General features: G+C 45.1%; 3 protein-coding genes, 3 long non-coding RNA genes and 1 other non-coding gene across 17 annotated transcripts; 2 read left to right on the forward strand and 5 right to left on the reverse strand.

The window, feature by feature from the left end:
• Positions 1-11,133: 11,133 nt before the first annotated feature.
• Positions 11,134-42,590, reverse strand: OTULIN (OTU deubiquitinase with linear linkage specificity). Its single transcript, XM_027606425.2, is given in 10 exon segments — positions 11,134-16,470; positions 18,690-18,959; positions 21,581-21,706; positions 26,637-26,780; positions 29,639-29,733; positions 34,962-35,038; positions 41,997-42,211; positions 42,213-42,328; positions 42,331-42,511; positions 42,513-42,590. Coding segments are annotated over 10 exon segments (1,497 nt in total). The 3' UTR covers positions 11,134-16,275.
• On the forward strand, positions 42,466-79,123 carry LOC113929494. Of its 3 annotated transcripts, none has more exons than XR_003522215.1 (4): positions 42,466-42,595; positions 49,822-49,925; positions 77,196-77,390; positions 77,886-79,123. It is a non-coding gene; the product is annotated as an uncharacterized LOC113929494 (long non-coding RNA). The 3 variants fall into 3 exon arrangements; XR_003522213.2 differs by lacking the exon at positions 42,466-42,595 and adding an exon at positions 43,500-44,389; XR_003522214.2 differs by lacking the exons at positions 42,466-42,595; positions 77,196-77,390 and adding an exon at positions 43,500-44,389.
• On the reverse strand, positions 73,065-73,168 carry LOC113930002. The gene has a single exon (XR_003522388.1). It is a non-coding gene; the product is annotated as a U6 spliceosomal RNA (small nuclear RNA).
• Positions 79,124-79,136: 13 nt separating the features above from the next.
• On the reverse strand, positions 79,137-111,310 carry OTULINL (OTU deubiquitinase with linear linkage specificity like). 2 transcript variants are annotated; one of them, XM_027606426.2, is made up of 8 exons: positions 111,139-111,310; positions 88,875-89,034; positions 88,754-88,785; positions 88,565-88,656; positions 87,646-87,795; positions 85,153-85,281; positions 84,017-84,286; positions 79,137-82,627 (listed from the first exon to the last, which is right to left on the reverse strand). In XM_027606426.2, the coding sequence occupies exons 1-8, from the start codon at positions 111,293-111,295 to the stop codon at positions 82,454-82,456; spliced, it is 1,164 nt and encodes a 387-aa protein (XP_027462227.1). In that variant the 5' UTR covers positions 111,296-111,310; the 3' UTR covers positions 79,137-82,453. The 2 variants fall into 2 exon arrangements, with proteins under 2 accessions (XP_027462227.1, XP_027462228.1); XM_027606427.2 differs by lacking the exon at positions 111,139-111,310 and adding an exon at positions 106,152-106,327.
• Positions 111,311-123,694: 12,384 nt separating this feature from the next.
• On the forward strand, positions 123,695-133,631 carry LOC113929492. Of its 3 annotated transcripts, none has more exons than XR_003522210.2 (4): positions 123,695-124,157; positions 128,906-129,809; positions 130,500-130,754; positions 132,494-133,631. It is a non-coding gene; the product is annotated as an uncharacterized LOC113929492 (long non-coding RNA). The 3 variants fall into 3 exon arrangements; XR_003522212.2 differs by having other exon boundaries at positions 128,906-129,080; XR_003522211.2 differs by having other exon boundaries at positions 128,906-129,029.
• A 16,201-nt stretch (positions 133,632-149,832) lies between these two features.
• On the reverse strand, positions 149,833-372,441 carry TRIO (trio Rho guanine nucleotide exchange factor). Of its 6 annotated transcripts, XM_027606766.2 has the most exons (57): positions 372,318-372,380; positions 362,266-362,380; positions 356,556-356,748; positions 353,543-354,055; positions 351,914-352,036; positions 347,615-347,806; positions 339,834-339,965; positions 329,906-330,136; positions 315,500-315,622; positions 303,929-304,120; positions 287,291-287,460; positions 286,136-286,310; positions 281,656-281,851; positions 280,693-280,859; positions 278,463-278,582; positions 276,621-276,812; positions 275,990-276,139; positions 272,108-272,222; positions 268,203-268,318; positions 264,456-264,578; positions 257,595-257,789; positions 257,380-257,495; positions 256,528-256,594; positions 255,804-255,913; positions 254,803-254,872; positions 254,138-254,227; positions 249,717-249,809; positions 247,182-247,293; positions 245,092-245,282; positions 243,003-243,104; positions 238,412-238,554; positions 237,733-237,832; positions 235,354-235,497; positions 225,839-226,082; positions 191,348-191,640; positions 189,722-189,892; positions 187,086-187,181; positions 181,417-181,565; positions 180,106-180,172; positions 178,637-178,740; positions 176,333-176,402; positions 174,298-174,387; positions 173,668-173,760; positions 172,892-172,942; positions 172,611-172,688; positions 171,478-171,669; positions 169,362-169,539; positions 166,306-167,120; positions 162,018-162,265; positions 160,324-160,462; positions 159,471-159,498; positions 159,106-159,268; positions 158,723-158,844; positions 157,292-157,370; positions 155,344-155,544; positions 152,763-152,901; positions 149,833-152,173 (listed from the first exon to the last, which is right to left on the reverse strand). In XM_027606766.2, the coding sequence occupies exons 1-57, from the start codon at positions 372,370-372,372 to the stop codon at positions 151,625-151,627; spliced, it is 9,285 nt and encodes a 3,094-aa protein (XP_027462567.2). In that variant the 5' UTR covers positions 372,373-372,380; the 3' UTR covers positions 149,833-151,624. The 6 variants fall into 6 exon arrangements, with proteins under 6 accessions (XP_027462567.2, XP_027462568.2, XP_027462570.2 ...); XM_027606767.2 differs by lacking the exon at positions 235,354-235,497 and having other exon boundaries at positions 372,318-372,441; XM_027606769.2 differs by lacking the exon at positions 171,478-171,669.
• A 58,245-nt stretch (positions 372,442-430,686) lies between these two features.
• LOC113929694 lies at positions 430,687-432,739 on the reverse strand. The gene is made up of 3 exons (XR_003522290.1): positions 432,641-432,739; positions 431,055-431,291; positions 430,687-430,848 (listed from the first exon to the last, which is right to left on the reverse strand). It is a non-coding gene; the product is annotated as an uncharacterized LOC113929694 (long non-coding RNA).
• Between the last annotated feature and the right edge of the window lie 53,100 nt (positions 432,740-485,839).

Raw genomic sequence — 485,839 nt, forward strand, 5'->3', positions numbered from 1 at the left:
CTGTTTCACGTATAATCAGCCAGGGTACCTAAGTCTGTGTCAGATCATGCCAGAAACGTGGATAGATGGCAGTCTACCACACGCAGATGGGGCATGTTTTTACACGATACCTCTTTCTAAGGTTATGAAACTTAAGTGCACTTCGCTAACAAGACTTACCACAGTCCGTGCGTGTACACAGAAACGCACAAGAGCTAGGAACCCTTTCTGTGTCCACAAGTAGAAGTGGTCTCCTTAGGCTGGAGAGAGCTGGAGACAGACCAGCCTGTCTGGCTTCGTGGAAATTCAGCGGCATATGGAGATTTGTTGGCCCCAGAAGATTTAGAGGCCGACATTCTCCAGCTATGCACCAGGGACAAGAAATGGTTGCCTTTGGTGTTGGGAAATATCATGGCCAGGTGGACTCTGGTTCCCTGAAGTGTGGGGCCGTGAACACAGGGGACCCACAGTTTGGATGAACCAGCTATCAAGGTGAAGTTCAGACCAGCTTGGTGGAACAAAGGGGGTATAAGGTATCCATCAGCACCAGTCCCCCAGCACCTGCAGCGTGGACCAGTCTCCACAAAGCAGGCAAGTTCCCCCGCAGTGCCGCATCCACGAGGCTCATGGAGGCAAATACACAGCTCCTTGGAGCCAGGCTGTAGTTGGTTTGCTTGGTGATGTATTGAGAGGACAAATAGCTAAAGCTAGGATGACCAAGGAGCTGGTCATAGCACTTCAGAAATCTTGACGGAGCCACCCATGAGATTCTGGGCGACACGGACAAGCCTGTGCTCAGTCATTTAAGGAGAGCTTAAATGGCTGTGGGTCTACAGCCGTGACCTTCAGATCTCTCGCTCCTTTCCCGCCGCACACTGTCACCTGCACGGTGAGAGGCTCAGGCCATTACTGCTAAGTCTCCTTCCGGGACCGACATTCTGTGTACCATCTAGGATTTAGAACACACTACAGGATCCTGTGGTGGAAAGATAAAATTACCTCGTTCTTCATCTCAGATCTGAATGTTAGCGGTGTTCCAGAATGTTTTTTTCTAACAAAGTCTACTGGGAGTCACCCTACACGTGCCAATGATGTCCATTCACCAGCTCTTCAGTTTCACACCAAAACTGTGGGTTTCATGGAAGCCAGTCACGTTAAAACATTTGTGCAGCCTTGGAGGAGAATTGACTGCAGAGGTCAATATAAATTCCATACAGCACTTCAACAAGTGCTGCATACATATTTAATAGATGTAACTTTTGGCATTGTTAAGACCATTTCTATATGCTTTCCTTTTTTGGCTTCTGGGGGGGTGGAGTTCACACTCATGTATTCTCAAATAGTTTTCACACTCTAATTTTACTTTAAGTAAAGCTTAAAGTTTCTTGATTTTCTAAACTCTAACCGTCAGTCTATTTATGCATCCCAAATTGCACGGTTTCCTAATTCTAACTACATTTCCCTTTTCTGTCAAACATACAGGAGGCATTAAAATCTTGCCTTTGCCTTAGTAGCTAAAACCTCTAACCACTGGGTTATTTCTCTAAACCCCCTTATTAAAATATGACCTATTGCTTCAAACTGTATTCTATATGAAAATGAATTTTTACTTCCCATCATTGCAGTAATATTGAAAGTACTTCTCTGAGGCTCAGCTTCTCCCCACCACCCCCGCTTCTTGAATGGTGATACCCAACTTAGACAGGCGTCAGGAAAGTAAGAAGGCCAGAACCCAAAACCCCCTCCTGCCCACATCTAAGAGATTCTTGTTCTGATCGATCACTGTGTGAAAAGCACTACTCTTCTTTAAAAGTGTAATGTCTTAACCTCAAAGAGTGATGGCTCTCATTCTTTGAACCTCCCATGAGAGATTACAGAGAGAAAGGGTTTTTTGGTGTGTGTGTGTGTGTGTGTGTGTGTGTGTGTGTGTGTGTGTGTGTGTGTGTGTGTGTGTGGCTGCCTAGTGGCCTTTATTTTTTTTGTCTTTAAATTTTTTATTGTTATGTTAATCACCATACATTACATCTTTAGTTTTTGATGTGGTGTTCCATGATTCATTGTTTGTGCATAACACCCAGTGCTCCACGCAGAACATGCCCTCTTTAATACCCATCACCAGGCTAACCCATCCCCCCACCCCCCTCCCCTCAGTTTGTTTTTCAGAGTCCATCGTCTTTCATGGTTCATCTACCCCTCCGACTTACCCCCCTTCATTCTTCCCCTCCTGCTATCTTTTTCTTCTTTTTTTTTCTTAACATATACTGCATTATTTGTTTCAGAGGTACAGATCTGTGATTCAACAGTCTTGCACAATTCACAGCACTCACCATAGCACATACCCTCCCCAATGTCTATCACGCAGCCACCCCATCCCTCCCACCCTCCATCACTCCAGCAACACTCAGTTTGTTTCCTGAGATTAAGAATTCCTCATATCAGTGAGGTCATATGATACATCTCTTTCTCTGATTGACTTATTTCACTCAGCATAACACCCTCCAGTTCCATCCATGTCGTTGCAAATGGCAAGATCTCATTCCTTTTGATGGCTGTATAATATTCCATTGTGTATATATACCACCTCTTCTTTATCCATTCATCTATCGATGGACATCTTGGCTCTTTCCACAGTTTGGCTATTGTGGACATTGCTGCTATAAACATCGGGGTGCACGTACCCCTTCGGATCCCTACATTGGTATCTTTGGGGTAAATACCCAGTAGTACAATTACTGGATCGTATGGTAGCTCTATTTTCAACTGTTTGAGGAACCTCCATACTGTTTTCCAGAGCAGTTGCACCAGCTTGCATTCCCACCAACAGTGTAGGAGGGTTCCCCTTTCTCCGCATCCCCGCCAACATCTGTCGTTTCCTGACTTGTTCATTTTAGCAATTCTGACGGGTGTGAGGTGGTATCTCATCGAGGTTTTGATTTGGATTTCCCTGATGCCGAGCGATGTGGAGCACTTTTTCATGTGTCTGTTGGCCATTTGGATGTCTTCTTTGGAAAAATGTCTGCTCATGTCTTCTGCCCATTTCTTGATTGGATTATTTGTTCTTTGGGTGTTGAGTTTGATACGTTCTTTATAGATTTTGGATACTAGCCCTTTATCTGATATGTCATTTGCAAATATCTTCTCCCATTCTGTCGGTTGTCTTTGGGTTTTGTTGACTGCTTCTTTTGCTGTGCAAAAGCTTTTTATCTTGATGAGGTCCCAATAGTTCATTTTGCCCTTGCTTCCCTTGCCTTTGGCGATGTTTCTAGGAAGAAGTTGCTGCGGCTGAGGTCGAAGAGTCGGCTGCCTGTGTTCTCCTTTAGGATTTTGATGGACTCCTGTCTCACGTTTAGGTCTTTCAACCATTTGGAGTCTATTTTTGTGTGTGGTGTAAGGAGATGGTCCAGTTTCATTCTTCTGCATGTGGCTGTCCAATTTTCCCAACACCATTCGTTGAAGAGACTATCTTTTTTCCATTGGACATTCTTTCCTGCCTTGTCAAAGATGAGTTGACCATAGAGTTGAGGGTCCATTTCTGGGCTCTCGATTCTGTTCCGTTGATCGATGTGTCTGTGTTTGTGCCAGTACCGTACTGTCTTGACGATGACAGCTTTGTAATAGAGCTGGAAGTCCGGAATTGTGATGCCACCAGCCTTGCTTTTGTTTTTCAACATTCTTCTGGCTATTCGGGGTCTTTTCTGGTTCCATACAAATTTTAGGATTATTTGTTCCATTTCTTTGAAAAAAGTGGATGGTATTTTGATGGGGATTGCATTGAATGTGTAGATTGCTCTAGGTAGCATTGACATCTTCACAGTATTTGTTCTTCCAATCCATGAGCATGGAACGTTTTTCCATTTCTTTGTGGCTTCCTCAGTTTCTTTCATGAGTATTTTATAGTTTTCTGAGTACAGATCCTTTGCCTCTTTGGTTAGATTTATTCCTAGGTATCTTATGGTTTTGGGTGCAATTGTAAGTGGGATTGACTCCTTCATTTCTCTCTCTTCTGTCTTGTTGCTGGTGTATAGGAAGGCCACTGATTTCTGTGCATTGATTTTATATCCTGCCACTTTACTGAATTCCTGTATAAGTTCTAGCAGTTTTGGGGGGGAGTCTTTTGGGTTTTCCACATAAAGTATCATATCATCTGCAAAGAGTGAGAAATTGACTTCTTCTTTGCCAATTTGGATGCCTTTGAGTTCTTTTTGTTGTCTGATTGCTGTGGCTAGGACTTCTAGTACTATGTTGAATAGCAGTGGTGAGAGTGAACATCCCTGCCGCATTCCTGACCTTAGGGGGAAAGCTCTCAGCTTTTCCCCATTGAGAATGATATTCGCTGTAGGTTTTTCATAGATGGCTTTTGTGATATTGAGGTATGTACCCTCTATCCCTACACTCTGAAGAGTTTTGATCAAGAAAGGATGCTGTACTTTGTCAAATGCTTTTTCTGCATCTATTGAGAGGATCATATGGTTCTTGTTCTTTCTTTTGTTCATGTATTGTATCACGTTGATTGATTTGCAGATGTGGAACCAACCTTGCAGCCCAGGGATAAATCCCACTTGGTCGTGGTGAATCATCCTTTTAATGTACTGTTGGATCCTACTGGATAGTATTTTGGTGAGAATTTTTGCATCCATGTTTATCAAGGATATTGGTCTGTAATTCTCCTTTTTGATGGGGTCTTTGTCTGGTTTGGGGATCAAGGTAATGGTGGCCTCATAAAACGAGTTTGAAAGTTTTCCTTCCATTTCTATTTTTTGGAACAGTTTCAGGAGAATAGGTATTAATTCTTCTTTAAATGTTTGGTAGAATTCCCCTGGAAAGCCATCTGGCCCCGGGCTTTTGTTTGTTGGGAGATTTTTGATGACTGCTGAGAAAGGGTTTTATTACACACCTGTGATTAATAGCGTTGGAAGAATCCCGCTGCCCTGCCTGAAACTGCATCTCCTTTATTACGTCTTCAGGTTAAAGTCCCAGATGTCATGCCTCAACCACGCTTCCCTGCTACCGCCTCTAACACTGCCATGGTTTTGAGTCAAAGAGGTCATCACCTTTCTTGCCATCCATGGCCCGTGGGCTATGGCCTGTCTTCTTGCCTGGCTTGAACGTCAGTGCGTGGCGCTGTGCTGGCCCCAGCATCCTCCGTCTTCCCCATGGGGAGCAGTACTCCCTCGAGATGAAAATCTGCACCCCTCCCATGCTTTCTCCTGACATCCCAGATGAGTCACATTACCATCCACCCAGAAACCTACTCCATGGCACTCCCATCCCATGCCAACAGGGTCTCACTAAGCCCCAGCAGCTCCTCCCTCCTGTCACTCTCTCACTTGTGTCCCTCCTCTGCAGCCTCTTTAGTCCCGCTGGCTTAGCTCAGGTGCTCCGGGTTCCCTAGGGCCAAATGGGACAGGAGGCTTCTCCAAGCTCATCTGTTCCCCTGGACTACGATGTAAACGACACCTCATAGAGTTTTTGCAGTGCACAACCTGCACAACCATTCCCAACAGCCTGCCCACCTTTCCTCACTTTCACTCTATGTCACACATTGCAGAGAACTTTTAGTGTTCATACTTGTCTTCATTTATGATGGCAGAGAGCTTTTAATCCAGAGGCTGTTCAAATAAACCATGAGATGGTTCATGGTTTTCAAACACCTGCCTCTAATCTCTTTGCCTATCTGTAAATTATCCTGAACCACCCACACCCACATGTTACACAATGGTAGCAATATTCCAAAAGGTTTACCCTTGTGATGGGTAGTTTGAATATATTCGTAGGTATGGTCTACTGGGTTTTTGGGGTAATATCATGGAGAAAACTATGTCCTCTTCTGAACTATCCTTTTCAACTCTTTAAGGCTCCACTTGAGGGGGGGGGGGGGCAGGTTGGCTTTGCTTGTTTCTTTAATTTGCCCCATGAGCTCCAAGCTTCTCATCTGGACCACACAGGCCAATAAATAGTGTGCTAATTTCACAGCTCAATACCCGGGTCTTTGCACAAAAAGAAAAGGAAAAAACAAAACACAGGAGCTGTGAATCCTCAGTCTACCTCGGCTGCTGGCTGGCTTTGAGTCAGGCAAGTTCCTGGATGCCTGTGGGTCGGCCTTCTCTGCTCCAGAATGAGCCCTTGTCTGGTTCTGGGCCAGCGTGGCCGCAGGATTTGCAGGGCCCGACAGCAGGTGTTGCGGGCAGACGGAGGGGCACGTGTGTGCTGGGCCCCGGGTGGCGCGCAGCTGGCGCTGTGAAGGCGGCCGCAGCCAGCCCGTCGCCCCTGGCCCCCGGCCCCGGTGAGGACACGTGCTCGCACGTTCGTGCAGCAGACACCTGGGCGTGCTTTCTCCCCACGCCGGGCAAGGCCACGTCCCACCTCAGCCGCTCTGCCTTTGCCCCGGATGCGGCCCTGCTTGGCGATCAGCTCCCCCCCCTCCCCACAGCTGTGGTGGTCAGAGCCGCTAGGAAAGAATGCAAAGGGCCCCCACGCCGCAGGCCTGCTGCCTCCTAAGTTGGGAATCCAGTTCTGCGTGCTGCCGGCTGACCTAATCTGGGCCCGTCTCTAGTTCCAAATACACACTGGTGATCCCCAGGGCAGTTTTTCCAGCCCGGACGTGTTCCTGCATTTCAGACCAGTCAGCTGCCAACCTCTCTGTGAGGGGTCCCACAGGGGCCTAGGCCCTTGCACGCCTCCCTGCACACTTTCTCAACACCCTGCCCCTGCTTCCTCTGGACTTCCGTCTAGATGAGTCACATTAGCACCCACGCAGAGGCCTCCCCCATGCCCCACCCCTCCCTCAATCAAGTCACGAACCCTGGCAGTTCTCTCTCCTGGTAGCTCTCACTTCTGTCCCTCCTTGGCATCCTTAGTCCCTCTGGCTTAGCTCGGGTGCTCCTGGTCGCTGAGGGCAGGACGCTACAGGAGCCTTCAGGCTCATGTGTGCCCCTGGGCTGTGAAGTGAATGACACCTCCTGGAGTTCTGCAGTACACAACCTGCCCAACCACTCCTAGCAGGCTGGCCACCTCCCCCCACTACCTCCTTGCTTTTCCAAGCTGGCCCTTCCTCTCACTCTAGGCGTTGGATTGCTACAAGGAGGACCTCACACTTACCTGGGTGGGCACTAGGCTGAGCTTGGGCTACATGTCATAAACGGGCCCCAACCAGAAAGGAGGATGCTTACACCCAAAGAGAAACAGCATCACAAGATGGGGACCCCTGCAGGAGCCCAGCGTCCTGCTCCAGGTGTCTTCATGCCTGGCCCACTCCAAAACCTGTTCCCTCTCTCATCCTCACCCACCATGAGGGCATAAAAGAACAAAGAGCAGATACTCAAAAAGATAATTTGTAGAGATGGTTTCTTTGCAGTGATACTGAGCCCTTCTCCTGCTCAGGGATGTGTGCACATGTGTGAGTTGGGGAGGGCGGGGGTCCCTTGACACCTTAAGCATAGTGATAGGGCTCTTCAGGAAACACTGCGAGCTTGAAATGGGCCCCTAGTGGTGGGGACTCAGCGTTCTGGGGTCTGACTCCCCTCTCAAATCTGCCAGAAGAGAGAGCCAAGGGAGAGGGGGCATTGGGCTGGCCGGCACGTGCCAAGGTTGGCAAGGCAGAAGTTGCAAAGTCTTCCCCATGAGCCAGACGTGAGCTACACTGATAACAAGCTGACCTGGGGTCGTCTTGAGGTTCTGAGGGAGTGACCAGAGCTTAGAAGAAGGAAGCTGGAGGTATCCCTGGATTCCTAGGAGCTGCGAAGGAGGAGCTGTGGGTAGGAGAGAGGCTTAGCCACATCAAGGGAAGTGCTCATTCAAGGCTGAGCTGGGGGCCAGAGGAGGGGCAGAGGGGTCTCCGGTGATCCTTGCAAGTACCCCACACCACAAGAGGACAAGAATGACGCCCTGGCCAGGCCCAGCAGGGAGGCTGGTTTCGGACAGCGACCATCAAGAGTAAGATCTTTGCTCCCCTGCCCGCCCGCTTGCCTCCTTCCTCCTGCTCCAACTCTGGAGGGCCAGTTGGGGCGATCAGCGCCTACTCATAGCTTCGACTCTTAGACGAGATGGGGTATTCCAACTTCTGAACAGGAATCACACCTGGCAACGTAAAATGACTAAGTTCTTTAAGATTTATTTTAGAGAAAGAGAGAGAGCACAAGAGTGAGCTGGAGTCGGGGGGGGCGGCGCAGAGGGAGGGGGAGAGAGAGAATCTTAAGCAGACTCTGCGCTGAGCACAGAGCCCGACACGGGGCTCGATCTCAGGACCCTGAGATCACAACCGGAGCCGCAATCAAGAGTCAGATGCTTAACCGACTGCGACTGCGCCACCCAGGCGCTCCTGTAACCTTTCTTTATTTTCCAAGGATGCTCAGGAGAGTCATGGATGCCCAGAGTTGAGTTTTCATCCAGGGGCAGGGCAAGTCCCCCTACTGATTATCTCTTGAACAGTGGAAGACAAAACGGCTTTGTGATTCCATCTTTGGAGTCCCGCCATCCAGCTCACCTGTCACAGATGGGTGTGAGCTGTGTGAAGGTTGGAGACAGCTGGAGAGGGTCTCGGAAGGACAGGGAGGGGAAGACTCGGCCAGCTCATCCTTGCATCTGGAGTTTGGCAGGCACTCTTTGGAGAAAAAGAAGGCATTCCCACCCACCTCCCTGGAATATGCTAACCCCAGGATACCTGTGCAGCACTTCCTGAGGGGGTCTCCCCGCCCACAACACCACCTCTTGTTGATGCAGGTCAAGGCCTCCACGAACTAAGATTACCTAAGCCAGCTGTCAACTGCAATCAAAAGGGCTCAACACGGATATGCGATCACCCGTCAGCCTTCCCTTCTCGATGTTTCCTACCCTAAATCTCTTTGTGAAATACTGAAACAAAAACCAAAGATACCCTCACAGATGACAGTCTAGATAGAAAGCACGGCAGATGGGCAAAGGATGTGAGCTCCCAGAAAATGACCCATGAATGGCTTCTACAAACGAAAGCAGGTTCAGCCTCACTCAGTACAGGAACGCAAACTGGATGTCCAACTACCAACTCAGCAAAGATCAAAAACTACAACAGAGCTCAGCGTTGGCAGGGGCCTAAGGAAACTGGCACCCCTAGTCCCCAGTGGAAATGTCCATCAAAGGCACCTCTTGAGCGGACACTTTGGCAAGATGTTTCAAGCCCACCCTCAACTAGGGAGATTAATGTCATTGGGTGAACATGAACAGGCAAAGCAGGAAAGAAATCCAAATGACCGATAAATAGGGAAAATGTCCACCATTACCAGAATCAAAAGCCAATTAAAACTAGGTGTCTCTCTTTCCTTTTCTTTTCTCCTGCTGAATCATCAAAGTTAAAAATGAAATCACACCTAGTATAGTATCACTCAGGGAACAAGGAAGCAGGCCCTCCAGTACCTCCTCATGAGCCTGAAAATTCTTGCAACTTTTTTGGAGGGTAGACTGGAAATAAGTTTCAAGAGCTTTACACATGTTGAATCTAGAAATGCCTAAAAAGATTCATGAATGAGAATGCTTATTATAGCACTACTTATGAAAACTGGAACTATTCAGGAGTGTTGACTGTATGCTTTTAAAAGATATTTTTAAAACCTTAATAGCACACCATGTTCCTCGTGACCTGGCACAATTAGGATGTGATCGTCAGGTACATAAACCAACAATTACCGAGGTGTTGGTTATCTTCAGTGCTCTGAGATTTTCGAAGAGTGCCATCTTCCCAGTGAACAGCACAGCATGTCACGACCTGACCTCATTTCATCTGCCCTAAACTATGCTCTAGTTCTTCTTGATCTGGGGAGATGGCACCAGAAGTATGTGGAAGGCACCGTCCTAAGCTACAATAAATATTCTACATTGTAACAGTGCATGTAAAGTACCATCACCACGGTCACCACCCTGTGACAGCAGAGGGCTGGACTCCCCGGTAGAGGGAAGGGCAGAAAAATCCTCACTCACTCTGGGAAGCTGAGATGGTTGGGTCACTCCGGGCTTTTCCACCCCAAAGGCCAAAATCTGTTCTGCCTCTTCTGGGCCAGAACTCTAGAATCAACCCTCCAGACCCAGGAAGTCAGAAGGTCATTACCAGGCCCCCCACCCTGTGCCCAGGCAAGAGGCTGGGGTAGGAGAGGTGGGAAGGGGAGACAATTTAGAGGGCCTACAGAAAGAATGCCCAGAAGGTCTTGAGCAAGACAGAGAGGTGAAAATGGACTGTATAAATACCCATTAGAACTACACATGACACAGATGGTATTTTATCATTTGATGGGGGTAAAAATACTCCCCAGGTTGTCCCTAGGACCCACAGCCTGCATCCCTGGGTTTTCTCTACACTTGCGGGGTGGTGGGAGGCCATGGAGAAATGCCAGAAACACGGCCCTTAGAACTGAGAACACTGTAACTCAGGCAGGTGGAGGGGAAAGTGTACTTATATCAGACATTTTGTTGATTAACCAACCAAGTGGTGTGGTAGACGAGGGACATGGTTTGTTGTTGCTGTTGACCCCAGGAGGGTCTCCCGCTCCCCACTTCCAGCCTGGTGCTGCTTCCTGACGGGTGCTCACCCCCTAACCCAAGCGTTCTTCAGAAGCGAACAGACTCCCAGACTCGGTTCTTCGTCTCACGGGAAGGCAGGTGTCTGCTGACTCAAACTCCATTCTCTGGCCACAGGAATACTTTGAAAGCCCGGTCTTGCCCATCTTGCGATCACCCCCTTCCTTCAGGGCAGTCTAGCTCACACGCAGTGCGTACGTCGTTCCCACTGTGCAACTTCCGGGTGCGCGTCCGTCGGTGAACACCCAGAACGTCCCAGGCCCCACGGGCCTCTCCTGGGCGAACGCCCGGCAAGGCTGGGCCAGGACTGTGGCTGCGGCCCGGTCCTGCAGGCCCACGGGATCTTCCTCGGAGGCTCTGTCAGTGCGTGCGCCTCACTCCACTGCTACCACGGGCGAGAGGACTGGCTGGTAGTGAATCCAGACCCACGTCCAGAACGAGGCACCTCGTTATTTTGCAGCACTTACTTATAGGTTTGACACCGTAAAGTCATGGGCATCACGGGCCTGTCCGGGGGGGGGGGGGGGGGGGGGGGGCCTAAAAAGTTACAGTATTAGACCCGATTTGCCCAAAGTCCTCAAAGGCAACACAGCAACACAGCCAGGCTTCTGATCTTTTATTTTCTACGTTTATTTTTGGTTATTTATGTGTACAATCCTCAGTGGCCAGGTTTGCTAAAGGGGATCAACAGTGAAGCCCTGAGTCGGCTCAGACTCCACCAGTGAAGACCTGAGTCAACAAGTCACAGGGGGAACCCCCCCCAACCCCAAGCCAGGTACCCCGCCACAGATGTAGGTGGGAAGTACGGCCCCACACGGACTGGAGCCTCAGGAGCACGTTCCTCAGAAAACAGGTTTTTGACAAATGCTGACATTTTACAGTGTAAACAGAGGAGACTTTGCTAAGCAGGCCCAGATGAGTAGGGCCAGGCTCACCCAGCAAGCTGCCGGCCATGCGCCCAGCACAGCCCAGCCCCCGGGGAAGGAAGACTTATCCTCTCCAAATTCACCAAACAGAAAGTCAGAAGCTGCTAAAATGCAGGTAACAATACCAAAACATTCTCAGAAGAACAACGGAAATGAGGAGGGAGCTCATTAAATACATTCGGTTTGGCTTTGTGCCCACATGGAAACACTCCGAAGTGATGGGCGGTCCGCACACTGCGGGAGCTCCTGTAAAGGGTACCACATGTTAGCACCATTTCTAGGCATAGAGATCAAGGCGTTTCTTATTATAGAAAAGCTCTTAAAAACCTAAGTACAAAAAAATGATTTTGAAGTTCACAATTAAGCTCAACCACCCCTGGTTACTAGGAGAATGACCGCCAAGACCACAGATATTCCGAGCCCCGTATCCTTTCCTTCCTTGTATTAACCCTGTTCTGACGATTTCATTCCTGACGCAGACTTACACCCAAGAAATCAAGGTGACTGAAACAAAACTCCAGCTGGGGTTCTCCTCCATGAATAGCCCTGGCTAGTCCTGAGCATTCAAAATATCTAAATACACAGGTGGCCATAGGCCTGGGAACAGAGGCATTATGTGATAAAATGGTTTGCTGATATGGTACTTCAGTGCAATGAACACATCTATAGTTCCGGACTGAACTAACCCATTCCACCGTTCCTAGTAACTATTTCAATTTACCACGGAAACAAGACAAGTGGGACAACCGCCCTCAGGCCCTCCGCAGTGCTGCTGGGCCCAGCAGGGACCGGGGTGCGGACCGCTGATGTGCACCGGCCCCTCCCAGGCAGGGCTGCGGCCACCTTACCCTTACTGCTCCCACCCCTGCTTCACCGTGGCCACAGGCAGCTGGACCACTTTGTTTTGGGCTTTTCCAGGCCTCACGTTATTAACTGAATGGCAAAGGCCTTAATCGTCAGCTGCCTTTGTCTTTTCTCTGCACAACTCAGCACTGGCTCCCTGGTCTCTCTACCTCCCCAGAAGAGATCACCAGGGTTTTCCAGAAGAGTTAAGCACTAAACATTGTACTTCCGTGAAACAGGGAATTTCATACATTTTAGGAAAAGTGATCTGCAGAATCCATACACAGAAGTCCTTCTACTCATTCAGATTTTCATCCACGTATAACATAGGCCAGGAGATCTGTCAGCCATTTGTTTTGTCTTTTTGTCTTATTCTGAAGTAGGCTTAACACCCGGCACAGAGCCCAACGTGGGCAACGACCTGAGCCAAGATCAAGAGTCAGGCGTTTAACCAACTGAGCCACCCAGGCGCCCCTGTTGTTTTAAGTGACATTTTGACTCTAAAATCAGTTCCCTCTTCAATTCACTTCTTACAGTTCCTTGGGCCACTTTTATAAGTTACTTGACACTGTGCCCTGCCTTTTGCTGAATGATATGGGGATTGTATGCCTTTCACGCACTTTTCAGATGCACCTCACACACACTGAGGACCTCCTTTTCATTGTGTTTTAAGTAGTCACAGGCTTTTTTAAAAAAGTCATTTATTTCTATGGAGGCCTACAAACAGGATTCCCTGGAGGTGTAGACTTCTGAAAATACTTCTGGGCTTTCAAGGGGGAGTACCTACAAAGTACTGCTTAATAAAGAGAGAAAATGAAACAATCAAACGTTATTTTAACATCAGAAAGAGTAGACAGCCAGGAAAGTCTACTGGAGTCCGATGCACCTGCAGCAATAGCAAGAGGGCCAGAGAGAGAGAGCACGTAACAGCTGTTCTCCGGGAGACCTTCGGGAAGCGGCCCACAGACACAGAGGTGAGACGGCACCTTGGTGGGAGGGGCGGCAGGGCAGGAGGGAAAACACAGCCTCTTAAAAAAAAAAAAAAAAAGCACATAAAAACCCACAAAAGATGTTTCTTCTGACAGAGGTGTTAAGACTCATGTGGCCTGAGATTTTTACATGCTAAGCCCTACAACTGGAAGGAACCAAATAATGAAAGGATCCCAAGGCAATGCCTGACAACTTGCATCAGACCTTACTTCACTCAATAGCGAACATAAAGTACCAGTGTCAATGGCTCCACAAGGAAAGCAGGGTCAATCCCGTCCGATGCGTCTAAAACATTTTCTGATACGCTGTATTCTAAGGAAGATTCAGATCAAACCCCACCTAGGTCTGGAGCACAAGTGCAAACCCACACTTCGGCCTCTCGTCTTCCCCTGTGGTCATGGCCATCCCACATGCAGGAAGGAGTGAAACCAGTGCGTGCTGTGTATGCAGGAGGAGCTAAGCAGGTGAGGGAGGAGCCGGAAGAGGTCCTGAAGAAGCAATGTTAATTCCAGGGAACTTGCTAGAGGGACAGTCTTCCAGGTTTCAGTGTGCCTTAAATAAGCTCAAAGGTGTTAAGTCATGCCTGCTTAAGGTGGAGATCATCTTTCTGCCAAGACCATAGGGTCCAAATCCCTGAACTCTTGCAATAAGCTCTGGGAATGAAAGTAAGCCCAATGTAGTTACCAGTGCTCTCTCTTTTCTTAGAACACTATCATTTTAGAGAACCCTCTAAGTAGATTATCCTGCATCCATTTTGGTCTCAATGCAATTTCTATCCCCTGCTGCGGCCACCTGACCAGCCCATGACCAGGAATGATTCATGGACTTAAGATTCTGGGCAACTAAAGTTGCATGTTACAATGAAGAAGTGGTATTTTTTAAAGTCGGCCGATCATTTATACTGTTTCTTGAAAGCTCTGCCCTTCTGATGCTCTGATCCCACTAAGTCTGCACGACAGGCAGAGAGCAGAGTCCATAAGGCCTTGGGTCAGAAAGCCACCTAAACACATGCTTTCAAACTTGCATCATTGTGGTGGTGAAGACCACAGTCTCCACACGCCCTAACAATACCACACACAGGAACAAGAAAAAAGTATGCAGGTAAACAATTAAGTTGCCCAAAAGTTCAGTTCAAGTTCACTAAGATTAGAACATTTTCAAAATGTAATGATGGTCATGAATATTATTAAGTTGAATAGTAGGTATGGACCAACAGTCAGACTCAGTGAAACCCCCTGACGACAGAGACCCCCAATGCCTTGTGCCGAAACATTTTAACCGTGCTCTAAAAAGTGTTCCAGAATGAACACTAAGCATTTCCTACTGTACAACTACAAATGCTAAAATGAAACATCAAAGCCAATAAGAAGTCATTATTATTACTTTAATTTGGCTTCTAGGTACCTCCTTATTCGAGGCACCATTACATTTCACAGTGAAAACCACAAAGCCTCTCCAACACATTCACGCACATTCGGAGCAGAACCCAATTCACTCTAAAGAATAAACACCTCCCAAACTGTGGTGAGTACTACTGATGAGGTAATGGGAAAATACTAATGTAACAGTCTGCATAGTTTTTGTTTGTCCTCTGAGTTTTCTTAAAAGAATTTTAAGTATAAAGCAAAACTTATATTTTCTAAAAAGGTTTGCCACTCCCCAAAAACATGTGATAGCTTATTAACTATATTAAATTGAACCAAATAAAGACTTTATTATAAAATAAAGCTTGGTACCTCAGGGTGAGAATACCTTCAGAGAGGCTGAGCCCATGCAGGTGCTGCTGATCCAGCCCTGGAGTGATGTGTCTGGTCCCCGGGGGACAAGACACACAGCCCATGCCCCTTGTGGATGACTCCGGCCCTAACTGTGTTCAACCAGGCCTCTGGGCAGCACTCACTCACTGCCAGGAATACTCCCTCCTCCCTCAGGCTTCCCAAACCAAATCACAGGCCAATGCAGCTCGGCCCCACTTCCGTACTTGGTTTTAGTACTTGCTTCTGCTTCATCTTACTCATGAAAAATCTTAAGACACTTTGCTATGACTCATCCCCCGGCAAGAACACGAATTAGGCAGTGGAAGCACCCTCAAAAACAGCCCATGGAAAGGGCACAGGGAGACCTAGGTCCAGCCCCCCTCCCCCCAGGCCCCCCACCCCTGGAACTCAGATGAGAGTGCATCAGGCCCTGGCTTCCTCCTCTAAAAGAGCAGGGGGATCTTGGCGCTGTTCTGACTATAAAATGGCACATCTATGAAACGGAGAATCAACAGCCCGACGCCAGAGCTCAACTACCAGCAGTGCTCACCCAGCTGACAGTGCAGCACCTGCATGAGGCACCTGACCAGGTGTGGCCATGACCTCAGGCACCTGTCACATTCTGAGTCAGGAGTTCCAGGCGCCGTCACGTCCCTCCGGGGGCTCCTTCTCCAGCCTTTAAGTAACTCCTTTTTGGACCCAGTTTTTAATATTCTATGAGACAATCTGCTTTGAATAGCTTTAATTAATATGTAAATCCAAACCAACGCTCAACAAGACTAGCAGAGGATGTTAGGACTGTGCCTGTAACAGACTCCCTCCCAGAGGAAGGGCACCGTAGAGACCCATCACCGCCGAAATAGACACTTACTATCTTAGAAAAAATGGAGAGCCAGTTTACAATTAAAGAGTTTGATTTTGAGACATAAAGAACACATTCCTCTCCAAAATGAGTCTCCTCTGATACAAAAGACCTGTGTTATGGAGAAGATGTAGTCTGTACCTTCCAAAAGAAGTGCTCTGAAGGCCCCCCTGAAACATACTGCATCAAAGATGAGGGAAAACACTTGGTTAATTCCTATCAAAAGCTGTCTTCAGAACAGCCCAGTCCAGCTTGGCTCACAGGGCCCAGGAGTTCCCCCAGGTCCATCTAAGTAAGAGACCCAGAGACCCAAGGCCCGAGCCAAGGGGCTGCCCGCGGTCCTTGGCCGCGTGGCCAGGCTGTCCGGGCGCGTCCCTCAAAGACTCGTCTCCTCACACACTCTGACAGGGACGTTGTAGTGCCGGTCATCCTCGGCGATCAGCGTCACCACCGGCCAGTCCAGGGGCGGATCGGTGGGGTAGACCGTGATGAACTCTTCAGTGCTGTACTTGGAGAGCCGGTACACCTGAATGGTATGGCGCACAGCGTAAGCGAGAAGGAACATTTCAACCTGGGAAAGAGAGCAAAGAGGTGAGCGGAGGGAAGCCACCCTACCAGACGCAGCTCACCACCACCTGCTCCACACCCAGAGTCCCAGGCGACGCGCCGCAACCTTCCCTCCTCCGCGTGGGCCCGGGCCCCCAGACTTCCCTGCACGACTGTCACAAATAAGCAGATCATCGAAAGTGGGCTACATATCTGAGAAGGGACTTGTATCCAGAATATATAAAGAACTTTTATAACTCAACAATTTAAAAAAATGACCCGTTTAAAAATTGGGCAAAGGATCTGAATAGAACAGACATTAATCCAAAGAGGATATGCAAATGGGCAATGAGCACATGAGAAGTCATCAGAGCAATGCACACCAAAACCACAGTGAGGTTCCCCTTCACACCCACTAGAACAATTATAATCAGATGATAATGAGGCGTGACTACTTAACACGTGCCAAGTTTTCTTTGGGGCGATAACAATGTTTTGGAACTTGATAAATGTACTAAGAACCACTGAGTCATATACTTTAAAATAGTTAATTTTATGTTACATGAACTTCAATTAAAGGAAAAAAGAAGTATATCCCAGGTATCTACCCAAGAGAAATGAAAATATGTGTCCACACAAAAAGCCTGCACGTAAATGTTCAGAACAGGATTATTCATAAGAGCTAAAAGGCAGAAAGACCCCAAACGGCCATCAGCTGACGGATGAACGCGGTCTGTCCATACGCTGGAATATCGTCTGTGACGTGTGCTGCAATATGGTGAGTCTTGAGAACCTGATGCTGAGTGAAAGAAGTGAGTCACAAATGACCACATATTGTACGATTCCACTGCTACGAAATGTCCAGATCAGGCAAATCTACAGAAAGTAGACTGGTGGCTGCCTAGGGCCAGGGGAGGGAGAATTAGTACCAACTGGTCTGGGGTTTCTTTTAGGGGTGATAAAACAGTCTAAAGTTAGACTACAGTGATGGGTGCCCAACTCTGTAAACACACTAAAAACCACTGAGTTGCACACTTCAAAAGGATAAACTTTATGGTATGTAAATTATATCTCAATACAGCTGTTTTGTTTTAAAAACGGGACTCGCCATTACAGTAGATTTCACGAAGACTCACAAGAACTAACTTCGGTCTAACACGCAGACCACACTGCCCCAGGCTCTGTACTGAAGGGACGTGCTGTGGTTCAGGAGACAGAAGGAGCCTACACTCTGAGTGCAGATACTTGTTTGAAGGAGTCCTCTTGAATCTGCCCTGACCTGGCAGTGACCATCAGCCTTTGTCCTTTGCTACACACCACAAAGGTTGCACTTTGGATGGATAGCCTTAAATGCTACTTTAGTAGCCAGCTAGTCCACTAACAAAGACTTAAGCTTTTTAAGATAACACAGTGAGCACCCACTAAAGATAGTGCAGGGTGTGGTGAGTCACGGGACAGCACTGCACTGGGTCTCTGTGCAGAACTCCAAACTTAGCCTATGTGTAAAAGATCCGAGAGCAGGCTGGTCTCTACTGGCTAAGGTGACTCCCATTCTATTTTTAAAGGACACTATCGAATATGGCTACAGCTGCCAAGATTAAATAATAAGACCCTTTGCTTCATTTATTGGTAGCCTGCCAGGCGCAAGGGTACCGATCCCACCCAGCATCCAGCAGAAGCAAGCCCAGGCTGAAATAAACATGGTGGTTACAAAACGGACTCACGATTCTCTTGCCCTCCCCACTTGAAAAGGTGGATGGAACCTAACGCTCTCCCCTTGAGTGTGGGATGGATTCAGCGACTTGTTTTTAACAAACAGACTATGGTGTAAACAACAGTGTGTAACTTCCAAGATGAGATCATAAACACACTGTGGCTTCTTCCTTGCTCTCTTCTTGGATCACTTCACTCTCTGGGAGAAGCCAGCCATCGTGTCCCAAGGACACGCAAGCACTGCTATGGAAGGGCCCATGTGTCAAGAAACTAAACCCTCCTCCTAACTACCCATAAGGCCTCTGCCAACAGCCAGGTGTTGTGCCATGTTAGAAGCGGATCCTCCAGCCCAGTCGAGCCCTCAGATGATTGCAGCCCTGAACAACACAGGACTGCACCCTCCTGAGACCCCAGAGTCAAAACCACACAACTAAGCTGCTCCACAATTCCTGACCTACAAAAGCTGTGAAATAATGTTTAATGATTAAAGCTCCTATTTGGGACTAATACACATCCAAAGGCACAACTCACCTGCTCAAGGCCACCGGTGTGTCCCACCTGGTTTAGATGGTTCCTTAGCAGCTGTCCAGGATCATTCGATGTGTCCCGAGCAAACAGAAGCACAGAGAAAAATGGAACTTCCTTTCCCTTCTCTTTATCATCATATAGTTCAATGGCTCTGTTTAGCATTAGAAATTTTACAGCTTCATAGAGGCTATATTCCTCTTCCTCATTTGTGAACAGTTCATCACAAGCTATCTGCCTTGCTTCAGCAGTTCTTAGTTCCGCCAAGCCTGCCCACTATAACAAGAAAGTTACATAACAATTAAATGTTTGTTCTAAAAACCCCTGGTATGCTTCCATACTAGGAGCACAAAACTATTTTAAAAAGTAGGCGACCACGGGTCATGTACCAATGCTCACAACATTCAAGTTTCTAGCTCAAACAATGGTACTCTTCAGACCACACCAATTCCTTATTCAGTTTTTCCCCCATTAATTTGAAACAAAAGAACAATGCACTAAGGAGAAGCACCGATGCCATGGAATGGAACTGCCAACTCCCCTAACTTCCTAGACGACGAGACTGGACCAATGAGAAATACTTACAGAGGAGCTAACAAGGTGCATGTGTGAGAGCTGTGTGGGAAGCTGTGAGGGGTAACTAAAATTATACCTGCCTTTAAGGGGCTTACAGGAGCACCTACCACCCAGAAACACCAAGCCAACCTGCAAAAATGAAGATGGGCAAGGAAGATTGTGAGGTCTCTTGAATGTTAGCTTACTAAACTCATCCCTCTAACTTCCTAAAAATATACATGGAGTTTCAAATGAACACATCCACCAAGGAAATTTTTATTGACTCCTGCTTAAGAATAAAGCAGAGTACTAGGAATACAGCTAACACAGGCAAACGTTTTAAGTGAACGAGAAAACTCCATAAATATTATGTGCTTTTAAGTTAAAGTGAATGAGGACAAGAGATACCAACATGAACTAGTCCTTATGAATAACCGGTAACTACTGTTCCTCTCAAAAAGAGCCATTAAAATTCTAAATTCAGTAGTAAATTTTAATGGTAATGACTGTACCACAGGATTCTCTTCAATATGTGGTTGAAAGCTGGAGCATCTCCTATTTTCCAGAAATAGACCCAGCTGGCAGTCAAGAGCATGGCTCTAGAGTCACAGAGTCAGGATGGAATGAAGGCCTTGCTACCAAGCAGTTGGTGGCTTTTGCTGGGCATTAACAGACATCTGGGCCTTAATGCCCTCATCTTTAAAATGGGGATAACAACAGCAACAACATCTTGGTACTTATGAGAATTAAATAACACATGAAACATTTAGTGCACAGCCTGGCACACAGGAAGTACTAGTAATGCTGTCTTAGATTATTAATGAATAATTTTAATGTTACTGTAAATAGGAAACACTCAAAACATTCCCCAAAATGAGGATCTATTTACAGCACATACACCTAATACAGCAAAAATTACACTTTCACAAGACCTTAAAACGGATGAAAAAGAAATTGTCACCAGTGGCTGAACTGAAGAGCCTTCCTGTTCACCCACACAGCCAGAGCCCTGCTCTCAGTCCTCACCTAACCTAGATCCTGGGGTCCCCAGCCCCTGCAAACTCCACGCTCTACTCCAAGAGGCAAAGAGAACAGAATCCCTATTTCCTTCTCCTATCACAATTTTTTAATCACTAGACTTTCCATGAAACACTTAACGTTTGTAAATAAAAACTAGGTTCCAGGAGGTTAAGGCCCTCAGTTCATTCACTGAACAATATATTTACCAAATGCCTATTATGTGTCAGGCTTGGTGCTTGACACTGGGTGAAAGGAATGAGCAGGACAGACTCTCATGGAGCTGAAAGTCTAACCGTGTGGCAGACCATACTGGAGGAAACAGATCAACACGTCGGGTAAGTGCTAAAGGACTCTTGAAAGCCGTCTGACGTCTCCTTACCAGTCCCCGGCCCCCGCCTCATCTACAAAGCCTGGAGCAATCAGCAGGCTCTCAACTCAGGGTTCCTGGTGTGAAGAGCTTCCAAGGCAAGCAACCTAGTGGTCCAGGTGGGCCAGTGTACAAGCAGGACCGCCAAAACCCATGGAATACTCCAGAAAGGGAGTATTTTAATAACCAAATCACTGGGAATCAGCTGACCAAGTTCACCCTATAATTCTGTTTCAGAGAAACCCTCAGGAAAGTTTTCAAAAGACAAGTTACTGGGGTGCCTGGGTGGTGCAGTCAGTTAAGCGTCTGACTCTTGGTTTCAGCTCTGAACGTGATGTCAGCGTCATGAGACTGAGCCCCACCCGACTCAGGCTCTATGCTCAGTGCAAGAGTCTGCTTGAGATTCTCTCTCCCTCTCCCTCTGCCCCTCCCACTCATGCTCTCTCTAAAATAAATAAATCTTAAAAAAAAAGTAAAGACAAGTTACTGAATCTAAATAAATAAGGCTTTAGAAAAAATAAAGACAAGTTTCTAACAATCATTCAGAAATGAAAACAAGTCTATTAAAAAGGGACAGAATCTTAAAACATGAACATAACTGGAAAGAATTTAATAAATATGCATTCACATCATTGATAATACTCTAAGAAATAGAGACTAAATACAGACTATCCCTGAAACTTGTCAGTATGACTTATAACAAAGACCACATTTACGAGTTCCTTTTAAGAAAGCTAAACACGATTTCACTAAACACGATAAATGGTGTCGATATTTCTCGATTTTACCAAAGACTTCACAGGAAGAGTTTATGTTCCTTTAAATTATGTTGTCTAAATACCAGCCAGGGGCATTTGGCAATCCACTACGTGAGGACTAAGAAGTGGTCTGCTGGGGCGATCAGGAGTGAGAGTTTTGCACTTATCAGAGCAAAAAAAAACTACAGATTCCAAACCTTCTTCCTTAGCAACGTGAGGGACTCCTTAATTTTATCAACCAGGTCCTCGCTCTTCCCCTCAAATTTCAGTCCAAGTTTCCACTGCTTGATCCAGTTGTATTTGCTTATGAGTTTTTCTGGTAACTGGATTATCAAAAAACAGAGAGATAATAAAGAGGTGTTAACATTCCAAGAAATCCATTACAGGATCCTGTAGAAACCACAAAGCCTACAAAACCTACCTTTGTTTCCAGAATTAATTCCCCGCACATTTGTCTGCTGGAAGGAAATGGTGGTTCTGACTTAGATAACAAAGACACAATCGACATTGCTCAGCTCCGACCACAGCCAGAACATTCCACAGCACTTTGTGAGGGGACATTAAGGCAGTGTCCCCACCGGTGTCTTAACAAACCCACCCAGGTCGCTACTGGGATCACGGACAGCCTCCCTGCCACTCCCTAAAGCCCAACTTAGGAAGGTGCTTCGGGCAGGCGGGCAGGCGAGATGGTCCTGAATCAAGTAAAAACCTGACGCTTTCCTGATTAGGAAAAGAAAGCCTGACTTCCGACATCACCATATATCCTCAACAGCTTTAACAGTCACAAAAACGATGTGTATCTAGCTTAACTGCCTCAACAATACAGTGAGATAAAAAACAGAGTGGAGAAGAAGCCGCGGGGGTTAACAGCTGCAGGGGCAGCTCATTAAAGTGACAGCTGAGCTACTCCTTTGCCTGTCCTTTTTTTTTTTCCTGGAGCGTGTTTTATTTTGTTTTCCCCTAATCATCCACAGAATCTGGAGTCTGCAAGGCAAGCTAGGACACAACGTGACCGATGACAGCATGGGAACTCCGACACTCCCCACGTCCCGGGTGTGTCAGGAGAAAATTCAACACGAGGCCGGGCATGGGCATGTCCCTTCACTGCTGTAACACCCAGACAGGAAAAGAAAGTTCACCAAGTCAAACCATCATTAGAGAAGAATTCGTTCCTACGGCATCCTACGAGGAACGTGAGCTTATCTAACAGTCAAAAATACAGTTTTAAATGAGGCCACATGTGTTCAGTTCCCCGGGAGTCTAAAGCTCTAAACACCCTTTCTTTGTACAAAGGGTGATTCTAGCTCTACCTTCTCAATCTACAGCCATCATGGGAAACAAAGGTGGTTCCATTTCTGCAAACACAACTGCCATGCAGGTGTGTAAATTCCTCTTCAGGTAACGTTACCACAGTGACGGTGATTTACACTCACTCACTAAGTCAGGGAGGGGCTGCATTCTCCCCATCTTATTACCACCACCCCAGCTCCATGCCCACACCACCCAGCATTTCGCCCAGCATTTCAGCAACATGTGGGTGGTTCTGCTGCAAACCTTCAATTCAGGTTCTCGGAGATATCACCAGAACCTAAAATGCCCCCAAGTGGCAATAAGCTGAAATCACAGTTGGGCACAAGACGTGCACGGAGCGGGAAATACGGAATGTAAAGCTGGGAAATGGGGTAGAGAGAAGCCTGGAAGGCCATCAAAGCCTTACGTGACATTGTGCACATACCCCAGCAGCAGTCACAAACACAACTGAATCACCTGGAAGACCCCAAAGTTCTAACCACATACAGGGAAACCCTGAAATAAAAGTCCATCTCCTCATTCCTTCCACACACAGGGCAAACTGTTACTAGTGTAATGACCTAGCTCAGGGTTGTAGGCCTCTGGGAGATGTGGAAATCCTGGAGAGAGTCCGAAAAATGAGGTGTGAGAAAGAAACAATGAGTAAAGAATAATGCATTTGAAATAATTTATTCAAAAGAAAAAAGAAAATCTAACTTTAAATGCTTTCCAGAGTCACAGGGCATAGAAAACACATAAATAACCACTCTTTTCTATGACACACAAAGAGACTGGACTTTTGTCAGAGTAAGAGAGATTTAAGCAAGTAACAAGATTTAAACAAGAAACCATGGGGCGCCTGGTGGCTCAGTCATTAAGCGTCTGCCTTCGGCTCAGGTCATGATCCCAGGGTCCTGGGATCGAGCCCCGCATCTGGTTCCCTGCTCCACGGGAAGCCTGCTTCTCCCTCTCCCCCTCCCCCTGCTTGTGTTCCCTCTCTCGCTGGGTCTCTCTGTGTCAAATAAATAAATAAAATCTTTAAAAAATAAATAAACAAACAAGAAACCATGATTGAAAATATTTCAAAATAAGGTAGGTAATTAACTTAGATGGAATTTCACTTGTGCCTCTACTAAACTTCTTGTTTTCTCCAGCAAGTTGTCTACAATTCTTGACATCATCACCATGATTAAAAGGACTGTGGGGTAACAAAGATGTGTCCGCAAAAATAACTCATAAAAAAAGAGCTTTGGTAAACACTGTCACAGGTACCTCCTGTTCAGAGACATTCTAAAACTTAGTAAACTTGGAAACCAAAGGATCCCTGCCCTGGAGGACACTCCCTCCCTCTCAGGGACCAAGGTGCTGCCCCCAAGTTTAAGAAGAGTCAGACCAAGCCACCTCCAATGCTGGGGTCAGGGTCAGATGATCAACTGCAGTCAAATGTGGAGAGTGGGATCTGGACACAGGGAACCCAAGCAGGGCAGGACGAGAGGGGCAGCGAGGGCAAAGCTCAACCTCCCAGGCTGAGAATGAAGCCAGGCCAGAGGAAACGAGCGTGGGCAGAAAAAGGGTCTCTTTCACTAAGTTCAGATTAAGGGGAGGGTCTCTCAAGTCTAGCTCGCCTCTCTCCTTTTAATGTTCTGAAACCAATGACGTGCTGGGGGAGAGAGAAGGAAGATGGCAAAATGCCACAGAGAACATATTTCAATCTGCAAACAGAAGCAGATCAGCCAGCTGCAGGGTGCCTGTCATTGGTGACAAAACAGGGCTTCTCTGGGCTTGCCCAAATTCTCGATGAGACCAAGAGATGCTCAGCAGTGCCCAGCCTGCAGGCCACTGGCCAAGTCTCGTTCTGAATCCACAGACTCACCACAAACTTAGGTGTCCCGGGGGACCTCCCTGACCACCCACCCCTCCCCCCCAAAAGCGGAAGAGGCGGGTTAACATAGAGCCAGTGCCGTTCGGGAGGCCCTAATACTGCAAAACTAGATTCCCTTCAACCTGCCTACTGAGAGCTGCTTTTCTGTGTCCCCGGAAGTGGTGAGTGCTCCCCACACTTCTAAAAGCCCCGTGGACACACAATAACCACAGGTGCTTGTGCCCTGAACCAACCAGGACAGAGGACTGTCACCGAACACAGGGTGGTGGTCAGAAGAGGCCCTGAGCATTTCCAAAAGATCAAGGATCAGGGTAAATGGAGACAGACCCACTGTCACTGGCTCTGCTCCAAGTGTTTTTCCAATGGCAAGCCCATGCCACCTTTAACACAAAAAATGTAGACCCAGCTCTAAGGGCACACAAGGTTTTGCTTAATCTGACAGGATACGTGTTATTCTGATGTATGAGAAGATGAGTAAGAAATGACTTTCATCCCCCAATTCCTGTAAGACTGTCTCGTTCAGCAGCAATAACGTACCCCTTGATTTGCTCATCTTAAGTGAGTATGTTACTAAGTAAGTATTTTATAGTAAAGAGGTTCCTTACGCAGTCACACAAGGAGTACTGGAGATGCACAGACCCCGCTCCTGCGGCGAGGTGGTCCAGGTGCCCCACCACCATGGGGCGCACTGCTGGCTTCCGCGAGCCACACACCCCTCCACTTGCACGCCTGGTGCTGCCAGTCCTGCTGTGCCACCACTCACTCAATCAGAGAGGCCCCTGTCAGAGCGGGCTTTCTGAGGGAAGACCGGCGGAAGGGCCAGAATGAGAACAAGGGTGCAAGGGCCTCCACGGCCTGTGCCCTTTGAGGCCATGTGATCCCTCGTGTACCTCATCTCTGGCTTATCTGGCAACCAACCTTCTCTAAAAGTCATCTTGATTCCAGGCAAATACCCCGGCTCCTGCAACAGTTCCTGAACAAGATGAATCATCTCAGTCACACTCCCCTCTGTACTGAGGATACAGGCACAAACCCTCAAGATGGGATCTAACCAGCCCAGCTCAAGATGGGACGGTCACTGCCTGTGGTTCAGAAGTGTTCAAGACAAGGCTTCGTTCTCACTGCCGGCCGCAAGTCATGTGGGCTCTGACTGAGCTTGCAATCGACGCATCCTGGTGACCTACAATTTGTAAGCTGCCAATCAATGCATCCTGATGACCTTTGTTAAGCTGCCAATCAGTGCATCCTGATGACCTTTGTAAGCTGCCGTTAAGGCAGATCTCCCACAGCCAGCACTCTTGGGTTTTGTTAGTGTTTGTGTTTTTTGTGGTTTTTTTAAGCACAGGGCTGCCAATTTTCTTCCAATTAATGTCTTATTATCAGTTCTGCCCATTCTTGCCCACCAGACTCTGAGATATTCTATCATCCAACCTATCATGTGACTTCATCTGATGTAGGTCATAGACACAAGTCACACTGACACAACATTCTAGGGGGTCACTACCACACTGCAGATTTAAAACAAAGAAGGCCAGGCACGGGACACATCCCCTGAGCCTCATCTCCCAGGAAGCCTCCCCAGGGGCACACGGGCCATCTACTACACCAGTCCTCTTGACACCATGCAGAAGGTGCTCATGTCTTGAACTGGAGCTAAAACCACAAAACGTGCATTCTAAAACCCCGACAGGTTCTCAGATGGCACAACGGACAGCCCATTTACTACAGACACCAACACTGAAGTCGAACTGCTCCTAAGTGCTTTTTACAGACTACAAACACCAGCTCTCTAATTCAGCAGAAGTGTTCAAATACATTTTACCACGTTTCTCTTCTGGGAAAAACAGCCATTATCCTTGGTCACTTTATTATGCAAAATCATCCCTGCCATACAAACTAGAATGAGGCCACATGCTGGCATCACACGGCAGACAGTCCCAGCACCCGGCACCCAGCACGGTACATGGTACCCGGCACGGCTCGGGGCCGGCACCTGGCACCCGGCACGGGCTGGAAAGGGAGCACTTTCTCACAGAAACGGTCGGAAACATGGCGGACTCAAACCTGCAGCAGCAGCGTACCAGCGTGAGCTCGGGGTCCTGCAGCCAGGGTGGCGGCGCCGCCGGCTGGCTCATCGCCTGGAACAGCGTGGCCCTCAGTGCGCAGTAATTGTCTCCGCGGACGCGCCTGATGGAGGTGAACTTCTGAGACACCTCCTCGTAGCCCTGGGTAAAAGCATCCAAGAGTTCAAAATGGTCATTACTGACTTCAGGCCATAGGATAAGTTTTACTCCTGTGGGAAAAAAACGTGCCCCTGATCCCCAGAAGAATGAACACCAGGCTGGCTGAGTCCCTCACACAAGCCACTCTAAGTTCTTCTCTGACTAGTCAAAAGAAATTACCAAATGTTAATACCGTACAAAACATCAGCATATGTAACCGATACAACACACAGGAACACATAAATGATATACACCAAATATTATGAAAACACTAGCCACCCCCGAGGTTAGGAGTTAGATGTCCCTTTCTAAACAACTGTTGTAACACTCACTTATTGATAACCAACATCCTGAGGGGTTTAATCTGTGTGGAAAGTGACCCTAACTCTAATAAACAGGAAAGAACAGAGAGAGGTACTAAGTTTATACCTCTGAATTTTAAAAAATTAAAAAAAAAAATCCCAAGTTTCCATGATATATTAAAAACAGTCTACATGCTAGGAGATGTCTGGATCATTCTATCAGACTCTTTACAAAGTGGATTTAAGTGTCCATTCGGTCTGGAAGAGAAACAAGGAAATGAAAATGTTCGGTGACATATGTGTTGTCACTCAAAAACAGCCATCCAAAGGGACCATTTTGAAGCATACTCCAAAAACAGCCACCAGAAAATGGTCCACGGGCACCAGGACAACCGGATTTCTCCAGCGGGATGATGCTCGAGCATCAGGATCGACTTCGCGGCCTCCTGCACTTCACTAGCCTCGTCCTGCGGGCCCTTCTGCTCATCTTGCTCATCCGTGACAGTCACTTGAAACTCTGCTTCCTACCCTGCCCCTACACAAAGGAAGGAGCATCGCCCTCGTCGTGGGGTGGGCGCCACGCAGACTCTGCCTAAGCAGTGGACCCTTGTCATTAGTTGTTTTCAAGGTTCAAGTCATAGCATGATGTTCTCAGTGGGCGTGAGTCACGTTTTCACTCAGCGCTCCAATCGCTGCGACATACTAAGGGCCCATCAAGCACCTTTGCCCTTCGGCAGACTCCCAGTTACCCTGGGAATATTCTCGATGGCTGACCCAAATGTAACTGCATCTTTCCAAACGCATAAGTTTCTCATACTATTTCAGAGGTGAATCAAACTTCTAAAATTAAATTTGGGTTTATACACACTTACTTCCAAAAGAATATCCAAAACAAAAATAAACCATAAGATAAATAAGGACAAAAAAAAGAACTGAGATCCAAACTGTTATCGGGCCCCTGAGATGCTCTAATTACTGCCACGGGTCCCAAAGTGACACTGGTCTAACTGATGTGCCTTTGATTATTTGGTCACTGAAAGAGTCTGACTACATGGTCAAATCTTTCCCTCAAACTAAAATCACAGAGAAAGGGTTTTAGCATGAGTTCCAAAATATGGAACATTTGGATAACTTCATAGATACTTTCGAGTTATGGACCCTGTGGTGCCAACTGTTAAGATCCTTTAAAGAGTCTGAGGGTCATAAAATAAAACCGCAAGTCAGGGAAAGCATTTCTGGGAAAGATGAGAAAACATATGTTAGGTATCCAGCCTCCTGGTTATCCAGTCTGATACAGGGCTCAAGTTTGGAAAACCTGTAAGTGGCCAAAATATACACATTCAGCAGATGGCCTCACAAATTTAAACGTTCATAGTCACAGGCACTTCATGATGGAGGTCTCTACCAAGTGCCTGAGACACAAAGAGACTACAGCTCAGGCTGGCAGGGAGCAAGGCTCACACCGGCTCTCAGAGCTTTAAGTAGCAGCTACATTCTGAGGAAGGTCAGCCCATTTCAGGGCATGTGAAAGAGGCACAATGTTTTCTATAAAAACGACCTCTGAGAAAAACAAAAAACAAACAAACAAACAAAAAAACCACCTCTGAGGAAAAGAACAGATATATACAAATATTAAAAAATCTTAAGCCCTAAACAATACAGATCTAAACAACAAGATAGACAGTCCTATCAAATATGACAGGTCAGTATCTCTAATATAAAAGAAGTACGTTCAAATTCACAACATAAATAATCCCAACAGAAAAATGAGCAAAGGATAAACCCAGAGGTTATAAGAGGTGGTGGAAGTTTTAGGTCGAAACTGCCATTTTTGTAGCTCAGAAATGGTCAAAGAGTAGCAATTTCACATCGTTCAACGCACTAAGGAATGCTGGATTCAGGGTACATCGAGGGGAGAACCAACAGGGGACTGCGCTTGACCAGTGTGCAGTGAAAGGGGGCTCCACTCTGACTGAGAGTGGCCCCAGTCACAGGAGGACCACGTCACAGGAAGCCCCAATGTCCCACAGCCTTGGACACTCCCTAAGGGTCGTCAATCTACATGATAGGACCAGGAGGGGCAGCTCTAGGGACACCTTAAACGAAGGGATTAGTTTCAGATCCCTCTGCACATGGAGTGCGGGACAGCCCAGGCCCCTCAGACGGGAGGGCAGGAGACCAGACCCAGGTAGGGACAGCAGTTGGGATGGCATCTGCTGGTCCTGTCCCTAAAGCTTTTACCACACAAGGCCAGAAGGACATTCCCAAATGACCCCAAGAGGACAACCAATGACTGGCCCAACTCTGAACAGCACAGCATTGTTTAGATGTGTTTTTCAAAGAAACAAAGTTACTGAACAACTAAAGCTGGCCCTATATTAATACTGTGACTCGAAACAAGTCCCTTACGTTTGGAGTCTGTTTCCTCTCTAGAATTAGGATACCAATATTTACATGATCTAAAGTAACTACGTCTAAAAATATAAAAGCACATATTACGTAAGTACTGATGACAGACTATTTCAAAGACTTACAACTTCGTGTATCTAGGCATCATACCTTTTTCATACATGTGGCTTTTTGTGTATTTCCCCTCCATTCTTTTTTGCAGTAGTCCATGATGTCCATTTCAGGAGCTACACTCAGTCTGGCTTCTGTTGAAGAATCAGAAAGGGGGGTGGGTGGGTAATGGAACAAAGCATAATCAAAATAACAGTACTGCTTTACTCAGGTTACGTTTTCTCTAACTTCGTTCCAAAAAGATCCAGAATCCCACCACTACCTATCACCACCCCCTCACTCCTAGATAACCCGGAGGTCTTCCAATGGTCTCCAGTGTCACCACACCTTCTTCTCCACATGAAAGCCAGAGTGATGCCTTTAAAACTTCAGTCAGACAACTGCCATCATTCCTGGGTTCTGAGAGCTCCAGAGCCTCCCACTGGAGTGGCATCGATGTCCCCACTTCCTACAACGGTCCCCTGTCCTGCCCCCGCCCAATGTGTCTCTGGCCTCGGCTTCCACACCTCCCCACACTGACTCCATGAGCCCGACCAGCAGCCAGCCTGCCCTGGACCTCTCCCACACACTGTGGGGCTCCAGCACTCCCTGCAGGTCTCTGCTCAAATGTCACCCAACACCTATATATCATAACGTCACACATACATACCTTCACTCTACTCCCCTTACACGGTTTTGTTTTCCTTCTGGGCACTGATCAACACCTGACATATTTCTTTTTCTGCATTTCTCCCTAAACCCCCACTCACACCTACACCCACGAACACAGTAATGCATGAGTTCCTTTGAGGGCAAGGGCTTATTTTGTGTCTCAGCTGTGTCCTTAGCACTCGGAACTTCACTGACACAAGGAGAATATTATTCTAATCAAACCAATCGTGCAGTAGCCTGAACTATGAAAAAATACATCTAGTGATTTTTAAGTAGTTTTTTATATCCACTATACAAAGAGATAACACCTACTATAACAAAAAATATATTTGTCCTTATTTATTTATACTCTGCCCTCAACCCAAAAGGCTATAAGGTATTGATAATAAGCCAGAAACTAATGGAGCTCTCAATGTTAGCTGAGCTACAGACCTCACTTAACTCTTGTAAGGCATTTAAAATACAACTTGCAATCAGACAAATTATATAATAAAAAAACGGGCTTTATATTTTCCTTGTTTAACACATAAGATTTGGGGGCTGATTTTGTGGTATACATGTACGCACGCACATGGGTATGTGTGTTTTAGGAAGAAAGTGAAGTAATTCTCAGGCATATCTTGACTTCCTTTCTAAGTTATTGAAGAAGTAAATGTTAGCAAAGAAATTAAGGTATAAACACAGAAGTACCTTACAATGTATTTACTCCTGAGGAAAGATATAAATTAAAAACACATTCAGCTCAATTCAACACATATTTACTGAATGTCTACTATGTGCTAGGCACTGAGCTAGAAACTGGGGTTACCATGGCAGTGAAGACCCAGATTCTGTCCTGAACGGGTTTAAATGACTACTGAAGAAGAAAAGACTACGGGCATTGACAAGCCAGAGTGTGACAGATGCAGGGATGAGTAAGGAGCACAAAGTCCTTCTTGTGGGTTACAGATAATTCTGTGGCATAAGTTAGGACTGGCTTACAAGTGAAACACACCCTGGAAGCATAATATCCAGAGACCACAAATACCAATGCTGCACAGTCAATCCTAAATACAGACCCATCAGCGTTTAAATTCAAGAAACCTGGAGTGTCTACTCAGCGGAAGGAAGAGTCCCTTGTATCTGTCTTCTCACCCACCTCCCCACAAAGTACAAGTACGAGGAACAGCAAACATCCAGAAGCGATGACACTGATTAGGCCACGTTTTCCCCACCAGGCAGCCCTTTGAACAGAGAGCACATTTCCAGCTCAAGAAGGACCTCACGAGGACAAAGTGCAGCCTCCCTGCTCTCCTGGCCTGCAGTCCTCATTCCTGCCCACACCAAGGTAAGCCCCGGCCCGTGGGCAAGGCGGGCAGGTCCACCGCCTCAAAACTGAGAGGAGGCGTCAGGAGGCCAAGTCCCGAGCCACAAGCCTGTGCTGAATGAGCGGCCTGCGGGAGGCAGTGAGGGTGGGAAGGTGGAGTACCCACATGGCTGCCGGTGCCAGAAGGACACTTGGGGTCCCATCCTGCCGCTGTTCCTTGGGAGGGGGGCTCCAACAGCTCCTGCACGCCCTCCTTTAGGACAGAAGTGGAGGCACAGAACAGGCAGTCCCTGACCTCAAGCAGCTTCGAGTTTAAGACAGTTTGTTTAAGTGCAAACTACACAGACTGTTACTGTTTCCAAGAAAGAACACTACTAATGTCAAAAAAAAAAGAAAAAAAAAAAAAAAAACCCAAAACAAACCCAAAGGAGAAGCTGAAAACTAGAGGGGTAATCAGGAGCTCAAATAACTGGTTCTTAACCACCATATGGCAACAAAGACAAGGATTCAGAACCTGGAAAGACGGTAACTTAAAACTGAACTTGAGAAAGCTGGGCCTCTGGGTCAGAGGGTGGGCCGGGGAGGAGAAGAATCGCACTTTTTCTGTAATGGGCCAGAGAGTAAGTAACATAGGCTCTGAGGGCCATAAGGTTTCCATCACAACTGGTCAACTTTACCATGTGTGAAAGCCACCACAGACAACAGGTAAATAAGAAGTTCCAATAAAACTTTATTTATAAAACCAGGTAGCACACCCAATTTGGCCAGGGAGCCATAGTTTCGCTGACCCTGGGACCCCCTTGTTAGCGAAGAGTGTTTTTTTACTAACAGAGAGCATAAGAAAACTTTCTGCCTTGGCCTGGGCTCTGGCTTGGGAAAGAGAAAGTCTCCCTGAGAATTCATAACCACAGGCCGGCTCTCATACAGGGACAGGACGGGAATTGAGACCAGCCACCAGACCCTGGAAACCCAAATTTAGAAATTAACATAATGTGGCCCAGAGTAGGTGACACAGCGGGTGCCTGGCAAGAATAAGGCTGAACTCTCTCCCACTCAAGCCAGACTACACAAGCCCTACACAGATACGCAAAAGCTGAGTTTACAATTCAAACTTTGAAGAAATAAGAAATAAGCAAAAACAGCAACGGGCATAATTAGACCTGCCAAGATATTCAGAGAATGAAATTATGAGACCCAGAAGAGTATGTTTTAAATACTTAAAGAAATAAAAGGCGTGGGGGCGCCTGGGTGGCTCAGTCGTTAAGCGTCTGCCTTCGGCTCAGGTCATGATCCCAGGGTCCTGGGATCGAGCCCCGCATCGGGCTCCCTGCTCGGCGGGAAGCCTGCTTCTCCCTCTCCCACTCCCACTGCTTGTGTTCCCTCTCTCACTGTGTCTCTCTCTGTTAAATAAATAAGTAAAATCTTTAAAAAAAAAAGAGGGAGAGAGAAATAAAAGGTGTAAGAAACATGAGCAAAAGGCAATAAACTATCAAAAAGAGACCAGGCAAATCTGGGAGAAAACAGCACTTCTCTTTCTTTCTTTTTTAAGATTTTATTTTTAAGTAATCTCTACACCCAATGTGGGGCTTGAACTTACAACCCCGAGATCAAGAGTCACAGGCTCCACTGACTGGGCCAGCCAGAGGCCCCCAGAACTTTTCCAAAAAAGAAAACAAACCTGAAGAAACTGTCCTGAATGGAAAAGAGGCTACAAGATAAAAATATCTATGAAAGGGCATGTCATGAAGAGCCTCAGATGACTGAAGGTGAGCAAACATCTACTTAGAGTTCTGGAAGGAGTAAGTAGAGGGAATAAGATAATGGCTGAGAATTCTCCCAAACTAATGAAAACTAGGCATCGAGGGATTCAAAAAGACCTCAAGCAGTCGTTTTTAAAAGTCCACACTTAAGAGACAGCAGAAAATAACTGCAGAATACTGAAGACAGAGAGAAGACAGAAAAACCTGACATACTATCTACCAAGGATAAGTCTGACCGCAGTACTGTCAACTACCCATCTTCAATAAGATTAAACTGCTCATGTGGAGTTCTTAAAAAAGAAAGATAAGATTAAATTTGCAAGCAAACAGAGCTGCCCACAGTCAGACCCTTACAGAGGCACTTCCAAAGGATCTTACTTCAGCAAGGACAAGAACCCAGAAGGACTGAGATGCAACCTCAGACGAGAGCCGGAAATGACACAGCTCTCTGAGAAGCTAAAACACCTGCGGAGAGAGGGCTTCCCCGGCGGACAGGGCGAACCACAGCAGAGCGCCTGCAGAGTGACAGAGAAAGCAAGAGTCCCTGCAAAGGCAGCGGGGACACACAACGACGGAGGCAGCACTTTCTCCTCAGGACTACGACTAACAAGGACTCCAGTCCAAAGTGAACGGTGTGCAATGGCGGCAGCAGAAACCGAGCATCCTCTGCAGTTCATGGAGGACCGGGACGGGTGGCCCCAGGAACTCGCCTGACGGGACAACTACAGAGAAGCTGGTCTGCTGTGACTACCACAGTAAAGAGTTCCGCCAATTCCTTGTGAGGACGACTCAAGAAAAGACCTGAAAATGATCAAAAACCCCACTTTGTATCATTTGTTCCTAACTACACACACGACAGTATTTTTGTTAACCATAAACCAAACGCAAGCTAGTGCTCAGAACTAACCAGCAGCAGGCCATGAGAGAGAATGCCACTTGCAAGTCACTTATGGCATATTCCCCAAGTGCAGCATCCCCTCAGCTGCAGCCCAAGCTAGCCGGGGAAGTGGGGGGGTTCTTCTCCACAGACAGCCCAGTCGGGCCTGCCCGCAGCACAGGCAGCCAGGGGTCCTGCCTCCCCCTAGCAGCAACGGGCCCCTAGGTACAGGGGTCTGAGGGGTGGGGGCAAAAGAGCAGGCCTGACTGAGCAGAAACATGGACAAAAGGTCATGACATGATGAGAGAATTCGTGCTGATCCCATGATCATTTTTTCTACAAGTCAACCAAATTCACATGGCCATGTGTGTGCAAAGACACAGGGAGGGAGCCAGCTTCCCAAGAAGTCCTTCCATTTGAAGTGAAAAGTGCATTTCAACTCCAAACACTCCCTCTAAGAATACAAAGGAAATCACGGACTGAGAGAGGGTGGTGTCAAGAGAGTGAACAAATCCTCACAGGTGCAAAAATGATGTGAATGTAAAGAACACAAGGAGAATATTTGCATTACAATTTTAAAACCTCAAGAAACAGTATTCCCCAAACATACCTCAGCAAAATGAATAATTAGATGCAGCTAAGACCATATGCATAAGAATGTTTCCTAGGAAGCACATCTCAGCATTTTATGAAAATGGATATATCAACTTACTGCATTTTCTACTGTAAATAGTAAGAACTCTATGAATAAAACAATTCCAAACATACCTGATAACCCTCTTTCATGTGTAAGTAATTCTTTCTCCTTTTCTATTTCATCCGCGTCACGATACATGTCCTCCTCACTGAAATCACACCAAATCAGACATTTCAAAAATTTGTTGAACTGACATTTTCCCTGTTACAATATGCACTTGCTTAAAAAATTTATCAGACACGAAACATTTAACTTTTTTCATATTACACTGATGATGATCTGATATAAATATGGATCTTAAATCTCAGATGCTCATGCTTTTACCATTCCACTTCAGAGCTTCTTAATTTAAGTGAGACACTTTAACATCACTCCACCGGCTACACGGCTCTGAGGCCTCCTTAACTGGAACATCTATTAATGTGGGCTCGACCACACTGGTAAGCATCCTAGCATGTGTCTTATCAATGAAGCCCTGTCACGATCCTATCAAGTTCCAAGAATGGAGACAGTACTAATAAAAGTATTTACACAGGAATGAAGGCCAAGTGCTTTATTATGTCACAAGCAAATTTTACAATCACCGCTTTAAAAACAAGGATAGGAGAATATCAATTATTGTAAGTCCCCAAAGCTCAAAAACCTCCCAAGGCTCCTCCTGCTCCCTGACCCCCTACTCTGAAGTAGCCAGCCACAATCTGTTGAGCAAATCCCTCCCGTCCCACATACTTGAAGTGCTGCCACTCTGACTGACTTCGTTCTTAAGTCTCTAGTCTCATCTAGTGAGTGAACAAGAACCTATGTACCAGAAAGGAAAAAAAGCCCACTGGGTGCTAGACAAGGACTATCGCCTTTACCCCTCAAGATAAGCCACAACCTGACAATGAGGAGAAACAGAAATACCAACCCTATCTTTACTAAAACCACAAGACATGTGAAAGCCCAAACAGTCCAAAAGGGGACAAAGAAACAGTAAATGACCGAGGACAACAGAGCCTCCATGCCAGTGAAGGAACATCTGCTGGATGGTAAGACAGTAAACCCCCAGAGGGGCTCAGGGACTGACAGGGGCCAAGTACTTCTCAGGGTAGAGGAGACCCCCAGAGCTGATAGCGAGGCAACTGGCCGACGTCCACATAAAGTGTAACCAGAGCCCCAATTCCCTATGCTTCCTCCCCATGACAGCACAGCCCAATCTCCACACAAGACAAGAGGCTCCAGGCACAAGGAAACACAGGAAGGCGTTAATAAGGTCAGTAACAAATAAGGAATTAAGCGAATGACCTGAGATACTCCCATCCCCAATTCCCGCGACAGCCCAGCTCCTGGTACACGGCCCAGCGTAGCAGGGGGAAAGAGGAAGAGGTGAGCAGATGAAGGGATACTGTGAGAAGGAGACTGAAGTGGGAAATCTAACATACTCACCTTCCCCCACCTCACTGAAACCCTTTAATTCCCAAATAAGCAGGGAAGTCCCTTATGTGGTGGACCCAACCCACCACACTAGCCTGTATTCCATGATTCCTCTACACACACCCCCGCTTCAGTCCAAACACTTGACCAACACTTAGCCTATGCTTTTACACCTGTGACTGGCTCAATCCATTCCCTCTGCTGGAATGGCTCACTGCCTAAGACATCAGGACACACGTGGTATGGGTGACCCGGCTATAGAGTGTCATGGCTAGAGCAGGGACCCAGAAGTGACAAGGTCAGGTTTTAACCACTCCTCCCTCCAGCCCTCATTAGCCCTGCGTGTGTGACCATGGAATTGAAGTAACTATACCTCTCCGTGCCTAAATTTAACCACTTAAATGTAACCACTGTAAAAAGGAGTGAGAGAACTCACCTCATAAGACTGTTGTGAAAATGGACACACGTAAAATATCAGCTCTCCAAAAAGTTTGCTATTCTTATTCTCATACTACACGACTGGTGCACAGTACTAACAAACAATTCACCCAATGTCATTTCTTATTCCTTTTTTTCCTCTCTAAATAAAGGTAATGGTGTGTGTGCCTATTTTTTGAAATACCGTAGGGCTGAGGGGACATATTAGGAAAAGGTATTTTCCATGTTCCCTGACCCCCATGAGATTCCAAGTAAAAAGTATGGTGTCACCCAGGAAGCCCATGGCCAGGGGTAAAAGCAAACCGGAACCAGATTCACAGGGACTATATAACAAATGCCTAAAATCAAAAGTGACTAAATGTGTTAGTTCTTTTAATAATTTCATCATATCTTTTGGCCTCCTTCCCAGCTTTATCAAATCGGAGAGAAACTCTGAGCCTACAAAACAAGCACTGAAGTGAACTACTTTCTTGACATCATCAGACGCATGTCTTCAGGCAAGCCACTTCCCTAATCTGGGCCATAGTTTTTCTCATCTTCAAAGTGAGAAGAGAGGACAAGATCTGTACGATCCAGACGGTTCCTCTCCCAGGTCTTAAGTCCTACCAGACTATGAATCTACGTGTTGTTAAAGATTGTACTTCAAGTGAATTCTGTGGCTCTGCTACAGGCACATTTGCCTCCCCATTTGCCCTCTTCCTTTGAATCTGCAAAATACCCCAAATGCAATTGCAACACCAGTGCCCAGAGGAAGTTCTCCAAACAAGCATCTCTTGGTACAGCCACACATAAAAATTCCCACAAAGGCCAGGAGGAATGGAACGAAAAGAAATCAACGTGAGAACTAAATGTGGAGGGAAGACAGAGTAGAAAGGAAGATTATTGGAAATAAGCACTGATTCAAGAGATACAAAAGCAGCAAAGCAGAAATGGGTAAATGGGAGGCCAGCACGCAAATTACTTTAACCACAACCAGATTTCATTCAGATCCTGGTGCACAAATGTTTGCTAACTTCCCTGGCCACCAAGGACAAGTATCCAAGGACATTTGCTAGCTTCACTAGGCCACTAAGGAAACTGTAATATGGCCTTTAAAGGCCACCTTAAAAATGATACTAAAGTTCTAATTCCTTGGAGAGAGAATAAATTTTAAGTTCAAGCAATATATTCAATGACTATGGTCAGGAAAGAAGATACTTAACAGCCAAAATAAAACAGTCATCCAACATAAGGACAACCAACCAGAGAGAGAGAGAGAGAGAGAGAGGGAGAGAGATTTGTGAAAACAAGAAAAATAAAAATTTTATTTAAGAAAATAGCTCACTCAATAATCTTTTGCTTTAACCTTTTTAAGTATCAAAATATTAAGGCTGAAAATGACAAAATAAAAGATTTCTATATTACACATATATATTTATATCTTATATTTATATATTATTTGTTTGTTGTATATTTATTATATTTAAACTAGAGGTTTGAATTTTTGTTATGAGAAGGGAAGACAGTGAAATAATGAAAAGAAAAAGGACATTGCATTGTAAGATGAAATCGTCGATGCTGACCAGTTTCAGAAATTTAGTAATCTTTTGTGTTTATATGTCAAGTTGGGGTGGGGATGGGGAGTGCTTACCATTTTGCACTAAAGAGGCCACTGAAACCCAAAGACTCAAATGATCACTATGGCAAAAGGTTTCCTTCTAGAAAACATACAGATAGCTAGAAAGGTAAGACAAAGTCCTAAAAGTGACTCGATTTCTTGGGGACAATGGCATGTGAGTCATGCACAATTACACAACTGAGTTAAATTTTAAAACCAAAATCCTAATAAGTTCTACTGAGAAAATTCTTAGTTTAGCACGTAGTAATTTTAAAGTGTGTATTTTCAAGCTCTGGTTTTCTCTTAAGCTAGAGATGAAATATTTTATTAATATAAAGGCAATATACATGACTGAAGAAATTACATGATTTTGCAGACCAAATTATAACCTCTCTTGCTCTGTTCAAAGACCTGCATAACAATAAATGTTTCAAAATTTAATTAAAAAATGCTTACTACATAGAGACAAAATTATACTATTGCCAAGAACAAAAGCTATCAACTAGAAACACAGAGCTCAGCGAAGCAAGACATTTCTGTAGAGCCAATTTTTCCATTTCTGATACATGTAATATGAAAAAAGTCAATTCTAACATATATGCAAAACTAACAAGACAGCATTGTAATCACTCACCATTATGAACATTTGCATTAAGTCCCCCTTAGTTGTCTAAAAAAGCTAAGTATGGCTTTGTTCAGCTTTCTGAACTTGAACACTGTAGTTCATGCTTAACGTGGCCTACCCTAGAAGACCCACGGCCCAGGCAGTGTTGGTAAGACAGTGTCAACCACTGTGACACCAACGTACCTTCCCACAAAGGCACAGGAAAAGCAAAGACCACTCAACCCAGCCTTTCTCTACCACTTAGCGGTTGTAGAGATGGGTGAACAACACATCAAATGCAGGAAAGTACCGGCACCCAAGCCAAAATTCCATCTCCCTTCTGCAAGTGGACTTTCCATGACTGGCTCATGCTACTCCACGTGACTTCCAGAGGTAGCTGGGGACAACCCAGACATCCTCAACAATGAGGTCTGAAACAGTCTTTACTTCCAGGTGGGAGAAGGGGCAGGAGGGAGTGGCTGGTACCCCATCAAACATATCCCATGGGAGCTAAGGAGTGAGGCGAGTGGGAAAACACTTTCGTACAACAGCACATTTAGCAACACCCAAGAACAATGGTTTAGAAACTCGTTGTTCACAGCCCTTTTGGGAAAATCCATAGCTTTCATCAGAACCTCAGCCCAGAAAAACAAACACACATTAAATTTCACCTTCAATTTCAGAGGGGTTCACGGACATTTGCTCCCCATCACACACAGTCAGCATATGGACCCTAGATTCAAACCATGTCCCCTCATCAGGCAGACAAAGACCGGCCTTGAAGTAGACTTGCTTCTCAATTCCCTAAGCACGTCTAGCCTGGCCACTGACCATGTCTCAGGACCATCTTGGTCCTCAAGGACGGTAGCTTACTTAGCTAAAGGCAAGAACTGGACACAGCCTCAGTTTCAAATGCAGGGGTGGGGTGAGCAGGGGATAGAGCACAGCAGATGTGCTCACAGAAACAGTGAGGAAGCTCCAAGAAAAGTCAACCAAATCTGGTGTGACCTAAGGCTTCTTCAAATCAGACCGTAAGTCACCTTGTGAGCCATCCTTAGGGCTTGTCCAGGGGATGCCAGCCAATGGCAGCTCTCAAGTGAGCTAGAGGAGGGAAGGGGAGAGGTCATTATAAATCATGTTCCTCTGCCTGATTCTGCTGAAAACGCCAGAAAAAGATGGAGGTAGGTTCCCACCAAGGCATCAGGGAACTTGGCCCTGAAACCTACTCCCTGTCTCCCTGGTCAAGAAGCACCTCTGGAATCTGCAACTCAGTTTCCTATGTGTAAATGACAAACCAAGGCTGGGTTTTTTTCTTAGATTCCTTTCAGACTGTCTGTAAATCTACTGACAGCAGTAAGAAGGGGTGTGCCTCAAAATCTTTTCATCAGGAAAGAGTGCTCCTTCCCACCATGGGCCTATTTCCCCAGGTTCTGACTCTGGAAACCACATCCAGCAGAAAAACTTGCCAAGTAACTATGAATACTTTTAGGAACATGGTTCTGGCTTCAGAGTTTCTACATCTCAAAGGGGCATGAGAATGCTCCACTCAAGGCTAAAGTGCAACTTCTGAGGGGGAGGGTCTCTAACCGGGGAGTCACAGCTCTGACCACCAGGGCAAGAGGAAGTCAGCAGCAGTTAGAAACCAGCATGGACTGTGGAGGGGCAGAAGCAGAAGACCACCCCCACACCCCACCCCCTCACTCCCCGCCACTGCCCATCCTACTTTACCCTCTGCAGAGTCTGAGGTCATTCTCTAACCCAGAGAGCAAACCTGCAGCCAGAGACCAACCACATCAGCTCACACATGGGCCTGCACAGTGGTTTCAGTTAAAAAATAAAATGCTACTCTTTAAAAATCAGGATATTTCATTAAAAATTCAGGATATTTGGACTCTTTAAATACAGAAAATCCAGCAAGCAGAGGGTAGAACTTAGTGGACTCTGACCCCAACAGTGATGGACACAGCTCTCCAGAAACCCATGGTCCACACCTGGTCAGCTGCACTGAGGTTACCTGCACAGTCAGGAGTTTGAGACTGCCTACTCCAAAATCTTTCCCAGTAGCCATTAACACATTAAGTGTGGACAATACCATCCCAGAGGACTTAGGTGCTCAATAAATGAGAATGTCAACGCCCATAGTAAAGAACCATGCACATCACCGTTGTAATACACTACCTGCATAGCAGGCCTGCCAAGGACCCCTTTTCAGAAAACGCCAACAACATCACATTTGAACACACCTCACAATTCCACTTGCCAGCCAATTAAGCTATCTGTCAAAATGGTTATGAGTGCTTTCATCAATTTTGGAATTCAAAAGCATTTATATGTGCCTAGGACCTGAAACTGTAGAAAAAGTTTCAGCCTTCAAGTCTATATTCTGCTTCCATCTCACTCCCAGGCCCTTGCTAAAGCTACAAACGCCTGCCTTTATGCTGCCTTCTTTACAATTCACTAAATAATTGACCTAACCAGCGCTGCCTTTCGTATTTAAAAATAAAGGGGGAGGGGACAGCTAGTTAAGCCGTTAATGGGCAAAAGAGAATTCGATCAGACTCCGTCCAAAGTCTGTTCAACAGGTGGGGCGCTCATCAAGCGGCGACTTGCCTTCCAAGAACAAACTTGTCGCATGGTTCAGTTTTCCTCTGGCTGTGATAGAAGCAACCTTACTTCCTTCCCCAACCATGTCGGAGGAAAGATTCACTGGGAGTTAGTTATAACAGTACGCTTTTCCGGTTTGTTTCCCAAGTTCCTGGAGCTTTGTTTTAACTTTAGAGCTATTCAGATGTAAAACCAGGGGGCACTGGGTGACCAGAATTGTGAGACCCCGGGCCCTGCGAAAAAATATTTGTACGGACACTGGATACGAGTGTCTTCGAATTCCTCCCCGTCGCCGACGACCTTACCCAGAACCGAAGATGCGAAGGGCTCTCCGCCGGCTACTCCCCAGCCCAGCCCAGCCCAGCCCAGCCCAGCCCAGCCCACGCCCAGCCTTCCCGAGGGGAACAAGCCCGGCGACCCCGCCCGTCCCCGCTGCGCCCCGCGACTCACTGCTCGGCTGGGCACCGCACCGCGATCCGCGGCTGCCCGCCGGCCGCCGCCTTCCCGCCCTCCCGCGCCGCGGCTCTCGCGGGGCCCGGAGACGCGGCCCCCGCCTCCCGCGCCGGCTTCTCGGCACGGCTTGCGCCCGGCCACGCTCCGGGCTGGGGCATGGTGCCCCGACTCATGGGGCCGCCGGCGGCGGCGGCGACACACCGGTTCGGCCGCCTCCGAGCGATCCAGGGCCCCTCCCGTCGGGGCGCCCGGCCGTGGCCGCCGCCGCTCCACAGCTCGCGGGCTTCCGAAGCTGCGCGGGACGCTTCCGCACGCGTCACGGCCGCCCCGCGGCCTCTGACCCGCGATGAGGGGGTGTGGCCCGCTAGGACGGGGTGGGCGGGGAGCCCTTGGACGCGGCGCCTGCGCAAGCTGCTGCGCCGGCTGAGCCGTGGGCGATTAGGACGGCGTGCAGGGCGCGGACACTGCGCATGCTCCACACAGCTGGTACTTCCGGGAGTTCCCCGCGCGTCTGCCTGGCTTTCCCTGGATGTTGCGGCCCGCCGGGGACGGGAGAGGAACGGAAAACACTGGACGAGCGGAGGAACGCATCCTCGGTGAGGAGGAGGAAGGCCAGCCCAGGGTGTGAAGAGCGCCAACGCTTTTGAGCACATTGCTGTGTCAGCCTGGGCTTCAGAGCTGGGCGGGGTTTCGTCAACCATAAAACGAAGGATGTGGGCAGACTGAGTGATGTGCGGCTTGCCTGGCCTTCCCCGAGTGACAGCTCCGTCACGACCCGCCCCCGAGCCCGGAGAGCTTTGGTCTTGGGTGTGGGGTCAGCTTGTCGCTCCAGGGCTGGGAGTTAGGTCCCTCCCCACTGTGAGGGCGGAAGGGTGAACTTGTTCTACTGTGCAGTTGAGCAAGCTCAGCACAGTGTGGGCTGTATTCTTTAAAGTGAAATTTGGTGTAAGGGGAAAAGGAGCAAAGGGGAAAATGTTAAGAAACCTCAAAGATCAGGAGAGAGCGAAATGTTTTATCTCTGGAAAGAGAATAGAGGAGAAGCCTCTAAAGATGAGGAGCAGTCAGGGGTGCAAGGGGTATTACCAAAGCAGAGTGCAGGACCACGGTATGGAGGAAGGGAACCCATGGGCAGTTCAGAAACCTGCAAGTATTCGGGGACAAAACAGGTAGGTAGCAGGAGATTTTACTGAAAGATGAAACTGGAAGAAGGATGCTGCAGACCAGATGGAGAAAAGCTTCCTTACGCTAGGGAGGGAGCTTGTGCTTGATCCTCGCTAAAAGTTGGAAGGTGGCGACTATTTTATTTTTTTTTAACATTTTATTTATCTGACAGAGAGAGATAGCGAGAGCAGGAACACAAGCAGGGGGCAGTGGGAGAGGGAGAAGCAGGCTTTCCGCGGAGCAGGGAGCCCGATGTGGGGCTCCATGTGGGGCTCCATCCCAGGAACCTGGGATCATGACCTGAGCCGAAGGCAGACGCTTAACGACTGAGCCACGCAGGCGCCCGGTGGCGACTATTTTAAAAGATCACTTTGTTAGAGAAAAGATTGGGGAAACTAGATAGTAGTGGGCATCAAAGGGAGAAACTGGATGGAAAGAATATTTCTTCCTCCAAGAATATTGGAGGAAAGTGGTCAAAAGGCACAAACTTCCAGTTATAAGATAAAGAAGTACTAGGGATGTAATGTACAACGTGATGACTATGTCTAACGCTGTATGATACATAGGAAAGCTGTTAAGAGTAGATCCTAGGAATTCTAATAACAAGATTTTTTTTTCTTGTATCTATATGAGATGATGGTTACTAATAAACCAATTACAGTAATATCACAATATATGTAAATCAAACCATCGTGCTATACACCTTAAATTCATAACAGTGATGTGTATCCATTATTTCTCCAAAAAACTGGGGAAATGGGGGTAAATGTTTGTATTTTGAAGCAAAGAACTATAGGGTGGGTTTTTTCCTTTTTTGAAAAATAAATACACATGCTAAAAATACTCAGAGCATGCAAAAGAATATAGGAGTTATATTTCCAGTGGCTATTAAGGATGTGGGATTATAGTGAGGTGAATAATGTCTCCCAAAATTCATGTCCATTTGGAATCTCAGTGTGACCTATTTGGAAATAGGGTCTTTGTAGATGAGGTTAAGATGAGGTCATAATGGGTGTCCTTATAAGAGGAGAGGATGCAGAAATATATAGTCACAGGAAATAAGGACATATGAAGATGGAGGCAGAGATCGGAGTGTTGTAACAATATGCAGAGAAATGCTGGGGGCCACTAGTATCTAGGAAAAGACAAGGAAAGATGATCCCAAAGAGCCTTCAGAAGAAGCGTGGCCCTGCTAATAACTTGATTTCAGGCAGCTGTCCTCCAGGACCGTAAGAGACTAAATTTCTGGTTTTTTAATCCCTCAGTTTGTGGTACTTTGCTGTAGCAGCCCTAGGAAACTAACAGACTTACAAAATTCTATCAGGCTGAATTTACTGATAAGGGCCCACCAAGCAGATATTCTAGATACAACATGTTATCTCCAAGGGTTAGAAAAAGCTTAACAGTTTGTTTGAATGGTTGCTGAGTATGTCTTTTTCTATTATGCATGTAAATCTGGGAAAACCATCATAAGATGGGTTTAGGGACCCACTGGGCCCACTATGAGAAGCACCTAAGCAAAACCCTATTGATCAGTTGACTTCCATCCTCCCCAAAGTACCTATACTAAATGAAGTGCCAGAACTGCCTAGGATATTATTGAGGAAGGTATCCAAAGGCTTGGGGGCAAGGGGGTTGACATGTTAGTGTGGATTTATCATGTAAGACCTGTTCACCCACCCCAGGAGGGTCCAAAGGACATTACCCTTCATGACTGTGAGAAGTAAATCTATGAGTGAAGCCCCAGCATCTTTGAAGAGATATGCAATTGCTTTTCTGTGTATTCAGATAAATCTTGGAAATTACCACCATCAAACTGGGATTCCTAAATGCAGTGGGGATAATGGGATCCTAGTGGAAACTACCACCATCAAACTGGGATTCCTAAATGCAGTGGGGATAATGGGATCCTAGGTTGGCAGGGACCAAGAGGTGGCATTAATTGTCAAAAACTGGATGGGGGTCGTTACTGTAATAGACAGCTGAACTGAAGCAGTAATCAGAATTGTCTGACTTGCAGAGACCTGTGACATTGGCAGTTGATCATAGTGTCCCTAGGGAAAAAAAGAAATGGACAATCTCCTAAATTCATACTTGGTATTAGCAGAAGGGTTCTAGGTCTAGCAAAAAGAAGTCCTAACTTGCACCACCAGAACAGAGCGTCACAGCCCCTCTATCATTTTCCATACTTGAGCCAGTTTATGCACTCAGAACTCTTTGAATGAAGGAGAGGCCAAGTCCTCTTGGGGCAGTACCTTGCTCCCTTGCTAAAAATGTATATTATTAATTTGTTCCCAGTCTTCCCCAAAGGGCCCTATGGCCATCTACCAGGGTGGTTGCCCACTGCAGGGAAGGAAATAATCAGACTTTGGGAGATTAGTAGACAATGGCTCTAACTTGACACTGATTCGTGGAAACCCACAACATCATTGTGTCTACGAGCCAGAGTAGGGGCTTGTGGAGGTTAAGTGATTAAAGGAGTTCTAGCTCAGGTTCTTCTCACTTTAGGCCCAGTGGGTCTCTGAACACATCCTGTGGTCACTTCCCCAGTTCTAGAATGTGTAATTAAAATAGACATGCCCAGGAACCATTAGAATCCCCACGTTGATCCCCTGAGCTGCAGAGTAAAGGTTGTTATGGTAGAAAAGGCCAAATGGAAGCCGCTAGAATGGTTTCTGCCTATAAAAATGTAAACCAAAAGCAATACCACCTTCTTGGAGGGGTTGCAAAGATTAGCACTACCATCAAGGACTTGACGGTGGGAGGGGCTGTGGTGGCCGCTTCGGCCCTTCCAACTTGCCTGTTTGGCGTGTGCAGAAGACAGATGGATCTGGGAGAATGACAGTGGATTTTCATAAACTGAATTATGTGGTGATTCTCGTTGCACTGCTATTCCAAATGTGGTTCCATTGCTTGGGCAAATCGACACGTTTCCTAATACTTGGTATGTAGCTACTGATCTGGCAAATGCTCTTTCCCTCTATACTTGTTGAAAAAGCCTACCAGAAGGAATTAACTTTCAACTGACAAGGCCAGTGATTCACCTTCACTGTCCCACCACAGGATATATCAGCTCTTCAGCTCTGTGCCATGATTCAATCTGCAAAGACCTCCTTTCCCTTCCATAGAAAATCACACTAGTCCATTATATTGAAAATGATATGTTGATTGGCACTGGTAGGCAGGAAGTAGCGATTACTGTACCCATATTGGTAAGATATTTGCACATCGGAGGATGGAAAATAAATCCTCCAAAATTCAAGGGCCTTCCTGAAATTACTAGGGGTCTGGTGGTATGGGGTATATCAAGATATCACTTCTAAGGTGAAGAAGTTGTTACTAAAGGAAGTAACTACTAAAGGAAGAGGCACAACACCTAGTGAGAAAAGAGAAGTCTCTGCCACAGGTCCAGGCAATTGTGCAAGTTGCTCTGACATTTGGGTCATAGGATCCAGTAGATCCAATGGAGCTTGACGTGGCAGAGGCAGATAGAACCGCTATTTAGAATCTTTGGCAAGCATTTATAAGTGAATCACAAGGCAAATCTTAGGATTTGGGACTAAAGCCCCGCGATCCTCTGTTTTGAGAAACAGCTTTCAGCCTGGTACTGGACTTTACTAGAGAGTGAGTGCTTCTCCATGAGTCACAAGTTACCATGTGACCTGAGCTCATCAATAAATCATGTCAATGGATTGTAACCTTGATAGATGTGATCTGATGAAAATGGCTCTGCACTTCTGTGATCTTCCAAAAACCTGTAACCCCAGTCCAATCATGAGAAAAACACTGGACAAGTTACAATTTCCATTAGAGGGGCAGCCTACAAAATAGTTGACTAGTATTATTCACAACTGTCAAGGTCATCAAAAACAAGAAGCGGCATGCCTGGTTGGCTCAGTTAAGTGTCTGCCTTCAGCTCAGGTCATGATCCCAGGATCCTGGGATCGAGTCCCGCATCAGCTCCTTGCTTAGCAGAGAGCCTGCTTCTCCCTCTCCCTGCTGCTCCCTTTGCTGTGCTCTGTTTCTCTCTCTCTGAAAAATAAGTAAAATCTTAAAAAAGAAGAAGAAGAAGAGTCTGAGATGCTATCACAGTCAAGAGGAGCCTAAGGAGATGGACTGACAACTAAATGTAATGTGGTGTCCTGGATGGGATCCCGGAACAAAAGAAAAAAAAAACAAAACAAACCTTCCTTAAGAGAAGTCGAGTAGGGCGCCTGGGTGGCTCAGATGGTTAAGCGTCTGCCTTCAGCTCAGGTCATGATCCCAGGGTCCTGGGATCGGGTCCCGCATCGGGCTCCCTGCTCAGAGGGGATCCTGCTTCTCCCTCTGCCTCTCTCTCTCTCTCTCTCTCTCTCTCTCTCTCTCATGAATAAATAAAATCTTTAAAAAAAAAGAGAAGTCGAGTAAACTATCACCTTGGTTAATAATAATGTATTGGGGCACCTGGGTGGCTCAGTCAGTTAAGCGTCCAGCTCTTGGTTTCTGCTCAGGTCATGATCTCAGGGTCATGGGATTGAGCCCCAGCTCAGGCTCCACATCAGCACAGAGTCTGCTTGAGATTCTCTCCCTCTCCATCTTCCCCTTATCCCTCTTGTGCTCCCTCTCTCTCTCAAATAAATAAGCTATTCTTTAAAAAAAAATAATGTATCAATGTTGGTTCATTAACTGTAATAAATGTACCATACCAATGTAAGATGTTATCAGGAGGGGAAAATTGGGTGCAGAGTATATAGAAACTCTGTACTATCATCTCCATTCTTCTGTAAATATAAACTATTCCAAAAAATAAAGTCTATTATATAGAAAAAATGAAATCGCCACATCACAAACTGTTAAACCAAGACTTTCCAAAATAATGAAGAATATCTAGTCACATTGTTCTTATTTTGCACTTCAATAGAAAAATTTTAATGTCAATGTTTCATCTTTAACCTTTTTAAACTTCCTTTTGTGTATATGTTTTATAGTGTACATAATAAACAGACGTACACATACATTTTTTAATATATGCACATTGAAGATGTAAATTTTTACTGACATGACATAATATATACAATACACAATAATTACAAATTATTAGAGAGCAACTGTGTTAAACTAAATCATTCAAAAATTAGAGTTTCTTAGAGGAAATAGAAGTAAACCTATGAACTATGATATAATTACAACTAGCCTATTCTTATGTCAAGATGAATAAATAACAAAAATCTATAAGCCTATGTAAAAGCCTATATAGTGACATCACCAGAACAATCCCAATTAGTTTCCGGCTTCCCCTTTGGTTCATTCCTAATTTGATAACTAAAAGTTATATGATGAAATTATAATTTGTAAGTCCTTCGACTTGGTAACATTTTGAATCACCTTGGATTGATGTAACTACCTTTTCAGTTGCCTTGCCTAAAATAGTTAATTCATGAAAGGCTCCGAGTTCCTTTTCTTGGAAAATGCCAGCCCTTATTTGTAATAACTTCACGAGGAACGGGGCCAAAGCATTTAGGGTGTTTCTTAGTTTGCTTAATTCTCTGTTAGGAACTTAGTACAAGTTGGATGCATATCCCCCCATTCAGTAGCACAAACTCACATTTTACAATGAGGTCAAAACACCTCCCATTTTTGCTCTATGGAATTTCCCAATGTCACAACAATAAAAAAATAGATTTCAAGTATATTTGTACATCAATTTCAAAAGTATTCACAGGAAAGGTACTTTTTAGTTTATTCTTGTTTCATAAGTTATATACCTCTCAAGCTTGAAAGGAAATATTGTTAGTTTCACTTAGAAATTAACTATTCTAGGAATAACCAGCTTTTATTTGAAAGACTTTTTTCCAGCATACCCCTTGATTGTGAAATGCTCATTACTTTAAACAGGATTGAGGTGTGCGTGTTGGGGGGTGGGGTGCCTACCGTGTCTTGGCAGTTCTGAAACTCGAAGAACTTTAAATAGAAAAAAAATAGGGGAAATAGTTCATTAGAAAAAATATCTTGCATATGCAAACAATGACTCATGGAACACTACATCAAAAACTAATGATGTATGGTGACTTTAACATAACATAATAAAATAAAATTTAAAAAAAGAAAAAATAAACTTGCAGCAGTATTAATTTACCTGGAAAGCCCCAAAACTGTCCCCAAGAGTTTTTCTTGGGAGAAGTATGGGTCATAGTGAAATTTTTTATCATGAAAATAAAACTTACATAAGGAAATGACAGACAGAATGATGTTATACAAAGACTTGGGATTCTGGAAAATGTTAAACTAGGCATTGGCCTCTAGCTAAACAGAATTTCATCCTACAGAAATCATCCAGGCAGATGATAATCTTAATTTATTTAGAGAGTTTCTGAAATGGAATTCCATATTCTTACATACCTTAATATCTGCTATGGACTGAAATGTATCCCCCATAAATTCATATGTTGAAGCCCTAACCCCCAAAGTAACTATATTTGGTGTTCCAAACTAAACGTTTGTGCTCCACCCTCCTCCCCCATTCACATGTTGAAACCCTACTTCACAATAGGATGGTATTAGGAGGCAGGCCTTTGGGAGGTAATTAAGATGAATTAAATGAGGTCAGGAAGCTGGAGCCCTCCTGCTAGTGCCTTTCTAGGAGTCATGAGAAAGTTTGCTTCCCCTCTCTGCTCTCTGCCAGGTGAGGATACAAGGAAAAGTCAGCAGTATGCAAACGAGAAGACATCGCTCCCCAGAACCTGACCATACTGGCACCCTGATCCTCGACCTCCAGCCGCCAGAACTGTGAGATATAATTTCTGCTGTTTAAGCTGCCCAGTCTATGGGATTTTCTCCTGGCAGCCTATGCAGCCTAAGCCTTAGCCTTAAGCAAACTAGACAGTATCGCAAACTACTTCCTTATACTTGCCTTTTAGGATAAGCATATGGGTTCCTTTGGAAAGGAAGCCCATCCTTCATACTGCACACTGGAACTTTAAAAAAGCCAAAGGGGCAAACTGTAGAGGTTTCCCAAGAAAATTAAGGCAAGGAAGAGATTCTTTGTCACTTCTGTGCCATAACGTAGGATAGCTTCCCCTCCTCAAGTCGTCTGATGTTAGGTTGATGATTCACATATAACCCCATCTTATCTCCATCACATTAAGAGAGGAAAACATCAACCCAACATTACCCAAAACTCTCTACTTGTGATAAGGTAGCTTGTCAACCTTACCCTCAAAACCATACCAGCAAATCCTAACAAAGCAGCAAGGGCTTTCTGGATCTCCTGACTAATATTTTGTCTCGTCAATTTTTCTTTTCACTTGGTCCAGGATTTTAGAAGGATGGTTGACTAGGCCTTCTTCAGAAGATATGAATGTATAATTCCATTATCATTGCATCATGCCCCAAAACTTTGGCCGCTAGAATCTACCTTAAAATGGTCTTCACACTGAGGTACCTCTATTTCCTGGGATATACCAGGGCCCCTTCGTACAGTTATACTGCAAAAGCCCAGGGGCAAAAATACCTTTCAAAGCTATCTGAGGGCACAGAGAGGCTTGTTCTCCTTTCCAGGCACTCCTTCTTGTTCAGCATATTCTTACTTTACAAAAACAGAAGACCTCTCTTATCCATCCCAAATCTTAGTACGGTGTGTGCCTCAAAGGCTGGGCTATCCAATATAGTAGCCACTAGTCCCATGTGGGTATTCAGTACCTGAAATGTATCTGGTCAGCATCAAGGTTTGCTGTCTGTATCAAATACTATAGGATTTTAAGGACTTACAACCAAAAAACAAGAAGAATGTAGAATATCTCATTTTCAATTTTTTATATTACTGTTGAAATGATAGTATTTTGGAAATACAGTTGACCCTTGAACAGCACAGAGGTTAGAGGCACCAACCCCCCCTCCCCCGGCCATGCCGTCAAAAATCCAAGTATACCTTTTGATTCCCTAAAAACTTAACTACTAATAACATACTATTGATCAGAAGCCTCAGTGATAACATAATCAATTAACACATATTTTGTATGTTATGTGTATTGTATTCTATTTTCTTATAATAAAGTAAGCCAGAGAAAAGAAAATACTAAGATCATCATAAGGAAGAGAAAATACATTCACGGTACTGTACTATATTGATCGAAAAAATGCCTCATTTAAGTGTAACTATGCAGTTCAAACCCATGTTATTCAAGGGCCAAATGAATTGCATTATATACATTATTAATTTCACCTGTTTCTTTTTAATTTTTTAATATGTTACTAGGAAATTTTAGATTACATATGAGGCTCACATTATGTTTCTAATGGATGGTGCTATTCTAGAGCATCAAAACAAAGGTACAATTTAAATAATGCTTCTGGACAAGGCTCCCATAGAAGGCACCAAAAACTTGCACTCAGGCTTGGTGTCTTTCCTTTCCTTCTCCAAAGAGTGGGTATTTTGGTATTTCACTGGAATGTTTTGGCCAATATGTTAATTCAGAGTGTAGAGTGGGGTTATTAGGGTGATGATAACTTTGCTCAAAGAAAGCATTGCTCCTAAGGGAGAGTCTCGAGAGACCAAAGCAGAGAGTGTGAGTAAGAAATGTTGGCAGCATCTTATGTCACCCAGGTGACAAACTCATGGCAAGGACGCTGTCTTAGAATGAATGTTTATAAGAGAGCTGGTGCTTCCTAGAAACCAGAAGGGCACGGGCTCTTGTGACTGGATAATGAATCCTTCTGTAATCTAGGTGGTTTCTAGTGGTTTGTTTTGAACAGATTTGAAGAAGAACCTAAAGCTGTTAGCTGATGGTTTAAAATACTTAATGAGGGGCACCTGGCTGGCTGGTCAGTAAAGCATGTGACTCTTGATCTCTGGGTTGTGAGGTCGAGCCCCATGTTTGGTATGGAAACTCCTTAAAAATAAAATCTTTGGGGTGTCTGGGTGGCTCAGTCAGTTAAGCATCTACCTTAGGCTCAGGTCATGATCCCGGGGTCCTGGGATCTAGCACAGCATCAGGCTCCCTGCTCAGCAGGAAGTCTGCTTCCCCTCTGCCCAACCCCCCCCCCCACGCTCATGCTCTCTCTCTATCTCAAATAAACAAATAAAATCTTTAAAAATTTTTTTTAAAAAATCTTTAAAAATAAATAAAATATTCCATGTTCATGGGTTGGAAGAACAAATATTGTTAAAATGTCTATGCTACCCAGAGCAATCTACACATTCAAAGCAATCCCTATCAAAATACCATCAACTTTTTTCACAGAGCTGGAACAAATAATCCTAAAATTTGTATGGAACCAGAAAAGACCCCAAAGAGCCAAAGGAATGTTGAAAAAGAAAACCAAAGCTGGTGGCATCACAATTCTGGACTTTAAGCTATATTACAAAGCTGGAATCATCAAGACAGTATGGTACTGGCACAAAAACAGACACATAGATCAATGGAACAGAATAGAGAACCCAGAAATGGACCTTCAACTCTCTAGTCAACTCATCTTCGACAAAGCAGGAAAGAATATCCAATGGAAAAAAGACAGTCTCTTCAACAAATGGCGTTGGGAAAATTGGACAGCCATATGCAGAAGAATGAAACTGGACCATTTTCTTACACCATACACAAAAATAAACTCAAAATGGATGGAAGACCTAAATGGGAGAAAGGAATCCATCAAAATCCTAGAGGAGAACACAGGCAGCAACCTCTTCGAGTTTGGCTGCAGCAACTTCTCGCTAGACATGTCTCCAAAGGCAAGGGAAACAAAAGCAAAAATGAACTATTGGGTCCTCATCAAGATAAAAAGCTTTTGCACAGCAAAGGAAATAGTCAACAAAACCAAAGACAACCTACTGAATGGGAGAAGATATTTGCAAATATCTTATCAGATAAAGGGCGAGTGTCCAAAACCTATAAAGAACTTATCAAACTGAACATCCAAAAAACAAATAATCCAATCAAGAAATGGGCAGAAGACATGAACAGACATTTCTCCAAAGAAGACATACAAATGGCCAGTAGACACATGAAAAAATGCTCAACATCACTCAGCATCAGTGAAATACAAATCAAAACCACCATGAGATACCACCTCACACCAGTCAGAATAGCTAAGATTAACAAGTCAGGAAATGACAGATGTTGGCGAGGATGCAGAGGAAGAGGAACCCTCTTACACCGCTGGTGGGGATGCAAGCTGGTATGGCCACTCTGGAAAACAGTATGGAGGTTCCTCAAGAAGTTAAAAATAGAGCTACACTACAACCCAGCAATTGCACTACAGGGTATTTACCCCAAAGATACAAATGTAGTGATCCAAAGGGACACCTGCACCCCAGTGTTCACAGCGGCAATGTCCACAATAGCCAAACTGCGGAAAGAGCCCAGATGTCCATCAACAGATGAATGGATAAAGAAGATGTGGTACACACACACACACACACAGGAATATTATGCAGCCATCAAAAAGAATGAAATTTTACCACTTGCAATGACATGGATGGAACTAGAGGGTATTATGCTAAGCAAAATAAGTCAATCAGAGAAAAACAATTATATTATTTCACTCATATATGTAATTTAAGAAACAAAACAGAGGATCATAAGGGAAGGGAGGGAAAATAAGATGAAATCAGAGAGAGAGAGACAAACCATAAGAGACTTAACTGTAGGAAACAAACAGGGTTGCTGGAGGGGAGGAGGGGAGGGGGAATGGGGTAACTGGGTGATGGGCATTAAGGAGGTCACGTGATGTAATCAGCACTGGGTGTTATATACAATTGATGAATCACTGAACTCTACCTCTGAAACTTATGATACACCATATGTTGATTGATTGAATTTAGATTAAAAAATAAATATAAATAAATAAAGTACTTAATGAGAGATTGCTATGATACTTTTGGCATGCAATTCAGAAGCTGAAAGAATTGAATGATTTTGTTATGACAGAAGTCTATTTTCATCTATTTATGAAAACAGTGTTTCTCAGTGCTTATATCTGTAAAATCTGAAAATAGGAATAGAATTGAGATTAAATCCTACCTCTTCCTAGCAATAAATAACATTCACCAATAGATTTTGAAAGGGATAGATCAATAAAATTTGACTAAGTATGTGTAATAATTATCAAACTTTAGAACATATCTTAATCAAATTTTTACTATTAATAATTGTAAGTATAGATACAACTTTCAAATAATTTTAAATAATAAAAGGCTTTCAAACATAAAAATATGCTGCATTAAATAAAGTTCTGGGAAAGGAAAATGGAGTGGAAATGAGATTCCAGTGGGAAAAAGGAATGATGTAAAAGCAGTCTTTTTTTATGAATGATAGTGAATTTCTAATAAATATATTATTTAGATTCCACTGGAAATTTAAGTTGTGTGATGATCTTATTTTAAAACGTCAGTAATCATTTATAATACAGTGAAAATCATGTCCTCTAAAACTAAATTTCTAATGGAAAATTTTAGATATCAACTTTCAAATGTGGAAATGGTTTCACAGTTTTTCAAAACTCTTTTACAGGGATAGGTGGACAAAAAATATTCATATGACTGCCTTAGATGGCAGCTAGTCAAAACTCCTTCATTTAATAAATGCGGCAGATGAGCACCAGAAGTTCTGCTCTTGAACCAGAATCCAAGGCCACCTTCATAGTTTTGTTGTTGTTGTTTTGGGTTTTGTTTTGTTTTGTTTAAAGATTTTTTATTTATTTATTTGAGAGAGAGAGAATGAGAGACAGAGAGCATGAGAGGGAAGAGGGTCAGAGGGAGAAGCAGACCCCCCGCTGAGCAGGGAGCCCGATGTGGGACCCGATCACGGGACTCCAGGATCACGACCTGAGCCGAAGGCAGCCGCCTAACCAACTGAGCCACCCAGGCGCCCCAATGTTTTGTTTTGTTTTTGAAGATTTTATTTATTCATGGACTCAGGGTCCTGGGATCGAGTCCCACATCGGGCTCCCTGCTCAGCGGGAAGCCTGCTTCTCCCTCTCCCACTCGCCCTGCTTGTGTTCCCTCTCTCGCTCTCTGTCAAATAAATAAAAAAAAAAGATTTTATTTATTTATTTGAGAGAGAGAGGGAGTGAGAGAGAGAGAGCACAAGATGGGGAAGGGTCAGAGGGAGAAGCAGACTGCCCGCTAAGCAGGGAGCCCGATGCGGGACTCGATCCAGAGAGTCCGGGATCATAACCTGAGCCAAAGGCAGTTGCTTAACCAACTGAGCCACCCAGGCCCGCCCCAAGACTATCTTCAGTCACTGGCTCCGTCTCCCACTCAGAGAAAGCCCACAGGGTTCTGTGAGAAAGTCACGTTTCTTGGTAATGAGGGGCCTCCAAGCGAGAGATCCTCTCTCTGAAATGTATTTGTCTCAGAAACATATCTGTGGTCGCCTGTCAATGCCATTCCCACCCGTTGTCAGGATTCGCTCTAAGGCACTCATTTAGGAGTATGAAGTAGTCCTACATCTATCACCGGAACTTGGATCATGTTTTATGTAACTACTGAGCTCCATTCGAGGGAAGTAGATTCAATAGTCTTAGTTAGCTTGCGCCGGGCGGCCGTAAAAACACCTGGGGGGCACAGTTGGTTGAATTGCGCTGGGGCGTGGAGCCTTGCTTAAGATTCTCTCTCACCCTCGGCCCCTCTGCCAGCCTCACATACTCACGCTCTCTCTTTCTCTCTAAAAACAAAACAAAACAAAACAAAAAACACAACCATAGACTGAAAAGGCTTAAACAACAGAAATTTATTTTCTCTCAGTCTAGGAGCTGAAAGTCTCAGATCAGCGTGCCAGCCTGGTTAAGTGCTGGGGAGAGCTCTCTTCTGGGCCTGTAGATAACTCCTTCCTCATTGTGCGTGCTCATGGGGCCTGGGTGATGGGGCTGGAAGGTGGTTTGCTCTGGCGTCTCTCCCTCTTCTTATAAGGACACTAAGTGTATTGTATCAGGGCCCTAGTCTTACGACATCATTTATAATCTTAATTACTTTCATAAAAGCCCTCTCTCCAAATATAGTTACATTATAGGGGTTAGGGCTTTAACATATGAATTTTAGTTGGACACAAGCATTCAGTTCATAATGCTCATAAATCTTTATATGCCTTGTTCCTAACCCATTGGATGGTACCAGTGATCACTAACAAATTTTTGTTGAATGAATTTAGTATTAATTCCTTATATCAATATCATAGTGGCAATGTACATAGCAAAGAGAAAACTAGCTATAGGACCTTGAGCAAGTCATTTACCTCACTGAACCTCAGTTTCATTAGATATAAAATCTAGATAGTCATTCTTATAGGTCTCTTACAGGATTAGAAGGGAGGCATGTGGAGGGCCTGGAATAATGCTGGTGAAATAACAGCTCTGTCTAATACTTTTGCTTGGCACTTTACAGTTTGTGAAGCACCTTTGCATACACCATTCCCCCAAGTCAAGACCTGAATGTCTCAGACACCTCTGGCACTAAGCCTAGTGATCTTTTCACTATACCAGGTGATCCAAGACCTTGTGAAAAGTGTTAATTTACAATAACCTTGGATCTCACAGTCATAATTTCTGTTCTGTGGAATGAAGTAGTTCACTGAACTGGTCTAGTCCTCAGGGTAATCAAGAATCCAGGTTAAGAAATCTATCTGGTAGGGAGAAAGAAATATTAGGTGTTTTAACAGCTATTTTCTTGCAAAATTAATCCGTTACTTGCAGTTTCCTAAATAAATTATTTTTAAGAATATTTGTAGCCTCGGGGGATCTGGCTAGTTCAGTCAGTAGAGCATGATGTGACTTCTGATCTCAGGGTAGTGAGTTCAAGCCCCACATAGGGTGTAGGACTACTTAAAAATGGGTATGTATTTATAGCCAAAGCTTTGTGGGTAAGTCCATTCATGGACACTAGGTGGCATTATAAGAACCTCTCCTGGACCAGTTCCTGCCCACTCAATAGCTGGCCACCACCATTTATTTACAGGCTGAACACTTGTAGCAAAGAGTTGGGTGAAGAAAACATAGAGAGATGTTCTTCCTTTTCTAGGTAGAGTCTATACGTTTTCTTTCGAAGGGGTTGAACTCCTACTGTAACTAGTACGTAGAGAAACCAGGTTCTCGCGGAAAACTACAGCTAGCTTGGATCAAGTCAGGACACAATCTGAGTCCCAGTGCTGACACTTAATGGCTGGTTTTCCGGGAGAAGGTCTGCTTCCTGCCCTGTGTGCCTCCCACGGGATTCCTAGGAGGACCATAGGAAGTCATGTATGAGAATTGCCACGTGCTACAATTAAAAACCAAGGTTCTTTCCAGGGAGGCTCCTGCCTTGCATCAGCTCTGGGTCTCTGCTCCCCTGCAGATTCTTTATCAACTCCAAGATCACTCTCAAACATTTATAAAGGACTTTGACACCAGATATCATCATTTCAACATTCCCTCAAACAAAGGACTGAAACTCACAGCTCAGAGTGGCCTCCGCACCAACTGTGTTCAACTTCTCCTTAGCTAGCTTGTCCAATGGCTACACCCTAGACCTTGTCATCATCTGGAAGTAAACCCCCTTAAACTTGTCGACCTCACACTCCCCTGTCAGAAGTCACCTCTCCTTACCCCCGCCCCCTCGCTCATCAATCTCAGTGAGACCTCCAGCTCCTTCATTCCTCCTTCTCTCCCTGTTTATCAGTTCCCCCTTCTCTACCCACAGAGCCCCTTTCTTTTCTTGCCTCTGTGTTAACAGTGAGCAGCTACTCACTCATCAACTCCTACAACCGCCCCCCCCACTCCCCACCCCTCCAGTACCGCCATCCCTGAGGCCGCCCACCTGTACCAGCGTGGCCCTTCCAGGGGGAGCAGAAGCAGAGCACCTAGGGGGGAGAGCACGAAGAACTGAATTACTACTGATGAAGAGCTGTGTAATCCTGAGCACATTATTAATCCCTCTGAGCACCAGAGCTGGGTATATTAAAGGGATGAGAACATCTATTCATAGATTTAAGAGAGGTAACCGGTGAAATGAGATTTTTTTTTGAAATATATTTTCATGCTTTTATCTTTAGCATCTTTTACATCTGTGATCTTTCCCTGTATCCAGAGGTACCTACCCAGAGGGCACATGGATGAACGGGTGGTATTTTACTTCTAAAACAGGTAATTGAGGGTCGCTTCAGTGGCTCAGTCAGTAAAGCGTCTGCCTTCAGCTCAGGTCATGATCCCTGGGTCCTGGGATTGAGCCCCGCGTCAGGCTCTCTGCTCAGTGGGGAGTCTGCTTCTCCCTCTCCCTCTACCCCTCCCCATGCCCCCACTCGTGCTCTCTCTCTCTCAAATAAATAAATAAAATCTTTTTGAAAGTTAAAAAGTAAAATAGACAATTGCGATGCAAACCTGAAGGCTCAAGGAAAGTCGGACTTGGAGATTATGCCAAAATATAGCTTGAGAAGACAATAGGAAAGAGCCGTGTGTACCCGCCCCTTATTCACCCACCATCTGTGAGGAGGAGCCTGAGCAGGGCAAGCCCTCAGAGGAAATGGGCGAGGACAGGAGAGAAGCTGGGTTTGTTGCTTTTCAAGAGCCCGACACTCACCCAAGCAGAAAACCACAAAAGCTAGGTGGAGCTGGGGACCTGGAAGGGAAATCCATAGCATATATTAAGTCCTTTAGTCCTCAACTCAGCTCCACAAAACCATTATTACCCACATGAAAACACCACCACGAGACTATTACTGGCCCCATTTCACAGAACAGGAAAGTAAGTGACAGAGTCAGGATTCTAACCCAGGTCAGCTAACCTCAAAGGCCATACCCTCAACCATTCTACTACACAGCCTTTCAATAAACATCAGTTCCCTACACTCACCCAACCCCTAGTCTGTTAAATGTCAGAGCTAAGAAGCCGTGGGAGAATATTACCATGGGTTTCATGCTATTACTGTTTAAGGTCTAAACTCAACTGGGCCTCAGTTCTGCTCCATCACCTGTTGCCTGTTCTTGGCCCACGTCCTTCCCCATGTCCTGCAGTGGCCCTTAAGCCCTCCCCATTCCCTGCTCTCACCATGTTTAGCAATGAACTTGCCTGTGACTCAGAGAAAACCAGTGCCATTAAAGGCAGACTCTCGGGGCACCTGGGTGGTGCAGTCAGTTAAGCAACCCACTCTTGATTTCAGCTCAGGTCTGATCTCAGGGTTTTGAGATCGAGACCAGGGTTGGGCCCCATATTCAGTGGGGAATCGGCTTGGATTCTCTCTCACTCTGCCCCCTCCTCTCTAAAATAAATAAAATAAATCTTAAAAAAAAAGAGGCAGGCTCTCTAAGGTTCTCTCCTTCACTAACTTATCATCAAGAGCATCTTCTCACCCTCCTCTGCAGCCAGGTTCTGAGGAAGATGTGTCTATCTGTCCTCCTGTCACACACCATTCCCTCCCTTGTCCTTTCAGCTCCTCCAGGATTTCCACCGAGGGTCTCTTTCCAACGTCTCCAACCTCCCCACTCTGCCAGGTTCTTTCTCTCAGCCTGTGAACAAAGTAGGGTCTTCCCTTCATGTCTGCCCATCCATAATTCATCTAGACATCGGGAGCTTCCAGATCTAGTCCTGGAACTCCTTCTAAGTAGTGATGAAATTTCACTAATTTGTGAAAAAAAATGAGAAAAATAAGGATAAAAAGGAGTTTCTCAGTAAGCTAAGGTAATTAATTAAGCAATTTTCTTTTGTTCTGACATTTCGGCCTTTTTTTTTTTTTTTAGTGTTTAGTTATTCTTTGTATGCTGCCTTTCAAAAGTGTAAAGACCGCATGCACAAGAAAAAGAAAAATCCCCTTTACTGTGTTGAGACATTGAGCTTTACAGGGTTCTTTGTTCTTGCACATTACCTAGCCCAGTTCTCAAACGGTTTGTCTTTGAACATCTCTACATTCTTTACACTCTTTAAAACTATTAAGAACAGTGTTGGAGGTGTACAATATAATGATTCAACACTTGTATAACTTACTCAGTGCTCATCAAGATGAGCGTTCTCTTAATCTCCTTTATCTGTTTCACCCATCCCCCACCCACCTCCCCTCTGGCAACCACCAATTTGTTCTCCGTGTTCTTGATGCTGTGGCATCTGAGACCTTGCAGGCCCAGGCTAGTTTAGCTCTAGAGATAACAAGCTACTCAAGTGTGAGCTCACCTTTCACATGCAAACTAGCCAGTCCAAAGTCCATACCTTGCCCCCCACCTTTATCAGGCTTTCATCGGGTTCTTACACTTGGACCAATATGCCCCTGTCCTAATCACCCAGGGCCAGACACAGGACCACACAGGACAGCCCCTAACACCGTAGAGCCTACTGAATTCAACTAACCAATCTTAAACCTGCTTACCTTGACTCACCTGTTCCTTTATGTGATAAAGGAACACAGTGAAGGCTCCCTCCTCAGCTCTCCCCTCCCTCCTGCCCCCTGACTGACTCTGGTGTTTCCCCTGTGGGCTTGTCTGGCAAGGCATGCCTCCGACTCGAGAACAAACTATTCCTTCAATAAGTCATCTCCTGATTTGTTGGCCTCACCCTACCCGAATGATAATAAAACCCACATTTTAAAATAGGACCTCAATGAGCTTTTGTTTATGTAGGTTCTCTATATTGATATTTGTTGTTTTAGATATTAAAATTGATAGATTTTTTTTAAAGATTTTGATTTATTTATTTGAAAGAGAGAGAGACAGCGAGAGAAGGAACACAAGCAGGGGGGTATGAGAAGCAGGCTTCCCGCCGAGCAGGGAGCCCGACACGGAGCTCGATCCCAGGACCCCAGGATCGTGACCTGAGCCAAAAGCAGGCACCCAATGACCCAGCCACCCCCAAATGGATAGATTTTTAAAATATGTACTAATTCTTTTGAAAAATAAACCCATTATACGTTGACATAACATCTAATGAAGAATAACTATATTTTGGGGATGCCTGGGTGGCTCAGTTAGTTAAGCATCTGCCTTCGGCTCAGGTCATGATCCCAGAGTCCTGGGATAGAGCTCCACATCAGGCTCCCTGCTCGGTGGGGAGCCTGCTTCTCCCTCTCCCTCTGCTGCTCTCCCTGCTTGTGCTCTCTCTCCCTCTCTCTCTCTGACAAATAAATAAATAAAATCTTTAAAAAAAAAAGAATAACTATATTTTCAAAAAAAAAAAGTGGTGAGAAGAGTAGCATTGTTTCAATGTTTGCAAATCTCATTAATGTCTGGCTTAATAGAATGGAACTGGATTTTGAGGTCGGCTTCTGTGTTCAAACAGCTACAATACCATACTCTGGAAAACCCCACAAGACACTAATGAGAGATTGAGAACAAAAGAGACAAATGACATTTTGGGATTTAAAAACTGATCTTGAAATTGATATTGACCTCATAGACCCACTGAAAGGGTCCTGGGCCACATTTTGGAAATGCTCATCTAAACAATCTTCATTAACACGGACAAGTGTTTGAGCTCCTGAAATTTGCACACTAAAAGGGAATTTATTAATTAAAAGTTTTAAATTATCCTCTACATTTTTTATGGTCATAGTCTTTTTTATTTTTTATATGGTTTTTTAAAAGATTTATTTATTTTAGAGAGAGAGAGAGAGAGAGCTCATGCAAGGGCACGTCAGGGGAGGGGCAGAGGGAGAGAATCTTCAAGCGGACTCCCTGCTGAGCATGGAGCCTGACATAGGATCCTGCTCAATCTCACAACCCTGAGATCACAACCTGAGCCAAAGACCAAGAACTGGGCATTTAACCGACTGAGCCACCCAGCACCCCTTTAATGATCATAGTCTTTTTTTCTTTTAAAGATTTATTTATTTATTTTAGAGAGAGAGAGAGTGCAGGGGGGAGGGGCAGAGGGAGAGGGAGAGGAGCCTGTTGAGAAGCTCCATCTCATGACCCTGAGATCCCAGCCTGAGCCAAAACCAAGGGTCAGGTGCTTAACCAACTGAGCCACCCAGGCGTCCCTATGGTCATTGTCTTAATGCAGGTCTTCAAGAAAGCAGAACATTATACTTGATTTAGGAGTTGTATTAGTCGGCTGGGCTGCCATAGCAATATACCACAGACTAGGTAGCTCAAATAGTAGAAATTTGTTTTCTCACAGTGAGCCTGGAAGTCCAATATCAAGGTGCTGTCAGGGCTGGTTTCTGGTGAGAGCTCTCTTCCTAGCTGGCAGATGGTGTCTCCTCACTATGCCCTCACATGACCTTTCATCTGCACACATGGAGAGAGAGAGAGAGAGCTCTCTGGTGTCTCTTCCTTATGAGAGGCTACCAGTCCTATTAATTAGGGCCCCACCCTTATAACTTCATTTAACCTTAATTACCTCCATAAAGGCCCCATCTCCAAATTCAGTCACATTGAGGGGGTAAGGCTTCAACCTATAAATTTTGGGGAAAACACAATTCAGTCCATAACAGAAGATGAAGACCCAAAAGAATGAATGTGAGAAAGGAAAAAAATGAGCCAAGGAAGGAGGTGATGCAAAGTGATATAATGTGTTACCATGCTGGCTTCCTCTCCATAAAACACTTTTTTTAAAAAGTCAGTCAATGCTTGCTTGGCACATTGGAGGCCTCCAGAAGGGTGCAAGAAAGAACTGCATCTCAGAGGATTCCATGGGAGGAAGACACTGCCCGCCTGACTCCCCCAAGCCCCACCTCCTATTTCCTCTTCATCAAGATTCGCCCCACAGAAAGCTGACTCACCCACAGCACTGGGTCACATCATCCAGCCCCTCAGTGGCCACCTGGGAGGCTAGAGTCCATTCTGCACAGCATAGCATTTCATCCAAGCCCAGAAGTTGGGGGGTGGGGAGCGATAAAGCATGTTAGACATCAAGCCTTGGCCTTCAACTCAGATTTCAGCCACCCTGACACATACAGCAAAAGTGCTGGAAGGGGCACAGCCTAGGAGGTGAGTGGTGCCTTTAGAGGGAAGAAGGCAGCTGAGGAAGTCAGAGGGTATCTGATAGAGCAATTATTTGACATTTGGGGAAAGTTCAGAACTACTTCTGCTCTAAGCACGGACATGGCCATTCTAAAGTGGCAACATTTCCTGAAAGGACCATAACCCATAGAGGTCATTGGGAAAGTGTATTTTGATGGTCTTATAAACAATGATCCCATCGTAAATGAAATGTAATGACAACATCTAATAAATGAATACTATAATCCATCTAATTTGTACATCGACAGATGAGTCTTAACTTAGAATAGTCTTAGCCTGTAACAAATGTTTGATATTCACCATATCCAACCCCTAATGAGATTTAATACACTGTATGATTCAGATTTGCTTAAAAGCTAGTGGAGTGAATTATACTGTAGTTTATTCTTCTAATGAAATGAGCTATCAAATCACTGTGAGAAGTCTGAGAGCTCAAGATACATTCATAATGGCGGTCAAATCGAGTTATCTTATCACACCCAGGTAATTGTTAACTGAAAGTCACATTGGGAAATACCTTGAGAAGGGAACAGGCATGGGTTACACTTACTACAAAACCATCATGCCCTTGTTATTCTAAAGAACAAAAATATGTGAGCTCTGGTTGACCCTGGATAACAAGAAATGTCATGGCGGCCAGCTGAAGAGTCTTCACTATTGAACTGTGGAACATCTCTATTTCCACTGAATCTTTTTTGAGTTTTCAAATTACTTATTCCTGTGGTATTCATTGTTCATTTCAAGGTTTATCACATGATTCATCAGGGACGTGTGTGTGCGTGTGCACGGGTGTGTGTGTTTTATATTTAGGGAGTAGTTATTTCAAGGGGCTAATGGAAAAGCAGACATGGTCAGCAGACAATATTAAAACTCTCCAAAGGACTGAAAACATATATACATTGTGAACTCTGAAATAAACTAGAGCTAATCACAGAGTAGACAGGGATAGCCAGGCAGCTGTGTATTTGGCACGGCCACAGAACAGCATTCCCAATGGCCTTAGCAGCTGTAAGGTGGGATCTTCAAATCCCGTGTAGAGAGGCAGATGATGAAGATAACAGTTCTGGTGGCCAGAAGTCACACAGAACTCCGAGACCCACACGAAGTATATCATGTCTCCTTATTTAGAAATTCGTTATTTTACTGATACCTAAGCACCCATGACTTCCAAATGTCAATTTCCAGTCCCATCTTCTCTACCAAGTTCCAGACCATGTATTCCCTGTGACACCTCGAAATCCTCATGCTTCACACTGAATCCATTGCAAACCTTCCTTTCCTTCTACATTTCCTATCTTAGTTGATATTGAAATCCACATATTAAGTTAGCCATTTCATTCATCCTACATCACATCTTTCACGGTAGGCACTGGGGATACAACAGTTAATCCAGTGATATCCCTTTCCCTATGAATTTTATATTCCAGTAGTGAAATGAACAATAGCTAATACTTGCATGCATGCACGTGCGCGCGCGCGCGCGTGTGTGTGTGTGTGTGTGTTAGTGGCAAGTTCTATGGGGGGAAAAACAGAGTAAAAGGTCGTGAGTTATAGGATATGCCATTTTACATAGGTTATCAAAAAAGGCCTCATTATATTAAATCCCTCTCTTCTTTCCCTCCTATCTCCAATTAATCCTCTCACTGGTCTCCCTGTCTCTGCATCTCTCCTCCATCTCATCCCATTTGCCATGCTTCAATCGGAGTCATTCCTTTTTTTCTTTTTTTAAGATTTTATATTTCAGTAATCTCTACACCCAGTGTGGGGCTTGAACCCACAACTCCAAGATCAAGAGTCACATGCTCTAAAGACTGAGCCAGCCAGGTGTCCCCCAAATCATTCTTTTAAAATTCAAATGATTGTTCCCCATTGTTTGTTATTGATGTGACGTTCTAAGTTCTTCACAACTTGGCTCACCCTACTTTTTAAACTTCTACCACTCTCCAGTTCCCTGTGAGAATTAATTTCTCCATTTCCATTGGTTCCAAATGTAGATAGGTATAAAATAGCTTTATCAGTATTTGTTTTCCATTAGTCTCTCCATTATAACGTGATCTCCTTGGATAAAGACTGGCCCGGTTCCTGGCACACAGTAAGTAAGAAGTAAATATTTGCTTGGTTCATTTGAAATTAAAAAAATATTTTTCTTGAAATTTAATTTCGTCCTTGTTCCTTTAATGGAAGTTAGCTCTGGTAGCATTTCGGGGTGTCTGATTGTTACTTGGTTAGCCAATGCTCTCTGTTGCTCTTGGAGACATCCCAGCAGAATGACATTCTCTAGACCACCAGGTGATAGGAAATTTGTTCCCCAGGTCTCATAATAATTTCCAGTGAATCCTTCCCAAAATTTGGTTTTGCAAACTTCATCAGCTCTGTGCCTGCTCTGAAATTTTTGACAAATGAGAGGGTGGAGGTTGACAGAGCCCAGGCCTCTAGAATGCTCTCATCTCTCTGATGCTACGTAAATCAGGGTAACGACCCAAGTGGTGACTTGGTTGAGGCAACTCTTAAGTCAGGGCTTTTGTTGTTGACTGTGAATTCCCCATAACCCAGTAGGGAACAGTGTTTAAAAAACCAACCAACCAAAAAAAAAAAAAAAAAAAAAAACCCAATGCAAAACAAAAGAAAAACTCTTGCTTTACTATAATTCTGGTAGTAGCACTAGAGAAAAGTTCAAAGCCGATTTTAGTTAATCATTCGTGCAGCAGCCTCAAAAGATGTAAAATTAAAGCAGTAGTTCACTGTCTTCTAGAAATCACGGTGACATCAAAAATAGAACTCCAGGGGCACCTGGCTGGCTCGGAAGGTGAAGCCTACAACTCTTGATCTGGGGGTGTAAGTTCAAGCCCCATATTGGGTGTAGAGATTACTTAAGAAAAAATATCTTAAAACAAAAACAGAATTCAGGTTTTCTGACTTCCCCTATGTATTTATTTCAAAAAGCAAACCTACACAAGATTTATTTGGGTAAAATATAAATGATCCTAACTGTTATGACTTTGGGATACTAGGGTGAAAGCTATATAAATTAAATGGGAATTTCAGATATTTGTACCTGAAACTACTATATCAGTCTCCTTTCTGTCCAACAAAATAAGCATTTTAAAATAAGTATTAATAAATATAATTTACCCTATGAACAAATTAAGCTTTAAATGTTTGAATGATTTTTCAATTATGTTGATAGCAATTACTGATTTTAGCAGGAGGAAGAAGATTCTCTTAACTTAAGCACATAGTGGAGAACTGCCAATAGAGGGGAGATATATTTTTGGCTCAGGGCTATGAGGGTTAGAAGATATTTTTTCAACTCAATGTTGGTGTTGGATAAATGCTGCATTTAGAACCTTTCAAGGGCATAAATCTGACCTCAGTTAACTTACTAGATCATTTTTCTTATTCTGCTTTCCACTAAGGGGGAAAAATTCTTGCAGAAGATAATATTTTCCAATTAAAAAATAGTTTAATCTCTCTGATTGTGTAAAAGAAATGTATTTTCTTGCCAAAGAACAGAATTTGGAAATAGAGCTTAATATTTGTTAGGATAGAAAACAGTTTTATGTTTCCATTTACTTCTTTTTTGTCTTGGCAAGATTTTCAAGCAGAGTTTGTATTATTAAGAGGAGAGTAGGCTCAGCATAATGAGAAAAGTACAGCATTTGAGGCATGCCTCTTCTCCTGCAGGGAACAGGTGTCATATATTCTGCATCATCCACTTTGACAAACAAGTCTTTTATCAGAGAACCACTAAAAATATTCTTTCATATATTTCCCAACAAGTGTACTGTAAATGAGTTCCCTGCTTCATAATGTGCTATTAAGAGCACAGATATTGGAATTCTTACTACATTCTATTAACAAACCCTTGTAGAGTTGCTGAGGGAAGGTTTGGGAAGAAACAGAGAAGGATCACTGTGTTGAAAATAGTCCTTTACAACATCAAGAAAGTGACAAGACAACCCGTAGAGTTAGAGAAAATATTTGTAAATGGCATATTTGATAAGGGACTCAGATCCAGAATATGTAAAGAACTCTTTCACTTCCACAGTAAAAAAATCACCCAAGTTTTTAAAAATGGGCAAAAGTTTTGAATAGATATTTCTCCAAAGAGGATAACAAATGACTAATAAGTTCATAAAGAGATGTTTAACATCATTAGCCATTAGGGAAATGTGAGCACAAGTAAAAAAAACCGCAGTGAGACACAATTTCACAATTGTGAAATTTCACATCCTACTAGGATGACTAAAATCAAGAAGACAGACAATAACAAATGTTGGCAAGGAATGTGGAGAAAATTGAATATCCATACATGGCTGGTGGGAAATATAAAATAGCGCATCTACTTTGGAAAAGCATTTTGGCAGTTCCTCAAGATATTGAAAAGATCATATAACCCAGCAATTCCACTCCTAGGTACATATCCAAGAGAATTGAAACCATGTTCACACAAAAAATCTTGTACACAGAGGTTCGTAGCAGTATTGTTAAAAAGTAGAAACAATAAATGTAGTATATCCATACAATGGATTATTTTCTGTCAATAAAAAGTAACAAAGTACTGATACATATTAAAACATGGATAATCCTTGAAAACATGATGTTACAGTAAGAAGCCAGTCACAAAAGGTCACACATTGTGTGATTCCATTTATATGAAAACTCCAGAATAGGCAAATCTATAGAGACAGGAAGTAGAATTTCCTTTTGTGGTAATAAAATTTTCTGACATTAGATAGTGATGATAATTTTACATCTTTGTGAATATACTAGAATATGCTGAATTTACACTTTAAAATGTAAATTTACTGTGTAAATAACAAGGTTGTAATCTAAAAAATAGTCTTTAAAATGTTCAAAATGGGAAAATATTTTACAAATATAATTTTTATTAATAGTATTGTCATTGGTGGGGCACCTGGGTGGCTCAGTCAGTTAAGCGTCTGCCTTTGGCTCAGGTCATGATCCCAGGGTCCTGGGATCCAGCCCTCTATCAGGCTCCCTGCTCAGGAGGGAGTCTGCCTCTCCCTCTCCATCTACCTCTCCCCCCAGCTCATGCTCTCTCTCTCTCGTTCGCTCTCGCTTTCTCAAATAAATAAAATCTTTAAAAAAATTGTATTGTCATTGGTAATAGGAACCCAGAAAAAAATATGTACAAAAAATTGGTGAAGGCCTTTCTTTGACCTACTTGCTTTATGGCAGGTTCAGCACCAGGGACAGTTCCCCTGCATAGGCTATGCTTTCAAAGGTACCCTTCAAAAGGCTACCCAGGTCCTAGAGAAGTTTTCTACAAGTGACATCTCTCTTGTGCTTTTCTTCTTTTTAACGCTGTCATATATTATGGCAGACATGATTGCCTTTATGTATACATTTTGTGAGAATTCGAGCAGGAAATGAAATAACTGCTACACTACATTATTAGTCCAGTTAGCAAAATATATTGATTGATTGTTACATGCTGGTGCTCAGTCAGCATGAGCTCCTAGACAAGTCGCTTGCCTCTATTAACTTCATTTCCTTATCCAAAACTTGTCAACAATTACACATGTGATAAACTAAGCCAATATTTGTGAAATAATTCAATATAGCTTGTAATCATGAAAGGTACTTTTATTACTGAATTCTTTAACAAGTCATTCCATTGCATTATCAAACAATTTATTTAATTCGGGGAGCACATAGTCTCCCATGACATTAGAAGCCCAGACACCTGCCTTGGACATGCTCAGGTTATTCTGTCAACAGCCTTCACGGCAAGGACTGTCTTCTTAAGCATGCTTCATATGGGCACAAATTTCTAAGACATAATCTTGGATTTGGCCTGGGAATGGGCCCATTTCTAAGGATGAGGTATAAATGAAAAGGTATGTATCTAATCTTCCACTTTTCTAAACTTAATCCAAAGATTAATTTCAGCACATAACTGCAGATGCATGTCCACTACACATATTTCTCTATGATCCATCCTGTCATATCAGAATTTATCTGTAGGGTGAATGTTAATTTGGACCCCATATAACACTATTATAAAGGAATTTTATCAGATTTAACACTTCAAAATAAGAAATTATATAGAAGAGCTCCACAAATGTTTGAACAGCAAAATTGTGTCTGATCACATAACTTCATGTTTTCATCTGCATTACTACATTGGAGTAGGTGGATAAAATGCTCTACAAAAAATCTAACAAAACGTGTATGGTTCTGTTTCACTGTTTTCCATTCTTACTCAAATGGTTCCATTTTAGTTGCCATTTACCAATCTTACTCATATTTAAATATCAAAATAACTAGCACAGGATGCTTAACTCTGCCAAATTCCATAAAGTCAGATGCAGCTTCCTTAAGAAGAAAAAAATAATTATTGATTTTTAAAGGGAACAGAGTGGAAGGCAGCCATTTGATCTCTCAATGTCCACTCTTTCCTTTGGTCTGGCTTAAGTAAAAATGTTGTGTAAGAGGTCAGAGTACGTTTCTGTAGGAGCCCACAACACAACAGTTGTAAATAACACTTCTCTTCCTGAGGAAAGAAAGGGCATCAATCTGAGTAGGCACAAACAGGAGCCCCTAACACTCTGAGAAGTTGGGAGATGGATCTTGAGTCCAAATATTTCAAAAAGCAAAAGCTTCCCATTTCTGTTCCATGATGATTCTTTAATCCTTACCTGTTCCTTCAGTTGATTATTGCTTTCTTCAACTATAAGCCCATCTGAAAGATAGCTGTTCTTCTCTTGTGGTGCATAGCATCTCAACAGCCTGCTGTTTTCCTTAACAATTCCCCAACTTGCCTGTCTGTCCTTTGCTGTTTTTTCTCTATTCTTCCCATGTGTTCTCTGTTCATCCCCCCCCCCCCCACTTCCTGCTATTGGTTTATTAGCTATACTTCTACATTTTAGTTTTTAGTGGTTGTGCTAATGTTTATAACATATCTCCTTAGCTTACCAAGTCTACTTTAAATAATATTTGAATGCTATGTAATAACTTTATAACAGTATACTTCCATTTTCCCCTTCCATCCTTTATGCTATTGTTGTCATACATTTCGCTTATTTTTGCTTTACATAGTTGAATTTTTTTAACGAAAATAAAATACTTTCATATTTACCCACATATTTACCACTTCTTGTGTGCTTCATTCTCTTGTGTAGATCAAAGTTTTCATCTGGTTTTTTCTTCCGCCTAAAGAATTTCCTTTAACATTATTTCAGTGATATTCAATTACAAAGTCTCTCAGCTTTTATCGTAAAAAGTCTTTATTTCACCTTAAGTTGAACATTTTATTTTATTTCATTTCATTTTAAAGTTTTATTCATTTAAATAATCTCTACACCCCATGTGGGGCTTGAACTCATGACCCCAAGATCAAGAGTTGCATGCTCTTCTGACTGAGCCAGCTAGGTACCCCTTAAGTTAAACATCTTAAAGGAAATTTTTGCTGGATAGAGAACCCTATGTTGACAGATTTTATTTTTTCTTCTCTCTTTTTTTTTTTAAGATTTTATTTATTTGACAGAGAGAGACACAGTGAGAGAGGGAACACAAGCAGGGGGAGTGGGAGAGGGAGAAGCAGGTTCCCTGCTGAGCAGGGAGCCCAATGCAGGGCTCGATCCCAGGACCCTGGGCTCATGACCTGAGCTGAAGGCAGACGCTTAACGACTGAGCCACCCAGGCACCCCCAGATTTTACTTTTTCACTCTGCAATTTAAAGATGCCATACCATTGTCTTCTGACTGGCATCATTTCTGAAAAGAAATCTGCTTTCACTCTTATCTTTGGTCCTCTGTACATCATGTGCCTTGTTTCTCTGATTGATTTTAAGATTTTCTCTTTATCACTGTTTTTCAGCAATTTAATTGTAATGTGCCTTGCTGTGATTTTCTGTGTATGTTTATGCTCCTTGGGATTAATTAAAGTTTGTAGATCTATAGGTTCATAGTTTTTATTAAATTTGGAATTTTTCAGTCATTATTTCTTCAGATATTTTTCTGTCTCCCTCACCTCCCCTCCCACTAAATCACAGTTTTCTGGGATTCCAATTATACATACAATAAACCACTTGATATTATCCCCAGGTCACTGAAGTCTTGTTCATTTTTTTCCATCTTTTTTTCTATGTTTCAGATTGAACTGTTTGTATTGCTACATCTACAAGTTCGCTGGTCTTTTCTTTCCCTATGTCTCAGCTGCAGTTAATCCCATCCAGTGTATTTTTTTTTCATTTCACCAATTTAATTTTTGTCTTTAGAAATTTCATTTGGTTCTTTTTGTATCTTCATTCTCTTTCCATTCTATTCATATTAAAGATTCTTAAATATATTGAGTCTACAGTTGGTTAAGCATCTGTCTTCGGCTCAGGGTCCTGGGATGGAGCCCCACGTCAGGCTCTCTGCTCAGCGGGGAGCCTGCTTCTCCCTCTCCCCTCTGCCTGCCACTCCCCCTGCTTGTGCTCTCTCTCTCTCTGTCAAATAAATAAAATATTTTTTAAAAATATGCTGAGTTTATTTATAATAGATAATTCAAAGTTTTGTGTATTAATTCCACCATCTCTGTCATCGATGGATCTTTTTTTTTTTGGCTATTGCCTCTTTTTTTCTCCTGGTTATGGGTCACGTTTTCCTGATTCCTGGCATGTCTAGGAATTTTTTACTGGATGCTGAATATTGGATGTTAGGTTATTGAGTATCTGAACTTTGCTATCTTTCTTTAAAGAGCGTTAGCTTTGTTCTGGAAGCAGTGAAGCTACTGGAAGATCAGATGGGTTTGATCTTTTCATGGCTTTTAGAAAAACTCTTTAAGAGTAGGTCTGCAGTAGCCTCTGTTCTGAGCTAGTTTAGCTCTACTACTAAGATGTGACCCTCTGGGTTTCTTAAATAGTCAATTTGGAAGGTGATTCTCTTGAAAGCATAATGTTGGAAGAGCCCTGGCTTAACCTTGGGAAGAGATTCAAAAAATTCTCTTTCTACTATGCCTAAAGTTTTAAGACCAAAGAGTTTTTGGGAGGAAACACAGAATGTGAGGTTGGCTGCAGGTGCACTGAAGGACCAAACATATGACTGGATGCTGTGAAACAGGACACTCTTGTAAAGAAAAGTGGCTGTCAGATAGTCAATCATTAATCACAAGGTTAGTAATTCAGTGTGACAATTGATTATCTCTGTATATAAGGATTTAATAGCTTTCTGGCCTGTCACATAGATGATGCTGAACTTCCTGGTCTCTGTTGGTCTACAATGGTACTGAAGATTCTGTTAATCTAACTGTGCATCTCCTTAGGACCATCAATCTACAAATAGGAACTTGGAGGCGGTATTACAATTTTGAAGAGGTTGTCCCTCATCATGTGTCTTTGCTTACATTCCTAAACTTTATAAACCTCTTTAAATGGTTTTATGCAGAGAGATTCTTTTCCAGTTAATATTTGAAAAAGTCTATTTTGTTTCATCCATTTGAACATGCCTTTGGTCAGAACATTTTATCACTGCCTCTCATTCAACATAAAAACTGACATTGAAAGTCTCATTATCTGGAGGTGGTTTAGGAGTACAGTAAGGAAGATGGTTTGGAACCATTGTTAAACTATTTCACCATATTTAGTTACTTATTTTTTTCCTGAGCTGGAGTAAGGAACGCTGGGTAAACAATAAGTAACTATGGGTACAGCACCAGTAATATCCATTTTATATGGTACTTGCTTCTTCCCACATGGATATTCAACTTGATGACTGAGGTCATTGGAATAAAGCTTTAAGTCTGACTGCTTTTATTATTGTGATTTTCATAGCATTGATCAGTATATTTACACATTTCATTAGGTCTTGGTGATCATTAACTTGTAAGAAATATTTCCTCTTCTCTGTATTTATTTAGTTTTTATTATTGGAGTATAGTTGACATACAATGTTATATTAGTTTCAGGTGTACAACATAGTGACTCAACAATTCTACACATTGTTCACCATAGGAAGTGTAGTTACCATCAGTCACCATACAACATTATTACAATATTATTGACTATATAAAAATATGGAACATTTCATGAATTTGCATGTCATCCTCATGCAGGGGCCACTCTAATCGTCTCTGTATTGTTCCAATTTTAATATATGTGCTTGCAGAAACACACGCTTTTTTTAAGCCAAAACTGCCCTTGGCTTAGTTTAGCTGTATCGTTAACCTTTGAAATGCAGATAAGTTTAATGTCTCCAATACATATTGGTCCAGAAATGAATTTAGTGGATTACCCATTTACAATACCAAACTATCTTTCCTGATAGTCACCATGAGGTCCTCCAAAGATTTCCCACTGTTTTCATTTACATAATGGCTAGAAAACCACAAACACAATCTGACCAATGAGAACCATCACCAGATTTATGCTTCTAAGGGTCTGGGTACTCTGTTCCCTGGCCCCAGGCTGTGTCTTAACAAACATAATATCCTATAGAAGTCATAATAGGCATAGGGAAAACAATATTTCATTACAGTAAATATAAAACTAACTTTTGATAAAGCTATTGGGATTCTGTGCATGTGGTTCCAGACAATCAGAGATGAACTTCGGGCTGACACTTAAGAGTGGGGGCGCCAACTTCTACCACCATGGAAATTTACTACCCGAGGCACAAAGAGAACAACAAATTAAGGAAGTCATCATGGAACCTGGAGGAAGGAGACAATGCCAAATCCAACCTTTGCAACCTGAAGTTGAAGTGCTGAGGCAGAATGCTTTACAGAGCTAACCCACTGCAGACTAAAAGTGTTGCTGAAAATGCACCCAGGGAAGGTTTAGAGGACCTGTCATCCTCTTGGCGTCAAAACACTGCAGGAAAGCTCACAGGACTTCCGGTCTGCATTTTTTAAAAGATTTATTTATTTATTTTAGAGAGAGAGAGAGAGAGAGAGAGAGAGTGGTGGGAGTGGGGGAGGGGCAGAGGAAGAGGGAGAGAATCTCAAGCCTACTCCCGGCTGAGCAGAGCCCCACTCAGGGATTGTTCTGAGGATCCGCAAGCTCAAGACCTGAACCAAAATCAAGAGTCAGAGGCCCAACCGACTGAGCCGCCCAGGCGCCCCTGGTCTGCATTTTTAAAATACCACATGCGTATCTTATCAGCTATTTAAAGATCAACAGCAACAAACCTGCACACGAAGGTAATTACTCTGGGCACCTGCAACTTTTTTTCTTTTTATCTTCCACCTGACCACCGAGAAAACTATTTCAGGAGGGCAACTTTGTGTGATGGTTACCCTGCGACATGGGTGCCACCCGGCATTTGTCTTCGCTCATCTCCAGTGAACTCCTTAACATTTTTATCAGTGAGGATGCTCACTGATAAGATTTCTAACCTTAATTATATGGTGCTCTGAACTAGATTCTTCTTCCATCGCGGAAGGTCACTCAGGTGTGCACCTGAGCTGTGAAAATCTCCACATATGATAGATACGGTTCAAGGCACACCGTGCTCACGCCCGCTTCCCAGAAATTTTGAATCGGTGCGGCAGACACTCTGGCCTCTCGCGCTGGCCACAGATGATTGGATGGAGTGGGGCATGTGGTTCAAGGGCCATGTGTGGGCTGAGCCAATCAGATTCTACTTGGGAATTTGAACTGATGAGCTACGATGCAGTTTCCTTCGGGGGTGGGAGCAGCCTTGTGTGCCAGGAGGAAGAAGACTGGGAGACAGAGGTGGAGAGAGACTGAGTGGGACAGGGAGAAAAAGAGAAAACGTGTGCAGTGAGGCAGTGAAATCGTGAGCGATGAGACCATCTCTTTTATGAACCATGAGAGACACAGCTGCAAACCTTAATTCTTGGCTGTCCAAGGCCCAGGCAGCTTCCTGGAACTGGCTGTCCTTCCTGCCCTGTTGCTCTGTGGGATTCTCCCTACCAAACTCACTTACATGGGCTTCTGTCGTCACAACCCACACTGCTGGAACAGAACCCAGACTATGTCAGGAACACCTATATCTTGCATTCCTGACAAGGCTTAGACTCAGGCAATATTTCGCACTAATCATACAACAGCAACTCAAGCTCCTAACCATTTCTCACTCACAATAAAGCCAACACAGGACTGGAATTCATGGATTTGTCCAAAGTTCTTCCTTACTGCAGAAATTTAGTTTGCGCCCCTCTTCAATCCCCCGTATATGAGTCCTGCAAAGGCCAAGGAGAGCAGTGGTCTTTTGGAGCTGGGAAGACCGTCAGGAACCAAGGTATAATGGGTGTATCTGGTTAACACAGTCTGGTGGAAACCCCTGTTACAGAACTGCGCCCTCCCTGTCTCCCTTGCCACTGAAAGGTATTGTCCTCTTGTCTTGGTAGTAAGCTTCTAGGACCTCATTTTTCCTGACTTCAGTTGGGCACCTTGGGTGTGTCCTTCTGCTTCTGACTTTGGTAAATATCTGAGATGTGCTCAAGTGTTCCCGCCATGGGTTGGCAAGTTCAGGCTGCCCATATTCTTGCTTCCCTTCAGCCACACCAGCCTGGCCCTACATCGTGGTCTCCAACCTGGGACCTGCCCCGGAGACTCGGCAGAGTCCAGACTGAGGTCAGGCCTCGTCCACCAGCATGGAACATGGCCCCTGTGTTCCCCGGACATCTTAAGGTTCTGTTCCTTTTTAGAAGTCCATGACATTATATATATATATATATATATATATATATATATATATATGGACTTCTTTTTTTAATATATATTAAAAAAAAAAAAGAAGTCCATGACCCACTTCATAACATTCTTTCAGGAGCCATAATTTATTTAAAAACCTGTTTCTGGGTGAAGTCAGTGTCCTTGGTTAATTTTAACCTCACTAGAGATACAATGTTAGCAAAACTTGGCTTGACATCTAATGTCTACTGTGGCCATTCCATAGGTCACACTGACGTGATGGGTATGCCAGGGCATCATAACTTCAGGAAGCTTCTCTCCCCAGGATGTCTGAAAACTAGCTCTCTTTAAGTCCTGAATCAATAAAAAGAAATTTCAGGAGAAAATACTCACACTATGAGAGTCTTTGCTTCTTTAAGTAGTAACAACTGCACTTAGCTCTCATCAGCTTGGGATTTGGAATTCATTTGATATTTGTATGCGTACTGTTCTCCTCACAATGATACAAGACCCACATCCCTTCCCACAGGAGCTTGAAATCCAGTAAAGAAATAAAGTGTGATGATGAAGATTTTTGTTAGCCCAAGGAACCGAAATCAAAATGAGGTTCTTGCTACTTTCTGCCAAGAGACTGTAGAAACCTAGGAAAGCCTGGAGGGGAGATCCCAGCCCCATTCGCCTCCTCAGTGAGGTGCCCCAAGCAAGGCACACATGGCACCAACTCCATACAGCATCTTGGTTGGACCAGTAACAGCAAAAAATCCCACAAAATGACAACAAAAATGCACTGCCCAAAATCGGGGCAAAATCCCGAACTCCCAGATAAATGGCATCAGAATCTATTGATTCCTGCCTGAAACTCCTGGGTTAGTGCTATTAAAGTGTGCTCTCCAGACCAGCATCACTGTGAACCCTTCGTTGCCAGTCTGCAGTAACACATACAGACATTGACAGGAAGTGCTGAGAAACTTTTATAGCAACCCGATCTCAGTGTAACATTTTTACTATATTTTTACAAAAGTGCCAGTCTGCAAAGCATTGGAAAATTTAAAAACTTGTCCCCTACCATGAATAATTTTAAAAGCACTGCTCTGCCACAATTTTCAAAGGGAAAAAGCCACTTTCCTTCCTGCTCTAAAAAGAGAATTGTGCAGTGTTTCCCTTTCTTGTACAGTACATACAGTATCTTTACATTTGCCTGCACTTGTAAAGACCTACAGGAGGGACAGCCAAAAATACAACTGCTAAATATAACTGGTCTCACAAGCAGATTCAAGTGTTCCATTATTACCTTGTGAAATATAAACCAAGTGGAAACAATTTCTCATTTACCTACCTCTGACTAATGCATTAAATGTAGATCACATATCCACCAGGACTGAGTTTTTCCTTTAACCTATCTAGCAAGTTAAATGATAGCCAAAGGTTGCTTCTGACAAGAGAGATACATTTACCTCTCCTATTTAGCTACAATGATACGAATATTTTTTGACAAACATCATTTTCCCCATTCATCAGCTCATCTCTGCTCCGTTTTTAAGGGAGTCATAAATGTATCTACTTGGAATCACACACTGCAAGTTCCAGGACATTCAAGCAACCTTTCAGGTCTTTGCTCCAGCTGTCGGTCAGTTTTCACCAGCTGCTTCTCTTCACCTGGCCCTGAGGTCCTTTCCACGAAGCTCAGTCCAGCAAAGAAGCCAGCACCCAGAGGAAATTCTTGCACGTACTGACCGGTGCGTGAAGCAGTTCCCGAGCTGTTTCCCAGGTTTTGTCCTTGGGGATGGCAATGATAACAAGAAATGGGGCCAGGACTGTCTCAGGCTTTTGTGTTTGTCCTGATAAATTTGTTGATCGATGGTAAGGTGCAATGGGGTAAAGCTATACGGAGTCCACATAGCATTTTCGCATTGCCGATTTGACCCTCGTTCCACCTTTTTAAACTTTGAGGGTGAACAAAACTGTAAAATGCTACGTTCCCACCTTGTTTTAACCACCGACCTCTATTTGGTTCCATCTAAATCTTCCATGTGAGGCTTTATAAGTTAGGAGCAAAAAAAAAAATTATTTACAAATAAGCGATTTCTATGGGAAAAATATTTCTGTACTTAGGAATGCTTCTTGGGAACATATTCCTGGTTTAAATAAGCTCCTGGTGCAGATGGGTTTTACAGCCCATCTCAACTAAGCTGGAAATACTTAAAGCAAGCATTTTTTTTTTTTAATTTTAGGAACTCCTCTTGAGTAAGCTTTCCAAGATCATCACAAATAAGTGATGGAAGCAAAATGACTTAATTCTGTCTGCACTTGAAGGTCACTTGTACTTACTGAAATTCAAGAACAACCTACGCCCCGATGACGTTGACTGTGAGGACCAATAGATCAATCAGATACGGAAAGTTGGGTTTTGTTTTATTATTTATTTATTTATTTATTTTGTAAGGTAATCTCTATGCCCAACGTGGGGCTTTGAATTCACGACTCTGAGATAGAGAGTCGCATGCTCTACAGACTGAGCCAGCCAGGCACCCCTGCACCCCAAACACACAAAGCTGATCTTTAAACAGAGAACAGTATTTCTCTGTTTAAGAGACACCAGCCAGGATGAAATTTTAAATGCCATGTGTGGTTCACCCACCAGAGCTGGCTTTGCAACACTTGTTCCAACAGAGCTCTCGATTCTGCACATGGTCTGTGACCTTCAAGTGCAGACAGACAGCACACACCTCTGGCTGTTCTGCAGAGCACTTTGGTCCAGGGGCTGTCGGGTAAGGGAGCAAGTGGTTTTCCATTACTTACAACCCACGTTATTAAACATAAACACAATCCAGATAAGCTTTCATTTTCTCAGCCTACAGGATAGGACAGAATTAAAACCAAAGAGAATTAAGGGAAGACCCAATGATTTTGAACAAATAACATAAGTGATTGTGCAGTTTCGACCCACCTAATTTTGTGTCTGACTATAAAAGAATCCTTGTGAAGAAAATAGGATTTGAAGGAAACTGAATGTCTGTGGAGACAAGTGTATCTAAATACAGTCAATACTAAGGTAATGAAACAATAGTCAACTTAATGATAAGTAACCCAGTAGACGGTTTGAGTTTTAGATCTACGAAAATATAGATTGTTATTTTTATGTTTTCCACAGTAACTAGTCTTAAGCAGTGTGAATGAAGCACATTCTTGGGAAAACAATCACACCATCTGAGGAACTTGCTGACACTAATTCTGAATTAGTCGTTTCTGTATTTGTATTTTAATAGGTTTTCACATATCAGTTTAGTTATCAACACAAAAATTTACCTTCTTTAAAGTGGAATTCCCAACATTTCCAGAGTACTCAGAAGTCAGATTTTTTTCCTCCCCAAGATCAGCTTAGACAGAACTAAAATGGTCTTTTTCTTTGATCTCACTAGAATATGAGAAAGCACCTGATATAGAACAGTAATTATTTTCCTACAAAATTCATTTGCAGGCAAATCCTTGGAAAATTAATGTGAATGCCCTGCCCTGACTCGGGCTGCTCTTCTCTCCCGGAGGCTGGGCAGATCCTATGCTGGCTTGGTCTGGGGTCTCCCACACACTAGGGAAGGCCCTGCGGCTGCCCCTGTGGGTGGAAATGACGTGGTTCAAGACTGTGAAAGCCCACATCCAAGAAATGCAAGTCACCAGGGTGGCCCTGAATTAATACAGTTTCTTGGGGACCTTTTAAATGATAGTGTTCCGAGGACGAAACCAGAAGCCACCTGTAATTATTTCTTTACTTTGGAGATGAAGTAGAACAGAATCCGCCTGATCCATCTGGTCACCTAAACCTCCCTCACACTGGACTTCTGCGTGTAAGCCTGGAGAAAACACTGACATGACAAGGCCATGATACAAAGAATGTGAGAAGGAAAAGAAGTCCAAGTACCAGGCAGGGGAATTAAACTTGCCTCCTATCAAAAAAGTCCGTCTCGAAGATAAAAAACGTTCTGAGGATGGATGGTGGTGATAGTAACACAACAGTGTAAATGTCTTTAATATCACTGAACTGTACATTTAAAGAGGATTAAAATAGTAAATTTTATGTTATATACATTTTGCCACAATAAGAAAGTCTTGTACTGGTATTCATCCAACCCCTCGGTATGGCCACATAATGGTCAAAATGTAAGAGAGAAATGTATTCTAAAATCAGAAAGGGACAGGGGTGCCTAGGTGGCTCAGTTGGTTAAGCCTCCAACTCTTGATCTCAGCTGGGTCTTCAACTGAGGATTGTGGGGTTTGAGCCCTGCACTGGACTTAAATTTTTAAACAATCAGAAAGGACAAGGACATATGTTTGCATTTTTGCTATAATTTTCTCATCATTTAAAACATACAAGGTTAGAAAGTCATTAAATGCTGGTATCACACAGGAAATTCACCTCCAAGTTACTGTTGGCCTTTAAAAGTCGTGCTAAACTTATATACACTTCCTTCCAATTAGTTTGTTATTCATTACACAACTGAATTAAAAACAAAACAAGACCAAAAACACCCAGTGCCTCCTCCCTTAAAATTTTGTTTGGATGCCTTCCCAGAACATAGCAACTATTTAAAGGTCTTAATTTTTTACTTTTCCTTGTATCAAACTGTCCTTTTTTTCACAATCTGTTCTCACCCCACCCTGCCCTGCGCCCCCAAACACAAGGTTATGGATAAACATAATTGATTAATATGTCACAGAGCTATAGGCTGCCCATGCCTGGGAAAAGCTCTTCCTCTCAATCCTGGGCTGATGTGGAAATCACTACATTGGGTAAGGAGATGCAAGGTGAGTGGTAATTTACAAATGCCAGGTAGGTGCCTGGACAGCCCAACTGGAAGCATAAGTCTAGAGCAGACAGTCTACGAGTATCACCGTAGCCTGCTGCAGTCTGTCATCACGTCTGCTTGTGAACACAAAGGGTGGAGTTCATTTCTTCTTGGTCCCAGTAATAGATCATGGGGATAACTTTCGACAGGGTCAATGAAATGACAGGAGTTATACAAAATCATAGATGCTTCCAAGCAGGAATGCACTATAAAGATCAAGGAAGAACTCCTATTTCAAAAAAAGAAAAGAGCTCCTATTTCATGGGGCTATCAAGGTAACACAAAGCCCCTTGGTCTGAGCTGATTGCTTTCCAACTCTTCAACCAGAAAACGAAATGACAGCAGGTAGAGTACAACGTACCATTGGACGTACTGATTATCCTCAGTACCAAAGAATCGGGATGTTATTTTTATATACCACAGCATTGAATGTCCCTTATTTTACTTACAGTAGAAACAGTATGAAAATGGGAGAAAACGTTAGCATAAAAAATGTTAAGTAAGTCACTCTTAGAACAGATTTGTCCCTTTGAAGTAGTATACCATTGGCCAGGGTTTTAAAAGTTACTTTGTACTTACTGAAATTCAAAACAGACCAGCAAAATACCTTCAAAATAAAGATTAACAAAATAAACTAGAAAAGTATTTCCAAAGTAAAGATGACCAAAAATTAGTTACCTTGAGTACATTAGTTGTCAGTTGTTGTTCTAACACATTACCAGAAACCTAGTGACTTAAACCACACAGACGCATTATCTTACAGTTCTGTAGGCTAGAGATCTGGCACGGGTTGCCCCGGGCTAAAATCTGGAGGCTCTCGGGAAGACTCTGTTCTCTTGCCTTTTCAGCTTTCAGAGGCCACCCCCATTCCTTCCGTCATGGTTCCTTCCTCCATTTTCAAAGCCAGAAATGTTGTGTCTCTCTCCGTTCTGTATTTTACATTTCCCTTTGGCCCTGACATTCTTCCAATTCCCTCGTCCCCTTTTAGGGGCCCTGGGGATTATACTGGGCCCACCTGGAAAACCCAGAATAACCTACTTCCAGGTCAGATTAGTACCTTAATTCCACCTGCAACCTTATTCGTCTTTGCCACTTAACCCAACATATTCACAGGTCCTGGAGATTATGACATAGGCATGGTAGGGGTTAGGGTGGCATGATCCTAGCTACCACACATTAAATACACATGTAAATAAATACACCACAGTTTAATGTTTTGTAATAGTTCAATAATTGTCATCCGGTTGCCTTCATCTACAGAATTAATCTTTTTTATCCATATAAAACAAATCGGACCAGTCAGATGCAACAGTAATAAAAAAATGTAAAGCAATATAAAACAAACTGTACAACATTACAAGGTAGTGATTATTTGTGTGTATGTGTCCATATGTGTATATATAAAACTATACAATGTATACACATGTGTATATGTGTGTAAACACACACACACAATTTTACAGTTAATCAAGTCGTTCTAGAAAAATCAATATACCAGAAAGATTCCAGGGAAGGTAATGCTTCTAAAATAAGGCCACGCTTATGAAGATCCAAAATCAAAGACAAGGTTCCTAACGAGAACATCGAGGTTAGAGAAAAAGTCTTTCCCGGTTAGTCCTTTCCCCCTTTTTCTCTCGATTTTTTCCTGGTGTTCTACTGCCCAAATTCACTGTCCCTGTGCCCTGAAAGGCCTGCTACCTGTGAAATGACCAGAGCCCACATGAACGAGGTCAAACCACCAACCCACAAATATATTTATTAGTGAGGCTGGTCTGGAGGAAATTGCTGGAAAACAAAGGATATCTGTGCACCCCTGCGTCCAGGGCACCTGCCCCTCCATTGAAGAAGGTCCTGATCCTTTCAGTGGCTGCGATGCTAGCTTTGGTTGTCCAGCCGGACTTTCCTTGAAAGTAGGACCACTGCCATTGGCGAGAGCTGGTACCCAGTCCACACCGGACTCAAAAGATGGGAACGTGGTAGTGGCGGTCATTCTCCGTCAGCAGGGAGATCTCTGGCCACTCCCTGGGCGGCAAGTCTGGGTAGCAGACCTCGAAGTCTCTGGAGTTAAACTTGAACAGTCTGAACACTTTCATCTTTATTTCAAGGGAGTACCCAAGAATAAACATATCGATCTGGAGAAGAGATGAAAAAGAGGTCACAAACCAAACCATGAGAGACGATGGACTCTGAAAAACAAACTGAGGGTTCTAGAGGGGAGGGGGGTGGGGGGATGGGTTAGCCTGGTGATGGGTATTAAAGAGGGCACGTTCTGCGTGGGGCACTGGGCGTTCTGCACAAACAATGAATCATGGAACACTCCATCAAAAACTAATGATGTAATGTATGGTGATTAACATAACAATAAACAATTTTTAAAAAAAAGAGGTCACAAACACACATTTCCAACTCCCTGTCCCCCACCGGAGGAGGGAGCATGTTCTCCTGCAGCTTATGGAGTAATGTGCTTATTTACAGACCCACGCACAAACCACTGAGGGGCTACAGACACGAACAAATGCCCATGACGTGGAAGGCAGGGGAAGGCAGAGGAAACTCTTTGTAGACTAGCATGAAAAATTTACAGGGAAAAGCTGTTTGGGAAAAAAAAAAAAAACCCAACTAATAAAAAATAAAGGAATGCTCAGAATAAAAAAAAATCACACTGTTTTCCAACTAGTTTTATATCCATTTTTTATAAAAATGCCAGGTAATTTTGTGCACTGCCTAAGAGAGCAAAGCCCAACAAAACCTCTTTACTATGGGGATAAAAAAGTATTCTCTGGATTTAAAAAAATTTTTTAAAGATTTTATTCATTTATTTATTTGATAGAGAGAGCATGCATGAGCAGGGAGAGAAGCGCAGAGAGAGAAGCACAGGGAGAGAGGGAGAAGCAGACTCCGTGCGGAGTATGGAGCCTGATGCGGGGCTTGATTTCACAATCCTGAGATCATGACCTGAGCCAGGATCAAGAGTTAGCCGCTTAACTGAATGAGCTACTCAGGCGCCCCTGGATTTTAAAATTTTTCAGTAATTTTTTTTAAGTTAAAGTTCATTTACTGTTTTTAGTCATCTCTACACCAAATCTCTCACGACCCTGAGATCAAGAGTTGCATGCTCTTCCAACTGAGCCTGCCAGGCACCCCTAAAATTTTTCAATAATGTCTATTTATCTTTAGTAAGTAACCAAGTACTTTCCCAAACTTCATCTCATTTTCCAACAGGACTTCCTCCTGGTTCAACTCTGTTGTGGGAGAACCTGCCACCATCTGAGAGGCAGAGTTAAAGGTTAGAAAGGCTTCTCACACTGGGGCCCCCTGGTCACGGGGCTGGGCAGACGCACAGCAAACAGCACGGAGCAGTGAGGTTTCTCGCTCTTTTTTTCCTTCTTTTTAAGGGTTTAAGATAAAACTCTCTTTGCAGTGGGTTTTATCACCGCTGAAAGTAAACTCCAAACACCTGTGTGTTCAAGGACTGCCAATATCATCCTGAATCAAACACAGGATTCTTCTACCCCCATTACCTGCTCTAGTCCACATGTGTCGCCCACAGAATTCAGGTGATTCATCATGAAGCTTAAAGGGTCAGATGATGTTTCCCGGGAAAACAGGAGTTGAAAAAGACTGGGAATGACCTTGTTAGTCTTCATTTGTTCATAAACTTCAGTGACTTGATATAGCATGATAAACTTTAAAGCTTCATACAGTTTATATTCCAGAAGAACATCAGAAAAAAGGATGTTGCACATACTTCCTCTCTTGTGATAATCCTTAATTCCACTAAATTCAGTCCACTAAAAATACAGATGTAAAAGGGAAATTTACAGGGGAAAGGTGAATTCCTATACCATGGCATAATTTTTCAAAGTACTTATAAAAATAAACCAAAGATTAATAGAGGGGAACTTTTCATTTTATAGCTTTTGACCCTGATTTTTTTTAACCACAAGTATGTATTACTTTTACAATCACAAACTAGTTAAAATGAAACACTTTTCAAATAAGCACCACCAACTAGGTAAAATGCCACGCAAGTTAGTTTCCTAAGACATCTTAAGGTAGTTGGGTCACACAGAAGATAATCCAGAGACAAACAGTACTAACTAGCATTCCTTCATACTCACTTACCAAACACAGATTAAAGCACTCACTGAATCCTGACGACGACTATTGACATATCAGTTTTACATGAGACTATGGCACAGAAATGTTATGGTATTTACCATGGAGGATTCATTTCAACAATCCAAAATCTGCGTCTATTAAAAGGCAGGAAAAACTCCCAGTTCAAATTATAGCATCTGTGCTGTGCCCAGGTTATTAATAGGGCACATCCCAGAAGTGCACTTCTGAGTGCGCTGTCTGCACCTTGCACCCCCATCTTTTGAGGGGAAACAGGTACGTGATTGTTAAGGTTTCCCAGAGAGCCCACAAAGGTCTCCTTAACCCATATTGGGCCTAATTGTCATGTACAACATTGCTCGTTCATTACTTGGAAGGCGAACAAAGAATAGGAAAGCCAATCGTCAGTTCCTAGAAGAGACGTTCCTGGCCACATGTCCTCCTTATGTGGCATCAAGTGACATGCCTGACAGAGGAGAGTTGCTATATCTGGGGGGCGCACTTTCATTCCTAGTCTCTTCTTCTCCCAAACACTCACCTGTGTTTTCAATAATTCCACACATTTACGTAATTTTCCAAACACATTGGAACCTGTATACTTCTCAGGACCAAAACTGTATTGCTGGATCCAATTACAACCTTGTGAAAAGAGCAGCTTTTCAGGAAGCTTGAAAAGGAAGTAGATGCCAACCATGATTAGTACCTCAACACTTAGGACACACAATTTAGAGTACGTCATCACGGTGCATGATCTTATCTCACTTAGCAATCTCTGTTTAAAAACACGATAACAACAGTTAAATAAAAGCATATAGTTCCTTTTAGATTTGTGGATTAAGTGATTTGGATCGGACTTTTAATTTACTATTTTACAACTGACAAAAACCTACATGAAGATTATGTCTATGGAAACAATCTTTCTGCATAAAACACTTCCCAAACTGCCTGGGTATATCCCTTTAGAAATGATTTTTACCCAAACAATGCTAGAATACCATAGTACGTCAGGGAGCACGCAGGCTTTAGAATGAAGCACCCTGGGGTCCAACCCTCACTCTGTCACTTACCAGCTGAGAGGCTGCACATTATTTACCCTCTCAGCCTCATCTTCCACCATAAATCAAGGACAATACTATCCATTCTACAGGACCCTTGTTGGGATTTAATGAGATTACGGAATACTCAAGCCTCTGATCTAGTGAAGGGATCTAATCCATTTTCCCGCCCTGCTGAGCTTGGGGAGCCCAGAGGCTCGGTTGTATTCTCTGTCCTCAGCAAGTAGCAGCAGGCCTAGCACAACCCACACACTTGACAAGTACTTGCTAGATAAAATGAAACTTTATATTTACTTGCTCCTCCATCCTTAAACGTACATCCTAGATTAAATATCCTACATTCAAAATAAAAATTCAGGTTGTTCATCAAGAATGTTCTGCCTTAGGGCGCCTGGGTGGCTCAGTCGGTTAAGCGACTGCCTTCGGCTCAGGTCATGATCCTGGAGTCCCAGGATCGAGTCCCGCATCGGGCTCCCTGCTCAGCAGGGAGTCTGCTTCTCCCTCTGACCTTCTTCCCTCTCATGCCTTCTCTCTACCATTCTCTCTCTCTCTCCATAAATAAATAAAAATCTTTAAAAAAAAAAAAGAATGTTCTGCCTTAAAAAAAAGAAGAAGAAAAAGAAAAAAAAGAATGTACTACCTTACACTCTTAAAATGAAAAAAAAAAAAAACAAGGCACAGACCGGGAGAAAATATTTGCAAATCACATATCTGATAAAGCACTTGTACTCGGAATGTATAAAGAACTCTCAAAATTCAGTCAATAATAAAATAAAACAAAAAAATAAAAATAATTTAAAAATAAATAAATAGGGGTGCCTGGGTGGCTCAGTCATTAAGCGTCTGCCTTCGGCCCAGGTCATGATCCCAGGGTCCTGGGATCGAGCCCTGCATCAGGCTCCCTGCTCAGCGGGAAATCTGCTTCTCCCCCTCACTCTCCCCCTGCTTGTGTTCTCTGTCTTGCTGTATCTCTCTCTGTCAAAAAAATAAAATCTTTAATAAATAAATAAATAAATAAATAAAAATGGGCAAAAGACTTGAACAGACACTTCTCTAAGAAGATAACATGGATGGCAAATAAACACATGGAAAGACACTCATCCTTCCACACTAGGGGAATGCCAACTAAAAGCATAGTGATACCAGGGCACATCTATCAGCATGGCTACAAATAACCCCAAATCAATCCTGATTAGAATGTGGAACAACTGGAACTCTTACTCATTACTGGTAGAAATGCAAAATGGTGGAGCCACACTGGAAAACAGATGACCGGTTCTAACCTACACCTACCACATGACCCAACAATCTCATTCCCAGGCATTTGCCCAAAAGGACAAAATCCTGTATGGAAATATTTATAACAGCTTTATTCATACTTGTCAAAAACTGGAAATAATCCAGATGTCCTTCAAGTGACGAACGGATAAACAAACTGCGTCATACTCATGTCAAGGAAGACCACTCAACAATAAAAAGGAATGAACTACCAATTCACAGAACATGGATGAATGGCAATGCATTTTGCTAAATGAAAAAAGTCAGATTCAAAAGGCTACACGCTGGATAGTTCCACGTATTGGACATTCTGGAAAAGGCAAAATGATAGGGATGTAAGACCTATCAATGGTGACCTGGGGCTAGGTGTGAGAGAGGGTTGACTATAAAGGAATTGGGGGGAGTCTCTGGAGCGCTCTATGTGTTTGTCAGAACTCCAGTAAGTGTAGAGTAAAAAAGTGAATTTTAGTAGACCGCCTTGCCTTTGAAGGACAGATGCTCTTCTTGAGAAAAGATGGTGACATTAAAAACAGACAAGACTGAGTAGGACGGCCTCTCTGAGATGGACGGGGTACGTAGGGCCTTTGAAGGCTCCTTCCATCTCAGGACACACAGAGCCGCCCACGGAAGACCCGGCCGTCTGCACGGCAATGCTTGTCAACACGTTGTTCCCCCACGTCTCCAGTGTGTGGACGTACCTTAACAATGTCCTTCTCTTTCATCCAGGATGGAAAGGAGAGGCCCTGGCTGAATATCTGGAACAGCACTGACCTCAGAGCGTCATAGTTATCTCTTTTTACTAGTCGGACACATTTAATGTGATGCCGCCAAAATAGCTCTTCGTAAGCCTGTCCGCACAAAAAGAAGAATTTGGTTTTCAACTCCTCTGGATGAGAGAATAAGCAAAATGAATTCACTGCCCTGCCAGTGAGGCGTGACTCCCAAATCAAGTGGACAACAGAAACGAAAACAATGCTAAATTACGAATGTGACCACAGGCCATTTTAAAGTGACTTCTGTGTGTACTGAGTCCAAGTCCTGCGCTTTCAGTTGATAAATTCCTGGAAGCTCAGGGCCAGGGAATGTCATTTAGGGAAGATGATAGCTACAACTGACCACAGTGGAAAAAAAAAATACCATATACATTTAAGACCATGCTAAAAAGTACTTGAAACAAAACTTTCTCGCTGCTGACAAGGCTGGATAGCACTGCTGGGAATATTTACCAAGACTGGTCCAATGGGCAATTCTAGAAATCCTCGAAATCTTTTACATCCAGGTGCCTAATCCCTCCACGGGCAGAAGTCTCCCCTGCATGTGGAGATGGGCCAGAGGCCTAGCGGGAGGAGCTGAAAAGAGTGCCACCCTCCAATTTCCTGCAATTACAGCCTCATTTACGTCTTTGACCAGGTCCTCAAAGGCCCTCGCTCTATCTAGGTGACAGCCCGAAGCCAGGGTGTGGCAGCTGCTTGGCTTTGCCATGAGAACCACAGCCGTTCCTCACGGCACATCTGGGGTTAGCGGATCTCTGGGCTTCGTAAAGCAGAGTGCAGTGTTTGCTTCCTGATTTTCACACACACGTTCTGCACCATCCGTGACCTGTGTCAGCAGACGCACCTTCCTCATCAGCTTGGCACGTGGCGTCTCTCCTTTCCACTCTCTCGCACAGTAACTGAGCAGATCAACCTCCGCCTCCACGCTGAGGTTCCCTGGACCAAATCAAATAGAAAAGGTACTTAATTTTCCCTTTCCTCACCCTTCTCGAACCCTCTCTGCACCTTAGAAATGACATATGAAAATATTTACTTTTGAATTTTCTCTGCAGATATCCAATCCACCTAAAAGATAAAGGGAAAAATGATATCAAAAATCTACTTTGAACAGCAAGGGTCTCTTGGTGAAACTGGAAGCTGATCTGACCACCTACCATTTCAGCCAGTGCCCGAAATCGCAGTGCATCCTCCTGAAGTAGCAGAGGGCGGCCACCAGACATGAAGCTGCCAACATCACTGACCCCTTTGCTATTCTCCACACGGTACCCAAAGTTTGGCTGGTGACTAGCATCCAGGAGTGAACTTGGTCACTTCCTACAAGAAATTAATAATAAAAAAAAAAAAGGCACATCACAATTACACAAGTCTGCTTTGTTTAAGGGGGAAAAATATATTGGCTAATTTTACCTGCAAAGTGTCTCTCATTGATGACATAAATAGTTTTTATTTTTTATATATTTATTTTTTAAAAGATTTTATTTATGTATTTGTCAGAGAGAGAGAGAGAGTGAGGAGAGCACAAGCAGAGGGGAGAGGCAGGCTCTCCGCTGAGCGAGGAGCCCGATGCAGGACTCGATCCCAGGACCCTGGGATCACGACCAGGGCTGAAGGCAGACGCTTAACCGGCTGAGCCACCCAGGAGTCCCTGATTACATAAACAGTTTTTAAAGCATTCAAAAATTCAATCTGAAAGTTAAAGAAACCCCTGGTTCCCCTATAATCGATGTTCTACGTAAGAATATCTTTGTTCCACAGAATTTACCAGGAATAACCATCAAGAGTATCAGTTCCAGAATCCCTGGGACCCGTTCAAAACCTGCCTCTATCTACTACCCTGGCTGTGTGACCGTGGGAAACCTGACTTCTCTCCTCTGAATTGTCTTGACTGTAATATTGGGGAAAACGCGGACCTCACTGGGGCAAGATGGAATGGGATGATTTCCGAACCAGCACGGTGCGCCCGTGCACTGTGTTGTGTATCTGTTGAAGCCAAGAATGGTTCCAGGAATTCTGCTCGACACCAGGGGGCCTCCAGCAATGCCACCGCCAGGCACTTCTGCCCACTTGGATATTCTTAGATCTTTATGAGCCATAACACATGGCATCACCTTCACACACACAATGAGGGACCCAAACAGCAGGCTTGACATCACTTCCAGGAAGTGGACCCCTCAGAAGAGCAGTGAGGTAGGGACAGGCGTGCTGCGTATGGTATACGTTCCCATACCTGATGTGACCAGGGAGAATGAACGGGCCAGAAACCTCCAACTGTATACCTACAGTATTTTACTATGGGCAGCAGATTCCCAATTGTATTATGCTTGAGCATGTAAAACGCTGAAGTACAAATGAGGAAGAGAACTTTTGAATAGTGGCCAAACCTCCCGGGGTTCATTGTGAAATCATTCCCTCCCTGGCACAAGGTTTAGTAAAATTCCAGTGATTAACTGGAGTAAAAGCCTCAGCAATTCAGGATCTGCAATTGTAGCATTTTTTTTTTTTTTTGAGTCGGCTCCACACCCAACGTGGGGCTTGAACTCACAACCCCAAGATCGAGTCACGTGCTCCACCACCTAAGCCAGCCAGGCACCCCAATTTCAGCATTTTTGACCATATGGATATTTGATATACATTTAAACTCTCATAAGGAAAGAATTTACCAGCAAATAAATTTACCAAAAAAGAAAAGAAGAAATAAAGTTACCAGTAAATAAGAATAGACATACTTACAATGACTTAAAAGGGCATTTTCAAAAACAGGTACTCATCTGTCTAGAACAATTCATTAGCTGTTCATTACATATTTACTCCTGCCTAGCTATTTAGTAAAACTTTTTGGGAGTTGTTTAAAAATGTAAACCTATACTGCCTTTACATCTATAAATAAGATTTTTATTAATTCAGAGTGATTTCCCAACTGTGACAATTCTGACCTATGCAAGTACTTTTAGTAAATCCTTAAACTCAGCAAGAACTAGAATTTTGTCTAGGTGATACATAATTTCTTTTCATGTATTTATAAACATTTTCTAGAAAAATGGAATATTACACATGATTTTGCAGTTTGTTGTTTCTCTTCATACAAAGTAGACATCTTTTCATATCACTACATATAGATCTACATTCTTCGTTTTTTTTTTTTAAAGATTTTATTTATTCATGAGAGACAGAGGAGGAGAGAGAGAGAAGCAGAGAGAGAAGCAGGCTCCCAAGGAGCAGGGAGCCCAATGCGGGACTCGATCCCAGGACCCCGGGATCATGACCTGAGCCGAAGGCAGAAGCTTAACCATCTGAGCCACCCAGGCGCCCTCCATTCTTCTTTTTAAAGAATGCATATTATTTCAGTATAAAGACAGACCATCACATATGTACGTAGTCACTGCCTTACTAATAAACCATTGGGATTGTTTTCCATTTCTCACTCTTAAAAACATTGCTGAGACAGACATTATCCTCCAACGGTCCTTGTGGGCTCAAGGGTAGCTTTTAGGATAATTTCAAGAACAGGAAACTCTGGATCAAAGGGTGTGTACATTTTTAGTTTTGACAGATATTGCCAAAGTGCCTTCCAGAACAAACCATCAATTAACCCCCCCATCACATGTCCCAAGGGCCTGCATTTTCCCTCAATCCCGGCCCTGGGTCCTGGTTGTGATTTCTCTCTGTAGTCTGCATTTCTGTAGGAACACATTCACATTTCTTCTTCCGGGAAGAGACTTATAGAGCGTCTGCCCATTTCCCACTTGGCTGGTGCTCATTTTTGTGTGGACTTGGAGGGCTTGAAGTCACTGAGGTGGGGTCTGGCTGCTGCTCCTCCATGGGGCACCCTGCCCTCATTTGTCCCAGACTCTAACCAACCCCTGGCATCCTTTGAGTTCCTGGCAGGCCCCTTGGGGCACTTGATTTGAGACCCCCTAAACCAGTTGCCTTCTCCTGAGCATGAGCCTCTCTGGCAGCTGCCTGGGGCCTCCACGGGATCCTCTACAGATTATGGCTCACCTGACCCCTCCCCCCCACATACACAACACACTTCCCTGGCCCTACTGCTTTTACCCTGAAATTAAACCCCGCCTCCAACCCAAGAAAGGGAGATAGGATCAACTTATCAGAAAACAAACACACACATGAGGGCTCAGTATGCCTCTCGCGTGCAAACCTAGAAAACAAGTTTACACTCCTGGCCTCCCTCTACCTAACTGGCACAGTTTTTGGTCAAGTGACTTAACCCAACAAGGGCCCGGGGGCATAATCATCGGGGCTGCTGTGGGCGCCAGGGAGCAACCTGGGGGCGGGACCCCAGAAGTCCCACAGGAGCAGCTGCAGCTCATAGACAACTCTGAGGGGGTCATACAAGGTACGCTGACATTCCGAGGAGTGGGGTTTCTTCATCTAAGGAGAGGAAGTGCAGTGCTTTAGTAGGAAGCGTATGGCTTCATTGGTCGCTAAAACACCTACAGTTTGAGTTTTGCTATATGCCAGAGCCATGCTACGTGCTCCATAGGAATTCATTCCCTCATGCACCTGAAGACGTTCCTCCACCCGGGGCCCCAACCCAGCCCTGCTCATGCCCTGGTGACTTCACCTCCCTAAGCTTCTGTTTCTCAGCCTGGGGATGGCAACAGTGCCTGGCACCCACGGAGTGCTGACCGCACGCCAGTTCCCACAGAGTAACGTGGGGGATGGAGCAGGTTCTGCCTCGGGAGCCGTTGTGAGGGGGAGTGGAAATGTTAGAGAAGCGCTGAGCATGCCATCTGGCAAACCCCGAGTCTCCAAGTCCATGTTCGTTATTATTTGTATTGCTATTAGTCCAACCACCCTTCTTTTGCAGATGAGGAAGCCGCACGGGAGAGAAAGATTGAAACATAAGCCGTAAAGCTGAGATTCAAAGCCAGGGCAATGTGGAGCCTGAGCGGCAGGCCCGATCCCTTGGCGCTCCTGCCTGTGAAGTATGCCCCTGAGTCAATCTTCAAATCCAATTTGCTACGGCAAGTGGAATTAAGACCCCTAATAAAGAGACTTAAAATCCATCTCCCCGCCCCCCCCCACGTGTCAATAACTGGATTACAACTCAAAAACACAGCCATAGACGAGAACACCACAAATGAGGTGCCTCGCGGAAAACTCTCATCAGCCCGACTTGGATGATCTCATGAGTCAAATCTCATCTCCCCAAATACAGCAGAGAGGGGATAAAATTTCCCATGTCAGGACCTTCACTAGGGTCCCCCGTCCGCCAGCCCACCGGGAGGATTCAGCAGTGACCCGCCCAGCCTCCCCTCCGCTATCGCTGGGGCGATGCTGACCCTGGCAACCAGCGGGAAAAGATACATAAAGTGGGTCGAGGACAAGGAGAGGCAACATGGGGGGGGGGGGCGGGTTTGGCAACGAAGCCTCTCCTGTCCGAATTATGGAGTTGGTTCTCACCCATGTTCGTCAAGAGAGAAAAAACAAAATTTCATTTTAGTACTTTAGGAATGGACCACTTGGGTGGTGGCTGAAATGGGGCCACCATGCACATCTGTCCTATTGGAAAGTGGATTACCTAGGTCTCACTGCTCCCCACCCCCCAGTCTGCAGCGCGAAGACATGCGAGAGACCCCAGCCCACACAGTCGGAAGAACTCGCACTTAAGTGGCTCGGATGCCCTGGAGGAATGGCACCAGAGCCTCCCGAAGTCAACAAGGCGGCTATCTGAAAGTCAAATCTCATCTGCCACCACTCAAACTATATATGGCAGATAGAGACCAGGACTAGAAGTGAAAAGAAAAAAAAAAGAGAGAGAGAGAGAGAGAGAGAGAGAAAGCCACTTTTTTGCGGTAAAATTCTACTTAGAATTTTTTCCATTCTCTAAAATGTACCAAAGCTGAAAAAATTCAAACAGGAAACCAAAAGGGAAAAAAAACCACAACCCTGAAAACAAAACCAAAAGACACTGCAGGGCCAGAAGCAGGTTGATTATGCAGATGGCAGTCCCACCGGGGAGCCCTGGGCTCCTTCTCGTGGAAACTCCTCAGTGTCTCCTTCGCCCCCAAAACTTCCAGGGGTGTCCCGGGCCCAGAGAGGCCATCCCTTCCTGCCTCTACTTCTCTCCCAACCCCTTCTTCCCACACACGTCTGTCTACACAGCCAGCTGCGTCTGGCTGATGATTTTCTCCTGAAGCAGATTAGGGGATCCCCAGTGGGCCATGGAGGGGGGACATTAGGCCCGAGCCAAAAGCTGTAAAAGGCAATTTAATTCAGATGCCTGAGAGCAGAGGGAGTGTAGAAATATACGCATTAAAATCATCTTGTTAAAATTTAAGGTAAAAGATACTAAATTGAATTTAATGCCTACAACGGCTCTTCCATCTGCGTGCATCCCGTGTTACGGTTACTCGGCAGGACCCGGGAGACAGAGACTTCCGGATGGATCAGGACGCAGAGGGGCCCGTGGGAAAGGTCCCAGGACAGCCGCACACTCTGTGTTGAGGGCAGTGAAGGGCTAGGGGCGGCTGTGACCAAGCGAGGGACACAGCCGTTTCAGAGGTGTTGGTAAGCTTCTCACACTTTTCTGAGCTGAGTCCCAGAACACTGCCCCCTTCGAAAAAGTGAATGTGGCTTTCAGGGTTATTCTCAGCAAGGGCGGGAAATGCTGCAGAGAGGTGCGATCAGAAGCCAAACGGTACAGGAGACACAGGCGGGTCTGGCAAGGCCTTCCTTCCCCCGCCACCAGACCCTCCTCAGTTGTCCTTCCTCCCCCCACGCTAGGCTGGGCGCTGGGCTGGCAGGATGGGAAGCGGAAAGACATCTGCTCTGTCCTCAAGGAGCTGGCGGGCGGGTGGCGGGATGCCCTCCTGTCAGGGAAGGCTACTAGTCGGCTTGTCCAGGCCCACAGTGCTGCAGCCTGCACTCCGCGGGCTCAGCACACCCTGGTGTGTGTGTGGGGGGGGGCGGGGGGTCTCTCTGCAGGGACACAGAATGACGCAAGGCCTGGAGCACCTGGGTGGCTCAGTCACTGAAGGGGATTGCCCTTCTACACGACACCTTTTAAGTCTTTCACGGAATCACAGAATGCTTTGGGTGAAGGGGCTGGAGCTCCTACTTGTTCTCCAAGGTCCAATGCACACCAGCCCCCAGCGAATCCCTCCCCTTGGCGCTCCCTCTGCGCTCCATCCAAGCTGCAGGTCGGTGGGGTGTCTCCATGACCGTGTCCCCTGCCGGCTGGAAGACACCTCTGAGGTGAAAGCTGAATCTTAAGTCACTGTGGACCTGGACACGGGATGGGCTGTCGCCTGCACCCTTCATCTCTGGGATGAAGAACCTGAAGCCCAGGGAATGCGAGTAGAAGTCCGAACTTGAACCAACACGTTCTGACTCAAGGTCAGTGCCCTTTGAATTAACCTCCAAGCTGCCTTCCTGGAGCAGTTCTCTTCCAAGAATTCAAAACAATCAACAAGCACAGACATAAAAGGCAGCCATCATTTGCACTGTGCCTGCTTTTCCCCTAGATTAAACATTCCTGTGGTCTCAACCAGTCCTCATAGGACACAGTCTCGGGGTGGGTGGCGGGGGGTCTCTTCATCGTCAGGGTCACCCTCCTCTGAATCCACTCCACACTTACAGTGAGGCCAGGGGACAGAACCCAATGTCCTGAGTATGACCCACCCAGGAGACGATGCAAACCCTTGACCACTCCTTCATTCTTGGTCAGGCCTCAGCAAGCTTTCTGTATAGGGTCAGAGAGAAAGTATGTTAGGCTTCCCAGCCATCTGGTCTCTGTCCCAAGTTCTCAAATTGGCCCTGACAAAAAGCAACCATGAGACAGTATTCAGCGGGGCTGTGTTCCAAGAAAACTTATTTACAGACACTGAAGTCCTAATTTCATATAGGTTTCACATGTGAGGAAATGGTATTCTTTGGATTTTCTTCCCCCCAACCATCAAAAAGAACGTCAAAACCATTCTTAGGTGGCCGGCCATCTAAACACTGAGTGGCGCCAGATTCAGCCCAGGGACTGTGCTTTGCCAAACCCTGTTCTAGATGATTCACTCAAAGGATGCATACGGCCTGAGACTGTGTTAGTTAGTATTGTATAGCTGCGAAAGAAAAAGCCGTCAGCTCGCATTAAGCCTGCCATCAACTTAAAGCCCTTGAGACCTGTTGCTGGAGTATGTCTCCCCAACCTCTGAAGGGAGAGACACAGACTGGCGCTTTCATCCCAGCCTTCTCAGATTTCCAGCTGGAAGGGCTTTCCTGGAGACTTGGCCCCAGCCCTCTCTCACTTGACTCCTTCCCGAGGGAAAGCGGCTGGTCTGATGGCAGGTTTGGAAGAACCCGCTCAGCTCAGCCTCTCCTCCCTTGCCGGCAGAGAGGTGCCCTTGGGCCTAACCTTTTAGAGGTGAGCTCAGTTCGGGCATTGCTCAGCAAGCCCATCTGGTCACATAACTAGGACGTGTGGGTTTTTTCACTGAGCTGACATTTAAAGTCTCTGACTCTGGGGCACCGGAGTGGTACAGTCAGACGCTCGACTCTTGATTTCAGCTCAGGTGGTGATCTCGGGGTTGTGAGATCAAGCCCCACATGGGGCTCTGTGCTGGGCGTGATGCCTGCTTAAGATTCTCTCTCCCTCTCCCTCTGCCCCTCCTGCTCATGCGAGCTCTCTCTCTCAAATAAATAAATCTTTTAAAAAATTAAAAAAATAAAAATAAAATTCTCTGACTCCTGTGGCTACCTTTCAGGTTGAGAACCTGGGAAGGGAAGCAAGGGGGTCAACATGCGTGCAGGCTCTGTGCTTGAGACCCTGGAGCTGACACGTGTCCCCACTAAACTTCGTGTTCTTGGACCTGGTTCACTGCCCGCCAGGACTTTGGGGGCACGCTCTCAACTCTTAGACCTTTAAAGATTAAGCCTGTCTTCCACCTCCCAATATAAATCATTTATGAAATGTGACCGAGAGAGAACTAAAGGTACACTCAGATGAACCACTCTTCGTTTCTGCCCTGCAGTGATTTTTCCATTAATCAGACCCATTTGGGCTCTGTCCCTAATGGTTACTAATCCTTCTAATTGGCTTCCCTTCCCCAAACCATTTCCCACTCTGATTTACTGGTTAAGGTATTTTTTCTTTGTTTGTTTGGGTTTTTTGTTGTTGTTGTTGTTGTTGTTGCTTTTTTACATTCAATGGGCGTGTCATCTCCTATTTAAAAATCTTTCTGGCTTTTCTTATTATTTTTGGTTTTTTCTTTTTTTTTTTAAGATTTCATTTATTTATTCGACAGAGAGAGCACAGGCAGGGGGAGCGGCAGGCAGAGGGAGAAGCAGGCTCCCTAATGAGTAAGGAGCCCGATGCGGGGCTCCATCCCAGGACCCTAGGGTCATGACCTGGGCGGAAGGCAGATGCTTCACCAACTGAGCCACCCAGGTGCCCCTGGTTTTCTTACTTGTAGGAAAGACTCGAATCCTAGCAGCCAGTGAAGTGGGCTGGAAAAGCCTCTAAACAAGGTGTGAGAGAGGTAATGGTGCCTCACCTACCTATTGCCCCATCCTAGCCAGAAACCACGGAGAGCCGGTTCTTCTGGAACCGGGAACCAGCCGCATCATATAACCCACAACTCCTAGGAACCAACTGAGAAGTCGAGGTGGGCCCACCCCTGATGGCGGCACAAAGCGGAGCCTCCCTGGGCTCCCGGCGTCTTCCACCTCTCTCCTCTCAACGGACCCATGCACCTATGTGGTCCTTTAGCTCTGCTCTCCGGGAAAAGAAACCAGTGGCTTCCAAGACACTCATCAAACACTGCAGACACTGTACTTGAGGTCTCTGGACCAGCAGCATCACTACCGCCCGGGCACTTAGGAATACAGATCCGCGGGCCCCACGGAAGCAGTGTCTGTGTTCTGTAAGATCCCCAGCCACCCACTCGCACGCCCACGCCTGAGGGGCACTGGGATGGAGCCGATCTCCCTTGCCCTGGGTCCACCTGTGCGTTTTCTGATTTACTGGTTAAGTTCCCAGGTGATTCCGATGTACTGGCAGCGCCGAGACAGGCCACCGTGGAGTACGGGCTTCCTCCGCCCCGGGCCCTTTTGTAATCTCAAATAATATACCATCACATGCCAAGTAATTTCCGAAATTCCTCTCAGGAGAAATCATGCCAGCTAAAGTCTCACTGGTCACGCCCTCCAACCACAGTGAGTGTTGCCTGTGTTTTGTGCCTCTTTCCCTTCGGCCAGTAGGAGGGGTGATGTTTACCAGCCAGTGGTGTCCGGCGGCTCAGGGCTATGCCTGTCTAAGAAGGGACTTGGCTGAAGTTCGTATTAAAGGAATCCAAGTATTCCTGTGGCCTCCAGCAAGGGTGACCAAGCAATCCTGGCCTGCCAGGGACTCTCCCAGTTTTAGCACTAAAAGTTCCGTGTCCCGGGACAATCTCGTGCCAGACAGGCCGACGACGACGGTCACCCTCCCTCCAGGGCCCCATGCGGGCTGACCCTAATTCTTCCCTCTTCTCTCCCCGCTGCCTCTTGCTCAAGAGGACTGGCTGTCAGTTCCTCCCTGAGCACCCACGCCGGCCTCCCGCCTGAGCTCTTTCTTCTGCCTGGAACACCCTCCACTCTACTCAGTCTCCAGCTGTCAGCTCCAAGGTCACTTCCTGGGGCAAAGCCTCTGACCCGTTCCCACCACCTCCCCACCCCCAGGCTTGCTCAAGTCCCCATTACTCGCTGGGCACACGGTGTCCCTTCCCTTCACAGCACTTAGCACAGTTTACACAACCATGTTTGTGTTTGATCAGGGTCTGTGTCCCCACGTAGGTAAACATCTTAAGGACTGGGATTGTGTCTGTTTGCGCTCGGCTTCCTTGGTGCCTAGGCACCGAGTGGACGGTTAATAAATATTTGTTGAATAAGTAAAATGAATCCACGTAATCAGGATCCAGGCCTCGTGTCTCCGTAACAGACACTGCCGGCTTCCCTCAGTATCCATTCTCTCTTCTTCCACAGAACTAGAGTCCTGACTTTACCGGGATGCATGGCTACCCAAACAAAGGCTACGTTCCATCCTCCCTAGGTGCTGGGTGGAGCTGCATGAGTGAATTCTGACTAAGCAGCATTATGTGCAATTTTCAGAGCGGGGTGTCTTCCCTGTCCTTCTTCCTCCCTCCTCGCTAGAATGTGAGTGCCGTAACTCATGTCTGGCAGCCATCTTGGACCACGAAGGAGCTAGTCATGGGAGCCACGCATGGTGGACATGAAGTAAGGAGCTGGACCCCTGCCACCATGAAGCCCATCCCAGCCCTGGAGAGCCACCTTTGAGCTGGAACATGAGAGAAATAAACTTGATTCACTTATTTGGGGTTGTTCTGTTATTCTGCCATACGGAATCCTAAGAGCCTCTACCTTGGTGGTCACCCTTCTCACTTGGAACCTATGTCAGAAACAGTGAACCACCAGTGTTTTCTCTTCCCTCAACAACACTCATGTACACACAAAGCAGGAAATGAGAACGTGAAGTGGTCACCTAGTGAGATGGCTTCAAGGTAGAGGAATGAGCCAGCACCAGGGACTCGGGAACCCACAGTCTGGTCCTAGAGAGCTGAGCGACTCTGGACCTCAGCTTCCTCCCCTAGGAACAGACATAAGGAGGCCAGGCCCTCAGCTGCCAGGTCCCTTCCTCCACTAAAGGCCTCTTTACGGTAACTGGTTTCTGTGTTGTGTCGAAGGAATTGTCACACTGAGGCACAAGGCACAGGATTTTAAGTAGTTGTGAAACAACTGAAGTTCAACTACACTTAAAACATTACCCACAACTTGCACCACAGGAAAGATGCCCTGAACACAGGCAGCAGTTACATGAGGCCGTGACAAGTGCCAGCAACCACTCCCGCCGTTAGAAGTCCACGCTCACTTCTACCGATCTCTCACAGCAGGGCTTCCGAGGAGGGCGACCAGCTTCCAAAAACAGCAAGAATTTTTTTTTTTTAAAAAGGGATGGTGGAGGAGCCTAGGAGGGAGGGAGGAGAACTGTACCTTCAGAGGTTACAGACTCCACATTCTGAACTAATCAACCGATGAGGCATACATGGGAGAACACACTGGAATATTTAGAAACCAAAACAGAGGGAGACACCGTGGATAACACTGACCTCATAAACCCTCTCTCAGGTCAAGTGACTTTTCTCTCTACTTCAGACTGCCGGGGAAGGAAACGATATGCCCAAGTCTTACACTGCTGCAGGTGCAGAGCCGAGGGACCCCGAAGTATTATGCTAATACTGCCACGGGCTACAGTTGCTTTTTAAGGTAAGTGGCCAACTGCATCCTTAGCTACAAACTGAACTCCAAGCTCACTTTTAAAATGCCAAGTGAGATGCCACAGAGCTGATCTCTCTGCTGGCATCAGTACCGTCCGGCCCTCTATATCTACAGAGATGGTGGCCGATGACACGTGGCCCATGCCCACACGGGCTTGTCACCTCTTCCGTGTCCCTTTCCTGTCAGCTGTCCTGCTTCCTCTGGGGCATTTCGACCTGCCCCAGTGGCCCAGAACACACGACTTGGAAGACACAGAGCACTCCCTTTTCCTGTCACTCTAGAGACCTCACGGGAAAGGTGAGGTCTTCCTGTCACGGGTCCACAGATGTGGCCATGGTGTACCAGGCGTTATGCGAAGACCTAGGGGACAGGTCTCTCTTTACCAGGCAAGAAGGAATTTAGTTCACTTCTCCTAAATTTGGGGGACTACAGACTCCAGGGCTGAGAGGAGAGACACAAGGTGTTCAAAGACCACTGCCTGATGAGCTCCCACCACCAGCTCCCTTGCCCACCTCCGCTGCGGTTTGTACCCCCTGCAGCTGTCCCAGGCCTGGAGCGAGCAGGGCGCTCAAGTCCGCTGTACCCGGAACAAGAGAGGGCAGTGTGCTTCTCTCCTTTTGACAGTTAACCCTTGATGTGGAATCAGATTCCACCTCTCTCTGGATGGGGGGGAGGGGGGTCTCTTGAGGAACCAACTTCCAATTACATTACTTTTCCCTCTGCTAGAAGTCTAACCCTAATATCCATAAAAGCCACTACAGGGCAAGCAGAGAGAGAGCTAATACAGTATTTTAAATTACCATATATCTACCATCCAACAATCCCACATAGACTCAAAGTCATTGATACCTGGTTAAATCAACAACAAAAGGCTAACTGCTAAATTCTTAATTCGGAGATTCACAGAGCATAGCATTTTATGTGCTACGGTTTCTAAGATTTTTTTTTAAAGATTTTATTTATTTAACCGACAGAGAGAAAAGAGAGAGACAGAGAGAGAGAGAGAGCACAAGCAGGGGGAGCAGCAGAGGGAGAGGGAGAAGCGGGCTCTCTGCTGAGCAGGGAGCCTGAAGCGGGACTCGATCCCAGCACGCTGGGATCATGACCTGAGCCAAAGGCAGACGCTTAACCAACTGACCCACCCAGGTGCCCTGGTTTCTAAGATTTTTGTTTGTTACTTGAGAATCCCAGCAACAGTGCTACCAGACAACAGTCCTTAGTCTCCTAGAAATGAACATAAGCATTTTATCATCCTCTTATTTTAAACATGATGCCGCCTGTCTCTTCTGGGTCCAATGAAATGAGAAAGTAGTAAAATGGGGTGTAACCAGAACAAAAGATTACTGGCAAAAAAGCGCATTAACAAAACCTTTTCTCTGTCGATTTATTGTGAAATAACACTTATCTGTTCTTCCATTAAGTTAACTGCAAATCAATAAACATATAAGAACCTCGATTCTGAGAGCATACTGTTTTAAGTAACTGCACATTTACCAGAGATTTCAAGTGGACAGAAGAAAAAGGTCAAATCCACGGGCCCAATAACTCACTCACTCCTCTCAAGATGACGCAGGGGCTTTCATAGCTAAGAAAAAGCGACCAAGTATGTGGGAAGTTTTAGCTCGATCATGAAGACTTTCTCATAATCTCACTTCTGTCCCCCAGACCTGTGAGTTATGTGGAGCAACAGCAGGGTATTAAAATGATAACCCAACTTTAATTGGGAAGAGCTGAAATGTGGGAAGGGAACCCGGAGACTAGAGTGCTCTCGGGTATAATCCTGAACTGAGTTTCAGGAGACAGAAGAGGTGGACGGTGAAGAATCGGTTTTGGATGGAGCCACGCTGCCAGGCTTGAATCCTGGCCACCACTTACTAGCTGGAAACCTGGAGCAAATTCCGTCAGAGTGGTGGTTGTGAAGATTACCTAAGACTATCCATGGGCTGTGTCTCCGTCGAATGCCCACTGTTTTCCGTGACAAGGACAACTGTGGTGCTAGAGACACAGGAGACAGCACCCACCCACACCAGGAAGCCAGGTGAAAGGTCATTTTCAAGTGCATAACTGTGCCAATCAAGGATTTCTCCTCAGCTAAAGCACCTGCTACTAAACTCACATTGTGTTTGGCATCAAATCCATCTCACAGAAATGTGAAAGTATCAAAGTGGGGCTGGCAAAAAATACCAACTACAGACCATTTGGTTTTAAACATTCTGTTGTGCGTGTTTTTAATTGCAGCGTTGGGGTTTTGCTTATTTGTTTTTGTTCCTAAGCCCTCAAACTATCTTTTAAAGATGGAAAATATTTCTCTTGAAGATTACAACTAGCACACAAAGAACCCCAGCTACTCACTCCTCTCCTCCTTGGCACCCACTGACCACTGCCAGCACCCCCTCCACCCATTGTTCAGGTCCTGGAGAGCAGAGTCTTTGACGGCACTGGTTCTGGAATAAGATCACAATTGGCAGCACCCCTTAGCCGTCCGTGTTGAGGAGGGAATGTATGAGCCTCACAATCCTCACCATTCTTCTTGCCATGGACCAGCTCTCTGGCCCTTCGCCATTCTGATTTGCCCACTCTCCCTTTAAACACAGAGGTGCTCACCAGGTAAACTCACCTGTTTACCCAGTGTGGTACCTAGGACTGCCCAAGGGAACGGGGCAAAGACTGCATTCGGTGGATCAGAAACATCTGCTTTGTACATAAAGTCATCCTTGAACGGCTTTGGAATAATATATTCCATGGTTTTGAGGAACACATCTTTTAATTAGTAGAAAAGTCTACGTGGGAAGTGGGAAACCTTGTACAAGTTGTATGTGACTTGGTAGCAATAAGAGATAAAAATGACAATGACCTCATGGTGTAAGGAAATGATGAATGTCCGCAATAGCCAAACTGTGGAAGGAGCCGAGATGTCCTTCAACAGACGAATGGATAAAGAAGATATGGTCCATAATACAATGGAATATGACTCAGCCACCAGAAAGGATGAATACCCATCATTTGCATCGACATGGATGGGACTGGAGGGGGCTGTGATAAGTGAAACAAGCAGAGAAAGACAGTCATATGGTTTCACTCACGTGTGGAACATGAGCAATAGCACAGAGGACCACAGGGGAACGGAGGGAAAACTGAAGGGGGAACTCAGAGAGGGAGGCAAACCACGAGTGACCATGGAGTCTGGGCAACAAACTGAGGGTTTCAGCGGGGACGGGGCTGGGGTAGGCAGGTGATGGGTACTAAGGACAGCACGTGTTGTGAGGAGCACTGGGTGTTATATGAAACTAATGAATTATTGAACACTACATCAAAAACTAATGATGTACTGCGCGCCTGGGTGGCTCAGTTGGTTAAGGGACTGCCTTCAGCTCAGGTCATGATCCTGGAGTCCCGGGATCGAGTCCCGCACCAGGCTCCCTGCTCAGCAGGGAGTCCGCTTCTCCCTCTGACCCTCCCCCCTCTCATGCTCTCTCTCTTTCTCTCTCTCAAGTAAATAAATAAAATCTTTAAAAAAAAAAAAGAATGATGTACTATATGGTGGCTAACTGAACTAAATAAATTTTTTTCAAAAAAAGGAAATTATGAAGATAATGATAATAATGACTGCTTACTGTGGGCCAGGCATACTTCTAAGCCCTTTCCATGGAATAAAGCCAACAGCAAAATTCCAAAAATATTGGCCATTACCATGATTTCTAAACTTTCTGTTTAGCATTAGACTCTTTTCCCCAAACAAAATCTTACTCAGAACAGCATATAAAACAAGAAAGGAAAGAGAAGTGGGTGGGGGCGGGGGGGGGAGGCAAAAGCAGAGCTGCTCTATGTGTTGCTGGAGGGAGGGGACCTGGCTGCTGGGTCGCCCATTCCAAAGTAGGCATTCCTGCCACCCCCGGCTATTTCCTAGGGACCACCCTGGGGTCCTGCAGCTCCTGAGGACACGGCTGCAAACTTGCAGTCTTTTTGGTGAAGAATCACAGCAGAGTCTGAACTAATTATAACAGTTAATGACCCGGAGGCTGGCCAGAGGCAAGATGAGCCAGGAAGCACATGCCCTCCTCAAGCGCCAGACTGCCAAAGGTATGCTGAGGATTTTGAGTTTCTCCTCCAGTGGGCGGGTCTCCCCTGCTTCCTCTTTCCTCCCCAGTCTTGGGGACTCGGAGCATTGCACCAAATCATCTTGGGTGCCACTTCCCTAATATTCCAATTCTGACAGTGTCTTTCCCATCATACTGTGTACAGATGTTTAGTTCATGATTCTCAATATCCAAACACTTACAAAGAGTAAAAATGGCTACCAGAAAATTCTTTCCATCCCTACCCGCTCTGTGGGCTTCCTCCGGCTGCTGTCCATTTGGTTTTTATTGTCAAGTGTGACTTGTTAGCACTTGCTATTACCTCAGAAGTGAACCTTGGTCTCTCTCTTACCAAAAGAGGGGTAGGTAAAAATAACTTGCCCCCATCCTACCTTTGGCAACTGCTTTAAAACTCCCCCCGCCCAACACCACCTGTAAAGAAGGGAAACTATGCTCCTTAGTCCTCAGAGGTTATGGGTTATGTTTTGGAGGAAAAAAAAAAAAGTTTTCCATAACCTGATCCTTGAATCACATTTTTCCACTGCTGCACACCATCTGCAGTCCCCATAGGCTGGAGCTGAGGAAAGAATTCTCTGGGCTCACAGTGCTGGCACACCTTGAACTTGATGCATTGGAAGGAAAAAATTCCTGGCCATTAGGTTAAGCCCAGAGTAGGTATCTTTCTGCCTCCCAAACCAGCTTTCTCCTGCTCAGGCCTACCTCCATTCCCAGCTTTGCTTTCCCTCCCAAAATAAGGCAAAGAGAGGGGGGTGGGGTGGGGGTGGGAATCACATCATAAAAAGTTCAAATGAATACACCCACAGGAACTATTTGGCGAATTCTATAGTAATTCAAGGTGCAGAAAGGTTGAAAAAATGAGTTCACTTTCCAAACTTGAGATTGGGAGGTAAGTCAATCATAGAATTCTAGACTGGGGGCGGGGGGTGTCTTATGGATCAGCTACCCCAACGTCCTCATCCATGAGAAGTCCAGAGTGACTGTGGCTCCTAGACACACAGTGCTGGGCAGAATGAGGTCGAGAACTCATGTCCTGACTCCCAGAACGGCACTGTTTCCACCACACCCAACAGCTCAGGTGTGAATCAAAAGTTCCTGCTGGGACCAAGAACCCCAATTAATAAGCAGTCCTGGCACCTGCCAACTTCCCATAAACGCTGCAGTACCTCGAGCCCCAGCTCTGTGTTGGTGAACAGGCATGCTCCCCCAAAATCACCAGTAGGCTCACACCCCGGCGGTGGCCACCAGACAAACACGCAACGGGAATGTGCTCAAAACCGAGAAGTTGCTACATCCACCTTCCTCGGAGCTGGGACTGCCAGTTGAAGGCGGGGAAGGAAAACAGCCTTCACCTCTACCCCAGCTACCGACACGGAGAGCGAGACGCCCGCACACGGGGGCGGGGGGACGCCCCCACCTCAGCGCCCATACTTGAGCGCGCGACCCGTGCCATTCTGTGCCGCAGCTCCTATCCTTGGTGACATTCTTGTTCAAAAGCCAGTTTTCTCTGTTGTTCAGCAAGTCTTGACTGCTGCGAAGGTGTGGGCCACATCCTCCACCAGCAAAGTGCGAAACCCGTCAACTTCCCCCCCGCCCCTCAACTCCCCCGACAACAATCGGGTTCTCAGAGGGGACACCGCCTCTCCTCGGCGGCAGGGCCCGGCCCCCCAGCGGCTGCCTGTCCCCCCACCCCGTTCCAGCCCGCAAGACGGGCTCCCTCGTCCCAGGAACCTGCCCTCCCCGCCTCGGCAGGTCGCTCGCAGCCACGACCCAAACAGCTCTGCCTCCCGAGGGCATAGTTCCTATTCAGCTGCGATGCGACCCTCGTCCTCGACTGCAGCTCAAACCCTGCCGGGGGTGTTTGGGGGTGCAGCCCGTTCCCCCCCCCTTGCCCTGGGGCGCCCCCGGACCTTCCAACCCTCAGCGCGCGGGCGTCGCACCCCAAACCCGCGGACTGCGCCGACGGCCAGCGGAGGAGAGCGCGCCCCGGGCTGCCCGCCGGCCCCCGCCCGCTCCGCCCTGCCCCGCCCCGTCCCCCGGCCCGGGGCCCACCTGCGGCGGGAGCGCGAGGACCCTCCCGCTCCCGCGCCCCCGGGGGGCTTCTCCGCGCTGCCATGCCGGCCGCGCGCTGCGGACGGGCGCGGAGCCTCCCCCGTCGGTTAGTCACACGCCGCGGCCGCCCCCCCGCCCCCCGGCGCTGGGGATCGCTTCCCCGCCGCTGGCAAGTTCGCGAGGCGCGGGGTGGGGACGGCGGTCAGCGCTCCCTTCCCGGGAGCCCGGGGGCCGACTGACGCGCTGAGCCGCCAATGAGAGGCCGCGACGGAGGTGGGCGGGGGCCTGGGGCAGAGATGGGCGGGGCCTCCACGCAGCGACGGGGTCCGCCGCGGCTCCGCGTGCAGTGCTTGGGTGTGGGAAGCCGCTCCTCCGGAGACGTGTTGGGAATTCCACCTGGACGGATCCCGCGATCTCCCTAGCACTTTACTTCGAAAGTCCATTGAGTGGGAAGCAAAGAAACCTGGTGGGTGGGATGATGAGGGAGAGGGACCCGTGCCTTTTTCCTCTCCACGGCGAGGGTACGGAAGGATTCCTATCCCTGGCCCGGACATTATCCACCCGCCGCTGGTCGGTCACGGCCATGGGAGGGCGAGGCTGGATCCAGATGTAGCTCCCGGCCCAGGGCCTCTTCCACTAGTTTGGGCAAATTTTTTGATCTTTATTTTCCCCTAGGTCAGCAGAACTGGGTTATGCTTACTCAGAAGTAACTCACAGTTTACTTTTTAGGAGCCGGAATCTGTGCTTTATTGACAAAATTAATCCTCTGATAAAATTGTTTATCAGACGGAAAAAATAAACAGACCAACAATAAAAAGGCCCTCACAACAAGGTTCTTTGGCCCCTGATTTTCTGTTCAGCGGGACCCTTTCTCAGAAAAAAAAAGGGGGGGGTAGAAAACGAAAGGCCTGGCGAACACTTCCTTTTTCTCCAATATACACAGTTCCAGAGAGAAACAGACTTGCATGTGGCAAGTTTGGACCTCTTCTGAAACAAATCCCGTAACTAAAGAAAGATGTGGAAAACACTGGAATTTTAGGAGGCTCCAGTGTAGTTAGGGCAACGTCAAGGGATGGAATCAGCTGCTTTTTTTCTGAATCTCAGAGCAAAGGATCGTAGGTCTTTGGCAACTCCAGTAAAATTCCAACAGCAACAGCAATTAATTTACTGCTGGGCGTTTACTGACAGCTGACATCAGGCCAGGCACTCTGAGAATTCTTTTATGTTTTACTTTACATAATATTTCATTTAATCCTCACACGTGCCCATGATGTAGGCACTGCTACCTATCTCCAGTGTACAGATAAGGAAACTGAGGCTCAGTAAATGCTAATGCAGAAGTTGAAACAAGATCTGATCTCTCCACCACCCCACCACTCTGCAACCCATGATTCACAAAAGATAATAAAAATGTTCCCAAACTCTGCTGCATGTTTAGAAAAAAAATCCCTTTTATCCAAATCATATGTGAACATAGAGGGTAGTTTTCTGCAGCCATAAACCATGACTTGCGTGTATTGAGCCATGTTACTCATACAAAGTAAATGGCTTAAAATTGCTGTGCCTAATTAAACCTAAACAAGGTTATGAGCAGTGATGAGTAAAATTGTCTATTCTGGAAGCTGAAAAGACCAGGACTGATTTCTTGTGGTATGATAAAATAAAATGTACTGAAGTCCTTTAACCACAAAACAAATTAGCCAGTAGCCTTGCCTCCCTCCGACAAGATAGTATTTATGAACACAGCTGTTTGGACTCAGCCTGAAATCCTTTCAAATACTTCATGGTCAGGGTTTTGTGGTTTGCTGTAATGTTCATTGTTACTCCAAAAACTGAGTGGGAGGCCTCTTAAAATGGTACTGTACTTATAGTCCTAGACCTTGGAGCCAGACTGCCTGGCTTGGCTACATACTAGCCACACAATCTTGTACAATTATTTAAACTTTCCATACCTCAGTTTCCTTATCTGTAAAATGGAGCTCCTATGAGTACCTTTCCCATGGGATTGTTGTGGGGATGAAGTGATTAAATATGTCTAAAACCCTTAGAGCAATGCTTGGCACATCATAAACACTATATAAATATTAGTCAAATAAAGGATGTGACTACGTATCGAGATTCGGACTTTTCTGGTCTACCCATGTGTGATTTACTGCAAGTCCTAACACAACAAACCAAAAATGCCCCATAATTATAATCATAACTCCCCATTCTTTCCCTTTCCCGATCCTCAGCTCCTAACAAACATCATTCTACTTTCTGTCTTTGACTACTTTCTGAATTTGACTACACTTGCTACCTCATATAAGTAGAATCGTACGGTATTTGTCTTTTTGTGACTGGCTTATTTCACTTAGCATAATACTGTCTTTACAATTCATCCATGTTGTAGCCCATGTCAGAATTTCCTTCTTTTCAAGGCTGAATTATATTCCATTCCACAGATATATTTAGATCTCACATTTTGTTTTTCCATTCATTGCAATGGACACTTGGGTTGCCCCCAAGTTACGGCTATTGTAAATAATGCTCCTATGAACATAGGTGTACAAATAACTATTTCTGAGTTTCTACTTTCAATTCTTTTGGGTATAAACCTAGAAGTAGAATTGCTGGATCATATGGTAATTCTGTGTTTAACTTTTTGAAGAACAGCCACACTTTTCCACAGCAGAAAACACTCTTGCCAACAGCGCATAGGATTCCAGTTTCTCCACATCCTTGCCAACACATCATTTTCTATTCTTCTAATAATAGCCATCCTAATGGGTGTGAGGTGATTAGGGATGTTGAGTATCTTTTTATGTGCTTATTAGGCATTTGTATATCTTCTTTGGAGAAATGTCATTTAAGTTCTCTGGCTATTCATTGTCATTGCAAACATTACACCATCATTGTTGATATCCATAAAAATTAAAACCTGAGAAACCCTTATCTCTTTCTACTTCCCTTCTGCATTGTATCTGAGCATCTGTTGCTTCTTATTTATATGAAGTCACTGAATTACTACAAATTTTTATTCCAAAATCAAGTAGGGTTAGTTTGTTTTTTTTTTTTTTTAAGATTTTATTTATTTATTTGTCAGAGGGAGAGAGAGAGAGAGCACAAGCTGGGGGAGTGACAGGCAGAGGGAGAAGCAGGCTCCCCCGCTGAGCAGGGATCCTGATGCCGGACTGGATCCCAGGATCCTGAGATCATGACCTGAGCCAAAGGCAGGCGCTTACCTGACTGAGCCACCCAGGTGTCCCATGGGTCAGTATTTTTAACAGAGGAAATGTAAAGAGGTTTCTAGGTGGTCGTGATGGTGATGATGATGATAATGTTAGCAGAGCTTAACTGAGCACTTATGAAGTGCTCTGTTCAGTGCTTTTTGTGTATTAATTAATTCAACCCTTCATTTGAGCTATATACTATTATTATTCCCAATGTACAGAAAAAGGCACTGAGTCACAGAGGGTTTAAAGTATCTAGCACTAGGTCATTCAGTTAGTAAATGGCAGCCTGGCATTTGAACCCAGCCTCCAGGGCCATATGGAAAGTATCCCCTAAAAAAAAAAAAAAAAAAAAAAAAAATCACTTCCCCTGAACTCGGTGATTCCCTGAGAGCCATATCTGATCTTTTTCCTGAATGAGCTGAGCCTAGAACAATGGTCTATCCTGCAACCTGCTACCCTGGGCCCCGGTGAGATGCCCCATGTCCCCCATCACAGCACGAGAGTGAGTAAGCGTGAGGACAGACAGTAGTGTGAGCCAAGGCCCAAGCTGTCACTGCACAACCCGTGCTAAGAAACCCAGACGGCCAAGGCTGGGATAGGGAAGCCGAGGTGTGACGTTTAACCAGGCAGAGAAGCCAGCAGAGTCCTTGAGGGAGGGGCCAACATGGCGGGAGCAGAAGCAGGTCTCAAGAGCCCAGAAGCTGTCCAGGAGTCCTGTGACTCCCTGCCGCTGGGGCCTTTAAGCAGTCCAAGCTGGGGCCTCCTGCTGTTAGTTCGCAAACTGACCCCCTACACAGAAGCCAGGGAGGGACCGAAGGAAGAGGGAGCCACTCCAGCTTGGTAGGTGGCACTTTCAATAGGCAAGGGAACTCACTTATGAGGCTTGTCTTGGGTAGCTGCAAGACGATTAGATCTCCACGCCCCCCTGCCAAATCTTAAAAATGTATAAAGAGGCCTTAATTGGGTTCAGTCACGCATATGATCCAGATGGTATCAACAACACCTTCCTCTCTCCAGGCTATGTCCTTGGAACAGCTCCCACTGTGGGACTGGTGGGCAGAACACACATTCCAAGGACCGGGTGTGGGGTGGTTGAGGAGCCTCCGACTGCCCAGGGCGACCAGCAGTTACATTCTCTTGATGACCTCCTCTAACAAAATGGTACAATTCAACATGTGTCCCTTGGTCTGGGATTTTGTCCACTGTGAAAATAATAGCAATCAACTCAATTACAACACGATCCTATCAGTCATTTACACCTTAGTGTCGGTAAACCTGGGATCTTTTGAAGAGCAGATGTTGAGAAGGAGAGTGCCAAGAGAGCCTAAGAGCTGGCTAATGGGATAAAGGAGGTCAGCTGAGAGCTGTAAAGGGAACTGAAAGATGAGGGGGTGGTGTGCGTGGAAAAGAACTTCATGATTTTGTCTAGGTCCAGAACTTAGCATTTCCTTATTTTATTATTTTTAGCAAATTCGATGGCTTCACTCTTCCCCAAATCTCTGACACCTGTCCTGCTGCAGTTTGTATAGAGCTGTGTTTGCTTACCACCTCTGGCCCTTTACCTAGGTGTTTGCACTACCTGGGTGGGCTTTCTCTCTCCCTTCACTGGGCTGACTGGAGTGGTCTTTCCCAACCCTGCTCCAGCCTGCTCTCAGTTGGGAAGCAATTCCAGACCACCCACAAGGAGTTAGCAACCCGGCTCCACCCTCCTGTGCATTCCTGCTCTTCCCACAGCACCCAGTGTGCTGCAAGCTACTTGTCTGAGTCCTCACCTCTCTCCACACTTGACTGTGAGCGCGCAAGGATGTAGATCCGTGTCCTCTGGGTCTTCTGCTCAGTGTCTGGTGAACATTGAATGAGTGCTTGCAGAATGCAGCATATGGGAATCCTGCCTTTCTTCAAGGGCTCCCCAGCCTCTTGCTGCTTCATCACCAGGCTCACTGAGTCTGCAGCCACGTTCCTTCTCTTCCTCTACAAACAGGCTCTGAGCACTCAGATGTCTTTGTCAATGAATGTGCCTTCCGACCATGGCACTTCCTCCTTTGTGCCTGCTAACTTTTTTAAGATTGCAGGGACAACAGGAGCCTTGCCACATGAAAATACAAATGAAAAAACAAAGTCTCTGTATAATTTGAAGATTAAGTAAAAATACATGGAGAGTCACAATCTCTAAAACTTTTGCATATTTTACTGGGCCTGCAGCTCTCATTAACCAACAAAGCATTTTTTTATATATATATTTAAAGAGGAACAAACAAACTATAGCCTTTGTGGCACTGTCTACCCCAACCTATCCCCATTTTTAGAAGCAAATCAAAGAGTAGGGGGAAAAAATGAGAACGCTCTTTTTCTCGGACTCATTTATTTTTCAAGATACCTGGGCAGACCGACTCCATTAGCTGCTTTTCTAGCCTCATTTTGCTTCAGGGGTGACATCTAAGAGAGAACAGTTAGTGGAAGAGAGTGAATCTTAGAACCATCTAGATCTGGCTCCCCACCATTGATTACTTGAATGATAATGAGTAATCACTTATCCTTTCTGCGTCTCAATTTTCTTTACCGTAAAAGGAATAGAATGTACTGGACGATTTCTCAGACCCCAACTAATCCTATAATTATGATTCTGAGATGAGCATTTCTTCAAACAGGCTGGTTTAAAAATGTGTGGGGCAGGGGTGCCTGGGTGGCTCAGTCCTTAAGCGTCTGCCTTCGGCTCAGGTCATGATCCCAGGGTCCTGGAATCGAGCCCCGCATCGGGCTCCCTGCTCGGCGGGAAGCCTGCCTCTCCCTCTCCCACTCCTCCTGCTTGTGTTCCCTCTTCCTCTGTGTCTCTCTCTGTCAAATAAGTAAAAATAAAATCTTTAAAAAAAAAAGTTAAAAAAAATGTATGGTGCATCTAAATAATTATGTATTGGGCAGCAAATAAAACTCATGGTGTCAAAAATATTGGATGACACTAGAAAGACTCTTATTTGTTTTGGGGGGCAGGGGCGGAGAAATGCTCTTTCCTCCTGGAGGGAGTTTCTGTTATGTGGATTAGAATTACAATGGGAACTTCTGCAGCCTTTATGTCATTATGAGGAAAGCTCTCCTGATACTGAGATGTATATGGAGGAAGTGGAAACAAGAGATGGAGAAAGAGCACTATTACATTAAGCCCTGGATTTAGCCATACCCAAAGCAGTAATACTCCTGTGAGCCAAGAAACTCCTCCTCCTCCCCCCGCCCAGCGTTTTTAGCTTAAGCCTATTTAAGGTAAATGTCCCATCAGTTGCAAGTGAAATAACAGGAAGATAGTGTATGCACCCTAGTTTTAAAGAAAAAAAAATACTTATTCACAGAAAAGTATTGGAAGAATAAACCCCAAAATATTAATAGTTGTTATCATGGGTAATAAGATTATTAAACACTATTCTTATTTTCTTCCACATACTTTTCAGTATCTTCTAAATTTTCCAAAATTATATATTACTGGTATAATTGTTAAACCTTATTTTAACACATGTTCCCTTAAGAAACTGAGACTTTTCTGTATTATAGTGAATCTTGCTCCTCGCTTTGACCCTTTTATCTGGGGTTGAGTTTTGATACACCATTGATGTTTCTTGTGGAATAGGTCACTGCTCACGCCCTGAATTCTGTAATGGGGTGGGCAAACTTTCGGTAAAGGCCAGATAGTAAACATTTGAGGTTTGTGAGCTACAGACTCTTCATGGCAACCGCTCGACTCTGCCATTATGTCATGGAAGCAGCCCTAGATAACTCGTAAATGAATGAGCATGGCTGTGTTCCAATAAAACTTTATTTAGGAACACTGAAATACACATTTTATATGATGTTCACAGGTCACACGATATTATGCTTCTTTTTATTACTTTTCAATCTCTTTTTTTTCTTGAGAGAGAGAGAACAAGCGTAAGCACGCCTGAGCGGGGAGAGGGAGAGGGAGTGAGAATCACAAGTAGACTCCCCGCTGAGCAGGGAGCCCCACACGGGGCTCGACCACGGAACACTGAGATCATGACCTGAGCTGAAGTCAAGAGTCGGAGGCTTAACCAGCTGAGCCACCCAAGTGCCCAGTTTTCAACCATTTATAAATGTAAAAACCACTCTCAACTCAAGACCTTACAAGGACATGTGCCAGGCCACACCTGGTCTGTGGGACGTAGCTTGCTGACTCCCTGCTCAATAATATTGGGATTTCTGTCATCACACGAGCTTTTGCTGCAATTTGAATTTCTGTGACCTTCCGGATTGAGTTTCCATTAGGAATGATAATCCCGCAATGTCTGACATGATTTCTTAGCAAGCCTCATGGGTTTGGGAGTCGATAATGATGTCTGTGTATCGGCAGACATTGGTGTTCTTCTCTTTTGCTGAGATGCTTAGTGGCGTCTTCCTGCTTCCTCATCATATGTTAGAGGCGGCATTCCCAGCCCTCTGCTCAAGGAAGCAGCCAGGTGGGGGTTTTGTGGTTGTCAAGCCCGATTTTGGAATCTGAGCTTGAAGCTGACAGAACTTTAAAGGATTTTTTTGCCGCCACATTGGCTTTCTACCCCATAAAAGCCCCCAAGTGGGAGAAGTTTATGTCAAAGATATTAAGTAACAACCAGCCAACGGCCATTTAAATGTTGAAAAGAATATTCCACTTGGGAACCTTTGTGAAGTTTCGTTTTAAGAAGAAAAGTATAGGGGTTTACGTTGATTGCGATCTTGGTGTGTCAGTTAAGAATGTTTCCAGCTATGACTAACAACAAACTTAAATTACGGTAGGTAAAATGAATAAGAGCGTCAAGTCACAGGAAGTCCAGAAGCAGGCACTGTTGTGTGGTCCTTCCGACGTGAAAGCTGTTGAAGCTCTGAGCATTGTTCAGATTCAGGGAAGGAGGAAAGGGAAGAGGCAGCACCAGCTATATGTATCCTTCCCAGAAGTCCCCAGCAGACAACTGGGGCTTGTGACATTGTTTAGAATGGTGTCAAGCAACCACCCTGAGTGCAGGGGAAGCTGGGAAAGTACGATTTAGCTTTTTCAGCCGCTATGCTATGGAGGTGGGGGCTGAGGGGAAGGATGGCAATAGAGAAGGGAGTTAAGAAGAGCATAACATATGTGTTATGTTGGCATATGTTAATATATGTTAAGATGGCGGAACACGTCTATGGTGCTGAAAATAATTCCCAATGGCAGGCAAAGCTGTTTTACCCTACACTGGTGGAACAGGCCACTCAAGGAAGCATGGACTTCAAGTGTCCCCTGCAATCTGGTATCCCCCGTTCCTAGCACATTGCAATCACTCAGTGGATATTTGCAGAATGAATGAACGAACGAGCCAGTTACAAGAGCTCTTGGAAACTCACTGTTGGTATAATTTATCCTCTCTTGGACCACACACCAACAGAGAATCCTTTGGTTCACTCATGCCCTGCGATCTTCAACCATGGTTTCAAGCTGCACCATCTGATGGAAGGCCCTTGCATGTGGCTCCACCAGCTGTCTCTGCCCATAATTTAAACGCGGATGAAATTCTACCTGTTCACGGACAAAAGTGAGAGGAGGTGCCCTGCTTCTACCATCTTACCCAGTTCAGAATGGAGCTTATGTCTGGCTACCAGAGCCAGAAATCATGAGACGGATTGAGATAAAGAGGGTAAGATAAGGGCAGGGGTGGCACCACAAATCTTTGTTCAGTCCTTCTTCCTGTGCCGCAGACACTATGCTGGGGATTTGACATATGATTATTCACACTTTATTGATGAGTAAGAGAAAGCTCACACAATTAAGTGGAAGCTTTTGAGAAACATCGTGGGTTAAATAAAACAAGACTTAAAGAAAAAGAAAAAAATTAAATTACCAAAACCCAAAAACTCACAGACAGTGGTTAACAGTGGCAGATTGCCTGAGCGCATCAACACTTCTACTCTAAAGTGACCAGAGGAATTAAAAAGAAGGACACAGAAAATCAAAACAGAAATACCAGTAGGCAAAAAATTGCATCACATTTTTGGGTGAGAGAAGGTAGATGAAGTAGTGATAACTGGACAGAGAAAGGTTCCCCCTAAATGCCCGTTATAGAGAAAACCAACAAGAAGAATAGCTAATAATAATCTTGATAATATGTATCGATTGATTATTATTTTTCTGCCACTTCTTGGTGCTTTATGTGCATCATCTCATTTAATCCTCACCAAACCCTCACAAAGTAGGTGAGATTTTTATCCCTCTTTTACAGATGAGGAATCTCATCACAGAGATAACAAGATGCTTTGAAATTGGATCAATCAGAGAAGAAGAAAGAATTCTTGGAAATTAAAAATGTGATAATCCAAAGAAAATATTCAACAATGCCTGGCGCATAGTAAAAATTTAATAAATGTTTAATTATTGTTTTGGGCCATTTGCTTTCTGGTTTCCGTTATTGTTTTGTGATCTACACCTAGGTCCAAGCCAGAGCACCCTTTATAATATATGCTCTTATTGGACAGAGGGTAGGATTTCAGAACCTTGGATTACACCACAAACTCTAATCTAGATCTCTCCTTTGAAGGGAATGGACGCTGAAGTGGAGAGAGGCAAATCAATTTTCCTTAGGTCATATACTCAGTAGGGACAGCCAAGAATGGAGCTCTATTCCTCTGGCTCCCAAGTTAATGGCCCTCTCTCTGCTTTTTCTTGGCTCAGCACTACAGTGGATACTGGGGTGGGTAGGCTGAGCTCCTTTTTTCAGGAATGTCCACCTCTCCCCTGCTCCATGTTGTCTTAAACAAGACACCCATCACAAAGGCAATTAGAGCACCCGCATCTCTTCTGGTCGAGAAGGGGCCAATGACCCACACAAAGCCAATGGAAGCCTTCCTTGGGTTTGGAATATGGACATTAGAATAAAGGAGCCAGGGGGTGGAAATCTTTTTCCTTCACTTGTCTTATGTTCTCTAGCTGGGGTCCTGTAAATTGGACAGGCAAAAGGCAGATTAACATGAGAAAAAAACGAACCCATTTATTCACATACGCATTGCAAGCACACATGGGAGCACCCAGTGATAAGTAACCCAGGTGGAATTTGGGCTTATATACCATCTGAGGCTAAACAAAGGGAAAGGGGTTTGGGGCTTCTGGCCAAAGGAGGCAAGTTATGGAAAGGTGACCAGGAAAAGTATGGCAAAAAAGAGTGGTTTGGTAAGGTTTGTTAGGCAGATTTAAGTTGGTGCCTTCTTCACTGTTAGAGTTAAGATCCACTTCCTCCAGGTACAGGAGAGGGATACATCCTGACAAATAGAAATTTCCCTTATAAATGTAAATTTCCTTTACAAAAGGATAACTTGTGCCCTGTTTTTAGAGCTTCTCCTACATCTGCTGACTCTCAAAGGTCTTTAGCTCAAAATAATCCATATGCCAAAGAGGCATATTTTGGGGTGGCATATTCTGGTACCTTCATTTTAGGTTAGGACCTGTGGCAAGGGTGGCCTTATCCAGCCATCCTTCTGTAGGAAGCCTGACGCCAGGCCAACCGGGGCGATGGAAAGAGAGACCGAGAGCCTTGATAACATCAAGGGAAGTCCCCAGATTACAGCTATGCTGCTGGTCTAGAGATCGATCCGTTTAGTGGGGACAGGAAGCCAGGGGATTCCGGAAGGGAGGGCTTCAGGGAGAAAAAAGGGATTGGTTATATATGAGCGCATTTGAGCAACTGGAAAATAATATGGTAGGCACCTGGCAGAGCTGACGGCACACTTGGCAACAAATGACATATGGCACGTAGTCAAGCAAATAAAGTAAGGCAGTGAACGCCAGGAAGAACAAACAGGTGTACGGGAAGGGAAGCATCCCTCACCGTCACACTTCTTGGCTCCGCAATGAACAATACTGACATAGTCATAGTGAGGTTGAAAAAAATTGTGACATACCATACTGGTGGGATGGGAGGAGATAAAAATGTGGGAAAGAGTAACAGAAATTTTCATCTATGGTAACAGGAAGTCAAAAGATAGTGTCTAAAATGATAAACAGCAGAAGAGGCATCTTAACTTAGAAATGTGAAAAGAAATACCACAAGCACTAGGATAAGCGTTGCAATTTTAGAACAAGAAGCTTGGGAGTTCCGCTGTTGTTACAGGCTTTTAAAAACGATGTGGTCTTTAAAACCATACGTGCTCACTGTTAATATATATATGGTACGTGGTATAGTATAATATGTACATAGCGAATACACATATTGTGTTAAAATGAAAATCATAGACCCAAAGTGGAGTCACTTGTGTTAGGCCATGTCATGAAGCTGGGGCTTAATACCTAATTACAGTTTCAACCTTCCCCAGAAATGTAGTTTTCACTGGTCAGTCAGGAATTCTCTGGTCAGCACCTTAATAAGCCAACCTGTCACCTGGGCCCTCTCCATGCCCCGAAGGAAGATGAGGTCATCCATGTAATAAGACCCTTTGGTTCCCCAAAGGAAGGTGACCTCACCCAAAATAATCTTTTTTTCTCTTTACAACGTACGTGTCCTCCCTTTCCCTTTCCGTAGCCCTTTGGAGCTACTTGCTAGATAGGATGCTGCCTGATTCAGGAAATGGAAATAAAGTCCTTACGTCTTCAAATTTACTCAGTTAACTTTGTTTTTTTAACAGAAAAAAATGTATATTTATATATACCATATGTACTACTATTTTATATATGTAGGAAATATATATAGATGTATTTTTATTAGAAATACAAGTTTCAGAGGCTCCTGGCTGGCTCAGTTGGTAGAGCATGCAACTCTTGATCTCAGGGTCATGAGTTCAAGCTCCAAGTTGGGTGCGGAGCCTAGTTAAAAAAAATTTAAAAATAAATAAAAATAAGTAAATAAGTAAATAAACATATATTTAATATAAGCCTACATAAAAATATGTGTGTGTGTATATTTGTGTGTATACATATATACGTACATTTGAAAAATTATGTATTTTGTAAAAATATAACATAGTCAGTAGTCTCTGAGAAACCAGTACTGTGGGTTGTATCATGACCTTCAAAATAAATCAATTATCTTATTGTCTTTAAAATGAGTCAGCACATAAACTCAAGAAACAAAATACATATGCCTCCTTCAAACATTAGTCTCCATGAATATAGAGAAAGTTAACGCTATAGAAGGAAGAAAAGGCAAGAAAAAAGAGTTTTTATTAAAAGCAACCTCTTTGCAACAGTACAGTGCAAGGGGAGGTCTTTATCCTGATAGTGGGGCTAAAGGGGAGGCAGCCCATGAGCTGGCAGGACCCAGGCTCTGGCCCCAAGCCCTTTAGCACATCATGTTCAAGGGCAGGGCTGAGATCTCAGCACATAACATTTTAAACATCTTAAAAATAATAGCTACGAATACGTGTGCATGAATTTGTGCCAGGGAAAAACAAAGAGTTTCCATTTTTCAGGAACTGGATATTCTCAGGCCTTCTTCTCTTGCTGCATGCAATCTTGGGACTGACTCCCAAACCCTTTCTCTTTGATCTCAGCCCTCCACAGTCCTGCCAATGATGCATGGGGTGTCTGTGATGTTATCAGTTCCGCCTGAAGGCCAAGAAAATATTCCTGAGTTGTGTGAACCACCAGAAAGGATCGCTGCTTGCCTTTCTGCCCAGGCTGAACTTCAGAACCATGAAGGGGAAAATCTGGGAACCCTCTGGTCTAGATCACCATCTCTAACTACACCCGGGAGACCATGTGAGGACAAAAGATCTGGACGAGAAAGGTGGACCCACACCAGGCAGTGTTGCCTGTCCTCTAGAGTATCAGTCAGGACCTTGTGGTTGGGGGGGGGGCGGAATTCCAATCAGAACTAGCATGTGTTAAAAATGGAACTTATTCCCTCCATTAAGTGGGAGGCCCAAGGGATAGCTCTGGATCCAAGCATAACTGTTTCCCAACATTCAGACAGTGTCATGTCATTATTCTCTGTCTCTGTCTGTCTGTCTCTCCACATCCAGCCTCATGTGATCTTTAGCACACACAGTCAAAAAAGAAGAGTCTCTCTTTCCCAGAAGCCACAGAAATCCTAGAGAACGGGTTGTGGTCCCACAGGAGACACCACACACACGCAGGGACACACACACTCTCCTGAGACAGTCACTGCATGCATCACTGCCTGGGGCCATCCTAGATCATGAGCCCAGGGGAGAGATGGTGGGGGCTCTGGATTTATCAGCCCCACCAGGTGGGAGAGCAACAGTTCCCAATGTGGACAGGCCCATCTGTTACCAGAGAAGGAGCAAGGAATCATGGACAGGCAAAACCTACAAAAATACCTGTTCCTAAAAACAACATATGTATATATATATATACATATATATATATCTAACTTAACTATGACTTAAGCATAATTAGATATTTAATAGAGTGTTATGCTTGTATTAAGTAATGATCACTGCTTACCAGGGCATCTGTGAAATCCATTGCCAGGAACAAGCCTCTACCTTGAGCTCCTCAAATTTTCCCCTTTTGTCATTCTAATCGTGCAGGCTTCACTAATGTCCTGTTCATTCTCATGAAAGTACATTCCTGGCCATCCACTGAGCTCTCTGTTCCTAATACTGTGGCCCGAGATTTCTCAGTCCCTCAGCCTGCGGTTACTTAAAGCACATAGTTTGGCTTCATTAACTGCATTTCCTTAGCTCTTGCTCTGTCTATTCTCGTGAGCTTTCACGGAGGAACCAGCAAATGCTGGGATATAGGAAAAGCCGGCTTTTCTTCAAAGATTTTATTTTTATTTATTCATTTATTTTGGGTCGTGAGGTCATTGGTTTTCTTCTAAGGCAAGTCGATCCTGTGATTTCCCCTTTCTGTTCTTGGACCCGTTATGGCAGATTTCCAGCGGTGGCCGCATAGCGCCGCCCCTCCCCCGCCAGGGCCATTCCTCAATGCCACCCTTCCATGATGAGGCGGTGTCTTAGCCTTCTTCTTGAATCTGAGTGGCTTGTGACTTTGTTGACAACCCACCACTCAGTGCTGTGGGAGTGATGCAGTGTGACTTCCTAGGTTGTCATGAAAGGTGACGCATGCGGCTTGCCCCTCGTTCTCTGGAATATTCGCACCTGGATGGCCGAGCCACCCTGTTAGCGGTCCGAGCAGCTGTGCAGTCACGCCGGGAGGAATCCTGTTACACGCAGAGCCCCCTGTGAGCCCTCTGGTCCGCAGGCCTCCGTCCGTGCTGCTCCCCAGCCCGTGCCACATTCCAGAATGAATGTGCCTTGAGATGCCATCAGCTCCCAGCTGCCAAGCCACCTCCACCTGTGAGCCTTCTCGACTGAGGCCTCATACGTCATCATCGTGGAGCAGAGAAAGGTCCCTGCTGTGCCTTTTCCAAATTCCTGGCTCACGAAATCCATGAACATAATAAAATGGTGGAGTTTTCAAATCACCAAGTTTGGGGTCGTATGTTAGGCAGCAGTGGTAACTGGACCACCGGGCAAACCCTCTAAGGGCAGACCAAGAACCAATAGCACCACAAAACTGTCCCGTGGCTCTGCCACATCCACAAGGAATCCTTGTGGAGAGTTACCAGAGACACGACTTGTGAATGCCTGGGACGCCAGGGCGCGGGGCTCTGGAAGTCATCTCATTTTACACGCCAAGTAGCCGGGGCTGCGTCAAACGACAACTTTTCTTTAGGGCTACATGGTGTAGCCTAGTCGTCTAAATAAGATGTCAGTCCAGGTCGGCTGGAATAGTGTAGAGGCAGCTGTGCATTTCACCAATGCCTTCATCAAAGGACAACTAGAAAGTTCGTGAACGATCTCTGTCCATGCTTCTGTTCTAGTATGTTCAAGAGCCACGTTAGGTAATGCTTTATGCCTTGGGCAACCTGGGCCAGAGTCACGAGTTGGCTCTTTGTGCAGGCCGTTTGAATTCATGGGGCCCGAGATGAGAAATACAACGCATACACTACAGGCTGACTGTCTCAGAAATACATTTATCAGTGCAGAAAGCAGGCTGATCAGGGAGGCCTTGAGGCCGGGGCACCGTGTTAGCTTCATCAGTAGGTCCCGAGACTCCGGGGCTCAGTCTCTGAGTGTGAACCCTGTTCTCTGGCACCTGGGGCAAATCCCTCAGCCTCCCTGAGTCCCAAGGTCTCATCTGCAGCAGCAGGATCACGATAGTACCCGTCTTGCTGGCGTGTTAGCAGGATGGAGCGAGGTGGTACAGGAAAAGGATTGAAAGGCGGCCTGGCACATGGCAAGCATTCAGCAATGTGGCTATAATCACAGGATGTGACAACTGTATGGTCGATAGAACCATGTTCTCATTCAAACTGCAGGGATGTCACGGTGAAGAGAGGGAGGCTTTGGATCCAGAGCACCTGGGTTCAAAGCTTGACTCTACCACGTAGTAGCTAGGAGACCTTGGTTAGGTCACTTACCCTCTTTATTGCCTCAGTTTCTAACTCTGCAAAATGGGGATAAGAGCAGTAGCTCCTCACAGCGTTGTTGGGGGCTAACCCGTGCCAGACGAGTGATCATCACCCAGTGAATGTTAGCTGTTTGTACTATGACCAGTCCTGCTTTATATTTTGAAGATTTTCCTTACTGTTCATAGCTCAGATATTGCTGTTAGATCTGAAGGGCTTACGTTTAAGACCATAGATGAGGGGAGGAGGGTGTGGCTTTGGCTTCCATCCTCTACAGGTTTGAGGGTGCGAGGCTCCAGAAATACTTTATGTCTTCCCAGACACTGTGTCTAAAATCTGTATGCACCCGTTCCGGATTCCACAAGCAGCTAGTTTGCTTTCATCTGCTCTGTAGCCTGTAGAAGCTATAGCTTTGGCCCCAACCAGCTGCCCTTTGCCATCAGAGCAGCTTGGGCGAACACAAGAGGTGGGTGGGTGGGTGGGGCAGGAAAGAGCCCTAATTACCCCCCAATAAGAACAGGGTACAGATAAAGAGCCTGGGGCTGGGTTTATAGCCCGGTAGGAGTGCCCACTGCTGGAGTCTCACCGGGCAGGGCCCACAGGAAACCAGAGAGGAACTGAGTTCACCACACCAGGCACCCCATTGGCTCTAACTGGGTTGCTCTGCAGCAAAGTCTTAGAAAACACTTCAGCAGCCAAAGAGAAGAAAAGCATGGACCATAAACCATGTCTGGTCCTGTTGTTGCTGGCTATCCTTACAGTGAAGCATGGAGATTTTTCTTTCCTTTCCGTTCTGGAGGAAAAAAAAAAAAAAAAAAAAGAACAGGCAGCCAGCCGTGAGTTGAATTCTCTCTTTGGGGTTAATTCGCTCTCCTTGGAGGTAAACACTAAGTTCATCTGAAGTTCTCATTTCCACCAGGGCTGTTTCTTCAAGAGGCTTCTTTTTCCCTTCTCTCTTTCAAGATGGTGGCCTCAGAGAAGCTACAGGCACTAAGGGGTTTCCGCACCACTTGCTCCGTGTTCTCCTGTGTCCCCTCTGCGGGGTGGTTGCTAGCTCAATGGCTTCATGTCCACACCTGCCTGGTGTTTGGGGTGGTGGTGTGCGCATTGTCCACAGTCCTGGTCCCTGCCTCTTGCCCCGCATTCTGCAGCTTCCTGTCCTGCTTGCTTGCCGGCCCAGGGCTCCCCCGGTCAGCCCCTGCACCCTCCCCCGTGACTAGCACAAGTGCCCACGTTGACGTAGGGTTCGGGGCCCTACTGGAGACTCTATGTCCAGACAGACACTTCCCTCCACCCTCCCAGCTGCGCCCTTCCTGTGCCATGTTGAATATGGCAGGAAGTGGGGCAGTGGCCTCGCTGGGGCTGGCTTTCCCTCATCCGGTCTGCAGGAGCAGGGACCCGCATGCACCCCTCAGCCGGGCGAGGCACCGCGCTCAGCCGTTGCTGATTGGGCTGGCTGGATACGGGCTGTGGCCTGAGGCCCCCTGAGGCTTCCCCTCTGAGAGGCATTCAGTCCTTTCCGCAGGCTGCACCTGGGGAAGCTGGGCACCTGCTCAAGCTTTCTGCTCAGGGATTTCCTGCTCCGCTTTTCTCCCCTGCCTTGGTGTTTCTCCTTGTCCTCCTGCCCACGGGATTCTGATCCCAAGAAGCTGCGAAGTCTCTTCCACACACACCCCCACCCCCCACCCCCTCCACCCCCGCCTTCTCCTCCCCCAGTCTGTTGACACTTCCCCATTTTGGCCTCAAGGGATGTTCTTTTTCCTCCAGGAGGAAAGACTGCCAGAAAGAGGGGGAGAAGGAGAAACAACCCAGGGAACTGAGAAGAAAATTCTTCACTAGGCATTTCATGAATAGCTTCCTCCTTACGTCACAATGATGGAAACTTTCCTGGTTTTCCAGTTGCTGAGGGAGACGTCAGTAAGCAAGGAGCGACTGGAGCCCTGAGCTGCTTGTGTCTTTCTCGGAAGCTGGGTGGGCAGCTCAGGTGGGAGATCAAGCCATCAGCCATTCTGACCTCCCCCAGATAACTCTGGGGCTACCTCTGGCTCCCCACTCCCCACACCTGGGAGACTCAGCCACAGGGACCCCTCTGTAACCTGAGTCCCAGAAGGAGGTGTGGAATTCCAACCATACCATGGTGTGCTTAAATAAGGAGAGGGAAGTCATTTAATCCAGATCTTTCCCTTTCAGCCAATGATCAAAAGTAGCTTTTGTGTGAAGCTTCAAAAATTGTAGAAAGTAAAGAATCGTCACTCTGTCCGCATCCTGCTCTGCACCGTGGCCCTGCCCCCGCCCCGCCCCGCCCCGCCCCTTGCAAGCTTCTGGTTTATTCCTGTTGTCAGGACAAGCTGTCTCTCTGGAATTTCTAGGACATTCCCCATTCCCAGTCTTCTGGCAAGTGACCCACCAGAAGAAAATTGGTAAGTAATTATGTAATGTCTGTTAAATTTCCTCTTTGAGGGTCTGCCTTTTGGTAAGCAGTTATAAGACAAGGAGGGGCTCCCTGGTATTGTTCAGAGCTTTTCAAGTGTCCCTACCTAAGTAGAAAAGCTGAATGGGATTGAGTTGGTTGGCATTGTCCAAAGTGGCACTGCTATTCTGCCATAAAATGTCCACGGAAGGGGGCAGAATATACAATTCCTAGCTATGAGAAAGCATCCCTAGGTTGTTCATCTCTAGTTTAAACATGACCGTGATTCATTTCTGATGGGCAAAATGCATTTGTCATTTTATATAATATTGTAGCCTATAAAATAGTTGGCATGTGGCAATGAATGTTGACATCCTTGGCCATGCCCTGTGCCCCCACCAATTGAGAGGGTGCTTCTGGGTGTTACCTAGGCTATGACACAGAACCACCCAATTCCCATTCAGCTGTTAAAGGGGGAAGAGGCCCTGTGAACCTACAGAGTCTGGAGCATAGAGAAGAAAGTACAGGATGGACCATACTTTTGCTGGGCATCCTGGTTGCCATCAACCTCCAGTTTGATTTATAATGGAATCCCACTGAATAATTTGTGCAAGTTAATGTTTATATATGCGGGAAATATTCAGGACTCTTGCAGCTGTGAATGGACAGAGATATAACTCTGACTGCCATAAACAGAAAAGGGAATTCGTGGCTCATGTTACTAACGTGACTAACATGTCTGGGGGGGGGGCGGCTTCCAGCTTAAATATGGCTGGATCTGGTCTTTCCACCATACCAACATCATCCTTTCTCTTTCTCTGTAAATGTCTCTTTCTCTTTCTCTCTCTCTCTGTTTCTCATCTGCACATGTCTCTCTACTTGGCCTCAGGTTTCAAACAGTTGGGAGTTCTCCATGTGAGTGCTCTAGACTTATTCTTCCTGGCTAGCAACTGCATAGAAAGACACACTTGCCTTTGCCCAGGAAGATGCAGGCCTGGCTGACTTGACACATTCGGTGGTACAAGGATGGAGTATTCTTGCTGGCTTAGAGTCGGTCACCTGCCCACCACTGTCATCCAGGTGGAGGAGAAGGCGGGGCCAGGTCTATGGAGTGGGTTTGCCATGGGAATGGGAATGAAGAATTCTGTTGCCAGAATAGGTAGACAAAGCGAGAGATGCCCACTGCAAATGTCTATAGAAAAATGTATCTGTTTCTAATTTTAGGTTCTGGGTTCAGATGTTCTCAACCAATCCTTCGTGTGTGTGTGTGTGTGTGTGTGTGTGTGTGTGTGTGTGTGTGTGTGTGTTCTTCATAAAGAACCCATTAAAAATGATTATAAAGAAACACTGGACTCTGTCTGAACAGCAGAGTCAGGGTTTTAGAAGGATGTTAGGGGATATTATGCTGGACGTTCCAGCAGAGAAGCCCAGATAAATAAACATCAGATACCAAAGTGAATGCAATGGTATTGAGGGCAGATTTTCTAAGGAAATCTCTGAGAACTAGCTCAGGATTCTTGGATCCCGGGGGATAATAGAAAACATGTATATTGGTCTCTGCCCCTGCTTCCTGGCACAGAGCTCCTAGATCCCTTGTAATTTCCTAAGTGATAAGAGCATCAGGAACATCTTTTGTTCTAATGTTTGGTCTTTGTACCTGGTTCTTGACACAGGGTACCAAATCCTTTGGAATTTTTTGGGTGGCAGGACTGTCTTTTGTTCTCATGACATGACTCTGGGCTCTTGGACATCTCCTGGATGGGGGCTGGTCACCAGAAAGACCATGATTAGAAGCTTGGAATTTTCAGCTCTCCGCTCCATTCTCTAGAGACAAGAGAGGGGCTGGAGATGGTGTTAGTACTGGTCATTCCTATGCGAGGAAGCCTCCATAAAAATCCCAATAGCTTGGGGTTCAGGGAGCTTCCAGGTCGGTGAACACATCCACACCGGGAGGGTGATGCACCCCAACTCCACAGGGACAGAAGCTGCTTGTGCTCAGGACCCTCCCAGACTTCACCCTCTATATTTCCTCATCTGGCTGTTCATGTCATATCCTCTCATAAACTGGTAAGCATACGTGTTTCCTTGAGTTCTGTGAGCTGTTCTAGCAAATAATCGAATCCAAGGGGAGGAGGTCATGGGAACTTCTGATTTGTCGCTAAGATGGACAGAAGTTGTAGATAATTGGAGACCCACTATTGTGATTGGCATCAGAAGTGGGGGCAGTCTTGTAGGACTGAGCCTTCAACCTGTGGGATATGATGCTATGTCCAGATAGACAGCGTCAGCCTGTAGGACACCCAGCTGGTGTCGCAGAATTGCTTGGTGTAGAGAAAACCCATACGTCTGGTGTCAGAAGTGCTATCAGTGTGGTGGTCATGGGAGAGTAAAAAAGAAACATATCCACACTTAAATCCACGCTCAGGGGATAAACATGGTGGGGGTGTTGGAAACTGAGGGGGCACTTTGTGAGGATTTCCTTGGAGCCTGATCCCCACCCATGAGAGTTCCAATCTAATGGTTCTGACAGAGGAGGGGGAGGGGAGGGGGCTGCATGGGGTGTGGCTTACACCCTAGAGTTTATCAGGACAAAGTTTACACGAGTGTTTCTGTCTGGGCCAGATGCGAGCCATACAGGAGAAAGAACCAATCTGGAACAATTTTTTTTTTTTTTAAAGATCTTATTTATTTATTTGACAGAGAGAGACACAGCGAGAGAGGGAACACAAGCAGAGGGAGCAGGCAGAGGGAGAAGCAGGCTTCCCGCGGAGCAGGGAGCCCGATGCGGGGCTCGATCCCAGGACCCTGGGACCATGACCTGGGCCGAAGGCAGACGCTTAACGACTGAGCCACCCAGGCGCCCCCAAATCTGGAACAATTTCTGAAAAATAAACTTTTTAAATAAAATATCCCATTCATTCCCAAAAATGCATGACTCTTCAGTATACAACTTGCTAAATTGTTACAATAATAATAATGAGGGGGTACCTGGGTGGCTCAGTCAGTTAAGCTGCTGGCTCTTGATTTCGTTCGGCTCAGGTCATGATCTCAAGGTTCTGGGATCAAGACCCGAGTCGGGCTCCGCACTCAGCAGGGAGTTTGCTTGAAAGGATTCTTTCTCTCCCTCCCTCTGCCCCTCCCCCAGCCCACGTTCTCTCTCTCTCTCTCTCTCTTTCTCAAATAAATAAATAAATAAATACATCTTTTTTAAAAAAGACTACCCAAAGTCTTAAAAAATAATAATGAGCCTACCCATGAAACCACCCCCGAATCCAGAAACAGAACATCACCATGCTCAAGAAGTGTCCCTCATCCTCTTTCCAAATCCCTACCACCATTCCCCAAAAGTACTTCTATCCCATCTTCTGACAACAGATTAGTTTGACTCATTTTAAATCTTTCATAAATTCATACAGTGGACTCTTCTTTGTATTTGGCTTCTTTCCCTTGTGTAACGTTGTTTTTTTTTTTTTAAGTCATTTCTGTGCCCAATGTGGGGCTCAGACTCATGACCCTGAGATCAAGAGTCACGCGCTCTATCGATTGAGCCAGCCAGGCGCCCTTGCATAATGTTTTTGAGATTGTCATGCCATTGCATATATCAGTGGTTTGTTCTTTTTTATTGCTGAATAGTATTCTACTGTAGAAATAAACCACAATTTGTTTATCCATTTTACTGTTGAATGGCACATGGATTGTTTCTAGCTTTTGGTAATTATATATATGGTTTCTGTAGATATCCTTTTTTTAGAATTTCCTTATTTTTAAGAAATTTTTAAAAATTTTAATTCCAGTATAATTAACAGAGTGTTCTGTTAGTTTCAGGTGTATGATCGGGTGACGCTCTATGGATATTCTTTTACATGTATGCACTTCTATTGGGTAAATTCCTAGAAATGACATTGTTGAGCCACAGGGTATGAACTTAGACAATTTTAGTAAATACTGATAGTTCTCCAAAATTGTTGTGTAGGATATAATAAAGAGAAGAAATCAGTAACATTGAGAACAGAAAAAAAAAAAAAATCATTAGCTAGAAGTCAATGAAACCAGCACCTAGATCTTTGTTTCCAAATACGATTCCTTAATAAAAGGCACCAGGATGCCTTGGAGGAATGGCTGATTCTAGGGCTGGGCTGGGGAAGCTACAGATGAGCCCGAAGTGCCAGAAAGTAAGGAAGTACTAAAAAAAAAAAAAAAAAGATGGGGTGCTTGGCCGGCTCAGTTGGAGGAGCATGTGACTCTTGATCTTGGGGTCATGAGTTTGAGCCCCATGTTGGGTGTAGAGATTACTAAACAAAATAAACTTTAAAAAAAGGAGGTCTGTCAAAGGGATACGGGAGACACCCAGAAAGAGCTCCCAATGACCACAGTAGGAGAACTTGAGCAACAAATTGAGGCACGTTTGACAGGCCATGCAGTACGTAATCACTGTGGTCATAAGTACTAACATGTCAAAGCACATGGAAACAGCTCACACAGAGCGAAAAAACCAAAATATCAAACTGCAAATCTCTCTCTATAAAAAATGCATATGATAAATAGTGAAAGGTCTTAAATATCCAAAATGTCAAGAGTGGTTATGCTGGTGATGGAGTTCTTTCCTAGTTTCCATAATATTATATCACTTTGACATAATTTTTATAAAGATTAAATTCCTAATGCAGCTAATCACTGTCTAACGTTTATGAAGCAGAAGATTTTCCTGTCTGAGATTGACTTTAACACATGTTTATCTATAATCTCTCCATGCTGCAGGCTCTGAAGTTTATTTTGTGAGTTCAAGACACATCAAGGAACTCCAGGAGTATTTGGTATTGCTCCTGAAAAAAGACTACGTTCTTTGTAACCATGCAGATGGGCACTACTCAACCCGGAGGGTGTATGTATCATGAATAATCTTGGGAAGTGAGGAAAATGTGAGAAGAATGCGGTGAGCAGCTGAACGGAAACAGGGTCCTGAAGCACAGGGAGAGGGGACAGGAGTTGTGACTTGTCGCCCGTAGGAGACAAGCATGGTCAAGTGTTGCCAGGAACAGTAAGGGAGGTTCCTTCCATGTTGCCCAGTGAGAAGCATAACCCTGAGGGTTTCCCTTTTATGTCAAATGCCAAGAAACAAAGACCACATAAAATATCTCATTGACATTAGTAGGCGAGGGGAAATCAAGTTCAGTGCATTATGTTAATGAGAAATCACCATGAACATCACACAGCCCATGAACTTTGGGGTTTGGCTAGAAGAGTCTGGCTTTTCAACCACCAGGGCACCACAGGAAATGCAAACAAATATTTTAAAAGTCCAGTGGGATGAGGGAGATCCCTAGCCTGCAAACTTACCAACGCAGGACGTCTGACATCCGCGTACATTTTACCAGAGAATTCATGTGGTGAACAGCAGTGGGGTCCCAGGCTGCCCACGGAAGTCGACCTAACCCCCCGCGAGCTAAGCCCTGGCCAGGATGTTCTCGTTCCAGAAGAGAGCAAAAGCCTGGATAGTTATCTTCGTTCCTCCCTCTAGAATTCACACGGTTGCTAACAGTGCATTGAATTAATGGAGAATGAGGGAGTAGGTGATGTCTTTCTTTCCTTTCCATCTCTGAAGAGAACTTGCGGGCCCTGCATGGACCTAGTAACTGAAGACTGATTCTTTGCAATGAAGGAGGTGTGTGTGTGTGTGTGTGTGTGTGCCTTGCTGTGCATATGTGTGAGAACGTGTATGAGTGTGTATGTGGGAGAGTGAGTGTGTGTGTGAGTATATGTGTGTGTGAGTGGCTTGCTGTGCATACGTGTATGGATGTGAGTGTGTGGGGGGGGCTTGTGCGTACGTGTGAGAGTATGGATGTGAGTGGGGGGGCTTGTGTGTACGTGTGTGCACATACGTGAAATACATACAGTTGTATATATGCCCGGCTGTGCCCAATGCCACCTTCTTCACCTTTTCATCACACAACTCAGCTGGTTCACTCCTAAAAGAGAAGTGACGAGAGAATCTATTCCAGTTACTGGGGGGAGGCCCTCCACTCCAGGGGGTTATGTAGAAACCCCTTGAACTGACGCTAAGAATTATGGGGCTGAGCCTCCCGCCCTTCCACAAATACTAGCAATAGCGGCAGCACCAGTGATGTCTGACCGTGTTCTAGAGCGTCACACGTGATGATGCGCTTCACTCATACAGCAGAGGGGAAGGGTCCTCATGGCCCCAAGGAAGGGGCTGCCTCCACAGGCCAGACTTGGATCCCCCCCTTCTGTGGCCCAAGTTCAACCCGTGCTGTGGCTGGATGTGCAAAGATGTGGGGGGTGGGTGAAATGACAAAACGAAATCAATTCAGTAACAAGGTTGATCTGTATTCAGGCAAAGCAATCCATGGATGGACTGTGTGCCGCCCAAGCAGGGGAGCACTATTCCCAGAGGATCTGGGGCAAGAGCAAGGGTGTAGAGCATGAGAAGAGGAAACAGAGCGCGAAGCACGACTGGCTAGGTGGTCGGCCACTTCCTCATACGGCCGGCAGGTCCTCGTTTCCAGGCGGAGGGGAGCTAGCGGCTGCTGGAGCACCGGTGTGTGTTAGGGTCCTTGGCAGGTGCCTCCGTGAGTGCCGGCGGACTCAGGTTTGGATTTGTGATGGGGGGGGGGCTGGACCACGGGGGGCAGCCTCCGCCTTGTGGGCCCCCACACACCCATTAGCTTTCTTAGGGGTCAACCACATTCTCTCTCCCTTGGGAACTTCACTGGGAGGAATGTCGGTGGTGGGAGTCAGAGGTGGGAACAGAAACTTCTAAAGCTAGCCTGGAGGGTCTGGGCGGAACTGCCCTTATGTGCGCAGCCAAGAGTGTGCAGGCATCACGGACTAGAGAAAAGAGGATCCATCCGAGAGAGGACGGCTGTGGCACTCCAGGCCCCTGTAGGAGGCGGTCCTGCCTGGTGAGACCCTGGCAGAAGCTGGGTCCCCGCAATCCAGGCTCCTGACAGAGGAGACAGATGCCACCGTGGGCCACTGGTCTTCCCGGAAAGCCTGGTGACCGTGGTGTGGAGGCACGGACCCTTTCTTGCTCGCGCCTCTGTGATGTTGGGCTTAGGCCTGGCCGCAGTGCTTACAGGTGTCCTGAGTCTGGCCAGGAGGAGCCAGGCCTCTTTCTGTCCTGTGATGCGCCCTGGAGTAGGGGTGAAGGCCGCAGGCTGTGCTGCTGCTGGAGGCCCAGGGAGAAGGTCCCAGGCTCTGGCTCTGAGTTCCAAGTGGCTCCCAACTGCTTGGCGTGGTCTGCGAGACCGCGGTTCACAATCAGAAGTATATATCGGGTCTTCCTCCTGTGGCTGGCTCAGCGCTTCTAAAAGCCTTGGGACTTTCAGAGAGGAGAGCCGTAAGGGCATCTTCCGTTAGGTTATGAGGCGACTGTTGGAAAGCCCCGAGGGCGGCTAAGGAGGGGAACTGGTTGTCCAGAGACAGCGTTCCTCGTGATTCCTGTTGGAACTTCCGGTCCCTTCCCTCCTTCCCTCTGGCGGTGGGGAGGGACTGGAGGTTGACTTGGTCACCCAGGTCACCCAGGGCCCAGGACTTAATCACCGAGCCTCCATGGCATGAAATCTCCGTAGAAACCCTGACGGACGATTAAGACAGCAATGGGTCGGTGAGCCACATGGGAATCCGGGGACTGTGGTGATGGAAGCTCTGAGCCCCTCCCACCGCCCCCTCCCTCCGACCTTGCCCCGTGCATCTCGTCCACCTGGCTGTTCCTGAGTTCTATCCTTTTACAACAATTCGGTGATCTAGTAAGAAAGAAGTTTCTTTGCGTTTTGTGAGCCCCTCCAGCAAATTAATGGGACTCGAGGGGGCTGCGCAAACCCCCAGCCTATCGCCGGTCCCTCAGAAGCACAGGGGACACCCCGGCTTGACGACCGGAGTCTGAAGCCGGGGGCGGGGGGCTGGTGAGGATCATGGCGGGGGGGGGCAGTCCTGCGGGACCGAGCCCTCAACCTGTGGGATCCGACATCATTTCCAGGTCGATAGTGGAGTTGAACTGTAGGGGCGTCCAGCTGGGGTCCACGGATCACTTGGTGGTGCGGCTGCTGAGGGGTCCCAGTGCAGGTGGTTCAGATTCCCCGACAGGTGCACCCACGCTTAGAACCCCTGTTCCTTGCAGCCCAGAGTGTGCGGCTTGCACAACGCTACGTGGGTGCCTTTGCTCAGACGGGGAGGGACCAGACAGCTGGTCGTGCCAAACAGCCAGCTGGCATGCAGCGTGCCGCTAGGCACGAGCTTCCTCTGTGTCTTGGTGGCGGTCTCACGGCGGCCCCGTGAAGGCCACCTGGAGCACAGCGGTGGACGTCTTTGCCTTTGCCTTTGTTTCAGGTTTAAGGTGGTGTGAGGAGGAAGAATGAAATCTGAACTAAAATAAGGCACAATGAGAGGCCATGGAACTGTTCCAGGGATCTTAATTAAAAACAGGAAGCATTTTCAAGGATTTTTCAAGAAGCCTGCTCCAAATAAAAGCCTGGTTTTTAAAAATACCACCTTTGTTGGAAGAGCTTCCATCGGGGACTAGCGGGCCTGTGCTTGGAAATGACACCCCTGCTTTTTGCTCCTCCCCAGCAGGCACCCCAGCCCTGCTGACTCACTGAGGCCCCCTGCCCCTGCTGTTCGGGGCGCAGCCCCATTATCCCGGTTTTAGGCAATAGTAGGGGGACTAGTCCTCCTGGTTTGTCCCGGACTGAAGGGTCTCCTAGGGTCTAAAACTGGGAAGCTCCCAGACAACTGGGACAAATTGGTCCCCCTCATTTGAAACTGAGACAGAATGCCTCTCCTCCATTTGGGCTTGTCCATCCCAACCTCTGGATCCGCCCCATGACTTCCTCTAGAACACGGACGCCTCTTTGGACAGAATGCTCTCTCTTTGGCCGTCTCCGCTCTAACCAACTTCGGGTGAACTTCCTCGGCTGTGTTACGCCCTGCTGCTCGGGAGGACCCCTGGCCAAACAAGAACATAAAGTTCAAATTCTAATTTTACCTTCTTTACAATAATTTTTTTTAATTACAACTCAAGTGGAGGAATGGGATATTCAAGCATTAAATGTTTTAATTTATTAGGCACTGTGCCTTTATCATCGGGCATTTAACTGCAATTTGATCACTAAGTCAACAGAGAAGGTATACAGAAAGAGGGGCTGGGATGGCCTTCGCTGCGTCTCGGAAGGTGAATGCACCTTATTTATTGCTCCCAAGGCCCTGCTGTCTTGTGTATTCTGGAACGTGTCTCTTGAGAGTCTTGTCCCTGACCGGAGGCCTCGATTTCCTTCCAAGCTCTTGCTGTAATTTATGGATTAAAAGTCTTTCCTCTTGCAGGACATTGTTTGGTGTGCTGTGTGCAAGTGCTCAGCTTGGTTTATCGTGCAAAGACTAACAAAGCCTGGCATGTTTACCTCCCTTGAAGAAACGTGGCTGCCTCCACAAACTCAGACTTTGCTCTCTTCCTAAGTCCGGCTTCAGAAAGCCCCAGCTATTTATCTCAGGGTAAACGTATGCCAGGGGTGCTTTGTGTCCTTCCCCCCCACCACCCCCCCGCCAGACTTTCCACCCTTATCTTTGTCATTTTAAAGACTCTGCATTGAGGAGTGAGAAGTGAGATTTTGTCTCTGCCTGTGTGTTGTTGATGATAATGCTCTGACTCTGGAGAACTTAAGCAACGGAGCCATCTAAATGCCTTCCACCCAAACTGGGCCCTTCTCAGACTTTAATGAGCAGATTCAGCCCCGGGGGATCTTGCTAAAATGCAGATTTTAGGTCTGGATGGGGGCTGACATTCTTTTTTTTCAGGCTGAACTATTATTTTATTTAATTCCTTATTCATTATAGATACGCATGGACAGAGGAGAAAGTCTGGGCCCTGAATGAAGTAATGAGAAGTCAGGAGGTAATGAGAAGACTTAAGATCAGTCTTCTTTTTGTGTATAGGTCACTCTGGTCACTTCTAAGTCTATAGGTTTACATGCTTTTGTGCGGCAATACATTGCACGTCTTGGGCACAATGCAATTCTCAATTCTTTTTCACCACATGGATTTTTACATTGACCACGAAACGTTACATGTGCGTTGCATAGGTTAAAAGCAACATGGAGCCCATCACTTGGTTGAAAGAAGGAAAGAGGGGCTGTGTTGGTAATCCAGGCAGGAACGGACCTGCTGCATTTCTAACCGGCAGCCTGGTGATGCTGATTCTGCTGACCCAGGGGCCAGATCTTGAGCAGGGATGGAGTCTGGACGCCAGATACCCAGGACTGAAGCGCCAGGATGCAGGTAACCAACACATTCTTCGTAAGATGCCAGTAGAATGAAATGCCCGTGACCGTTCTTCAGACCACAGATTCTACACCTTGTGAACTTCCATGATAGGATGAGTTATATGTGGTTATGAGGACTGAATAAAAATAACGTTTGAATTCCTCCCCCGCACTGCAAGACACTGTGTGTGTGTGTGTGAATGATTTTAATAATTTATTTTTTTCTGAATCTACACAGAGAGATGACCTTATTGATTTAATAAATAGTATTTCCTTGTATGAATGTACCTTAATTTATTCAACAGATCCTTTTGTTTGCTTTAGCTTTGTCTTAAGAGGTTTTCAGAATGCCTTGAATATTAGTATTATTAATGCCCCCAAAAAGTGACAGTGAGACCATTCGTGTGTGTCTGGCAGCCTATGGAACATCCGAGTGTTGGACTGGTCACACAAATCAGTGCTAATCTAGTCAGTTGGCCTAAACCATACATTTCCCAAGAGGAAGTTAACAAAAGGGGAATTTAGAAAAAATGTTCTTAAAGGAGCAGTGGTATCACTTTCTGAATAACCAACTTAGAGCTTCAGCCATCTGTCTTCTTCACTCACCTACCACACTGGCTTCTTTTCTTCACAAGGCAGTTTAAGTACCTCTAGATTCACCATTCTGGTGATGCTCTGACCTGGGTGTCCAGCCCAGGCCTTCCTCTTAAGTACCAGCCATTTAACTCCAGGCTCTTCTCCCAAGCACTCATGGTCTCTGAATTCTGGCACAACCTGGAAACACCAGAGACAACTTGGGCTGCCCATGGGTGGTCTGTCCTGGTGTCAGTTCCACAGGGTCCTGGTTGCTGGAGTTTTAGAATCGGTCTTGTTATTTGGTCATAGAAGGGCTCCCGCTTTGTTGTTCTTCTTCAGGATTATTTTGGCTTTTCATGGCCCTTTGCATTTCTATATGAATTTTAGAATCAGCTTGCCAATTTCCACATAACCATGGGGACAAAACCCATTTGTGGAAGACAAAGCCAGGGCAGGAAGGTTATGACTCAGCGAATGGACACGGACAATGGTTAAGTCACCCCGTCCCCTCAGCTTGTCTTAGAAATTATTCTAGAGAAACATTCTTAGATTTGCCTGCTATCCACACTAGGAAGCACTTTAGGATGCGAGGTGCCGGTGGGTATTCAATGGTGTGGGATCCGAAATTCTTGCGTAGGGCTAGGACTTTTTAATTTTTTTAAAGTAATCTCTCCACCCGACGTGGGGCTCAAACTCACAATCCCGAGATCAAGAGTCGCACACTCTACCGACTGAGCCAGCCAGGTGCCCCTGGAGCCCCTGGAGGACTTTAATACCACTTTGCTCAACATCCAGCCCAGAACCTGTTAAGTTTAATCACGGGGTTAGAGAGGATGGTAATTTTGGCTGGGTGAGGTGAGACCAGGCTAAGTGAAGAAGAGGGGCAGCCAAACTTTCACAGATGGAATCTCGTTCCAGGTCTCTAATTTAGAGACTGCAGCTATTTGGTTGAACCCTTTTTCTTGTAATTACTTTGCTTATCTCCCAGCTACTCAAAGGAAAGGGAATGACCGCTAAGCTTCCTAGCAAAAGACCAAACGCCATCTAAAGCCAACACATGGACAGATTATTTCTCCTTCATGTCATTTAAAAAGTGAAGGGCAGTGTTTCATAGTAAAATGGCGTAGGGGACCCACGGCAAGAGATGGTCTTTTCCACTTAGCGTTATAGATCTTATATATATATATATATTTTTAAGTTAGTAAACCTATGCTCTCATTTTCCTGGCATCTGTGAAATGACATAGAGCTCTATGCAAAATCTTCTTTCGAGCGTGGCAGAATTGTAGGCAAAGATTTAAGAATTGCAGGTTAACTGTGGAGGCAAGCCGTCTTGTGAACCCAAACACACAACGTGGTGCCCACACAGTCAACGTGGCACTCGCGGTGGAAGCCACCCTAACGTTTGGCAAATAGTTTAAGGAGGTTTACTCACGGGGTTTGTGTTGGGATAAGGACGGCCTGGAATTTTCCACCTCAGCAGAACAGAGCAGGTCCAACCTTCTGAGCTGGACTGTAGCCCCAAAGGAATCAGGGGTTATGAATAAAATTTCCTACACGAGTAACGGCCTATAGACAGAGGTGAGGTTTCCCGGGCAGCCTGCAGCCACAGAAACAATGAAGTACCTGGTATTCCCTTGCCAACTAGCCAGAGGAAGATGATACCCTTGCCAACCGGAAGTTTGAACTCAGCCCAAGGAAGCTGGCTTCTCTTTCCATTGAGACATTTGTCCCGGTTACCACTCTGGCGTTGGGCTTGGCTCCAGCCACCGGGGTGTGGGGCCTGGGGCTGAGGCTGGTTGGTGTGTGCTGGGCCGCCGGGCGGAGGGGGCCCTGAGGATGGCCCCCCCCCGTACCCCCACTACTGACCCCATCCTGGCCTCACACCGGCCTAGCGAGGAGGAGGTAAGAGGCAGGCAGGAAGTGGGGCAAGAGCGGGGTTGGGCAGGGGCTCTGCATGCAGTGAGCCCCCAGGGGAAAGCGGAGGCCTTCTGGCTACTGAATCGGAAGGAAGGGTATTCTTGGGGCCGTGACGTTCGGATGTTCATCAGTCCAGGGGAGACTATGGCATGGTGGTCTGGGGAGGTAGGGACTGGTCACGCCAAAGCCAGAGTCCCGAGCCTGCTGTGCGGCTAGCTGGTTGGCTGGGAGAAGGTCAAGGGTTGTGTTTTGTTTTTGGTTTTTGTTTTTTTTGTGACTTTTAATTTGAAATAATTATAAATTCACAGAAAGTTGCAAAGATAGTACAGAGAAGTCCCGTATACCCTTCAGCAAGTTTGGTCCCCTTTTAAGTACGTACAGTGTGACAGCAAGCCCAACAAACTGACATTGGTACAGTGCATGTGTTCAATTCCATGCTTTGAATTTGGCTTTTTCCATCCAGCATAATTGCCCTGAGATCCGTCCGGACTGCGGAGTGTATCGAGAGTTTGTTACTCTTGATAAGGAAGTAGAATGCCGCGGTGCGGACCTGCTGGCGGTGGTAGATGCGTCTAGTCTGGGGTTATTACACATACAGGTGCTGTGAAAAACTGTGTTCACGTCTATCTGTGGAGGCAAGTTTACATTTCTCTGGAGTAAATGCCCAGGAGTATGATTGCTGACTTTAATGGTAAGTGTATGTTCAATTTCTTGAAATGCCAAATTGTTTTCCAGCATAACTGTACCATTTTATGTTCAAACAGCAACATATGAGTGATCCAGTTTCTTCTCCGCCTCCCCTGTATTTGGTGTTGAGGCTACTTTTAATTTCGGCTACTGTAATGGGGGGTAGTGACATCTTACCAGGGTCTCAATTCTCAGTTTGCTTTTCCCCAACGGCCAGTGTGATTTGACACATCCTTCATGTGTTATTTTTCAACCATGTACCTTCTTTGGCTTTGGATTGCAGTCCTTTGCCCACCATTTCTGGGAGCCAATGCCCTCATGCTTGCATTAAAAAAAACAAAAACCAAATCCCCCCCAAAAAACAAAAACAAACAAAACCCCCAAATCCCCCCAAAAGCCAGAAAGGAAATCCTTATTTTTTAAAAGCAGTCTTAGGTTCACAGCAGAATGGAGCGTAAAGTACAGAGATTTCTCTACCCCTGCCCCTAGGCATGCACAGCCTTGTCACTATTAATATTCCCCCCAGAGTGGAGTAGTTGTTACCATTAATGAACCCACACTGACACATCATGATTATCCAAGGTCCAGAGTTTACATTAGGGTTCACATTTGGTGTTGTACATTCTGTGGGTTTGGGTAAATGTACGCTGACGTGTACCCACCATTAAAGTATCATACAGGGTACAGTTGACCCTTGAACAAGTGTGGGGGTTGGGGTGCTAAGCCCCCATGCAGTTGAAAACCCATGTATAACTTTTGATTCCTCCAAAACTTAACTACTGATAGCCTGTTAACCAGAAGCCTTACCAGTAACATAGTCGATTAACACCTATTTTGTACGTTATATGCATTATATACTGTATTCTTACAATAAAGCTAAAGAAAATGTTAAGAAAATCGTAAGAGAAAATATATTTGCAGTCCAGTCCTGCATTTATTGAAAAAAACAAACAAACAAAAACTCTGCATAGAAGTGGACCCACACAGTTAGTTCAAACCTGTGTTATTTGAGGGTCAACTATTTTCACTGCCCTATAAATCCTGTGCTCTGCCTATTCATCCCTCTCTCTTCTTTAACTTCTGGCGAATCACTGATCTTTTTACTGGCTCCAAAAGTTTTGCCTTTTCCAGAATGTCATAGGGTTAGAATCATACAGTATGTGATAAGCCTTTTCATATCAACATCTTTCACTTAGTAAAATAAACTTAACTTCCCTCCATGTCTTTTCCCGGCTTGACAGTTCATTTCTTTTTAACACTGAATAATATTCCGTTGACTGGATGGGCCACAGTTCATGTCTCCCCTCACCCACTGGTGAGGACATCTTAGCTGCTTCTAAGTTTTGGCAATTATGAATAAAGCTGCTATAAAAATCCGTGCGTGGGTTTTTGTGTGGACATGTTTTCAACTCCTTTGGGTAAATACTAAGGAACATGATTGCTGGATTTGATAGTGAGAATAGGGTTAGTTTTGTAAGAAACTGCTAACCTGCCTTCCCAAGTGGCTGTAGTTTTGCATTCCCACCAACAATGACTGGGAGTCCCCCGCTGTTCCACATCCTCGCCAGGATTTGGCGGTGCGTAGATTTGGGTCGTTCTAAGAGGTGTGTCATCCATGTATGTTGTCTGCTCTTTCCTCTTTCCCTGGTGACCCTCAGATGCATGCAGTCCTGGCAACTCACCCTGCCCCGGAGGCTGAAACCTATGCCGTCTGGCTTCTGGTGGGAATCAGCCCCGGGAGAGCACCGACAGGAGGCAGAGGGAGGAAGGATGATGAAATGCAGCCCCCTGGCTCCCCGCCTTGCTGTGGCATTGCCTCAGGCCGGCTGCTTCGGTCCCCAAGAGGCCTCCGCCCCTGTGGAGGGTACCCTGTCCACGGAGGGACTGGTCCTGACCCTCCCTGCCCGCACCCTTCAATAACCCTTTGTTAAAACATCAGTTTCTCCAGGTGCCCGGGTGGCTCAGTCAGTTTCTCCAACAGGACTGTCAGTCTCTTGTCTTTCCGTCTGACCTAGGTCAGAACTTCTACAGTCTACCTCCATGCAACTGAACTCTTGTTTGCTTGTGGAGACTCTCATGTACATGGATCATGGCCAAGGCCATGCCCCCCATGAAGAGTGTTTGGGGCCTTTCTCCCCACACCACGGACCCCCTCCCTTAAGCTTCTCAGTCACCACTGTTCCGACACTTCATGAAGCCCCCTCTGCTCACTGTGCCTCTGTAGGGTCCTTCAGAGTTCACCCAGGACAGCTCCCATAGGGTCCCCTTTGATTGTCGCAAGGTGTCCCCAGCTATGCTGTCCAGAATAGGAACTGTTTACATCTAAAATACCTAATACTAAACAAAAGTAAAATTCACTTCCTTACTTGCATTAGCCACATTTCAAGTGCTCAATAGCCACGTGTGCCTAGGGGCTACTATACTGCACGGCATGGATATAGAACATTTTCCATCTCTGCAGAAAGCTCTTTTGGACGACCCTGATCTAGATAAAACTTGGTTGGGGTGTGTAGAGCCTACCAGGTTGTTGGAGAGAAACAAACACCTGACCATGTGCTCAGGCTTCCTGCCCGGATTCATTGAGCAGTTCGGAGTGTACAACACTGTAATTCATCAGGCTGGCAAACAAACAGTGCCCACGCTTCAGAACCAAAATGCAGAACCCTTTGTGTGGGCTTTGCTGAGATGAATGAAGGAAAAAAAAATCTTCCGAGAACTCACAAAGCTTGAGCCTGGGACTTCTAAAGGCTGTTCCTTGGTTTTTCATCCCTCCAGTCTGTCAGGTACAAGCCCCCAGCGGAAGCAGAGACTGTCCTGGAAGGGTTTGCAGGACACGCCTTGATGTTATGAGAGGGGATGACTTACTGCGCACAGACCGAGCGCTTGGAAACGGTGATGAAGACAGACGAGCTCCCTGCCCTCACAGAGCTTACCATCTGGGGTGAAACACAGAAACAAAACACATCAGTTCATGCAGGGACGTGCAATGTGGGAAAGAACAGGGCCTGAGAGATCAGAATAGGCCATCCCTCAGGTGTCACGAAGGCTTATCTCCAAGGACACCTAACCCGAGTTAGAGAATGAGGAAGCAGTCACGTCAAGACAGGGTGTCAGCAAGAGAGTGCAGAGTGCCCAGGGAGGGGCAGGATGGTGTAGAGGGCCCGCCGAGCGGGGACGGCAGCATGTTCCGGGCCTGGGCAAAGGCAAGTGGTCAGAACAGAGGCAGCAAGGAGATGGGTGTGTGGTGGGGCAGAGACACGGCGGGGGCTGGACATTTCCTCACAGCAATGGGAAGCCCCCTGAGGGCTTAGGCAGGGAAGACACAGGCATCTCCCCAGGCTGACTCTGCTCTGAGGGGGTCACCCACTGAAAGTGTGTAGAACTGGAAGCAGGAGTCTGATTAGGAGGCCTCGGTGGGATGCGTGGAGGCGTGGCCTGAGGTGGTGGGGAGAGGAGGGGGCCGAAGGGCATGTGTTTGGAGGTAGAGGAAACGTGAGGGGCAGGGGAGAGGCAGGGCCAAGATCGGCTTTGAAATTTCTGGCCCAGCGTCTGGGTAAATGGCCGTGGCTTGGCGGTTAGATGAGAGGTGAATTTCAACGTCCAAGTAGAGGGTTGGATATGGGGGAGGAGAAACGATTTTCCCCTCTATCCTTCTGGGCTCTTGGCTCAGACCCCTGCAATAAAAGGCAAATTAACAAGAGAAAAGAAACAGAAGTTTATTAACATGTAAATGTCATCTGTACATGGGAGATACACAGGGGTAAATAACTTCGAGGAGGCGGCTTAGAACTCTGACTTAAATGGCACCTTCCACAAAGAACAACACATTTGTGCAGAAATGACCACAAGAAGGAAAGCAGTTTTAGGTTTCCGAGTGGAGGTAAAGGCTAATTAGCAAAGTTTGTTACGTAGATTCCTCTGGTACCGACTCTAGGCTGACGGGGTCTAGAGTTGTCTCTGGTGATTAACTGTTGTCCTTCCTGGTAGAGAGGGGAGAGGCTGCTTTGAAGATTTATGTCCGGCTTTTAGGCAAATGGGGAGGGAAGGAAGCTTTTCTTGTATCTACTTCAGTTGCCTTCCTCTGAAAATAATCCAAAGTGGTACGTTTTGGGGTGGTACATCCTGATACCCTTCATGGGTATGTGATGCGGAGCAAAGGGAACTTTGCTGGAGACACGAAGTTAGGATTTTTGGCACAGAGATGACATGGTATGTTGAAAAATGGCCCCTTAGAAGAGATCTATGTCCTAATCCCTGGAAGCTCTGAATGTTCCCTGATATGGCAAAGATGTGATTAAGGTATGTATCTTGAGCTAGGGAGATTTCCTGGATTATCCGTGTGGGCCCTAAATGCTATCACAAGTGTGCCCACAGGAGCCTGGCACCAGGGTTTCGGGCACACACAGAGGAGAAGGCAATGTGAGGATGGAGCAGTGAGCAATTTCAAGATGCTGGCCTTCGAGACTGGAGTGATGTGGCCACCAGCCAAGGAATGCTGGAAGCTACCAGATGCCAGAGGGGAAAGGAACAGATCCTTCCCTGGAGCCTACGGAGGGAACACAGCCCTGCTAACACCCTGATTTCAGCCCAGTGATGCTGATGTTGGGCTATTCACCTCCAGAACCGTGACAGAAGGAACTTCCTTTGTGTCAAGCCACCGCGTTTGTCGCAATTTGTTAAAAAGCCACAGGCAACTAACACAGTGTCATACAAAGGGATGAGATCAATTGAGGTCAGCTAGGGAAGGAGCCTGTGGGTCAGAGAAGGCGCCCCCAACCGCGGCCTGAGGAAGTCCCCCAGAGGGAGAGGTGGCCTCAAAGAAAAATCGGATGGTCCACAGGAGCCCAGGAGAGTGAATTTAACATCTGCCCTGCTGTAATGCCTGCTCTCATTCATAGTTCCTATTTCACCCAGTTGGCCATAACACTGAAAAGGAAAATAAAAGAACAATGACTTTTCACCTTAGGTGAGCCTACTGTTGTAACTCCTGGCGTGGTGGAGCTTAGCGCTGGGAGGTCATTTCCATGTTTGCAAAAAAGTCAGTGCTTTGCATCTTTTCCCCTTTGGTGTAAAAATAAATACGGAAACGAGGTCATTACCATATCTTAACAATACAGCAGTATAGGCAGTTCTCAAATTATCATGAGGGTGTGTCTTGAAAATTGGTTTTTATGTCACTGGTTTTCAAATATACTCTTCTGTGTAAGTACATTAACATGAGATAAATTTAGTTCTAAAGAAATGGATGGACCGGGCAAGACTGAGTAAAAGATGTTTTTAATCTTCAAAAATGAAGCAGAGATGTATGTTTTCTATAAGCAGCAATTATAAATGAGGTGATTCGTTTTAAAGTCTCTGCTTTTCTTGGGCCTTCACAAGGACTCTGCCCAGCACAGGCTTTAACTGTCGTATTCTCGGGACAGAGAAAGCCGAGACACCCCCGACAGACTCAGCGGGCCTGTGAAGAGGCCCCTGAGCTGCACTTTCAATAGGATGACAGCCACATAGTGAAAGACAAACCTCGACAATTTTTGTGAATTGTAAATAAGAAACGGCCAATGGAAGCAGAGATATTGGAGGAGGCAAATGTTGGGTTGTGTCAGAGTCCATCAGAATGGCACTCTTCCCTCTGAGGACCGCCTGCCCCTGCGGGAGCCACCTGATGCCGCTGCCTAGAAACCCGGCTCCCCCCATGAGGCCCAGCACACGCTCTTTCTTGTTCCCTCATCACATGGGCAGTTCGTTGCACCCCACCTTCTCTAAGTTACTTGAGTCAATTCTCGTCCCTTCTCTCCCTCCAGATGCTTGAGAGCTGAGGAGCCGCACGCCTGCACGCCTTCCCCGCCTGGGCCCCTGCACAGCTCTGCCCACCCCCGGGCGCTCCCTCCCTGCAGCCCGGCTGGTCCCCTGCACCTGGATATTCTGGAAGTTGAGTAAGACTTGACCGAGGAATAAATGGGCAGAAGAGGCACCAGACCATGAACCGGGCAGACAATCAGTGGTTGTGCAGTTCTTCCTTTGAAAACTGGTAACATCAGTCACTTTTGAAAATAAGATAAAGCAGTTGATTTTGCTCAGGAGACCAGTGTCACATAATCCCAACATTAACAAATAAGGGGAGAAGCACGGACACTCCACTCCTGCTCCTGGGAGGCTGGTCCTTGCCCCCTGACTAAGGACAGCAGAGGACCCCAGATGCCATGCACAACAGGAACCAGGAACCGCAGAAGACCATGCATGGTGAGGAGAACGCAGACCAGGTAGTGGCCTCAGGGCTGCAGAAGCACAGGCGGTGAGTTCTCTGGGATTTCTTTTTGCCTCAGTCCTAGAGCTGAAGCAGCCAGCAACCTGGAAATGTCGACAGATGCAGACAACAAAAGTCCTAACAAAACCCTGCTCTCTCTAGACAAAGGGCCAGCTCTGCAAGATGGAAAGCTTTTGGACAGTAACCTCTCTCCACTAGCCAGACACTGTAGAAAACACTGTGGCCCCCATCCCCACCCCCACCAAAGACTGAGCAGGGAGCCTAGATTTCCACACATGATGGGTTATAATGGGGCATCCCACCCCCCCTGGCTGAGGAGGTATTAGAGAAGTCAGAGAGCCAAGACTGTCATCACCACAGGGAGGGAACAAGAATCCCTGTTCCTTCGGCTATCAGCAGGGATTATGTGGGGAACCTGCCCTCCCACCCCACTCCCACCAAGCAATAACAAGGTCCCTGCCCTTCCCCACTAGGGGTGTCCAAGGAAGCCTAGTGCATCCTTGTGGTATCTGGGGAGGCCAGCGGAACTCAGACCCCCGACCACCATTAATGAGGCAGCACCCAGCCCCTTCCCTGCTGGAATGATGGCAGAGGAAGCCAGCTAGATCAGAAGGCTTGAGTGAGATCCAGAATCTCAGAACCTAATACCTAAAAATGCCCCCACTTTACTGCTCAGAGGCGAGTCTGCTTCTCCCTCTGTCCTTCCCGCCACTGTGCTCTCAAATAAACAAATATATAAATATATAAAACGCCCCCATTTCAAGTGAAAATCATTCATCATACCAACCAGGAAAATCACAACTTGCGTGAGAAAATAAGCAAGAGAAATCAACAAGAAGACGACAGGGATGTTAGAGTTATCTGACAAAATTTAAAGCAGCCATGATAAAAATCCTTCAAAGAATAATTGTGAACATCCTTGAAAACATTTAAATGGAAAGTTCAAACATCTCAGCAAAGAAATAGAAGATATATAAAGAAAAACCAAATAAAATTTTAGAACACAGAAATACCACAACTGAAACAAACTCAGTGTATGGGTTCAATGGCAGACTAGAGTGGACAGAGGAAAGACTCTGTGTATGTGCAGACAGAAAAACAGAATTTACCCAATCTCAACACAAAGCAAGTGCCTTAGGGCTGGGGTCAGAGATTGGTGGGGACACTGCCTCAAAAGCTTATGGAACCAAAACAAAAATGCCATTAATGTCTTTGAAGAAGGAAAAAGAAGTACTTGAAGAAATGGCTGAAAACAAATTTGGTAAGAGACCTAAACATATAGATTTAAGAATCTTAGTCTCAGACAGAATAAACACAAATAAATCCAATGCTAAGACACTCACAGTCAAACTTCTGAAAACTCAAGACAAAGAAAAAAATCTTGAGAGTCAGAGGAAAACGTCTTACTTATAAGGAGGAAATTAAAAATATATATATATTTATTTGAGAGAGCGTGTGTGAGCAGGAGGACAGGCAGAGGGAGAGGAAGAGGGAGAGAATCTCAAGCAGATTCCCCACTGAGTGTGGAGCCTAATGCAGGGCTCGATTCCACGACCCTGGTGTCATGACCTGAGCTGAAATCAAGAGTCAGAAGCTGAACCAACTGAGCCACCCAGGCACCCTGTAGGGGAAAAATTTGAACAACTGTAGATTTCTCATCAGAAACCATGAAGCAGCACAATGTTTTTCAAGCGCTGAAAGAAAAGAACTGTCAACTCAGAATTCTACTCCAGGGAAAATATCATCAGGAATGACGGGACAAATCAAGGCATCTAAATTGTTTGATGGGGGCACCTGGGTGCCTCAGTTGGTTAAACATCCCACTATTGGCTTCAGCTTAGGTCATGATCTCAGGGTCATGAGACTGAGCCCTGCATGGGGCTCTGCATTCAGCACAGAGTATGCTTGAGATTCTTTCCCTCTCCCTTCCCCTATTCCCCTCCCTCCTGGTTATGCTCTCTCTAAAATAAATGAATAAAATCCTAAAAAAATAAATTATGTTTGATGGTTGAAGCAAAAATCACCACATTGTGTGATGTGATTCTAAATTTAAGTGGAGGAAATATTTAAAACAATTATAAGCTGGAGAAGGTAATGAGACATAAAGACAGGTGAGGTTTCTGTATTTCACTCAAATTGGTAAAATGATGACACCAGCAGACCGTGATGACTTCCAAACACACACACACACACACACACACACTGTAATATCTAGAACAACCACTAAAACCATACAAAGAGATACATTCAAAATCAGTATAGAGCAAAATGGGATTCTAAAAGTGTTCAAGCAACCCATAGGAAGGCAGGGAAAGAAAACACAGAGAAATGAAAACCAGAGAGAAGAGTAAACCGAAAAATAAAAGGGCAGGCTTAGGCCTTAAGTTTATTAGTAATTACATTAAATGTAAATGATGTAAATACACTAACTAAAGATAGAGATGGGTGGGTACCGTGGATTAAAAAACATGACGCAACTATATGCTGTTGATAAGCAATCTACTTACATATAAGGGTGTAGGTGTATTGACAGTTAAAGGGTGGAAAAAGGTGTATCATGCAAACATTAATTAGAAAAAAAGAGTAGGAGCGACTACACTAATGTCAGAAAAGTAGATGTTGGAGTAAAGAAAATTACTAGAGAAATGAATGGGACAAAAAATAAACATTCAAAAATCAGTTTCAACTTCTATATAATAGCAATAAATTCATGGACACCAAAATTAAAAGTATGATATAATTTATAATTGCTTTAAAAAAGAAAAATACTTGGGTATAATTCTAGCCCTTACATATAAGAACTTGTAAAACTACAAAATGCTGATGAAAAAAATCAAAGATCTACATAAATGGAGAACCATATTGTATTCATTGGGAGACTCAACATAGTGAAGATACCAATTCTCCCCAAACTGATAAACAAATTTAATGCAATGCATATAAAAATCTGACTAAGATATATTTAGATGAAGACAAGACTATTTTAAAATTTATATGGATATGCAAAGGAACTAGAATAGCTAAAACCAATTTTGAAAAGGAAAAATAAGGTGGGAGGAGAGTGTGTTCTACTTGATTTCAAGACTTCCTGCACAGTTACAGTAATCAAGACTACGTGGTAATGGTGGAGAAAGAGAGTTAGATCAACAGAATAGAGGACCCAGAAACAAATTCACATAAACGGGCCCAACTGATTTTTCACAAAATCACAAAAGAGTAGCCTTTCCAACAAATGGTGCTGGAAAAAAAAAAAAAAAAATTGGTCTTCAATCTGCAAAATGTGAACAAAAACAAGAAAACAAGAAGGCAAAAAATACCCCAAAAAACCTTCAACCTAAATTTTATACCTAATACAAAAATTAACTCAAAATGGATCATGGGCTTAAATGTAAAATATAAAACTTAAAAACGTATAGGGAAAAAAAAAAAAACGCTTAGGTTAAAAAAGTTCACTCTGGGGCTAGGTAAAAAAAAAGTTCTTTGATTTGACACCAATAAGCTTGATCCACAAAAAAAGAATTAATAGGACTTCGTCAAAATTAAAATATATTTCTCTGTGAAAGATCCTGTTAAGAAGATGAAATGGGAGAAAATATTTGCAAACCACATCTCTGACAAAGGACTAGTATCTAGAATGTATAAAGAACTCTTAAAACCCATTTAATGAGAAAATGGGTAAAAGACATGAAGGGTTGTTTTATGGAACAGAGTAAGCAGATGGCAAATAAGCACATGGGCAGATGTGCAAAATCATTAACTATGAGGGAAATAAAACTTAAAACCACAATAACATCACTCTACACTTGTCAGAATGGCTAAATAAAAAAATAGTGACAAAACCAAATGCTGACAGATTTGAAGAAACCGGATTACTCAGACTTTGCTAGTGGGAACGTACAACTTCTCTAGTCTAGAGAAGTTTGGCTATCTCTTAAAAAACGAAATTTGTAACTGCCATGTGATCTTCCAGTTGTCTTGACATTTATTCCAGAGAAACAGAGACTTATGTTCATACAAAAATCTGCACACAAATGTTCTTAGAAGCTGTATTTGTAATAGCCAAAAGCCAGAAAAAATCCCGATGTCCTTCCGTGGGCGAACAGCTAAGCTATGGTACATCCACACCATGGAATGCTACTCGGTAATAAAAAGGAAAACTATTGATATATACCACAACCGGGATGAATTTCCAGAGAATTATGCTCAGCTAAAAAATCCATCCCAAATGGTCACATACTGTACGATTCCATTTATTTAATGTTCTCGAAATGACAAAATTATAGAAACGGAGAAGAGATTAGTGGTTGACAGAGATTAAGGAAGGGTTAAGGGCAGGAGGGGTGGGCATGGCTACGAAGAGGCTGTGGGGGTCCTGGCAGCAAGGGGATGCCCTGCATCTTGACTGCACTAATGTCAATATCCTGGTTGTGATATATGGTGTGTTGTCAAGACATTATCACGGGGGAGAACAGGGGAAAGGGGACATCCCCTACCATGGTATGTACATCTGCGGTGACCTCACAATAAAGTTTAGCTTGATTTTAAAAAGTACATTCTGTATGATTCTACTTATATGAATTCAAAGCATGATCCTAACCTAAGCATGATCGAAATCAGAACAGCAATCACCCTTGGCAGGGAAGGGCCATGAGGAATCTGGGGGATAATGGAAACGTTTTGTATTTTGTTTTGGGCAGTGATCACAAATTTATGCCTCAGAAACGTACATGTGAAAGGATCTCTCCTTCCGAAGGTTTAAGATGGTCTAATATCCTTGGATTAAGATAGTGCTCATCATGTGTTCTGCTAAAATACTGATTTTTCTTCCCTTTAGAGCTAAAAGGAATCCCTGAGTTTTAAGAATTTATAAATGATGGGGCGCCTGGGTGGCTCAGTCGTTAGGCGTCTGCCCACAGCTCAGGTCATGATCCCAGGGTCCTGGGATCGAGCCCCGCATCGGACTCCCTGCTTCTCCCTCTCCCTCTCCCCCTGCTTGTGTGTTCCCTCTCTCGCTCTGTCAAATAAGTAAATAAAATCTTAAAAAAAAAAAAAAGAATTTATAAATGGTAACATGCAGAATACAAAGCATCATGATTTTTGAGGAATAAAAATTAAGGTAAGTGATCACGATAGGCCGTTTCTCATTTGGGAGAATGCTTTGCTAGTCCTACGGGTGTAACGACTTCATTCAGCAAGTGTCCAATGACAAGAAAAATCACCCGGACAGACCCCTTGCCTCACTCTCGCTACTGAGGTCTGCCCTGTGGTGGGCAGGCCACTCCCTCTGGGGCCCAGCCCTGGAGTCGAGCCGACCTTGTTTCTGGCCCTCTGGAGCCTCCCAAAGCCTGGGTGTCGCTGAGACCGACTCTGGGAGAGTTGAGTTTCTCATGCCCTCCCTGACTCAGGGACTCAGCGAAAATGTTGTCCTTTCCCACCAGTCCTACCTTCAGGATGTCGGCAAACAAAGGAATAATAAAGCCTGTTCTACCAGTGCCCTAGGACCCCACAGCTCCCAGGGCGCGTGCTGAGGGCCAGCCACCACTGGGAGGTCTCTGCAGGTGCATATCGTGGGTCTGCTCATAACACCGATGCTTGAACCCAAGTGCTTCATGTTCTTTGATCCATCTGGACGTTAAGCTTGCTTTTCTGTGGCCAGAGGCAACAGCTCTTCCCTTTGCTCCGATTCGTGTGTCCATCAAGAAGTGGGGTACCTTAGAGATTCTAACCAGGACGAGGTGCAGCCCCACCGTAAGCAGCTGAAATCTGGTTTATGCACCAGTGTCTGTGGAGTCTGGGTTCTGGGAACCAATCTGCAGGCACCTGACCAACTCCCGTTTCTGGCCTTGTACAGCAGATTCCCAATCCGGAACATTCTCCCCCCCCCTCCAACTCCCCGCCGGACCTAGGAGAGGCCAGTCTTTCAGTCTCCCTCAGTGATCAATTTAAATAAAAGGCCTAACGCAAAAATCAGGCAAATATGTTTAATTTTTTAAAATAACTGATGGCAAAATAAAATATTTACATCACATCATACTGTGTAAACATGTAAGGTCTCTGTACAAAGAAATATACATGCAAAATAATGTAAAAATTTAACTGAAATAATAAAAGAAACAATACACAAATGAACGTTGTGAGGTTACGAATACACATCCAGTTTTGAATCCAATTTCTTTTAAAAAGTTTCTGTACAATTTTACAAGAAAGAAAAACCCAACAAAAGAATAAATAAAATACACTGGAAGCGGAAAAGCTTAACTACGCCAGTTTATGGCTCAAGACCCAGGTGTCTGGCTGGCTGGGGATGCAGGCTGGTCTCTCTGTTAGTGTATTTCACACAATGAAGGTAAAAAGACATCGTGAAAAACTCAAGCATGCCCAGAAACCCCGCGGCGTGTTCCCAGGCCTCCCCACGCCGGCGTGAACTCTGCCACAGTGACACAGACGTCGGGTGACAGCCTCAAGGCGGCTAGTGCTTCATGGGCTTTTATTTCTTACCAAAAGCTCAAAATCCAGCCAATTTTTGTACAGAAAGTTGAACGTCAAAAAGTCTAAAAAGTAGTAAATGTCCAGACTGATTTTGGGAAAAAAAATAATACTTTGGCATTCTGAATAATAGCATAATAAATTTTAAAACATTACCCTATTATCCAGTTTTATATTCAGAGTATGAAATCACTTTTTACAGTCCTCAAAACTGACAAATTCCACGAAGAGTTCAATGTCCTTGAACTGATGGCACAGGGCTACAACCCCCTCCCCCCCCCACCCCCGACACACACACAAAACCATAAAGCTCACTGTACGAAGTATGTGCTTTTTCTATATATTTATTACAGGTACAACAGAGGTCTTCATAAATAGTTGCATAAAATGTTAAAGCCACAACATTGCACATGATATGAAATAAAACCAAAAAAACCCCAATGAGTGCATTTACAGTATTTTCATCTGACTGTATACTGCTCAACAATCTGATTGACGGCTGGGGGGGTGGGGTGGGGAACACGGGGAGGCCACCCCTAGGGCTCGGGGTGGGACCCAACTTGATGTCCTCGGTGGATGGCAGAGCCCTCTGACCTCCCCCAGAGGAAGCCCTGGGCAGCGGGCGGGGAGCAGGAGGGGAAAGGACAGACCGAAGGCAGGACCAGTCTTATGTACAAGTAAGGCCTACATTTCATCAGAGCAGAACGATTCATTCTATTTTTATGCAAAAGTCTGAGGTTGAATGCACGTGTCAGGAGCCCAGTCTGGCGTCCCCGCGAGACGCACGCAGACCCGGCAGCTGGAAAAGCTCAGAGCCAGGTGGACCCTGAGCTCTGGACGAGGCCGCGGGGATGGCCACCACGAGGGTGAGTCCTCCCCAGAGGGGTCCAGTATCTCTGTTTTGTTCGTGAACACCAGTGGTTGAACATAGGCATTTCGTTTCCTTGAATAAATCTTGGAAAATGTTAAATTTGCAAAATTCTATTCATGTTCATTTAAAAAAGTTTCTTTTTATTTTTTGCAGAAACCTGAATAAAAGACTGTGATACAGCAATGCTGTGTCCGCTCACGAAGAGTGTACGAGAAGGTCCTCCACCCCAGCACAGCGTGCTCCCGAGTCCCAGGCACTGCCGAGCTCAGCTCACTCGGAGCCCCATGTCACACGATGAACAAACGGCAGCTGATCAGTTCTGTTGGTGTGTGTTTCTCTTCAAAATTCAAATTAACAGCTGATTGGCAGGTGAAAGAGAATGAGAAAGAACTTCAAGATAGGTCAAACTCTAGGCAAAAGCCTGCTCTGTAAGAAGTTTTGAACGCTACGGATAGGTCGAACATCGTTCTGGTGTTTGCGCCGCTCAATGAAGGAAGTCAGTCTGGACGTGTCGAGGACGCCCGCCCCTTTGCCACTGCTGTGGCCCGCCTGCAGCCACTGCTCCTGGAGGGCTAGCGCAGCCGAGGGACGCTTGGCAGGGTCCTCTTGCAGGAGGAAACACACGAACTCCTTGGCCTTCTGGCTCACTCCTTTAAAGCAGTCCTCTGGGAAACTAAAGTCTAGTCGGCAAATGTTCAGGCAGGTCTCCTCCACGCTGTCGTCGAGGAAGGGGGACACGCCGCTGAGAAGCACATATGTGAGCACTCCGACACTCCATGTATCCGAGGTCAGGGAGATGGGGTTCCCAAGGATGATTTCAGGGGCTGCAAACTCGGGGTTCCCCAGTAACTGGTGGATGTAGTAGGTCGTGTTGAGTTGGACAGCATCTCCAAAATCAGCCAGTTTAATTGTTGGCTTGGCCAAACTCTGATCCACCAGAATGTTTTCAGGCTAGAAGACAGGTTAAGACAACGGTCATTTCCATCGCTCCCCATCTCAAGCTTACTTGGGACGCTCACCAGGAATCAACGAAGTCGACTGGAAGGAACCGTTCCCACGCAAGAAGGGATGCAGTTCTGAGCCTGCGGGCCCACGGAGGAGAAGGGAGCACCGGCTCAGCGGGAACGCTGCCGCGAGCGAGCATGAAGGCCCCGTGCTGAAGAACGCTGCCTTAGGGGGCTGGGTGTCCGTCTTCACGCCCAGCACTAACAGTAATATTCACCTTCCTTTCTCAGCTACCACCGACCCAGCCCCACACCAGCCTCGCAAAGCTCACAGGAACTTTCTGGAACCTCATGAAATGTGTGAAGGTCTCAAATGTTTATCTAGTACTTCAGTGACCGTTTATATCATTGAGAGCAAAATCTTAAAAACAGAGATTAGAAATCAGGGTTCCCAACACGCATCTCCTCCTGCTTGTCCCTGGTCCCCCCGGCCTCCCGGCCTGGCTGCAGTGGACTCGTTGGGAGGAGGCCCCCACGTGCCAGGTGGCTGGGCCTCGGTCAGACATGATGGCCTTGGCCCCAGGAGCCCCACTCACCTTTAGGTCCAGGTGTGCTATCCTGCAGTTGTGAAGGTATCGGACGGCTTCCAGAACCTCCCCCAGATACGCCCTGATCTTCCCTTCGGTGAGGTTTCCCCATCGCACCACACAGTCCAGGAGACGCCCCTGGTCAGCCCTGTGGAGGCAAGAATGTGGGCAACACTCATCACGGTGCTGGGTCACTTTAGAGGAAACAAAGAGCTTGTCGGTGCCCACTGTTAAAGTCCTACCAGTCTGGTGTTTCAGGAGCACAGCTCCACCTCCAGGCACGACTCTATCAATGAGAGGTTGATTTCTTGTCAACCTCGTTATGGATGCGAGTGGGGAACAAGGGCGCCCAGGCCTCAGAGGGAGCGGGGAGGGGAGCACGAGCTCCCGCCCAGGAGGCTCACACACGAGCCCGGCCTCTCGGATGCTGACGGGACGCAAGCCATCCGGCCACGGCGGGTGCTCTGCAGGTGCTCTGCAGGCATCTGCTGGAGGCTGCAACGAAGTGATACACCTCCCCAAGCCTTCGTTTTGTCATCTGTAAGATGGGCAACAGGAAGGCCACACGAGCTAATGTCAGTAAGGAGGCAGACCTCGAGGTGTGTGGAGAAAAACAGCCAGCACGACAGGCTGCCCCCCTGCACTCCCCCGCCCCCGTTCCCGCTGCGCTTTTCCTGGGTGCCTTTGAAAACAACACTCAGAGGTGAGCCATGACACTTAGTGACCTCTGCCCAGCCACCTTATAACACGGGCTGCCCCTGCTCTCACTCGTGACCTAGGATGGAGGACTGCCCTTCCCCCAGCTCGCTGTCCCCAGTTCTGGGACCCGTAATCCGAAACTGTGCCTTCCATCAAAATGCCCCCAGAGTTCCCATTTCCCTGAAGTGGGAGCAGGGATGCTGAGGGAACTACCTGCCAACCCGCACCTCTGGTTTCATGCTGCACTCAAAAGGCTTTCTACTATGGTGAATTACTTTGATATTTAAAAACCACGGATGGGGTGCCTGGGTGGCTCAGATGGTTAAGCGTCTGCCTTCGGCTCAGGTCATGATCCCAGGGTCCTGGGATCGAGTCCCGCATCGGGCTCCCTGCTCCTTGGGAGCCTGCTTCTCTCCCTTTGCCTCTCTCTCTCTCTCTCTCTGTCTCTCATGAATAAATAAATGAAATCTTAAAAAAAAAATAAAAATAAAAATAAAAACCATGGATGCAGTGCTGCCCATGGGCCAGGGACTAAAGGCTTACTGTCAATTCACTGAATCCTCACGCCAACCTTCCCAAGGTCATACAGCTCGCCAGGGAAGGCCAGACCTGCAGTGAGGTGGTCTGGCCCAGGCTCTCGGAGCATCTCACTCGCTCCCTGCTCTGTCTGCACAACAGACACTTAATGGAAAACCAGCCACTTGCCCAGTAACAAGGGGTAATCGAGGAGACCTTGGTAGTAATCTCTTAGGAAAATAAATCCTAGTAACAGTACGGTGAGACCAAACCATTCAGTTTTCCACTAAAAAGAAATGACAGCTGAACACACTTAAATTTTACGCCAGAAATGGAAGTCTTGTTGATTTTTGATGAGGACTTTAGGATAGTTCTCGTTAAAAAATCCCCAGATGAGCAGTAGCTGTTGGACACCCGGTATCTCCAGCCAGAATAGGATAGAATTTAAAAACAGCTAAATGCCAAGATATTTCAGAGAGGGTGGGCTTCCCAACCCTGGTATTGCTAAGGCTGGGGGACAGCGGAGTGTCTGCCGCGGGGCCGTCTGGGCTCTGTGGGATGATGAGCAGCATCCCTGGCCTCTACCCTCTAGATGCCAGTGGCACCCCCAACCCGAGCTGTAATGGCCAAAAAAGTCTCCAGACATGGCCATAATGTCCCCTGGGGGGGCAAAACTGTCAACTGAGGACCACTGCTCTTGGGTCACAGTTCTCACTCTCTCCTTAGATGACTGTGCCATTTGCCGGGGTGGGGCAGAGCTCACCGAACACCATGGGACCGGGGGCTCCTCTGGCTGTGGAGGCCCACCTGCTGCCCCAAGGATGTCCTCTAGGCGAGGTGCATCTCACTCTCCCATTCTGACCACCCTGTGGTGGGCCGGAGCTCTAGGGCGCAGGACTGCAAGCCTGAAGCAGCGGCCAGGAGCAAGATCTTAGGGGGCCCACTCAGCACCCACGAGGCTCCCTGGGCCCCCAGCAGCCATGCAGTGCCACCAGCAGGGGCAGGAGTCTTCAGAGGCCTGGCCCCTTGGGGACCCTGGGAACCAGGTGGCACCTCCAGGTTGGCTGAGACCCAGAGGGAACCCGGGTGGCACTGAGGTGTTTTGATGCTAGGCTCGTTGCTCCCTCATTTGGACAGCATGTGCTAAAGACTATACTTCTTTCTACCATTACTGGAAAGCTCTAGAACTGTGGTCTCTGACAGCAGGCGTGCGTGCACGCGCACGCGCGCGTGCACACACACACACACACACACACACACACACAAGTTGTATGGATCCCAAAATCCTGATTTCTGTCCTTCTTAGAGAACAAACAACAGTAAAATCACTTTAAGTTGAGGCTGAGGCTTACGAACTGGGGAGAGCAGTACGCACATTTCTAACACCAGGACATAGCTGGTGGGGGTCTCGAAGGTATCAAGGAGGCCAACAAGCAGCGGGTGCTGGAGGTTCTGCAGGATTCCAAGCTCACGGGTGACCTGGTCACGCTTCATCAACTTCTTGTTCACAAACTTAGTGGCCACTGCTCGTTTGGTTCCTTTCTGATCACATTTCTTAACGACAGAGAATCTGCCCCTGGAAAACAGGTCGAGAAGATCATTTTCAGAGGACTCTGAGTACGTCACGGAGAAAAGACTCTGTTAACCTAAATGGACTGGAGGCCTGTCTGCAGACCCTGCTCTCCCTGGCCACTCGTGGAGGAGCAGTGGCTCACAATGACCCGGGGAAGCCGGCCAGTCTCCGAGCCCCTCAGCCGTGGGATGTCTCTTCTCCCTCCTAGAGGCAGGCTCCATTTCCTCACCCTGCATCTGGGTAGGCCACGTGACCTCCTGACCTCTGGATGTGGCAGAAGTGACACCGTGGGACTTACCAGGCAGCCTCCACCTTTGCTCCTCACGGAAAACCTTCCTTACCACGTCAAGAAGCTTGAGCTGTACGTGGTGGCTCAGGCACCCCATGTGCCCCCTCCTTTTGGAAAGGGGCGTCTACTGCCATCACCATGCCTGTGGCTTGCCACTCGGGATGCATGTGTGGGGCTGGTCACCCATTGGTAACCCACGGCCTCTGAAGCAGTACCCGGTGAACCACACCCAGGAAGTGTCAGCGGCACTTTGACCTGACCTGGATGATAGGGTCTTGGACCTCAAGTCTGAGCCCACTACCAGATGATAGGGTGAGACCTGGGGAGCACCACAGGGACCATGAAGAATAGAGATAAATCTGTGGTGGGCTGAAATGGCCACACCACCTTGCTACTCCTCCCACAGAGAGATGCGGTCTATTTCTTCGGCCTTGAATCTGGCCTGGCTGGTACGGTCTCTGGCCCACGCAATGCACGGGAAGTGTGGTGGTGGATTTCTGAGGCTGGGCCTTAAGAGGCCTTGCATCTTCTGCTTTTGCTGTCTTGAAATGCTTCTGCCATCATGTGAGGAAGCCCAGTGTGAAAGTCCATGTGGAGAGAGGCCCAGTGTCCCAGCCAACTGAGCCCAGGAGAAACCAACAGAAGACCTGCCTGATCATTCCCACATTATCCGAAGTGACAGCAAGTGTGTGTCCAGTGCAGCAAGGGCTAAGTGAGGATACGTCACCCTGACACGTACCAGTATGTGAACAGGTACCTGGAGCCACACGGCCCGGTATGGCCACTGGACTGTAAAAGGATTGGACTGCTGCTGGTGGAGTTTCTTGGAAAGTTTTTTAAAAGGGACAAGCTCAGCTGTTGTGCCTTTGACCTCCTTCTTGCCACATGGGTCATGACCCCAGATGTGGGAGAGTGCTGTGTGGACAGGCAGCAGAGCCAAGTCAGAAGGAGCCTTCCTGGGGGCCTGAGGGCACTGCTGAGCCGCTGCCCTGGGCCTGGCTGCCCCTTCTGGAGAGAACCGGCCCCTCTCTCGGTTTGGGCAGGAGGACCCTGCCACTCCAACCTACATCTCCAATCCGAAGAACACATTCAGGCTTTCTCAACTGGAACTCCACAGGAGAATTAAGGTCCACAAAAAAGGGTCTGAGCAACACTCCTTTGACTTCTCCCAAGGATAGGACACAGCTAGGCTGGTCCAGAGGCACAGAAGAGGAGTTAAGTCATTACATCAATGGATGGCTTATGGCATCAGGCCTCAATTCTCTCTTGGAACCCAAGCTGAAAACATCCTCTTTACCCCCTCAATGTTTAATATCAAAAGGCAATTACACGTTACATTTCAAATATAATTCACATAACTTCCAATTGGTGGCAAAATTCACCACTAATCTTATCTACTCTTATGGAGAGTTATGTCATACGCTCGCTCTCGTGGAAGGGGCTCTGGGTTTTATATCATACCTGCCAAGTTCAGCCACTTCGCTGTAGAAGGAGTCAAAGTTGTCTTTCCAGGTCACCATGATCCCATCACTCCCTGGACCTGCAAGAAGAGCAGCATCTCCCCTGAGCTTGGTTTATGTGCGCTTCTTGGGGAAGAAGTCTATAGGCCTGCGCTGTCCAATACGGCAGCCACACGCGGCTACTGAGCATCTGAACTGTGGCTCACCGGACTGAAGATGTGCTGGAAGCGTAAAATACACACTGCAGGTTGGGACTCAGGATGAAAAGAGATGGATTTACGTGACAGAAATAAACACACACTTCCTTTCCCATTATTTCCCCACTCGCATCTCCAAGGTGGAGTCTTCTATCTCCCTAAGCTCCTTTAGCTTCTGTAACTGATTTATTATAAAGCAAAAATCACCCTGTATGGTTCCTATGATGTCTTCTACAAATGAGAACACTGGTGATTCTTCACGTTTAAATTCAAGATTCTCTTTCTTCATTGTGTCATGATCCAAGAATCAGATCATTTCCTTTCTCTGGTATAATTGGGTTAAAATACCCGGGATGAAGGTACATGGGATAAAAACGCTGACGATTCTGTTCATTGTCTACACACAGGGCGCTCCTGGACTCAACGCACCTTTTAGTTCAGGTTCTTATTTTTGTTCTTGGAAGCAGTTTCCTAGACCTGGTGCAGCTGAAGAATGCCTGGGAAATGCCAGCAGCCCTGTACTGCACAGCTGGCCTCCTGTGAAGCACGAGCTGCAAACCAACCGGTATGTGTTGCCTACTGAGCAATGGTCGATGCAACCAGAGGAGATTTAAAAGGGCCTAGGATATGGGTTCTGCCTCTGGGAGCTCACAGTCTGGCCGAGGACAGAAAACAAGGCCTTGCTGGGCCATGGAGAGAGCAAGGACTTCAGACGGGAGCAACGCGGGTCCCACCGTGGTTGCCCTGCGTTCCCAGGAGCGACACCATTAGGGTCTCAGTGAGGCACAGAGCCTGCATAGGCCTCAGCCACTCTCCTTCCTCTCCTCCCACAGCCTACGCGAGACCAACTTAGAGGAGATTCTCTCAGCCAAAATGTCAACCGAGCAATTGAATAAAAGAGAAGTCAGATACGAGAACGTGTTTTGAGCACTACGAGCATGGGACGTACCATGTTCCAAGCCAGAGGCCGGCACTGGATGCTCGGCTGCCCAGGGGCTGGGTCAGGGGCCTGCACTGTGCACCTCCCCGAAGACATGAGCGGGGCAGGAAGTCACCCGCCCCGGGACACGCTAGACACTGTGGTCTGCCGCTTGCAGCTCTCATTGGGAAGGCCCCACACTGACTTATTGCCAAATATTTCAGACTCTCCTGAGTGTGTATGTGCAGGCGCAGGGTCTCTCTGGACCTGAGAGTCCCAGAAGGTGCGTGCCCCCCTGCTCAGGGGTGCCACTTACCCAGCACCCTCAGACTGGCTGAAGACGAGGCCGAACCCATGTCGTTCACAGCGATGCACGTGTAGATGCCGTCATCTTCTGTGGTCACACCGACGATCTTCAGAGTGGCCTCTCCCAAGTCACTGCCGCACAGATAACAACTCATTGTGGGTCACAAAGGCACAGCTCCCCCAGCGACCACCCCTACCCTCTCTCCTTTGGGGTCACAGAAAATGACAGGAAGTACTGACAAGGAACTTCAAGTGGAATTTTAATTTTTATTGCACACCTCGGTATGAAACGCTCCCTGGTGACGTCAGGGTGCCGGGGGTAACCGAGGGGGTTGATTGTGTTGGTCACAGTGGACGGAGGTCACGCTCACTGCCAGCAAAACCCAGCCTCACCTGTAGGAGATGCTGTAGTGACCGTCGTTGTTCAAGGTGTTGTGTTCAGGGCCCTTCCAGGTGATCGAGGCCTTGGGGCGGCCACAAACTCGACATCTAAGAACAACGGTCTCCCCTGTCTCACACGTGACCTCACTCAAGGGAATGACGAATTCTGGGGGAACTGCAGGAGAAAGGAGTCAGGGACCCCTGTCACCCTTGGCTCCTTTCCCACACCCACCAATCCTAACAAGTATGAGACCTGAATTGCCGCCCATGCCCCAGCGCTCCAGAAAATCCACTCTCCAGGTTACGCGCCAGCGTTCTACAATGTGCCCCGTGGACCCTACACTCTGCAAAACCAGAGGAACAAGATAACAACTCACCGTCATATATGTAGTTGGGATTGAGAAGCTGAAACGGAAAAAACACATAGATGTTAACCGGAAACATGAACTATTTTGTGGTACGTTACTTTTATTCCCAGGCTACAGGTACCACTGAAAGATGAACAAGAATACAACTTGGGTCTCAAAACAGAGCACATTTTCATTGCCTTTAAATGTACTCAAAAAGCTTCATGCCATACAAATTTCAGTGAATTTTTGTCTTCCTACCCACAAACACAAAAGAGCCTCTTGAACTCAGAAATGCCCATTTTTTCTCATCCAATGGGCCGGGTTCTGCTGGTCCCTGGGCCCCTTCCTTCTGAAGAGCTGCCAGTGCCCTGACCGGAGCCCTTGCACTCCCTTTAGGGGAGATTTCCTTTCTCTGCAGGCAACTACTGCCCAGCTAGGTTTAGGGCAATCTGATCATGGGAATAAAGCTGACTGAAGCAACCCCCGAGGGAACGTGCCAAAGCTGGTGAACCTGTGTCTCCGGCCTCTAGTCCCTTCCCAGCGGTGTGGGGCGGGCCCTGGAGAAGTCTGTGCCACGGCTACTTCACACCGTGTACTTGGAGAATCTGGTCTCCGCTTCCCCAGCGCAGCCAGCAGCGTTCTTTGTAAGCTACCTGTGCACCTGGTCAGGAGGCGCATGCGCACCTGTGCCGGGAGCACGGTCCCCGTGAGCTCTCTAGGAAGCCCTGCAGGAGCTGCGCCCAAGGCAGCGGGAGGTGATGGGGAAGGCAGATGGCGGCAAGTGAGGCCAGGAGCCAGGCCCGCGACTCCTGGGCCACCACCCGGCCCGCAGCTGCCCCGGGAATGAATGCCGCAGGCTCCTGGAGACGCGCATACGCACCTTCACAGATACCTTGTTGCTGAGCCCCTCCCGCGACTTCCGATAACCGTTCTCTAACTTGCCTTCCCGCTTGCCGTCTTTATCTTTTTTCTCAGATTTTTTCCTTAAACGGAGTGCTGTGTGCCAAGATGTTGACTTCCTAGGGGTAAAATAACACGTTGGTAGTATCACAGCTTTCCAGTGTTCAGCAAGTGATTCCTGAAAGCCTTAAAGAAAGGATGAGTAGCCCACTTAAGGGATTTGGGGTGACTGAGGCTCCCTGAGCTCTGCTGAGGGAAACCCACCTGTGAGTCTCAACAACCAGAGGGGAAACCAAGAAGCTCTTCACTTTTGAGGATTAAAATACAAAAGTGCTGGTAATGGTCAATTTTTTATATTTTTTTATTATTATGTTAATCACCATACATTACATCATTAGTGTTTGATGTAGTGTTCCATGATTCATTGTTTGTGCATAAGGTAATGGTCAATTTTATGTATCAACTTAACTGGGCCGCTGGGTGCCCAGAAATGTGATCACACATGGTTCCGGGTGTTTCTGGATAAGATTAACATTTTAATTGGTAGAGTAAAACACACTGCCCTCCACAACGTGGGAGGCCCCCTCCAATCAACTGAAGGCCTTAGTAAAAAGATGGGCTTCCCTGAGCAAGGGGGAATTCTCTAGTAGAAGGGGTCCCCAGCACATTTGGACTTCCTAGTCTCCATAACTGTATGAGCCAATTCCTTTTATTACCTGCTTCCTCCGTGGCACACACACACACACACACACACACTCCTATTGTTTCTATTTCTTTGGAGAACCCTAATACGAGGCCTAAGAACACTCTTTGATAAAAATGAAGTACAAAATGGGAATCTTGAACATTGTACTAGAATAAAACAGTTCTGCATTTCAAGGAGGAACAGCACAAGGGGACTATCAAGGAGGAGAAGCTCTCTGTAGCCTGAACTCAAGCCCAGCTTCCCCGGGAGCTGCGAGCTCCAAGCCCAGAGGTGCAGGGTGGTGCTGGGATGCTGGCCAGCCTGTACTGCGAACCCAGCTGAGGGTCCTCCATGCTTGGAGAGAAGCATGACCACCGTCACTGCCTTTGGGTCCGCTGGTTTGGGCTGAGGCCTTTGGAGGCTTCAGAAATCACCAAGTCCTGCAATGCTTCCACTCCCAGAAACCACTGGGCTGATCTCTACCACAGCCAAACAGATCTTCAGGGAAGGGCAGAGTTTTAAACCAGCACCCAAATTCAGTTTTCTTGTCAAAAAAATGTTTAATACAGCAAAACTGGTCATTTCTTAACTGAATTAACCTTCTAGAATACGTGAGGCGTAATGGTAATGGCATCACACAGATGTTCACCTGCAGCTCACAGAATGAGCATCTACCAGATGCACCGTCGGCATAGCCGGCTAAGGAGTCAGAGGTCCTTGAGGAATCCTTACCCATGACCCGAGACCTTTGGAGATGATAATATTACTGTAAGTAACCTAGTGGCTTAAAAAAGCTGTCTGTTTGCACATGCAGGTTATTAAAAGAACCTGCCAGAACAAGTCTGAGAGATGAAGGGCCACCCCATCCTCACTTTGGGGCTCCACACCGTGCTCAGAGATGACTCGCACTGACAGGCAATGGCGTTGCTCTCTCTCGCTGGGCCTCTAGGCCCCGGGCCCCTTGGCTGGCCTGCCGGCTGGGCACTCACTTGAGAGTCCCATCGGGGTTCTCCATGATGACTGCACTGGTATGCCCCAGGACGAAGCCTGGAATCCAGCCCTCGGCTGCGGGGCACTGGTCAGTGGCGGCTCGGAACACCAGAAACATGTTCTGTTGATTGCTGGCCAGAATCTGAACGACCTCTCCTTGATAGACGTTTATCTCATCCTCCTTCACTGCCGTGTAATCGTGTGTCACCAACATGGTGGAGATGTTGCTACTGCTGCTACTTTCACTCTGGAGCGGGAGAGACGGAAAAAAGGCAGAGGGGAACTGAAACGAGATCTGATGTCATGAACTCGCTCACCGGCGTGCGGGCGCAGCGTGACGACCCAGAGCAGGGCTCACCAGACAGGCCCGGAGGCACCTGCCCTCCTCTGCCACTCTCTCTTTAGCTAACTTTGTGCTTTTTTTTTTTTTTTTTTGATAATTAAAAATCAGGATTTCTCTAGAAAGCAATGCAAGCAACAATCTAAATTCAGTCACCGCAATGATGACAGTTTGCTTTCAGGAGCTTGGTTACTGTTTTAACCCCATCTTCCTTGCACCCTCAGGGAACAGCTCAGTCCTCCTGTTGATGCCATGCTGCCTTGTATCTATGTCACTGTGACTATCATGCTCATTTAAAAAAGTATTATTAAATTAAAAGGCCACAAGAGAGTAAGTAGCTCTTCAGCTCACTGACACATTAGATCATGGAGCGGCCCCAAATCTGCCAAAGAAAATGTTCACGGAGAACACATATCCAAGGATCATGACAAGCTGCTGACATGCCTGATCGTTTTCACCTTTTTCCTTCTGAAAGAATGAGGAATACCTGAAAAGAAAACCAACTGCTGTTCTGCTCTCATGCATAGTTAGTCTGCCTCCTTTATGTGGCCCTTAGTGAGTGGCCCTGAACTTGCAGGACTCAACTATCCTGAAGGTGCACGGGAACACACAGACTATACAGCACTGCAGAGAGACTGTGGACACCGCTGGCCCCACAAGCCAATCTCCGGGAACAGCCCTTGGCGCGAGAAAACCTATTCTCCTCTGGAGTCCTAGCAGGACCCAGTCTCTGTTCACTGTGTGTCTCTAAGGTCCACCACAGTGACGGACACGTAGCGGACACTCAATACATAATCAGTGACTCCACGACGCAAGATTGCACGAGTAAAACAGAGATCGTTTCTTAAGGCCACCTACCTAGGCCCACAAGCTGAGTGGTGTCAGCTGCTGAGAAGAAACACAAATGGCAGTATTTGTCCCAAGCTGTCATTTACCAAGTGACCCTTTTGTTCCAGGGGAGAAGGAGGAAGCTGACCCCACTGTCGCCTCCTGAGCTACATCTTGCTCAATCCTATCAACAGGTGGGATGTGGGAAAGGGCGTCAGGCCCCCTGCTCCTGGTAGCTTGTTCTCAGAGGTCTCCACCAACGATGTCTAGACGCTCACGGATCCCCCGGACTCCGACGACACTTAGCCTCTGCTGGGCTCTCGGCTGCCCGGGGCAGGTCCCAGGTGGTACAGCTGCAACCGTCAGACAACCCTGCCCCATGCCTGTCAGCCCTGGGCTACTGAGCTTGTGTCGGGACACGCTGGAGCGGACGGGCCGGTTGCCGTTAACAAGCCAGTGTGCCGAGAATTCCGGGGTGCGGGGCTAGGACTCTCGACCCACAGTGGGTATTTAAATTAAACACAGCAGAGTGCCAAACTCCGGTTCTGTCTCAGCTGAGAGTCTGCTGCGGACTTACTGCCTCTTGTGGATCCCCCCATACTGTCCACGTCAGGCTACGTACGGCCTGTGCATATTCATTTATGCCACTTTATTCTTCTAGCATGTACTTTATTCTGACTTATATAGCAATACCCAATAGTTTTGAGATCACAAAGCCAAATCTGGTAGGAAATGCAAACAAAAAGCAACTTATGCAGCACAGCTGCTTTTGGCCAGAGCATCCCAAGCTCGTCTCATGATTTTGCCACAGAAATTGCTATGAGTATTTTCTGAACACTCCCTATGCACCAGGCTAAGTATCAGGCATTTAAAATCCATCTCACTTAGTGCTCGAAGCTGCCTTCCCGGCTGGCACAACCATCACCTCCTTACAGAAAGAGGGGTTGGGCACGCACACGGGCCACCTGGCCTCGGAGACTAAAGCAGGGTTGCACTTCTATTGCTGCCAGGTGGCAGGTGCAGACAGATTGTGCGTCCACATTTGGAGGCTGGTACAGTCACCATCTGGGTTGGTCCACATCCACATCCACTGCATTCCTGCTCTCAGCAGAACTTTCCAGAAGGTGCCCATGAAAGGAGGAAGAAGGGTCATGGGTTAGGCACAGCTGCTTGGCTGTGACTGCAGACAGCTCCGTGGAAGTAGTCAAGGAGGAAGGTGGCCACTGCTGACCCACCAGGAAGGTAAGATGGCCCAAATGGGTAGAAATGGGGCAGGGCGACAGTTCCTTTTAACCAGAGCACTTAAGAGTCCTAGAGGACACGTTCACATCCCCATTTAGGCCTCTAGTGATCTTCCCAGCCTTCCAGGGCATTTCTGTAAGGCACTCTGACTCATCTAAAACATTGGCAATTTCCCTTTCCAGGTTACCTACCACCTAAGAAAAAGTGAGAGGCAACTTTTGTTGCGGCCTCAAGCCGGAACATACAACACACGCGACTGTGCCTCTGTCTCAGGACATCCTGGGAGGGAGGTGGCGGCGGTTACGTGTGTGCGCTCCCGGGCGGCCCAGGGACCGGCACAGGCGCCTGCTTTGGAACAGCTGAGGTTGGTTCTGAAGCACAGACTCTGAGCGCTCCTCGTCTGCGTAAGGGGGGGGTGTCCAGGTGAGGATGAGCTCAGGAGCTGCTCCCGGGCCCAATTCCCTAATTCACAGGGGTCTCAGCTGTAAGGCCACACCCGCCTCCTGAGCATTCAACCAGATGTGGGCAGGCATGGCATCCCTGGAGCGCTCTGCGTCTTTTCCTCTGGCTGAAGTTGCTCACCTGCATTCCTAGCATTTCAGACCCAAGGGCGGGGGCAGGCTGCTCTGCAGGCCACTGTAAGGCACCCACAAAGAGGAGGACACTGGTCGCAGCCACTGCAGAGGACGCCTGCCCTGACCACTTATTTTTGCAAGTAAGAGTCAAAGGCAAATAAAGGTACCAAGACCCATTTCCTAATTTCTTCCTCAATTAAATATAAAGATCGAGTTTAACAAAAGACGTAACAAATAGGAAGAAAAGAGAAGGCCACATCAACTCAAACAAGGCATTAACAGAAGTCCAGAAAAAAGAAGAGAGACATGCAAAAGCCAGATTTGTTTTCATAAAGAGAGACACAGACCCTTTTAGGGAAATGTATTTAAAAATTTATAAAGCGATCAAACATACACTCGTTAGAACAGTTCTATTCCCTCACGCATGCCTTTAGGAAAAGTGTTAAAGGTCAGGCCATCTGCCGTGTGGGAGAACAGCTGGGTAGGATAGTGAGGAAGCCACAAAATGGGGGAGAAACCCACCCCAGCAACCTTTCTGCTTGAGGACACAACAGAGGTGACGGGCAAGAGGGCGAGGAAGCCCGAAGCGCCTGCAGCGCGCCCCCTGCTGGACAGAAGGCAGGATGCTCCCGGCCGCCGGCAGGAGCCCGGGCTCCACAGGCCCTACAGCAGTCTCTTCCAGAGTGAAACTTGGGGGGAAGCAAGTATTTCCACTGGAGAGATTCCTTTCCCCCCTTTTTGTCTGCTTAGTTTGCTGTGAGTTGCTGTTGGAAGTTTTCTTGAGGGATTTTTTTTTTTTTCCCCAGCAGATGAGTCAAAAATGCTGCAAAGATAATTTAAGGCATAAAAGAGCACAACCAAGCGATGAGCAAAAAGCTTAAAATGTACAGATTCCAACTTAAATAGGAGGCAAACAGCAGGGACACTGACCCCTCTAAAAAAACGTGTGTGAGGAAGGCAGGGGTAAAAAGGAAGTTCCAAGATACTCTGCAGGTCAGAGAGTGTAAAAGACGCACGGGCGCTGCATTCGGAAGGTTAACGATCTGGCTTCCCGGATTAAGGAGACACACACAAAGCAAGGAGCGAGTTAGTAGAGACGAGAGCAGCGCTGTCCCCGCGGCAGGAGGGGTTAGAAGGCGCCCGGTCCGCGGGCTCCGGGCCGGAGAGCTGACCACTGCAGGCGGCGCCGGCCGGCCGGAGGGCCAGGAGTTAGTAGGAGGGCGGCGGCCACGGGGAGGTTTAGAAGAGCTGGCGGGACAGAGGCAGTGGGGCAGGCGGGCGCAGGCTGCCGGGCGTTCTTACCCCGTTGCTCTGGGTGGACTGCACGGACTGCTCGCTGGCCGAGGAGCACGTGCTCATGCGGTCCGTGTCCTTGCCGGGGGCCGCGTGGCGCTGCGCCTGCCGCTGGAGGGAGTCACTGTCCCCCGGGAAGGTGAAGGAGCCCGGCCGGCTGGCGGGGGAGGCAGGGATGGAGCTCCAGAAGGAGCCCCCCTTCTGCAGGGGGCTGCTGGGGGGAAAGGGCTCCTTGCCGATTGGAGAAGGGAACGCGCTGGCCACAGGAGAGTTCAGAGGCGAGACGGCCCCGGGCCTGGGCTTTCCCAGGGGCAGAGAGCCCAGGCTGCTCCGCGAGCGGCTGTCCTCCGGGTTGGCCCGCGCCTCCTTGGCGTCCGCATCGCGGCCGGCGCCTGCTGCGGTACTCCCCGAGGACTTCCTGGGGCTCTCAATGACCTTCATCTTGGGGATGCGCTCCGCGTCTTGCTCGGGGCCTTCGGGCTCTCCCGGGGCGCGCCTGCCAGGCTGGCCGGGGCCGGCCTCCGGGGCGGGGCTGCTGCCGGGAAGGGGCGGTGCAGGGCCGGGAGCGGACATACCTGACATCTTGTCTGCCTCTGCCTGGCTCGAGGCTGCAGAGGAGACCAGCACGGGGGAGTGGTGTCTGACAGGCTGCGGGATCCGGGAGGGTCTGCTTCTGCTCGAGCTGGGGAGGCCGCTACAGCTGCCGGGGCCGCCGCTGGGGTTGCCGCCTCCGCTGCTGGGCGCGCCGCCCCCGCCGCTGCCCCCGCCGCCGCCGCCGCCGCCCCCGCTGTGGTTCCTCTGATACTCGATGGGTGATGTCAAGGCTGTAAACAAGGGAGACAGAGAGGAGGCCCTGTCAGGGAACCAAGAAAAAATAGCCTCACCAGGCAAAGGAGAAAGGCACAGGAAGGCATCAAAAGGACATCCTGTGCTCCCCCTCCCCAGTCAAGTGGAGGCTCATCCACGCCACTTCGAACCGTCACGACCCCGAAGCTCCCACCCACCCTGGAAGCAGCAGATTGACACCATCCATCAGTAGAGGAAAAGACAAAGGTCTTAAAAGCTACTCTTCTGTTGATGAACAGCTGACCCGGGGGTGTGCCTGTGTGAGTGGCTGGTGGTGGGGGGGGGGTGGGCAGAGAAGGCCGAGGAAGGACAAGAGCGCCTGAGGACGAGGGTGGCGCGGCCTTCACCGGCCTGCGAGCAGCAAGCAGAGCTTCTGCATCCCCGCTCAGGGGAAGAGGCTCACTGCCCGTGTGGGAGAATCCCAGACAGCAGAGGGCTCCCACCGAGTGGGAAAGCTCAGTCCAGCTGCCACAAAGGTCTTCTTTCAACCCCAGAGCAGTCAGGCAAAGAAGAACCTGGCTGGGAGTTAAAGAATCCCTTGGTTTCCCTGCAGGCTCGCAGGAAGGCAGTGTTGGGGACCAGCTCTGCTGTGCAGATTTGGCACAAGAGGCGAGGGAAGGTAAAGAGCTCCACAAAGACCCCGACGGGGTGTGTAGCTGTCCTATCTCTCGACTCCAACAATACAGTTTGTATGTAGTCATCTGCAAGAAACCGAGGGAAAAATGCCAAAGAAGATACAGGGAAATGGGATCACAACATTTTAAAGTGTTAAAACCTTTGAGAAATACAATTAGGCAGAACCCCTTCCTGCCTGGGAGACGTCAGGCAGGTGTGAACAAGCATTGTGGAGCCAAATGACATTTTACGAAGTCTGTCCTGGCCATGGCCTCTTACTGGAACAAGGGGCAAGAGGGAAGGGTGTCACATGCCCAGAGCTCCCATGCCATTCCTGATGGTGCTCAATCCTCTGGAATCGGTCCTTTGTGTAGACTGAGGGTGTCTAGTAAAGTTTCACAGCATGGTCTATTCAGGCCTCCAGTTTGGGAGGCAGTTCATTTCATTTTAAAGATGGTAAAGAGATTTCCCAACAGTTGCATGCTATGGATGGGCATTTAATGCATCACTTCAGCACAGGACCCTTAAAGAGGCCTGCACTGGCTCACTGTTATGGGAGCAAAACTTTTTTCTACATTCGCAAGGACTGTCCCCCCGCCCCTACTAGCCCCACGTATCCAATTCCAACAAAAGATGTAAAAAACGATCAGTCTTGCTTAACACCCGGGCAGCTGACCACCCCTTGGCCCCAAATGCCTTGCCCTTGATTTTTCACTGAATGCCTGTGTTCCTGGCTCTTGAGTGCCATGCGAGGTGTGAAGGTGCTTTTATGGTGACAAAGAAATGACAACATCCTATTGGACTGGGGCACAGACAGAGAATATGGACATGGAGAAAAGGACAAAGGGAAGACATTAAATGAGTTATCTAGCTTCTGGCTGAATTCTCGGAGCTCTTCAATGATGGCCAAGTTAGAAGCAGAGTCAAAGTTGGCCATCAACAAAGGGAAGCAGGCAGTTTTAGGTCATCCACATAATGAGTCAAAGGAGTTATCTAAACCGTAAAGTCAGTATGGTCACTCCCCTTGTGAAGAAGACATGGCCCCTAAGGTGCTTTGCAGCTCCCTGTCATCACTCATGTCACGGAAGCTGGGAAGGAAAGATATAAGCGTTTTCTGATGGAGGCAGGACTATGGATGAGCAACGCGAGTGAACGAGGATTTCAAAGGTGCACTGGAGAATGTCTACGGTATTTGTGGCCACTTCTGTCAGCTGCCTCGGTTTTTCTCAAGCATTCCCTTCCCAGGACAGGGCTCCAAGTCACAAGTGGTGGGAGAGAGCGTGTGGGACACGTGCCGGGGGCGACGGCCTGCTGGAAACCTTGACTCTTCCAGGAAGAATCTGTGGGACTTTAAGTAACTTACTGATCCACCCTGTGCCTCAGCTTCCTCATCTTTAAAATGGGCTAACAGTGGTCCTTGCCACCAGGGGTTGTTGTGAAAAGGAATTGAAGTAATACACAAGTGCTTACTAGGACAGAGCCTGAAACACAGTCTGTGCTAAATATGTCTCATCATTAATGAGCAGGATGCAACAGGAGAGAGAAGAGAAACAGAAACGTGTACCTCAGGCAAAACACACGCCCAGTAACAGAACATACATTACCATTTAAAAAATTGCGCTGGTTTTCTAAAATTTGGTTGATTTCATGGATCCATGTTTGCCGGACACTTGGACTGGATGAATGCAAAATGAAGGTCTCCACTACACCCCCCGTCCTCGATGTCAGAGCAAATTTACACGGATCATTTTCCACATTTTCCTCCAGGCAAAGGCAACTCACCTTAAAAAAATTAAAGCATTATTCACAACGGCCAAAAGGTGAAAGTAACCCAAGTGTCAGCTGATTAATGGATGGATAAAGAAAATGTGGTCTCTGGAATGAGTAATGGAGTATTACTCAGCCTTAGAAAGGAAAGATAGGCTGACATACGCCACAGCACGGATGAACCTCAAGGACGTAATGCTCAGTGAAATAAGACAGTCCCAAGAAGACAAATACTGTTATGATTTTCTTGTAGATGAAGTAAGTACCTTGAGTGGTCATATTCACAGAGCCAGAGAGTGGAATGGTGGGTGCCAGGGGCTGGTGGGAGGGGGGATGGGGAGTGGTTGTTTCCAGAGCACAAAATTTTGGTTTTGCAAGGTAAGGAGAGTTCCGGAGGTGGATGGGTGGTGATGGCTGCCCAACAATGTGAATGTACTTAAAGCTGCTGAGCTGCACATGGAAAAATGGTTGAGATAGTGAATTTATGTGTATTTTACGACAATAAAAACTAAAGCACATTTATTCCCACTGGTCAGGTGCAGTGTAAAGTTCATCCCACGTCAAAGTTGAAACAACCAGTTTTGAGCTGTAATTTTTACTGCTTTGGAAATCATTATCTTGAAGCTTTTCAATGGTTTTCTAAACTCAGGGACAAGGGGATTACCAGGAATTTAACTAATAATGTGACTATTAACTAGAAACATGGGCCTGGGAATTACCGGATTTCAGACTCCGTTATGATGAGCCAGTGTTTGTGTAACCCTCCCTTTCCTGCCCCAGGAATAAAAGGAGACTATTTAAAAAAACTTTACTATTCATAGGACATGTGTTATGAAGTTATATGTGATATCACACGTGGGATAGTTTTACAGAAGCAAGAACATCGAATTTCTAAGCTGCTGGAATGGAGTGGAGAAGTCTGTCAGGAGGCTTCTGGAAGAACGGGTAAGACATCCAGAGGATGGTGGGCGCAGTGACAACCTGGGGGCCTCCAACGGCCTGCGGGGGTGGGGAGGGCTGGAGGATGGCGGGAGAGAGGAGAGGCCTGCAGCTTCCCGGAGCCCAGCCTGAGTGCCTCCCTAGGTCCTGCTGCACCGAAGAGCCTCCCCCGGCCCAGAGCGGGAGGAAGGAGGAAGGCTGCTGCAGGTGGCCAACAGAAGCCTGACGGGGAGCAGGACGGTGCGGTGCCCCACCGTGTGCTGAGACCTTCGGGCTCAGAGGGCCTACGAGGGTTCCCGTCCCCGTCCCTGACAGGGAGCCTCGTAGCCCAGGGCAGGAGGCCCTAACACAGGGAAGCACACCTCCCTTCCGAGCTCAGGGCCTGCATGGCCGCAGAGGTGGGAGGAGCAGCGACGGAGAGGAGAGGTGGGCAAGCTGCATCTCCCAGGGACCTTCCGCTGGGACCTCAAGCCCCCTCCTCTGCTTTTTTCTATCTGGCCCCTGGTTTGTCCCATTTACAGGACTCAGGGCCATTTGCAATTATTTTGTCTGGTTACTTGCGTTTCTCTCCCATCAGAGAACAAGCCATTCGAGGGCACGGACTGCGTGTCTGGTCTACCCCCGGGGCCCCATGCCAAGCACCGAGCGCTCAGTGTGTCCACATTGAGTGGAGGAGAATAAGACAGCGGGAAAGCTTTCTGCTCTGGTCTGACGACAGTTATCCAAATCTGTGGCCCTTAAAGTTGTACGCGGTCCTAGGAAAGGGGGTACACAAAAACTAACAAAGACAAAACCTTCTCATCACGGTCACACAGAGATGTGTGCAAGCCACTTTTATATCAGCCACTTCAGAATGCAGGCAGTACAGGGATGGAGTGAACTTTTAAAAGTTCTAAAACATCTTAGGAAATTTTCTAAGTATTTAATAAACAAAGGATCAGGACATGTCATCGCTGAAAAGGAAACAGTTTATCCGCATGACGGGTACGTGCATTAGCACAGACACACCATTACCTTGATGCTGTTCTTAAACAGGAATCCTGGCATCGAGAAGCCCTTTTTTTTATCAAGTGGTTCACTGAAAATGACGATCTGCTCAAAAAGGAAAACCCGCCTCTCTTTACAGCGAGGCAGAAGTCCCGAGTCTTGGTCTGTGACCAAGAATGTGTCCTGCAAGAGCAGCTTGCCCTGGGCAACAATTTTACCCTAAAAGGGGGGGGGGGGGCAAAGGAAGAGGAGAGAACATTTCATTCTAAGTCAAAATATCTGTTTTGTTCTTTTATTTTTTCCTTGTTCCCACAGAATATGTTTTTCTTCTATTAATTTATAGAGCTTAAAAATTTCATTTATTGTAATGAGTTCTTAGCCCCAGATGGGATAACCATCTAGATAAAATTCTTGCCAAACTCTGTGTAAGTCTCTGGCCTCGGTTACAATCAAAGACAAAATGGGTTGAAAGCGTGTAGTTCACACTGGAGCAGGTTCTCGAGGCGCAGACCCTGGGCCCAGCTGCGGCGGGTGCCCTGGCAGGACCATTAGAAATGCACAGGGACCCGTGTTTTCAGAAGCCGTCCAGGAGAGTCTGTGTGTGCTTTCCTGAGAACCACAGCACCAAGAACTGTACACCCTAATTCTCTAGTAAAAGAGTAGGCGAGAAAAGCAAAAACGTGCCCCCTTTCCTTACTCAGTAGTTGAATTTGTACAAATTCTGAGTATCTTTAAGATACTAAGAGGATAACATGTAATATCAATAGTCCGGCAACTCATAGGACCGTTTGGCAGACAAACAATGAACACAGTGAGCCTGCAGTCAAGCTCCCAGGGACGGTGGACGGGCAGGGGCCCCCCGCTTTCCACCACCTGCCAGGGAAGGCAGCTCTGCCGCTACAGCAGCACAGGGCCCACGGGACAGAGTAGAGTCCCGCCTGTTTCTGCCGGCAGGCGCTGGGCTGTGAGCAGAGGGAGGGCCTCCAAAAGCAAATCAAATGCACCAAAAGAAGTTGAAAGAAAATACCAATCAGGTTCAAGAACAGAGGAGACAGAAAGTAGGCAAAAAGGACCAGCTTTCTACGTGTGGAGGTAAGTAATGGAAGGCCGAAGGGCAGGAGGGAAGCGGGAGGAGCGAGTTTCAAGAGCTGCGGCATTACATCAAATCCTTGCAGCCGCCCCACATTCATCATGTCGTTGCAGCGCTTGGGGACTATGCACATGACTTCCACGGCTCTCTGTCGGTGGGAGAGAAAGCAGAGCCGCTGGTCAGCTCCCCGGGAAAGCTGCCGCCCTCAGTTCACCGCTCCCCCCCCCCGCCTCCCCCCAGTTCCCCCCCCGGGGGGGGGCAGGCTGCTCAGGGGACACTGGAGACAGGGGTGGGGAGGATTAAGTGAGCAGCCCGGCAGCACGGGGCGGGCCCAGCAGGGGATGTAAGTACCTCTAATTCTGACGTATCCAGGCTAGCTTTTTTGGAATACTTGAGGAAGTCCTGCAAGGAGCACAGAGAGGACATGGTAAGGGTGACGACTACAACAGCAGCTAACCTTTTTGCTCATTCGTGACGTGTCCGGTGCCAGGCCAGGCATCTCGGCCGTATGTTCTCATTGCTTTCTCCCGGTAACACGATGGAAAGATATCCTTGGAAGGATTTCGGGCTACAGCAGAGCAAAGTCAACCAAATCTAAGCAGGTACCGGCTCGTCTTTTACCCCAAGACAGCTCTGGGCTCTGTGGATGCCCAGCTTCTAAGTTTTATATCCGAAGCACTCTCCACATATTTCGACATTCACTCTCATCATGGGACAACTGTGTGACTTTGCCTGTAATTGTGCTTAGGAATTTAAATCAATCAAGGGCTTCTGAGCTCTGAGATTTTAATTTCACGCAGGACCCCAGGAAGATGAGAAAACTGGCAAGGCTGAGAGAGCCGAGGAAAAACCATTAGCATTCAAAGATCTGTGATGGGGAAAAAAGTTCAAGTGACATTTTGATTCAGAACTTGATGTAAACGAAACATTGAGAAAAACAGTACAAGGCGCCTTATTAGATTTTAAGAAATTTACTCTGAAATATTTAAAATCAGAAATCAGAAGACCGCTTTAGGTTTTTTACAGGAAGATTGCCCTCCCCTGCCCAACCCTTCCTTCCCCTCACCTCTCCAGTCCTCTCACCAAACAAACTGCCGACCCCGAGTCTGCACCCAGCAAACCCTCACCTTCAGGAGCAGCTGGTACTTCATGATCCTCTGCACTGGTTTGATTAACAGATCTGTGAGCTGCAGCCTGTGGCCCAGACGCTGCTTTAAGTCCTGCGGTTTTAAGGGAGAAAAGAAAGATCTGTAAGTGCTGCCTTTCAGAGGACAATTGCTGAGCCCTGTGCCAGTCAGAAATGCCAAGCAGCCGGCACGGAAGGTGGGAGAGGCGTGGGGTGGGGCAAGGGGCCTCGCTGCACAAACACCAGGGCTCCGCCATTTCTCAGAACAGCCTCTTCTGACCTTTCAGCGTGCTTTTCAAAACAGCCTTTTCTTTTGCTTGTTTAAAGACCTTCTTTCACTTGCTTTCTTTTATTCATATAAACACATGCTTTATTTTTAGGCTGAGAGTTTAGATCATGAGTTGTTCTGAATCTGTAAAGAGCCTTAAGTTCAAAACTGCTTTAAAAACCCCTTATTTTAACAATGACCCCAGTCTTCTGAAGGTTAACAGATACACAATCATAGACTGAATTCATACTCATTTCTCTGGTTTATAGGAAAGGATTGCTTAGCTCCTGGGAAACATGATATTTTAGGTTTTGGACCGTAACAAAAGATTCAGAAATACTTTGTTTCTTTCTTGGGTCTTACCTCAAAAAAGGTATCAATGTATTCTGAGACAATGTGCTCAGACTTTGGTTTATTTTGACAATAAACTATATACATGTGCAACCTTCTCTCCTAGGAATGAAAAAGGCAAACAGAGGGGTTAAAACAATCGGAAGTTCAATTAGAATATAAGAGCACATACACATTTCAGCACATTCATAAAAGAAATTTTCTTCAAACAAAACTGGTTTAGGCCCATGGGAGCACATTCCATTTGCATGACTAAGTCAGCATTCTGCTTTGTGGCTCCGAAGGCAGTCTTTCCCCCTTGACCCCTCAGGTATTTCAAACCCCTCACTTCACCTGGCAAATACAGGGGCAACGAGAGGACACGGTTCTTCACGTTGAACAGAGAATTACTGCCACCCCTCCAAATGGCCCAGTGCTCTAGGAAGCCTTGCTGGCTTTAGCAGGGAAGAAAAAGCTCTTTGACTGCAGGTGCTGAGGGCAGGGGAAAACGTACCTAGTGAGCCATCCCTTCATCCGGTGATCCCCTAAGTGTGGTGTACCCACCCCTGGGGGTCCTTGTGGCCTTCCAGGGGATCCAGTGGGTCAGAACTATTTTCAGACTAATGCTAAGAAATAATTTGCCCCTTTCTTTGTGCTACCATCTCAGGGATGTGCAAAACCAGCTGGTACCTTGGCAAATATTCACCCCTGCACATTTGCAGAAGACTGCCAGTTTCACCTCAGAATGTTCTGGATGCAGTCATAAAAATCCATTTTATGAAAACTCAGCCACGGAGTGTACGTCTTTTTAACATTCTTGTGACAAAACAGAGGTCCTCATAACACTTCTGTGGCATACGACAGTTGTCTCAAGCAGGCGCACTTGTGACACTGAGCTGTGGGCCAAATTGCTGGGTTGTGTGGGCTGCCATTTTTACTTGAAAGAAGGATGGACACAAACTACATTTATACTTGGGTATCTGACAAACATCTTCTTGAACATGAACAAAAAGTCTGTCGTTTCAAGGCAAACTGGCAGTATCTGTTGATAATGAAACTCTGAGCTCTCAAGTTAAAGATCAGAATTTTGGAAAACAAGGTATCTGCCACTGTGAAATTGACAATACCTAAACACTGGCCTAAAGAGAGGGCTGGCCATATTAACAAATCCGACTTTTTGATAATGTGTAACAAAATGTCTCAGCATCTGGAAGATCTGTCTAAACTGGGGAATCAGTTATTTTCCAACTGACCAAGCACTATTTCACAAGCTGGTGCAGGGGTGGACGCCTGCAGGTGCGAGGTGCCTTAATGCTTCCAGTCAAACAGTAAGGCACAAGTCCACTGTAGAGCTTTCCAGATTCCATGTGGCAGCTAACCTTTAAGATAGTGTCACATGGTCAAGTTCTGGTGTGGTATCTCAGAAAGCTACCCATAATTACCTGAAAAGAGTATTAAAATACTTGTTCTTTTCCAACTCTCTACCTATATGAGGATGGATTTTTTTTTTCATATATTTTAACCAAAAAACCATTCCACAACAGAATGATTGCAGAAGCCGATATAAAAATCCATATGTGTTCCATTAAGGCAGACATTAAAAGAGATTTGCCAAAATGCAGAAACTCTTATCACTAGTTTTTTTTTTTTTTAATGCAGGAATTTTCCCTAAAAAACCCATTAATGTTAACACACTTATTTCAGATACGCACATGTATTTGGCTACGACGTTAAACCTACTGCATGTTTAGGTACATCACCATCTTCACTGAACTGTCTGCCCACAGACATCCCCAAATGTTCCTGCTTCAAGTTTGCCTCTGGTCCCCCTTCTGACCACTCTGTACCGTGCTGAGCTCCACAGCTGGGGGGGCTAGGTGACCGGGAAAGCCGATCATTCATGTGCAAGAGTGTGGTTTAATTCCAGTTTGCTGACACTGCACGGTTTGGTTTGATTCTTAACATAAGCACTTGTATAAACAACCAGTGAGTTCTCCTTTAATCTGAAAAACCAGTCACTAAACATGATAATATCAGAACAGAATATAAATAATGTTACTGTACTGACATGTTTAACAAAAAGGGATCCTAGTTTTTCCGGATCTTCAAGGCACTTCTCCAACTCTCCTAAAAAAAAGCTGAAACGAGAAGAGAAATGTTAGAGCCGTTTCCAATTTGGCCTTCTGATTTTTGTCAAAATAGTCTGCTGTGACATGAGCAATTGGAAAGTGTCAAGTATATACTTAAGAAATACAATGTTCACAGAAAACATTTTGTTAGGACAGGAACCAAGAGAGATACACAGGTGAAAAAGACAAGGCAGAATGAGACCATCCCTTGACTGGCGACCTTTCCTTCTCTTGGACAATCAACATTTTTGTCTCATTTTTCTTAAGGACACAAGCAGTAACATATGACGACTGAATACAGAGAAAAAATAAAAGTTTCAACATGACCGGTCATTTTTATTTCTGAAAACTAGAGTTTCGTATATTTTATGGTAATTTTTAAGAGGCTCAAATTGGATAATAATCGATATAAAATACTGAATATATTACCTGTGCTAGTTTTGTAACATTTTCCCAAATATTATCCAAAGTAACCTCTAGGTTATGCATATCAGTTCCCATCGAGACAGAAATCCGGTAGAACCACAGCAACACGAGGGCTGTGGGACAACTGCTCTGTATCTCCTCTGGGCTGCAGTCTTGAAGACGCATGCCCACCTCAGCTATCACTTAGCTACATTGATATTTATGTCTGGTATTTTATTAACCCACAAACCAGCATATTCATTAAGGCTATGTTGAATTTTCTAGCACCTGGGGTTTTATTACAGCTCTGCACACACTGTGGCGGGCCCCACCTCCAGGTACAACTTCTCTGTCTGGTCAACCCAGGAACACTGTGTGCTGTCTTCTCTTCCCATCCTGGCTTCACAACCGGACTCAGGGGTGGCAGACTACAGAGGAGCACCAAATATCCCTTTCTAAAATTAGGTTCACAAATTAGTCTACAATCAATAGAGCTATCAGTCAGGCTGTGTCTGAAGTTGGCCCTTCATTTATCTACGAGTCTGACTGAATTAGACATGAAGGGGGATATGAAAATGATGACCCTGTACCTGGGTTCAAGGGTTTTACATTCTATCAGGAGAGATAAATTTAGAAATAAGAAAACACTACTATATACACCCCCTGATAACCCCTCATATCTGCACAGTACTTCATAGTTTCAAAAGCACATTTACATATGCTACCTGCAAGGAGGACGGAGCACATCTGATCGGAGTGATGAGGCCTAATGGAGAGTGATCATTTGACCTGGGCTTTGAAGGGGACGGGAGCATACTCCAGGCCATGGGGACAGCAAGGCACGTAAAGACAGTAAAGTAGGCGCCCTGTACAGATCACAGGAACAGCATAGGGCCGCTGGAATACTCCACGACAATATCAGTGGCTGGCATTAAGCAATCCGCAGATGATTACAGATTTTTTAAAATTTGGAGTAAGGTGACCTGAAGGGGCTGATGTGCTGTAGCACCAGCCCCCACGTGAAGCTTCTCCTGGTTAGGATGGGTGTGACAAGGTGCTGCGGTCAAATGTGATTTTCATGTGCAGTCCTGTCTACCGTTTCCATTAAAATTGTTAGAAAAAACAGTATCTTCAAAACTCTCTAATAGTTAACTGTATAGATTCAAGAGGTGGCTGCAATTCTAATTTAGAAACATTTACTGAGGCTTACTCTACATAGATGGGTGTTCTAAGTGCTTTGCATGCATTAACTCAGTCTCCCTTCACGAAAAACCCCATGAGGGGGTTGGGTAAGACTCTGAACCACACTGCATAGATGGAGAACGGAGGCACAGAGAAGGGAAGCAAATGGCTCAAGGCCAGCACTGGGCTCTGAACCCAGGCAGTCAGGCTTGGCGCTGGTGTGTCCAGCCACCCCCACCCACGGGTGCCCCCTGGATGCACCAGCAAGCAGAAGAGACTCTTCCCACTGCCATGACATGCTACCACAAAACTCCCTGAAAGACTTATTTATTTTAGAGAGAGTACACCAGCAGGGGGAGGGGCAGAGGGAGAGAGAATTTCAAGCAGACTGCTCTGAGCATGGAGCCTGATGTGGGGCTTGATCCCAGGACCCTGAGATCATGACCTGAGCTGAAATCAAGAGTCAGACGTTTAGCCAACTGAGCCACCCAGGTGCTCTGATCAGTACTTCCTCTGTACCAGCTACCTCTGGGAGGCCACACAGGTAATAAAAGGAGATGAACCACTGCACTTCCTTTCCCATTTGCCTGACACAATGCAATTTAGCAAGTGATGATGCTGTGCACACTGTCATGCATGGCAAGTGTCTTACGTACTCTCTGTGCCAGTCATAAATCTGATGGATGTTGCCAAATACAATCTTGTCCTTTCCTTTCATGTCGTCGGGAACACCATCTTCTTTCATAAGAGCCATGTAGCCCTATAATTGAATATTTAAGCATAAGTTTGCTTCACTGACATAAGTGGATCAAGTAATGACTTACGGACTAACAGTCATAAAGAACAAAACAGACACATGTGCTGTCTCATAACCCAGTATTTCTTTAAAAACAGATAAAAAGCCCCGTAGGAAAGAGTCCTGCACTGGCACTTGGACTGTATGGTCACACACACTGCCATGATTTTCTCTCCTTGAGCTGGTGGCATTCGTAGATCCAAAGGATCTGAAGGATCTGAAGGAACTGAAGGAACTGAAGACATTTAAATGTAAATGGTTTCATAAAACAAATCATCTTAGCAGCTTGTAAACATTAACTATTTGGCCAGAAATATATTTTCTCTGTTCTTAGCATAAGAACATAAACAGATTTCCTTTTCTTTTTGGATTATTTACATAATTTGTTAAATAAGAATTTAATAATATTCTTTCCACAAATTGATTTTTTAATAACAGTTGATTAAATGTGTTGCTAAAATGTCATTTACAACTTATCTTGAGTGGGATTCAGCCTATACACTTATCTCTTAAGTAATTCAAGTTACTTAAATTGCAGAGGCATCAAGCATGCTAAATCTTGTTACACGATTAACTGTGAAAGCTGTTACTTTTAATGGAATGAACACCCCAAAAGTACTGTCCTAGATAAATCTGTGAAGCCGAAAGAATAAGTGGTAAAACTGTATTCGTATATACTGTATATACAGATATACCGTATAAAAACAGCTTTTTGATGAGTTTATAAATATGATTATGCCCTGAGCTTTAATGCCAGGGAAAAGCCTGGAGAGGGCCCTTGATGCAGTATGAAAGGCCATGGTTCTATTATGGCTGCTACACTGTGTGCAGCAACCTCAGGGCCATGAAGATGGTGATGTATTTGTTCTGTGGAAAGTATAAGCAAATGGCCTGCTTTGGCACAGACCAGCTCTGAACCCAGGTGGATTCAGGATGGAACTGAAGCCAAAGTTGGCCACACTGACTTCTTCTTCAACCAACGATGTTCTCATTTCTGCGATGATATCCATGTTTGTAAATAATCAAAGGCAGGATTCCCATGTCATAAATACAATGGCTGGATATGATAATTTAAAAACTTAATTGTAAAAAAAAAGTGATCATGTCAAAGATATACCACGTGAAAAAGAAGCAGTTAAAAGTGAATATAGATGAAGATAATTGGCTAAATTTCATTTTCCTGAAACTTGGTTTTCTTTCGGGGAGGGGGGGAACGTCAAAATGTTTTTAAAGCTTTTGAGAAGTTATCAGTGTTGAACTGTCAAACATGATACTCCCTTCACAACTCTTGGGGCTGATACAGGTTATTAAATCTCTGAAAACATATACCTCAACCACACAGCCAAGGTCCCGCACGTAGTCACGCTCTGTCTCCACTAGTTCTTGCAAAACATAGCTGGAAAGAGAGGGAAAAACGAGTGTTTACAATCCAAACGCTTTTCATTTTCTGAATGAATTCTTTAGCACTTTGCTTTTGTCAGGTGAGGCTCCCACTGGGACTGTACTGGAACATATCACACCTGCACAACTGGGTCTCCAATTCCCGAGTGCCCCAGATCACTCACGGGTTCATGTGCGTAACCCACAAGAGCTGTAGACTGTGGTCACACATGTGGACAATCAAGAGAGGCTGGGACACAACTCTGTTATAAAGGCATAACAGTAAAAGGAGCAAGTTTGTTTTGTTCTGTTTTTAAATGATTAAGTCATTTTAAGCTTCACTGGACCTACGAGAAGAAACTGTAACTCAGATGTTTAAAGCTTCGGGTCTGATCACTCATCCAGAAGTGTTTCCGAAGGCTCATAACTGTCTGCAAGGCCTCTCTGATAAGAGAAGACAATCAGTTGATCAGAACAGCAAACCACCTCAGCTGGCCTGAAAAGGTCTGTTGGTCTGCGCATCCATCCAATTCAGCCAACACTGGCCGGGCCTCTCCGTGAGCCTGCCATCATCCTAGGATCCCGAGTGTCGGGGTAGAGCACTCAGTAAAACCGAGTCTCCCTACACACAAGAATTTCCTCTTCTCCAAAGGCAAGGTTAAAACCTTTTGTAATATTTCCCAGGGTTCTCTTTTTTCACCGTAAGTGGCTTCACTGGAACTGAGAAACACTATCACTAAGGTTATGTTAAAAAAAATATTCAAGTTTTCGGGACTGTATCTGATTTTGCCTTCTTTCCTTCACAAGTCCGTATATAATAGAAAGCACAGGAGTTTCTCAGTAGAAGTGACAGAAGATATTCTTGTATCATTCTTATTTATAAATAAAGTAGAACACACAAATAACAAAAACTGCAGCTATGGGGGAGCGCTTGGCTGGCTCAGTCAATACAGAGCAGGCCCTCTTGATCTTGGGGTCATGAGTTTGAGCCTCACGCTCAGGTGTAGAGCTTACTCAAAATAAATTAAATAAATAAATAAACAAACAATTTCCAAACTCTTAAAAAAAACAAACTGTGCAGCTATGGCTCCCTGCACCCTTCTGAGGCTCTGAGAGATTCTCAAAGACATATGCAACTACTCCAGGAGCAACCCTGGGGCTACTCGTTGCGCGCATCCAGAGACGGACCCCTGTCACATCTGTGAAGGTGACAGAGACAGGAGGAAAGCTGGCCAGTGCTGACATGGAAACGTCTCTTACTGCCGTCTCTTTAGAGAGCTGGACTTCCTCTCTTCCATCTCATCAATGGGTGACGAGGAGGACAGGAGGGAGTTGTCCGAAGGGTTGAAGGAGGGGCTGCTACTGTCTCCCTGGTCAACAAGGAGCGAGCTGGGGCGGTCCTCCAGTGCCTGAAAGAAAACCAGACCACCAGTCACGTTTCCCGCCTACAGTCCAGGAGGCTGGAATTAGGATTAGAAAACGTAGGTAAGTCAGAAAGGACAGAAGTCCTGATGGTAAAATCAGAAGATCTATGTTTGTGATGTCACACGGTATTCGTAACAAAAACCTCCACTATTAACACAAATATTGAGCAAGAGTAGCTTGATAAACGAGGTACGTTAGACCAAAAAGGACAGTGCATTTATACGCATTAATAAAGTCTACTCCTTGTCACCAGATAGTTAGAAATAACCCAACTTGTCTCCATCACAGCGCCGCCCCCATTTCTGGGTGTCTAAGGCATTCCCCACGTAGCCATCTTTTCGCAGTTATATTCCTGCCGTATGACAGCAGGGCCGTTTCAGAAGCGTGTGGAACCCCCTCCATCAGGCCAGCCTACCCCGGGCACATCACCTGTATCCCCTGCTGGTGGGCTACGCAGCAATGTCAGCGATCTCTATTTTAGTTTAAAAAGGGTGGGGACTATTCTTGATTACCCGTGAAGCCTTGACTCCTCCCTCAGTACACACACATTGCCCAGCTGAATGGAGCTCTCTCTCTGGATACTTGCAACGTCCTTCCTCTCTTCGGTAGGAAGCACTTGTCATGCTGCCTCGGTGACATATCCTAAATTCCCTCTCCTCCACTGGAGTTGAGTTTCCATGAGTGACTGTCTTCAGTGTTGTATTCCCTGCAGACCCTGGAATGAAGCTTTGCAGGTGTTCAACACATCTAAGATGAATACTGACTTCTGTCCCTGGACTAATGTGACAATGATTAGCGACTGCTTACTTTCTAGTTGGTACATATTAACTGTGTTTCTTAACCTGAATTCCCAAAGCTCCAAGGGGTATGGGTTATAGTTCTTTCAAAATTTTCAAAACACCCAGCTGGATGACAGGTATGATCAAGAAGTATTTATCTGGACGGGAACTGGGAAAATGTGATTAACTTATCTTCAAACAAAAAGCTCAATACAAACTGCAAGAACACTTAATATTTCACATCAAATCAAAACCTCTAATGCTTGTCCAATTGTTTCCCCTTAAAGAGCATGGACCAATGCTGACGTCGTCACTAAGCACAGCTTTGAGGACACAAAGTCTGTGCATGTAGTTTTGTTCACCAAACCCATGGAGCATGGAAACACACCAACTGCTGCACTTATTTGTGAAAGACAGTCAGGGAACGGGGTTTGATGAGAAAATAGCACTCTTATTTTGAAATAATTAGCTATTGGCCTTTACTGGAAGCAAACACTTTGCAGGAAGCCGCATGGGCTTGCTTGGTGCTCGTGGATCACGGAGCTCTTCGACGGGAGACTGGGGTCCGGAGGAGGAGGGGAGGATGCTCTGCACTGTCTTGGGTCTAGATTTGTGAGGAAGCAACTGATGCTCATTAGACTCAGTTCTGTTCATTTCAAGGGTGATAAAAAAAGAAAGAAAATAAAGATGTCTCCAGATGTCCCTTCACACAGAGCAGCGAGCAAGGAGGCCAAGCAGTGGACTTCGTTGGTGTCAGCTGGTGGGATGGCTGTCTGGACCGCCAAGGGTGTGGACGGGAGGCGCGGACCGCACAAGCCTCGTGGAATGAGAATTCCTGGGACTTCACAGATTCGGGTGAATTACTTGTGAAGTCCTGTGGCTTTGGTGGTGTTCTGTGGGCAGGTTCTTGTCAACTTGCTCTATTCCTTGGATGAGGAATCTGCACAGATAATCCATCTCTTCTAAGGTTAGTTTTGGTAAACTGTATTTTCTTAGGAAACTGCCCGTTTCATCCAGGTTCTCCAATTTACTTTCAAAGACCTCAAAAAAAGTGTTATGATTATTTTTAACTTCTTTAGTTTGCCCCTCCCATATAACTCCTTGTTTAGTGAAATTGTGCTTCCCTTTCTATTTTCTTGAGATTACCTGATGTTTATTACTTATTCAAAGAACAAATTTTTGGTTTTATTTATTATTCTGTTTTTCTATTTCTCAACTCATTATTTCTGTTGTTTTTCTAGTATGTTGAGGTAGATGTTTATTCGTTTTTTCTCATGTCTCCCTTTCTATTTAGATCAACGAAGCAGAGAAAACCCCAAAGTCAAGAGCAAACGGTCACTGTGGCTGTGGGCTGCCAGCGCTCGGGAAAGACGCACCATGTTTCCCACAGCGCTTGGACCCGGGGTGTGGTGGTAAGGGAGAAGAGTGAACCCCAGGAACTAGTTCCCAGGGTGGTTTTATTTTTCAGATGGACTCTGCAGGTTTTAGGGTTAGGAGGTTCAGTTCCCCAAATATCATACTATGTAACAGTTGAACAACTTCTTCCCAGGCCAGTAAGTTAGTATGTAGCTTTTGAAGGACAACCAACTCAGTGTACGAATTCTACTATGAAGGCCCTAGAGTCTGAGAGGTCACCCACAAGAAAACGAATGCAGATGACCAGGGACCTACAGCACATGGTAAACGTGCAGGAGGAACTTGGGGTCACATGTGCAGGACAGGTGAAAAGAGAGTAAAATGATTCAGAGTTTTCACTGACAAACAGCAGTTCTCCTCTGACCTCAGAGCATTAGTGACAGGAAATCAACACAGAGCAACGTTTCCCTTGAGCCAGAAAAAGAGGGCAGAATCTAGATTACATTCCACAGACAATGAGGATGGGATGAGTCCGGCATGAAGAACATAAACACGGTCCTCCAACAGCACAAATACGCAAGCACTAGTGACTGCCCACGTGGATGGAACCTTGCTGGGAGCTTAGCAAATAGTCCTTATGCCGAGTTTACAGCTGAAGGACACAGGCTCGGAGAGCCCGAGTGTAAGCAGCAGCGTTTGAACACGAGTGTATCTGACTCTGAAACCTATGCCCTTTCCACGATGCCAAGAGCTTTATGCCTGTTAACTGAAGGAGAAACCTGAGCAGAAAGAACTGAGTTTCAACTGGTAAAGTTTAACGCCTTGGAACTGAAAGGAAGGAATGAAGCAGTAAGAGCTAAAGAAACCATGTCCTAGAATGCCTCTCCATTTCAAGTCCATGTGATTTAATGACAAATGAATCTCAGCCCACTCTGAATGGAACGCAATTCCAACACTGGCAGAATGATGACGAGCAGGCTGACAAAGGGCACCTCATAACCTTGCTTGGGAAAACTATTTCAATTATTAGACAGAATGATTTTAATGATCATATAATTGAGGAGTATAAATGACTGTTTTTAAAATGTTTAAGGATGCCTGAAAGCTCGCAGCGTACAATTTAAGTATCCTTTGTTTAGACCACCAATCAAGTAGTCTGAAAGAGACAGCCAGGATGTGGTTCAGCTTAGTTCAAACTGAAATGATCCCAAACTCTCGACCAGTGGAGTCAGGTTCTTAGGTTTTCTACCAAGTATTAGCAACTTTCCTGTCTAACTTCCAAGCCCATCGTGCCACTTTCAGAGCATGACTACCTGGGAAGAAATTCCAGTTATGGCAGAGTGGAACAGTCTGAATTTTTCCTGATACAACTCCTATTTGGCTGAGTCAACCACAGTTTCAGAGCAAATGTGGTCAATTCCAGTCTCTCTCGTGTGTCCAGGGTCAGTGGTACGCACAGACAGACAGGCTGACAGTTTCTCTTGCTGTCTCTGATGGGTAGAATGATCAGATGATTAAAAAAAAAAAAAAGATCAGATGATTAATCAGAATCTGTCCAGGGGTAGAAGAAATGGGGATGATACAACGTTATCCAGTTAATGCTTATTGGAAGGAAGATAAATTTCTAACTTGAAAAAGATACTCTTTGATCTGGCAATTCCAGTCCTAGAAATTTACTCTACAGATCTAACCACACACATACAACCAACATGGGGGTTTACAATAGTGCAAAACTGAACACAATTTTATTTTATTTTTTTAAATAAATTATATAGTATAATCAGGTCTCTGCCCCTTACTGGCTGGTTAAGTTTTTAAACTCTGTAGCTTCAGTTCTGTCATCTGTAAAATAAAATGACAGTAATGTGTACTTACTTCGTTGGGCTCCTGATAAGTTAATATAGGCATAGAATAGTGCCTGGTATAGAGTAATCCCTCAGTAGATTATCACTGCATCCACGCTATGGAATATTGTACAGCTATTACAAGGAATGAGGGAAACCTTATGTACTGATGTGAGAAGCTCCTCAAGATTTATTAAGTCTTAGAATCTTAAAAACGGAATGAATCCATTTTGAAAAACAGAGCATGGACAAGCACTCTCCCCTCCCCATATATGTTTGTACCTGCAAAGAAAATGTCTGGAGGGAAACAAACCAAACTGATCACAGTGGTTACCTCTGGAAGAGGGACTGGTGGGAGAGGCTGGAGGATTTTTATTTTCGGAGGGGTGACTTTTAAAAGATGTTAAGTAACTTCATGGGAGTTGTAAGATATACAACAAATGTAAGGGTTGTTACCATTAATGGTTTTCCCATCTCACAGTTAGGAAAACTGAAGAAACACAGAAATTAATTGATTTGAATCAGTTAGAAGCAATGTACACCTATCTAACTTCAAATCAGTATTTTGATTTTGGAGCTTTTATTAAATGAATCCATGTTGACCAACTGGAAATACAGAGGTCACTAAGAAAAGAAAGCCCTCACGTAACAGTGCAAGCTCTTCTCTCTTATATACTGCAAATCCAAACGAAAGATCTCAGAGACCTCGAAAGGAACTATCAAGCTATGGGTGTGTGCCACTGACCGTGGGCAACCCTGTGGACATGAGCAGAACTGACCACACCTGCTAAAATGGTGCTAGCATTGCAGTCAATGTAGATGCAGGAACGGATTAATCCTGGTTCCTGGAAGGTGCCTCTGACCCCCCTGGATGTCCTGCCTGATAGGCATGTCTATTTACCTAGGCGCCTTGGGCCAAGACAGACAGTCCATGCCGACAGTGTGACTCCTGGTGGGGGCTTTGGGCCACGTGGTATCTTGATTTCTGGAGGGGCAGGAGACAAAGGGGAGCCATGCCAGCAGGCAATCTTGTGAATGTGACTGAGCTCAAATAAAAGCTCTGAACACCGAGGCGCAGGTTAGTGTCCCCTGTTGGCCAGACTCTACATATGTGATGCACAACAATGTCACACATCATGGTCAGGAGAAGTCAGTGCTCTGCATGACTCCACTGGGAGAGGACAGCTGGAAGCTTGACCCTGGAGCCCTCCCTGCACCCTGCCCCACGCACCTCTTTCCTGGCTGATTTTAATCTGCCCTTTCACAGTAGAAACCACAACTAGGGGTATCACACCTTTTCTGAGTTCTGTGAGTCCTTCAAGCGAATTCTTGAACCTGAGGGTGATGCTGGGTACCCCCAAACGTGCAGCTGGTCAGGAATGAGGGTGGTCTTGGGGACTCCACCTGTGTAACCTGCCACAGGCACATTCTGCAGATTGGAGCATGACATGAACAGGGGCACATCCATCTGCAAGCAGCCGTTACCACAGCTTCCGAACCTCAGACTTTCTCTGGGAAGCCTTACCATCTTGCTTTTCACGAGTTCTTCAATTGCACTCACAAGCTCGGCTGCGCTCGGAGTTTCGGAGCTGGTGGGGCGGACTAATAGCCGAGACGAGGCCTGCGGAAGAAGTGAAGAGAAAAAGAAGGGGGAGGGGAATGCCTCATGTTAGTCACTGGACAGACAGCAAATTCTCCTGCAAGCTCAATCTCTTTTTCAAAGTAATTCCAGACAAAAAGACCACAAGTTTGTCTTTGTTTGCATTTATTTAAAGTCATCCTTTTAAATTTACAATATTCTGACATGAAATACTAAATAAAACCTGTCTGGGATACATGTGGTAAGCAGACAAAGTCTGTTTTTAATCCTCAGTCATGTAACATCATAATGTTTTTCAAAGAGGTGACTGGGCGCGGGAGGTTGCTAACTGTCATTTTTGCAACTGCCAGCTACAGGCAAGTGGCTGAGGAGGAAAAAACACAGAATCTGATCAACGCAAGAATGAAAGGCTTAGGGTCTAATGAGTGATCCTCAAATAATCAGGAAACCAAACAGGATACTAAAAATGGCTCGCCTGTGTTTATGGGGTTAAAAGAAAGAAAAGGAAAGGAACCGGGGGTGCACTGACCAGACAGGGAAGAGGGGGGACAAGCTCACCATTTTCTGTGCCATCCATTTCCCCAATGATTAGTGCAGAGTACAGAAGATCTGTGGCCTCACAAGCCATGAGATGCCATTTACGGCTAGAATCAGGGTGTACAGGGGTTTGACAGGTAAGGAATTTGAAGGAGGGGCTGCTGAATTCAAGTTTCAGTAATTAGCAAACACGATGTGTTTGCAGATTACTTGTGCCATCAGTTAACTGGAAACTAGAAGAGGGGTGTAATATGAACCTCGCTTCATATTAAGGACAGCAGAGATGCATGCGACACATGGCCAGCTGTCCTGACAAGGCATGTCTCACAGGAGACAATACGGGTTTGTACATTCACAGCTTTTACACGTGTGGATCCAGATATGGGATTTGCAAAACAAATGTTGGTTTGGTCTAATGAAATCTGGAGTATGGGGTGAAGAAAACAAAGATATTCAAATGGAGAGGTAAGGAAACTGAGCCAAAACAGACACAGAACACAAATCAACGTAATGCTGCAGTGAAAGTTTACAAAAAGAGAAAACAGAACAAAACAAAATATTAGTCACAAGATAATATACTCTCTGGGAATATCACTACAGATTTTTGTAAATGAAGAGCTGCTACTGATAATATCCAATGAGGTAACACGATAACCAACAAATGATTTCAGCCACTGAAGTATACAGCGCAATCCACTCCTTACATGGAGAAAAACACTCTTACTGGGGGAGTAAGTCAACCAGGCCCCACATCTCCCTTTGACTAACCATCCAGATTTACGAAATTTCAGTTTCCTGCTTTCAAGGAAGGTACAGCTTGGGATGCCACAAAATAGTTTAGGAATTGTCTGAGAAATGACATGTTCCCACTTCCTGGCAAGTCCGCTCTGTGCAGGGGGGTGAGGCCCTCTGTCACCTCACCTCACCTCAGCTCCCTCAGCGCCTGCCTGCACCTCACATGCCTCCAAACTCCAGGCTCCAACCCAAGCCACACTCTCTAGCCGAGCCCCACAGTGCCCTGGCTGGGCACTCAGTGCCACAACAGGGGAGGAGGTGGGCTCCCAGGAGGTGGGAGGTGGCCGCCCACGTTAAGACTAACTCATGGTTTGCCTCGGCCTCACAGCTGCCCATCACTGGGCCGGGGCAGAGTCCAGGTCATAAAACACAGATAATCCAGCAAATGACCGTGTTAGCACTGAGGAGGGAGTCAGGGAAGGAAAAAAGAGGAAGAATGGGCAAAAATGATGAAAACATCTATTTTATTCAGAAAGCGTAGTTACTGCCCCCCCCAAAAAACAAAAAGAACCAAAAAACAAAAAACCAAGGCACCCCTCTAGCAATGACTTCATAGCATGGTTTGCAACACCTGGGCCAGAATGCAAGAGGATGTGCAAGCCAGTTACCAGGTTTCTCCTGGACAGTTTAGGGCTCTACAACTGGGGCGCACAAAAAACAGTTTTAGATCTAAACAAACAAAAACCCAAGCCTGGTTTGAAGCCTCCACATACACCCAAAGAGGAGACTTAGGGTTTTGAACTGATCCCTACACCTTGACACCTATCCCCACATCCCAGCTGATCCTAAACGCTAACGTCAGGCACGCTGGACAGAGGGACTGGGCAGGGGTACAATCCCAGCTGAAGACAATGCCCGTGTGCAAAAACACCTCGCAGGGGGAGCAAGATGGCCTAACGTCCGCGCAGGGACGCAGTCACCAAGACTGCGCGTGATTTCTCGGACTCCTCTCTCAGGGACCCCGGGCGGCACGGTACACAGAAAATAAAGTTACTTTAAAAGTAACAGTTACTGAAGCATCATTAAAAATGCACTGAACGTATTTATACAAGTAGTTTCATACAAGTATGAGAAACTACACATATTGGCCTACTGCCTGGTCTAAATTGACTTTGCTATTTGTACTTTTGGGGTGAAAATGGGCAGCACATTTTCCAGGTGGCTGTTCACAGCCCTGGAGCCACCAGCTGCCGCAGCGAGGCTGGGCTGCAGTGGCGTGGGCCGCTCACCTTGTCGTCCTGTGAATCTGGCTGGAGCAGGCTGTGTTGCTGGATGGCCATGGGCGGGGGCAGAGGCACGGCATCGGCCCCCTCCTCCCCTTCTTCCTCCCCGCAGCTCTGCATGCCCGACGATGAGGACTTCGAGAGCGTGCCACTGCTCAGGCCCTCGTTCCGGCCTCTCTGAAATCAAACCAACGTTTGCTCCTTATATGCTAGGCCCGACTGTCAAGGTCAGATCACAGCAAGGAGCCCTAAGGGGTTCACTGGGAAAGTGTAGCTGGGACAGGAATGGGGAGGACAGAAATCAGCAGCAAGCTCTTCCCACCTGACAGTAACTGCTCATCCCCTTCCTGCAACCCAGCTACTTCACTTGCCGACCTGGATGACGGAAGGGCCACCGCGCGTGTCTTCTGAAGGGGTCTCTGCCAACATTACCCACTAGGCTTTGAACACCTCTCATCTTCAACCCCCAAGCCCCCACCCCGGGTCAGTTCAGAACTCTGAACCGTTAGTAACTCTCAGGTCAATTCAGTTCCTCTGGTCTGCCTTAATTTTTGGTACCTTGCTAGAATAAAATTCACTGAAATTATAATGGCATAAAGAACAATGTAACTCTAAATGCACAGGGAGAATCTGAATTTAGTCTCACCTCAATTTTACTCTGCTTTCACTTTTAGAAAAATTGTCAGTTTTATTTCCACTAAGAGGACACAGATGTAGAAAAGACAGATGAGGACATAATAAACCACATACTCTAGTGAAAACCCAGGGCAAAATATGCCCAGGAAAAGAGCAGCAGAAAACCGATGTCTGCAAAATAAATTAAACGATACAAATCTTATCCATTCTGTCTGCCTTTTTCTTTTTGAGGGAGCTGGGCAGGGCTGGGGGGGTGGTCTCAGTTAAAAACTCTGAGGGTCCCTCACTGACAGAGCCAGCCTGGGATCATGGAGGAACTCTGTTCCTTGCAGTATCATTTAAAGCTCCCCAACCCCAAACAAAAAGAAACTTAAAAAAATTCCTGGCTGATCAATAGACCTTTATCTTCAATGACATGGCAATAATCCAGCATTTATTGGTTAGCGAACTGAATGCACTGGGTGCTTCCTACTGAGCACAGACAGGAGTAGGAGTATGGGGGAGGATGCACACGCTCCTCCAGTCCTTCCATGTCTGAAGTTGGTGCTTTGCCTGCACAGGGTTGCGCCACGGTTTAGGGACTGCTTAGGCCTGCAGCACCGAACGGCACCCCCGGCTTGTCTGTGGCACGTGGACAGAAGGGCTAAGGTAGCACAGCACCCCCTTCCTTCTAGCAGGCCTGGGGGTGCCCATACCTGGGGGACCGAGCAGGGGGGAGGGGCGCAGAGGCTCACTGTCCTCCGAGCTCTTTCTCAGAAGCCACCACGGGTCCTGACCATGTTAACGTGGAGCTGCTGTGGGGACAACCTGTCCCCACCGATCCCAACAGTCTGCTGACAAGGGATTTAAGGAGCAGACAGTCCCAGGGACCTACAGAAACGGAACCAAAAGAGTGTGCTCACGAGACGCAGCTATTCCTACGACTGCAGGGGAAACCGGCGGGCCCGGTGAGTGGCCCTGCCCGGTGAACGGGCTCCAGCCGAGTGGGGCTCTGACCTCTTCGACGGTCTCGTCCTGCGGGGTGGCCGCGCTGTCGTCCGAGTCCTTCTGCGAGCCGGCGTCGGCGCTCTTGCGGACCTCCCTGCTCTTCTTGTGCTTGTGCGCCAGCTTCTTCACGTGCCCGTCGGCCTTCCCGCTGCTCAGCCGCCGCACCGGGCTTGTGAGCCACTTGCGCAGCGTGTTTCCGGGCCGCTTGGGCCCCGGGGAGCTCTGGGCCCCCATCATGTGGGGCTGCAGAGAAGCCACCGAGGCCGGCGGGCTGGCGTCGTTACTGGAGACGGATAGTGAGTCTGAAGGACAAGAGAGACACAGCAGGTTTGACTGAACGGCCCACAAAGAATCCTCCCAGCGTCCTGGCAGCAGAGCCGGGCTGCGTGTGGCGGGCAGGGGGGCGCCCGGCTGTGCCTGCCCATGCACCACCTGCAGGGCGGACCTGTTGGAGGCCGAGGTCCCATCTCTCACACACACACCTTTCAAAGCGGGCCCCAACCTGAGCTGTTCCCAGAGACACTCTTCTCAAGATGTACTGTTCCCTCCAAAAACCGCAAGTTACCAATGCTAAAGGCCAGTGTCATCATCACAGACTGCAAATGTCATCATCACTTAAAATATCACAGGGCTCAGAAGACAGAATTTTTAAAATTATTTTCATCCACTCTCTTGATAAACAAAAGCTATGAAAGGTTTTAAAGGAAATTAAAAACGAATCCTGACAAAAGAATGTATTAGTTTGACTGAATGCAAGTACAACTCCGTGTCAGTGTGTGCGTGCATGCACCCGAATCACTACGTATTTGACCTGGTCAGACTTTGGGACAAATGACACCCATCTGGGGAGCTGTGTCAAGAGCAAAGTCAGCGGCTGTGGAAGGGGTAAAGCCTGGCTGGTCTGGGGGAGAGCCAGCCTATGGCCAGACTCTGGAACCATGCTGGTGTCAGAATCTCTGTGCGCAACCTTGAAGTGACTTCAAGTCGAAGTAAATACCAGCAGCAATTAACAAAAACAACAACACATTTTTAAAAGAAATGTGAGGGGAAGCCTTCCTCAAATAACCAAAATGCTTTACAGAAAATATATCCAAATGCATCTTCTCACTGGATCTCAAAAATCTAGTCAACCCTGAAGTGACGATTTTTCAGGAGGAAAAAAGAGAGATTAAAAAAGCTTAGGAAAAGGTGGCACTCACCAAATCCATGCAGTTATGAGGCATTACTTTACAAACGGAAAACCGGTGACCTTGGACACTGAGGTTGGCCTTTTCCTGAGTACTTGACTCTAGGGTATCACCCCCGTGGAATGGAATAAAACGTTTTACACTTTAAGAAATGGAATGAGGAAGAAGATCATTCACTATGCTTGTTATTTTCTTAAATCTTTTGAAGCCTTAAAAATACATTAAAATTAATCTTGGGAGAAGATCCTATCATACGGACACCTGTATTTGCTGTATTTACCTCTGTGGCACCGGAGACCATCATGCGCTGCAGTTACAAAGCAGGAGTGCTAATCCCTCCCAATCCTGTGATTATATGCAAGAGTCCACAGCAGTTTCCCACTCATGCTCCAGACGCCGGGACGAGACAGCGGATCCCTGTCTCACTGCCATCCCATTCCTGCCCTGGACTAAGCCGTGCACGGGTAGAGGATACAATCGTCCATAAACAGCAGGATCACTCATTCTTAAAAATCTAGATTTTCTCAAAAACCAATCAATACAGATACAGTATTCTGTTGAAGAGTAAAAAACCTTTTGGTCTGTGTGTATATACATACATAAATGTATGTGTATATATATTTATTCATTTCTTTCTTTCTTTAGTTTTAACATTATTTTAAAATGAGAGTCCCTACCATGCTTCCCTATCACTCCCCTTTCCCTCAGGTACTGTCTGGGGGAGAGGCAGAGAGCACGGAACCGCTGAGGCGGCAGCAAGCACCCTCTGTAAGAACTTCCCAGAAACTTTCTCAGGTGCTGATTTAGGAGAAAGGGTAAAGAGGAAAACAGTGCCCGGGAACTCTTGTGGAAGGACAATAAGAAAGACAAAAAGAAGAGGAAGGTCTGGATAATTAATTAATTTTTAAAGATTTATTTCAGATAGAGAGAACATGAGCAGGAGAGGCTGACTCTCAAGCAGACTCTGAGCTGAGCACAGAGCCTGACCTGGGGCTCGATCCCATGACCTTGAGATCAAGACCTGAGCTGAAACCAAGAGTTGGCTGCTTAACTGACTGTACCACTCAGGCGCCCTGATAATTTATTTAATTGAAGTTTTTTTTTTTTTTTTAAAGTTCCGACTATTAGCAATAATCTGCGCTAGCCACAGCAGGCGACATTTTTCAGTCATTTACTGTGCTGGGACTCGGAGCCAAGCCCTGTACCTGCCACTGAACGGAGAGGAATAAAACCTTCCTTCACCCATGGGATCCACCATGCAGTGTTTTCTAGGACCACATAACTATTAGGCCAGACTGTGACACATGATGTAAGTGAGTACAAATTCTGTTGGAGGTTGAGAAGAAGGGGAATCGAGAGGAAGGATCACAGAAGGCTTCATGAAGGAGGCAGCACTGAAGCTGGCCTTCGAATTAGCTGAGCTTGAATAACCCATGTAACCGGATCATGAGAACGTCAGCTCCATGAGGGCTCCATGAGGGCAGGGGTCTCATCTGCTTTGCTACTTGCGGTACTCCCCAGGCCTGCCACGGTGCCTGGCATACAGTAGGCACCTATTATGTATCAAACAGAAACATCAGAAATCCCCAGCCTCAAGAAGAAGAGCAAGCTCAATCATCATCCATATTTGTAGGACAATCTTGTCTTCAATGTACGTTCGTCCAGCTGGATAATGGCACCAGACAAAGGACTGTGGAGGTGGTGCACAGCTGGAGGCTGGCCAACCTCGATGAGCTGTCACTGACAGAGCCCACTGTGCCTTGTGAGCCGAGGCGGGCAGGAAAGAGACTGAGGCCCACTTACTGTAATACAACCAAACCAATGCCAGGTCTTCATGTTCCTAAGCAGAATTCTCACACATTACAAGTAATGGGGAGCACCACCTGAGCCCACGAACGAACCTCACCTGTGTTCCATGCCCAAAAGTGAGAATCTGAGGGACTGTGGCACGGGAGAGCACATCATGTGAATCCTAAGTGAGATGCGGACGCCCACTGGAATTCTGACGGGCTCTGTCCACCAAAGCCGCAGGGCCACCGGGAAGTGGAGAGCATGGTGGGCGGGAACGCGGAGCAGTCCCCTGAAGCATAAGGACATCTCCTCCGGTCAGTAGACCCAGCGGGCCTCAGGAGGCATCAATAACGTTTTGTGGGACCCGGCTGGCTTTACAAGGATTGCTCCCCCCCAGGGCATTCTAGCCTTGCCTGGAGAGGAGCTGGTGGTTGTAAAAATGGCTCAAGAAGAACAACGGGAGACGTCATTTTCTAGCTTCTCTCTGTGGGCTCAGCTGCATTGGATTTGGTTCTTTGCATTTTGGGAAGTAGGTTCAAAAGAGAGTTCCTCCTCACCTGGCAGGTCAGGCATGATAAACATGGCCTGGACGTTCCCTCCCAGGCCCAGGAAGGAGGCAGAGCTGCCCAAGGCCAGAACTCACCTGCGATGAATGCTGCTCTGAAAGGGAGAGCAGTTCTCTTCCTGAGCAGCTGTTTATCAAACCACTTAATGACATTGTTTCACTTTACTGGAACGTTTAGGGCTTAGAAAAATCTAGCACAATTACAAACTAAGAAGAAAATTTTCCTGAATTTTAAGTGCATTGTTTTAGGTGTTGTTTTTAAGTAATCTCTACAACCCAATGTGGGGCTTGAACTCACAACCCAGAGATCAAGAGTCGCATGCTTTACTGACTGAGCCAGCCAGGCGCCCCTATACAATGTCGTTGAATTTTAAATTTTACCTCGGAAAACAATGTCATTTCAGAAGTCTGTAAAGGTAGAGGGAAACTTTCTTCATCTGTCTCTAGGACTAGCAGATACTTTATCTAGTGCAGGTCTGATACATTATCTTTCCATTTCGTCTTTAATAGTAATGCTCAATTCTTCACCTGTTTGACACTCTCCCAAGAAAAACAACAAATTGTTGTTGTTTTTTTATAGTACATAAACGTTTTTACCCAAATCAATGGATTCTAATAGCCCATTTTATGCTTTTCACTGGATTGTGACATAATGCATAAATCAGAAATTTAAAAACTTAAAAATTATTTAAACTTAATATACTTATTAATAGAATGAAATAAAGGGCCTATTTCTTTAGTTAAGTGAAGAAGAGACTTTAACCACTCGACCAACTGCTCTGCTGCAAATCTGAAATTAAACATGTCCTAATGGTACCTAGTGAAACTAAGGTCTCTAATGCTATTGGACACAAGGTGAGCATAAGTCATAAAACAAACACAGGGCTTAGAAGGTCTCCTTGGGAAGACCTTAAATTACTGGTCTGCACACAGGTGCCTTTCCCAGAACAGTTCCTGGTGGCTGTGATGTGCTGAGTCGGCAGTGTCCCGCCCAGGTACAAACACTGCGCAGGCAGGCCCCCCCTCCTCTAAAATCTCACCTTTGTGCTTGGATTAGACCGTGCATGGCTCAGGCCAGTAACAGTAATCCTCAGGCGGAGGGCCCTATGGCCCCAGCTCTGTATAACCATCTCATGCCAGTACTTTCCCAGCTGGGTAATTGTCAAGACAGAAAGCCAACCGTGACCTTAGACTCCAGGCTTCATGTGGGCAGGCACTGGGTCTGGTCTGTTCACAACTATGTGCCCAGCTGCCAACAGGATGTCTGGCACATCCTTGGCGCTTAGTTAAGTAAGTATACGCTGAGTAAATGACAAATGTGTGAGTGAGCAAGTTGATTACCAACTACGGGCTAGCTCCCCAACTAAGCATATTGCCTGATAACTTAAGTTGACCACAGTGAATGGTCATGTCCTGACTTGGTGGTATATACATCAGTTGTAAGGGGGAGCTCCAAGTAACATCTAATCTTAGCCACGTTCACCAGTTTGTAAATCACTTACTTACAAGATGGTAATTCAGAGTGGACTGAGGCTATACTTGTAATGACCTGCCCTATGCGACGATTTCTTGCAAGGCAGAGGCAGGCTCAGGAGTCCCTGGTGAGGGTACTGTGCACGTGAACAGCACCCATCATGCATGGTGGGGGCCAGGGGACAGAAAGAGGGTTCGGGACCGAACCAACCTGAGAAGTACGATGGAAACTCATTTGTCACTCAGAGAAACTGCATCTGTTCCTGTTTCCACCTCCACTTACTATGTCCTGCCTTCCCCTCAACTCCTAACTTCTTGGAAAAGAAAAAGACTCAACACTCAGGACCGCTGCTTTCTCACGCCATCCCCAGCCTTCCCACCCCCAAGAATGGCTGCAGTCACATCATGTCTGGTTTGGGGATGTGTGTTCCTCTTTTCAGCTCGGGGAAATTCCACCGATTCAAGGTCCAGAGGGAGGGTCAATTATGCATGGCAGAAGGAATTCTGGATTTTTGTCAAAGGGTCTCAGCGTGAGCCTGGTTCTTCCACTCAACATCCATGACCCCAGGCTGACGTTCTGGCGCCTGGATTTCCTCATCGTACAGGGCTATCACAGGATCGCATATGAAATAATGGGGTTAATGAGCCTTACGAACTGTAAAGTGCTATTTACAAAGGTAGGATGGTTGAGGCAACGTTCTCCAGGACTCCTCCGTAGTACAGGACTTCCTGCTACACTGTATTTATGCAACTGCAAGGACCCAGATAACGGGGATTCGGGGTAACCATCTTGGCAATCACAAGCCTCTCCTGATGACCAGGACATCCTCAAAATCATTTTGAGATGAAGGATGAATGAAGGAACTCAGATGGATTAATTCATTTTCTTCCCATTTGTTGTAAAAACTTGTCCCATATGAAGAAGAAAAAGCAGCATAAGGAGATGCCATCAGCCCATCACAGTCTTTTAAAAAGGCACTCGAGTGTATACATGAGGAAGCCATCTGTGGCCTGCTGAGGCCTAAGAGAGGGAATCAATTCAGGTTTATCTCTTCTTATTTGGAAGGGAAAAACCAAGCCTTTGGTTTAGCAACTTCTTTGCTAAAGTCAGAGTTCACACAGAGTCCATGCTAGATTTCTTCTTAAAAAAAGGGCAGCAACTCAAGAAAGGAGGGAAGGCAGGAGTGCTGACCCTCGGCCCCTTGCAGGAAGGAGTCGCACCCCGTGAGCACACAGAACACTGAGACTGGGGCGAAGATGAATCGCCTTCTCGTCCCAGTCCCTAAATCTGAGACATCTGTGATTAATAAAGCACTTTTTTTTTATTGTAAGAAAAAAAGGAGAAAGGACCATATCCTGCTAGTTGCAGACTAAGAAGGATCACATTTCATTTCAGCCCTCTCCCTGTTCTATGACGGTAGGAAGTCTCGGGATGTTTATAATCCTGCAGTGCTGAGTGCGCCTGTGGACAGAACGAAGAACACCAGCCCCTGGAGTGGAAAACAGTTCCCCGAAACCCCGGCATTCCCTCGAGGCACCCCTACTGCCTTTCTTCCTTTTTTGTCCCCACGGCACCTGGCCCCAGGAGGGCAGAGAGCTCTGTCGTTTGTTCACGCTGTCTCTGCAGAGTTTAAAGCCTCCTTTACCTTCAAGTGAGCCCTTTCCAGATGAATAGTCATTCAAAAGCAATGGGGTCAGGTTCTAGCCCCGTCCCGTCAGGTCCTGGGCTGGGTACCGGCCAAGGCCTTCAGTTTCCTGATTGTGGAGTGACAGTGAGTCCTCCCCAGGCTGCTGGGAGGACAGGAACGAACACGGTCTCTGTAAAATCACAGTCTGACACAAACAGGAGGCCATCCTCCTACTGGTGCACAGAAACAGAATTTGCAGAAGGAGGCACACGGCAGGGAGGGAGGCCCCCCCGGGCCAGGCCCAGGAAGGAGGGACAGAACAGCGAAGGCCTGATCTCTCCCGGGTGGTGGGCGCCGCAGCACCTCACCACACGCTGCCCATCTGCAGAGACAAGCACCCCTCACTCCACATAATGTCACCCAGACGCACACACGGGACCAGCGCTGACAGCCGCGTCACGTCTGATGAGGCATGACTGCCACACAGATGCATACACTCAACCCTGGGAGACTTTCCAATAAACTGCTGGCTCACATTTCAAATCCTCCTGCACAGAGTGTCCCAGAACGACTGTAGCTCATTTTGAAGGATGATATTCCCATCTTTCTGTCCATTGTACATGCTCAAAAATCCCTGTCAAATGAACAATGCAGTGATGTCTTGATACATCCTCTAACCAGGATCAACCTAAACTCGGAGCTCAGCACCCTCCCAGGGCAAACCGCTAATTTATAATTCTAGTTATAAGGACGTGAAGCAATGTTTCTTCAAGGTTTCTTCAGTAGTTATTGCTAGAGAAAGATTATGTGCTAAAGGAAGATAATTCAAGGCCACTTTGGGGCAGCTGCTTCTCATGTCTGAAAATAATTCCATCAGACTATTTCAGAACAAACTGGGCAGGGTTTAATCAGGTCCACCTGGTCTTTGGCAGTTTCTCAAGCCTCTTGTCAAGAATTCAACACAGTAAATCACATTTTAATTTAGGAGATTCTTGTACCATACCAGGAAGGTCGCAATGTACAGAAAATCAGATCTCAAAATTTACTTGATGGAGCAAAGAAGAAGTTGCTTGCTTATGGCTGCTGACTGGGTTGGTTCAAATATTCCAGAGCAAAATTTTCTCAGTAAATGACTATCATCTCTATACTTTTCAAACTGGCTTTTAATTCCCTGCTTTTGGAATCAAGGTAACATCTTTTTGGAATTGGGGGGGGGGGAAGGCCATAATACACTAGAAATCCTCTTGAAGATCACACAAAAAGTGAGCTAATCAGTCAATTATTCTCCCAGACGTGTTTCTACAGATTGCATCTCTGCGTCACACAGCGATTACAACGACCTCCACAGGCTAAGCATGTTAATTTACGACAATGACGAGGGAGACGAAGCTCGGGTGTTATTGGGGGGAACTTCACGTACTGAAGGGGAAACTGACCTGCCCAAGGATAGAGTTACACTTTTGGCGGTTCAGAACACTGGAGCAAGTATTTTCATGATGTATTTCCAAACTTAAGTCTATATTCTATTTGTAAGTATCTGAAAACTTTTCTTGATTGACTTCTTTTTCGTTCCAGTTACCTCACTCTTATCTATGTTCCACGCACCTTTTATGTGAATCAGCATTAGTAACGATGCATTGGGGGTTGAGACACACAGCGGATGCGCACCCTCAGTCAGTTATCTGCTGCCCCCCTCCCCCACACCTACGTTCCGGTGTCCCGCATTCCCAGGGTTTCACTCTGGCCTGTAACTGTCACACAAATTCACGTTAACACAGGAAATAAATCTTTTTTAAAAGTTAGAAGCTGTAGAGAGGTACTGAGCAGCACTACAGTCTGTGGAATGGTAATGAGTGAAAAATGTGGCAACAACAGAAGCAAATTTGCAAGGGGAGTCCTTAATGCAAAAATGTGAGCTCTGTATTTGCTTTCGAAGATGAAGTAAACACAGAAAACATGAAGAGAAAGATTAAACTCCTGAGTTTTTTTTTTTTTTTTTTAAATAATCCCTAGATTCACCCAGAGGTCCAGCATAGCACTCTAATGAAGAACACATGGTCTTTGCGGCCTGAGAAAATGCACATAAATGACCAGCACATTCACCGCTCCCTGTGCAGCCCCCTTCCACGAATTCACACTAGTGTTCACTAGCAGCCCACCTCAGGGGACCCCTGAATGGAAGAACACAATGTAATCACTGGCATCAATTAACACCAGACTCAACTAGAAACAACTGGACTCGAAGAGAAACAATCTCTCCAACCTTTCTCTTGGTGGAGGCTGAAAGCAAGGCTGTGTGGGGACAGAAAGCGCAGTGTCCCTGTCAGGTGCTTAGGGAGTCAGGTCATGAACAGAGAATGGCTTCTCACCACCACACAGCACGCGGAGCAACAGAGACACAAGGGTTGTAACCTCTATCCAACCGGACATGCATGCAAACGGAAGTCGCACGTGCAAATTTTGCTCGTTTAACTCTTAGAGAAATCTCTAAATGCTCTTTATTCTTAGTGTGGTTTCTGAAAACGCTTAAAACATTACATAATCACTGGAAAATGTGGCTACGTCAACAAATGCGGAACTGCAAGCACCATTTTCCCTCTCGAATTCATTCTTGGGAGGGGAATGCTAACCTGTCAGAATTTCTAGTCAGGAAAGTGTCTCGTCGTAAAGATCTTTCTCCACGTCAATTTCAACACTTGACTTTCCAATAAGGAAACCCGAAGAAACTAAATAAAAATGAAAGCAGATGGCATAATCCTTTGCTTGGCTAATCAGATGAACAGGATATCACACACTGCCGAAGTGGAAATTCGAAAACTCCTCAGAAATGAAATAATAGAGTAATTTTTGATAGTGGAGAACACAAAGGATGGATCAGTTTGGATCAGTGTAAGGAATTTAATACAAATCTAGTGAATGGAGTTATCCATGCCCTGAACAAAGAAGGCCCTGGCTCACTGGCTGGATCAGGAATGCTCTAGGGACAAGTAGATCTGTGGCCGGTGACAGCTCATCACCAGGCTGCTGGCTTCTAGGAAGAGGTGAGCTAGGCAGCCGTCATATCTTGAGACCGGGGCACTGGGAGAGGGAAGCATAGTGATGGTCCAGGTGGAAAGCTACGGTGCGCCTTGCTGATCTGACACCCCCTTCCAGGGTGGTGGGGGAGAACCGGGCACGTGTGGGTCGACCGCTCGCCTGAGGCAGACATCCACACATGGAAAACCACACTGTTATAAAACCCAACTATGTTGTCAGAGAGTGCTTGTCTTCTTTTTAAACCCCGTTTTTATGTTGGGGCTTATTTCTTTACGTGAACCTCCTCTGCCCGAGACAAATGCTGGCTTTGTCGGAGGAGAGCTTCTAGCCCATATTCCTTTTTTCTCCGGAAAACAGGGACGTTTTCTTTGCCTTTTACATGAGTTAGCTCTTGAAATATATTTTTTGGGAGACGAACAGCAGACTTTTCTGCAACCAAAAGCCTACGGTGTCACAGCGGAAAAGAAATCCCCAAGGAGCCATCCTGCCAGTGATGACAGGGAGGGGATTTGGGCTCATTACTGACTTTTACACAAGGACAAAAGCAGATGTTTAAAGATATCCTTGCTGGATGGAAAAAAGACAGTTTTTGAAAAAAACTGCAAAAAAAAAAAAAAAAAAAAAAAAAAGAGAGACCAGAAAAAAAAATAAAAATCCTGCAAGCTGCAGACATTTATGTCTACCAGAGTTTTCTGACACCTTCCAGCCTGGCCCCCACTCTCCTGATGTACATGGCTCTCTAGCACACACTGGCTGGGAAATCAGAATGAAAGGCCGTGTAGCATCAGCACTCACACGGAAAGTTCTCCAGCCATCAAGTGGCCCCACTGCGCACACAGAGCCCCATCGTGCCGCTCCATGTGAAGTCCTGGGCAGCAGGGGCCAACGGGGCAGAGGGGCCTTTGACACCTCACCTGGTTCTACTGCTCTCTCTACACACGTAAACAGAAGCTATAAGCCCCAGACCAGGCTGCTTCCGTGGAGGGTCTGCAGGAGAGGGCCCTGCATGTGGGTGCACAGCCACCCGGCACCACCCATGCAGGCGATTAGGGACATCCTGGGGCATGCTGCTCTCGGCCCTGGTCTGCTGACAGCTCAAAAGCAGGAAAACTTCTGAATGCTCCTCTATTTGTTTGGCTTTTTCAGAAGCTGAGAACCTCTGTCTTCCCCAAAAGTCAAATGGCTGTTCTTTCCACAAGCTTAAGATGACTACCACTTACACAAAGAAAGATTATTATAAAAACAAATATCATGTGTTTACTCGATTACTTAGTATTTAGTATACCGCTGACTTAGGGATAATGAGGTTTTTCTCTGAGATAAAATAATGGGTTCTTGATTCTTAATTTCTTCATTTGGGAAGCTATTCCCAGGGCAATACAGCATTTATTATTGCCCTGAATAGATAATCATCATTTAAGGGAATAGAAAGCTAATTTTGGGGGAAATAAGCAATCCTGTGATGCTCACATAACATTCCCTTCGTCTGATTCTGCCTTTCAGAGGTTCAAAGACTGCTAAGGAACATGAATGTTTAACCCATGGGTATAAATGTTCCTAATATGAAACACAAAGTGTTAGCAGTGAAGGATCTAATCTTATTTGAAGGAAGCTTACATTTGCACTATATTCTTTATGATGAACGTTTATGCTTTTGGTTAACGTCTGATTACGTGTTGGAAAAAAATGAAATAAATCAGCCTACCTTCTTACAGAAGAAACCAAAGATTTTCTTAGGGGGCAATTTATAGATTTCCCAAAAGTTGAAAATGTCTCTAAATGAAGCAGAAGGTACACAAAGACACTCCCATGCAAAATGGCTTAAAAGAACATTCTGTAGTTAGTGGTTTAAATTGCATGATTGATTTGTTGCAGGTGCTGACAGATTTCTCCTCGTTCATACACAAATTTATTATTTTTAAATAAGACTGGATCCAGAATGCCAACATGCAAAAGCCTTTTTCCTACACTCTAGAAAATGCTTGAATTGCCTAAGGACATACCTAACCAAAATATGCTATAAGCCATGCAAACGTATGTTTTCATAGAACCACATAACTCATTTCATATAACCGTATACTAAATTTTACATAGCAGTAGGAAGAAAAAAAAATGGCCTTGGAATGTTCTGCAGTGAGCTTGCCAAGCGGTATCACTCTTCATGTCCTCTTCAACAGCAGGTTAGCTGAAGCTTCAGTCTCAAGGGGGTGGAGTATTAATTTGGAAAGAGTTATGGCCCTGGAGAATGAGGAAATGGATGGTTCCCCACCCCCCGCCACAAACCACAAAGCAAATATCTAGTACATTATATTTTAGAGTCCCTGGTCATTTGGTTCAAAAATAAAGAAAACATAAAGCCCAAACCAGTTAGGAATCTCTTTCATAATTATGTTTTAGTAATACCTCTACCAAAGGCAAAATGCTGCTCTAACTTAAAGCTAAGCCCTTGGAAACTGGGATTAAAATGTTAACCACAGTCGAGGAGGCCCAAAGCCCAAGGTGTGTGTACTGAGCAGTCCCCATTGTTACCACCCACTTCCAAGCACGCAAATGGTTAAGGGGCTGCAATCCCAAACTTTGATTTGATGTTATGACGTCCCCCACCCCCACTGCCCTACAAGAACTGAATGGCACTGAATTTTAGTTTTCACATGACCAGTCTGTAATTTCTTGAAAACTGCCCACTCCCGTCCTCGGATATTACATAGCAAAACAATGACAAAAGCCAAAAAACACAAAGAAAAGAGGGTCAGGGCGACTGTATTTGGAGCTCCTCACGTCTCCAATACTGGAGGCAAAACCTCCTCAGGACAGGCCGCTTTCTAAGAAGCCGCACGCCTCCTGCCGTGAGTGCCCACGGCCTGTTGTTCAGGCAGCTCAGGCAGTGGAGCATCCACAGGGAGAAAGGAGGAAGGAAGGAAGGGAGGCCTGGAGTTATTCCAGGAGGGGACAAAAGCCAGCTCAGGGACAAAGGGAACGAAAAGAATGCCTCTGCTACGAACGCCAGTTAACGGCACAAACCCTGTCCTTGGCGTTAATTAGCACCCCGTGTGACAGAATGGCACGGACCGGGAGGGGAGCAGCAGCGGGGGGGGGCGGCGGGGGCAAGCGCCGTGGGCTGGCTTCCTCCTCAGTGGCAGAGAGACAAAGGGAGAACGTTCAGTGTTTAGCTCTCCTTAGCTCTCCGTCACAACAGGCACACTGCCTTCTTGTTACTAGAGGCTCCCTCATTCCCGTGTGCTTCTGGGCCACGGGGCCACGGCTGACAAGACCCCCGCGACTTCAAGAGATGGAAGAGGGAGGGGGTGGCCTTCGGGCCTCGGGCCGGTGGCTGTGGCTGCGTCGTGGGACAGAACAACTCTGGTCCTATCATGCTGCCAGGTGCAGGTCCGTTTTCAGGATGGTGTGACCTGTTCTTAATTTTAACAAGAGAAACCTTCTTCAGCCATGCGTTTGAGAAAATGGACAATGGATAGGACTGAGACAGTTTCTCAGGGTCGAGTTTTCAAAGGAGGAGTAAAATGTGTGTGATTTCACATAGGAAAAGACTAGAAGAAAACGAAAATGTGCCCCAACATTATCTGCCAATGTGTTCTTTCCCTCCGCTGCTCCTTCCGTAATTTTTTTTTTTTTTTTTTACTATTAGCGTAGAGTTTCAGAGAAACTATGTTTTGGGCTCGCATTTGTACGGTGGTTTGATGGGAAGCCTGTAAAAACTGACTGGGAGCATCTGTGCTGCGGGCGCCCCCCGCCCCGTGCCCCCAGCCAGTCCTCTGAGACTGGAAGAGGAAATGGGGGGAGTCTCCATGGACTAATTCCCAGGCTCATTACCCCCGCACTCCTACCCAGGCAGCCTACCCTGGGTTTATGGACTTGCTCGCTCATCACGAGGCCAACTTTGAGCACCTGGAGGAAATTCTTCAGAATAAAAAGCCATAAATTTGTGTTCATCCTGAAGTCTGGCTGAAGAAACATGCTTAGAAAGAGCACACAGCAAAGAGAGATCACAGCTGAAGAGCGGGGGCCTGCTCCTTGTCTAGAGAGAAGAAAGGATTCCAGAGCCACGAAAGGTCATTTCGACTGAAGGCTCCTAACCTGGGACTCTGGGGGAACTTTTCAGTCTGTTTTTAATATTAACTTCGAAGTTTTAATACTTCAAAATTTCATGTCCACCCTAAATAAGGCCAAATAATTTTACGTTTTTTCACATTTTGGCTGGAAATACATATAAATCCAGTGTGTTCACACGGTTTTGATTTTTGTTCCCTGAAACTATCACCAGAAGCTCAGACTGACAAATACATCTTTGGTTAGTAAAAAGAAAACAAAATTATTTTTTAAATTGCAGGGTTTTTTTAATCTCACAAAGAAAAAATAGCCTTTAATGTAGTTTTTAGAAAACACAACCGTAGCAGCAGCAAGCAGGTGTGTGTGCGCGCGTGTGTGCACGTGTGTGTGCACGTACGTGTGTGCACGCAGGTGGGGAAATTGCAGCTGAGCGTGATTCACAAAGATTTAGCCGAGGTCACACCAGTAGGGGTTGGCGAGGACAGAAGACTGGTGGCTGGACTTCTACAGCGACACTATTCCCATTGTATTATCATGCATATCCTGTCTTAAACTCTGACTCACTTAAAAATACTTAAAGAGCAAAAAAGATTTCAGATAGAATTTAGTTTGCACAGTAACTTGTGTGAAAGGGCTTTCATAGCTGAAACAATACAGTGCTGTGCTAAGCATTTTGGTGGTTTGCCTTTACTCACAGGAAACGGAATGTTCTGTGCACGGGCATCCCTGCTGAGCAGTGGGCAGGGCTGGGAGCCCACGTGCATACTTTCAGAACAGGTGCACACTGTATGTTCCCTGCATTAAGTCTTTCAAATGTTTTCCTTTAATTTATAAAAACAAAAGTTGCATTGGTGAGAATCCACATTCATCAAAAAAGAAACAAGATTTGAAGAGGGTTCAAGGAGAATGATAAAGCACACAGTTCGCTTTGTGTGTCCATCTGTTTAACGTTAAGGAGGACCACTGCACTGTGCTTTTCCTTAGGAGACTATGTACAGGACTGGAATAGATTCCATGTGTCCTATAAAAGGGTATACTTAGTTCAGAATGAGAACAAATTCAACAGTTCCTCTATCTTATCAGTGTAACTGGGCTCTCCCCCTGGAACCGTCTTAAAAAATAATTTATAGTTCTTGACCTTACCTAAAACTTGAGTTCTTTTCCTAACAATTGCTTTGCAGTAAAACTCTCCAGGTTTATGGCTGTGTAAGTTATTGGTAATAGCAAGGCCTGCACATAAAACAGGCTTTCATGAAGATTATTCCAAGCAAGAGTAATTCGCATTTGAAGGAGAATGCTTCAGTGCCTATCTCAGAAAGCAGAAAAACAGCTTTTCCCCAAGGTACTTCAATAAACGAACCCCCAGATTGCTTGGGGGTCTAAAGAACAGCTTTGCAATCACTCTCTCTCATTTGCTGGGTATTTTAAAGTTATTTTGGGATTTATTTCTTGGGTATTACGTGAAATCATTTTTCTTTTTCAATCTGATGTACGTCTATTTCCGCATAATCAATTTAACTAAGTAGAATGAGAATGTATTAAAATATTACCCTCATATTACATGGTATTCTGGAAATTGTCTTGGAATTGCTGTGAAGGTTTGGGAAGAGATGGACAGTCATATTTCTCCAGAAAAAAAGAATCAGAATTTTGCTTTCTCTCGTCTATCCTTTACTGTGAAGAGATTAGATTTTTTTTTTTCCCCATGAAAATTCCAGTGGACATCAATTTCTTTCCAAATTTGTGACAGCTTAAAAATTTTGTGGTGACAGCTTGGATAACATCACCTGGACCTTCCATTATCGTCTCAGAACTGCCAGAACAAAACTCTATCTAGGGGAGATGACAGAACAGTGTAACTGTCCTCCAGTATTTAAAAAGTTAAATAATGTCCCTTCAGAAGAATTCCTAAGGACCTAAAATAACACTAGGATTCAGATTCTCTCTATAAAAAGAATGCTATGTCTTCTTGAAATCCATTATCTCTTGGTAAAGTTGTTCATTAAAATATTTTGGTCTAAGCTTCGGCGGTGCTCATGCTATGCTGGGAGGAGGTATTCTACTGCTGCTCCCCTTATGCAGACAAAGACATGAGGTTCAGAGACATAAGGTAATTTTCTCAAGACCCAGGGCTACTGAGCAGCTCAGACTTTAAATCAGACTTTTGATGTTACCAACTTGTTCTTCTTCCTTCACAGACATTATTCTTTTCACTGAAGAGATCTCATGGATCATCTACTTTCACCCACCCGGTGTGGGACGCGTAGTGTGCGGTGTCACTAATGGACGTGCCAGCCTGGACACCGCCGGAGAGGAAGGCCATTCTCAAACAATTTAACAGAACGTAAATATGATAAAAGTTAGGGTCAGTGACTTAGAAATGTCTTGATAGCTTTGTGAACAAAAACTACACAGAATATTTATAAAATTAATGTTTATACCAACAAATTCAATATTCACGCAGTCACCACTTATCTCTTCCAGGGCCCATTAACCAGATAATTTTCTTGTCTTCTTCTGGTATTTCATGAACAAACATGTAAACAGTGCCACTTCCCCTCAGATGCTAAAAGCACATTTTTTGCCATTTTCCCCCGACCTCCCCTTCTTTGGTGGGTCCCTCCACCTCACCCCTTCTCTCTTGAGCTCACAATAAACTGGAAGTGCCCAGAAGGCCTCACCTGGTCCCCTTGGGGGGGTCCCCCTGGCTGCCCACTTCTGAAGCACCCAATGTGAGTAACGGCTGGTCGACAGTGGGGGCAAACCTCCGAAGTGCACCAGGCCGGGCCCGAAATCCTGGCAGAAGTCAGCCCTGCCTGTGTGCCAGAGACGGCCTAGTGGGAGACTCACTTTAATGGCTGTACACTCTGGACAGATGTCGCAAGTGCCTGCTGGAAAGCCAGCCTCCTCCGGAGCGCTGCAGGCCAGTTCTGCGGAGACCCGTAGACCTCGTTCTTCCCCTCACTTCATTCTTTTGTATCCTATTGCCTTTTCCTCAACATGGAATTTCTCTACTTCTCAACTGACCTTTACGGGAATCACGTTTTCTCGCCTTAAGTCTAGCTGTGTGTGTAAAGCCAGAGCCTGGCACACGCCCTCCCTTGAATATACACGGGTGGTTGTGGGAGCATAACCTTATATTATCTTATTATATGGCCTCAGTTCCTAAGAGAAGAAACAGAGAATCTAAACATCAATGCCGGACACTGCTGTTTTCTGGAATAGTCTGAACTGCCTGCCCCCAATTAAACCTGAAACAGACATAAGACCAACTAAAATCCTAAGAAGGCAATTTGTGGCATAGATTACTTTAGCCTGTTTACATGCCATTTACAAGAAAGAAAGGATAATCAAAAGCAGTCCCCAGATGTTAAGAATGCCTTACAGCCATGCAGTCAATCCACACGACTGCTCCTCGACCCTTTCCGAGAGCCCCCCCACCGAACAGCCCCCCCACTGCCCCTCTCCCAGGCGGGCAGCAGATAACACATTTCAGCATGAAAGCACAAAACGTTTGTTTCAAAGCATGCAGCACTGCCCCAGCAGCCCTCTGCAAGAGACCGGCCGGAGGGAGCATGTGCAGGAAGCGTGGGTACCTAGGTCGAGGATCCAGTACTTGCAGGTGCCCGGCGGCCCGCCGCTGCGGTAGGCAGAGCTGACGGCAGAGAGCGAGTCCAGCGCCTCGACTGGCTTAATTCCGTTCGGCATGGTGGGTGCTGAGCTGACTGGAGGCGACAGGCTCGGAACCCCCACCCTCTCTGTCCCCACAAGCAGCCAAAGTCACCCCCTGTCTGGCAGAGCCAGGCACTCAGAAGCAGGCGAAGCAGGCTGGGGTGGGCGCGGCGGCGGGCGGGCAGGCGGGGACTCCTCTGCCTTGCTTCTGAGCGCTGCTTTGCAGTTGGGTTTCACATGTGGGAATATCCAGACGCCGTGGATTACATTCTACCACAGTGACTCTAATTGGAGCTCAAGAAAATTCTGAGGGCGCGCTGTGAGCCAGATGTTTCTCCTCTCTTGCACTAGGCAAAGCTGCGATTTCCTGATGCACTGAAATGTCAAGTGACGGACGCCCTCCCCGCGCCAGGCTTTCTGATTTGGGCTTTGTGTACGTTTGGATGGAGGTCTTCTCTGAGACATACAACAAATCGTGCCTCCTGATGGGACTTGATAACAAAAAGAAACGCAATGCAATTCGGTCTATAGCCAACTGGTTACATCACTGTGCTAAAATGTCACTCCTTGCTTATTAGAAACATATCTCCCACCAGGCAGGCCAGTGAAAATAAAAATCTTTACTTGTGATTTGTAAAGGCGTTTTTAGTAAAGCATCCTAAAAGCTCATTTTTGTCCTTTTCGGAAATTGGATAGTTTCTTTAGACTACACCAATTTGGACTCTTTCCTTGAAAGTGTCCCTGTGTTCCCTTCCTGTCTCACACAGCACAATGGCTTCGTAGGCGATATTCCACTGTTTAACGATCATGAAGTCTGACTTTTCAGCTTCTAGGGAAGTGTATGCACTCTCCTGTTTCTCATTAACTCGAGAAGCACACGCAGTGCTCTCCAAACTGTACTGTGATGGCCCATCTCCTGCTTTGAGGTGGGCTCTTGGAATATTCTTCACACATCTAAAACTGTAATGTGGTCTACAGTTACTTAAACATTTCCTAAAGGGGAGTTGTTTGTTGAAGCCTGTACATAACAAAATCGCGCACTGCCTTCCCAAGCTCTTATTAATAATTCTTCTATCTCTGTTTTATTTAACCTAATAGCATAAATGATGTTGTGTTGTTTTACTGTTTGCTAAGAGAAAACGTTGTCTTTTCGGTTCCTTAAAAGTTAAACTTGGGTTCTCCCTCCCCCACCGCCCACATTAGTTGTGAAGTAAATTTTAAAAATTCTCAAAGTAAAAAATGTGAAAATAGCATAGACTTCTAATTTCTTTCTCAGTTCAATACAATTCAGAACTACAAAAAAAAAAAAAAGAATAAATCCAAGGCACCCAAAGCAAGCTGTCTTGAGCACTTGTTAACACCACCCTAAAACAAACTGCTACAAAGTAGGATTTCTCTCATATTCTTCTCAAAAGACCAAAAGCAAAGCCCAAGGTTGTTTTTCCCAGTAATAGATCCAGATGGCGTACTCATGCCAGGACCAAGCAAGAGGCAGAATTCTGCACAGAGCACTTTTTATGCATGAAAACTTTATTACTGAATAAATAACCTTTCTTACTCGCAAAAAAAAAAGCAGTAAAAATTATGTCCTAAAGGAAATCAAGTTAATTGACATTCTAAGGTTTCATTTACTACAATCTTTATTAAATGTTTTACTTTGTCCCCTTCCAAAAATACAGACTGCCAAGCAAGGGCTATTAAAAAGAAAAAGAAAAAGAGCTGTCAGGGAAATTAATTACTTTGTGGGTAATATATGTTCTCCACTACAGAGAAAGGGAATGATTCTTAAAAACAAATACAACAATTTTGGCTAAGATACAATTTCCCCAGTAACTGCCTTCTTCAAATGTCGAGTTCACATCTGTGAGAGAAATAGAACATAGAAGGGGTAAGGGAATAAAGGAAGGGAGGCTTCTCATTCCCTCCTTCCTTCTCTTTGTGGAAATGTGAGCTTACAGAGTGTTCAGTAGGTAACAAAAATATAATATAAATTATATTCAAGGTACCACATGACTCCCACCTGTAAGGAGTGATAATCTAACTCACTGGACTGACAGGCACGGAACCAACTGAAGAGTCGTTATCAGTAAGTGTAAGGTGCTGAGGCAAAGAGGGAGAAAACCCAAACCATGGGGCAAAAGCTTCCCAGAAGCAGGTTCTGAACTCTAAGGCTGACTTCTACCTTGGTGGTATGACGGGATTTTGCTCTCAGAGTATGCACCAAGTTCAGGCGAGAAACACCCAGTGTGGCTGCAGCAGCCTGCAGACAGAAGAGCGTGGTGGGCACCAGGGCTGTGAGTGGGGAAGGGGGAGGCGGGAGGGCAGAGGATGGGGACTTCAGTTCCCTGGGAGCAGCTGTGGAAGAGGTGAGGGTGTGCCGCAACCAGCAAGGAAATCAGAAGCGACTGAGACTGGCACAGACGGAGGTGAGCTTTGCAACAAAGGACACAGACATGTAACTAACCACAACGGGTGGGTTGAAGACAACCATTTTAGGCATTTGGTATTTTTGATAGTTTTTGATATTTATTTGATGTCTGGACGTATAATTAAAAGTGTCACAAAGAAAAGTGAAGCTCCAAGGCCCAAGACAGTGGTTTTTAGAAACGTTACCCAAGGTTTGTCTGTCAGGACCAAAAGCAAGGGGTACTGGGAAGAACAGAGGAGAGATACCTGTGTGTCTGTCAGAAGGCTGAATGCTGACTCTGGCTCCATGGTTGTGTTTCACAAACCTCTCCCCCAAATAAATCATCAAGATCAGCTAGGACTGGGGTGTGCACAAATACGTGCTCAAAGTGTAAGATAAACCCAGTAACAGAGTACCTAGCCGTATTACAAAGGAAAACGTCACAAAGGAAAGACTTTTTCCTAAGTGACTCTGGAAAACAGTATTTTGCTTCTATACTATAAAACCAAAGACAAAAGACCTGTAAGTTTGTGTCTCACAGGGGTGTGGGTCAGCAGTAAGAGTACAGTTGAGTCTTTTAAAGTCAAGTCATTTTAGGTAAAGAAAATAATTCACTTTCCGAAGAGGAAAAACACAGGTTTCTAGATGAGGACTGAAAATACATTTTGAATAATGAGATGCAGGCGTCTCACCGTCAGAGAAGGTTACAGGTGAGGAGAGGGGAAGGGCTAGAATGAACCCTGTGCTGCTGACCAGGAGTTGGGAGGTTTCAGTGTGATTTGCAATCCTGTTTCTTTACATATGTGCAAACATTCAGAGACACAGAGGACATGAATGTAGGCGTGTGTGTGCACGTGGGGAGGGACACATACATGTCCGCTGAGAAGACCTAAAGGTCATGATACCATATGGCCCTGAGCATACCTAGCACCCAGATCTTAGTTTTTAATGCCATTCTCCAATAAGAAGGAACCAGGGCTTCTTGGAGAAATGGTTCATCCAGGACTGCAGCAAGGAGAACACAAGATGAGCTGGGAAAATCCTGTCGTGTCAGAAAGCAAGGAAGCACGCACAAAATAGTGGGGTGTGTCCACAGCACACAGAAGCCAACCAGGAGGAGCTCCTAATGGCCAAAGCCGGAATAACTTGAGTAACAAAATAAGTAACAACAGTCCTGGATGATGATCCAAATAGAGATTCACGACCACATTGAGGTGCAGAACTGACTAAGTAAGTGAGGCAGAGGGACAGCTCTTCCTTTCGGAATTCTAATTAATCAATTTAGGAAGAAATGAGGGAGCCAGGAATCACCAGGAGGTGGAGAGCACAGAGTGGGGAGAACCACAGACGCTAAAATGAGTGGGTAAAGGCAGGATGGGAAACAATATGTGGACAGTTTCAAAGTATCTCCCACGAGGTATTTATTAATTACAAAGAGAAAAACAGTAACTTTTACGGTGGAGAAACACAGTAGTCACTACCTTAACCAGTCGATCGAGGTCACCACCACCAGCAATGGGGCGGGGCGTGTCAGGATCCTCCCGAGCCTCGGATATGCACAGAGGTGGACACAACGTTATCTTTGTGGTATTCTTGTCAAAAATGCATGAGCTCCATTTAAGTCATGAGAAAACATTAGAGAAGCCCAATGTGAGGAACGACTTACAAAATAAAGGGCGGGTAATACCTTGAAAGTGTCAAGGTCATTAAAAAAGGTGTTAAGGTCATGAAAGAAAAAAAAAAGGCAGAGGAACTACCACAGATTGGAAAAGAAGAAATATGACATGGGTCCTGGATTGGATCCTGAGCCAGGAAAAGAAGACAAAGCAAAACCTGAAAAAGGGCTGTGGTGTAATTAACAGAAGTGCATCAAGGCTCCAAGTTGTGAGCCCTGAACCAGGGTCATGTGACATGGGGGGGAGGGTCTAGGATAAGGGAGTCCAGGGATTCTTTGTACTATTTCTGCAGCTTTTCTATAAGTCTAAAATTACTTCAAAATAAGTTTTTAAAAATAAACTGAGTGTAATGGGTACATAAATACAAGTAGCTAAAGAACTTGAGAGCGTGAAAAAAGTTACTAGAGAAAAATCGGCAAATTCAGAGAAGAAATTTTGTGGGAAAGACACACATTAGGCAAACTAATGACCTGTGAATAAAGGGATCTATGGTTTATTGAAAAAAATAGACTGAAGGAATATAAAATCATTGTTTGCTTGCATATTTGTGGGACAATATATAACAATCTCATTCTCATGACAATAAAGGTAATTTTATTTAAATTGGTTGAAAAGAAAAATTTTGGTCAAAACACTTTTCAGGTAACCGTCTCTCGTGATAGCCATTCCTGAAATATTTAAAATAAGAACTTCAATGTTCAAATGCCTATTATTAACCTGTCAAAAAATATGAAGCAAGGTCATTTTTGCCAAAGGAGGTCTTAAAAAACAAAAAACCAGGGGGAAAAAAGATCCATATACAAATGGGGCTTTAAAAATCAGTACCAAAAATACATGTAACAGAAAGCTATTCGTAGAACTAGAATTCAGATAAGGCAAAGGGCCTAAAGTCTTTCTATTCTAATAGGAGAGGACACCAACCTTAATAATTAGGCAGCTAATACAGGATGAAAAGGTCCCCGAAACCTTAAACACAACAGGTGGGATATAATAAAAGGGCATCAGCTACATTTTCATATTGAAACTCTAATGACAGAACTCTGAGGAATATTGCCTATAATTCCCTCTAACAATTACTAGTGTCTTCCTGAGACTTGAAACATGCTTCATGACCCTGCTGCTGGGTTTTCTGTGGCCTATCTTCCAGGGGTCCTGAACCCCAGGTGGTCCTGCAGTTGCAGGTGCAGCTCCAGGCTGCTCTCCTGCCCGGCCCACCCCAGCCCTGCGTTCCCTCCTGGTGTTTCCCCCCTGCTCAGCATGGCCGAGGCGCTGGCTCGGGTACAGCTGCACCACCAGGGTCGAGCTGCTCAGGTTCCATGCACAAAGATACTCCTGTTTCAAGGGCATTTTGTCCAGTTTCTCAGCCCACAGATAACACCTCCTGCTCTGGAGGGAGCGGGTGGATGACTAAATCCTGCCTCTTAGGGCTCCATTCAGCACATTATTTCCTGCTGCTTTCGTGCACAGTTGCCAATCCACAAAAGCACCTTTATTGAGGGATTCAAACACTCCGTTTGGGTGCCAAAAATTCGATAGGCTCCTTTTCATTGCTTTCCTTACTATCTTTTCACAAACTATGTGAGTTTTTCTCTTAGGTTAACAAAACACACATTCAAGTACTCCTTTTTTACATTTCACTTTAACTCACTGTGTGACATTCTCTGTTTGCACCAGCACTGGGGGTGGTGTGCAGAATGGCAACATGAGACGGGAACCTCACAAATGTGTTCCCTAAAAAATAACAGAAACAGCAGTGTTCAAAAAATTAGAGCGATGTGGCCAAGCCCTGATAGCCAATCCACGCTTCGATGTCCCAATTCTGCTAAACTTGAGAGAGTGGGAGGCAGGCCACAAAATCACCGAGCGAGGGAGGGTGGAAGACCCGGACAGGAAGCTTCCTTCCCCAGATTTTTCAAGAAAAAACAAGCGGCAGATTTTGATTGTTTTGGGAGGGGGGGAGAGGGAGAAAATTTTTACTTTTGGGAATGGTTTTTCCATTCATTCACTCACAAAAAGCTCATGGAGGGTAAAGCTCCGTTCTTAACTAGGGGAGGAGGAAGAGGAGAGAAGTGGCCCACAGGAAAGAAAAAAAGACAGATTCCCACGAAGATGACTTCTTTGGGTGACGGAAGACAACTGGAATTACCATAATTCAAATGAGAAAGTTAAAATGGAGCCTTCCCAGACAAAGGGATGGCTGGAGGGGCCGTGGCCTCTCAGGAATGTACAATATAGCTCCAGGAAGGCAGTCTCGGCTTCTGGAATCAGCTCTTCCACAAATGATGGCTGGTCTTGACAACTGAGTTTGTCTCTAGAGGCTACAGCTTCTCCCCTAGACCAAAGGCTCCTTCCAGCTTGTGCAGAAACAGGATGCACAGTGGTTAAGAACTTGAGCCCCAAAGTCTGACTGCTGTTTTTGAAATCCCATTTTTCCAGCACCTACTCAGCTTGGTCAAGTTAATTTCTCAGTGCCTCTATTTTCTCTTCATACCATGGGGACGACAACAGGAATATCCTGCCCTTGAGAATACCCTGAAGATTAAATGTAAAGACAAGAAGCACAGTGCCTGGCATACTGCAAGCCCTCAACACATCCACTCTGCTATTACTGTGCGGTTTTTTTTGCGGGGAAGAGAGAGAGAGAGAGAGAGAGAGAGAGAGCGCGCACGCAAGTGCGTCCTTGGGGGAGGGGCAGAGGGAGAGACAGAATTTCAATCGATGTGGGGCTCACTCCCATGATCCTGAGCTCAGGACCTGCTGAAATCAAGTCTGAGCCCCCCAGGCGCCCCTACTGTTTGTTGTTAAGGCTCCAACAGCACCCTTCGCCGTGGGCTGACTGTACTCCCCACCTCCAAATTTGTACATTGAAGTCCTAGCCACAGTACCTCAGAATGTAATCACAGCTGGAAACAGGGTCTTTAAAGAGGTCCTTAGGTTAAAACGAAGCTGTTAGGGTGGGTACTAATCTGACCAGTGTCCTTATAAGAACGGAAAATTTAGACGCACATAGAGGCACCAGGGGCGAACACACAGGAGGACCATGTGAGGACATGGCAGTCAGAGGCCTGAGAAGAAACCAATCCTGCTGATGCCTTGATCCTGGACTTGTAGCTTCCAGAACTATGAAAAAATAAACTGCTGTTGTTGAAGACACGTAGTCTGTGGTATTTTGGTAGCCAGAGCTGACTAATACACGCCCCTCCTCCCTTGTCTGGTAACAATCTGCTCCATAACCCAGGACTGAAATGGTCTAATTATTTTTGAGACAGGAGGAAACTAATCTCTAAGAACAGCAGCACTTCAATGTTCTTTCCCTCTAGTAAATTCAAAGCTGTCTACAGACTCGGTAAAAGATGCAACTGAACACACAGGGCTACATCACAATTAGAAATAATATAGGATTCCAGGGCCGCCTTGCCATGCATCCAAGACAAATGAGCCTGTTTACGGTCCTCTTAAGTGTACGAAAGGGATCTTCAAAGAATAAACATGTTGGGTCCCCTGCCCTGAGTTTGGCTAGAAAAATTTTGGGAAAATGATGACCCCTTGAATTGTGAGCCTTGTGGAATGACCAAGCTGTCCAAAGCATCCCTGTCACTGTTGGGTCAGCCTGCACTAAAACTCCCCTTGACAGCTCAGACACTAAAGCGCTCTGGGTCACACAGAATGCCAGGAAGGGGAGCCAGGATCCTCCTTCTGGACAGAGCTGGCTGTGGGGGTGATAGTTCAAAGGTCAGCCTCCTTAACCCTCTGATTACGTCCGGCCCTACACACCCCTCTTCTGTCCCCTCCAAAACCCTTCCATAGTGTCAGTAAAGAAGGAAGGAGATTAGACAGGGGAGGTATTTAAAAACAGTATTTTTCAAAATTCATTGTGAAATTTTAGTGATGAACTGAATCCTTCAGAAAGTACAGGGATTATTCGGAGGCTCTGGAGCCCATTAGAAAACCTACGGACAGTGCTACCTCACGGATGTTTCTCAGAGATGACGGTGTGATGTGGAGTCATAAGCGGCTCTGCATAAATGGAAGGCCAAACAGTGGCACCGCAAAAAGCTATTTATTCTCTGGAAACTACCACCCTTGACATTTAGCGGCAAACTCCTAATCTGCACCCTTTTGACTGAATCTGGAATAAAAACGCAGAAGTTGGTGAGATGTCATCTACATTAATATTCCACTACATGATCCTATACAGAGTTCTATGGGAAAACATCCATCACAATCTCACCTCCCTGGAGTCAGAAACTTGTGATTTAGTTTATAGGAATGATTTTAAAGAGTGACCTTATTCAAAGGGCACAGTTTTAGGTTTTTTTTTTTTTTCTAAGTGGGTAAAATGATGTTACAGAACTCAAGGGGTTTGATACAGATCACATGATCACGACTCCTAATAAAATTTAAAAATATATAAAAGCAAATGTCATTATACAGCATATTTACAACTTTTTCTGTTGTAGTTATGATTTGGGTGATTCTTCTTCAAAAATTTGCTTTCCATAAACGCATCTACCCTTGAACCCACTGACAGGCTGCGAGCATTCCATCTCACGGCTAAGCCTGCTCGGCAGGGCCGGCAATGGACCGCCGACACCGCGGCGTGGCTCACGTGTGCACCGCTCGGGGACAAGCTGCGTGCACACATGATGTCGGCATGCCCGTCACAGAGGACGATGCGCATCTCTACGCACTGGTCTGGAGCCGATTCTACAAGGCATGACCGAGTGCAAAAAGCCAAAACATGGTACCTTTTATGTAAGAACATGGAGGCAAGAATGTGTGTGTTTGTATTTCCCAAACAAAATATCGGAAGTTGAGGTTAGGAACGTTATAATAAAAATGGTTATCCGTACATGGCAAATGGGATTGTGGGAATAAGACAGCTCAGCTTACACCTTTTCACGATCTAATTTCTGATGCGAAATGTCTACAAGTGAGTTTTAAAATCTGTTTTTTCTTCTCTTCTTTAGAAAACGTTCTGTATGTGGGGTTGCTGGAATTGTGTGCAAACGTTTTGCAGCCACGTTCATTGTTCTGGGAACCGGTACCGAAGCTTTCGTCATGCACCTGTGCTCCCAACAGCCACTCCAGAACTGGCTGGGACATCATTTTCCCTTCTTCCTGTAGTGGCAGCTCGGCTATCCGGATCTACAGTCCAAGCTAGGAAAACCCTCACCGCTTATGGGAAAGTTAGCGCTGGGAACATAATGACAAAATCATCTCAGGCTTCTCTGAACACAGGAAGGAATGCAGAGGCGAAAGCCAAAACATACTTTGGTTTGTGTGGCACCCTTTTCTTAGGTGCTGTTTTATCAGGTGTTCTCAGAGCCATGATCTGCTATGTAAATCATGGTGACAAGTGCAAATGCAGTGCGATGGGGATACACCATGTTTTCCCACCGTGGACAGCACTTATTCATGGTCAAAGCATTTAGTGGAAACCAGCGCACAATTTTTAAACGGTTTTTCACCAAACACACCATCTCTGTAAATTTTTCCGGCTTCTGCAGACCCTAATTAGAATGAAGACATTTAGAGAGAAACCCCAGTTTGTCTAATAAATGGTAAAGCCTGACATGTACCAATGTTGGAGAGGAGGCAGTTGGAAAGCGAGACACGGATGCCTGTGTCTCGTACCTGCGGCCACTCCCTGCCTAGCCTGTGAGTCACACTCAGGAGAGCACGTCCTACTTTCCCTGGTGAACCTTCTCCCCTGATTATACTTCTTTCCCTAAACGCTGTCTCCTGGCCATTTAAAGCAAGTGTGGGAAGACGGTTTTCTCATTCGTTGTTTATGACTTTGCTATCTATATAATTTTGTGATCATCTAATATGGACAGTGTTAATACCTGCTCATGGTTTTTTCCTGTTTTCATAAACACTTTAATGTAAAGTTGGAACACGAAAATACCTCCAACATGAAGCATTCACAGAGTAATGGCCCACTTGTGCGGCTCCGTAATTACATGCTGCACAGCAAACGATCCTTAATCATAGGTCTTCAATTGATCACCTTGTCTTGGCTACATGGTGCTCAGGAGAAGGACCACGTCTTTGTTCTTGGTGGGGCTCTGTGTTCCTCAGTTTGTCTTCCCACAGGGATTTACATTAGCAGCTGTTCTCACAGACTAAAAACTGCTCTTTTCCAAGCTAATTTTTTTGGAAAAGTATACATGTCTTCCATTATACATATTTTTAAAGAGTATGTGGGCAGATACAGGTTTGAAACACCTATGCCTGGGGTGTGTTTTCTGATTAACAGTGGCGATCTGGCATTAAATAAATGTCTAAATACACCAGAATCACAATATAGTCAACTAAGTTTTTTCTTAACACTAAATCCTTTTTAATGCCTTAGATTTTTCTGAGAGCTTACTAGGTTATTTAAAAGTCATAAGCAGTTACAAGAGGTAGGAGATTTTGATCCACCTTTGGGGCAGAGTGCTTCATGATTTGGGAAAGGGGATACGTGAGTTGAACAAATTTAAACCCAGTCATCCCCAATATACTTGAGGAAATGCAAGAGGCCTCGGACGGCAGAGCTGTGTTTTTGGTTACAGAGATTTCTAGAGAGGCACCTTAGCCTCTGTAGAGCTGCTGTGTTTCTGGGTGGCGGTTGTGGGGGGCGGAGAGCACAGGAGGAGGCCATGACCCGTCAGGAGAGGAAAAGACGTCCCTCTGTCAGCTGCACTACGCTAGGCTGAGGCTGTCCTGGGAGCAGGGGAGTGATGTGGATGGGGGTGAGGGATCTTAGTACCCGCCTGTATTCTCAAGAGGGAAACAGCTTTGACCTGCACTCTGAGCTGGGGGGCCAGCTGACAATGGGCACAGGCTGGGACTGAAGGCGGCAGGGCGTCGGGTCCCTGGGAGAGGACACAGCTGGTGGCCTGCGGAGTCCTTCCTTTCCAGGACCGCAAACCTCTGCGAAGGTCCTGTCACCTGGTCTCACTTCCACAAAATGGGGACCAAGGGACATGGAAGCTGAGACCATGGGAGAGACCTGGCCTCCTCCCAAAGCCGGGGAGTGGGTGGTAGTAGGGCGGCCACCCACAAGCAGGCAGGGCCACCAGCTCACAGGGCCCAGATGCTGAGGCAGGGAGGCTAAAGACAGAGGCTCAGATGCACTGTATTTTGGGCCCTAAGGGAAACAAAGCCCGATTTAACACATAGCAGTTGTGGTCAGTGGTTCCCTGAGAATCAGATGTGGAGCTCCGACCTCCAGGCATGGGCTCTGGGCACATTCACTCATTTGTTTTAAGAAATTACAAGTGATTCTGAGGCGCAAGCGCTGGTATACAAAGTGTGTCCATTTCTCTGAACTTTGATGAATGGCCCCATGGAGCATATCCAGATAAAGAGATGTAAGGCAGACCTCGACAGAGTGGCTCACAATGAACTGTGCGCATCTGCCCACGCAGACCCCTGCTGAGAGCACATCCCAGGGGAGCCCACCGCCCTCCCAGGCCTCCAGGCAAAGCTCCCCTCTGGGCCCACGACTCCAGGACCCTTCTCTCTGTTCTCACCCCCTCTCGGTGTGATGAAGGGTTCTCTGCCTCCCTCATCAGTCCTGTTGTTGAGAACTGTGTTGTCTGTACTTCCTCGATCATGTTTGTAAGTTTAGCACCACATCTGCACCCACTGCTCGTGCTGAAATCTGTTTTAAAAGTACTTGCAGTGAGTCCCCATGGGTTTCCTTGTGGGTCTTTGGTCCCTGAGTACATCTCATCGGGACTGTCTCAGGTTACCCTCAGCTTAGCCTTTGTGCTGAAACACTGTTAACTGCACCAAGATTTATTCCGTTCTCCCCTCACCTCCACAGACTCACTGGATACATTTATTTTCTTCCTTTAGGGTTTTTATTTGGTAAGATGGGACAGAGAATGTCAGGTAGGGCTGAGGGAGTAAGACAAACCCTTCCCTTTACCTGGGGGAGGGTGTGTGTGTGCACAGGTGTGTGCGGCGCAAGGCCCTGGAGGACATGTCGGGAGACCGGGCTTCTATCCTCTGAGCGACAGCAGTCACTGAAGGAATCTGAGGAGTGTGGCATGATGGGATTTGTGCTTTAGCGGCAGTGAGAGAGGAAGGAGCAGTGGGGCCGGGGCGGGGGGCGGGGCCTGGCGGGCCAGCAGCGACAGTGGCGCCGGAGAAAACAGAGTCTGTCTGAAACACATTATTTACAAGGTAACCAAATGTGGTGGGCATGCTCAGAAATTTTCCAAAAAAAAAATTTATCATATGACAATTCTACTTCTGGGTATACTCCCCAAAGCAGTAAAAGCAGGGCCTTAGACACTGGAACACTCCTGGTCACAGCGGCATTATTCACGAGGACCAAAAGCTGGAAGCAACCCCAGTGTCCATCAGTGGATGAATGGATCAATGAAATGTGGCCTACACATACAGTGGACTATTTATTATTCAGCTTCAGAGGGAAGGGGCATTCGGGCACACATGCCACAACACGAATGAGCTTGAGGACATCATGTTGGGAAATAAGCCAGTCACAGAAGGAGAAATACCACATGAGGACCCTCGAGGAGTCAAACTCCTAGACACAGAAAGCAGAATTATACTGGGGGAGGGGAACGGGGGGGGCGGTTAGCATTCCCTGGGGACAGAGCTTCAGTGGATGGTTGGTGGTGAAGGGACACCATGTGAAGGAACTTAATGCCCCTGAAGGGAACACTGGCTGAGATGGTTAAGTTTTATGTTATGTGAAAACTCATGTGGCGTCACCACCAGCCCTGGGTTCTGGCATCGGTCACGTGCCCCCCGCGGCAGGTGTACGAGCTGGGCTATCACCAGGACCGCCGGGAGAAACTCTCCATCACCATCATGCATGGTCACTTGGGTTGTGAAGAGAGGGAAAAGCTGAATCACTTAGCTAGAGTGGCATAAGACGGGATGCTGTGAATTGGCCTTGTCAGAAAAATAAACACTACCGATATTCCTGTTTACTTTCTGTGACCAAGACTAAGTAAATGAATAGAGAAAAGTGACAAGTTTTACAAGTTGAGAGAGCAGGAAAGAAAAATCCCGTGGATTTACTAAGAGATTAAAGATAATTACGTGGTGTCGACTTGAGCAGTAAATCCATACGTGATCCCCAGGGGAGCATGGGAGACCCGTGCCTGGCAGTCCCAGGGGCAAGTCAGACTCACCGGGCGCAGACGCAGTCTCCACGTCTAGGCCCCAGCCCGAGTCTGATGTAACACAGATGGTATAAACCGCAAACACAGGTGAGACTGGGTGAGCGGGAGGCTTTGATGAATCCTTAATTCTACCTTCATGTACTAGGTGTCTGTGTAACTGTGGCCGGAGATGCCGTGAAGAAGGTGGAATGACAGCCAGAGCAAGGCAGGAATGGAACATCAAACACAGACGCCGCTGGTCTGCAAAGACTGTTTCCCCAGCAACCTGCCTCTGTGGGCCTTTCCCACGAGACAGAAAGCATTTTCAACAGGATAGTGTTCACACTGGAAACTAGTTTCACACATACGATCTCCTTGGGAAACAAATGGAGCAATTACATGTCTTGTTCATTTTAAGTAAGTTATATTTTTAACCTCACCCTACACCACTCAGTTTAACAGAAAATAAGAGAGAGACCTATTGCTTACAAATTTCAAGTACTCTCACTGTCCAACAGATTTCCCATGGTGGCAACGCTGAAAAACGACCATGTGAACCTGGGCAGTGCTCACAGTGAGTATTAGGGCCTTCTTGGATGATGTATTTATTATACTCACAGTCACGGCACAATCTTTTTTTTTTTTTTAAGATTTTATTTATTTATTTGACAGAGAGAGACACAGCGAGAGAGGGAACACAAGCAGGGGGAGTGGAAGAGGGAGAGGCAGGCTTCCCGCTGAGCAGGGAGCCCGATGTGGGACTCGATCCCAGGACCCTGGGACCATGACCTGAGCCGAAGGGAGACGCTTAACGAATGAGCCACCCCACAGCACAATCTTTAAAATATCATTCACAACTAAACAGACATCTGACCTTAATAGGCATGATTTTTACATTTGAAATTTATGGAAATTTAAGTTTTTTAGACTGGGGAATTATGAAAAAATTATTGGGGCAATAAAGATGAGAAAATTTTGGAATCAGAAATTAATAAATGTGCCTCCCGCTTGGGAGGTCAGAACAGTAAAGATCGAAGAAGGCATTTAAGAAACTACCTAGAGACAGATACATAATGACAACTCCCTAACTTTCACCAGTCTGAGATGTATGTGAAAGGCAAGACAACCTGCTTTCTGGGACGGTCAAGAGGAGATGCGCCAGTGATGGGCACCAAGTTCTTGGAGAGAAGGGGCCACACGTAACTCCTCGCTGCGTATCCTTCAAGCCCAGCCTGGGGCCCAAAATGAGATGTCTGGTAGCAGACGCATGTGCATCAACAGCCCCGCACACACCAATATACGAGCAATATAGTGGCATGCACTCTTACTTACTTGCAAGTAAGAGCAAGAAGAAGGGTTGCGGGCCGAGCTGAAGCACATCTAGACCTCCTGCTTCCCAAGGTGGCAGTGGCCTCTTGCTCCCTAAGTCTCTGTGTCTTTTTCTTGGGCTTCATTCCCAGATCCTCATCCTATTTGACGAAGGTCTCTTCTCCTAGGGGGACACCCTGGGCTGATTTCCTGGACTTGAAGATGGACAGGACACTCTGGCAGAGGCCTGTCACAGAGTCCAAAGACTTCCCCTCCTCTTATCTACAGCCCAGGTCCTAACACTGCAAGCAAACAGACAATCTTAAGAGATTCTTTGCATTATAGGAAAAATAAAAATGCAAGAAAGAAGTTAAAAATGGAGAAGGTTTCTGAGCCCCCATCTACAACAGGCTTTCTGAATGAAGATACACCCTCTTATTAAAGAAAGAGCATGATGGGGTTTCTCAGGGGCAAGGAGCAACCTCTCAGGTGCTAGAGTGTCACAGAATAAGAGACAAAAGGCCCAGGCAACAAATTGCTACTTAAACCTAAAACCGAGCAAAAACTCAACCTCCACAAGAACTTTTCAGGACAAAGTCAAGTGGGATAAATACATAGTTCTTTCCTCTGGGCTAGCCTGCAATTGTGAACACCAGGAAGCAAAGAACACACCATGGGGAAGGCACATATAAAAAGAAATCTTTTAGAACAAGTGTTATTTGTAGCATGCTTAAGCTCACCAGGGCTCCTCTGTGTGAGAAACTCGAGGGGAGAAGTTGTGCTTTATTTTTAACTCCAACTCAAGGACTTAAATATGTTATGCAACTTTGGAAGTGCTCTGGGCTGGCCCAGTGCAGACCTCTATTAGGGCTGAAGGGCCACAGCGGGGGTGTTGTCCATTGCTGCTCTAAACTCACAAGACAGCTTCGCCAGGAATGAAAATCCACACCTCCGCTTTTGGCCAAAATCGGAAAAATCTCTTTCTGTTTGGATCCCTGGAGAAATGATAGCCGAATTCTTCTAGTTTCTTACTGGGGTGACATTCAGGTCACATTTAGGCCCTGATGAGGGATCTGGACCAGGGTTGTGCCCATAATTAATGAGGTGAGCTAATCAGTAACTGTATCCTGTGCAGCCTCACTGAGCTCAATGCAATGAGCTCAATGCACCTCCGTAGCCAGAGGAAGGGCCCCGAGACAAGTCATGAAGAATGCAAAGAGAGCACAGATGACAAATGGAGGGAGTGACCAGAATATTCCAAAATTAATAGAAAAGAACTGGAATGTGGCAGAGTAGAGTGATCTTCTCTCAGGAAAACAAACTGCATCTCCCCAGATCTGGAAGAGTCTGCCATCTGCCAGTGTTGCAGAGAAATGAAGACTGTGACGTAATATGGTTCAAAGCAGGTAACTCTACACATTCTGCACTTTTCTAGAAGCTATAAATGACCAATGTTTCTCAAAAGGGCTTAAAGTCTCAAATTTGCTTTTCACGGAGATGAAACCAGCACTAATAGAAATGTCAAGCAAGCTTCATACGCAGTTTAAAATTTTCTAAGTAGCCACAGTTTTAAAAAGTAAACAGGAAATTAAGACATTAATTATAACATTTTATTTAACTCTATGAACTCTATTAGCATTTCAACCTATCATAGCTCTAAAATAGTTACACATGTTTTTTTCAGGTAGGTCTTCAAATCTAGCATGTGTCTGACACCTGCAGAGCATCTCAGTTCAGACGGGCCACATCTGAAGTGCTGAGCAGCCACATTTGTCCAGCGGCTGCCACGCTGGACATTGTGGACAAACATGCGCTCGTACTCTCGCCAGGAGCCCCTTACTGACCCATCTAGACACACACGGAAAAGCAGTCTTGCCACAGTTACCTTTAAATAGAAGAATCACCAAGGAATGCCAAATGCTGTTTGGTTCAAATGGCCTGTCATTTCAGGGGGAAAAGTGCTTCTTTCAGAAGCCCCTGCTGTCAGAGTCACCGCACAGCCTCGGCCGTCCCCCCGAGCCCTGCCCAACCCGCCGCCCTCTCCCTCGGGGCCAGCTCCAATCCGACGCTGCATGGGGAGCCCGGGCACTTTGGCGAGTTCTGAGAGACTTTACAGGAGAAAGGAGGCGTGGCTAAACTCAGGGCCTGCATGCTTGATTTCCTGGGATTAACACTAACAAAATAAAGAATCCACAATGTGAAAACCTGATGAAGGAGAAGCTGAATACGATCCCACCTCCCCTACCTGCTTTCATCCCCTGGAGGAGAACGGTACCTTCTTCCTTCTTTGTGTTCTCCATTTATGAATGACACTGGCCCAAAAAGAACAGCCCCCTTTTCGTTCTCCAAACAGATACGATTTTGGGAAATGAGGCAATCATCATTTCTGAGCAACATGTGAAATCCTCGTTTCCACTCCAGTTCTTGATGGGATTAGAAAGGCCCAGAGCCAGTGATAACAGCCTGAGGCGCGTGGGATAAGGCTACAAAGAAACAGGGCCAGAAGCACCAGGGTCATTCCCAGTGGGCACTAGCCAGCCGTGCCTCAGGATTCCTACCTTTGTGGTTGAAGATGCCCTCCATTTCCATGCTACTTCTCGAGTGGGCGATGCACAGAGAGCCGCAGGGAACCAGGCCTTCTGCAGCGGGGGACCGGTCGGTGGTCCGCACCAGACACCAGTCAGGCTTGTCGTGGGGCCGCTCCAAAACCTCCACGGTCTGGCCACGGCGGATGGTCAGCTCTGTGCTGTTGCAGGCGGTGAAGTCGTGGATCACCACTGTCAGCTCGCAGCCACCAGAGAGCTGGGGAGGGAGAGGGACACGTCAGTGAGGCCCAGTCACTGCACCTGCGGCAGGGGAGGCTGACCTGGGCCAGCAACGTCCTGCCACCGCCTGAGTCAGGGCTCTCCGGTTTCACTACCCCCTCGTTTCCCTTCAGAATTACGTGGGCAGGTATGGACTTTTTTGGGTTTTAATATATGGTTATGATTTTTGAGGGTTTCACGGTCAGAATCTGATACAATTTTTCATAGGAGCATCCGTATCATTTTGTGCCTGAGACATTATTGCTCAAAATGTGCTATAATAATCATTTTTAAACACAGGACAAACTAGTAAAACCTCTGTTTCAAGGCTACTTGGGGGATCCCTGCACCACAGGGTGATAACGTGACAGTTTTATTCAAAATTTCACTTCTGACTTGGCGTTGGGAGCATCCCGTGCTGTTAGTGTGAGGGCTCTCGGGCACCACCTGGGTCCAACATGGAGCAGCCACACAGCAGGGAGACCGAAGAGGCCACGAGATCCCCACGTACGGGCAGAGCATGCCTTATTCTGTGAAACCCTGCAAGAGCGCCTCCCCAGGTGTCCCTCCAGGACACCTCTTAGTGGGCGCTCCCTCCCACCCCAGTCCTTTCCAGGCCCCCTGCCCACGCTGTGCTTCAGCATACCAGCCCATATGCTCTATGGACACTGGCTTCTTTCCCATACACTATGTGTTTCTGGCCTGAAGCTCCTTTCCCTTCTCTCCTCTCACTAAGCTCACTCACATTTTCTGTCCATTAAAACTCTACTAATGCTCAGGCCCTTCGAAGCGCATCCACGAACTCCAGAAAGATACATCCACGCCATGATCTCTGCTTATAAAACAGGTGTGTGGCCTTCTCGTGGCCACTTGCTTACTGTGGCCTGTACCCCATATGTCTGCCCCTCAGACTGTTCACACCATGGGGACAGCTTATACACACACACACTAACATCCGCCCTCCATGAGAATGTTGTGAACAGCTCCCCGTCTTTGGAGTGTCCCCTCCGGCTCTTCAATCCAGGTGGCCCCGGTGGCTCCAGTTCTGTGCCCCGATATGGCTCTGTAACCACACCCTCTACGCTGAGGACTCTCCCAGCAGACATCCCAGATGACAGCTAGACACTGTTTCCCTCACCGTTTTGGACATTTCCCTCCAAAGCAGTCAGCCCAGGACATGACTCATTACCTGCCTCCCCGATTTATCTTCCAGTGGTGCCTTTTGGATAATGATATCACAATTAAGTCACTCAAGTTAAAAACTCTTGCTCTCCAAATGCCACCAAATAGACCCAAGGCAGGCCCTCGGATTACTTCCTTCCTCTGCCCCACCGTGCCACACGTCATGTGGATCTTATGGTGGCCTCCTGGCGGCCTCCCTACCACACTCCATGGAGGCTCACTTCCCGAGCCATGGGAGCACTGCTGGCAGTTGCCTTTGTGAAATGTGAAGCCTCCCAATTCAAGCACCCCCGGCCTCAACTGCTGAACATGGGATTCAAAGCTCCCACAGCCAGGCCCCAGCCCACCCTGCCAGGCACGTTCGCTGGCTTCTCCTCATGTGATCCACAGCCTGGAATGCGTCTTCCCTGAGGCGCATCCTGCCTGCACTGTGTGCACGAGGTCCTGTCTGCTCAGAGCCCCCTCGTCCCCGCTTTGTCTATTTTAAGCTCCGCCCACCCACTAAAGCCCTCTGAGAAGTTTGCCCCCGCATCTACCTTAGCACTGAGTGTTTAAATAAACTGTCACGATTCTGAAATGAGCCATGTCTTGGGTTATGTATGTGTGTGCCCTCAGCACCAGCAAACAGGCTTGTTTTTCTGTGAACTTTCCAAGCCTGGTCCGTGAGGGGAGAGATGGGGCCCATCCTGGTCACCGCTGAGCCCCGGTGCCCACAGTGGCAGGTACGGAGTCCGTACGTGGCAGCGTTGATAGGCTGAACGCCCAGCTCGCCCAGTGCTTTGCATCCAGCAGCAGTCCAACATTTGCGGAAGTGAAAAAGGCCAAATAGGCTTGCCCTAAAAATTAAGGCACTGCATTTGAAAAACTGAAATAAAACGTGACTTCAGGAGCTAGCTCTGCCTGTGTTCAATGTGCCACATGCCCAGGCTTCTGTCCCCCTGCAGGGCAGGAGAGCAGGCGGGCTGGGCTGTGGCCCGTGGGTGGAAGGGCCAGTCAGGCCCCATGCTGAGAAGCAGCCTCGTTCCAGAGGCCTTGCAGCTCCCCCGCACTTGCAGAGACCTGGGAATCCGTGCCTCCCGCAGAGGCTCACAGCCCCCTGTCATGCCCCATGCTATTCATTATCCTCCTGTTCTAACAGCCTCTCTTTGGAGAGAAAGTTTAGATATTTACAATAAGAAACACATGTCCACAAGACAACCACAGAAAGCAAAACACAACAAAACTCTTCCATAATAAAGCACAAATATCAACAAGATGAACTGTCTTTGCTAGGCCACAAAGGAAATTTCTCACAAATGTTTAATCCCCTTCTAAATGGTATAAATTCCTCTGTGGGAAACCCATGCTAGATCTTACATGTGTCTCCGTGAACGACTGAAGATGCTAACGTTAAAAAGCTAAAGGTAGAGGCCCAGGCTGGAGAATTTTCCTTGTGAAACCCCACATTATGGAAATGGTTAATCCCTGTAACAAAAAGGAGGAATGTTTCCTGTCCCAGGGAAGGCGTGACCAGTGAAGGAGCCGCAGTATGGAGTCCAGCGTGCTGAGGCCCCGCAGGGTCCATACTTCCTACGGCCCCCTTCAGGCCCCCTTCAGCTCTCCCACGGCCACCAGTGACCTGCCTGTGCATGTGGGTGCGCAGCGCGTCGCCCCCTTCTCGGAGCCCCAAGCCGCCAGCCCCTCACGCTGCCTGGACGTTTCTCCACCCCCCGCCCTGGGAAGCACAACTTCAAGACACATTATCTCATCACCAGCTCTCTGCTGGCTTCATTCTTGAGCGTTTTATTAATTTCTCAGACTGCTCAAAGCCACGTGGTGCATTCTGCGGGTGGGGGAAGGGTGGGAAGGAGAGAAAGGGGCTGCCCAAGAAGAAGCGGAGCGTTAAGCTCGACTTTATTTCTGGCACTGATGCTTTAGCCCCTTACAGAGTAATCAAAAACTATTGGAAACATCTGTGGACTTGACCGAGCATAAGAAATAAAAATCAAGGCTGTTCTGACAAAGGATCTCATACTGAGCTAAAATTCTTTTTCAAAGACTTTAGAGGACTTACAGAATCTAGTACAAGAATCTGTTTTCAAACAGTGCTAAAATTATCGTTAAAAAACATCATATCTGCTTGGTTTACCATGAGAATCTCCTTCACAGATCTTTAAGGGGAGGAGTAAAAGGGTGTTTTCTAGGGCACAGAAGTCCTGCGGATTTGTCTCAATGTTCACATCTGACTATTTTAAACTTACTACAAAACCTGCCTTTAAAACCAGTTTGCTAACTTAAAAAAAAAAAACTTTGAAAAATAAAAGACTTTAACTATTTTGAGGAAGCAATGCAAATCATTACTGCCTTTTAGGAACTGAATTCCTAAGTAGAAAAAGTTCAGATAACAGATGTCATGAAGTGTGACCGAGATTGTATCTGTTTTCAATGCTACTTCCATCACCAGTGACTCAATTTCATTACTGTGCTGAGTTACCATTCCACTGATCTAGTTTACAACTCACTTCTCCCTTCCAAGCGTACCTTGAGAACGTTTTCACACAGGACCTTGTTCATTTCTGTGGGTTTTATGGACTTCTATCAGGGGCTCCTTACCACATGCACATAGTTTAGGATTGCAATTGGTGAAAATCTCAGTTTCCATGACTCACATTAACTCTTGTGAAATTACATCAGAAAACAGTCCCCCCCCACCCCCAATCTTTCTGCTTTTCTCCTTTGAAAAACAACTGTGATGACTAAAAACCATGGCCGTGAACCGGCCTTAGCGCACGGACCATGGAAACCAGCCATGAAATGCCTCCTGTAGGACCAGACCACCTTGTGTTCCTGGATGAGGGCTCCCAGCGGAACTCCAATGATCCAATGACTCAGACAATCAGCGGAATCAAATCAGGGTCCCTCTGCCTGAATTCTCTCCAGAAAGACTGAATGTGAACAAGCTGTGGGCTCTCACCCAAAAGAATGAAATACTCATCTCTGATCATTGGCATGCTGAATCTTCAACGATCACCACACAGAACAGAATTTTACTTTTTATGTTTTCTGGAGAAATCACATTATATTGTTGCTTTGCCTGAACCCAGTTAATGGCAGTGACTAAACTGTTTTAGTCCCCATGGCTGAGGAATTCTCAGCCCACCGCTCCTCAGAGCATCCCCTTCCTGGTGCATGACAACGAGGCAGTTTGATGTTGCAAGAACAGAGAGTTTGACGGCAAACAGCTGACGGCACTCCCAGGTGAGCTGTGGGGCAGGTTCTGCTGCAGGAAGAGCAGGCTCTTCACAACGGCCAGGGTGGACGATGCAGCCCCTGCTGCAAATGATTCTACTTCAAGAACCGAAGATCAACTGCAGGTGGGTGTCTGGCCAATTTTCTGAGAGCAATTCAAAAGGAAAGCGGCATTGTGGTCTAATAAAAGCCATTTTCCCCCAAAGAACAAAGTGTATCAACTCTGTGAACAGTCCCAGCCTACAGCCCAGTTATGGTTCAGTCATTCAGAAACCTCACAAAAGAGTCTTGCCGTTTTGTGGAGGTTTCACACAGAGTGGACCAAAGACTGGCTGCTTGGTTCAAGGGGATTAGAGAGTACAGCTCCATTACTGGCAATGCTTCCAAGAGCAAGGCCACCACTGGCAGCCAGAGAGTTCCCCAAGGAAATGCGTCCCACCCCAGGCTCTCACCCACCCAGACTTCTCACTGTGCAACTTCACGGAGGCTTGGGCTGCAGAGCCCACGCTCACCCCGACCCCGACGCCAAGTCCACAGGAGAAGCCTTCACCAAAATCTGCTGCTGAGTTTCAGGGAGGACCACTGTCATGGGCTCTCACACATCGAGGGTACAGAAAGAAATCTGTGAGAACTGAACAAATGGTTAATAGGGTAAATTTTACATGGTTTTTACCATACACACACGCAAAAGAAATCTGTGAGAGAAGTTTTTTGTTTTCCAAAAGCAGCAGCTTACCATACCCAACATTTTATCCAGAAAACAAATACTGAGTGTGGTATTCAGGGACGTTAATCCTTCACTCTTTACTGACGTGATCACGCACTGATATGAAAATAATCACGCACGTTTTCTGATGTGAAAATAATTCTTGGAACCAAGGCCTCCTTGACTCTGTGATTGATATACATGAGGTGGAATGGAAAATTAGATGTAAAAAAACCCAATTTAAAAGCCACAACTAAAAAGGCAAATTTAAATGTAAAAAGTCAGGCTAACTGGAGACAGGACTGTGATTATGTATCAGGCTTCAAGGCTTCACAGACACTGACCTGCGCCAACATCTCATTTCCCCTCGCTCACATACTAGAACGAGAAATGCTAGCACCTGCTGAACAGGCATGGGGGGTGGGGAGGGAATGAACGAGCATAGGGGGTTCATGCCGAAAAAGGCGCAAAAGCTGGAAAGTAGACAGCTGACCACCACCATTACCTTAAAGTCATCTGGCCCTGGAAAACAGGAAGCTTTGTAAGACACTTCAACCCACAGAGACCTGTTTGCTGAGTTTCCTGGGCGAGCAAGACCATCCTTCATCCAGAAAAGTTAACGTGAAATGACTCTTTGTCTTTGATGGAGGGACATCAATGGAAAGAGCTAAGGAATGACAGCCAGTTAGCCAGCTGACTGGGCTTCTTGCCAGAAGGAAGAACAACTAGAATAAACCTCCAGCCTCAAGTCCGAATCAAAACTATGTCATGACCTTCAATAGTACTGTACTGATCAGTACTGTAAAATTTACATTAAAAGCACTTTTCCGTGTACCACTATTTTAATAAACACTCTTGTTACATTTCTACCCAAATTTTGTATTTAAAAAAAAAATCTGCCTTTTCTTAGAACTAGGGCTTTCTGGGGCGCCTGGGTGGGTCAGCCGGTTCAGCATCTGACTCTTGATCTCAGCTCAGGGTCTGGATCTCAGGGCCCCGCACTGGGCTCCATGCCGGGCATGGAGCCTACTGAAAAAAAAGGAAAAGAAAAAGAACCGAGGCTCTCTACTTTAGTGTGGGCAATTCTGTTTTTCTGATTAACTAAAATTATCAAAGGCTACATTCCACTTTGTGGTTTTATGAAAGCACTTAAAAAAATTTGTCAAAAATTACAAAAAACCACAGCCACTTAGGAAAAACTGAAAACAAAGATTAGCAAAAGGAAGAAACAAACGCCGGGTGCGCGCCATCACCCAGGCTGCCGGTGGGGGCAGGGGCCTTGACTCCGTGTTCGTTCCTGCGCTGAAGCACCCGTCCTGGGCGGCCCCCAGGGGGTGATTCCCACAGATGGGTGCCATCTGTGACTAGCATGCAGTCCTTTTACATGCCTGTGGCCACAGTGCAACTAATTCCGTAGGGTTAAAGATGAGTGTGTGTTGGGCGGGCGGGGGAGGAGATGTTTTGAGCAAGAATCCCCCCTCTGCCTCACTGACCCCCCGCATTCAGTATGGGGTAGTTTACTCTTGAGCCCCCACAATGCTTACGGCCAGGCACTAACACTGAGCAATTTATTCTTAGGGCAGCTTCTAGCTCCTAACAAACACAGCTCCAAATCCACTGCAGTCAAGAGCGGGCAGATACAAGGACAGAGAGGCCGACACAGAGAGTGATCGGCAACAGCTAGCAGTGAATATCAACAGTCCAGGAGTGAGGGAGAAGGCAGAGCACTTTTACCGATGAAGACATAGCAATAGCTAATATTCATGAAGTGCTCAGGACATGCTAGGCACCGTTCTCAGCACATTACACATTTTCAATATTCACAGCCCCATCAGCTGAGTAGTTAAGTATTGCCCCCAGTTACAGATGAGGAGACTGAGGCACAGACAAGTGAGCTAACTGCCCAAGGCTGCTAAGGAGCAGAGCCCAGAGGTCTGGCTGGCGAGCACTTCCTTGTTCCTAAGCATCTGCTATGTGATGCAACCACTCTGTCACACTCTGAGCAAGTCTGGGTATTCTGTCTGAGGAGACTAAAACTCTGTCCTGGAGAAAGGCTTCCGAATTAAAGCACTCGCTGTCATGCCCACACAGGGGCACACCTACGTGAGGTCCTAGGAGACTGAGGGCTCTGGCAAGGCCAACAGCTTGAGCTCCTCCTAGGAGCCAAGGCACCCTCTTGCTTCCAGCACTTTCAGCCAGCAGGAGAGCTCGGAGGGCAAGCTGCGGAGCTCAGAAACAGGGTTCACGTGGCTCCTGGCAGGGCTGCTCTGAGTCAGGTGCGCAAGGGAGGCGGGCTGGAAGGAAGCAGGTGGTGTTTCCTAAGTAGGCTCAACGCAGGTTTCCGCTCTCAAAAACGTGAATTTGGCCCCATTTTAAAATGTGTACACTACAATTTACATAAATCCAACCAAGTTCCTGTTGTTAGAATGTCACTTCATAGAGAAAGTTGGTTGACTTTTTAAACTACATAAAATCTCCTATTCCCAACATTGTGCTATATAGACTTCACTAAGAGTAACTGAAACCACTTCCTCTTTTAAATATGTGGATTCATATATTCACATTTTAAGCTTAGGGCAGTTCATGCCAAGTATCAGTCTCAGCTGAATTTCTCATTCATTAAAAATAAGAACTGCTTTACCTTCGATGTAAAAGAAAGCTCACACTGGCCCCCGAAGGCTTGGGTCAGCTTGTCCACAGGCACCCCTCACCTTGCTTTGGCGATTCATCTTGACCCCAAGATGCTTTGTTCCAGAGTAGCCTATATTTGATTCCTGTATTTTCTATTTTCTTTATAAGTTTTTGTTATGTAAAATAAACCATAGACTAATAAGGCAAATAGAAGGGAAAAGGTTAAAAATGCTTCTTTAATACGCTAAAATATGTAGCTCCATATCCAGAGCTAATGTGAAATAATAAGGTCTAGACTCTAGCAGGTAATTAAATCCACATTTTGTTCCTGGCTTTAGCTTTCCGCTGCTGGGTGGCCCTGTGAGGGTCATCCGACCTCCCTCATCTCCTTGGTGTCCTGAAGGCTGGCTCAGCATTCTCCTCCCTACCTCAGGGAGACAAGCTCAGGACAAATGAGATAAGAATCTGGCAACCATTTGATTTCTTTGGAATCCAAATTATATTTTCCTAAGATCATTTTATCAGCGTTAAGTACCATGAATATGGGTAAGAATCGCTGCTAAACTTACTTTTGGAACAAGGGAGATGGCATATTTTAAACCTGATGTTGTCAAAGAAAGAAATGTGCTCATGAGGCATGTGGTTTGTATCTGTGACATGCCTACTCAAGCTCTGTGAACAGGGCTCCCTGGAAAGAGGGTGTCTCCAGGAGCCCCTCCTCAACACTCTTCCAGAAACATCCTGTGTGCCTCATCGAGAATTACTACAGCGCTGGACAGATAACTTTTCCTTACGAATTCCCCAAGAGGCCGAGTCAAAAACATCCCCCCACCCAGTTTCTGAAATGAAACCAAAGTCCATGATAACAACTAACTTATAACCAGGCATCATATATTAAGTTCAACAGGCAGAATATGGTTAAGTAATTTCCCTCGCCAGATCTATCTGCCTGTGTCGTCAGAGGCTGCTTAAACCTGAAATATGCAGGGTGGAAAGAACCCCGAGACAAGAAAAGTTACTGCCGTCAGAGAGAAGGGGGTCTTCTGGCCAAGCCTAGTTCAGTCACACAGTGCGTTTTATAAGCTGGCTCGAAAAAGGATGCAGTTTCCGAATTTTCAAAATGTATTTTCCTGACTCATCTACGACTCTGAAATACCTACTAGAAGTATAAAACGGGGAGACAGCAACAGGAGAAGCCTCCGGAAGCAGAGAACACAGACATACTGGCATTCACGTGGTAGCAAACACAGCCTTTCTCTCACAGAAGGCCGAATGAGAATGTCCTCTCCAAACTCCAGATTTTGAGTTATCATCATGAAATCCCACATGCTATTTATTCTCATCCTAAATACAGACCCCAAGAACTAAAGAAGGTAACTCGCTGCAGTTCTACGGTCTTAGGAAGACAGTTCATCCCTTTTTGGTACTTTTGAGCTTATCAAGCACCTATGAACTCAGGGAGGGATCTTTAAGGAAATACATGCCAGGTCCACTTAAAAAACGAGTTCTGGAGTGTCATTACTTCCAGATGGCTAGGAATCCCGGGAACGTCAGGCTGGGAGCTGCCGGCGGGAGAGCCTCTGTACAGCTCAGGTGGAGGGGCTGTATCTGCAGAAGTGGTCCTCAGGGAGTTCTGAGCTACACACCGAAGTTTAGAGATCATGCACTAGATGAGGGAAGCAGAAAATGGTGAATTACCTCCACAGGAAGAAGATTCAATAGATAGTTTCTTAAAAACCCTAACACCCCGGTAGACTCCCAGGGTAAGATGGTTAATTCCTGCAAACCTATACTTTTCTGGTAGTGATTCATTCCTCCTCTCTCACTGGGGACCAACAGAATTTGCTATCACACTAGCTTTAGGATAATGCCTCATTTTTCTATAGGACTTGTGCAGGCCTGAGTCCAAGTTCACCTAAGCCTATCATACTACAACAGATCCGAAGCACAACTAGTTACACTCTTCCTAACTCCAGGATAGAGCCTTATTTCTGTGAACTGCAGTCAGCCACACCGCAGGGGATGAGGGCTCCGACAGAGTACGAGTGCAGGCCAGAAAGCACAGCACGCAGCGGACCAACTCCATCTGAGTGGGAACAGGAGTCAGAGCCCCTTACCAGGCACAGGGGGCATTTCCAAACCACCGGCACCCACCCATTTACACACATACCACCTGAAAAAAGAGTCACCCTTTCTTTTTGGACCAACCTCCAGGAAAGTCTTAACGTACGTTTCAAAAAGGCAAAACCTTTTACGTTTATTTATCTCTTTGGCAATTTCATTCAAATACTGTATTTCTACAAAGTAAACTTTAAAACTCATTTCTAGAGTTAAGCCCAGACCAGATCCAAGAAGAGTGTATCTGGGAAGAACGTGCACTTGTTAGCCTGATGGGCCGATCGATGGTCAGAGTGGTGATGCTCACCGGCAAGTCTGTGAGGGGTCTGAAGGAAGGTGGCCGCTCCCCTCAACCTGAGCTACTGTTATTTCCTTCAGGGGGGAGTCTTGTGTAAATGGACTGCTGAGAGAACTCAGTCACCTCGATTTTTTTTTTTTAAAGAAAATAATCAGAATTACTCTAACGAAATGTTTCCAAGTTCAAACTTTATTTTCTTAACTAAATGACTATGGGGCGGAGCTGCAGAAAACATTGCTATTACACACCAGATGCCTGACGTGTCATTTCTCTTCTTCCTCATTACTACCACTGGCAAGACATATTTGCCACGGGGCTCTGAACAAGATAAAATGAGACAACTGTTTTTCTTCTCCATCCTATGACTCTGACCATTCTAAGTTCTAGGACTCACAATTTAGTGAACTCAAAAAATTGAATAGAAAAAAACAAATGACTCAAACCAGGAGGATCCTGAAAAAGAAGTCGTTGTAGGGGAGCAGTACTTTTAAACGCACTTACTTCTCTCTTGGAAACTGCATTACACGCCATGAATCCGCTGCAAAATCTAGTGAGAAAAGCCCCCCAACTGGGCCACTGGGACTTGCCATCGGAAACAGTCCCTGATACTGGACCCTCTCCTAGGTCAGCAGTTGCTTCCAAAGGACGGTGAAGTCAGGACACTTCCTGGCTACAAGTGCAGGGCTGTGCAAACACCGGGCAAAGAACAGACCCCTGCGTCCCCCCGTCGGGACGTAAGAAAGTAGAGCCTGCACTGCACAGTGGGGAATGCAGGGATTCTGAACTGGTGGCACATTAAGTAACACCCCTATTGACTATCAAATAATCTTTTTGGAGAATTTGGTCTAGCAGTTTAGAAATAGGACACGTGCTCATCTCAGCGGGAACAGAAGACTTGTTTAGCTGACGTGAACGTCCCCCCACTGGCTTTTATAGAGGACTCTGGTTATCTGTGCCTCACGTTAGCCTGGATTCCAAATTCTCCCGTCGATTTCTTTTGCTGGTTTTGGGATTCTATCAGGACAGATCATGAGCTACTCTACCCCCCGGCTGTTTTCTGATAGCGTTTCCTGCGTCCTGCCGCACCTGTGTTCTGAGGCAGAGCCGCAGGGCCCACCTGAGGATGTCGGCGCCCCTACCGAATCAGAGCAGCTCCACTTTTCTCATTGGGGCTCTGTGTGGCATTTAACTTAAAATAACTGGTTCTTCTGCTGCATGTAAAATTACAAAGCTTAAACACCTACCCTAGAACACCCTGATGGAAAACCCTGTAATGACACTGGGAAGGGCAATGTTTCCTGAATTCTCAGACTTTACCCCCGACACCCCCAACTTTTTGTCCTTCCTCTGCTTCTGGCACCACTCAGCACATGGCGACTACTTGGAAATGTTGGTGACAAACCGTCATTTATAGAGAGAAACAGGCTGCTTCTTTGGAGCTAAGACTAGCTATACCCGCCCAAGAAAGTGCTGGTTACAGCTCACCTTGTCACTGTCCAGTGTGTTCTGAGACGTCCGTGAGGCGATGGAAATTGTGTCCGGCTGGCTGCTCCCGTCGCCCTGGCTGTCCAGGTCCTCTCCATCCCTGAAAAAGCAAACAAACTTTTCATTCCTGACACCGACGGATTTCCCAAGACGGGTGGAGAGGCCCCTGTCGGCCGCTGGAGACCGACTCGTTCAAAGAGGCGCGAATCCGTCTGCGTGACGCTGCTAGCAGCATGGCGTGAGCGGGGACAGGAGGCCACTCCTGGCGACGCGGCGGCTTCCTGCTGCGCCAGGCGGCGCGTCCAACGCGTGTCCTCCGTGAAACGCACACAGTGGGAAGACACGGTTGTGGTAATTTCCAGCTCAGAAACAAGAAGCACGAACATCTAAGATACGATACAGCTTGTCCCGGTCCCACGCACGACCTGTATATGCGTCCAGACTCACACTTGCAATGAGAGAGGGCAACAGAAAGGGATGTGCACACTCCATTTACTTTAAGCCGAACGAGGTTCCCGTCCTGACAAAGGAATTTCACTGCTAAGAATGATGTTATACATAAACTGTATTAAAAAAACAGTCCTCCAAATATTTAAGAAAAATGATCTTTGACAAACAGTTAGCACTGCCTTGTTCCCTCTCTACTAAACAAACCTCCTCCCAAATCCCCAGCACTTACCTCCTTCCCTTCTGCCTCGTGGCCGGCGCCGTTTTGGGGATGTGAATGGGCTCCTTCAGGGCTCCCTTCAGGTGAACAGTCCTTTCCTGTATTACTTCGCGGATGTGCTTTATCCAGTCCTGCTTGTTTTCTATGCTGGAAGCCTTAACGAGGCACGAGAGTCAGTCAGGATACAGAAGCGGCCCTTTCCAGAACCCACACTAACCATACTCAGGTCGCCCACATTCCTTGTTTCCCATTTTCAAAATAACTTTACAGCAACCACATCCCATGTTTAATTTGCCATTTTGAATATTTTTCAGTCAAAACCATTTTTATTTTATAGCATATATGTTACTCCAGATCTCTGAATATTTTAATAATCAATCATTCCCCAGCCCCCAAACCCTTTAAGCAGCTCTGGGTAAATATGACAGTGCAGCCAATTGCAAGCCCAAGTGTCTCTAAAGCTATTTCGGCAAAGACTAGTGGTTGGCGGTTCCCAGCCACCTGCGCTGGTGCCCACATCTTGGTGCCTCATCCGCTGCCCTCTGGAAACTACACCTGCAGATGCCACCGTGTCCCCACCTGCCCCTGTGTTCTCTCCCACAGCACTCTATGGAGTCAGGGCCCCCTTATCCTTGTGTCAGAAATGTGCCCGAGGTCACCCGGCTGGCACGGGAAGCCGCCAGAATTCTCAGGCTGGCACTGGACAGACACCATCCACGTGGACGACAGAGCCCGTCCTCCCCAAGCTCTGCTTTCACCTACCTCTGGTTATACCAGTAGCATAAACCAGTTAACCTACTGCCAATTACAGCAGTGGGTTTACCTCAACTTCATTACAAATTTCGAGAAATATTTTCTGAAAATGATACATAGTAGATATTTAATAAGCATTTGTTGAATGAACACATAAGGCAGCACTCTTTCCAGACCTTTTTCCTTTCACTTGGCCTCAAAGGAGGTTTCTTTTTTCTTTTTGCATGTTCTAGGCCTTAGTAACAGTTTTTAATTTCCTTGTGGAAAACATCAACCTCCTATGACATAAGCATAATTCCCTATAAATGACCAAACAGTGGTCAGAGACATTACAGCTGAGATCCTAACCGAGAAGGAGCATTTTCTCATGGTGCACCTTGTCTTCCAAAACAGAAGGCCCATGTTGGGAAAGGAAATTAAAATTAAGAATCCTTTTCCTACGTAAAATGTTTTAACTGGAGGATGTGTCTTTAAAGTCACTTAGGGCTAGGAACAGGGAACGAAATGAGGAGCCTCTTGTCCGCCGAGACCGGGACGGCACTACCCCAAGTTCTTCTGGGGCCAGCCGCAGGGATCAGGGACTAGGGGAGTCTGTGCAGGAAACAGAGGTGTCTCACGATGCAAAACTCTGAAAACCGCAGATCTACTGGCATTTAAATGCCTGATACAAACGTTCAGGTTAAACCAAGAGAAGCATCTGAGAAAGAACATTTGGCAGAGTTTAGAGACAACTGAGGGAAAATGTTACTATGGTTCAGAAATAAATGCAATTCTCATGATTTAATAGAGTGAAGTGATCATTGCAATTATGGAGAGGAATTCTCCTGACCTTAAGGAAATTAAACAAGGAAAACAGGTGCCAATTTTTCAGAAATAGTAAGAGAAACGTAAGCCACCTAAATACTGAATAAAAGGTCCCACTTGTCTAAGAATGGGTATAGTTTGTTTCGGACTCTTGGTAGTCTCCGTCTGTTTAAGGAAGGATTTAGAAATCAGGTTCTCCCTTCCAGAGGACAACACACACACACACAAAAAAAAACACGCAACTTTGTTTTATAACCACTAGGCCATCAGTATCATTGTCATTACCACCAGTACCTCATTCTCCGCCATCATCAGCTCCACCAGCACCGCTTTCTCCCCCACCACCATCATCTCCATCTCAGCCACCTCCAGCATCACCCCAACCACCTCCATCATCATCTCAACCACCTCTACCATCACCTGAAGCACCTCCATCATCATCTCAACCACCTCCATCCCAACCACCTCCATCTCAACCACCTCCACCTCAACCACTTCCACCTCCATCTCAACCACCTCCACCATCATCTATCTCAACCACCACCACCTCCATCTCAACCACCTTCACCTCTATCCCAACCACCTCCATCATCTCAATCACCTCCATCATCATTTCCATCCCAACCACCTCCACCATCACCTCCACCACCTCCACCATCACCTCAACCACAACATCATCATCTCAACCACCTCCACCTCCACCTCCACCACCTCCATCATCATCTCAACCACCTCCACACCTCCATCTCAACCACCTCCATCACTTCTACCACCTCCATTTCAACCACCTCCACCATCACCTCAACCACCTCCATCATCGTCTCAACCACCTCCATCATCTCAACCACCTCCACCATCACCTCAATCACCTCCATCATCACCTCAGCCACCTCCACCATCACATCAACCACCTCCATCCTCATCTCAACCACCTCCACCTCCACCTCCACTTCAACCACCTCCACCATCACCTCAACCACCTCCATCATCATCTCAACCACCTCCACCTCCATCCCAACCACCTCCATCTCAACCACCTCCATCATCATGGCAACCACCTCCACACCTCCATCTCAACCACATCCACCATCACCTCAACGACCTCCATTTCAACCACCTCCACCGCCTGCATCATCATCTCAACCACCTCCACTTCCATCCCAACCACCTTTCCCCCACCACCACCATCTCAATCACCTCTACGACCACCTCCACCATCATCACCTCCCCCAGCAGCACTCTCTCCTCCTCCACCACCTCTACCATCATTCCCGCTATCATCTCCATCACCACCACCTCAGTCATCGCCTCCACCATCATCTCCATCTTAGCTGGCATCTCCACATCCACCCCCAGCTCCATTTCCATCACTACCACCAGCTCCATCATCACCTCCACCTCCACCACCACCACCTCTACCACCATCTCCACCTCGATTTCCTCCTCCACTACCCCCATCACCACCACCACCTCCTCCATCTCCATCTCCACCACCACAAAGCAATTGCTAAAATGAATGAGGACATTATTTCCTTTAGTTTCTCCTTGGAAGGCAGAGAAATATTACCCAAAATTCCCCTAGAAAGCTTTTATCTGATAAAGCCTATATATAGGAAGTCTCATTCTTCAATTGCATCATGAGTATTTTATTATGTCCTAAATGAAAGTCATCCAAATCTGGCTAAAATATCTGGCACTATTTCTCAGATGCACCCTTTGACATGCCGCTGCAGCTAATCTGGATAAATACTTACTATGAGTTGGAAGTTTTATGGTTTTGAGTATACTTTAAAATTTTATGGCTTAGGAAAGTTCAGTTATCTAATATTTAGCTATCAGTGCAATTTATATTTTATAGGGCTTTATGCCAATACTAACAAGAACACACTGGTTGGTAATCATATATTCATTGCAAAACAATCCATCATTTCCATGGGAATAAAGATCTTAGAAACACAATGGCTTTCACTAAAGTACAAATTCTTTAAGAGCGAGGTACGGATGAGGAACTCATAGTTGCTGGAAATACTGGTGAGAGATTAAAAGGAATGTACGAGACAGAATCACTGGCATGCAAGTTCATACACCAGAGTCCCATTAAGCTTTTGGCTCATCTCCCAATATTCTACAAATGTTCAGCAATGTCTTCCACAAAACATCCTGAAATCACTTATGGCCTTTCCAGGCAGCTAAAAAAGACAGTTCCATCTGTATCTTCTCAAACACAGAAGGAGGGAGTACACAAGACACCCTGAGAGCCCTGTGTCTTTCCTAGGAGAGGCTGGTATAATGAAAGCAGAGTTCAAATCAAATATTCAAACATACATTTATTCCTCCCCCACCTCAATACATACACATTACATATGTATAGTATATATATAAAATATTTATGTGTGTATACACACACACACACACACACACACATACATACATACACATACATATACCCAAAAAGCACCCTTAGTGTTTTTGAACGCTTGAAATCCTAACATTACCAACCCCTATAACTGATCACTATCTCCCTTTTTTCTCTGCCCCCTAACCAGAAAGCCGAAGAGCCTGGGACCCTATGAAGACTCTTGGCACGTTCAGCCCTAAAACAGCCCAAGGCCTTCACAAATTCATTCGGTGCCTACTTGCCGTTGGAAACCAGGTGAAGTGTGTGGTGAGAGCTGCTGATCCACATCTCCTTCCTTCTGTACCTCAACTTCCTGCATCTCTGATGGAATCGACTAATTCTTTTTCAGACGGCCAGAATGGGAGAAGTTTAAAGAGATTTCTCTCCATTTGACCTTTACAGTAGACAAGCAAAAGTTTACCTCAAGGCATTTTACCACTAGAGTACCAAACTGAATTTATTCTACTATTCTTTTTGTGGTAATCACCAATCCCAAGAGAACACAAAAACAACAAAAGAATATTAAAACCAGTATGTTTCTTTTTTCTTTTTTTAAACCAATATGTTTCAACAACAAGGGAAAAAAAAGCATACACAGCCACGATAAACTTGTCCCACAGGACATTCCCAAGCTTCAGATGAACGTACCTTAAGGACAATTTTATTATCGGAGGTTGGTGTTCTCCCCACCCACAGTGCAAATTTGCAAGGATCTCCTTCAACGTGTTCTGTGACACCCAACTCTGAGGTCTGGATAAAAAGGTAATTACATAATTAGATGACAGTAAGATTCCAGCAAGATACAGACCAAAGACCAAGAAAACAGTTTTTGGTGACCTGTGGTCATGCCAGGTTGTAACAACATAGTTTGTTTACATTAATGGGTAATCCTCAGATCTTATTTCAGTAAAAATGAGAAAATTTTGTTCTTAGGCCACCATGATTGACTGTATCCCTTTTACTTCTCTATGTACCTCTACTGGAGATTCTGATGAGGGTCAACCAGCAAATCCAGAGGAAGGAAACCAAATTATCTAAAAATCTTGTTATCTGGAAAATCAAGAGTTGACCATTTTCAACTCATAAACAAAATGAATCTTAGTTGCAAAGGAGCTGCCACCATGCATTTTCAGCATGAATGAAGTAGCTTCGCAGAAGGCACATAATGTCTTCACAGATCAGTTTTTTTCTGATTTGTTCATCAAGAGCATTAAATTTTAGTATTTCACCAATAATTTTAAGGGCTAAGACAAAATTTCTCTCTGTGACATGTGCAGTTGTAATGAGAGCACGTGGAAGACCGTAGGTGAAGGTCAACATCTTCAGTCCCTCCCCCACAGTCAAGTTCACCCCTAGTGTGTTCTCCCCCAACCAGCAAAGGAAGTGATTCATAATCATGGCCTCTGAGGGAACCTTAACTTTTGAAAGATAAATTAAATGAAGATGTATCAGCTTCTAAAACAGACTAGCTTGGTCTCTGAGGATAGATTAAAGCCAGCTAGTGAAATTACTAGCCAGCAATGCTCCATTTTTTCTTTCCAGTTACAATATGATCTAAAATGATGTAAGGTGGGCCATGAGCCAAAAGACAATCTCAAACAGGATATAAGCCAAAGAAAATGGTATGAAAATCATTAGTTTGAACTTGCAAATTCCAGATTATTATTAAAGATGATTTCTACATTGGTAGTATTTTATTACTTTGGAAACTTGATTAATACATGGATACCATAAAAATACATAATGTAGTTGTCGTCCAAATTCCAAATATCTACCAATATTTATAAGCAATCCAACATATCTTGTGTAAAGAAGAAACCAAATTCTATTACATTTTCTATTCTTTCTCTGTTGGTGATTTTTAGTTATTTTTTGCCCAATCCTCCCCCTGCCTGTCCCTGCCCAGCGGTTCTGTGTTGACAGCCCCTGAGATATTCCCACAAGGGGAACACAGAAATATAGTGGACCCTGAGGAGGACACCTGCCTGAGACTTCTCTGAGAGTCAACATGTGGTTTTATAAAGAGACTCCTTGGACTCGCTTCTTGGAGGAAAAAAGGCATCAGGTATGTTCTTTTGCCAGAAAGTATACTCACAAGTTAAAAAAGAATTCAAATGCAACATAGCATCTACCCAGCACTCAAGGTTAGTGAGTGCTCTCCGTACAGATGGGGGACTGTGGATCTTTAAAGCTATTTTTGCTTGTATATATTTTCTCTAATAACCATATTTTGTTGTTGTAAAGAACCATAAATTTACTTATTTATTTTCTACACATTTATCTTTATTGAAAGAAAAATTCACACCTCATCTTTAAGAGCCCACCCAGGAAGGCTGCTTAACGTATATTCCAATGTTGGTGAAAGAAAATTAATTAGAATGATATGAAAACTTAATCGTAGTCTCATATGATCAATTTATTTGTAAAGTTGGTTAGGGCACACAAGAGATAAACTTAAATTCACTTGAAAAGTGTTTCCCCATCCTCAGAGTCTATGGAATTTAGAAAACGCAGGTTTTCGAAGTCTAGAGAAGCTAAAACCCATGGGCTCCCTCTAGTGGACTCGAGACCACCAGAGATATTTACTGCGGAGGATGAAAACCTTTTTGATTCCAGAGCTCCACATTTTAGGACAGTTTGAGAGGTTACACCGAAAGCAAGAGTAATTCTTTTCTACCTGCAAGAAAACTGCAAGTGCGTTACCTTTAAATTTACAATTCTGAACGTCTATACTTACAAACAATTTGCTTTTATAAAGGTACTTGCTTCTGCCACTGGAATCTTTCACTTCTTTACTAAATACTAAGGACATTTCAAAAAGGAAGAGATGCCGTTCTCGACCCTTTCGAATTAAGGTTTTTGGGTCCCACACTTGGAAGGATTCCTGCAGGATGAGTTCTCCCTGAGACTCAATATTTTCATCAAATCCTACAACATAAAAACAAGGAGGCACAATCAATTTGAAAGAAAATAAAACATGATGCACAGGACAGCACTGTGACGATTTAAACATTTGTTCATTGACCATCAATTAAATCTCAGATTAGAGTTTCCTGTCTGAGCCCCTTTTCCAGTTCCCCTGGACTGATCCCATCTGACAAAGGAGAATTATTCCTAAAACGTGACTTTGCACGTATTTTCCCTTGTTCAAAAAAAAAGAAAAAAGCAGTGATTCCTCATGGCTTTAAACCTTCATCTCCTTAGGGGGGCACTCACAGCATTTGAGATTTGATGGCATCCCTACTTCTCCTCGGCCTGCACTCACGGCATTCCGTCACACAGACCTCCTCCCCCGTCCAGACTGGTGCACGGACCTCCCCCAGGCCACTGCCTACTCCCAGACTGCGTCCTGATCCTCCGCCTCTTCAGCCCAGAATACCCCTCCCGGGCGTTCCACTGCAGTCCCGGCCTTTCCTCAAGTGTCTGGTCTGACCTTCCTTGGTGAGGTCTCCTGTCTTTGCAAAATTCTTCATGGGAACCAGTCATACTCTGGCCACGGGGTGGCTTTCGCTCTGTTCAACTCCTCCCAGAAGTGGCCCACAGCACGGACTTCCAGCGACCAGGGCTTCACAAAGTGGTGGGGTATCTGGGGCAAGAGCTGCTGGTTCTCTCTCGACTACTTCTCTCCTCCTCTTCTCCAGACAGAAGCTGCCTCTGTGGCCACCCAGTTCCTGCCCTTCCCCATGCTCTTTCCCCACTGTCTTCCTGCTAGATGGGCTACTACCATGGTCTTGACATATCCCGAACCTAGCCAAGCAGACAACATTTAAGCAGTGGAGAGAAAGTACCGAGAACAGAGCCTGAGTCCTTGATGATGCCATGAAGGACTGCCACACCAGCTCAGGGCCTCACATCAGAGAAAGAAAAGGCTATCTCACCTCGCCTCTGATTTTTGGGTCTCTACTGCAAACAGCATCACCTCTGCCCCAACCATTTATACTGCTCAATACTACTGATGATACAGAGGCTAGAAAAAGCATTTGGGGCAGGATTTCTTCTTGCACATAATTGTGTACCCTGATAATAAGAGTTAAGCTCTATAACACAGGAAGAGCCTTTTTAAACACAAGCATCCAGGGAAATTTCACTCGCAAGAGAAATTTTTAATTTCGTTTCTCTGACTCTCTCCTTACCACATTACATACCGCCCTGTTACATACCACCGTGTTCAAGGCTTTTGCAAGTGATACAATGGATACAGACACGGGGAAGCAACAAGCTTTTTAAAGGATTTTGTAATCACAGGGAACTCATCTTGCCTTCCTTGTAGCCATCCATCTACCACGGACACCAGACTGCCTAAAGCAAGCGACACAGGTGCTACTGGGGTTCTGAGTGTGGACAGCCTGTTCTCCAGTTAACGGACAAGGCCATGCTCTTATTGAGGTTGAAGCACTTTGTGATCCTTAGGGGAAGCAATGAAACCAGTTCTTTTAAAAAAGAAGGTAGTTGGGGTGCTTGGGTGGTGCAGTTGGTTAAGCATCTGACTCTTGATTTCGGCTCAGGTCATGATCTTGGGGTCGTAAGATCAAACCCCGCATCACGCTCCACACTCTGAGGGGAATATGTTGGAGGATTCTCTCTCCCTCTCCCTTCACCCCTCCTCCGCCTCGTGCCTGCACACTCACTCTCTTTCTCTCTAAAATAAATAAATAAGTCTTAAAAAAAAAAAAAAAGAGAGAGAAGGTATTCATATCTGAACTCTTTAACTCCTAACAAAACATAGAGGCACGAGGCCAAGAGTTTCAGGGCATGGGAAATCCACCTATAAACAGTGTCAGCAGAAAGTGGACAGATGTTTGTTAGGGGGCATAAAGATCCCGTTACCTTCCAGCATGCTGAGGTGCATGGCGTCGTTGGCTCGCTTTGGCACACTGAGCATCACCTCGAGGCCATCTTTTATCTCCCCTTTTCCTTCCTCACAGCAAGTGAGTAGCTCCTGTAAGAGACCAATACCATGAACCAGCCAAAGACCAAAAGCTCTGCCAACAAGATCTTTGCAGAAAAGAAGTCTATGAAGAATCTGTGACTTTCAAGATAACAACAGACTGCAGTCAACTGGGCACCTATTCTCAGAGAAAATGAGTTACTGCCTCTTTATCCAATGGATGGAAGCATTTGTCCTGCTCAAATCAGGATGCTTCTTCAGATCAGAGGAAACCAGATGCAGTCACAGTTTAAGATGGACTCAGTGCACACATTAACTGCCGAGCCTCAAAAATGACAAATAAAAAGACTTAATTAGCACAGCAAAACATAATCAACTACTGGTTTTATTTGAAGGTCATGACAACGTGCAGCGAGCACCCCCGTGTGACTGTGAACTCTCTGGTGCTGTCAGTGCCATGCCCCACCTAACCTGAAACTCCCAGGCCATGAGCAGAAGCAGCACCGCCGCACCAGAATCTACAGTTAAATGCAGCGCCTTTGTGTGCAGGACGGTTCGCAAAGCGCAAATGATCTAATCACACCGCCCTGAGTGTGATTACATTTCATATCTACTCAGAGGAACATCTGCTATTAAATGAAGGATAACAAGGACAATAAATGCACGTTTTGGCAGGGTCCAAGGTATTTTCTTACCATTGTATGAATGGTTACATTCAGCCAGTAATAGGAACCACAGCTTTCTGTGTCCTGGCAGTCCCTAAGAGGGACAGGGCACTGCAGTCAGCTCTGGTCTCATACTGGATAGTTTTAGAGCAACTTGGCACCGGACGAGCACTTCCACTCATGATCAGATGGTTTTTACCTATTATTCTAAGCAGCTTCACAAAAAAGTGCTTAAAAATGCTATGTACAAGAAATTAACCTCACTGGCAGAAAACCTTCCTCGCTGGGGATCTCAACAGAGCTTACTACTATTTTGCTGAAGAACCCCTGGGCAGAATAACGTGAGGTTTATAAATTAAAGCCCCACTGTAATGGTGATTAACTAGATGTGAGGTCATTGAGAAAGAGATCTTTAGTGGAAACACATGCTGAAGACAAAATTCTTAAATCTTGAGGACACCAAGAGGTACACTGCCTTTGCAGAAGTAAAAAGCAAAGGGCTAATGTGAACCTAAACAACTTAACCTCCTCACTTCTATTTCATGTTCACCGTTAAGCTCATATTCCTGCAGTGAGGGCCATAAAAGCAATAGGATTTTGATACAAAAGTGCAGGAGAGCTTTCCCAACAGCAATGTCCCATAATGGTATCACTTTAACAAAAGCATACGGCCACCTCTGTTTCTAGAGTTTTCTCATTAACAAAGATAAAGAAGAGTTTCAGGATTTCGTAACTCCATCTCTGAACTTCTTTTCTGAGAGAATCACCTCATTACCTCCTACTGCTGTGCTCGGGCAGCACTGGGGACAGGGTGAGATTCACAAAATACTGTTCCCACGATGAGTGGGCAGTTGGTTCACTCTGATGCTTAATAACGTTCTCCAGCCAAGGAAACAGCCGGGTAAACATCATTAGGTAAAGACTGTAGATTATTATTCTTGTAGTCAAGAAAATGTGCATTGATTTATATGATACATTCTGTGACAACGATCACAAATTCTAAGTTTCCTTTACCATTCTACTGTTAAGTCCTTAGATTATTAGAAATGTGGAGTTTTTTTGAGGTATAACTGACACACACCATTGTTAGTTTCAAGAGTATGACATAAGGATTTGCTATTCATATATATTGCAAAATGATCACAGTAAGTCTACTTAACACTCGCCAGCATACCTAGTTGCAGGATGACTTTAACTGTAACCATTCATAACCAAGAGGAAGTGGAGGTCAGTTTGACTCAAATACGTGGGATGTGTGTGAACATGTTCCATAAATATGCGTGTAACCCGTGACTAGATGTCACAGGGAGGATGCTGTCTGAGGGTGAGTTACCTGAGCCCCCACCCTACCTGGGTTTGGAGCGGAGCCCAGATTCCAGGGGTCCAGTGATGATTGTGGGCACAGCCCTCACCCTCCCAGGCTCGCGTCCCCACCTGCAGACCAGCACCAGGAGGTGAACTTAACACATGCAGAGCATAGAGCACAGTGCCTGGCCCGCGGTCAGCAAGCCATCCTGGGATACAGGTACTAAGTGATCCAGGTCTGACAATCTCTCTTTCCTTTCTCAGTGTATGTTAGGGACCAGGGTCAGCCAGCAAAGTTCAGATGCATAATCAAGGAACAGTCTCTTAATCTACCTGCTGCACCGAGAAACTGATCAGGGTAACAAATGGCAATGAATTAAAAAAAATTAACTGGCTAGGTGTTATTTCAAAAATTCAGGGTACTTTACATAAACAGAGAGAAAAATGTCAAAATAATAATGCACAGTTCACAAATTTTGCAGGCAGAAGATGCTTCATACATACTTTTAAAAGAAGCTGATACTTTGTTATTCGCTGAACTGGCTTAATAAGGTAAGAAGAGATGGAATTGGCTAATCCATGCCGCTGCTGTATTTCCTAAATTAAGAAAAAAATATATATATACTGATGAACATTACTGGGTAAAATTAGATAGCATGAACTAAAACTTTACATTTTTTACCTCCAAAATGAATATACACATATCACTCTTGTTCTAAGAAATAAAAGTAGAAATCACTATTTATTCTTTTAATATGCTGAACATAAGAATAAGTTAATCACTTTGAACCAGAAGACAGCAGTGTTCAGTCTGGATTCCTGGCTTTCATGTGCAGACGTCAAACAGGTGAAGCCCACGACTCCCCACTACCGGGCCCGCCCTGACCTGGCAACACCCCGCCGCCTCCGCCCCGGGGCCAGCCCTGGCCGCCACTCAGGCACAGGACACTGAGCCATGGACCGGATGCACCCTCTCTCCCATTGCAGCTCTGCAACTTTGGCCACGAGCACCCCGGAGCCACAGACCACATCCCTTCCGCTGAGCCAGACTCTCCCTAACAGGGGCTCCTCCCTCCTCATGAACACATTCACATGCCACTCAGGTATTCTTCCATCCGCTCTCAAAATTCAACCACCTTCTAGCCCAGACTTTTCACACCAACCAACTGTACTTGTGCTATCTTGGCTCCTAACACTCTTCTCAGAAAATTTTCAAAAAACAAAGAAAAAGAGGGTTGGGGCGCCTGGTTGGATCAGTCGGTTAAGCGTCTGCCTTGGGCTCAGGTCACGATCCAGGGGTCCTGGGATGGAGTCCTGCATCAGATTCCTTGCTCAGCGGGGAGCCTGCTTCTCCCTCTGCCCCTCCCCCTCGCTTATGCTCTCTCTCTTTCTCTCTCATAAATAAATGAAATCTTTAAAAAAAAAAAAAGGGTTATCCTCTAATATACTATGCTTCAAATATGATTTAAAAACCACCACATCTTTGTATTCTCAATATTCTCAATCTGTTTGCCATCTTTATTAAGCTCCTCAGGAACCAAGCATCGTGCGGGGATTCACGTGGCCACTCTTTTGGCTGCAGGAATCACCGAACGACAGATCACTCACACACCAAGCAGATTAGATTAAAGACTTAGCAATTCTTCCTCTGCCTTCCAGATCACAAATAGAGCCTTAAAGTTTCTCTTTAATGGCAATTGTTCAAAAGTGTGGGATTTATGATTTAATGATTATGACATACATACTCTAATTTCACATCGAAAAGATTTCTTCTTTTCATGTACAGTATAATGCACAGATCTCAAGTATGGGTCACTGAGTTCTGACAAATGTCAACACACTTGCAACCAACTCCCAAACCAAGGTACAGAATATTTCCAACACCACAGAAAGTTTTTCGTACCCCTTTCTAACCAATTCCCCCAACCACAACCCCACCACCACCAAGAGGCAACCCCTGTTCTGATTTCTATCACCAGATTAGTTCTGCATATTCTAGAATTTCAGATAAAAGGAATCATTCAGAATGTATTCTTTCATGTCTAGCTTCTCTCAGCCCATGTTTTGGAGATTAATCTTTGCTATTTATGTATCAAGAGTTTATCCCTTTATACAGCTGAGAAGTATTCCATTTCATGCATACCCCACAGAACATTTGAGAGATATTGTAATGTCTTTTGAATATCTTGTTTTAATAACATTCAGAAATGCATCTCTGATATTTCTAAACACCAATCTTACTATTTTTGTTGACATTTTTAATACCTTACCATAGGATTATATTATTCAAAAACGACAGGAGAGAAATGAATATCCAATGGGAAAAAAACAGTCTCTTCAACAAATGCTGCTGGGAAAACTGGACAGCAACATGCAGAAGAATAAAACTGGACCACTTTCTTTCACCACACACAAAAATAAACTCAAAATGGAATAAAGGCACAAATGTGACACCTGAAACCATAAAAATCCCTGAAGGGAACACAGGCAATAATTTCTCTGACATCAGCCATATCAACATTTTTCTAGATATGCCTCCTGCGGCAAAAGAAATAAACGCAAAAATAAACTACTGGGACAACATCAAAATGAAAAGCTTCTGCACAGCGAAGAAAACAATCAATAAAACTAAAAGGCAACCTACTGAATGGAAGAAGATAGTTGCAAATGACATACCTGATATAGGATTAGTATCCAAAATACAAAAAGAACAGCTACAACTCCACACACACACACACACACACACACAAATAATCCAATTAACAATGGGCAGAAGATACGAACAGACATTTCTCCAGACATACAGACACATGAAAAGATGGTCAACATCACTCATCATTAGAGAAATGCAAATCAAAACTATAAAGTATCATCTCACACCTGTCAGAATGGCTAAAATAAAAAATACAAGAAGGTTTTGGCAAGGATGTAGAGAAAACAGAACCTTCTTGCACTGTTGGTGGGAATGCAAACTGGTACAGTCACTCTGGAAAACAGCATGGAGTTTCCACAAAAAGTTAAAAATAGAGCTACTCTACAATCCAGGAATCACACTACTTGGATATCTACCCAAAAGATACAAAGACACTAATTCAAAGGGATATATGCACCCCTATGTTTATAGCAGCATTATCTATAATAGCCAAATTATGGAAAGAGCCCAAGCATGCAACGACTGATGGATGAAGAAGATGTGGCGGGTGTGCGCGCGCACACGCGCGCACACACACACACACACAGAGTAGTATTACTCAGCCGTCAGAAAGAATGAAGTCTTGCCATTTTCAATGACATGGATGGAGCTAGAGAGTATTATGCTAAGTGAAATAAGTCAGAGAAAGACAAATACCATATGATTTCACTCAGATATTGAATTTAAGAAACAAAACAGATGAACAAAGGGAAAAAGAAGAGAGACACACACAAACCAAGAAAGAGACTCTTAACTATAGAGATCACACTGATGGTTACCAGAGGCGAGGTGAGTGGAGTGATGGCGGAAACTGGGGATGGGGATTAAAGAGTACACTTATCATGATTTAAAAAAAAATGATTAAAGAAAATAAAGACAAAAATGGCGACAAGATCAGAGTATTTTTCCAAAACACCTGACAAAGGTTTAATCCTGCTGAAATAATAAAGCTTCCTTTTCCTAAAAAGCTCTTAAAACAAAACAAAACAAAACAAAACAAAACTTCTGTGCTTCTGAAACTTTACTTTGGATGGAAGGGCAAAGTATGGGGGTTAAGAGGATGCCCTCGCTCACTGGTCAGTGGCACATCTACCACCACAAACACCCACTGAGTCCACTGAGCCCCAGACAGACATGCAATCGGCTGACAGTGGAGACTGAAGGCAAGGCAACTGTGAGATCCCTAAATTAGATAAGCATAATTTCCTTTATCTTTAAAGGTGTTTTAGGACAAAGGGTTTTTTTTTTTTAAATGGCTTTGATTCCAAAGCCATTTGATTGGATTCAACATACCACAAGCTCTCTGTGCCTTACAGAATTCTAACTCTGCATACAGCCTTGGTGTTGAGTTTCATCTGATGGCAAAGAGCAAGGGAGGTGTGAAAAACTGACAAAAAGAGGACAGCACTGGGCTGGGAGGGCTGACCTGATATTTACAAAGGCAGTGATGTGGAATTACTGGTCATGAGAACGACAACTAAAATAGGGCCAGCTGCTTCATGGCAAAGACAGAAGCTGAAGTGTATTCTCATTTCCCAGACGGCCAGAGAAGACTATCACGCACGGCCTCGCACAAGCATAAGGACAGAAACAAGTCTAGTATTCTTGCAGCCCTGCACACCAAATTACACGGGACACTGAAAAGTACTCTTTTAATCACGATGTATTTGGCATGTCTGACTATATTCTGGAGACCCAAGAAGCTTTCTGTATATTACTTCCAAAAGGCTCCGACCCCCTTTATACAAAATAACCTCCCTGCAATATCTTCCAAAGAAAGAGGACCTACAAGTATGCTTTCCCCAATGAGAATATAATTAATGAGCCTCCCAATGGTCCTAGTTGTTACAGTGCTATTTGTAAAAATTTTACTGATAAGCTACTTTTGGAATTAAGCACATGATAAAAATGGGAAAAATGAATGAATAAAAAAGATTCAAAGGTTCAAAGATTCTTTTTGCTTCATAGAGGGTAAAAGCAGCTTAACAGTTTACAGCTTCTGTACATATTATGCTTAAGAATTAATGATTATATATAAATAGTAAGTCAGGTCACACACACGTATCTGTTAAAATCTTAGAAGAATCTTTTAAAAACAGAAGAATATCCCACCATAAATGTGACAGATAAAAATGAAAATACCATCCATTAGGTAAAAGCTATGAGTAGTGTTGCATTTTATGTTTACCAAACACAATGTTTTCACCGCTTCCACCAGGAATCTCTTACTTACATCAAAGTAGGATCCCGCATGCTCTAATATCAGCTGAGTAGAATCAGGCTTATTTTTGCAATAGGTGACATACATCTGAAACTTGTCTGCCTATAAACAACAAAATATTAGAATATCTCTTTCAAACGGCAAGAAGTCAAAATACTATAAACTTTTATGTAGAAAAGAAGCGATGGGGATAAAGGAAATTTAAGCTCTATGTAAAAGAAACACTATTTTATACAGAAAGCTTTAAAAATAAGAAACGCATCCCACTGGTACCACACACCTCCAAAAGCCTCCCCTGGCCCAGTAAGTCAGGGCTAGGCACACCCTCCCTGGAGGGCAGGGCACTGACACCAGGTGACTGTCGGCTTCTCCTCCCTCCAACCAACCCCCCCCCCCCCCCCCCGGCATTGCTGGGCACTCACGTCCACCTATGAATCCCCAGGGCCACATACAGGCCCGGCACACCAAAGTTCCATTTCTAAACATCACTACTACCAATAAAAAACTCATTCCACATTACTATCTAGTTGGAGAACGTAATTCTTAGAGGCAAAGTCCACTTCTCCGTAAGCAGACACCACAGAAGATGGTGACATAAGAGAGATGAACCGTATTCCTTCTAACTTCCCGCAAAGCCACCGAACAACTGGGAGAACGAGTAGCTGAGGTGTCATTACCCAAGTAACAAAGCAATGTCCAACGTCCTCTGGCAACTGCTCATATTTTTCCAGCTCTTTAAGGAATATGCTGCAGAGAGTAAAAATGGTATTGTATTATTAAGAAGTTTTAAAGCACTTTACCAGTGAGATAAGCCAGAAATCAGACCAAGCATGACAAACACACCATTTCAATCAAGTGCAGTGGAAAATCTGCACCCTCTAGATTTTAAAGATTTAACAAAACGTGTAGCTCTTAACTAGGCTAAGTATTCTGACTTTCAAATAGCTAACATGTTTAGCCTTTAAATACTTTTGTATTTTTTCTGGGCGAGTGCTTTGTTCAGTAGCTAAGGATGTTATTTAAGGATATAAATAAACAATCAGAAGAAGCCATTTAGGTTTCAGTGTGTTTTGCTGGAGTGGGGGCCGGGGAGTGAGGGAGAGCCTGGTAGCTTTGGCCCCCAGCCTTATCTTTCCACAGGCTACTGGGCTCCACAGACTCTGTCTAAAGCAACTTCTACTTCTTTAAACAACAACAACAACAACAACAAAACCTTAAAAATAAAACCATGTGCCTCCCGTGGCCAATGGATAGTGCATTTTATTTTGGTCAGACTACACATCTGTTCTGTCCTCAGCTCCTTCTTCCCTCTTGGGAAAGACCAAACATCGTCCAGCAGCCTCAGAGAATTCTCCTTTAAATCTATGAAGTAGTCGAGGTAGCAGCTGGTGGCACAGCTTCAGAGAAGTCAGGGTTCCTCCAAAAACAGTGCTCACACTTTCCCTAATCTTATTTCTATGGCAGGAAAGTACACAGAAAAAGTGGAGTCTCTATTAATAAAGAGTCTCTACAATGTCGGTCTTTTTGACGAAAGCCCGCACAGGCGTCATTCAAATTTCAACAGGATCACTGAAATGGATGCTTAATTCAGTTGGAAGCTTTCATTTCTTGTTATGAAACTTCAGCCCAGTATCTAGATTTCAAGAGTAACCAGCTCCCCAAAGATAAAGCCACTCACTTATTATGAAATTCATAGATTTCCTGCATGTTCCCGAAGATAACAAGCTCTCTGTTTACGATGCCGGCCGGGATCTCCTCCACCCCGCTGGTCATTTCCCACAGGTACGTCTGGCCGGGAGGGAAGCAGAGAAATCACAACACAAAAACCGACAGCACACATCCAAGAAACAGCTATTGCTGACATCTGTAGTACGTACCCAGAGTTCATGAATCACTGAAAAATACATCTGAAGAATGCAACCTTTTATAAAACAACATGAAAAACCTTCTCCCAAAAAAGCCCCCCAGTTGCTCTGAGCACTTGAGAGTAGCTCCTATATGCTCCAGCTCAAAACTTTCTATCCCCGGCTTCGAGTTTTGCAGTTAACCTACTCTCTGAGGTATGACAAATATTCTTTCAACTACTGAGAGTATGAGTTGCCAATCATAATTAGTAGGCATATTTCTCTGAAGCTGTTGTAAAATTCTATACAAAGAGAATGTCAGCCAGGCCGTCATGTGATGAACGGAATGAGAGGATTAATGCTGTATCATCTCTGTGATGAGCAAAACACAAGCCTGGAACCTCACAGAAGGACAGAAACAAGAAAAACAGGCTGCTTAAGCACACTTCAAATCTCGAAAACAACGAAAAGTGTGATTATTTTAAGAATTACCAACAGGTAGGGATAAGTAGCACGCTTAGACTGAATCTAAATAAACAAGCAAAAAAACTTACTTACATCCATACACTCGCGGAGGTCTCTTACGTAAGCCTTTTCAGTTTGAATTAGCTCAGCCATGATGAACCTTCAACAGAGGAAGACAGCGAGGAGCTCAGCTTACAGGCAGGACACATGCTGATTTTAACTACCTACTTTGACAGTTTATAAAATAATAAGGTGGTTTTAAAAGCATCAGGCAGTAAGGTGCTCTGGGGAATTAAATCAAGAACAGATAGAACAATAGTATGCAGCCACAGATTCAAAGGAAAAACCATTTTGGAAAACATTCTCTTGAGGTCCCTGCAGGTCAGGGCTTCTCACTCAGCACCACCGACATCTGGGGGCAGATAAGGCTTTGCTGGGGGGCTGTCCTGTGTAGTAGAGGACGTCAGCAGCGTCCCTGGTCTCCACGCACTAGATGCTGTAGCACACCCCCTCCCCACGGTGTGACGACCAAAGATGTCTCCACACATGGCAGAATGTCCCCCAGCTGAGAACCCCAGGTTCAGGTCAATCTTGTCTTCATGAATGTCTAGTACAGTTTACTAATTGGCAATTTTCAAACAGTTCCACGTGTGTTATTTTTCTCGTTAGTACTACTACTTACTCATGACCTATTGATAACCAATGACACTACAACGATTTGTCAACCCTGTAGGAAATGGAGGCACAGGGACGAACACAAAACATGGTTTCTGAAGCAGGTGACAAGGGGACAGTGGAGTTTGTGCTGCAAAAATGACACACATTCAGAGCATCACAACGCATTAGCGCCATTTGTTTCAAAGCACACACAGAAGCATGCTTGTCCAAGTGACGTTTTCTCCACTCGTTCAACGAATCCCAGCAGGTTCTTAGAGACTGGCTTACTCTTTTCTGCGGGCCGACTTCCGTTTCTCTTCGTTAAGTTCATGGGCAGCATCACGAAGCTTCACCTCTGACCCAGGGACACTGGCGGGGATTATGTCTAGCTGAAGACTTTTGCTCTGTGGAGGAAGAGAGCCAAGGAACTTGAGTTAATTAAATCCGGGGAGGACACGAGGAAGAACACCATTATTTTATTCTGTGTGCACAAAGCACGTTACCGATTTGTTGGAATCTGAAGAAATCCCCAGGGCTTTCTCCAAAGAGGTCCTGTACTTCTCCATCCGCAGAGAGAAATCTCTGTACCTCTTATCCACTGCAGTCACACATTTTTTTATCTCTGCTGCATGGGCATGCCCTTTTTCACAAAAGCCATCAGCCAGCTGGATCAATAGCTTCACTCTCTCTTTGGTTTGCTGCAAAAAAACAACAGGAAAGTATTGTGAGGCAAATGAACTCAACTGCCAGAAACCAGAAACACAGTGGCAACTTGCCTACCACTCTGAGCTCTCAACAGGGAAAAACTGCTGGGGACAGAAACTTCCACCAAAGCTCCAAGTCCACCAATTCATCTCCCTGATCCTGGCCGAGCTACCGTTCCTCAGCTTTCCACAAAGAATGGCAGGTTTATGACCTCGAAAACCACTAGACAAAAATCTAGACTTTCTTTCGGCAATGTCTTCATCGGGTAGATGCTCAGGAGATAGCTGTCGAAGGAAGAGAGGAATGCTCACTCAGGCTGCTCTCTCTAGGGCCCTGTGATTCTCCACCACCGCATGCTGCACCAATTGGCTGCAGAGACGGCTCCCTGCTCCCTGCAGGTTTACTCCCCGCGCGCCCATTTATGGCAGTGGTCCTCAGAGACGCTGGCTTTCCTGCCACGTGGCCAAGGATCTCCCCACGGCAGACACTCAACAAAATCCTTGAAGCAACTCCACGTGGCACGTTCATTTCTTCTCCATCTCTCAGTAGAAATGGAGGAAAAAATCACTAGTCAGGAAATTATCTTCGTAGAGGCATTTTAAATGCTCTTCCCTGTTTTAGAACTCCCTCTCAAAAAAATGATCTCGTTTGTACATGTACTTAGAGAAGATATTTTAAACATAACTTTCTTAACGTTTCTTCAAGTTAAGCATAAGCCTAAAACACTGGTTTAGTATTTATGACAGTGACTTCCCTCAACTCTTGATTTCTCACCACATCCTTCCCGTGTGTTCCAACGAGGAGGCTTCCTTCAACATTCCCACTGGCACTTCCAGTGAGTACAGTTACTCCTCTGGCAGGGAACCCGATTTTCTCCACTGACCTTTATCTAGAAAATCTCTATGCCTAACATGCAGGAAGCTGACTTTAAAAATCCCCAACAGGTGTATGTGAGAGCAGAGGCCTCAAAAAAGAAAAAAAAAATCCCCAAAATGATAGAAGGTCAGAGCTCAAAACCTGGATAAATTATCTTAGTTTATACAGTAAATCTGAGGCAGAATTCACTAGGCAACCTATAAAGCCAGCTGTAAAAATCCGTGGGCTCTGCACAAACACCTAGCTGCAGCCAAGTGCCCAACTGGTCCAGCATGCGGGCCAGGCCCCATGCGTACTCCCTGTCTCTGGTTCTTTGCCCCAGCACCCCTCCTGCCCGGAATGCTCTTCCCCAAGATGTCTCTGTGGCTCCTTTATGTCTCTGCTCGACCACAGGCCACCTTCTCAGCAGGCCCTTCCTGACTCCCTTAAAACTGCCACTCCCCCCTCCTGCCCCAGCTATTCTTACTTACCCTGTCGGTTCTACTCTTCCCATGGCATGGATCACCTTCCAACAAGGATGAGGTTCACTTAATACCATTACTGCCTGCCCGTCTCTTTTTAGAATGTAAACCTCCACAGGCCAGGGATGTCTGTTTTGTTTCCTAATATCTCACTCACTTCCATGTGCCTGGCACCTAATGGACATTTACCCAATATTTCCTGAGAAAATAAATTAACATTAGGTTCTTTGTGCAAGTATGTATATGCCTATAACTTTAATGGGCGTGGTAGTTACTCTTAACAGGCATTAATGTAATACTTTTCAAAAAACAAGTGAAAACAGAACTCAGATACAATCATGTCTCTGTGAAAAAAATTAACTCTTGTAGATTCTATTCAAGCTGTTTATTGGAAAAAGTCAGCAAAACTTAAACCACCCTGAAGTTTATTGGGCTTTCATCTGGTATGGAAATGAACTCAAGTAGAGTGAGCTAAAAGGAAAAGATCTGTCAACCAATTTTTTTTTTTTTTTAAAGAGAGGGAGAGGTAGAAGGGAGGTACAGAAGAAGAGGGAGCGAGAGAATCTTAGGCAGACTCCTCGCCCAGCGCAGAGCCCAGTGCAGGGCTTGATCTCAGGACAATGAGATCATAACCTGAGCCAAAATCAAGAGTTGGATGCTTAACCGACGGAGCCACCCAAACGCCCCTCAACCAAATCTTCTCACTTATCAACATGACACCTTTCTGGATATGTTAAGACAAGACTAATTATAAACCAAATAAAGAAGTCAAAGTTTCAGACTTGGAACCATAAATTCCAAGAGGGACTTAACTTAGAACCATTATTAAATTTTAATATCAAAGAGAATGAATAAGAGTGCAGCAGGATCGTTAACAAACTGTGCTGTCTAGATAAGGTTACACTGCTGTGTGCCCCGACACTAAGAAGGTTCTGTTGTGACACCCTATGCGCCCTTCTCATCCCCTGCGCCAGCCATCCAGGAAGGGTACTCGGAGTTATGTGTGTCGTTAACGAGGCAAGAAAACTGTTTCATGTTGTAAGCACTGGGGTCACAGGGTAAAGATAAAAGAGACAATTCAAAGAGAAAACAAGAACACCAAGAAAGGACAGGAGGATTTCTGCATAACACACATCACAAAACAGACCAGCTGCGGGCCTGTAACACCAACAGGGTGATGCTGAATAGGACATTAAACGTAGCAGAAGATGCCTGGAGGCAGAGCCCAGGGGCTTGCAACTTTATGTAAACAAGAGATGCCACTCTGATAGTCAGGGCTTCTCGAAGAGGTGTGGCCAAGCCTCTCCCTCAACCACAGCCTCCCTCCCTCCGTGACGGCTGTTTGCTTTCCCTTATTATTTTGCATGCACATGTATGTATTTACCCGTTCATCTTGTTACTGCCTGTTTCTCTAACTGGAAACTGCAGTCCATGAGCCCGGCAGTCCATGAGCTCGGCACCCAGAGCAGTTCCTGGTATGTGGCAAGGGCTCCATGAATAATGTAATAAAAATTACGTATGATGAATCTGCTCATTCATGAACCTTTTATATGTCGGTATATATTTTTATTTTAGTTGGCATTTTTTAAATGTACGCACAGAATTCAAAATTCAAAAGGTAAAAAAGGACAGAAGAGACGTTTTAGTACAGAGGTGGGTACATGTGTATTTTTTCCTCTGGTTTGTACCTAAATGCTTGCACACAATAAACCCTGCTCTACACCTAGTACTTTTCATTTAACAACTCAGTTATCCTTCACCACTGGAACACAAGCAGCAGCCCTGTTTTATGTTGAGAGCTGCATAATGTTTCTGTAAGTGAATGCGCTTCCACTGACGAACGCTTCACGTTGCTCCTGCGCTTTTCCCACGACCGGCACAAAGCAGGAGAAAACACCCGTCTGCGCATGTGCAGAGTGCGCGTTTCGCGATGGGGGCTTGCGGGGCGGTCAGTGCGTCTGGGATGGGCGGTAATACAGGGACGCCTGCAGAGGTCACCTCCCTTCTCCACCTCCCAAGACGCACTGCAAGCTTTTTGATCTTTGCCAATCTCTTGGCTTGTGAAAACAGAACACACTGCAGTTCTGATGTACAATTTTATTTTAGGTAAATTTGATAATTTCATATATTTAAAGGCCATTTGTAATTCCTTTCCTGTGAGCCCTCTTTAGTATCCTTTGTCCACTTTCTTGTTTTGTCTTATTGATTTATAAAAGCTCTTTGCGACTGAGAAATCAGCCCTTTGTGATATGAACTGCGTATTTATCTTCTCTGCTTTTTGTCAATTACAGTGGACTGCCCTTTAGAAATTTTCACATTTTTTGTGTGTGATTTTTATCATTCTTTTATGGGCTTTGGTTTTGTGTTCTGTTATTTCGTCTAGTCGGTCAGGTTTTCATTGCTGAACTTGAGCCTTTTTTCTAACAGTTACCCTGGTATCAAGGTGGGATATGAATACAACTCAATTTTTCTCCAGAAGGCTACTCAACACTATGGAAAAAACTTTCTACATCTTTTAAAATGAAGTATTATACAGGTTTCCATCATCATTATTATTTCTAGAGACTGTTACAAAAGTAGATTTTTATTTTAAAAGAATACAACTGTTATAACTTGAACATCATCATCAGTCGGCGCAATCAGGGGCTTGTAGAAAAATAAAAGCAAACTGAATTTCTGAGTCCACATGCTCAAAGGATCTTTACTCACCATGTTCTTAAGTAAATGGAAACCCAGAAACCCAATGCACATTCAATGGTCTTAGACACTTTCTGTCAAATTAAGGCATTTGGCACTGGGGACATGGGTGATCAGGAGGTGTGTGGGAAGGGGAAGGCAGGGTTCTGCAGGTCTCAGGCAGTGGATTTCTGACTCCAGTGTGCTTACATAAAAATCACCTGGGATGTTGTTTAAATTTGTTCATCTTCAGGTCTCCCTCCTAAATAGTTTGTCACTAAGTCTCGAATAAGGACAGAAATTGGCTTTTAAGTAAACACTCATGACCTGGATACAGGCAATGCCTGCAAAGCACTTCGAGAAATTATTACATTAAGAGTTGCAAAGGAATGCAATTGAGTCATAGGTCAGATAGTAACCAAAAGGCTTTATTTCTATTACACTAAAGATGTTACAAGAGTAACCACTGTAACAACTGAACTGGAAGACTGTATGTCAAAGCAAAAGATTCTCTACGTAACAAAAGAAAAATGGTTCTTAGAGGAAACTGTGATGGGGGACAGAAGGCAAGCAACATCTCCAAGCACCAGAGCAGTTGCTATCGGATTAAAACAAGGGTAGCCAGAAACCAAAGGGAAAAAACGCTAAGAAAAAAATTGAGAGGTATTCTTTTCAAAATCTACCAGTTCCTCTTGGCAAAACTGATTCAATGTATTCAGTGAAAGAAAGAGCTCTGTATATCTGGGAAACAGCAAGGTCAGATATTACCTGTGATTTCATTTGCTTATTTTTACAAAATGCAAGGGCAAAAATATGCCCATTCCTGCTCCTTCTTTAATAACCACACCCCAAATTTGAGAAGGGAAATTCAGGAATAAAAAATCCTTTTGTATACATCCCACTGGTGGAAGACAGCTTTCATGCTAGTGCACTGTAGACAGTGCCATGCACATCACATTCTGTGTGCATGGTGCCCCCTGGGGTTGTGCAGTGACCCGGCTGTTTGGCTGGGCATACTGACCTGCGGAGGGCAGCATTAATGGAGATGTAAGTTCGTGAAAAGGAACAAATCTTAAATCTACCTCTGAGTGGTATCTTAGGCATTTTCTTAATACCTCCATAATCAAAGGCTATTCAAAGAAACAAAGATAGATCATATAATGCACACAACTGTAATTTATTATCCAACTATTAACAAAAAAGAATTATGTAGCCAAAGGGGTGCTGTATCTAGGAAGCAAAAGACACGCTGCTTACCTGCAGAGGCAGGCAGGTCAGCTCTCCTCAGATGAGTGGGCAGGTGCCCTCCTGTGGGTGCTCATGGCCCCTCTGGGTGCAGCTGTCACTGCCTGATTGTCTGACACCCCCCCACCCCCCAATGCTCACGGTGCCCCCCACCAGTGCCAGCTCGCACCGAGCCCTACAGGGGTCAGTCTGTCAGCAGCCACACTGGACTGTGTGCTCTTCCAGAGCAAAGACCAGGGGTTTCCAGAGCCCAGCACCCCGAGGGTGAGGGGAAGGAAATAAGCTACATCTTGTGGGCGGGCAGGAGTAGAGGGCAGTGCAGAATAGCGGGAAGGGTCAGAAACGGTTACAGAAAACATAAAGTACAAATAAACATAATACAAAGTAGCTGTTGCCACTCTAGAGGATTTAAAAATTTCCCACTGACGGTTTTCAAAGCCACCTTAAGGGCCATACGAGAAAATCAATTTTTTTTTTACTTTGTGGAAATACTTCTTTTTAACCAAAAATACTGTCCAGCTTGATCATTTATTTCTACTAGTAAATTTGAATTTCCAATTAAAAAAAAAAAAAAACCTCAAATCTATCACCCAAAATAGGCACTTCTGAAAATAAAACCTTGAAAAACTAAAACAAAAATAGCACAGCTTTAGAAGGGAACTCTAAAAATCTCAAAATTGTTTTGAAGTAAAAGAATGAGCCTCTGTGGGTAAACATTTTAACTGGGAAAACATTCGTGGCAATGTGTGGAGTCGTACAGATTTGCTTAAAAATTCATATTTATGCCCATATATTACATATGCCATGTATTTAATTCTATTTCGCTTTTCAGGAAGAGAGTAAAGATGTCTTCACCTGCATAAACCTACGAACAGCCGGCAGGAGAGCGCACAGAGGTGAACTCTGCCGGCCGTACCCCAGACAGCTTCCTGACCAGACGGGGCGCGGTGTGGGCAGGGCTACGGTAGCAAGTGTCACCCACCAGAGACCAGGCAAGAAAGCATCCTCAGAACACACCCAAGCCAAGTCGGTAACACCAGTGTTTCCTAAAAATAGCAAGTACTCAGAAAAGACCTTGGGGAAAAAAAAAACAAAGTAAAAGAATAATGAAAAGGACAAAAGAAAAAACATAAAGGTATTTGCCGAAATCAGAGGACCCAAAGGAAACACCACATAAAGAGAGGGACAGCCGAGGGGAAGCGTGAAGGGCAGAAAACGGTGTCACCTATGTTAATATACAACGAGCCACTGGGGTCCCTCTGTTTCTCCAATTTTGGGTAAGGGGTTTAAGTGATTTTTTTTTTTTTTTTTTTTTGAGAACTATCTTATTACATGAAGTATCCTGTTCTAGGTTATTTTGGAAAACCCTGCCGGCTGTATAGGCAACCAACCTGAACCTACCTTTGCGGTGATCTGAAACTCCTCGTGCTCTTTCAGGAGCTCTTGGGTGTGCTGTATGCTCGAGCCCGTGGAGGTATGTGTGGAAAGGTAGAACTCCCCACTGTCATGGATCCATTCTAGAGCCTGGAGAGGGAAGGAATGGAGATGCTCATGGCTGAGCCCTGGTAAAAGGAGGCCCACTCCCTGCGTTGCGCACGCAGATGTGCAGTCACAAGCCCCGGCTGGTACACATCTACAAGTACCTCCTCAAGGACAGAATGAGCTTCTGAAATAAGTATCATAATCCAAAAAGGAAAAGGAAAAACCTGACATTCTAGAAAGTTATAACCACCTCACTTATATCGCAATGATTAAACAGTTCTTATAGCGGTGAAATACGCTCGCAATAGAAGAAACTACAACTAAGACCCTTTCAACAAGGACACTGAGAAGATGTGGATGAAGGGACGATCTGAGACCCTCACACTGCTAAATGTTTAGGCCTTTCTTCCTATTCCTGCCTTCAGTGAGTACCAGGTGGGATCCACCACACTTGCTCTTTGGGGGTTCCCATCCCATGATACACAAATGTGCCACTGGGGAGCTGCTAGGAGAAGACATGCCTTAAGCCCTGTGGCTGCAGGAGAGAGGTGAGCGCACCCGAGGAGAAGGGGGCCAGCGAGGTTCAGACTGCAAATGACCCGGTTCTAACGTTGTGTGCTGTCTCATGCCCTTAGATGAAAGCTGTTTCATTACTTCTACTTCCATATAACTGAAGTGAAATCAGACTTACATATGCATCTAAAAACACAACACTGGGGGAAAGAAGCATAAAAATGTAGAAGCTTTTATATTTGTCATTTGTAATCTCTGGGTCAGCCACTGTACTTTGCTAGTCTTAGAGCAGAAACGTCACTGTGTTTATTAGATACATCACAGCATTTACAGCATTTTAGAAGGAAAGCATGACCCGGACAGCTGACTGCATGGAAATTACGGCTGTTATGCCTGAGCATGGCTATCCTGCCCCTGGAACAAGGTTAACACTGCTGCTGAATCAAGGTAGAAAGCGATGTTTGTCAATTCACTCCAAAGGTCCCAGGTTTTTCCACGTTTACAGCACGCTGTCCCTGAAGGCCTACTGTGGAGTCAGGTGCTACCTGGGGCACTGGGGAATGAGCGAAGCTTCGGCCCTGCCCCTGTAGAGTGGGCAGGAGGAGGGAGATGGAGAAAGATGCGCAAAGACAAATGAGGGCTGGCACACCATGCTTAGAACAGGAGGTCAGCAGAGGTGGTGTCTACGCTGGGACAGGCTGGCTGCGAAGTGACGGGCTCAGAAGAATGGGGAGCCGCTCGGTAGGCAGAGGGGCATGCACCACGAACCCACGCTGGTGAGCTGGCCCGCTGTGGAGGCTGAAGGTGAGGCTGGAGAGAGGATGGGGAGGGCAGGAGGGCCCAGGAGCTCACAGGCCCAGGTCGGACTTTTCTGTGAAAACTAATGGGGCTGCCGTGTAGAAAAGGAATTGCAGTACACAGTGAATGGAAGAAGTAACACTGGACAGCAAACTGGCTCAAAGATTTAGGCAGGACACGGCTGGGGTTTCTATAGCATGATGGCTCTGACTGTGAAGGGGGAGGGCAGATCTGACCCGTGTGGGGGGTCTACACCCACGGGACTCATGAGGGAATGAAGGTGGGAAACTGGGGAAAGCAAAGAAGCAGGAGGTATACACCCTGTAAGGTGAGGGGGTGTGGGGGACACACCCTGTAAGAGAAGGGGGCCTGGGGGACACCCACATAGGACGATGGAGCCTGGGGGACACACCCCGTAAGATGAGGGGACCGGGGGTCACCCACATAAGATGAGGAGGGGGGACAGGGCTTCATGAGTCTAGTTCTGCTCTCAGTGAGGCCAAAGTAGAGACACCCAAGGAGGCAGCTGGGATTTCCGAGTCTACAGACTCGAAGTGGAGGTCAGTGCTACTTTCATGACAAGGTACCAGCAGAGGAGGTAAGAAGGTAAGAAAGAAACTAGAGCTAGCCCCAGACTAAGCCTGAGACGATGCCAGCGTTCAGCTGCAGAGAGCCTGGGAAGAGTGCCGAGGAGGCTGGAGGCACCCAGGAAGCCCGAGGGCCGGGACAGAAATCACTGCTCCGTGTTCCAGCCAGTTAAGCTCAGGCTGCCGTCCTGAGCCCCGTGCATCAGGAGGAGCCTCCAGGATTGGGGTTATAAATAAGCAACTTCACTACAGGACCGTGAGCACAGCATAGAACCCAATGGGCTACAATGGCCTACGCTTCCTGATTTCATTTTTGGCAAATCAGCTGACTTTAGGAAAAAGCAACAACGCATTCCATTGTTTTTCTCCATTAAAATGATTATTTATAATCGTGTTCTCTGTAGCTGAATGACTGCTTGTCTTTCAACAGAGAAACAATAAAGATATATGAGAAGAGATTATGAGACAATCTCTAATTAGAAACAAAATCAGGCCCCATGAGTCTGAAATATGGTTGAACTATCATTAAATAAAATGTAATTTAAACACTAAAAACACTGCTTGCCACTTCTGTTGGGAATATAACTACCTCTGGTAACATCAACCAAGATGAGGGAAGGGTTGAGTCTGGGCGCCAGATCTATGGACCAGGAACTCCAGCTTACCAACCTCAGGGGAACCAAGCCATTCTGAGCACCTCGCTGCCCACTCGAAACCAACATTGACCAAATCAAAAGATCATATTCTCCCTAAGTGGGAAACTGTGCTGAGGAAGATTTACTCTTTAAGCTAAAAGATTTAACTGAATGCCTACTCTGTGGCAGGCACAGGTGAAATTAGAAGACCGTCCATGTCTGATGTGGTCGCCAGCGACCCACAGCACTGAAGAGGCCCCAGTGACTCTAAGGTCCCGGACACGCAGGACACGAGAGGGCTCACACAGGCGTTCTGAGAATGAGCCTTCTGTCCTCCGTGCCCTCCAGACTCTCCACATTCTGGACCAACAGCTTATGGATTCCTATGCTACCGTTAAAGCCAAGGAGAAGTGACAGGAATCTTAGTTCAAGTTAGGGGTCAGACAGACTTTACCCTACACAACGATCTTCCATGACTAACCATACCGGCCAAAACACTTACCCCAAAATGACTTCAGAAGACGGAAACTCTAAACATATCTTTTTATTTATTTTTTTATGTAGGCTCCATGCCCAACATGGGGCTTGAACTCATGACCCTGAGATCAGGAGTCCCATGCTCTACAGATGCCCCCTAAACATATCCTCTTGATGTCTCTGCATTAGTCAACTGCATGAACACTTTTTTACTCTACTGAATTCTTAGAAATTCTATCACACTTCTTACCTAATATTAGCTCAAGTTATCTGAAGAACAAAGCTTTACCTTGAAAATATAATTATAGCCAAAAAAAAAAAAAAACCCACCCACTGTAGTATTTATACAAGTACAGAACCTAGATTCCACAATGATTTTTGAATCGTCGTCATAATTAGGACTTGTTCCTGGTGGTCCTAAACATGAGCCAACGGCAGCAGAGGCGGGCTGCGTGACAGACACACTTGCTGAGGGCCCAAACCCACTTCTATGGGGTGTGGGTTTTCTTTTCATGACAAGCTTATTTAAAAGGCATGACTCTTTTGATCATTTGACAGTGGTTTTCAAAGTGGCTGACATGTCAAGAGCTTCCCAGCGGAGGCCGGAAGTCTAAAAGAGGGTGGAGAGCACGGGGGAGCCCGGTGTAATGACTGACCTGCTTGGCACTTCGTTCAAAGACCACGTACTGCTGGCACTGGTCTAGCCGTCTCTTTCTCATGGTCCAGTAATGCAATACCCTGTTCTCCCGCTGGAAGAGTTCATTCAAGATATCTAAGAGAATAAAGACAAAGACATATGTTGGTGCTTACAACCAGTGAAAACACTTGCAAAATCCCATTCAACGTTATTTAAAGACTTTATGCAAATGTCAAGTGCAAGACAGAGTATGAAATTAAGAGCCACACGGCTTGCTCGCCCAATGCTCTCAGTGAGCGTGTCCACCAGACCTCCCCTTCTGCTCTCACCCCAATTTGTTATCTTATGATTGAGGTCACTGGAAACTGAAGACTGGCCTCCAATATCTTTGGTTAGCTGGATGAGTGGGATAAGCTACTGCATCCCCTGCTGGGGCAATGTGACAATGGCTGGAAAAACTTCAGTATTAAATAATTAGTTCAACAACATTAAAACCCTCCTGTAGAAAGAATTTAGTATAAAGGATCTATGTCATAATAGTGGAGTACTAGAAGAAAACACAGTTTTGTTTTCTCTTTCTTTTTTTTTTTTTTTTTTTACAAAGGCAGAAACAAAACCATAAACCATTAGGAGAAGCAGGGACATAAGTAGAGAAGCATGGAGCCAGAAAGGCCAAAAACCCTGATTACATAAACACTGTAAATGTCATAACCAAACAAAATTCACCATAACAGTACAGCACCAATAAAAAGCTAGTTAAAATTATTGGGAAAATATAAGACACAGACCAAATGTACTTGCTTGTCAACAGGGAAAGATGAACGGTCCATTAGAAAAATGAGCAAAGCATATAAAGATTTTATTTGAGAGAGAGAGAGAGAGAGAGAGAGCGAGCGAGCGAGCTGGGGGGAGGGGCAGAGGGAGAAGGAGACTCCTTGCTGAGCAGGGAGCTCCATGTGGGCCTTGATCCCAGGACCCTGAGATCATGACCTGAGCTGAAGGCAGACGCTTAACCAACTGAGTCACCCCAGTGTCCTGAGCAAAGCATATAAACATGAAGTTCATAATTTCTAAAATATGGCCACTAAATACACAGAAACATGTTTAACCTCACTCAGACAATGAGACCATCTTGCACCCTTTTCCTGGCCAGCAGTGGTGCTGTCCAGTGCTGGCAGGATTGGGGGAGAGGAACATGCAGGGGTGACCCCATATTACTGAGGGGAAACAGCACCACTCTTGCAGCGGGCACTCTGGCGACAGGTGACGTCATCGGAAGTCTGCATACCTTTGAACCAGCAATTTATCTTTCAGATGTACGGTGCTTACACAAGCCGTATGTACTCAGGTGCGCAAACACTAAGGCACTGTTTGGAAAAACTGGCAGTGACATCTGAGCCCAACTGGGAGACAGGTTAAGTCAGCTATGAAATCATTACCCTGGACATTAAAAATGATAGAGATCTTTAAATTCTGATATGGAAAAAGGACTAAGATATGTTATTATTATTATTATTATTTTAAGTAGGCTCGACACCCGGTGTTGGAGCCCAACCTGGGGCTTGAACTCACCACCCTGAGATCAAGACCTGAGCTGAGATCAAGAGTCAGATGCTTAACTGACTGAGCCACCCAGGTGCCCCAAAAGAGGACTAAGATGCATTATTAAGTGAAAGAAGCAAATTGCAGCAAAAAACAGTCCCATTTTGGTAAAGAAATAAAAATGCGGGATGGTGAGTAGAGTGAAATCCATGTGTGTTTTTCTCTATATATTTATGTTTATATTCATAGACATATGCACAAAAAAGTCTTGACGGTGGTGACCACTGGCAAAGGAAATAGGTAATTTATATACATTTGTACACTTAATTTTTTTACAGTAAGTCTGTTTTACTCGAAGTTTATAAAATACACAAGGAACTTTGGAAGAAGATTCTAGAGACAAACTGCAAATCAAATAAATGGTATCTAGATTATAACTTCATTAATACTGGGAAACCTTAAAAATATTAAATTTTCCACAAATATTTCCCGAGGTCCGGGTGGGCTGAGAAACATGAACCTGTGAGCAGGACTTACGTGGCAGTTCAGTGGTCATGCTCCCTTATCTTTACTGAAAAAGGAAACTAATGTAGTGACACAAATTAAGACTTTGAAATTTGAAGCCAGTCAAAAAATTAAATGAAAGTATCACATGTGAAAATTAACATGAGCCAACGGGTCTTTTCCAGGCTCTTCTTTCTACAGTCCCTGCCTGGGGCCCGACTGACTTGGGGCGGGTAAGCGGCCAAGCAGAGCGCTGACCGCCCCCACCTGGACTGGGATGGGAAACCAGCTGGGGCTTCCTCATGCACCTGAAGGATTGTCTGGGGTCCTGGGATGCTGTCTCTTCTGGCACCCTCACCCTAACGTGGATTTGCCACACTGTCCCACACATAAATCTTTCGTCCCCAAGTACCCAGTGAAAGAAACAGAACATTCTGTTTTTAACTCTCCGTAGCACCCAGAATGATGATACACGGCAGCAAGTGCACAGTGACTACCTCGTGCGTGTGCATGTAGAGCGCACACTCCTCTCACACACACACACACACACACACACCCATCGCACTGGTACAACCTAGGACGGATCATAACATCTTTGATCAGAGAAAGCAGAATACGGCCAACAACCAAAGGCAATCTTGAAGGATGAGAGAAAGGCAATGATTTTTACATGACGTGAGCCAAATAAACCGATTACCAACGCAAGTAACTTGCTGGCAATGAAGACTTGCTCCTGCTGAGAAATGGCTGTGTTAGTCACTCATTTCCCCAAGAGGGAAGCCCACCAAGTAACAATACGAAATCTCCTCTGCAGAGGACAGAACTCTACCACTGTGACAGATCATTTTTCTGTGACACCTCTGACAGATGAATCCAGATGAACAGGGCGCAGAGTATAATGTACAAAGTTTCTGCCAATCATATGGGTTTAAAGAGTGAGACGAATCATCTGTTAACGGATTATGGCAACTTTTCCCCTATGAAACCCAACTCTGAGAGTGCAGGCTGTGGGGCCCCAGGTTCCTCATCTGTTTACTGCCGGCCCCTGAAGCTCACAGTGAGGATAGCAGGTGCCTCAATGGCAAGACTGTTTCAAACTCTTAATCATTTTCTGAGGTTATTTCCATGTCATTTTAATTGTATTTGTAAAAAAAAAACCCACTATGATTAAATCTAAGTTTTAAGTTAGAGAACACCTGAATGTATTTTCATTGTAAAGTATTCAATCAGAATTCTAGAGTAAAAATCATCAGTCCCCCTCACTTCCATCCATACCAATCCTATTAAGTTTAGTATCAAATTTTCCCAGACGAGTTTCCATGCCCTTAACGTTATATATATGCATACATAAAAACCCATGGCTTTACAGATTTTTACTCTCAAATGATACCAGAATGTATGATATTTGGCAATTTGATTTTATTAATGCTTTAAGTATACAAATCTCTAATACCTTCCAGCAATGATTTTGGTGTATAATTTCTTAATCTGAACTTTTAAAAAATATTTTGACTCTAGATAAATTCTGGTTTTCCTTTTTCCCCAATTTACAGTGTTTTCACCTGCCTGAACAAAATAGTCCAGGCTAATAAATTATCATGCTGCATTTTCTTCCTGCTTATACTCTTCGACTTTAGTCAACAAAGTATCAATCTATATCATTTGTTTCATATTTTATTATTAAACAAAGATAACTGGCGAGAACTTTAATAATACGAAATGAACATCTAAAATGAAGCCCTGGGTCTTGGGATTTTAGAACACATCCCGCCAGAGCCCCGGGGCTGCCCGCCGGTAAGACGGCTCATAGATTTTAGAACACATCCCGCCAGAGCCCCGGGGCTGCCCGCCGGTAAGGCGGCTCATAGCTGTACTCACTTTTTACTTGTTGTTCAGGGGCTTTGATATGTGTCACCATTCCAGGCATGTTCACACTGTTCCTATGCAGGTACTTCAGGAAGACATCTGCATTCCTTCTAGCAAGCGTGCAAGCCTAAGAGATACATGGAGGGCAAGGTGTTGTTAATGTGACTTCGACAAACATGTATTTTGAGTACGTATGGATGACGACATCGTATAGCTCTAACACACATCTTTAACTAAAACATTCGTCGGGCCAACTTGTGGTTGGAAGAATACACAGGTTACATCCTATTTCAATTAAAAAAAAAAATCTGTCTTGGACCTCTTGCTCTGAGGAAGTCAGCTGCTGGGCTGAGCACCGCCCCACAGAGAGGTGCACGGGGCAGGGGACGGAGAGAGGCCGCGGGCCTGCACAGAGAGGAGGTGGGGCCCTTCTCCTTCCGGGCCCCCAGCCAACAACCTGGCTGCAGCCTTGGGAGAAACCTTGAGTGAGAGCACCCAGCTAACCTGTGCCCGGATTTCTGGAAAGGGCAGACAGTATTTTCAGCTTTCCAAGTCCTATATTCTCTACCTCCCCGTTGCAAGTACTGAACCCAACCAATGTGGAGGAAAGCCGCCACGGGCAACAGGGAGAAGAGTACGAGTGAATGGATTTAGCTCTCGGGGGCTTAGACTGCCAAACCCTGGTTTGAGCCATCAGTTTTGGAGTGGTTTGTTTTGTGGTGTTATTGTGGTAATAGATGACTGATGGATTCCACGTTTATAAACCAAGTAAGTAATTTCATTAATGTATTAAAAAAACAAGAGGAAAAATACCCTTAATTATATGTGAGTTGGAAATATCTTATCCATTTCCTGTCTCAGCTCTGGAATTACTCTTTCTTCTAGAAGCTCTGTTTCCTCCTTCTGATACATGGTATTTAGACCACAATCTGGACAAGACACAGGGAGCTCATTATTACTGGTCGGTCACTATTTCCAGGCCTTTGCAGTACATGGAGCGAGGACACTTTTTAATTAAGAGAAGAATGTATCATGAGTCTCCGCAGATTAGCCTGAAATTGGCTGCACTCTAAACGGTGAGGAAGCGGCTGCAGACGGCCGGGGTTATGTCAGGAGGACGTCAGAGCCAACCTGCCTGGAAGGAGCTCCCACGAATGGGACAAGTTGAGTATAAAAAGATAAATGACTGCAATTGATCAAAACACACCAAATATCTTAAAATCCATGAAGATAGAACAAAAACTAATCCTATGTAGAGGTTGCTAGGGCAACAGCTCATTATTCTGAAAATGAGAAGCAAATGGAAAGATTCAAGCACTTAGCCTGCCTTTTCTGGACAAACTCTATTTGAGAGTAACCAAATAGCTAAGGAGGGAATAATTCTAGCTAATCAAGGCAGAAGGAATGATAGAAGCTCACCATTTTGCAACTCCTAATGAAGCATTATCACCACAGGGTACTAAACCCATTAGGTAAAAGGCAGACAGAGAAGCACATAATGGATTAACTGGACTTACCACATTTGAAGCAATGGTAAACCCTCCTATCACACAGACACAAAGAGAAGCAGACCTTATGTGCCTCCTGATGGAATGCCAGGTACGCTGAGTGCACACACACACACTCACACTCAAGCCTGAATCTAAGTGAGGCTCTCAACAGAACACACTTAGAGAATCCAGGATGGTAAAAAATGACTCCACAGGATGCAATTATGGAAATCCAGAGTGAGAGAAATCCCACAGTATAACTTACTTCTTCAGCTAATAAATAGTAACAAAAGGGGGGTGGTGTTTCGATTAGAAGAGATTTGGAGGGGCGCCTGGGTGGCTCAGTCATTAAGCGTCTGCCTTCGGCTCAGGTCATGATCCCAGGGTCCTGGGATCGAGCCCCACATCGGGCTCCCTGCGCCACAGAAAGCCTGCTTCTCCCTCTCCCTCTGCCCCTGCTTGTTTTCCCTCTCTCACTGTATCTCTGTCAAATAAATAAATAAAATCTTTAAAAAGAGAGAGAGAGAGATTTAAGAGACATATTAATAAAGTCAACGTGCGGACCTTGTTTGAATTCTGATTAAAACCATATATAAGACAATACGGGTCAGTCAGAGAAATTTGAACACTGTTGGATTTTGTATAAAATAAGAAATACTGTTAATTTTCAGGATCCGATAATGGTATTGTGGTTATGTTTTAGAAAGGCAAAATTTAATGTTTAAATACATACTGAAGTATTTACAAATAGAATGATGTAACATTTAGAATTTAAAGTAGCCCAGGGAAAGTGGGCATATGCCCATGTGCTGATAACTACTGACGCTGGGTGAGAAGTACACAGGAGTTTGCTACCTGTTCTATTTTGTATGCATCTTTAAACTTCCATTATGAAAAGTTTAAAGCTATCCAATACACAGACACTACTGAACCTAGCTGAGAGAAGGAATCTGAACAGGCCAGTGAGTATTTTGTTTTATAATTTTATCTAAGTATCTGTCTTATTTAGACTAAGTAGTATTCAATTCTGCTTTATTTTTTTTTAAAAAGATTTTATTTATTTATTTGAGACAGAGAGAATGAGAGAGAGAGAGAGCGAGCGAGCGAGCACATGAGTGGGAGGAGGGTCAGAGGGAGAAGCAGACTCCCCACCGAGCAGGGAGCCTGATGCGGGACTCGATCCAGGGACTCCAGGATCATGACCTGAGCCGAAGGCAGTTGCTTAACCCACTGAACCACCCAGGTGCCCCAATTCTGCTTTATTCTAAATGGATTGCAGAGAAAGAGAGGCAAATTATGAGGATCCCAATGGAAACGTCCTCACAGTGGCAGGCATTTCATAAATGTAACAAGCAAGGACACGTAAGCCCACCCAGGGCTTTCAAGCTCCGTTTGAAATGGTTCAACTGGAGGCTGAGGGAGTCACCGCTGTTTTCCCACCCCGATCTGCTACAAAGAAAGTCATGTGATGGAAGCTCAAAATAAATGACCAGATACAATTTTCAGAGTTACAATCTGTTCTCCCAGACTAAACAGTAACTGTCAAACATCACCTTCAGAATGGAAACAGAAATTATTAAATGTAACACGAAATGGGGTCAGAGGGGTCAGAATGCCAAAGCAAAACTCAATAAAGTGACAATGAAAAGCACACACCACACCTACTTTTAACAGGTCTGAGTGGCAACAGGCAGAGCCTCAGAAGATTCTCAAGAGTGAAAGAATACATCACAGAAACATGGAAATGTTGCCAAATGTTTTGAGCACTTTTTAGAACATCTGGGTGATTTAGGTATGAACACACACACACACACACACACACACACAGGCGGCTAGAGAAACTCCTCATTTAAAGCTTCTCAGAGTTGGGCCTAAATGGAATTAAAGTCTCTTTTGTAGGAAACACTGCCTGAGTGAGTATTAGTAACTAATCCTATAAACCCCAAGAGGTGTTCCTGCTTTGTGTCTACTCTGCACTGGGTTCAGTCTTTATTCCTAAAAAGGCTGAATTTCCAAAGGAAGATTATTTCAAGCTATCGGCATTTCTGTCTCACCAAATTAATCTATCTGCTCAGAATCATCTGGTGTTCTGACTTCCACCCATGCTTTATTCACACAGGTTTCCAGCTCTTTGGGAAAACTCGGGAGTGTAAATCACAAATGGAAGATTGTAAAGACTCTCTCTGACCACCTAGCCCGGCGCGGATGCAACGTCACACAAGGGGAGAGCTGCAGGTATGGAGAGCTCCCCCCTCCCCCGCCCCGGGCCCTGCACGCCTGGTGCCTGGGAACATCTGGGGTTCTCTGACGGACAGTCTGGACCCTGCCATCTTCCGGCGAACCATCTTGCATTTGTGTCCCCTGTTCAGGGAGGCACCAGCACCCCAAAGGGCCGGCTCCTTACCTTCAGGAATGCTTCCTTTTGCTCCAGGTGCTTGCTAATCATTGGCGTGACGTGGTCCGTCTCTGAGTTGGGGCCCAGCTTGTCAGCGCCTCCACACCAGTCCTCTTCTCTCTTGTACTCCTGCTCCAAGCTCTCGAGCACACTGCAGACCTGTGAGCAGGAGAGTCGCAGGCTAAGAGGGGCTGGTCGGCGACTGACGGCACAGAGCGGGATCTCCGGCAAGTGTGGTAGGTCAGGCTCTAGGGATAAAGGTGCTGGCCTGGGGACCAAGACCATCGGAAGGAACCATGGGCTCCGTCTTACACGTGAGGACAAATGCAGGGGTCAAAATAGGCAGGCCTTTCAGAACAAGAACCAAATAAAAACGGAATTTCTGGTCTCTCTCTGGTGTGTTTCAGGCTATCCATTTAAACGAGAGGAGAACGCAGGTCTTCTCGGCTCCTTTCCAACCTATTACTCTCGGAGTCCTAAAGTAAGCGATAACCCTTCTACTTCTGGAATGCTTTTCTCTGCCTCGGTTGAAGTGACTGGCTCAGTAATGACTGAGGCTTTACGACGGAGTTGTCCAATAACACTGAGCTCAACATAAAAGGCTGGTCAGGAGCCCAAGGCATCGAACCTGCCTCCTCACCTGCTCTGAGGTTTTGTAGAAGGCGACAGACGCGTTCACGAGCTTGAGGCGGTCTTCCATCTTGAGCATGAGCTGCTGCCAGTGAGAGGCCACTTTCTCGGCGCAGTCCCGGATCATGTCCATATCGTAGTGATTGGCCTGCAGCATGGCTTCTGCCTTCTGCTGCACCTGCAGGGCGCTCTGATGTGTTTTCTAAGGAGAGAGAAAGGAGAGGGGATACTTATCTGTCTGGGCCGTCACACGTCTACTGGGAAGGAACTGGGAAGGCTGCCGTGGTGCTGCTCCACCTGCTTTTATAGAAACAACTTCCCTTAATATTCATCAGGACACTTCCACAAACACAGCAGACCGTGCAGTAAAAAAAAAAAAGTTTTCATGCCTAGCAACAACCGCGCTTACATTTAAATTACCTAATGAAGGATGAAATGCATTAAGACATTCCAGAATGGGTCCCACTTGTGGGGTTCTCAGCTTGAGAAATAGCAGGGAAAATTAATAGCCAATATTCTAAAAAAGCTGTTGAAATGTTCCAAGTTTATTCTTCCTATTGGTCCTCCTTGTAATAGCAGCTAGAGGCACATGAACACATGGAGAAAAAAGGTGGCCACCATGAATGCCTTTTGCATTTTTACCTTAAACTTTAGACTTGAGTAAAAAGTTTTCAAGAACTATTGACTTTAAAAGAGAGAGAGAGAGAGAGAAACATAATTCAAAGCTAGGAATGAGCCAAGTGTATTCTCTGGAGGCTCATGCTACATTAAAATATCAAACTAACACCAGAAATCCAGTAGAATTCTGCTCATGCATGTTCACTAGAAGATCCCATGAGGGGCTGACAGGTCAGGTTCTCCCAATGAAGCCTCAGAACACCAGCCAGCACAGCAGTTAAGGTGGAGTACATGGGTTTCTGTGGACACAGATTTTTTTCTTTTTCTTCTTTTTTTAACCACAGCAAAATTTTGCATTTCACTGAAAAGGCACTAAATGACCCCAGAAAAGACTATATGCAACATAACCAACCCTACCCTTCACCCAGATACACGGACATGTATTAGGCATTTAATTATTAGAAATCACTAGGCACAGCATACAATTTTCAAAAGACGCCCAGAGTCTGGGCTTCAAGAAGAAGAGCTAATATGTGTCTGCTGACGCTGAGTAGTTGAAAATATGTCAATCTCGAGAATAAATTAACAGTATTTTCTGTGGCTTTATTCTCTATGTATGTAACTACAGCAGGAAACAAGTTTTCTGCAATCAAATGCTCTTTTTCCCGAGAGTGTACCTTGAGACTACCTACCATAATTAACTCCCTTCTCCCCCCACCAAAAAAACTTGACAAATAATGAACTCACATGCTGTGAGAGTGAATCTGAGTGGGCTTCGCCCTGGCCTGGCACCAACCCCGCGAGGGTGAGGGACGCTGCTGTTAACCAGGGTCGGAGGAGTTCCATGGATAGTGTTGTCTACTGGTGATGTGCACCTGGTCTGGCTGAGCCGCCCTCGGCGCTCTGCTCTGTCCAGGAGTATGTGTACAAGACCCGCAGAACAGAAAGCCCCTCAGCCCAGACCCCAGCTCGGGTTCTCAGGTGCAGGTGCTCCCGACAGTGGGGGGTGCGTGCCACCAGGGTCTCACGGCTAGGCGCTGCGAGGTCCCCAGGCTGGCGCACGCCTCCTCCCCTCACTGCAGTCGCCAGCCCGTGTCCTTTCCCTGAAATACACTGGAGATGCATCAGCATCATCACTCTGGATCCTGCTGAACCCCACCGGGCTTGGGGTCAGTCCCCCGTGAGGGGGCTCAGCAGACGTGTCCCGAGGTGGGGGGCAGGCCGGTGTCCCTACCTCGATGGCGTGCTGGAACTGCTCATGCTCCCTCTGCAGCTGCTCGGCCTCTTGTAACGAGCTGGCCGTGATGAGCCCGGCATTCAGCATCGACTCTCCATTACGGATCCAGCCCAGCACCTGAAACATGACACAGGGAGCTCCAAGCGCCGGCCCTCCGCAGGGGATCCCCCTGCAGGCCACCGGGGACACGAGCCAAGTGGGCAAGGTGGTCAAGCTGCTCACGTCAGCTGTGAAGCACGGGTTTCCTTATGATCCCACTGCCTGATGTCCTTCCACAGTATCTGATCTTAAGTGCTGCATTTTAAAATTAATTCAGTTATCTTACAGCTTCAAATGGGTGCTGAAAAGGTGGGGAGTCCAGCGGATTGTTATTATTATATTAGTCGACAGGTCAAAGCAGATTAAGAATCACCTACTAGATATCCACTGCCCCAAATAATTCCCTGATAATGGGGCGCCTGGGTGGCTCAGTCGGTTAAGCATCTACCTTCAGCTCAGGTCATCATCTCACGTCCTGAGATCGAGCCCCAGGTCAGGCTTCCTGCTCAGCGGGGAGTCTGCTTCTCCCTCTCCCTCTGCCCCTCCATTCCTGCTCGTGCATGTGCATGCACTCTCACTCTCCCTCTCAAGTAAATAAAAATCTTTAAAAAAAACAAAAAACAAGTAATTCCCTGATAATCAAGAAATGTATTTTTCATTCCTTTTTTCTTAATAAACATGCAAAATTAGCAAACTCCCTGGTAAGGGAACTATTTTTTTATTTCACCAACATATTTTCCAATTTAATGCCAGTGTTAAACGACCTGCTAACCGAAGAGTGGATTCGGCGGTGCTACGACGCTCAGGGCTGTCCCCCGAGATTCTCAAACAAGAGCATTCCAACCGTGGAAGCTGCAGGACTGCGGGCAGTTACTTGTAGCACAGACTGCTAGGTACCTACTCAACGCCTACTTCTCCTCATCTCCTTTACTCAGAAAACCTCGACTTTGTGTGTGTGTCGGGGGGGGGGGAGGGTGGATTAAAATAAAACCACGTCACTGCCCCGTCACAGCTCCGTTAGAGTTTGGATGCTCTCTCCAGCTACCGAGGTCAATGCAGTCGCCTCTGGGCAGCTGTGTGACCACATTTCTTCTCTGATGCAAGTACTGCTTCTTCCCTGTTATGTTTTTCCCTTCCTGCTGCCTGGCAAGTGGAGGGGGGAGCTGGGGCTGCAACAGCCACCTGACAACCCGCCACCCACACAGCTGCCTCACCTATCACGTGGCCACTGAATGAGCACCTGCAACAATCTGCCACGTCCTGACATGTCACGTAGAGAAAGTAATTTTTGAGCAGCACTTTGAGACTCTTACAGGCAAATGCAATTCCTCATGGATAGTTTATGCTTTTGTTTCTTAGACACACTGTTTTGTTTTTAGCAAGAAGGAACACTTTATTAACTGGTCTTTAAAAGGCAGGTCAGAATACTTCATCTCATTACACGGGAGACCAACAGGTGCTCTTACAGCTTCCCAGTTTGACAGTGTATCTGCTTTAATGTGAGTACCACCCACTCAGGCACCACACCTCGCTCACACTCCAGAGGCACCTTATCCCCTCTTCTCAACCTAACACGCTTTTCTGTGCCTCCACCAGAATCCCAGAAAGCCATACTTTCCCTGTATCAGGGCGGTACCATGAGTGGTTTCTCTGCTCATGAGATAAAATGTCAAGTACATGCTGAATGTATGTATACATGGAATCCCATTGGCTGTGAACCGAAAGCAATCCCTCCCAAATGTTCCATTTTTATTTTGCCATGCTCTCTGAGATAGGACAGTAGAGCAGGCTTGTCGCAGAAGAAAACCCCAGCCCCCTCTAGCCTGTCACCCCATCCAGACTGATAACAGCCTATTTGGCAGAACAATCATAGAGTTATTTAGCCTGAGGAACAATGTGCTCAGTTTCAAGCAAGAGACCACCAATAACAAAACAAGCTAAGTGAATGTTCCTTTCAAGTGATACACCTGCTGGGCGGGGAAGCCTCTTCCCCTACAGAATAAACACACAGCTGTCCGGGCACTGGTTCCATTCTAGCACACGAGCTGTGGCCGTACCGGGGGTGTGCGTGTCACATCATGCCTCACAACAGCTGTGTTCTGTATCCCAAACGACCAGGAGGTCCGTCTTCGGGGGCTTATCAAGCGGGGCCCCTCTGGTCTGGCTCCGTGACCAGCAGCTTGTTTACCTGTTTCACTTCAGCCTGCAGGTGGCGAAGCTGCACACATTGTTCCAGGTGCTTCCGATGCTGTTCCGCTGCTAAATCCAGCTCCTGCTGCTTTTCATGAAGGAACTCCAACAGGTCCTGGACCCGAGTTGCCATGTCAACATCTCTATCGCAAAGCAGCTCCACACCTGCGGGCAGTGAAGGGAGAGCCCAGAGTTCGACTGGTACGGCCGCCGGCTCTTCAGCCGCGCATGGCATACACTGCGCTTTTGTGAAGAACATGCCCGGCCGGGCCAGGCCGTTACCTTGAAGGCCAAGTGCAAGGAAGGCATTGCGGGCAGAGGAGTGTTACATGTGCTTCCGAGCATGGGAGGGGGCCTGCAGGAACGTATCCGATGTGTTCCAAAGCAAAACATAATGTAAAGCTAATCAAACCAAACCCATTTCCTGTCCATCTATTTCTACAGGGGTAACTGCGGACACGAGCCCTTGGCTCTATCAATGAGCGAACTCTGGCTTCTTTTGGCTGTACAGCCACTTGCACCCTGTTTACTCTTCAGGAAGCACTGAATTTGGTTTGTATAAAACGAGTAACATAGTAGCAGGTTGTCAAACACTACGGACTTCTCTCTACATTTTTGAGCCCATAGTGACCTCTGCTGGTAAAATATAAACTAAGAAAAAACATTAAGAATGTGAAAAATTTTTTGAGATTCACATTTCATTCATGGATGTACAACTGGAGATCATATGCTCCCTGAGGCGACGTGCAAGAATATTAAAGGAAAGTACGCTAATCGTAATGTTACATGTGATCATGATATGTGAAAATAAAACAGCAAAATGTTCCTTTTGAAGAGCAGGTACCTAGAACATCTATGTCGGGGGGCTAACTAAACTTGGCGGCCAGCACACAAATAAACAGGATGAATTTCCGTATGATATGAAACCCCCACAACTGACAGAATGAAATGCATTCCTTACCCGAAGCCTGCACTTCATTGACGTACTGCAAAAGGTCCTGCCCTTGGTGGATGACATCGAAGGTCAAGTTGTTCATGGTCAGAGCTTTGTCTGCATGGTGCTGGAGGCGTTGTTCTGCTATCGTGAGATCGTCCGTGTCAAAATCGTTCATTTGCTGAGAAAGCTCATCGTTCCAAGACTCAAGGTCTGAGATGATCTGACACAGGAAAGTATCTTCTTAGGACCAAGACTTACAAAATAAGTATCTGCTGTGACATCTCACTGTGCCAAGTAGGGAAGGAAGGAAGGAACTAATGTGACCATGTCCGAAGGACATGGAAGCCAGCCGTAGGGGCTCTCACAGGCCAAAGATGGGACAGATAGATACAAAAAAATCTATCACAATTGAATAAAATTTACAAAATAAAGAAAAACACATTAATGCCTAGTGATTAAAAAAGAAGAAGAAGAAGAGCTAAAAAGCCTAAAATTAAACGAAAAACTCCTCTGATTAGAAGTTGACAGGAAGGGCGCCTGGGTGGCTCAGTTGGTTAAGCGACTGCCTTCGGCTCAGGCCGTGATCCTGGAGTCCCGGATCGAGTCCCGCATCGGGCTCCCTGCTCAGCGGGGAGTCTGCTTCTTCCTCTGACCCTCCCCCCTCTCATGCTCTCTCTATTTCATTCTCTCTCTCAAATAAATAAATAAAATCTTTAAAAAAAAGAAGAAGAAGTTGACAGGAAACCAACCTTTATCCTGAAACTGGTAAAAGAGATAATTATTTAAGCCTATAACAATGAAGGAAGATTGCCCTTTATAGATAAATCTAGTTATTAAATGTAGAATAAAATTCGAAAGGCTGTTTTTCTCATTCTGTTTTGAAATTCTAGTGAAATAACCCTTCAGGCAATGATCACCAATGTGCAGTAAACTATAATGGAAAAGGATGGGGGGACTTAATGGGAGGGTCAGGCTGCCACCTCCTAATCCCACAGACCAACCTAAGCTCCCTAAAGAAGGAGGACCAGACAGGACTAGCCTTCTGACAGGACAAGCCGTGGCCCTTGGGGAGCAGCTGGCACAGAAACGGAACCCGAATCTTAATCAGGTCTTTACATCGAATTTGCAAGTTTATAGGAAATACCAGGGAAAGAAAAACAGAAGAAAATCACTAAGCGAACGCAGAATGTGGGACCTGGTTTCTTCCCCTGATGCAGTCATTCCAACAAGTCATGGCAGGAAAAAAAAAGAAGGGTGGATGAAGAGATGATTCCGGATGGGAAGACGATCAGCCGTGTAAGCGGCACCCACGCGCCTCCCCGCCCCCAGGGCAGCTGCAGAGGGCAGAGCAGAGGTTGGGTGTTAGTTAGAGATCAAGGCCTCCAGTTGGTGAGGGGTGGTAGACTCTGGTTATGTGGGAAAAGGCCTTATTTTGTCAAGATACTTAAGAAAGCCTTTAGGAGGGAAACGGTAAGCTGGCAAAGCTTTGCTCTAACATACTACAGCACAATAACAAGAGAAGGGATGTTTGCAGCAAGGAAGACACAATCCTGCTGTATTTGGGAGAGAGGCACGTGGACGTTCACTGTACCATCCTTGCTACTTTGGAGCCGGTTTGAAAACTTTTGTAATCTACTTTTTAAAAATTCAGGCTAAAAATTACAAAATCCAAAAAGAAGGAAAAGACTTCTTGTGAAAGAACACTGCATTATCTACGTTTCAGTGGGATAACCTTTCCCATGAGTCCTGATTTCCTTTCATCCAGATGAGCAGTAACCACCTGAGTTTGAAAATCTGACAATGTGAGAGAGTTTACATAGAACCCAGCTAGGAGATGGGAAGTAATAAAAACTGAAGGCTTCCCCAAACTCCTATGGCAAAAATCTTCTGGATTTATTCTTTCATTAGTGGGGTCTGCATGCAGTATGTATATTTACACTAATTTATTAAATTGGGCTAATTTATAAAATTAATAAATTTTAAACAATGTTAAATTACACATAAGCCAAAAAGCCACTGAGGGAAAATATTTTTTAAAAGGAAAGAGCTTACCATACCTTTAAGCTTTATCTCCACCCTAAGGGTAAATTTCCTTCTTTAATGTTCCTTTTCTAACACTGAGGCAGGAGAGGGTTAGGTGTGGTGGTGAGGTACAGACTCAGCAATGATGTCTCATGGAGGCACCATCAGGCTCAGACAACACTCAAGAGCAGATAATAAACAAAAATGAACGTGCTAGAACCAGCAGGACTCAAAAATACTCATTGAGCTTATGGCCATGATCAAAGGATCATCAGGAAAAATCCTGCCCAGAGTTTATCATTACAGCTTGTTAACCGTACAAGTGAAGACAAGAAATCAGTGGCAAAAACAAAGCTCAAGAAAGGGGAAGTAATTTTTGAACAGGAATTCTTTGGAGAAGTAACTTTGTTTTTAACTCGATCCCAGAATGTGTAGAAATTCTAAAAGTTCCTCTTCCTAAATGTACATATAACTGTTCTGTAAGTAACTATCACAGGATGCTATAGTAATGACTTCGTTGTTTTTAGATCAAAAGAGCAGATTTTACCTGGAATATCAAGAGGCTGAGACTGCACTATGTCTAAGCCATAGAAAACCTAGATTCACTTTTGAGAGATAGAAAGGCTATGAAATACAAGAGATAGGAGAGATTTTTAAAAACTGGCCAAGGAACAGATAAGTTTCTCCCATAAAGATAACTCCATGCCTCCTACAGGCAGTCGGATGGAGCATTTTCCCAGATAAGGGAAGACACCCCAGCCGAAGCCTCAACTTCTCAGGTTTCTATGTTTCAGGATTATTCCAGAGAAAAGAGGTTCTTAGGCTATGACACTCTAAAAGCTTTTAGACTATATTTTAGCTGGCCTGTGACTGAACTGCAGGTTTAATTTCCTCAGTTGAGGAAAGCACTACACCTGGCCGGGCACACTGGCTTTTTTAAAGGCCACTGGGAATTCTGTGGCTTTGGTGTGGGAAAATTATGTTTCTGGTTCCTGAGCTACATTTTAAAACACTAGTTTGTTGAAAATGGAAATACAATTAGAATTTTTTTCCTTTAAGTAGCAGTCATACAAATGAAGCCAAGAGATTTCTTTTTAAGTATCAAAATGTCTTGATGAAAAACTTCAAGTAATGCCTGATTGCTCTGTGTTTTCTAATTGAAACTACTCAAAAGCAGCTAAGTTTATCAAAGCAATTCACTCGAAGTAGAGGTCACAGAGGAAAACAGGCATGCTGGGTCTTCTGCTCATACGGTCTGCAACCTGGAACCGGCACACCATCGCCCAGGCCCCGGGCAGGTCCTTAATAAGCTAGAGCACAGTGGGCTGTTTCTCTACATGGCCTCGTGTGGCTGTAAGGGTCAAGACACTGAGAGCAGATTTTACCAGACAACATGGGTGGGATTTAACTCCTTTCTTGTCATAAACCAATGATGACAATAAAAACAGCCAAGAAGGCCTTTCTTCAATGAAAACACTGATGGGAAATTTAGACAGATGGCCAACCAGAGACCCCCCCCCCCGCCCATGAGAGGCCCAGCACTGGGCCTGGCCTGGTCCCTGTACCATACACCAAGACCACCACTCAGAGCTGGGCCTACAGACAGACCCGAGAGAAGCAGGCAGGGCCCACTTCAGGCAGCTGCTCCCCTGAGCAGAGAGAAGTGAAGCAGTCCACACAAAGTCCGGCCACCCCTCTGCCTTCAGTGGCACTGAGGGTCGGGGGGGGGGGGCACACCCTACAGACTCTGCTCGGCAGTCACAGGACCACCTGGCGGGCTGCTGGTACCCGGACAGGCACTCGGTCACTCCAGCAGCTGTATGAAGCTGACAGGCACCAGGAAACCGGCCTTCTCCGGGCTAAAGTGAGTTCCGGTTCCTTTCATCATGTTCCACAGGCAGATTCAGCACCATCCAATTATACTTACTTCTGCTTGTACTTCAAGTTCAAAAATAAGATCTTCCCTGACACAGAATTAAGAACCATCCTTTTGTTGAAGAAAAAGAAAAGAAACCTCATATACAAGGTGTAACTTTTAGGTAAGAAGAACGAAAGATCATCCAAGCACCCTTCTGTGGAGAAAAAAACTGGACTTCATGCCACCAAACATGCCATCAGCCCAGGCGAGGCTTATTCTCACCGTCTGGGGAGGAGGGGGGGGAGGGCGCAAAGACAGGCAGCGGGGCGGGAGGGGGGGGCGACGGAAGGGACGGGGAGGACCACGGCCACAGGGGTGAGCCTCTGCGGCACCGACAGGGGCGTGAGTCGCGGGACCCAGCCCGGGCTGAAACAAGCTGCCCGTGCGAGGCAGCGGGGGGCTTCAGCTCCGCACACGGGCTGCACTCTATACCCTGCTGTGTGCCGTGGCCTCCGGCACAAGCCCTGCAGCTCCCAGGGTGAGGCGCACGCCCCCCTCTCCCCATCCTCCTGTTACGGCGGCCAGAGCGAGAGGCCGCGGAGAGAGCAGGAGGGGGCCACTCACATCGATGGCGTCCCGCTCGAATATGCGCAGCTGCAGGAAGAGCTCCAGCTTGATCTTGCGCTCCTGGAAGAGCTCCTCCATCTGGGCCTGGGCCTCGTCCAGCTGCTGCAGCACCGTCTCGATGTGGCTGATGGAGCTGTTGTGGGGGGTCTTGTTGCTGGAGATGGCCGAGTCCCTGCAGAAGGGCAGAAGGGCAGAAGGGGACGGGACAGGCATGAGAAAGTCTCCCACTGTCCGACCCCAGATCCGGCAGACCACGCACACTTCAGGGGGAGAGAGCTGGCAGAAAGCGGGGCCACTGGTCTCAGAAAATGGAATCAGCGGCCCCTCCCGCGCCACACAACCCTGGCCTTCCTCCTCCGAGCAAGCTGCCAGGTTTGAGCCCACACTGAAGACTGCTCGGCACCTCCCGTCGCTCTCAAAAGAAGCCTATTAGGGAAAGTAACTTCGGCGGAGCTCAGCTTTAGCCACTCTTCTCCTTAAGTAGAGCGAACAGAGTAGACGATACCTGTTTGCTACACATGCTAGAGTCAGGGTGGGGACGGGGTTAAACTCTTAATGCCACCCACTCAGCTTTAACAAGTCACTTTTGCCTGACTCTTGGGCAAAGTGAGCATCCCGTGAAGCTACCAGGCATGATTGAAAAACAGTCCTCTGAGTGATCCAGTAACACGAATCTGCTCCCAGGCCCAGCAGGGCCCCCTGCCTTCCTGTGTGGAGGGGAACCCCTGAGGGACAGGGACTCCCCCTCCAAGGCCGGGGCTCCCCGAGCCTCAGCGCTGAGGACCGGGACGCCCACCATCCTCTGGAGAGGCCCATCACTCAGGGCCTGGAGGACACAGTCCTCGGAGGTTTAAATCAATCTGGTTTGCAAAGAAATTTCAATAAGTATTTGGTAAGTGTTAAGAGGAAATACTACTAAAAGCTGAGCTCTGGGAACGTTTATCAGTCAATGCTGCCATGAGTGAAACCGCTGCAGGAAAGAGAAAGAAAGGGATGTTATTCTCTGTCGTATGCAGACGTGTTATTTGTTCCCCACCTAGCTGGGCAGGGAATTGCGGCCCATTGTTCAGAAGTGTGAGCTCAGGGAAGGCGAAATCACTGGCAGGACTGCAAAGCGCCCGTGCCCCGCAGGAGGCCAGGGACGCGGCCCACCTCAGCTGCTGGATGAGGTCCTCGCCTTCCTTGATCACGTTGACGGTCACTTGCAGGGTCGTCTGCTGCTGCTGGCCAAAGCGCTTGATGAGGTCTTGCACGGCCTCCACCGACTCGGCGTACACGTCATCCAGCAGCTCCTTCTGTAGCTCCTCCAGCCATGTCCACAGCTGGGGAAGGAGAGAGCGCGGTGAGGCCAGGCCCCCGGCCCCCCCCCTCCCCCCGGGAAGTTCCCCTCCCCCGGAAGTCCTGGTGCAGACACCGAGTGACACGAGTGGCCACACTGGGAGGGGGCTGGCGGCAGCCTGCTCGGTGGGAGGGGGAGCCCCGCCCCGAGCAGGCCCAGGCAACGGAACACGCGGAACACGGAACACGCGCATGGAAAAAAAAAGCAGTGTGCAACCACCGCGTGGCAAAAAATAAACAGGCAGAGAGCTCAAGGGGACTGGCACAAAAGAGAAAAGAGGAAAGGGAAGGGAAGTCACTCTTTCCGATTCTTCCTAGGCTCAATCCTAGTGGAAGAGAAAGAAGAAAAGACCCCCTCCACCAACAGAAACATCTGCTAAGCATAACGCATTCCTTTACACATCCTCTGACTCTTGTTTAGCAGATGGATGGTTTTACTTTACTTTTAGCAAGGGCACTACAACCCATTATTAATTATTAAACCACTGCTCAGATGTGGCCACTGTCCACGGCTCCGAAAAAGAGGCAGCGTATGATGTGGTGGGATAAATTCACCACCATGCCTGGCAAGAAGAGTCGGATGTGGCACCGCTCAGTGACGTCGCCCACCCGAGGCCACAGCCCGCCTGGCCACGGCTGACCCGGCCACGGCGCAGTCCTCCAGGGAAAGGAGTGTGCATCCCGAAAACACCTCCAACCACCACTGTACTACCCCTCAAGATGTGTCTGGGGACGTGGACAGGTAAGGACCACTTGGAACGACAGAGGCAAGAACGACCTCAGGCATGGCGGGAGCGGAGCGCTTCACCCGCTTGAGGCAAGCCCGCTGCCTCCCTCCACGTCTCTGGGGAGCCATTCGGCAAAATGGAAAAGAAGACTAATGACCCCAAGCAGGGCCCTGGTGGCTCGGAAGTGGTTTGTGCGGGAGAAAAGGCTTCCTGCTTCCTCAGGGACATGAGAGCCACCCCCTTCCCCATTTCTTCCAAGCGCCCTTACAGACAGCACCTCTGCCCCCCCGATGCCGACCAGCCTCCGTGGCCCACACGGCACAGCTGTGCTTGCCAAAATAAAGGCTGTATTGAGTCATTTGTTTCTGAGCTCATCTTCGTTTGAAAACTGCTTTACTGAGGTATAACTGACATACAGTCAACTGCATGAATTTCCAGGATATAATCTGCGAAGTTTGTAAACATAGGGACGCATCCAGGAAAACACCCCTGCTGTCTGCAGTGAACAGCTCCATCACCCCAAAAGTCTTCTTGTGCCCTCTGTAATCCTTCTGTCTCCCCTGCCCTCCCTCCCCAGCATCTGCTATAGATCAGCTTGCATTTCCTTGAAAAAGTACATAAATGGAACCATATCCTAGGAACTCTATTTTTGGTCTGGTTTTTTTCCTTCAGCATAATTACTTTGAGATTCAACCATACTATTGTGTGTATCAACAGCCCATACCTTTTCAACCGTGGGACAGTATTCCAGGCTCTGTATATGGCACAGTGTAGCCACTCATCTGGTAAGGTAAGGACATCGCAGTTGTTTCCGCTTTTTGGCCATTACAAATACGGTTCCTAAGAACATCTGTGCACAGTCTCCGTAGGTATCTATGTTTTCCCTTTTTTAATGGTAAATAGGTGTAGAGTGGCTGGATCATATGATAGGTGTATGTTTAAATTTTTAACAAACTGCCAAACTCTCTTTCCCACGTGGCTGCACCATGGCACATTTCCACCAGCAGCCTTCAAAAGTTCCAATTCCTCTGCATCCTCACCAATATCTGAGAAGGTCAGTCTTTTTAATTTTAGTCATTCTAGATGAGTGCCATCTCATTATGGTTTTAATTAACAATTTCCTACTTACTAACGATGGCAAACCCAAGCTAACCTTCTAAGAATTCTTTTGTCGTTCAACGTAGCTTTAGTTATGTCAGTAAATATTTTAAGTGTGTCAGGTCAATTTAAAAATAAGGAAAGTGATGGCAAAGGACTTATTTTTCAGTCAAGCTACCTGGGACCGTAGGAGTTCATTTTACTAAAAATGTTAAATAAAATATCTGTTATCTTGTTTTTTACTATCCACCCATTTTTGTGTATAAGTTATCAAACTTCATACAATTCCAGAATTTGAATTTAAAGGGATTTTAGATGTAGGCTGGTTCACCCTTTGATCTTATAGATTAAGGAAAAGAAGCCTAGGTGATGAAGTCACCCACCCGACACGGGCAAAACCAAATGCTGGAACCGAGCTACGGGCAAAGCCGGTACTGGGAAAGAGCCCTTTAGATCCGGTCACGCTTTGTGTTGATATTGTCAGTCAACACCAAGAATATCATTCTTTGACTCACCATGTAAATACGGACTAATGCTCTGCACCATCTATAAGGTTCCATAATCAAGAACATACTTGTTTGCTTTCCTCTAAATCCTCATGAACATGGTTGCTGCCTTTGTAAATAACAGAAGGGATGACAGCATCATGACCATGAGGAATCTCCCAATTTGCTCTGATGCTTCCTAGGAAAAACCTTCCAAGTTCTACAGGTCATATGGTATAGCAGGATAGCAGGAGTACTGTGGATTTAGGAGATGCTTTCACAAAGCACTGACTCTGTGACCTAAGAGATCACTGAGTTTCTCCGAGACTCGGTTTGCTGCAACAGGGGCCCTCAGACCAACACCAGCCTCAAGAAGTTGCTCCGAGGGCTGGGAGGCAGAGGCAGCAAGAGGGCACTGGAGCATCAGCAGTGCTCTGAACAAATTTAATTCCCAAAGCAGAATGACCTACTCGAATTAACTCAAGAGGCAAGATTCGCTAAAAGAAACCAAGAACGTGCCAGTGAGCAATAACAATTTTACCAACACATTTTATCGCGTCAAAATATTTATCCCCCAACATCCAGGGTATGTTATCTAATAGGTAGGCTTTTCCAGCTGAAATGGTTTTACCAGCTTCCTGGTAACCTGCCTCCCACCTGCTCCCCACAGAGCAAAGCCCCCTCAGACACACGTGGCCGCCGCAGCTCCCCCTCGGATTCCTGTCCAGAGACAAACACTATGAAAGGTGGACCTGTTCAATTACGCTAATTCCAGTGTAAAAGAAAATTAAAAAACAAAACAAAACAAAACAAAAAACAAAACACTTGAGTCCCTTTCTTTCAAAAATCTCAACTGTCGGGGCTTCTGGGTGGCTCAGTCGTTAAGCGTCTGCCTTCGGCTCAGGTCATGATCCCAGGGTCCTGGGATCGAGCCCCGCATCGGGCTCCCTGCTCCGCGGGAAGCCTGCTTCTCCCTCTCCCACTCCCCCTGCTTGTGTTCCCTCTCTCGCTGTCTCTCTCTCTGTCAAATAAATAAATAAAATCTTTAAAAAAAAAAAACAAAAACAAAATCTCAACCGTCATCTTCCGCCTTCCTATGAGTGCTGCATGGAAGCTGCTCCTACCTCGTCACAGTATGAGAGGATCCAGGGAAAGGGGGGTCCCCGGAGCACACCTGCGGCTCTCACAGAGGCACCGCACACCCCACGGCTGGGTCTGTAGAAAGAGTGCCGCTCATTCAGCGGAGCGGATGCCCACGCAAACATACGTCCAGAACAGACTGCTCTCTTTCACCATCATCTAAGCAGAAGCAGCGCTGATAAGAAGGAGGGTGAAGGAGCCAAGTCCGCCCCAAATGCTGACTCTGTGTCATGGAGGGGGGCGTGGGACTCACCAGAGAACAAGCAAGCCCACGGGGGGCTGCAGCCAATGGGGGCCCCTGGTTTGAGTTACACTACACTAGTAAGAGCTAGGTTCTCCCCGCAGAGACTAGTATCTATTCTTTCAAATTTGTGGAGAAAACAGAAACACAATTTTTTTTAAGACCACTAGAAAAACGCTACAATATCAGTAAAATATAACAACATGAATTGAGACAGCCGGTAGAGAATCTGCATGTGCTGGACAAGACACATCTAGCACACAGGTGGCCCAAGCCTCCTCCCCGCCCCTGCTCACACAGCTGGGTCAGGGCCTCCCCAGGGTCATCAGCCTTCTAGGCCCCTCCAGGAGCCCTGGTCCGGCACCTTTCTCGCACCAGGTGCCCTAGATGCCACGGTGGACCCAAGGGGTGTCTGTGTCCCTGCCTGGTGGTTGGCACAGCCTCCCCCCCGACTCAGCTGCGAGACCTGGCTCACAACCCAACTTGGGGCACAGGATGGGGGACGGGGGACACAATTCCTCTTCTCTAGCAAATACCACCAAAAATACATAATTTAGATTATGAAAGCGCGTTAACGAGCCTTGCTTCTCTACCCTGTGAGGAGGAGGAGGAGATCAAAACCCATGCTTGGGACTGCCCTGGGGCACAAGGCCCAAGTGCGTCTATGTAGCTCCACTGCGACAGCCTAAGACTTAATAGTTTACCCACAAAAGATAATTAAAATAAAACGCCTCTCCTAAGAGCTAATATGGAGTAACAGTTAAGAGTGTGGGCTCTGAAGCTAGACTGCCTGACACCCTACGCTGACTTAACATCCTGCGCCGTGGCCTTAGGCAAGTTACTTGGCCGGCCCACGACTCAGGCCCCGCTTCTCTAAAACGGGCCTGGTGGTAGTAACCCTGACAGTGCCTCCCTCCCTCAGGGAGCTGCTGCGGAGAGTCAACGGGGCGGGACGTGCGCAGTGAAGAAACAAGTCAACATGAGCCACTAGCACTGGTTTTGTTCTTGCGAAGAAATGAGTCTAATAAGAAAACCCACGGGGTTTTAGGTCTTTCTCTAGATATTTTTCAAAACATAACCAGGTTCCTACTTATTGTTCAAAATATGTCACTGAGTCTGGTAGACTTAACACCATCCCACGTTTAAATCTTTTTACACCTAAAAATAGTATGAGGAAAAGGTGCTAGAGTGAGTGCACCGGAGTCCATGGAAATCACTTCCCCTTGGTTGCAGGGGAAATGCCATGAGGATCTGTGGGTCAAACCTTTTCCTTTCCTCAACATCCTGGACACTTGGATGCACATCCACGGTGGAATGTGCTCACGGGGCCCGGCCAGCTGTGGAACCAGTGAACGGCCACGGCCACAGAGGAAACCACAGAAATGGATCTTGGGCTCCAGCAGTCGGGAAGGGAACAGTCAATGAGGTAGAAGGAGCAAGGTTATATTTTAAATCTATAATGTCAAATGCTCCCAAATCTTTTGCCCCTTTAGAAATTTTTTCCCCTGCTTCTACAGAAAATATTCTCATTCAATTTGGAGAAAAAAGGATTCTCAGATAAAGGTCATTTCTGATTTCGGTGATGCACTAATATATATCATAATGCAGTATAATTTGGGTAAAGTCTATTTTTAAACTTTTAAATTAGTATATGATGCCTAAAATAACCTTTGAATAAAAGAATAAGAAAGTCTCTAAGGACACCTGTGAAATTTCTAAAACCCAGCGCTTCTGTGCATGCTGTTGATTTCCAATCAAGAGCTACAGCTTTGCGGACAGCCCGACAGCCGAGAGGAGCTACATTCTGCCCAGGTTCCCAGCCTCATGGACTTTCCTGTGAGAACTGCGGCCCATGGCCAGAGTTAGGCAATGCTGCCCCCTTGAGGCCCTCCGGGCGGCCGCCAGCAGCATTCCAAGGATGAGCGCTGGAACGCAGGTGTCTCCGACCTGGTTCATGGCCCAGGATCCATTCACAGAGAAGGCTGGGCTAGGGAGACACACGAAGTTCTGGGGAGAGAACTCCCGTGACAAAGATGTGAGAGCCCTGGTCCTGGATCCAGTGGTGTCTGGCCGGGTCTGACCCAGGCTCACCTCCCCTCCGGCCCCCTCCCTCTCCCCTCTGTGCTGGCTGGAGCCTAAAGGAGAAGACTGCAACTCTGCTGGGAAAAATCTCCTGGAAGAGCCCCTTCCTCACTAACTGGATGGGAGACTTTGCCAGAGAGCGCTCCCAGAAGAACCCGTTGTCCTGGGGGAATCCCAGGAAGGACTGAGCTTCCAGCCCTATTCCACAGGTGATAGGATCGGAGGCCTGGGGATTGCTTTAGCTGCAACCTCGTTCAGATGCAAAATCTGAACGCAGCCTATAAGCCTGCTCCATCCGGAGGCAGAGCCCAACATGTCAGATGTGGGCCCTTCTCTGCACGGGGCCTTGGGAAAATCCTTGGGACTCTCTACCCTCAGATTTCTCATCCATGAAATGGGATCATCTTACCATATGTCTTCCCTAACTGGCAAAGCCCAGTTTGAAAATCAAATGAAGTGACCACAGACCTGTGAAAGTGCTCAGTCACCCCAAGCACTTTATAAACAGAAACTACCACCATTGCTATTTGCTTCCCTACCCTTGTTTATGACAAAGACAATCATCTGGGTACCAGTAGGGATGGGTGAACTGTAAGGCCACCTCGGGAAGCACAAAAGCCGCGTCCCCCCAGCAGAAGCTGCGAGCCAGGAGCAGGAGTAGGTAGTTTCGGGATTTCAGAGGGCACTCACTGTGCACGTAAATCATGATTCAGTTTCACGTACGAGCAGCGGGGCTCAAAGGGGAGCTGTTGCCGCGTGCGCGGCACCTTCTTCAGCCTGAAATGGTGCACATGCCTGGTACCCTGATACCCTGGTACCCTGGTACCTGATCAAGAAGGAGTAAGGGCTTGAGAAGTACCTTGTTATTCTGGGGTGGGTGATAAAAGATGCCTTAAGATGACGAAAGGATGTTTGTGAGTGATAAAAGATGCCTTAAGATGACGAAAGGATGTTTGTGAAGGATGTACTGGGCGGTGGCGGGGGGGGGGGGGCATAAATCAGAGTCAGTATCATGAAATAATACCCATGCGAGTATGTGTGAGAGAGGGGGCAGAAGGAGAAGGAAGACGTCAGGGCAGCCCCAGCTAAGTGGGCGCCGCGGTACCGGAGGGTGGAAGCCGCAGACGTGCGATCAAGGACAAGGCGAGGCACAGGTGATGTGGCTGGAGAGAGGGCCCACACAGGGACCAAGGTCAGAGCGGGAACCTCAACGATCCAGATATTTAAGTCGACTTGGTGAAATACAGAGATTTTGAGATGAGGGATTTTCTTTTTTCTTTTTATTCCCCCACATCACCCAAGCAGAAAACAACTCTTCCTGAGGTTTCAGATTCGGGAAGAGCTCCTCCCCACCCCCACGTCATTTTGAGAGCAAGCACTTGCCCCCCTAAAATGGTCTGCAGTTAGTCAAAGCGTAATTCCTCCTTCACTCTTCCAGCCTCTGAGCACAGAGAGCCTTGGTATAGTCTGTGCTCTCTATCCCAAGGGTAACAAACACTTCAGTGCTTGGACTCCATCACTGTGGCAGGATCTGAAACTCCTTCCACACTAGCTCGCTCTCCTCTGAACACCCCGCCCTTGCAAAGTGGGGGCTGGAGAGCAAAGGCAACATCACGTGTGATCCAACCAGCAGTGCACAGCCAGGTGACTGCCCCTAGTCGGGATTTTTTCCTGTGCTTTTGCTCATTACACCCACGGGGCACGACACTATTGTGCACTCTGTTCATGAACATGCGTAAGGTTGTTGTTTCAACAAGTGCTGTGGCCACCCTTGTGACCCTTACTCTATAACCTGTCTAGGTGAGGGTTTCTGATTCAAAAGCCTCATATGAAAACCCATGAGTGAAATTTCTCTGATGGATTTTGACTTATTTCTGCTGACATGTTTTGGGATCCTACGTATTTTACCGACCCTGGCCTAGACTTTGATAAGCATGCCTTTCCGCATGGGACAGAGACGTACAGGGGAGACATAGTCCCCCAGCCTCACTGAGGTCACCCGCTAACAACCCCCATGGATGACTGGTCTCCCTGGCCAGACTTTTAAGGTAGCCACAATTATTTCTGCTGCACCAAGTCTGCCCTTGCTTTGTGGCCATTTGCCCATTTTCAAGATACACGGCTCTCCACACAACAATGGCGAGTTTTCAGGGTGCCTGAGTTCTGATGAGCAATCTTTCCAGATGTCACATTGGGACATAAATGTTCTGAATATATTAGTGGAGTCAGTTCAAAGACGGGACGACTACAGAGGCTGCTCCCCCACGGAAGGTGACATCAGGGATGACACCTGCCCATCCACTAGGCCTCAAGTCCAACCATCTCCCGTGGTCACCACTAGCAGCAAGTCAGATCCTACCACGGGTCTGGACTGAAAATTACTTCCTCACTCACACACCGGGTACGATGAGTAATACCTTACTATGGAACACTTTCTTCCTGGCACCTTCCACCAGGGCAGCAGCATGGGGGGATAAGGAGAGGGCTGGCCCTGTGGTAACAGACTCCCTCAGCTGACATTTTTTCTCAGCCATTCAGCAGTCTGATTCTAGTGACTGTTCTAACAGACTGCCCATACTTTCCTATTCTGTCTACAAATTAAATGTCAAATGCTAATTCCACTGCATGCCCTTCATCAAACCAGAAACTCAGTAAAGAATGAAATTAACATGCTATAACTTGTTTGTTCACTTCTTCCTCTACTGGTGGTTTACAAACTGCCTTTTCTAGAACCCTGCCTAGGACTGACCTCGCCTGAGTGCTGTGTGAACTTTGCATTCGGCATCTCCAGCCCCCTGGCATGTCTCCCCTCACTCTTCCTTAAAGATCAACAGACCCAATCATCAAGTTCTCTCACTACCCAGGGGGTCTAATTTGTCTTGCTGTAAGAGAGACTTGAACTCACATAGAAGAAATAAGTCCTTTCTTATAAAACCTTCACTCATTTTGATCTTCCACTTCTAAGTCTGTAAGTGCATGACGTCTACTTTCTACTCTCAGGCAAAGACTTCATTAGCGCCAGGCAGAAGGCCCAGCCCTTCCTTGGTCTTGGGGTTCTGAATTTTGGGCTTCAAAGAGAGGAAAATAAACAATAACAAAACCAAAAAAAGCCTATTCTTTTCTAGAGCTTTTAAGCTTTCCTGACAAAACCCTCATTTGCTGTTGGCAATCAACCTTTCTACTACCACTTATTCAATAAGAACAATAATCAGTAACAAACGATACATGCCAGAAATGCACATGGATGATGTACTTCTCACAATTAACCAAAGACCTATCCCATTTGGTTTATGAAGCCAAGTATCAAAATAAAAAATTAAGAATATGAAAAATGCTCTATTAAATAAAAGTCTAACAAGTAAAAAAGATTACGTATACATCCATTTTCAGCTGGGTGTTTTAAGACCTAGAACATTGCACTGGCCTGACATTCATTCAAGTGCTTCCCTTTTCTATTATATTAATTGAGGCCAACCCACAAACAATGACTTAAAGCAGACATTTGCAACTCTCCACTGAGGGCTGACACCTCAACAAGAAATTGTAAAATTTGGAGTCAGTCAATGCAGTTATAGATTTTCATTCCCTGTTTTAATACTGAGTTACAAATAAAGATAATACAGTACATTATTAATTCATTCATTTAATAATCATCTCCTAAGTGACCATTACGTGTCAGGTATGTTAGCATTCACTGTAATTCTCTGCACTAACATCTAATTACTTTGTTGATATAAAAATTTGCTCTACCTGAAAACACTGGACCAATATTAAGAAACAGAAAATTCATGAATTTAAACCAGTTTTAAACTACTCTACAGAAAATACTTGTTTTACATCGAACTATTTGGATAGAAGGCACTTCCTTTTAGATAATAACATCTCTTTCCCCATGGGCTAACAAAAATGTTTTGCACTTATTGGTGAAAAAACCATCACTTATTTTGTAGCTTTGGCTGGTAACAAAAGCATTGAGTGATGTGTACAAAGGAATACATCATGCCAGTATGGACAGACCCATGAGTAAAGATTCCTTGTAAGAGTCAAATCAGTCCTGACAAAGTAGGGCTGGGGAAAGAGCAGGGCTGGGGACAGAGTGGGGCTGGAGAAACAGCGTACATTCCAGAAAGGCTTCATTCAACTCTGATCCTAAACACCGGGGCCAGAGCAAGGGCATCATAAGTAGATTGCACAGCTTCTGTTAAAGATGAGTGAGGAAAAGATTAGATCACAGCTGGGTATTTACACCTTTGCATCTCAGGTTTAAGTTGGCCTCACGCTGTCTGTGTCCAACAAGTTACAGAGGGCATGAGGAGGTGAGAAAGGCACATGTCCTGGCTGCTCCTACAAGACGGGCACTATGGTTCGTTACTACATCCGCAGCTTCGCTCAGCTGAGCCCCACACACCCTTGAGTCTTAGTGTTCCCATTCTGTAGTTGGGAAAGCCAAGGTTCTCCAGAGCAGTTTGCCTCAGATCACTCAGCCAGTTCAGGGGATATGTTCCACTGTGATATACTCTATTAATTATTTTAATAAAGATTATATTTTTACAGAAAGCAAGCTTGAATGAGATTTTTTAAAATATATATACATATATATATATTTTTTTTCCACCAATGGGAAGACCGCCTTTTTTTTTTTTTTTAAACCAGACACCACAGACTATATGAAGACAAAGTGCTAAACGAATGCCCAAAGCCAAATGTAACGTTCAGTCATGCGAGGGTTGACAACAGTAGATGGGTCTAGCCCTTAGCTTCCTCTTGTTTTGTCTGGCTTGGGGCTGTTTAATTGCTCATTTGTATCTACATCAGATTAATAAATCAAAGGAATCAAATGTTTAAGAGTGGAAGGAGAGAGTTCAGCTAGAGCATTGAATATTTAACATAAATTAATGAGATGCGATCATCTAAAGTAAACATCCTAAGATATTATGCATTGGGGCTTAACCTTTCCCATTGACAAATATATCACAGCAATCCCGGACTTTTGAGAAGTTACAAAACTAGAGCCCACTCCTCCATTGTTGATGGGAGTGTACATGATACAGCCATTCTGGAAAACAGTTTGGCACTTTCTTTTAGAACATGAGCTTACCAGAAGACCCAGCAGTTGCACTCTTGGGCACTTATCCCAGAGAAATGAAAACTTCAGTCCACGTGTAAACCTGTGTGTGATGGGCCACTGTCTCTCTTTATAACAGCCCAAACCTGAAAATAACCCCACTGTCCTTTACTGGGTAAATGGCTAACACATGAGGACATATCCGTACAATGAAACACTAATCAGTAATGAAGAGGAAAGAAGTACTGATGGATCTCAAGGGAATGACTATGGAGTAAAAAGGTTACATAGAGTATGATCCCGTTATGTAACATTTTTGAATAACAAATTATAGAGATGGAGAACAACAGATAAGTGGTTGCCAGGGGTTAGAGATGCAGTCGGGGTTGGGTATGAACAGGAGGTGTATCAGGAGGGTGACGGGAACAATTCTGTAGGATTCTGTATGTTGAAAGTGGTGGTGGTTACATGAATCTACAGATGATAACAGTGCACAGAGCTAACCACATGCATGCTCGCACACACAAGTGTGTGCACACCTGTGACACTGGAATAAGCTCTGTGGAGCACAGCAAAGTCACTTCCCAGCTTTCACAGTGCACTGTGGTTACATAAGATGTGACACAGGGGGAGGCTGGGAGAAGGGGCATGGACTTCCTTGTCCACTTCTTTTTTGCCAACTTCCTGTGAACTTATAATTATTTCACAGGGCATTGAACTATGAAATCCCGGAGCTCCATCCCCCCAAGGAGCTACACAGCACCCGCTTCCCTGGAAACCCTCCCCAACCACGGTGGCCACAGTGTGAAGTCCACAAGGGCTCTGGCCCTCCTCCCTGGGGAGGGGAAGCACTGGCCCAAGCATAAAGAAAGAAGTCGGCTTGCTGTAGACGTAAAAACTGTAGGCATAAAAATGAAGCCAGATGGGTATGCTGTGACCAAAAAAAAAAAAAAAAAAAAAAAAATCACCAGGTGGTTGGGAGGCCTTTGTTTTTCACTTCTGAATGAAATGAAAGGTTCCTCTTTTCCCAAGCATTACCCCAAACAAAAACTTGTCCCAGTTCAGTGTCTAAGTTTGCAGAAACAGAACCAAAAGGCTTCCTTACTTAAACCCAGCAAGAGTCATAGTCTGATTCAAATGGGAATGGTCTTCCCTGGGAAACCAAGGCTTTCAGGAATCCAGCAAACAAAACCAACTCAAAGTCACTGAATCTAATCCAGAAATAAACCACCACCTGGTTGCCTCAAATAACCCACAAATTTCAAAGGTAATTATCAATTAACTCAGGACCTAATTTTGAGAACAAAGTACGAACGGATGAAAATGACGATGCTTATGCTATATTTAGAAACGGAAATATGTCCTTTTATCATTAAATCTCAGAATGGTGAGCTAGAAATAGACATCATTTATTCCCCACGCTGACAGAGGCTACGCTGAGTCTGGAAGACTGGCTCACTAGTGAGACAATTCTGGCCTTCAAGGGACTTCACGTCCACCATGGAAAGCAAATGACTAAAACACACAACACACACGAAAGCAGAAGTATATTCCTCCACCGGTCATTCACCTTTGTCCTGGCACGTGACCGCTGGCCAGGGAGACACCTGGGAAGGAGCCTGAAAGAGCGAATATGTGACTCAACAATGGGGATAAAGCCTCGAAAGGAAAGGAGGGCAGGTAACACAGGACTAGTAACAGGAGAGGTAGAGTCAGAGTTGGTGTGAAAAAAACACAGAGAAATCGAGAGGTAGAAGACAAAATGCAGGAGGAGAAAACCTCTCCTAAAATAAAATCCAAAATCATGTGAGGCTAATCAACATTCTTTTGAAATACTACCTTAAAAACCACTGTCAAAAGGAAAAAGGAGACTATCAGTCTTCCAGCCTTCTGAGAGGAGATAAAGCAACTCATGAACTGCTTTCAGAGGAAAAAAAAAAAAAAAACAACTCGGAAGGGTCCCAGAATGCTTCCAAATCTGGAAGGTGAAATTGACGCTAACACCTCTATTAACCACCTTCTGCGTCCGACCTCAAGGTAGAAAATATTTCTTCTCTGCTCTCTTCCCAGGAATGGGAATTCTATATTCTGTCCTCTGGGGTCAGGAGAGCAAGGAGTCCAGAGGTCTCGCTCAGAACCTAAGTGCTTGGTCCGCCACGGCGTGTAACCACCAATCCCCTTCCAGGTGGGATTCATAAGAAGAATTCCCGAGCTAGCACTGAACCGGCATCACCTCGATCCAGCACCTTTAAAGTTAGTTGTTAATGAGATCACCTTTGATTATGTGCTCATCAGTGAGCCAGAAATTTACTGCAAAAAAGGGGAGGGCCACTGCTGTGCTCCGGATGAAGTGAGAAACCAGCACGGCTGGGCACCTGGGGGCGAGAAAGTTAACCTGCACGCCGCCACTGGGGCAGCCTTTGAAAGTTAACTTCCAAAAAGCTTCATGTATTTGCCTAACTGAAAAAGACAACCTGCTTTTTCTCTCTTCCTCTAAGTAATTTTAAATTGTATCATCTGCTTCAGAAAAATTAATTCAGATAGCAGAGATCTTTTAGCAATTTTCCATTCCTCTGATATGTTAAACTATTTACTTTATGCAAACAGGTATTTAATTGGTAGGACTTCCTCTCCTTGGCCCCTCTGTCACTTTCATCTTGTTTTCAACTAAATTTGTTCTAAGCGGATCTAAGATTTCATTCAGTAACCAGTTTCAAAACATGATGATTGAGGAAATCATTCCTTTCCCTCATAAAACCTACCAAATACCTCTGTGGGTCTTGGGGCGCAACGGATGCAGCACAGAGAGAGGAGACGGGGGAAAATTCTGGAGCTGGTCAGTAAAAAATGAATGCACTCCGAGAATGGCTAAAAATGAAGTCCAAGCACATGGCAGGGAAGAATCAGGCAGCAGTCCATGCCTGTGTGTGGCCCGCCTCCCAGCCACCCCGCCTGCCAGCCCCCCAACCCCAGCCGGCCGCCAGGGGCAGCCTTCCTTGGCCTCGTGTCTCTGAAGAAGAACCAAGTCAGGGTCAACATGCCGGCTTCGCTGCCACTGTGGCAGTTTCTCACATAAAAACAGAAGGATGAATGCCCGGAAAATTCTCGAACTGTAACAGTGAACCACATGCCACCTTTAAACCAGATCTGAGATCTCCTCAGTCTACCAGTATCATCAATTCTGGAGGTTCCCATAGCCTAAGTCAACAAAAACAAAATACGCTTTCACTGTTCAATAAATTAACAAGGCTAGTGACAAGACAGACCCTACTGTTGGCTAACTGGAATGTTTTCATTCTAAGATTTTTTTGTTTTCTTAAAAATGCTACTGATGTAAAAAAAACCAATGACCACAAACGGAGTCTCTGGGGGACAGCTTTTATAAAATGCCTCCCTTCAAGCTCCCTTTAGTGTCTGCTTTTTGAAAACTGTAACCAAGTTGAAAAGGTGATGTAAACCATAAATACCGTGTCATGTAAAAGGTCTGCTCTGTCCTAAAGGCAAGCTAAGCCTTTACAAATCCTGCTGAAGAGTATCACCAGGCACGTCACAGAAACAAGTTATCAGATCACCAACACATGGCTGAGGTTCCTCCCTTCCCGCAGCACAGACCACCCAGGGCCAAGGCGGCCACGGCGGCCACGGCAGCCCCCACCGGCTGCTCTTCCCTGGGAGGCGGCTGCTCAGAGCTCCTCGCTGCCGGGTGGCTGACTGCTGCAGCTTAATGAGCAACAGCATGATCTGCTCTGTCACACATACCACCTTCTCCCTCTCAGCTTGGGGGTCAAATGCATAAGATAAAGAGAAGCTAACATATCCATACTGAGGAGAAAGAGGGAGACACACACAACTGTATGGCAACTAGGACAAGTGCTACAACAGGTGCATGGGAAGAAAGTTCCAGGAAGTGCAAGGGAAAGTGCCAACCCTGCCTGAGGAAGTGAAGGGAAGCAGCAAGTCCAAGTCTCAGGGGTGTGAGAGTGCCACAGGTTGGGAGACACTGTCCTGAGTATAAGGGGCTGGAGGAAAAGCTGAAGCCAGGCCACGAGGATGCTAAGAGGCTTCAGGCTAGTGCCCCACATACACAGAGCCACTGAGGGTTCAAGAGCAAGGCTATGACCTGCTCAAATTTCTATTTCTGGTGGCAGTGCTGCAGGAGGCTGGGAAAAGAGCTGCCAGAGGCAGGGAGGCTATTTGGTGGTTACGGCTTGGGGAAGAACTTACAGCCTGCTACATCTGTAACTAGAAATTGCTGTGGACAAATGTTGCATTTGTACATCTCCTCAGAATGACCATGGATCCTCAGAAAAAAACCCAGTTTCTCTGTAAATGTTGTAAAGTCTTTTTTAGTTATGGCATTATTAAGAGAAGGCAAAGAAACTAGCAGTATTGGTTTTCTATTCTGACGGCCGTCCGAGGCTCATAAAGTGTCGGCTTTTGCAGAAAGGGTTGCTCAGCAGAGGATGGCAGAGCCACCACCAGCCTGGGTGCAGCTGAAGCACCAGGTCTTAGGGCCTCCAGTTTGCCACACGGGCTAGTAGAGTTTCAGAGTAAGAGGGAAGTGTGCTCTTCTGGGAGCCAAACTTTCAAGTTACAAATGGCCTGGTTGAAGACTGACTGCCCAAGATCCTAGACTTGGCAGAGAAATTCTTTCCTTTTGAACACATCTATTGGTTCCTGATCTCTGAAGCCCCTCCTGTGTTCCTCTGGCAGCCTTACTCTTTCTAGATCCTTCTTCCCAGCCTGTGTCTGTAAGCTTTCATGTGTTCAATTCCAAATTACCTGGAAGGGCTCCTCAACTCCAATTTATAAAGAGCTGTGGAGAATTTTTTTTTTCCTTAGAAATAAGATGCAGTAAAAGTTGATACCCTTACTGAATTTTAAGTCCTTTTTTTCTCAAAAGCTACAGGAGTTTCTTGAATTGTAATTTTATGTGATTTCTAAGAAATAATACACACAAAAGCATAATTAGTACCTCCCTATTTTTCATACATCAAATAGCATTATCTCTTACAATGAGGTAAGTGCATTAACGAGAGCATACCTATGACATTAGCATTAATATTATTATGGCCCTGTTGGCTTTGTACATTTAAATTTAATATTATGTAAAATGCACTTTTATCAGAATCAGAGTAGTCGCACAGTCTGATAAAATCAGAAGTCAACCATGATGCTGGCCACATGACAGACTAACACACAGAAAGGAAACCCAGCTCTGACCACAACGTGCAGGTCGTTTACCGACGCTAAAACAGACGTGCCCTGTTCTCTCTCCAAGTTAAAGGCAGAGCCCTCGGCCCGACACATCCCTGCTCACCAGCTACTCCACACCGGTCATCCGCCAGCCCAGCCCTCACGGGTCCAGTCTTGCAGGTACACAGGCTCCCACGTGCCCTGGCAGAGGCAGGCTTATGCTTGTGGGGCTAGAGGCTAGGAAGCCCAGCGCACCCCGTCCACGCTGGCCCGCTCGGTGCAAACGCACTACACCTCACCGCTGGCCACTCTGCTCCACTTCCTCGTATCACGACCAGTCCACTCTGCCCACTCTCTCCCCGGGGGGTTCACAGAGCCTTTTGGACCCAGGCTCCGCTGTGTCTGCTGACACCTCACCTCCTTGACGTGGCTATGAAAGGACACGGACATGTCCAGCAGGATCTTGCGCTGCTCCACGCGCCGAACAAAATCTTGTATCCGGTCTTCAAGCTGATGGGCAGCCTGATAAATCTCTTCCGGGTCACATTCCCCAGTCTGAGCCAGCTGTTCTGCTGCCTCTAGTAACTTATCCGCGTTGGTATATGTGTTCTGCACAAGAGAAAATCCAGAGAAACTGGGTGAATTAAAAACAAACAAACAAACAAACCAAACAGCTGGGCATCCTAACAGACTGCAACTGAGTCAGTTTGGGACATTCCTGATCATTTCTGTAAATCCAACAGAAAAAAAACGATGGGAAGAGATGACTTTAGGAGTTCAATATACCTCCATCAGCAGCTTTCGCCATTACTGTTCTAGATTGTTAAACCCTGAACCTTCCGGCAAAGCCCCTCCCTTTACAGCAGCGCTGGGGTATCTGTAGGCAGCTTCTGGCTGCCCCATGACTCACAGAGGGCCCTCAGCTTCTTGTGCTGCACATCCAGAAGACAGCACCTAGGTCAAGTGCCCACTTCACTTTCCCCTCCAGTCTTGGGACAGAATGCAGAGTTGCAGTTTTGTTTTTCAGTATGATGTACGATTTTGTAATTCCCCGAATTCAAGTGAAATGATTAGGTTGCAAATACAAGTTGCTGTCTTCTTAACGTGTTTCTACTTATCGGTAATCCATGCTTATCATTTCTCTACTTCAGGGGGCATATTTTTTGAGAAAAAGGAAATGACCATAATGGCTTATATAAAGTAGCCACGGTTTTAAAGAGCTGAAAGTTAATGTGCAAATAGGTATCAAGAACACTTTGAAAATTACTCCATTTTAATTCATGATAAATGAAAGGCTGCAAATGGGTTCCAGAGATACAGAGGTGTGCTAGAGACCTGACTCTGTTCATGGAGCTGCTGGGCAGGGGCCGGGGGCAGCCGAGAACAGGCGGGAGGGCTTGGGCGCAGCGTTGAGAACAGAGGGAAGGCCTTCCGGGAAGGCCCACAGAGCAGGCTGCGGTCCCTCTGAGAAACAGGTGGAGTCCTTCATCCTTCTCCAACATGTGAGTCCCAAAGCTGAGCAGGGTGGGTATCTCATCAGTGGCCCAGAGTGTGGGGCAGTGTCCCCGCAGAGAGCCTGAGGAAGGACGACAGCGCCCCTGCACGGGCAGCCTCCCACTGGGGAGACTGGTCACATCCAGGGACATTCATCTACTAAAGCCAACAGGTTAAGGATAATGAGAGGCAGGGTCCTCGCTTCAGAGAAGGGACTGACAAATGCGGACAAGGAGAAAAGCTGAGTTAACCCTGTGGCACTGGGCTGGGATTGGAGGGCTGAGTGTGAACGCGTGGCTTCCACAGATGTGTGAACGTGCACCTCTGTACACACACGTCCTCTCTCCCTCTGTCCCCAGAGAAGCCCCAGGAGCAGCAGTGACCCAACAGCAATCAGCAGGCAGCAGCCAGATTTCCACCTGTAATCACCGTTCTCCTCTCCAAGGAACCAGGGCTCCTGGAGATACGGCTTACTCAGGGGCCGGGGGCACAGAGTACAAGAGAAGGCTGAGACGTGTTATTGCATCCAAAAGTAAGGAAATGCTCAAGAACAATGTGGGTAGGTCGGGACACAGACGGCAGCTTGAGGAGGCGCACACTGGCCAAAGCAGGGACGGTCTGAGAGTAAACAATGACAGTAACAGAGTACAATCCACGAAATACAAGAGAAAACCGTAAGTCCATACAGACGTAAATAAATAAATAAAATTGGCTGAGGAACAGGATATTTATAGAATTTCAAAGTAGCTCCCCACTAAGTACTTACTAATTACAAAGCAGGGAGGAGACTCATCTTACAACGGAGAAATGTGGCAGACACCACTTTAACCTAGAAATCAAACTGCATGCCAGACGTAGCGGGACAAGTTAAAGTCAGGTGCCGACTGGCGGGAAGGCACAAAGAAGGACGCGGCAGCCCTGATACGGCGGGCCGAGGACGCAGGTATAGCCGGAATCTACTCATGACCCAACGTCAGACAGACCGAGTGAGGAGCATGCTCCCAAATAACGGGCTTCAAATCCTCCAAAGTGTCAGGTCAGCAAAGCTCAGGAACAACCAAGGAGATGCTACAAACTCAAGGACCTCTGAGATGTGACAACTCAACACCACAGGTGCTTCTGCACTGGGTCCTCTCGCCATAAAGGACATCACGGGGCCCGGGGGCTAGAAGGAAAGCCTGCAGCAGTGTTCATTTCTCGATTTTGACAATGGCACCGGGGGCATACAGCAGCAGAATGTCCCTTCCTGGTAGGAAATACATGCTAAAGTCAATGGCTCAAGGGGGAGTTAAGTTCCTTGTGCTGTACTTTCCAACTTCCCTGCAAGTCAAAAAAAAAAAAAAAAACCAAAATTTAAAACAAGTGTAAACACGGCTTGATAGGTATGAGATGGTCTCAGGAAGGACTGTCGTGATGCGCATGAACAGAACAACGGGCACCCCAGGCGTCAGCGTGGGGGCAGAAGCAGTCCATCCCCGGGCAAGCCGTGAGTCGGGGTGCAGTGTCTACAAAGAATTTAAAAGTGTCCATAAAAGCCAACGAAAAGTCAGTCTATTCTTTTATCATCACCACAGGCTGCACACCCACCTCTCCCTGTGCCACAGCCACAAGCACTTACTGGGCCTTGGGTCTAATCCTCAGCACAGCCCCTTCCACAGCTAAGGAAACAGGCCTGCAGGGCAGTCACTGGGCTTGGAGGGCAAGGTTGTAGGGAGGTGGGAGAAGGGCTCGGCCCGGGTCTGAGTGTGGAGGGTGTGCCCACGACACGGCAGCTAAATGTCACGTGGCATCCTGGACGGGGTCCTGGAATGGGGGAAACTCAGGAAATCTGAACAAAGGAGGGGCTTCAGTTTATAGTAATCCATCACTGTCAGTTAACAAATGTACCATACTAACAGTAAGCACAGGGGAAGCTGGGGGCTGGGTAGAGGAACTCTTTGTATCATCATCACAATTTTTCTGTAAATCTAAAACTGGTCTAAAAAATAAAGTTTAAAAGTATATGTGTTTATACAGTCGACCCTTGAACAACACATTTGAACTGCACGGTCCATATATACGTGGATTTTTTTTTTTAATGAATACAGTATTGCAAATATACTTTATGACTTTACTGACTTTTTTCTAGCTCACTTTATTCTAAGAATACAGTATCTAATACATGTAACATATAAAATATGGTAACTGGCTGTTTATGTGATCAGTAGGGCTTCCGGTCAACAGTAGGCTATTAGATAAGTTTTGGGGGGGGAAGTCAAAACTTATACCCGGATTTTTGAGGTGCCTGGCTGGCTCAACTGGTAGAGCGTGCGACCCTTGATGTTGGGGTTGTAGGTCTGGGTCCCACGTTGGGTGTAGAAATCACTTAGAAATAAAACCTTAAGGGGTGCCTGGGTGGCTCAGTTGTTAAGCGTCTGCCTTCGGCTCAGGTCATGATCCCAGGGTCCTGGGATTGAGCCCCACATCGGGCTCCCTGCTCGGTGGGAAGCCTGCTTCTCCCTCTCTCACTCCCCCTGCTTGTATTCCCTCTCTCGCTGTGTCTCTCTCTGTCAAATAAATAAAATCTTTAAAAAAGAGAGAAAGAAATAAAACCTTAAAAAAAGTTACACATGGACTGTCAACTGCGGGCGGGGGGGGGGGGGTGTCAGTGTCCCTAAGCCCCACGTTGTTCGAAGGTCAGCTACCTGTGTGTGCATGTATACGCAATATATACACACACATATACATAGCGGATTTTTCAGAAAAAACTTTCACCTTTGGAAAAATCCTTGGGTACTTTCCACAATTATCTCAGTTAGACCTTTCCTCCTGAGGGGCTGGCTCCTGGGCCCTTCGGTGCAGCCCCTGGGCACAGAGAAAGCTCTCCTTATGAAGCTCAGCTATTAGCATCAAGGGCTCCTGCCACCGAGGTTCTGCATACATTGCTGACAAAGGGTCTATGACCATCAGAGGCTCAGATTCAGGTGACTTTTCTGGGGACGATGGCTTTATGGAGACCCAGGCTCCCCCCCGCGAAGCCTCACCCAGGAAGCATGCTCTGCATCTCTGGGCAGAGGTACGAAAGAAGCTAACAGAGTATCATGCTTTCTGCAGCACACATACATTCTTTTAAGAGCTAAATCCTATTTTCTTATTATCACCGCCATGAAGTTGCTTACCTCTCGTGTTTAATAAGGAGATCGGCAGGTGATATTGCCTCCCAGCACTGAACACTTTGTTTCTGAAAGCTTTTCTACCTCTTTGCCAGCAGGGAAGGATATTTGAGGCATATGTGAGTTCATTCCAAAAGAACAAGTGCATTTTTTTAATTTTCAGAGACACCACCCAGTATTTACTTTGTCCCACCTCTCATTTTACACTTGGAGAAAACGAGCCCGCACGACAGACTCCATGGCTTTCCCCGGGCCCCCAGGAGGGGCTGGTGGAGCCAGGGTCAGCATGCAGAGTCTCTGAGACCAACGGCCTTCCTGTGAACAGAGCCCACCCTAGGTCCCACTGCCACAGAAGATAAGAGATTTCCATGTGCTAACAAGCATACCGGTCATAAATGGTGACTCTGGAGCCCCTGGGCCTGCGCCCCACAAAGCCCTATCACAAGGGCACAAAGGGGAAGTGACTTGTCCAAGTCAGTCCGGAGAGCTCAGATTGTTCAAACAACAAATGGCCAGGCCAGGGTTCCTCTTGCAAGGGGAAATTCAGTACTTAAATTTCTACTTCAGGGGAGGTGGTGTCAGGAGGCTGTTTTAAAGCCTGAAGAAACCAGACTTCTCCTGCCTTCGGCCTGCCATCCTCTCCCCAAAGGCATCTCGCTGTGGGCCTACATTCCCTGGGAGGAGGATTAAAGGAGATACTAGAAGGGCCGGGCCCGGGTGGGGGCGGAATGGTTTCCCCTTTTCTGGAGAAGAAAATTCAAATTGCGTAAGTGCTAGGACTCAGGAAACACTGCAGGGCAGATCGGGCCTTCCTTTCTCTACAGATCCTCAGCTGCTCTGGTCTGGGACCAACAGAAGATGGCCAGAGGCTACATTTAGACAGCATCCAGTGAAAAAGACGGGTTTTCCTGATCTTAGAAAACACAGGAGAGGAGAAGAACATAAGTAGTTCAAGGAATGATTACTTTTAAAAAAAAAACAACATACCGAAGTCTGCATATAGAAAGCTTTCAAGGTATTTTATACCGATGCAACAAAAAAGAATGATGGGTCAGTACATCTATAATCTGTATTAAAAACCCCAGTGTCGGGGGCGCCTGGGTGGCTCAGTCGGTTGAGCGGCTGCCTTCGGCTCAGGTCATGATACTGGGGTGTTGGGATCGAGTCCCCGTGTCCGGCTCCCTGCTCAGCGGAGAGCCTGCTTCCCCCTCTCCCTCTGCCTGCCACTCTGCCTACTTGTGCTCTCTCTCTCTCTCTGTCAAATAAATAAATAAAATCTTTAAAAAAAAAAAATGAAAAAACAAAACCCAGTGTCCTGGGGCGCCTGGGTGGCTCAGTCGGTTGAGCGTCTGCCTTCGGCTCAGGTCATGATCCCAGGGTCCTGGGATCCAGCCCCACATCAGGCTCCCTGCTTCCCCCTTTCCCTCTGCCCCCTGCTTGTGCTATCTCAAATAAATAAAATCTTAAAAACAGACAAACCCAGTGTTCTGAATCATTTAAAAGGCCCATAAATTGCCATCTTTTCATCCACGAAGGGAAAGCACAGGACACAAGCCTGCCACCCCTCTTCCCCAGCACACACACACACAGGTGATACAGAGCTGAAATGTGCTACAGCGTGGTAAAACTCACAACACTAGGAGAAGTGAAAAACTCTGTATGGCACATATTTAGGTACAGCAACACAGTGACTACTGACGGCTATCCGTATGTGTTAGCATTTTACCAGAGAAATAATTCTGGGTGGAGGGGGGCAGGGGAAGGTTCTAGGCAGGGAATCGGCACAGCTAGTCTTGTCACAGCTACCTGGCGAAGGAAGGAATTAGGTATCATTTTACGGCTAGGGAAACTGAGGCTTGGGGAGATGGAGGAACCTGCCCAAGGTCATAAAAGCAGTGAAGGCCTTAGGAAATTTAAGAAGTGTTGTGATAAGGGAAATTTGGTATCTTGTAAGCACATGCCAACCTGAAGGAAATCCTTGACAGTAAACATCGGGCCAAAATTCTCCACTACGAATTTATTTAAAAAGACAAAACACTACACCTTATATCAAAAAATGAACTTATTGTGAAATGGCAGCCTGTGGTATAGAAGCAAGGCTCTATTAACTGTAGCAAATCAGAAATTTAGGACATGCTGTGCACAAAAGAGGACAATGAGCTCAGTAGCGACCAGGGAACTGGAGAATACGCCTGATTATCTTCTGCAAATCTTGCCCAAATGGAATGTCTCCTGCTTTCCTAAATGCCACATTTCTTTATCCCGGAAGACAAGATAATTACATGGCACACATAAAAAGTTGTTGACAGAAACGGCTTCATGGAGAAGGCTGTCACAATACGTTCCATCTTTGGAAGGTGATGTGAATCTCAGGGGAAAGGCAGACAGGAGAGAAGGTAGTGTAAGCGCTCACAGGATACACGCCCATGGGGAGATGCTATGGCAGAGATTTACTAATCGTATTCAAGAAATCTGTGCTCTGGAAGCTGGCTTCTTCCTTAAACCAGGGTTTTGTGGGCTTTACTTTACCGGCTATCGTAATCATAGCTTTTTAAATCTAAAAAGGAACATTAACTTGAATACCTACTTAGAAGGTAAAAGAGAAAAATGCCTGCCTGAGCATCTCCCTCTCCAAAAGTCATGTGCAGAAAGCTTCCCGTGGGGAAAGCACGTATTTCTTCTGTAAAGCTCCTGCGTGAAAATGCGACATAGTTGCACAAGGCCACACCCTATACATTCATCAGCCCGGAATCATGCAATAGGAAACAGCTACTCACAATCACCGTACAAAATAAAGAAGGGATGGATCCTCAGATTAGTAGAGAGGAGGTTCTTGGCTCTGCAAAACTGCATGCAAAACGTATCCAAGTGCTTCCTGATGTGGCCACAGCGGCGCCTGAAACAAAGCCCCACGCCTGAGGCTCCTGCAGGAAGTCTCTCGCCCTGCAGACGTGACGCCAGGCTGTGCCGCTGGCTCCCACCAACTCAACCTGACTTCTTCTCAGGTTCCTCCTTCCCAGAACACCAGAACTGTTCTACATAATAAATCTATATTTAGTACCTTTTAAATGAATTCAACCATAAGACTTTCACCACTTCCTTCTTGTATCTGGTACTTCACCATATGCCACAACTCACTGTTTTGGAGAAGCTGGCTATAAGTGTATTAAATAAATGGCTAAATCTAGATCGCTAAAGACAATTTAGAATTGATTTTCCAAAGGACCCTTCAAGATGCAACCCTAAAAAACCACCAACCTTAAACAACGGCAAAAAGGAATTTTCTTCTCCCTAAACCCCAAAATTTGTTCTACTTTTGTGAATATGTTTCAGAAAATGAAATACAGCTCCTTATTAAGCACTAACAATACCGTATCTGCTCTTAATTTGGGCTTCCAAAGGCCATCCTGTTCAAAAAATGACATAAATCTAAAATATAAACTTAGATCTCTGCCATAAGCACTTCTGTGGTTTGATTTGCCAGACAGCAGTCAAGGATGGGGCAGGCAGGGGGAAAGGGTGGTGAAGGTCACTGCAGCGGGGCTCGTTGGCCTGTGCTGCAGCAAAACTGAGGCTGTGCCCCTTGGGAAGAGCCAGAAAACTACAGTGAAGGAAGCTACAAACACAAGATGTAATCTTGCCTCGAGGGCAAGGCCACTGTTTGTCCGGACCAAACCTGCTGCACGTGGCTGGCCAGTATCTGAAAACCAGAGGGAGGGACAGCGGGTGCAGATGTCTGCAAAGTGAACTAAGCGTTTGTATTCAAGGCTGCTCTTGATGCACAGCTCAGATTTGGAGTTTGAGCACTTAACAGTGTAAGGGCAAGAGGCTGGGCACCCCTTAGAATCCCAGGGACAAAGAGCAGAGATAAGAAAGGACTGGGGCTCAGCTGAGTAGGTAGAGGTGGGCGCAAACAAGCATCTGCCTCTCTCTGAACCAGGGGTGAAGAGCAGACCACAGCTCAGAGTGCTACTCTGACCCTTGGCTTGCCCTAGAAACCTGAGGGCAGAAATACTTCCTGCAAAGAGTCTTCTCACTCTTGCTGCCCCCTGGGACCCTGTGTTGACAGCTTTGATGGTTGGCTTAGACCAGCGGAGATGAGTTTACCATGGAAAGATAGGGCGCTAGCCATAGTAGAGATTTCCTTAATTTGGAATGGAAGGAACCACTGGAACCGGAGGGAGAAGGGTCAATGGCGTGCTGGACACAGGAGGACATTCGGGAGACCCTCGCCCTCCCTACTGGAGGGAGCTCAGGCAGGCGTGGGAAGAGGTGAGGGCAGCCCAGCCTACGGCCATGGGTGACCATGCTACTTGAGGGGGCAGCCTCCATCTCCAGAGCCTGGTTCTTTGAAGTTCTGCCTCTTACTTTCTTCAGTGCCTGAAGTCTTTGCTCATATGACACAAACTTCATATCCATCCCCAAACCACATCGGCCACGGCAGTAGCTTATCGCATGGAAAAAACGAAGGGGAGATAAGAGCACATTTTCCACATTTCTTCTACAAGAGGAAGACAAAATATTTTCCAGCAGGCACGAAGGAGGGACACTACACATAAAACAGACAAGAAAAATGCTCCAAAGACGCATCCTGCTTGCGGCAAGGCTGCTGAACACACCATCTTTTCCTGCTCCTTTTTCGAGATGGAGAAAGCAGAAAGACAGGGATTGTCATTTTTACTTCGTATGTGAAGACACGTAGAGAAGGCATTTTCACCGAACAAGACTTAGCGCAGACTGTTCTGTTATCCCATTAAGTCTGTCCCGAATTCAGTTCCCCAAACTAGTGTGTACCTGAACCCTCTGTCATACAGAACCTACAGACACACAGCCACGGTTTACTCCTCTCTACCCTGCCTTGCAGATGAGACCACATTGTTGGATCTACTGACACTCTTCCTTTTTAGAAGGGAAGAAGCTCTTTATTTCTAATCATGTTTTTATACCCTCCAACCTATTTGCTTAATATTAATATTCGTAAATCAGTTTTATTTTGGTTAATATTTGCCTGGTGGATCTTTCGGTAATAGGTTATATACTTTCAAACTTCCTGGGTATTTATGTTTTAGGTGTGTCCTCTGAAAATAATGCCATGATTTTTAAGAGATAATCAGAGAATCTTTTGTCTCTTTACAAGTAAAATCTATTTTGCATTTATTGTAATTACTGATACTTATGAACAAATTACTGCATCTTATTCTGTGATTTCTATCATGATTTTTGTTTTCTTTGTTTCTTTTGCTTCCACCAGACCATTTCCATGAATTTTTATTTACCCAGTTTTCTGGTTCTTTTCCTGCTACGCTTGCTAGAAGTGACACTTCCTATCCCTAGACTCTAAGTGGTCATTCCAAAGTGCTAAAGTGCCCGTGAGTTTACAAGCGTCAGTCAGGTAAGCAGTAGCTCCTGCCAGCCTCAGAACCCACTTCCTCTCCCGAGTTAAAGTGCTCTGGTACTTCACCGCCATCCTTTTAACTACACCAAATCTACCGTTTAAATGGTCAATCCTTGGATTTACAAATATATTTCCCAATTTCTATGCTCATTCTTGATCCCAGTCCTTTCTTCTCATACTTTCCTTTTTATTAACTAATTCATTTGATAAATATCTGCTGATCACTATAATGTGCCAGGCATTGTTTTAGGCGTTAGAGATGGAGAAAAGAACAAAACAAAGTCCCTGTTCTTGCAGTGTTCCCATTATAGTGGGTGCTTCCATTATTCTTACTCAACTATATATGCCTTGGGGCACGTGGGTGGCTCAGTCAGTGAAGCCTCCGACTCCTGGTTCCGGCTCAGGTCATGGTCTCAGGGTCGTGAGACCAAGCCCCATGTCGGCGCGGTCGTGGATCGTGAGACCAAGCCCCATGTCGGCGCGGTCGTGGATCGTGAGACCAAGCCCCATGTCGGCGCGGTCGTGGAGCCCGCTCAGGATTCTTTTCCCTCTCCCTCTGCCCCTCTCCCACCACTCTCACGCACGAGCACTCTTTCCTTCTCTCTGAAATAAATCTTTTAAAAAAATAAACTATATGCTTTAGTTCTTCTGGTAAGTATCTGAGTAGTAAACTCACTCAGTCTTGATCTACATTTTATCCTCATCACCGAACGATAGTTCAGCTGGATCTGGAATTCCAGGTTCAGAGTTAATTTCCCTTAAGACTATTCTACCAACTTCCAGAATCTGTGGTTCCTAGAGAGAAGTGGGCTTGCTTCCTTGCTTCCTTCCTTCCCTCCTTTCTTCCTTCCTTCCTTCTTTCTTTTAAGATTTATTTTTTTTTTTTGAGAGAGAGAGAGAGAGCAAGAAGGAGTGGAGGGTAGGGGCAGAGGGAGAGGGAAACTCCCAAGCAGACTCCCCACTGAGCGCAGAGCCCGACGCAGGGCTCGATCTCACGACCCCGAGGATCACGACCTGAGCTGAAAGCATGAGTCGGACACTCAACCAACGGTGCCACCCGGGGCCCCAAGAAGTCGGCTGTCTTTCTAATAACCCTTCTCACAGGGGTTGTTTTGTCATTTCTGTCCTTGTTTTTAAGACTTTGTCTCTGATGTTCCTCGGTTTTACAATAATGTCTTTCAGTTTGGATGCATCCTACTAGACAACTTCTGTTTAAAGTAACCTTCCCTCTACACCTCCTTATAACTTCCATATAACATGGAACGGACACACACACAAGGCCATGTTGTAATTTCTCCCTTCTTCACTCTACTTTCTTTCAAAACACAAAACAAAAAGCACATTTACCAAATAATAAGTAGAAGGTCCTGGCCTGGGTGCTTTCCATGCTGCTGCCGTACACACCCCTGACTTCCTCTCTTCCAGAAGCCTTCCCTGGGCCTACTTTCCAGATAAGAACGTCAATCTGAGAAATGTGAAGAGACTTTTCCAAATGACGCAGCTCGTGAGCATGATAGCCAATGCTTCCACTCCACAAATCCCATGCCCTAAACACACTACACGCCCTACATCCTGCTGCTAAGCACACACGTTTAAAAGAACTGGAAAAGGACAAGGAATGCTGGCCCATCATCACAGAAATGTGAGAACCATTACTGTTTATCAGTTGAAATCTCACAAATGAGTCAACAGGCATTGGTACAATAAATACGGCAAAAACATTCAGGGCATTTTTCTGTGTCAAGAACACCTTATTTTATGGCCCAGCCAACAGACGAAATCTGAGCAGGCAAGGACAGCCTCACTCTCAAATCTGAGCATTACCTCCTCTGAATCACCTTTAAACATATCTAGCGAAGATCAGTCATCTCAGATGTGGTTAAAACAAATTCAAAAACCAACCACAGAGGTATCTATGGGAGAAAACAGTGAAAGCCATGGTTTTACCTGTGCTACTTCTTCGAAATCTTCATGACGTTTCTGCAAAGCTCTGGCCCGATGAAGAGATTTCCCCACACCCGTATGTTTGCTCAGAAATGCTTCTCCATGGTTCTCAATCCAGTCCAGCACCTACAATAAAATACAGGCATATATGCCATAAAAACAATGTTCTGCCTTGTTCGGTGGCTAGGGATACCCGCGCATACATTCTGTTGTCAAAACTATAACAAACGAGAAGCAAAGGAAGGAAAAAAACTGGAAGCAACTGGACACTAATCTACCATGTCTGATCAGCTTTCCCAACGTGATTTCCAGCAGCTCTTAACTGTAAGAGCCTAAGTCTGTCTCTGTATAAATATCACGTGCAATAATGATTAAGTCTCATCTCATTTTATGTGCAACGGAGCATCCAAAACTAAATGGGTTTTGGATAAGATACTGGTTACCAAGCCACAGACAACCAGTTTAACTTAACATTTTTATAAGGCTCAAAGCTTCCCAACTCGGCCAATTCAAGTTTAACCACAGAGTTAATGTTTTTCTGCCTCTTCTTTAGAACACGGAAAACATAAAAATAAAACCTAAGAAAACGAAACACTCAAATGCCTCCGTCCTGGTCTTTGAGGATAATTTACTCTGTAAACTACTAAGCTGTTGTGAAAGCTAAACATTCCATGAATTTAATTACTTAAAAGTTCTTGCAAGTTGACATCCACCACATACAGAAAGGGAGTAAAAGTTAAGCAGTGCGACCCGACGTTTCTAGGTTCAGAGTCAGTACAGAGAGTTCACTGGCTCTCTTACCTGAGAAACCACAAAAAACTAACAAAAGTATTTACACTACCCTCAAATGTATACTTGGCCCCTTTGTGATGGGGAAAAGAGAACTAGCAAAAAATAAGCCAGTGACATCTTCCGCTAAAAACTAAAACTTTGGGTACAAGATATTTAAATATTCGAATATATTTGTTAACAGACTGCTGAAGGCCACCTCTCATACTTCACATTTAGTAACTATGGTTATGATGTACATGGATCAAAACTATCTCAGACTGAAGAACCAGCTGGGGAAGCACAGCCAGGACAGTGGTTGAGGGGACAACCTGGAAGCCGACCAGTCATGGCACCCCACTAATGGCAAAATAAAAGGGGTCTTAACTTGGGATTCAGTGCTATGAAAAGGATCCCTTGCCCTTTGTTGCCTGCACTAGGGAGAGATCAGCTGTGCTGACAGAACTCTTAAAAAGGGGGAAAAAAAAAAAGGGCAGCTGGTAAGGGCTAGTCGTCCAGGGACAACTGGCCTTGTTATCCATCGCTCCAAACCAGCAACATTCAAGAAGCCAAGGGTCTGACCGAGGGCCCTTTCTGCATAGGGTTGAGCAAAGTTAGTAGTACATGTAAATAAAATAGCTTGCAAACCTGAATAAACCACTGATGGTCTTTCTTAAAGACCCTGTAGAATTAGCAGAAGTGTTGGTGCATTGGGCGGGGGTGGAGCACAGAGGCCAAGCCTTGCAGCAGAAGCTCAGCTAAAGCCACACATCTACTCTATTGTTATAGCTCATTTCTGAACCTCTTTTGTCAACACCACCAATCTGCTAGTCACTGGGGTCACACTATCAGAGTGCTTCTGAGTGGATCTACATGTATTCTGTCACCTCACTCCCAGTCCTCCTGAAAGCTCTCTCGTTTCCACCCTCCACTTCTAGCCCCCACTGCATACCCAGGGTCTAGCTATGTGTTCTTGGGCGAGTTCTTTATCCTTCCTGGACTGTAGCTTCCTTGGTGCTCGTGACTGTAACGGGGAGTTGTGAGGTCTACGCTAAGCACATTAACCCCAGCACGGCGGATATAGAGTATGTGTAGCATCCCCACCCCTAAACCGTAGCCCATGGCAGACTTCCATCTAATTTAAAGCTCTTTGGTTGCACAAGCTACAATTATCTGTTGCTTTTCAGTTTAATTTTTTCTTTAAGTAATCTCTACACCCAACACGGGGCTCAAAACTCATGACCCCAAGATCAAGGGTCACACGCTCCTCCGACTGAGCCAGCCAGGCGCCCCATCCATTGCTTTTTAATTAGTGTACATTATTTTCCTTTCTCGAGATAAGAGAGAGAGAGAGAGAGAGACTGCACTTTAGTATTACCATTAGTAAGTAGAGCTACATTCACGCCTGACTTCAAGGCAGATATAAAGCTGCTGAGTTGTTTACATGAGTCTCTTAATTCATATTATAAAACACAGATCCTGTTCCACTCCTACGAAATGTCCATTGACAACTTCAAGACGTCTCAACCTCAAGAATGGATACAGTTAAATGGAAAGTGCCTCTGGGCATGAGGCCAATACCACACAGGAGACAAGGATCAAATATATTAAGCCTGAAAAGAACTTAAAGATACGTAAGTCTCCCTGCCTATCGGATCTGTATGAAGGACTAAGAGATCTTCAACTACAGTATATTCTGTATATTCCTCAACTTTACTGTTAAAAGAAAAACTGAGCCACTGGTAAGCAGCAAATCTGATAATCACCAGCAACTCAATACAGACTTGAAACAAGGACACAATTTGAAAAAGTAAAATGTAAACATTATTTGGTAGAAAGGGCTGAGGAAACAAACTACAGTATCTTTAAAATAATAAAAATTTGGTTTTGGGGGGCCTGGGTGGCTCAGTTGTTAAGCGTCTGCCTTCGGCTCAGGTCATGATCGCGGGGTCCTGGGATTGAGCCCCGCATCGGGCTCCCTGCTCGGCCGGAAGCCTGCTTCTCCCTCTCCCGCTCCCCCTGCTTGTGTTCCCTCTCTTGTGTGTGTGTCTCTGTCAAGTAAATAAATAAAATCTTTAAAATAAATTAAAGAATAAAAATAAAAATTTGGTTTTTGAAGCCTAAGAAAAGTCTTTCAGGAAGCTTAAGTTGGAAATTAAAGCTATTATGAACCAACTGCTCAGAGTTACAATTTTTCTTTTATTAGCGGTTCCTTTAGACAGAATTGTAAACACCAGGTGAAACTGTTATTTCCAACAAACATGAAAGTAATTCAAAGAAGGTGTACAAACTCCAAGCACTTTAAAAAAAACTAGTGGCAGACAATTATGAAATCCAGCTCACATTCAAAACCAAATTCCCCACAAGGCTTCTGCTTCTTCGACAAGTCTGAGAACATTTCCCAGATTGCCAAGGAATCAATACAGCTGCCCAAAGAGCATTTCAAAGACACGCTTGTGGAATCTTTTCCATTTAAAACATAAAAATATTTGCAAATCAGGGGCTTCATCAACCTAATCCAGCCAGCCGCCTCCCTGACCTCAGCTGTAGCCAGCAGCCGTCATTTGTCTTTGTGCCCCCAGCCCCAGAAACAAGGCTGGCACAGGATTTGAGGCTCTGCTGCTAGACCGAGGGAAAAGGACAAGAGGGATTCCTTCCCACAGGCTACCTGGTTCCTGGGCAGGAGAGCAAAGCTGGGAGGCCTAGGCCACCTCCCTCTCTGCGCAGAGGATGTGGCGGGAGCTGATTCGTCTGTACATCAGTGCCCTCTAATGGACACAGTGACAGCCCCAAGGTCAAGGTCACTCCAAAGTGAGCCACCAACACAACACAGATACCGTCTCAGCATCTAAGTCAAAATGTCAGATGGTCAGGAAACCTTACATATTGTTTAGCTTCACTCCCTGTTTGTAATTACAAGATAGATCATGATGATGGCAAGTATGATTATGCTCATTTCTTACCTAATAATTATACTGCTGTCTGAGAACTTGCTGTTACAGCAAGCACTGACCTGGGCTGTGTGTGCACCAAGCCATCAGTCCTCACAGTGAGCTGGGGTAGGGGAGGCATATCATATGCCCATTTCACAGATGAAGACACAGGACCAAAGACCCTCAACTACCATGTGGAAGAGTCAGTCTGGGGACTAAGATCCAGAAAATCTGGTCAAAGGGTCCACTCTCTTAACCGCTGGTCTGTACGCCTCTTGAGTCGGCTCCAGTGCCATCTAGGTGGCACAATGGGGTCTGGAAGGAAAGAGCTGTTCTTGTTTGCCAACAGCTGGGGGCTCCTGGGCAAACGACCTCTGATGAAGTGACTGTGTTATAATGGACAGCAAACACTCCCAACTCTCGGTTAAAGGCCATGGGAACTGGCTGCCGCCGGCACCTTTCCCCCAACTCACGTGGCAGAGTTCCGGCTGTCTTGTACAACCTACGTGATTTTCTGTGACAAGCCCCCACTACCTAACGCTCACTGTTTCCTGGACTACTCTTTCTGGTGACTGCTTCTTTAAGATTTTGTGACTAAATACTACACCCCCATCAGAGGAAACTAATTCTTACAAACCCATGTCTCAACAATAGACAATATGAAGACCATGTAAAGACATTTTCCCTTCAAAGCGCAGAGATGTTTATTTCAAATACTGACCGGAGTCACCTCCTACTATCACCACGAATCACATCACTGCTGCCAGCCATCATTTACTGAGAGATTATTCCACACCATGTTTGGGAGGGCAACACATGCAGGTCCATAATCCCTTATCCACAAAAAAGCAGCAACAGCTCTGAAAGTCTCAATTATTTTTTCAAAACTTGGTCCCAAAAATTCATTTGGCAGCAAGATCTGACTCCCTTAGTGTAGTTTAGATCCTTGTCCACTTGGCTGCAGAAATCTCCATGTTTTCCTTTAGAGTATGGGGGGCGGCCCAGACCCCACGAGAGGGTCCTGTATCACACCCTGTACGCACTCTGTTATCTTCCTAAAGTTTGAAAAACTCTCAACCCCCAAACACATCTATGCCCAAGGGCTACAAACGAGAGAGTGGACTTTGATTACTGTCCCTATTCAACAAGACATGGGGTCTCAGAGAAGTGAAGCAACGTGCCCAAGAAAGAAGACCGAGGAAAGAGATTCACATGAAGGTCTTCAGAGCCCCAAACTCAGGCTCTAACCCGTCATTACATTACATCATGGCTTGTAGATACAACATGAACGCTGTAAAAATATTTCTAAAATTAGAGTTCCAGCTTTAGGAGGGCTGTTTATAAAAACTAGATAAGACCTCAGACATAAAACAACCAAGAACACATGAAGCCAGTCTCGTTTTACTGGGAACTTTGGATCCAAAGAGTATTCAGGGAAAGCATACAAATATCTGTGAAATCCAGCCACCATTTTAAAGAGACATAATCAGTGAATAAGCGTTTTCTGTCAGAATAATGAGAATTCCTTCTAAGTCACATTTATTCAGTTCACAAAACACAAACACATGAATCAAGTGAAAAACCAAGTTAATTCTAAAATACCCTAAATGTGTTCTTTTTTAATATAAAATCAGATTTTTCCAGTGGCAAAATACTAATTTTCTCCCTGCCCATTCCCTATGAAACCAAAATTAACCCAGTTTCATTTAGTTACTTCCTTGTTTGACCCTTGTTGGTTTTCATTTAAATCACCAGGGATGCCAATCTCGAAATAGACATACTATGTGTTTCCGGGCTATTTTTTAAATTTTTTTTTTCCCCCAGGGCCATTTTTAAACAAGTGCTCCTGAAACCATCATCTAGATCAGAGCTTTCTTGATTATCAAATCCATGATATTTTAACGATTATAACAAAGAATGAGTGATTAGGCAACAAAGCAGGAGACCAAAGACCAAAAAGGAGGCCTTCCCTTAGAGAATGCTTTTAGGAAAGCCTGGTGTTTAGCATTGCTGTGAGGATATCCGATATTATGCTACTAATGAAATTTGCCCACAAAGTTAAGATCACAAAAGAAGGAATACTCTGAGTTTATATTATTGAATCCCACATACACCTGCTCTCCCAGGCTGCCTGGTACCTCTTCCCAGAAGCTCAGAGCATATTTCACCTGAAGCCAGCACCCTCGTTCATGTTCTTCCCTTTCTTTCTGGTGGGGGCCAGGCTTGTGGGCCACCGCCTGGAGAACAGGACACGGACACAGCCCGGGGCCGCTGTGGGGAGCTGGCTTCAAGACCGCTGGAAGCTATGAGTCAGTGCAGAGGGGTTCTCTCCCCTGCCTTCTCTGCCCCCACTTATCCATTCCCAAGGGGACTAAAGGAACCCCTCACAGCAACGAGCAACTGTAGCTTCTAGAGAGCCCTTCCCCAGCCTGAAAAGCCCCACTTCAATACTCCTTCCTAAGTAACCTGCCAATTGAATTTTGCTCTTTGATTAGCTCAGAAATGAACCATCCTCCTCAGGTCAAGACCAGTGAAGCAGTTAGAAAACCGCTGGGCTTCCTGGAGCTTCGGCCAAGTCACTGGACTTTTTCAAGGCTCAGTTTTATTAACTGGAAAATAAGGAGCTCAGCTTGACAGGGTCACAAGGACCTCTGGCTCTAAATTCTATGACCTGCATGGCACAACCTCCACGGTGAAATGAGAGACACAAGGCAACACGCAGCTGCGGTCTACTGGGGACTGAGGAAAGAAGGGGGAGTTTTTCAGGGCCAGCATGTACAGTTGCCTGACAATAATGATAGTCCTCCATTTCTTTATTTCTCTCCACTGGAGCCAAGAACTGTTTCTTCATTCACTGTATTCCAAAATTAGAGTTAAGTTTGCCCTAAAAATCTATAGAATTATTCTTAATATGGAAAGGTCTTTTAAAAAATATGCTTTCTAGAACATTCTGAAGTATACTAAGCCTAATGCTCACTTGGAAAAATAGGCTATTTAAACAGGGCGCCTGGGTGGCTCAGTTGGTTAAGCGTCTGCCTTTGGCTCAGGTCATGATCCCAGGGTTCGGGACAGAGTCCCACATCGGGCTCCCTGCTCAGCGGGGAGCCTGCTTCTCCCTCTCCTGCTGCCCCTCCCTGCTCATGCTCTTTCTCTCTCTAATAAATAAAATCTTTAAAAAAAGAAAAAAAATAGGCCGTTTAAATAAACAACCTCAACAAGTTACACAAATGTATAGCAAACATTACAGCAAACGTGTAATACAGAACCACAATGCCCTGCGTTGCAAGAGCTACTAGTTTCTTAAAAAAAGATATACTTATTTGGGGGGGGGGGGAGGGAGAGCTTGAGCACAGGGGTGAAGGGAAGACGGAGAGAGAGAATCTTAAGCAGACTGTCTGCGGAGTGGGGAGCCCGACTCGAGGCTCAATCTCACGACCCTGAGATCATGACCTGAGCTAAAATCAGTAGAAAGATGCTTAACCGACTGATCCACCCTGGCACCTCTAGAGCTACTTTTGCTTACCTAATCTAAGAGCATATGAAATGTCAGGAACACGAGCTCCATGTACACTGTCTTGGCTACAAGGGAACATAGGTGAAATCAATGAAGAAGGGCTCACAAAGGGCTCGGTGGGGATTAAAGACCTAAATGTGAGACGTGAAACCATAAAAATCCTAGAAGAACCCTCTGACACTGGCCATAGCAACATTTTTCTGGATATATCTCCTGAGGCAAAGGAAACAAAAACAAAAATAAACTACTGGGTCTTCATCAAAATAAAGAATTTCCACACTGTGAAGGAGGAAACAATCAACAAAACAAAAAGGCAACTTACTGAATGGGAGAAGATATTTGCAAATGACATATCTGATAAAGGGTTAGTATCCAAAAATACATAAAGAACTTAGACAATTCAACGCCCAAAAAACAAGTAAGCCAATGAAAAATGGGCAGAAGATACGAACAGCTCTCCAACAGATGGCTGACACATGAAAAGATGCTCATCACTCATCACCAGGGAAATACAAATCAAAACCACAATGAGATACCACCTCACACCAGTCAGAATGGCTAAAATCAAAAACACAAGAGACAACAGATTTTGGCGAGGATGTAGGGAAAGAAAGGAGAACCCTCTACACTGTTGGTGGGAATGCAAACTGGTACAGCCACTATGGAAAACAGTACAGAATTTCCTCAAAAAGTTAAAAATAGAACTACCCTACCATCCAGTAATCACGCTACTCAGGTATTTACCCAAAGAATACAAGAACACTAATTCAAAGGGACATAAACACCCTGATATTTATAGAAGCATTATTTACAATAGTCAAATTATGGAAGCAGCCCAACTGTCCACTGATATTTTAATAAAGAGGTATAATGTGTGTTGTGTGTGTGTGTAATGGAATATTATCCAGCCATAAAAATGAATGAAATCTTGCCATTTGCAATGACATGGATGGAGCTAGAAAGTATAAAGTTAAGGGAAATAAGTCAGAGAAAGACAAATACCATATGTTTTACTCATGTGGAATTTAAGAAACAAATGAGCAAAGGGAAAAAAAAGAGAGAGACAAAGCAAGAAAGAGATTCTAAACTACAGAGAACAAAGAGATGGTTGCCAGAGGGGAGGTGGCGGGGGATGGGTGAAATAGGTGAGGGGGATTAAAGGGTACACTCCCCGTGATGAGCACTGAGTAATGTACAGAATGCTGAATCACTATATGGTACACCTGAAACTAACATTACACTGTATGTTGACTATACTGGAATTAAAATTAAAACAAAAAAAAAAGAGGAGTTGGCATAATTTTAAACTTTTACATCATCTACCTACCCATCTATCTTCTAAAAATATTTAAATCACCAGTTCTCATGGTTATTACCCTAGTTTTAATTACATAAGTACATGAAACTTCTTAAGGAAAACAAAGAAGCTAAGGAAGGAAAGGAAGGAGGAAGGTGGTAGGTAGGTTATTACTCATATAAATAGTCTCACCTTGGATACTCCCATCAAACTCCAACCAAATGCATCATTCTATCAATACTGGCTCATCTGTTTACTTTTCTCATTCTTAGTTTGTAAATGAATGTAAAAAGTCCAAAGTTATCCACCTCCCCCCAAATCTTCCTATGTCCAGATCTTAATCTGGTACACTGAAGTTATTATGTATAGCGTAAGTCTAGTTACTGAACTGTATAAATACACACCCGTGCACATGTCTACATGCATGTGTCCAGCTAATAATCCCTGGGCATTTTCCACTTTGGGGTCCCAGGCAATGTGGCTGGCACTCAATAAAAGGGAGTCCCAAGGGGTCTGGGGTTTTCCGGACTCTGCCTGCTCCTGAGCGCAGGAGTGCTCGAGGGCTTGATGACCTCTGCTCTCTACTCACTTCTGATTTACCCAGTCCCCTAGGCTCCAGCTCCCTGTCCTGCCGGCTCACAGTGCCAGCTCATGTATCCTACAGTCCTGTATTCTATCTGCTTTGGGGGAAGAAATTAATCCATTTCCCACCCTTTGAACTCCCACCACTGGCTTTCAGCTCCTTCTGAGCTTAGTTACTAAGATAACCCTCACAGCCGAGTCTCTCCTGTGTTCACTACCACAAAAAAAAAAGGAATTAAAGCTGGCTCTAGACCCACCAGGAAGATCAGCATCAGCCTCCATAGGCCCCCAGCAGCTTCCCGGTCCCTACCCAAACACTTACCCTCCAGGACTCCCTAATTCCAATGGAGAAGCTCTCAGAAAAGATGGCAATCCTCTAACCATTCTTATCACCAGTCACAATCAAAACTGTGAGCGTGGGAATGTACATAGAAGAAAATGTTAAGTAGCTAGGGCTATATAATGATTCTGGTGAGTGGGACGAGAAAAACCCACCCTCCTGACTTAAATGAATGAGGAAAGGACAATGAGGTTCAGAAACCTTCACTTAAAAGTTAGGTCCGTCGTAGGTGATACCAAACAAGAACTCTTTTAAGTCAAGCATCACAATGAGACGGCTTTAACTGGCATAAGGAGAGCAGCCTAGGACCCGAGGCAAACCTATAAAATAGCTTCTCTGGGCACTTGAAACCTCTTCCTTTGCCTTTATGGCATATCCTGACTTCCCTCCCGCTGCTGCACTGAAGACCCATTTTGCATTCAAGTGGCTAAAATCTGTACTAGAGACCTCGCCACATTTGCACAATTCCCATGCACTGAAATTATCCCTTCCTTTCCCTGCCACTCCTGAATCCCTAACATCAAGCAAAACTCCCATTCCTTCAAGCAGATCTCCTAGTTAGATCACTTGTTTCCAATATAAGGCCAACCTACCCCCTTTCCAGAATAAATGAAGAAACTTTTAACCCAAAAGAATCTTTAATCAGCAAAACTGGATAATTCCTTAAATTTCTTCATCTATCCATTCATTCACTCATTTGACAAATACTGAACTGAATCCCAGACACTTGGGAAACAGCAGTGAATAAAATACAGACCACTGCCCCATGGACCTCACACTTCTGTTCTCCAAGACTCCTCCACGGCATGCACGGACGTCCACGATAGGACTTAGCCTGTCTCCTCAACGGGAGTCTCGCTCCCTCCAACTCCCTCACCACACTGCAACCAGGGCAAGCTTTCCAACACGTGCAGGATCCTGTCCTCCACGCCACGGCCCAGAGCATCGAGTCAAAATGCACACGGCACAGGCCCTGCCTGGTGTGAACTCAGCATAGTGCAGGGGGAAAGCATTAGCTCAACAGGTTGGCTGTGAGAGTAAGAGAGGAGAGAAACACACGGTAGTTAAGCACCTGAAGCACCAAGATAAGCAGAATGCCATCTACGTGTTCCTCACATAAGCCTCGTGGCCACTCACAAGCCACCCCAGTCCCTGGCAACCATTTGCAGCACTCAGGCAAGCTCCACTGTGTCCCTTCAGTGGCATCCCCACGCTCACAGAAACAAGTTGCAAGCTTTCATCATGAGGTCACCCTTCCAGCACCTGGCCCATCTCACACCTCCACACCTCTCCATGCCGCCTACGCCGTGCTGCCAGCAGCTCTTTGGACAGGCCCCGCCCTTCTGTGTCTCGAATCTCACTGCAGTTCCCATTGCCCAATCCTCAACCTGCCGACTTTCTACCCATCCTTCAAAGAGCAGCTCAAACCCTACCTCTCCTGTGAAGGTGTTCACGACAGCCAGGTAACTGTGACTTGTGCCTCTATTACAGGTCTCTTCATTTTCCCTGTACACCAGACCCTTGACGTTTGAGATGGATACAGACAAAGCTTTCTGGTACGCCCACGTTTGCACACATCATTAAGGCATAGATATTCACCCTTAAAATGCATGTGCAAGGTAGGCAGATAACATGGAGAAGGGCAGCTCATTGTACCTACTCCCTCACTCCAGCTAACCCCTTCAAAGGCATGACTCACACTCACGCCTTAGCGAAATTACACCTGACAATAACCAGACATTAAACACTCAATCTGAACATGTTATGGTATAATTTATTAGATTATCAAATGATCTGTTTTTACTAGATTATAATTCCTCGAGAAAAGAAGCTTTGACATATGCAACACAGTTACCTCTGTATCTCTGAGTGTCACACATGTGAGTAAGAGACTTTAGAAAAAAAGGGGGGGGAATGAAATGTGGATGAGAAGAAGAATCTAGAGGATACTGGATTTGTTTCACTGTTTTCTCAGAATATTAGTTAATGGCCCCACATCAATAGGAAGGAGTTTTTCCAAGAAATAACGCAGTGGGGGTGACACTCATACACACGAAGGCCGACCGGGGGTGGGGGGTGGGGTCAGGAGGCTTTCTTGAGAGATCTCCCTGCCTTACAGGCTTCTTTGGGGAGGGCAGCCTGCTTCAGGAAAGGGAATTCTGGGGCCCTTCACCTTGCCCAACGTGTTGGAGTAACTAAATGGCACCAGTGTGAGAGTCAGGCAGACTGAACCGGTCGGTGAGTAGGAAAATGAGTCTGCGAGCAATACCACTATGGGCTACTCGCACACATATCACCCCACTCGAACAAGTGCAGCCAAACTGATGCTGCTAGAGCAAACTTCAGCCTGCCCTAAACTGAAGACCACTGCTCAGCGGTAACACAACCAAACACCCACACGCAGGGTTGCTCTAACAGTGAACACAAGGCAATGGGAATACATGTATTACTCCATCATCAAGAAATGTGGCAGAGTATTAATTTTATTTTTCAGTGAACAAGGACGAAGGTTTCTACTTGTCAGCAGGTAGCATGTGCACCTGTCAGTCGTGCCAGCCCGCTCCTCCAGCGGCAAGTGGCCCACGCAGCTGTGGCCTCACCTGCGCGTCCACCTCAGTGTCTTCCATATAGAAATCATAACACCCCCTTTGCTTGTGGAAAAATTAAACACTAAGCCAAAATTATTCATGTTTCAAAGATCATGCCATTCTTCCTGGAAAATGTGCTGCTGACACTCTGGCTTCTATTCTTTCCAAGATTTTTCCATGGACAAGCATGTACTCTTTGGGAGGGCTGTTTCCATAAAAAAAAGTCATCATTCCATACCTATTGTGTGGTTGGTTGCTTGCTTTTCTTTTTTCTCAGCAGTATTTATGGATGCTTTTTCATCACTCAAAACAACCAAGCAAAAACCACTTGTGGTATCTAGTTGACTTATATTTTTTGTGGATTTTGTGTTCATCTTTACAAATTTACCTTCTGCTGACAATGTCTTTCTAAAGGACTACTATTTTTTTCCATTTATTCTCAGCTTCCTCTCCTAGTCTATGTTCAATATAGCAAAACTTTCCACGTGTTATAACTGCTTGAGTTTCAGAAACACGGTTTTGGTTCTGACATCCTATGGACTCCTTCAAGGTAAAGCACTTGCTTTGCGTAATCTTATCAACTTCAGTTCTTGCTCCACAAGTCAAGCCTACACAGCAATCTCCTGTTTGCATAACAAGTCCAGACCATTCCAGATCATTTAATCAAAAGAACATTTCCCTTAAAGAGCAATTATCTATTTTCTATGGAATGCTAAGAGGACCATATATGCATTATGTGTATTGCAAAACACTCTCTCCTGCTAACATCCAACCCAACCTACTGATGTTTGAGAAAAAAAAAAAAAATCTAGCTTAAAGAACTGGTCTCATAATTATCATAATTACCTTTCTACATATAAAATGTAATGTTTGCTGTTTTCAAATTCAAGGGCATCAAGTACGTGGTGCCAAATTAGATGGCTAGACTCCTCAGCCTATTCCCAAAGATGCCTCCCCCTACCATAAACTGCCCAGCGGCTTATTCTCATGTGCCTGGTGCCCCGTGGAGCCCTCAGAGTTGGGGCAACGGCGGAGGGGAGCCCCTGCTGCTGCTTCAGACACAAGTCCAGAGGGCGTGCTGGTCCATGGGGGTGTAATGAACACTTGATCCAAGGGATGGGAGGTGAGTGGGAAAATCCTTTAATAATTGCACTGAAACTATTAACATTTCGTGGTTTGTGGAAGTTTTTAGACAATCAGGGGAAGCTGATATTCATGCTTTCAACCACAGCACCTCTTTTCTCCCTGACATTGACTCCCCCCGTTCACTCCCTGCTCTACATTCTTTCCCTGCCAATTATCCTCTTTGATTAAAACAGCATTGGAAAGAGGCATGAATAACATCAAAATGATCGTTTCTGAGGTACTTGGTATATGCAATCTTCAGAGAACTCAATAACCATAAGTAGAATCAAAGCACTGTATGTGAAAATTAAAAATTATAGAGCAATTTAAAGTATTCTGAACTCACCAGACTCACATTACGTGAAGAATGATGGTCAATAAAATATAGAGAATCTGTGTGTTCATCGGAACACAGCACGACTCTCCACAGTCTCAACCCACTGAGCAGGAAAGCCCACTGGCCTTCGGATGTCACATGGGGAGAGTGAAATCTGAACCCATACATGTCTGAGCAACGCTCCTGGGCTCCTGGGCACCCAGGGAAGAGAGAGAGGTTTTGTTCCAGACCTATCACCGTGACGGCTTCCTTGCATAAATAACCCAGGATCTCCTCAGCCCCAGCGTTCACACCTCGTCCACACCCATGTTTCCCTCTATTTTAGGGCAAGGACACAACTGTTATCTTGTTTATCACTAAAGCTGTATCATATTTTATATGCTACCATAGCTTTAACCCTCAAAACCCTGGCAGCAGGCCAATCTTCTCTACCCCATAATAGGGCATAAACAGCATGGCAGGTAGGTTTACTCTTATTTTTCTAACAACAGTAACAAGATGAAAACTGCTTAGAAATTAAGAGTCATAAAACTCCACTTTTTGTTAACTAGACTAGTATCTGCTAAGCACCTACTGTGTACCACAGACCGCACTATCTCATGAAGTGCGGTTAGCTTACTGCTTCAGTGACCAGAGGACAGAGAGATGCTAAATTGTAACAAAACCGGGTAGAAGCACCTCTGGCATTACTCTCACAAATAAGCGTAAGTGGGGATGCCCTGTTCCAAGAACACGCCTCAGAGTTTCTGGCGGAGGCCCTGCACCGCCTCACGTGTCCTGCCGATGTGAGCTAGTGGCTGGCAGAAGCCTGCGCGTGCACGCTCAGACCCACAGTTGCTCGTGGAAAGCACAGCAGCTGCGTGTGTGTGTGGGTGTGCATGGTCCCGACTCCATCCACAGGCAGCAAAGCGGGCCCAAGACTGACCTGCTGCACGTCTTGCTGGAACACACAGAGCTGCAGCCGCTGGTGGAGCCGGACCTTGCGATGCTGCCAGATGTTTTCCAGCTGCCGCTGGTGGTGCAGCACCTCGTGGATGACATCAAGGACGTGGTGCACGGCCTTGGAGTAGTTGGCGGAGGCCGTCAGGGAATCAGAGCTGCCGGGAGTCAAAGGCCGCTGGAGCTTGTCAAGGAGCGACTTCCCATCCTGGCTCACCTTCCGAGAGAACAGAGGGCTGATTAGCCAAGGGTCGCAGCTCTACCTCCACCGGGAGAGCCCAATACCGGGCTCGGAGCATGTGTGTACATGCACACACACGCACGCACTCACACTCACATACAAATACGAACTGCAGTTTTACTCAAAGAATATTTTATAAAGAGCAAAATAAAATTTAAAACAAATCCCTCAGTTCTCCAGTGGTGCTACAGAACCAAAGGCGGTAAAACACCGAGTTAAAAGACTGTTCATTTTCATACATGACACTAAATGCCATTCTTAATGAATAAACATAGTATTTTGCCTTAAATGGCATATGTCAGTTGATATAATTGCATTGTTGAGTTACCCGCAAATTAAAATTTAAATGTAATAATTTTCTCTTGAGGTATTGTTAGAATTAAACATTCACAGTGGAGCAAAATTTTAGACACTGAATCTTAAAACCTCAGTTAAAAAAGTACTATGTAGCCCTTGGCAAAGAATATGTACTTAAACTTTCTGATGTAGTTGGATAGCAATTTTACCTCACAGACTAAAAATTTCAAGTGCCATTTTACTTGATTCATGAACTTAAAGAAATTTTAATTAAAGTGCCATCATTTTTAAAAAGAGATTTCAATATTATTTCTATACTATGGCAGCTAATTACCAAATTACAATGAAATGAAAGCATTCAGACTAACCAAAGAAATAAGCAAAGGTAAAAGCGGAATATGGAAAGAAAAGCACTATGTATTTTTTTTTTTAAAGATTTTACTTATTTAATTGACAGAGAGAGAGAGACAGAGAGAGAGGGAACACAAGCAGGGGGAGTAGCAGAGAGGGAGAAGCAGGCTTCCCGCCGAGCAGGGAGCCCAATGCGGGGCTCGATCCCAGGACCCTGGGATCATGACCTGAGCCGACGGCAGACGCTTAACAACTGAGCCACCCAGGCACCCCAAGCACTATGTATTTTTTACATTTAAGTGATTCTTAAGATTTATAAAGGACTATGCCAGATGTGGCAGAAAAAATACAACATGGAGAATCGAAAAGACAGGTGGCCTATAAACGTAGTGAGGCTGTAATTCAGGGGGCTTCTCGAGTCAGCCCCCACCACCATGATCCCTGTGCTCAGATACTTCTGAGTCTGAAAACCTCCCTGGGTTTCTACGGAAAGGAGGAGCAAATGGGAACCTTGTGAACACACACAAGCAGAGTTCAGAGGCCGCAGGAGGAGGAGGTGGGCAGGACAGACCACCACGGGAAGCCCTCAGCAACCAGAAGCCCGTGAAATTTCCTTCCAGGCTCTTACAACTTTCAGTCGTGCTGGAATGGAACGTGTTTGATTCCTAAGACCTGATTTTGAGACCTCTGTGGGAAGTGCTGACTGCTCCTCACGAAGGCTGGTTGTCAGCCTTCACAGATGAAGACTGATCCAACTCCCGCTCGGCGGGGAGCCTGCTTCTCCCCCTCCCCTCCCCCTGCTTGTGTTCCCTCTCTCTCTCTGTCTGTCTCTCTGTCAAATTAATTAATAATAAAAAAAAAAAAGACTGATCGAACTCGTCAAGATAGCAAAACTTCAGCAGAAACAGCCAAGGTGACCGTAACCAAAGAAAACAGGTGAAAAAGAACCAACTAAACCACTTAGTATCAGGCACGTGTAACAACAAAAACAGTGAAAATGTAAGTCTTCTAAAGCAGAGAGTTGCCCCAGAAGTCACTGAAACTCACGTGGGCAATTCTGATACAATGACTTTGGAGAGGGAGGCGCCATGACGGATCTGGGAAGGGACTCATTGTGAAGGATCAAGAGAAGCAGGGTATTACCTCGAAATGAAGACCTGTCCTGCTCAATTATCTGAGCTAGGTTCTATTTTAACATATACACATGAAGGTTCTTCCTTTTTTTTTTTTTTTTTTTTTTGCCTACTCTAACATACACTGATTTTTTTCAGGAATGCAATTACCATGTTAATCAAAGCAAGGCAGTGCCTGGTTTTCTTCGTAACTTTATAAGAGCTGCTTACCATTTCAGAGCAGCAGCAGGATAATGCCATTCTCTGTATTGGAGTCACCAACGTAACACATATCCGATCTGCATTTGCTATATTCGCAACAGTTTTTTATCTATGGCCAACACAGATAAGAATCTGAATATCTAATTTTTTCCTCTATTGTGCATGTCCTTAGGCTGTAACACATTTTATTATAAATCACCTTTGTCTCTATATTGTAGCATATATGTGATTTACATATATGTACAGACATAAATTTTATGTGAAGATAGATTATTCATACAATTTATTCTAGCAGGCATCAGAAAATGTTTTGTTAATCACTGGGGGTGTAGCTTCTCTTAGGACTGAACATCAGTGCCCCAAGTCACACATTTTACGTTCTATAGAGCCTACTAAGAATTCATATAAATATTTCATCTATGTTTTACTCCTCATAACATAGTCAAAAAAACGTACAGAGCATATGATTTGGTGAATATGTGTTAGAAGGACACAGACCAGAGGTATGGCAGAAATGGAGAGTTACCTCCTCAAAGTCCACTGGCCCCTCCTTGACAGCCAAACCCTGAATGTCAGGGATGGCAATTCCCCAGCATAAAACTGCATTTCCAAACCTCACTTACAAACAAGAGTAGCCAATATACAGAAGTAAAAAATATTGAGGGGGCTTCCAGGAAAGATGTTTAGGAGGTGGTGTATGCTCATCCCCCACTTGCCTCTTTCCCCTCCCTGCTGCCAAGAACTTGGTGGAGATGGCTGGAGCTTTAGCAGCTAATAATAACCTTGAGTCAGCCTTAAGGATAGCAGCAGGATAGCAGCAGGATAGCAGCCTACCTGCTAAAGAGGCAAAAGACAAAAGGATCGAGAGATCTGTTGCTAACAGAGCTACTGCACCAGCCCTGGAATGCCAGCCTTGGGACTTCTACACTGGCAGAAAGCAAACCTTTTATCTTAAGCCATTGTTTTATATGATACACTAGAAATACAAAATTCTCCGGCCTCACTAGGTATCCACCGGCATTGTTGTGATACCATTAATATTCTACTACTACGAATAAATAAATAATCTGAGCGAGAATATTCCAATGAATCTGTCTTCCCTTGGGGGTCTCTAGTATTCAGCAGAGCTCCGGAGCAGATATCATTATTGGGTTTAGAAGAACACACTGGCTCATGACGGGCAGGTGGTGGGAAATGGCTGAGTTCATACAGAGAATGTGAACACAAAATACCTCAACATAAGACAACTTATCAAGTAGAACCCCGCCTTCTGGGAATTCCTAAGCAGGGACTGAAGGGTCCACCTCAGTGTCACGGCTGCTGCTGTCAGTGGCGGACAGATTCCAGGCAAGAGAACATCTCTTACGCCCACTGAGACCACACACAGACAGCACGCGACTCTGGCACATGCTCACTGTAGCATTTCTCCAACAGACCTTCTGGAAACAATTCTATTTCCGTGCAGTTTTTTTTTTTTTCATTTTTGTTTAAAGATTTTATTTATTTGAGAGAGAGAGAGCATGCGCATGTGAGACAGAACACGAGCGGTTGTGGGGGGGGGAGGTTGGGGGGGGGGAGAGAAGCAGGGTCCTCTCTGAGCAGGGAGCCCAAGGTGGTACTCAATGTGGAGCTCGGTCCTAAGACCCCGGGATCACGACCTGAGGCAAAGGCAGACGCTTCACTGACTGAGCCACCCAGGCGTCCCCTCAGTGCGGCTTTTATAGATATGTCGACTGAAAAGAAGCTATTCAGGCACATAAAGGATATCATGTCTATTTCAGTGACTTCCAGCAAAATGTCTGTCTTCATTAGTAGGGTAGTATTAGGTAAGGAAAAAATACCCTACAAATTTATGAAGGCAGCCATTCTACTTCATAGAAATAAAGATTTTTAGATGGTACACAATAACCAGAAGAGAAATAACGAAAGACACTGAAAAGTATACAGCAGCCCAAATATTACTATACAGTTTAAGTACTGAAACAAATAGCCTACGTTTATGGTATGTGAGGTAGTTCTAGATTTCTTAACCATAGAATAGGTGAATTAATTTATTGAAGTTACATGTGTTGTCTAAAAATATTTTTCTAGCTTTCAGGCAGTCAAACCCTGTCCCACAAAGGGACAATAGCTGCAAAAAAGATCAACCTTTATTATCAAAAAGCAGGACTGCTGCAATTTTTGAAGAAATCAAACTGGCTCATTTTTTTCAGGTTCTGCTCTTTGTTTTTCTTGGACTACAGTGCTCGAGGACTGCATGGATCGTGCAAATTACATTTTACAAAGACTAATGTTCTATAACTATATGAACAACTAATACGCTCTAATAACTAAACCAGCTAGGACAAATGAAAACTCTTAACTGTTAAAAATTTGGAATAATGGTCTGGTACTTGAACTTTTACTTTTTTTAAAGAAGATTTTATTTATTTGAGAGCGAGCAAGCGAGCATGCAGGGGGAGAGGCAGAGCGAGAGGGAGAAGCAGGCTCCCCACTGAGCAGGGAGCCCAACACAGGGCTCAATAACAGGACCCAGAGATCATGACCTGAGCTGAAGGCAAACACTTAACCACCCAGGCACCCCTTGAATATTTACTTTTAATCAAACTCCACGTGAGATTTGTAAGATTGGCAAGATCTGGATTCCTGTGTGTTCCACCACACCTCACAGAGACTTGCCTCTTCTTATTTCTGGTACTTGGTGCTCTACATTTCCCATCAATCAGATGAGAGCTAAAAGACTCCACAAGGAATCTTCTTCACTTGCACAAAGTAAGCAGGTGGCTCTGATCTAAGAAAAGGGAACAGTATGGGAGATCATTGCTTATGGTTGCAAAAAACCGCCACCACCCAAAGATCACATATGACCTACAATATGTCAGTTAGGTCCAAATGTGGTGGTGTAGATCTGAAAGTCCTAGGAAATGTTATTCCCCAGATATAACCCAAACAAGCAAAATACACAAAATATATAAAGGCATGATCAGAAATGACTACACTTAGCATGCAGTGAGGAAACACTGGTCCTTCAAAACTTTCATGAAACAAGCTGCACCATCTGCATAAACTCAAACCAACACAATTTGACTTTTGGCCGGGCTTGGGGCTGGCCACGGCCTGCAGAGCAAACACCTCCACGGTAAGCCTGGGAATGGCCTCACGGCCACCACTATCCTTTCCAACTCGTGCTGAAATGATTCTGGAATCAAAGTTCTAATAAAGCAGGAAAGAGTGACGATGGGTCCACGTGTCCTGTAGCTGTGGTCGATGGCCCTTGGCCAAACAGGAACACCTCCTCCCTGGATGAGGAGCGTCCTAAGATGACTACGCTAAGAATTTCCTACCAATGACAGAGGCCAATGACCTTCTGAAAGGTCCTGTTCCAGCAGCGGCATTTCCCCACGCATCAGGGAGGCCGCCTGAGAGAGAAAAGGCAACATTCTTGCCTTCAGACTTTTTGGCTCCCCTCTGATGATGGTTCTTTCTCCCGGCCAAGTTCTTAGGATGGTCCTCTAACGGCAGGTTTCTAAATCTTTCAGCTGTTGACTCTCTGACACCTCTACCTGGGATTATCAGAAAGGAAAAACCAAGACAAGATGACAACAGGAGACCGCTGGACCAGCCCCGTCAGGTCCATGCAGAGAACATGGCTGTCCTGCAGATTCCACTTGGGCCTGCCGGTTTTTAGTCCTTTATATTTCAAGTCCTTGCAAGGCTTCAAGACTGGGGGTGTGCAGAGACCGCTGTGTGGTCTGTCACCTCTGATGCTGCGCCAAACGCTGACTCCACCACGCTGCCTAGTGACAGCAAGGTGCGACACTTACTGAGGCTTTGGAACAACCGCTTTAGAGGAGTTCCTCTATAGCAAGGTCGCCGAGCTTCCACATACACCAAAGACTATGTCAAGGTGACTCATTTTGCTGTTTCTTCTCACATGCTGTTAACTCTAATCATGCCGTCACCCACGTATATAGTGCCTCATAGAAGGAGGCTGACCGGTTTCACGGGCAGCAAACCAGTCACTTCCATGAGGCCCTACTGAACTGTGCAGTATGTCAGCACATGGGGTACACTGAGAAACCCTGACGCCCCGGCCAATCAGAGCCGCCAAAGCCGACGTGCCAGCCCCCTTCCTCCTGCTCCAAGAGTCGCCACCCACGGCTGCAGTGGCAAAGACCTTCGGCAGGTGCACAGACACGCACTGCACAATCCAAACATTCAGTGTTTAGGTTTGTATGACCAATGGGCAATGCTGAGATAAAAGTCATCCGTATGAATTTAGTTTGTGGGGAAAGTAGTTGATGAGTTTGCTTGCTTAAAAATAAAATGTTAAAAATGAATACTCTACATATGCTGTTTCTAAAAGCACAGCTTACCCCAGACGTGTCTATTACTTCACTCTCCTGTGATCAACTACAACAGACAATATTAGCCCCAAACCTGGCAAGCTGAAGCAAGCGCATGTTTACGAGGCACATGTATACTCCTGCTGCTAAATCACAAACAGAAACACCATGGGATGGGGCTTATTAAAACACTGAAAAGCAGGTGTTTGTGTCTTGGAAAAAAAAACACTCGGAAGATTTCCCACAGCAAACCTGCGTCATCAGAGACTAGAAACTGCAGACATTGTTTAAAGAAAAAATTATGGGAGGGAGAAGGGAAAGTGAGAGGAAAAGAAAAAAGATGAGCAAAGTCCCACTCTCACATGTCCCTGCTTCTCAAGGACCCCGCGCCCTGGCAGGGGCTCACAGTTAGCCCTGGGAGGAGTGCCTCCTGGGTGCACCGCAACCCTTCGAAACACAGTAAGGACTGGCTCCCAGCATGCGGTCCACAGAGCCTCTGCAGCAGAGGTGCCAGATCAGTAAGGACATTGGTTAAACACGGACGGAGACTCTCCATCTCTGGGGTAGAGCATGAGAAGCTGCTTTAACCAGCACCCTAAGTTAGAAAACCACCGATTCAGGAAAGAAAAAATCACTTTAAAATCAAAAGAAGCAGTCCTCCCCTTCCCATCTTGCTTCCCCTCCCCTCCTGGCACCCAGGGTCCGAGGCAGTGAGGGTGGGGGCGCGGACACAGGTGTCCACGGCAGGGCTTTCTAAGGATCTGGGGGGCGGGGGGAGAGACGCAGATGCAGACCAAGTGGCTAGGAGACGGGGCAGACGGAGAAAATACAGCTTATCAGATTGGAGGATAAAGGGAGCCAGGCTTCTGGTCGTCTGAGAAGGAATTCATAAACACAGCAAGGGCAAGGCTGGAGAGAGCCCTGATGCACTGGATTCGGAACAGAAGCACCGGTATGAACACGTGGGTCTTTAACACAGACACGGGGCCATACAGCAGCAGTCCCGGGTGGAGTGGACATGCGTGCACGGTGCGCAGGTACACAGCCGCGTACGAGGGTTTCCTGACTGTCTGCCCTGAGGGCCTGAATGCGCTGATGCCCCACAAGTAAATGAGTGCTCCTGAGCGCCCCATCTTAGGCTCTAAATTCCACATGACACAATTACTATAACTCCTCAGTGAGATGGCAGATCCCAGGGACGAGGCAGGGAAAGTACACAGTGAGCCTGGGAACGTTACACCAGGAAGTAAGGAAGCGCTCAAATAACGATTGCAGGGGGAGCTGGGAGGGGCAAGAAGCACCAGGGAGAAACATTTAATCAGTGTTATCTCCCACAAAATGCTCCTCAAAACCAAATTTTTTTTAATGATGACTTCTCACAAATTGTTTTTTTAATGACTTTGCACTAGAGAAACCTTGCAGACCAACCTCACCAAGGGGTCAAGGTTAACATCACCAATGGCGGGAGGGGTCAGCATCCTGTGACCCTGCTGTGACCCTCGGCTTTTATCAGTACTTAAATACATTGGGTGCAAAATTAAGAAGCATAATACAGAGTGGACTTTTTAAAATTCCATGGACAAAATAAAACTGTGCTAAAAAAGGCGGGGGGGGTGGTCCTTTGGATAAAAAGGTAGCTAGAGAAACGAATGTGTATTTCAACCTTCCGGGCAGGAGGCGTGACCGCTTTCGGAGGCAAGTATCACAGGCACTGCGGACACTACGGGACCAGGAGGCCCGGGCGCAAGGGCAGGAGAAGAGCAGGTGCTCAGTGAAGCAGGAAGGGCCGAGTGAAAAGCAAATGGCCGGCTTCTTCCCTACGACTTTGACAAGTGTGTTTGTAGCTCCCATCAAGGAAGACGTGGGTAAACTGAGCCTCCACTCTGTGCCCTGCCCTCTGCCAGGGTTTTGCAGCATTTCTTACAGGTCTCCAGTGAGCTTTCATCTCAGCATACACGACTGTCAATGCCCACGACGACGGGAGACTGGGGGACACCCTGCTGAAGACAGGCATGCACCCCCCCCACTCCCCTCCGGGAATTTAACCACCATCACAAAGGCAGACTGGTCTGACTGGCCTGATGACCACGCCGCGGATGAGGCGGGCCCAGGTCGGGCTCTCGGCACTAGCTGCGCCTAGCACGTGAGAGCACTCAGAGGCAGCATGGAGCCGGCCTGCCTGGGTCCACGTCTCTGCTCCACCTCCTCCAGTGGCAGACCTGGCACAAGTCACTTCATCTCTGAGCCTCGGTCTCCTCATTTGTAACAGCACAGCCAACGAGGACACGTACCCGAGTTGTGAACATGAAATAAGTGATCCCATAAAGTCCTCACAAAAAAAGCCAGGCCCAGGGGCGCCTGGGTGGCTCAGTTGGTTAAGTGTCCAACTCTTGATTTCAGCTCAGGTCATGATCTCAGGTGGTGAGATCGAGCCCTGCATCAGGCTCCACACTGGGCGTGGAGTCTGCTTAAGATTCTCTCTCTCCCTCTCCATCTGCCGCTTTCCTGCTGCGTGTGCATGAGCTCACTCTCTCTAAAAAAATAATATTAATAAATAAAATAAAAATTTAAAAACAGGTCCAGAAAAAGGGGGCAGAAAATAAGATAGGGATATATAAAGAAATAGTTTACCTTAAAATAATATAGAAAATGCTATACTTAGATTTCTAAAACAGCTAGTAGCTTCAAAAGTGTGTGTTTTTGGGGGCACCTGGGTAGCTGAGTTGGTTGAGCATCTGACCTGGTTTTGGCTCAGGTCATGATCTCAGGGTCAAGAGATCACGCCCCACGTCAGGCTTCCTCACTCAGCGTGGAGTCTGCTTGAGATTCTCTCTCCCTCTCCCTCTGTCCCTCCCCCTGCTCGTGCATGCTCTCTCTCTCTCAAATAAACTTTAAAAAACAAACAAAACAAAACAAACAAAACAGTGTGTGCTTTTGGATCCAGAACATGAGGCGGTATCGGGTTTCCCTCCTTTCTAGAATGTTTCATTCAGGAAAACTGAGTTCAACTAGACTGAAGAGCATGCAAAAATATGTATTTCCTAAGTACATGCAAGCCAGAAAATTGGAATCTCACTCTAGCAGATGGAGACAGAAGCACACTAGAGGAAATCCACAAACGTCACAGGGGCAGGAGAAGTGTGCTCACTGCCGACCGCCCTGTTTTACAGGAGCCCCACCCCCACCCTAGCACACACAGCATTCAAAAGTCACAACCAAACTGCAGTTTAACGCGAAATCCACAAGCTGTCTCTGGGCTAGACAAAACTGTGTTCTTTCTCTGCAGCTTTTGGTGTTATGATATAGAACTGTTGCTTTGCATCTCAAGTGGAACTGCCCGCTCACCTCAGAATAGGCGAGAGTGATGTGCTCATATACTCCCTGATGGTGATGAATGGCGTCCTCCAGATCCTGCAGTTCGGAGGGAAGGTCCACCTCGCCACAGGCTTTACACCACGCGTCCACGTTGCTCATATACTTGGAAGATTAAAAAAAAAAAAAAAAGGATTATTTCTATCAATGGCAATTTATATTGAGAAGTAGATTTTTTTTAATATGGTTTTGAAATGAGGGTAGTTGAGAGAGACTCTAAGCATGCAGTCTGGTTGAATCTCCACCTCAGATGGCACGACTGGGAGCCCTCCAACCATCCCTGGACTCCGCCCCTGAGCTCTGAGGCCCACAGCCAGCAGCGCATCCAGAGCAAACCTGCCCCGAGTTCTGTTTTGGGCCTCCTGGCTAATTCCCCAGCCCTCCTCTGAACCAGTGATGCCAACCGCCCTGTGCCTCGGCCTCAGCTGGGAACTGCCGTGCAGCCTGCCCACTTTGCTCTAACACTGAGATGCTAACAGAAGCCCGAGTTCCTGAAATCATTTGCCTCAACACAGGAAGCGCAGCAGGCCCATTTTTCTACCTTTTCAAAAGTAAATATGCACAGAAATGAAAAAGACCAAAGGAAGGCCAAAGTCCTCAGCCATGCCCACTGAGCCCATGGGAAGGTGGAGGAAGGTGGCAGACTCACTCATAGGTCTTTTTCATTTTGCATGTAAACAAAAAGGGAAGTCTCAGCTGCAGTCCTGGCTGAGGACTGCCATTCCAACCTATCCTCAATTTTCTCCCCTGCCACGCCCCCAGCCCTGGGATTCATCAAGAGCCGAGAAATCACGGCCAGACTTCCCAGGGGGATCCTATCAGCACCCATCACAGGTAAGTGTCAAAGGCAAGCAGCAGACCAATTAAAGACGCTAATTCAATTACACCAAATAGGCATGGACACATTTCCCTGGGCTTCACCTCTTTTACTCTAATTCCCTGGCATCTTTCTACGTTTACCAGGGAATGCAGAGGGTGACTATTTAAAATTGGGTGACTGACCTGCCAGACAGGAAATGTGCTAGGATTCTCTTAAAATACATAGCATAATGACCTCCTAATTACTTATGATATTTTTAGAAACTTAAAATAGGCAAGTCACCCAAGTAATAATTTGTTTATAAAAATCCTTTTATTATTAAACGTACTGGCTCAGAAAAATATCTGTATGCAAACCTTACAGCTTGAAAGCAATTCATAGGGCATTGTGTGTCACATGATAGCATCCGATGGCTTCAACCAACACCCGCGCAGGGGAATAGCCTCTCTTACGGCGCCTTCCGAACGCCGTCAGACCAACAGAAGTAGGGATGGAGTTATTTTACGCCTCTCCCCCTCCACATGTGTACATGTGTGACTATATACGCATATTTCTAGGGATTTTGTGTGTGGAGCATTCTATAAATGTCAAACAGGTCAGGTGAATGATTCTAAGTATTCTTGATCTTAATTTCACTCCTTTTCCGCGACTGCATTCAACACCAACCATTGTAAACCTTTCTCAAACATGAACTGACTCAGGTTAACCACCATCATTAATAAATCATCAGGTCAAGTCAGCAATTAATTGCTCCTGCACAAGGCCACAGCTGCACACACAAGGCAGAGTTACCATATATTCTTTAGAAGAGGCTAAAATGCTTCTGCTATAACAAGGTGGAAACAAGTTTCAGTTATACAATACCACATGATAAGCAGAAGTGTCAGGCTCATATATCACTGTATCAAAATGACTATTAAAATATATTCATCTCTAATTTTTTGAACCACCCAGTAAAGAGAAACATTCAAGAAGTTTTATATATGCCTGTAGTAAAAGTAAGTTACAATTTCTTCCAGTATCTGGAAAGGGTATTGATTATACTTACCTGAAAAAATATGGCCAGGTCCTAAATACATAAAGAAGGATGGCTTGCCATGAGGAAATCTTGTGGAGAAAGGGTTCTGCCCATCTAAATTCACTGGGTTAAAGTATTCCGATGACAGAAATAAACCCGGGCATGGTTTCACAGGACTTCTGTGTAAGCGCAATTTGTCTTTTGTTTTTGAGATGGCAACTCTAGACTCCAGAGGGCAAGCTCTAAGCCCCACATGGTTTCTGAAAGGCTGAATACCCAAAGAGTCTGAACCCACTGCCATAGGGCAGCAATCTCCAATCAGAGAGCCAAAAAAGAAGGCACTAATAGGTCTTCCCAAAAAAGGGCATCCTGGTGGGAAAGTTCAACAGGTACCTATATAGAACAGAACCTCTCAGAGTCTTTTAATATGATAATGTGCACTGCTGGATGGGCAAGGGGGGCAGCCTGGTATGTTTGTTCCCCAAACTTCTCTGACCACTCTACTGCACTGCACCCTCCTCACCCCCAGCCCCTCCCTGCACGTGTACCATCTTGAGAAATACGGTTTGGGATTACAACTCCAGGGGAATATGCACTCTGTAAAGGACAGTGCAGAAGGGGGCTACGATGCTCTAGCGAGAAGTCAGAGCAGCCAATTAAGTCTCTGATGCTTTAAATGCCCAAAATATGTGAATACACAGTATCCAGCTAGGCTGAGGGTAAAGACAGGAGAGGACAAGAGAATTCATGCTTCTCCATGAACTCAGGAGCTGGCTATAAAACTGTGAATTCTGATGTTCAGAGTGGTGACTTTTTTCAAGTGTAGCTGAATACAAGATGAAGCGTCTGGCTCAGCCAGTTTGCAAAATTGAGGCAAGCAGTGGAGGGCAGAGTAATTAATACATACAGCTTTAACGGGAGAGCTTGAATAATTAATTAGATTTGTTTTCATAAACATTTATTCCACTACCTTCCACGTGCTGAGAGAGTGGGGGCTTCCAATTTGGGAGCGGCTCAGCTCTCTGGCCTGCTCTGCCTCCCCCCAACCACCTCCCACCCCCACCAGGGCTCATGACGGGGCACCGCCGAGCCGATTTAGGAGACAAAGAGACAAAAACTGCCTAGAATGGGGATTTTTCAAATGTTTAGAGGGATTTTCTCTTCTTTGACAAAAATAGGACCTGTTTAAAATTATAGGTACACACACGTACATGTTTAATATACATATGAACTCAAACATCAGAGTTCTTTTCTTATTTCTATTTTTTTATTTTCATGTCTAAAAAATTTTACCCTAGAAGTTTTATATCTGCCTATAGTAAAGTAACTTATAATTTACTCCTTTTCTTTTTTATTTCGTCCTTTTTGCTCCGTGAGTATTCATTCATCAGCACGCCCTCTTTCCTGGTTCCTCTGAGGGAGACAGGCTCCCTTCTCTGCCCGTGGAGATCACAGGGGTGAGGAGCCTGTTCCATTTGCAAAGCTCCGACAGAACCACCACGGCAACTTGGAGGAGCAGGCTCAATTTGACCCAGAATATGCCAGTGATCATGTGCCTTAAACCTGTTCTCATTAAGAACCTTTTCTTTTATTTTTATACATATTTACTCCAATTCCTTTCCATTCCATGAGAATCTTGATTTTGTCCACAAGCCGAGAGTTAGGCCCATGCTTTTAATAAAGTAAAACACCATTAAAATGGAACAATTACATGTGTATTATTTGCCTTAAAAATTCAAAAAGGAATAGTGAAGTATCATTTTCCTCTGAGTTCCAACCCAGACTTAGGATAAAGTTATACAGATAATGAGGATAGGTCACGTTTACCATAAATGTTATTTCTTTAAAACTTTTTTTTATAAGGATATTAACCTAAGTGCCTTGTTGTGGAAGTGTTCTATTATGTCCAGAACTAAAAGACTGTCACATATCTCAGAAACCCCAACATAAGTAAATCACTCCCCAAACACAACATAAGGACAGTAACACTACAGCCCCGTCTATGTCACTGGGCTAATTTAAGGATGAAATGACGTTTTGTGTTAGAGAGCTCTGTAAATGCTAAAGAACTAAACAGATACTGTAGATTCTAAAGAACTATACAGATACTGGCTCTTTATTTTTGGCTATTATCAAATTGTAGGGGCTCTCAAACTCACAGATAAAATGAGGTAATCAGAGTTAAGGCAGACCTTTATCAGCACTCATAGAACTTTCGGCAGCGATGGAAATGTCTATCTGTGCTGTCTGGTCTACAGCAGCCAGCAGCCACAGGGTGGACACTGTATGGAATTTTAATTTACTTTTACATTATCTTATTAACAAACTGATTTCCACAGCCGCATGTGGTGACTGGCTACCATACTGGACAGTGCAGCTCTAGACCCTTTTTTTTTGTTTTTAGAAAGGCAGACTGCCACACACAGCACCTCATTTGGATGTGTTGGGAGTCTTGAAGTTTTAACTACCCTCCTTTCCACAAATGGACCTTGAAGGTCTGTGTGGGGGTTCTAGCAGGAAAGCACAGATACTGGCACACTCCTGACCGAAGACTATCCTCCTTTTTCGGGACAGTCACCCTCTTGGGTGCAGTGTGCAGCTCCGGGAGGGACACACGTGGAGCGGGGACAGAGGAGGGGGAAACCCACCTCGCCAGCCAGATCAGCCAGCTCAACACTGGCAATCAGTGGGGTGATAGATGTCACAGCCAGATCACCCTCACACTCCAGATCATTCTTTTTTTAAAAACTGGAGATGCAAAGGTGTAGTAAAATCAATCACTTTCTCTTGTTTTATAAAAATGTAATTCTAATAACATTAGCTATGAAAGCTTCTTCGTATGAAGAGACCATCCAGCGGATATGCCCCATGACCAAAAGAAGTGAAGGCCAGAGCCCCTGAACACCATGTACCGGTGAGACTGCCGGCCTTGTGGTCCTGACTCCAAGCTTGCCAACGGAGATTCCAATTGCCCACATAACGTCCCCGGACGGGGGGGAAGGCCTGAGAGCGCACGAACAGCCGAGACGCCTGCAGAAGGCACGCTGTCTAGGCAATGTTCTCCTCATCTAGTCTGCACCTCAAGATTTATGTCTGTAAAACCACAAGCAAACCCCAACACCAGAACACCCACCGAGAGACCACAGAGGAGCGTGGCTGGGCAGTGCAGGGCACATGTCTCCCCAGCTGGGAGCTGGAATCCTTACAGGGAAGGCTGCTTCCTTCGGTAACACCATGAACCACGGGAGTCCCATAGTGGAGCTCCAGGCCTTCCTAATCAGATTTCATTTCTTACTGATACATCTGGATGGGGTTCAAAGAGGTGGCTAAGAGGGCAACCTCACTTACAACGTCCAAGCTTCTGGTCTTCTCCCCACTGAGCTTACGAAAACAGCGTAAGCATAACCAGAAAGCAAAGCACTTAAAAAAAAAAAAAAGACCAAAGCTGAGCTATTTCTCTCCTGGGAAGAGGAAAAGTACTGAGTAGATGTGATCTTCCTTCATGCATCAGAATTTCAAGGATCTTACTTTTGTTCAGTGAAGCGGAAGATTCCCGACACGTTTTCACCTGAGACTAAAGACACTCTGAACACTTTCTAACGTCCCATCTGCACATTTTAGTTGCTTGGGCAGACCTCGATTGAGGTCCACCAGAGATGCTGGGCCCTTTCTTCACCAGGCCCCTCTGTCCCTGTGCTCACATCTGGCTTCTTCTCCGGCTACTCGATACACACAGAGACCTCAAGCGCTTTTACAGTTTATGAAGGGTCCCACAAAATTGTGTTCAATAATGTATTCATCTAGTTTAGTTTCCTTCAAATCCATAAATTACAGTCATTCATCTTATCCCAACAAAAACACCCCCGGCTCTTTTGATGCTGAATGTCTGAAAATGCCCCATCGCACCCATATTTCTAGATTATCTTCAAGCAGGTCAGAATAGCAATTAACTTCGGGATTTATTTGCAATTCTGAATCCTACCATGTTTATGAAAGAGATTTTCCCGGTGTGTTACTATGCTTCAGACTCTCTGCCATTCACCCACGTAGCTTGTCCTGTCTCACATTTATTCATATCGTCTTCATGGAACTTTCTGACAGCCCAGTACCAATTCACACACTTGTACTTCCAGGGGTTGCTACACCCCATAGTATGTTACCATTCCAGATGACCAACATGTAGGGACCAGACAGCTCATCCTCACACCCATGATGATGTCCAGTGAACAATATAGCACTACTCAGGACAAGAGGTAGCAGGGGTGAGCATGGTGCTATTCTCTGCTGGAGGGGGTTCCTGTTACTTTTTTAAAAAACCCGTTTTTGTGTGTGGGCTTTTGTTTATTCTTTATCATAAAACCAATTAAAGGGGTAAGTTTAGGAAGGTGAAAAATCTTACTATTAAAACCTGGAAGTCCCTATTCACAGCTTTCACGTGAGGCTACTAAGACTTTTTTCTCTTTATTCCCTTTAGTTTCCTCTCTTGCTTCACACTTGAAAGGTTTCTAGAGTCGAGATCACTGCTAATTAGGGTCTTGGGCAACATTCTCACTGTCTTGCCAAAACCCTGGGCAAGCTGGGACCTTTACCTTACCTTTACTGACTCCACTCCTCAACAGGGACTGTTTCTAGATTACAGAGAGGTACTATTTCCTTCTTAGCAGCATCAACACAGATCCCTATGAATGTAGTCTCCCCCTCAACACCAAAAAATTCTCCCTATCAATATTTCTCCCTTAAGGCAACCACTCGCTTCTTCCCCATGTCTTCCAAGCAGCTAAAAGTTCCTATGTTGTTTCTCCACAACTTGAAAAGGTATTTCCCTGCCTAGCACTTTCCACTACTAAAGTCTGAGTCATGAGCAAAGCACTTCCCTTGTGCAACTTTAGAGTGTTTGCTTAAGCAAGCTCACCGGAGGACTGTAGAGGTGTGGGGAGTGTCATGGGCACACATTATATGTTACCTCTTCAAGTATTTTGACCAGCACATTGGCAAATGAAGCCAATGTGAAGTCTGGATCCATGCAAATAATTTCATGAACGTGAAAGACACTGCAAGCTGCCTACCAAAAGCCACTTTTCAACCCTAGGCTTTGCTGGCAGAGCCGGCCTACTGCTGTGGAGGCTAAAAAGCCACATTCACCTTTTCCCACCGTCCTGGGGAGCTATGGCATGGGCCTGCACCCCACTCCTGGTCAAGGGGAATGGAGGCGAGGTGTGTGGGGATGGAGGGACCTTCTGAAAATAATGCTTCCCTGAAAAAAGTGACAGGCACCACCATCCCGGCTACAGTGGACACCATGCTTGAGGTGCAGGGGCTGTGGCACCATCTCTGTGGCCATGTCAGGAAGGCCAAGGCAACCCAAGAGGAGCAGACCCCAGGCCTGACATCGCTGTATGGCTAGAACTCCCATACTTTGCAACTTCTTGTTTTGTGAGAAAAGCAAAGCACTGATATTTAAACCTAATAGGCATTATTACTTGCTGCCAAAGCATCCTATCAGAATACTAAAGTGACAGTACTGAGGGGGAAGGGGAAAGGAGAGTGGGGAGAAGGGAGAAGAGGGAAAAAGAACAGTGGCTACCACTGATTAGTACCTACTGTATACCAGGCCACCTAATACACATTATCTCATTTACATGAGAAAACACTCCTCTCAAGTAGATACTTTTATTTCCACTTTACAGATGAGAAAACCAAGGAACAGAGAGGCAAAGTAACTTGCTGAGGATCGCACGGCACAGGGTCAGACAACTGGGGTTTTAGCGCACAGCTGCCTGACTTCAGAGCTCATGTTCTTAAGCACTGTAGGTGTCACACACAAGTCCTCCACGGATCTGGCTGCAGGTTGGGAGGGTACTGGGGGAGGACCTGCTCCAGTCACCACCTCGTGGGCTTTGGGTGCCAGGCACTGACCTTTTCAGCCTTCTGGTGGAAAATGGAGGACATGTCCAGCAAGGTACTCCGCTCATCCAGGGCTGCCGCAAATGCCTTCCACTCCTGCTCCAGCTGATTCGCAATCTGCTTAATCTGCTGAGAGGCGTAGTGGCCAGACTCTACCAAGCGATTTGCCACCGACATTATGCGGTTTATATTTACATACACGTTCTGCAAAAGGGGGAGAGAAAGAGGGCTTGTCAGGGAAGGCAAACAAGAGGCTTCCTTGTAGGAACCGCGGATGACAGCACTTTCTAAAACACAGCCCCACTAACTTAAGTTCCATTTTTAACAGCAGAATCACCTGGTATAGAACAGTGTACGTATTTGCTCTCTGATTACCACAAACTCTAAATATTGGTTTCAATTTCTATTTTTAAAACTGCAAAATTACAAATCAACTAGCTGAGAGGCAGACTGGTAGGCACAAAGCAATCACGTACACAAGTGGGTGCACACAAATATACTCTTACTCACTTGCTGGCTTCGAATCCTGACAAGGGTCCAGATGGCAAGCCTACTGAGAAGCAGTCACCCAGAACGGAGAAAACCCAACACTGCAGCTTCTAACTAGAACCCAGGAACTACACACTACACACTGAGCAACCACAGGCTGCTCTGTGCGGAAACAAGCTCTCCCGTCTACACGACCCCAAGTTGTCTGTGTGGTGCCAACAGAGAATCTTCTGCAGACGGATCCACTTTCTCCACGAAGAGGAACGGAGGCACGAAAGGGAGCAATGCCGTGTGCAAACTTTCCATCAAGTTTTCTACTCTGCGGAAATGCCCATCTTCAAGCCCACCAGTTTACTGCAAAAGTAACAGTGTGAGGCTGAAAAAAAGTACCCATCTGTCCCTCAAAACAAGTTCTCGCTATGCTATGCTCCCTTCCGCCTTCAAGGCACCTTCGAGGTTGCTAGTCCAGAAGAGGCAGCTGTGGGAACACACGCCTCAACACGCCCCAGGTTTGTCGTTCTTCATCACAACACTGCTCCTCTTGATGGGTCCCCCAAAACTGTACACACCTCATTGGCTCCTCCCAATTGTGCTGCTAAATCTAAATACCCAAGCTGTCCAGAGCTCTCTCCATTTTTCCTGCCTCCTCTCCCTCCTCGCCGCGGCCCTCTGGGCCCCTCTGCCACTGCCACGCACCCTGCACAGCCTCCTCGTGGTCCCCTCATCCGCAGCCGACCCAGGAAGCCCCCTGAAGAACGTACCTGTCTGTTCTTTCCTTGTACCCTACCCTACCCATTTTTTCTCTCCACTTTGACCCAAATCAAAACTAGATGGAGTCACTCCGGGATCAGAGAGCCACAGACTCCAGCCTCTGAGCTCCTCTTTTGGGTGCATCTGAAGGCTAGAATCAACCAAGAGATGACCAGTGTCTACAGTGGCAGGGAGACAGGGCTCCTGTGAAGCTGTGACAGTCAGCCAAGGCCATGGGCAGTGGGACACCAGCCTCCCTGGCTCTTGTGGCAATAATGCTCTAACTAGCATCCTTTAGTCAAAATTGATGCCTCCCCGTCCCATATGTGTTCTCTCCCTCTAGGTGCAGATGACTAGAGTTACTAATTTTTGTTGTGTTTGTAACATTAAAGAGGAAAATCAACCCCAAAGGTGTCGGGAAGGGCATACGCAGATGCCCTCTGTTAGAATCCAGAGCAGAGCTCTCCATTCAGACGGCTCCGCTGTGGGAACCACTGAGGGCACCCATTCCCACCGAGATTCCGTTACGGTGTCCCGCGTCACTTTCAGATCCTCACCCAGACTGTACTGAGCGTAGAGGGTCTGTGGAGTAGACCTTTCCCATCGTTCCATCACTGACTACACAGATAAAGGAACGTGGTGGCACACAGCCCAATAAACAACCCATAAGATAGAATATAGAACTCCCTTTGTTAAAAGTACCTACCTCTAGTTCTTATCATTACAGTTTTTTTTTTTTTTTAGATTTTATTTATTTATTTGAGACAGAGAGAGAGAAAGCACGAGCAGGGTGAGGGGCAGAGGAAGGAGGAGGCTCCCCGCTGAGCAGGGAGGCCGATGTGGGACTCGATCCCGGGACCCTGGGATCATGACCTGAGCCGAAGGCAGATGCTTAACCGACTGAGCCACCCAGGCGCCCTTATCATAGCTTTTAAAAGTATCTGTGATAGTGTAATAAGCAGAATTGTTGGCATCCCTTAACATGCTTTAGAGACTGTCAACTCTGTATATTGATATTTAGCATTTTCATTTTGTCAAAAAAATGGTTAAAACACTGTAGGAAGCACAAGAAAGGGCTGAAAGTTAACAGGCCCTTGCTCTGCATAAAGAAATGTCCTAGCTGGGTACCAAGCACTCATGGAGGGGTAGTGGACAAGGGGCCAGACAGGCCTGGAAGCTCCCCCGGGGGCTGCCACCCACCATGGCACAGGGTTACCCCACTCTTCCAATTAAAACTTTAACTTAGAGGGGCACCTCGGTGGCTCAGTCGGTTGAGTGTCCGCCTTCTGCCTTCAGCTCAGGTCATGATCCCAGGATCCTGGGATGAAGCCCCATGTTGGTCTCCCTGCTTGGCGGGGGAGCCTGTTTCTCCCTCTCCCCCCACTTATGCTCTCTCTATCTCGGTCTCTCTCAAATAAATAAAATCTTAAAAAAAAAAAACAAAACTTTAACTTAGAAAAGTAAGAGAAGTTTATTGTAAAGAACCAGAAAACAGACTTAAACAACAAAAAAAGGACATCACCCATACTTTTGTTTAATAAGGTATTTAATGGTGATGACATGACTGCTAATAATTACCATTTATCAAGTACTTACTATGCATTCAGCACTATCTTAGTGTTTTACATATGCAGAAGAAATAAAATTATGGAACTCCATGGAAGGCAGATATAATCCCCACTTTACAGACTAGGAAACTGAGGCTCGTAGAGCCTAAACGAACTGCCCAAAGTCACCATGCTAACTGGCAGGCTCAGATTAGAAACCTCTGCATTCCTAACCCACCCCATACTCCTGTCTTCTACACCATACTAACCATTTTCTTGATCCTAAATGTCCCACTAATAATGCTGGTGGGGGGCGGTATATTTTCTGTTCTCATTTTTCTAAAATACATTTTCATGTTTCTTGTTTTTATAGTATGTGATACAATGGACTGCACACTGCCCACCATTAGCTGCAGTTTCAGAATAACTTGAAAAATGGATAAAACTTTCTTAGGAAGAAATTCTAAGAGGCTTCCTCCAAAGGTAACATTTTGGTTCTCCGCAACTATGCCCGTGTTTGAAACTTGAAACCAGAAATTCTCTTACCTCAAACTCTAGAACAGATACCAAGCTTTTTTGATAGAGTCTATTACAAAAATTTTATTACTAGATGTTATCTTTAAAACTACCTAAACTGGAGCACTCAGTTGTCCAAACTTTATTTAAATGGCATCTTACTGAATTAATTTAAACAAAGATCCTGTCTTTATACCACTTCAATGCTCTGTAACAAATGTTATAAGGCCCAAGAGTAGTTAATTCTCATAAGACTAGCTCAAAGTCCAAACCAAAACTCCTTGTCCCTGAAAAGCAAATTTCTAGAAGGTTAACTGTCTACAGAAATAACATATATCCTGTAGAACTCAGTGTTTTATTTTAGTTATATTAACTCCAAAAATGTAACAAAAGTACTATTTAGAATTGTGGTTTTTTATTGTTTTGTTTAATGGTCCTACAACAACCCAACACTGGTCACAATAGGCCAAAGGAGTCAAGTGCATCAACCTCAAATAGAGCAGGGTCTTCCAGCCATGGTCCATGTCAGTTCAACTTGGAGAGAAATCTCATGTTTTAAGAGAACCAGAGTATGCCCTCGAGGTAGAAACCAGGCAGACTGGCTTATTTCTTCCTCATGAAGGGCAGCCAGCAAATTGACGGCAGCTCTGCTCAGAACACTCACTTGGCCACCGAGCAGCTTTTCTAGAGCCCCTACAGGCTCCAAGAGGTACAGCACAGGAACCGGCCTCAAAATCATCCATGTTCAACAGGCCAAGTAATTGGTTCAAGTTTCACTAATGTGTTTGCTTGTTTTCACAGTTTTGTTTGCTTAAAACTTAAAGGAAGCTGTAGGTACTGCTAACACCAAGAACGTCGCATGCTCGGAGGTCAGCTGCTACCACCACCAGTAACTCTAAAGGCCCCCCATGGCCTCCTGGCAGAGGGCTGGGACACCATCTGTGTAAATCCCTCCCATCTGCTAGAATCCACTCACACACAAGATACATCTGTTCAGACAGTATCTTACCATACAGTTCATGGCAAAGTGGTTGTGCTGTGTCTGGAGCTCCATCGCATGAGGATGGCTGGTCCCAATCTCAGTGTAGCTGTTCAGAAACAGGCCCTTGTTGTGTGTGATCCAGTCAAACATCTACCAGAATGAAAAAAGACAACTTGAAATCACCCCAGAAAGAGAGATGACTGGCGCAGGCTCAGGAGCAGGGCCACGCCAATCAGGGGCAGTGTCTATGCTCTGACAACCTCTCAGGCATTTGGGTCCAAAAGATCCTTGACTTCTAAGTAAGCTGTTCCGAACTTGCACGATCTAGAAGAAAGTCTTATCTCATGTGTTCCTTTGACCGATGAGGAATTAAGGAACAGAGAGGCAAAGAGAGATATTCAAATCCCCCTGGCTAATTAAAACTAATCTTTGACTCTCAACCCAGCCTCCCTGCTATAATGAATGCTTGACTGGCCACACTGCTCTTCAGTGAAAAGACCTGTTAGGTGAAACTGGGGTCTTTCAGGTATCTGGACGGGCTTTGCTACGCTCACAGATTACTGACAGCAATTCCGGTGACTACAAGATCATATATGTTTTAGTGCAAACAGTATTTTAAAAACTGTGCAAATGCAAACAATAAAATTTACCATAAAAATAGGAAAGACTGGGGAAAAAATTTAATGATGACATCTCTCTCAAGGTTCAATACAGATGCTACCTGGAAAAGGATGTCAATTATGTTGCTCACAGGGAAAACACGAAAGCAAAAGGAAATAACTATCATTATTTGGACTGGTATCATGACCTGAACCAGAATCCCAGAGACAGTCAACTGTTTTTTCTAGTAATTGAAAGGAAGATTTTTCCAGTGTCTTTGACAAGGCACTTCTTTTAAACGGCAAGTACACTGACAGATTAAAAGCTTGCCAAACAACAGTAGTGGACTGTCACTGTTTGAAAGGTCCTTTTGTATCAAAGATTTGTGATGTAGTTTTTTTTAACTTTAGAAAATATTTTCCTGTCTGTGAAAAAAATTCAATGAGCTCAAATTAAGAGTGATCGATTCACCCGTGTTCATGGCTTGCAACACAGTCCTCTAAATTAAAGTGTCCTGTTTCCGCATTGCTAAGAGAGAGTTGGCTGGTAACACGAGCATCCACTTGGACCAGCTGTTTTGTCTGCAGCACGAGAATAAAATGAGGACATAAGTAATCACCACCCATACTTCCCAGAAGCTATGCTTTTTAACACCTTATTGGTCTTTTATTTTAAAAGCATGGTCAATAATAGATCGGAACGGTGTTCTGTCACTGACTTTATAGGAGTGCAGCAGCAGCTAGGGGCAAAATTACCTACGTAATTATTGGTTTCGATAATATAAATTCTATATAAAGCTGTCACCCTTTTAACTCAAGATATCCTTCTCATCTATCCTATAGGCATGCTAGACCGAACCGTCAGTAATGAAGAACTCATAGCTCCTGAAAAAGCCCGGGCCTGCACCATGAGGAAAGCTGGAAGGCAGACTGGGGGCAGATGGCCGCAGTGAACCCTAAGCGTGCTTGATGCATCCTCGGCCCTCTCTCCCGACCAACGCAGCCCCTTGACTGCTGGGACCCAACGGTCCAGGAAGCCCTCCCCCTGCTCCTTTACCTTCTCAGCGTCCTGCTCGAACAGCCTCAGCTGAAAGCACTGGTCCAGTTTCAATTTTCGTACATGCCACATCTGGTGCAGGTGCTGCCGTGTGGAGTGCAGCCTGTCCAACATGGCGGACACCTTGGGAAGGAGGCCCTGCAGGTCCGCATTGCCTGAGCCGGAGTTCTTTTTGGGAAAGCTGTCACTGCTCTGAATCCTCTGGAGCAGCTTCTGTCCCTCCAAATCCAAGTCTTCTATGGGGGCCTTAATCACTTTCTTCTTCAGCTGGGAATGCTCCTCGATCATGTTCCGAGCCCCCTCTAAATCCTGAGGCAATTCTTTCTTGGCTAGGATGTCCTGAAGTTCCTCCAGCCGAGAGAGCATGTGGGTTGCATTGCTAATGTAGTCTTCAAAAGCAACTCTGATTTCAATCCATTCTTCGTGGTTGTATTCCAAGCAGCCATCAAACTCGGGAGTTAGCTGAGAAGGATCAACTACTTTGGTAAGGCCTTCTAAAGAGACCATATTTGTCTTAAGGGGAAAAAAAATCATGTATGAGAAGATGAACCAATTTTCTGTGGTCTTATCATAATGCAATGTGCAATACTTACAGATTTTCAAACATAAAGCAAGTAATCTCTTTACAGAAACATACCTTGTTCTGGCCCCATAAAAACAAATGCAGATGAAAGAAACATTACCGGTATAGTCAGTGAAAGAGAAGTCCATTAGAACAACACGCTAGTAGAATACCTAAAATTACAGGACATGTATCTCATGAGAGCTAAAGAAATGAGATGCTATCTTAGGCATGGTAACCAGGAAATGTCTTAAATCGCAATACAGAGCAGATGATTTAGAAATTTTACTTTCATCAGTGCATTCTTTCTCATCCGCACCACTCTACCATCTCACTCCCGACAGAAAACTCTGTAGAGGCCTCCTGCTCTCGGCAGTCAAGCGCCTGTCTTGCTCATGGGCTTCCAAAACCCTATGAAGGGCCACCTCCCTCTGAGGACACATATTTGTGAGCTACTTATTCAGTGATAAACATGCTCCAACCAGACCACGATCAAGGCTCATCTGGTCCTAACTCCACCTCTCATCAGGTAGCAGATGACAGGATATGAATGACTTTTTGAAACTTTCTAAAATATACAAAGGTTAGCCAGCCAGGGGGGCAGAAGCTCTTGCCATAAAGCTAAAGACAGAGGGAATGTTTCATTCATTTCAACAATCGGTCGCAATTCTGAGTAGTAGAAGGGGATATTTCAATTTGCACTACATTCCAATCTAACAGCGACCACGTTTTAGTCCTTTACAATCTAAGAAAAATCTTAACCTCACACTACCTATATACACCATGTGCTGCAGGGTTACTATCAATATTGTGCCTCAAGGAAAACATGGGGGGTGGGAGAGGGGTCATTAAATGCAAAAACAAAGTTAAAGGACAAAGATTTGTAGCCTAAGAACCAAAAAATAAAACAGAGAAAGGCTGGTTTAGCCCCACCTCTATCACTTCCAGCCTTAGAGAAACCTAGGACTGTATCAGCTCCACGCTGGCTGGCATGAGAACCTGCAAAAAGCAACAGAGCTAGAAAGAGGGCTGCTCCTAGTCTTGCACTTTTGTTTGCAATGTGACTGTAGGTTCATTCCTGTCTCACCTGTCCAGACTTTTAATAACATCCATGGAACTAATCACTTAACAGAAAGAGGCTGGTAACAATGTAGAGACAGTAAGTTCAGTAGAAAAGCTGATATAGATAACTTTAAAGGCCCAGAGGAAGATAGCAAAATTGGACTAGAAAACATTTGTGTGCATTATATTGCTAAACCATTGTTTCTGCTTAGAACATGTATAATTAAAAGGAACACACTTTAAATCTGGCATCAAGAAAATAGTAAGACCCAATAAACTGTCATCCAAAATCACTTCTCAGTTGTGTGAAGAGAAAGGCTTACTGGTTTCATCTTTTACCTAAATCTCTTGAATGCAGTTTCAAATTCAAATTCAAACTAAATTCAGATTTCAGATTGAAAATCACAACAAGAGATTTAAAAATGCAAGTAATGCACATGTGAAAACACTTTGAAAAGTTAACATGGAACATAAAACTTAAGAATTAATTTTGTGCGATGTGCTTAATACTACTGTTGTTGTTTACCTTAACACACATGAATACATTCACTGAAACCTACTGTTTGGGCAAACTTGCTAGAAGCAGCACAAGCTACTCAACCAAAAATTATGAGATCTTATAAGAAAACATTCTATTACAGAATATTACGGCATGAATCAAGTTTCAAGCTGGCCGGAATACTTTCTTCCCATAATCATCTCCTTACACTAACTACATCAAAGCCTGGGCAAAGCCTTGGCAGCTGAAGGAGAGGTGACAGTGGAAAGGAAAAGAAGTCAGCAGGTTGAGGCTTGTCTCACACACCGTCTGAGAGTCGGCGACCTTATGCGCCGTTGAATTCAGAACTCTGCATAGTTTTTAAAGGAGTACCTCCCGTTTCATAAACGAGAGAACTGATGCATGAAATACAGAACGGATCATTCCCTCCATCATCAAGGACAAGGTGAAAACTCAAGTTTCTTCTGGACACGTGAAGTTGGGTATCTCTCCCTAACATTCCCTTATTCCCAAGGCTAAGGCAATGATGAATCTGAGGCCACATAAAGCCACCTGGACTCAAAGGTGAAGCTGTTTTATCAAGAGAAGTAAGAGGGAACCTCTTTCTATGGTACACGCCTTATACCTCAGCAGCCCCACCACCAAAAACCAAGAGAACTAAAACCTAAATCGCCCTTGGGTGAAATAATCCAGTAGGGTAATGTGATTAATGAACTGAATTTTGTTGTTTTATGCAATAACTAATTTTACATGCCATATGTATATAAGATGTGCAGTTCCCATTTAATATGTGGTTTTAAAAACCTATTATCTAAAATGATGAGGAAAAAGTCAAGTTTTAATAAACCATGCCTATTGGTTTAACTGGTCTGGCTACACATGGAAGTTACCTCAAATTCAAATTTAGAACTGCCAAAATTAGTCCTCTGTTTCTGCCAAAAGTTGTCTGGCTTGATTATCAGTGCAACATGAATGCAGCAGGGAAAGGACTCTTGCAATATCTTCAGCAGAGGCTTAATGGAGTCCCATTTGGACCCACGCATGTCCACGATCACTGTGAATCCTCGCTTGCAGACCTCTTCACTAGAGAAAAAGAAAAAAACAGGTTTAAACCATGCAACTCTTTCTCTGGTCCAGAGTCCCACTAGGTGAGGCTGACTCTGCATCCTTCATCCTGATGTCTGTGGGGCTGTCAGGTGGGGGTGGGTGGGATGGGGGAAGGGCAGGGGATTTCTCATCTTTTGTGCACTAAATGATCACATACATTGTCTAGGAGCTATTATATAAGCAAAGGTCCTTGGTGAGCGCTAATGGGGACAGACCCCTGACAATGTGCACAGAGCCCAGGTGGGGAGGGTGACAGACCAATGAACAGCAGTCCCAGGAGCCTGCCAGGATCCCAGGTGCTGAAACCTCCTGTACCTGCGCACTGGTGAGGGTGGGAGCTTTTCAGTGTCCCATTGCGTCCCCTTTAACTGGTTCAGGCCCTTGAGCTATCTCAGAGGCTCCCCAAGTATGGTTCGCTGATCCCTAGGGGCCCTTGGCGCCCTTCTGGCAGGGTCTTTGGGGTAAAGGGATTTTCGCAGTAATGCTGAGACTTATTTGTCCGTTACACCCGGGTGTACTAGTGACAGAAAGGCCATGGTGGTAAGGAGGCTGGTCCTCAGCACTGGCCAAGGAAGTGCCACAGCCTTTGTGTTCTGCCCCTCCACGTTCTGGTAAATTTAAACAAAAAAGCCAGCTTCTCTTAACAATGACCCTGATAAAGCAATAAAAATGATTAGTTTTACTAAATCTCAACCCCTGAGTACATGGGAAACATATGAAATGCACTCCTGCAATAAAGGAAATCAAGAGTCAAAGTGTCCTTGAACACAGGTTACAATACTTAGTCGCACTTGGTTAGAACTGCAGCGTTCACGGGGAAGCACTGAGGAAGGCTTTGGCACAGCCTTACACTTCAGGAACAACTGGAATCCTGTTTCGTGGTGGACTCACAGAGTCCATGCAGGCTGCCGATCCCTGCCAGACGTGAGCCAGATAATGACTTGTGGGAAGGTATTTGGAAACACACCTAAGACCCCGAGGGCATAATGACAACTTTAGGTTTCACCCAGCGTGAATTACTGGGCCTAGAGGAAAGACATCGGACATTTTTCTGCCTCAGGTAATCACCTGAGAAACTAAAAACTATTTATAGTTATAAATTCATATAGTTTATAAATTAAAAACTCAGAAAACTAATTGCTATCATTAAGTGATGTTAAAAAGCCAAAATAAATTAAGTCAAACTTAAAACCAATTTCATGCTCTCTTGCATAAGCTCACTCCTTTACCCTTCCCCTCCCCATCCCCACAGGAATGCCCTTCTTTTCCTTATCTTGATGCATGCCATCACAGTAACTGTCGCTCCAAATTTCACAGATGTATAAAGTTCCTGTCACAGCTACAGCCATGTAAGAGACATGGCACAAAAAAAATTCCAAAAAACAAGTCTGTGGGGCAAGAACCTGAGCAGGCAACAGCACAGGTCCTGGACACATGGTGGGAAAGCCGTCTCGAGGACATAGGCTGACAGCGGCCCAGCTTCTCACTCAAAGGTGGAAACTGCCAGCAATGGTTTGATGGACTCCTGTCTGCAACTCCTATAGGAATATGAACTCCAAATGAGTTAACACTTGGCTCAGACACCCCTCATGATAGCGCTTCTCCAGGTCTCCAGTGGGTCCTGGGCCACAAACCAGGGAACAGCACAGCATGGACCTCCTTCACAGATCCTAGAAGCAAACAGGGCTTCCAGAAATGTCTCCTCAAATCTCCCAAGTCACTGAAATGAAGCATTCTGGGCCTCTTTGGGTCCTGATGGGGTGGGCAGGCTGGCAAGACCAGCCAGAGCAAAGGGAGCCCGCCCCAGCAGAGACATTCTCCTCCGGATGCCCCCTCTGCTGCCACACACCAGAGGCAGAAGACCGTACGCCAGGCCCCTGATGGCCTCAGTGGGAGCTCTGCTAGACGGACTTCAGGCATCAGCCTTCACCAGATCACTCGGGCAGCCAGGGTCTCTCCTCAGAGAGCGCCGCAGGCTGTGTACAGAACACAGCACAGCCCCCTCCCCTCGAAAGGGGCAGGAAAGGCATACTGAATAGCTCCAGGCTCGACAACAGGAACACGCTAGATAATACCACAACCAGAAGGTACCTGAGCTTGCAGAGTTTACAAAAGGACGCACTATCCACCTTCCTCCACAATTGAACTGACCACCCAGGAACTTCTAAATAATGAAAATCGCAGGTGAACTGGGCTGGGAGGGCACATCCTTTCAATCCGGCTCTTTTTCCAGTTAAAAGCCAGTCCTCGTTAAGAAAGCAGTGGCTTGCAAAGATTGGCAAACCCAGTTCTATTCAGGAGCAGCTAATGGACGTGGGCAGCTGTCTCCAGGAGAAGGCATGCATGCCACTCCTCCCCCCGGAAGACGCTGCTCACTGGGACGTGTGACCATCAACCAGGTATTCTGGCAGCTTCATCTAAGAACCTCATTTTATCTGTGAGACAAAGAAACGTTAGATAAAATTAAGGTCCCTTCTCAATGCTGGTCTCTGAAAAAGAGAAACGCTCTTTAGTTTCTAGATGAAGAAAGTATCTTTTAATACGAATGTTCATGAACAAATTAATTGAAGTCTCACATTATTTTGCTGGTGACAAAAGACAGTTTATCCGTGTAGCTACCATAAATCATTCTAAAGAAGGCAAAATGCTCTAAAACATAATTAGTATAAGTGTAATTCAAACAATAAGAGCAATAAACACCTAGAGATGTACTAAGACTGATGTTATTTTCATCACTGTGTGGGAATCCCAGTTAGACCAGCAAGAAGTTCTACTGTGACTTGCTTCTCTTACACATAGTTAATGGAAAGTTTCCTTGAAAATTAATTTTATGAAAGTCACTCTATTACTCCAATTGCTTTTCCTTTTTTTTTTTTTTTAAAGGAGGGAGGAATGAAAGGGAAGGCGACCCAAGTAATAATACTCAAACTACTCACCACTGCTCAGATCACACTTATGATTACCTCCGAGGGCCACATTTTAAGAGGCACAAAGACAGACTAGAGGCCATGCAGAAGAAAAACAAGATATCCGGACTCTAGAGCACATGTCAGAGGGAAAAATAAAAGAGGGGAAGTAGGAAAGATGGAAATTATCGTACTTTTTCTGAGGGAGCTACTGTGTATCAGGCACTGCACTAGGCATGTACATAAGTAATCTTACTCCACACTCACAATGATCCCAAGAAGTACACATTACTATCACATTTCGTAGATGAGAAAACTGGTAAAAGGAACAGATGGTCTGAGTCTGCTGCCCATGCTTTCCGGATGGCGCACGCTTCTCCACATCTGGCAACGTGGGGCCCTGTGACTGTCCACTGGGGGGGGGGGGGCAGCAAAAGGCCAACTTCACCGCACAGAAACTGCCAGGAGAAATGGGCAGGAAAAGAAGTCTCATGACCCCCAGGATGACTTATACCACTCTCGAACTATGGCAACAAATAATCAGACTTAAGTGCAAGGAAAGCCACAAGTCAAAAAAAAAAAATTCACACACCATTATTTTGCTGACAATTTTCTTGGCCCTACTGCTCGGCTCTAACAAAACAATGTTCCCGCCACGAAGCGCACAGTGGGACAAAGCAGCTCCTGGGTGGCCAGGGTAGACCCATGGGTTCTGTTGCCACTTCTCTCCGTTTGGACCACAGTGAAATTTCCCCCATTAATCCCTTGAGAAACGTATCATTTACGTGTTAATCCCACTTCTCTTGTCATTAACGCAGGGCAAGCAAAGTGACATTTCTTATCACCTGGAATTATAAATACAAAAGCAAATCTAGGTGATGAAGTGGCTGCGCTCGACCGTGGAGGGGTCACCCTACACGCTTAGTATTTATAAGAGAAATGATAGGAAGCTTGCGATTTTTTTATTCCGGGGGGAAACTCAGAGAAAAACAAGATTGGCAAAATCTGGTCATCACTGAAGCCGGATGACAGGTACGTGGATGTTTGCTGTGATAGTTTCACTACTTTTGTGTATGCTCACCATAATGAAGTTCTGCAGGCTTAAGTGGGTCATCCAGATGATCCAAAATACACATGAATCAATTCTTTTTACAGTATCAATGAAGTAAAAGAAATTTTTAAGTTACAATCAACACGGATTTTTAAACCAGAAAGCCAGCTGCCAAAATTATATAGTCATTCCATAATTACACTATACAAGTATCACTTTGATTGGCAGAGATGTTTACATTGTCCTTTGCATTTGTTTCTTCTTCCATCATTAGCACAGTACCTAGCACACAGAACTCTGTAAGTGGTCCTTATCAAGTCTACTGTTATTTATAAGTGATAGTGAGTAGCACAGAACTTCTAAAGCCCTTTCTAATTCCATGGTTTCAACAGTTCAACGGCCCAAGAAAATACCAGAGTAGGAGGAAAGAGTAAACTTTTCCATATACGAGTGCAGGGCTTTATCACGTTGTCACTGATGATGCAGAGTGATGGTTTTCTCGTAAAGGATGACCACAGCGGAAAACCCAACCACTTCATCAGCAGGTCAGGTGGTCAACAGCGAAAGCGGACTTGCCTCAGCCACAGCAAGGATGGGTCACAACCAGGCCCTGCTGCCTTCCCTGCTCGGTGTCAACCAAAGAAGGTCAGCAGTGTCCCAACCCGTGTGCCGTGGCAGATGTACCACACTCCTCTCAACCTCAACAATGCCACTGACCACCTTTTATTACTCTCTTGCGTAAGCGTTCGTGAACATTACTGTCTACTCTAGCCTACGTATAATGACCAAGTTTTCTTCCACACATCCTAGTTTCGTCTCTGAGGAAACGCCTCCTGGCTCTAGCACATCGATTATGCCCCCTTTAGTATGTGCCTTTCCTTTTCCTCACAGGGAAGGAGCCCTCCAACCCAGACACACACAGTTTCTTAGCGCAGGCATGACTACAACCTTGGGTTGTATCACAGCAGTTCTCTCTTTTCCAAAAAGTAATCTGGAAAATAAAGCTTTGCCTGGTCTTTCTTTAGCATCCACACGAACGACCACCTTATCATGAAGGGGGTCTCGGATTGAATGGGTGTTCCCAAACGGGGCATATTAGCTAGTAAAGATTCTTAATGCCTCACAAACCTCATGCCACAAATCAAGAGAATGTTTTTCAGAAACCGAAGCTCAGCATGAAGACAGAAACGTATAGTGAGAAACAGCATTCCATTTCTGGTCTTGCAGGGCGCAGTGTCTTGCTATCAGAGTCACCAAGGATGGTCCACCTGAGGCACCGCATCCTAACCCCAGCCCCACCGTCCCCCCACAAAGCACTCCGGGCAAGATGCCTACCTTCTCGTCCCCACACCCAGAAGTGTTGAAACATGACAGAACGGTCACAAAATGGAACTAAGGACAGAGGTGATGATTTTCGTTCTGCACTGTCTGGTCTGCTTGGAATTCAAGCCACTGTGCAGCGGCTTCTGGAGAGCGCAGTGCCGCATTTCTTGGAACGGTCACAACAGTGGCAAACCACAACCGCACAGAACTCACCTAGGGATACAGGCTAGATAGGAAATGAGTCTCCTGAGGTCCTCCTGTCGTATTCTATCGTGATTGCTGCGGGCCGGAAATGTGAGAATGGGACCTCCACGTTTATCTCTGCCACCTGAAAAACAAGCATTTGGAGCACACTTAGACAAAAGCAAGAGAAGACAGGACTCTGGACGCCCCTGGAGGTCCAACGTCGTGACCCAACCGCTCGCACAACGCTTTACCTCCAGCAGCCGCACGGCCAGGAAGGAGCGTGCAACCAGCAAGAGTCGGGGTTGGGCAGACATGTGGCTGGGCTACTTCATCCCCTCCCGGGACTCCGGAGAACAAGTCTGAGTGCTGCCCACCACGTGGAAGCCAGCAGAGAAGGCCTCATCTTTATCCTCCTACGTGTCTCCTCCGACTTCAGTTTTATGTGTGGACAACGTTTCCATGTATATGGGCATCATTCCCCTTGAACACGGCCTCCTCACGCCTTACCAGGCCCTTCTGTCGTCCCCCACACTGCCCCCTCCTTCCCGCCCCAGCATTCCAAGCTCTCTCTTTGCTATCAACCAAATCGGGTTTTAAGTCTTGAAGGAAAGAGACAGGAATGGACCTCAAATTTTTATGCTGATGATGACTTTCTATCATCTGGGATCTAGGACATCTTCCTCTCTTGAGGGCGGCACCTAACCCCAGCGGTCAAGCCTCACCCATCTCTCACACAAAGCCGCACATACAAATAAAGCGACTGGCATTTAAGAATTTTAAAAGAGAACTACATTAGCTTGAGTTTAGAAAAATTACATCACATACTAAGTACAAATCTCAGGGACTGTCTTGTCATAGAGAGGCAGATGTAGCCCTCGTGAGCATACATAAAATCCTAATGAGGTCTGTTGGTATCACTGAATATTCTCGGTGAAATTTCCAGAAATATTTTATTACTCCACCAATGTTTTCAGAAAATAAAACAGAGAAGGAAAATCTAGCCTTCCCAAGCGGATCCTTCCTTAGTTTCACAGCTCTGGTCAACTGTCTTCAGAAGTAGAGCAGTAAGACCACAAAATTCAAGTCACAACATGAAACTCTTCATTATTTTCTCATCTTATTTACTTCATTAGCAAAGGTAAAACTAAAAACCAAGCAAACATTAACAGAAAACCAGATTATTTCCTTTTAGAAAAGCCAAAAAAGGATTCAGCACAAGATACTGGTATTTTAAAAACATATTTCACCAATATAGATTTTTATAATTTCCTAGAATGGTTAATAGTCCCTCTGAACAATAATGAAACTCAATTTTGATTCTGAACACTAAAATGATCCACATGTACTGTTAGGTCATGCAATCTAGAAAAGTATTAAATTATTTATAAATCCAGTAATTCATGTATTAAATGGGAACAACACGAAACCATAGCCACTGATACATGCTAGATATGGTATCAAGTCCTTTACACGTGCTCTGATTTCAACATCACAATGACCCTGTTAAGAGGTTTTACCCTTCCAGCTTTATAATTAAAGATACTAAAGCTCAAAGAGCTTAAATAAAGATGGGGGAGGGGAGGATCTGGCTGCCTAGTCAGAAGAGTGTGCAACTCCTGATCTCAGGCTGTGAGTTCACATCCCATGTTGCGTGTAGAGATTACTTAAAATAAACGAAATTACCAAAAAAAAAAAAAAAAAAGGGACTATGTCACATGGTCACAGCTGGGTCCTTTGCCCTGACAAAAATTTAGAAAATCTCTCTAAATTAGAGTAGTAAAAATGTCAGAAGGACAACTGAATGATGGTTCTAAGCTTTTTAATGAATGAAAGGTACTATTAAAAGTAAGCAGCAGTTCTGTTATAAATGCCAGAGTGTCATCACCAAGTAACCTTCTTGGATAGTATTTTTAGGGTAAAATCAATGGCCCAAGTTTTGGGGGAATACTTCTTATCCCCAAGATAAGACAGGCAACAATTCAGTATTTTTTTTTAACTCTCCCAACATCTTTGATACTTTCCAAAAAGAGAATCAGTCTCCTTCATCAAAAATATTGTGGATCAGGTGCCTGGGTGGCTAGGCGTCTGCCTTCGGCTCAGGTCATAATCCCAGGGTCCTGGGAAAAGCCTTGCATCGGGCTCCCTGCTCAGCGAGGAGTCTGCTTCTCTCTCTGCCCCTCCCCCTATCTGCGAGCGCTCTCTCTGAAATAAATAAAATCTTTTAAAAAATATTGTGGAACAACATATTTTACAAAAATTTGAGTTCTTAAAAATACAGTATGAGATTTGGGTTAAAACATTTACCCCACTTTTGGTAAAAAGAACAGCATCTAACGTTTTCCTGGACCACCATTCTGTATTTTTTAAATGCGACATAACATTTGATTCAGTAGGGAGACTAGATGACAATGACCCATGCTCGTCTCTCCTCCCTCTGGGGTCATCATATCTCACCAAGCAAGCAAGGCACACTCCACTGTGGGTGCGAAAAGAAGAATCCAAAGCCTGCCTATCAAGGACTCTCACGTGGACAATCAACAGGTGTGCATACCGCACACAGCCGTGTGTGCACACCGCGCACAGCCGTCTGTGCACACGTCCTGACTGCCTGCCTGTTGTGCTGCTTCACCTTTTAACTAGAGATTTTCCCCAAGCTGGTAGCGCTAATGGAGAGTCCCCTGAGAGCTGCCCGCAAGCTCATCCACCAAATAGGCTCTCACTTATGTCCTAAAGAAAAGCCTCCGTAAACCCAAATTTGACCTTTAAGAGGGGGGAAAAAAAACCACTTTCTCTTTTTCCTTTTCCCAGAACAGAGCTTCAGAAAACTCAATAGTTTTAAAACTTCATCAAAAATCACTTATGAAGTAAAAACTGCAGAGTCTCTATTTAAATAATTTAATAATTGGCTTTTGTTTGCTAACCTCCCTGCATCGGGCACATCTTCCGACCTGTGATGTCGTAGTCAGTGACAGGCAGGTGCCAGTCACCCACCTGCTGACCCCTCCCAGTGAGGTTTAAAAAAAAAAAAAAATCTGAGAACCGATGAGACACAGTATTAGTTCAAAGAAGCATGGTCTCTGAGCCTCAAGGAGCCTAAAGTCAATGGCGCGGATGCGTATTTGGATGGTGTTCTCCAAGATTTAACATGGTGCCAATGTCACAAACACACAAGGTACACAAATAGAAACACTGTCAGGCTGTGAAGGAAAAAAGTGACAACTTTAAAGTTCTTGCTCCTGAACTAGTAACAAGAATGATGCTCCAGCTCATCAAAGCTTCACCTGCTGGATCTACTCAGAGGGATGTGATGTCGACCTGCAGCCTCAGGGTGAGGGAGGTGGGACACACGTCAGTCCCGTTTTATAGACGGGAATCCCAGTGCCTTAGTTTCTACAAAGAAAAGGGCAAGAAATCCATTTCCTGCATCTACCAACGTCCAGTATGTCTAAGTATGAGAGCGGCCCAGTCTCTGGACTGCTCCATGTCTGTCGTCAAAAACTAGTAGCTCGCTAAGGATCATCTGCATACCCAAATGCTGTTTTAGTCAAACAAAACAAAACAGAAAGTGTAGTTTTTGTTCATAATGACACTGTTTTATTTTTGATTCTTACAGTTCTCCCCATACTCCCTTATATTTCTGTCAGGCACCTCTCACTTTCTAGTCAATTATATGATTTACACAGTCTTTTTCTTTGTCTGTCCCGCCCACTAAATGGAAGCTCTATGGAGGCAGGTTTGCTCATTCACTGACATCAGTATATACCTTCAAGGCCTAGTAAGAGACTGGAACAAAAAGCATACTCAATAAATTATCTGCTGAATGAATGGATTCATCTATATTCCACACAAAGTTAATTAAAAATACCTACTTTCAGTATCAGGAAGTTAAAAACAGACATGCCTAATGAACTTTCCTATAGAAACACACACATAGGGGCTCCTGTCTGGTGCAGTCGGTTAAGCGTCTGACTCTTCATTTCGGCTCAGGTCGTGATCGCAGGGTCTTGGGATCCAGTCCCGGGTCAGGCTCTGCGCTCAGCGTCAAGTCTGCCTGAGATTCTCTCTCCCTCTTCCTCTGCCCCTCCCGCTTGTGTCCTCTCTCTCTCTCTCTCTCTCTCTCTCCCTCCCTCTCCCTCTCCCTCTCTCCCTCTCCCTCTCCCTCTCTCAAATAAATAAATCTTAAACACACACACACACAGAGATGCTAAACAGACTGAGGTGCTTGTTAACATGAGAAAGAAAGCAGCTGCAGCTGTCTGTGTGGCCCTTCCTTAAACCCAGTGATGCTTATTTTCTCTTCTAAAAGGTCCAAGTCCAGAGGACTTGGGCTCTGGAGCAGCATGGCCCAGAATGACCACAAAAGCAGCTAGATTCAGAGTTGCCCCTTTTTCTTTAAATCAATTAAGAACTCACCTTTCACCCTTCTCTTCTAAGGCAGCCATACCTGCTTTGAGGAGTATGATGTAAATCTCAGTGAACCCACTGTATTTTTCTTGTATGATCCTTATTTGAATTTCTGGATTATACCAGTGAAAATGATTCTTTATGCCTCCCTCCCCCGAGGAGCAGTCTACCTCACAGATCATGAAAAGTAGACTTTTACAAAGGAAGCCCTGAAAAGGCACAGTTTGTGAAGGAGAAATTATGGCTACAATCTATTAAGTCTGCTATCAGCTAAGAAAACTCTGTTATGAAGGTGGTCACTGGGCCCCTGCTCTAGCGGTAGCCAAGGCCAGCAGCTCCACAGCTCCAAACCCTCCCATGCTCACCTCCTGCAGCCCAGTCCTGAGCACTAGAAACCGGCTTAGAGCATTTCGAATGGAAACGCTAAGGGGACTCTTGAGGGGGCGCTTGGGGAGCCTCTGGCTATACCCAGGCTTCCAGTCTGTCACATGGCCTCAGACTGTACCAGAGGCTAACGAGAATATCCCAGATGGATGGGAGGTACCCTCCCCCCTTTCCAGAAAATGTAGAACTCTGCAAAACTAGAACAAGAAAAACTATGGTCAGTAGTCCCAATCCTGACAGCAAACCTCTGGGCAATCAAATCCTACATTCCTGTCAATACCCCCACTTGCAAAGGTGAATGATGTTCACCTTGCCCCACCCCAAAAATGCCTTCTAAAACGGCAACCCAAATGTCTATCAATAGGCAAACGACTGAACCCAGTGTGCTGTATACACACAGTCCAGTTTAAACAACTGTAAAAGGAATGTGGAATCTCTGTATGTACTAATATTCTGTTCTCCAGAATACTGTTAAAATTTAACAGCAAGCAGAGAAAATGGAAAATACATGACTGTTTATCTCAGGGAGGGAGGAAAGGAGAATGGACTGGGGCGGGGGGGGGGGGCGGTGAGACAGAGAGAAAGAGAGCACTGTTTTACAAGTGTAAGGAAAAAAAACAGAAAACTAAAGAAAACAAAAACAAAAAAAGGTTTCCTTTGGTGGAGGAAAGGTACAGGGTTGAAGAGGCAGGGGGAAAAAAAACTACATTTCTTTGTACTTTAAATTTTTTTTAGTTTTTAGCCCTGGAATGATGTACACATTTTACTTAATACTAAAGCAAGATTAGGTGGTTTTTTTTTTTTTAAGCTTTACAACTGTAAAACAAAATGAAACATATGATCTGGAGTTTCAAGTTGGCAGGAACCTGACCCACACAGAGAGGAGCTAGTTTATGTGATTTTAAAGCACAGTAACAGGACTGTGTGTTCCTAGGGGCATATACCCTTAGGACAACAGAAGTATTAGATTACATTTGGTAGTCACAGTGTGGCAATAACATCAGTGTTAAAATATAAATAAGCAATTATGTTGATGAGAGTAGGAACTCAAGATTTTTAGTATAAGGAAAAGGAGACACAAATATAAAATCAAAGAAAAATACCTGTAATCCTAAATCTGAATTAGAAACTTTACTATGAAGTCATCTTACTTAAAAAAAAAAAAAATTATCTATACACATATTTCCTAGATGTATCTGCTGAAGAGCACAGAAACATTGACCCAGCCAGGAACAGCGAGCTTCTGCAGCACCCTGCGCCTTTCTCCCACGCAAAGGAACCAGCACACTTTGGAGAAATGGCTGGCTCCAGATGTGGAATAGGACAGACGAGCTGGGCCTGCAACACCCTGTCTCACCAGCAAAAAGAGAACCTGGAGGACTGCAGTGCACAGATTCAAGGAGCCAATCTGAAGACACTCCCACTGGGCCTAAGATGAGAAAATTTTAACTTCATAAGAGATTTTTTAAAATTTGGCAATCAACTGAAACACATCAAACATTAAAAAGCAAAGTTTTTTTTTTATCAGTCTGAAATGACCAGTGATCATTCTTTTTCATTAGTCTGAAAACTGGTAAAGGACAAGAATCAATCATTTATCCTTTTCTTGTATTAACTATGTTCTCAGGAGAACCAAAAAACTGATGATGGAACACTTCTTTTTATAGAATAGCTAAGTTGATAAAGAAGAAAGGATGTAATTAGAATGTCACCATTTTGCAACTGTGATAAAATACTAGACCTAAACCATGATCATCAGTGAATGCTTGACATCATAAAAAAGGAGACAGCCAGACTCCCCCAGTAGAACTCCCAGTAGAAACCACCTACCACCACCCATTAAGGATTTTTTGCCTTCTTCCTGCAAAATCTAACCTAGGTCCTATCAAGCCTCAAGATCCAGCTCCTAGTTTACAGGAAACACAGGGGAAGGAGAACATATTAAATGGCTACCCATGGGTGCAACCAGCAAAAGCTAAAATGTAAGGAAATCTTCAGAAAAAGTCTCCTCATCTAATAATTAACATAAGGGGATAAGACAAGAGTAAGAACCTATAGACTGAGAAACACAGAGCAAGCAACCAATTGCCATGTGTATCCTGTGAAACAAATTACGAGACAAGCAGGAAAATCTGAATATCGATTGGCCTATTTTTATAGTAAAGAATTACTACTCATTTTTTAGGGCTGTTAATGGTATTGAGGTTTTTTTCCAAAGCTTTTACAGGAATACAGATGACAAGATTACTGAAGTGAACCACGGTTCATGGAAATTCATTGTATTATTCTCTCTCCTTTTGGATGCTGAAATGTCTTATAAAAGGTTAAGGGGAAAAAAGTGTTCTTAATTCTCATGGTAGTCTGTGAGCTCTTTTGATGCCCAAACCCTAGCACCTAGTGGCATAGGGTGGACATTTTATATATATATATATATATATATATATATATATATATATATATATATACACACACACACACACACCATATGATGTCCACACTAGGACAATACATGTAACACATTAACATATATATCAAATAAAATGTTAATTATAAACTATAAAACCCTATTTTACTGCCCCTGCTCCCGACCTGAAGCATGAAGTCAGGCTGGCCACCTCACTGAATTCACCCTCCGCAGGAGTTAGTAAGTACTTTGCCGCCTTACCTCTATGTGGTGAGGACTGCTTTCTACGGTACCTGGAGATGAGACTGAGGATCAGAAATACTCAGGTTCAAAGAATCCCCACTGGGTTTTTAGAGATTTTGACCTAATAAGTATCTCATGGAATCACTGATATTCTGGCCTGCTTTGTCAAAGCCCTAGTTATTCCACTTAGATTTAATTTACTAAAAGCTACTCACAAAAAGAGCTTTTACAAACGTACCACAATAAATATCCCCTAATATTTTAAAAAATGGGGTCAGAGCAGAAAGTAGATTAGCAGTTGCCCGAGCCAGGCGGTAGAGGAAATGGGGACTGGGCGTGGGGTTCTTCTGGAGGTAATCAAGTGTGCTGGGATTCGACCATGGTGATAAGTTTCACAACCTTGTGAAAACCCTAAAATCCACTGAATCATACACTTTTAAAGGGTAGATTTTATGGTTGTGGACTACATCTCAATAAAACAGATTTTAAAAAACAGGATCAGAGGTATAAATTTTTCAAAAGTTTATTCTTTCACTGTAAACCTTTTATGCACACAAAGAAATCAACATGCAAGTAACGTTTTTAACTTTTTAAAATTAAGGTTTTTAATTTAGTGGGGGTTTTTCCCTTTTCTCTTCCTAAACAAAATAACAGCAAGCCTAAGAAAAACAGCAAATGACATCATGCTAACATAACTTGTCAATTCTGATCATAAAGTAGGAAATACTATAAAACTGTGATGGCACCTACCAACCTCATTTAACCAACACAGCTGGCCAAAGTCTCAGATATTTAACAACAGTTCCAGACTAGTTTGCTGCAGTGCACAACTTCCCTCCCCACTAAAGAGACCCAACTTTAACTAACCCTGCAGAATTTCAGGTTTGAGTAATGAGTCATGATAAACTCTGAAAAACCGATGATTTTATTTCTTCAATCAGGTTAAAAGGGAAATAGTTTTAATTCTGATAGTAACTTAGACAAAAATGACATCAAATGAGGCATTCTGTATTAAATGCCTAATAAAGAATGAGTACAAGTAAAAATCATCAACCTTAACCTTCCCCTGCGCTTGACATGCCCGTCTCCAGGAGCTTAACCAAAGAAACAAGCGTTCTCACCACAGATCCAAACTTTAAACATCCAAAAACTGAGGAACATGTGGAATTGGCTTTAGGTCCTCCTACAGACGCCTCTGCTATTTATAAGTGGAAGCTTTTCATTAAAATCCATCTGTCAACTACAAACTCAGGAGCTGACAAACCGCGGCACGAGTCCACATTATGCAGTTTGTCACTAAGTGATTAGGAAAGAGCAAAGGCTACTTTTAAAATTTGGTGTACTACAAGCCAGGAGGGGACTTTTTTTTTAAGCATGTATTCCCAACTACCTAAAGCATCTTCTTTTCATGAACTTCTATTAACATTCCAAGTGCATTCTGAATTAAGACTCACTTGAGCCAAATCAGCAAACAGTGTTTACGAGGGGCACCAGGAAACACCACTGGCCACCAAGGTGAGATTAGCAAAAGCACCATGAGGAGCTGCGCCCTAAATATAGCCCCGTTCGGCATGCCAAAAGGACACACCCCACATATAAAAGCAGCTGGTGGTGTTATACGTTTAAAATACAATGTGTTCAAAAGGAGACATCAGATCAGCATATTATGCCTGTTTGAGAAAGATAAAAAATTATCAGGGGAAACACATCCAGGAAGACCATCTAAAAGCACATGACGCTCCACACACTTTACTTCCTGCTACAACAGAGCAGAAAAATCTGCAAACCTTTGTTTTGTAACAAGTGAACTCGTGCCAAAAAGGTAAAAAACCCAACGGCTCTTCTGTTCATGTAGAGCAGGCCCCCAGAGAAACAGCCCTAAGGCTGACCCTCCAGTGCCCCAAAGCCTGAGAGTCTGGCCTCGACGTCCCCACCTTACAGGAGGGCCAGGATGTACAGGTGAGGGGAGGACCCAGCTGGCAGAGATCACTGGGGCTTTCATAGTCCATAACATGGGTTCTAGAAACTCCAGGGTCAGGGAACAAGAAACCAAGGCAAGGAAATCAGGACACATCCAGTAAGGTCACATTCCCATCAATTTCAGGAAGATGGACTTTTTTTTTTTTTTTTAAGATTTTATTTATTTATTTGACAGAGAGCACAAGCAGGGGGAGTGGCAGACAGAGGCAGAGGGAGAAGCCGACTCCCCACTGAGCAGGGAGCCCGATGAGGGGACTCCATCCCAGGACCCAGAGGATCATGACCCGAGCCAAAGGCAGATGTTTAACCAACTGAGCCATCCAGGTGCCCAGATGATGGACTTTTAAACTTTTAAACAATCAGTTGCTTTACTTAATCGAATGGGGAAAAACATCAAATGTTTGTTGAATGACAGACACAAACATATCTTACTCACCCGTGCTATCTGACTTATAATGTGCCTACCCGCTAGGAGAAAATGCTTTAGGCACTAATTTCTCAGGAAAATGTTACAAGAATTAAGCAATTAAAATCCACTGAAACACCAGTGCTTTAATGTGTGTGGCAGGTGAATGACTGTGGTATTTCAGACTCTGATACTCTAATACTGTATCAGAAAGCAGTCAGAAGAAACAGTAAAGCAGAGTAGAAAGTTCAACTTTACCTGAAAGGTATGCAACTTTTTCCTTTAAAATTGGCAAAACATCCATAGCTTTCATTTCATCATTTTTTCGAAACCCTGAAATACAAAAGGAGAAATTCAAGTTACTATGTTGCTTGAGTGACATTTAACTTCTTACCCAGTCTATCCAATGTCAACACAGCAGCTTTCCTCACACCCATTAAATCAGCTTTAGAAATATCATCTCAAAGCATCTGAAAGACTGTGATTACAGAATTATCTTCTATTTTAATGTCAAACAATGATTTACACATAGATCCAAAGGCTCCGGTACCAAGCAGGCTCCAGGCCACTCGTAGCAATAAAGATCTGGTCCCCAAAAACACAGGATATGAAACCAGTCCAGATCATTTCAAAAATCTTCATCTGAATCCTGTAGATGAATGCAACTAAAGCAGCAACATCATGTTTTAAACGCGCGGTTTGGTGGCACGCTGAAGCCTCTAGGGGGAGCGCAAAGCCTCCTCCTCCCCCTCCTCCTTTCCTTCCCAGAGTCTGGTGTGGTTAAAAATAAACAGTGGCAGTGAGGAGAGCAGGGATTATAAATAGCCGGACACTGGCCACAGCTCCCTTTAGACTCTACCCTTCCAGGCTTTCTGGGTCATGCCCCCCTGGAGGAATGTCACTGGTTAGTGGGATAAGATGGCCCAGTGCCACCTGCTTCAGAAGGTGGCTGAGACCCTCTCCTCAACTGTGAAACTAATTCTCCCCATGCCCAATATCGTCGAAGGCAAATGGAGAGATCATGGAAAAGAAGCACGCAGCAAGCAATTTAGGCCAAGCCAACATCCATCTAAGATAAGGAATTCTTGCAGCCCAAACGTGTCTGGCCCAGCTCACCAGGGCAAAGGCCCCCAAAGGCTGGGGTCAAAAATGTTCATGCTCATAATAATGCCTCGACATATTTCTCCTGGAGGTCTCGAACAGAGGAAATCTAGGTTCAGGATGCTGGCCATCCTCATCAAAACGAGAAACTATCATTACTGGCTGAGCAATCTCTAGGAAAAATAAAAGACCACTGCCCCATCGCTATTTTCCTGTTTGTTTTTGCCGAAGTAGTACAAGGAATGCCCCAGGATGGTAGCTTGGTAACACAACAATGAAAGATGAAGACCTGGATTGAGAGAGCAAGGAAAGCTCTCTCTCAATGAACCGGGGCTTCCACCTGTGACGTGTCTGAGTAGCCCCTGGGGAACCAGCCGTGCCACAGAGGAAACCTATAAAAAAAAAAAATCAACCGTCTCAAGGCTGCAGAGTAACCCAAAGCAGGGAGACCCACTTGGGAAAAAAGGCAAGGGCATTGAGAGCACTGGACTGGGGCTTTTAGCCTGAGAACAGGGTGCAGGCTAAGCCACATGGAGCTGCCAGCACATGAACCAGGACACAGCTCAGGGCAACCTCAGTAGCTGAGGAGAAACTGTGGAAAGGAGCAGAGGAGCCCCAAATTCTGGGTATAATCTTGGCCCAAATCTCTGGCTCTCCCCTGAGCTTTGCTTGTAGGAGGCAAGCTCCAAGCTACAAAGTATCTGACTGAGATTCACGTTGGGGCAGACGAGATGGGCCGTAGCTTGAGTCCAGCCAAATTAGCAGCCTGCCAAAGCAAGCAAACAACAAAATCAGCACTTTGAGGAAGAATGTAACAGAATCCAGCCTCTGCAATATATCATTCATAGAAGCAAAGAATGACTAAATTAATGGTGTGATTTGATTAAGTAAATCTCTCCTGCCCACAGAATACTCATATGTATACTAAGAACCCAGTTTAACAAGGATTAACCATGATATTGACAATCACCAGAGTTGCTGCACAAAGACAGCAGTGAACACATCCTGAGAAGGATCCCAAGGTCCAAGAGATAGAGCAGCATGACCTCTCTGGTCATGTAAGGGCTCAACACAGAACCCACACCTCTACATCATCAGGCCATTTTGCTTTCCAATATACCAAGCTTTGTGTGCTGGCAACCCACCAAGCTCTTAAAAACAGTGGCTATTTATAAAAGGCAAAACAAGAGCCAAGAGTTCTGCAATTTCATCCTTAAGGTTCCTTCAAAACTCTTGAATGGATGCAATCTAGTCTCAGCAATTCATTGCCAGTCGTTGGGTAATTCACTGGACACGTCTACAAAGACAGATTGCATCTCAATTCCATCTGGGGTGGACAGAGATGTCAGTAGGGTAAACTACAAAGAGGAATTAGGCAGCATGGCGGCCCTCATGAAGACCAGTTTATAAATACCTATGGCAAGGCACCATATGAAAAGTTCCACGAGCAGCCCAGAGTGCTAGGGGGCCTGGACAAATGAAGAGGCAAATCAAATGATAGAAACAGTAGGAAGAACTAAGCCTTAACTGTGGATTGCAATCTACAGGGATCTGAAAAGAGGATCCCCCTTCTATTGCTACCAGATAAGAAAACACAGGCTTTCCCCCATTCGCACACTGCCTCTGCCCCCACAGAAGCCCTGGCCAGGACACAGCCAAGCCCTCCGAGAAGGACCACCAGCTGCCTGCTGTCCTGGATTCTCACACTCTACAGAAACCGAAGCCCCACTTGAGGGTCTAGCCCATCTCACACAACGCTCAACAAGTTAGACTGTCCTAATCCTAGTGCTGGCACCTCACAAGAGGACTCCGTGACTTACAGGATAATTCCAAAGCATCCTTACCAATTCCTGCTGACTCTCTGAAACAACCCATTTATTACTACCCTTTATGGAGTGGATGATGGAAGTTAGAGCTGCCATGTTCCAGGCCACCCCACGGGAAGAATAGCACACTGAGGTGAAAACAAGGTGAAGTAAACGAAACTTCACAACCAAAATCTCGATTTCCTATGACCCACTAGAAACCACAGACTCACTCCTGTGTTTTAGTTTCTAAAAATTATAGTTACTTTAAGCCTATCAGTTCCTGAATTTCTCCCCTAAATTAAGTAAGACCCACAGTTTTGTTAGAGGAGGAAAGGCACATGAATCCAGGGTTAAACTGGTTTTGAAGTGGGTTATGCTTCTATCGTGATATACATACACGTCCAAACATAGAGTAGAATATAAATTCTTCAGTTTTACCACAATATTTTTGTTGAATATGTCACAGAAAAAGAGATGGGAATTTCATTAAAACAGTCAAAACTTTTCCAAAATAGAAAATTTTTAAAAGCAGAAATGTAACAATAACCGCAAAGAAACTGAGTTTGTCACTATTATGGCAGTCACCTACGTATTATCTTTAATCTCATTTCCATTTTAAAAAACACACCCCATACAAAAGGCTAAGGAAGCATGTATACATACCATAAAGCTAGATTAAATATATCATGTAACTTTTAATAAAAAGCAGGAAGAACTCAGCCATGAAACATCCTCAGATCAAAAAGGCAGATTCTGTTCTATGCCCTGAAGAGCTACTTATGAAAACAGAGTGTGCAACTATTTAAAAAAAAAAATTCCAAATACATGGCTTCTGTGCTAGTCCAGTGATTCTAGATTACACTGCAGATAAGACAACTCCTACTGTGCTCCTTCCTTGTGCATTAAAGGAGCTAGCTGTGCTGTCTAAACTTTTGGATCAAAAGGATACGCTCCAGGACTATCCCTATAAGCACACAGCTCCCCCCACCCCACCCCACCCATGCTCATGCGGAGAGAAAGGGATGGCAAATGCCACCTTGGAGCAATGCTCCTGAGTTCTCAGACCACATCTTTGTGTCACAGACCACGAGTCAACAGCAGTTTTACTTCTCAGTGCTACCAAGAGAGTTTGAAAATGCCACTAATAGGTAAAAGGGGGTGCCAGAGAAATTACTCTTGGTAAAATTAGACAAAAAGAAAAGCAGCTTGAAAAGTGATAACGAGGGGTCAAAGTCGGAGGACATTTAGTTATACCTGTTTCTTAATTTAGATACTTTTAAATTACACAGACCTAACTAAAGAGTGCAGAAAGAGGCTAGATTCTTTTTACAATTTATTTTTTTAAGATTTTATTTATTTGAGAGAGAGAAAGCACAAGCAGGGTGAGGGGCAGAGGGAGGAGGCTCCCCGCTGAGCAGGGAGCCCGATGTGGGACTTGATCCCAGGACCCTGGGATCATGACCTGAGCCGAAGGCAGACGCTTAACCGACTGAGCCTCCCAGGCGCCCAATTGTGGCATTATTGAAGAAAAAAGAAAGAGCTAATTAAGGTGAAATAAGTCAGATGAGGTAAAAAAAAAAAATATATATATATATATATATATATATCAAATTTAAACTTTTTAAACTAAGACACAGGATCATTTTTTTTTAATCCCTTATTTCTCCCAGGACTACTGGCAGATATTAGTAATTTGAAATTTTATGTATTCTTCAATTAAACGAGTCAAATCGTTTGATTTTTCTTTTTTCTTGTGAAGTAAAAAGTGTTAGAAAAAAACCATAGTTATCTCTTGATCATTTGGGCTGAACGGAATGAACTGACGCCTTGTTCCGAACCGTCTGCCTTACCTCCTGCACTGGGATTTGTCTTTAAGAAACAATCCACAAGACAAACTGCTCTTCATCCATTTTCAAAGGTCTCATTTGCCTGTCAGCTATACTACTTTAGTACTTGATGGGAAGATCAAAAATGGGAGTAACTGAAAAATAAAATTCTACACCTTCAGAAACACAGGTTGTAGCAGTAATAAAAATGTGTTAATAAATAAAGCAGCATTCTGAAACAACAACAAAAAGGAACACTCCAGTAAGCTGGAGGGTTACTATTAGTACCAAGTCTTGGTGGTAATTACCTAATTTTACTCATTGGTTTATTTAGGGGAAACGCGCGCGTGCACACGCACCCCTCAACACAAAGAGCAGGATGATAAATCTCTGCATCAGTGGCGCCGCGCATGCGCAAATAGAGGTGACGTCACCCTTTCCAGGCAGGCCGTCCGCAGTTCCGACTCCCTCACCTTTCTCTGCAGAGCCCGCAGGATTAGTCACAGATCACAGCAAGCGGCGGTGCGTGGCATACAGTGTTTGTGCTATCAAGGGTTTCAACTAGGCAAGCAGTTAGACTAGTGTTGTGTAGGAAGGAAGCATTTTTAACTAGCCTGGATCCTCTATGAAAATGTTTAGGGGGAAAGAAGGCTATAAATCAAATGATATTAACGTCATTTTTACTGAGGCATAAAAACATCAAAATATAATGTAATGCTTATATTTTTATGTAAATATATGACTACAATCCACACATATAAAATGTTTATAAAATGCATACGAAGTGAATTAAATACTTGTATCAAGAACATGGGCATGCTCACAGACCACCGCACAGGAATACAGACGGGGTTTCACAGTACAGTATTATAATTTTCACTTAAACCTTTATGGTTAGAGTAACTGTCAGACTTGTTAATTTATTCCTTCGCATAATTTTAGAAGCAACAGCCTGTAATGTAACATCATACCTTTAAGGAAGAAAAGCAGCGTAAGCTTGACTGATCCAAGGAAGTTAAGGGCTTGTCAACTTAAAATAGCTCTGGCTTTTTAATGTCTTGAACACAAAACACAGACGACAAACCAAAATAACCAAAAGACCATAACAAAAAATATTTTTTAATTATTCCATATACTTTAATGTAAATGAAATAATGAATTTTTAATGTTTGATGATTTAATTATGCATTAGCTATGCATTAGAATTTAATTAAAAACCATGCCTAACAGATCAATGGAAGGGAATACTTTAATAGTCAAAAAGTAGTAGTATACAAGGGGACTCTACCTTCCTACAACCTCACACACCAAAAAAGAACCATGTGCCCAGATGTGCTGTTCATCTTTGTATCCGGAAGGACCAGCCAGGGCTAACCAAGCACAGAGAAACCTTATCCTCATGTTTGCCGAAAGCCAAAAGAAAGAACACATACATCTGTCTGTACCTCTAAGAGTATCAGGAGATGCCTCTAGGGAAAGCTCCCACACTGTGCTCTGAACCGCCAGCCACCCATCCCAAGGCACATGTATACAGATACGGATACATGTGTGCCTGCACTTACGGTTCTGTGATACCTACTCAAAAGAAGGCTTGCTTCGGATCAAGAAGCTGCCTCTCAGGAAAGCCAGTCAGAAACTAAGTTTCTATCAGATGAACCACAGAGATACAACTGATACAGTCTGATCACTGCCAAATGATGTAGAACAAATCATCCAAGACTGACTGCTAAAAGAAACCACGTTTAATCATTACAACAAACATTTCATACATGTTAGTACCCTTGCCCTCTACCAAAACAGGAAAAAAAAAATCCTTTTGCCTTCCTATTTTTTAATGTAGATCAAAATCATTCTTGTAAAAGGCTTTGAAAAATTAAGCTATGTTGTAATTCTCCTTTTCTTTTATGTGCAGATCTTTTTGATTATTATAAGGAATAAAGATGCACTTACAGAGACTCAGTATAACTAAGTGATATTGTGTACACTGATCTGCCCTGTTTTGGGGGGAGGGGGAGGGACTTGTACATAAACTACTAGAGTGCCCTTGTTGCAGTCTGTTTGAGAAAGCAACACTTGAGTGTTCAGACTTGGTACGGAAAAACCAGAGCCAGAGGGATCACAATAGGAGAAGACACCCTGTAAGATGGAGGATGTGTGGGGTGGAGATGATTATGATGGGTCTTGATGGCCAAGCAGGAAACCCCCTTCACTGGCATAAAAAGGTATCAAGAAAAAGGGGACACCTGCATGTCTATGATACAGCCATCTCCACCTGTGCTCATCATGGTCCCCACAAACCTGCTCCCCACTGTGTGGGTCCCAGCACACTACCTGGCCCCATAAACCACCTATCCAACAGCCAAACCAGAAACCCGGGCTTCCCCCTGCCCCCCATCCTCTCATGTACTCCTGTAGGCTCCATACTTAACTGGAGCACCTTGTCTCCCTGGCCCACTGGCCAGCACCTCTCTTTCGTGGATTACTCCAGCAGTCTCCTAAAGGAGGTGCAGGACTCTCTTTGATCCATCCTGCCACTCTCCCCTAACCCACACCTCATCATTTTACTCACCTAAAATGTGTCAATGGCTCCTCGGAGCCCTCCAATAAAACCCAAACTCCCTGACATGGCACAAAGTGCTTCATGATCTGAGCCTGTTGACCTCTGCACCCTCATGAGCTCCCCATTCATTATCCTCTCCCTCACCTACTCCTGCAGGTACCTCCACAGGCCCCTGCTCCAGCACTGCCTCAAGCATCCCCTCCCCTGCCCATGCACAAGCCCACACATTCTTCACCCTCCTGAAGACTCAGACCAGATCCACTCCTTTGGTGAAGTCTTGCCGTTTCCCCACTGCTGGATCTGATCCCCCACCCGGCACTCCCACCACACCCAAAACCTCACCACGCTGCATGGTAATTATCTAAGAAAATACCTGTCCGGGGCCATGCCCCCACCCCACCCCATCAGAAGGCAAGCTGGTGCCTCTCATCTTCCAGCCTGGTTTCGCTGCGGCAGAATGCGCGGCACACGGGAAGAGCCTCACACCTAGCTAGCTTGACCCTGGGGTTCAAAACGTTCCAAGCAGTCAGACATTTTCAGGGGCCGTCTACAATTTGGAGTTGTGAGCAAAGTATCCATCTTATCACATAAAGCAACAAGTCCAAAGCAGTCAGTCTGCTACACACGCTCAGTTTGAGGAGGCTAACGTGACTGCATTACTTGTCTAGTATATTTGGTGACTAGCACATAAAATCACATTTATATATTCTTGGGATTTTTATAATGTAATTAAAAAGGTATTTTCTCCCCTAGCCACCAAAACTTTAATTAATTATAAAAAGCTTCTCTGGTGGGAAGACCAGGCTGTGATTTGTGAAAAGAGCATCCAGTGACTTTTCGTTCTACCTTCTCAAGGACCAAAAGAATGCAGGCCTTCAGGGAAGTGGTTTCTAAGTAAGAAACACAGGGAGCCCTGCCTCTTTGCAGTGAGTGGGGTCATGGTCCTGTCTTCACCCAAGAATTCCAAGTTACCCGGAAGTCCTTTCATCCTGAGATTCTGTAAACAGAAGAAGCATGAGGGAACCAGCAACCAAATAAATGCCGAGCAACTCAAAACTGAACACCTTTCTTTCTGTCTTGTTGTCTTAAGCCCCTCAGTACCAGAAGGCCAAGTTCAGCCTAAGGCAACCTAACTGAATACTCACATGGCAATGTCTTTTGCCACATTAATTAAACACAAGTTAAGCCTCTGTGTCATATATCACAAATAGTAAATCCCAGAACACCTGCATTATGTCACTGACATCTTTCCTTGTTACTGACCACAAGTATGAAGGGAACAGAAAACACATCAAGCAAATAGGCAGAGTCAAACCTTTCTGGCTGGTCTATAAATTTAAGATAAAGGGACGTAATTCCTATCAATGAATCAACATTTGGGTTCAAACTTTGGTTTGTTTCAGCTTCTCTGCACATCAATATTCCCCAAGCCAGCCTTCCTTCTATCCACCCTACAATGCCAAGGCTCTGCTCTCGAATATTTCCTCCTGCCCAGATAGATAAGAAAGGGTATAAGCACGGGATAGGCACGGAAGCCACAATCCTCACCCGGAGGTCTTCCTCCAGGCTCCTCAGCAAACGCCTATCAATCCCGTCTACCTTCAAGACACTTGATTAGTTTTACATTCATGGAGAAAAAATAAACCAAGGTTGAGTGTCTTAATAAGCTATCAATTACCCTGACTGACCAGTGATCATATTCAAATGGAAATACTGTATTTAGGGACACTAAATTACACACATATATATACAAAATATCAAAATGTCTCCTAAAGGAAGTAGTCAGCAAAATTAGTATATGTCAATTCTGCTTCAAAACTCTTCAGTTAATTCATTTATCCTTACATTAGGATATCATCCAAGGCAAATGCCACAAAGAAACAATTTTTAACCCAAGGACTGAAAAGTTATTTCCATTTGGACTTAATTTCAACATAAACTCACTAGAAAGATGTATCTTTAATAACATCAAAGAATTTGGCAGAACTTTCTACCAGCCAGTCCTTTGATGAAGCTTAGAGTTGTGTTTTTAATCCCTTGGCATTCACAGAGGACATATTTACACACAGTGCTCTCTTAAGTCCTAGAGATTTTCCTCCTAAATGGTATGTTCTGATTTTAAGAAGCTTATAATCTAAAACAAAATAAAACACACACTTAGACCAACAGTGGCCTTAACAATGTGTACGCAACAGGAAAAGCCTGATGAAGATAAACAAATGTCTTGCAAATCCACGTACTGTTATTGTTAAAAGAGATGTAGATACTGCTGTGATTAGACAAACCCACCCAGAAGTGTTACTTTTGTCCCTGAAATTTCTTATCAATCTTGGGCACTAAGTCTGTGACATAAAAAAGGGGGTTTGGGACCCTTCCGAAAGGGTTAGAAACCCTTGCTCCAGGGATTAAGACCACAAAGCGTAGGAGTGAATAATATGAATAACATGTTCAAAGATGAACACTGTGATGTTTTAATCATTAGAAACCCACTTGATTGTTTACACACAGCTGCTTTGTCTAAGTTACTCCGTTCCCCTACTCTTTGACAACTGTTTTCATCTTTTTCTGAACGTATCAGAAAAACATCGGAAATGCACTGTCATACATCTGGTGCTTGAGGACACAAACCAGAACAAGCTAAGTTCTGACCTTCAGATGTCTACTGACCAACCACGGACAAGAACCTCCAACAGTACAAGAACCCAAGGAGCAATTCTGTCACCACCATGTAAGGACAACTCAAAAAACCAAAACAACAACAGAACCTGGTGCTTTGTAACTTGTTTTCAGGCTGAATTTGGAGTACAACCTAAAGTTTGAATTTTTCTTCCAGATCTTTCTATTTGCCACAATGAGATTTGACTGCTGAGGACACGCTGAGAGAAGGACCAGGCCAACTCTGGGCACAGACAATGTGACTTGTTTTACAATTAGACCACTGAGGGCAAGCTCAGCCTTTAGGACTAACCGGCTTTTAAGGTTAAAGTGCCTTCTAATTCAGGTGCTGTTGTCCTGACTTACCCTCATTTCCAAGCAGAGGAAAAAAACCATTCTAGTGAAAAGGTCCCTACCATTTACCTTCCTATTGGATTCCTAACAAGAAATTAAAGAAACTACCAGAGTTGAGAAAAGAAACACCACCTGCTATTGTAAAAAACAAAAAGCAAAGTTAAAGTCATTGCCACTAACTGCCTCTCTCACCTCCTCCACCTCAAATCCCCTTTGCATATACACACAAAAGTAGATTTTTTTTAAATTCTGGTTTAAAATGTGTTTATTAAATCAAATAATTTAGATATACTAATGAGAAAGCAAATTTTGACATAAAAATAGATTTAATGGGGATTGATTCATCTCCACTTATATTTTTATGCATATGCACTGAGGAAGAGAAAAAGGTGCAAATTCACAAGGTAGAGGACACAAGTGTCTGAGGGGCGTGAACCCTCAGGGAAGGAGTGCAGAGCAGCTTGCTGGAAGTCACTGCCAGGCACTCGGCACATCTGAGGAAACTTCGAGCTCGTCCTGGGGGGCGCGGCTCCTCCTCCAAGTCACTGGAGGTTGAGGTGGGAAGTCAGTAAGCAGAAGCCAGCACAGGCTCAGAGGAATGAAGCACAAGCGCTCCAGAAGGACTATGACCCACACAAAAGGTGGAGAAGGTCCACCCGTGTGACTGCCACTCATCATCCCACCTGGGGCACCGTTGAAGCGCTAAGGGCAGAATGGACAGGCGGCACGTGGGCCTGTGCCGCAGGGCTTCCTCCTGGCCGCCACGGAGTCCCGCAGTATATAACCTGGCGGGGAGGGGGGCAGCCTCCCCTGCAAGTTTTACTTCTTCAGGCTTGTCCTGCCACCCAACCTGAGTGGGGTCAAGCCCAAGAGCGTGTGCCTTGTAGGCTTGGGAATCCGCTTTCCTTTCCCAATTCCCTGATTGCTACACTCCTGACAGAGAAACAGTATGTGTCTACCAAAAGAATATTTCTTCCAAGTTAACTCAGTATAGAAGTGCAAACAGCAATGCAATAAGGGCATTTCAAAGTAAGATGCGTAGTACTCCTTCTCCAGCTCACGCACCTGCAGGCCCTTTGCAGTACTCTGCAGAGACCAAGGACACCTGCTGCCCAGGTGCTCGTGCCCAAGGACAAGATGGCACAGGGCTACAACGTCCTTCCAAGGGAGAGAGGAGACACACAGAGGGTGTGGAGGGGACTCCACCCCTCACTTCTGTTAGCATTACATTTTACGGATGTCACCTGAAAGCGACAGTGCCACAACTCAAAAGAAAATTGTCAAGGTACTACTACATCTAGTAAGGAGCCAGGGCTGGACCCGGCTGCCTGGTCTGCCAACTCCCAGCAGGGACACAGTGGACGCACGCTCAGTCCCTCTGCACTTTGTTTCCTCATCTGCAAAATGGGATCCCAATGACACCACCTCACAGAACCAATAAACAGCGCCCAGACCACTCGCTATGATTGTCAATGACATTTGAGAAAGCCACTTATTCTTAGATACACGCATTTGGTAAGTGCTTTAAATAAATGGATTTGAGGAAATTTTGCCCATTTACCTGCCATTTCTGCATTCTGTATGGAGATGCATCTTCATTTTCATCAAATGATGAAATGCAAAGATGCATTTTCTTTTTTTTTTTTAAAGATTTTATTTATTTATTTGAGAGAAAGAGAGAGAAACAGCACGAGAGGGGAGAAGGTCAGAGGGAGAAGCAGACTCCCCACTGAGCAGGGAGCCCGATGTGGGACTCGATCCCAGGACTCCGGGATCATGACCTGAGCCGAAGGCAGTCGCTTAACCAACTGAGCCACCCAGGCGCCCTGCAAAGATGCATTTTCATCAAAAATAAAAAACAGTAGGACTGAGATGTCCAGTTACCGTCAAAAGTCACCAAAAAGAAACCACTTATTTTTAAGTCACAACAGATTAACCTTGGCAATTTCCTCCTCCCAGACTGACTGTAAATAAGTAACTGTAAGGCGGTTCAAAAGTCAGAAGACTCTCTGATGTAAGAGCTTTCAGCAGTTCATCCCGACCCCTTCGTCACCCCCCCACACACACACACACACAGCAACACCCCAGCGGCACCCAAGCATCTCAGGATCCTGCTTATTAGCCTGTTCCCATCTGTAGGAAGGGGCAAATCAGAATACAAATAGAAATGAAAGCAGATGAGCCAGAAAAGTCACCTGAAGGGAAAACATTTTTGTAAGAGATCACCTCCTCTCACTAAAATGCTGGCAACAAAAACTTGAATAACCCCAAAGCGCTCTCCCTTTCTGACACCTCCTCGTTCACACCTCTCTACAGTCGAGACCTGTCCGTTGGTGTAAGAAGTCCTTTTCTTCGGCTTTGCCAGTGGGAGGGGCAGGGACTACAGCAAGAGCCTTGAGCTTGCTAGTGACTGCAGGAGCTGCAAGGGATGCAGGCGGTGCTGGTCTGGCTCCCCCATCCAGGTCCTGCACCTACAGCAGCCCTGCCCTGCCCCTGGGACATCTGTAACCAAGAGGAGGTCACTCTCTACCCCTACAAGGCTACCTGAGGCCAGAAGTCACAGACCGTACTCTTTCCCCTCCAGCCTCATCTTCCACCTTCCTGCTGTTTTTAATAGGTGATCAAGAACAAACAGGATTTTCCCATTCTGCCGAGAACTGTAGTAAACAGTGCAATGAGCAGCCGGCTGTATGCACACAAAAACGCTGGCCTCTGTCCATATGACTGCCCGTGGCTGCCAGACCCTCAAGCCCATGCTGGTGAAGACCGAAGTCGTGCAAAATTAAGGTTTTAAAGTGATGAGAAACCACTCTAAGCTTTCCTTCTTCGTTCCTTGCAGAGGCCAGCCCAGGTGGATGCGGACAGCATGACTGCTATCAGTCAACTCTGCGAAGGTACTGCCTCAAAACCTCAAAACAGGAGGACGGTGGGTGCTATTATAGTAAATAACATCTAAGTGCCCTGGTGGCTTTAAATATTCAATTATTCACTTTATGGTAAAGCAAAAAGGCTTTCAAATCAATTTTCCTAATTCTTTCAGCTACTAAAATGAAAGTCCAGGCAACATGGGTCCCACTTACAAGACAGTACCAGTCTGGTCTGCACGAAGGTATGTGTGTTCCATGCATATGTTTGAAAGCAGCATCCTATTTAAGAACCGGGACATGCCAACACCTTAGAAGCCTCCCCCTGCTCCTGCCTGATGATACCTACCCTCCTGACATAACCACTGTGCTGACACGGAGGGTAACCATTCCCTTGCTTTTCTTGATAGCTTTGCTACTTATTACTCTATTGCTACATGATATATTGCTTTGTTTCCTTGTTTTTGAGCTTCATGTGAATGCAGTCATACTATGTGCATCCTCTTGTGACTTGCCATCGGTTTGTACGGTTAATCTACACTGATGTGCACGCTGAGCTTTATTTAATGCTCCATTCTGTGACTACACCACAAACTTACTTAGGCAATCTTATTAATGGACATTTGCTCTGTCTCCCATGTGTGCCATTATAAATGATGCTCCCATGAACAGCCTTGTCCATATACCCCAGAACACAATTCTGGAGTGTCTCAGGCCTACGGGGAAAACTGCTGGGTCAGAATTGACTACCGGGTCAGAACTGACGTACCTATTCAAGTTTACGAGGTGATGCCTAATTGTTTTCCCAAATGGCTGTGCTCCATCCACATCCTCTCTAAAGCCTGCATTGTCTGTCAGATGAATCTATGTTTTTGTTTGTTTTTCTTTTTTTAAGGATGCAACCATTTGGTACTTTCTACCAAAATGAGTTGAAGAAAACAACAAAAACAAGCATATTAACAAACAAGAAATCAGTCTGAAATTAATTTTGGGTTCTAATCTCTCCACACCGAAAGAACAATAACCTAGATTTTCACATTTCGTCCTGCAAGTTGGTAGGCTGAAAGAACAGGATACCCCAGATGTTTCCCTTTCTATTTCTATCTCAACTGAATTCCTCTAATAGTTCCTCCTATTTAAGAGTCCTGCAGAGTAACTGCCAAAAAGGAACTGCTGTGGAGACCTGCACAGAAAACTCAGTCTCTAATCTCCAAATGGCCTCTCTTCCAAAACCTTGTCAAATCCCCCGCTACTCGATTACAGGAATGGATCTTCCCACAGAAATCATGCTACCAATGGGCCTTGGGGTCTCGGGGATTCCCACAAAAGCCTATTTCATTCACAATAACCCATCTAAGCTGCTGGCATGGATTAGAGCGGACACGGGGTGTGTGGGGAAGATGGAGCCGAGGCAAAAGGGGAAAGACGGCCCTGGCACTCACCATCCCCTCGCCTGCCCAGTGGTCCACCCCAGGCTCCTCACACTGCATTGCACTACCTGAACCAGTCTACCGGGCCTCGACCACAGCAAGCAGTTCTCAAAAGACTCTGGTCTTGAGACCGCTTCACGTGCTTAAAAATTACTGAGGATGCCAAAGAGTTTTCATTTACGTGGGTGCTTCCTGTTATCTTTACCGTCCATAGAATATCTAGGTATCTAGTATGGATACTTACCATATTAAAAATTAAAACAGAAAAATTTAACAGATGTCTAAAAAACCATCACAGGTTAGAATAAATAATACTGTTTATTAAACTATCTGTATTTTCCAAAAAATTAGAAGGCTGGCATTGTTTTATACTTTTGAGACTGGCTTTAAAGTCTGGCTTAATAGAACACATCTAGATTCTCACATCTGCTTCTGCCCCCAATTTGTTGTGACATTACATGCCGTGCAGACCCTAGAAAACATCATTATACACCTTGGAAAGAAGGAGTGTGAAAAAAATCTGAGACTATAATTTGCCTATTGTGGAAATACCTTTTACTCAGAGATCCCCTGAAAAGTTTGTGGGAAGCCCAAGGGATCCTAAAACCACACTTTGAGAACCACTGCCCTAAAGCAATGCTCTTCGAATGCTTTTGCTCAAGAGTCCTATCACCAGAGAATTTTACTACATGCCCTCAATTATATAAATGTACTACTGTACTAGTATATTATATACCCACAAATAGATGTTTGAAGATAAGCTTTAAATAAATATCTTTAAAAGGATTTTGGTATTTTCTCCCCCCACTCAGGAGATCCCAGTGTACATTCCCTTTCAGCAAACACAGAGCTCCGGTGCTCCTTGGAATCAGCATTTCCTTTTCTTCAGCAAAGTTCCTCTGAATTACTACTGGATGTGACGAGTTAATCTACATCTGTGACTAAAAACAGTGCTGACAGAAGGTGTTTCCTTAATCCAATGAATGGCTACTCATCATCTCGGCACCAGGCTCCCCGGGGGAGAGAACATGGTGGCAGCGTGCACAGTCGAACCCCCAGTCCAGGAGCCCTGAGGGTGCGGCCGGTCCTCGCTGGGTGTCTGTCCACGGCTCAGTCCCCTATGCTGCGCCTGTTTCCCACGCACTCCCACCCCCCATGAGGTTGGCCGAAGTCGGGAAGAAACCATGGGCGCCCCCCTGAAAGCTGTGCCTGACAACAGGCCCCCCACATCAAGAACAGATGGGAGTCCCTCAGTGACACAGCGACCTGGTCCTCGGCAGGTACAAAACAACAGACACATTTTAGTCAACGAGGAGCCGGTGCGCCTGGGGCAGGCAGTCTGGTGAGGTGGCCAGGCGCTGGGTTAGGCTGCAGCAGGACAGCGTGTAACAAAAGACTAGACGCACATGATCACGAATGGAAAAGGAATTAAATCGGTGCCAACAGACATGATGGGAAAGCAACAGCCCTACCATACTAAAAATGTCTCCAGAGTCTTGCACAAAAGATGCTTAATTTTTAATGAGACAAAAATCTTAAGAACATCACAACTAAGTACACAGTAACGAAGTGACCTTTTCCTTTTGTAAACAAATATAACAAAAGCAAACTGATACTTTTATTTCAACATCTTGTTTTACAGGATCTGGTTAAAGATACCATGAGCTAGGGGCGCCTGGGTGGCTCAGTTGGTTAAGCGACTGCCTTCGGCTCAGGTCATGATCCTGGAGTCCCAGGATCGAGTCCCGCATCGGGCTCCCTGCTCGGCAGGGAGTCTGCTTCTCCCTCTGACCCTATCCCCTCTGATGTGCGCTCTCTGTGCGCTCTCTCTCTCTCATTCTCTCTCTCTCAAACAAATAAATAAAATCTTTAAAAAAAAAAAAAAAAGATACCATGAGCTAGGGAAGGACCTCTTTAAAAGGCTTTCATCTCACAGGTTGGCCAAAAGGGGTCAGCTGCCTGGATCGACCATCCCCATGCATAAAACCATACACCTGGCAAACAGTCCCAACGGACGGTCAGCCCTGAGGGCACCGGGACTGCTGTGCTCTTCTCACACCCTGGTCTCAAGTCCTTGACCTCAGCTCACCCATTCCCCCGCTATCACCCCTTAATACCCCTTATTTCACCAAGAAAAGCAAGATTTTAAGATACTCTTCCCTTCTGACTTTTGAGAATAGATTCCATCTTTTCACAAACCACCTCCTCCGATCCCGTGGCTTCCGTTGGCACTTGCCTGGTCTATTCGTGAGGCCACTGCCACCGCTCCCCTCGCCCCCCTGGCAGACAGATCCAAGGCCTCAGCCATCCTCTGCAAGGAGCTGCCACCTCCCCGGGGAACTGCGAGGACTCAATGAGCCGATACAAGTGAAGCACCAAAAACTGCTCTGTAAATGTCGGCTCAAGAAACAGACACTGCACCTCTGTTTGCCACCACCCAGGCCTGAGCCTGCACCATCAAGAGAGAGTGCAAGGCCTTTTCCGATGGCCATCTCAGCCTGAGGCGCAGCCAACAGAACAGCCACTGAGAGGGAGAAAACAAGTGTGCACAGCAGGCAGGAGCATGGACACATGCTCCTCTCTCCCCTCCACCCCAGGTCCAAATTCTCCAAATAATTAGGCACTTTCAGAATCTGGGATTAAGGTGCGATGATTTTTAATTATACAGGAGTTATGCTCTGTCATCTTATGTGCAGGCCATAAATGCTGATCACAATCAGTGCTCACACAGCTTAACAATAAGGCCCCCAAAGGCATCGGGCTCGTAAGTCAAGGGAATTCTGTGATTCCTTAAACGTTACGGTATCACTGCACTCACGTCACCCAGAAAGCCAGGCCCAAGAGTGCAAAGCTGGCCTGATGTAATTAAGCCTCAGTGGCCGGGGGCTCACACACCCAGGGGCTCTTAATAACTGGCAAGAGAACACCAAGGTCACTTGAGGAGAAGGAAGGTTCCAAACGTAATCTTTCATTTAAAGAAAAAAAAAATTCAGCAGGATGAAATGCAACATGCTCACCTCGCCTGACTCAGTCCCTGCAGCAAAGCAGCCCACCCCCCCACCCAGCCCGGCTGCAGGTCCCCCCCCCCTGCGCCGTGCCTTTCAGAAGCTGGTGGCAGAATCTAATGAGCAAATATGCAGAGAAGCGTTTAACCCAGAGCTGAACAAATAAGGGCACAGTCCACAGCAGCGATTACGTAGCTGCAACTGCCCTAAATCAACAGGACGGTGTGATGACCACGGAGGAAGGGCAACTAAAAGGCAGAACGTGCGGTAGGATTCATTCCACTGAAAAGGACGTGCCTCTATGTCTATGCAGCTGAACGCAGTCGTCTTCCTGGTCACCCCGCTCAAGGGTACAAGCACAGGTGAGCTACTGTCAGAACTCACAAAGAAGCAGTGGAAGAAAAGGGGAAAACCTAAGCTCTGAGCATATCCCCCCTCTAATAAATAGGCAAGTGGTTGCTAATGGCAACAGAGCATCTCTTCCAATGTTACATCTGCACACACATGGCCTCCGTGGCTCCCTACAACACGTTACTCTGGTCAGCTTTCTGCAGAAAGTCAGCCCCGCTCTCCAAAAGCACAAAGGCATGTGTACACACAGGTGAAGGACAGCCTTGGCAGGAGAGCAAGGCACTGCGAGAGGAATGCAATTTAATTCCAAATGCACAGTCCTTCCGAGCTGATAAAGCGCTGGCAGCACAGAGGTAACCGTGGGAAGACAGTGGCGGCATGCCGGCCACGTGGCCCACAGTGAAGAAGATTACATCATCTCCTTTGTGCAAAGCTGAACTGCGGGAGAAGCAACTGCTCGCTAGTTTAAGCACCACACGGAGCTATGCTACAGACGGCTGATTTTTTAAGGTGAAAATCATCCTTATTTCTCCTCTGTGTCAAAAATAAAACATGCCCCCAAAGACAATAAAATCAAGCAGCGTGGATTCCCTAACAAATTCATATTCATCATTTCCCTGTGCCTTCTCAAGCATACTGTTTTAACAGGTTAATTCCTAAAGCTGGAGAGGAAAAAAATACATAGGTCTTTTTATGAACTAGGTTAGAAAATGCCCAGAATATTCATTCTTCCTCCCAATCTACTTCAGCTTTCCATTCCACGCAAGGTGGCGCACGTATGGATGTATACCTGGAGTCCGTGTTCTCTCCCACCAGAAGATGGAGATGCTCTGGGCGGCACAGAGCCAAGCCCAGAAAGTCCTTAACCAAGCCCTCAGGCGGGGCCATCCCCCAGGCCAGAATTCTGCTCTGTTCCTTTCAAATGATTCTATTAAACAGGCAAGTCAGGAGTCAGCTCAGAATGACGTCACTACCAAGAACCCTGCTCCCAAAATGGGTCCTGCTAGCAAGCAGGCCCGCCCCTCACATTGCCATCAAACCTCGCCCTCAAGCCTTGGCAACAAAGTAGCTGTGCTGAGGGTCTGTCCAGTTGCTTGACCAGGACACATGCAAATGACACTTACACAAAGGAACAAATGAAGCCTGAACTACATGGACACATTCTCCATCAGGAACTCCCTCCTCTAAAGCCCGGAAAGTTCAGCTGTTTTTCAAGCTGAAGTAATGATGAGGGTGTCTGCCATCAGCCAGCAAACGGGTAAGCCTTGCCAGGGGCTAAGTGTCATCAGCTTCATAATGACAACATCTCTCCCTCAGTTTCAGGATGGCTCTAGGACCAGAAATCAACTAAATCAGAAACTGTCAACTTTTTCAAGTCCGCTGCACCAACAAGGTTCCATTTATACTTCTCTTGTTCATTTCCAGTGCTTTCTTCAACAGAGAAGCCACATGTCCCCCCCTGAGAAATAACAAGTCAAGCCTGCTCTCTGTGGTCCTCGAGGTCAGCAGTTCCAAGACCTGTCTATTCCCAGCCTGTGAGCACCTCAGACCAGGAACTGGGTCTCGCTCACACTGGCCCACCTGTGTTGAACCGAAGGTTCAGCAGTTTTTTGAGGGGGTTCAGAATAGTGGGAAAGATTATCACCTTCAGGCAGTCAGTCAGGCTTGGAATCAAACCTCAGAAGTACCATCTCCACATTAGTCAACTCCTTAGAGCATCAGGGTTGTCTATCAAATGGGAGTAAGAATTTATGTGCAGGTTTGCTCTGAGGACTTAAAGGAAAAGTCTGTAAGCACTGAGTACAGTGCCTGGGACTCCAATGGTGTCCAACAAATATCAGCTCTGATGAGGCTTCTTTGTTCCAAATCAGAGCCCAATAGAGTGGTTCCTGGCCATGAGGGAAGACAGACAAGAGAGGCACCCACCGGCCCAGGCAACCATTCTCGAAAGGGGCAGTGCTAACTAGGGGCTTAGCCCTCAGGATGGCTGACCTTAGACATGGAGTGGCCCTCCTATTCCAGGCAGGAGTGGGGCTCTTCTGTCCCCCTCACCTAAGGCACTGCATGCAAGGACACTACCTGGGGCCCTGGCCCCAACATTTCTCTGTGTATTTCATCTACTCAGTTAACATAAAATTACCATTCAAGTAATTAACAGTTCAAATCAATGTATTTCATTTTCCTAATCTACTCGTGTCACTTTGAATTGGCAGTGGATATTGGTTACTCAAATGCATTCAACACATTTTTCAACAGTGACTATTTTAACAAAAGGGTAAAACATAGGCTTTATTACCTAAGGTTTGACATTCTATTTCTTTCCAAATTTTTATTTTTAAATTTTAGAAGGGATGCCTGAGTGGCTCAATCAGTTAAGTGTCCAACTTCGGCTCAGGTCATGATCTCAGGGGTCCTGGGATCAAGCCCTGTGGCAGGCTTCGGGCTCAGCAGGGAGTCTCCTTGTCGCTCTGCCCCCTGCCCCCTCCCCCCACACTCTCCCTTTCTCTCTCAAATAAAATTTAAAAAAAAAAAAAAGGCTATAACAAATTCATGATTCCTTCAAAAGCTATTTTGATCATTTTAACTCGGTATATTAAAAGTTTTTTTCTTAAAGATTTTATTTATTTATTTGACAGAGAGAGACACAGCGAGAGAGGGAACACAAACGGGGAGTGGGAGAGGGAGAAGCAGGCTTCCCGCGGAGCAGGGAGCCCGATGTGGGGCTTGACCCCAGGACCCTGGGATCACGACCTGAGTGGAAGGCAGACGCTTAATGACTGAGCCACCCAGGCGCCCCAGTATATTACCAGTTTCTAACGCTATGATTTCCCAATACACCATGAAGTACAAGATCTATTTAGATTTCCCACACTCAAGCTAAAAAAATAAAAAACAAAAGCAAAAAAGCAACAGTCTTTTTCATTAACATGTCACAGATTCTAACTTGTGAACTTCATTGTCAAAATGGTGTGCCATCTTAGCATGAGCTGTAAAGTCTTGAAACAAAATTAAGATGTATTTTAATTTCCATAATGGAAACTTATTTACAAATCTAGACTGAATATATAAGTGTGTATACTATAAGAAACCTATAAAATTCAGTTAATTTTCCAAAATAAGGTTCAAATGATCAAGAATTCCTTTGACATATAACTTCAATTTCTGAGTTAACCTATAAGAATGGATTCCTTAAAAGACTTATTTTTTATAAGATGCAAGAACAAACCTGTGCATGTAAAGGCATGTATAGATACACTTGAAAATATGCAGGTTGTACACTGAAAATTTCCATAATTCAGACTGATCTTCCTTATAATTCTGAGGTTTATATCTACACATAAAACAACAGATTACGGCAGCCAAGTCCAAATCCCCAATTGTGACAGGAGCAGTCCCCTTGTCTTGAACTTGGCTCAGGCCCGAAGCCTCTAACAACAGGTCCATCTTTCCGCGGCTCCCATGGAGGAACTCAGCCCAGCAGCACCCTGGTGCCAGCCCCTGGCTCTGCAGGCTGCGGTGGGGAGAGGGAGAGGGCAACAATGCTCCTTCCAGTTTGAGCCAGCTGCACCTCCGGGAGAGGTTCTGGAGGGCAGCTTTACAAGGTCACCTAGAGCCTCACCAGGCCCTAGGAACATCGCACGAGGCAATGTCTCTGAAGAACTTGCGAGACAGATAAGATGCAGAAACGGAAACAAAGCAAAAGAGAATGGTAGATAACATCCCAGGTCAAAAGAGGTGTCACACCCTTGTCCTTTCCCGTTTCTGCCCCCTACCATAAGGGGCCAAGAGAAACTTGGGGGGGGGGGTTGTAGAGAGGAGAGAGCTGAAGAATAAACAGACATGGCCCCCTCCCTGCCCTGCAGCTGACCCACAGAAGGGGTGGGGGCATAGACCTGAACTGGGGAAGAAAAGGGCTTTGAGTTGGTTAAGAGAGGAATGTTTGGGTTTAGTCTGGTCCGGTTCCTTAACTCGTAGAGCAAGACCTTTCTAACACCCTGAAGATAAGTGACGACTCTAGGGACTTCATGAGAAGCTACCAAGAGGTGGAGGCAGGTGGTGGCAAAGCCAGACCATTCCTGGTTGTGCCTTCCCACAGTCTGACAGTTAGTAAAGTAGTGACTTCATAGACAGACTTGCTATTTTAAAATACTGGCAAAGATATTAAGTTCCAAGAGCACATGAACCTCCCAGCCCTGAATGAAACTGCACCTGAGAATTCCCACCTAGTTTTAATCAAGTTTCAAATTTAAGAGAACTAAGAAGCTGAAACTTTAATACCATTGAGCCTGTAATTAAGTTATATTTTATTTTTCTATCCTTAAAAAGGGTTTCTGTTTATTTTGAACTTCACCTTCTGATTTAAATTGTTTCAAAAGGTTCGAATTGTTTCAAAGGGTTTCAATTCTTTCAACAGTGTTTGTAACTGCTTATCAGATAAAAGAAATGGTCTGAGAGAAGTAAAATTTACATTAAGGGGCCAGAGAAGGGGTGTTTTCTCATTATATCGTTAAGAATTACTCTGCAGAACAATCAAGCGGTATTTAGTACACACTCTATCCCTAAGTACCTACAATGTTTTGCTGCTTGAAACAGATACCAAATACATTTAGTACTCAAAATAAATAGCTAATTCCATAGCATGCGTCACTTAACTGGAATGGGAATCATTTGACGAATGGGCTTTTTAGCAGGGTCAATGCTGGCCTAGGAGGGCTGACAACAAAACCACAGGCTACCAGTCATCCCAGATTCTGAAGCACCGGGCCAAAATATCAACCCCCTGGCACACCCTTCCCCTACTTGTTCTTCCCGGTGACCTCTGTGTGCACGGGCACACACAGCCCTACAGCCGGCTCCAGGTGCAGAAAGGGTCTGTTGCAAAGGCCATTGATCTGCACAGACAGGCACCTCCATGCCGAGGCATCACCCATTCACAGCAGTGCGACCATCACCAGCCTGGGCGCACATCTACTATCATTAAGCAATGACAAGCACGGCCCTTAAGAAAACAAGATTTTTGTTAGCAGCTGCCTCAAAAATAAGCCTTTCTGTTCTTAATTCCACTGGCGGAGGAGGGGAGCGAAAGCACTGAGGCACCCCCTGAATAAGAAACTTCGTTGTTGCAAAGAAAGACTGAACCATTTGAAAGCTGTACACTGATCCCATCACACACATTCAACAAGAATGTTCTAGTTGAAATAAGAAACTTCAGTGAAAGAAGGGCTCAGATTTCTGGGGTTTACTAATGGAGAAATTATGCCAGCACTTTCAACAGGTGCAAACGAGCTCTCACAATAACCTAATTTAAATACCACGGACAAATGGCTACACCACACAAGGGCGGAGAATGGTTACAGCCCACGGGAACAGTGTTTAAGAACAAAAGCTATCTCTTCACGGACCCAAAAGGTTCACCAGCTTTTTCGAACTTCACGTCCTAATATCTTAGTGCTTGCTGGAGAGGGTTTTGTACATGCAGGCCCTCAACGTGCACACCAAAGCCCCAAACCTTGTTCTCCCAGTGCTCCAGGGACCACGCCCCCTGGAAAAGAGCCAGACCCATCTCTGATGTCCCCCACCCGAATCTACCAGGAACCGGCCGCTCCCCGATAACCAGGAGCAGAGCGCTGAGTCCCCCAGGCCACCGGCAATGCTGCTGCTTCCTGCTTCCTGGGCTTTACTTGGACACAGATGTGGTCCCACTGGCCCATCAGAACTTCAGATCTATTTTGATGATTACTGCTTATTTTCTCTAATAGTCTTAATACTGTAATTCAGCAACATGACAGAGTAGGTCAACTTCTAGGGCCTGGCCTGAGAGCTTAGCCACTAGTAACAATTCTACAGGAAAACACGTTCAAGAGTGTAGATAACTAATTCAGAAAAGTTGGCTGTAAGTTACTTGTAAGTATTTATGCGCTGGCGCCTTCAGAGAAGCATCGATTTTTACCTTCTCTACAACTTCAGGGAGGTTAGTTCAGCTGCATTTACGCAGATGCGTCCGAGCCATCAATCAGAAAGCCTATGCATTTTTACACAAAATGCTGTGAATTGAAAAAAGGAAATCACAATTTCAAAGTGCCTTCCCAAAAATGGCAACTTCAGACAGAAAACAGCCATCTTCGTGAAAAATAGGTTATATTTTCCTAATGTATCAACATCTCTCATATGAAAAGAAAATCAACCCCTATGTTAAAATATTCTATCCAAAAAGCTTAAAATTCTCCCATGTTTTATTCTTCCAACTTTAATGAACAAAGTACAGAATGCTAAATGACCGTCCCTCTGTTAGGCAGTGGCCGAGCTGCAGCTGAGCAGGCCTGCAGGCAAGAGCTGAGCCGCCCCTCCCTAGGAGGACCCTTCCCCCTCAGAGGCCCTGAGGCGCACACAGCGTCTGTGTGGAGCTGCTTTGTTGGACAGCATGTGGAAGGCTCAGACCGGGCCTTTGCTATTTTCCTAGAAAATATTCTCTATTTGATGAATTAGGAAGCTCTAGGCTACTGGCATGCCTATACTGAAAACTGATCAGACAAGACAAAAACTAATAAAAAATGTACACAATTAAGGGGGGAAAAAACTACCAGCATACAAAAATCAATATGGTCTTTTGATGCACCTAATTATTTTCCTGACAGGTTTTCCTTATAAATGAGAAAAGCAAATGCTGCGGAAAGCACTAGTCTGGCTTAGCTCCTCCTGCTGAAGGCCTTTTTTTAAACCCAGGACACTACATCCAGACATACTATTTTGTCGTTATCGTCTCTATTTGAAGTATACCTTTCTAAAAATCATTTTCTAATTCAAGACATGCATAATAAAAGTGGTCATTACAGCAGGTACATGGAAACTTTAATCAAGCCCCACAAACATAAAGGAAACAAAAGGGATGGGGAAAAAGTTTACTACATTAAGGAATATAACCTCGAAGCAAACTTAAATTTCACTTAAAAAAAAAAACACCTCATTTTTAAGTATGGGCTGAACGTTAAGGGAAGGGGATAAATGCAAATGAAAAGGGAGAGAGCCATGGCAAGGTGGCCAGAGTGCCCCTAAGTCTTTGCTCAGCACACCTCCTGAGCTCCCACTGAGCTCCCCACGCAGGGCTGAGAAGACCCAACACCTGCCCACCTGCTGCTGTGGCGAGGGGCCCACCAGCACCGGCGTCCGTTCTGAAAGCCCCCTCTGCTAGAACTCACTTACTGACCAGGCGTTTGGAGGTTTGCCTGTCATCGACCTTCCCAAGTACAGATGGAGTTTACAGAGGGTGAGGACTGTGTTTCTCATTTCTACTTTATTCTCCAACAATGCAGACTATGGTGGGAATTTAAGGATTGGCTGACTTCAAGCAAGCAAACGGTAGATTAAAAAGCCCCCACGTTATTATCTTTTCCTTATAACATTCACTTGTGAAGGAGTGTGAAGCAGAAACTTCTCGATGCCTGGCAGACACCACTTTATTTTCTTCTCATGAGAATTCCTCAAGGGAAAAACTGCATTAACTTCAATAATATTTTTAACCAGAAAAACAGACCAGACTTCAGACTTGCAATGGTTTGGTCTCCTTTGTCAACCACCTTTACTCTGTGTACAGATGAGCAGGTTGAGAAAAGATAAAGATTTAGCGTATCTTCATTATACACAGAGATACAGATATTCCAATTCTCAGGCCATCTTAACACAATAGAAGAACTTTCTATCAGTCAGCTGGCTGAAGTGCAGCATGTGGTTAAGAGCACAGCAACAGCATCGCTGCTTGGGTTCCAAGTATGGCTTTGCCACTGAGGGAGCTGTGTGGCCTTGATAAGTCACTTCACTTCTGCTTCTCAATTTCCACGTCTGTACCACAGCACACCGACTTTGCAGTGCTACAGTGAAGACAGTCAAGAGTTGACACCGATGCCTGACGCAGGGAGTAGCATAGTGACCCTGAGTATCCTTGTCACCGTCATCATCAAGATGCTGCTCAACAGAACTTGTAATTTTAGTAAAAATTATAGCACTCAAATGCATTGAACTGCTACAAAAAGTATTCCAAGCTTCACACAGAATATAATTTATCCCACATCTGGTCTTGAGAGGCTCTGCTACTAATATAAATGGCATACCCTAACAAGTACAACTAGAAGGAAATACAATCACAGAAAGTGTCTGGGGTAAGAGAGAGGAAACAACATAAAATGAGCAAATACATGTTTTAGTTGTTATTGCTTTGCCTTCTCCAAGCTTTGCTATTTAAAATGTCGAAATAAAATGCAAAGAATGCTAAAATCAGAGTTTTAGAGCTGAAAACTTCTCTGGATCCACAATATTAAATCAGCCTCTAATACGAATGAAGTTTCAAAGAAAACTTTAATGAAAAACGTTTTAAAGGTACATAATCTTAAGTAGGGACCGACACTCTGCCCTCTTCCTCCCAGCTTGCTCCCATGGCATCAGAACATCTTGAATATTTGCTCTACTATGTACAGTTTTTATGATCATACTAAGTGATTACTAAAAGATTACAAAGTCATCTACCAACTCCGTAATTTCTACCTGGCTTCCCTAAGTCAGTATCATTTAATTCCCAATTATGATACAAGGCAAATTTATAAGGTTCAAAGAATAACTACATACTATGAATTTGAATACATGAGACAGGCCCAAAACAAGGCCTGTATTTCTAAGTTAATAGGAAAGAAAAGTATTTAGAAAATATTCTTTGAATAAGCCCTCAAACGGTTTTAACAGTCTTCAGCAAAAACAAGCTGGGGCTGGGGGAGGGGGTTCTCATTCCAACACTGATAACAAAGAAATAATCCAAGTGGCATTTTTGTTTCTTTCAACCTACTGAAATGCATTGCTATTTTCCGTAAAAGAAAAAAAAACCATCACCAATACTTTAATCAGACACTCTAGGGATCCAAGAACTACTCTTAAAAACTTGTTTCACAATTCATGAGAACATAATGTAAATTTCAAACTTTTACCATATTATATTCCAAAATGGGTTTTGCCAATAGCTTTAATGAAGAAATTCCATCTTGACTGTAAAAAGAAAGAAGTAGGGAGAAAAATTCACATTTAATATCCTTCAGATTCAAACCAATTAGTAGACATGCAGAATCTCATCAGATATTGATAAGAGTGTGGCTTGTTTTCCACAGCTTTGGTGAAAAGTTAGTATTCTCTCTTGTCTGAAAGTCTCAACAGGAAAGCCTCCCCCCCAAGCACGCACACACGCACGCACCCCCCGGAACACGCGCATCAGAAGCACACGGTGTGCAGAGCCACTGTCTGCAGCTGAAAGAGTTTTGGAAAATGTCTGGCTGGTTAACAGATGCTTGGCTTGGATTTCCTCCCAAATATGTTTTTAATGCTGATAATGCTTAAATGCAACTGTTCAGAGCAAGGGAAGTAGTGAGGAGAATGGAAATCTGCTGTCACGTAAAAAAAGAAGGGGGATAGCCTCACATTAACAGCTTAGCTAAAGTTTTAGTGATTTTTGCATAAATACATCAGTTATTCCCAATCTTCTTGTGACCAAGAACCCCTTTTCCTTCATTCACCCCCACTGCAAAGCTCCTGATTGGAGTCTCCCTACGAACTGCATTTAGTAGGTAATAACTGATCCCATGTTTAGAAATCATGTATCTGTTAGAATAAACCAATGTAACCACACTGCATTCATAAAAGCAAACAAACTTCAAGCTTCACTTAGTTTCTAAAGCCTTATTTCAGAAATCTGTATGATTCCTATTAACTGTTTTATTATTTTAAAATTTATTACTCACAGACCAAAGACAAAATACTGAAATTTGGCAAAATTTAGGTTGCAAAAAAGGGCAAAGAGTTTAGGAAGGAACCATCGGAGAGGGGAAAACCTTGGTAACATTCTAGCTGGAATGATGGGAATACTCTCAAACAATTTGCAAATTACATGTGAATTACTTCAAAATTGAGAAAATATTCCTTCTGCTATCACCCTCCCCTCTCCCCCAAAGTATCCTTCTTTGAAGGCCAGTCTCAAACTTCATGAAGCCTTTCCTAATGGGGGGGGGGGGGAGATGCTCTCGTTGTAGATGACCCTATGCAGTACTCTACCCATTGTTCAGTAGCTGTTGAACTGAATCTGGTACCCCTGTTATGAATTTCATGGTCATTTATGTTCCTGTATTTTCCCCTCCACAAAACATGAAGGCAGACAATGGTGGAAAGAAGGTGGATTTTTTTAGTTTGCCCAACCTGATCAGAATTCAGTTCTGCAACGGGGTGGCCTTGGGTCTCAGAGCCCCATCTGTGGAATGGGGTGGGGCATCTGATAAGGTCAGTGAGGATTAAACAGGGAAGTCAGTTTCCAAACAAGCACCTAGGGAATACAAGTCAGTTCGGCGCTTACTCACTACGGGAAGTCATCTCCGCATCTCCAGGTATTTGGGGGGATCGGGGTGGGAGTAAACACTGTAGCTCCCGTGTGCTGTGCTTGCATAGATCTTTTCGGGAAAGAGACCAATAACCCAAACCTTTGAATGCACAAAAGCTTTCACTGCCGACTGAATTACTACATAAAATTCTTATTCTGTACATTTCAACTAAGCATAGGAGGAGGAATAACCAGGTGCATACTGAAGAACGCTCACAAGCACCCAGAAAGGCCTGGGGAGGGAGGAGAGAGATGGGAGGAGGTCTGTATCACTAATCAGAATAGAACACTACAAAATAACTGCTAGACTTTCTATCAAAAACAAACACACACACATTCTATGTCAGAATGCCATTTACATACAGGTGTCCCTTAAACAACACGGGGTCAGGAGAACCGACTCTAACACAGTCAAAAGTTCATGTATAATATGTTTTGGCTCTCCAAAACCTTCACTACCAATACCCTACTGTTGACCGGAAACTGAGAACACAAACAGGGGACTAACACATATTTTTGTGTATGTATCATATACTTTATTCTTACAATAAAGTATGTTACAGAAAAAAACATTAAGAAAATCATAAGGAATAGAAAATACATTTATAGTACTGTACTGTATTTATTGGGGAAAAAAGTCTGCATATAAGTGGACCCGCACAGTTCAAACCCATATTGTTCAAGAGTTAACTGTATACCGGAATTATTCCTGGCAGTTTAATATTTGAATTTTCAATATTTTTTTACTCTATTGACTATACAAAACATCCTGGGCATTATGCACTCCTATCTTCTCTATGGCCAACAATTTCAGATGATGCATAACCACCTACCACCATCCTATATGAAAATATGGCCAAAATGTCATGATCATCAGCATCATGAGCTGGCAACTCCACCGATCCCACAAAGCGCTTGTTTTTATACCTTTCATTTGGAGATGGACATTTACAGGGTTAATTCACTTGCACAGGTGCCTGAGAGCTAGGAACTGACACCAGGGACTCCTCAACCCTACACAACACCATTCAAACAAGACCAAGCAGAAAACACTGCAGTTGCTCTCCCGGGTACTTTAAAAACTGCACTGCAAGATCTTAACTTAAAGGACCACTCTATGAATTAAAGAAAAAAGAAGCAGAAAAAGTTACATTAAATTAAAAGGATGAACACTGAATCCTCTTTACTATCGTCCTAAATTATATGCACATGGGACACAAAGGAAGAAGATTTCTCAACTACAGCAAGAGACGGTGCACCCACACACCTCTCCCTCCTGCACCACAAGGGATTGTGGGAGGCAACACGCCCACACTCGAGCCCACGTGGGGTGACAGAGCGCTGGCATGGGAATCAGGGTCACAAACACAGTACAACAGATACCCGGCTTCAAGTTCACCTACCACTGCATCGTGCAATAGGGACGAGACTGTGTCACTGACATTATTATAAATGTTTTAAGAGTAAAGAGCAAATTAATGAAAATTTTTAATCAGCATTTTTCACCATCTAATTACCTTCCTACAGAAAGTCCTTCCCAGGACACAGGTAATCAGTTCCCCTCCAACACTGGCCATACTCCTCCAAAAACAACATCACTGTGCATTTTTCTAACTTTTACTCCTATTAAAATCTACTACATGCCTACTATTGAAAGAAATCTGACCCAAACTCTACTTTTGCACACGTAAATATCATTCTGTATCTGATTACATCTGAACATTATGATCAACTTTAAAATTCACCACAGATAAAAAAGGAAAACCCATCCTGTGTAGCATCTCCCGCATGTTCCGTTGATCATAGGCAGGACGGGGTTAGTAGCTATATTAAATACAGTAACATTTTTAAAAGTAATTTTGTCCAATAAATAATAATAGCACTAGTGGTAAGAAAGAATAAAAATCACTGGGCCATAAATTCTACTTCAAATAGTAGCCACCTCTAAGTTAAACTAGGCAAGTTGGTTTTGGTTTAGCTTGTAACCAGTCTCCCTTTTTAATACCTAGCTATCAAGGCCTGACCAGTCCTAGTGGCCAAATAATTCTCTCTCATCAACAGGTGAACTGAGAGGAGATGAAGTTGCCAAGGTGAAGCATCAGGCATTTTAAGCACCGTACTGGTCAACGAATTCAGTGACTGTGCAGAGGGTTTTAGGTCGCATACTTGAATGTGTCGCGTTCACGCCCATCTGTGTCAAGACTACAACTGCTGATTTCCACCCAACAACTGCTGATTTCCACCCAACAACTGCTGGTAGCAGCAGGTGTGTGCACCGTCTGTGTGTACACGTCTGCAGTGGACCACGTCAGCCTGCCTCCACAAATTCTGAGTCTCTGGTATTTCAAAGCAACACGCAAGCCTTTCCCCCTCAACTGCACATCACACCACAGATCACTGAACCCAGTCCTCTTCAACCACTGTATCGACAACCAAATTAGTACCAAAGGAAAGGGAAAGAACTCCCAGATACTATCAGAGGGAAAAAGGACTCCATAATGCTGACAAGTAGGCAGGTAGGGGGCCCCGTTCCTCTCCCAGATGTTTATAAAGATACACTGAGTTACCACAGAGTGCAAAAGCAGACGGGCCTAGAAAGTCTGTGAATAGCTTTCTCAAGTTATAAAACCAGGTAGTTTTATAGGCAAATCTGTAGAGAAAAAGAGTAGCTTAGGAGATGCATGGGACTGGAAAAAATGAGAAGTTTGGAGGGACGAAGGTTAAGGAGTGTGGGGTTCTCTCTGGTGAAGACATTCTAAAATTAACTGCTGTGATGGTTGTACTACTCCGTGAATGTACTGGAAAGCCACTGAATCAAACACTTTAAATGGGTGGTTTTTACACTAGAGTTGGTTATATCTCAATAAAGCTGGCCCAAAAAAGTTGAGAAATGTTTCAAAAACATTCTACATAAAAGATGTCATAACTGATTATTAAAAATATTTATACGGAATGGAGAAGAGGTCATTTTGATCAGAGGCGGTATGATTATTTCTTCTCTCCTAAATGGACATAAGGTTTGGGTGTATTCAATAATTATAACAGTATTAATGTTTAATAACTTTGTCAAATACTCCTCTGGGAAATAAGTGCATACATTCTAAGTTAATCCATTCCTGATCCCAACAGTTTAGTCTGGTGTACTGAATAGAAAGAGAGTGGGCTATCTAAGTATTCATCATCTCTGCTTCAACAAACAGTTCACTACAAGACTTGAAGAATAAAAATACAGATTTTACAAATTAAGACAAAAATTTTTTTCATAAAGGTTTTTTGTCATTATATAAAAAATGCAAGCATTTTAAGATTTTGAATACATTTAAAGGACGTATCTTCAGTCACCATTAAGTTTTTAGTTTGGGGGGACTTTTGAAGCTCGGGGGGGGGGGGGGAGGCTGTATTAAACTGCTCTGGAAAGGGCCAAACCACCATAACTCCATATCATTGGGCCTTTCACCCTGAGGAATCAACAGTTCAATAAAATTAGGTTGGTCTCTCTCATAATAAATCATTTGCTAAATAGGTCATCCATCTAACCAACCAGGTCAGCTGGTTGAATCCACAGTTCTAAGTTTTAGGTTTCATCAAAAATGCATAGTTTTATCAGTTATACCACAAAAAAAATCTTGCATCCCCACCCAAAAGCTTTTGACGACTTGCCAGTGAACTCATTCTACAAATACATGTTTATTGATTAGAATGAGTACACATAAGTGCTAAATTTTCATTCGGTTTTACATTTTGGCTTTGGAAGAAAAAGCTTTCATTTTTCTAGACAATTTCCAATTTACGTAAATAAAATCATCTTTGGACCTAGCCGAACCATCACTGGCCAACATCCCACCTTTAAACTATTAAAACTATTAACATTTTATATAGTTCTTTACAGTTCTTTACAGCATTTTACAAACCTAATTAGTTCACCTAATGACCAAAGCCAGCCTGGAAGATAGATACATTTATTTTTTTTTTTTTAAGATTTTATTTATTTGACAGAGAGAGACACAGCGAGAGAGGGAACACAAGCAGGGGGAGTGGGAGAGGGAGAAGCAGGCTTCCCGCTGAGCAGGGAGCCCGCCGCGGGGCTCGATCCCAGGACCCTGGGATCACGACCTGAGCCGAAGGCAAAGGCAAACACTTAACGACTGAGGCACCCAGGCGCCCCTAAATACATTTATTTTTTATACATTTATGGTCTACACTTTAGAAACCAGGGACTCAAGGGTCAAAGACATGAAATCACCATTTACTCAAGATAATATAGCCAGGAAGCCATAATCAAATCCAGGTCTTCTGTTTTGGGAGCATTTTTTTGTTGCTTTTTGCTGTACTCAACCCAGAGCTTGAATTTTTTTTTTTAGGTCTGATCATTTTCTAGAATTTGTTAGTTTGTACAAATGAATTAGACTGTATTATAAGATGCTTGAAATATACTTTTAAAGTCTGAAATGTTTTACAAGTAGCAAAATACACATCCTAGGTTTCCCTTATATTCTGAATATATTATGTAAGAATGGATAATATTTTGTTTTGGTTTTTCAGAGATACCATTTTCCACTTCATTCTTTAATAGATCAGAGTTTCCTCAAATAGAAGACATGTTCTTAAAGTCTCCATTAATGTGTTTAGAGCAAATCTTCCAAATTATTGGAATGTAATTTAGGGCAAAGTAAAATCCCTTTCTTTTATTAGAATCATTTAAAAAGAAAAACAGTGCATTTTAACCTAAAACAAAATCATCTTTTCTTATCAACATTTGGTATCGCATTCCTTGAAAATCATCTAGCTTTGTAGATTAGATAAAAAAAATTTTAAATAGTCATTTCAGATCTTTTTACAAATCACTTTTTAAAATGCCCCACACCTCTGTTAAATGACTACACGGGGCAAATTCATACATTCCTCTTAACAGACTGACATATCTGCTGTGAAACAGGCTAAAATACTTCCTGCATCATCACAATCTGCAATCATTACAGTGCATCCCCTTTTACTTATAGACACTTGTCACAGTTAGGAACAGAAACAATTTTCACTATTTCACTCCTTACAGCACAAACATGATTTTTGTGTATTGATTCTCTAAATACAGATCTCAGAACATTTTCCCTCCACTCATTTGTGGGGTAAGCCTTCCTCCAGAAAGACACTGAGATTGCGGAACTGGGCCCCCGACGAGCATCAGGCTGTTCACCAGCATCGCAGGCAGTCTTCACAGTACAGAAGGTTAGACAAGCCAAGGCAGCTACCATCCTACCCACAGTTTAGCAAAGGAATAAGCATCTCCCCATCCACTGGTCTGGCCACCAGCTTCTAAGGTCACAACTGCCTGGTCCCCTAGCCATCACCCAGCTCATCCACAGAACTGTACTTTTTTATCCTCTGACATTCATCCCACCTCTGAACTACCAGTATTTCTCTATGGCCTTCAAGTAGTCCATGGCATCATGCTGTCTGTACAGTCTTCACACAGGAACCTCACCAACGTTTTCAATGATAATGACAGGGAGTAAATCTTTAGGTGGATGTGGTACAGAGAGGGGAAAAATTAACCAGGGGCTTAAGGGATAGAATCAATGGAACATTATGTCTACTATATTCAGAGATGAGAGGGAAGGAAAACTATTTACTAAATGTTGAGGGGGGTCAAGTTACCTGCTTCCTCAAGAACTCAATAACGGTGACGTCTTACACACTGAACGCCATCAGACCACAATTCTAGCCTAGCCCCAGCCTTTTGGATGAATTTTATTTTCCACGCTCCCCCGCAGTCCCGGAGCATCATACTTCATGCTCAACTGCTTGCCATTCCCCTCCTGAGCCCAGCACTTCCCACTCGAGACCACACTTTGATCAGCCCACCAGCCAATTCCACCAGGTGTTGAGGCTTATTCAATGGCTGTCTGCCAACAGAAAGCACCCACAGCACTCCTAGGTGTAAGTGGGGTAGGTCCCCTGCACCAGGTGATCCTTTGACATATAGAAAAAAAATACTAGAAACTCCATGTTTTTAAAATTTTTTATCCTTTTTAAGTTCCAATTTTATGACTTTTTGTAATACACAGCATTAAGTAAACAAACACACATGCTGAAAACGTATACTCAATTTTTTAAAAGATTTTATTTATTCATTTAACAGAGAATAAGAGAGCACAGGCAGGGGGAACAGCAGCAGAGGGAGAGGGAGAAGCAGGCTCCCCGCTGAGCAGGGAGCTCAATCCCAGGACCCTGGGATCATGACCTGAGCTGAAGGCAGAAGCTTAACCGACTAAGCCACCCAGGCACCCCTATACTCAATTTTTTGTAACTGATTTAGGATTCTGTTTTTTAAAAGTGTGTTGCCCACAGCTCAAAAGATGCACAGTCTCTCAGAGCATCTCTCACTTTCTACCCTGTGTGGTACATAGTGAACAAAAGTTTGTACATCCATTTAGTAAAGATTTCTTGTGGGGGCATATTTCTTGTGTATCCACCATGTCACGTGCCATGCTAGGCAATGATAATGGACAGTTCCTCCGGCCTTCAGGGAGCTAAGAAAGGACCTGTTCGTGGAGCTAAGTATATTCCAAGAGTCCATAAAACTAAAACCATAAATGCAATTGAGTGTGAAGCTGGGGTTACAGGAAGTTAAGGGGACATACTGCAGAAGGTGGGGGCGGGTACAAAGGTAGTGTAGGAGAGCAGGAAATGCCTCTCTGTATGGGGCATGGGGGCAAGGGTGAAGAAGAACATGTTCACTGAAGCCAGAAACAAGTGGGCATGTCTCATTCAAGGAACTGAGAGCAGCCCAGTATGGTAAAAACATGCAGTGGAGAACAACAGTGGCAGGTACACACTCTGCCCCTACCAGCCATGTGACCCTGACAACCACTTAGCACCTGTCTTCTTTAGCCTCCAGCACTACCAAATGTGAATAATGAGATCTACCTCGGCAGGACTGTCAGAAGGATTGGATGAGATAACTCATGTAGTGCTTATTACAGGAACGGGTAGCTGTTGCCATTGCTGTTATAATTAAGCCCTTATGTACTCAACTAGATTGGAACACCCACAAGACCGGAATCTTTACCTGAGTGAACTTGGACATTTTGATTCTCAACAAGTATTTGCTTCCCCCTGACTCCTTCAATGACCTATGATAGTGTAAGAAAATACAGTAGGCCCCCCTTATCCGCGGTGTCAGTTACCCACAGTCACCCCCGGTCGGGAACCTGATGACCCTCTTCTGCACGCTGCCAGGTCAACAGTAGCCAAGGCTACGTCCCAGCGCCTGCGTCACCCACCTCACGTCACCTCACTGTGCAGGCATTACTCCATCTCACAGCAAGAAAACTGGGTACAGCACAGTGAGGTATTTTGAGAGAGACCACATTCACAGAACTTACATTACAGTGTACTGTTACAATTGTTCTACTCTATTATTAATCTTTTACTGTGCCTAATTTATAAATTAAACTTTATCATAGGTATGTATGTACAGGAAAAAAAATAGTATATTATAGAGTTCAGTCCTATCCGTGGTTTCAGAGACCAAAGGTCCTGGATCGTATTCCTCACAGATTGGGGGACTACTGTTATAAAAAAAAATTCGGGGGTGCCTGAGTGGCTCAGTTGGTAAAGTGTCTGACTGTTGATTTTGGCTCAGGTCATGATCTCAGGGATTTGAGATGGAGCTCCACGCTGGGGGCATGGAGCCTGCTTGGGAGTCTCGCTCTGTCTCTCTCACTCTCTCTCCCTCCCCGTCTCTTAAAAAAAAAAAAAAAAAAAAAAAAGCAGGGGCACCTGGGTGGCTCAGTCATTAAGCACCTGCCTTCAGCTCAGGTCATGATCCTAGGGTCCTGGGATCGAGCCCTGCATCCTGCTCAGCGGGAAGCTTGCTTCTCCCTCTCCCACTCCCCCTGCTTGTGTTCCCTCTCTTGCTGTGTCTCTCTCTGCCAAATAAATAAAATCTTAAAAAAAAAAAAATCAGTCACTGTTTCATGCCTGTATAAGACTGTCCAAAGGAGTTCAAGTCCCCAAGATCAGATTCTATTATGACTCTACAATATATAACTTTCTATAACTTTGTATAATACAAGTTTTAAATAACTGATCATAAAAACATTCTGTTCTGCGTACTTTATGTTCTAATCACATTATTAAATTAAACTCGTTAAGAGCAGAGAATGAAGCTGGTAAACAGCTCTCCCTGCAGAGAGGACAGGAAAAAGAGGCACCTAGAAAGAGGCCCGCTTAGGAGAGCAAGGCAGGCCCAGGAATAGGCGTTAACAGACTTCCTCCTTAACCCCAAGGGAAAGTTTTCTCCCCTTCACTTATAACCTGGCGGGTCTAAGAACAAAATGCATCTACTCTCTGGCTTGAAATTAAATAGTGATTATGACTCATTACTGCTCAACTGTGAAATTTATAAAAGTCAACTGAAAATAGCCAAAGTTCGTTCATAAAATATAACCTTAATTCTTTCTTGGTTCGGACATAACACTAATAACAGCACTCCTTCCCATATCCGCTTTCTGGCACCCACAGGTCATTCAAGGGTTCCCCCAACCCCACAGATGGGATGGAAAGGGCAGGGGCCATTGCTGAAAAATGGGCCCATTCAGCATGTTCCACCCAAATGTAATGGGATCACAAGGGAGAGAGAGAGAACTACTGAAGCAAAGCAAATTTCTGCACCTTTGGACTGTTAAAATTCCAAACAACAGTAAACATGACAAACTATTCTTTGTTTTTCCCTTCTTTGTAACAGCGACCACTAAACACATTTGGTGGGCATTGCAATGCAAGTAATTTGAAAGTACTGTCTTGCAAATTTAAATTCTCAAGCAACCTCTTGTGAAAGGTACTGATGGTAATCCATTTGTAGAATTATGATATGAGTGAGCCTTAACTTTACCACTTTCTCTCCAGCTCCGGGAAAACACAAAAACAAAAACCATCCAAGTGATATTGGAAAACGTATATTGCAAATTTCAGTGCTTTAATTATTATGGTAATAGATGATTCTCACCACACATTACAAATGATTAGGACTCAGCAGTTTGGTGGATCATCAAGATAGGAAACTTTACCCTAGAGAATCATACCCAGAGAAATGACCAAGTAAAATGCTGGGGGGCGGCGGGAACCATAAGGAAAAGATAGAAAAGGAGAATATAAGAAATAAAGAGAGAAGCGCTTCCAGAAAAAGCACTCAGGAGTTCTGCTTGGGTGGACAATGAGCTACTCCGATCACGCCCCGCGGTCTGTCTGCACGATCAGAGCACAGACGAGTGTCGATCTGCACATTTGACCAAGTGCTTAACACCCTCCATGGATCCTCACCTGGTACTTCGTTGTTCTATTTTATATTCGGAAATCTGTGCGGGCATTTGTAATTGTCACAATGATTGGGGGGAACATGACTGGCCTGGGGAGGATGAGGGCCAGGAATGCCGGAGAGACCTCACATGTGACAGCCCCCAGCACACACATGCTTCATTAAACATCTTTGACTTTGACATCCTGACTTTCCAATGTCTTGCCAGATATTCAAAGAATTCAAAATCCTGAGCTTAGAACCGAACTCCATTTTATGCATAAAGAGAAACAAATTTTTGGCACAGTTTTTATACACTACATTTTTCAGGAGAGAAACTATCTTGTAAGTGGAAGAAATCTCTACTTTGGCTTGGAAATGTACCAAGAACTGTTCACTTCAGAAAATCCCGTCACCAGCAGCAATGTGGCTCATAGCATCTGAGTCACCAACAGAACATTTTGCTAGAAGTCGGCCTCCATGGACATCCCGTCCGTGGAGATGCTACCTCTCCCAGAGTGCTCCTACCAAAGTGTGATCCCAGGACTGGCCGCAAGTCCACAAGTTCATGAGCACCTCTCTGCACTTAGAAAAGAGTGCATAGGTCTTCTGCTGACCTTTCTTTTCCACAGCAAGACTGTCAATGAAGGAAGCTACCAGGTGATTTACAGATTTACATTCTCGAAGCAGATCAGCACTTCAGTACCATGTGCTAGTACACAGTCATACTTCAGCATTACATACTCAAACAAATGTCTGTAAATTAGGTTTCTTTCATTTCTTCTTTGTTAAAGTACTGTTTTGATTTAATTAGGTGCTAACTACATTTTAGGATAATACACAGAGCATTACACAACACTTCATCAGCAGAGAAGCTGTGGCTGATGGAGTTAAGAGAAGAACCATCTGAATCCAGCTTTGAATGCTATCTTCCTAAATGTACAGGGAAAGATCAAAAGGGCCCTAATTATTTGGATCATTCAAAGGTGGTCAAAATTACATCACCCCCAAAACCTAAATTAAACTCCTGGAACAGGTTCTAGAGACTGTCTAATATTTTACAGTTTCACTTTATTCAAAAGTAGAGAAGACAGAACTCCTCTCCATCCCAAGCTTTGAAACAATACTGCAGGAAGGGCCTGACCAAAAAGGGCCTGCAGGCCAAGTCCATTCTCGACAAACACTGCTTCCATGTTCGGACTGCAGAGCTGAGCAGCCTCATCGAAGACCCACCATGTGGGTCCACAAAGTACTATCTGGCCATTCATTTTTTTAAAAAGTGCCAATTCGTGTTTAAGATCAAACATACCTTGATGTTTTATTTTTATCTTACATCTATTTGAAATATATAAAAATCTATATATAATTGATATCATAAATTTCAATATTATAGAGGATGTCTGAGATAAAACAGGATGCTCTCAACTCCCTTCAATACGTTTGAATTTTATGCTTTCATTTTATGAATGTATATCTAAAATTTCCTGTCCAGATTCTGGTTTGTCACAGCCTACAATTAGAATGGTTTGAACCATCTATTATAATTTGATATGTTCAGCAACCTTAATAAAACTTTTCTTATCAAGTAAATTCCTCTAAAGTCGAACAGTTCTAGGAGTACAAGTGGTGATAAAGTTGATAAAAATTTCATTCTAAAGCTTATTCAAAATGATGTGACTTGTGCCCATGCAGACTACCTGTACTTAAAATCCACATGCAACCTCCTGAAAGCTCACAGGATTGCAAGAAATGAGATGGTCTACACGGAGGTCCTTCTCCGTCTCCGCCAGCATTTGAGGCCGGCCGTCTATGCTGCTGGAGTTACACGGTGCACTCGCTGAGGTTCCTGGGCCAAGTGTCTGGTTCCCAGACTCACACTGATATTCCTGACACGCTGTCAATCACAGACTCCCACATTCACGGCAGCAGATCATGTGTCCACTTCAAAAACAGCTTCAGCTCACCCGTGCCGCGTGGACCGCAGGAAGACCAAGCAGGAAATAAAAACTCAAATTGTGGGCAGTGCTCTCCTCGCAACAGCTTTCAAGAAGGGATTTTTGTCCCTGACGTGCTCACGTGAAACACCTCAGAATTCAAGCTCAAGGTGCAGAAAACCGCATTAAAAGACAGAAACATGATTTTTCCCCACACCTAACAGGAAGTAATGAAAGCAAATCTGTTCTTCCTTTGTCCTTTATTGGGGGTGGTCAGGGAGGGTGGGGTTTCGTCCATTCCAAAACTGGCCACAGAAACCCTGAAAGGGCCAGCTCTCACTGGCCCCAGGCACCAGCCCTGACACCTTCGCTCTGAGCTCAGGGAGAGCTCTGATATCACCCCTTCGAGGCCTCTATTATGGAATACTTTGCTAAATATTAATGATGAGCTGTACTCATTTTGAGTTTCAAATATAACAAACATGATATTAACAAAACTGGATTCTAACTTTATTCATAAGAGACTTTTCCAGCACACAGAAAACGAACTTCCCTCTTATACCATAACCTCTCAACTGAGATTGAAGAACAAAGCTAAAGGTGTATCTCTAAATTTCATACCAGAAGTAAACAAGTTAAGTGTTGGAATCTTTATCATAGGACCTAAAACAAGCCCTCCCAATACAGCTTCATCATATTCGGTGCAGCAGCATTTGTTGACTTGTACTTAGTGGAAAACTACATGGAGCTCTCGGTGTCCCTTACACACAAGGTCAGCCTTCCCAACCCAATTCCTCAGTGGCTGCCACCTTCCATCTGCCATTTCCTACAGCGCGTGGAGGGACATGGTCCTGAGAACACAGTGGGCACTGACAAAGTGCTCCCGTGGCGTACTGCGTTAAACACCAGAGCCCTAGCATGCCGCTTAGTAAAATAAATCTTCCACTCGGGACACCACACACGAGGAAGTCCGCTCTATAACCCACGACCTAATACTTGAGGATTTAGTTTCACACGGCACACAAGGATGGATGCCCCTGTCCTTTATCACAAAGGTCAAAGGTGTGCTGTTTCTTGGCTTTCTCCTCGTGCTAACATTTATTAAAAACATCCTCATTTTAACTCTCCAAGTGGCCATCTCTGTCAGCTCCCTTCACTTTTATGACACAGTCTGAGCCGCTGACAGCAACACACTTCCGGAAGGCCCTAAAGGGGGATGACCAAAATGCCTGAAATTCCTCAAGGACTGAGAGCTGTGAAAAAACAAACCTGGCCCGCAAGCTGAGAGCTTAAAACAATACCATAGTTATTTCCGCCTGTTTTCCCCAAAGCACCCTCCTGTGCCTCAACTCTTGACATCACAGAGCTGTGGGTTTCCTGCAGGTCCCCCGTTCTGAGGACACTTAGCCTTGCTCCTGCTCCTCCTGACTTCCACCCTTAAGCACTAGGCTAAGGGAATGCCGGGGAGGAGCTTAAAGAACCACGGTCTCCCCCATCCTCCTGACTTCAAGCCACTTGCTCACTGGGCTGCTCCTGGGGAAGATCTGGAAACGCTCACTCCCCGTGGAGCCTCTACTGCGAGTGAAGGCCTTTCAAAATACTGGATTACCCAAGGAACTGACTAAATAGGTTGTTTAAATGAAGACAAAGACATTTTGCCAAGCTTCATGGACAACATGAAACTATAATGTTCATGATTACTAGAAATTCCACATGTTAATAGACATAGCCTCTTATAAATACATAATCCAGAATAAAACACTATTGTAAAAAAGAAACCTACTTCCGTAGACCTTTCCATGTGGATATGCTCAGCCTCAAAAATAACGTGCAGATTCCTGGTTTACTAAAGTTGAAGTTCCATCAGTAACATTCTGCTCACCCCGAGGCACGCAGGTGAATCTTATCGTGACCAGAAAGCTGCAATGCGCCTGGCATTGGCCTCGTTCTCAGACTCCACAAGGTCTTCTTAAAACATAACTGTAGGGGCGCCTGGGTGGCTCAGTCGGTTGAGCATCCGACTCTTGATCTCAGCTCAGTTCTTGATCTCAGGGTTGTGAGTTCAGGCCCTGCATTGGACTCTACACTGAGTATGAAACCTGCTTAAAAAAACAGCCTGTATTAGCATGTTGGAAAGGCTGGGATTTTACAGGAGAAAGGCCCAGTCCGAGAACATCCTTGCTGTCATCAAATAACCTGAGAGGCTACAGGGACTGGCACTTTGGAACTTTCCATGCTAGTTCCACTGAAGGAGGGAAGTCCCACTCCAAGAGGGGTCCTCTCAGTCTGCACCTCTGCCTGAAGCCCAGGGCTCAGTCCACTGTTGCAGGCCTCCAGAGTCGCCCCTGGACTGCCGCACCTTCCCTCTGATGGCTCCCCTCCCATTCAGTCACACATACACCGTGCCCCGATGAGGGGGTATGAGCACCGGCCCAGCCGTGCGGGAACTCAAAGTTGACTTTTCCCTTATGTAACCTCTTCTTTGTTTCCTTCCTTCCTTCCACCCATTAGTCCGGCCACTATTTTATTAAGCACTGTGGTAGGCACAACTTGAGGATGCCCTAAGACCGCACCTGGCATGTGGCCCTCACAGAATCCCCTCCCGAGTGTTGTGCGAGCCACTGTGCACCAAAGGACAGGAGCCCTGCGAGTTGTCTACAAAAGAGCTGGCTCTCAGCGAGCCAATCCGGGGAGGCCCTTCCATGAAGGCAAACGGTCAGAGAGGTTGTCCTGCTGGCCTCGACAGAGCACACTGCCACTGGGTGCAGCAGGCAGGCCATGGGGCAGGGACCTGAGAGCGAACCTCGTCGGCCAACAACCCGCAAGGCACCTGGGGCGCGCACGTGAAAGAGCTTCAGGGGCTATGGCACCCCAGCCCCGAGCTCAGCCCGTGAGACACAGCAGAGAAGCCAGCAGTGCTGCGGCCAGACACCGGGCCTATTCAGAGTGCCTGGAGTGCTAAGTTTGTGGGGACCTGTTAACACGGCAACAGAAATACAGGCGCCTAACTTCGTTTTGGGTTCTGCAGACTTCATTCCACCTGCTTTTTCTTCTTTTCTCAGAGAAGTGCGCCCAAATCTCCTCCGTCCTGTCTGCCCTACCCACCTCACCCCCATCCACAAAATAGCCAATTACTGTTTTTGATGAGCCCACAACTCCACATTAATTCTCTATAATTCAAGCAAAACTTAAGGAAACACTCCATGCTTTTGGTAACCTGTGGCTTTTAAAAGTAACAAAAACCGCTCGGGACTTCTATGTTGGATACAATGACAGAGCACAACCCCTTCATTCCTAGAAATGAGAACAGAGGCTCAAAGAGTTTAAACATTCACAGGCCAATTTTTAATTTTTAATTCACAAACTTTAACTTTCATACAGGATATCAAAAATACACATTTATGTACTTAGCATAATGTTACAGATCTTAACCTATATATGTGTTTAACATTCTGGTATTCTATTTTCTCTTTCATTTAAAAATTGGTGGCAAGTCCTATTTCCTGGGTATTTATTCTTCTTCCACATTTATAATTTCTACCTCCATGTTTGGATGCATTAGGGTCAAGCCCTCAGAAAATAACTCAAAGGCACTTGTTTTTGTGCACTGAAATATATCTTACTTATGGACTCCTTCCACTCTGCTTTTTCTATAAATCTCACTCATTATTTGTTTGCTATTGCCTGCTAGTAACTTGTAGCTCATCCATAAAAGGAAGCAGCTAGCCATCCTCCCAGGTTACTCTCTGTCCTTTAAAAACAGTATAAAAACAAATGTTTAAGATGGTGCTAACATTATAGACATCATCTTCAGTGTAACTTTTAGCATATCCTTCACTTTATTCTGTCTTCACCAAAAGACCGTAGGTTAACTTACCTGTGTCTCCTGTTACTCCAGGAGCAACCTGAGTTCTAAAATAGCTTATAACTCATCAGCCCTTCCCCATTTTAAGTTCTATTAAAAAAGACAAATGCTGGAATTTCTACTTAAAACAAGCAACACAGATAAAGTTAACCTGAAAATGATATGGGATACTGGCCTCACATACTTTCTGAAAATTAATATATAATAATTATTGTTTCTTGCATAAAAAAATCAAGAAATGGAAAAACATATTAACACAAAACAAAATTAAACATGTAAATTTTCAAAGTAAAAATGTGATTTAGTGGGAAACCAAAAAAATAGGACTGCAACTTATGCCTGAAAAACATTTACCTCTGTAGATACTATTTTCAGGCCAAATGTGGGTTCTGCCTCTCTGTACTCTCCAGGATATCAAGCAGAAAAGACAGCAAATGTAATCACTTGCAGATCCAAGTCAAGGGTTTGGGAATGATTGTAAAATTGTATTTTGAGAGGATTTGTATCTGTATAATCCAATTTAGATTAAGACTAAAATTAGATGAGATTTTGAGCATAAAATGTCACACATTTAAAAAGAGAAGGAAGTCCATATGCCAGAGGCAGGGAGGGAAACGATACCTTCAAGTTAAAAATAAAGTTCCTTTTTAGGGCCACAAAATGCACAGCTACACAGCGCTAGCCCAGCTTCCCGGAAACGTGACTACTTCCTCTGGTTCTCACAAATCCCCCTAGATAGAACTTCCCACTTACACCCTATCAGAAGCAGTTGCCTCATCTTGAAAGATAATCATTCTCCCTTTCTTTACATAATGAGATTAAGCTGCGGCCGTGCAGTCCTCGGGGGGTGCGGTCTCGCCCAGCTGTGCCCGCACCCTGTTCCACACCCTGTTCCAGAGTCGGCCTGATGGACAGGAGACCAAGGAACGCCTCCCACTATAAAAGCAGCGCTGTTCCCGCGCCGGGGGGGGGGGGGGGGGGGGAATAGCCCTCAGAGGGTGTGGCCTGGGGAGTGTGTGTCAGCCTGAACTGGGCAGCCGCACCCCAGTACGTGCGGCTCAGAACACTTCCTTACATTCTGTTTAGCCATTCAGTATCTCTGGCAGGGTAGGAGACAGGAAATACTACCTTTTCAAAAGATAAAATCACAGGATTTGCAATCTAGAAGCCCTCTCAGGCAGAGAGGCTGGTTTCACAAAGGAAGCAGCGAGAGCCCAGCAGCTGAAGCCATCACCTAAGACCCCAGCCGGAGGCAGGGCTGGGCAGGAGGTCCAGCACCCTGTGGGATCTGCCCACCCACCTGGGCACGAGCTTCTCCAATGTCCGGCTCCATGCTCGGAGGGCCCGAGAGGCAGCAGTGACGGATGGTATCTGCTTCCAAGGCAAAATGCTTTGTGCCCAGTCTTCTCTCTAAAACGGTCATTTTTTAAACAATCTTATTTTCTTCCCATGAGGGCAATCCCCCATCAGGAGTGTTTATCCTTCACATCTCATGCCCCTGATTCCCTCTGAGGAGGGAGGGCTACCCTCGGCCTTAGCATCTCTGGGACACCACATAAGTCCCCAAATCAAATTAACGTGGACTGCAATGTCTTTATCTGTAAAATCGGGAGGGGGGTTGTCACCTCACAGACTTGTCACAAGGTTTAAAATATAACATGTAAAGTGCCTGCACAGGCCCATCCATATTTCCTAAACGGTGGTCCCACAAACACCCGCCTCGGGATCATATGGGACACTTACTTAAAATGCAAGATCCTCGTGGATTCTGAGACAGACGGTCTGGAGCGGGGCTGCATTTTACTCATTTTCCTGGGATATTCAAATGCGCACTGAAATTTGAGACCCACTGCCAAGGATGGATTAAAAGTGTGTTCCCCGCATCTTTCATTTTTGATGTTCCTCACAAAATAGATAATTTCCTGGCTGTGGCGTGGGCTAAGGGTTGCAAACAAGGCAGGAGGGCGCTGTGAGGAGTTGGAACTCAGAGATGACATCTTTCAAACTTCACTGACCTTGACCCACGGTAAGAAATACATTCTACGATGTAACCAAACTGGAACACATGTCAGACACACGGATTTCTCAGTCTCACCAAATAATCCTTGGTGTGTGCAATGAACTCTGATATGTCCTATACTATTTTATTTTAGTCTGCTCTTATTTTTTTAGAAATGTTGGTAACAACCTACTGCTTGAAAAATACCAATCTATTTTATTTCCTCCAGAAATGGTTCTTCAACAGTAGTTTAGTTCTCACGTAGAGATCCCAGCATAATGCAGAGTCCTGAGCCCTATCCCAGATTCTGGTGCGTCATCCGGGGGGCTCCGGGTGATGCTGATGCATGTGATCCATCACTGCAGGCCCACATCCACACCAGGGTACCCGGTGGGGCAGGACAACCCAAGGATGGTGAGGGACCTGCTGAGACAGAATCCTCAAACCTGGAGGGTCTGTCTCCTATAGCCTGAAACAGCCACAAGCTCTGTCAGAAGCATCCAAACTTGAGGGAACACCATTCCCAGCAGGGCTGGTAGGACAGCTGGGGATGTGGGGGAAAGAAGCAATCTCTCCCTGGCCCTGAAGAGGAGGACCGAAGACCCAGGGGTGAGCACTCAGAATAACAAAGCAACTGCTCACAGAGGCCAAAGCAGGGCTCTAGAAGGAGCTTCCCCACTCCGTGGGGAAGGGAATAAGGATCAAAGCAAACTCCGTAAGAAAATAAAGTACCCTTTATCTCTCCCCACCCCACATATATACCCAAAGCCACTGGCCCTAAAACTTTGTTCTCATTAGCCACAGGCTCTGCTAAAATCCTAGAAGTACTTTTCCATGTAACAAACATTCACCAATGTCAGGCCAACACATCGGCCATGACCTATTTCTGCAAATTCTGGGCCACCTGCTGTCACCTTGGACCAAGTCTCTCTTCAGCAGCAGCAGAAACTGAGGCACTCGTCTTAACCCTTGCAAACTCAACAGGCAAGAGCAAAGCAACAGACTCCATGGGGAAGCAGCCACCGACTGTCCAACCACAGCATCAGGCTTTCGGCGTCCGACACGGCAGACCACTGCACTGCACTGCCGGCCCGCGGACCCCACTTCAGTAGTTCCAGTCCCTTTTATAGGATTATACTCATCTTGGAAAGTTCATCAGTTTTTGAAATGACAATTTTCCTCATTTCACCAGCGGTCACGGTTCTGTTTGACACACAACGCCTGGTGCGGGGCCCAGGAAAGGACAGTGGCTCTGGCTGGGGCTCTGGGTGGAGCCCCGGCTCTAGCAGCTGCGCAGTCCTGATGTGCCCTCGATGCGGACTGCTGTGCGGACTACTGGGGCCAGCGTGCTGGCAGGGCCAGGCCAGGCCCACGGCAGCCACGGGGAGCGGCTGGGGCAAAGCCCCGCCCAGAGCACACTCCTCCACCGCTCTGTCCAACGGGACGGAAGTGTTACTTTCCCTACGAACTACTCTGTTCAGTTTCTGTATTTGGGTATCTCTTCCGTGGTACACCTGACTCTCAGTCAGTCAGTCAGCTCAGGTCCTTGGGTACTGATTACTGAGGAGGTTATTTCTTTTTTTTTTTTTCTTCAAATTAAATGATGCCACAGCATTGGAACAACATTTCTTTTGGGGTCTTAATATCAGCCTTCTTATGTGTGTCATTGTGGTTTTATAATAAAATAATGAAAATTACTTTCACAATAATTAGACACTTAACTCTGTACCAGGCACCATCCTAAGCTCTTACATGACAACTTCACTGAATCATCCCAACAACCCATTATGGTGGCAAAGGGACAGCAAGCGCTCCCCAGAGATCACACAGCAGGAGGCTAAGAGCATGGGTCCACGCTCTGCACATGGAGCACAAGGAGGGGGTCCCTGCACATCTTTTCTTACATAATCTATTAAGCAAGAAGACACCAAGTACTCTTTATTAAAACAGCATGCTTATGTTCCATGTCATTTCTTATTGAAGCTGGTGATTGAGTGTAATGAACTGAAAATATGTCCCCGTGGATGAGTCTTACTTAGTTTTCAAAAGTTACATTTAAAAATCCAACCTGGGGGCGCATGGGTGGCTCAGTCGTTAAGCGGCTGCCTTCGGCTCAGGTCATGATTCCAGGGTCCTGGGATCAAGTCCCGCACTGGGCTCCTCGCTCAGCGGGAAGCCTGCTTCTCCCTCTCCCTCTCCCACTCCCCCTGTTTGGGCTCTCTCTCTCTCTCAGATAAATAAACAAAATCTTAAAAAAGTAAAAATCTAACCTGTTTGGAGAAGGTAAAGGAGAATCTTCTTTCCTCACCAAGAGACACAGATGATAGTTACATTAAAAATCAACTGATTAAAAACACCTTTGTTTCTCTAAGAATTGCAGAGCCTTGTTCCTAAAAGCTACTGAATGTTTTAGGAATGTTTGATTTCAAACTCACAGATATCACTCATTCATTTAGTATTTTCCCAAACCTGAGACTATCTCACATTATTAGCATTATAACACAGAAAAAGAAGCTATTTTCCCAGATTGCCTTTAGGATGTCACACTAAGGATTCTTAGTAAGGAAGGGAACTGTGGTGGTAGTGGACGCGCCCTGGGGCCCGAATGCTGTGGCCACCATGGGCCCCAGAACTTCTGAAATGTCACACATATGTGAAATGGCTGCACATGGTTTACCTCTACCATTTTCTAATGAATGTGGTCAAGTGTGCAATGCTCCAGCCATGGGACCTAGGGCAGGCTACCTACCACATGAGGTGACTGTAAGAATTTCCCTAAGCAAGACAAATGGGCCCATGATTAAGAAGAGAGGAGAAACAAATGTACTGATCCATTCAGGGCACATTCAGGTAGTTTTCCCCAAATCACTGAATCATGTTAAAAGATAAACATGCTGGGGGTGCCTGGTTGGCTCTGTTAGTAGAGCATACAATTCTTGATCTCGGGGTTGAGTTCGAACCTCACATTGGGTGTGGAGATTACTTAAAAAATAAAATCTTAAAAAAAATAGGGGTGCCTGGGTGGCTCAGTCATTGGGCATCTGCCTTCAGCTCAGGTCATGATCCCGGGGTCCTGGGATTGAGCCCCGCATCGGGCTCCCTACTTGGCGGGAAGCCTGCTTCTCCCTCTCCTACTCCCACTGCTTGTGTTCCCTCTCTCGCTGTCTCTCTGTCAAATAAATAAATAAAAATCTTTTAAAAATAAATAAATAAATAAACATGTCTTTATACTGCTCCTGTACTAGCACATGCCAAATGGAATTACAAAATTAACAGTCTGCCATATGCCATATAAAGACCATGCCACATGGTCTTTAAAATCCAAGAGGTATGGCTGAAACCCACCTCATGGAAGTTTACTCAATGCACTGGACAAAAAGCCCATTCATGATCAAGGTACCTCAGTGTTGACAACATGATAACCTGGACCACAGGTTATTATTTCTAAGAGACCATCAATACTCCAATGACCACTCAGTTCTCTCTCAATGGTCGGGGTATGAGACACCAACACAAACAGTCCAAAAAAGGTGCAGCAAATATAAGAAGGAAAATGAACATCATCTTATTGTCTGGAACATCACTTCTTTTCAAATAATCATATAAATAAGTGGGCAGGCAAAACTAACAACAACAATTAGACAAGTGTGAATCTATGGCGGGCACTGGACAAACCAAGTCTAGGGGTGCCATGACCATTCGTAAACTCTGGAGAACAGCACCTGCAGTATTTCCACAGTCAAACCAGGTCAAGGGGCAAGTGCGGGGGGCAGACTGAGAGAACTCTGACAAACTCGTGGAAGGAAAGGCTGTAGGCTGCCCACAACCACGACCTGGAGAAAGTCACTGTCACAATCAAAACAGCCAACCTTTGTGAAGCTATGGCCACAAGCCAACCTCTGCACGGCTTCTCTCGCCAAATCCTCATTAACACCAAGAAGCAGATTCGATTGCTGCTCCTACTTTACAGAGGAGAAAACTGAAGAGAAGGAAAATTACATGGCCCAAATCAAACAGCTATTGAGTGAGAGGGGATGGGATTCAAAGCTGACCCCGGAACCCAAGTTCTTAATCACTGACGTGCAAATTAAAAGAATAATCCAGTCAGCATAAATCAATGACCAGTTCTCACAACTAGCTTCTATTCTCAAAACTCAGTTGCCTATGTAGAAGGAACAAGACTTGTGATTTGGCTGCTCAGTTTCTACATGCTTTGCAGTAGTAGAAAGGTCACTGGTAAAATTGCAAATAAGGATTTGGCTCACAAGCGAGATCACACGCCTCACAGGATCACTGGGCCTCAGAGCTAGAGACCTTAGGAGCCATGTAGTACCAAGCCTTCACTTCATGGATGAAAAATCAAGGTTCAGACAAGCTGAATCATGTTCTCAAGGTCACATATGAAGAATCCAGGTCTAAATGAAGAAAGCGGTGGCAGGGAAGAGGGGGATCAAATTTTTATCACTAGCACACTCACTAAAAATATAAAAACATGATAAAGGGTGATACACTTTGGATCACAATCAAATTTGTCACTGCCACCAATAATCATTAACAGTGTGTGGTAGCAAACACTAATAACAAATCCACTATAGAAGAATGCTCCTAAAGAAAATGTGACAAAATTACAGTTCAGTGCTCTCCTACTTAGCATCATATAAAAAAGATGCATGCTTTCCAGGTAAATTTGTGGCAATATTTTTTTTAAGCTTAAAAATATTTCTAAGATCTGGGATTCCCAAATTAAAAACCAGTAAGACAAACTACAAGTCATCTTTCTTAATGTATACATGCAGAAAATCTAGGCTATTATGTAAATTAATTTCTCCATTCTGAGCATTGTACCTTCCTTTTTAAACTACACATGGTAAAAACCAAATATATAAAAAGATTAATTCTCATCAAAAATAAATGTCTCGGGACACCTGGGTGGCTCAGTCGGTTAAGCATCTGCCTTCAGCTCAGGTCATGATACCAGGGTCCTGGGATCGAGTCCCACATCGGGCTCCTTGCTGAGCAAGCAGCCTGCTTCTCCCTCTGCCTGCCTCTGTCTCTCTGTCTCTGATAAATAAATAAAACCTTTTAAAAAATAAATAAATAAATAAAGTCTCATCATTTTACTTTCTTCCTCCAAGTCAAGTTTTTAAAATCATATTGAAGTAAATAACATTAATTTTTTTAATGTAAAAGGAAAAAAATCACCATACTGCTGACTTGAAATCACTGAGTAAAGCATAATGATCTAACATAGGATGTGTCTCATTACCCACAGTACCTCCTTCACCTTGGTCAGAGACAGATAGAAAACACCCTTGTCTATACACATGCACTGGCTGATGACACAGACAAACCAGTGAGGACCTCGATCAAACTGAAACATACCTCTCAGTTTAATCCATCCACTTAAAAATAAATAGGTGAAATAAGGGACAACAAAATTGATTTCTGGTTTTTAGCATAGCCAAACACCCCTAAGATTTGGACAAACAGCCTCAGTTTCCCCGCCATGATCACACAATCTCCAGTCATTCTTCCTAGGTGACCAGTGGAACCTTCTTCGCTTAGGCCTGGAAGTTCGTGTGACCGTGAACACCTGAGGCTTACTGGTCTACCCTGTTAGCTGGAGGGCAAGTGCCACCAACATGTCATTTTCAGCCTTCACGATGGCCAGTCCCGAGTCCTCCTTTAGTTTTCTCCACGTGTGTGATTCAAACAGGGAAACGGACCACCCTCCGGTCGAAGTGCACAGCTGGTGCTCCCCACCCACGAGAGTCTCCGTCAGGGGCAGAAGCCCTCTTTCTCAATGTGATCAACTAGTCTCTGGTCAGTTCATTTTAAACCAAGTCAGTAAAAGCAGAAAGCCCTTAAAAAAGATGCAAGTACTCTGTTTCTTTCCTCCTCCTGCTCAATATGGACACTTTACCCACTACACCAAGTCCACTCTAAGAGCCCTGCCTCTTGCTGTCATCTTCAGTCCTGGGTTGAGGTCTTTCCTTGGAGTACGAATCTCAAAGGGATGGGACGACTTCCCCATCTTACCAGCAGACACCCTCATATGCCTTCAATGGAACTAGAATATAGAGACCCCCTGAAGAAATGTAAGGGCGGAATGCTTGTCTTTACAATGGTCTCTTCCACACTTAACTTGACAGGTATTTTAAACGGATAGCCTTTATCAAATCTTCCCAAATCATTCAATTTAGCTTTTACTGCAACATTCTCTTTTCCCACTCATGACTGAAACACTTAGATAACATTTAATTGCGTTGTATACAGATCGTGAAAGCACACCCAACATAGACCAGTTTGAAAGAAACGCATCTAGGTTTTCTATAAGCGAATTATTCAAACGGGGAGAGCACAGCGCCCAAGCCTGCTAGGGTAGCAATGCTCTCTGCTCTGCGAGCAGCTAGAGTTCATCACAAGCTTAGTATTTATTTTTAAAGGGAGAGAGGAGGAGGAGGGAAGGAGAAAGAGGAGGGAAGAAGGAACAGGAGGAGGAAGAAAGGGAGGGGAGGACAGAAGAGGAAAAGGGCAGGAGGGAGGGGGGAGGGGGAGGAGGAGGAAAAGAGGGGAACAGTGCATTTTCCTGCTCCTTCATTCCACTCACAGGAATCCTTCTGCCTCAATTTAAAGGACAATATCCTTAAGAACAAAGCAGACTGGTTTTCCTGCCATCGGTATCAGTGCTTGTTATTTGTACAAAACACACAACCTCCAGGAAGAAGAACCTCTGCCCTGCTCTGAATTCCTCTAACACATACCGTTAGCACTGCTCAATGGCACGCAAACCGCTCTTAGGTCAGAAGCAAGAGATCCTAAATGAGAAGATCAGGCTACTAGGCTCAACCCTGTCACTAGACTAATTGTACACTAAAAATACAGCTTGCCCTATTTGGTGTTTTTGATTGCTAGAAAATAAATGAACTAGAATGAGTATGCACACATAAAAGTCATGAGAATCACTTTCTTAAAACATCTGACCTAAATCAAAGTCAAATACAATAATTAAAAAAGAAACCAAACCCCATCTTCCGGGCTACTATCAGCAGACTCAATGCACCCTGCTCAGGAGTCGTTTGCTGTGTCTCTCTGCAATTCAGGAAAATATTTTTTCTTCAATAATGCCAACAATTCTTACCAACCTGCTCCAGCCCTTCCCCTGGCCCCCTGCTATTTGGCTCGCACTGAAACTTGGGACAGGCCTGGTAAAACACCCTGCAGGCCTGAGACGGGAACGCAAGGCCAGCAGCACATGTGCGTGTCTGAGCGTGCGCACGTCTGAGCGAGAACGTGTCTGAGCGTGTCTGAGTATGTGAGCGTGTCTGAGTGTGCGCGTCTGAGCATGGCGCGCGTCTGAGCGAGCACGTGTATGAGTGTGTCTGAGCATGTGCGCGTGTCTGAGCAATCACGTGTCTGAGCGTGTCTGAGGGTGCGCGCATGTCTGAGCGTGTGCGCGTGTCTGAGGGTGCGCACTTGTCTGAGCGTGCACGTGTCTGAGCGTATGCGTGTGTCTGAGCGTGTGCGCGCACATCTGGATGGGGAAGGAAATCGCCAGGCCAGGGCCTCCTATGAGTCAGTGTTGAATGACTGTCTTCAGAGATTCTAACTAAACTGTGACACAAGCTCTCACAAAGAGCAGTCGCTTTCCTTTCAAGATGAAGGGAGGAGGCAGCCAAACCAAGAAACAAAATTAACAATGTTTTTTATAATAATTTTAAGAACAGATGTCACCTTTTATATTTATAAAGTGGTATTACAAGCAACTAAGAGTAAAAGCAGCAAGCAAAACATTTAAAACAAGCTATTCAAAACGGATTGTTTCAAATATTTAAAATTTTAGTACTAGCTAAAAAATCAGTTCGTTCCTCCCCTATAAACTGATTTCTGTTCATTCTACATTCTACTGATAATATCAAACTGCTTTTTTGGGACATTATTAAAAATCCTTTAGACAGTAGAAAATAAGATCAAAAGCACCTTCATGTGTTTCATGATAATTCTATCTTATTTCCAGGAATCGCAAAGTAGGCTTCTCTGCACACACCACTCCCTCGCCCCCCCCCCCATACCGAGCATCCAACAAATAAATGTACTGACTGAGAGCCTTTTAAGTAAAAAAGAGATCTAAGGATACAGCTGGTCCTACCGCCCTCTTAGAATTCAGTCCAGTCAGGCATGGAGAAGCTGGTCCGCCACTGGGACTCATGAGGGAACCAACCACAGCCCACACCCCACTCAACAGGGGCCCTGGGCCCACCTGGGTAGGCAGGAGCCTTCCCGGCCCCCAAACCCTGCCTCTACGTTTTTGAAGGGATGGAGCTGGTCCATGTTAACTATTTCTGATTCTTTTTTCTTTTAAGATTTATTTATCTGAGAGGGAGAGAACAGACAAGTGGGAGGGGCAGGGAGAGGGAGAGAGCAGACTCCATGCTGAGCTTAGAGCCCAATGCAGGGCTCGATCTCATGACCCTGAGATCACGACCTGAGCTGAAACCAACAGTCGGACACTTAATGGACTGTGCCATCCAAGCACCCCAACATTTCTGATTCTTTCCATTCTGAGCACTCTACATGAGCATAACTAATACATTTAAACCACTATTTTACTTTCATCTGTTACATTTCTCTTTATACCTTTTATTCCACTGGAAAAAATTTGCCCTCATAGTACTGATTTGATCAGAATGCTTAAAAAAAAAAAAAAAAAAAAAAACTCCACATTGTTTCAACACCTATCTATTCAAGAAATCTGTTTAAAATCACATCTACACTCTGATCTAGCCAAGAGCAGACTCAAGTGACAAAAAGACTTCTTACCAGTTGCTAAAGAGCAGATCTTAAATTTGCATAATAAAAAGGAATGTAACAGGGTTTGCACAGTTAAGTCCTATATATGCTTCAGGTGGAAAATGCTGGTTCTGATATTGTAAACCTTCAGTCACAGATGGCAAAATATTCCATTGTTTTAAAAAGATTTTTATTTTTAAGTAACCTCTACACCCAACGTGGGGCTTGAATTTACAAACCCGAGATCCAAGAGTCGAGTGCTCTAGAGACTGAGCCAGCCAGGCGCCCGTTTCACATTTTAAATTAGCGGATGAGTATCTTCTACCAGAAGCTGATTCACACTAGGGTCAAGTTTACAATATAATAATGACTGCTTATGCTGTTGGTACACTTACAGTTAGTAACAGTAAGCCATTTCAGATGATAGGCTTTATGCCAGGTACATTTACAGACAGATCTACAGTACTCATTACTCACATCAAGTATTTTGTAAGCCATTAAGTATGACCTGTTAATCCTTACATGCAGCAAATCTTTGAGATGGTGATTCTTTTTGAGACAGTAAACATCCATCTCTTGGATTCCTCCCCTCTTGAGGATATTATTTGGGTAGCTGCTACAGCTATCAGTCACTGGTCTGACCACAATCTCTAGTTCTCATTGGAAAGTCAGGGGAAGATGAAGTCAAAAAATCATAAAGTTATGTTAATGAGAATTTTTTTTTTTCCAGTCACAAGGAATCCTCAAAAGCTCTAATTCCCTTGGTGGCATGGCTGCAAGTGGCCACCATTCCCAAAATGTCAAGGGAACAGATCCAAGCTTTGGCCTAGGAGCTCATGAGAGACTCCCAGGTGGGAATGGGTAGAGTGGCCAGAAAGGAAAGAGCTCATTGAGCGGCAGGAAAGGGGTAAAGGAACGAAGGGGGTTAATGCAAGGGCAAAGAACAGACAGACAAGTATGGATCATTCGTGGATAGCCACCTCATTTTTGTTGACTTTAAATTTTAATTTTAATTTAATAAGGAACTACTGGACAACAAACAAGGCCGAACAGAATCAGCTGGTGCTTTAAAATTATTGTTATAATCAATGAAAAAATGAGGGTGATAACATCTGTAACTCGTGTTGAAATAAAAATTTGACTATTTCCTTTTTCCTCCATGGTTTTTCCCTCAAATAATTAGAAAACAAGAAAGCACAGTTTCCAAAAGTGCTTGGAAGAGATTTAGAAGAAACAAGTACTGCAAAATGACCTCTCGACGGTCTCCGCGGGTCTGGAAAATGAGACCACGCAGTGGCTCTGATAAATGTGTGCCTAAGTTAAATGAGTCTAGACAGCAGTGTCAGAGGCTAAGTATACACCGCCAAACAACCGGCTCCAAACGGGGCCAACAAGGAGGCCCCGCGGCAAGGGGTGGGGGGCTGTGGGGACATACATACCACCATCTGGTAGTTCACTCAACAATTACCTATGTGGCCTGAGACAAGCCACAGCCTCCCTAGACTCAGTTTCTCCCCCATGTAAATGAGGAAGTTAGACAAAATACCATACTCAGAATGGATATGTGGTTTCTTGAAATGACCATGCCGTTTCATGCTTCCACCCTCTACACAGAGCCAGCCCTGTCACCTAACTTGTAACCTTCCTGCAATACTCAACTCAAGAGTCCACCAGCTCCACCTCCCTTGGGTGCCCATACACCACGTGCCCTGTCCTGGCCTGTGATCATCTGCTCCCTCGCCCCGCCAGGCTCCTACACCAGCTTGATGCCTCCCCCAGCCCCCACCCCCCCACCCCACCCCCCACCCCCACCCCCCCACCCCACCCCCCCACCCCCGACTCAGGCTGTTCTGCCGAGGGGAAGAAAGGAAAAGCAGCACCCTGGGGATCCTGTCTGCTGGGGGCACTGCAATGCCCTTCCCACCCAGGTACCTCTCACCTAAGAGTGGAGACTGATCAAATTTCCTGACAACTGAAGGACTAACAACTTGAAAATACTGCCAGGTATTTTTTTTTTTAAAGACCTTCAGTATAAAACATATAGCTTAGCTCATAAGACAATCACAAATGTGAGCAAAAAAGGCGGGGGTGGGGGGTGGGGGGTGGGGATGTGAAGCATGAATACGAATAATGTCTTTGTTTCCAAGGAACCAACTACAAACAAAAGAAAGTGAACCAGCTGGGCTAGTTCATTGTGCACATGTTCTGAGACAAGCAAAATTACCTAAGGGCTACCTTTATTGTGAATCTTGTTCTAGTTTTTTTTAAGTCAGAGTACACTTAAAGCACTGAAAATAAAAAGGGTTCTCCAGTACGATACCTCAAACAACAGCCATGGTAGTCAACAGAGAGATTTACCCGGCAGGGTGTCTGCCGTGGTATCCTTTACCAAGCAATACACAGCAATCACCTCAGATGACCATCTACCAACAACCGGTTTAACACCTTACTCTACAAGCAATGGAACGGTAGTCGACTACTTACAAATAAGGCTACTAAAGTGTTTCCAGTAGAAAAGATGATGACTGGGACTTGCTTCCACGTAATCCAGACAGTGAGAAACAGAGTAGCACCAAGACAGGCCAGGTGATGTCGCAGAAGCCAAGTGCTGAGTGCTGGGTGGTCACGACCAATTCTATTTTTATGAATGTCTCAATGTTCCAATTTTAAGAAATGATGGCAAATACAGTTCCAGGCATAGAAAGATATTCATGATATGTTCTTCAAAATGTGTCCTGAGGTATTTTCATGAAGTAAAATTTACATACCATAAAATTCCCTCATTTTTATCAGATGGGGTAATATGGTCAGAACGCCTGGATGTGGCCACCTGGTCTGCCAGTTACTGGCTCTGAGACCTGAAAATCATTTACCATCATTGGTCCTCAATGTCCTCTTCTGGAAAGTGGGCACATCATCTACCTTTTAGAATTAAATGAAACAAATGGCAGAGGTTTCTATACACTGCAATTTGTTAGATAAATTTTGATTTCACTATTTTTTAAAATACTCACCCATTTTAAGTGACCTGTTCAGTGATTCTTAGTAAACTGACAGTTGTGCAGTCACCACCATCATTGGTTCTGGAGTACTTGCATCACTCCACTGCTCCCTTGTGCCCCTTTGCAGGCAATTCTCTTCTACCTGTAGGCCAAGGCAACCACTGATCGATCTGCTTTCTGTCTTTATAGTTCTGCCTTTTCTAGAAATTTCATATAAATGGAATCAAACAATAAGTCATATTTTGTGTTTGGCTTTCCTGGACTTAGCATAATGTTGTTGAGGTTCATCCTTTTTGTGGTATGTATCAGAAGTTTTTTCCGTTTTGCTGTATGGATAGGATATATCACATCCTGTTGGACATTCAGACGTTCATTTTTGGCCACCAGGAGTAATGTGGCTGGATATCTGTATGAGAGCCTGTGCAGGACCGTATGTTTTTATTTCTCTTGAGGCAGACACCTAGGAGTGGAACTGCTGGTTCAGAGAGTAAGCAAAAATTGAACTTTTTAAGAAACTACCAACTGTTTTCCAAAATGACTGTACAATTTTATATTCCTACCAGCAATTTATGAGGCCTCTAGTTCCTCCACAGCCTCACCTCACCTGGTGTACCCATCTTTTTCATTACAGCATTCTAGTAGGTGGGCAGTGGTCACTGTGGTTCAAATTTACACTTTCCTAGTGATTAATGATATTGAGCATCTGCCTGTGTATTTGCTGCCCCCCCAATACATCTCCTTTGTTGAAGTATCTACTGAAATCTTGTGCTAATTTTTTTTTAATTTGGTTGTTTACCTTCTTGAGTTGTAAAAATTCTTCTTATACTCAGGTCCTTTATGTGATACATGATTTACGTGTATTTTGTCCTGGTCTGTGGCTTGGATTTTCATTTTCTTAACGATATACTGTAAAAGGCAATTTTTTTTATTTAATATTCATCAAACTTTTCTTTTGTTGTTCATGCTTTTTGTATATTATCTAAGAAATCTTTTATTAACCCAAAATCATAAAGATGGTCTCTTATGCTTCCTTCTAGAAGTTTTAGTTTTACATTTAGTTTTGTGATCTATTTCCATAATTTGTTCCTTGCTGGAGAAAACCGGTGATAAAACTGTATTGCAAAATGACCCCTTTAAAACATGTGTTAAATATGATTATATATGCTTCTATGTAGTTACACGCAAACATACAAACATAAATAGAAACAGAAAAGCCTAAACGGATATACACCAAAACAGCAGATTGGTACTTATATTTTAGAGAGTTTTATTTTCTTCTTTTTTGGTGGTACTCAGGAATAACATATAATAAAGTGGTTCCAAAATGCTACACTCCAAACCGTAGGCTCCCGAATAGAAGCAGCCGCCGGAGACATCCTAGAGGTTAGCAGGACAGGAGGGAAAAGGGGCTACAGAGACCTTGGAGAGTCTCACAGTTAGAAAAACAGTTGACTGAGCTCAACTTCCAAGGATGAGGAACATCTGGAGAGCCTGGCCGCAAGGTGTGCGCACAGAATGCAAAGTACTCGAGACTGCAGCAAGGATCTGGATGAAGCGAAAAACATGTTTAATTTTTTAGAGAATTCCTTTTTCTGAAAAGTACATTTTAAAAGGAAAAACTGGTTATGTTCTAGAACACCAGTAATTCCTACATGCTGTGTTTTTAACAATACAGTAGGCAGATAATAAAAATTAATGAGTTACTGAGTGTGGTATGCAGTTCTTTATGAATTAAATTTAATCACAACTACCACTGGAAGATTCCTCTTTTTGCCAGCAGCTCTTGTCCTTCCACCTGTGGCCAATGAACTTCGGATACAAGATAGATCTTCATTGTGAATCAGCTGTAACAAACGGCACACTTCATTGTAAGGTTACTTCAAATGCCGAGGAACTAGTGTCTACTGCCGTGAGCACCTCCAAATGAAACGTCAGCAGCTTCATTATGCCGGGGAATTTTTAATTCCTGTTTCTCTGGATCACGTGTTCTATTTTCCAAAGAATTTCCAATCCACAAAAGAAAGAGTGAAGAAGGCATGTGATGGATGTATTCAGTCCACCCCACCTACTCAGAGCTCAGACCCCCAAGCAGACACTCCCTGCCCTGCAGCTCACACAAGGATGTTCTTTGGATTCTTCCGGCAATAGCCGGTAGTTTAGGACAACAAAATCCTGTGCCCTTCTTAATCCATGGGCACTTCCCTTCACACCACAAATACTGCCCTTTGTCTCTCCTGAAGTCATGTAAGAATACAGAGAGCAGGGGAAAAAAGCTTGGAAGTGAACGTTTTAAAGAGGGGCAACACCACATTCCCGAGGCTTCTAACAAGTCTGAAGAATACCCCTGACAAATGTCATTAGTAAGACGTACACAGAGCTTATGTGGGATCAGGGCCCATTCCAGGCACTACACGATAGTAAATGAGTTAATCATCACAAGAAACCCGAGTGGGTACTATGACCATCCCCACTTTGGGGTGGGGAAACTGAGGCAGGGTGAGGCGCAATAGGTTGCCAGGTCAGGGTCGCTACTGTAACACGGTGCCCCCAAGAATAACTCTGAGGCTAAACTGTACCCGTTGGCTGACCTCTGCCCCCACACATCTGAACGGCATTCTGATGCAGCACGGGGTGCATCACAACAGTCTTCTTTCAGACCACCTCTTCCACAAATCTCATCTGAAAGGATGCTCAATCATTCATCTCTCCAAATCTCTACTTCATTAGCCATGTTTCACTGCACTTGAGAGCACGTTTCCCTAGGACACACCACCCTACACTGACCACACAATGGCCGTCTACCTAAGGTAGCCCAGAGGTACCAGGACTTTGCTTACGGCTAAGGTGTCAGCGATCATAAAGACAGGGAAAGAGGTCACACTGCTCTGCGCCCTCCAACAGAGAGGAGAAGCAGCTCCTCTTCCTCTCGTGCACCCCACACACTAGAAACTCAGAACCCTGTCCCCTCCCTCCTTTGCACTTGGCTCCAAACCACCCAGTGCAGTAAAAAATCAGGCTGGTGCCTTCAAACCCAGCATTTTATTGTGTGAGGTCAAGACGAAATCTAGGAGTAGCACAACCACAGCTGAGACTTTCTCGGCTCCAAACCAGAGACAGAATCCAAACAGGCATTTCCCAAGAAATAGAAAGCATAATCAGCTTTTAAAGTCTATAGCTATTGGCAGGTTCTGGTGCTTTCACCAAGGTCTATAAACATTCAAGGCATCCATCAAGACCCTAGAAAGAGGACTGCAGTTCTTTCACTTAAAGCACCAGACTGATTTCTGAGGTACCTATAACGTAACAGTAACGAAATCACAAAAAAGGAAAAAATTACCAGTTGTACTGCACAATCAACTAGAATTCACTTTCCTCCGTGAATTGTGTGCTCCGCTCCTTGTGTTTCCCCAACAGCCATCAGCCTGCACCCTCCCCACCACTTCCAGTGCCACCAGCTTCAGCCCAGCACAGAGCAGGCGCCTTTGTCCACAGGGACCGAGGCTCCCTGGCCCCGAGCCCCTCACACAGAGGACAGGGCCAGGCCGCCCCCGCGCCAGACTCTCGAGAGGGTGGATCACAACATCCCGCCATGACTCATCCACATTCTTGAGGAGACCAAGAGTCATACCGGATGGCTAACAAAATTTTTTAAAAAACTGTTTCTTAGAATTTATTACTTTTTATACTAAGAACATAAAAAAGGTAATTTGAATATAAGATCTTATCTTCATATCCTTCCATTATTAAGCACAAAGCCAGAAATATCTGACCAGGAAACAGGTTCTGAAAAATATCACCTCCCTAAATTGATTGTGAAGAATCCTGTCAGAATTAAGATAACGTCTGCAAGGCTTTTGCAGTCCTTGGGGGGAAAATGTTTCTGGAAACCAAGGAATAAAGCTTGTTATTTTCCTCTTATTTCTATTTATTTTTAACAAAGATGCCAAAAGGAAGACTCTAGCATGGTTACCTTCTAAGTAATCACCTCGGGAAGCTACAGACTTATTCCAGCACACACTACAGAAACACTGCCAGTGCTCAAAGCCATCTGGAAGCTCTCTTTTCAAGTTGCCTATTATAGCCTGTGGCACATTCTCTAATGTAGTAAACTGTTATTCTTTCAGAACCTATTAGAATTTGGGAAATAAGTAAATTATTCCATGCCAAGTATAGGTGAATAGAATAATGAAACTTGGTTACTGTAAAAAAAAAAAAAAAAAGTCATGAATGTACTTGGTATATCAGGTATCTAATTACTACACAACAGACCACCCCAAAACATAGATTCAAATCAATGACATTATTTCTTATGACCCTGTAAGTTGATTAAGCTCTTCTTAAAAATTATAAATCATTAATAAAAATTATAACAGAATGGAATGGAATGACTGGTATTCACAACACTAGCGACAGTATTTAAAATTACTTCAGCTTGTATACAAGGCCTTCAAAGTGCCCAGAAATGTTGGGCTGACTATATGCTACTTTCACAAGATGATTAACAGGACTTTTATTTTTATCTTTTTTCCCAAAACTGTCAATTTGACTGCCAGGTAGGTCCACCTACACCTCCAGGCCCAGATTTCCAATCACTTCTCTGTTTTTGTTTTTACTTAGTATAGATCTTGTGATTTGCAGACAACCTATATTTAAAAAAAAAAAAAACAAGCAATTTATTGAGTTAATATATGAACAGAATTATTATTTTCAAAGTAAATCTGACTAAGTGAAGCAATAAAAATGAACCTCTCCCTTTCTCCAAGCGATCATCTCAGACCACAGCTCCTCCTACCCTCCAGGAAAAGGTTCTGTTATCAGAGTAGTCATGCTTAATCCTCAAAGTTAACAAATAATACAGCCAAACATAGCAGTCTAAAAACTACAGAACATGACCTGAGCAAAGTATTACACTCAATTGCAATGTATTTATCTGTAATCAACTCAGTGTTAAAAAGTCCTATTCAAAAGCAGGTTTTAATCTTTAAAAACTGCTGTAGCTCAGGTATAATCTGAACTCTTACTATACTTTTGTTGTTTGGTAAATAGAAGCAAAATCTTAAGTTACTCTAAAACAAACGGCAGATCAGAAGGAAGTTTTCCTCTTGGATACAGTTATCTTTGAAAGAATACTGATTTTTAAAACATTATTTAAATGTAGAAAATGAATTTTCAGCTAACCTTGAAAAAGCAAAACCTCAGTCATTTAACAACGGAGAGGAAAAATTAACTGTAAATGGGCAGTTTGTTCACCCGCTGGAACTGAATATATCATCTACCATCGGTAACCACAGCAGAGCAGAAACTGAGAGGAGCACTCTTAATGGACCAATGGCTTTATTACATCCGATGAACCCAAAAACCCAGCAGCTTGTAGTTAAGGCGTTAAGGCTCTCCACTTAACTGCACTTATGTCTGCCTCCCCCACAGCTCCACAGCTGGAAGGTTCTTCAATCTCTACTTGCAGATCCTGCCCACCAATTTCTAGGCTGATCCAAGACCAACGGGGGAAATACTACATAGACCCAGGCCACTTAGTCCACAGACATGCACCGGACGCTCACACGTGCCATCACATCTTAGGCCCTGGGAGTCCAGATCTGAAAAACAGACGCACACTCCCTGACCCAAGAAGCAGACCCATCCCACAGGGGGAGGCTGAAATTAAACACAGAACAGACACGGTGGTAAGTGTTGAATTCAAGTGACAAGTGCAATGAAAGATTAAGGACAGGGTCCTGTCAAGGGGTCAGAGAAACCTCGCAGAGAGTGACCCTCAAGCTGAGAACTCAGGGTGAGGAAGAATGCCGAAGAGGAGCAGGGTCCTGAGAAGGGCAGGAGAGTCCTCCACGAACAGAATAAAAGCACCCACAGATTGCAGTGAGGAGTGGTATGGCAGCAGGGCCACCTGATAGAATGACGCAGTATGCAAAGCCCCTCGGACACCATGGCTGGCTCCCAGAAGACACTACTGCCATGGCTGGTTCTCCCGCCCTATGGTGGGACAGGGGTGGGGACAGAAGCCAGGGTCCGAATCACTGGCTAGTGGCCAGGGCCCTGCTTTTATGACCCTGCACCAGTCAATCAGCAGAGAATTGTGCTCTAACCTCTGGGTAACACTACCTCAGGTGACCTCTTAATCACAACCATTTACCTTGGGAACCCCAATGCTGGCTACATCCCCTCCTTTACAAGTCTGTCTGGACCCCTTCCAACAGATCTAACTGACCCAGCCCAAAGCCCTTCTCCACAACTCCCTGTCTGGGCAATTGTGTAGCACTACATCTAACTTAAGAAACCAAAATTTAGCAAGAGAACGGCAGAAAAAAAGAGACAGGAATGAGAATACATAATGCCACAGCCCCAGCAAGCTTCTCGAATATCCTCTCCATAAAGTCCAGCCAATAGAATGACATCAAGAGTAGAAATAATCCTTAGTAACAAGTCTCTTCTTAGTGAAAGAAGCTGGAACTTGTTTTACTATTTGAAGGCAGCACATCATTATAATTTTCCAAGAACTAATAGGCTTAAATCATTCAACAAAGAATATTTTCTTGAGAGAAGATAAGATGGCTTTGTGCCTTTCAAAAGAAAGACACCATTCAAAGAATATTTAGCAATTCTGCCTTAATAATCTAAAATCTAATAGTACTGAATTTTTTTAATCAAGGTAAATTCTATTTATTTAAATAACTCGCAACTCTTTTTAACGGAACCTAGAAATAATGAATATTTAATACTTCGAATTCAGTTTTGGAGGATACTTTTCAAGAAAAGATTTTTCCATAGTTTTTAATAAATCAAAAGAAGTACATGTCTAGAAATGAACTATCTTGCCACTATTCACAAAGACTTGAGTTTAATTGGAAGAAGAGTTTTCAAAACGAGTCCCTATTTGGGCAAGCACATCCAAGGCTCTGGGCCACCTAGTCCCATGATGACCCATCTGATTCCAGAGGGGGTCTGAGGTCACAAGTATTAGCAAAAGTGGTTCTTGCAGTTCAGTCAACAGTAGTCGGCTGTGGGCTGACTGAGCAAGATGCAGGGGACCAGGAGGTTCCGAGTGCACAACCTAGTTAAGAGCCTAATGCAAGGGTTTTCTTACTCAGGGCACAATTTCAAGAATAAAATCACCCAAGCTATGCAGCTAAATCCACACCTCTTAGAATGCCCCAAATTCCCAACATTACAGTTCCACATGAAGGTTGTGGTGTAGCTTCCAGAAGTTCTCAGTGAAATGTTAAATGAGAGTTAACACCTTAAATGAAAAGGCAAGACCAAATGATCTGAAATCTCTCGAATCTCTAAAACTCTGGTTCTATACTTAGTACAATTAAGTGTTAGGCAAGGAGTAGGGTCTAAAAGACTAGCAGACCGGGCAAAGATGACCTAGGCAGGCAGGAGAGGGAAACAGGTATAATATAGTGTTGGCTGAAAAATCAAGTCGGAATGTACTTTTATGAAATACAAGTTATACACAAACATCTATATTTACGGAGAAGAAAACTAAAAGTACGTACTTCGAAACTTTAACCATGATTATCTTAGAATGGCAGAACTACAGGGACTTTTTTTCACTTGTTTTCTAAATTTCCACAATGCATATTGCTGGTAGACCTGCTAGTAGTGACCTAGTAGAGGTCTCTTGCAATTCTATACATCATGTAAGCAGAGGCACTATCTTTGCTCCAGCCTATCATTACAAGGATATTTTTACAGCAAATATACTCAGAAGAGAAAGACAGTGTCTCCCTCCAGGGCAAAGGGCAGGTTTGCTTATGACTCTGGAAGGCGGTGAATGTCTCTCTTCAGAGCCAAGAACAGCCAAGCTTACAATCCAGACACCCTAAATTCAGGGTTCCTCTCCTGTAACACAACCACTGTGTATACAAGTGTCAGTTGGCCTTCTGTGTGTCACCCTGCGGGAATCAGGTCTTAAGAGTACTGGTGCAAAAAAACGCTGGTATCATGACAACTAGTACTATCATGAAAGAAACCTAAGAGTTTCACATCTTCTGCCAGCATCTGTCAAACTGCAGCAGGCCAATCTTTTAGCTTTCATAGGTAAAAAAGCTCAGACCCTTCATAGCTCTTGACAAATATGAACTATTGTTACCATCTGAGATGCTCAGAATTAGTAAGAGACAGTTTCCACTGCTTGCAACCAAAAGCCATGCCTAATGATACAACCGCTTTAAGAATCAAGTCTTTAAATGTTCTGTAAGGAAGGAAGGAAGGAAGGAAGGGAGGAAGGAAGGAAGGAAGGAAGGGAGGGAGGGAGGGAGGGAGGGAGGGAGGGAGGGAGGAGAGAGAAAGAAAAAAAAAAAGGAAGGGAGAAGGATCCAGAAGACCCTCACCTCTACAATATAGCACTGGACAGGTCAAAGGACATTCTCATTTTTACTGCACCCCTGCTGTATGAAGGTGCTGTGCCTGGAGCTAAGGACAGAGCTGAGGACAAGAGAGACAGGAAGCATCTCAATACACACATGTATGTACCTACCACCACAGTAACTACATGAACCAGGACAAGGTGCTTTCAGAGGGCAGGAGAGTGGAGTCAGAGCAAGTCTGAGGGGGGTTAGGGAAGGCATTCTTGACATTCTACAGATGTCACTTAACGGTGCACAAGGAGACTTTTTCTCCTGGTAGGCCCATCTTCATCCCAGAGAAAGTTTACAAATTTAAATATACCAGCCCTCCATTCTTTCAATCCAACTATGTTTTTATAATTATAGAATAACAGTGTAATTACAAGATTAGTGCCAAGCAGTAGACTGATGAGCATTTCATGACTATGGTCTAACACGAAGCCAATTCAGAATCCCTTAAAGTTGTTAAATCATTAATCACAGCGAATGGACTTTGATAACCTTTGCACATAAAGTGTTTAGATTATCCAATGAATGACACATGAAAATTTAAGCTTAAGGCTCTTTTAACACTTCATATGGTACCTTGCAGCTAGAAGGTGGTTAACAAATGAAAACAATAATTGAGATTATCTAAGAATACTGGACTCAGCAAGAACATTACATTTGCCCTCAATCCACTCTCTGACTGTGGGCAAGTCACTTAACCTCCCAGGCACCAAATGCCTCATCTGTCATAAGAATGGATTATAGCAAGGTTATCACGACTTCTTCTAAAGGTAGAAGAATTACTTCAACTCATTAAACCACCATTTAGTGGCAGTGCTCCATTTCACATATAATGTATCCTGAAAAACATGTACGTTCTAAATGACAGGCATAAAATGCGTGATAATTTCAGCTGGGTTCAGAAATGTGTGATTGCCAATCACAACTAATCTTTGCTGTTAAAGAAAAGCCTTTTCCCCCCAATGAAAGTAACATACCTGCCAAATGGCCATTTGAGGGGGGAGGAGGGAAATGCAGATAACTAGTAACCCCAAAGGCAACCATCACTGACACTTAAATAAGGCTCACTTAGAGTTTTTAAATTTATATAAACACAAATACATGCATAAATTTAGATAAAATCCAGTAAATTCCACATGCGCGCACACACACACACACACACACACACACACCACCAACTAAAATAGAATAAACAAAAAAGGAAGTGCTCAGGAAAAGCCAGGAAGTGCTCAAAAAGTGCTCAGGATGAGTCAAAACTTGACTGGGTTCCCACTGGCTAACCTGGAACAATTTGAACAAAAATAGTAATGATAATAATCAGTAAAATAAAATGAGAATCTATGTGCCCATTCTGATATAAATAAGTAAATAAGAAAGGAAGGCTCTTTCTTACAGTAGGATTCCAACCAATAATAGTAAAATAAGTGAAGAAATTAGAAAATTACCATTTGGCAAATACCATGGTAATAATTATTTTACCTAAAAACCATCAATGGGTATAAAATTAATGAGAGAAAGTACAATGAGAAATGAGAGTGAGATATTTACAGTTTCAAAGAACATCCGCACAAGATACTCATTAGCTACAAAATGAAACATGATTAATTCTACAAAGGAGATCGGTAGGAACCATTCTAAGTCTCCTGATAAAATGCAGAGAAGAACAAAACTTCACTTCTGCAGCATTTCTAACAAAAATGAATAATCTGCATCTAGTCAGGAGGAAAGAGAACACAAATCCAAACTGAGGAACATTCCACCAATTAGCTAGAATTAACTAGTTTGAATTCTTCAAAACTGTCAAGGTCCTCACGATAAGGAAAAACTAAGGAACTCTTCCAGATTAAAGACTAAAGAGCTATGAGACAAAACTCTTGTGTGACCTGGGAATGAACCCAGCACCAGGTAGAGGACTTGACTGAGGAAACGGACAAGGTGTGCCTAAGGTTTGTAAATCGGGTAAAATACGGAATCAATGTAATTGTCCTGATTTTGATCATTTTACTGTGGATGTAACAGAATGTCCTTGGTTTTAGGAAATACACACTGAGGCATCTGGAGGTAAGAGACACAACAACTTCATCACAGTATGTTTCAGGGAAAAAATTTTAGATAATAGATATGATATAGAGAAGGAAGGGGACAGGAATGATATAACTAGTAAAATATTAACTAAATAAGTTAAGGCCGATGATGTACTTATTTTTACTACACTTATTTTACTTATTTAGTTACATCTGCCAAGCACATGACTGCCTAACCGGCTACAAAGCAGTTTTTGGGAACGACATATAGTAACATCTCGTTTTTGACCATGAGAATGAGAGAACAGTGAATGATTCCGTTTGAAAATACTATCTTGAAATTAAAAGAACCAGCTTCAGAATTCAGTCCACCGCTTTTATAAAAGGAAATTAATTTCTATGTGTTCGTATTTTCAAAGTATACATAAACAGAAAATCTGGTCAAGGTACCATCAGTCAGAAGCAGATTTAAATTCCACTAACCCTCAAATAAGCAGTTGAATTTAGTGATACACCCCTGCACGATCTTATCTGTATTGTGCCCACTGTATACTTTCTCCTAAAAGAAAAATGGAAGCAAATAACAATACTGATTTTTAAGTTGCTTAATGCACTTAATTAGAGTTAACCGTGTCATAACCTATTATTATAGTACGTATCACACAATAAACATTAATTCAAAATCGTTATACTAATAGAAGCTGCATGGAAATGCAGTTTAAACAAAATCTCCAAGTCTGAACTCTTGTAATTAGAGCAACTATTGCCACAGATTTCTCAGTTACTTCCCAGCATTTCATTCCTCCCAGCTGTGGAAAACTTTCTACAGAGTTCTCCAAATCTCATAAGCTGCTGAGAACAATGACATACGTGGCATTTGTCCTTAACTATGATCACTCTTTCACCTTTGAAGTAAACTATGCTTTGCAAAGTGATCACTTCCGATATGTAAACTATCATAAAAATAAATCAATACCACACTCAAGTTTTTAAAACTCTGATTTTAAGGGCAGTCCAAATTTAGCTCTGAGGATGGGTAATGTCTACACAGAATTTTGGTTCAATGGAAGGAATAACAAACCAGATCAAGTCAGTGAGCTGATGTGCTTCTGTTAGGCAGACCTTCCCCTCTTCTAGTCTTGGCCTGTAAATGTTCATGGAAAGGCCAAAGACACTTGTTTAGTAAGAAGGGTCCCATTATATTCATTTTATTCACTGTCTTATAGGCAGTTTTGATTTACACCTGGTGTCCCAGCACAGTTATTAATAGCATTGCCTTTCATTCTCAAAAATATTCTGGTTTGTACAACAAAAAATTATCTGGTAACCAACTTTAGGTTTCCAAGAAGTTACTGTGGACTCTTCTTTTGAGATAATGTATATATTACTGAGATAATGTATATATTGCTGTTATTATTAATGCTAAATAGGCTCCTCTTCTTTAGAAAACCACATTATCTCCAAAGATTAGATGCATCATTCTTTCAGAATTTTTTTTCACATTAAGATACATTAACAACTAATTCTAGTTTTTATTACGTTTTCTAAATTCCTTCTATTTTTTTCACATCTTTCATATGCCAACATCCCAATATGTTTAATATAAACAAAAAAGAGGGAAAACACCACCAATAAATAAACTATTTAGGGTTGTTACTGAATACAACGAGGTTAATCAACAAAATCAGGATTTCACAGTGGAGAAGCAGGGCTACCAGCTTCAGGGACATCTCCAGGTCTCCACTGCTTACCCAAAGTAGAGGGTGCCTATGAAACCATTCATACCCCAAAATGGTGTAAAGCAAAGAAGCAATTACCATTTTGTAAAAGCCAAAATCTTCTTTGGATTTCTTTCTATTAGTGAAAACTGGTACTCTAAAGCACGTCTTTCATAAAAGACAAGTGGTGTAACATGAACTTTCTGAGAGCAAGGGAAACCTGTATTCAGAACCTCAAGAATTCTCTACTGGTAAATGTTCTTTCCAGACTGCAAGTTTCCTGACGTGGCTGACTTAGCTCTAAGTCCTGAGTATGGTCTACTTCATCAGAATGAACTTCCCTACTCGTTCCACGATTTAATCATTCGATTTAATCATTTTTGAGAAAGTATATCATACTCTATGTGTTAATGATGAAAATAGGTGGACAATTTGCTATGCCCATTTTCAAAATGGCGGTAAAAGAATTCTAAGTGTACACTGAAGGGCCAGAAAGTGATTTGTGGACAGCAACTTCTGACTAATTTCTAGAGAAGTCATTTTAAAGTCTGTGGGTGCAGAGTACAACATACATATTTGCCAATTACCTCAAAGTGGCTTGATAAATGCTATGACAACTTTAATACTCAGGCCCTGTGCCATGGGGGGCCGGGGGAGAGACATAGATGCAGACATGCAGTGATGGGACTGAGGGTCGACACACCATCATAGTCAACACACCACATTAGCAGTGCTTCCCATGTCCTGCATCCCTCTTGGGGTAGGGGAGCAATCCGGCAGAAGCTGGGGGGTAGTCAGCCTGCCACTCCCCACTTTCGAGGAGAGCTGGCTGGGCTAGTTAATTATAGATGTATCAATCTCAGAAGAGGGGCCTTGTTACCTAATTCACCAGGGAGGGAAATCCTAGAAGCACTTGTGCAGATACAAACTGATTAAATCACTATGCACTGTTACCTGGCTTTCTTTCTTAAAAGCCACAGGCGTCAAATGAAGAGGTGTGTATGTAAATTTGTCCTGAGATACTTGGGAGTAGACCAGGCCAGCCATTCGCTTCTGTGTGAGGAGGAATTTTTTTCTTTTTAACTTAGTGAGTTCTTCCAAGACAGGGGAACCAGGTATTTGCAAAGGATCACAAGTTCCACAAGTCACTGCCCCAGGCATCTGGGTAGGTCATCAAATGAATGAATAAGGGACAGAGAAGGCAAATTAAAGAAATATTTATGCTGAATTTCATGTGCCTGAAACATTTAAACAGGCAGGAAGTGAGTAAATCCAATACCCCTGCCCACAAAAGAGCACGTGTGTCTACAGGAAGGCCCCGAGAAAGACGCTTCAGGGGAGCTAAGGCCAGTCTCACCTCTGGCTCAAATCTCCTATAGGAATAGACTTTTCTTCTTTTTAGGGGGGGCACACACTTTTAAAAGTAATCTCTTATAAACAAAGAGATACATCAATTTTTCAAATATTTGTGTAAGTCGCTGACTTTATGCTTTTCCTTTCAGACTGCCTAAACTTGACACTACGTCTGTCACTAGGCTTCCTCATACAACGTTATCCCGCTAGCTGGATGGGTCTGCCCAGTGCAGTCCTCACTCCCGCCAAGCACCCCATCAAGGCCATGTGTTAGCAAAGACCACTGGGGATTAAGGAAGCAATCCCTTTAAATAGTCATCTTCCCTCTATTCAAAATTGGTAGCCTACATTAGCTCAATATAACTTTCCTGTAACTTTCCTTTTCATAGATTCATTCACTACTATGTAAACTAGCTTCTGTTGACCAAAAAAGGCCAATCGTCTGTGCCAGATATGAACTAACTTCTGAACATGGTCAGAATGGCAGCACCTCAGCTCTCTGCAATCCCCAATGAACTACAGACTTCTTTAAAGCCTAGGGTGGCAGAAATAGCACCAAATACATTCCGGAGAGCATGAAAATGAACGGCACTCACACGTAAATCTACCCAGTGCCCTGGTCATGTGTCAAGCTAACACAGGAATTATCCAACGTTCTCCAAGACCACATACTTACTTAGGATGAAGAGGAACTGCTATTTTTGGGTTCTTCGGGATTAACCCTTTCCCAGCTCTCTCCAATCCAATTCGACAGAAATACTGGGTGCTTGGGAACTGATAAAAATTTCAACATTACACTTGCAGTTGGGCTAGAGATTTTAGTCCAGATTTGATAATAAAAATAGTGCCAAATATTAAACTGTGGGAGAAGTCCCAGACTTTTATATGATATTCAAAAGTAGACAAAGGCTATAAGTCCCATGCCAACATCCTCACTACAAAATAATTTCACATATAGACACATTTTTACAGTACTATATAGAGAAAAATACTAAAAATAGAAATAAACATAATTCAAAAGTAATGTGATTCCATAACTCTTACACCGAACTGGCAATTTGTAGGAGTTTTTCAAAAGGAGAAGCAGAGCCAAACTTGTAACATCTGTAGCAAAAGCCCAAGACCAACATTAAAGAATTATTCATGGAAAAACATTTTCACTACAATGAGCCAAAGCTCAATTGCTAAAAATACATGTAATGTGCACACAAGTGCATGGGTTTACTAAAGTATTCATTTCACAGTATTTCATCTTGAACTACCTCACTGGATTCTCCCCACACAAACATTCCAGGCTAAAAAGCAATACAGGATTCAATCCACGGAACAAACCTAGAAACTGGTGAGGAATTACAGCAGAAAAGCTGAAAAGCAGCAATAGGTGAAGGAGGAGCTTGAAGTCATTACTGATGGGACTGCCTCCTTCCTCTCCGTTACAAGCCCTGTTTACAGGTTATCAGCAACGGTGCAGCGGAAAAGGGTGAAAATGAAGGCAGAAAGAGCATTCAAAAATAGGAAACACCTTTCAAAACATTAGAGTCTGTGTAAGGAATGGAAAATAATGGATCTGATTTTATAGGTCACAAAAAAATAAATTGTATTAATTTACACTCCTGTCTACTGAATTGTTTCAAAGTTCCAGCTGAGCAGGGGCGCCTGGGTGGCTCAGTCAGTTGAGCGTCCGACTCTCAATGTCATGAGATCGAGCCCCAGTGACACCCGGCGTGGAGCCTGCTTCAGATTCTCTCTCCCTCTCCCTCTGCCGCTCCCCTCATGCACACGTGCTCTCTCTCTCTCTCTCAAAAAAAAATTTAAAAAGAAATTTTTTTAAGTTCTAGCTGAGCAGTTACGAGCAGGGACCAGGAACTAGGTTCAAATCACTCCACCCTTAACCAACTCTTGCCTTGGGCTACTCAGCCACTCTGTACCTCAGTTTCCTCATCTGTGGAGTGGGGGTAACAGTATTAAATTACTGAATAAGTGACGGCGACAAGCAGAGCAGCAGGTAGCACAGCAGGCCGGAAGGGTGAGCCGGCACCATGGTTCCTCCAAGATCACCAGAAACGGCATCCAAGATTTACCCAACTCCAGCAAGCGCACACTTTGTCCTTTGCACCAAAGTATGTTTTAAACTTTTTATTTTGGGTCACCTAGCAGAAGCCACAAATAAAACACCAGTGATTTTATAAAATTTGTATTCACATATCGGAAATTAGAGTCCATCCTGATGTTTCAGTCTAACTTCTCAGCTGGTGAGGAGAAAAGCGAGGCTATAATTATGAAAAAAGCAAAGATGGATTCAAGCTTCCTAACAGCAAACTAAAAGAATGGGGTCTGCTCCCAGCTCAACCAGGAGTAGCTCACAGCAGGACAAAAATTTCAATGACAAAACACACTTATCCCTGTAAGAAAGGCAAAGCCCTCCTTTTATTATTTTAATAATTCCTTCCCCTCCTTCCCCTACATCTCTTTCTCTCATTGTTTTACAAGAAAATACAGCATTTTAATAATCAGGAAACCCACAAAATGTAACACCTAAAGAACAATAATTCCTTGAAGCATTCCATATAAAACAAGCATCCATATCCTCTTTTACTCAATCAGAGTTCTATGTGGAATCTATTTTAAATAAAAATTCAAATGCAAGTACCAATCCTAATGTCCATTTTTTCCTCATAAATTCAAAAATTCTAACAACAAAAGAAACACAATTTGTTTAAATAGGATTGACTGTGATTGCTCTACATACATACTCCTGGGTACAAGGATCTTCAAAAACACAGATTCAAAGGTACACCCCAACCAAGAGCCAGTTAGATGCCAGATACAGTGCTAAGGACTGTGAGCAATAAAAGTGAATCAAACAAAGCCCATGACACACGTTTACCACCTCACGGTAACACAGAGAGAGTGGCAATTCTCTTTGCACCTTAGAGCCTCAACCCCCAACAAAAACCACCTGGTAACTTTTACCTTTTCTTAAAAATCCTTCCTGCCCCTGTTAACTGTTAGAGAGCAGCTCTGCAGTCCTTGCTAATACTATATGCTGCATTTTGAAATGGTGGGGGAAAATAGCATATAATACATTCCAGAACTTACTAACTTATTGTACTTTGACATTATACTTAGACACATAAGAAAGACCAAAACTGGCATTCCATAAAATACTATCGAGTTCCCATTCATCAAGCTAGGCTGCCCTGGCCAAGTTAACTTTTCATCTCATGACTTTCCCACATGTTGGTATGTATCTTGCTATGACCAGGCACTCAGGCTCCAATTTGCTCAAATATTACTAAACATTCACATAAAACTTTAACCAACTATGGCTCTATCCACCATGAAGGCAATATTGGCTCACACTGGCATTAACAAAACGGTGAGTCGCTAGGTCCAAGAGTCACAAACATTTGCTGGTCACTGACACACAAAGGACAGGCCACCACTTCAGGCCTGGATGCAAGTAAACTCAAGTGCCTCTGCCCAGGTGAGGGTGGCCCTGCCCGCTCCATGGCAGCTCAAAGAACCACCAACCAGAATGTTCCATCAGGGCACCAAGGATACAGCCTTTCACTTCAATTTCAAATGAGTCCATATTTAGACTGTGCTCTGGAACAACATGAAAAACTATCTTGAAGCATGTTTTTATAGTTCTCTAATATCCACTGGATGACTCACAGTTATGTATCATAGAGGCCAGGTACTTTTATTTCTAAAAAAGGAATATGTTTGAGTGTTGGGGGGGCCAGCCTAGTGCTCTAAAGCTCGGTGACTAGGCAAGAAAAACAAGAGAGAAGCTGGTTCATCTCCAGCTCAGGAAAAGTGATTTTAAGGACCAAAGGCTTATTTAAAATGTCACACTTAACTCAAGTTTGCAATTTATTTTCCAGCATAGTCTCATGAATCTAGTCAACATTTAAACACTACTCAGTAGTGCTAATTGGTTCTACCTCTTAAAAGTCTGTTTAACAAGCTATTCAAAACTCCCTGTCCCAAGCTGCCTAAAAAAATATTTTGAAAGCATTTACTAAGGCATAACTAGGAATCAGTTTTTCCAGCAGTTCTTCCCAGGCTGAAATACTCAGAACAGCAAAACAGTCTTCTCTGATTGAGAGAAGAAAAACTTCACACTCCCCACCTCCCACTCCATGTCTACAACCTATAAGGAGTCTATTCATTGGGGAAGGTTTCCGAAGTTTCAAGGAATCAACAAGGAAGTAGCAGTTGTCTATCTCACTATACAAATGACAAAAATCAACCCATTTGTAAGAGGAACAGGGCAGATCTTCGTGTTGCAGTTAGATGTACACTCAGCCTATGGGATTATTTCCTAAGTATCCATAGTTTGGTTAATCCCGTCAGAGCTTTCCCAATACAGTATGTCAAATATAAATACACCAATGCTCCCTTTGCTAATTCAAATCACCTGTAGGAAAAAACAATTTAAAAAACTATGAACAAGCCCTATAAGGCATCAAATAAACATTGGAGACAACTATATCTCCTGTTAAAAGTTCTATTACTGGCCATAAAGTACTTAATATACACTCACAATTTTAGACAAGGCAACATAAAATGCTAGTGATATTAAATGCAAGGTTTAAAAACTTACCTGGCAAAAGTTAAGGCTACATAAATAGGCAAATGCTTTTTTGCAGTTGGCAGCAAGAAAATGCTTCATTTAAATTTGTTACGAAAATACATGTCATGAATTAGCCAAATTCAAGCAAGTTTAATTCTAACTAATTAAATCAGCTTCCAAATATTTTTTTAAAATTTCCCCCATGTACCCCAGAAATTTGGTCTTTTTTCCCGTGTTCTCCCAATCATTATTTCCACTTATCTTTTAGCACCTCCTCACCCTTTCCTCGGTGTTTGGTATCAGAACAGCAGTACCAATTCCTTCCTGCTCCTCAGCCTGGAAGCCGTCTCTGCAGCCACAGATGTGGTAGGCAAGTGGCACAGGGGCAGGGGCGCAGGGGGGTTGGGGGCAGCCAGTACGCACAGGAGGGGGAGGGCACACAAGGGGGGCAGGTGCACATGAGGCGTGGGTAGGCACGGAGGTTGGGGGCAGGTGCACATGCGGGGCAGGTATGATCCTGGGCAGGTGCACATAAGGGGCACGTGAGGCACATGGGTGGAGGGCAGGTGCGCACAGAAGGCGGGTAGCACAGAGCCAGGTGTGGACAGTACTCCACCAGGACATGGTGGCCAATCTGGGCCTGGGAGCTTGCTCAGAGCCCAGCACACCTGTTCTCACTGCCACCTTTAAAAACTTGATGCCGGTCATGTCTTTCGCTGTTCATGAGAGCTGGCGCACCATGAACAGAACGTCCATCCCACTTAGGACTTGGAAGGGAGTACACTGTCAATGCTTTTATGTAGTTATTTTTCAGTTGATGTCAAGAGTCTCCAGGATTCAATGTGGAAGAAAACAACAGGACCAAGCTCTCCCATAATCCTCCGTAACTTCGTTTTGTTTTGGCTTAAAGTTTGGGAACACTCGCTATTAGCCTTTTCAGGGGGAGGACAGACAGAAATGGATGGGTAAGAAGGCAGGCAGGGGGACCCTAACTTTATGGGGAAAAGGCAGAAAGATCCAGGCGTTCTGGATTCAGTCCCTGAAAATGACTCAAATGCCTTTGAGATCTGGCAGCCCACTTATATTTTAGGGAAATCCAGCCACCGCAGTCTCCCACACAATCTCTCCACTCCAGGATCTATTGATCATCTGCCTGAGAATCATTCCCAGGGCTGGGTTAAACAGATCGCCTCATTCTTCTTTAAAGCACAATCATTTCAACAAATCAATTTTTTATCTCTTTGATTAAGGATGCTACAGACTGGAGGATGCACTAAATGTTTCATAACAGCTTTTTGTTGGGAGGGGAGAGGATATTAATGCATTAGACAAACATCTGTATTGAAAGATGCACAAAGATTTCAGAAAGTTACAGTACGTACAGTTACTGATACAGATAGACACTGGGCTCATAAAAGTATTGATAAATTTTTGGAATTCATAGCAATGACCCAATGAGTAGAGCCATGAAAGTCTTAAACTATAGGAATCATGGGTGTAAACATCCTACGTACTGAACACTGGGAAGAAATTTTAAGTATATGGGCCAAAAGCAGCTCATTAAGTTTTAAATCATGATGAAAATCACAACTTTTTTTTTTTTTAAAGATTTTATTTATTTATTTGGTAGAGAGATACAGAGAGAGAGCAAGTAGGCAGAGAGGCAGGCAGAGGAAGAGGGAGAAGCAGGCTCCCCGCCGAGCAGGGAGCCCAATGCGGGGCTCGATCCCAGGACCCTGGGATCATGACCTGAGCCAAAGGCAGCCGCTTAACCGACTGAGCCACCCAGGCGCCCCGAAAATCACAACTTCTACAAATAATTATCACTAATGGTTTTAAACAAATGATCTTCCCGCTTTCCAAAAATGTCTTTGTCACTTCACTATACTCATCAACATCCATGACCCCTTAGGTGTTTTTGCACACTCAAAACCCAAGACCCAACAGTCAAAAAAAATTACAGTATTTTATATTCCAAACAAGCTTTATGAAGTAAAAATGCTGACCACCAGAGGCTACGGGTACACTCACAGAAACAGACTGTAATGCCTGTTCCACAGTCCTGGGGGCCGTTCACACCCAGCACTGTCTGTGAGCCACTGGGGCCAGATGGCTCCTGCACGTGGAGGCCCAGCAACCCAGCCACCCAGGCCTGCTTCGGGAGCCACAAGGAGCAGGTTGCCCGAGGAAAGGAGGCTGCTTGCAGGGCAAGTCTGATCTTTGGTTAGGATTCAGAACAGCAAAAGTGATTAATGAACAGGAAGATGACAAGTGGTGTAGAAAAACAGAGGAATCACGGGTAATCATAGTCGTGCTGGAAGAGTGTCAAAATGGATGAAAACTGACCCACAAAGTGTCCACTCTCACTCCCACTAACAGAACTTGAATATTTTCCTGAAACACCAAGAACTTGCCACATGCAATATGGACTGAAAAGGACCATGAGAGGACAAGTGTTTTACAAGAGAAGTTTATTTCAGGAATATTTATAAGATACTAAGATACAAGCTTTCCTCTCAAACCTCCATGTGTTAATCATATGAGGACAGAAACAGCAAGGAAAGGAGGCCTCCAAAGCAATGAATTCCTGAATCCTAACAGACAGCTGGTATTAAGTAAACGAAAACATGATCCAGTACGCGGACACATCCTCGTTTTCTCAAGGTGACAAAAATCACAAGTTCAAAGCCTCGACAGCATTGTCAAGTGCCTTTAGTAGATCAGAGGACAGCGGAAGGCTCCTTGCAGAATCGAAACTCTGTGATCCAAGGACTGGACAGAGGCCGTGGAGCAGGGGACAGCCTCGCAGCCACAGGACCGAGTTTCCAGTAGCAGCTGCCAGCTGTCTTTTTGCTGAGGGAACACACAAACTGTGCGGTACCCTCTGCACCTCCCCAAACATCGCTACTGCTGCTAAGGTGAGCAGCAAAGCTCTTCTAACAAAAACAGCTCGAAATCCCCGGAAGTTGAAGTGTGCGAAGCATTCGGTTAGCAACCGCTGGATTTGCTGCAGACAAGGAACCCAGCTACCCGAACACACGGCATGCTCTGGGACGACTGCCCGGCTGGCTTGGGAACCCTGAAGTCAAGGCCAGTGAGAAGTCCTCATTAATAAACCGCAGAGCACACAGAAAGCTGGACGGACAACTGTGCATTTTTTAATTTGGGGGCTCCATCTTTCCTTGCCAAGCCATATCCTCTTGGGTAGTATTTTCTAAAAACAAATGCATTCAAGTGAAACAGCCGCCGTTTGTCTAAGATGAAGCTGCCAGCGCACCGCAGGACCCCGGTTCCCCAGCAAACAGCCCTCCAGAGAGGCTGAACGGTGCGGCCGGCAGTGGCCACAGCCGTCCCTGTGTGCCTTCCTCAGCAAACGAGAAGGGAAGGTGGCACTAAGCTCTGTTCCACCCAAGTGTGAAACCGGTGCCACTGTGGAGGACCGAAGAGAAAAAAAGAGACTGGTGCTTAAGTACCTGTGATGAATTGAATTTTTTTCTTTTTAATTATTTAGGGTATCTTCAAGGTTAGGGGTGTTGGGGAGTTTTTTATTCAAATAAGGGAATATTTAACAAGTACTACTTTGTTTAAACTAATAACTTTTAGGGGATGAATTAATTCTTCTGAAAGAACACAATACATTTTTTAGTAAATTGATGTCTTTGTAACAGTCCTTTTTAAAAAGAGGTCTCCCTGGGTGCCTGGGTGGCTCAGTCATTAAGTGTCTGCCTTCAGCTCGGGTCATGATCCCAGGGTCCTGGGATCGAGCCCCGCATCAGGCTCCCTGCTCTGTGGAAAGCCTGCTTCTCCCTCTCCCACTCCCCCTGCTTGTGTTCCCTCTCTCGCTGTGTCTCTGTCAAATAAATAAAATCTTTAAAAAAAAAAAAAAAAAAGAGGTCTCCCAGAACATTTTTTCATGATTTAAATTACCACACATGCACAACTAAGTTCCACACAAGTACAGGGGCCAGACACTGTGACTCACGGCTTTCAGTCAAGGGAAATTAAGGATGCTCCACTGTGACTGTAGCTTTACAACTTGTGTAAACGTCCAGGCGACTGTCCCGGCTCAGAGGAAAAGTACCCCAGAGGACTAATGCCTTGTCCTTGAACACACCTGTATTTGTCATCCCTGCTCTAGAAGGAGGTAAATGGCAAAGCAGAGGTTCTCAGCAGTGTTTGGTCCCATCTTCCTTACCAATCCTCTAGAAAATCAGGAGAGAATTAAAAAAAAAAAATCATCAGAACTCCAAATTCATACCCAGAGGGCACTTCACCTATCAGGAGAAATTAAGTGAATCCTTAAATTCTAGTGAGCTTTCCAACAGGTAATTTCTTACAAAGAAAAAAAAATGTAGAATCTCATAAGATTTAATCAAAGAGAAAAGGACATAAAGTTTAACACCGTCCTTCCTAATTAGTGCTATTTTCTCACAAACCGAGCTCTTACATGTAAATTTCTCACTAATTTTTATACTTCAATCTTTATCAAAGTTAAGGCATAGAATTTATACTACCATTTAATCATATCTTATTACAAGGGAGATTTTAGCCCACTCTATGGGCTAGTGAGAAGGAACTGCATTGTATTTGATAAGCCAATCACATCTAAAACAATGACTGTCTCCTTGCTTTGAAAATTTCACTATTTCATAGAAACCTCCACAACCGTTTCTATCAGATATATAAGTCTGCCCCAAAGTTGAAGGATCTCCATCGGGCAATCCTGGGACTGGTAACAAGGGACCAAGATCCAAGGGAACAAAATCCTGTTCTGGTCAAAGATGGTACTGGCAGAAGTCAAAGGGGGTCAGCTGGTAGGAGGTGTCCCACTTCTCAGAGAGCTTGACACAGGGTACAGAGGACAGCAAACAGCAGATGCCTATACATTTCACTGACGGACCCTCTCCTCGGCACTTGCTAGCAGCGACTCAGACGTCAAGATAGAGGAGTCCTAGCTCTCAGACCTGCAGACCACACAATTCATGGAAATCAGTGCTGTATCGGGTGAAAAAAACACTATCCAACGATCTGAACAGGAATAACTGAAAGAAGATGAAATTCAATGATATGTGTAAAGTTACATTTACATTCAAAACACGTATTTCTTAAATACCAAGTCAGGAAGGACCTGAGTGAAAAGGAAGGAGATGATAAGACAAAAAACAGCGGGCATTCTGGACAGTTCCAAGAGCCAGAGCTCTGACAGGAACGGGCTGGAGCTGTGCGTACTCTGCGGGGTTCACGAAGGCCAGGCCTGGGGTCCTGTGAACCCACCTCGGTGCAAAGTGTGGAAGCCACTGGGGGACACTGAGGGAAAGTGTGTACGTTTCAAGAAAGAGCATGAGGCCAGGAGGGGCCTGCTCACTATCTTCGTATTCTTCAAAGGCTCAGCAGAAAAGAGCTTTCGCGGTTCCCAACACCTGGGAACCTTAGGCCAGAACTAGAATAAAGAGATTCTAAATTCCAATGAGTGTTGAGTTGGGAGGGACAGGAGAGTAAAAATAAGGGACAAGGGGACTAAAAATAAAAGGTTATGCTTATATTTAGGAATGGCTCCCCTTGCAAGTTGGAGGGTATCTCTTTAGCCTGTGGCAGTCATTCTTAACACTGAGTTCTGAGCTTTGGGTCTACAAAAAGGATGAGGCTGCCTCTCTTCACTGGTGTGCTCTCTGCTTGGGGCTCAAGAAACCTGCTCTAAATACTGCAGTTTACGAAATACGAGTCCAGCATTTCTCTTCCCCCTCTCTGTTCCCCCATTTCACAAGAAACCTCTCAAGGCCCCTATCCATGAAAATCCAGCTCACATGTTAACCTTTAAACTGTATGATCATCTTGAGCCCTTGAAAATCGTTAAGGATACAATCAAAAAGAGAAAAACCACATCATTTGTTGAAAACGAAGCCAAAATTGGATAACTTTTCCTAAAAGGCTGTAACTACAAAAATGTACACAAAGTCCAAAGTTCATGAACCAAAATACATTTTTGGCAAAATTGAACACCACTAACATATATCAGGAATAAGGAAAATCCCAAAAAAGATTTCAACCTCAGTGTTCTTCATCTGTGCTGCGGAGTTAAGTCTCTCAAACCCGCTGTGTGACACTGACGGAAAGCTCACTCTGCTTCCCCTCACGGTGAACACAAGACGCGAGACCCTGACATCATGGACAAAGGAACCCTTTCAGCCACGCTATGCCCGTGTCCCTACCGGGCGGGCACCTACCTGCCTCCAGGAATCACACATACCAGCTGGTCCCCGCCAGGAAGGACGTTCAGCCCCAGGGCCAGGTGCAGAAGGGCCGTGTGCTGGTGAATTAAAGTCACATTCTAGTTGAGGGTGGGGGGGAGTCCGCCACGAGAGGCCTGTTTCCACTCCCCACCCCTGAACCACTGCTCCCCTCCAACTCTATCTGCTCTATACTCAGAATCTTCTCCCTGCACCACCTTACCCCGGCTGGAAGCTCCAGGTATGTACCCTTTATCCCATATTACCTTGGTTATACCTCTTCACACACATGCCACGATTGAGAGGTTAGCAGGAAGAAACACTAAAATTTGAGAAAGACAACAGAGTGCCAGAAAGGAACACAATAAGCTTCAGCGTTAGACCAAGCCCGTTCTAGATCCCAACACTTCCACATCTCCTTGCCTCACGGCCTTCGGCAAATTAAGTGGGTTAATGTCTCTGAGCCTTGCTTTATAGTCTTCTCATCAATAAAATGAAGAGAATAGTATCCGTACAGGAGAGATAAGATGGGAAAAGCAAATGACATAATCTACATAAAAGGTTCACTCAGGCTCTCCACACCGATGAAAAACACAGAAACAGAACCTTGGTTTTCACCCTACAAGGAGCGCATGCTCTGTAAACAGCAGTTACCAGGCTAACATGCCTTGCACCGCAGAGCCGAACACGACGCTCTCGCTTCTGATTTCCCGTTCCTTGCACTGTGCCCAGTTACTACTCCTGCTATTCATCCACTCAGATTCTTGGCTAAAACCCTCTAACTTGTCTTTAAATACTCCCAACATTAGTCTAAAGCAAAGTGAGGAAGAGGGAGCCAGAGAATTCACAGTGTGCTGTGAGCAGAGTATACACCTGTGCCCCGTGTGAATGGTCCCGTGCGCTATCTCAAGGACCACCTGGCCCAGAAACTCTCCACACCTGATCACAGGCCTGCCCACAGCCCTTCACAAGCTGGTGTGAGGTTCACCACAGACGCTCAGCCAGGACTGATCACAGGATGACTGTGGGGTGCTAACCACCAGCGCCAGGATCTCTGGGAGCTAACAACAGTGAATGGGGATAAAGAGCTCCCAGGCTCACCCGCACTGGGTAATGCACCTCACTGTCCGGAGGTGTCCATAACGCGTGGAGTCGCACTCCACCTTCAGTTTCAACAACTGCCCAAACCTTCAGACAAGCACTGATACCATCTCAACTGGGCCAATATCGGAGCAGTTGTCTCCTTTTCAGTGTCCTCTCACACGCTTTAAGGCATCTAAGAACAATCTGGTATCTGGAGAAATATCAACATTCATTCTATACCCCTTAATGAAGGTGCCTTTCTTATTACTTAGGAAAAGGCTGTAATGTTAGCTGCCATGTCCTACAAACAGTAAGAGGCTGAAACACAATAGATCAAACCAAAAAATACATTGTAATGTTCCACTGTCAATTTTCTTTTCATAATCCATATAATGGAACCAAGGAAAATTCCAAAAGTGACTGCATATAAATGCTATTTTCTTGCATGTTTTTTTATACTTTAGTTTTTTTTCTGAATATTTCACTGGACAAAATTATGTATTTTAGCATGCACAAAAAAATTGGCCAACTCAAGTAATAGATTTTACAAGAAAATTAAAACTATATGGATTCTCATATTCAAAGATCAGTCACTTCTAATATGTCCTACTTCTGAGATTTTTTTTTAAAGCTAAAAATGAGATTCTTCCAAAAATCCAATTTAGGTTATATTTGTTTAAAAAAAAAAAGCAAGCAAGCCTTATTTATTTAGGTAAAAATCCTGACAGTTTTCATGTAACTCAATACTCTTAGCACAGTTAAAGAAAACAGAGTGGTAAACTCAGTTACCCTCTTTTGCCCCATTCCCTTCAAAATAATCTTTTTTAATCCAATGAGAATAGAAAGCTCCAGGCAGTATGTAATGATCAGTTTGGAAATTCAGGCCACACAGACTGAAAATATCAGCATGTAACCAGCTTTTTATCTAGGTTATTTCAAGAGGCTGCACCAGAAAACTAGGGACTATAATGCACAGGCTTGACTACATCTATATTACAGTTAATGGTCATTCTACACAACATACCTTCCAAAATCAAGTGAATTTAAAATATACAGTAGGTACAAAATTCCAGATTTTAAGAAAAAGGTATCTTTTAACACATCTTACCTCTGGTTTATCTAAGTGCTTACACTACTGAAGAATTCAGAGGGCAGAGAAAGTAGAAAGAATATATTTTTATTTTAAGGTGGTTAAAAATGCATTTAACCTAGCATTACAGAACAACTAAGATCGAATACAGAACAGTTGCTCTAACGTTCAGTAAAGAAGTTGTGGGGGGATTCTACTCAGGGAATCTAGCTGCTCAAGAGGAATTTTCTCTCATTCTGGGACACCAGACCCACTCAGGGGATTTCGAGGATGCTGGCCAAGAGGAGGAGAGGACTCTGACCAAAATAACTTCACTCATTCAAAACAGGAACGCAGTTAAAAAGCCTTTTTCACCACCCTTCTTCTGTGATTAGGGAGGGCAAGGGTAGCACAAAGACCCCCTTCTGAGTTCATGTAAAGAAGGGTGGGATGCGCGCCAGGTCCCGAGTGTTGACAAATCCTGATTCACTGCTCAAGTCACACTTCGCTCACACATAAAATGGGCAATTCAACCACTCGAGCCGGGGGGCGGGGGGAGGATCTCTGAATGTACTCCACACAGACCACTATTGAGAGGAGTTCTGACTCAGCATCATCTCTTCTGACTACTCTTCTCAGCCAATTGTCAATGCCTTTATGTGTCCAATACTGAATCAAGTATCATTTTATCCAAGTTAGGAATGAGCCACGAAATACTCAACATTGGGAGTCATGAATATCTTAACATGACTCTCATCCTCTGTAGACAGAAATGACAAAACTGTGGTCACTGAGTGACCATATATTCTATTTCTACAGGGACAGTTCCAGTTCACTCCTATTGTTCCAGAAGAATTATCAGTAACACCCTCTTTCACTCTCAGAAGCATCTCTGTTTAGACCATAAGGTCAGCCTACCAATAAAAAATGTCAAGCTAAGAAACCATCAACGTCTGCCAGCAACACCTGTCACCTTTTAAACATCAAGCTGGGTGGTGGGATTTGAACCACACCACAGAGAGCACAGGTGATAACCCTAGGGTTCCTAAAGTTGAAGCTTAGCAATAACTACATCAGCCAACTTGAACATTATTCATTTTCTCTACGCTTTTAAGTGGCAACATTGCTGTGCCGCCAAGTATCGCCTAAAATGACCTCCCTTTTGATCTCCGGCAGCACGAGAAAGCCTTTGCTATGTGGTCTTAGCACCGCACGTACAACTCATTGCTCGTGCTTGGCAAATATAGAGCAGTAAGGGCCAAATGACATCTCTGCCCTAAAAGAGGTAGTTTTAGGGAACAACAGTTAAAAGAAGTAGGGAAATGAAGAATTACTTCATGTACTAGGAAAATCATTGGGTAGGAGTATTTGTAAAAATAAAAATAAAAGCAAGCCACACACAGTAAGTAGTAACCTATGATATTAAATGGTAAATATAAATAAAATGGAAAAAGAAGACATTGATAAAATTCTTACAGTGGGTTAGAAACAGAGCCAAGCCACAGTATAGCCAGGGCTGATTTTGGTTTTTTGTGTTTAATCTGCAATAATGGGCCTGTGGAAATTCCAGGGAAGTCTCCCATTTACATACAGATGCAAAGCAGCTCCTCCTCCATGCCGCCAAAATACTCAGAGGTAATAAAGCGCAATCAAGAGGAAGAAAACCTCCTATGTGCCCAACCCCAGCCCAACCTCAGTGAAGTTGAGAGTAGGAGGGTTCTCAGCAGAGACAGGAGCAATTCTGCTCTCCAGGGGGTCCTGGGTCCCAGCCAAGAGAGGGAAGCCAGTTAGTCCCACAATATTTTTTCTTTCTTTCTTTTCTTTTCTTCTTTCTTTCTTTTTCTTCCTTCCTTCCTTCCTCCTTCCTTCCTCCCTCCTTCTTTCTTTCTTTCTCTTCCTCTCTTCCTCTTTCTTTCTTCCTGTCTCTTCCTACCCTGCTCCATTAGCTGTATTTCCACTTTTACTTTTTAATTTTCCATTTGCTAGTAAACCAGAAGCAACATGCTTAAAAATGTCAGAATCCTAGGCTGTGCAAATCTCCAGGTTCTAGGGAGGAGCTCCAGCAAGGAAAGTGCAAAGCTAGTGTTTGCATATTTCAGGGCAAATATCAAGAATCAACACGAAATTCACACAAATACCAGAAAGGCATGGCATTAAAAAGATCTACGTTTTTCATAATAAAAATGTTTTTTAAAAGGTACCCACTCATATTCCAGTTATTATCAAAAAAGAAAATGTAGTGACTACACTTTCATGGTTGGTAAGCACTGAGTAATGTACAAAATTGTTAAGTCACTATATCATATATCTAAAACTAATATAACATTGTATGTCTACTTCAAGTAAAAAAAATGACATTTACCAAAAAAATTAAAATGTGACTTTTAAACTTGGAGACCTTTGAACTTGTGAAATATAAGCCACTGGAAACAAAATGTAAATATGGCAATTTATTTATGAAAGGTTGTTTTCAACATGCAAATGAGTTCCAGAATAAATCATCTGCCCCACAGGTCTCTCAAACCTCAGGGCGCAGTCCATGGGACAGAAAGTGATATACAGAAACAAAGTATCCTGAATGGGCTGTTTGCACCTACCTAAACATACTCTTGTGAAACCTAAAATTTTTTGGAAAGATTTTATTTTTAACTAATCTCTGCACCCAATGTGGGGCTCAAACTCACAACCCCAAGATCAAGAGTCCTATAATCCACTTACTGAGCCAGCCAGGCACCCCTTGTGAAAACTAAATTTAATGGTGTTTCAGAAAACCACATTTATAAAATGAATATATCTAGTATCAACCCTGTAAATATGTGCATAAAATGTTCAACAGCCATAAAGATGAGACTTAAAACCCAAATTTCAGTGACTATACTTTTTTTGAGAGAGAGAAAGACAGTGCAGTGGCTGGAGGGGTGCGGTGCAGAGGAAGCAGGTTCCCTACTCAGCCCAGAGCCCGACACGGAGCTCCATCTCAAGACCCTGAGTTCATGACCTGAGCCAAAATCAAGATTGGGACGCCTAACCAACTGAGCTACTTGGGTACCCCACCAACTGATTATACTTTAAAGAAGAATTAGGGGTGCCTTCAGCTCAGGTCATGATCCCAGGGTCCTGGGATTGAGTCCTGCATCGGGCTCCCAGCTCAACGGGAAGCCTGCTTCTCCCCCTCACTCTGCTGCTCCCCCTGTTTGTGCTCTCTGTCAAATAAATAAATAAAATCTTAAAAAAAATAAAAAAGAATTAAACGTTTTGGCTATCTCTGCTTATCTGGCATTAAGTGAAAATGTTATTTTTGAAAGGCTCAACATTCCTAAATGTCAAAACCATCTTTAAAAGCATGAATGGGAATTTTTAATCCCTATTTTATATGAAGCTGTATTTCTAAGATTTTTTTTTTTTTTTATTTACTTGACTGGGAGAGAAAGAACACAAGCACAGGGAGCAGCAAAGGGAGAAGGAGAAGCAGGGTCCCCGCTGGGCAGGGAGCCCAATGAGGGGCTGGATCCCAGGACCCTGGGATCACGACCTGAGCCAAAGGACCGACTGAGCCAACCAGGCGGCCCCTAATGAGTCATATTTCTAAATAAGAACTATGCTTGGTATTTGTTATCCCAAAATGCATTAACCTCTAGATATTCTTCACAATCAGTATTTCTGATGCAAAGAGAGACACTTTTACTATAATATGACATTTTGTGAACTTTTCTTTCATGAGCTTTGTCTCCCCCAACCCAGCACACAGTGGTCTAAGTATCCTTTATATTATCATGACTCTCATAAATTATGCTAAGCTCATGCTAAATGGATCGACAGCACACTACATGAAAGACAGGCTACATTATCATTATGCGGGAGTTTCCAAAACATTCATGTAATCTTCAATGTGATAAAATTAGTTTTATTTAAAATGCGCTGGTACAGTTATGTAAACTGTCATCATCATACCTAATCTTGAGACACACAGGCTTGTAAAACATCTTGCTCCCATACCTTGAGGTTATGTTTCAAGACTTAGTTTTATCCTGGTATATCCCTAAACTTTAATAATGTAGGGCACCTGGCTGGTTCAGTCAGTGGAGCATGTGGCTCTTGATTTCAAGGGGTGGCGAGTTCAAGCTCCATGTGGACTTGGAGCCTATTAAATAAAATAAGATAAAATAAAATATTGAAAAATAAATACTGTAATTTTCTAGAATCCTCAGCTCCAAAGAATATACAATTTATGCAAAGGACAAACAAGAAATGGAATCCATTACTAGACTTTAAAAGATCAAAGGAACGAAGAATTGTGAAAAGGGAGAAAGGACTTCTAAGAATAGGGGAAACTGGAAGGAAATTGGAAAACTCTTTCTAGAAAACATCTGAATCCTGACAGCCATCAGAAGAACACTGTAATCTTAATTCCAGCTAACAACTTTTTAGGAGTACTGTATTTCCAACTAGTGGCAGTTGGTGAAATTTAATGGACCTCTTCTCAGAATATTGTTTTTAAATGCATAAAATACAGAAACTTACACAGAAGACCCATTTTTTATAAAGTTACCAAAGATTTTAAAGTATTGCTTCTTTACATTAAGTAAAGAGATCTAGCAGTCTAGTAACTACTGTTAATCTTGAAGAAGTGATGAGCATGCACAACCCTTTGAGAGATACGCAGTAACTAGAACAGAATTTGAAAACATCTGTGATATCCATTGGAGACGTCACAGATACTGCTCAAACTACCACATTACATTCGTAATTGAAGGAAATATACTGTATTTAGTTGGAGAGCTATGAAAATAAAGATGGAATTAATTTTTTCCCCATCCAAGTTCATGGGTCTCCAGACTACTCTTACTCCAGACACTCTGTGACTTATTTGGCTTTCTGATCTCGACCTTCAGAGGGAATGTCTTAAGAATGTCACCTACAAACAGGTTCTTAACCAGGGGACCCCACACTCCACAGCAGTATCTTCTCTCGGGCAAGGGCTCAGGTGGCAGCCCCATGTATGCCCAACTGCTTCGAGCAGCTAGCCCACCTCCTTCTTACACAATGAAAGTGAGGGCCAAGCTGGCCGGGCGGGCAGACAGAAAGCAGGCCTGCGGGACAAACAGGAAACAGAGACAAACGAGAAAGGACTCTAAGGAGCTATTTCAGAGCTCCCACTACCAGCTGCTCCTCCGGGGGGAAGGCGAGGCCACAGCCCTCCTCCCTCAGGTTGACTGCGCGGCCCTCATACACTTAATGATAAATTCCACCTTTTGCTCCAGCAACCAAAAGAGCCTTAACTAAGTCACGTCCTGTAAATAGATTCCAAACTGGGCACGTAACTGCTCACATGCAAACCACTAAAAACCACAGCCACCAGAGTGTTAAATCCATATAGATTGACAGCAACAAGAGCTAATTTTCCCATCAATTAGCAGCGTTATAAAGCGCATCTTTCTAAAAAGTACATGAAGTATCTATACCTTAATGATGCTGGAGTATCAGCAGGCATACTTGTTTGGTTTCACTTTCCCCACAATGGCCTTACCTAAGCTTAACTGTAGCTGCTGGTGTTTGCGGCTGGTTATTCTGGCAGCATTACCCTGTATTTTCAGAAGACAGCCAAGATGTACAGAGACCGTGTAGCTTTCTATTTATGCTGACCACTAGAGGAGGACAAGAGTCACAGAGACAGACACTTCGCATTTACATGTGGAAAGCAAAACAGAACAAAACCCCTGTGCTTTGATGTTCAGCGTTTTCCCTTTTAATTAGCAACAAGCTAATTTCTTTCCTGTTTTTCTAATCTTAAGAGGAGGGAAGAAGTCTCAGACCAAGGACTAGCCAGGAACAGCAATAAACTAATCCTTAGACCTTGTCAGGTTTCAGATACACTGAGGGTCTACTCAAAAATTATTCTGGGTGGCGAGGTCAGTCAAGCGTTCAACTCTTGGTTTCAGCTCAGGCCATGATCTCAGGGTGGTAAGATTCAGCCCCGCATCGGGCTCTATGCTCAGCACACAGTCGGCTTGGGATTCTCTCTCTCTGTCCCTCTGCGCCTCCCGTTCATGCTCTCTCTCTAAAAATAAATTAATTAAAAAAAAATTATTCTGGCGCATGGGGTGCCCGGCTGACTCAATCAGTAGAGCATGCAACTCTTCATCTCGGGTTGTGAGTTCCAGCCCCATGTTGGGTGTAGAAGTTACTTAAAAAAATAATTAAATAAAATCTTTTTAAAAGAATTATTCTGGAGCAACCTATCTGTACCTCTGTGGGTGATTTCTATGTGTCCTCTTCCAAGTGATAAGACAGACTTTAGAACAGCTCACTGGCTAAACCCCGCCTTTGTGTTCTGTTATCCTAAATAATTCAGATTGTCTAATTTTGACCCTGAGCTTCTCGGTTTATGGTCTACATTCAAATGTTACAAAGTCTAGCTAGCCAGCATTACCTTAAATGGTGCAATCTTAGTCTTTCAAATACTGAAAACTTTAGATTGGCATTCCAATAGTTTTAGTCAAAAGTATGATTACTTACAGTGACCAATGAGAGACTAAGCCAACGGCCTTTTCTTATAATGGCACTATATTTTTGGCAAACTATTATAAAATATTCTGTTTCTTTTACAAGGGTATAATTTGCTGTGTGTACAGTTTTTGCTGAACATAAGTCAGTTCTTTCTTTGTGGTCATACAAACTGAAGCAGTAACAAACCAGACGTTTCATTTACTTACTTCCTTGAGCAAATCAGGCTTGGTTGGTTCTGGACAGTCTTTGTATCTTTAATACTCTAGATTGTAAGAATTTCCAATCCTTCACCAAAATAGCTCCATAATTTTGATTTTAGAGTAATGCTAGATACAATTTAAGAACTGGAATGCTGAAATAGGGTCAAGCTCCAAGAATTCCTCATTACCATAAACTACTAATATTCCATCTTCATTTCATCAAATGCTGAAATTGTATGTCAAGCTGATATAGATAGGTATTTAAATTTTTAGTTTTTTTTAACGCAAATGGTTGGAAAGTGACAAAATATATTTCTACATATATAATACTCTCTTTCAAGAACGTCAAATCAACTTCAAGGGAAGTTTTACTTTTAGTGACTGCACGTAGGAGCTCAATAAATGCCTGCTACATGAATGAACAAGCAAACATTAAAGACTGTATCAAACAATGATTAAGGTAAAGGGTAGGATTTAGCAACCAGCTAAAGATTACCAAAAGCATATCTCAAATTTTTAAATAAAACCAAAATTTTCTAACCACAGTATATACAAACTACTACACTCTGCACTGAATGTAGTTCTATAATTTTTAAAAAGTTAATAAATACTATATACATCATAAAGCTATCACAAAGAACTTTATTATCACCTCCCTCGTGTATGTCTCACATGAAACTTAAAACAAACTTCCAAGCATGTTACAACAACAGGAATCTCTGGTTTGGGTAAAATACAGAAAACACAGCCAGGAGTGTAAATGAGTTCTAGAAAACATTTCCTTAAGTCCCTAACACATGGCCTGATTTCCCATCTTCCTACCTCCTTCTCCTCTCCCTCTCCCCAACTTCATCTGTTTCCCATTTAAACACCTAGAGTCCTGCTTTTCTCAGCTGTTTTTTCTTTTGCCTATAAAAACTGGCTACCACTTGTTTTTAATAATAAGCCCTTTCTAAAATGCTTTGTCTAATTACCAAATCACTCTACAGCCGGTGATAACACAATTGTATGATCCAAGCACTATCAACTTACAGATATTTCCAAGCTAATCCTACAATACCATTAAGTACTTACGACTTTTAATTTTCCAAAACTAGATTTGAATCTACTGATGGGCAATCCCTTTTTTAAGAACTCACTGTGAATCCAATATGAAAAATCATAATTAAGAAGTTTAGATAACAATTTTGTTACCACCACTGCACAGAATAAACACAAACAAGTTACAATGCATTTCACTGATCACATTTTATGAGAGTAACTCAAGCATTCCAGTCGAATAAAACAAAGAATATCACAGACTTGATAATTATCCACAACAGAAGCCAATGTATAATTTATGAAACAGGGCAGGTTATTTCCTGGAAGTTAGTGGTAAAGCCAGAGCAGTACCCCAAAATTTCCACCTTTGAAACAAAATCTCTCATTCTAGTCACAATTAATACCTATAATCAAAAGGGAGATATTCAGACATACCAATTAGTGATCATCAAAAATGACATCGTCCTACAAAAGTAAAGAATATAGAAATGTGGGAACACTTATTAAAAAATATTAGTTGTACTGTCAAATAAAACTGTGAGGGAAGAACATGATATAAAAATAAAAATGGGGACCTTCCCAACCCTAAGAGAAAAAAGAATGAAAAAAGGCAGTCTTAATACCCATTAACAATGTAACAAAGGTGATGAACAAAAGCAGCCCAGGATGTCTTAAATTTCCCTTTAATTCTCTCCTACACAAAGAACAAGGAACTTAATCCATGCATTCACCTCAAATAACCTAATTAAAAAGTAAAAATCAAACAGTAGGAGTCAAAAGTCTCACCCTCTAAGGAGTGGCCCTGAGGACAACTGACTGCAGAGGTCACCCAGTGACCCCCAGCACTGGCTGTCACATCTGGATGGTAAGGTTGGCAAGGCCTCCCTGCTCCAAGGCTCTTCCACCACCCCATTGGGGGCGGGGAGGCCATGGCCTGACTCAGAAGAGGAACACCAGACTCAGATTTCTCAGTGACACTTCCAACAATCAATCTGCATTTAACACAGGTTATTCCAAAAATCAGGATTAAGGGTAGATCAGTAATTAAAATGAAAAAGATGGAAATGGAGGAACGTGAACTTAAATATGTCTACTGCAAATGGTAGCACGAACTCACAAGCCCCAGCACCCACCAAGTCCAAAAAGCCCAATAAATCAAACAAACTGAAGGCTAGTTCAAAGGGCAGCCTTCCAAATCTGAAGGAGGAGACAATATGCACACACAAGCACTTCCAGTGCTTGAGAACAGTCACAAACAACACAAAAGCAAGTTTTTCTACTATGGGGAAACAATAAATTGGATTAACCCTCTTCAAAATCAACTACAAGGGGAAAATGAGCAGACTTATACCAGGCTGTATAAGCCACATTCTGTTGCCAAATCATTCAGACTTACTGGAGAGTCTCCTATTTTAAAAATATGATGAATAATGTATTTGTGGAGAGTCTTACTTATTCACCTATGTGGGACCTCCCTATTCAGGGGACTTCAGGGTAAACTTAAAAGTGTATGTCTTGCATCAGGCTATGTTAACAGTACAGAAAACGTGGTCATGAATTAAACACATGGCACTCTTCATGGATGGTAACAAAAGCCCATGGAATCAGTGATAAAGCATTTCACTGACTCCGGATGGCATGCTGTGAATGTTTACACCTGTGAACATAGCCAGTTTACACAGCTATTCAGGGTTCTTCTCAATTTTACAAACGTAAGAGAGTCCTAGAAACTTCTCCAAGGATCATGCCAGACATTATTACCATTATTGAAGGCTATCTACTCTCAGATAAATGCGAAGAACCACCTTGCAAATAAATACCTCCATACTTTTTCCTTTCCTGATTTGCTATGGCTTCCCAGTATCACACTATTATCAGTTGATTCTGATATGTAGGCAAAAAGCACAATCATCAATAAAAAGAACTTACGGGAGAGATGTAACTTATTCTCTATAAGCAAAAAATGAATGTTTGGTAATTAGGTAAAGCAAGAGTACTTGTCTGACTGAAAAAAAAAAACCTGTCTGCATTACCCTCCTTGGGCAGAAGCCTGCTGCCAATGGCCCATCAAGGCACCCATTCAGCATCAAGCTGCTTCTTGAGGCCCAGGAGCTCCTTACAGGTCTGCACCTGGCTTTCTCTCTCACATGCACCCAGGCCTCACCCCGCATCTGGCCCCCAGCAGCCCCACGCTCAATAATGTCTGTGACACCTGGCAGTTCATCCAAGGCAGGTCCCTGAAATCAGCATCCTCTAGTGCTCGGATTCTTAGGCCCTGGCCAACAGCTAACCTTTGAACACTCATCATCTTTCCTTAAAATACCTTTTCTTTAAAGGATAGAGATTTCTGAATCCCTTACTTTGTAGAAACATGTTGACCTATTTATGAAAAACTGGGTTGGCCTCATATTGATGTGTATAATTTTAAAAGGCCCTGTGGCCTGCTTTCAGATTGATGTAAATAAAGCCTTAAAAGGGGTGGGGGGGGTCCTAGAAATGGAAGTGAAGTATGGAAAAAAAGGGAAGACCAAGGAGGACCTGAAACACTCTTAATAGGCTTATGGAAAGCTCTCCTACATTCCCCAAGAGAAAATCTTACCCATGCACTTTCCCCAACGTGACCTTTCCACAATGTACTCAATGAGAAATCAACTCCTGAAAAAGAAAAACACTCAGAGGCGACTAGATCTTAAATCTCAAAGGAAACCTTGGGTGCCTGGGTGGCTCAGTCATTAAGCGTCTGCCTTCGGCTCAGGTCACGATCCCAGAGTTCTGGGACGGAGCCCCACATCGGGCTCCCTGCTCAGCGGGAAGCCTGCTTTTCCCTTTCCCACTCCCCCTGCTTGTGTTCCCTTTCTCGCTGTGTCTCTGTCAAATAAATAAATAAAACCTTAAAAAAAAAAAATCTCAAAAGAAACCTGATAAAAGATGCCCCTTCACCCTCCACCGTGACTGGTCAAGCCCAGTAATCCTTCAGCAGATACTGATCAGGATCCGCAGGGGGCAGGTGGCCTGGAGTCAGGGATTCCACGGGAGGACAAGTCCCCACACAAGAAGCCAAGGTCCCGAGGATTCGCTAATTATCCATGGCAACAGCACCAGGCGGACAGAGGGCAGAAGCAGGAGCGCGGCCTTCTCCGGCGCTGCCTGTGCCCGCACCCCACCAGCACACAAGCCCACCCCAGAGGCAAGAACGGGTGGGCTTGCTTCCTCCGCCTCCTCCTCGTCCTGCAATTTGCTACTGGAGAGGATGTGACACCCTAAGAACGTCTGGGCCTCTACCCCATGTGTGCTGACTTAATAGTTACCACTTCACAGCAGCCTCCTGCCACTGGATATGGGGATGCAACATTCACTTTCGCATTCATTCGGCAAACATCTAGTAAGCACCGACTGTGTGCTGGGCACTGGGGATACACATATGAGTTAGATTCAGCCTCGATGTAAATTACAGCTTAAAAAATAAAATCTCAAGGGGAAATTATATGATGCTGGGGCCACTGTGAGTCAATGGAATTATGAGGAATAATACACCACAGTTTAGGGAAAGGGATTAAATTACCCCCAAAATAAGAACCATCACGTTTATCTGCTAAACCAAGTTTATTAGAATCACCGTAAAATACGCATTTTCCGTTAGATGAAACTGTGGCACAGGTGCAGACAAGAGAGGACCTTGTGCCTTGGGGCAAAGGAGAGAAGGGGGGCCCTCCAGGGCGGTGCTTTCCTCCCGGTTTAAGACTGTATTTAGGTGCCAGTGCATAATCCAAACTCTCCACGGGGAACATCCCCGCTCCAGAAATCAAACTCTTCTCTCTGCCTGCCTCCAGCCTCCACTCTAGCAATGGCTGTGAGGGGCACTGCTTACTCTTAAGTGGTCAAAGAAGGGAAATGAGAGGAATGCACGATAAAAGGAAGAAGTGAGAAAAAGAGGGATTAAAAAGAGAACGATACGGAGCCCGCTTAGTAAAGAAAGGCATTTGTCCCTTTAACAAGCCTGGAATGAGTGCGTGTGCCCCTCGCATCCACCAACCGGCCATTCTAGCTGACTTCACCAGCTTCGGAAGCCAGAAAACCAGAGACTCGTGGTGAGAGTTCACACAATCTGAATGAGGGCATTTGACAGCTATTTATAGGGTCCATGGGCCTTTTTGAAAAGCTCACTTCTGGGCAGGTGGGGCTGTGTTTGGGTAGGGCTGAGGCTGAAGAATGACCTCTGGGTGAGTCACTCCTCACAGAGGAAAGTCCCTGTGAAGGGCACACAGAGACACAGAGCCTCAGAAAGAAAGATGGACGGTCAACAGGAAGAACACAATAAAAATATAGCTCCTAGGAAGTTTAGGGGGGCACTGCTTTCATTCATTTGTTTTTCTTGAGAGGGTCCTCCCTTTACTGAGAGACAACTCACTCCACAAACACCGCACATCCAAGGACCAACTGAAAAGGGCCAATTTCTTCTCCTGCCCATGGTTTCAGGGCCTCACAAGATCTTAGTGCATTTAATAAGCAATTCAATGGACAAAATGACAGTGACACTTTAGGGCCTGGGCCTTCGTGTGAAAAGCTGAATTTGGTTTAACCATGCAGACACTCCAATGAGGAAATGCCTCCTGCAGACGCAACCGACAAGAGAATAATTTTAGAAGATGATTAAGAGGAAAAAGACAAACCAACACCAGTGGTTCGCTGAGAGAGACTAAACAGGATTCATTCCAACTCTAACCAAAGACAAAGAGTAGACTTCCCTACTAATGAGAAATAGGTTCATGGAAAGCTACCCATGGACTCTACAAATCCAGTCGGCTGGGAGGTCATGGTCCAAACCCTCCGAAGCAATCTCAGGAAAACAAGATCCTGGGTTTTGACACCAAGAACCTTTCTACCCGTGAGGCAAATTGTATCCTGGGCAGATTCTACTGTCAGTCTCATCTTTCCGCCATGGCAGGTGGTTTTCCAGAGCCAAATAACCTCCCCTCAAGCCACACATTTTTATAATTGGGTAATTTCATCCCGAATCACTCAAGCCAGTGCCAACAGACTGTGCAGCAGGGGAATTCCCAGGAGGTCGAGCCAACCTTGCTGAACGGCGTGCCATGGTTATCTAAGAAAGTCAGGCTTCATCCCACATTCTTTTCCTTACTCCTGTAATGGCTCCAAGTCCTCTGATAAGATGGTTTTTCTGATGTTTTTGATATAATTACCAAGCACTTTTTTTTTTTTTTTTTTTACTTTCTAGCACTGACTTGGGGGTGGTCAAAGGACTTAAGTCATCTGAATGATTCATCCTAAAGAAGGAATTGCTTCATCCAGTGGAGCTGGTTCACAATGGGCCTACGTGTCCACTGCTGGATGGCATCAGAAACTGCCATCAGTGAAAGCAGCACAGGCTGCTGAAAAAGCACTCAGAGAAAAATTCAAAGAAGTGCCCTGTACTGTTAATGTCTGGACTCAGTTTAAAACACACATTTACACACAAGCAAGTCAGTAATTGTCTGGAAGCTGCAAAACTTACTTGTTAATTTCCTTTGCAAGTTACTATTAATGTATGGCACATGAAAAATGAGACTCATGAAAATGTATATAGGGGCAGCCTGTTAAGATTCCTGAATACTTTAAGAATGTAAGAATAAAGAAATCTAAAAATTATGTGAACATATGTGTAACTACAAGAACCTAAAAAACGAGGTAAGTTTTACTGAATCTTTAAACTACTCTAATAGGATTATCATTCCGTTATTTGAGGTAGGTTAAGTATACATCCACCCTGGTCATTTATACAATGTAAATGATAAGCAAGTGTGTGTGTGTGTGTGTGTGTGTGTGTGTGTGTGTGAGAGAGAGAGAGAGAGAGAGAGAGAGAGAGAGAGAGAGAGAGAGAGAGAGATGCCAAATGCCAGTCAAGCTGCAGTTTCCCACAAGAGACAAAGAATAATTGTCCTTAACAAGGGATACAATCTAAGAGTTTGCACATCAGTCCACAGACTAAAACAGGAAAAGAGAGAAATTCAAAAAAATGTCTTACAGAAAATACCCACTATGTGATCACATTTAAAACAACTTGGAAGTGAGTATATTGTCTGAATCTACATGATCTTGTAATATTCCTTTGTAAGAAAAGCTCTGAGACCACAACTCGATTACCATCAAGCCCGGAGATAAAAATTATCCCTGACTGGTACTATCAAAATAATAAGGGAGAGTATGAAATCTATAACTGGAACTGAAAAACATAGCAAATTACACATGGGTTCTAAAAGCAGAGGTAGAGAGGCCACTCCCACAATGCTTTAAATATTCTCCCCACCTTCCATCACTGCCATTGTGTACTGCGTGTGACATATATTACACCCATTTTAAATCTTGGTATGAAGTCTGCCATTTTTACAGGTGAAAGAACAAAGTAAGAACTGATATTTTTAAATATTCTCAAGTGTCAGTACAAAGAATATGGGCTAGAAGAGTGTTAGATTACAAACCATCTGTTCTAATAATTTACGATGTGATTTCTCTAATCTCCTTCAACACTATACAACATCTCTATGGCAACACAGCAACTTCAAATTTAAGTTTGGAGGGCTAATTGTGCCTTTAGTCTGTTCACACAGCAGAAAGGCAGACTGGTTGGCAAGCTCCTCAATGAACCAGGATCTTCTCCTTCAGGAAAGATGTCCCTGTCATAAATGGGCACTCACTTTCTCTGTTACCTCCAGATACGTAAATAAGATGAATTCTGCAAACTGCACAGATCATACCTTCTACAGAATTGGCCATGGCCCAATAACCCACAACCAATACGTATGCCTTGGCATAACTCAGTCGTTCCTACACAGGCTGTACACCTGAATTACCAGCAGGACTTTTTCAAAGTACAGATTCCAGGGCCCTTTTCTACAACTACTAAATCAGGGATTAGGGATTCTGTGATTTTAAAAAAACTTCCCCGGTGGGGTGCCTAGCTGGTTCAATAGGAAGAGCACTTGACTCTTGATCTTAGGGTTGTGAGTTCAAGTCCCATGCTGGGTGTGGAGATTACTATAAAAAAATAAAAAACTTAAAAAAAAAAACAGCTTTCCAGGCAATTCTGCTATAGTCCAGGTTGAAGAACCACAGGTGTAAATCACAAGCATTTGCCATGCCTCTACTTGGGGTCCCTCCTGCTCTGACAGTGCAGCAGCTCACACTCACAAGGAATTATCACAACCCAAAGACACCTGAACCAGAATGCAGTCTACACAAAGTGCCATGCCAACCCTGAGAGCCACTGAGGCCAGAAGAGGAGGGACAAGGGCAGTTTCCCCAAAGGAGGTGATTCTTGAGTTGGGCCAGGTAAGGCAGCCAAAAAGAGGGAACACCCTACACAGAAACAGGTCCAAGAGCATGGACACAGAATGGGGGGTAAACGGGGACCAGAGAGGCTGACAGGGGCAAGACATCCCAAAGCTTCTCTTGAGGCCGGCCCTGCGAGCCTGGATGGACTGACGGGATCTGAAACCCAGAAACACATGTCTGTGACTCACGCATGGCCTTGGTTCCAAAGCACCTTTCTAGACCAGGCAAAGAAAAAGAAGAGTGTAGGTCATGGAGAACTGAGAATGGTTTCCGCCCTAGTCTTTACCAAATCCTCATCTGTGACACAGGGCAAACACCACGTACATCGATAAATGAGAGCTAATATGCTGTCTTTTTAAGAGCATCTCAGATTTCATTTTCACCTTGAGAGCAATTCCAATTAGATAGACTTGAGCTAGTTGATCACCTCTTATAATTTTAATTTCTATATTATTCCCTGGCACATTTTTAAAAGAGGCCAAAAAAGAAAACCTGCCTAATCATCTTGCCTCTTTAGAATATAAACTCCCACTGGCCAGAATATTATTTTTGTCTTCTCCAGCTGTATGGCACCTGGCATGTTGATGCTGCTCAAAGGATAAACAGCTCATTCATTACACAGTGCCATGTATATTGAATAATGCCCATAAAGTCCTTTGAAGATGAAAGCCACTTCAAGTGCTAAGTAATTCTGAGCTAGGCATTTGAGACTGGGAAACAAAGATGACAGACCAAACACCACAAAAAGGTCACCGCCCAGCAGGAAGGCTCTTGTTCCGCCAGACCTCTGGTCCCTCTGCAGGCATGCCACACAGCAGACCAAACCCCAACCTGCTTTACATGTTTTTAATGTATATAATCAGGGGGAAAGAACAGAAGTCTTCAGTGGTTCAAGGGTAGAAGGCTACTTTCTAATTTTTTTTTGTACATTTCGAACAGTGACAACAAATGAACCCTCTTAAAAGTCTTCAGTGGTTTGACCATCCCCTCAAGTAATTTCAGAGCCCCACAAATTCTTCTTTCTGAGAAGTCTCCTTTCAAGCGAAGCTAAAATACTCTGCATGAAGTGTCAACTCAGTTCTAAAACAGGCACAATGAAAACTGCAGCAGAGCATATGCGATTTTATGCAAATTCATAGTTTCTGTCTTAGAGTCTAACATGTACTCCATGCCTCAGTCGTGCATGCGAGTGAGCAGAGCCGATGCCCATGCCGATGCCCACGAATACAGGACTCACACTAGCAAGAGCACCCTGGCTGCAAGTTCTAATGTTAAAATCATTTTAAATAGGAGCCCAGGAGAACACTGCCTCTCCCTTCAACTTCCCCAGGATGTTCATTAGAAAGACTAAAGTACCCCCAGCTTGAACTATGTCAGGAGTGCCCTTTGCTATCCCAAAATACACCATCCATGGGGAAGCAAAAGGCGCCCTTTCCTTTCTGACTGAAACTCCCTAAAACTTTCACCGTGATAGTTCATCCAAAATTTCCTAAGAAATTACCAAATATACCATCAAATCATGACGGAAGTCCAATCACATCTTACCCATAAGGCTCTCTTTCAAAAGTGATTTCCTTGTTTTCCCTCCCTAAAACCAAACCAAACAAAACAAAACAGGAAGTAGAAAGCTCCCTAATGGTGCCAAAGAGCTCAAGGTGATTTGCACAGCACAGCAGGGGAAAACATTAGCAGGCTAACCCTGTGTTCACCCAGGTACCCACTTTGGAAAAAACATCACTATGCACTTGGCATCCTCCTGTAGGCCCCTAAGAGTAAGTTAAAAAGCCTGAGCTCCCTTCCTCAGGTATCAAATAGATGTCACTATCTACCTTGCAAGGGGCTAGGAAAATTAAATAGCTTGTGTATAGTAAGCATCCCAAAAATGAAGCTGTTTAAGAATATGAAATGTGGAGGCGCCTGGATGGCTCAGTTGGTTGAGGCGTCTGCCTTCCGCTCAGGTCATGATCTCAGGGTCCAGAGACAGAGCCCCGTATCGGGCTCCCTGCTCAGCAGGGGAGTTTGCTTCTTTACCTCTGTCCCTGACTCATGCACGTGCTCTCTAATAAATAGATAAAATCTTTAAAAATATATATATATATGAAATGTGTTACCAACTTAGCCATGACCTTTTTTCTTTTTTTATTGATATATAACTTACATACCACAAAATTCACCCTTTAACCCTTTTAAAGTATACCCCTGGTTTTTAGTACATTCGCAATGTTGTACAACCATCACCATGACCTAATTCCAGGACACCCTCATCACCCTAGGACTCCCCCAGAACGCCTGAGCCATTAGCAGTCATTCCCAGTCTCCCCAGGCATGACCTTTTATTCTCCAAATTTTGATTATCAAATGCCTCACCTTAAAAGAGTAATAAGCAAATTACGATTCTTCTTTCTTGCTAAAATGTCTAGTTGTAGGACTTCTAGAAGTACAGAGGCCAAATTTTCCAGAATATGATCAAATAATCATGAGGACATTTATAGGAAATACAGAACATAATATATGAAATCAAGACTATCTCCCAAAATCAAGGGCGTTTTGTCATCATTTAATGGAGGAAAACACTGAACAGCAATTACTCTGCCTGTAACCTAAGATCTGCACCCACTGTTCCATGATTCTAGAACTGAGTACTCACAGACCTGCTTCCTGGAAACCCGCGCTAAGACAAAGTACGGAGCCACGTTAAATTTATTGCGGGTGGTTTCTGGGAAGAAACATGTAGCCACTGAAGGGCAGCAAGCAACAGTCTCCCAGTCATGAGTCACGACTTACTCCAACAGGGGAGCTCTGCTTCTTCCCCTACTCACCGAATGTGCTGGGTCCCGAGGACAAGACCCCACCTAACCCTCTCCCCCTCCAGTTCCTCCGCCACCTCTGACAGCTCAGTATCCATTCTTTACATCTCCAAGCTTTCCTCTCTCTTCCTCTGTTCCAGCAATTAGTACATTGAGATGAAGATGATAAACTGTCTTTCCCACAACAGGTGTCATCTTCAGAAACTGTGCTTATCAGGAATTAACCCCCCTTTCTTTTTTGGCAATTCCTTATTTTTCAATTTTGTCCTTCACCATCACCAGAAAAGTGAGCTGTTGATGGAGTCTGGCAGCTCTTAAACATGCCTCTGGGGGGTTCCAGCGCGTGACTTCATCTGTTTTCTTTGGATGATTAACTGACAAAGCTCTGAGCTGCAAAGCTGACCACTAACTGCCGATTTGAGCAGTTTAAACTTGAAGATGGAGGTTCACTTATCGCAGTGCTGTGGCTGTGGACTGGAACTGAAGGCATGAGTATAAATTCACGGTTTTTATTTTAGACAGGTGCAGAAGGAGTGATACGTGTGCACATATACTCACGTGCTTACACACACACTTCCTAGCTCTGTCCACTGAAAGGTTCTAGAACCAATGACACCCCTGTAGCAATGAACAAGCTGAAGCCCAGACTGTTGCTAAACACCATTTCTCTGCTAAAATGAGAAATGGCTGGTCACACGCCCGCAGTAAGAAAAGTACAACATAAGCCTGGAACATCTTATTGTGTCGGAAAATAACAAAGTGCTCAGAAAATGACAGGGACAAGTCACAAAAGATAAAGGAGCCAGTCTGAAAGGACTCCCACTGGCCAAATCTTGGAAAATTTGAGCATCGAATGAAACAATGACAGCGAAGGATTATAACCCATGGGATAAATCAGAGGGATAAAATAAAAACCCATGGGATAAAATCCATGAGGACATATTTACATAAACAAATAAGTAGGGCAGAAGGAAAATCTCTTCCTTACAGTAGAAAGCCAGGGACACACAGAAGGAATAATGAAGTTAGAAAAATCACCATTTCGCAACCAACACTATAATCATTGATTCCAGCAAAAATATCAACAGATGCTACAACCAGCAAATGAAAGTCAGAAAAGGAACAGGATTTTACATGGTCTCAAATTATCTCCCCACAAAACACTAATTATAAGGAAAAACTCAGTGGAGAAACCTGGTAGTCACCACCTGAACCAAATGACCCACATGGGACCACCGACAGCTGCGCCCCTGACAGGGTGCTCTGGGATCTTCTGCCAGAAATGCACGACTTGGATCTCGTCAGGAGGAACCCTACAACCCGCACTGAGGGATGGCCACCTGAAGAACTGACTGGAATCTGCAAAACACCAACGTAACGAGAGAGACTGGGGGAATGTTCCAAATTAAAAAAAACCTATGAGACACAACAACTAAACGCAGTCTGTGGTCCTGGATGGAATGCCGGACCATCAGTTTAACTGCCAAAAAGGACATTTCTGGAACAATTGGTAAAATTTTACTGAAGTCAGTAGATTTACATAATACTATTGTATCCAACATAATTTCCTGATTTGGATCATCATGTAGGAAAACCCATCACTGCTCTTAGAAAATACATAGCAAACCACATGTAGAGGTAAAGGCATCATGCCCTCTGCAACTTACTCTCTAACTGCTTCAGAAACAAAATACTATATAAATGTTATACGCACACACACATACAGGGAGAGAGGAGAGCAGGGAAGACATGCACACACATGCATGTGTGGGGAAACAGAGCAGGGAAGACATGCACACACATGCATGTGTGGGGAAACAGAGCAGGGAAGACATGCACACACATGCATGTGTGGGGAAACAGAGCAGGGAAGACATGCACACACATGCATGTGTGGGGAAACAGAGCAGGGAAGACATGCACACACATGCATGTGTGGGGAAACAGAGCAGGGAAGACATGCACACACATGCATGTGTGGGGAAACAGCAGGGAAGACATGCACACACATGCATGTGTGGGGAAAGAGCAACAGCTGGGGGGATCTGAGTCTGAGTTCTTGTTCTGTGAACAGGAATTCAAAAATGAAACAGACTTACCTGCCCCCCCCCACAAATAAACCCAACAAACTTTAAATGTAATCAACTATGAAGACAGGAACCAACTACATAGCCAAAAATAATACAGTGAAATCTCAATTTAAGTTGATAATGGATTCAAGCTTGGTACCTCCTTTGCTGGTTTAAAAATCAAAGATAAACTATAACAACATGTCAAGAGTAACCCATAATCTCACAGTAAACAGCAAACCAATCCTATTTTTTAACTCTAGAAATGTTTAAAAACAAGAATTAAAAAGGGGCGCCTGGGTGACTCAGTCCATTAAGCGTCTGACTTGGCTCAGGTCATGCTCTCAGGGTGCTGGGATGGAGTCCCGGTGGGGCTCCCTGCTCAGTGGGGAGCCTGCTTCTCCCTCTCCCTCTGCCACTCCCCCTGCTCAGGGGCATGCTCTCTCTCTCAAATATCAAATAATCTTTTTTTTTTTAAGATTTTTATTTATTTGACAGCGAGAGACACAGCGAGAGAGGGAACACAAGCAGGGGGAGTGGGAGAGGGAGAAGCACGCTTCCCGCCAAGCAGGGAGCCCGATGCGGGGCTCGATCCCAGGACCCTGGGACCCTGACCTGAGCCCAGGCGCCCCTCAAATAATCTTTAAAAAAAAAAACAAGAATTTGGGGCACCTGGGGGTGGCTCAGTCCATTAAGCGTCTGCCTTTGCCTCAGATCATGATCCTAGGGTCCTAGGATGGAGTCCCAAGGGGGGCTCCCTGCTCAGTGGGGAGTGTGCTTCTCTCTCTCTCCCTCTGCCCCTCCTCTGGCTGGTGCTCGCTCACTCGCTCTCAAATTGAGCAGGGAGCCCGATGCAGGACCTGATCCCAGGACCCTGGAATCATGACCCAAGCCTAAGGCTCAACCAACTGAGCCACCCAGGTGCCCCCAAATAAATAAAATCTTTAAAAAAAAAAAACAAACAAGAATTAAAAATGAAAACTTGAAACTTTTAGAAACTCTTTAAGCAAACCAGAAGGAAATAAAAACTGTAGATTTTTAGAGTGCAACACACCTTCTGATTATATAATGTCTACACTCAAGACACCAGCATTTCAATCATCGCCTGACTGAACTATTAAAAATCAAAGGGAGACATGGAGTTACTGAGACACACACACAAACAGAACACATTCCCAGTGTGGAAATGTTGCCGGGAGCTCCCTGTGGGGATAAACCTGACCAAGCATCCCATCGGAGCAGGCTGCAACGGTGAGGGGGCGGATAGGTGTAACAGACAGAAATGCACCCCACAGACAGAAGAATCTAAAACACACACCTGCGTTACCTTGTTAAAAGAGGACGGTGGGTGGGAAATAATCCTGTTCCCCAGGACCACAACACATCATCGTCTACATGCACAGCAAAGAAATGAGAGCCTGCAACAAAATAGCTATACAGAGAGAACCCAGGAGTCACCACACCCACCTTATAAAACTGTCCCCAAAAGAGCAGCTGGGCAGCTTCTGGCCCCTCCCCACTTCCCCATCCCAGGTCCCTTCCTCAGTGAGAAAGGAAGCCCCAGTAATCTTTATAATGTGTCAGACAGAGCAACCGGCTGACAAACTGCCCTCCCTGGCCAGCCTCCCCGCACCCCTCCCACAATTCCCTCTGCAGCCCTGACAGCCCCAGAGGAGATTCCCCACCCAGCCCTTCAGTCCAAGTCCACAACAACCAGGGAAACAGGGGGCCAGCATTTCCATCAGGATTCCTCCCAAGACTGAGACAGGTGAGAGCCAGGAAACCTCACACAGCCAACACGCCTCAAATGAAGCGCTAGGTTACTAGGATTATTTATGTAAAAAGGAACATCACTTGTAATTAGGTGAGAAGAGGAACGGCACAGAAACTGAATTATAGGGCCCAGACCAACATGAAGAGGAAAAAAAAAAAGGCCGGCTATATCCTGGAATCTTTCTCTCAACTTTGCTTGATGTGTGACTTGTAAATTACAGCTTCAGTCATCAACACACAAGGATATACATAGTCAATTTTAAAGATTTGAAAATTACAACACAGGATCCTATGAGAAGTTGTACAGAGTGAAGGTCCTTTCTCCCCTCTCCCTCCTTTAGGGAGGGCAAGGGCATGCGGGGGCTCTGTGGCCTGGCAGCCCGGGCGTAAATTCCAGCTCAGGCCCTCAGAAGCAGCACAGACTGGGGCAGGTCATTCAACCGCACCAGAGGCTGAGATCCTCACCCCAACACAGAAGCATCCACCTGCTGGAAGTGGGGGCTTGGGAGGCGGGGGCAGGAGGATGTGATTTTAAACAAGAAAACGTATATAAAACCCCTCCTGCACAGTATCTAGAATCAGACACTCAGATGGTGGTCAGTGCAGGCAGTGGTAGAGATAACAGTCAACAGAAAGACTTGACCAGGTTTTCTTGAAGGACAGGATTGGCATTAACGGTATTTGAAGGAAAAAAATAAACATGGTGTTTTAAATATCATCCCCTGACCTTACAAGCAAGTTATTGCTTTCTGGATGCACTTATTTTACTCTCTTATGAAGACTAATTCCAAAGGTGCTATCTGACCCCTGACAACCGGGGGTCCTGGCCCCTCACACCAGTCAGGAAGCAGCTGCTAAAGACTCACATTACACCGAGAGCAAGAAGAGCCCGCAAGAGGCAGGGGACCACTTCAAGTCTGCCATCTTCCTAGTTTCCAAAAAATGGCCCCATATCCACAAGGAAGTGGTCACAGGAAGTCTACAGTGATCCCGCCTCAACCCTGCATAGGTTTTACAATCAAAGGGTCCCAGCAATTTGGTTCCGGAGGCAGGGGCCATCGCGCATACGGGCTGATCCCTTCTGGGAGTTCAAGGTGTGGCCAGGAGAAAGGAGAGAAATGCCTAACAGTGAGCCCTGCAAAGTCTGTGTCTCGAGGACGGCAGTTAAATACTGGTAAAGAAACAAGTACACAGGCCAGCTAACAAAATGCTGAAACTTAATGCCTGTGCCATGAAGCCTCTCCCGTGAGGAGCTGCCCTCACCCGGGCAACCTGTCAGGGGACACGTGAACTCAACTGTCACATGAAGAAAATGTATGGCCTGGAAACCATCAAATTAGCACTGGTTCTCAAGGCTCCTGAACCCAAGATAAATTAGGACAAGTGCAACAAAATTTAGATGGAGGTGAAATAACTCTAAACTAAACGTGTAAAATGTATTCTGCCTCTGTGCAATCTGGCTTCTCTGTTCGTTCGGTCCCCATCATGCCAACTACCATCACTGCCGTACTGAAAAGGGCAGCGAGCCCTGGAAATAATTTCTCAACATCAAAGGGGGGTAAAAAAGCTACCTACAAACCAGAAACATCTATATGTTTAATACTTGGCTAATGAGAAATTTATTCCAGTTATTTGGATGCCAAAATATTAAATAATTTAAACTTCAGAGATTTCACTACGTGACACTATTTAGAAATATTTATAACGACATTCTAGTCAATGTATTGTTTTCCCAATATCTGTGTGTGCCTTCGGAATAAATAATAGAAGAATTGTACTTTGGGGCCCTTACTAAACTAATAAAGTTATCCAAAAACTAATAAAATGTACATGTTATTCCTGCAGATCCTAGCACATCTGTCATGCAGAGCAAAGACTGAGTAAAAGCAAACGTAAGTATGAAAATGTAAAGCTTTATGAATCCCAATGAGCCAGGAGCACCCTCCCACAGGCCTGCGAGGTGGTGTTTTAAGTTCAAGAATAGTTTTATTTTGTGGTTATGAATCTTAAATGCTGGGACTAACACTTTATAAATTCTTTCGTTAACCATCAATACCACAAAATCGGTAGCTGCGAAGTCAATTACATACAGGAAGGCCCAAGAACAGAAGGCAAATGACCTCATGCAGATACAAACGCAGGAATACCACCGTCTCCCCCCAAACGAAACTTATCCCTAGGAATTCCTTCTTCAGCACCCAGTATAGACCATCCTGCGTGTACTACTCACTCTTCAATTTGGAGACAAAAACTCACCAGAGTGGGAAAATTTGAAGAAAAATGGTGACTGTTCATATCTAAAGATAGGGCTTCCTTAAGTCAGCAGACTTTGACTTCCATGCCATATGGATTCCTCAAGTTAACACTTCTTACAGAACCCAAGGAAAGGATCTTTACTTCCCCATAACTATCTTTGAAGTTACCCTAGAAATTACAGGAAGTTTGGTCCCACCCGATGGCAGTCAGAGTGACTACTGTTATCTTTCAAATCAACAGAAAATCTTTCCAAAACAACTCAGTTTTGTTCTAGTTTACCTAAAGAAATAACTTATATTGGATATTGGTTTTGTTTTAAAACTATTTACATATCCTTTATTACTAGTGGAGCTGATATTTATTTGTTGTACTTCTTTGAATTATCTGCCTATTTTCCTTATGGGTTGTCTTACTGATTTGAGGAAGCCCTTTTTTTCTTACACGTATAAAATTCTTTGATTTATAATAAATGTTTACTCTCAGTTTGCTGTTAGCCCTTTTTTTATGGTATGTTTTAAATTAACACACAATAAAACTGATGGGGGGGGTGCTGTTCTATGAAGTTTAAGACACAGAAGCATCAAAGCCAAAATACAAAACAGTTCCATCACCCCCCAAAATGCCCCTCATACTGACCCTCTGTAGTCACGCCCTCTCGAACCCTAATTCCTGGCAACCAATCCATCTGTTCTCTGTCACTGTTCTTTTTGAGAATGGAATCAGTGTGTAGCCTTTTGAGACTGGCTTCCTTTACCCAGCATTAACTGAATGGATGCACCAGTTTATCTGTTCACACCTACATTGTTTTAATGCTAACAGCCACATCCGACCGCAAAGGCCCTCCAGCCCTTCCAAGCAGCAGGACAAGAACAGAGCAGCAGGGGCGCCTGGGTGGCTCAGCCGTTAAGCGTCAGCCTTCGGCTCAGGTCAGGATCCCAGGGTCCTGGAATCGAGCCCCACGTCGGGCTCCCTGCTCAGCGGGGAGCCTGCCTCTCCCTCTGCCGCTCCCCCAGCTTGTGTTCCTGTTCTATCTCTCTCTGTGAAAATAAATAAACTTAAAAAAAAGAACAGAGCAGCATACCGTGTACTTCTTTTCGGAACTGCAGGGAAAGAGGGGAGAGTTCACCAAACTGGCAGGATCCTACAGAAACCCCTCCTAAAGAAAAACCAAGTGCAATTCATCACTGTCCATGACAGGACTACAGACTGTTAAGAAAATAAGCCTGATTAACTCACACGGACACCACTAACCCAAAGTACCCTAGACCTAGAATCTATTCTTCACTTCGACTAACATCTTCATTAAAGCTTTCTCTGTCAGCCTAACCACTAAAAGGTACTAATTTATGACAAAGCCCAAACAGAGTAATGCTTACAAAATACACGATTTGCTCTACAGATTTCTCCACATTCCTCACCAACCAGACAAGAGTAGACATGTGGCTAATTAAAATAGTCAGTAATCTAAAAGTCAAGTATATTTATCACCAAAACGAAGTTCTTTATTTCCACAGTACATCTGGCATTAGACCAAATATTAGAGAGTCACACTGGCAAAACCCCAGAAGCTATACCCTTTCTCCAGCTTAGCAATCTATGCCTCATGCTTGGGAAGTCTGCACACACTTGCTCTCCGGCCCTGGTCATATAGCCTTTCCCAGAGGGCAGGTGGTTTTTAATTTGGGTTTTGAGGGGCTTCCTTACATGGAGAGGAACAAAAAAGAGGAAATTAAGGTAACAACTGGTCAGTAAGCAAACTAAATGACCCCAGGAGGGAATGAGAAGTGAAAATGAGGACTTACTCACTTGCCAACCACTGAACAGGAGAGCATGAATTTCCCATAAACAAGAATGTCTGCAGGTAAGGCTCAATAACGTCCAAAACCTGGGAGACGATACTATAAATTCCAGCCAGATACCTCCTTTTCCTCTTCATAAACTGGCAGGGATAGAGTGAAATCGGGGCCTTGCAGGGGCTGGCGACTGGTGAGAGAGGAAGCAAAGGTCCCAAGAGGAAAGGCCACCACCACGGGCACAGGAGGCCCGGAGACGGTGGGGGAGGGGCAGACGGGAAGGCAGCAGGAAGTCAGTGCCTTGCAGGGCCTTGTCCCAACCTCTCCCTTCTTTTCTCCTTTTTGGTCCTTTCCCCTCAGTTAAGAGGTACTGCGACAGGAATCCCCGGAGTGGCTCCAGCTGAGCAACATACCAGCCAGCATTCCTAAATGCCAGGGCCATTGAGCAGACTCCCCATCCAAGCTCATTCCCTTGCACACTGCTCTGCTAAACAGCCCATCAGCAGAATCTGCCTCGGGACGAGAGAGAACTCCGGCTCACGACCTCATCTCTCCCACCCCTCTCCCCAGCTGTGGGCCCACCTGGATCGCTGCCTGCCATCAGCTTCAACAGGACTGAGAAGCAAGGAGAAGATATAAAGGACGGCGTTCTTCATCCACAAGGCAACTAACAGAGTCACCCTGGCAGTTCACCCAAGCCCCCTTGGCTGAACACTTGGGAAAGGAAGGAAAGAGAAGGGACAGCAGAAGGAGCCACCACCTTCCACCAGAACGCACTGGGATTCTCCCTCAAACCCATCTCTTTACTGGCCTTGGAGGGGCTCCTGTTCCTACCAGTATCACTACTAAAATCTGTCAAGACAATGCACTTAAGGAAATAAAAACCAACTCATGATAAAATTGAGGAGGAATGAAGGGTGTTGTTAAGACTGCTTTTTATAAACACAATTCATCCCTATCAACAGAAGTGATTTTTACTGGGCAGTAAAGTGTGGCTATTGATTAAGAATTTGACTTTTCTCTGGACTTCTGCCAAGGATGTGAGATAAAATTTTATTTTCTCAGTAGAGGAATCAAGTAAATAAGCTTAAAATAAGTATCAGATATAGCTGATTTACATTATGGCAGCTTCAAATACATCTTGCACTTTCAGTTAGAAACAAACCCCAAATTTACCATAACATTTAAAAGGTCTAGAAAGACCATCCTAATCACTTATTTTTAGTATGCACTTGAGGAATATATTTAAACCACAGGCTTCATTTTGAACAGAACCACTTGTGTCACTTATATCTTGGTTAATCATTTAAATCATTAAATGGCTTCATTTAAATCTTCATTTGAATCTTGGACAGTTAAACTGCAAAGGAAAAAATACAATATCCTGTGTAAGTCAATTTACAAGGTCTCAATGAAAAGTTTCTTTGAATGACTGTTTTACTGCTCTTTGATTTCTTGAAAGTCACTTACAGGATTATTTTTAACTATCTCTACTTTCTTCTAAAACTGAGTCTCACTGCCACAGAAAAAGGAGAAACTGACATTCACTCTCAAATTACATTTTCTTCAACTCCCTTTTTCAAAATACTGAGGGTAACAAGGACCGAATTTGTAAAACAATAATTACTCGTGCTCACAAAGACCAAAGCTGCCAGACTTCTAAATATACACAGATGTAGCATGGCAAACTTGCAGGCCAGCTTAAGGCCTCCACTTATGTGGTATTAGAAGCATAAATATGAAGAAAGCTTCCCTCAATGCTCCATGAGGAAATCATCATATCAAAACACAGAAAGACATGCATGCTGCTGCTCTGTTGCTCAGTAACAGACTCAATTCTCTTCATATATTCCACTGGAAAGAAAAGCTGTAGCCAGGAGTCCAGAATAAGATCTAATAATGAAAGAAACCCAACACGATGGGCCGTGACGCTTCAGAATAACCACAAACCTTTATTCTCTGCACATTCATCTAATGCCAACCTAAAACATGCCAGGCAGGTTAAAAATAATGTATTTATGTAAGTACCCCCCCCACACCACACACTCTTGCAAGGTTAAATAGAGAGCTCTGAAAGAATGATTTATTGCCACAAGAACAGAGCCCCAAAATAGATTGGCAATAAAAGTGATTGGTCCCAGTAGGGTTGAGAACTAATGTAAGCAAAGTCCTGGCCATGAGAGGCCTCCAGGAAGAGTTGGGGGGGGGAAACAGAGTAGGGGAGACAGGACTTCCCGGCCCTGACCCCACCTCTACCAGAGTTCCACTCTGAGCAAGGCACTCAATCATCTTACAAGCCTGATTCCTTTTCTGGGAAAAAAAAAAAAAAAAAAACCCACCTGAACTAACTCGTATCTGTGATTCCCCAACCCACCCCCCCTTTTTTTCCTTTTAAAATCTGCTTTATCTTTTCTGGAGCTGAGGTCTGTGCAAAGGAGAAAAATGAAGTTTGAAATACACAAATACGTGGAAAATCTCGGCTGCCCTTTAACACACCATCACCACCTACTTCTGCTCAATCCAACTTGACACTAATTGACCTGCCTGCTGGTGCCAGGTTTATAATAAGGAGAATCAGGACTGTCAGAATGGACAGGTAGTTTCTGAGCCAAGGACCTGAGCGGGGAATGGAATAACAACATACGAGGTAAGAACCTGAGCGAGGTGCACTCTGGGTGCCACCAAGCCGAGGCAGAGGCAAAGGGCAATCACTGCTCTGGAGCCATGAATTACCCAAAGAAAAGTGGAGAATAACCATTAAGTGCCGGGGGCTCAGCGGGAACCACAAAATCTGAGAGAGGGAAATAGCCCCTGAGCCATTCCCCCCCCCCACCGCTCTCCAAATGCAGAAGTCCTAATCTCAGCACCAACTCAACTCTGGCAGGTGGCAGCGCCCCTACTTGACACTTCCAGTAATGGAAAAATCACATGGCAGCCCATTCTATTCCTGAACTGCTCTAATTGTTTAAAAAGTTCTATTAAGCTGAAGTCTTTCTCCTTCTTTCATCCTACCATGGGTACCAGTTTTCAATCCATGACTACAAAGTTAAAATTTAATGCAGGACTGGGAACGAATAAAAAGAACGAAAGAAAATAAGGTAGCCAAGCAAACAGTTCCAAGGCTGAGAAAAGAAAGGCAAGCAACAGAAATGCTTTGTCTAGGACACGTTGGCAATGTTGTGCCAGGCGCTTTCTGGAAAAATGTTCACACCCTAATTTGTCCACTGCAGTCAATGAGAACCATTTTTGTGTGTTTCTGCACCTTAGAAAAGAATGTCAGATTTTACTGATGGGCTTGGCCTCTCCATTCAGCCATCCATATTCAACCAAAGTCGCGGAGGAGGCTCCCCTGCCTGAGCCACTCTACCAGATGAGGTCCTTACTCACATTCCTCCTGCTTCATCTGTCCCGACTGTCCAAACCCCCACCCCACCCCCACAAATCCAACTGAATGGTCCCTCTCTTACCCTCTGCTAGACATCACTGTCCTAGATGCTGCAGCCAAGATCTAGGTCAGGGATTCAGAGCTGCCCAAAGGAGGGAAAAACACTTTAAAAAGATGTCCCAGACTACCCCTGGGATGGGACAGTGCAATTGCTGCTACTTAAAATCCGCTCTGGCTCCTGATTCCGAATGAAACTAAAAGCATGGTTTGTCACATCATTTTGGAGGGTGGAAGAAAGGAGCAAACCAGGGAGAGCACTGCCTGCTTTTGCCCAAAACTGAGCATGAACAAGAGCCAGGCCATGGAAGCAAGCATGGGCACAGGCATTAGGCACAGCAACCACCAGACTTAGCTCCTCAGATAAATCCTGGGAAGAGCTACACTGACAGGGAGCCAGTTTTCTGCAGGCATCCAGTCCAACCTGATGTGTTTTGGGCTCTTCTGAGCAAAAGAAGTAATTTCTCGACTGCGCATAATAAAGATGTAAGAAAGTCTGGCCTCACAAGCACCAAAAATTCCATCTCCAGGGCACAGGAGCCTTTCTAACAGAGAGGAGCCGAATTCTGCACAGAATCTATTATTCTGTGACAGGTGGTAGAGACAGAGGAAAGACAGGCTAGACTTTAGCTTCAGGGCATGAAGGGAAGACGTCCCAGTTCTGCTATTAAGAGGTAACACGAGGCTGCTCTATCGGGCTAGCTGCACACATCCCCCCAAAAAAGGCTTTCATTTGAAGGAGATCATGTTTTCCTAAACCGTTGCTTTCTGCGAGGACCTCACGCGGAGAGGGAGCACGAAGAAGTGTATTAACCCCAAGCTGACACTGTAGAGTCGGCGTATGTCACTCCTAGCCACATCCAATCTGTTAAAATGACTCAAAAA

The sequence above is a fragment of the Zalophus californianus genome, chromosome 5 (genome assembly GCF_009762305.2).
Source record: "Zalophus californianus isolate mZalCal1 chromosome 5, mZalCal1.pri.v2, whole genome shotgun sequence".
Classification (NCBI taxonomy): Eukaryota; Metazoa; Chordata; class Mammalia; order Carnivora; family Otariidae; genus Zalophus; species Zalophus californianus.

Coding starts and splice junctions, on each gene's coding strand:
- TRIO (XM_027606766.2), bottom strand. CDS start 372,372: ATGAAAGCTATGGATGTTTTGCCAATTTTAAAGGAAAAAGTTGCATAC. Junction 254,873..255,803: donor ATCTATGAATTTCATAATAA/GTGAGTGGCTTT, acceptor TACTCTCTGCAG/CATATTCCTTAAAGAGCTGG. Junction 152,174..152,762: donor TAGCACACCTGGACCTAAAG/GTGAGTGGGGCT, acceptor CCTGTCTTCTAG/CCTGAAAACATTCTGGTGGA.
- OTULINL (XM_027606426.2), bottom strand. CDS start 111,295: ATGAAGCAGCAAGAGGCTGGGGAGCCCTTGAAGAAAGGCAGGATTCCC. Junction 87,796..88,564: donor GTGCCAAGCTGATGAGGAAG/GTGCGTCTGCTG, acceptor TTGTGCGGACAG/GCTTACGAAGAGCTATTTTG. Junction 85,282..87,645: donor AAGAGAAGGACATTGTTAAG/GTACGTCCACAC, acceptor TTCCTTTTCAAG/CTTCCTGAAAAGCTGCTCTT.